We start from the raw sequence: 576,716 nt of genomic DNA on the forward strand, positions 1-576,716 counted from the left end.
GGCTTGCCCGCTGATCCGAGGCAAGCCAGGGCCGCCCAGGAAATACAGAGAGATGCGTATAATAGGGGAGCTCAGGGTTTGGGGCGATTAGGACGCGCGGGGGAGATATTGCATGGGGTACACTGCTATGGCGTGAACCTTGAGAGGGCGCAATAGACTGATCAGATGATATTGTTACGCCGCGTAGCGGCGCACTGAGAAGCGGCAGAAGCAGCAGAAGAAGAAGCGGAGGAAGAGGGGCGCGCAGACTGATCCGAGTTTTTCTGAGCCGTGTGCACTCGTCCTTCATACGAAGTTCACATGTATTAAACCAATTTCATCCAAGAATCTTCCAGTTTGTGGGCCGCACCTGTGATCCTGGTGCGAAAAAAAAATTCTTGGCGATTTTGTGTAGACTGCCGCCGTATGAATGCGGTAACAAAGAAAAACGCATGCCCGTTACTTCGCATTGCTAACACTGTCGACTGTCTGCATTCGGCGTCATATTTCTCCTCTGTTGATTTGCGATCTGGTTATTCGCAAATTCCTCTACATCCATCCGACCGTGAGAAGAGTGCTTTTGTAACACCAGATGGTTTACACGAATTTAATATAATGCCCTTTGGATTATGCAACTCTCCCGCGTCGTTCGATTTATGGACACTATCCTTTGTGGCCTTAAATGGAAAATATGCATGTGTTACCTTGATGATGTTATCATTTTTGGAAAGACCTTCCAAGAGAACAATGAGAGACTCCATAAAGTTCTTGAATGCATTCGCAAAGTGGGCCTCATTTTGAATTCGAAGAAGTGCCATTTTTGAGAGCGACAAACTTTAGTTCTTGGGTTCCTCGTAAACGAGGATGGTATTAGGCCGGATCCGCAGAAGATTGCTGCAGTGCGCGACTTCGAAACTCCACGCACCCTGAAAAGTCTTCGGAGCTTTCTTGGCCTCTCTTCTTATTTTCGTCACTTCATTGCTGGTTTTGCGCAACTTGCCCACCCCCTTACTTCTCTGCTGCACAAGGATTCGCAATTTGTGTGGACCCCAGAGTTCGAATCCTTTCAATCTGCTCAAGTCTTCTCTAACTTCAGCACCACTGCTGCGCCACCTCGACCCTTCTGCTGTGACGGAGGTCCACACTGACGCCAGTGGCGTCGCTCTTGGGGCGGTGCTTGTACAGCTGCATAGTGGGGCTGAACACGTTGTTGCATATGCCAGCCGCACGTTGACAAAATGTGAAAGGAACTACGCAGTTACCGAATTGGAGTGTCTCGCAGTTGTGTTCGCTGTGCACAAGTTCCGACCATATGTTTATATGGACGGTACTTCACCATAGTTGCTGACCACCATTCGCTATGCTGGCTTATCGGACTTCGCAATCCATCTGGTCGTCTGGCGCGCTGGGCATTACGCCTACAAGAATACAAGTTTGGTGTCGCGTACAAGAGTGGACGACATCACAGTGATGCAGACTGCTTGTCACGGCACCCATTGCCGGCTTCCGTTAACGATGAAAACGGCTTCGACGGCTGTTTAGCCTCAATCACGTCAACGTTTCCCAGTATGGCGACCTTTAGGCGAGAACAACGCAACGACCGGTCACTGCAACCTCTTATACAATAGGCAGAAGGAAGAGCAGAGTCAACGCAGTTTACTATCGAAGATGGTGTTTTGATCACGAACTACGCAGTTGACGGTGCTGCCCTCCTTTTGGTCGTCGTCTCCGTGCACAAGTTTTGCATACCATGCACGATGATATTACCTCTGGACATCTAGGCTTCTGTCGTACCCTGCAAAGAATTCCCCAGCGTTTTTATTGGCCACAAATGTATAAGACCCCCAAGCAATACGTTGCGACATGTGAAAAATGTCAACGACTTAAGGCATGCACCACCACGCTTGCCGGACCTTTACAACCCGTCAAGCCACCTACCTCACCTTTTGAAAAGATTGGAATTGACCTGCTCGGTCCTTTTCCAAAGACTGTAGAGGGCTGCCGCTGGGTTATCATCTGCGTTGACTATCTTACCAGATACGCGGAGACCGCTGCTCTCGCTACCGCAAAGGCTGCTGATGTTTCGTCGTTTCTTTTGCATTCCGTTATTCGTCGCCATGGCGCACCCCGCGTTATTATAAGTGATCGTGATCGGCAATTGACTGCTGATGTCGTGGAAGAAATGCTCCTACTTTGTGGTTCACACTACCGACACTCGACACCGTATCATCCGCAGACCAACGGTCTCACCGAGCCCACCAACCGCACCGTGACCACCATGCTGTCCATTTACGTCTCGTCCGACCATCGCAACTGGGATTCAGTGCTGCCGTATGGTATACGTACGCTTATAACACTGCAAATCATGAAGTTACCGGCTATTCTCCTTTCTATTTCTCTATGCAAGAACTCCCCACGTTTGCTTAGACACCATCTTCTCATTCTCCCCCAACGACGATGCGTCTGTTTCCCAGATACTATGTCGAGCCGAAGAAGCCCGTCGTACAGCCCGCTTACGCACACTGGCTTCTCAGAGCCGCTCGAAAGAACACTACGATCTGCATCATCGTGCAGTTGCTTACTCCCCTGGAGACTACGTCTGGCTTTGAACGCCTATTCGCAAGTGAGCGTTATATAAGAAGTTTCTCTGCAAGTACGATGGCCCCTTCGTCGTGTTGGACCAACTGAATGACGTGAATTACGTTAGCACCAAAGTCACGACGGATAACCGCCGATTCCGCAACACACAAGTTGGTCACGTGGCTCGCATGAAGCGCTGCCATCTTCGATCTACCTAATTTTCTCGAGGACGAGAATCGTATGCCCAGGGGAATTGTTACGCCGCGTAGCGGCTCAGTGAGAAGCGGCAGCAGCAGCAGAACAAGAAGCGGAGGAAGCGAGGCGCGCGCAGACTGATCCGGGTTTGCCTGAGCCGTGTGCGTCCGTCCTTCACACGAAGTTCACCTGTATTAAACCCATTTCATCCGTTACATTATATTTGTACACCATGCACGACACAGACCTTTGTAAACATGCAAACCAGCATCGCGCTTAGCTGATACAAATCACACTTCCTCGCACTTGGTTTTAAGCCCTGTAATCGGTTTGTGAAAAGTGCACAAGTCGCAGCCGACCATGAGTCTGCTGTCCGTTGTCGATGCCCTGTTGGGAGAGGTGATGGCGTCAAGCAGCCACCGTGCATGGCGCGCCTCTTACCCTCCATTGGCCGCTGTCAGTGAGCAACGACGGCGTTAGGAAGACAATAGCCTCTGAGTGGTATATTCTTTTTATTTATTGGCCCTGATGCAAACACGTGTTTCAGGCAAAAACAAAGAAAAAAGGCATACCTCGCTGTTCCTGCCCACGCCCATTCACATGGGACCTCGCTGCATGCAAGCCGCCGAAGAGTCGGCGCGGATGTAAAGAGATTTTCATCAAGTACTGTTCAATACAATAACAACGCATAGAACAGAGGCTGGACAAGCAACATAACTCAACAAAATAACAAAGAAAGACAAGTATTACTAGCTACTGCGTACACAAAGTATCAACTCGGGCAAAGAATTCCGTACTCCTTCTATAGGTTTTCGCAGCCTCGCTGACCCACCAACTGGTAAGCAGCACATTATAATTAATTAGAATCACCTTTCCCCGGTATACGTTTCGAGACTAGAACTTCTATGGTTTATATCCTAATAGTTTTTCATTCTCGACGACGGGACAGCGGGTAACGATCAATGGGAAGTTGCACACGTGTTTAAACTCTGAACGTTATCTCAATTTTTTTTTATGGACGACGTAGTCGCATATCTCATTCTAAATAAATGAAAATGCACGACCTTAAGTCAAATAGAATGGGTCTAACACTCAACCTGCCATGTAAATCTTTCCAATGTGCAATGCACGACTGATACCGGAAACGTGATTTGACTGATTTGTAAAATAAAGACAGGAATACAGAGGAAGGAACAAATCCCTTAAATACACTATCAGTTTAAAATCAAGAACTAACTCAGTGAAAGTGAATTTGAGCCAGCCGACGCAACGCTAGCCCACTCTTCAGAAATTTTTTTACGAACGCAAGAAAATACATTGTTGTCGGGCAGGAGTGAAATATTTGACACTGCACACAGACAAGGTCCTCAACCAAACACGTTGCTTTGCAAGCAGGCTGGTTATTCCCATGCACATCTGCTGTACTTAAGGTAGGTTCTATTGCATCTATCGCCACCAGAGTCAAAAATTGAAAACATATAGTTCAGCTTTAGACGTAATGCCCATATGTCTATACCACCTCAGATGGACATTTTGCTATTCAGCTTCCCTACTCCGCACGAGGCCGCATTTCTCACTCAAATGTGTGGCCCAAATGCGCCACTAGCAACCTTAATTCCACCGTACTTTGCCGCTAAAGCAACGCCGCAAATGTGAGCGTTGTTTGTGAATGGTCGCAACATGCGCGGGAGCAGCGTGGTACGCCGATTTCACAACCCCCGTGAAGCTTATCTGCGGCGACTACAGCGCATGTACACCAGTCGATTGGGGCTCATGACAATACAAGATGCTGCCACTGCACACAGGGATGTGAAAGGGACGATATTCGGAGGAGGCAAACCAGTGTTCTCACAGATGATGAAACGAGAAAGGGGCATTTTCTGCCGGAGGTGCCCGCAAAATTGCGTGCCAGCATTCGCGAGTGTCTGTGCGTGTTCAGTTTTTCCAATCTGTGCAGCAAATAATGCGGACGCCGCAAGTACCGTCACATATTTTGGTGATTTCTTCCATGGGCAATGAAACTGGGGACATGTTATTTGTCAGGTATTTCAGCTTATCTTTTTTTCTCGCTGCTGCAGTTGGTGCTGCTTCAAGGGCATGGTTATGACCCGTGACTACGCATGAAGTTGGCCTGCGCGTGCAGCTTTTTGACCTATAGTAGAGAAGACGACATCTCCTTTTCGGAAAAATGGCACCCTAGAACCTATCCATGATGCAGTGTAATTTTCAATTGAAAAACTTCCCGCCGTCAACAACTAGCTATCTCGGTGAAGTCAAATATATTCTTGGGTTTAATGGCGCACAACAACAGGACGTAAGATGAAAAAGCCACGAGTAAGCTTCGCTACGTTTGCTGTCATCAGATATTCACTTCTGTACAATCAAAGCTTGGCCCATGCACGCACAATTCAGAGTACATCCGTTGCTGTAAATGTAGTATTAGTGTCTCAAAATGAACCGCCCTGAATTGTCAGCAACCAACGTGTAGCAAAAAAAAAAGCATTAGCTGGCTGTGCAAGAACTTTCGTTTTAATTGAATTCAAGGTACGAGAAGACGGGGCTTTTGGCTTCAGGCATTTAGCACTAGGACACATTTCAAGTGAGAGAAAATAATAACCGGCTCATTTGTTTTGAAGTATTTTTCCTATCTTTGTACTTCCTGTTACAAAACTGTTAAATGCGGCAAAACTGTTTTTCTCGTTAATTTATTATTGTTCGACTGCGCCGTTAGAGGTATTTAGTATTCATAGAATACCTCTTTCCTTGACTTCACTCACTGTCAACATTATGGTAGACACTTAAATCATGAAAAGAATTTTGTTTTTGTTTTTTACACGCTTTCTAGAAACTGCCGTTTTGCAGTAACTCCGGCAAAAATGCCCTTATTCGGGTCACGTGAGCAGAGGTACAAGCACACAATCACACAAGCACGCGACCCGCTAAACGTAAACACAATCAATTCAGCACATGGTCCAGGATGTCCTTCATTCAACAAAACATATTGCCCATTGCAATGCCATAAGAGTACAAGATTCACTTCAAAATTTCATTGAAGGAGCTACACACAGCCTAGAAATAGACGTTCTCAATGGCATTTTCTCGGAGGTTTTGTATGAAATAGAAGTTGTGAATCATTATGTTGGCAAAGTAGGGATACAATAGTTTTTTTTTTTTTAACGATTGGTAGCTACGATGTGCTTCTTTAGGCACTGAAGAGTGTCACAATCCGACATTTACAGTGAGGCGGACATCCATAATGGAACACGCCTTAGGTGTTTAGCGCGAGGCAGTGGTTGTCGATGAAATAAAAGTCGCTGCTGCTACCACTACGGGCTCGCCCTAAGAGGGCCTTAGTGCGACATCATCTAGAAACTCCTCACTTGGCTTAGACGATAAATATGTGAAGGAAATAAAATGCAGAAGAAGAGGGCAACTAAAATTGGAGTAAAATTCTTGAAACCTACGCACGAGAACTGCCTAACCGCAAGACAAACCAAACCGATCGTAAAACCAAGTGCGTTTCAAACATTAGGTTCCACGCAGTCGACGAAAATTCTTTGTGGCGCAAGTGAACTGAACATGACAAAAAAGCGAGGAAAATCAACGTATGGAAATAGGCTGCAAGAAGATGCGAGGAGCAAGACACGCGAAACGGTAAGAAACATTAGCAAACTTTGCAAGGCTACGTTACAGAAAATGAATAATGTAGAGCGCTGTGAAGGGCGCTAAAGTAAGAGCTGCAGCCGAGAACATAGCCATACTATAAACTGGCGCGCTTCGGTCACTCAAAGCATGAGAAGCCATTTACGATTCTTCCTTCATAGCGTCACATACGCGCTGCTACAACCAGGCTCTTATCAACTCGTGAAAAATACTTCTCGCACTATTTTCGTCTTACTCTACAGGCATTTCGTTTAGTACAGTATATGTGTGTGTATATATATGTATTTATAATGTATAATATATATATATATATCTTCACAGAGCGACGAAACACCTCAACAGTGGTAACACAAGTGCACTGTCTCTGTGCAGTAACATGGGTGAAAATAAGCCTCGCTTCCAGCAATTACCTTCAACAAATGTTCTACATCTCACCAGTTCATGCAAAAAAGAAAAAAAAAAAGAAAACATGGATTTCGGTTAGTACCGCTAGTCACTGGCGACACAAATGTGTTAGTGATGATCGACAAATAGCAATTTTGCTCGCTTAACGCGCGCGTTTTACCATGCGGAGACAGTGAATAGAGTACCGCAGTTCGAAGAAGCAGACGCATTTCACTGCCAGCTGAACGTGCGCTATAGACGCAAATTTTTTGCAAACAGCGTGCCAACTCAGAAAAAGTGCAAGTCGACTACGCTCCGTCGCGCCGAAAGCTCCCCGTGACCAAACACCAACACGCTCCAAGCCCCATTAGCTGACGCCAGCTCCTACAGTGCCACCTAGCTCGATTTCTTCGTCCATTTCTGGCCCCCGGGATATCTTTCGAGAGTGCCACAGACTGCAGCTACAATTGCTCACTGTTACAGTCTATGCACGCATCGACGGTGCGAGAGCGAGCGACACTTTACGGGTGCTAAACAATGCAGCGCAAACAGGTGACGAAATTGTTTCGAATTCCTATGCAGACATACGGCACACAACGAACGCAGCTTTGGCTCTCAAGTCGAAAGCATGGAGCATAAATGTTTTATGCGTTTGTATACATATATGGTATCTGGCATGCGCGCACTGGAAAGTACGCTTCTTAAATCACACGATGTAACACTCGGAGGAAGGGAAAGAGAAAGAGATAAAGGCCAGCGGTATTCACGTCTATGTACAGATTGTTCGGAGAGAGAACGCGCCGCCAAGGTGGCGCAAGTGCCTCGCTAACACTCCCTGCGTTCAAGCACGCGTGGCACTGGGCGTTTATCGTGGTAGGGCGGTACATTGTGCGCCAAGTTTATAGCACGCACTGGACTAAGTTCCCACCTGACTTTTTTCAGACCCATTGCTGGCGCTTAAGGTAGAAACAAAATGCAGTGCGACGTGATCGCAATAAGAGCTTGCCTCGTTTACAGACGCTCAATAACCCCGACTTGGCTGGTGCGCGAGACATTAGAGTCTCTGGATTGAAGACGCATGCGTTTCACTAACAACAAAATTAAACAGTGGGATACGAGGCCTTGGGTTCGTTCGCTTTCGATGGCCTCGGCTAATCGTGGCACGCACCTTGGAGCACCGCAAGCACGCATCGGAAGGATTTCATTTATGGCGGAGCAGCAAAGCTGAACGCGTTCTTGTCGGTGATGGGCAAAGCGGTCATAAGAGTGGCCATGCTTCTGTGCAGCGATCACGCTTCTACTGGATTATCCACAACGTTTTTGAACTCTGAGTTGTTATGATGATGATCATAGCCAAGGCCATAGTAAGTTCTGCGCCCAAACAAGGCCTGCTGTTTTAAAGCAAGTTTCAATTAGGTGCCGGCGATGGTTAAATAAGCACTGCTAGTTAGATAAGCAAATCTGCTTATTTTACTCTCAGTGTGACAAACGCAGCCGTAAAGCATTTGCACTGCACTCTACGAAGGTGCGCTGTGATGAACAAGGACATGTGATTTTAGTAATTCGGGAAACTTTCGGAGCGTCCTTGTCGAGGGAACCCCAGATCACGCGACGGGGCTGTACCAGGCTGAGTACCAAAAAGACCGCTTCTTCAGCCAATCGCAAGGCAGATGCCTACATTTTAGAGTGCGGTTAGCTCTGATCGTGTGATCACTAAAAGGGCGTGGAAAAGAGACCGCAGCGTTGCCTTCGTCTACTTGCGATGCTTTCCCCATGTTGCTGCAAGGAATGGCCTAAGTACACCACGACGTATCAGACGCACAGAGGAGTGTCTGTCGTGGACGTAGATATAATTTAATGATCACGATCACCGCTTAATTTTGCTTCTCCGAAGCCATTTTTGAGCCTTACTTCATATCTGTGGTACCCATACGAAACGTGACCTCTGCGGTGCATCTAACTTAGATTCAATACTGGTGCAACACAGAGCTCGCGCCTTCATCAATATTCTCAAACAGAGCACACAGTAATCCTCTTCAAACTCCTCCAAGACCACGGAGTGTAAAAAATGCGATAGCGTGCTACCAGGCCATTGTCAAACGCGAACACGTGTGTCTTTCCCATGTTATCCGGCGAGTAATCGACGCAGTCCAAGAGGCAGCCTATAGCACTTAATGCTCAAAGCCACAACACACCTTATACGCCGTTTCACTAGTTGCCCGCAGAACTTCCACAGGCAAGGGAAACCTGGGCCGACCAGGATGGCACCAACTACACGTCTGCGCTCCCACGCTCCTGTTTCCACCGGGGGCAGAGGCACAATCACGCCGTGCACGTAATCCTGGGTGGCGGAGATTGTCCTTTCTTTCGCAGTTCTGCAAACAACTAGTGAAACGACGTATTGATGTAGCTGCACGTAACAAGGCGTGTACTGCTCGCCGTTGATACAGTTGATCATGACCCGATTTTACACCTGCGTGCACTTCGCACACCGCGCGTACTAGTACCTGGCACGAGTCATAGCTTCTCAATGCAAGTTAGATGCTCTCATGCCACGCATACACAAATAAAGGCAAGCTCAACGTTCACGCGTAACATCGTTCGGCTGAACGCTGCTGAATTTTCACGAGCAGTTACGGTCAAGGGCTGTCTTTATGAACGGAAAACCTTTATAGATTGTGCTTAATCCTAGTGAACGCTAGAAGGATACCTGGCAGTGCCTACAAACCGTGATGAAACACCAGCAGGGTAGTGATATTAAAACAACTCTATCTCGATTCTACCAGAGTGGCAATATTCTCGCCTTGCCTGGCCCAAGCATTACGCGCCAAGAAGGATCCCGCAAGATAAGTGACGAGCAACCGCAGGCAACAAGTACTGACTCAGTGTCAGCCTATACAACACCTCTATCCTGTCAAGCGTTCCAAACTCGTCTGTATTCTAGCTTAGTGCAGATTTCCAAGCTTACCTTCCTGTTGAGGTCTTGATGTCCCTTGTAGCACCGTATTTCTGGCCGCCTAAAAATTGGAACGCTTCCTGAGAAGATGCTGACAACTAATATTATGATCATTCCCGCGTTCTTTTCCTGAGCTAGCCTGCTTCGTGAGGCTGTCGAAGAGCGGCGAAAATATTGCGGAAACTTGAGCCCAGCTTACCGCACTGAGTCCGATACCACCTCTGCACTTTGATATGGCAATTTCCAAATCAAACAGGATCTTCGTGTCATTATGAGTCCCAAACTTAGCTTATCAGACGTCTGATATCATTACGTTGCGCGATGCGCACTTCAGCTCGATATGAAGACTTAATTAAAGTTGTTGTTGTAGATTTCGCAACAGACGTTAGAAAAAGAATCAAACTGCACCTTGAGCAACGTCTGCAAAGCGTAAAATTTTATGTTCTCAATTCTGAGAGCGAATAACAGCGCACACTGGCCGCAAGCGTCAGAGACTCGGAGCAAGGAGTCCTTTCGGACGCAAACTGTGAACGATAAAAATTTCAGGCAGATGTATTTATGAAATCCACAGAGAGAATTAGAACTGCAAGGTGGAGCTAGTGCGCTTGCGAGAGCGAAAATGCTGTAGCGATAGGCACTATTGACTAGTTTTTATGGCTCTTTAGTTTACACTCATACATTCTTAAGTATCCCTCAAAACATTCAGCGCTGAGGCCTTTGTAGCTAAAGAAGAAATCACTTATGCTTGTAGACTTGTAACTGCGCCTTCAGAGAGAAGAGCGATCCTACACAAGGAGTCGTCGTGAGTGAGGCTCATTTCTCCTCCGTTCTACGAAAAGGACTGAAAGCCTCAGTAGCCGAAACACGCGACGCCTTTAGGGCACACAAAAGCACTGACGTTGTGTTAGAACTGCCATTTCAGCCAAGAAATAGACAGCAGGAATCGTAAACGAGTGTTTCCTACCATGCTAACACTGCCGTAAATAATTTTTATCAAGAAATTAACACAGCACACAAATGTGACGTGTAGCATAGCTCAATGAGGGAGAAAAAAATGTTTTTAAATGTCATCCCAAGAAAAGCCATCTTTTCATATAACCATCAGGTTCAGGACATTTTGCTTCCAGTGGGATAAAAAACGCACACAAGGTGAAAATGTTTCATGTTTTTATCGCGGCTGAACCAAAGAGTGCGCATCTTTTTTTTTTTTTTCTTGAAGTTCAGTGCGCAAACCGTTTACCAGAAAAACCTTACATTCAAGATATTCACGCATCGCGCTGATGAGAGAACCGCTCTCTGCACACATGAGCTGACCTAGAAGCGCGCCATGGCAGGCACTGTGAATCTCATTAGCCTTCTTTTACCTCCAACAGAAGTTGACGTTAGCACAGCGCAGCAATTTTTTTATTCTTCTGCGTACTGTTTGGCTGCAACCAAAAACAGCGCATTTAAAGATTCCACGAGGAGGAGGATCTACATACCAGGCGTTAAAGCTGACGGCACTTGCGATTCGTGACGAAGCAAAATGAGAAATCCGCAGGACGTAAAATATCTCTACTGAGTTGGGGACTTTCTTTCCCGTTTTCCTAGGACGCGTCTCACTCATATTTCCAAGTTCTCCCGTCCAAAATGACCCTACTGAACTCGAACGACTTTAGATGCACCATGCCCAGCATTAAAATCAAAGCAGGAGGAAAACCGGAGGCTGCGAGATCAGGGTACGGCACTGAAGACGGATAACTCAATTTTCGTCAACCATAGCACGTCTATGAGCAAGATTTATTCCTTAAAAATGAAAGCTTAGGAGAACATAATACGGTAGTTGTGGAACAAAAACAAAAACAAAAGAAAAGACTGGCTTTCGTATGACATAGTTCAAAATAACGGTGTGAAGTTGGCAGCGTCCCTAATGGTGCTCTCACATTGGAATACACGGTTACTGCATACTAATGTGCCCGCATGCATATCGAATTCGTTTAGAGCCGGATCGAACAGCAGCAAGCGTGGAGACTAAAAGTAAACGGCACAAGAACACTCCGCAGCTCTGAGCCGTGCCAGTGACGGCAGGAAAGAAGGGTTCTGCGGCCAGAGACCCCGCTTAACCAATTCATAATTGAATGCCATTAAATGAGAACGAGACGCCTACCATCTCCCATTTTTCAGCCGTTCATGCCACTGCTTTGTACTGAATTTATGTGCGTCGGGAGTTGGGGCAATGACCTCCTGCGTGCCAGTGTGTGTTTAAAAAGCGGCGTATGACGAAGAGTGCTAATGGGGCTTCCTGTGCAGGGCATTTTCAAAAACTTGGCAACAAAGTTGCGTCAAAGTTTAATGCGGCATAGGCTTTCATTTCCTTTCGTGAGGGCATTTATTCGGTAGTCGGTCGAACCAGTAAACACTAAAATAACAAAAAGATCGAACGAATACTAGTTTAAATAGCGGACGGTCAGCGAATAAGGAAACCACTGTGCCACTGCCTTAATGTTTGAAATATCACCACCCCCTATCCTCCCCTTAATTCTTCCTGCAAAAACGTCCGCTTTCAGATTGAGGTTAGAAACTCTCATTATGATCATTACGAGGACAGTCAGTTTCAGCACCTCTTTAACCTCGCGCCTCAAGAGACAGATGCAATGTATTCGGCGATAAATTGTTTAAACCAAAGCAGTGTGCTAACTGACATTCTGTTTTCTCATTTACCAGTTCCTTGCTCACTTTCTTATTAGTCGAACTGAAGTGTTGATGCAGACGCGCTTGTCCAATTTGGTTTTTGCAGAGAAAGCCACCTCTAAGCAATGCGCAGCCGCCTTTCTTTTTTTTTTTTTTCATTACGGAATGCCTTTAAAGCTTTTGGCGACTCATTCCCTTCAAATACATACATATTTGATTTTAATCTACTGACTCATAAAGTGACGAACAACTCCAAATACTGAGCCGTAAGAGAAACGCCGAAGCCAACGTCGAAAAGAAACAAAGGCGTCTCCCGCAAGCACTAGAACGTCGGCTCTGGATTCGGCAGCAATGCGACAGGAGTTCGAATTTTGTTTTCAGTGCGAATAAACGAGGTTCGACAAAAGGCTGAGAGACACGAAGAGAATATGTAGCAAAAGTGTTCACCTGCTGCTCTAAAAAAAAAAAAAAAAAAAAGGATGTCGCTGCGGGCGCAAAAAAATAAAAAAAGAACAGCAACCAAAACTAGCAGAGCAGAGCACACAAGGAATATGTGGCCTTCTTGACTTCCAGCATATATACAGGATACAAATTCACGCCAAAAAGAGAGCACAAAAATAGCCTGAAATAAATTATAACAAACACGCACATAAATTCAAAAGTCGAGGTTAGCTAGTAGGAATATAGCGGAGAGCAAGACAAGCAAGCAAACACGGGCGGCCTCCTCCGCTGTGCTAGTGTTTAACAAGTCCCCGCCGCCGCCGCCTCTTTCCCCGCATCGCCTCATCGAGGTGGGTCCGCTAATCTAATTTATAGCGACTGGCTTTTTATCACGCCGACCAAGCCGGGTTCGCGGATCGCACACGGTTGAGCTACTTGTTTTAGCAAAGTCCCCTTCGATGAGAAGACGTCGGGCATGAGGCAACTGCATCTTTGACTGGCGCGTCTTCTTGTTTCTTATTTATTTTACACGGGATCTCACAAGCCCGCGCCCATATTGGGTACTCATCTTGACCACCTCGCTATAGCAGTGAATAAAAAGCGAAAAAAAAAAGAATACAATAATAAAGGAGGGGAAAACCTGAACTGCTTTTTGGCGCCCCATCCTAAAACCTCGTTGCACCGCCTAGCGGACAGCAGAGAAGCAATCAAACCGAGGCTTTTAACTTATTTTTTCGTTTATAAGAACTGGCCGCTTGTTGTGATGTAGCCAGCACCGCACGCTCACTTGACGATTCCCTCCCGAGTGTTTGAATTTCTACCGCTCGCGAGAACAGTGATACTTTTCACTCGCTGCTCGGTGCCCAGCTTCTTCCAGCCTAAGAGCCGGCTAGCTCCAGAATAAAATCTATCGCGCTCAAACTGAAAATGAAAGCGGCGTTCGCAAAAAGAGCGGCGCGCGGTCAGCGCGCTTGTATCCGGCGGCGGTGGCTATATCAATTTCATTCCGGCCGTGTTTGCTCTGTTGATGCGTGTTTGCGCCTTCGTAAATTGGATAGGGGGCCGGAGCAGCAGAAATACATCCCCGCGTAATTTTGGTTTTGTACTTCTGTGCGCACGTCCGTGTCGATATGCTTGTTTCATGTAGCCACATTGTGCTTTCGTTTGAGGACCATAGGAGGCTGCTGACACTGATTTTCGACTTACTCGTTGAAAAATCCAATTTCTGTGTCCACATATCGGGGCGCAGCAAACGATTTTTGTGTTTTCGTAGCAAAATGCGTCTATCGAAGAAGTTAATACCTCAAGCCTTGAGCGTCTGTGGACGATATTGTCATGACGTAAAAGAAGCTGCTATTCAAGTTTTTTTTTTTCACATTCAGAACAAAACATGTGGTTGCATTCTTGAAAGATTGAGAAACCAATATTGGTAATTTTGTCATTTTGTCACCATATTTGTCGTTTCAGGTACTGTGCATTAACTACATCTCCGGTGCATTTTTTCAAAGACAGCGCCCGTTTTTATACAGTTATATATGTGAATACCTTGCGTCACTTGTTTTTCTGGCCTATCCTAAAGTATAAGCATTGGTAATTTTTATGCTATTATGACACGTTAACGAACAAACGTTGTTCTGAACTACTGCGCCCAATTATCGTCTCAGACTGGCCGAAGCCAGTGCAGTAACCCTGGAGACCTTCCATTCCTACTCCTTTCAAATTTGGCGGCTCAGGCATTACTAGCCTCAGAAGAATGGAAAGTTGGGCTAGTTGAAAGCTGTTCATGATGGATAAGAAGGCGCGAAAGGAACGTGGACACAAAGAAGAATGCAAAAAGACAAGCGCCTTTTTCCCAACTGGTTTATAGGGAAAAAGTACTAACTCTTAAATATGAACAAGTATCGAATCGACAAAAGATAGCCAGTTAACAAATCCAGGAGAAGAAAAAAAAAATCAAAATATTCACAAATATCCTATTTCTCTCTTAGATAGTGAAACCGAAGGCGTGCTTACGCAGTTACCATATGATGCAATGTAGAACGCTTCCATCACCTCTCTGGTTATTTGCTGATGACGACGAAATAAGACCTGGTTGGTTTGGTTGGTTTGTGGGGTTTAACGTCCCAAAGCAACTCAGGCTATGAGAGACGCCGTAGTGGAGGACTCCGAAACTTTCGACCATCTGGGGTTCTTTAACGTGCACTGACATAACACAGTACACGGGCGCCTTGCTTTTCGCTTCCATCGAAAAGCTGCCGCCGAGGCCGGGATGAAATAAGACCTGTATATCTTCATAGATAGCGCTGCAATTATTACACTCTCTCAGGTGTTCACTCACCCCAGAAGAGCTATCATTTTTGTGTTCACGAAGTTTAATATTTAAACATTGCCCAGTTTGTCCTATGTAAGTCAAACAGAAGAAAAAAGGAATTTTGTACACCCCACCAGATAGATTCACAACGCACAAACCTTGCTATATGCTTTACTTTGCAGGTGCGGGAATCATTCGCTACATTTTCTGCCTTTCGTTGCACAAGATAACATAATTTTCCTAACTTCAAAGGGGCGGATAGGGCTATTCCTACATTATGTCTTTTTGCGAAGTGTTTTAACCCGTGTGACAAGCCTCTTGTGTCGATTAGATACTTGTTCATATTTAAGAGTTCGTATTTTTCCTCAATAAACCAGTTGAGAAAACGGCGCTTGTCTTGTTGTATTCGTCTTTGTGTCCATATTCCGTCTGCGCCCTCTCATCCATCATTACTAGCCTGGCTAATACATGGTTAAGAGGTCACGTTGTCTTCATTGTTTTTATAGTACTGTTTATTCTTGATCATCTCAGGATGTTTAAGTTCTGCTAGTTTGTACGATAGTTAGCGCACAAATTCCAAAACGAAATATAAAATGATTTGTAAAAGCACTAGAAATCGATACCCATCGTTCGTAAGCTGCTTTGGTCGAAAATAGAAAAAACAAAAAGTTGTCATAGAAGTACAGCTGTCAGCAGTCATACTTTCTTCCTTACTGATGAATGTTTGTTGAGCAACATGTGCACATGCGTGTCCACAAGCAGCGTGGATGAATTGTTTTGACCGATTAAACGGGATTGACAATTCCAACATGCATTAATATTCGACTTCAAGAAGATTCCACTTCAAAGACATGGAATTGGCTTTCTTTTCTTGGTATGGTCTTTAGTCCTCCGCAGCTTGATTTTCAACTGGGCAAACAATTTGCATACAGTTCCTGCTTTCCCGACCCGAAAAGTGTAAGCGCCAGTCCATGACTAACTTTTATTATAGTTTAAGTTCCTTATCTGTATTTCATATATGTTCTCTCTTTTTCTAATTCGCTTCACATTCTGCAGAGCCAGCCGTGTATGACGCGTCAATTTCAGCGCTGATACTTAGAGTCGATAAAAAGTGAAGCTGTCGCGTGCTGTTTCCATTCACGCTTAAACAAAATGTTCACTCCCCCCCCCCCCCCCCAAAACTTTTCCCTCTCGTCTTTTCAGTAAGACCATGGGTAACTACAAAAACATTTTTGTCAGCTGATACCGATCGCTGAGCAGAGATCAGCTGCGGTTGCTGCGAACCACACAATTAGCTCAGCGCCGGAGCCCTAAGGCAAGCGAAAAATTTACTTTCGCAGCTTTCTGTGGCCGCAGTTTCCCGAATCAGCCCCATGGCACCATCACATTGAGAAACAAAAAGACAGTGCACGCGCAGCCAGAAATCACCCCTTGCAAGTGGTGGCTATTAGAAATTCGCCACATCCCAAAAACTTGAGAGGAGGCGAGATGGAAAATTTTCAGTCTATCACGATGGAAACCCGCAATGTGCAGAATCGAACACGGCTTCAACGTTTATCTCCTGAGCATTGCGAGCGAAATGACAAAATGACAGCTTCGGGCGTCCTCATAATGCACTCCGAGCACATCCTACATGCCCAACGCTGCCGTGAACAAAAAAGCATGGTTCGCACACTGCGGCGGTGACCGGCCTAGATCTTACCATTTATGGGGGTGTCAGCATTTCCGGAACACCTCAGACACAGTTCGCGAGGGCCTAGTCATCGTGGACGATGGACGGACTCCCTTCATCGTATTACACTGGTCTAAGCAACTGGCTATTTTTCAACAGGCAAGGTGAAATCATGGAAACGCCAGAAGAAAGGGTAAAACTTTCGCACCACCCAGGCAGTCTATGTGAATAATTACGGCAGAGAAAACGGTGATTTCACTCGTGCGCCATTCGGTGGTATTATCATCTACCTGTTGGTACGCGTGTGTGCTCGTGGCAAAGCTGGCAGCCGATTCTAGCTACCTATAGACCGACGAGGGGCCCGAACGGTGTAACGAGCAGAAAGCCGGACACAAAGCGCCACCTGGACACAGGGAAACATCAAACACCCGCACGTCTCGAGGACTAGTGGGTTCGAGTGGTGGCCGCTCATTTTCTTCGAGAGCGCGTTGTGTGTTGTCACGCAAGGTGCGGGGAAACCTGGGTTGTCCTTCAATTATAGTCTGTAAGACATAGTTGGCGCACTTCGCCAAGAAATGACCGCGTGCGGCGACGTGACTTGGCAAAAACTGTCGGGACATAATCCGTGCCCGCAGCGATTCGAGCGCAGGACTCAAGATGGTCGTTCCCATTGCAAAAACAGAGAGAAGGGGGATACGGAGAATGACACGCATCACCCCCTCCTTATGTGGGTACAGGAGTAGGCAAGGGACGCCGGAAGCGAGGTCGCTTCCGTCGACGCGTCCGGCGCCCCCTCAGTCGTCATCGTTGTCTCTGGCGAGGAGGCCGCGCATCAGCTCCAGGGGCAGCGGGAACACAATGGTGGAATTCTTTTCCGCCGCGATGGAGGTGAGCGTTTGCAGGTAGCGCAGTTGCAGCGCCGACGGGGATTCGGCGATCACTTCGGCCGCCTCCTTGAGGGAGCGCGACGCGCGCTGCTCTCCTTCGGCGGCGATCACCTGCGTGGAGTCAGGGACGGCAGTCAGGCTCCATCACCAAGAAATGAAGTCACAGCAACAGAATGTCTCACTGAAAAGCTGCAATCTGCAGCAAGACAAATCATTTTTTTGCGCACTGCTATTTCTCTAGCTGTTAGAGGCTGCGGACTCCTGGTGCCCATCTGAAGGTAATCTACTTTTGCATTGGGGCAGGTATTTCAAAAGGCCTGCGGAAGTGTATCAAAAGTCAACAGAGAAGAGACCTCCTTACGGGGCAACGACTCTGTTTATTTTTTCTTTGACGTTGCCACAGAAGCGGAGACGAGTGTGCGAAAAACGTAAACGTTCACTAGAAAAGCTACCTGCCCATTGACAGAATACGCGGAGAGAACAAAGTTGGCGTAGTTGTAAGTGAGCCCAGGTTTCACTGGTGCCAGCACTGCTCTAGCAAATGGCTGACGAATAGAACTGCACCGTTGTTCGAAGCATCGAATCACAAGGACGGTGCATGGATACAAACGGTATCATGTTCCAGGGGTACAAAGCGATGCTCGGAAATCAAAGGCCATGGGCGCCGCCGTTCAGCTGCTGTTCCTCTTTGTCGAACCATTCCTCCCTCTCAGCATGTTCGATAGCTAAACTTCCAGAATGTTGATTCATGGGTATGTCCACTGACTCTCAGTAACTTGCGAGCAATGAAGGAGGTTCTGCGATAGCGTTAATTGACCTCATCGTAGTCTTTCCTGCGTGTCGTTCGCTACCAGTTGCTTATCGTGTAGATGAAAGAGACAACGGCTTGTTCCGGTCTGCACGTTCCCTTACTTTTTATTCACCACATCATTTGCTTTCGATACCAATGCCACTTTGTACGCAATTATAAAACCTTATGTAGCGTATTCTTCAAAACAGTAATACATTCACTAGCTTTCCTTCTAGCACTCCTGAGCCAACGAGCCTTCGTGGCCCAAGTGTAGCTCGTTTATCCCGCGACCAAGTAGCGTTGGCTGCAACGCCCATCCTCACTAGGTACAGTTTATTCTTCGATATGGTTTTTGTCTGCGTTGCAGGAACCTGCTCACAAATTTCGGCTTCACTGTGACTTTTCCCCGAATTGGTTTGGTTTGGCTTATGGGGTTCAATGTCCCAAAGCGACTCAGCCTATGAGAGATGCCATAGTGGAGGGCTCCGGAAATTTTGAACACCTAGGAATCTTTAACGTACACTGATATCGTACAGCACGCGAGTGCCTAGCTTTTCGCCTCCACTGCAAAGCGGCCACCGAGGGCGGGATTCGATACCTATCCTTTTTTTACCGAATTGTCCTGTTATTTAAGATTCCTCAGATTATTTTGTCCCTAATGATGGCGCGTAAGCTGGCGACGCCGAAGTCGGCGCCAACGACGCTGGGTTTTCCTCGACATGCGACCCTAACAATATCGCGAACAAAAAATTACCTGCCCCACGGCGGTGGCTCAGTGAGCCCAAGAAATCGCGAGCGAATCATGGTTGCGGCGGCCGCTTTTCGATAGAGCCAAAGCACCAGTGCTCTGCGCGATGTCAGGGCAGGATAAAAAACAAAACCGTGGTGAGGTAAATACCCGGAGTCCTCCACAGCGGCGCATCTTATAGCCTGAACCGCTTGAGACGACAAACCCCACAAACCAAACTAAACCAATTTACCGATGTACAACGTAGTGGTTGTAGCTTCCGGCTGAGAACAAGAAAGCCTCTTTTTCCTCTCTTTACATTGAAGAAAAGAAACCAAGGGAAAAGCCGTTTTAACACGACTTGAGGCAATACCACCTTGATTAGCTTAGCCCCATTTAGGAGCCACTGGCAGCGGCGCCTATAACACAAGACAACTAGCCTCTTCATGTATCTAGCAGTATATGACAGCATATAGGACAAATATATCAAATAGACCCAAACATTCAAACTACATCCCACTGAATTAACCATGCGCATAATATATACAGCAACTGAAATTAATACAGGACAGAGCAATCTGGTAAACATGGCAAGGAAATCAGAACAGTTGAGTTGATTATTATCGACTCCCCGAGTTTTATAATCATTTAGCAAACATAGCAAAAAATCGTGAAGCATTTGAAAACTCACTCCTACAGGATGATGTATATTGCACTTGGCGTCACAAGAGCGGTTGCAACGTAATATTTTATGCTCTCTAAGTGTTAGCGGGAGTTAATGTTTTATTGAATGAGCTTATTGTACAATACAAACTCACAGGTCCATTACCACTGTATAACACGAAAGTCAGCGCCAGGTGCTGGTGTGATTTTATTTCACGATATACTGAGGTAACAAAACTAGAAAAATCCAGGCGTGTAGAGATAGTTAAAAAACGTTTTTTTTTTTATTTCCTATTAATACTCCTTATGCGACTGCCACTGTTCTCCTACACGCTGTTCTAAGCGCACAGCGCCGCTGAACATCTCCAGTTGCTACGAAGCAGCCACCACCAGACGAACCGTGCTACATTCCTTCTCTCTAGGCAGTCTCCCGCATGCTTCCACGTTAAGCGCCCACCTGTTACTCATTCCTACGTTCTCTCCAAGCCAACATCTTTTCGCGGTCACCATCGACTGAATGGTTCTTAAGCCATAACCATAGAGCAGCGTTTGTTCCGCGTCAGCGGGCAAAATGTCGGCGTCTGACGCGAGGCAACGCAGGTTGAGATGCAGATAATTGGCGAGTCCACGCCTCAGCACAGGCGCCGGAAATGCCTCGCAGGTAGGGGTCAGTAGAAGCCAAAGACTGAATGTTTAAATTGTCACAAAACATGCGAGACAAGTTTTATTCAGCCAGCGCGTAACAGCACACGGCTGGCATTCGTTAAATGGGAAGTGCCGCGAACCATTCGAATCTTTGATGTTTTTCGACATCCGTGGGCATGCGACCTTATCCCTCTGATTCTAGCGTACCAATCGATTATGTATTCCTTGTTCTTGCTCATTGTCGCGAGCTGCTGCATTATCAAATATTTTCTTTGTCGCGCTAGATGTGCCGAGATGTATCTCGAAGATTCCAGCCACTCGCGTGAGGTCTACAATGTTCCAGGTTATGCTAGTCAGCGTTTGAGGCTTTGTATAGATGTTTCCTCGCCGCTTTTAAATTGAGCTTTTGTCGTTGGGACGAAGTTCATAATTCTACGACCACGTTTGCTGCTTTCGCCGCCGCCGAGTTGCTCAGTTATTTTGACCGCCAAAGGCAGCCCAATAAAGAGTTAATTTCAGTGCTGCTACGCTGATGCGCTCTTTTGTGACCATGGCATTGTCAGCGCCACGTGACATCTGATGAAGGTGCTGAATCCCTGTCTACATTACCATCCCGCTGATGATGGAACCAGCCGGGCAGGCACATCCCTATGAGCCCGCAGCTTCCCCGTTTTCGTCCAGACCCATGAGCCCTCCAGGTTCCAAGGACGACTGGGTGAAGCCGTTGAAGACTGGCTTGAGATTTTCGAGCGTGTGGAATTATTAAACGGTTGGAACGACTCAGCAAACTTGAGATAAGTGTATTTCGCACATCAGGGATCGGCGCGCCTCTGGTTTTGAAAACTGTGATGCTTCTTTGCATGACTGGGGCATTTCTAAGACGAATCTTCTGAAGGTCTTTGCAAGGGTTGTTAGAAATGAAAGAGCGCAGTGTCTCCTTCAATCCAGGATTAAACTCCCAAATGAGCCTGTACTTGATACGTTGAAGAAATGAAGCGTCTCTTCCACAGCGCCAATCCCGACATGGCCGAGGAGAATAAGGTCGACTTCCTTATGCGCGGTGTAAAAGACCAACTTTTTGCCGCTCTTGTACGCCAGTCGCCAAAGACTGGCGGAATTCTGGCACGAAGCAGCAAGCACAGAGGAGACCTTCGAATCAAGGACCGGCCAGCATAACCGCTCAATCCATGTCTTCCCTGAAGGCCACTATGACACCTACACTACATGCAGAGATAACCTGCGGGAACTTATCCGCGATATTGTCCACGAAGAATTGCGACGACTCTTGCCATCATCTCAACATCCCTGAATAGCGACGCTTGCGGACGTCGTCCGTGAAGACGTCCAGCAGGCACTGGGTGCTCCCCAAGCAAAGGCTCCAACTGCTTCAACGCCAGAACCCAGAGCGATGAACTAATCCCCAGCGTTACGCCATCCTGCGTTCTAGCGAAACCTTCAAAGACACCCGCGACGCGAACAAGCTGGTACTGAACGACGCCCCGTTGTCCCCACCCGCCAAGCCAGGGGATAGCCCTCAAGCCCCGCGAAGTGCGACACCTGGAGGACAGCGAAATACCGCCCACTATGATTCCACTGTGGTGAGGCGGGCCACATTCTACGCCACTGCCCGTACAGACGCCGCCATCGACGCCCCACGACCCGGTCCTGGCAAACGACCAGAAGAATTTGAGAACTACTTGCGCAGGGCATAGTAATGAAGCCGTCCGTACCGCTCTACATCGTCGTACAGCGCCCGTTGACGCCATCGTGAAGAACTTCACGGCCAACAGAACCGCTCAGCTTTTTTTGCCCGAGAACCTCAGACAAGAGATTCTGTAGGCGCTGTACGATAAGCCGACCGCAGGGCACCTTGAGTTTGTGCGCAGGGTGCACCAAATACAAGAAAAATATTACTCGCCGCGGTTTCCGGCCAACATTGCTCATTATGTGATAACGTTCCATGAGTGTCAGCGACGTAAGACGTCCCCAACCAGACCAGCTGGTCTACTGAACCTAATACTTCCCCGCTCCCCCCCTCCCGATTGAACCCTTTCAACATATTGGGATGGACCTCCTCGGCACCTTTTCAGCTTCATCAGCGGGGAACAAATGAATCATCGTGGCAACTGATTACATGACCCGCTATGCCGAAGCGAAAGCCCTACACAATGATACCCTAGAAAAAGTTGTAATGCTTTACGTCAAACGAATTCTCCTGCGACACGGCGCTCCCGAAGTGCTCATCACAGACAGAGGAACTGCATTTACGGCGGAGCTCACGCAGTCCATTTTCATCTACAGTCAAACGAGCCCCCGGAGGACAACTGCCTACCATCCACAGACGAACGGACTTAAAAACGTCTTAACAAAGCTATCGCAGACATGATCCCATATACGTCGACGCCGAACATAAGACGTGGGACGTCATCCTGCCCTATGTGTTCTTCACTTATAACACGGCCGCCTAGTAAACAACCAGAGCGACCCCGTTCAATCTTGTGTATGGCAGTAAGCCGACGACAACGCTCGACGCAATGCTACCGCACTTGGCAGACGAAGACAACCTCGACTTCGCCGCCTACCTGCAGCGTGCAGCGGAAGCGTGGTCCGACGCACCGACGCCCGACGGTACAACCTGCGATGGCGCGATGCACAGTACAAGCCAGGAAACCAAGTGTGGGTTTTGACGCCGATATGCCGTCGCGGACTGAGTGAAAAGCTATTGCAGCGGTACTTGGGACCATGCAAAGTTTTTCGCGCATCAGACAAGTTGACTACGAAGTCATCACCGACGGCACGACCACTTTGAAGTGCCTCTAGGCGAGCCCAGAAATTGCCCATGTTGTGTGCCTGAAGCCTTATTACGCGAGGCTAAAGGCCGTAGTTATTTTAATATGTTGTTTACCTTTCTGCGTTTGTTTTGTCAGCATCGAGACGATGCCTTTTAAAGGGGGAAGTAATGCCGCGATTATTCAAACCTTTATTTGTTTGCTTTTTTTCGACAACCGCTAGCATGCGACCTTATCAATGTGATTTTATCGTACGGATCGATTCTGTTTTGTTTGTTCCTACTCGTTATGGCGAGATGCTGCTTTATCATTCTTTTTTTGTCGCGCAAGATGCGCCGAAATGTATCTCGAAGATTGCGGCCACTCGCGTGAGTTTTTACAATGTTCCAGGTTATGCTAATCACGGTTTACGGCCGTATCTAGATGTTTCTTCGCTGCCTTAAATTGTGCTTTTGTCAGTGTGACGGAGTTAGTAATTCGAAGACTAGAGGGCACGTTTCCAGCCGTCGCCACCGCTGAGTTGTTCATTTATTTTGAGGGGGTAAGTCAGCCGAATAAAGAGGTAATTTCCGTGCTGCTGCGCCTGTGTGTTCTTTTGTGATAAAGGCATGATCACTGCCACTTAACAATAGGATTTCCCTTTGTTATCTACAACTGAGATAGTGACACGTAACCTTGAAATCGATTTGCGCCCAGCTGAAACATTGGACGACTCCGCAGATAAGGAAGCGTGGTCAGAAGAGAAGGTATTACGTTCCGGTTAGACAGAACAGCCTGATTCAATGCAATAAGGACACGACGAAGTGCCCTCAGTGCAAGCTCTGCAACCAATAGTGTCGACCGATTCTCACAACGGTGCCTTACATCTGGTCCGCCCGTGGTTCATCCTTTAATTTTCACTTGGCCACCTTTTACGATGCCGCGGTGGAAGGTTCGAAGGAATTAACCATGACATCCTAGGAATTGTTGACACTATTGGCTACAGGACCCCTTTTGAGGGTCATCTGCCGCTTCTTTTTAAGTTTGTACCCACCTGCAGTACTCCGATCCCAGAAAAACATCTGGAGCTATTCTGCGTGCCTTTCTTAACACATCAAATAGGCCACAAGTTTCACTGAAATGATTTGCTGATTATCGCATGCCTTAATCCGCGAGATGCGGTTTGTCTAAAGACAGCTAGCGGCTGGCAGTGGCGACATATTTCCATACGATGAAAGCACTAATAACCTCAAAATAGCGAGTGCTGTCTCATCGGGTTCATTTACGAAGCTATCCACTATATTGATATTTTATTTGTTTCAAAGCCACACTAACATCAAGTGATTAAGTCATTACACCTGTTAGCTTAGCCTTGCGTTTTCGCGCACGAATGCAGGCGGCTAAAATCAAAGCACTCGTAACAGCAGTGTATCTCCCTGCGGCAAGAAGTAAACGACGAGCGGAGCGACAGACACACATCACCATTTCAAGTATATGAAGGCGATAAAGTTTTGCAGGATTGGTCAACTTTCCGCACTGTTTGTACGTATCTCTCCCAAGTACCGACCAGATTAACTGGGCTGCTTAAGGTCGGTGCTCGCGTTCCGGCTTCATTGTGCAAGATGAAGAAATAAGTAGATGTGATGACGCTCTGAAAAGCGTTGAAGTACCGATCATTCAGCCTACCGCGTTAGCCACGAGAGAAAGCCGCTCGCTCAATAAACTCAATCTTAAACAAAACCGCAACCTATTTGCAAGTACCATATAACGCCATTCAATTAAAGGCGCACTTCAGTCCATCAATGTAGAGGAGCTAAACTCGCGGCTTTGCCCTTCAGGCATGCTTTCTTCGCTAATTAGAGATCTCTAGATGGAACGTACCAAATAGCAGAAGCGAAAAAGTCAATTTGCTTGTTCGCCGCCTTCGCGTTTGAGCGACGGAGATCCTTGTGCTATTGGATTATCCGAGGTGTAAATTGATGACGCATCGTAAATGTTCTCTGAGCTCCTTTGAGCATACTGGTGTTTGCGCTGTGAAATTACATATCCCATCTACACTTCATTTCTGTCATTTGCAGAAGCCCGGAACTTCTCCAGCAGTAGGCCCTGAGCCTCTCTTTAACTTACTCAGTTGGTTGTCTTGAGATATCCAGCTTACGTGAACTCTTTCTTCCTAGCTACATTCTTTCAATACAGTTATTTTTCCTCATACATTTAGTCTCGTCCGCTATCTTGTTCCAATAAGTTGGTCTGATTGCGATGAGAACGCTACATCGCTGAGGGCCGCTGCAGCCAAATCAAAGGAAGGGCTTCGTTTGCTTCCTTTCTTTTGCAAACATGTTATTGTCATATAAATTATACTAAAGATAAAAAGAACTACACTCTTTCCAGTGAAGGAACGCGTTAAAAAATGTGGCCAGCATGCCTGAAGGCACCTAGATAAAGCTTCTGCCAGAAGAACTTAGCTCCCTCGCCTGATCCGACCGCTTGCGATGACGCGATGGGGTTCAGCTTACCTTCGCTCTGGCTTCGCGGGCGGCCTCGGCTTCTGCGGCCATGGCTCTTTGCAGCTGTACTGGGAGCCGGACGTCTTTGCTGCGAAACACAAATGCCACGACTTCGGTTAAAGGCTGAACGCACACAATGTTCAGTCCGTTAGCAGAAAGTCACGCGGCCAATTAAGTAGCACATTTATATTCAGTTTTACCGCTGTTAGTCGGAAGAGGCTTGGCTGAAACCTTCTAACTCAAATGTGATACATGACACACCTTATAAGGGAACCTAGCTGGCACGATGAACACGGACGAGTTAAAAAAGCTCCAAGAATTCATCAAGATGTACCTGGTTAGATCTAAACCACAATTATTACAGTTGTCCCCACTGTATCGAGCAGCCCGAAGGAGATACGGTTTAATGTCAGAATTGAGCAGCGCAGAGCGCAACAGTCTTTTCTGAAGCGTTCGATGCCAAAGGTAGTGAAGCGGCTGTCATGCACAATTGAGTTAGATATTATGCGTGGCACGGAGGAGCCCTCTAGGAGAGGCACGTTGCTTGGAACAGTGAAATGGTCATCAAACAACTGCTTGAGTACTGGGCATGCTGCATGCGCAAAAATTAGCATCCAAGTTGGAAAAGTAAACAAACATGATATTCACCGAAGTTACAACATTTGGAACCTTCACCGTATATTTGGTTTGGTTGGTTTGGTTTGTGGGGTTTAACGTCCCAAAGCGACTCAGGCTATGAGAGACGCCGTAGTGGAGGACTCCGGAAATTTCGACCACCTGGGGTTCTTTAACGTGCACTGACATCGCACAGCACACGGGCGCCTTGTTTTTTGCCTCCATCGAAAAGCGGCCGCCGGGGCAGGGATTTGATCCCGCGTCCTTGGGAACAATAGTCGAGCGCCGTAACCACTGCGCCACCCCGGCGGCGTATCGTATAATTGATATCAATGTTGTCTTCGATCCAAAACATACTCAGCGCCACCTGATCACAATAAAGGTACGTGAGGCTGTCGGCATCACATTGCGATTTTTTAAGTCACTGGATTTAAAATAAAATCAGGTGCTGCTATGTTGGAAACAGTATTATATTTAAATTTTTGATAACAACACTAACAGCCATAAAACATGAAATACATTGTGTCTCGACAAAGTGAGACAATTTCACTTACATTTCGACTCGTTCAACTTTTACGCCCCAAGAGTCGGTGGCTTCATCCAGACTCGCCTTTGAACATGCATGAAAGAAACAATAATTAGTGTCATAATTTTCAAAGATCTCCTCGCATCAAAAGGCATATTTTCTGCCAGCTAAGTGCACTGTTCATATTGCATTATCTCGCATTGCGTTGCAAACGACAATTATTTGAACGCGTTCAATTATCTTTCTCCACATTCTTAACTATAAACGACCGTCTAGAAAAAAAATTTACTTGGAAGCACAGCAAACTTGTCACTTGTTTTTGTTGCTGGCCGGGTCATTGCATCAAGACTGGCTGATTACTGCCAATACCATTTCAACTAAGACTGTTTTGTGTTCCTCTGTAACATGTGTGGCGCATAAGGCAGGAAATTACGAAATTGGCTTTATAGCCACATACAAATCCAAAATATACTGTTCGAAATCAGTCAGCAGCAGAATCAACACTATGCGTCTTCTGTTCATGCCAAGACCCTCATTTTGCAACAAATCAGCGCAGGCCAGGCGAAGCACCACTGCGAAAATGAATTACAATTCTGCATTAAAGTTCGGCACAAAACTTCTGCACTACACAGCACAGGATTATACACACCCCGCTAAAAACGGCGGCCGGACGTAACCGTCCGGAGATAAATACGCTAGTAGAGCACTTCATTGCCATACATCCTGTCACCCCAATATATTACCAGTCGGCGTTGCGGTGAAGGTGTGCGCAAACAACGATATCATTCGGCGCACGGCTGCCTGCAACAATATTCTGCCGATGGCTCGGAGTCAGCGCAAGCGACACGCGGCCGCCGCTGCGAGATGGCGGTCACCTGGCCCGTTTGTTCACCAACATGGAAGAGCGCGTTGCAGAAATAAATTGTGCGTTCATTTCAAGACGCAGTTAAGTACAGGCATTTTACTATGAGCAGTGGCTAGCTCGAAGGTGCATTCGGCTGCGGCTTCAGTCAACCTCCCCTAAATTGAGAGGCCTTAGTACGGAGCCTGTTAGGCTTATAGCGACACTGATAGGGCAGATTGCCGTCAGGCGGCATGCACTCTGGTCGCTCTAGTCTCTACTTTCGATGATAAGGTCGTGATTAGGTCATTTTACATTTATTCGTAATACCTAATACAGGATGTAAACGTCTGGTTGGCCGCGGTGCTGTAGGTCGAACCTCAACAAATCAGCACGTCAACGGCAAGCCCACAGTGTGCGTCGCAAAGCGTCTTTGGACATGTACAGCAGCCGCATTTCTAAAGCATCGTCTAAAGCCTCAATTTTGCAGGGCATATTAGCCCTTAATGGCCGTTTTCTACGTTCCTGGCAGTGCGATTGCGCTATGAATTCACTCAAAATGACAACAACACTAAGCCTAATTCAGAGAGAAAGTTCATCCTCGGTTTTAAAAAACAAAGTATCGAGGTTATTATTACAGGAGTTCGTTGTACGAGTTTCTTCATACATGACGGATTCTCGCAATGCCCTCAACCTTCCCCTCTTGCCCCCCTCCACTTCCTTTTCTATATTCGTGTTATGTATTCTTGCATGGAATGAGCTCGAGATGTTTATTATTTCCGAATATTCCACGCTCAACAACTTATTATTCCTTATGTATGAGAGATTTTTTTTAATCAAGTTCGCCTGTCATGTTCACGAGTCATGTGACATGTGAATGCAGTCATTAAAGGGCTTGTCCATCGTATTTCTGTATAATTCTGCAAAAAAAAGAACAAATTAAATCTGTATATATTCCTTGCACGTGATATGAAACCAGCTAAACGTCTTATGTGGCTACATATTATTCCGTGTTTTTAATCTAAGCGTTGAAAGATTTTGTGACACCAAAGTGGAGTCTACCAATCACAAAACTAAGAAGTGATTGTTATGCATCTACTTCCATTCATTTACAACCAACTGCATTAGCACTTTCTAGGCAGCCTAGGGAAGAAAGCACCCACATGGAGGTACTAATCCCAAAATTGGACCTCATCTGTAGGAAGCAAATGAAGCTCGTAGTGTTGTGTATCATTAGTGTTGGGTAGCTTGTAGTGACTGCAAAACTATTAAACAGGCGACGAAGTGTCAACTCACACACACACACACACACTTCCATATTGAGGTTGGCTCGCAAATCTAAGGACCACTCAGCCCGCCTTGTCAGATGTCATCTGCGACTGTATTAATCCGACATAACTATCACGTAAACGTCTGCTCGCGAGCACTCGGACGCCGATTGCCTCTCGCGTGCCCCTGTAGATCCCCCCACCGATGATATTGCTGATGACGCCATAATCTTGAACGCCATCAATGCAGAGTGCCTCGCCGAAAGGCAATGTGCAGACCCCGAACTTCGTCACATAACGGACTATCTCAACGGCGCATGCACAACTGCCCAGAGAACTTTCAGGCGTGTTCTTCCATAGTTATGTGAGCGCGACGATGTTCTGGTGAAGAAAAAGTTTTTCGCCTGCCATACGCCGTACCTGATTGTTGTACCTATGAGTATACGTGATGAAATTTCGAAAGCTTGCCATGACGAACCAACTTGTGTACATTTGGTAGTCACCCGAACACTTGCAACAATGCAAGAAAAATATTGCTGACATCGCCTTAACGCAGACGTTTCACACTGTGTCAAAGCGTGTCGCGGCCGTCATATGACAAGGTGCCGCCGACAAAATCCACTGGGGTTTGAAGCCACTAAACCCGCCATCGATGGCCTTCCAGCAGACTGGCATGGAAATGCTGGGAGCATTCCCACTTTCACGCTCCGGCAACAGGTGGGTCATCGTTGCTACGGATTACATTGCACAGGCTTATCCCAACAGTACAACCATAGAGGTTGCGAAGTTTTTCACCCATCATATTGTTCTGAGTCATGGCGTACTGGATATTCTGATCACCGACAGGGATACCGCATTTACAGCTGAATTTTAGCACCAGATTTTGCTTCACAGCCATAATGAACGCAGGAAAACGGCACCATACCATCCTTAAACGAACAGCTTGATCGAATGGGCTGAACAAAACACTCGCTGACATGCTCTCACTGTTCGTCGACTTGGAGCACAAAACATGGGACGACGTGCTACCGTACGTCACTTTCGCATACAATACGGCGGTCCAGGAAACAACGAACTTGTCTCCTTTATGCCTTGTCCATGGCCGCAAGGTGGCTACAATGCTTGATGCTATGTTACCATGTCTTGACGATGACAACCAGCACGCTGATGATCACACCTTTACACACCTCGCCGAAGAGGCCCGTCAGCTGGCCAGACTGCAAAATCAGAATCAGCAACGCCGAGATGCCAACGCTGCAACCGACGACGCCGTGATGCTCGGTACGCAACTGGAGGCCATGTGTGGGTCTGGTTTCCAATACTGCGACGAGGCCTCAGCGAGAAACTCCTCTGCCGATACTTCATACTGTAGAAAGTGCTAAGTTCCCTTGGTGATTTGAACTACGAGGTCATTCCTGATGGCTTTCAAAAGTTCCGACGCTCCGCGCTTCTTGAGGTAGTCCACGTGGTCCACCTGAAACCCTATTACTACCGAAACCGGTAATTTGTTTTGTGCGTGCGTGCGTGCGTACGCCAAGTGACTGCATTCCGTGCTATTGTTTTCTCTCCAGCACGCTCTCACATCGGGACGATGGTTTTTTACCTGGGGGCCAATGGCATATTGCATTCTCGTCTTCGGTCTGCACTGATCGCGTGCGCGTTCCTCCTCGAGGCGAGAAAATCAAAGTTGCGAAGGTGAGCAGCTGACCTTACCTAGTTTGCTGCCACTCTGTGGTCACCGATGACTTTTGTCAAAACCTCACTCCATGAAAATATATAGAGTTACGGGTGGAAACCACACAGTAATGTGTAACACTAGTTCAGGCTCGATGGCCACCGCTTATCTCCACACACTCAGTGTCGTCTTCGTCAGGCCTACCAAGAGACTTCGTCTTCCACTTACTCGATGCGAGCGCAGTATGCCAAATAACATACCCACTCCGCAAAAGCACAGTACCTGTGCGTTGCAAGTGGGCGAAGCAGAGCTTGAATATGAGGTGTGTCACATGCACAATGTCGGAGTCAGGTGGTACAGAGAACTTCGCGTTCAGAGGTGCGATTTCGTTTGTGACGTCGGCGACTTGGTGCAAGATACGGTAAGGGCCTGTATAGCGCGGTAGAACTTTTTCACACAGTATCACTCGGCGGGATGGGAGCCAGAGTAGGACGAAAGCCGGGAACGTACACCACATCATGCTGGTGACTGTTACGGCGTTCCTGGAACCCCTTAGAGTCAAAGCGCCGGTCGCGAGCAATCTGGCGGGCATCATTAGCGCGGACGATGGCATCACTAGCGTAACTACTCGGCGTCAGTAGTGGATAGTGATGTGTCGAATGGGAGCATTAGATGCAGATAAAAGGAAGAGTAGCCAGCGGTATCATGACGAGAAGAGTTGTAGGCGTATGTTACAAACGTTAAATTATAGTACCAATCCCGATGGTTGCAAGAAACATACATTGGCAGCATGTCTGTGTGCGTACGATTGAAGCGTTCTTTGAGGCCGTTGGTCTAAGGGTGATAGTCGGTGGTGAAAATGTGGCGGGCGGTGCGCAGACTAAGTTCGTCAACTACTCTGGAGAGCAAGCAGCAACTACGATCTGTGAGTAGTTCACGACGGGCACCATGATAGAGTATCACATCGTGGAGAAAGATATCAGTGAGGTCTGTAGCGTAGCTGGTCGCGAGGGCGCGGGTAGATGCATAGCTCGTAGCATAATCGGTCGCGACGGTGATCCATTTGTTGCACGAGGTGGAGTCTAGGGAAGGGCCAACGCCAGCAACGGAAAACGGGTCAGTCAGCTGCAGGTGTTCAGAAGGCAATACGGACGGTTTCTTCCGGCGCGGACACAGCTCAAATGCGGCCACGTAATGCTGGACAGAGTGATAGAGACTCTGTCAGTAGAAAGCGGGACACGCCAAGATGTCCAGCCGTGGGAGCATCATGAAACTGTTCGAAGATGGTGTAGCGCAGATGTTTGGGAACGATTTGCAAAAGCTCAGCGCCATCACGTCACATATTGCGGCGGTATAGCACGTCCCCTTGGAATATGAACATGGCGAGGGTAGGATAAGAGTGGCCGGTAGTGAAATGGTCGATAATAGGCCGTACTGCGGAATCCAAGCCATGTTTGTCGGACATGTGGCAACAGGCCGATAAAAATAACACGCATGCGTCGGTAACAGTCCATAGAGCTATGAGAATCGACGGGGTGACGACACAAGCAGTCTGCATCTTGGTGAAGTCGACCAGACTTTTGAACGACGAAAAAGGCGTATTGTTGAAAACGTAACGTCCAGCACAAAAAACAGCCAGTAAGGTCTTTGAGTGAAGAAAGCCACTGCAAGGCATGGGTGATCCTTGATAACAGTAAAGGGACGCCCAAACAAATAAGAGTGGAATTTTGTAATAAGCCAAACAAGCACCAGGCACTCCCTCTCTTTAATGAAATAATTTTGTTCAGCCGTAGGTAGCAGGCGGCTGGCACACGCAATCACTGTTGTGCGTTCGTGGAGTAGCTGAGTGAGGATAGCTCCAAAGCTGTAGCCACTTGTGTCAGTGCAGAGTTTTAGAGGAGCTGAAGGGTTAAAATGGGCCAATATGGGCAGATTGGTGAGAGTGGCAATAAACTCGGCGAAAGCTGCAGCTTGGTCCGAGCTCCAAGAAAAAGTTTTTTTTTCAGCAGAGCGATGAGAGGGCGGGTAAGGGCTGCAAAGTTTTGGATGAAGCGTCAAAAATAAGAACACAGGCCAATAAAATTTTGAACATCCCTAGATGAAAGAGGTTTGGGAAAAGTACTGACGATTCGAATATTACTGGGGTTAGGCTGAACACCGGCAGGATTAACCAAGTGGCCAAGAACTTTTATTTCCCGAAGGCCGGAGATGCATTTCTTAGAATTGAGGTGAAGGCCGGCGCGGCGGAATGTCTCGAGGATGGCAGAAAGGCGAAGAAGGTGGCGGTCAAATGTAGACGAGAAAACAATGGCATTGTCTAAGTGACGCGAACAAGTCATCCGCTTGAAATCTCAAAGCAACGCGTCCATCATCCGTTCGAAAGTGGCAGGAGCGTTACAACGGCCAAATTGCATCACTTTTAATCTTGGTAGAAGCCATCAGGAGTAATCAATGCTGTTTTTTTCCCGGTCCAGTTCATCGACAGCTCATTGAGGTGGCGATAGTCGACGCAGAATCTCCAGCTCTGATAATCGGCCAGAATCTTAGACTTCGCGTTGGATACCTGGCGCTCGGAATGGGAACAACGGTACGGTCGCTTGTGAATAGGAGTAGCGTCGCCGGTGTGGATGCGGTGGTTTACAACAGAGGTTTGGCCTAGAGGTCGGGCTCTAAAGTAAAAACTCTCGCTATAAGAAAGCAAAAGTTCGTAGAGCGTTGCGGCAGAGTGGGGTTGCAAGTCGACCGCAATCAAGCCGAAAATAGAATCAGGATGGGAAGTGGACGACTTAGGAGCGGGAAGTGTCGCAGAAGGAGGGTTGGTAGTTAGAGGTGAAATTTTCCAGTCGGTCAGCAGGGACAGTTCAGCAAGAAAATTCCTTTGGGGAGAACTTGGGTCGACAAAATGAAGTTGAGGTCTGGGAGAGTGCTGTGGTTCTGAGATGTGTGGGATAAGATGAGGGAGGATGACGTGAAGCTGCAAGACGAGGTCTGTAATAGCACCCCATGTAGTCTCTATCGGACACGGCCGGGAAAGGGCACATAGGAATGTAAATAGCAGCTTCAGGTAGAATGCGGGAAAATTTTCTTTAGCGAAGACGAGGTGAGCTGGCGAGGCCTTGAAAGCAGAGGAAAAAGTCCAAGCGAAGAGGGCCGGTTGAGCAATCCAAAAGGCTGAGTGGGCGGTCAAGAAGTCAAGGCCAAGGGTTAGGTCATGAAGGCCTTCTTGGAGGACGGTGAATAACACTGGTGTGTGACGACCAGCAATGGTTACTCGAGCGGTATGCATGCCAATCAGGGCAGTGTGGCTGCTATTGGCAAAGCGAACGGCGGACGAGACTGCTGGCATAAAGACTTTCTTGAAGCGACGAAATGAGGGGATGAGAACGGAGAGTTAGACGCCGGTGTCAAAAAGGCAAAAACAGGAACACTACCCACAAGGACATGGTTAGACTGGGGAGCAGGGGTCAAAAAAGGTTTTTCAGTCCGGGTCACGAATGCAGCGTCACCTCCAGGAGTTGTATTGGATAGTTTTCGGAGAAGCGGCCCACATAGGATGGTGAAGAATTGCGGCGAGGATGAGGAAAGCGGGAACGTCGGGCTTGCGGAGAGGGCGATCGGCTGCGAACACGAGCAGCTGGAGCAAGGTCACCACGAGGCGTGCGGGGTGAGGCGAGGAGCTGCGCTGGGCACAGACTCCCCTGCGGTTGACGTAGTAGAATGGGCGAGAGGGCGAGTGTCAGTGGTTACGGCAATGACGGGAGATATTGCCAACACGGGAACAATTGAAGCAGATATGGCGACCGTCAGCGGTACGCGTCAGTGGAATTGCGGTAGCGGTATCGTGGCATGAAGCTGGTGTTGAAGGAGGCAGCAGCTATCACACGAGGGCTGGGTTGGACATGCTCTCCGGGAGGGAAGCGGCCAGCAGGAATTGCCCATATTAGCAACCTCCTGGCGAAAAACAGCCTGGATGAAGAATATGGTAGGCTAGGTGTTGCTCGGCAGCTGCGATGGGGGAAACGGCCGGAGTCAAAGCCTCGAGTTTGCAGCGGACGGTACGGGTCTAGTTATTGTGGTTGGAAAACTTGCAGAGTACGCAGGTCTTCACACTACTATCTAGCCGATCAAAACTGACATATTCACTTTTTTTCTTCTGCTCGAAGCGCCGGCACACCTGAAGAACAGAGTCCACATTAGAGCAGTCTTTTACAAGAGGAGGTTGATTAGCAACCTCCTGGCGAACAACAGCCTGGATGAAGGTTATGATAGGCGCAACATAGTATATATATATATATATATATATATATATATATATATATATATATATATATATATATATATATATATATATATATATATATATATATATATATATATATATATATATCCCTTTTAAAGCTCTCGACACGCAAGCATACCCCAACATTTGCTCAGGCATAACAGAACATTTGCGTCTGACTTGATTCAGGAGACACACAGTAACGATGTAGGCAATTGAATTTCAAGCAAGATTGTTGTTACTGCGCAGATGCTTACACCACTTGCGACCACATTTACCCAAAAAGATACGAAATCCTGCTCCATGAACCGTCCACCTGAGAAGCGAAGTTGAGGGTCCCCAAATCAGATTCATAGCATTTCGTGCATACCTGGGGAAAATTTTGCGAGTGTGAAGTGTGCTGTGCCCTCCACCGTCCTCTTGCATGGTTCCCATGTGAAGTCGATTTTGTGATCGCAGTTCAACAGAGCACGTGGCAGGGAACGCTGTTTTAAAAATCGGCCGCCCTACACTTTCGTTTTAAGCACTAATACATGCATGATATAAAAATGTAACTGTCTTTCAAAGCATCTTTGCCGTAGTGACTTGTATTATGATGTGATCTCTTTGAACCCTGGTAAAAACTAATGAGAAGTGAACTATAATTCATAGCATTCGATGGGAAAATTGCGTCGCCGGAAATTCCTACAACTTCGATTGTTGCGCAAGTGCTCTAAAACAAATGCACCGCGGTTCTTCGCCATGACGACCAGTTTTCAAGTGCCTCCAGCTGCTGTGGGGCAAATAATGTAGAATTTCAAAATCAAAATGAGTTCTGACAGCGATGCTCAAGCATGCATTGTGAAAATCGGAAGTGACAGGTGATGAACTGCCACGTCACGGAAGCCGCTTATGCAACCAACGTAAATGGTGACACCAGGCTTATTTTTGCATCATTGAGTGAAAAGAAAAAAAAAAGAATGAGGAGAACTCTAGCGCATGACCAAACGGTGGCGATGTTCTCGAAAGGCGACGGGGAAGGTTATGATAACACTCAGCTTTAATATCTTGTTAAGCTGGTAATGACGAATGTTTTGTCGTTTTTATCAAATATTGCCTTCCGACGCAAGAACTTTGGTTTGAGTAATATCCCTCGATGTGGAAGTAAACCTGGCGTTTCTTTTTTTTTTCAATAGGGAACTACGGTTGCAGTAAAGGAAGCAGCAATAAAAAAGCAGCCGGCTTCTGTTGCACTTCTGATTGCAACACAAGGTGCGTGTGCGATGTCCTAATCCTAACTGCTGGCTATCCTTGCAGTTATGCCGGCTGCGACTAGAAGTCCTTACTGTGCACAGCCTTCCTGGGTTATCGTTTGCAGCATCGAGTAGTCGGACAAATCAGGCTGCCAGTAAATAACAGACGATGCTCACATCACACAGAAAGTACCGAATAGAACTTCAGCTCATTTTACTCCGTAAATGACGGACACATTTTAGACGCATACGTAATTGCAGGCGACATAGGTAGATGCTCGTGAAACAAAGCAAAATGTTATTAATACATGAGCACGGGCCTACACTTTCCTATCTTTGCTTCTTGAAACCACTTCTTGAACCAATCGCTTACTTTAGCGCACATAACAAGTGTACTAAACTTTCTCTTGACGATGTGAGTCGAAGAGATAACTATATAAAGTACGCTTGAACTTTACCATGCATACTGGGTGAACTCACAAATTTTACCTTGAAAGGCAAAGTTAATCTTTGGTATACCTAAAAAGCGACGAACTCCAAGTGTATCTCGGTATGAAAGGTAATCTAAACGTTATCCGTTGCTTAACACATAACTGACTGTTTGCACAGTTTTTTTTCCACATGCGAAGTGTAACAATGCGAACATTACAAGACACATCCCAGTTTTCTTCCTCGCAAGCATGGGTCGTTAGGTTTCTGAGACAAAAGACAGATTACATTTCTGATATGTTACTGCACAGCTTATGGCTGGAATCTCTGGCTCTGGTGGAGTATCTTGGGAATTTGTAGCGCGTAGCGTTACGAGCATTCTTTGCCGAGGCGGAAGAGAAAAACTAAGATGCTCACTGCATCTTCCTAGTTGGTCGTTCGGTTAACTTTAACTGCTAAGCGTGTCAATATGCCTCAAATAGAGTTTCACAGCGATCCCAGTGAACTTTTGTTGCGCAGAAGGCAATGTACTAGTGAGCTTGTTAATGTTTGTAGTAAAGATCAGCCAGTGCGCAAGGCGAACGGAAGTACTGTAAAAATGAAAGGGATTACAGAAAATAACTGTTACTGAAATCCAACTGCTATAATACACGGTTCAACTGTGCAAAAATGGAGTACTCTGTCCAGAAAAGATTCTGCAAACATCCTTTCCCTAAACAAGCGCGTGATTTGTCACATGTTTTGTCTATCACGCAATCCGAATTGCAACGTTGGCTGCTGATAATATAAGATATGACAGAGGCGGTCGCTGGCGCTCACATGGAGCTAGCTGTTCGCCCTGAGAGTGATATGTGAGACGGGAACAGACCTGCATGACGTGCGAGATGGACTCCCGCTCAGACAGGATCTCCGACAGGTTCTTGGTGCCGAGCACGTTTCGGAGCGTGGTGGCGGCCAACAGCCTGGTGGAGTGGCCGTAGTCCTCCACGTTGGTGATGGCGATGGTCGCGTTGCTAATGCGGTAGTACACCACCGCGTCCACGGCCACTGTCACTGAGTCCTTGGACAGGATCTGCGATCACCAACGAGCACCCTTTAGACCAGATCCACCAAATGGCGAAGGCATATGGTCTGCACAGGACGCACGAAAACAGCTTCCGTGCAAGTAATTCGCTTTTTTTTCTACACCAGGTAACAATTCCGTATAGGCACTTTAAGTAAGCGCGTTTTGTACGTTGAAACAGGCGCCTTTAACACACATGGGAATACCAGGCATCTTTGAATGATCCGCCAAGCAAAATGTTAGTGGACGCAGAAAGACGCGACTGCATTACTACACAACTACAATATTTTAAAAGGCAACCAAAGGTAACGTTATCACCGCTTCCCATGAGGCACTTTATGCATTGTCCTTTTCAGCTCTGGGGAGCAGTCTATGCAACAACTATATAACAATATTATGCAGTCAGTATATACTTAACCTTTGCAATGTGCGCTTTTTGGTCGACCCAAAACAGTCTACAAAATTCTGGTAACTTCTTGAGGAAACATTTGAAGTCATGAAAGCTTTTGCAAAGTAAGCACACGCAAGGCTGAGCAACTCTATAATTAAAGCAGAAATTACTACCAAAACTGATAGTGAAAACAATTTCCTGAAGCTTGCAATCAGTGCACGTATCACCAATCTCCTGTAAAAACTTGGCAGGAAAACTTAGTTCAGCAAATCCATGTCCCCATCTAAAGGAAAATAAGTATGGCATGGTTTGGAGGGGTGGTATGTTGAGTGTTGTGGTTTACATGTTATGACATGGCATGCATGATGTGGTATTGCATATGGTATCGTACTTTATGGCATGATTTGGCATGGAGTGGTATGGTATGGTATGATACGGTATGGTATGGTATGATACGATATGTGGAGTTTAACGCTGCGAATGTGCACATGGGCAACTAGAGTAGCCATAGCATATGGCTTCAGAATATTTGGCTGTTAGATGCGAAATAATTTAACCCAAAATGTCAAGACGATCTGATCAAGGATGATGAAAGCTTTTATCAACGACAAGTCAAATTCCAACTTGTGGTAAATGTTGCGTGAAGCAAGCAAGATAATTTGAGAATATACTACGTCAAGAGAAAAATCAAATGACCCCTCAGCCCATCTTGAGGAAGGAAGGGAATGATGAAGAATAACCCACAAATAACAAGAGACAGAGCACCGAGTGAAATATTTTTTCTATCCTCACAGCCGTACATCCGGCAATCAACTAACAACAAGAAAAGAATAGCACTCAGACTAGTAAAAAATTAGCGAACCGAAACAGAGGTACCTAATCGCAGTTAACATTAAAGACTTATCTTGAAACTGAATATTATTTATTCCCTTTACGACGGAAAAAGGAGCAACGAGGCTAGTGGGAGGGCTGAACAGAGGAGCGATAACGAGAGAAGACAGATAATGTCGTTTAGAATCGCCAGGTGCCATCGCTGTCTTGACAGGTGCGGGAGGCGCAGTTTTGCAAATGGTCTTGGTTCGAAGAGCAGGAGATAACATGCTCAGTTTAAGGGTCCTTAATATGCAAATGATTTGCAACTGAGGCGCACAGTTGCACCCCCGGAACGATTATATGTTAATTTATTCGACCTGTTGCAATCCCCCTTTTATATTTATTTACTTTTTGTCATCATGGACAGCCGACACTGAGGAAAACCAGAGCCTAAAGTCAGGTTCTGTATTAAATGCGGCGTTTCCTTTGTAGAGGCATGAAAGCAACGCTATACAAAGACTTTTTAAATTGCACGGTGCTTGAACTGCACTCAAAGACGAGCGGAGCAATGAGTTTGCTGTTCCGTAGCTTCCTCTCGTAGCCTTGTTTATGTTCTTGACAATAAATAAACGCGCCAATGTTGAAAGTTTAAAAGTCCTGAACAGCTCTTCGTCTTATTTTTTTTTTATTCTTGAGCCCTAGTTTGCGCAACTAGCCATGCTGAGGGAATTCTTGAAGAGAAAAGGCTTTCTTGCCTTCCTAACGTTCAGGACGCTTAAACGAAACCAATAAAACAAATTGAGGTGGCATTGACCTCTGGTACTTAGAAAAGTCTTCCTCCGTCTATTCAACATTTCGCTGTGTCCGCCCTGGCATGCGAGAAACGTGCCGTGAACAAAAACAAAATGAATTACCGCTTCTATTTATTAAGCTCCCTACGCTCTGCAAAATTCCTATCTTTCTAAATCGTCTGGCATCACAGTCTGTTTACGTATCGTTTTCCCCCTCTCCTTGAAGGTGAAGGTAACGTGCGTAAATGATAGCGTTTGAAATTTTCGCTTTCGCAAGTAAATAGACATACAGGATTGCACCCGGAAGGATAATAAGCAAATAAGGCCCAACAGCCAGCGGGTGCGTTTCGATGGAAGAAAAACGGAGAGGCTTTCGTGTGCTTTGCGTAGTCAGTGCACGTTAAAGGTCATCAGGCGGTCGAAATAACTCCGTAGCTCTCCACTACGGCTCCTGTTTCTCCCTTTCCACTTTCGCTGCCACCTTTTTTCTTTGCCTTATGGCGCTGTTCAGATGTCTACAGAAGAAAGTATGACAGATACGGCGTCTTTTATTTTCTGTAAACTAACTATCAAATAAAGCCCACCCAAGTAGCACAAAGTGGGCTATGACGTGGGGGCCCGCGTTGGGCCCGTGAGGGCAGCCCATATGGGCCCCATGCGGGATTTGTAACACGTACCCAGAGGGGCCCAGCGTGGGCTGCCCAATTTCGCCGCGATCGGTCCCAAACTGTCTCCGTGTGGGCAGCCCAAATGGGGCTGCCCGCATTCAGCCCAGGTAGACGAATGTGGGCAGCACACCAGAACCATTAATGGGTCCCACGTTTGTGCAGGCAGTGACATCCCATTGATCAAGGTTTTAATTTTAAAGTCGATTAATCCCTCCAATACCTCAATTGTACAGGCGCGATTTGCGAAAGCCAGTCCGTTTCGGGCTGACCCACGTGCTGCCCTCATGGGTTGAACCGGGCATTTTCAGGGCTGCCCAAGTTCCAATAATCAAGTGTGAAACATTAAGCACTATTTTTGTTTTGCTTGTATGCTACACTCAGTAACATGAGAGAAATTTATTCCCAACACTACAATAATGTGGACTGGCCCACATCATCCCAACATGTCGGTCTGAATATTTCGGTACTGCGTGCAGAATAGTAACGCCGTAGGAAACATTCGGAGGTCATTCAGCACATACTCGTAAAGCGGAACAGTTACTGTTGCATATTTTTTGTCGATACTGCATAATTAACGTGGTTTGTAGAGTAAACATAGATAGTCTTTATTCATTGCATAGATATGTTTAGGACAGTTATGTGAAACCTCCAGAAGAGGCAATTAGTGGCCGGTATAACATGATTTACATAAATAAAATGGTGCCTTAAAGATAGAGTGGAGACGTTTCAGAGCGGTATGTCCGCCTACGGCCAATTTCACTGAGGCCTTTTATGGGCCGCCCCAATTGGGCTGACCTTATTTTTACCGCATGGACTACGAATATATGTTGCATTTTCCCGCAAGTACCCCAAGAAATACCCGTGTGGGCAGCGTGGTGGTGTGCTCGCTTTTCAGCCCGGCCGCAAAGCATGTGGGACCTATTCGGGTTTTGCGTGGGCAGCCCCAATCGGACTAGCCCGTCATCTATTTGCTTTAGGCCCACATTTGCATCGCATCTGCCCTAAATTTCCCCGCAAGGGACCGATGCGGGCAGAAGCGGGAAGGTGTACTTGCCTGCCCCGCTAACGGCCATGCGGAAATTATCTAGGTTTTTGGTGGGCAGCCCCAATCGGGGCAGCCCAGGAATTTTCTGCATGAATTCCACATTTTCGTCTGACCTTCCCTCAAGTACCCCTCAAGGGCCCCATGTAGGCAATGTGCGGGCATACCCGTATCTATCCCCGCCGCGGCCCATGCGGGATCTATTCGACTTTTTAGTGTACAGCCCCAATTAGATTAGCCCAGGCTTTTCCTACACAGAGCCCAAATTTTATTTGCATCGGCCCTAAAATTTCCCAAGCAGGACCCTTGAGGGCCAGATGTGGGAATAGGTAATCAGTTAGCCCTTTCGGCGCCTATATGATGCCCAGATAGAAAAAGCAGGGGCAAGCCCAACTTGGGCATGCCCGCTTGATCCCTAAACTGGGCCCTCATAGGTGTTATTGTGGTTACCCAAGCCCAACTTGCCCACACGGGCCCGAGGTGGGCCACGTAATGTGTGCTACATGGGCAGTCTGCAAAACAATTATTTTCACAGCAAACGTTTCATATTATACTAGGCACCTTGAGAAACAAGAGGCAGAATGGAGATGAGCAGGGCAAAAAAGTAAAATGGTGGTTTCAATCAATCAGTCGGATCATACTGGCCGCGGTGCTGCAAATCATTGCACAGCTTGCTCATACCGTATCGCTGATGCTTTCAATCTCCGAATGGTAAAGTAGAAAACTTGAGCCGGCGGACTTCCTTGGAACAATTACAAGAAAAGGGTGCTGATTCATTCACTGTACTGTCTTATAAAGGAACTTCAGATAAGGAAAGGTAAATACCGAGGGTGCATGAAACGGTCTAGCAGGCTTATAGCAAAAACAAAAGTTTTGGTTAATCGGCTATGCACCGGAACTGCCCACATCAAGTGATCGTTTCTTAGAAAGATTACTGGGCAAACATATGTGCAATATATTTCAATAAAATTTTAGATTCCTTTAACTTGGACGACCCGCATCCGCGAAAATAATTCAAATTCAGATGTTTTTCAGATGCTAGCGATATTTAAAAGAAGCAATGATGGCCTGTTCTTTTGATGTGAAAGATTTGCCAATACCACATGACGAGCGTTTTTGGTGCACAAAACTATGTATTGACCGGAGGCATGTCGTGTGATTCCAAACTGAGATGTGCCTTTCCTTTGTTTTGTTTCCTAGAGCTTTAAGAAATGCATTTAACATTAACGTTTGCTCTACTATTGGCGCAGAAAGATGAACCGAAGAATCAATAGTTGCGCAGTGCTTCCATTTCGTAAATGATTCTTTTGGTAATGACGAACGTCAACGTTCGTAACTTCGAAGAAAATATGCCACAGATACAAGACATTTTTGAAAATGACCTCTCTCCTTTTATATCATCAGTGAATGTCCTCATGATAACGCGATCAGGTACTTGGAACTTAAGCTCCGATTCAAGTTTAATCATGCACGTCAAGTTTACGAACCACATAACAGCAAACTATTGCATTCGTTTCTATCATCTCATTCTAAACCAGTAAAAGTTGTGCTCTAAGAACACATTTAAATAAATCATGCATACATTCAATTAAAGCTGGCTAAAGTTATGTAACTCTGCGCCTTATTATGTCGAAAGAAACTCTAAGCATATCCTGCAACGACTGTGACAGTAATACATGATAATAATTAGTGCAAACCTGATTTCGCACTAACGACAGTATTAAGGTGGCACAGAATTCAGCTGATTTTTGTAATTCGTGCAAGCGATGAAATTTCAAGGGCAGTGAGAGCATGCGTTAGCAGTACCATAGTGGCGATAACAGCAACGCAACTGAGGTCTTTAGGCAGAAGGAAGTGAGGGCACCCGGTTGTCGCCATCAAAACAACTATTTCTCGTGTGTTTGTCTTCATAATGTGTTTCGTTCGTGCAGCCCTACGTGTGTATTTGCACGGGCCAAGCAATACACCTCAGCGGACAATCAGCGGATGATCTTGTATTCTTGCTTCATGCCAATCTCAATCCTTGCTGTTTTTTTATATACGCAGGCTTACGGGTCTTGTATCAACTCAGCTAGCTGCATGATAAGGCCGTATCCGGGCACAGCCATAGTCTTTCTTATTTGTCGCGTTTGACTGAGTAAAAAAAATAAATGAGTAACCATTACAGTTGCCTTGTCAACCAACGCCAATAACGACCTGAAAGATGAAAGCTCATGGCAGTCGTTTTCCTTTTGTGAACTCGAAAAGCAATCCCCGCCTCCATTCTTTTGGTTTCCTGTCGGGTCTTCTTGAGCGCTTGGCTCGCTTTTGCGAGGCGGCCCTGATCTGAAGTCGAGGTATTTTTAAAACGCAGTGCTGCGCGAGAAGATTGCTTCTCCAGCGTGGTGGGTGACCCGGATATTGCACTCCCTGACGGCTACGCCAAGCCCGCCTCCTATCTCACAATGCCGACCCTGCAAGGGCGCCAAGTCGCTCAAGGAGGATAACTTCCGCTTTCCTTTACGAAAACACCAAATTCCCCATTTATATGTCTGAAAGAGCATCAATTATATCTCGCGGAGATTTCCTCTTCCATCCTGAGAAATAAAAGAAAGCAAAAACGATGATTTACATTAAACGGCGCGTTTCCTACATGCAACTCTCCGCTTTGTCGTTTGAAATTTCCAAGCTTTGTGCGAAAAGAAAGTCACCTGGCTTAAAGCATTGTGACTGCGATAACACCCTATTATAAAACATGAATGTTGTAAATTGAAAGCAGAATGATAACAAAAATAAAAAGAATTAAAGAGTAGAGCCTTTGAAGAAGACGCGTAAGCCACACTGTTTCAGTTCTAAGCCAGAAAAAAAAAATACTAAACGAACTATTGGAACTCTGACGTCAGGAATAAATTCCGAAAGGAGGTGCTTGTGCAGCTATGCCTGCCTGTTTTAGTTATCAAAAGCTTTTCATGTTCGCTGTTGCGAAGGGAGAGTTACCGCCAAGGATGCCGCCATTCCTAACGACTATTGTCTCTGGAGAAAACGAACGCTACAGTGCGTTTGAAACACTAGGGCTGCAAAAACAGAGAAAAAATATAAATTTCAAAAGAACGTGGCTTCTTTGCCATAGGTGGATAACAATTAGTTATCGATTGCGAACATTTTATGGTAACGTTGAAAGATAAATCGCCATTTGCAGCGTATGTTAAACGGACGCTGGAATTATTACTGGGAACATGACGCGAAGCTACACTATACTGGTTAGGTTTGGTTTATAGGATTTAACGTGTCGAAGCAGCTCAGACTATGAGAGATGCCGTAGTGGAATAATACAGAAATTTAGATCATCTGGGGTGTTTTAACGTCCACTGAGATCGCACAGCACACGGGCGCCTGGCTTTTCACGGCTGCCGCGGCCGGGATTCGATTCCGAATTATTGAGTACAGAAGTCGAGCGCCGTTACTACTGCACTACCGTACCGGGGCACGAAGCTATACTATTAGATAAGCCTTTAAAAACCACATCACCGTTTTTTCTGCGCTAAACTACGAACAGTATATCAATAACAATTGAAATTAAGTCAGTCTCTGCAATGTGTTAAGTCATTTCCATGGTGCGTAAACCTCCTCAACCTCGGCCAATAAAAGACGAAACAAGATCTGGCTCACGGCTCTTTGTTGCAACATTTATCGAGAGATGGCGACGTCATAGATTCCTACGGTGCGCCCTCATAGTAGCACATCGGGACGCTTTATCTTACCAACCTTCTTGCTGTGAAGCTGTGTTTGAATACGTGATAGAAAAGCAGGCTAATTTTTCTTTCCAGCGTGTTCTTAGCTCGCGGTTGTAAATTTCTACGCTCGACGAGATGAAGCCGGATGAGTGACTGATATGCTACGCACCCTGCCCGTTATTCACTGAGCCCATACTACCAGACGGCGCGAGCCTCGTCCGCCATGTCGATGGTTCTTAGTGGCATCGACGCGCGTCGGCTCGCTCAGTATCAGGTTCGCTGTCAGGTGACCGCGGTATATTGGAAGTGATCCGTAAAGATTTATCGAGTTGTTAAATACATCCGCATCCATTTTTCGTTGTGGAGCCCTTTGTGCGCGTGGAGTCCGCAGCAATATTTTCGCGCTCCGGGACATAACGACACTGCCTGTTCGCTGTTGCAACTAGGACTTCACCTGAGCAACAGATCTACAGCACAAATGCCCAACTGCGCGTTGCCCGCAAAACGATTGTTGCTCATCAAATTCGTTAATTGTTAGCTGCCACTGACGCAGACACATTTCGAAGAGACAGCCCTCTTTCAATCTTCCCATTTCAAGGCCGTAACACGCCCATTTCTAGTGGAGTTACTCGGCAAACTGATGATAGAAACTTTCATAGCCGCTGTTCCAGCAGTAAAGCGAAGCATCTCAGTTTCTTAATTTGGGTGACAGAAGGTCGGGCAAATACTGTCACGCGCTCGCAAAATAAACGGCGCACGCAGCGAGAATGTTTTGCACATTTATTGTCGGGGCCTGCCTTATGAGGTTCGCAACAACGCGATGTGCAGCGATAACCCTTGATGCATTTGTAAAATGGCCCTTGCAAGGCACACACAGGGGATAGTTTGCGCTAGCTTCTAAAAACGGGGCGCCGGCCATTGACACACTCACGCACGTGCGGCTATTGGCCTCGCCCGCTTGCCAAATTTTAAAACGCCCGTTCATGGCATTGTAGATTATAATTTCTTCACCTCTCGAGAAAATTAAGACCACACTTCATAAGGCAGGCCCCGACGTCAGATAATTTAACGTGATGCAGTGGTATTGCAATACGCCGTACACCCCGACGAAGTTACCGCACTCGTACGAGCCCGTGTTTTCATAAAATTGAAGCTTTTGTATAGAGACCCTCGTTTTTCTTCTTCCAGGAAGTCCATCGGTGTATCCACGCACTCCAACGTTTTCCGCTGCCGTACGCAGAAATCCCGACAAGACACGAAAGACGCTCCAGACAGATCACAACGAGTTGAATACTGCGGTTGATTGTGGCACCCGCACACAGGACCATGCACATGGTGAATGTTGCGCAGGCCGCTAGCGCCCCTTGCTGATGGCGCCACATGAATACCCCCTATAGGATGGGCTATAGTGCCTAGAATATACTGGCTAGTGTGACGAGCGGCCGTGCGTCCCTATGGGCGAGGGTGGCGCCATTTGCAATGAAAGCCACTTTATAGCGGCAGAGAGCGCTGCTTGTCGGGAGGGTACCAATCTAAAACAAATATTAAGATATAGGGAGAAAAATGAGCATGATAGCTACTGCTACCACCCCGTTTCAAAGGGGACACTGCTATATTCCATCCATCCATCCATCGTACCATCGGAGCAGACGACGCGGTTTTTTTCGTTTTAGAAACTAGTCTGTTGGTGCTGTGCGTACATATGGGATTTCAATTTGGTTCAAGCTGATTCTGCTGCTCTTTTTGTTCACGGAAGTGCAGCGTTTGTTTTTGTGAGTAGGGAACTGCATATGAGAGTCGTTGCGTGTGCGTCTGTAGCAATTTCGATGTGACTGAATCCGTTGTGTGCGTGCGCTTTGCGCGCCTTTGGGCGCTTTTTTTTATCATATCTGCGAAGAACAAAGTGAGTTCTTGATTGTAGTTTTGTCTGCACGAAAAGATGTCGAAACCAAAGCGGCAGTTTAAAGAGAAGGCTTGCTTTCTGCCTTTCTGCAAGAGCGGTCTCCGCTCGAACAAGGAGAGAGTTTCAAGGTGCACTGCACCATCTGATGCTACGCGGCTCGCAGAATGGGAACGCCGCATCAGAAGGAAAGACAGAAAGTTAACGCCAATGGCTGTGGTGTGCGAGAAACATTTTTAGAGCGGCTGTATTGAGCGCGTATTCCGTGTCACCGTGAACAGCGTTACAAGTGAGCTTCCCCGCGATAAACCACGTCTGAAGCCCGACGCCATGCCTACGGTATTCCCGGATTGCCCGAAACATCTTGGGCGTAAATCGCCAGCAAAAAGGAAAAGTAGGAACCTGTGCGAGAAAGAGCCTCCAGCAAAGCGTTACAGACGTGGTGAGCCAGAAACCTCCGAGTTGAGTTTAGCCATTGGGAGTGCCGAACCTGTGAACCTTGAAGAGTTAGAGTCTCGGCCCGCCAACGGAGGTGCAATGAATCAAAATTGCTCCAAACGTTGTGGTCCTGAAGCAGCAAGCACTGCTGCTGCCGAACAACCCCCGCCGACTACCAGAGAGAGCATCCACCCATTCCTAAACATATCTATTCCAGTAACTTGGATGAAAGTATCAACGTTTCCCGTGGAATCATTGGCTTACGCCTACTGTGAACCCGAAGAAAATAATTTCGCCACCCTTTTCATGGAAAAAATGGTAGTGCTTGGAAGACTTTTACCTGATGGACAATCAGTGGCAACAGTTTACCTGAGGGGAAGAAAGAAGTCAGAACAAATTGTCATGACAAGCGAAGAGGCCGAATCCTTGATCGAGGAAGTTTCAATTACAGCTCTCTGTGGTAGATGCGGCATAAATCGTGCTTCGGGAAAGTACACTTCCTACAGGGGCATGATCTTTTCTGAGAAGTGTTTGTTATCAACAAAGTCCGATGGAGAGTCCTGTGCTTCCTGCAAATACCTGAGAATTCTGGCTCAAATCCAAGCATGCAGAAAAAAGAGAAGGGAAAGTGAAATTGCGAGAAAGTCTGATGAAAAGAAAGGATCCAAGAAGGTATCTCGATTTCTATCAAGGACTAAGAAAAAGTTGGCAGGTGCAATGAATCAAGTGGCTCGCATGAAATAACAAAATGAGGCTCTGTGATAAAAAAACATTTGACAGCAAAATTAAGTCCCTCCCCACAAAGCAACAGCTGGCTGTAAAAAATTGTTTCCTGGCAGCACGACGAAAGTCGCATAAAGGCATGCGATACGACGACGAATGGATTCTTGAATGTATCTCGATGAGGATGCGAAGTCTGAAGTTATATAAACACCTCCGAAGAGAAGCCATTATGGTCCTACCAGGGTGAACTTGCCTGCAAAAGTACCAGAAGCGTTTCAAAGGTGCTTTTGGCCTCAGCGCTAAAGTCTTCAATACCTTAAATGAAAAGACGAAGACCATGGATGTTTAGAGTCGTCATGGTGGCCTCATCATTGGCGAATTAAAGCTATCGGAGAACCTAAGTGTGAAGTCACTTGGTGAGTAAAGTTTTTATTAGATTCTTGAATCACTCTGTGCCATATACGGAAATGAGGGGTTGTGATAATATTAAAATTTTCCTCAAGCGCTGCAATGTTCTTGAAATGTTAAATGATGAACCCTCCAACCAAGTTCATTTATGTCTACACAGATTACAGGTATGCGTGCACAAACTGCCGAAAAGGAGGCTTTTATGCCTACATTTCAGGGGCGGTCAGCATGCGTAAACGATACAAACGTCAGTTCACTGATCAAAACTAGGATAAATTTCTGCTAACAAAAGAAAGAATGATTTGGCACTCCCCAAAATAGATCTATAGAAGTGATAAAAGAATACAGTGATATTCCTGAAGCTCGTTTTGGCGAGAAACAGGTGATACAAGAAAGTATGGATTCTATGAAAACACATTCCTAACACGTACATTTCCTTTTATTATTCGCGCTATTGATATATATATATATATATATATATATATATATATATATATATATATATATATATATATATATATAATCTGATTTGTGTTGTAATATGTTTGGGCATTAGGCAGTATTCCTTCTGTGCTTGTTTTTCAATTCGGGCGACATCGAAGGCTTTGTTGACCGCGGCGATTATACACCTGCTGACCAGAAGAATGTGCTGGCAGACATTGGCATGATTTTGCTGTTTCAGCCATTTACTGGTAAATTGTGTTTAATGCTTTCAAATATTTTCACCAACCAAAATTAATTAAGAGCCTAAGGTTTCGTGTCCAAGTTGTTTTGTTTCTTCAGAGGCGGCTGCATAGGTCAACAGGAAATGTTCTTCTTTTCCCCACTGATGTTATCTGCAGCGTTTCCAGGTTATCGTACCGGCCTTTTTATCTGGCGAGGGGGATTCGAAAAGCCTCCTCTCTGGACTGTAGAAATCTGGTTTTCAACAACCTAGTTAATAGGCGTTTCGGCATCCTCCCCGCCCGATGCAACGGTCTATAGTGTGCTACAATTTATAGTTTCAGGAAGGCTCCCCTCTGCATATATGTGAATGGCTTTTGTCACTTTGCAACAACGGCGAACCAAGACCACTGGCTGCTGCCGCCCTGAAGAGACCTCCAAGCAACTGCTTGACAAAAAAAAGAACAAAATAGAAAACAAAAAGGTTTCAAAGCCTGCTTGCCCGCCATTCGATTATATGACTTCGGGTGATTTGCAGCGAGTATATTTAACCGCCGGGCCACTGAACGCAAAGCGTGGGTGTATGAAGTGAGAATCGCGAGTGTTTCCACGGGGAGATTATCATTCCCCGTGTCTCGAACGTGTCATAAGACACAATTGACACGTTCATACGAACGTGTCAGTTTTGTGTCATATGACACAAAAGATTGCCAATGCAGCCCACGTAGTCAGGTGAGCCTGAGACACACGGTTTAAGCGATGGACAGTAAAGAGCAAAGGGACATTTCATTACCTCTTGCGGGGGAACATCAAAGGACACTGTTCGTAGGTCCACCTTGCAGTAGGTGTCTATGCACGGGATGATGAAGAAGAGGCCTGCAGGAAAGCAAAAAGAATAGCAGACATAAGCAAGGCAAATTATGAACATGCAGGACGCAATAACCCGAAATAATATTTCACAGCGCGACTGCCCGCAGGACGTCCGTTTATGAGGATGCATAATGCATCCCTCATTTGTCCTCTCCGTCTTTCTTTATCTCCTCCTCCTTCTGCTTTTCGTAGTAAACCGCAACAGTTTTTCTCAGCACACATGTACAAACAACTACTTTGCTGCGTCCAGAAACATATTTGGCAAAGTATTTCTAATAGCAAGGTATACGGACCTCAGCTTGCAAAGCCATGGTATCAAAGGAAAACACCGTTGAGAGATACATTTACACGGGAAGAATCTATTCAACAAAGAACACGGGCACATCAAAACAGCTATGCCCTAGCACAACGGCTACTCTTCGTCTTCCTCGTTGCCCGACTCCGAGCGCTGTTCTTCATCGTATTGGTTGTTCATGATGAAGCTTTGACATTATAATCCCTCAAATACTTGGCAATAAATTTCCTTCCCGCAATCAAATATTTCAGGCCATCCTAATCACTCCGCTTTGTTGAACGTAAATTCACAAGCATGTCACTGGTAGCTGGCAACTGACATGGCCGCGCACTGATTGCCTGACATAGCATTAGGCATGAGCTGCCTTCTATACTGGAGAGTGATATCAGAATCGGCCTGCCAGCACCGTGCGTTTTTAGCCAGAAACCTTACTCAGTAGGCAACGCAAGAACGTTCATACGTTTTTTCTTAAAGCGGCGCTTTATACGCGGGGTGATTGCCTAAGCTATCACGTTGTACCCTTGAAGGCGCAGCTAATGTGTCTCCGATAATTCTGTTTAACCAATAAGTGGAATAAACGACTCAGCTGCCGCGCCACGGCGATTGGGTTTGCAAACTGGAGACGGGCGTAATGATCAGTCAAAGAAAATAGCTGACGCGGTGACTACCCACATTAGGTAAGCATAAATGAAAGCCCGTTTTCGGAGAGGCCTAGCAGCCGCAAGTGTCATTTTGTTGCATAGCGCCCTGATGTCATAGCTCTCGCTAAAAACTCAGAACTGAGCCCGAAAATCCGGCTTGTACTCAATACGGGGGCTGTTACGAGCCAGTGCCCCTAAAGTTATTAGCTCTGCGGAAAGACGCGCAGCCCTAATTGCCAGGCTCCGGCGAGACTTGGACGAGCGAATCAAGCGGCGAGAGAATCATGGCAACTGCAGAACGAGGCCGGCACGTATATAACAAAGGCTCTCTATACTGCCCTTCGCCGTTAGCGAGCTTCTGTAATTCAAACTTTCTTGCAGGATCATGTGTTAATATGCGTCAGGATCGTTATTTTTCAGAAACGGTTGGTGAACCCAGCAACTGGTGCGTATTTTATTTGCAGTTGAGGGAGTGTACTAGTTCTTATTTATGATATCCATGCAAAATGCCACGCGTGAAGTTGCGAGGTTCTTGAAGTGCAAATGGGAGGCTAGAACAGATTATTCAGTAATTCACAGGCACAAACATGACGAGCAAGAAGCATTGAAAAATACTGGCGAATGCTGCACATCTGGTAGTCTCTTGTCTGCACCTCGTTGAGTTCGCGACCGTCTCCCATTATTTGCGTCATAATTCGTAGACTGAATGTAACGCACACGGACACACAAAGTACGACCGTCTACGTGCGATTAAAAAACAGGTGTCGAGGGGTGTGAGTGAGTGAAAGGGAATCTTCGACGAACTCGTCGAGCCCGTTCGCGTGTGTAACGATAGCTTTAAGTTTGAGTGTATAGGTGGCGCTAACATGCAAAACGTTAACTGCATTGCATTTGAGAAGTGGATCCTTATAGTTCATATCAGGTCTATCATTGCTGCTACTTTTCTTTTGTACGCTTGCATTGTTAACGCCATCTTGCCTAAAACCGAAAAGAAACCATAAATTGACGTTATTTCAAATTTGATTTGTCGATTTTTTTCTTTTTTTTTTATCTTGTGTTCATGCCAACACAGATCATTTTCCTTGAAGGAAATGTACACGTTAAACGGCAGGTGCGCCTCTGCGGCTTTATTTAAAGCTGAAGATACTATAAAATTTATTCCGCAAACAGCGGAAGGCCCCGAAAAATACTTGCAATATGTGTGCGTACTTGTGTGCATTCTATTTTCAACTTGCTGAAAAGTGTTCTGAACAATACGCTACACTGCGCTGTGCATGCGAAAATTATGACATGACATGACGGATGAAGAAGTTTAAACCATGCCTGCCTGCTAACATGGAGTGGTAAAGTGGAGGCTTATGTATGTATAACTTTATTAGGGAGCCGGCAAACGACGGGTTAAAGCGTCGTGACGCTAGCCAAGTGTCTACCAGGGGTTAAGCCCTACTCTGCACTACCTCATTTGGCTCGTTTGAGGTGGGTTGTGAGCCGTACTCCTGAGACTAATATTCAAACTTTGCTCTAAAATACTCCCTCGAAACCGTCACCTAATTTATATTCTCACATTATCTCATACTTTGAGCCTGTTATACTGGGTACTAGGGTTTGCAATCAGATTTATGACTGAAGGTTAATCACGTAAGGAAATCTTAAGTCAATAAGCTAATATCCCGTGTGTGGCGAAAATATATAGTGCAAACAAATATATATAAACAGTCATATAGGTTATTAAAGTCCAGTGATTCCTGTTAGCAAAACGCGCCTGATTACGCATTTATTCGTTTCAGATGTTAGCTCAGAATAATTTATGGTTTTACACAGCTTTCAAATTGCAGCTCGAACACCATTCGCCACATAAATACGCAGCGCATGCATTACAGCGATCACATCAAGCAAAATGTTAAAGTTTAATTTTATCACTAACACCGCGCTTCTAATACATGCAAAAGCATTTTCTTGCTTGATCGTTTTATTGCTTAGACGCTTTACATAATTAGACACCATTTTATGCCAAGTCAGTTTAAACATCGAAGCTGGACGTTACAAGCTCCGACGTCATGTTGGTCTAAATGTAACTCAGGTGCTTCATTCTTCGCCATCGCCATTTGCATTGACACCGAATATGTTTCTTAACTGCATGGCAGCAGGGCGTTAGTGGGAGCATGCTAGCCAAGAATAAGAGGAAATGAATCAAGAGACGTTTTCCGCAGCGAACTCTATAAACTGTAGATCTCAATGTCAGGTTAGGTCTACATTTCTGTTCCATCGATTATATTTTCATATTTCATACCTTGCTCCAGTACAAAAGTTGTCGCCATATGTCACCTTTCGTAGAGAGGTAGTTCCAGAGTCAGGTACTCCAAGTTATGTGCATTCAGGCGTAGTTATTATGTTATCTTATGCAGAGCAAACAGTCGCCACTCCAGGCTATGCGTTTTCTCTGTGCTGTGTTTGGTAAAGCAGAGCGACAAAAATGTCTACTTCTGTTTCTTCGTGCGACAAAACACACACACACACAAACACACACACACACACACACACACACACACACACACACACACACACACACACAAAAGATGCTCCTTTATTTAAACTGTATTTAGACTGCTTTCCCTAAAGCTGTAAGCTGTATCATGTGAGCGCGGAGGAGAATGAGCCAACTGAAACACCAGAAGAGCACTACAAAAGACGTAAAATCCAGTCTCAGCCTGTCAATTCACGCGATGTCCATACAATGATATTGATAGATTAGGCGACTTTTCATACGGATACAACTTAATTCCCGCGCATCCTTGAGTCAGTTACAAACTGAGCACGCTAAACTTAGAGCTGGCATTGCACTTACGCTTAAAGGACCGAGCGGCGCCCATTATGGACCGCCCCTCTGGCGCACAGCGGCTTCGAATTCTCAAGGCGAGCATTTACTAATTCCCGGCGCCATTTCCTCATCTGCTCGGCCTCACGTTTCAGGATCTTAAACAGACAGTTTTGCTCGGTGCCAAGCAGTCGTCTCTTGTGCTTGCCTTCGAGGCGGCCCTGCCGAAAATCTTGTGCGCACTGCTTCGGGTAACTCATCCAACCGAACTTGCCTGTCCCGGTAGCTATCGTTAACCATACTCCGCGCACATCGTGATCCGGTGAAAATCGGACGCCACGTGTAGAACTACTTGCCTACTTTCCCAATTGCAGGCAGCGCTTAAAAAAAAAAATCTACTCAAAACAGTTGTTACACATTGCGCACTGACGAACATTATGGGGAAATTTGCGGATGAAATACTACGAGTAACCACAGTTGACTGTAATTTCTACAGCGCGCTGACAACTTTGTACAAAAAAAAAACAACAACCCAGATCGTCAATAAATTATTTGTATCTCATTGACTTCAATCCAAGCGCTCTCAAGCTTGTTCTTTAAATTTCTCGTCGACCATATCTTGGCTATAAACGACAATCGCTACAATTTTGAGAGGTGAGGAGAGCGAGCATAAGTAAAGATGGAAGCAGAGACTCGTTAAATGAATTCGTTTGGAATCAGGCGCTACTAGGGCAAAATGAGAATCCTATCTGGAAAAAACCGGTGGCTTCGCCCTGTAAAGCAAAGCTTCGCGACAGCCATTACTGCAGAAGAATGCGGAGGCAATAAAAACACCGAATCCGTCGACTGTGGCCTTATTTACCGGAGCTGAGAGAAACTAAAGAAAAGGAAACAGCAGAGAGAAGCGACTCGCTGAAAAGAAAGGCCTGGACCGGAAGAATTGGCGCTGCAGGGCCTCGGCTGCTTGAAACGATAACAAGCTGCGGCGAAGAAGAGAGCGCAGAGGAGTTATGAGCGGATGAGAGAGCTGAAGTTTTACGACCGGGAGGCGTGGGCGGCAGCTGTGGTCAACGACGTCATCCATACAGGGCGGCGCAGAGCCAGTTTCAGGTTGATAGGCTTCGAACTCTGTCGCCGTGCTCGTTATAGGGGGCCCGGGCGCGCGGAAAATCTGGATTACGGAGCCGGGTACCGAGAGCGGGACAGCGGGGCGGAAGGACCATAAACTGCTCCGACGAGCCTTGGCACGTCGACGTCGGATGACCCGGAGGACTGAGTTGTGCGCGACCGGGCGGCACGGTTCGGGAAGCTGCCGGTGACTCACTCGGCTCGACAATACCTCGTGACTCACACGCATTGTGGGACTGCGTGGTTGTGCAGCGATACACGTAGCGGCTCTAGATGTTGGCACGCGCGGCGAGCGAGCTGTTATACCTCGGTTTGCTGCTTTGCACCCGTCGGATAAAGATCAGTGCAACACAAAAGCAAGCAGGTGCAGGAGTGATGTGCTATATGACGAGACTTGAGGGTGGTCATTTAAGGGCTCTCTGGTTAAAGCGAAGTCACGCAGTTTGTTTTTGCAAGAAGCCACAAAGGAAGAAATAGAGCATCGCTGACCGTTTGATACGTCAATCCCGAGCTGACGTTCTGCTCAGGCGCAAGTAGGCATCACAACAAAAAACAACTTCGCGACGCTCAGATTACCGCTAACAGTAGAGTGTGGCTGCGTTTCCTCTGAGTAATTAACGACCATATTTAAGTAAGTACTACTGTAATTTACTGTTGTAATGTGCTCTGCTGTGTGAGGCCGTCTCTGAAATAACGGTTCTTCAGTGGCAAAGAGAGCGCGATCCCTCGCGCCCTTTTTCTCGTAAGAGAAATTGCTTCTGATAACATCCCGCCCCCTCAGTTAATGGGAGTTTTGTAAAACCACTGATGTTCCTTCAGGACATTTCCTTCTAGCGCGTTAGAATTTCCTGATGCTGTTAGGTCGCTGCCATAGCGTTAAACTTCAAATCACGTTAGTCTATATGTCATTACGCTGGTATAGGAGAGCAGGTGTGTGCGTCGGCGGGCTGAAGAGACAACACGAACTGATGGCGATGCGGCGGTGCTGTTATGCCACCGCGTGGATTTCTCTATCGTGTACGGTACTCTATTGTGCCAAACACCTTTCAGTGCCTTACATAAGAGTGATAAAACGTTTGTCAAGTCTCTGTGAATTTACTACGTGTAACGGTCCTCTTCTGTTTTAAGCTCGCTTTTCGCGTTGCTGAGTGTTGCTTGGCCCGTATGTTTTCGTATTCGAAAACAAAAACACAGTGTAATGAATGGCGAAAACGCCCGTGCACTAAATATACCCTAAGTATATCTTTTATGCAATATAAGAACAGAAAATCTACATTCAAGCCTGTTTGTTAGCTTTAGACGTAAACGAAATATACCGTGCAAATAGCTCCCTCTCTCTGGTACCTGGTTCCTCATTCAAGAATTACCCCTGGTGTAGAGAAAACTATATTACTAACCTGTACTTCCAAGTCGGAAAAAACAACTATGAAATCGTTCAAAAAAAAATGCGACAAAGTTTTGTGTTTTTTTTTTTCATAACGCCAGGCTTCTCTGAAGAATCTGCAGTGCTTTTTATGTAGTTTGTCTGCACTATTTTTCTGTAGTCTGTAATTGAGTAGAACTGTTCTGTTGCAACTGATCCGCGAAAAAGACTGACGTTACCTCAGACATTTTTGTTGTCACAACAGATTCACTGTGAAAACCCGCACAGACATTATACTGTGACAACAGATAAGCTTCTGCATCCTTTCTTTCATTGGATTGCACTATATATATTTTTTTAACTTAAGGTATCCCACAACCTGCAATGTAATTCTTTAAATAAACGAATCTTCGCGGAATCTCTAAATTTAAGTCAGGAAAGCGTGCAGAGCAAGAAAAGTTGTTAAAACTTCAAATTGTGCTCGTCGATCCTTTCTTGTTGGAATAATTTTGTTAGCGGTAAAAACACGGTCACAAAGAACACGAAACACAAGGGACATCCGCTAGCAGGTGTCCCTTGTGTTTAGTGTTCTTTGTGTCCGTATTTTTACCGCTAACAAAACTATTGCAACAAGAAAAGTCGATTTCGCCTATTTTTCACTCACCATAAATTCTGATTTCTAAGAAAATAAATATGTGGATCTAGGAATCCTGAGTGTAAAATGTCGTCAATTCGTGTTTATTCTTTCTGTCTTTCTGGCTAAAAATACTGATGCCCCCTGGATGCTTGTAATATCGGGATAAATAAACTCCATCACGTATACGGCGTGTTTTTCTACTACGCAGCGATACATGTCTAATTCGAAGCAGTTTACGTACACTAGTATACTTCGCTGGCTCCATCACTCGCTATAGCATAAGCCGAGCTTGCTATATGGCACAGCTAAAGGAGAAAATACTGTGCTTTGTTCTTAGGCGCGGCTCACGTCTTCATTTCTCGCCTAGTAGCACACCGGTCCATCGCTCTGTTCCCTTGTCTGTACCTACATATCGCCGCGTTCTTCTGTTGTGTCAAAAATCTGTCATAATCTGGCTGGCAGAAAACCACAACGGCAACAAGTAGTCTGCGTGTGCTTAGCTCATTCTGCTAGAGATCGGCCGCAACAACGCATTCTCGATGCTTGCGCATATAGCCCGCGGTCAGCTACTGCATTTCACTGCAGACCGGCCCGATACCGATCGACCTCTTGGAAAGACGACAAGGCTCCACACACAGCGGAGCCCAGCCGACGCGATAACCTCCACATCTAACCATTCATAACTTCACATAGCCCCGGCGGAAAGCATAAACGCGTTGAATTCATGAACGCAACGATTGTACACGTGATTGGTAGTCGTGTGAATTACTTCGGCACTGAAAAATTCTCCGACAGGAGAAAGGTAAACACAAAAACAGAGGGTGTCCAGCCGCTAAAGATGCAACTAGAGCAAACCACATTGAAGTGAAAATCTAATCAAGCAGTTACAGAGCCATAGTTGCTTGTTAAGAAGCGGTCGAAAGCTTGATAACGAGTGACTCTAGGCAGAGGATAATAACTCTGCGTATCATCAGCAAAATTGGCCCTGATGCTGATATGGTTGATTCGTGACTCCTGCTTGCATTCATACAAAAAAAAAAAAAATGTGAAAGGAGATAACGTTATGCTAGAGTCGAGCCCATCCCTAGTCGAAGAGTGAAAAAAATAAAATAATATGAAATAAATAAAAGAGGCGCAGATGTGGCCGTAATTCTAATATAGCTATAGCGCACTTTGTGGCCGTCTATATTGCTTCTCTTCCCGACGTTATTCTGAGCCTATACTTTGTCTCGCATCGTCAGCGCGCTCACCACAAAGCTGCCGTTCGCGTATTCTTATCAGGCCCCGAATTCTCAAAGCTGCTCCTGTTCAACAGCGGCACAATGCAGACTGCAGTTTTCGCTATGGTGTATTGCGACGGCCGATCCAGTAAAGTGCGCTTCCATTTTTACGCGGGGCAACTTCAAAATTCGGCCCTAAATTGGCTTCCGCTTCAGCGTCAGTGAATTGGCGCACCAAGCACGGAAAAGAGCCGCTGCCGATTTGGTGGTTTCGACGCGCCACTCAAGAAGTCTGTTGCACTGCAGAAGTGGCCAGCCAGATTGGCCGCGAGTTACCAATGGTAGCCAACTAATGTGCTGTGAACGTGCGGTGCGCTAGGTGTTGTTAGTATCACCTAAAGATATTCCAATTTATATCACTGTATACCACTGTATCACTTTACATGGCTGGAAACTTACGGCTACGTAGCAATCCATCCCTTTCCCGTATCTCTGCTTGCCTGCCAAATGTGTGGTATAAGTTACTCTGCTTTCGCAAAGTGGTACGCTGTGTAGCGTCGGCAGCGAGCGTATAACTGTCATCCGCGTGGGTTTGCGGCTTTCAGGATTGATGTACATTTTGTTAACCACGCGGATGCCCCGTGGTAGCCATGCGAATAGAAACGGAGGGTCGTGGGCCACTTTCTCGACGCAAATGTCGCACCCTATCCGAAATCTATCTCTCATCTCACCCTTCCCAAATTTATTGCACAGCTGAAGTAAATATTCGTTTCCGTTTTGATATTAAGCTTGGGAACACTATTTCTGTCCACCGTTTACTCGACGCAGTGTTTCGTACTAACGTTCCTTTGCGCACACTCTATGTAACAAACACAGCATATGTTTCCAGCTCAAGAACTGACGTAACGGTAACTAGAGTAGAAATGTGACTTTTTGCGGGATATAAAAGATATTGTCCTACAGATGAACATTATCCATGTATCCGGTGTGTGGAGAAACCTTGTCTTTTGGGACTTGACGCACCCCTCGTTAAACTAAGACGCTAGCGCCAAAGTACACATATACGTCCCCTGTTTTTCAACAAGATTACTGAAACGTAAGGGTTGTCGTACTGCAGAATATTCTATAGACAGGTAAATGATCTAACTAAAAATAACAGACGTGCCCGAACATGCCCAGTGCGTCACCGGCACACTTTGAGCGCACATGCAACGGGCAAATTGGCTCCTCAGTTCGCCGCAGACAATTGCAGCGAGTTCCTCGGCGCCTTGGCATGCTGCTTCCGCAACCAGCTCCACAGAGCACATGAACACTTTAATGGCATCTCGGCTCGGAGCGCTACTTTTCAAATAGAGAGGGCTGATTTTTAGCGTACGATCGGTGCCACAAGATTTGCCTCGCTTCTAGAAAGACATCACGTAGCTAAAAGAGGACCGAACAAGAGTTAAGGGAGAGCCCCATTTTGCAAGCCGAGCCAACGTTTCGACAAGGAGACATGTCTTCGTCTTCGCCCACACGAAGACAAGTCCTCTTGTCGAAACGTTGGATGGCTTGCGAGTTCAAACTTCCCCTCAACCCTAGTTCGGTTCGATTTCATACTGTGTGGCCTTCTTCTTCCTCTCATTCTACCCTGGATCATGTAACTCAGTCATTTTCAGTGACCAGCCTCTTGATAGGCGCACCTTCTTCCGGGTTGCCAACGGCGGCGAGTTGTCCGTGGTTCTGTTGGCTGCTCAAAACGCGCGTAAATTACACACTTACCACCTTTGATCTCAACGTAAAAATCCCCTGCCGTCATTTATGCTAAGCTCCGCCGCGGTGGTGCAGTGATTACGGCGCTCGAATGCTGGGCGCAAGGATGCGGGGTCGAATCCAGGTCGCGACGGCTGCTTTTCGATGGAGACGAAATTGCTACGGCGTCTCTCATAGCCTGAGCTCCATTGGGATAATAAACTCAACAAATCAAGAAACCATCCATTTATGCTTCTTTTGCACAATCTGCCTGCAGGAATTGTGGCTCAAGACAAGGCACGAAAACGAAACTTAAAAAAAAAATGGCATAGAGCTGCTCATCCCTTCAACAACATGTTTTTCCACGCTCTACTGTCACCGATATGAGATAAAATTGAATAAGAGCGCAATGAAAAATAAAAAAAGAAATACGCTAATGCCGAATGGACAGGGCAAGCGACACCGAAAGAAACATCAGTTTATAGCTGCGAAATTAACACAATAAATAGGGCTCGAAAACAAAACGGCAGTGTTTTGTGGCATAGCCACAAATGCCTGGAAACGGCAGTAACGACACACTCAACCTGAATGTACTACATAGCGGAGGTGCTGACTTTGCTCGGCATAGCCATGAAGTTTACAAGAGAACTGGCACGCTGTTTGCAGCTAATAAATCAGATGCATTTTGTTATTGCCTCCTTCAATTTGATTTCTAGACTTATTTGATGATGATAATGATGAACTGATTTTTTCTTGCGCAAGGGCATCTATGGCCAAAGAGCGCCAAACACAAGGTGAAATGCCTTCTCCGGTTGATGTGATAGCTTTGGCGATTATGATGATGATGTGCTAAAAGCTATGGTGTATAGGGCCTAAAAGTTCGTTTGCAGTGTATGATCTCTAAAAACAGTGGTGTATAGAGCCTAAAACGTTCCGAGATGTATAGTGGTCTGAGTAAAATATTAAAAGAAGAAATGTAAATGTTAAAACGCTAGTTATCTAAGTAAGTGGGAAGGGTTGAAGCCCACGTTGATAAAAAATTTGACATAAAAAGCCTACCTTTGAAAAATATTTAAGAACTCTTTCGGGTGAGAACATTGGGTCATCGCCGAGAAATATGCACGGATGTTTCGGTATATGTTTTTTGTGTATTTCGGGAAAATGATGTCGCCTTTGTTTTTCAAGTGTTGGACATTCAATTAAAATATGTATTACTGTAAGATGACCACCACATCTCGAGCAGCGTGGTGCAGGAGAGTTCGTTAAAAGGTATGAGTGTGTAGTATGTGTGTGACCTATTCTCAGCCTGCACAAGGCTACTTCTTTGAATCCGTCTCTTTTGTCTGTAGTGTACCTGCCTATGATAGGTTTTATAGTGTGTAGTTTATTTTCAGTCGCTGTGTCCCATTCCTCTTGCCACTGTTGTCGAATTTTATTTTTAATGTGTGGCTTGAGGTCCTGGTATATTATTTTGTCGATGTCTGTAGTATTTCGACAGGCAGCTGACACAGCAAGCCTATCAGCCGCCTCGTTACCTGGTATGCTACGGTGGCCTGGCACCCAGCAAAGTGTAATTTTAAGTTGTAATTTATGGGCAGTGATAGGGTTGTTAAATAGAGTATTCAGGACTGGGTTCTTATTGTGCCATTTCCAAGAGGTTAGGGAGGTTAAAACACTAAGGGAGTCTGTGTAGATGACCGATGACTGTATTTTGTTTTCTATAATGTGTCTCACAGCTAACAGGATACCGTGGGATTCTGCAGTAAATATACTTGTATGTCTGTTCAGTGTTTTTGTTAGTGAAAATTGTGGTCAATGTGCGGCACATGAGACTTGAGTCGACTTTGAAGCATCAGTGTAATACTCATTACAAATGTATTTTGCCTGCAGAGACATGAAGTGCTGTTGTATGGCTATAGGAAGGGCATTTTTTCCGACTTGAAGGAATGTTAGGTGCATTTCCCACGGAGCGATGAAGTCTTTTATGGAAGTTGTATGGAGGCTGCCAACCGGGATGTCCAGATATTCAATATGAGTGGCTAGTCTTATTGGGTATGGTGGTGTTAGTGACGGTTTTCTTGTGAAAAGTTCTGTGTTAGCTGTGTCAAGCAGGAGCCGGCGCAAGGATGGTCCAGTTGAGACAATATTTTGGTAGCATATCTTACAGCAGTAAATTGTCTTCTTCGCTGTAATGACGATCGATTAGCCTCAACATAGAGGCTAGCAATTGGGCTAGTTCGAAAAGCACCCGTGGCAAGGCGAAGGCCAAGGTGGTGCACTGGATCGAGCATTTTTAGGGCAGAAGGTGTTGCTGACCCGTAAACCATTGAGCCATAGTCAATACGAGACAAAACTACGCTATTCAGAAGGCTCAAGAGGCAGTCACGATCTGTGCCCCAGGACTGGTGGGACAGAATTTTTAGCAGGTTCATTGCCTTCAGACATTTTAATCTCAGCTGTTTTATGTGTGATATGAAGGAAAGCTTTTCATCAAAAACTACACCGAGAAATTTATGTTCTTTTTGAACTGCAAGGCTCTGACCACTCAGTGTAATGTTGGGCTCAGGTCTAATGCCACGCTGCTTAGTGAAAAGCACGCAGACGGTCTTTGCAGAGTTAAACTTAAACCCATTGTCGTCAGCCCACCTATACAGCTTGTTGACGCCTAGTTGAATCTGGCGTTCACAGATGGCCAGGTTGCAAGATTTGAAACTTATCTGGACGTCATCGACATATAAAGAATAAGAGATGGTTCTTGGCAGCCCGCCTTTTAGCGAGTTCATTTTGACAATAAAAAGCGTGCAGCTGAAGACACCACCTTGAGGGACACCATTTTCCTGTATAAACAGTTTCGAGTATGTATTGCCAACACGAACTTTGAAGGTTCGTTCAGACAAGTAGCTTTTTAACGTGTTCAACATGTTCCCTGTGATACCGAGAGAGAAGAGGTCGCGGATGATACCATAGCGCCATGTGGTATCATATGCTTTTTCAAGATCGAAAAAGACAGATAGACAGTGTTGTTTGTGTACAAAAGCATTTCTTGCATAGGACTCAAATGCAATGAGCTGATCGTCTGTTGATCGCCCAGCCCTAAAACCAGCTTGGTTTGTGTCAAGAAGGCCATTATATTCTAGGAAGTGAACAAGACGACGGTTTACCATTTTTTCGAAAAGCTTGCATAAGCAACTGGTTAGGGTGATTGGCCGATAGCTCGCTGCAAGTGTGGGTTCTTTGCCAGGTTTTAATATCGGGACAATGATTGCTTCCTTCCATGCTTGAGGAAAGCGTCCTGTGGCCCATATTTTATTATACAGGCAGAGTAGGATTTCGAGGGTGTCCACATGGAGGTGCCTGAGCATTGCATATGTGATCCTGTCAGCACCAGCTGCTGTGCTCTTGCATGTGTCTAGTGCACTCTTCAGCTCCTGTAGTGTGAACGGGCTATTGTACCCTCCTGTGCATGGTCTCTTATCATGTATAGGTTTACTCTCTTCGGTCACCTTGTGCCGCAGAAAGGAATCTGTATAGTGTGCCGAGCTAAATATGTATTCAAAGTGTTTCCCTAGTGTGTCTGCCTGATGTTCTAGTGTGTCGCCACTGGTGCTGACAAGAGGTGTTGTGAGAGTGTTATATCCTTTGAGTGCTCTTATTCTGTTGTAGACTTTGTGTGCGTTAGTATAAGAGTTCACAGACGAAAGGAACGAGGCCCAGCTTTCTCGCTTGGAGATGCGTCGAACACGCCTGCCATTTGCCTTTGCTCGCTTAAAGGCAATTAAGTTTTCAGCTGTGGGGTGTCGTCGCAAGTTCGACCATGCCTTGTTCTGAGTTTCACGAGCAGTCTTACATTCTGCATTCCACCAGGGTCTTCGTTTGTTTCGTGGCTTACTTGACGTTTGTGGGATGCATTTTTCTGCGGCTTCTATAATGTGCAGTGTGATCAAGCGCTGAGTTTCATCTACATCTAGACCACTAATGGATGAACAAGGCAGTGATGAGTGTTCAATGAACATCTTCCAGTTGGCTGCATTTTCTTTGAATTTTCTGGGATTCGACACATTTTCATTTCCGTTCCCATTATATTTTATTAAGATCGGAAAATGGTCACTTCCGTATAGATTGTTAATGACAGTACACTCTGTAGCTGCCAGGAACATCGAGGAGCCAATGGCTAGATCTATGGATGTGTAAGAGTTATGTGCTATATTGTAGTAAGTTGGCTGTTTCGTGTTTAGTAAGCGTGATCCCGAGGACAATAAGAATTTTTCGATTAGAACACCTCGGGAGTCCGTTCTTGTACATCCCCATAATGGGTGGTAAGCATTAAAGTCTCCGACCAGCAACCAAGTTTCCGGAAGTTGATCAATCAATTTTTCAAAACTTTCGCTACTTAGCTTATAAGTTGGAGCAATATACAGGGAACATACCGTTGTTATTTTACCATAAACTAAGCTTCTGATTGCCACTGCCTCTAAGTCTGTGTTGAGTGAGATGTTTCGAGAGGGGATTGATTTTTGTGTTACAATGGCAACGCCACCAGAGGAGTGAGAGCTGCCTTGCCTGTCGTTCCTGAATACATTATATTGCTTAAGGAAATTTGAGTCTGCTGGTTTTAAATGGGTTTCTTGCAGACAAAGTATGTTTGGTTGATAGTCCGCAAGAGTTTCATATATATCATCTAAATTTTTAAAGAGTCCTCGGCAGTTCCAATAAATGAGGAGCGCCATAATTAAAAGTTATTTAGGGGACAAGTTTAAACTTAGGTTTGTAGGTCCTTGGGACCTGTTATTGGGACTTTTCCCCTTCTTTTTCGCTCCAGTGAGCTTTGCCGCCTAGGCAGCTGGGGTGAAGAAGTTGTGTCCATCGCATCTTCAGATGCGGTGGACGACTGTGCAGAAAGCACAGGATTGTCAGTTTTAGGCCTCGACTCATGGGTCGAGGCCTTTGGGCCGGCTGACCTGGGGGCCCGCGCAGCTAGCTTTGCGGGTGGTGGTGGAGTAGCGCTAGCAGATTCCACCTAGGGCGCAGGTGGCGCTGCCCTGGAAGAACTGTGTGCTTCCTGGGCAGGTGCCGACGACCGCTGTGATGCCGCGCCCTGCTGCGTCACAACGGAGTAGTGTGGCTTTTGAGGAAGAGAAAGCCGCTTTCGTGCGTCTCCGTAAGATATGTTTTCGGTGACTTTCAGTGTAATTATTTCTTTTTCTTTTTTCCAGTACGGGCGTGAGCGTGAATAAGCTGGGTGGTTACCTTCACAGTTTGAGCAGAGAAGCGGCTGTTCTTCGCAGTTGTCTGTAGGGTGTTCGTGCGAGGCACACTTTGCACATGCGAGTTGGCCACGGCAACTCTGAGAGCCATGGCCATATTTCTGACATTTGAAGCAACGGCGTGGGTTAGGAATGTATGGCCTCAGTTTTATCTTTGTGTAGCCTACTTCGACAGATTCTGGGTGAGTGCTTGCAGCAAAGGTGAGTACAATGTGCTTTGTTTCTATCTCTTTGTTATCTCGTCTGATCTTTATCCGGTAAACATCTGTGACATTTTGTTCCTTCAGGCCTTCAAGAAGTTCTTGTTCACTCACGTACCTAAGGTCATCATCAGAGATGACTCCTCGGGCAGTGTTTAGTGATCGGTGCGGGCTAATCTGTACCGGTATTTCTCCAAATGATTCGACTGCACTTAACTTCTTATAGTGATGATTGTATATCAATTCTAGTAGCAGGTCACCGTTTCCAAGTTTCTTTATCTTATAGCCCTGGCCAATGGCCTCAGTCAACGTTCGAGAAACCACAAATGGGGACACAAGTCGTGCAGTGATTTCCTCGTGGTCACTGTGGACCACGTGGAAACGAGGAAAGTTGTTTATGTTCTTTGAGAAGAACATGGTGGTCTCGGTGCGCCCCCTTTCAGAAGGAGGACGATCGGGGTTAAGGAGTTTAGATGCCATAGAAAAGTATATTGTTCGGCTGCAGTGCCAGCCACCCACCATGAAGCCCAACGAGGGGACGGGACAGAAATTGTCAATTCCTGCCCACGCCAGCTGTACACCGTAACTATAACCCAATATGGCGTAACCCAGGGTAGCTAGCCACACAAGGTTTACCCTCGCCGCCTGGAAGTAGGAAGAAATGAAGAAGGTAAAAGAGGACAGGACAGTTCTAAGAAAGAAAATAGGACAGTGAAAGATGGAGGGGAGAACAGAAAAAGGCGACTGCCGATTTCCCCCGGGTGGGTAAGCCCGGTGGTGCCGTCAACGTGAAGCTGGGGCCAAAGTGGTGTGTTGCCTCCGCCGAGGGGCCTTAAAGGTCCGAACACTCGGCATCGGCTCAACCACCAGGATCCCCTTTTCCCCGGACACGGCGATGCCACGCATGGCTAAGCGTGGGTGCTGGGGTCCGTGGTGTCGCACTGCACACCAAACATATGCTTTAGCAGATGCCCCCTGCGGGATTTGTAGACTTATTTATCCCGCTCCCAAAAACCGTTGTTCATCGCGCTATGACCGTATCGTAAAGACATTGTAAATGACCGTACAGAGCTCGTAAATGGAGCTCATTTCCATTGTGAGGATATCAGTTGTGACACAACTAAAGACGTCACTGACAACTCCTTATGGTACGTTAAGCCCTCGCGTTCGCGACAGCGTTGTCCTGAATATAGACATGTGTGAAGCGCAGGTTATCCTCCACATCTTTCCCCACCATAAAAATCGCTGCTTCAAATCACGAGTCAACCACCGAAGCTACACTAATTGAAGCATATGCGTCATTTCTGCCGGCTTTCTACAGCTACGAGAACCATTTGGCCCGCACTTATCGGTATCCGACTGGAACCCCACCCAGCGCCAAGAAGCAACCATGAAAAGCGCCCAAAGTCTCCGCTGTGGGCTTCAAAGCCTCCTCTTGATATGGGCCGCGACCTCAACGGCCGCTTGGCCGTGGTTACAGGGACAATGCGAAAAGCGAAAGAAGCGCGACGGACCGTCCTCATTAGTGAATCCTCTGCAAATGACTGCGCTAATGAATGGTTCCCCGACCACTGGAGACTAAATTACGGTAATGTGAACGTGGTGCAGTCGATCTGGGATGCACAGCCAGGGTGGCTCCGCCATGCATCCAATGTTTCTAGCACTCCTTTCTGTCCCCTGCGTGCGAATCGGTCATCCATACCGAATGTCTGCCGGTCAATTGTCCCCGTTGATTTTTGTACTTCCGCGGCTAATGCCGAGAGAAAAGATGAAAAACCTTTAAGAAAAAAAAATGACGAAGCAATTTTGGAACCGAGAAAAAATGATCCGATACTTGTTTAGCAGTGTCTCGTTTGACATTGTGAAGGAAGCAGAGCGCTCATGCACCTTTGGTTCTATGTGTTACGTGAGGCAAATGAAACAGCAACTAGACTCGGCAAATAAGGTCAGGTTCGATGCGTTTTCGTCCGTAAAATGTTGCGCCGTACATGAGTATAACGAGACCACTTCCTGTTAACCCATCAAACAGCTGCTTCCTACCCGTGACATGCACTACTTGAGGAACATTAAGGACGTCAAAGGACATGACCGCTCCGTATTTATCTTACCATAACAGGTGGAAGCAGTTGCCTTCGAAAATAACCTACCTCAAATTTCCTCCATATCCAACATCTTGCGCAGTGTCGACAATTTTTTTACCTCGCAAAAAAAAAATGGTATCGCGAGAGAATACCAGAAGCACCAGAGGCCTCCTGATTTTGGCGTGGCGCTTCTCCGCGGCCCTGTTGCCAACAAGACAGAATGTCCACTTCCTCACTCATCCCTGTCGCGATGACAGAGATATTGGTCTAAGAGGGCTCATTTACCACCAAGAAGCGCCGCTTATTTATGGCCCAGTCGTAGGCCGTGCGTGCTCCATGATTAACGAGCTGGCTCGTGGACATGCCATGTCCCGCAGACTTATACTTATAGTCGCTGAGGTCCTTCCCGCGGGCACACGAGGGCATCGGGGCGTCAAGCGCGCCGCTGGTCGGCCGCCTTCGCTCCCGCCCAAATATCCGCGCCACCAAACTTTGCGCACTGGAAGGGGGGGAGAGGGATGGAGTCGACATCTGAAATGAGGCCATACATGTGTTGCGACTACTGGTTACATCAGGAACTTGGTTGCGAAAGGTGCTACCAGCATATTTCGATGGAGAAATTCATCCTTCTGTAGTAGAAAGCATGAGCATTTCTGCCCTGGGACAGCTTCTCTTGAAGTGATATGGCGTGTATGTTTTCCTGTTTGATATTTCGCTCGTAGCCGCTTTTATCTCGCCCTTGGCGCTATTTGGCTACGGTTGTCCTTGTGCCCATGAAGTCCATCATCCTTCCTTTAGTCTTTATCTAGCTTTTTTTTTTTTTTCACGCGTGATGCGACTGCGGCTCGGCAGGTAAAGAACCGATCGCGGAGAACCCACGTCTTCTGTGCTGAATTAGCCAGTACACATTCCATTCGGGATAGGGCTGTTTTAAAGCACATCCAGGTAATACTAGTCTCGAATTTCTCCCTCTTTCTTTAGCCTCAATAAGTATTGTAATATTGGAGGTGTTATTAACCTGTTCTTCACGCAATGGAGGATGGGGTGTGACAAATATATGAAAATTTCGAAGGAAGCGTAGTGAGACGTATTCTTAGAAAGAAGCAAGCTTCCAGCACTAAGCTGTGGATGAGGAACAGCAAGAGGTTTATAGGTACCCAGTGTCTGAAATCTGTTTCGGATGATGAAACCACCGTGATAAATCTTCAACTAGTTATCGCGCTTAGCTAATATCTTTTCGGCAGTGTGATTGTTGCGAAGGCAGCAGTACAAATACCGAAAAACTGTAAAAATACAAACCCGTCTCAAATGAAATATTCACGCCATGCAAGCGGCAATAGCCGTACGTGTAGTAATAGTCTGCCCATAAAATTGCACGTATGCCGCTGCTATAAGCATTTCTGCTTCGGGCGGCTTTGTCGTGAGAAAGAATGACTAGAAAAGCGAGGAATGTGTGTGCGTGCTTACGTGCTTGTCTCTATGTGTGCGTGCGCACATTCGATTTTCTTCTAACTAGAGCTAGAACCCAATTCGGGCAAGAACATATCTCGTTTTGTTACAGGCCAACGCGTGAGGAGGAAACCTCTCTGTGTTCTGCTTTTTCATCTATTACACGCAGGGACACTGCCTTTCCTCTTTTAATCCGACCATGAAGGGTTGTCCACTATAACCGGGAGATTGGCAAACCTGTGTGCGGACGCCCTGCCACGAGTATAACTGAGGAGATAAAAACGAAGCCGAGAAAGGAACCAACCCAGGGGACCCTAAAAAGAAAAGTCAAGAACGAGTCAAGAGCCAAGAAATGAAAGGCGCAAGAGAGCAAGTGCAAAGCACTCTGGCATCCTGATCAGGAGTGGTTGCACTTCAGCTGACGAGCCACACTCAACGGAGTACTTAAGCAATGCCTGTCTGTGATAGCTGGGGCGGGACCGGGATTTCCATTCACTAAATCGACAGAACGGGTAGGCGCTCCCCCTTCCAGTCTTTTCTACACATTCGCCGGAGAGAAAGGGAGAAACGGGCGCTTTTGCACGGCATCCTTTATTTTCTTGGCGAACTACGCACCCAAAGGGGAAAGAAAACGGAAAATGAATAGAAAAACAGAAGAGAGAAAAAAGAAACTGGACACGGAGTTTCAATGAGAGCGAAAAGACCGGGCTACTGAAGGGCTGGTGCGCGCCGATGAAATCAACACCAAGCTCTGGAGATCTACGCCAAATAGATAGAAAAAAAAAAAAAGAACTCGATCCGAGAGACGTTCGGAATGCTTATGTCTGCCCCTAGACATTTGCTGGAGGTGCGGCGCACGCACACGTACGCACAGACTCTTTCCCCTCCTGGGCCGCGCAAATAAATAGGCCTCGAGACACGAGCAGTGTGCGCGAAGCGGCGGCGAAGCGAGTCGCGGGGCCGCGCAGGAGGGCAGCGAAGCAAGAGCGGGGATCACAGCGAGGAGAGAGAAATCTTGTTTGTCTCAGGAGCCGCCGCACAGACCTCGAGCCGTCTGCTGTTAGGCGGGGCCAAAGCGAAAAGGCCGCAAGTAAAGGAGTGAGGGATGCGTAGAGGAATAAATGGAAGCAATCGATATCGAGGACGATTCGCCGCAGGCGAGTGAATCCTCTCCGCGCTGCTTAACTTCGGAGTTAAGGATGGCTTTTGTCCGTCTGTTTAGCGATGAAATTACAACTTCATATCAGGTTCCGTTTGACACGCTGAAAAAAAAAAAAAAAAAAAAAAAAACTAGTGAAAGAAGTGTGTCGAAGAGGCGGTGCCCCGACTTACAACTTAAGAGGTGTGCACCATGCGTTAACATAGTTTGCTTTGTTTTACTTATGAGGAGTGCCCCGAATATGTGGCGCTTCATGACGACGGAGGGGTCAAACCATATCGACAATTTTCCAATGGGGTAAATAGATCCACCGCGGTGGCTCAGTGGTTGCCACGCTCGGCTACTAGATCGGCGTCCAGAGTTCGAACCCAACAGTGGCGGCCACGTTTTGATGGAGCCGAGACGCAAACGGCTCTGTGTGCTGTGCGATTTATGTGTATTTTAATGATCCCCAGGTGCTCTTTCTCCTTTCCACCTTTCTCCCTTCTCTTACCGCGTGGTTCAAGTATCCACAGAAATATGTGACAGATACTGCGCCTTTCCTTCCCTATAAAACAGTTTGCAATATTTTTAGAGGTAAACTTCCTACAGCACTGCGCAGTAATCCACATTCATCGTCACGCCTTTTGAATACCCAACCGCGGCGGCGTAGAGATTAGTGCGCTCCACTTCTGTTCCCAAGGAAGCGGGTTCGATCCCGGCCGTAGCGGCCGCTTTTCGGTTGAGGCGAAAAGCAAGGCGCCCGGGTACTGTGCGATGTCGTCAGTGCACGCTAAAGAACCCCAGATGATTGAAATATCCTAAGTCCTTAGGTACGGCGTCCCTCATAGCCTGAGGCACTTTGGAATGCTAAACACCATAAACCATCAAGCCGTGTTAAGAAGGTTATCAATAGCGCGTGTTGTAAGCACCCGACGGAAGGTAAGATAAGGCAGAGGAACAACAAATAAAGCAGCCAATCACGACCGGATCTCACATCACACCGGGGCCTACATTGTAGGAGCAGCGCTATAATGTGCGGCAGAGAAGTGCTAACTTTCTGTCAACCTACTTCCTGCCCACGCTGTTTATGTAGCCGCCTTTGTTGTGGACGAAAAGAGCAGGAAAACGCCTAGGTGGCAAAACAGTGAATGCATTAGTAAATGAATAACCATTACTCAGTCGCCAGTTTGCCACGGGGTTCATGTGGGGAGCCTGTAAACTGATCGCGAGTGATTGTTCCCTGTGCCCTGCTTCTAATAGTATTGCGCAGGATGTTAAGCACTGCAGCCGGGTAGAGCTCTGTCAGCAGAAACGACAACCTGTGAGTTAAAAAACGCACGGAATTTGTACGGCCATCGGAAAGAGCATTCAAAAAATTGCCGCTTGGGACCAGCATTAGCGTGAAAACGTTCAACACTCTGGGTTTCTATGAGGATATATATGTCAATAAGAAGGAAGCTCTTAGTTACCGATGTTATCTCTCAAGGCCGTATTTATCGCCCACTTCTTACAGGAGTTCAGACGAGAATTTCATAAATTCTAGGTAAATTTTACTTCTGCTTATAATTCTTATTTCTGTTTTCATTCTGCCGGGATCACCGGTGTAGATAATAACATATCTAATTAAGGGGCGCCGGGCATGAGGACACCTTATCAAAAAAGAAAGGATTTTCCTGCTGCGCACAGGTCTGTTGTGTAGCTTGAGAAATGAGCTTGCAGCAAAAAAAAAATGTTACAACAGAATTTGATGTATTATTGCCCTCTCTCTGTTTTCTCGCGGCGTCAGAAATAATAAAACTACTGCAGTAGTACAGAAGAAAAAAACTGTTCTTACGTGAGGGCGACAAAACGTTTTGTCAACTTTGGGCATGATTCTTTGGTATATCTGGATAAGGAAGTACTGAGGTTCGCCTCATTAATACTTCGAATGTTATAAGCTTCACATTCTCGGCGAGTAAGTCTCAAAAGAGAAGCTCTGGCAATGTTTTAAACATCCGCTCCCCACTACGTAGTGGAGCCTCACCCCTTTCGTCCCGACCCCTCTTTGTATCCATCTATAGTGCGGGAAACAATATGGACTTAAGAGGGAGTGAGCGGGGCCCGCTATTCGTCGCACACCAATTGCGTAACATGGTTAGTTTACTCAATCGTTCAGTGATTAGCATATGTTTGATTCTCTTGTGGGCGCACGTAATGGTATGTATGACGCCGGTGTCTACTGGAATCCATTATTGGACTAAACGCTTAGGCAATGCAGTGCCACATTTCGGCAACGCTTCGGAGAAATCCATCTCGCTAATATCAAGCCTGATTACATTTTGGGGAGCTTTTACAACGTGCTCGGTAAGGCATTATTCCGCCAGTAATTTATCTGCAGCCAAAACGAGCAAGAGAAACAAGACCATAACATTCATTTGGCAAAATGCCTTGTGCACTGACTACCACACAAAATGTACCTCTTTTATGGTCGCACACATGAGTGTACATACAACGCATTTTAATAGAACCACGTTTGGTGGCCGGAGAAGTCGCCTCAATATTCCGGGAATCTTCGCAAAATCATACGAGCACTTAAATTACTTCGACGGAAGGTGAGATGAGTTGTTTTCACATATGACGAGGGCCAAAATAGTAAGAGTCACTGCTAAAGCAAACCTGTAGCCATCCTGGAGCTATAGGGTCGTGCCCAGAGAATATATTCAGCTGTTTTTCAATACATGATATTTATAGGTCGCAGCTCAGTGCTTCAGGGCTTTTAATGAGAATTTGCTTATTCCTCAGGCGCCCGCTGAAAGGCAGCAACGTTTATTGTTATAATCAAATGCTGATATCAAATGAACCCGTCGAAAATGGGTAATAACAATTATTAATATAGAAAATAGTTTTAATTCTCAATAATGACTATTTAAAATGATTATTCGTTAACATGCTCTTAATTATTCACTATCAAGGCGATATCAATAGCGTAGTCAATCCTAAGATGTATATATCGTGGGATTTATTGCAGCTCTGATGTTACTGTATTATAACATAACTTTAGCAGCGCAGCTGGTTGGAGAACTAAACAGCAAATGGGTCATAAATACTTAAAAAACAACCACGGTAATGCCCGCGTCTCGAGCCTGTCTTGCTCCGTAGATTGGCCAACGGAGCGGTAGCTTTATCGAAACCTGGACACTAAATGGAATTAGGTGTTCTTAGAGTATTGGTCGCTGAGGGTAACAAACTGGATTCCAAGGGAAGGAAAGCGTAGCAGGGGGCGGCAGAAAGTTAGGTGGGCGGATGAGATTAAGAAGTTCGCAGGGGTCAAGTGGATGCAGCCAGCACAGTACCGGGTTAAGTGGAGAAATATGGGAGAGGCCTTCGCCCTGCAGTGGGTATAATCAGGCTGATGATGATGATGATGAGAGTAACAATCGCATTCTTTGATGCCCAAGTCTATCTTTACACGCAGCACTGAATGCGCCATTTGTAGAACCGCTGACACAGTGAGTAATACTGAACTTTTTTTCTGACGATTAGAATGACAAACTTCCAGTGTGCAGCACTTCGCCTGTTTAAAATATGAAAAAGCATTATTTTCTGCAATAACAAAATACAGTACATTGTTCATTCCCTCATTAGTGTACGTCATAGAAAATGTTAATAAAACAGGCAAGTAGCCGAATAAAAGTATATGGGGCGCTTTAAGTCTCCAGACAAAATAAAAATTCAGATACGAAAAACTAGAGCGCGCTTTGGAGACATTTGCAAAAATTTTAGTATCTGCAATTTCGCCTGCCTAGAACACTTCACGTCCTAAATATAGCTAAAAAAACTCACGGTTCTTCACAGCAGCCTTAACGAAGTGAAAGTCCAATTTAAGAAACATCGGCGCCTTTTTTCAGCACGAGCGGTGACGCGCTTGTTATGGTTTATATTCCGAGCACTTTCAATGAGTTGGTGTAGACGAGCGTAATGCATAATTTTCCGCTCCTTGGACATCACAAGAAAACGAGACATACGTATTTTAACATCGCGACTCCAAGTTCCAATCAGTTCTATTTCATAGCTTGGATACGCCGACGTAAAGTACGCCCGGAAATTTATTTCCACGCATCATTGAAGCATCGCACTCCATATCAATGCGAGCATCGTCCGCCTCATGCTTAAACGATCAGTGATCTCATTTTACGCCACTCCTCCTCATCCATTTCGCAACAACGGACCATCAAAGTCCCTCGCACGTTGCTTCAAGATTCCGGTTCTTGAATTGAGCTTTTCATTTTCGCGTTTTTTTTTTTTTTGCAGTCTTCCGCTGTGCTTTCTCCCGAAGGTTGCGAATAATACGAAATGAAGCATAGTCGAGGCATAGGCTGAATTGCTCTTTCACGTTGCTGAACAACTGGAAATGCTTTCGAGGCGGTGTTCGCGTTCCCAGTTGAGAAATCGGTATAAGGCAATTCCGTGGCGCTAGCTATCTGGCGAGAAATGGCGCTATCGCACCATAAAAAGGGAAGAAATTTCCCCAAAGCTAGGCGTCCACAAAAGGACGTGCCAAGGTAAAAATCGGTCCCCACTGGCCGCTTTTTTTCCTCGGTTTGCCTCGCTTTTTACCTAAAAAAAAAGAAAATGGACAGAAATGAGGGTTCATGCACGTTGAAACCTCTGCCGTCGACGAGCCGGCAAGCCCTGCATTGCAAGTAGCACCCACATTGGGGGATTCGCTAGCAGATCCCCCGCGATACCGAGCCAAACTGGGAATCTCACGCGGTCGTGCGCTGCTCCAAACGTTTGTGCGAGCGAGCCAAATGCGTGTATGTCGGTTTGCCAGTATATGTGCGTGTGTGTGTGTGTGTGTGTGTGTGTGTGTGTGTGTGTGTGTGTGTGTGTGTGTGTGTGTGTGTGTGTGTGTGTGTGTGTGTGTGTGTGTGTGTGTGTGTGTGTGTGTGTGTGTGTGTGTGTGTGTGTGTGTGTGTGTGTGTGTGTGTGTGTGTGTGTGTGTGTGTGTGTGTGTGTGTGTGTGTGTGTGTGTGTGTGTGTGTGTGTGTGTGTGTGTGTGTGTGTGTGTGTGTGTGTGTGCGTGCGTGCGTGCGTGCGTGCGTGCGTGCGTGCGTGCGTGCGTGCGCGCGCGCGCACATCCTTCGCCGATTGCTCAGAGCCCAGGCACGTTCCGGTTTCAGCATGACGGGACGTGGACGAGCACTCGCGGATATTATCTCCCGTAGCTCTCAGCGAAGTTCGTCCATCACATGTGTTGGCGTGTTTCCCCGGTATAACTTTTTTTTTCTCAGATGGATCTTCTCCTGATCCTGGCGTGAGCTTGTGGCTCGCCCTAGAGCGTGTTTTAGAGCGCAGCGCTTTGGCTCACGTTCCTGAGTTTCGCGTCGTCGTCGCCGTCGGCGCTGTCCCTCGTAACTAGCTCCGCAGCCGGTGCAGCTCGCGCTCCACCACCCTCCCCCTCTCCGCCTTTCATCTTCCGTGGACGGCGACCGCGAGCGTTCTACGATTGCTGCGCGCGCTCCTGCCGTCACCGTCCACCCCTGCGTGTTCTCCGACCACAAAGCTTCCTTAATAACAGTCAAGAACTGTTAGTAGAGTGCTTCTTGTAGGAATATGCGTGAAAAAATAAAAAGGTGGTCTGTAAATGTACATATGTCTTGCCCGAAATCTTTGCCTCAATCTATCCAAAAAGTGAAACAGCTGGTGATCTGTGCTCATATTTCGCATAAGGAAGTAACGTAATCGTCGGCAAGTTTTTCTTATTTTTTTCGAGGTTTGGTGCATCGGAACATGGATGTGTGCACACCAGCTATTGGCAAACATGTTGGTGTGCACATGTAGCGCACGTGGAGTGCATGCTGTTCGCAATCCACGTTCGTATTTATTACGACGACCGTTCTACACCAGGAAATGTGGCTATGCACCAGACGAGTTCTCTAGAAGTTTGGGGAAAACAATACCGTATAACGCCGCGATGGTCTCTTCTCGCACCCGACGACCACTGAATGCACTTGACACAAAAGTGTCTGCAACCAGCTGGTGCAGAGATAAAACGTTAAAAACATTCTTGTATAAGCGCATAACACTTGGAGCATAACAATGAAGTGCTATTTACGGCTTTGTGATTGAGCTTCTCCTTTTCTGAAGAGTAAGCGTGAATGAAGTATAAAAAAACATGTCTGAACAGGGCTTTTGCCAACGGCCGATCAGAAATATGGTTCCGACGCCACTTTTAAAGGCGATTTGAGACGTTTCGCGAAGCATATTTTGTATCTTCTCGCTTCGTTGCGGCCTGGTTTACACGTTTGCTTATAACTGCGAATAGTACACACGCCTGTGTTTCTACAAATTCTGCAATCATAGCGGCCTCGGCTTCCACAATGGGATATTCCGCATGGGGTACGAAGACACGATCTTTGATCCCTAGTACTCGTTTCATTAACGCGGTTGTTGTTGTCGCCGGGGTTCAAGGAAGGGTGCTCCGCATTTGCATCCGAATGTGGGCGCATGCTCTAAACGTGTGTATGCTATGATGTCTTCAAATCTTTACTCACTCTCCGTTACGTGAGTACTGCTCAGTGAAGCACGGTGTATAGTATCTGCAGCGGTAAAGTGTAGTGAAAGTAAGTGGCGGTCGAGCACACTGAGGAAATACAAACGCTTCGCTGTCTTCATATTTTTCTGTTTTCTTTTTGTTGCCTGCGTCACGTTCTAGTGGGCTAAAGATTGTTTAGAATGGTCAACCAAGAAGCCCGATGCTACTTCTGTAGCACCGATTAAATACCAAATGCTTGCGGACATATCGAGTTTAAACGCATACTGCAGTATATAAACGCATCCGGACTGGGCTGCGAATTAAGCGAAGCTGTAACCTACCAAAGCCTGAAACGTTTTCCGCATCATTTTAATCGCAGGTCAGGCGTTGTCGCCAACGGAAATCACCAGCACACAGCCTGTTACCTCTTTTCCAGAAACGGTGTGTGAGGTCTGCCGCAAATTTTATTACACTAATCAAATTTGCATCACACCTGTTTGAGCGTGAATCATCCTCTATGCGAATGGTATTTTTATTTATGCAGAGCCTCAAACTTCTATTCGGACGGTCGCAGGTTGCTTCGCCCCGTTTTCTGCGACAGTGTATGTGTTCTGAAGCGAGAGGACTATGTGAGGGCTGGCGGATGCTCTGCCCGTGCTGCAGGCACTTTATTCTCTTGTTCCGCCTCCAGAGGGAAAAAGAAAGCCGAGAAAAATTAAAGGCAAATCGTCGTCATCATCCGCCTGTTTGCGTCGACAAAGGTCTCTCCTATATTGCACTCGGATGAATCCTATCCTGTACTAGCTACGGCCTCGTTGTCTCTGCATACGATAAGCATATTCGCCCATCGGGCACTATGCCGGCCGCTGCTGCGCTAACCAGAGATTCCTAGTGTTTTTACCGCCCTAACACAAAGAACGAAAATAAAGACAACACCATGGTGTTAGCGCGGTGAATCCACTATGAATAACCAACTAGACCCAATTCTCGCCATTTTGGAGATTCCCAAACTGCCGACAGTACAGAGAGCAAGAGGTCAGCTGCACTACCAGTACAGTGACTGCCTGCACTACACACCACTCTTACTCCAGTTGTTTCATTCTCGTGGACGGGTAGGCGCTTGCTATATGCGCTAAATACAGCGCATTCCCTGACAGCGTCTGATGCTTCGCTTTCTTTGAAGACTGTTAACTGAGCTATTCTGATGCTAGACTACCTTACTTTAGGCTTAATAATGTTATGAAACTCACCGTCCCCTCTGCCTGTCCAGATTCTTGATCATGCTTTGCGGATTCTCTCTTGAATTACTTAGCAATCGAGACAATGCGTCAGGTAATGCACATTAACGAGGTATTCTTCCTTGAACGTTATCGCTTACTCGTCCAAATACGGATACCTGCATAACGCCGCTAAATTCGCTATAAACAATACTGCAGAAATTGTCTCTCCCTGTCCGCAATCCTTACTACTAGAATATATTAATTTCCTGTTAAAAGACTACGCCGGCACTACAGGCCGCTGTAGCTATATTCCAGATTCTTTACGTATACACATTCATCAACCTGGCTCCGCAATGAATGCACGATTAAGAAGAAGAAATTTGTTTATTCATAAAAAAAGGTATTACATAAATAATACAGAAGGAGGCCCGAGAGCTCAAGGCTGTATCGGGACCTTCGACAGAGTGAATTGCTTTTCGTAATTTAAGGCAGTTTTAAATCGGCAAAAATCAAGACAAAATTCCATGAAACGTCCCTGGTGCAGGTATATAGTAAGTAGGCAGCTGCTGCTGCATAAATGTAGTTTGTAATAAAGGAGTAATTACATTAGAATCAACTCGACCGCGTCCATACGGCTACAAAGGAAAGTTATACAGCTTGATCGGCTCTATTTTGTAGTTGAAAAATTCTTCCTGGCCAGGGGATCGTCTTTGTAACTACCGGCTTTACTTCCCCAACTTAACTAACCGCGAAGGCCAGCAATCAGAGAGCAAGGGCGACGGAAAATTGGCCAGCAACTTGAAGCAGGAACGGCGCTTCCCCTAAAATTTAGGGGCAACTCCCATTAGTTTAGAGCGATAGGACTCAAAAAGGGGCAGTCTTGTATGAGGATATATTGACCATATTTCATTTCGGACCCTCTTGGGTTTGTGGCAGTGGTCCGTGTTCGATGACAAGGAGCATACCCCCCAGCTGCATACAGCACTCAATAGGGACCCAGTACGTGAGGCGGCTGGTGAAAAGACACGAATGCCTTGTGATTTCTCTAACCGGTCGCTTACTGCTTTCGCTGACACTGTCATTGAGGCGACGCAACACAGAATGAAAGAACCCCGACCGCGGCGGCTGCGTTTCGATGGAGCCGAAACGCAAAGAGCGTCCGTGCACTGGGCGATGTAGTACACATTAAAGATCTCAAGATGGTAGAAATTATTCCACAGCTCTTCAGACTCTCATCTCTTTCTTCTTTTACTCCCACCTTCCTTCCTTATCGAATGGTGCTGATCAGGCGTCCATCGAGAAAGTGTGGCATATACTGTGCATTTTCTTTGCGCAAAACTTTTTTCAATTATAGATTCCTATAGACAGGGGCCAAGAGATGCAATACTTGTGTAATACAGTCTGCTGAAAACCACCTCTCCTCGATCTGCCAAATGTCTGCTCTAAACGTCGGAGCCGAAATGTCAGTCGAATTTACTAAGGCTGAGTATTTGCACGTGCATGAAATGTAAGAGCTATATTGCTTTACAGCTCGCACACGTAATTAACATATATAGGATCCTTTACTTTATACGGTACCCTTCCCTTACGCAACAATACATCAGGAAATCTTCATCTGCCCCCACTACTGTGCATAAAACATCTCTTTAGCTGCCCGTCCACACATCAAATCAAACACTTTATGACAAGGATCTCTTCCTCCCGGTCAGTTTCTTATCAATCTCCATTGAGGATGACAGATCACCCGCGTGTGAAGCGGCTGCTAGGAATGTATATACTGCTGCAGGCCCACATCCCACACATTGATATGCCCATTCACATTCCTGCTCTGCCAGTATCCTCTAACCTGCGCACTGCGCCCATTATTTACAACATACAGACTGAAATTGTCAAATGTCATCGTGAATCGGAGGCCTTTCATGAAAACCCACTCATTTCTAGACGTACTGTAGCATATACCGATGACCGTTCTCTTAGAGGCTCAGACACCGGCGCGTATGCAATTTGCTCTATCACACTCTGCTGATCCCATAATTGAGGCATGTAGGTGTTCCTTGAACCTTCAAAACATTAACCTCCTTTGCAATCATTTCTATTTTTCACATCATACAGGCCTTGACACAACTCCCATGTACACAAAGCTGTATGATGTATACCAGATGTTTTTTTCTTAGAAAGCCCAAACGTTTTATCCAAACTGCTGCAGATAACAATGCTGCAGACAACCAGCGCATGCGTCGATAGTCCCCCTTTCCTTCTTCCCCTCCTTTCTTTTCTTCTCTATATATTTCCGAGCCGGAAATAAAGCGCAGTCTTTTTCGCTCTGCGAATCTGCCTGGTTTTCATCGCGTAGCTTCCGGCCTTTGGCCGGTAGATCGCAACACAAACAAAACTCATTTCCGATTAATTTTAGCTCTTAGGCTGTATTAGGGGTTAGTGCCGGCCCTATGTAAGATGGAGATTGCTCTAACTATTTCACTCCTTCAATATCCTGCTATTTAAATTTGGTATCGTTTTTTAGTCTCTGTATTGGCAGAAATGAAGCTCATCCCCGAATGGTATAGCAGAGAAAAACGAAATCAGCACACACTGAGACTGCTTGCGCATTAGATTGTGAATACAACACTCTTGGTGTGGGGGTGGTTCCGCTGCAAATATTTCTAAATTCTTTAACGTTCTTGTATTATGTCACTGCGTGCTAGTTGCACACCATGCCAGCAACATTCGGACCTTGCCGCTATACAGCGCGACGAGAGTTCCAGACTTTCCACCGCCTGGTAGCAGGATGTCTACAAAGTGCATTCGAGGTTCCGTGTGCGTTTATCTCACGCAATAGTCCATTGCACTGACAGTTGTCATCATCAATCACCACGTAGACGAACACGCTCCCCAGTTGCATACAACCGTTATTATTACTGTAACACCAGTGCGCATCCCAAACACCCGTAATGAGTTATATGTAGCGTAACGCGTTCGCTAGGTTACCCTCTAACATGATTGTGCCAACTTCGCTTCGTTTCTGACACTAGCGATTAACAGAGCGTAAAACACACATGAATTCAGTCTGCTGTAAAAGCGTTCTTCTTTAAATTACGCACATCAACGCTTCTTCTCAAGGCATGGCTTCACACTAAGGAGATGCTTGTGCCATGGGCAGAAAATTGCCGCCGGTGCAATAGGTCAGAGAACATTGACCATTGTTTTTTTTTTTGTGCCGTGATGCTGTCTTCTTCTCTGATATGTTGCAGCAAACCCCAATAAGGATACAAATCGCGCCTACAGTATCGGTTTCTATACGTGGAGAAAATCTATAATGTGCTTTGTGATTTATTCATATGGATAGGACTATTTAATCTGTGCAAGGGCCGTATATATAGTGTACCACCATGCGAAATCTGCACGATCATCAAAGTCAGTGTTCCGAGAGCAGCGTTCTTTGGTGGGGGCACTGCACGCTTCTCTGGATGAGCCGCCTAGCTAGGTATCGTGTTAAGGCGAAAGCCCTTCTAGGCTCATGGAACGAAATCCCGTGCGTGAGAGTTGTGCGCGGGTTATGTGCGCCAGAGTCCGCGACATGTGTTCTCCTTTTCTAGAGTTCCTGCCATCTGCAATGCCACACGTGAACGTGTGCCAGGGAACGCCACGCGACAGGAGCGATGGTGTACCTTCCAAACTTACGACTTCCGCGGAAGGTGCGACAGATACTGCGCCTTTTTTGTTCCTGTAAATCAATTATAACTAGATGTAGCACACCAACGAACGTCCATAATAGGCAAAAGGTAGGAGAGGAAGGGTAGGCTTTCGCCATTCTCCTCTTAAAATACGTTGAAGAGACCCTCTAATTTTTTCGATGCTTGTGTGTGCCTCCGATAATTTAGACGTATGCAATGGCAGGTAATTGTTGTGGTATGGCGCGCTTGCATTATGTAGCGCGGTGGTTTGAGGCATGAGCTGTATGATTTTCCCATCGGGAGTTTGTCATACTGTTACGATACGGCAAGCCGATGAAAACAGGAGAACAGAGGACAGAGAGATGGTCGATGACAGTGAGATGACGTTTAATGAAAATGTTGCCGGGCCTAGCGCGAGCGCTCCTGTCCGCGCCACTGCCCGCTTATTCTTCCTTGACGTCGTCCGTAACATGACCCGCGGCCACCGAGCGATCTTCCCGATCGTGGACGAGGAAATGCACGATGTTGATGATTCCATGGCATGATGGGCGTGTCTAGATGCTTGAAAAAGAAGAGGAAGAAGGAAGAATAGAATGGCTTGCCGGCACGATGATTCGCGATGAACCTTGGCAGGACACTCTCGGGCCACACGTTTCCACGACTCCATGGCGGAGGCCAAGGCACGCGCCGCATGGCATAGGCAGGGGAGAATGTCTTGAAGTGTAGCGGTGTCTTGGGTCGTTGGGTCCTTGGTCGGCACATCAGGTCAGTGGGGTCACATTAGGTCATTCGGGTCTCTCCTTGTGTCTTGTGGTCATGTGTGTCGTCTCAGGTCAGTCTCTCCTTCGTCCTGTCTAGTGGTCGGGGCGGGGGGGACGGGGCGGAGGAACGGCAAGGTCTTGCTGGGTCCGGCAGGTTGGGGAACAGCCATGCAGTGCCTCCTGACCTTTCGCCGACGGCGCAAGAAGTCGCAGGGCGCCGACGTCCGGACCAAGATGAGGGGGTGATGATGAAGTACCCAGCACCTCCAACCAAATGTTACGATACGGCAAGCCGATGAAAACAGGAGAACAGAGGACAGAGAGATGGTCGATGACAGTGAGATGACGTTTAATGAAAATGTTGCCGGGCCTAGCGCGAGCGCTCCTGTTCGCGCCACTGCCCGCTTCTTCTTTCTTGATGTCGTCCGTAACAATACTATAAGAGAGACACAAATGGTAACCGTAGAGTAGGAGTTAGCGCACTCGGCTGGGATATAAAAGCATCGTGGTTTGAGTCCTATTGTGGGCACGCGTTTTTTTTTTTATAATGTTTGACAGCTGGATGATGTGAACATGCTTTGTACACACATCTTGCCCAAAGATCATGTAGACATCAGAGCGTGTACCCCTCAAATTAAGGAAGTTCCGGTAAAGCTCGGCGGTAACTTCAACAAAGGCTGATGAAATTAGGTCTTCAAATTAATCTGCCATTTCGAGAAACAAATGCAGGGACTGTGACTTGTGAGCTCCCCCGGGCACCCCTTCAACCAATTTACTCTATCACGGTGGACATAACTACAAGCATGGACATGTCTTTTTAGGATAATAATTAAAACCAGGGGGTGAAGTATCTCACATAGCACTTATCACAATATTACAAGGCAATACTCGTGGTGCTGCGGAAGAAAATGCTCCAAAATACAAACAGCGACAGCGTATACACGTCAGACATGGAAAGGCAAGGAAAGGGGGGGGGGGGGGGGAGGGGCTTCTCTGAGATGGACCTTAAGGAATATGTGAAAGATATTTCAATTCGTTAACTAAGTGCCGTGTCGTGTCATGTGTATATGTAACAAAGCAGTTGTGTCATCTATAACAAAGTTACAAAGGCGGTCTCTGGCGGTGTATAAGTGGCACACCCGAAGGTTTTGAACAAAATGCGAAGAAATGTATATAAATGTTTTTTTTTTTTTGCATATGGTTAAGCTACGTCATAAAAATCTTCCCTCGTCACCCTTGTAGTTTTAGGCCAAGTAGAAAAGCGCAACCATATCTGCTCTTCAATGCCGGCTATAGTTACTCGTTGAGAGCGCAGGACAGACCTCAAAAGCGATACAGGGCTATGAATGCGTAGCTTAGGTCCTTTCTATCAATATGTTGATGAAAATAACTTTCAATATCCCACAGCTGCACCGGATTGAAATTGATGTCCAAGAAATTTTAAATTCGACAAAAGAGTGGGAAAAGCTAATCAAAACACATTGGTGATAATAATCGCCAAATAATTTCATTGTCTTTTGTTATCAGTATAAAAATATGATTTTCTTATAAGCATAATTTTCGCATGTAGAGACCCCTTAGCCGAGATTATTGTAGCGGTCTTTTAACAGCTATAGCTTTAACTTCATAAGTTACAGCATCATACAACTTCGCCACCGCTGGCGCTTCAGTGTCCCCTATGAGTGTGGAACTATACCGAACGTACAAAAGGCAGACCTGGAAGGAAGATTTCTTTGATAACTCAGGAGGCAGTGCCCTACTTTTTGAAGCTAGATCAGGGTGTCTTAGAACAAAAAGAAAGCTACAAAAAGAAATTTAACATGGAAGATGACACATGTGCATTATGTGGTAAATCCACAGAAACAATTAACCATATTATACTCGAATGTAATGGTATCCATCCGGAAGTTGATGCAGGCGCAGTCTCTCTTCCTGAAGCTCTGGGGTTTAGAGATACCAGTGGCCGAGTGAATGAACGTGCGGTGGAAGCTAGCAAAAAACGATTGGAAGATTGGTTGCTTAAAAGCAGATCTAGAAAGAAAAATTCAATAAATAGAATGATAGTATAGTTAAACAATGTAAAATAATAATTAAGATATAGGGGGGAAAATGAGCATGATAGCAACTGCTACCATCCCGTTTCAAAGAGGACGCTCCTATATTCCATTCATCTATCCATCCATGCCTGCTTTGTACGGATATTCGCGTGAGTAACAAATATTTGCAAAACATTCTAGTCATACTCGATTCGGTTTTCAGCCGCATTACTTCTATTGGACTCGGTTAGGAAATTTCATTATTCGCACGCTACAGTGAAATATATTTCTTCCAGTTGCCGACAATATTTCCAAGGGCAGCGCATAAATGAACTAACTCTTCGAACTGAAATACCCGTCACCAATGCGGACACCACTTCCCCTACCCATTCGCAAGTCTATAACCTGGTATGCAACCGATAAACAGACGGAAACTTCTGCCACCAGAAAATTCCATGCCACCTTTTTGGTCCTGAGCAAGATGTCTTCTAGAACCAAATTTACATTTATACAAAAATATCCCTATGGAGATAGACCCTCCATGCGCCCCGAAGTAAATGATTCCGTATGTTGCGGCTGCGGCTCAAAAAGATCAAGTTTCAGGTTCAAGTGTTTGGGATTCCCTCCTGATCCACATTTCCCAATTCTTATTCTCGAACGTATATCCTTATGCTAAACATGCCAACTCTGTATTACGGCCAATACTTCTTGCCTCTGACGAAACACAGCGCGTCACGGGCTCACTCAGTGAGCGAAGCCGCAGCGGCTTGTAGGCAATGTGCACAAGAAAAAATAAATAAACTCAATAGACAACAATGTGTCGCCCGTTGAAACCGGAGTCTCCCTCATACTATATATGCCCTTCTTAGAGTATCTGTCAGCTCGAGCAGAGAGCTCCAGACCTGCGCTCTGTACGCCACCGTGGGTCCGCCCATTCGGAAAACCGACACGTGTGCTTGATATACAAACACGCAAAGGAAGCGGTCATGAAGGCCCGGAAGAAGAAGCGTCACACGGAGTCGCAAGGAACAAAGCAGGTCGAAACGGAAGAGGGAGAAAGAAAGCACGCCAACCTGAAAAGTGGCACAATCCCGAAGACGACGACTGCCTTTAACGTTTCGCGCGATGCTCTTCGGCCCCCTTCTTTTCGTGTCGTGTCGAGAACTCGGCGCCTTTTCGCGGTAGCAACGACTTTGCAGCTAACGTAAGACCAGCGACGAAAACGACAATACTAAAGTCTGCGGAGGCGTGTGTGTCGGCGCTGCCGGGAAGAAGAAATAAAGGGGACCGTTAGCGTGTTTCCCTCCTCTGCTTCCCTTTTTTTTGTTTATCTTGTTGCCATTGTGTTCGCTGTCCTGGTGTTTTCCAATGATCGCTTCTACTTCCAAATCATGTACTTTTTTCCCGCGGAAAGCAACGATCAAAACTGCGAGCGCCGCGCGGCGGAGGAACAAAGCACGGTGCACCTTCCTTCGCTCGCTTCCGTGCGCGCACCGGAAAAGTTCCGTGCACTCTTTCAGGAGTCGGGGGGCCGAGAACACCAAGTCGCGGGGCTGCTGTACACGGGAAAGCTGCAGCGATTCCGAACTGCTGCCAGTTCAGAACGCGCTTGTGTGGCAACATTGCGGTAGAGAATCGATTGTCACAGAACGGAACCAGGAAATGAAGCGGGGGTGGAATGACGAAAATACGGTTACAATTCACTGGTGAGAGGCAAAAGAGCTTACGATGGATTACATGAAAATAAAAAACTACTCGGCTTAAAAGCTCAAAATCTGAAACTACGTCGAAGTAGGAGGAATGCCAGAAAACGACGATCAATTCGACTTCATTGGGCGGCAAACTGAAATAATTACATGGCACGTACGCCTTCATCTCCATAGTGTTAGCACATACTCACACAGATCGAGGGAGTGAGATAACGAAACAATACTTGTGGAGGACGGGGACGGGAGGTTGGGGTTTCATTTACAGGGACTTTATGGCGAAAGGTGAAAGGAATAAAAGGAAATTAAGGAAGCAGTAAACCGTAAACGACGGTTGTTAAAAGCATGCGCCCTCGTGGCTCCTATGAGTGCGTAAACACATTTTCTGCTGATATGACCTTAGCTTCAGCCTGAAGGAATGAATAAAAGGAGCCGAATATAGGAATAACGCATTTATTATCTTTGCTTTCTTTTTATTCTGAACTCTATGAACCCGAGGAAAACTTCAGGGAACGCCAAGCGCGACTAACTTGAGATGTCTCTGCGCATAATACTGCTACTTTCTTGGTCCGTTATTGAACTGACAGGACCACTGGGATTTCTGATCCTCCATACTGCTCGAAATCTGAGGATATATTGGCTTTGTGTCTCGGATGAGTTGACTCAGAATTAGACACGACATCACTTGTGCTAAACGGCATGTGGTGAGAGAGAGCAGGATTTTCCTGTAGAAACCAGAAGTCCGGCGTAGGGTTATTTCTTAATCTAGCTTTTTCTTAATTTGGCGACGCTCTTGTTCCCCATGGACGAAAGGGCGCAGGCCCAAGTGACACCTGTCAAGTTGTGAGTAACTGCTTGGAGCATGCACGCCTGAGCCCCAACGCTGGTTCGCGGTTAACGGCAAGCACAGCGGACATCTGCATTGTGCCACACCGCAATCCGCGAGACTAAGGATGGAGGGAAGTGAGACAAACGTGAAATAATATGCACACTGGTATCGCGGCTGAGATTAAGAGCGATTAATGGAGAGACTTCAATTGCGACTACTGAGTAACAGAACGCATGAACGCTGTGAAAACGGCGGGGACATTCCTCTGGGAGCTATAACTAAGCTTCATCGCCCAGTACCCTTTGCCTTGTCCCTTAAGGTCGCGCCTTGTATTTTAGTTACCAGAAAACCCAAACCTTCTTTATTACACATAGAAAAACGACCCAGCCAACATTAGGGGCGCTTAATTTCGAACCCCTCATGCCGGGTTGGTGTTACGTGAACGTTTTATTCGCCTGGCCGCGCCCGTACACTTATCCGGAGGTTCTATAATAAGGCCCAAAAGTCATTATGACACACAGTGACCTTCAAAGACCAGGCCTTCAAAACCGCCAACAAAATCGAAAGAAGAAATCGCGGATATATGCTGAGACTTTTTTTTGTGTGCATTTATAAATGCGTTATGCTAAACCGTCTTTGTTCTCTGTACACGGGAAGATAGTAACGTCGCAACATTATAGCCCTCCGGCAAGAGTAAGAGGACACGGGTAAATGCATTCTCACTGCAAAGTTTGTAACAATGTGGTGGGGCAGGTGATGCGCTTGCTCCCTAAGATCCCGGTATTGAAGCCAGTTGGGCAGGCCTGCAGTCTTGCCGGCACTGCAGCCAACTGCGAGGGGTCAGGAAGGCAGTTCTTTCCTCGGGGGAGAGGAATGCTCGGGAAAAGAAGAAGCCTCCAGTGTTAGTCGGCCCATCATTCGTCACACACGCGGAAGCAGGACCTTCCCTCCCGACGGCAGCGCCCGTGTCCCCGCACCTCACTGGCCATCAAACACAGGGTTCCAGAAACCGCCCTCAACAAGGTCTTGCAGCACAGGCAACACAAAGCCAAAAAAGAAAGACTGTGGAATGTAAGGAACAAGTCGAATTGTGTTCTTTCCTGTATATTTTAACCAGTGATCGCAGACATACCTAATAGTGTCATTAAGAAAAGAGAGCGTTCCAGCCTCCTTTCCGGGAGGGGAAAAAATCCATGGTTGGCGCTTCAACAAACCTGAGCTCGTGGCATAAATATTCTGCATTTCGGCGTAAAAAAAAAGAAATAGAAGGTGTGCGACCTAGAAACGTGCACCGAAAAACAAAATGCCAACAATAGAGTTGCTATTTCCCATTACATATAGAGGCTATACGAAGAGCTTGACCCTACTTTCTTATGGTTAGGCTGATTACGATAGCGTGATCGTGCATGAGTACTCTGCTTTACAGACGCCAGTTTTGTGCTTTAATTTAAGTGGAATGTTATTCGCGTGGCATACTTGTCGAGGGCAACCATTAATTTTAACAGAGCTAATAATAATAATAATTGGTTCACAGGAAGGGAAAGGCGCAGTATCTGTAACACTTGCTCTGTGGACACCTGAACCGCTCCGTAAGGGAAGGGATGAAGGTGGGAGTGAAAGGGGAAAGAGAGAAAGGGGAAAGAGAGAAAGGGGAGCCGTAGTGGAGGGCTACGGAGAAATTTCGACCACCTGGGGATCTTTAACGTGCGCTGACATTGCACAGCACACGGACGCCACTTCGTTTCGCTTCCATCGAAACGCAGCCGCCGTGGTCGGGTTCGAACCCAGGAACTCTGGCACAGTAATCGGGAGTCTTAGCACTGCACCATCCCGGCGGTGCTTAACAGAGCTAAAGCGAGTGGAATTACTATGTAAAGTCTAGAAGAAATTCAGTTGTCTATGACAGCGCGCCTACAAAACGAAATCACGTGATCACAATGCGAATATGCTATATTTAATTAGCGATTGCAAAGTAAGTTCACGATTGCAGAGTCGCAAGAAGCTGTACCGAGTGTAACGTTTTCAACATATGACTATGGTCATAGTCGTTTATGTTTCAGTGCTCTTTTTTTTTAACCATAACGTATTCTGGGGCGCATAGCCTACTTACCTAGGAAAACAGCCAAATACACCGTCACACCCAGCGAGACGACACATAAAACGGAACGCAGCAGAACTCTTCCCACTATCCCGGTCTCGCTTTCTTCCCTTCATGTGGCGGCATTACGAAAAGTCAAAATAAGTGATGCCATTTCATAAAACACGCGTAACATGTCTACTAAGCACCACTGCGCCAACCCTGTTTGATATATTTCCTCGCAGAAGCTTCTAGGTAACAACAGGTGATATCGCGACGCTAATGCCCGAAAAAAGATCTCAAGGCCCCCGCCGGTAGCTTAATTGAGGGAGCACCACTCAAGTCATGCACAGTGTGTGGGTTCGGAACTCATCGGCGACATGTGGTTATTTTTCTCGTACTTTCAAACAGTTATGTGTCAGGTAAAAAAGTGCTCACACATAAGATTTCCCATTATTAAACTGCACGAAAAAAAAATAGCAGAAATATTATTTTGCTTTGCTCGATTTGGGTGACGGTTGGCTTTTTTGGCATATGCAATGTCACAACAACCACAATTTTCTATCCTTGACTAAAAATTCCCTTCACAAACATGTCAGACAGCAGTGCTTAAAGTTCATCCTGGCCACTTCTACTCTTTCCTTGCTCGTGCAGAAGGTTTGTGGAGAATTCCGCTGAGTGATATGCATTAAGCGCTTTAGAAAGCGATGTTGCCGCTGTACGCTTTGTTCATCTTTATAAGTTGCATCGCTAAAACAAGAAACATAATCTCTAATCGAAACAAAACATAGGAGGCTTGTTCAAACGCGAGACTAGTAAAACAATGTGTTGGGTGAGACTAGGTATCATGCTATGCGTGTAATTCGCTAGAAAGAGCACAAGGCGAGCCCCATGGTACAGTAAGCCGCCATTCTTACTTCCTACATAGACGTTGTTACCGTGTGATTTGTGAAAAGCCCTGCAGCGATAATGGCGACTGCTATGAGTTTAAAAAAAGAAACAATATCGTCCCTTTAAGGCAAAAAGCAATATATCACGCAAAAAAAGCATGTTATATCAAGAGAAAAAATATTCCTCATGACAAACTTCATTCAAACTGCGGGTAATAACCCTGCAGCTATGCTTTTGTCAAATTGGATAGAATTTCATGGCACTTTTTCTCACAACTAAGTATTTCTTTTACATAGTTCAGCGTCCCCGAATAATCAAGTTTCGATGGGGTAAAACGAAAGGAAAAAACAAATGCCTAGCGTACCTAATTTATGCCTTCAGTTACGCGTTATAAATTACGTAGCTTTTACAGACAGCAGAAGCAAAGTTGAAAAGCGCATGGTTCGCTACAGCCCTTTTCCAAGGCGAAGGTTGCCGGTGGCCCGAAGCTTTTACAAGCGGCTGTCATTCCGTCCTTTCGACTGCGACTACTCATCAGCTGAGCGGAACGGAGAGCTCCACGTTAGAGCGGCACAGAGGCATGATCGAGCGCCGTTTCTCTGCGAATCCAGCATTCTTTTTCTGTTCATTTTGCGATTCAAAGCAGCCCTTCTATACAGACGACCCGCCAAGATGTCCTCTTCGAAGCAAGACCAGGACACCTCGCCTTCGCTCCAAGACCTGTCCTCTCCACATGCGTCGCGACTCTGGCAGCCTCCATTCGATCGGGGGCGCCGCCACTTTCTTCAGAGAGCTGCCTTTTGCAGCCAGCGTGGTGTAACTCTGTTGTTCCGGGAGCAAGGCTGCATCCTCCCTCGTTTATTTGCCCCCTCAACCTTTTTCCTTCTCCGGCTCATCGCATTCTTTCAGTGTCGTTGCGCCCTCCCGCTTTCTGCTCTTCTGCCAGCGTCGTCAAGAGGCTGCCGCGGTGGTGATTTGGAACGGGCGCCGCCGCTGCCTAAGGCTTTTGGATGCCGGCTCATTTGGACGGTTTCGCTCGCGCACTACTAGGACTGAATGCAAAAGCACGGCCCCAAACCCGATTTCTCGCGGGCCTACAGTCGGGGGGGAAGGAGCCCTCTCGAAACTCACGGGGAGGAGCGGGAGCGCCCATTTTGCCCCGTCGTGCGCTGAGTGAACGGCTCGGCTCGCTGTCCGGGCCTCCTTTAGCGTGGGCCCGTTTCTTCACCGCTAGGAGGAGGATACTGCGCCGCATTTCTTTCTTCTCCCTTTCTGCTTTTTTAGTTTGTTTGCCTTTCATTTTGTTGGCCACGACAATGGTACGCGTATCGCCGACCGACCTCTGCTCTTATTGTTGTATTAAAAGCAATTCGTTGTTGGTGCGGCACCAAACGCGAAACCCTCGTTGTAGCCGTTTTCTTTTCATTTCTTCAGTTCACCGCACATTTCACGAAAGCGGCAGCTCACTCGGCGATTGAATTAAAAAAGAAGGCGAATGGAAACGCAGTGAGAAATGCACTTGCTCATGTTGGCGGGTACAGCTCGCGTGCGGTTCGCGCGCCATTTGGGTGATGTCAGGATCTTCGCCATAAATTTATTCCGTAACCAGCTGGCCGTTTATCCACGAATAAAGCTTCTGTCACCAAGTTTCTTTCTCAAAAATCGGCTGTATCCTTCGAAAGGAAATGAATATATAAAACTAGCTCACTTCAAACATCAACCAACCATACATATACTGGTTTGAGTTCTTCGCTGTTGCAGTACCGCGTTTTCATTAAAGAAAAAAAAAACGTAAAGGAATAATGCATTCACTCAACATCTAGGGTAACTTCCTCACTCGCTCGTTTGTTTAGTTAGTGGTCTAGAACTGCTAATCCGAGGAAGAACATTTTTCATTGCCAGAAGAGGGAATTTTTTCCTTTTGGGTTTTGTCCGAATGATTCCTGAATCTCGAAGCTCGCCTGCAAGCGAAAAGGAGAGCCTGTGAGAGGAAAAGGTAAACGCAGTTGCCTGCTTTGATTGACGGGTCAAGATTTGGGTTTTCTTTTGTATTATTTTCCCCTCCGATGCTATTTTTTACGGCAACGCCTCAATTCTCAGAATATCGACACAAGCACCGCGGCACAAGTCGGTCGTGCACCTTCTCCGGGCTTTCGTCGCCTCGTTTATTTTTTTTTTTTTTTTATCGTGGTCGTAATTGTGCGCTTGACCTTACCCTTTTACTTGCTAGTTTGTACGTGGTCTCCCACTGCTTTTTCGTTTTCTTCACCTATTTATTTGCTTTCTGGTGTCTTTCCCTTTATGTTCGGTCGTTTTAACGTTTTATCATTCGTTGCTCTTTGTAAGGGTTAAACGTTTAGTTCTGATAGTTACCTGCTTTTTAGGAATACGTTAAGCACAGCTGGCTTTGAGGATCTGCTTGAATATCAAAGTGTATTATGTAAACAACACACAGGAAAAACGTGCACATTACTTGCAGCAGGGAGACGTAAAATGATATTGTAACAATATGTTTGTACACGATTGGCTTAGGCCTGTATGGAGGGCGTGTCACGTACAGGGGGGGGTCAAAAGTTCCCAGGCCGTAGGTTGTGCTTCTGGTCAGCACGTTCTAACACGTGAGATCCCCTTAAAGCTATAAATTATCTCAAATGTAAGAATAATGCCTCTTCTACCCACCACATGTATTTTGAGATTTGGGGCCGTCGTAGTTGCCTGCCTATACTGCTCAGAAGCAGACCCCGTGACCTGGGAACTTTTGACCCCCCCCCCTGTACAATATCAGCTTTAAAATGCAATTTGCTTCCTTTTGAGCTTGAACAAGTGTTTAATAATTACGTTACTGAAGAAACGTCACTTTACAGCATATCAAAGTTCCAGCCGCCAGAGGCGTTGGAGACCTGCTAAAATCACAGTAAAGAGGACTTCAGGGGAGTTCAGTCTTTCTTTGGTCGCATTTCCTCACGACCGAAGAGTTTTTCATTTTAGTATTGATTTATTTTGTGCGCCTAAATGTTCTTTAGCAATTCTATTGCTGAAGGATTTGTAACGTAGCCTAATTCTCCTGTTTTATTTGTGCGATAATTATGTTTTTCTCACTTCATCAGCTTATTGCACACCTGCAATGCACAAAAAACAATACTTCCGTGTTGAGCCTGTCGTACTTCGTCAGTATAATGGCCGCCACAGATTCACGACTTTTATCAGAAGTTTCCTTTATCTTGCTACTGCATGGCTAACAAGCCGCTCAGTTTAGTCGTGAGTGCGGGTTCCTTCAATCTTTGTGCCATATCAAAAGTTGATAGCAAACTAATCTCTGCTGGATACAACTCACATCGAAACGTCGCGCAAAAAGTTTATATCACGACGTAGGGACGAGTTCCTACATCGTCACTTGCTTAAACAGCTCCCCCCCACCTCCTCCCTGGGAATTAAAGGTATATAAGTAGACACCTATCCTGCTGAAAGTGCTACAGAACAAGAAGTAAGCAAAGCTGCAGCTTGCGTACACGAACCCAGAACTCAATCTACAAAGTAGTCGGGGAATCATTAGTCCAGAGAATCTCGAATATTGGACTGCGACAGGCGGTGAAGTGGCGCACGAGGACAATGCAGTCATCAGCCATTAAGTATTGCATCCTCGTTATCTCTCGTTAGGTGTAGATTGAGTTTTAGCGCCCACAAGTTGCGCGATACTGTTGAGATGTTTGTGCATGTATTACATGGTTACAGCCTAGAAAACTGTCTCAATGCCAATAAGGAACTCTTACCGCATTGTTTCTATTAATTTGCTTTGAATAAGCGTTATCGAAAGCGAGAATCCATTTTTTGATCGTAAACTTGTTTCCTAGACCACATATTTTGTCTCAAATTACAACGTTATATTTGAACGCACCGGGAGAGTCCGTCTGGCTGTATTTACACATGAGTGAGAGTGAGCCATTCCGCGCAGCTGATGAAAAAAATCTACCGCATATTTTAGTGCGCCCGTCGAAATTGACCCGCGATCTTCTTTCCTTCCACTTGTTCGCACTGTAACATTGTTAGATTAGGGTGTACAAACTTTCCCACTCAAAGATAGTAGTGCAGCCCTTATTTTCAGCTCACCTCCAAAGCATATACGATTTGGACTTGTGTGCACGTGCAAGCGACCGAGGTGCCTTCTCACGGAACTGTCACAATGCCGGCATTTGTTCGAGCCGGACGCCTATCCTGGCAACAATTAGCCGCACATTAAGCCTTATTCAGTTCAATTAGCGGCATGAAAACAATGATCTGGAATCTGGACTCTCGTGAACCTTCGACGCGCCACATAAGTGAGAGCTTCGACAGTTCAAGGCGCTTTGTATGAACTGCTCTTCCCCCATACAAATCAAGAATTCTGGGAGACTTTTGGGGCAGCTGTGAGATATTATATTACGCTGTTATGCACATGTTCTTGGGAAAGATCCATGCTTGAGGCACGTGGGTGAAGAAATGTCCCTATAGCTTTTCCTTCGCTCGCAGCAAGTATTTGACAGCCATTTGAAACCGCTGGCCAGAGGATTCGAAAATAATTTATTTACAACTGTGGAATATTGTAAGATACATTTTTACGCATATGGATAGAAATGGTCGAAGCATTCTGTGAGTAGAAAAATATTGCTTCTGATATTTGTATTGGGCTCATGAAACAAAGCCAGTCTGCCATAGAATAGAAATGGGGAGCGTATTTTAAACAGTCTATAACAAGAACTTAGAAGCCTGCCAATGTAAGATATGTGGATATGTTGATTGTTTTCGCGAAGATGTACGATGTGTGAAAAAAAGATAACAATATACAAATCTTTCCCAAAAAATTACCCTTAACTTAAGTCGAATTTTGGCAGTTTCGTGACTGAAACTCCTGCACTGCTACACTGTCTATGAGCGAGTTTATAGGACCTGAATGTGCTATTGAGTGCGCCGTGGCAAGTGGTTTGCTGACTGGCGCTTGTGATAAAATGAAGTCTTAAAAGCTGCTGAATATATGCTTCATTATAAAATTTCTATATACAGTTATGCTTATCGCAAGATTGTAGAGTAATCTACATACCAGGCACCAGCACAAATGAGCCGGTCAGCAGCAACTGTGCGGCAGACATTGACGAAGAAGCCACGTCCAATTACTCGAAGCCAGAACAAATGGGTCGAGATGAGAGGAGGACCTGACAGCTGTACCGTACGGCAAGAAACCAAATGAAATACTCGCTGGCTTCAAAGCCTACATTATCCGACCTCTCGGAAGGTACGGACAAGCTAGTCAGCGAAGGCAAATTTTGAATGCTGACAACTTCAACAACATAGATCGTACATAATAAAGAATTCTTGCTGGAGATGACAACGCAAGGGGAAGCTCTTCACGCTGCATATCGTGCCATTCAATAAAACGTATTTTGGGGCTCCTTGCAGTGAATAGAAAGCAGAGATAATAGAATTCCAGACGGCGAAGTTCGTGTTCCACCTCGGACGTGGGGTTCCTTTACTGGTGTAATGAAGCAACGCGCTTATATATACCTTTGATGCTGCTTCGAAAGAGGTACTTTTTCTCAAACTTTGCCTCTACAGATCCTATCACGACAGCGTGCTTTTTTGACAAGTCAACAAAGTCAAAACCGACATTAATGCTGCGAAGCTGAAAGCAGCCAGCGATCAGAAACGATGTATAAGTTACCTCTGAGAAGATATGCTGATACACCTCATTTTGGGTCATTCACGGTTTCCAGAATCGATTGCTAAAATTCACCCCATACCACTATGCGAAGAGTAATATACGACAAAGAAAACTCTCTACTTTGTTTATAATGTACTACCTGTAAACAGCGCACAATAGGACCCAATTTCATGCTCTCTTGTTCGCTCAAGAAGCTCTCAATTAATACCGTCCAGAATCTTCTTTATTTCGCACTGACGATTTGTAGGTTCTTGAACCATTAAGCAGATCACAAGAACACGCTGAGAGAAAAAGTACCCATTAGACGAGCACGGTGTTTAGGGAAAAGAAGTCAGTGTTTCAAAACGTTTCGCACGTTTGGGTAAATATTAAAAAAGGGCATGTTTCGGAGTTAACAAGCGTTACCCGAGGATTTTGCTGCACACAACCCACAAACATCATTCAAGAAGCTGAGCAAAAAACGAGAAGGCGCAGAATGGAGAAAGTGAAAATAGCAGACATAAGGAAGATTTTCAAGAAATAGTGGAGATGGAATAATATTGAAATCGCTTTTCTCAAATGACAGAAGGTTAGATACGGAACTAATGAAAGCCGCTATAGGAGAAGTAAGATGAAAAGCAAAAAGAATGTACTTTAAACGCAATATTGAATGATGACAAAAACTGTGCAGTAAATCTTCTCGCGGCGGCTTCTGCAGAGCTCGCGTGAAGCTTCGCTCGAGCGCGAGAGATGCGCGGACACCAACGTCCCTGTCAGCCTCGGACGCTATTCCCGGCGGACCACACATAGCCTTCGGAGATGGCTAGCTGTCATAGCCTCTCGCAGGGACGAGCGGACTCGTGGCGTCGCACTTCTTTTATCCGCTCGAGACGCAGTGGGTATCGACGGCACGTCGCTCTCCGCTGCCATGCTCTCACTATCGCTTCCACACATTGCTCCCTTCCCTCCCCCTCCCCCCCGTTCATACACACATACACTTATGCCTGCTATGGCACTTTTCGTCGCAATTAAGTGTGCATTTTGCCTGTTCGGCTCTCAGGACCTCGGTGCAAGAGAATTGAAGGGCAAAAACGCTCGGTGCTGGGCCGGTTTTAGGCAATTCTCAACTGCTGAAATTGGTGTCGATGAATCACATCTATAGTGACGTCCAATGAGCCCTGTAACGTGTCCCATCAACCGGCTGCCTTGCTTTCTAGAGCTCGAGCGGCTGCTCAGCCTGGCCCAAATAACGAGACGGCAGACAGATCGCACGACGTCGTGTGAGTGGGGATCAACGTGGCGAAGCCGCCAAGAGGGTTTGCATCTACTCAGCGAATATGGATGCCATGCATGCGGACCTAACAACAAGTATCCACTCAAACCAGCCAGGTACGATGCCGTAGCACAAGATTCTACATGCAACGCGCGACAATCATTTCATGCAAAGCAGGAGCCAATGGCGCTTTCTATCAGTACAAGCACTCTGGTATGTCGAGTCAGGAAAGTCGTAACACACATGATGAGCACGCTGAAAAAAATTACCGACGATTACGTTACTTCCTAATGCGAAATTTGAGTGCAGCAAATAAGCTGTTTCACCTTTTCGATAGATTGAGGAAAAGAAATCGAGCAACACATGTATGCGCTATCACAGAACTTTTTTTTTTATTTTTCACACGTATTCCTTTAACAAAGACTCCCTTCTCGGCGGCGGCGATGAGCTTCTGCTTCAGCCTCGCTTACACCTGGTTGCTCTCGACGGTGGCGATGAGCCTCCGCTTCGGCGGTGCGAACGGCAGGGTCTTCTCGACGGCGGCGATGAGCTTCTGCTTCAGCCTCGCTTACTGCTCTGGATTCTGGCGGCGACGGCGCTGGGCCTCTGCTCTGGCAGCTCGTTTAGCAGCAGCAGCAGCAGACGGAGGACTTTCACCGGTCGTCTCGCTCATGGCTCAGAAAGAACTGGCAGATAATTTCGCAGTGGCGAACGGCAGCGGCAATTTCGGCTCGGGCGGTGCACATATACAGATCCGCCGCCACCGATCTGGCTCTCTGATTGCCACCGCACAGGGGTTGCATTGTAGGAGGAGCGAAGAAAGGAATTAAGTTCGAGCTGGCGCTTTGACAACCGGAGACTCGCAGGAAGAGGGGGGAGGGGGGGCGGCGTGTACACCCAGCGGCAAACGATGGGGCAGAAGCGCGCGCAGCAAGCGGACAACGCGATAAAGGGAGGAGGGGAGAGATAGCAGCGACTGACTGATGCTGCTGACGCCGATAGTGAGTCAACCCCAGTTGCGGAGTGGGTTTCAGGGACAACGCCGCCGATGCCGACGCAAACAATATGATACCCTCGCTTCCGCAGCGCCAAGAACCAGATCTAGTCGTGGGAAGGTGGTCACGTATTCGTCGACGTGCCGGGGCCTACGTGAAATAACCGGCGCGTCGGCAACTGAAGAGCACCCTATCCGCCACACAGAAACAGGGGGGGGGGGGGGGGGACCCTCCCCTCCTCTTTCTGCATGGCGGCGACGGTGTTCTATGCAGTCACGTTATCTTGACTCTCTAGCGGCGTCAGCGGCATCCAGCGGTATCAGTCGGTCGCTGCTAGCGCTGGGGGGATGAAAGGGGGCAGGAGCTGGTTACGAGGCCGACGCCGACGCCGACGCGAAACCCAGGAACGGACGCCAAAGAGCTGCGCTCTAAAAGAAAGTCGCAGCGATAGGATAGCTGGAACAGCGCATTATTTATTAGCGAGTATTCTATTAGATTAGGGGTATCCTATCGGCCAGAGGGATAGGGGAATAGCGTAGCGCGAGTCCGCATGCATTCGCCCTTTCAGCAATGTATTCTGTGTATGCGCACTCGCTATTCCCCAATCGCCCGAAACATTTGGGTCCGATTATTCTTAAAGCTGATACAGCTTAAGTCTGAACATTTAGCCGCACACAATTTTCCGGGACGCCCATTTCTCCTCGCAGGGCAGGACGAGAGCTTTAGCTTTTGTGACTCGGTAGAGTGAGCCGAAATCCCATCGTTTGCTTCTTGTGTCCCTCTCCTCCTCTTCCTCGTGGTCGTTGTGAATTACGGTAGCCAGCAGCCTGGTTCTTAAAGTGGCAAACCACCCTCAAGCTGCGCATTCCCCCGCCCGTGTCAGAACTTCCTCCGTCAACAGTAGCCACCATCTGGGTCCTTAACACTATCCATGGAACCGACAGGAAAGGGGAAGAGAAATCACACAGAGATATACGGGCAGAGATTATTCATGTTCATTGGCCGCACAATGAAATATGATTTTTATTTTCTGACGATGAATTGTTATAGGATTTTGGACTACATACTCTGGAATATAAAGCGTGGATCAATGAGATCTGATTGATTGTATGTGCGGGTTTGCGAAACCGAAGGGTCTGGGTTTGGAAAGGCCTGGATTCGACTCCTAACACTTCCTAATTTAGCTGATTTATTTTTAGATATTCTTCTTGTTCTGGGCTACGGGAAATTTATTACCAGTTTTGGCCTCATTCGAACCTTTCAATGAATTGTTCCAACAGTTTTTCAAGGTTCCTCTCATTACTCTGCTACGAGAGACGCCGACGACGACACCGAGGTTTCTGCGAAACACGATCCTCGCGTCACAGCCTATACATTCATTTTAACAAGCCACTCAACAGCAAAAAAAGCAGGGTGCGTAGACTGCGGCAGCGAAAGCATCAGCCGGGTGTTCATTTTTTCATATCAGAGCCTGCTCATATGAAATGGCGTAAGTGTCTATGAGGTGACCCCCTCCCTTAGTGCATCGGCACTCTGGCACTACCACTAAGCCGAAATGTATTCGTCTGTCGCTTGTCGATGGCCCTCTGGCCTTGACAGAAAATAATCGAAGGAGGGTTGAAATCTGGGTCAGTTGGTACATAGTCTTAGAGAATAATAACCAGCCAAGGGACAAGGATGAAGAAAGACGATGTACACACGGAAGCTGGAACTAACAACTGTGTTTTATTGAAGTAATAACATTTCCCAAGAAACCTTGCAAGGCATGCGCAGCTCGACGTCCAACACACAGCATAAAAGCGAAAAAAAACAAAAAACAGACAAAAACCACAAAAACACAGCAACGCTTCGGAAATAGCCAAGGCCCTAGGGTCTTTGAGATAAAAAACTTATTTCTTTCTGCATCAACGATATGGATGCTGTGCTAATACAATTATCTCCTTGCATACTTATGTGATAAGCTTAAAGAACTTCGCGCTATACCTTACCCTTGCCCCTACCAAGACGCGTGACATTTGAAAGCAGCGGATAACACCCGCAATCCCTACAATGGCGAGACAAATTAGCTCCGCTGGTGTGTGACAAAGAGTTGTGATGCTCTCGCAGCCTATCATTAATACACCGGCCAGTTTGGCCGGTGCTGATGATATATTGATGACTTTTTCATAATTTTAGAACTTTCACCGAATGACTCTTTTCATGAGGTTGTTGACGACGTCTTGAAGGCCTTTAAGGCTTGCACTAACGCCCTTTGTTTTACGTACGAACTACCCAATGACCAAAAGATTAGATTTTTAGAACTTGAACTAACTTTTCTTGACAATGGGCACGTCTGCTGGTGCTTTTTAGCGAGAAGCAAGAAAGCGTTGTTACCGTACTCCTCCGCTCACTCTAAAATCGTTAAGAGAGGCATTGTTATGAATTGCTTTCCCAGTGCTCTGGAGAAAAGTTGCCACCACGAAATAAAGAGTAGCCTTGACAACCAGGTTGGCCGGCTGCTGGCCGCAGGATTCCCAAATGCACTTCTGAATGCTCTGGCAGAATCGTTGCTACAAAGAGTTAAGAGGGGCCATGAAAAAGAGCCCAAGATTACTGAAGCCGAATGGAGGAAACTTGAGGTGATGCCGTATGTGCATGTAATTTCCTATAATATCAAAAAGGTTGCTGCGAGGTAAGGCGTTAAGGTCGTCTTCTCTGCTCCTTGCAAGCTATCAAGTCTTTGTTCTCGTATTTCTCATGGCAGATCTAAGGCCCCTGTGTGCTCGACGCCACATGATTGTTATATTCCCTGTGCCACACGTTTTATAAGATCCCTCTAACATGTGAAAAAGTTTACATCGGACAAACTGGCCGGTGTATTAATGATAGGCTGCGAGAGCATCACAACTCTTTGTCACACACCAGCGGAGCTAATTTGTCTCGCCATTGTAGGGATTGCGGGTGTTATCCGCTGCTTTCAAATGTCACGTGTCTTGGTAGGGGCAAGGGTAAGGTATAGCGCGAAGTTCTTTAAGCTTATCACATAATTAGGCAAGGAAATAATTGTATTAGCACAGCATCCATATCGTTGATGCAGAAAGAAATAAGTTTTTTATCTCAAAGACCCTAGGGCCTTGGCTATCTCCGAAGCGTTGCTGTGTTTTTGTGGTTTTCGTCTGTGTTTTGTTTTTGTCGCTTTTATGCTGTGTGTTGGACGTCCAGCTGCGCATCGTTGCACGGTTTCTTGGGAAATGTTATTTCAATAAAGCACAGTTAGTTCCGGCTTCCGTGTGTACATTGTCTTTCTTCGTCCTTGTCCTTTGGCTGGTCATTATTCTCTAAGAAAATAATCTCAGCTGAGAGTGGATTATGATCCCGCAGTGGCTCGAACGGATCAGCTATGGCCCTGAATGAGTCAGAACTACCATCGCTGCAGCAGAACACCAAGAGTGTGTAACTGCCACCCTATTACGCTGTGCTATGCTGTGGTCGTCACACAGGCAGGGCCGATCAGAAATCGGCGCGTCGCACAGATGCGGCCATTTGGTGCGGCGCGTGCTTAAAGGTTATATGAAAACTCAGGCAGCGGAGACTTCGAGTCGACGGCGATGCCATGAGAGTTGTGCCTCCAAATGAAACACCTAAGCAACGGGCCAGTAGTGCGGAAGCACAAGCTTCCCAGGCTTGTCAGATGTGCTAGCGCACATACTTCGCACTTCCCCAACTAAGCTAAATCGACTGTAGTTTTTTGCTAAGTCCTTCCATTTCCTCAAACCCTGTAAAATTTTAAAGTGGAAGAAAAACTAGGCGCGATGTGTTTCGACAACACTGGCAATCGCTCAGTTTCATATATCCGTTGTTAGAAAGAAAAGTGAAGACCCGACGTTAAACGCGATGAGGCCTTGTATACCTCTCAGCGGAAATTCAGAACAATGATACTTCCACGCAAAGCTTAGCTGGAACTAGCCCTGCAGTTTTTTCTAATTAAAACCGCAATTACAGCTTCAGCAATGCATCTCGTGAACATACGTCTTCTTTATAAGCGGGTACAGGCGTATTGCGTGTAGGTGTTTTACCTTCAATTATCCCTTCACCTCTAGTGTTCGATAGCTCAAAAACCGAAGCGCAACGTATTAGATTATTTACAAGCCCATATTGGTTACGTTCGGAGCCAGCAACCGTCTGCTCCCTGATGTCACAATACACGAGCTGTAGCGCCTGTTATGACGCGGCTAGGAATCTCTGTCGCGAGCATAAGTGCCTCTTCTGGGGCCCCCACTATGTACCAACAAGCACCCGCTCAGTCAGCTGGTTGGCAAAGACCGACAGAAAAAAATTTATAGTCAAGTATTTCAAAGTGAATATGGAATACAAATGGCAAGCAATAGGTTTCGAGACAGTAACAAATCAATAGGGCCTCAAATGGTAATCTTCGGCCCACGAGAGAGTGGGGAATGAAATAAAAAGGAAGAGTGGTACTTAGTAACGCCACAGCCGGAAGAGCGAGCTGAAAATAGTTGCATTATCTCCCCGGGGAAAACTGGCGGGACGGTTTGTAGAGAAAGAGAACTGAGACGCCCGACGTGGAGCTGTGATAACTAAGTAAGGATTGGATACAGCGTCTGAAATTGAACTTAATCCAGACAAAAAAATAGAAACTACACTTTCTTGTGGTGCTCGCATGACATGTCGGCAATGACGATTTTCATGAGGTTGAAGATGCCAAGATTGTTCGCAGCTGAAGATTGACAACAGCCAGACGTTTCACTAACTGAAACATGCTAAAAATATCCTTATATGGCGAGCAAACTCATACGCTATGCCAGATTAAATCTTCGCGTTCGTCCAGTTTAGGAAAGGCCGTCTTTACGTTCCTTATATTAATACGACTTAGCGGGTAGTGGCGCTACAAGCAACTGTGCTCGCACGAGTTTGCGCCCATGAAATTCACGAATTTTCATTGCCTCATGAAAAGCATGGATATGATCTGTTACGCCACAACCTTCTGCGATCGACCCAGCAATTGTGGCACTTCAGAGGTGGGCACCGCTTTGCTTTGACCCTGAAGATACGCCTAAAAAAGCGTGCATTGAACTTGACGACCACACCAAGAATGCCACGAGCGGCTTCTGTTAAACACGCCGGTGCCCCGCGTTTTCCCTAGGCGAAAAGCATTCTTTCCTCCCAGTACGAATGGAAAGGGTGCGTCGGGTTTTGTTCCCTGTATACACTCTTTGTTATCGAGATTCAACTAAGGGCTCAATTAGTCGAAGCAAGCACTCCGAACCAAAGGGCGCCGATGGAGCGCTTTTATATTTCTCCCGTGGATACAGTGGTAGCATTGGGGAAACTAAACTCGCTCTTTACCTGCTAGAAAAAGGAAAAGACCAAGATCGAAGCTCCTGTTTAAAGCCAACTGAAGGGCGAAGGGAAAAAAACATGAGAGAAAAGTGGAGATGGTCAGGCCAGAAAAAAAAAAAAAAGCGATTAGCAAACTCGAACAACCACAGACTACTTCCTTGCGCTCATGATATAGTGGGTGTTGCTTTGGTGAGCGTGAGACAGAACATGCGCGAGAATCAAAACCAACGTTTTCACTGGTCGAAGAGATGTTAGCAGGTATGAGGAACAGTTCTGGGGACGTCACGATATAGGTAAGCAAAATCGCCGGTCAAAATGGCTACCGCTACCCAGGCGTCGGATACGTTAGCTCTTAATTTGAACGTATATACGACCGTTCCCAAAAGCGCATCAAACGTTGAGGCGCTGTACGTTTTCTATATCACCGGAACATGTCCCGCTTAAAGAAAAAAAATATCAGCACTCTCACGAGAAGCATTGAACAATATTTTACACACTAACTCTGTAACCCTGGCAGCATTTGTCGACACTTATATTTACACCCTGTTTTGATTTTTTATTGTGAACATTTCGCTGCTGCTGCACTTCGTGAGGTACGGTTCAGTTTATAAGAGTTTGTGAATTAAGCAACCTTCGCGCAAATTGCAGCTTCACACGGCTCCCTCATGTCTGGCTTTGTACGCATTTAGTCATCACTTGTATTATCCACAGTGGTGGCACTAGACGCGTATTTCGCTTCGTTTCACGAAATCTTTCACTGAAGAAAATCAATTTATTCACAGAGGGTCGGCGACCACAGAGTACGCAAAATTGCGCCACCGGAATTACATGCGCGAACGAAAAAACGGTAAGCGAACTTCAGTTCCAATTAGAAGAGCGGACATGAAGAAAGTCGCTGTGAAAGAAGAAAGAAGTTACCAACCCCCAAAAGATCGGCTCAAGTCAACGCAAACTAAATCGAGCTGGCTTTTAATTGCTCCGAGCCGTCCTAGAAATATATTAAGCAAGTCTTCTCGTTTCAAAATGACCGCAAATATTCAAACTAGTCTTTGTTTCTTCGTTATTTTGCACAGGACAGGGCACTAATGGCTGCGCCTCACCAGCACGAAGGTCGTGTTCTTTTCGTTTGATTAATTTTCAACCGTGTCTGCTTTATTCGAAGACTCTGCAACCCTCGGAACCAACAGCAAGTGCAACGCATCGAGCGTCTTCATTCGAGAAAATTGATGGCTGCGCTCCGCTTCTCCATGGTGCGTAACGAACTCAAAGCTGCGACAGCTCACGCCAGCTAATTAAGTTTCAGCAGGGACGGCAGAACTGCCTTTTGTGAGGTTCTAGCTTTTGAATATATAATTCGTCACAGAAATGTATGGTGAAGGGGATATGTCCGAAAAAAAAAAACTTACACTGAAATGCAAAACAACGAGCATGCGTTGCATATTCACGCAAGAAGACATTAGTTGTGCACAAGACATCGTAGTTGAGAAAAGAGCGAATAATGTAGTCAGGCCAAAAGGGGGTCTGCTTTTGGCATATCGATATGTGAGCACATCCCTATTACATCCCTAGCACATCCCTATCTTAAGGGCAACCTACTGGTACTCTGCCTAAAACGTCGATTGGTAGGGATCAGAGAGAGGCTACAAAAATCTTTTGTCAGAAATATGATTCATTTTGTTGCAAGTCATTACCAGTCCATATAGGGAGCAAAGTGATGCTATACGTGCTACTATTTCCGTTCATATACTATGCGTTAATGCCTGTCTTAATAAAGATAGTGCCATGAAATCACGATAATTAGTAGACACGGAAGGAAGTAAGCAAACAAGCAAAGAAAACCAACAAACAAACAAACAAACAAACGCGAAGCTGATTGCGCACAAGTTACATGCATTTTGCATCGATGCACCGTAATAGCACATTACCCGTCACAGCCTACTTTTAATGCACCTCGGCTCCGTAAAGACAGTTATAACGTATTTTTTTTTTAATCTTTCATTGCTCCTCTCCTCTCACAAAGTAGCAGCCCAGACACAAAACCCCAGAAAATAGGAACATGCTTTCCTCCTTTTTCTTCTCCTCCCCCGCTCTCGCCATTGCCAAGTTTCCCTCCGGTGGTCTTTTGGTAACACTCAAGTTGAACTGAAGCTCGCCGGGCAGCGCAACCAGATCGGAGAAAGCGCAGATAAAAACAGACACAGTAAACTAGGAAAGTGTTCTCGCGTATTGTTCGCAACCTTTCTACTATTCAGGAGGAGGCGGGCGTGGAAAAGCGCACAATTGCAGAGCGAGAAATGCAATGGCAGCAAAAGGCAGAGTTATATAAATAAGCGAAGGAATGTACAGCGAAAAGAGCGCGGCATCCCGTTCCAACAACGTCTGGGTAAATATTAAACAAGACGAAAGAAGGGGGGGACGGTGTACGATTTTCCAGCGGCACATCGTTGCCACTGCAAACGGCCGCACATTCCTTTTCGACGGGCGCCATTTCACGATTCGAGAGTCGAATACCTTTTCTCCCAGAGGGTCATTTTTCATTCTCGTCCCCGAGTCGCCCGTCGTTTCCAAGCGCCAAGTACGCCTCATTTGTTTTTGCACTTCCGAACCCTGCTTGGTAGTCCCGTGTGCCGACTTTCCCTCTCACGTTCGCTCTTTCCTCTCTCGCTAAATGCGGAAACAAGAGTGCCCCGATCCCGGAGGGTGCCGATATGGCGGAATCAAGAAATTCGCGAGCGAGCCTATCTTTCACTCGCCGGTGGCAGATAATATTCGCGAATTCTGCTGCGCCATTCTTGCGCTCAGGAAGTGTAAAGTGAGAAAAACCATCACCTGCGGAGGAGAGCGGAATCTGCTATTTTCTTCGTGGCTGTGAAACTAAATTTACGCTACCACGTTTCACCTGCTTCTATGCGTGGGCGTTTGTGCGCGTGAGAAGAGCGTTTCGCACACTTGAGGAGAGAGAGACGCACCAGGAGGCGTTCGCCGAGCTGAACGAAACTAATGCTTTCCAGCTGGACCGAGAGCCACATAAAAGTTATTTATGGCTTGTGTACAGATACATGCTTTCTTCTGTTCACTCGATTTAATCATTTGCACTGGCTCCACAACGCACCAGCCAGCCGCTTACTAAAAAGGCCATCTCTTGGATAAGGTGTGTTGAACCGATTCTTTTGCCACTGCACTCTTTTGCCATTCTACTAATTTGAGTCTGGGATCTGGGACCTCACACGATAAAAAACAATAAGCAAAGTTGCTTGCTTGCGTTGGTATCTAAGGCGACATTGACGGATAGCGCGGAAAAAAAAGGAACGAATGTCGGGAAGCACTAACAGAATCTGAACCCTACTCAAGGAACTCAGGGATACTTGTTGTCCATGTACGTGCCACTTTGGGTTGCTTTTTACCCCAAGTGATTTAAGTAATCAATTTACTCAGTTTAAACTGTTCCTCGTTCGCAAGCACGCCAGAACTATCAGCAGCAGTGTTCTGTCGGGAGCTAAATGTGCATATAAAGTAAACGAGCTTCCACTAATCTGTATCTCAGGTATCCTGAAGCGCAGTAAGCTGCCGCACCTGCAGCGTTTCCTCCTTCGACCGTCTTGACTACTGGCCACTCAGCCACCTGGCACTGCGATGATGTTAAGTCAAAGTTCTCGTAATATTCTCCACGTTTGCCCCATGAAAATTACCGTGGCCGAACTTATTTTAAAAAAAAATCTTATACATCGCGAAAATTGCAAATGTGCCTCTATTCTTTGTCTGTGTAATTCGCGTCAAAATGAAGGGCGCCCACAGAGGGGCATTGTAATGCGTGGAGAGTGCGCTCGTAACCACTATGCCATGAACTGGCATCCTCATTAAAATGCGCCTGCAGGCAGAAGCTGATGAGGCCATTTGCAGATGCTAGGTCCCGGACGCGGATTCTCTCTCAATATCTTGCGGAATGCAGACACGTAAACAGGGCAGCGCGGAAGAGTAGGAACTGGACGTACTTACCAGGACCTTTGGCGCCGCCTTGTACGAGACGACCTAATCTGAAGATGACCGCTCTCTCGTATTCCTGCACAATCTGTAAGAAAGTAAAAAACGGCAGCTGTTAAAAAGCGCCCAGCTGGATGACACAAAGAAGATCTGCAGTAGTCAGCGGCCATGAATGAAAATTTCTGAAGACCAATTAGGCAAAGGCAAATTCAATTTGATCAAGATACCTCGAGGAAACGAAGGTCGGTAATTGTATACCCGTGCCAAAATTCGCGACAATTTTAGTCAGAATTTCATGGCCAGCGCTGTAAACGCAGAAGCATTCGCAATGTACGTATGTTTTGTTGTGTTTAAAGGGGAGCAATACCTTAAACGACTTGTTGAATCGCGTGCTTGTGTTTTGAAATTTGCGGGACCTGCTTATAACACTGCTTGGGCCATCTCTGCTATGTTGGAATATTGTAGAGCAAATGTGAACAATAGTATGCAACCGATATCACAAGAATGACTATGATTGTCTATCAAAATTATCGACTAAAAGCATATTCTTCCAATTTTTTTTTGTAATATATGGCATCACGAATGGTCAGACAAAAAAGGTCAAAATTTGTTTTGTTAGCTTTCACAATTCTATAAGACTCGCATCACATAAATATGAGAATTGTCTTACATTGCCGCCATTTTTATAAACTCGCTTTGATTGCAAAAAGAAAGCGAGGAGGAGAAACTAAGTACCGTATGTCACTCCATGAAGCCCGCTACAATACTAATATTATCATGTAAAATTATAACAATAATTTTCTTACAGTGACAGCAACACTGAAAGATGCCGGAAATCAGAGAAATGGATTTAAAGATTGAGAATCACCCCACTACTTTTCGACCAGCTAAGCTCAGGAAATCCCCAGCATAATAAAATTGCCGCAGGTGTCGCTACCGGTGTCCACGAGTGCAGTGGCGTCGGTGCCGTCGAGGGTAATACTGACGTTTTCTCTTGATTCTCACGTTGTGGAAGAAGTCCGGCGCAGTGTTTGGTTACGGCCGCGGTGCCTCGCGGGTTCACTACGGTTCAATGGGTGGCAGTGGCGTCGAGTCGGTGCATTAAGGTTTCGAACGATGGTAGGCCGTGGAACGAGATGACCACCTCGTTGTTTCGTAGGATGGTCTTGTGTTTGCGACGATGAGCAGCCTCCCTATGGAAGGTTACTTCTAGTTTTCCCCGCGGGAGCTTGGCGACCTTCCACGCGGAATTTCGCCCCAACATCGTGGAGGTTAAGAGGCACGACGTGGGGACGCTGACCGGGAAAACCTGCGTGGCCCGCCTGCAGACTGAGCCAGACAATCGTCAATTTCTGCGGTCGCTGCCCAGGCTGGGGATGTGATGCATCTGCACGGAACCCCTGCAGACCCATACGGTGAAGCAAACAATTGCAGTGTACGTGTCCCGCCTCACCGCAGTGAAACTACACAATTCGATAGTTGGCAGTGGGACAGATGTTACTTTTACTGTCCTAGTCTGTCAGGCGTGCAGGTGATGGCGGCAGCAAACGGGTTTCCTGCAGGCTACTAAGTGGTCCCGACAGAAGAACAGCGGTGGCGTATGTTCTGGTCGGTAGGGCTGTGCAACGTTAAAAGGAAGCTGGGGTCATAAGCGCATTTTCGATGAGAATAGGGTAAAAACATTAGGCGGAGGCGTAGTCGGGAACATCTGGAGCTCTTGTCGAACTACGGCCCGTACGGTTTCTCGAAGCACATCAGTGGCATTGGCGTCGACGGCTGCTGCAGTCACGGCCAAAGGGGGCGCTCGTACAATCGCAACCGCATATCGAGTGTCTTCTCCATAGTGGCTTCTGACACAAACTCAGCGCCAGTTCTCGGTGGACTGCGAACTAGTCCTAAAAAGATTTGCTCCTGGATTCCGCACATTGGGTACCGGAGCTTTTTCTGCTCTGGCATACTCGGGTCAGCATTCCAAAGCAACTTTGCCATGTATTTGAAGTAAATCAGTAAGCATTCACAGCGAATTTGAACACGGGACTTAAGGAGCAGTTAGGCGCATTCTTTTCGAATCACAGTGCTGAAGTTCTTCAGAAAAAGACTTTGAAAGAAGTCTGTCGTGACCAGGATTCCTCGTTCTCGAACCCTATGCAAACTTCGCCCTCGAGCGAAAAGAACACGTGTTGCAGCTTTTAATCATCCGTCTATCTGTCGTATCGTGGCACGCATTCATATTTCTTCAGACAGGCGTTCGGGTCTTCGCGCGGGAAACCTTGAGACGTCGCCGGCTTCCGCAGCTGCTCCATCACTAAGGATGGCGAGGTGATGGTAGTCTGCATGCCTGTTTCGGCTCTATGGTCGTTGAGGATCGACAAAATGCTTACTTGGGTCATAACGATGGAGTTAAATTCAAGAGACCCTAACTCTGGTTGAAGGTTTTGGAGCCGGCCACTGCCACGGTGTATGGGTGTCATCTCGATGGCAGATGACTCTTGGGACTTGAGTCTCAGCTTGCTGGGGGAGCCTGAGATATGGAATGCGTTACCCAGTACCTCCATCAGATATCACGCGTGGCTCAGTACGTCAGGCATGGTTGATACTGTCTGAGAATAGGGCCAAGGGGAGATGACAGCGGACTTCGGTAGCAGCCAAATTCAGAGAATCCACGTGTCAAACACTTCAGTTTTTTCAGTCGAGTCCTCGCGAAATTAGCGCGCTCGCGGTTTCAGGAGAACGACGACGACGTGCAGAGTGTGTCAGTATAAAGCAGCCAGGCAAGTTTGAAGAAAAGTGAGAAAGTGATTGAAATGTTCATTCTTTTAAGGCAGTGTCCTTCCTTAACGTAGAAGCATGCGTGTTTATAGAAGGCCCGCTTCAAGAAGTGAAGTAAACTGCGTCAATTCCGCATCAAAAGCATCCCATCATACTCCGCTGTGAACGGCTACATGAACAAGGCCTGCTCCGAGAAATGTTTCTAATGTCCGGGCATTAGTTTTTTAGTGCACGATGTCCAATTGGCAGCATAACTTTACGGGATGCGTGTTCTCGGAAATCACATAGTTTTGCCTCGCGACCCGGTCGCCAACTTCTATTACTAGCGGATGCTGCACACATGTTCCTTTATATAATGGACTTTGAGAACGTGGGCTCACCTGACCGAGCTGAAAAAAAAAAAAAAAAAAATGATGTTCTGGCACATTGAGATTCTATAAGCATATGCTGACGAGGTATATTTCTGTCGAAAAAACATGGCTGTGATGGAAATCACTTCAAAACGTGGTAGGCGTACACATATCAGTAGCTTATTGTAGAGGTCGAAAGGCACAGCGCACACCTATAGATGACAGCATGTATGGAGGATACCTGACAGCTCTTGACAGTACTAAAATGGAGAATATTAATATGCCTTAAAACTATATCGCTCCATTATGGTGCATTTCCTAGAGGTTAGAGACCGCCGCTAGCAATGTCAGGGTAGGCGAGGGGAAGACTGAAATGACATAGAGCATTGCAGACCACAGAAACTCGATGCTCTCAAATGATTGTAAACAGGAGCGTACTTTTTGCGGATTTTAATAAAGCCGCTGTTGCAATTTATTGACACTATAGGCATTGCTTCTTGCAATTTTCTTACCTATACTACGTAATTATGCTTAATAAAAAGCCAGGGAGCACGTAAAGAGTAGAGAGATGTAGGATTCAGTGCTGTTCCGTAGCTCGAATTTAAGCCTCGCTTGAATATTGGTAAATGTGATTGTACCATATTCTATGAAATTTAATAGTGCTCTTTATAGATCACTGCTTATGTATGTCAAAGATCTCTAGGTACAGAGGCAAACAAGGATATTGAGATGCACAGAAGAGTCGGTGAAAAGTTTCGCTGCCGACGCTCAGGTTGCGTCGAGTCATCAAAACAAAGCAAACATCCATCTGTAAATCCTGTCTTCCCATATTGTTGTAAGAAATCGGCACAAGAAAGAAACGGGCAACAAGGCAGAGCTGCGACACGGCTTGACAGTAATTCAATGCAAATTGGACTGTGTTTACAGGCAGGTGTACTTAAACACACGTGGAAGGACGCTGAGGCAGAATAAGAAACGCCGCCGCACACAAAGACTTCAGGAGCCCTGCTGCCCACGTTGCCCTCTGTTGCCTTGTGAATGCGTCTTTTCTTCAACAAAGACAGTTTCCTTCCACATTAAAGGAAAAAGGGAAGGCGAGCACAGCTTTGTACGCCCACTATTTCCGAAACGAGTTCGTTCTCAGCGCGGACTGGGACCACACAGCAGAAAAGACCAGGTTTAGCTCGAAGCGAGAAGCTCGGACGCAAAGAAAATTTTTCACCTTTATTTTCTTTTTTTGGATAAAGAATCTGTATTTCTTGCACTACCCAGCTAAGAACAAACTTGTTCCTTTGATCCACTTCCCTTCGACAAAGAATACTCGTCCGCCGTCTTCTCAGCCTTTGCAGCACCGATGAAAAGACCTCGGAGCGCTGCTAAGAAGGACGGGGTGGGTCGTTTCTTTCTTTATGTGAGCCAGAAAAAGATGCTAGCATACACGTCTAGCCTGACAGTGCCAAAGGATGCGACGTCTCCTTTAACGACTACAGCAGCAACGATGTGCGCAGGGGATGCGAGCAAGAAACAGCAGCATAGTGAACTGCTTCCCTGCAAGAGCAGTGACCGACGTTATGTCGCTGGTTCTAGGCCCCTTAGGAGAGTTTACTAAACGGAATAGTCCAAGGATCGTTAATATCGTCTTCGGCAAAGCGGAAATAGGACATAAGTGGACGTCTGAAAGCGTAAACAGGGAGACTAAAAATGAAATCGACCTTTTATTTGTCACCCACCGTGGAATCGAGCAGTATTTAAATGTCTGAAGGCGAAGAAGGTATTACTAGCGGCTAAATAGTGCCGAGATCTAAAATTACCCTAGGTGTTTATTAAGGAGCGAAAGATATTAATGATGAAGAAAGTAAGTTAGCGGTTAAAGGGAACGCAAACAAAATCTGGACATTCCTCACATAACGGATACTCACATTAGGGACATGGCCCACTGTTCATTAGACCAATGATAATCCTACAAATAACAACACTGATTGCGCCATAAAAAGATATGATACTACGCTGAGGGTACTGAAGTCAGGTACAACTGAAGAAAAAAGTGGTCTTTCCTCCTGAAAAGACACCTTCCCATTCCCCACCCCCCTCTCTTACGGCTAACGGCGTGGACCGATTCGCCTGAATAATCTTCAGCCTGCTGGCGTGACAACGCAGGGCGTGGGAGAAGAAAGAGGAGGTCCACCACGCTTTAACCGGATTAACCGCCGAGTCATGAAAATCAGTCATGAAAATCGGGCCCAAGTCATTACCTGAAGGGCGTCCTTTGAGAAACATCTGCCGTTTTGTTTTTGAGTTGTATCCGACTACGATATAAAGCTTACTCGCGAGACCAAAAACCTGAGGAACGCCTCAGCGCCTCATAACTAGAATAAAGCCGTCCGAGCTGTCCAATTTAATCAATATACATCAGGAAAATAACACAAAGAAGTATAAACCGAAGAGCATCGAGCAGGACTCAAACAGGGAGCTATTATAAAAGCGCAGAACAGGAAATACAAATGTGAACTCTGAACGAGAAGGACAATGTGTTTACCAGTCCTGATAACGCAGTTTAAGAAACTGCAGACTACTGCAAAACTTCCATACTAGGCGAATGAATCAGGATTGTAATAATCCAGCCAGTGGTGTGAAAGAACTGGACATCCCACTGTCAAGGCAAAAGAAGTAAAGAAACCTTTAGAGCAATGCAAAAGGGGAAGCGGTAGGCGAGGATGAGATATCCGTGGTTCTGTTGGAGAATGGTGGGGTTACTGCGTTATACGAGCTTTCCATCCCGTCTGCGCAGTGCCTCACTACTTCGAGCGCGCTGGCCTTACTACGCAATGTTACCACTGTCTTAATACTTACGAATGGGGACATTAAGGATATGAAAGATGACAGACCGATCAGCTTACTGTGCGTTTTCTTCTTCTTCTTCCTCGTTGTAATGGCACATACCCACAGTGGGGGATTGGCTAGAATTCGTTGTAGGTGACATAGTATTTTTGATAATGTCGATTTGACTGTATGATGTAGATAACCTAATAAATGGGGGCTAGTGTTGCTGAAATAATTTGAGATTTTGAGGCGATGTAATAGAAAGCAATAAAAAAAGGAATAAAATTGTAAATTACTAAAAATAATAATAAGAAAAAATACAATTCAGACAGATCAGCGCTAACACACAAATCTTTCAGTAGCAATATTATAATTATGAAGCATGGAGGAAGGAAACAACTTAGGAGAGGCCCTTGCCATTCCCAATGCATTGGAGAAAGTGTGGTGGAAGTGACGTCAAAATTTAGGGTTAGCCAAGTCGGGCCATTTGTTGTCGGCGACGCTGTTGCTATGAAAACTCGGGCCACTAGTAACAGCGTTGCTAAGAGCCCTACGTACGGGAGCGTCGCGGAGAAAGAAAATGCGCAGGAGGAGAGACGTTGCAGCATCCGGTCGCGGCGTGGCCGCGCCGGTGGCACCGGCTTCAAAAAAATTGACGTCAGGGCTTCTCCTAAGTTCTTTCCTTCCTCTATGTTATGAAGTAAGTCACACACCGGTTTTAGGGCATACCCTTTGCCGGTTGCACCAAAGGAGAGGAGGACAGGAACTGTAAATGGCAATCCTAGGCGAGTAAGAGGTATTTCTAAATAATTTCTTCTCTGAGTAGCATACCTGTGGCAGGGGAGAATGTAATGTTCAATGCGTTTTACCGTGTTGTTTCTTCTTCTTTAACGTATACGTTTTGCAGCCACTTTGCAGCGCCCGAAAATGCCTCTGAATGTGATTCAATTAGTCGAACAAAAGCTTTGTTGGAGAATGAGCCCTTCTTATTGTCCAGTAATCCAGATACCAAAATTGTGTAAGATTATCATTTTTAGAAATGTAAAACTGTCATGAAAAATTATTTATATTGGACAGTCCCGCAGTTAGAGAACATCTGGTGATTTCTACCGAGTACCTCATAGCCGACATAGCTTTCGCACTTCATTACATATAAAACAAGCCAAACAAATGTCAATCTTGGGTCCGTTTAGCGCAGGATCGTGTTCCAACTGGTTGCCCTCAGAAGTCTTTGCACTCTAGCGATACGTTCTTTTTCACCTAACGCTTCTTCGTCACCCTTCCTTTCATTGCAGTTGACCTAAATAACAGGGAAAACTTCCTGTCAGCACCATCACCATGAACTTACGCTATTTATTAAAAGTTTAGGCGTCAGCCTGTCTGGTTCTAATCTATACAGTGGTGGTCTATTAGGATTCATCAAAGTTCTCCCTGTTGGATAAAGTTGGAGAAAAGTGTTCTTACTTTCAGGATACCTGTGACACTGGGAGTCACAAGTTGTGGCTCAGAGTAGGCCTTCTGGGCTATAAACTGTTGGTAAAGACCGGATATACCATTTGTGCCCAAACGCACAGTCTGCACGTACAGAGACATGCATAGTCTTTACTATTCGCTGAGACCAGTATTGTTAAGGGGTGAGCTCTGTGGGTGCGAATGCAGAACTGCTGCCGAGAATGATCATGCAAAAGCGAATGAAAAACTGATGTGTTACTCCATTTGTATTTTCGCATATGAACTCCTTGATCTCTTTAACTCCTTAATCTTATATCGCTACTGTCGAAGTCACCTGGCTAGTGGCGTCGGCAAACTCTTTGAAAGTATTGTGCCTACATGTATTGGAGAGCTGGAGCTTGATCAAATATATTTAGCTGTATTGTCTGAATTTTGAGGCGGACACTCCTCTATTGACTATAAGGTTGATCTGGTGTCCATTGTTAAAAACCAAAAGAATTTGAAGAACTTGACCTCGGCGTTGTTCCTTGGTTCATACGACACCGTAAAGCATCAGGCAATTTTCAATGCTTAGGAAGATGCCCAACTTGGCATTCGTGTTCTACGCTTGACTCGAAGTTAAATATCGAAAAGTTTTCTGATTCCATTGTTAAAGCGCGCAAAACCATGAATAGGCGGGAAAAGGAAAAACAAAGAAAACAAGAGTCACTATAACCACACGAGAAGTCATCAACTGCTGCGGATGGCAATATTAACAAAATAAACCTAGGGGCATGAATAATTAAGGCTGGAGGGAAACTCAAGCGGCTTCAAGGGCAGTTATTTCATCCAGTTTTGGGATGACTGAGGAACTAGACGTACACGTGACAAAGTATTTAGCGATGTGAGACGTGATCATCATGGATGAAAGGAACAGCGGGTTCCTGGAAATTTAACGCGCATCGCATGCGTTTGCCAATTCTTCCCAAGAGAGTATATTGCTCAGGACATTCTTGTTCAGCACCAGGCGTATTTACATTCGGTTTGGTTTGGTTTGTGTGGCTTAACGGCGACCCAGGCTATGAGAGACGAGGTAGTGGAGGGCTCCGGAAATTTGCACCACCTGTGGTTCTTTAGCGAGCACTGATATTGCACAGCACAGAGGCGCCGTGCTTCTCGCCTACATCGAAAAGCAACCGCCGCGGCCGAGATTCGATCCCTAATTCTCGAGAACAGCAGTCGAGCGCCCTAAACACAGCACCAACTGGCTGGGCCCATTTTTGCTTTGAAGCAACGGATAGTGGGGCCAGTATATGCATGCACGCCGATCATCGAAAGTTTTTAGACTACGTTTTTTCAGCAGTGACCGTGTTTATTAACTTTCCTAGTTCCACATATTTTGCTGACTGCACAAGTGGTTGCAAGCACGTTGCTGGAAGGCCGGCGGCACACACGGAGGAAAGCTTGACCGAAGTAGAGAAAACAACTTCGACATTACAGTGTTCCATTCTTTTTGTTTACATGAAGTTCGATAATAATGGGGAGTTATTAAAAATTTTCTCTTTTTACTCTGGCGCTCGTTCCAAGCAGCGTGGGAACTGCAGCGCTCCCACAGGCATTTTATGAAAGGGTCGTATGCCGGGAGCATGGAGAATCTCAGTCGGGCTGTTTGTTTATTAAATAAACGTTTTTTCACAACTGGGAAAATACGTTATACGAAAGCGAACCGCAAGTAAGAAACAGCAAAACCAAATTTTGAATTGTGCGGAAGAAAAATTCATCAACAGCTTTAAAGCTTCTGGGCGCAATACAGCAGCAAACAAGATGACGAAGAAAACGCAAGTTGATATCTGCATACTAAAAAAGCAAATGTTGCTTTTGAAGACAGACCGCAGATAGTTTTCGCTAACGTTTTTAAAGCATCAAGGACGCGTTAATTGAAATTTTCTGTTCTAATGTAACAGAGAGAAAAAAGAAAAGGAAGAGAGGAAAACGGGAAGGTTCATCAAGAGGGGGTTTGTACTGGCTAGCCTTCGCTAGGGGAGAAGCATAGGAGAATGAAAAAGGAAAGTGGCTAAGGGCTGTGGAGAACACACATTGTGGCACACAAGCTTGACGCTCTCCGGTAGCGAAACAGGGCTTCATAATGATACCAGTCTAATGTTGTGGCCACTATCTGATGATTTACCTTCTTTCAGGAGGTTATAGGATCGAGGACCTCTATAGCACCGCGCCCCGCATAACTTCCGGGGTAAAACCATTGCACCCGAATAGATCAAGACGAACTTTACTGACATTTGCTTAATACATTGGAAGGCTGGAGTCAGTTGCTTAACTCAAGCCCAAGAATTTCAAGCGAATTGGGCCCTCTTTCACTTACTTCGTTTCAAATGGTATCCATTTACAGAATGAGATAAATATTTTGATGTTAAAGATTTTGCCCTGTGCCCCCAAGCGTTGTTCTCGGGTAAGGCTTTCTCAGCTGTCGCTAACGATTTCAGTGTGGTGTCTGTTCAGCCTAAGAAGAGAAATTAATCTGCTGCCTACCTCTTCAAGGACTTAAATGTGCGCTGGCCTTCCAGTGCAGTTTTAATCGAAAGGCCCTTTTTCGCAAACCTTCTTTCCTGTAATACTTATACTTATGCATACCGAAGCCACGTGCTTGCATTGGCTCTAAGGTAGCGCACACTCTTTGGGACGTTTTTTTCTGAACAGATTTGACGGATCCAATAAAGCAAGCCTCAGTTAACTTTATATTTCCATATTCAAGGTGTGCATATAATTTTCAGGTTTTCGTTAGAATCAATTCAATCGCCGCTTCACTGACATTTTAAAAGTGTTCAAAGAAAACATTTCGCGAAGGCAATGACACTGTCGCCAGCTGCCTTCCGATCTTCTAATGAAAGCGCACTAATCGGGATGCAACCGCACATTTACTCCTTTGATGCGTACGTAAAGCGAATAAATATTGTGCACGCAGATATAACGCAACGACGCGATAGTCAAATCACGCGAGGTGATTCTTTATAAGTGTGGAGCCGCATATCCCACAGTTCCATCTCCCTGCTCTCTCGAACGGCTGTGCCTAAGTAAGTAAACGTTTTAGCGTGTACCACATCACGACGTCTTTTTGCATTCTCGCAGCACGCACGCTTGTTCCAAGGGACGCACCACCGAGACGCTTGGGGAGGAAGAAGGACGCTTAAAGTGGAAGAAAAAACTACCACATGCCACTGGTGGGATGCGCAAATACGACTTCCGAATTTCGCGTCTGGTACTCAACCTTGTTCATCATCATCATCATCATCATCATCATCATCATCATCATCATCATCATCATCATCAGCCTGATTATACCCACTGCAGGGCGAAGGCCTCTCCCATATCTCTCCACTTAACCCGGTTCTGTGCTAGCTGCATCCACTTGACCCCTGCGAACTTCTTAATTTCATCCGCCCACCTAACTTTCTGTCGCCCCCTGCTACGCTTTCCTTCCCTTGGAATCCAGTTTGTTACCCTCAGCGACCATCGGTTATCCTCTCTTCGCACTACATGTCCTGCCCATGTCCATTTCTTCTTCTTAATTTCCACTAGAATGTCGTTAACTTGAGTTATTTCTCTGACCCACTCTGCACGCTTTCTATCTCTTAATGTTACCCCTACCATTTTTCGTTCCATAGCCCTCTGGGTGGTCCTCAACTTAAGTAGAACTCTCTTGGTTAGCCTCCACGTTTCAGCCCCATAGGTGAGTGCAGGCAAGATGCAACTGTTGTATACTTTCCTCTTGAGCGATACCGGTAAGCTGCTAGTCATAATCTGCGAGTGCTTGCCAAATGCGCTCCATCCCAATCTTATTCTTCTTGTTATTTCCTTTTCATGGTCCGGATCTGCGGTTACTACCTGTCCTAAGTAGATATATTCGCCTACTACTTCCAGTATTTCGCTACCTAATGTAAACTCCTGTTCCTTCCCGAGGCTGTTGAACATTACCTTAGTCTTCTGCATATTGATCTTCAAGCCTACCTTTCTACTTTTCCTGTCTAGGTCATCAATCATTATTTGCAGTTCATCTCCCGAGTTGCTTAGCAAGGCAATGTCATCAGCAAATCGCAGATTACTGAGGTATTCTCCGTCTAGCCTTATCCCTAACTGCTCCCATTCCAAGTCTCTGAATACTTCCTCTAAACAAGCTGTGAATAGTACTGGGGAGATTGTGTCTCCTTGCCTAACACCTTTCTTTATGGGAATTTTGTTACTTTCTTTATGCAGAACTATGGTTGCTGTGCAGCCACTATATATATCTTCCAGCACTTTCACGTACGGCTCGTCTACCCCCTGATTTCGCAATGCGTGCATCACCGCCGAGGTTTCAACTGAGTCAAATGCTTTTTCGTAATCAATGAATGCTATGTATAAGGGCTGGTTATATTCCGCGCATTTTTCTATCACCTGATTGATGGTATGGATATGATCGATAGTAGAGTACCGTTTCCGAAACCCTGCTTGATCCTTTGCTTGATTGCAGTCTAGGGTTGTCCTGATTCTATTAGTGATTACCTTAGTAAATACCTTATACGTAACAGACAGTAAGCTGATTGGTCTGTAATTTTTAAGGTCCTTAGAGTCCCCTTTCTTGTGAATGAGGATAATGTTTGCATTCTTCCATGCTTCCGGTACCGTCGATGACACCAGGCACTGCGTATACAGGGTGGCCAGTTTTTCTAGCACGATATCCCCCCCATCCTTCAGCAAATCTGTAGTTATCTGATCCTCTTCAGCTGATTTCCCCCTTTTCATAGTTTCTAGTGCTTTCTTGACCTCGTCCTTCGTCACTGGTGGAACGTCTGACTGTTTTTCCCTACCGCCAATCTCATTACGGTCCTGACTACTTTGGCTACTGTAGAGATCTGTATAGAACTCCTCGGCTACTTTGACTATCTTGTCCATATTAGTGATGACGTTGCCCGCCTTGTCCCTTATCGCATACATCTGGTTTTTGCCTATGCCCAATTTCTTCTTTACCGATTTTAGGCTTCCCCCGTTCTTTACAGCATGCTCAATTTTCTCCATGTTATACTTCCTTATATCGGTCACCTTGCGCTTATTGATTAGCTTTGATATCTCGGCCAATTCGATCTGGTCTGTTGAATTGGAAGCTTTCATACTCTGCCGTTTCTTAATCAAATCTTTCGTCTCCTTAGACAGCTTACTGGTATCCTCTCTAACTATCCTACCGCCTACTTCTACCGCGCACTCAGTAATGATATCTCTGAAATTATTGTTCCTTGCCTCTAGGGTAATGTCGCCATCCTCAGTTAGAGCTGAATACCTATTCTGTAGCGAGATCCTGAACTCTTCTGCCCTCCCCCTCACCGCTAATTCGTTGATGGGTTTCTTTCTTACTAATCTATTGCGTTCCTTCTTCAGATTTAGGCTAATTCGGGACCTCACCATCCTGTGGTCACTACATCGAACTTTCCCGATTACCTCTACATCCTGCACAATGGCGGGGGTTGAACACATTATGAAGTCGATTTCATTTTTAGTCTCTCCGTTAGGACTTTTCCATGTCCATTTTCGGTTCTTCCGTTTGCTGAAGAAGGTATTCATGATTCGTAAGTTATTGCGCTCTGCAAACTCAACTAGTAACTCCCCCCTGCTATTCCTAGAACCAATGCCATAGTCACCTACTGCCTTGCCTCCTGCCTGTTTTTTCCCTACCTTGGCATTGAAGTCGCCCATTAGTACAGTATACTGCGTCTTTACTTTTCGCATTGCCGATTCTACATCTTCATAGAAGCTTTCAACTGCCTGGTCATCATAACTACATGTAGGTGCATAGGCCTGTACAACCTTCAGTTTATACCGCTTATTAAGCCTAATTACGATGCCTGCAACCCTCTCATTAATACTATAGAATTCATCTATATTGCCCGCTATATACTTATTGACAAGGAAACCTACTCCTAGTTGTCGCCTCTCTGGTAAACCTCGATAACACAGTACATGCCCATCCTTCAGTACAGTATATGCCTCATTCGGCCTCCTAACCTCACTAAGCCCTATGACATCCCATTTCATGCCCTCTAGTTCCTCTAACAGCACTGCTAAACTAGCTTCACTAGCTAGGGTTCTAGCATTAAACGTTGCCAGGGTCAGTTTCCAATGGCGGCCTGTCCAGCGGAGCCAGGCTTTCTTAGCACCCCCTGCTGCGTCACAGGTCTGACCGCCGCCGTGGTCAGTTGTTCCGCAGCCGCTGGTGACTGAGGGCCGGGGTTTTATGGAGCTTATCATAGGAGGTTGTGGCCAATTACTGCACCAGGGTGGCCAACTCCTGTTCTGGTGAGGGAGTGCGTTGCCGGAGGTGTTCACCGGCATCAGGTCGCACCCCAAACCTATATATGCAATTCCATCGACACGCGGATTTTTTTTTTTTTTTTTTTTCTTTTGTCATCCGGTGGAGAATTGCGCGGCACCGGGATTTGAACCCCGGTCCTCTTGCATGCGAGGCGGATGTTCTACCGCTACGCCACCGCTGCGCCACTCAACCTTGTTAGCTGCTGTTTAATGTATTACTTTCTTTGGTATTTATGTCGCATATAACCCATTCTTAATAGTGTTCGCCAGCGCGACGCTCCTCCACAGCGGCCGGCATGGAACATCCTGTGATAGTGCTGGTGCCACTTAGAATGTGTCCTAACGGGCAGGGCAGGAGCTACGTGATAGCCGTATTCCCAGTCGAAAAAACTACAGAAGATTTTCTGTAGTCACCGCCAAATTCCTGTGCGGCTTTTGACTGTTAACCTATTGTGATAACAGATACATCCGTGGAAACGTCAGAAATTTTTCAAGTTATGACAGAAACGTACTAATGATCTACAGACTACAGAAAACTAGGACAGACAGAACTGCAGAGCTAGAAGAAAGTGCTACGAAACTACCGAAACTACAAAAAGGAATTCAATAAAGCTATATGTTTTGTTGAGTATAAAGTGTAGTACGTAAACTAAAATGCATACGCAAATAAATAGTTTGCTGGATTAAAATTGCTTACAGTAATCCTACAATCCAATCATTCCAGTTGCGTCCGTAGCGCCATCTTTAGTACGTTGAATCAAAACGAATAAAATCGCATTTAAAGCTCGCACTACCCGTCACGCCTGTGGCGCAATGGATTAACACAACGCACCTGGTACTAAAACATATGTTCGATACCTGTATGTCCATCTTTTAATTTTTTTTTATTAACCACGATAAAATAAATTACGAACATATATCCTGGTGTGTGTTCCCCTTTAGGTTGCATACTGAGATGTTTTTTTGTTTATTCTCAATAGCAGCAAAACCAGCAGCGAACACAGCAGGGACGTGACGGTATGACAGCGGTTACGCTATACAATTTCCTTGACCGTGATCAATTCCTGTCTTCAGTAAGTGCATGTTACCCTTAGGTTGCGTTCAGAGACAGCTCTCAGCAACAATCACCTTTTAAAATGCTTTAAAGGCGTTTTTATACGGATTTACACCACGGCGAATTATCAAGTTAATTTATTCAAGGTAGCAAAGATGGTGCGATGTACGCCAACGATGTAATAAGTTTCTTACTGTAAGTAATTTTAATCCAGAAAACTATTTTACTAATACTGCATTTCAGTTTCCGTACCGCGCTTTATGCTTGAAGAAAACTTATGGTTATGTTTTATTTTTTAGTGACGCACCCGGAACTTCCCTTCCTGGAGTTTTCGGGGAACGGCAATACGCCATAGGCGTGCAGGTTTGTTCCTACAGGTGACTTCGCAAAAAGATAACTTCAGTAAATGATACAGCAACGGCAGGGCGTGATTCAAGCTACTTGAATAGATTCCACAAGAAGAACCTGATACAACGTCGACATGGCCGAGTGCGTCCGCCCGACCTCTCCAAGGAGGTCGCGACTCTGTAGCGGCTGACAACGAGTATGTGGTAAAGCAAAAAATGTCTACGAGGATGCGAAGCGAGGGCAAAAAATTAAAGAGCACTGCAGAATCTGCATTAGAGTAATGCGAAAGCACGGATGCTGCTGCTGGTTGCTTAGTTGCTTAATTCACTTCTTTTTTACCTATTTTAGTCTTTGGTACTTTCGAATTGCGGGAAAATCCCTTCTTATGCCCTATTTCTGCTCTACTTCCGGTTGCGTGACGTCACGTCCTCTAGGTCACATTATTTCACTTCTTCTTTACCCATTTTACTCTTTGGTACTTTAAAATTGCGCGCCAATCCCTTCCTATGGCCTTTTTCGGCTCGACTTCAGGTTGCGTGACGTCACATCCTTGACGTCACCTTAATTGACTGATTTAATTAACTATTTAGTATTTAACACACCTTGATTTCACTCGAACAGACTGACGTAATTAACTATTTTAGTATTTGATATATTCAAATGTGTGCCAAGCCATTGGCTAATGAGACCATTTTCGCCTCTACTTTTATATTTTTTGCCTCTATTTATTTACCTAATTACCTTTTTGACTTAATTATTTTTGGACACGTTGCGTCACCCTCTATCGATTGACACCCCTCATTAACCTCTACCGCTTTTCAATTACAACTGCTGCGGACACGATTTTGCGGACGCGACCTGCGGACGCAGTCTGCGGACAGAAATCTATGCACATAGCGAAGTAATGCTTTTGGCATTAAAATAACAAGGGCGTAAGCTGGAGTAAAAGCTCATGTAAAGACTGCATGTCAACTAATATTACCACGCATGCTCATTTGCATTGCAAATGCGAATCACACTGCATTATTGTCGATTATCAAACAGTCCTTATCCGTGAGGAAACCGAAATGACACACATACGCGACAATACCTGCGTTTCCTTTGCTGCCAATCACTTAGAATTGCGTTCAGCCTGCATATTCTACAGTCACAACACGAGACGACTGTGTTCCTAAATGAACATTCTTGTTTCGGGCTCACCTAGTCTGCGATTACAAACACTGGCTAGCTTACCTGCGCAAAGCTGCTCTCGGGTTGGCATTGTACAGATCATTTATGCCGTGGGAGACATCAGTTAGTTCTTGTGATCTTGCGCGTGGCGTTGAGTCAGCTTGACGAAACTACTGCGCACGCACGCACACTTGCACGCACGAACGCACACAAACGAACAGAGAGAGAAAGGACACCGTTGGGACTCGGCCTAAAGAAGCACTATTCATAAACATACGGCTAAACCCCTTTAGAGTAGACCATGAGCCGGCCGCCTCAGTTTCCGGCCCCTGATACATCTCGCTAAAGACAAGATGCGACAACATCCTCGTGTGTGCTTTTTTTTTTCTACCCATAAAACGTATCCGAGCATTTAGGTTATTCTGCCCCGTATAGATCTTCCTCACGACCACCGCTTCGATTAATTCGGCTAATTCGATTTACCAAAGAGCAGTGGCGTTCTCTTTAGGCATGTTAGTTGGGTGAGCTGAACCCAGGGATGCTTGCTAAACAATTTACTTAACTCAAACTGCCTACTCGGCCAGTACTTTATCACAGAAGATGGAGGTACCAGATATCACAAAATAATTATGCATGCAATGAAGCTGGGCATGAAAAAACAAAACTGAAGAAACTCCTTGTGTTAGTCTAGTAATCAGTGTGAGTCCCGCTTACGTCTTTACTTGTTTGTCTCCTTTCTTTGCTAGTACCTTGAATAACCGGCAATATGGGCGGCCTCAGCTAACGTTTTCAAGCGCATGTTTCCGCCGGCACTTTCCCTGGCGATTACTTATATTTCGAAGGGTCCTTGCGGCTGTACGCGTAGACAATGTGGTGATAATTGCGCGCAACTGCAGGGTAATTTGCGAAGACTAATTCGGAAGCGCCTGCTCCGTCCTTGGCAGAAATTAAAGCCGAGAAGAACGAAATGATATTTCGAAAAGTGTGTTTGGTAGGCTGCCAAGAGTTGTACATCGCCGTTGGGGGAAGGTGGTATGTCACGTCGGTTTTCGTGCTTGCTACCGAAATTCTACAGTTCGCATCAGTGATTATTAATACACTGAGTCGTATTTCTAAACACTGTCGGGACGTGGCGACGATAATGGTTTTTTGTTAAAAATGAGGCACCAATTAAAGACGGCCTTTCTTCACCGACCTCAAGCCATCCGTACGCGAGAATTTTCCGTCGATTATTGCTTGTCACCGCTGAAGTATATATGGTGTACAGAAAGCTTAACGACAGTCAAGTTTACGTTACTCCACACGTGGAGCAGCCGCGCGGGTTTCTTCTAAGTTCTGCTGAGTTTATGGTCTTTTGAAAAAGGAAGAAGCCACCGAAAGCTTATTAGTTGAAATATTTTAGCGTGCAGGCTGTGCAAGATTTTTAGTTCTTACCCGCTAATTTTCGAATAATGTTTCTGAAGCGTAGAGGAGCGGTTCGGGCCGGCATTCTATTGTACCAAATAGCCAAAGTACAGGTTATTGCCCACGAATGGTCTTTGTTCAAGTTGCCTTGAAATCGGTCAACGGCATCATCTGGACTGGCTGAAGAGCAGCAAGCCGGGCCGTTACGTTCCTGTCGCCGTAGTTTAACATGAGGAGTTGGCAACCAGGTCCATAAGAAGCGCCTTCGAGGCTACGTATACAATGAGTGCCATTATTGCTACTTGGAGAATAATTTTGAATATCACTTTTTTTTTATATGTTACGAATTCACATTAGCTGGTCCTTTTCATATATTATCCTGGAAGCCGCAATCTTTTGAAAGCCCTGCGGATTGCGAGCTGGCTGCGCTCCTCTAACTTAGCTAAGTACATGGCACATAAGTTTCACATTCTATCAGTCTATGGAACCACTGTACCTGAGACCAGGGAAAAATGTTAAGGAATATCGAGAGACACCTGTTGGGCCTACGAACCACGCAATATTAAGCCACTGTCGCCCTTCCATTCAGCCCATTCCAAACTGGTCAAAAGAGCGATTTCGAATCTTTGTCTTCACAGCGCCTTTCAGAAATCGTGTCCTAATTTGATAAACAAAAGTCTCCAGCAACAGTGCAATAGGTTAACGCTTGCAGGCTATCCTGTCCATCTACAAGTATCTGTTGCTGAAGTATTGCTAAGAAAATTGAATAGTCAAGACAAAGCATGTACTCGAGTGCCGTTTCAAAAACAGAAAAATTGGCCGTGATACCTTACATCCATACTGTGTCTCATAATTTGAAACGAATAGCAAAACGGGTAGACGTTTCAGTTTTTTTTTACAGCCCCAGAGAAGTTAGACAGGCTATGCAAATTGAACAGTCGAAAACAAATCCCGCCAGTTGCATGTAAAAAGATCAAGTGCCTTTTGTAGACTGCAAAGAAGGGGTTGTTTATCAGATTCCACTTTCGTGCGGACAACAGTATGTAGGCCAAACGAGTCGCTGCTTGAATGATCGCCTACGTGAGCATAATCGCAATGTTAAAAATAAAGATGACAGAGATGGACAACTAGTATCACATTGTAACACCTGCAAAGATTGTAGGCCACTCCTTGACAAGTGTTTCGTTGTCGGGAAAAGTAAGGATAGGCGCACCCGAGAAATAATCGAAGCGGAAAAGATAGCCATATTAGGAAGTGCATACGTGAGTACCCCCTGTGTTAATCTTTCAAAAAAAGAACTAGATTACCTTCGTTCCTGCTAATTCCGTGCATGACTTGTGAGATCACGACCATGTATTGTGTATATATAGAGGTGCCGTTTTCTTCCAAATAAAGTTGTTGGAAGTTAGCTCTGTGTGTGTCCTCTCGTTCTCAGTCCCTCGTCTTGTGTGCGCTACAGCTTGGAAGGACAGTGAAAAGGTTTTTCGGCTCCCGAGAATAACGTCTTGTTGTGACAAATGCGGTTAACCGAACTCGCATGTCCCAGTGAAGATAAAAAGAAAAAAAAAGCCAATATGAAATTCATCATCATCAGCCTGCCTATACCCTCTGCAGGGCGAAGGCCTCTCCCATATTGACCCCCACTTGACTCCTGCGAACTTCTTAACCTCGTCCGCCCACCTAACTTTCTGCCGCCCCCTGCTACGCTTTCCTTCCCTTGGAATCCAGTTTGTTACCCTAAGCGACCATCGGTTATCCTCTCTTCGCACTACATGTCCTGCCCATGCCCATTTCTTCTTCCTAATTTCCACTAGAATGTCGGTAACTCCGCACGCTTCCTATCTCTTAATGCTACCTCAACCATTTTTCGTTCCATAGCCCTCTGGGTTGTCCTCAACTTAAGTAGAACTCTCTTGGTTAGCCTCCACGTTTCAGCCCCATAGGTGAGTACAGGTAAGATGCAACTGTTGTATATCTTCCTCTTGAGCGATACCGGTAAGCTGCTAGTCATAATCTGCGAGTGCTTGCCAAATGCGCTCCATACCAATCTTATTCTTCTTGTTATATCCTTTTCATGGTCCGGATCTGCGGTTGCTACCTGTCCTAAGTAGACATATTCGCCTACTACTTCCAGTGCTTCGCTACCTAACGTAAACTGCTGTTACTTTCCGAGGCTGTTGAACATTACCTTAGTCTTCTGCATATTGATTTTCAAGCCTACCTTTCTACTTTTCTTGTCTAGGTCATCAATCATTATTCGCAGTTCATCCCCTAAGTTACTTAGCAAGGCAATGTCATCAGCAAATCGCAGATTACTGAGGTTCTCTCCATCTACCCTTATCCCTAACTGCTGCCATTCCAAGTCTCTGAATGCTTCCTCTAAGCAAGCTGTGAATAGAACTGGGGAGATCGTGCCTCCTTGCCTAACGCCTTTCTTTATGGCAATTTTGTTACTTTCTTTATGCAGAACTACGGTTGCTGTGCAGCCACTATATATATATATCTTACAGCACTTTCACGTGCAGCTCGTCTACCCCCTGATTTCGTAATGCGTGCATAGCCACTGATGTTTCAACTGAGTCAAATGCTTTTTCGTAATCAATGAATGGTATGTATAAGGGCTGGTTATATTCCGAGCATTTTTCTATCACCTGATTGATGGTATGGATATGATCGATAGTAGAGTACCCTTTCCGAAAACCTGCTTGACCCTTTGCTTGATTGCAGTCTAAGGTTGTCCTGATTCTATTAGCGATTACCTTAGTAAATCTTATACGTAACCGACAGTAAGCTGATTGGTCTGTAATTTTTAAGGTCCTTAGTGTCCCCTTTCTTATAAATGAGGATAATGTTTGCATTCTTCCATGGTTGCGGTACCGTTGATGACACCGATGACAATCTGAAATTACACGTCTTCAAAACTTGCAATGCCTCGGAATGCGCTACTGAGCAATTCGATGAAAGATAATGCTGTTTTGAATAAGTTTGTGGTCAGGAGTAAATTGCTCTTTCAAGAGTCCAGACGATGTTACGTACACCTATTACTCCGCCCATTGCTTATAAATATAGGCAACGAAAAATGTATTCGCGGGACATATCACTTAAAGACGGCAGGAGAGGACATTTGAATGGCGAGAGAAAGTGCCTTTAAACGAGAAGGATTAAAAACAAATTGGAACCGCTGGAATTCAGTGACCTTAAATCCAAAACGCGCCGCTTGATCCTGATGCGTGTTCGAAAAGGTCATCAGTTGCTCCAATGCAGCTTTGTCATCTCATTGGCACATTATCCGTGACATTCCTGATCATGGTTTCAAAAATACTGAGGTATAGACTTGTTTTATTCTTCCTTTTAGGACAGATAATGTGGTTGGTATTCGTCGTACTTGATCCATGACGTAGGACGAAGTCCAGGAGAGTTAGATGTGGCTACCGTGCCGGCCATCAATGGGTCTATGCCGACCGATCCACTTCTGCCGGAATACTCTACCCAGCCATTTGCAAGCTTAGCTGGAGGCGTGCGCAGGAGCACTATCATAGTGATAATAAATTCTCTTGATCCTAACCAATGGCACTTCGCAAAGAGAATCCGGAAGCGCCGAATCAGTGATATCGTTGACGTATCTTTCGCCCTTAAGCGTGCTGTAAAAAACTCGGGGCCAATGATAGAGCCAATGTAAATTCTACACCATACATTAACCGACCACTGATACTGATGATGTGTCTTGAAAATCCACTCAGGGGTTGCGTCTCTCCAGTAGTGAGCATTTTGAATTTTTTCTTGGGCATTACGTGAGAAGGTAGCTTCATCGGTCATCAGTGTTTTGCTGACAAAGCCTGGGTCCTCTTCTGTCTTGATTATACGCCGGTTTGCAAACTCATTTAGATTGTGGGAATCGCAGGGCTCCAACATCTGGAGCAGCTGCACGTGGTATGAATAAAGTCGCTCTGAAATAGCGTTCCTGTAGACAACACGGAGGAATACGGGCGCCTTAGGAGCACGGAGTACAACTGAATTTCGCTTGGATTTGTTCACAACAGGTATGTACGTGTACAGTCGCGAGCAAAAGTGGAGAAACCACGCGCTTTGAGAAAATTGCCCGTCAGCTTTTTCTGACAGTGAAACAGCTATTTCTGAGATATGTACAAGCTACCCTCCTTAATACACTTGCCATCTTGACCAAGCAATTTCGTCTGTCACATCTTTTCGTACAGAAAAAAAAAAGCAATCCCACCACTTCGCATGTTCTCTTGACTTTGGGTCCCGGGTGTACATGCGGTATGATCTCCACACGTAAACTAGAACAGACTGAAGGCGCAATTTCCCAGGAACAAATGCGCCGGTGTAGGTGCACAAGATTGAAGCCAGACGGGGCCGCCTGGTACTGCGACCACGACGCGATGCGCGCGTGTGGAATGCGAGATGAAAAAGAGTGGTGTGTGAGAAAGAGAGCGGATGGGGCCAATGCGAAAACAGTCGTCGTCTGCCGAAGACATGCATAATCTTGCTTGAAGTTTTTTTTTTTTTTTTTTTACCATAACTCAACTTTGTTTCCATGTGATATATACACTGTTATTCCACAGCTAAGACCTAAACTTGTAATATCATTGTTAAATTCAAGAAATAAAACGTAATTTGCATACAAAGGGAGGATCGTAGCAGTCTCATTCCATTGTTCCACGCACTTCGCTCTTTCCTTTTTTCAAGCAGAATCAAAATTAAGCTTTTCTGTTCTTTTTCGTAGCCTTGAATACTCTTTTCACTTCGGCAATGCTCGGCCAGCAGCAAGAATTCCGCTCCGTCATGCGATAAGGGCCTCACACCCAGATACCTACACCAGGCATAACGTCCAGTCGCCGGCCACAGTCTCGCTGCAGGCGACCGTGCTCATCATTCGCACGCTTGATAGCAGCGCAATAAAGTAGCACAATCGCCCGGTAACCTGGCATTTTTTTTTCGATTTTGCGGGTTTTCTTTGGAACGCGGAAAAAAGGGCCACGTGAGATATATCGCTTGGGAAACAATATATTTAGAGGTTTCCGGAGGTGGTCTATTACTTTGCCATTCTCTTGGGTCTATAGTCAGTATTTACAAAAGTTTATTATTAACACATAACTAATCAATTAGTTAAATAAAAGCAAAAATATCGTAACTACAGGCTGCTGCCAACATTGTGGATTCGATTCAATTCACGTCCGGAGTGCCATTCAAATTTCAAATGTTTGCTCAAGTTATGTGGCACGACCTGTATATGTACATGAATTTGCTGCTTTAAATTCCTGAATTCTCTCTGATAGAGAATGTGTGTACGTTTGATTTTTTTATTTATTTACAGAAGACTGCTGGCTTTATTGCAAAGCCTTAAGCAGGAGTGGGTGTGAAATACACTTTGACAAAAAGAAAACCTCCCTGAGGTGCACGCAACTCAGCACACAATACCGAAAGAAACAACATTATACAATATTAGACGACGCCTGGCGTCAAAATGAGCACTGGGGAAAAAAAAATGTTGAATGCTGCAAAATTGTTACGAATTCCTAAGCGACTCCGTAAATGACTCCACAGTAGAAGCCTCTACAATATTCGCTTTGAGGACATTCCATTCCCGCACAGTACGGGGGAAGAAAGAATTCTTGTATGTTTCAGTGCGGCATGAGTATTCCTTCACTTTTAAAGAATGGTAGGATCGTGTCGAACGACCCGGGACGAGCTCAATGTACTTGCTGCTGTTAATTCCTAATTTGTTGTGAACAATCATGAACATATATTTAAGCCTCTCGCGGTATCTCCTGAGCTGCAAAGAATCCAAATTTGCTTTCTCAAGTAGCATGGTAGGGGACGTCTGCCAGGTGTATGAATTATAAATAAATCGCACTGACTTTCTTTGAATATTTTCGAGTGTTTAAATGTTTTCTTTAGTATAGGGTCCCACACAACAGAGGCGTATTCTAAAACAGGTCGGATAAAAGTTTTGTAAGCTAGTAACCTAATTTCCTGCGTAGAGTACCGGAGAGATCTTCTTAAAAAGCCAAGTTTTTTCATAGCTTTATTTTTAATATTAGAAATGTGTTTGTTCCACGTAGGTCAGAGCTAATCGTTAATACCAAGTACTTGCAGCTGTCCACGGTAGACAGGGGATGGTTATTAATAGTATAGGCAAAACTTAATGGCCGCTTCTTCCGCGTAATAGACATTGAAACTGTTTTTTTTAGTATTAATACTTATCTGCCACGTTGAGCACCAATCATGAATTTTAGCCAAGGCGTCATTAAGAAGAAGCTGGTCAGCAGGAGTTCGTATTTCATGATATAATACACAATCGTCGGCAAACAGCTTGATTTTGACAGGAATTTCTTTAACAATGTCATTTACAAAAATTAAAAAGAACAATGGCCCAAGTACTGAGCCTTGTGGGATACCGGAGCTTACCAAAGCTGGGCTCGAACATGCATTGCCGATTGATATGGACTGATATCGAGACGATAGATATGCTTGTATCCACGTTAACAGTAGATCGTTTTTAAAGATAGTATTTAGCTTTAGCAAGAACTTTTTGTGTGAGACCCGGTCAAATGCTTTTTCGAAATCTAAAAAAATGACATCAATTTGACACTGGTTATCAATGGCTGCGGCAAAATCCTGCATCGTCTCTAGAAGTTGGGTCACTGTAGAGAAGCCTTTGCGAAAACCGTGTTGCCCGTTCGTCAATTACGTGATTGGTTTCCAGGAAGGCTGATATATGCCCAAAAAGTATATGTTCAAGTATTTTTGAAGAAGCACACAGTAAAGATATTAGCCTATATGAGCTAAGTAGAGATGAATTTTCAGTTTTGGGAATAGGAATAATTTTTCCGTGCTTCCTTAAATATGAGCGTTAAGTACTTGGAACACCATTCGGCATATCTCACAAGAAAAGTATTTGGTATGTCATCAATTCCCGGCGTCTTTTTTGCGTCACAACTGAGAAGCAGAGAGAAAACACCTTCTCCAGTTACAGAAACATCAGTAATAGGCGGACAAGCTGAGTTAAAATGGGGCTTTCTACCATCATCGTGCGTAAACACAGTACAAAAGAAACGGTTGAAAGACGAAGCAATCTGTGTCGCATCAGTAATCAGTTCGCCGTCAACGACAACGCTGTACACAGGTTTCTTTTTCTTTGATAACTGCCGCCAGAACTTTGCAGGGGACGAAACAAGAAAGTTTTTCATAGATACGCTAAAGTGATACTCTTTTGCTTTTTTGATACTGTGTTTTAAGTTCAAGCGCATATCAGACAGTTTAGCAGCATCAACTGCCGACTGGCTTCGCCGAAGTTTTTTGCGGCCTCTCTTAATCTTCCGTCCCATGCGTACAAGTTCCCTCGTCATCCAAGGGCTGCTGGCGCGTAGGGTAATTACCCGAGTAGGCACAAAACGCGAAATGCAATTCAGAGCAAGGTTCGTAAAGAAAACCCAGAGATGAATCTTATTTAGCCCTTTAGAACACAGCGAATAATTTTAGAGCGTTTTTTATGGCACCAATTTATGGTCATGGGGGAGGAACGCGCGACCAAACTTGGCCAATGATTTCGCACAAGCTTCGAACAAGGACCGAACTGCCAAACGAAGACACGGTGACCTCCGCTCAATTTACCTTCGAGGAAAGGCGGTGAAATTAGCATTAATTTTTACTACCGAACCATAGTTCGTGACCTCTTATTATTCATTCTCACCAGAAGCATCCCAACTGGATGAAATAGAAATTGGGCCGCCATTTCTTTTTTCTCTGTCTCTTGTGTAAGAATTTCATCTTCCTCCACGCTGCAATGCTGCTCGTAACGGTCTCGTCCTCCTCCCGTCTTCCCCAGGATTAAAGTAAACGCCGCCGACGTGCGCAAACGGGCTTTTATTTGCTCCCAGCACGAGTATCGAAAGTCTAAGTCTCTCGCTTTCAGCCGCTCTTATTGCAAATCACCGGCGCAGACTCCGCCTCGAATCACGGCTTCCTATTGTGGAAAGCAGTACTGCCAATAGCGCTCGTGTATGTGCGGGAATGCGGGTAGGAAAGTACACCTATAAAGATGCTTCATCCCAGCCTCAAAGGGTGTCCCAAGGGCGTAAAAGTCGACTTTCCCATCATTTTGTTCTTTAAAAACGCCGGCGTCTTATCCACGCCCATAAGAGCTGAAGCTTACGCGACGGTCCCTGCAGAAACTTTCCTTCGATCGAAACGCGGCGGCACAAAATAGGCCGCAGGCGCGCGCCGCGCGCGGTGCAGACATCGCAAAAAAAAAAAAAAAATAATAATAATAATAAAAGCTGCGTTTTAAAAGCGAATCCGCTTAGAAAGACCTAAGGGCTGCCCCCTCTCCCTTTGACCCGAACCCGCACGTTAACCCCCACGCTCGGCCACGGAAGCCGTTCGCCCTCCCCACGCGCTTACACGTACACCATGAATGCAGGGCCGACGGACGCCTAGGAAACTTTCAAACTCCGAAATGTATACGCTCCGAACGTGCTCGCGCAAGGCGAGATCCTCCAGCCGCGCCGTTCGTCCTTCGGCCCCCATACGAGCGGCTTTTTAATATACCGTATTTCCGCAACGTTATGGGTGCCTTCTCATTTTCGAGCAGGAATGGCTAGAGGAGTCCACTTTTCGTTGCCTGAATTCATGAAGAGATGCTTTCAAAGGATACTTTTTCAGGTGACCCCAAAAAGTCCGCATTGGAATTTGCGCCGTGTGCTCCGGCTAAAGGCAACCGAATTTTGAAAAACAAAAAAGACGGAGTCCACTCAAACCAACTGACCACTTGTGTGCAGTATCGATGTCGCTTTCCAAAGTTAATTATTATTGAACACATATGAGCTAACTTATCAATTATTCCCGTCAGGAACAAACTGTGAGGGTATAAGTGGTAGTCTGCATTGAAATACAATTGCGAGAACCATTTCCAGTAAGGAACCACTTAGAAAGATTTTTTTTCCCCGTGCCTCTAAAGATAACTCACGCAATAAAATCACTTCCGTGGGAGAGGGGCGTTGCTTTAACGTTCCAAAACGCGTCTCAGAAAACAAGTTTTTTTTTTCTTTTGTTTTTCAGCGCTTCCACCCATAAGGATTTAAGCGCACCCTGGGTGAGTGACATGAGGCAGGAGCTGGTCAGGAGGTATCTCTCATTTTAAGCCAGGTAAGTAAAACTGCATAAATAGTAACCTGCACAAACATTTACGCGTTTGACTCTTCCGCATGGACAGCTTGCCCCTGGAGCCAGTAAACAAATGGTTGGATTATAAGTATTTAACTAATAATAGCGTAGAATTAGTTAGCTACTCTTGGCAGCTCACCATAAGTTGGGTACACTGGCATTTATATATTTACAAATACTGCACGCCATTTCGGCCCAAGCAGGAGCGTCAAAATGAACAAAAAACTAGCTGCCAGCTTGGTTGCATCAGTCCCTTTGCCTAAAACAAAATTATTTTCTGCGTGTGCGTATGTGTACGTGTGCATGTGAGCTCGTGCGAGCGCGCGCGTTTGTGTGTTTTCGCTTGCGTACGTGTGTGTGCAAGGGGGGGGGGGGGAAGGCTCGTTCGCAAATAAATAAGTAAATAAATAAAGCGCGTTCACATCCAGACGGTAATGAACGTGCCGTGACCACTCTTAGCTATCAGTCAAGAGATGTTCGCATAGGATTGTCATGTGTGCGAATACAAAGTTACTGGGCCAAGTTTTAGAAAAAAATTCTTCAGTTTCTAGTGGGATACTCGTGATTCTACATAGGTAAAAGAATGTGCCCTTTTTAAATTTCGCAAAATTGCAAGTTTGAATCCGCGTAGAGGCAAGATTTCAGCTTCGTCAACCATCAAGCTTATTGTATTCAATTAGAAGTGAACTTTTCTGTTTTGACCAAAGAAAATATTTTCTCCTAGCAGTAGTAATTTTTCAACGAACTGAGAAACCATACCTAAAAAAAAAAAAAAAGCCCTCTTCAGCATTATTATAAGAAATGACAGATTGAAAGCAAGCAACTGAAACCTTTTTAAAACATTTTTTTAATCATTCTATCGTTATTTACTTTTAGCATATATTACAGTATAAAAGAGCTCTCCAACCCATGTGAACAGGTTAGTGGCTGATACTTTCTAATATTGTCAGTAAAAATTGTGGCATTTAAGCCATTTCTTACTTGATACTTTCCGCAATTAAAAATTTGAAAAACTTAGTTTACTTTGAATTATATAAACTCATATAAACTACATTTGTATTCATATAAATGGAATTTCGTTTATGTGATAATGTAATTATTTTCCTGAAATATAGAGTACTGTGCGATGTCAGTGCACGTTAAAAAACCCCAGGTGGTAGAAATTTCCGGAGTCCTCCACTACGGCGTCTCTCATAGCCTGAGTCGCTTTGGAATGTAAACCCCGCAAACCAACCAAAAACTGAGAAATTTAGAGCCACATTTTCAATTATTGTGATTTAAATCATAACATTAAACGCGTAATGCAGGCCATGTATCATTACATCGCAAATAATGGGTATTGCTTGTTAAATAACAATAGTTTTTTGCTGGATGTCAACTGCAGGAAGATAGGACAACAGGAACACTGAAAACAAGACAGGACACAGCGCTACTAACAACTGAGATTTTATTGCAGGAATCAACCGTTTAAATACAGCAGTTTTCCAACAATAAAAAAGAAAAAGCAATGTCACAAGAAAGCCTATCATATATCTGGCTGCCTCATCTGCCCGGGAGTGAACCTACCCATTACAGTGCTACTGATCAGTTAGATATTCAATTTCATTTTTGTCAGCAATAGGGAGGGTATTTACACGGGTGATTCCTCCAATAAAATCTCAGTCGTTAGTAGCGCTGTGTCCTGTCTTGTTTTCAGTGTTCCTGTTGTCCTGTCTTCCTGTGCTTAGCATCCAGCAAAATTCATGCACCAACTAGCCTGCCTAAATGCTCTGGCAGAACAATAGTAACGAGTTAGGCTTAGAACAAAATACTCGTTGCTGCACGTTACCTAGCAATGTCACAGTATCAGGAAATGTTTTGGAATCATGCGTTTCCTTGTATTATTAAGCTCCGTTATTAACTGCAAACACGAATAGGTGTATTTCCTGCTATACCTCCCATGAATCTGGCTACAATGCGAGTTAAAGTGTTCCTTTGCTTGGACTCAGGTTTGAAAAACGACATGGTCAGACAACCTTAGCCTTTTTTCAAGCATACCCGCTTTAAACTTCGAGCAAAGCTACGCGAAACTGGGCAGCTATATACATGGGGCCGTCAAAAATGTATCCGGAAAGCTCATTAATTCTGGAAACATAAAAAATGATCTTCATATGTTGTCAAAAGCTGATGCCATCTGGAGCGCTGATGAAGCAGCGCAAGTTTCACAAGAAAACTCTGAATTCGTTACTGAGAAAGAAGTGCTAGCGGCGACTTCGGAGTCAAACTAGATGATTCAAAAGTTGTGGCTTTTTTATTGTTATCTAAAAAACTGATGGGCTCGAGAAATTACTCCCCACTACTGCAGTTTATCCGAGCATTGATGTAATCAAAAAGAAGGCAGAGCCATGAGAAGAAAAACACTGTTTGGCATTTTCACTTTTGAGTACATTATTCATTTCTGTATCGAAAGCAGAGAAATAAAGAAAGATTATCAACGCGAAACAAAAAGAAACATCCCATTTCAGGCGTGCTGCCAAGCGAAACAACGTTGCTGACCTCATGTCTCACAAATTCGACAGCAAATGTAAGCACTTCGACAGCAAATATCAGGTTTATGTGCACCAACGCAAGGAATGTAAAGTTACAAAGTCAGTTCTCGCCCCATTACTACAAGCCCAGCAAAACGCAGCGTGAATTTAAAATCATGGTAATTATCTTTTATCATCCTCTCTCACGCTCATCAATTGTGGAAAAAAATTAGCATGGGTAGGAGCACATGCGGTTTTAACTGCCTTGTCGTGGCGGAGGGGCTTGCGAAACTCGATGAAGTCGTGAGCTCTGCTGTGTAGGGCCACCCAAGATAGACAGGTCACGGCAGAGAGTTCTGACAAAATGTGATTCACTGGAGAAGGTAATGGCAACCCACTCCAGTATTTCCTGCCAAGAAAACCCTATGGCCAGTCACAATACCATTATTGATATGGCGCCGGAAGATGAGCCCCCCATGTTGGAAGGCGTCCCACATGTTAACTGGGGATGAACAAAGGGCGATTCCTAGTAGCTCCAGGACGAATGAAGCGGCTGGGCTAAAGCCAAAAGGACGCTCAGTTGTGGATGTGTCGGGAAGCGACCGGAAAGTCCGATGTTGCAAGGAGATATTCACATAGCAACATGGAATGTAAGATCTATGACGCAAGGTAAACTGGATGTCGTCAAGCGAGAAATGGACAGATTGAACATTGATATCTTGGGTATCAGCGAGCTCAAGTTGACCAGAATGGGAGAACGTAACTCCGGCGACCATTATGCCTTTTATTGTGGGCACGAATCCAAGAGAAGGACTGGGGTCGCTCTCATAGTAAACAGAAGAATGGGCAAAGCAGTGATAGGGTACAACCCCAAAAACGACCGAATGATGTCACTTCGGATCCAAGGTCACTCTTTGAACATAACAGTAATCCAAGTCTATGCACCGACCACTACTGCTGAAGAAGCTGACGTTGAGAGATTTTATGCGGACCTACAATGCATTTTAGACCGCACCCCATCATCAGACGTCATTTTTCTCATAGGAGACTGGAATGCTAAGGTCGGGAGTGAAGAAATATCCGGAATTACAGGCAAGTTCGGTCTTGGTGAGCCAAATGAAGCTGGGCAGAGGCTAGTAGAGTTTTGTCAAGAAAACAACCTGACCATAGCGAATACTCATTTTCAACAGCACAAGAGGCGCCTGTACACATGGATTTCACCAGACGGTCTGTACAGGAATCAGATCGATTATATTATTTGCCGGCAGAGATGGAGAAGCGCTATACAAGCAGTAAAAACAAGGCCTGGGGCCGATTGTGGCACCGATCATCAGCTTCTTGTTGCCAAAATTAAGCTTCGATTGAGGAAAACGCAGAAAACTAGAAGGCCTTTCAGGTATGATCTGGATCAAATTCCATTAGAATATGCTGTGGAAGTGAGGAATCGATTTCAAGAATTAGATCTAGAAGACAAAGAGCCCGAAGAGATGTGGACTGATGTTCGTGATATAATACAAGAAGCTGCTACTAAGGTAGTTCCAAAGCAAAAGAAATGCAAAAAAGCAATCTGGTTATCTGAAGAGGCTTTGCAAATAGCTGAGGAAAGGAGGATGGCAAAAGTTATGGGGGAAAGAGAAAGATACAAGGTTCTCAATGCGGATTTTCAGAAAATAGCAAGGATAGATAAGAATGCCTTCCAAACATACAGTGCCAAGCAGTTGAGGACAACAGCCAATTAAGGAACACAAGAGCTCTATTTAAGACAATCAAAGATATGAAAGGAAGCTTCTGTGCTAAGCTGGGCGTGATAAAGGACAAACGAGGCAAGGACCCCACTGAAACCTCAGAGATAAAGAAGAGGTGGCAGGAATACACAGAAGAACTGTACAAGAAGGACCCGGATGTGCAAACCCAGCATAAGACGGTTATGATTACTGATCTCGAGCCGGGCATCCTGAAGAGTGAAGTTGAATGGGCCTTAGCCAGCCTTGCTAAGAACAAAGCTAGCGGAATTGATGGTATTCCAGCTGAGTTGCTTCAAAACCTCAACCACGACGCTGTTAACACTCTGCATACATTATGTCAGAAGATTTGGACAACCCTGCAGTGGCCACAGGATTGGAAGAGGTCAGTTTACATCCCCATTCCAAAGAAAGGCAGTGCCAAAGATTGTTCCAACTACCGCACGATCGCTCTTATTTCGCATGCTAGCAAGGTGATGTTGAAAATCCTACAAGGTAGGCTGCAGCAGTATGTGGATCGGGAGCTTCCGGACGTGCAAGCTGGGTTTCGCAAGGGCAGAGGAACTAGAGACCAAATTGCCAACCTTCGCTGGATCATGGAAAAAGCAAGAGAGTTCCAGAAACTCATTTACTTCTGCTTTATTTATTATGCGAAAGCGTTTGACTGCGTAGATCACAGCAGATTGTGGCAAGCTCTCCAAGAGATGGGAGTTCCAATTCACCTCATCTGTCTCCTCAGGAACCTGTATGAAGGGCAAGAGGCCACAGTCAGAACTGGGCATGGTCTTACTGATTGGTTTCCGATTGAGAAAGGGGTGAGGCAAGGCTGCATACTGTCGCCCTGCCTATTTAACTTATATTCAGAGTGCATCATGAGGAAGGCCGGTCTGGACGAGTCTTCAGCTGCAGTGAAGATTGCTGGAAAACGTATCAACAACCTTGGATATGCGGATGATACCACTTTAATGGCACAAAGTGAAGTGGAACTCAAGAGACTTTTGATGCGCGTAGAAGAAGAGAGTGAGAAGTTTGGGCTTAAACTGAACATTAAAAAGACAAAGATCATGGCGTCTTGCCCTGTCAAGTCCTGGAGCATCAATGGACAAGAAGTGGAAGCTGTGACAGATTTTCTGTTCTTGGGCTCCAAGATTACCTCGGAAGGAGACTGCAGCCATGAAATTAGGAGACGCCTGCTTCTGGGAAAGAGAGCAATGGTTAGCCTTGACCGCCTAGTAAAGAGCAGAGACATTAGTCTGCCAACCAAGATCCGTATAACTCGTGCTATGGTCTTCCCAGTTTTGATGTATGGATGCGAGAGTTGGACTGTGAAAAAGGCTGACCGCCGAAGAATTGACCCGTTTGAATTGTGGTGCTGGCGAAGACTATTGAGAGTTCCTTGGACTGCCAGAAGATCAAATCAGTCGATATTGTCGACCATAAACCCTGACTGATCATTGGAGGGTCAAATTCTAAAGTTAAAGCTCAGCTACTTTGGTCATCTGATGAGAAGAGAGGAGTCGCTGGAGAAAGATTTGATGTTGGGAAAGGTTGAGGGTCGCCGGAGAAGGGGTAGGCAGCGAATGCGATGGTTAGATGGCATCCTCGAGGCACTGCAGATGAAGTTATGTGATGTTAAGAAGATAGTGAGAGACCGGAAAGCATGGCGTGACATGGTCCATAGGGTCACGAAGAGTCGGACACGACTGAACGCCTGAACTGACAATTATTGGGCACGAAGTTGACATTTTCCACATATACACCACACCTCCGAGCCCATTCGAATGGCAGACATTGTACCTACTGCGAACCAAGTGTTCTATTGCCAACAACAATGTGACGGGTAAAAAAAAATCGAAGTATGTAGTTAATACGACTGCTATTGTAGCCAAAAAGTTGGGCGTTTCTAATTCATGTCTCGACCCACTCTCCCCTAAAGTGAGTGTGTCGACAATTCCCGAATAGTTAAGCAACACTAAACAGCGCACTTTTGCTGGCAAATGACGGCGCAGAAGCAGCTACTGATTCCCAAGCCAGATTACCGATACTGAAGAAATTACGAAACACAGGAAACAGGCAAAGAAAGTGCGTACGCGACGAGAACATGCTCCGCAGCACGTAGATATGTTAAATCATATGCAGATAGGTGCATATATGCGGGCAATGCTCCCTTTAGGTTTTGGTTTGGTTTGTGGGGTTTAACGTCCCAAAGCGGCTCAGGCTATGAGAGACGCCGTAGTGGAGGACTCCGGAAACTTCGACCACCTGGGGTTCTTTAACGTGCACTGACATCGTACAGCACACGGGCGCCTTGCTTTTCGCCTCCATCTAAAAGCGGCCTCCGAGGCCGGGATTCGATCCCGCGTCCTTGGCAACAGTAGTTGAGCGCGCAGATAGAGAGGAGCAGATAGGCGCTGTTTGGGCGCGCTGAGAGAAAATAATTATGCGGAACACCTAAGCTCCGCCTTTAAGGGTATGACGCGATAGTGTAGGATACCACCAGACGTATACAGCTCAACTGTAACAAAGCTGTATGAACGTGCCTTCGTGTAGCAGGGGTAACGAGAATGCAAACGGTTTTGGCAGGCTGATTCTGATATCACCTTCGCGTATGAAAGGAGAGACCCTAGTTAGCAGCTCCTGTCAAGCGCAATACCAGGGAGCCCTACGCTCAGTTAGTGCTCGGCCATGTCAGCTGCCAGCTACCGCCTGCCAGCGCCATGGTCTTGTTATTTTGGGCACTACGTCAACGTTGGCGGACGGCCTCCGACGCCTTATTTGGGGCCTTTAACGCAGTCGCGTTAAAGCTTCGTCAGCGAGCGCCAATCAGTTTGCATCAGTTGTAACGGCGTATCGAAAACACGCAGCCTGGCGGCTCGGCGCTCAATTGTAATCCCGATCGGCCGGATCAAAACTAAAAATAAAATCCATGTACATTGAGCTCAAATTTTTCTCCGGCGGGAAAATTTTGTCGTCGTCATTTTGCATTATTCTGGTGCAGCGTGAAAGCGCCCCCTCCTATTCTCCAAACATTTTGGCTCATGAGAAGAGGGGGAGGGGGCACTTGTTCAGTATTTTGCGATAGATTATGGCATTGTGCGTGACCATTTGGTGTGGAATGAGACGCATCAATGATCCACCTCTATTCAAGCAGTTTTTGCAGAATCGGTGTAATATGTGCTCGAAGATAGTTTTTGTTCGTAGATTGTCACAAGCTGCCTCACATATAGAGCGGAAGTTACGAGATCTCCTGCCTCACATATAGAGCGAACGTTACGGGCTCTCCTCGCTCCTCCGAGCATGCTTCGACATAATTCTCCGGGGAAGTGACCGGCCAGCGCGTCCTTGACGATGGTCCGCAGCGCAACCAGCCTAGAGTAAAAAAAAAATGTAGTCTCTTGAGCAACTCTCGCGGCCACACGATCTGGCAGTGCCTTTTTTTTTTTTGTCACCGAGCCTGTGATCAACTCATCGTTTCTCCTTATCTTGTACGGTCGTCGTTACCGATCAACTCCGCGACTACGACGCCTCATCGAACTAGAAAGCCGTGAGAATTCCTTTTTGCCGCAAACTGTCGGTTAACTAAATATTGTTTTCGCCTTTGTTTAAAGCTCGATCTGACTTAGGATTATTTTCCGATGTGTTTTCTGTGTAACTCTTGCCTCTACTTATTATATCTGGAATACTTGCTTTGTTAATTTATAGTCTTCTTTTATCACAGTGTTTTTCACTGTTGGGTTTTCCCTCTTGTCATTTACCGAGTCGTCTTTTATCACTATCCTGCTGTAACGTTTCTTTTTTTTTGTGCGTGTGTTTTTGTTATTTTTCAGTGTAATTTGGATTAATTTCTATATATATATATATCATTGTTTGTAAAGAAATGAATTTCTTTAACTTATTTATCCATCACACACCGATACACGTAAGTACTTCACGGGTTTGACCGGCCTAACTTTTAAATGTGGCCTCAAACATCAAAGCGGGACGGCGGATAACAGTAAAGGGGATGCCGCGCCTCTTTTGACCGTAAAAGTGGGGGGGAGGGGCGGGGGGGGGGAGGGGGGGGGTTGTCACACAGATAACTGCTTTTCGCCTAAGACATTAAAATTGAAATCGTTTTCGGCATATGATACGTCTTGGCTACTGAATTTGCCATGTAGGGCCCCATAATCCTAAGAACTATGTGCATAAGAGGACATGAGCGTTAGAATGGGCTAATGTGAGGTACCAGTGTCCTCAGTAAATAAACTCCAGAACATGAACTCCAGATGTCCCAAAATGACTGATGCGTTCAAACTGCTTTTCGCGCAGAAGTATTGAGATTCAAAAGCGAAAATGTCCCCTTTCTAAAACTCACAAACAGTATTTTAGGGAGTAAGCAATGACATAGCGTTTAAATATAAATTAAAATGAACAATCATTTATACAAATTGAACATTACTGCTAAGAAATAACGCTTACACAGGAACCGGCCCATTGGTCACGGTGGAAAGGCATGCGATAGATACAAGACAAAATGCATAAGAACAAAAAATCTTCTGTCCTAAGGGCGCATATATTTCAACCACTAAAATGATATAAAATAGAAAAACTGTGAAACATCCCAGTTAGCATATTTGCAATTTTTTTCTGTAATTAGCCATATGTCTAGAGTGCACGAAACAGTGGAACCGCAAAATGGTTTATCAAAAAGCAATCGTGATAATAACTCAAACTCAGATTCCAAAGTTTCTAGGAGCTTCTCGCCATTCTGGTAACTCAGTCGCTCAAGCTGAACTCAAGGATAGTCCCATTTTAACAGAATACATATAGCAATGGTAATCATAGTAGCGGAAAGCGGGCCTTGGTAAAGAATCATGGTCCGCTTATAGTTCGCAACACAAATAAATTATAGCTTGTAACATAAATATCCAAGAAAGTAGATCATTGAGCAGCCCTCGAGGAACTCAGCTGATGGAGTAGCGGACGCGAAATTCGGAGGTCGTGGGTTCTAATCTCCCTAGCGGCATGGGGTTCTTTCTTCTTCTTTTTAATTTCTAGTCGATTATACGTTCCCGATTACCAGGTTACTTCACACTGACAAAAAAAAAAACGCTGTGCTTTCCTTTGCGTCAGTGGCTGTTGGCTCCCATCGAATGTATCTAATAATAAAGCCGCTCATTTCTTCTCCATTTGTTATCTACCCTGTACTTGCTACACCAGTCTCCACGAAAAAGGTTGTTACGCGAAGTATTGCAAGACATATGACGAACAAATTTGCCCATGGCTTGTTTGCAATCAAAGCTGACGCTGAAAGGACAATCAGTCCTTTCGTCGTGCACGCGTGATGGGTCGGCAAAGTTACTACGACAGAGAGTGTTTATGGTATAGGTGTTTCACTTCGGGGGAGCTCGAAAGGAGGTGGAACCTGAGAATTTAAGCATAATAAGTATAATGAATTACACTACTTTGATTATACACAGAGCTGCGTCCGTGTGCTGTGCGACGTCAGTGCACGTTAAAGAATCCCAGGGTGTCGAAATTTCCGCAGTCCTCCACAATGGCGTCTCTGATAACCTGAGTCGCTTTGGGACGGTAAATCCTACAAACCAAGATACTTTAATAAGAATATGTGCCCTAAAAGGAACAAATAGGCACAATGACCACCTGTGTGCGATATTTGAGCTGCCACAGGTGTGGCGGCCCCTGATAGTAAATAAATAAATAATAATATTAATAAATTTCATTACAGTTTTAACCTGCCAAAGCGGCAATGGGATTGAAGAGCCGGCCAACAGGGAGTGGTAACAAACTATAATGTCTGAAAAGCACAGTATACTTCGAAATAACTTAAGCAGGAACAAGCAAGAAAAGAACTGACACCAATAAAGAGAGAAAAAATAACGAACAAGCCACGTAACCTGAGCTGAAATGAAATGTGAGGTGGCACTTCTAGTACACAGCAACCAAGGCAAGGAACACCGATTTTCAGCAGCAGTAACAATTCAAAATGAAACAAACAAATGATATATCCACATATCATTAGAGTACAGGACAACTAAACAAACAAATTACATTCTTCGTGCTTAGCTTACTTAGCTTAGTTGTGTATTTATGCAGTTATGTTGGACAAAGATGAACTTTAAAGAAGGTCGGAGACTAAAGTACTAAAGGTTAATACGACGAAGGATTTGTTTTAATTTGAACTTTGTTTTTACGCGAAAGGCCCTTGGTGGTAGTTGATTGAGGCAAGATTGTGTGTTGAAACTGCGGGTGCGCTGGTCGTACCTGGTGGAGCTTCGAGGCACCCGGTAACGGTATTTAGGCCGGGGACAACGCGAAGAACATATTCCACTTTATACCTGAGTGACAAGAATTGTCTGATGATAACCGTTTCTTTAAGAAGGGAGCGAAAATGTAAGCACCTTAAGCCTTTGAAAAGGTCAGTTCCGGCAGGTATTCCTAAATCATAGCTAATATTTTAAAAATAGTTCGAAGGATACAATTTATTCTATTTTCCCATCGAAACGCGCTGTGACCAAACACCGTAATTCCCTAAAGGAGTATACTGTAACCCAAGGCACGTAAAATCATTTTACGAACGGACAGTGGCATGTATTATCTAATACTGTATAAGGTTCCTGAAACCGCATGAAGCCTTGTGCATAGATGAGCGAAATGGGAATTCCAGGCGAAGACCTGGAAAGAAACTGCCAAGGACAGAGCGCGAAGCTGGCCAATTTCAGCTTTGTTCTCGGACATCGCCGAGAATACGGAATCGTATTTGAAGGGAAGAAAATGTATAGAGTTTGGAATTCTCCCATGGTCTCGGCCATCTTTTCTGTTGTGATTTTGAAGGTCGCAAGTTCTTCCACAAGTTTAGCCACAAGTGCTGCTAGAGTTGTTATGAGTTGATCTAGCTTGATTTTCATTCACATTTGTTAGTTGTTGAGAGAACTGAACATCCCACGTGGATGATACAGATTGCCTGCACGTCTGGCAAGACCAAGCCTCGCATCTCTCCCTCGCCACCTTAGTGTATGTACCCTCAGCGACCGCCGAACAACTCTTGCCACGATGGTATCCTAGCTTGCAGGAGAAGGTAAAAAGTTAACATCTGCAGGTAGAAACTGGGAGCAAACAGCACAAGCATTCGACATCCTAATGCAGTCAGCGGCAAAAAATACCAGTAGAAGAAGAAAAAAAGCATGTAGATACACAGGACTTGCCTGCCGATAGCAAGGTAAAAAAACGGTCAGATGTTGTTCACGCTTTGCCGCTGACTGCCCTTTGACTGTGCTTTGTCTGTAGTGAATGTCCAGGATGTTAGCACTAATTGTCCGTGGCCTAACTGTCACAGTGCTGATTACAGGCACCGTATCGACACGCTTTTGATAAAGGCGCACAAATCCGCTGATAATGGTGTGCTACGATAAGGCAAAATTACTGACTCTGAGCAAAATGAACGCAGGCGACATCTATGGAATGTATGTGAAATAAGTTTAAGCGCATGATTCCTGTGGAAATTTTGAATTCTCGCCTCCATGACAAATTCCCTCGGGCTTTGCGTGCTTAATGGACGCCACAAGATGCTGTGGGCAGTATCGCACAAATACGGTGCGTGGCTGACCATCGGAGCGGTTTACGCCTTCGAGAAGCCGTCTCTCTCGAACGGCCAGTGAGCCTGCTCAATGCTCTAAGGGCAGGAGTAATAAAAAAGCGGTCTCGAGCAGTCAGTTCCAAAGAAGGGAAGTGCGCGCGGCATGCTAGCACGCGCCGGATGGCCTTCCCTGGCTTTTCGAATCGATAAAATGAACGCCTCCTCCTTCGCCACATTACCCTTGGCACTTCCCTCTTCCTCTCCACATAAAAGCAGCCTATGCTGCCTCCACGCTTCCGGATAAGGAAACGCAGGCCCGTTTCTTCAGGCGCGGGTTTGGATCCGCTCGGATCTCAGCCAAATTGGAGGCAAGCTTCGGGGCCGTGCTTTTCCCTATCCGGTGCCCCGTTCATTGGGATCGCTTCCCTGCTTTGCGCTTCCCGGGAACCACCCTCGTTCTCACCTTTCTTTTCTAATTCTGTAGTGCACTAGGAAAGGTGCGGGCCTGCTCACAGTTCACGACTCTGCAGCGAAGCCGGGACGTTTTGTGATGCTCTACTCGGGCGCGGTGAGTTCGCGTCCCTATTCGCTTACCACGAGCTAATAATTGGAAACACGACAGTAGCGCTAATACGGGCTGCGTAACCGACATATGATATACTACAGCGGCGCGTGTACCATCAAATAAGTCGGCCGATGAGCTTGAAAAATATTGAAGGGATCGAAAACTAGCGCGTTCTATCGTTGTCACCAATTCCGCATTCTGTGCTAGCAATTAACGTCACACGCAAACATAAAGTGACAACGTGGCACGAACTCGACATCCCTGCAGTAGGGAACCACGATGAGAGAGAAAGAGAGGGGGGAGGGGCGGAAGCTTTAGTTGTACGAAGGGTTCAGAAGCTCTTCTCGACAGCAGTGTGTCATAATGAAGGAGAAAAAATATGGATGGCCGTACGGAAATTGATGACGACACTAAGGGTGAAGAGATCACGCAATAATTCAGTGGGCTGGACACGTCGTGCACGACACATGGCGTCCGCCATTCTGCTGTCCTCCTGCGCTCAGGTGGACAAGACAAAAAGGCGTCCTCCTGTGGCACGTTTAAAAAATAAAAGCCTCCAGCTTCTTGACGAATTTCTTCGCTGCGTGCCGCCCTTGAGCGAGGGGCACCATCAAAGCAGCCAGGATGATCTCCCCGGAGAGAAATCGGAAGTTTATCCAAGTGCTAATGGTTTGGTTTGGTTTGTTGGGTTTAACGTCCCAAAGCGACTCAGGTAAGAGAGACGCCGTAGTGGAGGACTAAGGAAATTTCGACCACCTGGGGTTTTTTACCTTGCACTGGCATGGCACACCACACGGGCGCCTAGCTTTTCGCCGCTACCGAAAAGCGGCCGCCGAAGCCGGGATTAAATCCCGTAACCACTGCACCATCCCGGCGGGGCAAGTGCTATTGGCTGGTGATGAAGCTGATAATGATCTTGATTGTCTTCTTGGCCGCAAACTGATGACACCCGCAATGGAGGTCACATACGGTCACTGGGGTAACTAAGAAGCGCACTCAAGGTCTTCCAATCTTGTAGTGCCTTATGTTACGTGGTGAGGAAAGCCTTGTGGCTTCCTGGTCTGGTTGGATCCGAGCCGGACGATCTAACCTTAGACCCACATTAAGCCTACAAGCTTCATATTCCCAATGGCTGCGAGGATCGAGTCACATGTAGTTCAGAGAATCTACAATCCATTGTGCTAAATGCGGCAGTAGGCTGATAACGTCAATTTAAAGTTATGTTGTCGGACAGTCGCCACTAGGGTAGACTAAAATGGTCTATGTCTATCTATTCACTGACTTCTATTCAGTGCTGACGTGATATCCGCTCGAACGGGACGGAGTAAAGACAATGATGGCGTCAGCTGGTAGTCGGCCGTGAGCTGGTTTTTGCCTATAGCACTTGCTTGGAATAAACGCTTAACTAAAACCTGATTACCATGTCTGAGTAAGGCAGTTCTCTCCCATCCACCGTGGCTGAGCCACCCCGTTCCTCAAATTTCCTCATCAAGGGCGAAAAGCGAAGTCAGGCCCTCGGGTCAAAAAGAAAGCGCCTCTGGCATGCGAGGCGTGCCCCTGTCTTCGGTGTACGTCAGCCCTAATTAGCTGGCTATAACGTGGATGCCTCGCTTCTCGCCGGCGGCATCTTAGTTAACGAGTCGCGCTCCATCGCGCACGCGCGCCCGCAGCCCAGCAACAAGTGGCGCGAGCGGAGACGATCAGTAGCAAGAAGGAGTCTGGGCGGGGACCACTTGTCGCCGGCACAACTAACAAGCTGCGCTTGCGGGCCTCGTACATCATCAACGCCGCCATGATGATCACTGCCTTCACAAGGCCTGCCGTGCCTCGACGTCACAGGGTAATCAAGACATATTGCGTTCATTGCTCCGCCCACTCTCGCGCGTTCCTTTGCGGCCCTGCGGTTAAATGCGCGCGCGCGGCCGTCAGGCTTATTGCGTGGTACGGCACTCCACATGCGGTGTCGCTCCCGTGTGCTCATTACGTCTGCACACACAGCAGATTTTCGCTCGGTAGCGTGCGCGGAAGAGCAAAAATTCCTTCGCTCCTCAGAGCACCGATTGTCGAGCATCTATATTAGACACGCCACGCGCTCCCTGCTTACCCGTTCGTGCCAGAAAAGTGTTGGAATGTGTACACTGGTGCCGCACGCTGCGTTATTGCGGACGCGCACACATTGTTGTGTCTTTAGGCGCACCTGGCGTGAAAAGCAGACAACGCGCTCGGCGCGCGTGCTAATCTATACCTGTGTGGGCGCACCCACTTTCGCCCACACTCGTTACGGCCATTGTCTGAGATAGACTAGAAGGGAGACAGAAGGCATAAAAGTAGGATTTGCTAGCCTTGATCCTTTCCAGAAACTCCGGCTGTAGCGCGCATCCATCGATTATATTTGGTCCTCCTGCAGCAAGGTTGCGTCTCAATATTACTCATAACTGCCCAACGTAATATGCTGCGTTGGTGAGATTGCCTGCTCCTACAAAGAAATGGCAGAGGCGTTCTGTCCCCGCTTTTCACTACATGATAACGATGGGCCGTCCGTAGCAAAACCTCCTTTCGGTACATATACAGGTGAAATGAAATTAAATAAAAAAAGGTCCATGCGCTGTGCGATGTCTGGGCACGTTTAAAAGCGAAGCTGGTCAAACTTAATCCGGACCAGTGCGCTCTACACCGTCTGTAGGCCCTGTGCATAACTGGGACGTTAAGACCCTGTGCCAGACTATAGCTTGTAGGTATACATTTTTTATTTATATTTAATCTTTGGCACTTTTCACACCATGATCGACCAGTTCATAATCTTCCGATAATAAAACGCAGCCATCGGTTTGCCTCTTCCCGCGAGAAATGAGATTAAAATAGCGGCATTGGGTGCCGCCACGCAGCCGTAACATACACTACCGGCAAGTCAGCAGAGCCGGGCAGTCGAGAATGACGCCACGATGCACCTTAGCCGGTTTCCGCTCAGTTGTAGAATTCCTCGCCAAGTGAGAGGCAAATTTGAGGCTGCTGCCACTCAGACCGCTTGGCAGCCGTTCGGCCCCAGCACACACGCGTAGTCGCTCGCTCCCGATGACCTCTGCGGGTTTCATGAGACGTAACCCATTAACGTCTTGGACCTAACTGCATCCTTTCGGTATAAAGAAGTGATCACAGTCTGACAACATTAACGAGATTGCCTGCACTGCTCTCAAGGCCAATCCACCAGTGACGTCAGGGCTGAATAAACGAGCGTCGATCGCCAGACCGGGCGCCGAGCTTATAAGTGATGCACGCCGAGGAAGAAAAAGGACGAAAGGCGGGGCACGAAGTCGTATGATTTGCCGTGCATCCAACATGCCTCCTCGGGCATGAACCTGCACCGCCTTTCTGCAAGCCAAGCAGAGAGGGAGCCTCAAAGGCAGAAAGGTGGAACGTTTGATCGTTAGTGTTCGAACAGCAGTGGGAGAATTTTGAGATTCAAAAAACAACGAAAAGACAAGACCCTTTTGACATGTTCATAATACTCGCCACCGTATATTATGGGATTTTGCATATGTGCATTAGTACCAAAGGTTTTTGAAAGCGCTTTTGCCATTATTTTCTTTCAAGAGCCGTGGCTGACTCTTTGGACAGGGCCGGTTCTTGAGAGCCTAAGCGTGCAGCTGTAATCGCGTAGACGGTTTCATTTGTATAGAACAAGCAAGAGCACCTCGGCGCCAGGTCAGAACTGTCAAAGATATGAGTGGGTTCAATTCCGGGGCTATGCCAGCGGTGAACGAAAACGCATTGCAAAAGCGCTGGATGACCTATCATAGTGCAATTTAGGTCATAATTCTTCAGTTTGGCGACCCATTTAGCTAAACAAAATGCTGTGTACTATTGAGCAGTAATATTACTTTTCCTTTGCTGAAATAAAAAAAAAAGCCACCATCCTCGTCAACCTCTCCAGTAAATGTTCATGGGGAAAAATGTATACTGTCCACTGATGGCTATTCACCCGATCAATCAAGTAAGTGTAGTCTCAGTCCAGCAAACAATGCGGAAATTTGTTCCCTACACGATGTCGGCGGGAGCAGTGAGCGTCTCCACTCTCTTGGTGCCGTTGAAGTGTTGAGGCATCCTTGTGGTTACCCGACAGTAGCGCCAATAATAAGCTCGTCAGGTAGCTACAGCTAGCGTCCAGCAAACATATTAGAGCCTGTCATTAGACACCTTCAGCACAACGTATATACCTTGCTACCGTTAGCGTCACCAGGGCCCGTATTCCGAGTTTCCGTCGTTACCGGTGTGTCGTTATCTCACGTGACCTCGAGTCACCCGATTGGTGGAATCGCCGAAAGAGGATGATGCCACCTTTTCTACTCCTATAGAGGCAAAACCCGGTACTGGCGTTTCGAACACTCAGATGACTCGAGGTCACGTGAGATAGCGACACTTCGATAACGACGCAAACTCGGAATACGGGCCCAGGGTACTTCGACCCCAGCCACCGCCGATGCGCCCTCGCATCAATATTGGTGTCGACGCGGCTGGCATATATGCTTATGCTTAGGACGGACGGACGGATGGACAGACGGATGGATGGATGGACGGACGGACGGACGGACGGACGGATGGATGGATGGATGGATGGATGGATGGATGGATGGATGGATGGATGGATGGATGGATGGATGGATGGATGGATGGATGGATGGATGGATGGATGGATGGATGGATGGACAGACGGATGGATGGATGGACGGACGGACGGACGGACGGACGGATGGATGGCAGGACGGACGGACGGACGGACGGACGGATGGATGGATGGATGGATGGATGGATGGATGGATGGATGGATGGATGGATGGATGGATGGATGGATGGATGGATGGATGGATGGATGGATGGATGGATGGACGGACGGACGGATGGACGGACGGACGGACGGACGGACGGACGGACGGACGGACGGACGGACGGACGGACGGATGGATGGATGGATGGATGGATGGATGGATGGATGGATGGATGGATGGATGGATGGATGGATGGATGGATGGATGGATGGATGGATGGATGGATGGATGGATGGATTGGTGAGTGGGTGGTAGGATGGATGGATGGGTGGACGGGCGGATGGATGGATTTTAAGTGCGTCTCCTTGGAAACGGAGTGGGGATAGTCATCAGCTTGGCATACCGTTCTTTTTTATGCTTTTATTTATGCATGGCAGGAGCGTGGCGCCCTCTAGAATCTCAGGGTAAACTGCTGCGCGTGGAGTGCAATCGACGCATGCGTATACTGGCGGCAGGCGGGAGGATCAGCATAATCTGTTAACGCTAACGGTAATGAGACATAGATATTGCGTTGAAGGTGTCGGTAAGACCATTCCTCAGTTTCCGTCTGTCGTCGACGGCGGCAGCCGCGGTGTCCGCGGGCAGGTGGCGGTAGGCATATTGTAATGTGCAGAGACAAAATCCCTCTTCTCCAATTTTAGGCAGAAAGAGCTAGGCAGAGGGAAGTCGACGAGGGAGAGAGAAAGGCAAGTAACGGCTGTCACAGCGGCTTGGGCAGTGACGGCGAGCGCGGAGGAATTAAAGTGCGATAGGATGGTCGCAAATGAGGAAGGAAGGTTTTATGACGAAAGCAGAGAAGTGCAGAGGAGATGATAACCGACATGTCCAAAGCGATAAGCATACAACTACAACAAATCAACGAAGCTTTGTTCCTATCAAGTCAAAAGGGAAAGCTCTGATATTCGCGTTACACACCTGTGACCGTCCTATGACTTTTTAAACTTTGGTATGAAGAGCCCTAAGCAATTCACCTCACTACCGAGGGGTGAGGGTGAATTCTGCAGTTCTAAACGTTTCCAGCCGAAGATATGGACCCATTGGGGAGTTCAAGTAATATTGAAACTTCTAGCAATATCATCGCACGAAGTCTTTCCAGGTGCATTGCAGACAGCGACAAATTGCCATTTTTGGAAAGTGGTGAGCAGAAGATGCGAAACAGCTTACTAACTACACAGCATAGGCTGGTATTATAGAAACGAACCGTGCAGTACATTGGGCTTTTGCTTGTGATTCCTGTATCTATCTTCAAACCTGCTCACAGATGGCACGAGTAAAGTTGGCCTGTTCTTCGATTCGTTTTTATCGATTTGCTAACATAGCTGTCTCACGCCAATTTCATTTTTCCGCACTTCGAACATGCAGCTCGGTAAGACACAACAACGGCGGCACAGAATGTGTCTCGGGATCGTTTACAAAAGTAGAGCCACTGTGGTAAGCAGCAAGAGAATTTGCATTTCTTGTCGCATTGCGATCCATCGAATATCAAAGCGTCTGCATATCAAGCGTCTGGTCGACAGCGTGAACCTCACACTGCACTCCCGATATTAGCAGCGCGACTCGGTTGAAGTACCGGAGCCTTTGGGACCGCTATTTTTTCGTGTGGCTCTCTACCACGCATATAAATGGCGGAAGGCTAGAATTTCGGACTTTTTTTTGCGTTGCGCCTTTACCTTTACGTACGTGTAGTGGTTGACGCTCAGTCTTCGAACTTGGGCTCAGGAGCACAATATCATGGTCACTGTGGTTGCTGACATCAGCACACTGTCATAGCTATTATTTTTTTTCGGTTAGGGCCCGCCGAGTTTACTGCATTCGTTAGGCAGACCTTCTCAAGTTGTTTTTGTTTTGCCGTATATGCATTATACACGGGCGAAAGAAATAATTTGTTATCAGCTAACTGGCGACCGCACTCACACCATTTCGAGTCTTCGAGCACAGGACAGAGCGAAAATTATTACGAAGCATTTTCATGAATGGCACAAAGAAGTCTCTGAATTTTAGAGAGCTAATAAAATGCGTTGTTTATAACAGTGGAAAGCGTGCATTTGCGTTTGAGCTTGGCTTGAACTAAAAAAAAACAAAAAGAAGCAGCAGAGATTCGCTCCACTCAGGGCTGCTGCAAAAATACAACGCGGCGGCTTTTGCGCGAGTTTAGACAAGTGCAGCAGTTTGCGCTTGAAGTGGACATTTATGCATGTATGGTCGTCTTATAGCCCTAGTTCGGGTGCTTCAGTTATTGAGGCAGCAGATACAGGTGCTGCCAAACATCATTTTACTACCTTTTATTATTACTTTAAATAAACCACACGCTACTACTTACAGGGAGGCCAACCTGTCATCCCCTTAATTTGCTCATCTGCTGTGTTAGGCAGTCTGAACTACACTCTTGGCTTTAATTACTTTTCCTCAGTAGGATTCGTTTATAGATATCCATGTAACTTCGCTCTTGCTTTCTTTTTAGAGTTGTAATTTCGCACTGAAAAAAAAAAAAACTCCAACTGGCACATACGCTGTAGCTGCTCTGTCTGCCTAGGCAAAAACCTGCCGACTGACGGCATCGCGCAAAGAAAACTAAAAAGAAGGCTTTAATCATCAGCACTCGCACCACCTTCGGTTTAAGAGAGCAATCCATCATCAGGAGGACCGCTCTCGCCGTCATTTCCCCCGTTTTTCTCGTCAACCTCTCTCGAAAGAAACACCGAGCACAAGGTTGCTATCATGTCTCGTACAATTCAGTACAGTACTACCGAACGGGAAGTGCGGCAACGCGCAGGCTGGATCATGCAGTAAATCAGTATTGCATTCGGGAAGAGAGAATGCTTGCTTCCCAGTTAACACAAAGGGGGGGAGGGGGGCAAATTTTGCTGAGCTTTCACAGTAGGTACATACATTCAGACGGAGCGAGGGTTGTTAAATGAGGCGACTCTGGTGAACAGCGCTCGGAGCAATGAAGCAGCTGTCAAACGCGCTCTGCCTCCCCGATTGAAACGACTGCGTCGAACCCCTAGCCCAGCTGCGGTGCACATAACTGCCCGCGCGGGGACGCGCGGCGCCGGCGCACGCACTCACAGACGCACGGACGCTTTTAGCGACAGCCTGCAATCTCGGCTCGGTGACGAGAGCTAATGCGACCGTCGTTCCTTATGCGTTGCAGCTGCCATTACGCGAGTCTCAACATTGGCCGGCGAACGCTGCTGAATAAGAGAAAAAGCGGCAGAGACAAAGGAGAGGAGGGGCTGAGACACAAGTACTACGCACACACGACACACCGTAGCTACGCGGGCAGTCGGTGGCGTCGACAAGAACAACAAAAAGAAAAGCTATTATAGAATGGCGCCAGAGAGAAGTTGAGGTGAAAGAGCAGCTAGTTTACGCTAATGACCGCGCGCATTGCGAACGCGCTGCCATTGTCATCGGCTAGTCCTCTCTTCGGGTTCGGGCGCACGCACGGACACGCAGGCAAGCGTGCCCGCACGTTTACTCCGACCGACGAAAAGTCCGGACAGAAACTTTGCGCTCCGAGGAATAAGGGACGAGTTGCGCTACCTCAATTATCGCTGCCTGCTTTGATGGGCGCAGTAGACTGCGCAACGTGGAGGGAAAGGGAGGAGCGAAGGAAGAAGAAAGCGACGTCGTCAAACGCTCGTTCAACCTAGTTTCGCGAAGAGCTAATGCTCCGCGCTGCTCCAAGAAAAGACGCGCGTCGATGGCAAAGCTACACTGATGCGCGCAAGCGTAAGCCTCACTTTGTTCGATGATCAAGCGGGAGAATGCCAACAAATATCTAGACGAGCCGTGCGGTTTAGGAGGCGCGCACATGCACTGAGCGACGCCGCATTAGCAGACTCACCCTGGGCGAGATGGACCAGCACAGAATGAACACCATGGTATACGCCCGACGAGCTTCGATCGCAGCACAGTTTCTTCATTTCGCTACCATTCGTATACACGACACCCGCTCGGATGCGCAATAAGTTCGTCTACGCGGCCTTGTGCCGGCTACACACAGTTACGGACACTCGTACTTTGCTCAAAAAAGAAAATATTCGTGACAAAACTGTCTTCCCCAATTGAGCATCTTCCTTTCAGTTGTGCCAGGCGATACATATCAGGTACACTGTGGTTCGTACACCACGTGAAAATGCATTGTGCTTAAAGCCTCGATAAAATGATGACGGCGCTTCAGAGTATATCCTCCATAAAAAGGCTGCGGCTTAGCTGGGCTAAGCCCGGCTACGCAAGCGAAAAATGTGTTTTGCTTGGTAACGTGCAATGTTGCTAAGCCAGGATGGAATCATTTATATACCTGCTTTTCAAAGCGGAGCTCCATTACGCATGGTAAGACACGGTTGACTGTGGTTAAATTACTGCATAGCTATCTGCGAACCTCAAGGGTGCCAGAGACGGCTCTACATGGGAGCGAAGGTGTCAAAGGCGTTTTAAATGGGGATGTCCCAGGAATCTGACCATATGGGCTGCCGTGACGGTGCAAGGAATGATTAGGCATGAAGGCGACTTGAAGGCGGTGTGAAATTCTGTCAGGCGATTTTTCATATGTGTGCAGATATGTAGCGGTACGAATAAAATTTGCTAGGAGTGCGAGTAGTAAGCAAGTGTGCGAAATAGAAGAAGCGGGGCAGCAGAAGAAGAGGAAGAAAAAAATAGCGAGCGCCGCCGGCTCCGCGCGCCGCACGTGTGAAGAAGAAGCGCCGCTTCTGGCACCGCACCTGAGGCGAAAATGCGGCGCCCGTGGCAATGGCTCGACGAGACCAGTAGAGCTTACGCTCTAAAGCTTGCGGCTGTATGTAGCCAAAACAGTGTGAAAGAGTGCGCCATTCAGTAGCCGACAACACAAATGATTTCAAGTACTAGCCCACTGGTGGGCACGCGGAAACTCGGCATGCACTATCGAGCAAAATTGAATTCTCATGCGCAACCCAGTGCGCACCAACCAACTGTACCAGCATACACGCACCATAACGGGTCTACATAAACCAGAGATAAAGCTGCGAGCGCCATCTGCTCAGCGAGTATAGAACTGTTGATACGTAATCATGGCCTCCGAGATCACCTCCGCGCACACGCGCGCGAGGGTCATCTCGGAGGCCATGACGTAATTATGAGTGCACCTCTATAAAGGTGCGTAGATTCCGAATGCTTACAGACGGAACTATTGTCCTGGATACGAACTACCACTTTGAGCAATAAGGTGAGACGAGGAAATGGCTGCTTTTATGGTCAGCTGTCAGCTCACTCAAGGAGCGTAATTAATTCACCGCGGAAGAACGTACGCAGGAAGAAGGTATCGTAGCTGAAGGCGAGGTGAGGCAGCTGAGAGGAAACACACTGAGGCAAATTTAGCGTGCACGCTAATGATGCTACTTCAAGAATAACGTGCGCTCAAGAGAACCGTGCAAAACGTTTGTGCCCAAAACGTGCGAGCGTCGAGTCGTACACGGACGGTGTGCTTGCAGTGATTCACTATACACTTCTGAATAAGAGATTAAGAACGAAGCCTCCACCCCATCACAAAAAAGTAAATAAAGGAAGAGGGCAGCCAAAATAGAATCACACGCCTCCTAAAATCAAAAACAAATAAACGCTATTCTGTGCCTTTGTTCCAAGTGAGTCGATACATGTGCGAACCAGCGCCGTCAAAGTCGCACAGAAAGTGAGGAGCACGGGAAGAGGGGGAGGGGGAGGATGGAAGGCGGCCGTGGTAAAGCTGTGCTGAGACGTCGTTAGCCGACGCTGTTGGGGCAGGGTCGCATTTCAAATTCCGAGAAAGTGGTAATGAGGTCTCGCACAACCAGCTACCACGTCGATTTTCAAGCTTTTGTTTTCTTCGAGCATTTCAACCATGCACTACAGCGAAATCTCTCCAGCACGTGCAGCAAAGTAAAAAGAAGAACCTCAAAATTCCTACGTGATTAAAAACATTCTCAGGAAGACAGGGTTTCGACTAGCCCTTGCGTAAGGCAATCAGTGGTAGGAACAGTTCGCTATAGATATTACTTGTCACTAAGCGGGACTTGAGGTTTGCCAGTGCGAAAAGCTTAAGTAGAAAATAGAGAACTCAACGTGAAGTTTGCTGCAGCGCGTGCTCCTTCCATAGCGGCAGCTTTCTGCCGCGCTCGCCTGGTGCGACGACGCCGCGGCGATTTTACTGATCGTGGAAAAAATTACGAGACACTTTGGCGACTAAAGTGGTGAAAGGCGAAAGCCTGAGTGGCGCATTCTGCTACGCATTTGTTGCGAACGGTGGCGGTGTATGATGCTTCGAGTAAAGAGGGTTACCACTGTTTCACATTCTGCTAGTGCATTTATTCAGCGAAATCTGCTTGGCACGGCGCCTTCGCGCCTTGGTCCTTTCGAGGTCTGCTTCGAAGTCGAGGTCCATCGCCTCGAAGTTGTCCTCTAGGTTGATGTCCATATACATGTGTTGCTATGGGCAACTGCGTAACTATTTAATGTCAGAAAATTAATTCATTATTTATTAATGTTTTCTGAATACTAAATGTATGGTTAGTGTTAGTTAAGGTTGTCTTAACTAGTAGTTGCATGGTTAGTGCTACTTAGAAGTGCCCTTCCATATACATGTGTTGCTATGGGCAACTTCTTAACTATCACTCAATTTTGTCATTAATCATCATGCAATTCTCATTGAATTGCCTTAACTCTTGTTCTGACATCATTCGAATGCCATCGATTAAGTATCGAATAAGTAATGATTGGCATATGCCCATATAATGCATGCACCCGAAACGCGGACACATTTGCCGACACGGCTGCTAACCATAGTATGAGGCATTAAAGGCTTTCGCTTTAACATGACTGCGCACGTTTTCTCCACGTGCTGCTCGCGCCGGTTGCGGTCGTCTCCTCTCGACCGCAGCGGGTGAAAACAGACGCCCGGCGGCAGCGGCGCGCCGATTATGTTCGTTGGCGGGCAGTTTTCAGACGCTTGAAGCAGCTTCGCGGCTGCCTAAGAGCGGGAATTCATCTTGCTTGTCTTGTTCGCTTCCTTTGCGTCTTTCTTTCCAGAGACTACGAATGAATGGAAACTCTAGACAGGTGGTACGAACTGTATATGCAAGTGAAATATGAAAGCAGTAGGTCACGACTCTCCAACTGTAACTGGGAGGGAACTTATATGATAAATCGCGTACGGCAACAAGAGGGCACCGGCGGTCCTTCATTATACAGTTTGCACTTACTTGGCGCGTGTAAAACTGCACAGCGTACAGTTGAAAGTCGAAAAGAGAAAATGCTATCTGGTATGCAAAGTTGTGTCGTACACACATGGGTAGCAAGTGGGGCAGCTCTGCAGTTTGCAACCATTCCACTTTATAGAAATCGGTGTGACCGCTCAAAAGCGGCACCGCATTAAGCGTACGAAAGCAATCTCATGCAAGTAGTTTTTGAGACTAACGATCCAAAAGCGATTGTAGCGGACGGGAAAAGGCGTGTTGGAGTTCTTCGAATCAGTAGACACTCGTTAGAGCACTCCGTATGGTAAATGCACTAATCAACACCATACATTAAGGCCGCCAAGGGCTGAGTACTCAGGCACTCGGACATAGATAGGGTGGTAGTCACCGAAGCCTAGACAGATCGAAATTTAGGGCGCTCTTGAGAGCTTTATATAATGAGCACTGCAACACGTAACTTTCGGTCTTCTTAAAAAAGGCACCCTGTGAACCTGCCTCTGAGTGGAGAATTTGCACTTTTTATATAACACCTAATCAATAATTACTTCTGCGTTGTGGTGTGCGAAACGCCCAACACAGACGTCCTTGGAACGTCCTCTCCCCTTTCGGTAGGATGCTGATCCAGGAACAGGGATGAGGGGCTCGCAAATGAGGATGGTTATTGTTCAAGATTCATCATATTGCATCGCCAACGACATTTAATCGTTGCACTGGGATGTCGTGGAGGAGTCGAGGTGCCCTTTAAAAGGTGCGAACACGCAGGCGCCACTGAGTGTTTTGAGAGACACAGTTGTGATCAGTCGTTGGCCAATTAGCTGGCGGAGCCGATTCTAAGAAAGCAACAAAGAAAAAAATATTCCTAGATCACTGCTTAATCGGCACTGGAGAAGTGCGTAAACCTAAGCGATGCTGTGTTCTCCGCGAGATGTGTCAGCGAGAGTCCGCGAGTAACAGGTACTGCGCCTTTTCTAGTAAACCAATTATAGAACGCCGGTGAACTTTTGTGCGTTTAACGGAACGAAACGCTGGCTGTGTTCCTCAAGGGGAGCGTGATGTACCGTGTGTGACAGCAACGCTCAGGCTTTAACATTTCTGCACTAAGACACGCGACCAAATGCTGAGAACCGAAACCGGAAGTTGGCTGGCAGCCAGCTTGGCTCTAAATAACACTCTTAATTGGCTCTATTTATATTTACCTAATTAATCTACATTAACAATTTCGTCACTAGCACACCTTTCCTTGACGCTCTATTCGATGGTATTATTCTTTTTCCGATATACTAAATCGTTCCTCTTTTACAGCTCCGACAAAGTCATGCCCATGCAAAACCCGCCTACGTAGCCGTACAATGCTTACGCAATAAAAACGGGGACACTTACTGACTCGTATCAACACGTAGCGCACGGACCTTTTCCACATGGTGTGGGCATGTCCCTCCAACCCTGCCTTTGCACCTAACCCAAACACCACCCAGGAGGACTGGGAGGCGATCCTACACGCCTGCTCCGACCTGAAAGCCAAAGGCCTTGGTCAAACGAGCGATGGCAGCAGCGGAAGCCACTGGGGTTCCGTACTAGAGACTCCACCTAGTGTTTGTGTGGGGAAGGGCACTAAGCCTGACCCCGGAGAAACCTCTATGTAACTCTATTTTTATTAAACATTTTCACCACCACCACCTATGCCGCCGAGTCCTATGTGGTTCATGCGGGGCGAACTCAAAAACGCTCGGAAGTTGTCAGTTAATCTACCGCAAGTTTTCCTCCAAGGACAACTGGGATCTTTTTTTTTTTTTTTTTTTTTTTTTGCTGACGCCATCAAATTGCGACGCTACGTTCTTAGTTATTCGCACGGCGCGAACTCAGGCAGTTGTGTCTAATTTTCTCAGGCAAGAGGACGTCCACCTCAGCACCGCTGTCTTGACGTGGACAATGGGTAGAAATGTTACTCCCCTTATTCAGCCACCTACATTCTCTCATTTGCAGCGACATCACAAAATAAGTTTTCGTATTTCGTCCACATCAAAAAGCGCCAAGAGTCAGTCAGGGACGTTCAGCTCGGAGCTAAAGCGAATAAAGCACCGCGGAAGCGGAAAAGCAAACAAGTAATACACAATTGCAAGCAGGGCACAACCACGGCGGAAGCAAGCATAGCGAGGCGAGCAAGAACGGTATTAAGACACTAAAAAGCGAAACGCATTCGTGGCGCAGATTCGTTTAAGGTAGCCTTTTAATTTTCGCTGCGTGAACCACGCAATTATTATCTTACGAAAACAATAATTGGTTGATGAGATAAGCACGAAATATCAATTCTCCAAACCATGGGAGCGTGCACCGTGTAAATCATTCACTGCGGCCTCACAGCACAAGCATTAAAGCACCCCCGCGCGCGCGGAACAAATTTTACGCGCAGACGGAGCAGACGCACGCAAGCATGGCCTCCGCGCGCGGGGGTGATCTCGGAGGCCATGACGCAAGTCAGCAGCAGAGCGATCGTCCGGTAGGTTACATAGACCCGCTCGAAGATGACGCTGTTTTCTGGCGCCCGCTAGCGCTCGCTAGCGTCAATCGAGTCACTCTAGCGCCCGCAGCGCTACGCTGCAATGCTTGGGTCCCCTGTAGAAGGATCCTGCAGCGTAGCACAATTTTACCTTTCTCCGTTCCTGATTTCATTTAAATACGTGTTGACCTCACGCATTGTGGCCTCTATATACAGGCTTTGCCGACAACCCCAAGCATGCATGTTCTCTGGGCATGAGGCTGCCGAAGGCGCATAATGCCATTCGTATACAACAAATTAAAATTTAAAAACTCTAAAGACAAACGTTCGGTGCTCCTATTCTAACAGATTGTTTTGCTTTCGATCATGACATGGGAGCGCATGCGCGTCATGGTCCAGCGAGTAGTCAGTATCATGCCGCCCTTTTTCAGGCAAAGAACAGCGGTTTGCGTGGAAAGGGCGAAAGGCAATGACTGAGCTACATATTCTGAAAGCGCCTTCAGGATGCAGCACATATGATATCAGTGCTTGGTCTCCACAACAATCCTCTGCTCAGTCTGTGCATGTATATACGGTACCCGCCATTATAATACAAAACACACCTTGGCAAATAAAAAATTCTCACCTTTCCTATCGAATGACAGGAGGTATCTTATATACGTTAGTACATGGAGCTGTTGACCTCGCATGTGCTCCCAACATGCTACCATGTCTTCTCTACGGAACACTTGAGAAAATTCGAACACGAGAAGCGGGCGCCGTAATATTTCGGCCGCAATGCATACAGCACGACCCCAAATCACCGCACTATAGATAGACATGTACACGCTTCGAAAGCTGCCAGTGCATAAGGCATTCGTGCACCCTAAGCTCACGCCGACTGACAAGCTGCCTATTCTCGAGTATTAACTTAGTGTTGTTAGCTTCCTTCAAGAGCATGCTGGCCAATAAAAATATTATCCGGGTTGACTAGGAGGTAAGCATACTGTTAATGTGCATAGTGTGGTAACCTCACCATGTGGTGAGTCCCGTTATGGTGACAGTGAATCACGTCGCGATTGGGTACCTGGAGAGGAAGGAAAGAGGAATTCATATTTCTGTCGAATGAGGGAGCTTCTTCAATTATTTTCTTTTCGATAAATTGTCAATTCATTCTCAAGAAACCCTCTGGATAAGGCCTTTGTTACTTTGCGTTCCAGCGAGGAAACACTTTCCAGATTCATAAGATGTCATTCCGGTTTTGGAATATCTGCCGTTTCTCCTTGTGAGCTTAGCGTTAAAAATCACTTAGCAGGTGGTTTTTAGTGTTGCGAAAACTTTGCATGGGAGGAAAGCCTCGATGTTTCAAGATAAAATCTGTTTGCTTATAACGTAAGTTTACAGAATCCTCTGAATTAAGAGAGAAAACCAGAGAAGAAGAAATGAGTTCTTTGAGCTAGAAGACCCGCAGATCGATTCACTACCTATGTAAACTTAATTGCCACCGTCGCTGCGAAAAGCGGCCCGAGCAGAGCATAGTTGCAAGTCCTAAATTTTTCGAAGTCTATAGAGCAGAACACGTAGAAAAATTGGGTGCTGACATGATGAAAGCTATTTACCGCCATGCGTTGAACCCGGAGAAAAGCACAGGCGACAGGATGCAGGGCGCAAATGGGAGCGACCTGCCGGCAATCTGAGCGCTGCACGACGCCCTAATTAACAGCAGGGTTTGCAGTGGACGACTTCAGTGATCCGGCAACAGTATACGCCTAAGAAACGAAGGACGCAGGCTTCAGTGCCAGGAACGTTTCATCTGAACGCAGGTCCTTTGGCGCGATGACGCGGAAGTACCTGTATAGATGGCAGGTCTTAGTTGACTTTATATAGCTATTGTATCAAACCCAGAGTCTGGCACCTATTTCGATTCGCGATTTACGAGCGTGCGTGGCCTCGAGGTTGCGAAATGCGGGGAATAGCTTGTGAAATCCTGAAGAAGCGCCATGCACTCATAAGGTTTGTTCACTAGAGATACAAATGCAAACGAGGAGGTTTCAGTGACCATAAAGGTCCCTCGGTAGATCAACCCAGTCGACTAAATTTGTTGGCTTCTATCGATTGTACCATAATCCATTGCAATATTTCTATGCTACCGCACATATTGATGCTGCTAACAAGTAAACACCGCAAAGTAACACTATAGCTGCGCAATGCACATATCTTTCTTCAGTAGCCTTGAATAAAACTTTATACAGGGTTTGGCTCGGTCGGTGTTTGGTCGCGAATATGCTGCGAAAACGCCAACACTTCCCAAAACACGGTCACTTTATGATATAAACTCATTGAGATGACAAAGCTGCTCAGCGGGACCAAGACATTACTAGTCTTTTCCAGCTTCCCTTGATTTTTCCCCGTGCACCACGCACATCCTTGCTGACACAGGTCGCGATTTTTAACGTTTGATAGGAAACGATGCAGGTTGAACACTTCGCAGTGACAAAGGTCTCGACACAAATCGACCACGTCGCACACACCATTGAACAAACCAAACTCGTCTCTGCTTCTATAGTGGTTACTTCATCCGTATAGACAAAGCAAAATTTTGTACTCGTAGGAGTATGACACGGGCATTGTTTATGCACTGACACAGGTTACAAAGTCCGACTGGTTTGCGTAGCGCTAAGGCACTTGACAGCGTTTTGAGAGCCCGGAGATAGATGGCGCCTGGTTGCATGGTTTGAGAGTACATGCCATTCAGTCTCTGATAGAAAGTACCGTATTCTGATCTGTAGTGCACCAGCTCATTGCATTCAGCCTTATAATTATGGCGGTCACCATATTAAACACGAAAATCCTGGAAAAATTCCCCTTACTGCTATCTCGCTTCTTTCGCACTGAGTCTGTTGGTTATTTTTGTTGAAAAGGTTGACGGTTGGCACACGACAGAAATAATTGGAATGGGATATTGACTATCTAGAGTTTATTTTATTTGCTACTTGCTCGAATAAGCATGTTGCTAATTTAGCACTTTAGGGCCATAATGCGTTGACGGTATTTGGTCCTTTTTTGCTATACTTTAAGGGGCTAGGCAACGCAAGAGTAAAAGGTTCGCCGTTTTTACACGGCAAAGGATGCAGGTCGTTTCTTCGAAAAGCCGCCGCGGTCGTCGACGGCGGCAGGGGAAAATCCCAATTGGTCGACAGGATAATGACGTCACAACCTCAAGTCTTCGAATGCGAATTTAGAACACCCCACGTTCAAAACAAAGAAAATTAACCGTGAGAGGGCCCATATGAGGCCCATATTTCTGAGGAGGGTCTTCTATAGGAGTATCTAAGGGTATGAGTAACTAAGTACAATACATTGTCGCCTTTTGTTTTCGAACCCAGGCTTTCTGCAAGCCAGGCGGCCAACTTATCGCATGCGTCACGAAGAGCCATTGGTACCAAGGTTTTTTGAAGGGCACGGAGTAAACTTGTTGCGGTGCGTATGACCTACTAAGTTAATTTTGGGATGTGTGCTGATGTTAAATTAATTAAAAATTTAAAATTTAAAGACTTTAATAGGAGATTTTAAAAATCGCTTAATGAAAAGGTGGTGTTAAAGGCACTATCTCCTCTACTCTTCAAGAGAAGCGTAAGCGTCTTCGTATCTTTGAAATGTATTTCCGTAAAAATATACGGCGTGCCTTGTTTGAATTTCGTGCCAGTCAATAGAAAACTGTTAGAAAGGCGATAATTCATTCCCTTAGGTTCGATTAACTTTGACCGGACACTGTTTGATTCGTTTGGCGAATCGAATAGCAGGTAGCGGAAGAGCGCAAAAGCAGACGATCCACGGAGAAGAGACATGGACAGATGCTAATTTATTCAACTAAGCAACAACGCATGCACAGACCTGAGGCCACCCTTGCCCAAGCAGAAAAGAAACCGACATATCATCTGGTCCAAAATGGAACTTGCGTCTACAGCCAAAAACATAGATAACAGTAGAGGTAGATTTTTATCAGTGTTCTTTACAGCTAAAACATGTAAAGCGGACATACATTTCAGAACTATTGCCAGTGAATCTGGGTGTTCACAGCATTGTGTAAGCCACTTCTTGTAGACGAAATTGAAATTACTTGTGGTGAATTACCCGTTCAGGATAAAGAAATCTGATGAAGTAGGGCCGTTTTTTGCAGAACAGTCAACAGATTGGGTACATTTAGTTAAGTGACATCGAAGATTTATTTTACACAGTGCTACAGGGTTAACGTTTTAATTCTATCAAAACACGCATTGAAGAAAATGTCATTGCATTCCACAATGCTGCCGGAATTTCTCTGAGAAACTTTTTAAATATTTTGGAATATTATATTAAGGTGAGCTTTATTGATTTTAATGATGATCAGTTTCCAGAATGGAATGGCATTTGCATTGGGTCTTGTATTGCTCCATTTCTCTGTGATATATTTTTTGGTTGTACTGACCGGACCTTAGACCATGTTTTTAAAGCAGGAAAGGTAAAAAAGCGTGTTTAGTTATGCTGACAACTTTTAGTGGTGTTAATGTTTGTCTCTTCCTACCAAGATACAATTAATGTTATTTTAAATCATGTTAGGCAACACGGAGAAGTTCTACGTTTTACTCACGAGTTACCCCACAGGCACGTTTTGCAGTTCTTGGATCTTAAACACCGGATCTTTGCACGCCATGTTGATTGGGCATACCAACCACGCGAAAGAAAAAGAATTCCTTTAGTTCAAGTCTGCAAAATTAAAAAGTAGTGAAAAGGGGAATAGCATCTTTATGCACGGAATCGGCTCTCGGAAAGTCTCGTATGCATAAAGTGCAGGCAAATTTTAACAATCAGATGCGCCGGCTTTTGGCAGTGCGTTCCCCTTTGTCGCTCTTAACAGCTGTTGCTGAGGGCCTGATTCAAAAACGAAAAACCAAAACAGCAAGTCGGGTTGGAGGCGGAACGTGAAACGTTCAGGCCAGTGGTGCTATCTTATCTTCATAAAATTTCACACCATCTCAAGAAAATAGCAAACAGGCACTCTATCTCTCTAGCATTTTCTGCTTTGAACAAGTTATCTAAGCTTTGCTCCCGCACGTGTGGTGATTTACGGCGTGGTTGCCAAATCAGGCACGGAACTACCCACGTTCCATACGCCATTGGAGTGGTGCATGCTATCTCACTTTCCTGCTGGAAGACTACGTCAGGCAGACTGGCCGTTGTCTTAATGAGCGACTCAGGGAGCATACGCTAAATGTTAAGAACAAAGATGAGAAAGGTGTTCATCTCGTGTCTGATATCCTTGCTTGCAAATGTGCACCGCGATTTGATAAGAAGTCAACGCTTGGCAGAAACAGAATTGAACACGCACGGTTGGCACTTGAAGCCTTTCATATCAGGAAAAAAAGCTGCAGACTATTAGCGTTCTCTATACTTCTGTTTCTTTGTACGATTTCTTTGCACGAAGCCGAGTATAAGTTCCTGTACTCGCTACGTTGTTAACTTGGGCAGGATGACATGACGGTTGCTTGTCTGCTTGCACAGGGGTGGCCTCAGGTCTATGCATGCGAAGAAGAATACAGTAGTTGTTAGCTAGCGCCTGTCCTTACCTCTGCGCCGTCGATCGTTTCCTCTTGCGTTCCTCAGTTTGCTTAGAAATCATGAACCAACTAGGCCCAACCGAAATTTGATCGAATATAGCAGGATTTAGCAATTGGCTTTCGATTAGGAGTAATAAATGAAAACGTAACTACTAAGGCTTAGCTATAAACAGTAGACCAGTTAACACCGTTCACCTGTCTCTGATGTCCACCGACAGTGCTTCCTACTATACCGCAAAAGCCGCCATTATATGTTGAGAAACCTACCTTTAAGAAATATCGGCACACTTTTCTGCAACAGCCGGTGTGACCTGAGTGCACACTGAACAAAAGCGTCCGAACCCCCATTCCTCCTGTGCAAGCTGTGGCTGACAGTGTGCAACGCTCTGGTATACGCATCAACATTTCTCACACGTATCCGTGAAATTTTCGTTTCAACACTCCTTGTTTCTGGGTGAGCCTTTGCAGTGACATTGCAAGTAATCAATCCAGGTCTTGCAGCTCACCTTCTGCTCAAGTAAAAAAAAAAAGAGTTGTATTTATTGCACACTCGACCTCGTTATGGACTGGAAACTCGCGCAGATGAAGACACTTTTTCAGGAATTACATGTGCGGCAACAAAGACCTCGATACGTGGAGAAGAATACAACAGACTACATTACAAGGTGCAATAATGTCATGAACTAACGCTGAACAATAGTGCGGGAATCGAGGCACGCCAAAACATATGTTGCTCTTTGTTATCAATGTTATCATGCGGCGAGTTTGGCTGCATTGAATCTGGTGTGGAAGAAGCCACGCTATGAATGGGAAACGCGGTGGACAGAGAATCTGGACAACATTATTACCACGGACAAGCGTAGAGTGAGCGCATACGTGGATTGCCTTCTTTTTCGGACGATTTAAGTAGTGGAGGTTTCGTGGCACTGCTCATAGAGAGTGGTCGCGTGGGCAGCTATCACAACAGTTGTAAGAAATATTCCCTTAGTAACAGCGAAAGAGCAGTGTAATGTTGTCAGCATGCTTACGTCAGGATTAAGGACACATTAGTGCTTTGCCCGTGGGGAGCCAGCAGGAGGCTATGAACAACCATTTGGCAAAAAAAAAAAAAAAGAAAACAGCAGACAGACTTCTGCCCACTTATGCACATGGCAAGTTATTGAGATGGTCGATAAGCGTAGAATAAAAAAACACATATAAACGCTCAATACAATGGCTACGCACGCTTCAAGTTCTCCTATGCAGCTGCATCTGCACCTTCTATCACGCTAGATTTTTGTGAGCTTCTGCTGAGGCCTCTGAGACATAGGGACTGGTCTGCGAGTGAAGGGAGCTTCGGTGGCTAATAAATGCCCCCGAAGCCTCAACACATGATATACAAGGACGCAACAAAATGTTAAACCAAGAAATATAGAAATAGCAAGAACCTAACTTGATAAATCTTCGTTGTTTTCGTTCTGGCAACAACTATGCACTTTCTTCCCTGAGTGCTCGGACCACCGCAAGTTTAGTGAAATCGACTTTTGCCACGCGCCACGCGAGCGAAAAAGACGGCGTCGATAAACGAGACACTGTTTTGTCGCCGCTCATGGAGAAACGGCAACGTCCACATTGAAGAACGACATTCTCTATCTCAAGGAATTTCATTTCGCTTGCCTCGATGCCGTCGTTTTCAGTATGCAACGCTGCTTTTTGCTCCCCTTATAATGCGTACGTTTTGTCTTCGCTTTAAAATTTTCTTATTATGCAGTCAGTTTGATTTCTTCAGCCCCAGTTGTGCTTCATGGTGATATCTTTGGCGACTAACTCCAGCAGGTAGCTAGATTCCAAAAAAACGCAAGTCTTGAAACGCGGTTTTTCTATGAATGCCCAGGCGTCGGTTCTGAAGATCTCTTTAGACGCGCCACCCAGACTTTCGAGACGATACTGGATGGAGCATAGCTTTGTCGTTCCTGCTTCTTTGAAAAATACTCGCACGGTGTTAGAAAGGTATGCAGCGAGCAGATAAGTAACGTCGAGATGGAATGCGTTCAGCTAACCATCATGACTTTGGATTTTGCTTGAAAGGAAGCGAACAATGCGGGGCTTACCGGTTTGAATTATTTATTTCTAGTTTACCTTTAAACAGATTCTCGGAAAGGTTGTATACCGGGTAGCAAAAATTTGACGCTCAGAGTGAATAGAGAATACAACTTAAATCTTATGACGAAGGCATAGCGGTACAAGATGCATCAAAATGGCTCGTAGGCGCAAGTTGCTTGTAAGTTCATTCCAGGTCCTAAATACCTTAAATCAAATGCCGAATTATGAGTTATCCCTGCAAAACGCAGGTATATTTTCTATGACAAATTAGTGTGTTTACAGGTATGCGAAAGAGGAAGCAATTGTTCGAGTCAGAGAGCAGAAATGCTGTGGCAAAGTTTGAAGCAGTACTTAAATAAGGACAGATTCGTTGGAAACGTGTTGGCAGTTCTAGGCAGTTCGGAGCTATTTCAAACTGACACTTGTACGTGTAACTGCTTTCGCATGAAATGGATCGCGCAGTTCTTTAACAGCTCTAGAGACTGTGCTAAACAATTCTGGGGCGGCTTCCAAATGGCAGAAGCGTATTCCGAGCTGTGGTGTCACAAAAGTTCTAAACACCAGGAGCTGTTTAGCAATTTTTCCAAATGAGCCCTGGTGCTTCTTTCATTTTGTTCATGATTTAATCTTTATGTTGACTCGGCATGCAATGGTCGATCAATGGTTAGGAGCTCAGCTGAGGATTCCTATGTCTCCGCTTTAATTCCACCGCCCGCGTAGCGATGAAGGCGAAGCACAAGGCATCGTAAACTGTGTGATGTCAGTGCACGCTTAAAGGGACACTAAAGAGAGAAAGAAAGTGAGTTTGCATCGATAGAATGCCAGTTCCTGATTACAAAAAGACCACTCTTACTGAAAACAGAGCTTTTATAAGGTAGTAAAGAAGAATAACAGAAATACAGGCATCGCCACCACAGCCAAACGGCCGAGGCTCGCAACTACAAATCACGTGACGCGCTAGGGATCCCGGAGGCTGACAAATGCGAATTACGTTGCATGTTTGAATGCGGTAGTACGTTTTTTCTCAAACATGATAACACGCTTTTATCGTACGTAAACGACGGCGAAAAGACAACGTAAACGTTGCAAGGCAAATACAAAAATATACTTGGAGGCGCCACAGGCGCCCACTTCAGTTTTGGTTATGTTTCGGCTCAGGCATTTCGTGCGCACTCGGATAGTTTGTTTGAACCTGCAGCGCCTGAATTACGAGCTTGGAGCAGCAGATGCGCCTTGATGGTTCCCATTTGAGCATTCGAAGGCACGAGCGAGCGAAATCCGCTACCGCCGACACGCTCCTTCGTTCACACTTCTGCGCCAACATATCGCCGCATTTGCCGCTTCGACTGCGACCTGACCGCTTGACTGCAGCTACGTACGCCACGATAAGCATACATGTGCTAAGTACCGAAGGAAAAACGCATTATCATTCAATTGTTCACTAAATCATGGCACATCTGACCAACATATACTGCGTCAACAAGACCTTCAACGTGCTATTTGCAGGCGTCGTAAACAAAAGGGGCATACTTGCCCCTCATACCAAGGAGAGCGTCGATATATAGCGCTCGTCACCCGGCGAAAAAAAGGGCCTCGGGTAAAAAGTAAAAACTAAAAATAACGAAGCACCAGAAATACATTACAAAAGGTTAAAAAAAATCGATTTGTAAAAAAAAAACAACAAAAAAAAAAAACGCTTGTAGCGGTAAGACTCGAACTCGCTACGCCTTGGTCTGTAACGTTCGGCGCTAACCGCTCGGCTACGCCGCTTTTTTTTTTCCTTTATTTCCGAAGTATACATGAACAACAAGTGGTCACACTTAAACACTTCATCAGCGCCACAGGAACTTTCGAAATATTTCTAGTTTTTATGTCATGGCCCCATTTACAATAAAGTGTTTCTGCTGCCGGTCTAAAAATTACAACTTCTTGATCATCGGCGCATGCTGCCTGCTCTCACGTCTTGCAACTAATGTTCTGGATGCCTATGCGCACTATATTGTGCACTGGATCCATTTTAACATGTGGAATTTCACAGCGCTGGCAAATGTAGTGGCGCCGGCACTTCGGTCATGTTCTGCTATCGTGGACGTAATTTTCGCTGAACACGGAGCTGTAGCACAAACCTTGAAGGAAACATGTGCGACGAAGCTTCAAAACTGACAAGCGCAGCAGCGAGGACACGATTTTGCTGGTAACTAAATCTTATTTGTATGTAAACATGTCAGGAAGCGTTGCGATGACCGAGGGCTCGGTTTGTTTATACACAGTGCAAGAAGGAGCGCAAAAGCTTGAGGAACATGTAAAGTATTGTGCATTACAAGCGCTCTATGTTTTTTTTTTTCTTCCTTTATGGGCCCATCGCTCGATAAATTACTCTCTTCATCGTTTTATTTATTTCGGCTGAGGCTGTCATTGCGAGTACGCTGTTTCCATGTTGGCCCTTGAGGGATGCGACGCCGCGGGCCGCGCCGGCTCGCTAGCTATCACGGAGTCTCCGCTTACGTCATAGTATGCATCACTCAACTCCGACCACGTAGTCGGAGGGCACAGTTTGAATTCGACCGGCGGGAACAAGAAAAAACCTCAACTTCTTATCGCAATATCTCAGCAATTATTCGATTTTTTGCTGCCGGATTTGCGGCGACAGTGTCACCAAATGTAGTTTATTAGATTTTCATACCATCTTTGGCTGTCTTTAGTGTCCCTTTAAGAATTCAAGTGGCCGAGACTATCGGGTGTGCTCTACTACGGCGTCCTTCATAGGACATGTTGCTTTGGAGCGTTCAGCCGCGCATACCAACGTTTATAGATCCTTTTTAGTTCTGGCCCCGCCGGGGTGGCGCAGTGGTTACGGCTGTTCCCAAGGACGCGGGATCGAATCCCGGCCTCGGCGGCCGCTTTTCGATGCAGACGAAAAGCAAGGTGCCCGTGTGCTGTGCGATGTCAGTGCACGTTAAAAAACCCAGGTAGTCGAAATTTCCGGAGTCCTCCACTACGGCGTCTCTCATAGCCTGAATCGCTTTGGGACGTTAAACCCCACAAACCAACCAACCAACCAACCTTTTTAGTTCTGCATCTCCTCGGCGCGACCGCAGGGAGCAGGCGGCCCGCTGCTGCTCCGGCCACTGCGGCGCTAGTGTCGACCTTTGCGCCAGGCAAGAGCGTCGTCTGCTACAGAAGCGCCGCGCTCCACTCTCCTTTCCGAAATGCTCAGAAGCATTTCTCGCGCTCTGGGCCGTCATTATCTGCGCTTTATAGGTTTATGGATTTCAGTACCGTGACAGTAAGGACGATTGCTGGTTACAAAAAATGGGCGTCTGCGATAATTATCGCTTTGGGCCGAACAGTCACCTTTTTTGCGTGTGCATTTCGCCATTTGGTTTTAATGCCTGCGTAGATATACATGTACGGATACGTGCAAAAAATGAGGGTGCTACAACACTCAACAGTGTTGCAGTCTTGCCATTCGCGTTTTCGCGATAGGTTATGCAAGTACTCCGGTCAAAAAATTCGTCGGTGTAGTAGTTGTAGTCCGCACCGCGCTTCGGAAGTAATAGGGGGCCTGAGCAAAAGAAATCGTACCGTGGTAATCTTTAGTTGTAGTGATTGATGACCGATTGGTTTGTGTTAGACGATAGGGAGTTAACGAAATCACTGAAGCTAATTGAGCGGCGAATTAAAGTATTGAAAAAAATATGAAAAAGGGGGCTCAATGATGTCAGGATGATCAGAATGGAAGCCAATGCTCTATAATGCTAATAAAGTAAATTTTTGAGTGTGTGTCACGAAATCGGCGCACAATTTCATTAAGCCGACACGGCGCGAGGCCCGCGCGGCGTCGCGTGGAAAGCATGCATAGAAAAACCCCCTACCCCGCGCGGGAGAGTGCGTAGCTTTGTACGCGTTGCCGTCACCTTCTTTCCCCTTGCCCGGGGAGGACGGTGGTTCATCGGCCTGGAATGTGCCAGGCCTTTCGAGAAGGTTCTATGGGACCTGGCCAATGACGACGCGCGGCTCGACGGGAGGAGAAGAGGGAGCTATAACCAGCGAAGCTATGTGTGTGTGCGCGCTAGCTTTGGCGCGTGTTAACAAACAGACGCGGCGCGCCCTATTTAAAGCGACCGCGCCGCTTGTTGAGTCAGTCAGTCAGTCAGTCAGTTCGTCCGTGCTTTGTGACGTATTCGCCTGTGCTTCGGCTGGACTCCCGGGGATCACCCGCTGCTGGCAAGCCCACGGACTTTCAAGGGAGCGGCGCTCGTCTCGTATGGCGGCCACATCGTGACTCTTGAGGCGTCGGACTGCAACAGTGCCCGGTGAACAATTTGGTGTTTGTTTATGTACTCTCTCGTGTTTCATCTGTTGTAAAGCCTCTACGTTATTGGATACCTGTGTAATTGCATGCTTAGCGTTTGTATTCTGTGAACCTCTCGTCTATGTATTTCAAGTGATCTTGTGTATTTCTTTGTATCGTCTCTTGCTGAGCATAAATTGTGTTTTGTTTGTTACTTCTGACTCCGATCCTTACTCTGGTTTGAACCGGCGACCGCTGGGCACCAAACGACCACCCCCTTCTGTCACTACAAGGTAGTTGAATTCCGGCTGAGCTTGCCACGCAGGTCGAGGGCATCTCCTTTGCGACCGGAACAGCTACCCCCACTCACTCTAAGGGTGTCTGGGAGTGTGCACACCGTTAAGGGCGCATCGTTAATAATACCCCCTTAATTATTAACGGGTGACAGTGTGCAATTGTTCAATTAAATAATTTAAATAGTTGAAAAAATGAAACCTTCGTTAAGGTGTATACTGCACAGAATGAGAAGACAATGTTAGCAGATGCTAAGTATCGGTGAGTAAAAATAAAAAAATGAAAAGTGACTGTCTGTATGTGCGACACTGTAGCGTCTCAACAGCGGATCATCAGTGCCACCCTTATTTTTAGATTTTCCGACGTGATCTAGGTAGGTTGCCTTGGAAGCGAGTGCGTTCTCGCCATGCTCACTCCTTTTTCATCGCGTTCCGTACAAATTAACGTTTTCATAATCATTATGGTTTTGAGCAATAGCAGACACAACACCCGAAAAAAAAATTTGTGAGGCATATGTGTGAAGCCTCTGATAGCTGCTATCATCTGAAACCGAGGCTTGGGACGATTAAAGGACTACCTTATAAAAGATCGACACACCTCCTGTTATTGGGATATATTCTAACCTGATAGGTCTTGTATACTTTCATAAGAACTTTTGGCGCTTTCTTCGCCCCCTTCCTGGGTTGTTTAATTTGTTTCTATTTTTTTCTGCTGGCTAAAACGGAACGAATCATCCAGCCTCTTCAAATTACGGGCGCGAAGCGCTCTTTTTTCATGGGTTATAGTAGTGTACTTTATGTTTTCTGAGCCATCCTTTTCAAAAGCTTTCGACCCCTTTTATTATTAGAAAGAAATTCGTCCTGTTTGTCGTATCTTATACATCTCTTAGCGAAGTGGTTGTCGGATCCATACGGGCAACGTCGACACCAGTTATCCGCGGTTAGATATTCCGCAGCTAATGATCATCTTCGAGGACTGCGCCACTAGCATGAAAAAAAAAAAAAGGCAGCCTATGATCAATGCACATTTTCATCCAAAGCTGCCGATCTCTATGTAACCATAAAGCGCAAATTTTTTTCCCAATCAGTTGATTAAATTTCACTCGTCTGATTTGCTGGGTATCTTTCGCACATCGCTTTGCGTCGTGTCACTGAGCGCAACTTTTGTGGTTCTTATTTTTAGATTTTTGCCGTTCCTGATGTAGACAGATGTGTGATTAGGTGATATGCTAGGAAAGGTACGACGGCCAGAGGGACCATGCCGGTAGCTAAATTTTGACCACTTCTTCGGTGAACGCATGTTTGCAGAATTTAGCAATATAACCTCTTCCCAGTACTGTGTGTTGCACACGCTTCATGTTCTCCGCTTCCACACGCTTCTGGCTCTCCGGAGTACCGTTGATTCCCAGTTGCAGGACAAACGGTCATTTGGCGGCGGAGAGAAGTGTCTCTTCTCCCAGTTACGCCGGTGCCTGCTGGAATATTGTGGCTCAACACGCATTATAATATGTTTCCTGAGTCCTGACACATTCTGAGAACGATAACTGAAAGTCACCACATACCCTCTGAATGATTATGTTCAAAATTTTGCGCTCGATAAACGTCCAGCAGCGCGTGGTACATGTAAATCGATTAATAATTCATGGCCAATGCCGGCGCCTACATTGAACTGCAGGGTAACATGTGCAGTACAGCTGAGGATCCGCAGTCACTAATACAGAAAAACAAGATATTTGTATAAAATATATACTAAATTAGTGCACGCAGCATCCGCTGCATCGGCCTTGCTGCCGTATCGGCGCGTAGTTGGCATGGAGCAATCTTCGACAGCAGCGCCATCTCAGTGCCTAGGCGCAAAGCGCGGCCGCTTTTGGGGGCGCAGTTTCAGAACTAAAAAGGGCCTATACACGATGGCACATAGCACACCATACCATACCGTACCGTATACCGTACTGCACTATATTATGACATATCATATCGTACCGTGCCGTACCCCCGCCATATCATACCATACCGTACCATACTATACCGTACCATTTGTACCCCACCATACGATATCGTACCGTACCGTTCCGTACCACACCATGCCATACTATACCGTACCATATCTTGCATAGCAAAGCCTACCATACTGTACGGTGTAATATACCTTACCATAGCTATGTGCTGATTCCCCACAAAGTAAGTGCCGATGATACCACCGAGCTATTTATAGAAGTATACCTCTAAATACAGCATTGTTGGGGATTTACGAAGACAATAAGCTAGAGCGACACCTACTGACTATCATTACTTGCCAGTGTTGTAATTAGACTACTTTAACCGCGCACACCAAAATAATAAGATATTCAAGTCGTCGTGAAGAAGAAGAAATAACACGACGACATATGAAATAGTCCGAGGCTGAAAAAGAAACGGGTGCCGCTTTGGTTGTTGCGGAGATTCAGGTGGAATTATGGAGTAGTGGCGGATCTAAGACGGATCACGTATGATCTCCTGATTTAACAGACGTAAGCGAATGAATAATGTTCATTAATAGGAAAGGCTGAGATCAATTTTAAAGTACTGGATCACACTAAATATTTTAGGGATTTTTATTAGATGATGTTGAGGCGCCCCAGTAGAATTCTTAAGAAAAGTGCATGACACTGCGTCAGCCTTACGTAAGGAGTACATAACGGAGAGAATGTCGTTGTAACAGACTTGTGTTCGACTGATATTTTTGTAAGACCTTCATGACATCACTGTGAGGTGTGTACTCAAGAGTTTTGCCTGGCACTGACGTTAATGATAAATATATGTATTAAAAAAAGTTGCGGCGATGGTTGTAATTCTAGATGAGAATAAAGTGCGCTAACTTCGATAACTTCTAATTGTAAGGTACAGTGCCCTCATAGAAAAATCCCTAAATACCTGACAAACAAAAGGCGATGGATGGAGGACAATAGCTTTTAGCAATTTAGCGAATATGTCTTCAGGACCGTTGCTGGTTGCACAAAGAAGATGCTGGGTGTCCTTTAAAACTGGCTTTGGAAATAAAATCTGATCAGCTTTGCTAGCCAACTTAGCTTGAGAGGAAATAAAAGATGGATGTGTGACCTGTTCAGCCGGAAATACGCCGGGGAACGTGTCATTAAGTTGGTTAGCAATGTAGATTAAGCTGTGTTTTAGACTGCTAGGTCTGATCATTGTCCTCTAGTGCTTGCATGAATTAAGGAATGCCTGAAAGGGCGGTGTTATAAGCAATATTCCTAAGATGTTTCATCTGAATTTTAGCTTGACAAAGAAGTGCGATAATTCTGTGCTTAGCCTAGATATCAGCTTTGTTTACACAACGAGGCGAAATTTGATTTTCGAGTGAGACTCCCGACCATTCTAACCTACGCGCATGGAAGAGCAGGTGAAGTTCAAGCCAGGATCAAGTTGACACGCACCGAAACCATTTCGCCATCTGAGCGAGCAGCTCCCCCATGTACCGCTGAATATGAAAATCATTCTTGGCTGAGGTCAGTAACGTTACGAAAAAGACAGAAAATTCTGGAACATATGTCAAGTGTGTATTAGCAATTTTGTGTGTACACTTCGTCCGGAACACGGAAGCAAAGGGTGGCGGTAATCAAGGTTTCAGCGTGGTTGCTCGCTATGTGGAGAAAACATAGGCAGACCAGGCACGAAGCGATAGCAGCGCAATGGAAATGACAACTCGCACTTGCTCGTCCTTCTTACTTCAGCAATTTTCCTAGTACCAAGAAAACCGCAACGATTCTGACATCCTCTAATCGAATTCGGACCTCCAAACGAAAGCTATGTAAACGGGAGCTACAAAAAAGAATTACATCTGCAAAACTCTGCATCAAAGGTAGCCGCCGGCATAATGTGCGCATGTGATGTGGTTGAATCTACAAGGATATATGTAGCTTGTAGACAATAAACCAGCTGTTAGTAGCGTTAGTTGTGCCGTGTCTTCTGCTTCGTGATCATTATTTATTGCGCCACCTTTATTACAAGATTGAGTAGAGTGGAGAGCTGGGCACGATTGAGTCGCGAACCAGCCCAGTAGAAAGTTTTATTGAAATATAGAGAACGCTTCCGTATTGTCAACTAAGCCCGCTAGTGACGCAGATGTACAGTCACTGATAGAATCATGTGGACTACGGCTCCGCGTTCAAATCCCTCTTTCGTGTTAAGTAAAGAATAAAAAATATGTATCGCCTGTAGGCGCAAGTGCAAACGTAAATTTATTTTTCACAAGCGTCAAAGATCATAAGTTTCGTTATGCAACGCGTCACAAAAGCTTGACCACAGGATCGTGGTCCATGTCCTTCTGCCCCGCGACTATGCTTGGGGCGGTGATACTCGTATAACTCTTACCTCTTACCGCTCCTCCCATGTTACTATGCTGTTTTGCGCCCGAGGGTGTCCAGATGCGGTGAATGTGTCGACGTAAATCGGAGCAAATACAAAATCATGCGAAAACGTGACAGGGGTCAATTTCGTTAACCGGTTCAGTGCGATAGCACGGCAAGCTACAGTTTCAGCTGTGCATGTGGCACCATCTGGTAGATGTAGCGTCAAATGGCGGAGATAGCCACCCAGATCAGTTCCCCCGCAGCAATAGCGCTGAGTCGATAAAACTGCCGAACTATTTTCTGTTCAAATACAACAAAATATTCTGTAGTTCTGTCGCAAACGTGTGAATTTTCTGATGTTCTTTTGTACTCTTTTGCCAGTGGTACTTCCTGTATTATTTTCCAGTACTCTGTCGTTCTGTAGTACCTAAAGAACTGTTTCTGCTGTAACCAAAGAAAATTTATTGTTACAAAAAATTTGTTCTCTCAAACGGTTAACTACCGAAAACCGCACAGAAATTGCCGCGATAACAGCGCATTTTCAGTCCTTTTCTTTCCATCTGGGCTCAGGTAAGACGCTCTCGTCTACTGAACCCGAGTACCTGGGTTCAAACCTGACTAATAATCCGCTTCAATAGTTTTTTTTTTATTGTGAAAGCCCTTCAAGAGGTCATGGTCAGTGACACTTCGGTAATAGGCTTCATCACTATCTCTTTTGGCTGATGAACTTGAAATACCCGTTTCGTTACACCGAATTTAGTTTGAATCACCAGCGCAATGCCAGATGGTTGTGGCCTCAGGGAAAAACGTAGCCAATCAGAGCGATTGCAAAATCAAGATCGGACAAGATTCTTAGTCGATAGCGTTTAGCGCATAAGTGCGCTCGCACTAGAAACTGAGGGGCTTTCAGCGCCATGTTGATACTGTGTAAGAAATTTCACGTGGCTATGAAGGACGCTAAAAAGTCCATCATAGCCATAGATGCTTGGCTCAGAATTAATTTTAGCACCTACATGCTGGGCCGCTTTTAAGGCACTGCCAGCCTCCGACATCCATGCGTAGGTATATGAGACACGTACTGTTCTGGGCCAATTGTGCACGCGCACTAGTGGTCGGCGATGGTCGCATACGCAGCGGCTGACGCCAGGAATGGTCAGAACCTCCCCAGTTGTTGTTACTAAGCTGGGAGAATGACACTGCTGGCTTCTGTTCTCCTTCGTCGTTTTTTTTTTTTTTTTCAATAAACAGACATCGCTTGAAAAGAAGGCCTTTAAATATTTTACTAGCACATTGCATATTTCTTGTCTTGGGAAAAGGGCAGCTTTTGTGAAAGTAAATATTTCCAGTCAGTATTTTGTCCGGACGACAGTATTAACCCCCTTTTTCGTGTCAGTAACACCTTGCCAGAACTTCTTTCCCTTGTTATAACCTACGCCGTAGTTCATAATCTATTGCTATCAATTGATATGAATAAAATTTCTGGAGCAGACGGAGTGCCAAGCGTTTTTTTAAAACGGTACTCTGAATGGAACGCGCGTTACTTAACGATAATATTCAATAAATCCCTCGACACGACAACCGTTCCGCAATTTCGGAAACATGCTAACGTCATGCCTGTCTTCAAATTTGGCAACAAACATCTAATCACTAACTACAGACCTATCTCACTGTTGTCCACTTGTTGCAGACTTCTCGAGCACATCATTCACGAGCGCATGATTCAGTATTTATCGGCGAGTAACTTTCTGTCATCGCAACAGCATCAGTTTCGAGCAGGATTTTCTACAACACAATTATTAGAATTCTCGCATAATATAGCCTCAACACTAAACGACATCGGTCAGCTTAATGCCATCTTCATCGATTACTCAAAAGTATTCGACACGGTAAGCCATAAAAGCTACCCTTAAAACTAGCTGAAATATTTCCCGATAGTACGTTAATTGACTGGATATCTGATTACCTGCACGTAAGATTTCAATCCGTCACTTTTAATAGTAAACCGCCTTCTACAGCTCATGTCACGTCGGGGGTGCCGCAAGGCTCCGTATTAGGGCCGCTCTTATTTATCATATATATATAAATGACGTCACTCAAGTAACCAGAGACACAGCAGTAAAAATACGCCTATGTGCATATAACTGCGTTCTCTGCTCTAACATTTGTACTCTTCATGGTCCAGAAGTGCTCAATAACGACTTTTCATCGTTTTTACACTGGAGTAACACATGGCAGATGAACATCAATTCCAATAAAACTGTTGCAATGTCCTTTACTAAAAAGAAGTAGCCTCTCAAATTCACGTATGTCAGGGGTGCAATTTAACCCACGTTAACGAATTCAAATACCTGGGCACTACTTTCACGATTGACCTTAGCTGGTATAACCATATCGAACGTATCTGCTCCAAGGCGCTACGAAGACTTGGATGCCTGAAACATGGCATTAAACAATGCAAGCTGACCGCTTATAAAACATTTATTAGACCTATTCTCGAGTATGCATCCCCAGTGTGGTCGCCTCATTTCATAAACGACATCACTAAAATAGAATCTGTTAAAAAAAAAAGCCATCAGATTCACTTACAGCCGCTACGACCGCATGTTTTTACCGTCATGTCAAGCGCGTGCATTATCAGTGGAGCCACTGTCGTTCCGTCGCACGTGTGACCGCCTAATCATGCTGCATAAAATTGTACACGGATCAACTAACATTGAAACACCTATCACACTGATCGCACCCACAGCACGGGTTACCCGACGGGCTCATCCACTGAACGTAGTTCCTTTCACTCCATTTTTAGATTGATTTAAGTTTTCTTTTTTTTTTCCACAGACGATTGAATTATGCAATAACTTAGATGGTTCTCTCCGTTTACTGCCTACTAACCAATTTGAGAAAGAATTGCCTAATCAAGTTACCTGCGATTGAATTGAAATGCAGTATAACCCACTCCTGCTATGTCTCTAACAAGAGAGACAGCAGTATTTGTAAATAAAAAAAAATTAAAAACATAGATCAGTGGGATACTTTCTGAAGCATGTTCGTGGCCATATCATAGAGTCTCCTAAGATAACGGCGATAAGTACACGAACCGTAAACGAGTTATCTGGAGTCATAATCGTCGCCAGCATCGGTGGCGTATTTTACGCCTGTAAACTTTGTTCTGCTCTCAGCGAAACATCTAGAATGCAACCAGATGAAGGTAAACTAAGGGAGGAAGCAAACGGTGCCTTGATTTGAGGGCAGCCCCCCGGCCAGGCGTCACAAGGGCACAGGGTCGATAAAGGTTTTCCCATAATCTCAAAAACAAGTGAACCGGAGAGAGGGCGCTTTCCAGAACGTACCATCAGTAATCACGTATTTCAGCTGAACTAAGGAGTGCATGGAAGGGTTAAATATAGCTGCAATTTGACTTCATCCCTGCAGTGCGAAGCTTGGAAATTCAAGGAATGATGTTTGAGCCCCTAAGCACACAGCCACGTAAGCTGCGGTTAAGCCAGCAGATCGCTCCACGTTGCTTAAGATGTAAAACAGAGCATGTTATTTATATACTAGCGTTAAGAGTCGTCTTTTCCTGAAACATTCAGCGTCCGCGTTGATGGCATTTTGTGTGAAAAATCACGAGCATGGCTCTGACGGCTGGTAGTCGGTGGGTGACACGGCCGGGCACTCATTCGTCGACTCATTATGTGACGTCACTAGATCACATGACATGGTGGAGTTGGCAGGGTCGCAAACTAAGGAGTTTCCTTTGAGATGGGAATCGAACCCACTTGGAGCCTTGGATCCCGGGTCGGACAGACTACTCATAGGCCATGCAGGCACGTTATCGTGGTTGTGTAAAGCGAAGGTTTGTAACTATCTGATATTTATGTTCGGTGGTCTTTTCCATGATGTGGTCACTCACGACAGTATGTTAAGGAGCAAACGTAAGAGAAAATACACGCACATATTAAAGGATTATTGACTAGACGAGAAGCAAAGTGCCTATACAAGAACGATGATCCCCAAGAGGAGCCGGTAAACTGGAGCCATTAACGCTGTCGCGTCGTACCATTAAATGCAATGCAGAAGGGTCCCCTCCATTTTATGTTTCGTTTGAACAGCTTTAAAACCACCAATATGCGGACAACCACCATTAAGAGATGAATGCTTCTCAAAATTGAGAAGAGTGGGGATATCGAACCACTCTTACTGTAGTCTTTCCGAAAACCGAAAAGCGTTATTTATTCAATTTACACGAGCGGAGGCTCAAAAATCACGTTACCACCCGAGAATAAAAATAACCTGGAAAAGCGAAGCACACTGACTATTAGCTCGGTAGCTCGGAAGGAGGAGGCCTTAGAAAACAGCCTGCACGTAAAACGCTTGCTCTTTATTCGATGGTGCGGTACAATCAAACACTCTACCCCACCCCTTGCTTCGAGGTATTTTTCAGGCTGTTACTCTAATTGGGCACACCGTTGCTTGAACCACACTCTTCGCACGTGGAGGGCAATAATGAAGGTTCCACCAGAATGAAGCACGCGCCTGACCGGCTGTAGGTGGCGTCGACGGCTAGTCAAGAAGGACGTGGCGCCCCACATCTCGCCCTACACGACGCAAACTTGTGCATAACAAAAAAGTTGTAAAAGCATTCATCGACAATTCATGTTCGTGCCACACTACATTCAATTCATCCCTAGTAGAGATTTACCTTTGTGGGATTGGTGCGTGGTTACCACCACAACGCCGGTGGCACGAGGTAGCCTTGTTGTGGGCATTAGCGACTCATTCATCTAGGTAATAATCCTCCACGCCAGTATATTGCGAGGGCCTAGAGGGAAAGCCTGGATAAATTCCTCTGGCGGCGAAAAAGAAGCCACCTGTGTGTACATCTGCAGAATCAGCAACACAACAGGCCTTATTCTATTTTTGTACATACTCTAAATCCTGGTTAATCGCCTACTGTGGGCATGTGCAATGGGTAAAGAGGCGTGAAGAAAAAGATCATCATAGTGCTGCTCGAGCCGCCAAGCGCAATGCCCAGGGAAGAGGACGAAGTCGACGATTGCCAACAAAATGACACCATGAGCAACGGCGCGTCGACGCGGCCTGATGGGGGCCGCCAGACTAATCACCCCAGCAACCTCAAGAAGGATAAAGACGGCGGCAGTGGCGGCAAAGGTGACGACCCATTCCGGTTCGATGGAGAAGGGCTCCGGTTCCGGGTTAAGGTGATCGGCTCTCAGGCAGTACCTGAGGCCCGAGGGGTCCGCATGTGCCGGGATACTATGGCGCGGCTCAAGTTGGCTGCCAGAGCATCCGGCCAGCATAAGCAACGGGTACAACTGACCATCTCCCTCCAAGGGATAAAGATACGTGATGACAACACCGGGGCGCTGAAGTATCACCACCCGGTGCATCGCATTCAGTTTGTTTCGCAAGATGCTTGCGATGACCGAGCCTTCGGCTACGTCTACATGACCGAGGACGGCTGCTACCGCTATATTGCAATTAAGACTGAGAAAATGGCCACTCAGCTGGTGGCAGAACTGCGCGACCTCTTCAAGGTAGTGTGGGAGATGAATCAGCACGAGCTGCGCATGACTCAACAGAAGCAGCGGCAGCTGCAGCTGCACTGCTCAGTGCCGTCCAACGAGTTCTCCTACCGCGGGGAAGAACAGCACGCAACCTGCAGCCAACAAGCTTCGAGCAGTGGTGACCCACCTGCGCCGAAAACAGCAACCCCGGCGGATAACCTCCTGCCTTTGCAAAGCTTGCGGGATGGGATCCAACAGGTGGAGACGATTATAGCCGCCGCGGCCACAAGGACATCACCCGGCCCCTTCGAGAAGTCATTTGATTTCGATCCCAGTAAGCGGCATGATCCCCTATCCTGTGTCTTGACATCTCAGTCTGCAACGACAGTGGGGCCTCCGTCGTCTGTGCCGCCACCGCCACCTCATGTTGCCGGCGCTTCCTTAGAATCATTAGCCTCCGGAGTGACCGTCCAGCAGCGTCGTCCTGTGCCACCGCTGCGGACCCTGCCATTTGGCACTTTGCCACAAGTGGCAGCCTCCGTGCCCCCCAAGCACTTGCGCAACCATTCTGCCGAGCTTGAACCAGTCAGCGGAAGCGAGAGCGCCGAGGGGCTCAATGGTTTTGGACAGCTAAAGAGCAACCCGAATCACCTTTCCGAGCTGCTCAAGCCAACCAGAGGTTGGCAGACATTTGAGGAGGAGGAGGAAAAGAATGACAGTCCTCTGCCACCCGCCTTTCCACCATCGCTTACAGCGCTAGACAAAGGCTCCTGCAGTTGTATCAATGTGTCCCCCGTGTCCTTATCCCAGCCACCGATGGCTACCGCCACCGCAGCTACGACCGTGGCCGCTTTGTCTTCCGAGATCAACATCTTTACTCGCTGCAAAGGACAGGACCCCTTTGCGGACGAGTCCTTTGTGACCTCGACACCCAAATCCACCGCCACTGCAGTTGAAACTACGACCACTATCTCGACCAGCAGCAGCAAAATCTTTAGCTGCTGCAGAAGAAAAGATTCCTTTGCGGACGAGTTCTTTGCGACCTCGACGCCAAAGTCTACCGCCAGTTCAGCTGGGACTACGGATACTTTCTTGACCAGCACTGACAGCATCTTTGGCCCCTGCAGAAAAGAAGATCCATCAGCGGAAGAGTGGCTTGCGACCTCGGCGGACAAGGCAATCACCTCTGTAGCTGGGACGGCGGCAAGTGTTTTGTCTAGCACAGACATTTTTACCTTCTGCGGAAGACAAGATTCTTTTGTGCACGAGGTCTTTGCGAACTCGACGTCCATGGCTACTGCCACTCCTGCTCGGACGGTGGCCACTTTTACGCCCACCAGCGACTTCTTTACCCGCTGCAGAGAACAAGATCCCTTTGCGCACGAGTTCTTTACGACCTCGACATCCAAGTCTACCGCCACTTCAGCTGAGACTATGGCCAATTTCTCGCCTAGTACCGACAGCATCTTTGCCAACTGCGGAAGACAAGATCCCTTTGCAGAGGTGTGCTTTGCGACCTCGGCGCCTAAGACAATCGCCAATGCAGCTGGGACTGCGTCCAGTTTCTCGTCTAGCAGCGACATCATTACCTGCTACAGAAGACAAGATGCTTTAGCGCAGGAGTTCTTTGCGAGCCCTACGCCCATTTGTACTGCCACTCAAACTGGGACTGCGGCCACTTTTACGCCCACCAGCGACTTCTTTACCCGCTGCAGAGAACAAGATCCCTTTGCGCACGAGTTCTTTACGACCTCGACATCCAAGTCTACCGCCACTTCAGCTGCGACTATGGCCAATGTCTTGCCTAGTACCGACAGCATCTTTGAAAACTGCGGAAGCCAAGATTCCTTTGCAGGGGTGTGCTTTGCGACTTCGACGCCAAAGACAATCGCTACTGCAGCTGGGACTGCATCCAGTTTCTCGTCTAGCAGCGACATCTTTACCTGCTGCAGAAGACAAGATACTTTAGCGCAAGAGTTCTTTGCGAACTCTACGCCCATTTGTACTGCCACTCAAACTGGGACTGCGGCCACTTTTACGCCCACCAGCGACTTCTTTACCCGCTGCAGAGAACAAGATCCCTTTGCGCACGAGTTCTTTACGACCTCGACATCCAAGACTACCGCCACTTCAGCTGCGACTATGGCCAATTTCTCGCCTAGTACGGACAGCATCTTTGAAAGCTGCGGAAGCCAAGATCCTTTTACAGGGGTGTGCTTTGCGACCTCGACGCCAATGACAATAGCCACTGCAGCTGGGACTGCATCCAGTTTCTCATCTAGCAGCGATATCTTTACCTGCAGCAGAAGACAAGATGCTTTTGCGCAAGAGTTCTTTGTGAACTCAATGCCCCTTTGTACTGCCACTTTCACGCCCACCAGCGACTTCTTTACCCGCTGCAGACAACAAGATCCCTTTGCGCACGAGTTCTTTATGACCTCTACCCCCAAGTCTACCGCCATCACCACTTCAGCTGGGACTACGGCAAATTTCGCGGCTAGCACTGACAGCATCTATGTCAACTGCAGAAGACAAGATCCCTTTGCGAAGGTGTGCTTTGCGACCTCGACACCCAAGACAACCGCAAATGCAGCTGGGACTGCATCCAGTTTCTCGTCTAGCAGCAGCATCTTTACCAGCTGCAGAAGTCAAGATCCTTTTGCGCAGGAGCTCTTTGAAAACTCGATGCCCCTTTGTACTGCCACTCCAGCTGGGAGTGCAGCAACTTTTACGCCCACCAGTAACTTCTTTACCCGCTGCAGACAAGATCCCTTTGCACACGAGTTCTTTACGACCTCTACCCCCAAGTCTACCGCCATCACCACTTCAGCTGGGACTACGGCAAATTTCTCGGCTAGCACTGACACCATCTATGCCAACTGCAGAAGACAAAATCCTTTTGCGGAGGGGTGCTTTCCAACCTCGACACCCAAGGAAATTGCAGCTGCAGCTGGAACTGCATCCAGTCTCTCGTCAAGCAGTAACATCTTTAACAGCTGCAGAAGAGAAGATCCTTCTGCGTACGAGGTCTTTGAGAACTCGATACCCCTTTGTATGGCCACTCCAGCTGGGAGTGCGGCCACTTTCACGCCCACCAGTGACTTCTTTTCCCGCTGCAGAGAACAAGATCCCTTTGCGCACGAGTTCTTTATGACCTCTACCCCCAAGTCTACCGCCATCACCACTTCAGCTGGGACTACGGCAAATTTCTCGGCTAGCACTGACAGCATCTATGCCAACTGCAGAAGACAAAATCCCTTTGCGGAGGGGTGCTTTGCAACCTCGACACCCAAGGCAATTGCAGCTGCAGCTGGAACTGCATCCAGTCTCTCGTCAAGCAGTAACATCTTTAACAGCTGCAGAAGAGAAGATCCTTCTGCGCACGAGGTCTTTGAGAACTCGATACCCCTTTGTACGGCCACTCCAGCTGGGAGTGCGGCCACTTTCACGCCCACCAGTGACTTCTTTTCCCGCTGCAGAGAACAAGATCCCTTTGCGCACGAGTTCTTTATGACCTCGACCCGCAAGTCTACCGCCACCGCCGCTTCAGCTGGGACTACTGCAGATTTCTCGGCTAGCACCGACAGCATCTATGCCAACCGTAGAAGACAAGATCCCTTTGCGGAGGGGTGCTTTGCGACCTCGACACCCAAGACAATTGCAACTGCAGCGGGGACTGCATCCAGTTTCTCGTCTAGCAGCAACATCTTTACCAGCTGCCGAAGACAAAATCCTTTTGCGCACGAGTTCGTTGAGAACTCGACGCCCCTTGTTACTGCCACTCCAGCTGGGTCTGCGGCCACTTTCACGCCCACCAGCGACTTTTTTACCCGCTGCAAGCAACAAGATCCATTTACGCACGAATTCTTTGCTACCTCGATGCCCAAGGCTACCGCCACTGCAACTGATGCAACGGTCACGTTCTCGTTCAACAGTGAAAACGATGTTTTCACTGTTGCCCATTGCAGAGTACAAGATCCTTTTGACGAGGTGTGCTTTATGACCTCGACCGCCATGGCTAGCGGCACTGCAGCAGCCACCACGACCAATTTCTCGTACAGCGGTGACATCTTTACTCGCTGGGGACGGCAGAATCCCTTTGCGCACCAGTTCTTTGCGACATCGACGCCCAAGGCGACTGCTCCTACAGCTGGGACCACGACTACTTTGACGCTCACAACCGACTTTACCCGCTGCAGACGACAAGATGAATTCGCAGATGAATTCTTTGTACCCTCGCCGCCCAAGGCTACTGCTACTAAAGCTGGGACTACAGTGACTTTCTCGGCCAGAAGCGACATTTTTACCCACAGTAGAGGACAAGATCCCGTTGCGAACGAGTTCTTCGCTACTCCGCTGACGATGGCTACTCCCACTGAAGCTGGTACTGTGGCCGCTTTGTCGCCCAGCAGTGACAAAATTTTCACCCGCTGCAGAGGACAAGATCCCTTTGTGCACGATTTCTTTGCGACCCAGCCACACAAGATTACCGAAGCTACAGCTGGGATGGCGGCTACTGTCACGTCGAGCAGCAACATCTTTACCGGTTACGAAGGGCAGGATCCATTTGCAGACGAGTTCTTTGTCACCCTGCCATCTATGGCTACCACCTCTGCTTCTAGAACTACGACCACGTTCTCGCCCAGTATCGACACGTTTACCCGCTGCAGAGGCCAGGACCCCTTTTCGTGAGAGTTATTTGCAGGCCCCTTCGACCCTGGCAACAAGAACTTCAAGGAGCCCATCAAGGCCAGTACTGTTGCCAGTGCTGCCAAAAAAACAGCTCGTCGAGACCAATACACTACGAACAACAGCACCCCAGCCCCGCTGACAGAGGCGCCAAATGCTACCCAAGAAGGAAGAGGTCCACAGAAAGCATAACCTCTATTTTATCACCACAGGCGTCTTCGCTATGAAATCCAGAGTGTAAAAAGCCCGCTTGCCTGGATAGAGTGGGGCCTGTTGCGCCTAAGCTCGACTCACATTTTTGCCAGTGAAACTGTATTAAATATATACAGATGGCTTCCGCGGAGGTACAATTATTTTGATTCAGGTATCACCACAATGTATTCCAACTGTTTAAGCGCGCGGTTTTAACCGTTTCTAGGCTAAAGCCTGTTCTTTTCTTGTTTTATGGGGTTGAACATCCCAAAGTGACTCAGGCTATGAGATGCCGGTGTGGAAGGCTCCAGAAATTTCCACCGCCTAGAGTTATTTAAAGTGCATTGACGGCCTACATCGAAAAGCGGCCGCCGAAGCCGGGATTCGATCCCGCATCCTTGGTCCCAGTACTCGAGCCCCTAACAATTGCGCCACCCCGGGCGGGGTCTATGCCAAACCGCTTTAGCTGATAACACTGAGATGATGCCAGCTGACGTCCAGTGTGGTGGCAGTAGCTTCTCCGCACGTAAGAAGCTTTTAAAAATAGTACTCATAGGCGAGGTTAAAAAGTAAGCACTGATAGCGTTATTCTTCCTGAGCGTACTTGCACGTCATGGTCATGCATGGTGGGTGGATGGGGTTGGTTTGTTGGTTGTGGTTGGCTGGTTGGTTGGTTGGTCGGTCGGTCGGTCGGTCGGTCGGTCGGTCGGTCGGTCGGTCGGTCGGTCGGTCGGTCGGTCGGTCGGTCGGTCGGTTGGTTGGTTGGTTGGTTGGTTGGTTGGTTGGTTGGTCGGTCGGTCGGCACTGTATCATTCGAGTCATGGCGGTATTTGACCCTAGGCGAAGGGACCCACAAAACCATCGTTTTGCAGTCGGGCGCTGAAAGGGCATAGCGCTCTTAAAGCAGCTGATATGCAGACAAATGAGAAGTATGTGCACCGAACCGCCGCTATATCCTCATCCACGTTATGCACAGAATAGTCGCGATATTAGAATGCATATATTTTTGTACGTCATCGGAACAGCAACGGCGACGCAGAGGAATGAGCGCAGCTCTGTAAAGTGCTAGTGCTGCTTTCGAACGTGTTATCAGATTTCGAGAAAAGTGTAACTTCTGTCTCTGTTCTGTGGAAGAAAGCAAAAACAAGCTATCCGTTAGAAGCGAGAGAAAGGAAAAAGAAACAAGTCGAAATAAGAACTGAAAGGAACACATCACTAATGCGGAATTATCGAAGAACAGAAAGGAGTGTAAAATGCTGAAACCACGATTTCCTCTGCACGCACGCCTCTCCTTGCCCAAAGTGAGCTCGGTGATTACAGCGGTCTACCTGTAATACTTTCAATTATTTGACACCCCGTTTTCACGATTCGCTACTCTAGCAGCGCAGGTTACGAAAAAAAGAAGGATAAGGAGACATGGCGGTGCCAGTTGGGCAGGCCACGGCGATTAGTTCTTGTGAAAGGGCCGTACACGTAGAACGTTACCAACGAGTGAATAATACGTAATGCTGTTGAAGACAGAGAGGAAGAAAAGGGGAGAAGGGGGCGTTCTTGCGGAAATAGAAAGGAGAAAAATAAAATGAAGCGTTCCCCTCCCAAAATTTGGAACCTAATTATTGCGTGGCGGCCCAATGTGCAGAGCGAAGAGGTGAAGGGCCCGCACGACCCGGAGAAGAAAGTACACGTTAAAATTGCAGACCAAAAGAAATGGGAAAACGAGCCAACGGGGCTTCCGGGAAACCAGTCAAATTGTTTCCGGGCTTGAAGCGAGCAGTGAAAAGAAAAGAGGAACAAAGGGAAGTGCAATTGCTTTTCCCGGGAATGAGGCGGTCCGAAGCAAATAAAACTCGCTTAATGTTTCGCCGTGCTGTTTTCTTGTGTTGCACTGTAGATCAGACTAGGGAAGCGGGCATAATCGATTCCAGAACCGCGCGCGGCGTGGCCACTCAGCGTGGGACCATATAGCTGCAGCAAGCGCGGGGCATTACTTTCTTGTACAACGCCACTGTGCCTATGGGCACGAAACAGTCGTTGGATGAGCATAGCCATCGCAGTTAAATAATTCGCGCTAGCAAGAAGAAAGCTTCCGAGGCCCGGAGTAACTCCCGCTAAGCGAGCAAACTTTTAGTAAATGTTGTACTACAAATTACTGACTATCTATAGGCGGTTATACAAACTGGTTTGATTTATGCTATCACTCTTAAAATTTTATTCGAATAGTTTGTCGAATGACTTCTCATTTAGAGGGCTCTAGTTTACAGCTGAGCATGTAGGTACACGGGAAATCGTAAGCGAATATGTCTACTCAGGATAGATAGTAACCGCATATCCGTATCATGACCGGGAAAAAAACTAGGAGAATAAAATTAGGATGCAGCGCATTTAGCAAGTACTCGCTAAATATGACTAGCAGCCCACCGGCATCGCTCAAGAGGAAAGTACACAGTGCATCTTACCTGCAGTCATATCTATGTGGCTGAAACGTGGAGGCTAACGAAACAGGTTTTACTTAAGCTAAGGACAACTCAGAGGGCTATGGAACGCAATATAGTTGGTGTAACGTTAGGAGATAGGAAGCGCGCAGATTGGGTCAGAGAAATAACTCGAGCTAATGACATTACAGTGGAAATCAAGAAGAAATTGGCATGGACCGGACATGTAGTGCGAAGAGAGTATAATCGAGGGTCGCTTAGGGTAACAAATTGAATTCCATGGAGAGGAAAGCGTGGCAGGGGGCGGCAGAAAGTTAGGTGGACAGATGAGGTTTAAAAGTTCGCAGGGGTCAAGTGGATGCAGCTAGCAAGCTAGCACAGGACCGGGCTAAATGGAAGAATATGTGAGAGGCCTTCACACTGCAGTACGTATAGTCCAGGTGACGATGATGATGATGATGATGATGTACGTGAATATTTGTCAATGTTTCCTGTGAGCTGCACGTCCAAAAAGGGGCTTGCTGTTTTTCAAAATTTGGTTTTGGCTCCCTGGCGAGTGCTTATTTCTCCATTTATTTCACGCTTCCATATGCTTAGTTCACTGGTTTCGAGCTTAAAAAGTACGTTTTATTTGTGGTTGGATTGCGTAATTCAACACGTCAAGACGAACGTCGTGGCAATTCCTAAAAAGAACAGCACAGATCGACGAGGTCATGAAAGCAGATGCAATAAAAACCCCTGTGTTCGTTCTTTGCCTTTTTCGTTTTGTTCTGCGGCCCTAATTGTCGATGTTGCCTTTTTTGTTTGTTGCAGCATCTACGCGAACATAAAAAGTTGCCATTTTGTTAACTAGTTACGTTGATCACTGGGACATACATTTCTCCACCATTGTAAGGAGCTTAAACGATCGAGTTATTTGCTGTGATTCGATTTTCATGCTAATGAGATATATTCTAGTCGGCCAAGTTTTAGGTTGCTGAAATATTATTGAACGTATCGTGAAGCACAATGTCTTCCCGCAGTATCCCAGGGGCGACTAGCTGCGCAAGTTACAGGTGGTGTTAGATTAAGAATTCGCGATTTATAGAATGCGAGGAGACAACTCAACAGAAATAAAGTTAATGGCTTGTAATTTCATGTGCGGTGCGCCTTTGTACAAAACTTTATTTCAGTAGAGTGCAAACTACAGTACGGGGCTGCGGCTTTCACAAGTGTTCTCTTCACGTAGTCTCCTCAACTAACCAGAGCAAGTCTTTGAACGCGAGCAGTGTCCACTCCAATTCAATGCGGACAAAGTTTGAGACGGACTAGATACATACAATAATAAGGAGGTAGTTACACATGGACATCCACCCAAGTGCAGAGATACGGCTACGATGGAAATCTATACAGCTTTCTCAGAAACTTCGTAGTTTGTAGCCGTATGGCTGCGTTTGGGTTTATGTCAGTGAGAAATCACTCCATTATTACAAATCTACTCCACCTTTGAAGATTTCCCTAAATATTAGACAAGATACATACGTGCCCGAGTGAGACCATGCAGTAATTTTTTTGCGATGACGTGGCCGGTATCTTTAATAGCCAGGCAGCGATACTAGGCTAATAACTTCAAAAATAGTTATTCTTAACGAGGGATGGAAAGTTCCGTTACCGGCCCTTCATGAAAGCATTTTCGGGTGTACCCACGCTGCTTTTTTCTCGTCTTTCTGCGATCAAGTCTGCGCTAGATGCTTCTCGTCTTCCTACTAGAATCGAGCAAACTGCCCAACGAGCGGCGTACGAGGGGGAAACGACACATTTTACTGCGGGGCCTTCTGGGCCGATTGGGTGACTCTCTCCTCGTCGGCCATCGCCTCCCCGTCTTGGTGGATGCAAGAGGGAAGGCGGCAATCAGCGACGACAATTAGGTAAGTGGCTGCCCAACCTCTACGCAGTCACGTTTGTTATCGCCGCAGGAGTTCGCCCTTGCGTGATCTAGCAGCGTCACTACCCAGCGTGCTGAGGAGTAATGGTATACTCCATGTGCCGTACTTTCTTTTAATGTACGTCATTGCCAGATTCAGCGCATAACATTGGAAGGCAGTTTATAATGAAACAAAAACGAAACAACCGCAGAGCGTTTCTTCCAGCACAGGCTTATGCGAACGAGTGCGAGGATTCTGTTTAGCGACGTTGCCGCTCGTTGCAATTTTCAGCGCATTTTCTGTTCATGCACAGCATAAGTTCTTCACAAAGCAGTGCAACACTCACGCTTGACTGCGCATTCTCAGCCGTTAACTTCAAGCAGGTGGGGCAAATACGGCGAAGATAATTGAGCCTTTAGCGTAGTAGGACTAATTTAGGGTAACGGCATCGTAGTAACTATTACACTAGCTCACCGAACACCACGTTATGACGGTGGCATGTAATGAAGGCAGTGGCAGTTACTGAGTTTTAAGGCAGTAACCCATAGTCTTACTAAAGAAATCCCGAACTATGAAATATATACACGCAAAAGTATCGAAGCTTTGTCCAAAATACAAATAACCATTCCGCATATGACGATGACAATCTGGATTAGAACCGACTAGCTCGTTCTAGTTATATCATTCGCTTATCGGAAAGCAAAATTGTGGTTGAACTGCACGCGTTGTCCGGAAACCTTTTATCCCAACGACGTCGCTGAAATTTCATTTGATGCACATCACAACAATACTTGTGAAACTGAAAGCCAAGAGAGCCATTACTGGGGTAATGTAGAAACAAGCCACTAGTCAGACGCGTGTTTTCGAGACATAGTCAAATATACATGATGCTATTGAGGTGGCTCCGTGTAAGCAATATATCTAATAGTTTAATGGCTGGTTATTACATCACGTGAGCGATAGAACGGTCTGCAGTGCCTCTGCGACGGGGATTCAATGGTCACTTTGTGATTGAAGAATGACAGGGTCGGGAGCTCTGTGGAGGTGCTTCGCTTATCAGGGGTGTTATTTAGTACTGGGAATGCGGTCGCACTTAGGACGGCATTTCGTTTTTTTTCTTCGCTCAGGATGGCATTTCGGGGGGAAAAAAACATAGAGGACACCTATGGCCCGTCTTTGAGGGTATGACGTGATAGCGTAGTTTACCAGCCCACATATAAAGCCCCGGTTCGATCAAGCCGAACTAACGCACCTGCACGGCCTACGGGTAACCTGAACGATAGTGACCTGGCAGGCTGATTCTGATATCACCCTCTTATATGAAAGGAGAAGCCCAAGTTGGCAACTCTTGCCAAACGTAATGCGAGGCAAACCTGCGTCCAATGAGAGCTCGGCCGTGTTAGCTGAGTGCCATGCTCATTATTCTGCCGCTCACAGCACGGACGCCGGTCACCGACGCTGGAATTTCGGTGAATGGCCCGTTTAACGCTATCACGCTAAAAGGCCTTCAGCTTATCATTTAACTGGGCATAAACAAACCTGCGGTAGTCTGTACGCATTTGGTATTTCCCACAACGGCGGCCCCGATGCATGTCTCGAAGTGTTGGAATCACGCGTAAATTTTATTGTTCTTTTTTCTTTATTCCCCATTCTCAGGGATAGAGAGAGCCGAAGTAAAAGCTGTGTTCAAGCAGCTCGGCGAGCCCTCGATCCCCGTACAATCAACAGCCGTGGAAGGCATACGCACACTTTCTGGAGTACTTTCAATGAGTAGCAAAACTTGATGAATAGAATACAATGAAAGTAAATGTATATAACTCAAAAATTGATTGCTGCAAAAAGAAAAGAATGATAGTGATAACGGTGAAGTTGAACATTATGAGCAGGGGTAACATTTCATAAGCAATTTGAATTCTTACGGAGTTAGGTTCAGAGGATCAATACCTCTGTTAGGAAAATTATTCAGAAGTTTGCGCAGCCGACAATGAAGCATTTGATCCTCATAATTAGTACAGGAGCTGGGAAATTTTAACACATCTGTTTGACGAGTGCTGGTTATGACTGTTCCGAGTTTCATATTTCAGTGTATGTCTTGCAATGTCTCCCAGAACTGAAAGAAGATTGTTTCATTAGCCCTTGGTTCAACATTTCCTAAATTGTGGAACAACTGTTTTTTCAGACTGGTTGAGCGTGTTCTATATAGTGCAGGTTTTCAATACCACTCAAAATGTATTTTTGTAATAACAGAAGTTTGTTATTATTGGATTCTGTTGTCGAGCCCTATACCAAATGAAGATACCGTATCTGAGAGGCAAACATTGCATTATAAACTAAAAGCGTTACTGACACAGGAAAGGTGTATCTATCCCTGCTCAACAGGCATAGAGTGCAAACTAACGTTTTGAGCGTCGAATTTAACTTGATCCTCCCACTATAGATGGCATAAAAAGTAAACACCGATAATCTTGATAGAATTAACAATTTCATCTGCGTCGAGTCAAAAGTTCAATTCAGATCTTTTGAAATGTGTGTACAGTGCGAAGAATAACTGCTTTTGTTTTCTTGGTATTGAGATTGAGGAAATTATGCATATAGATTAGGTGCTCCACTTACGAAGATATACATTTGTTTGCTGAACTAACTTGGCAGTACAGGAACAGATATGGATATGCTGATGGCGTCAGCATATATTATGCGCATTGCTTCATTATGTATATAGGCCGCATCATTTAATTAGAGGTTAAGAAAACGAAAGAAAAGACTGCTTTGCGCCATCCTTTGTGGCAGAATAGTTTCTCGAGAGGACGCGCGAGAGCAGCGACGCGATGTAAAGCTGAAGCCGGCCACTCGATGTCATATATACAAGAGCTCATTCTCGGCTCGTGCATCACAAATTTCCCGTCCACGTTTCGCAGCTTGAACGCCGCAATTTTTACACCTGACAAGCTCAACAAATCATACCTGTATGTCATTATAGCTATACCTCTACTGACATTCTTCTTTTCGCACAGCAGGCATACAGCACCATTTTTATAATATGGAAATAGAAGGTTTAACCCATCTTTGAAAGCGGGACGAGATTCTTGCTCTCTAGGTCGTGCTAAGATGCGTCGCTATATCATGGTGCACCATGCTCAAGTTGAGAAATAGACGACCAATGTAAGAAAATACTTGATTACGTACAAGAAGTACGCGTAAAAATACTTGAGCTGTAAGAAATACTGAACTGTTTACATTAAACTGCTGACGCTACGCAGGAAGTGTTAATTAGAACGTTTGGTGGTTGACGAAGAAACCAAATGATAAGTGAATTTATTTTTACGGCATCTTCGCTGCTGAAGTTGGTTACGCCCTCTAGCGAATAACGGAGCTATATTCTAGACGTTCGGCGTAAAACGCGCGCACAAGGCCTTGCAAGCTTCGCACTGGTCTTTTATTCGAAGAAATTATGCTGCACAGATTAGAGTCAGGCAGTGTTGGTGCAGTGGTTAGGGTGCTTTACTGCTGCGCCCCAGGATGCGGGATTGAATCCTGGTTGCTACTGCCGCTTTTAACAATAATTGATTCACAGGAAAGGAAAGGCGCTGTGTCTGTCACGCGTGTTTAGTGGACACCTGTACCGCGTCGTAAGAGAAGGGAGGAAGGTGGGAGTGAAAGCAGAAAGAGAGAAAGGTGTGCCGCAGTGAAGGACTCCGGAGTAACTTCGACCACATGGGGATCTTTAACGTCGGAGGTTGAAAGCAAGGCCCCGTGTTCTGTGTGCCTTGTCAATGCATGTTAAAGAACCCCAGGTGGCCCAAACTTCCGGAGCCCTCCAGTACGTCGTCTCTCATAGCCTGAGTAGCTTTGAGATGTTAAACCCCATAAACCAAACCAATTCAAACCAAACAAGCACCAAATAGAGATATTCAGCGGTCGTGGTATTGGTTTCCAAAAATGCCTCGCGGACTTAAGCGTAAACGCATTGAAAAAAAAAAGCGATACAAAGCATTCGTGCTCCTATATATCTCTAAGAGAAATTTCGATAACGGCTAAGTGTTTATGGAATTTATTTACATAGGTACAGTGACATAAATGAAAAAGCAAATAACCAGTGAACCCTAATAGGGCCCTGCTCCCGCATATTGGTGCGACCACCAAAAACTGAGAACCGGCCGGATTGCGACGGTCGCTGCACTTTACTTAATCATTGGATGAAGTTAGCTCACGTATCTGTGTATGGCAGCAGGTAGCTAAACTTACTCTCGTAAACTGTATACTACGCTCCAATACTGTTCTTGTGTTTTTTCTCTACTCTTGTTCCTGACATGTCTCGGCCTTCATCCCGACGATCACCCAGCCTTCCCCTCCGTCAACGGGTATATTTATCTGAATGAATTTCCACCTCAGTCTTGTTTTACTTACCTTGTTCTTTTTATCCTTAACTAGCGCAACATTTCCTTCAGCGGCGGCACGTATACTTCTCCCCAACCGCAGCGCACATTCCTCACTGTCCTAACATCTTCCCGTTTGCTCCTTACTCTCGCTGCTCCTCTCCAACCTGTCTGTCCGTGTATACTGTGTCATATGTCCAGGTCTTTTCTCTCTGTCGCTTTATACCCGCCTAGGGCGCCGCTACTCCTACCCCGGGGGAAGGGAATCTTCTTCTCGCGTTTCCCTCGGCGCAAGGATCTTCCTTTTGGGCGTGCGCTGAACTAACGGAGAGCTTTTTGCTCTGTTCCCGAGCTTCGAATCATGTTCCTGCTGCCATTCGTCTTCCGGAGAGAATCAGCAGGCCAAAAGCGCAGACACGCTTGGCAACAAAACGAAAGTCATTCATAAACAGCCGCGACTCCCAAAGGACTGAAAGGGACGCGTAGCCGAGCAGGAAAGACGACTAAATACGGATCACCGAAGGGGTTGCAGCCAAACGAAGCGAGCCTGACGGAAGCCCAGCTTCCCGACGCAGCGCTAGCTGAGAGTCCATGCCTAGAGATTGGAACCGAAAGACGTCGGAGACAAAAGGGAACCGGGATAAAGACTATTAAAGAAGAAAGTGGCGTGTACGGCACCGATGGGAATCTTGGTTAACGAATCTACGAGAGGTACGGGGAGATACCGAGGAGAGAAAGAGGCACAAGAGAGTATGAGTAAAAGACAGAGAGAAAGAGGGTCGGAAAGGAAGAAGGCAGCCGTTCCGAACAAAAGCTATGAAAGGGAGCGCGAAAGAAAAGGGGGAACAGAGGAGAGTCTAAAGCAATCTGTTCCGATAATAGAAAGACAATGGAATAAAGGGGAGCCTGTCTCACAGGAGAACCCGAGGGGGCGGATGGAAATCGACGAAAAATAGAAGGAAGAGCAAGAGTGAAAATGAAAAATTGCTGAAAGTACCCCACGAAAGAACGAAAACTGAAACGAAGCCGCAAATCTGGATGAAACAAAGTTAAACGAAAAAGGCGCTCGCGTCGCCTGAAACAAAGCAAGATTGAGTGCACAATGAGTTCGCAGTCAGGAGACGTAATAAGAGGCGAAATAAAGCGAGCGCAGTGAGGTAGCTGAAAAGGGAAACGGCGGACTCCCGGCCGCTGCTAACGCAGATGAGAGCGCTCTGGTGCCAGAAGAGGAAAGCAGTCTTTAAGCGCTGCACATATGTCCTTTTTTTCTTTTCTTTCTTCGCAATGCAGTGCATGGTCCAATCGCAGCACAATGGCGAGGTCTCTCGAGGAGTAATACAAGTCCACTTGAAATGGTTCAAGCGCTCTTTGGCGTGTGGCGCCGTGCGCGCGGCATACGTGGGTACGATCGAATAACCTGTTAACGTTGTGTAATGCGCAGAAGTTTTGTTGTTTCTTCAGGGAATACCTAATATAAAACCCTCTTGCTTCGGTGATAAGGTTCGCGAAGAACCGCGGCATCACGTGGGAGCAGGCGACTCATATGCATGCCGAGGTCAGGTGAGCGGCGCCTTTGCTGCCCCGTCACCGAGAGAATTTGAGGTGATGAGCGTGAGACGAGGAGAGTGATCTTATTTACATCACTGAACAGGCGCTGGCTTTGCTTGATGTCGCGCCGGCGATCACTCTATATCATTGCGCAGACAGACAGCTGGTGCCGGACGTGTCGCGCAGTATCTCCGCAGCTGGCAGCGACGAAAAAGAGCCTGGTCTCCCAGCGGTCACTGAAGTCACGTGAGCAGCGGTAACGCGCATGCGTGGTTTCAGCGGAGGACGGCAGTGAAAATTCGAAGACATTTCACGTCGAGCTTTTGCCTGATTCATTTGTAGATAATTTTTCTTCGAAAAAAAAAATGTGAGAGCATGTAGCAGGAGAATGGTGGTCGTGAAAGCTTGGTCGGCCTGTTAGTATTACTTCGGTTTCAGCATTAGGCTCAGCCACAGTTCGCCTTAGGTTATACTTCTGCTTCGGCTAGGTGACCGTAGTCCTGAAATTTTGCACAATGACGGAAGCTCTCTGGATTTCAGATGTCGGTTCTACTGATATCGGCATAGGGGCCATCAGGGATCCGGTACTTGTCGGTGTGACAACTGGTGAGGTATCGCGATGTCACTGATTTTAGGTTAGTTTTAGTTCGCCGTGTTTCTTTGTCCTTTCCCTCGCTTCAGCCAGATTGCTTTTTTTTTTTTCATTCTCACAACAGAGCCAAAAGTTCCACCGTGATCAGGATCTGATTACACTTTTCAAAGTAGCACTAGCACCTTGTAGAGTTGAGTTCATCCCTTTGCCTCTCCGTTCCTGTTCCGGTGAGAAACAAAAATAAATGTACGCATTCCAACCGTACAACTATTCTACGACGTGGATGTGCAAGTCCCGTCGTTTCGTCGTACCTATTTCTCATTTGCCTGCATACAAGATGCTTTCGGGGCGCTATATACTTTTTCAGCACCCGACTGCAATGCGCTGGTTTTGCGGGTCCCGCCACCTACCCACTTAGGCTCAAATGCCGTCGTGACACCACTGTTAGAGTGCAGTCCCAAGGAACCAAAGAATAGCAGACAACATGACCGTGTGGTGTTCATGCAGACTGCGTGCTTTGTGCCACCGAAGGAGCTGTCGCATCGAGAGAAAACTGGTTTCCCCTTTTACCGTCTCCTCGCCAGTCCCTATCCAAAGCGCTTACGCTTGGTTGAAGCCTTCGCTGTGTACAGCACGTTTCATTTGAGCATACGCCCTTCGGTGTATGCTCAAATGTGTATGCTTCACATTCCGATACCAAGCGGAATAGATGGTGCACAACTTTGGAACAGAAGAGAGCCAAGTCGATCCCAAAACGCAGTTGTGTTTTTATGTCCTTTGCGGAGGAAAATTTTCAGCTGACTCGCGAAGACATATCCTCTTCGTGGAGAATTCCCATGGTACCACCAAGTTTCACGCATCTCTTGCCTACTGCGAGTCGCTGAAACACGCCTCCAATGCCTAACAGGCGACATCTTTGTTCATGAAAAGGAAAAATATGAAATATTCAACGGACAAGCGATAATTCACGAATATGAAGTCGCTAAGTGTTCTTTTAATTTCGAGACAATTTGTTTAAAGGGTGACGGATACTTCCCACTGACATCGAACTTAAGGCGCGGGCAGGGAGCTGAAGGAAAGTAACTTATTATGCCCTGAGCCAAAACAGTTTGTTTTGGTTATGATTTTCGGTGTTTAGCGTCCCAAAGCAACTCACGCTATGAGAGACGCCATAGTGGAGTGCTCCAACAATTTTGACCACCTGGAGTTCTTTGACGGGCGCTCATAGCGCGTAGCATACGGGCACCTAGCGTTCCGCCTTCATTGAAAAGTCGCCGCTGCGACCGGCACTCGGTTCAGCATTCTTGGATACTTAACCACTGCGCCAGCCCGCCGGGGCCGGAGTAGAAACGCTGTAGAGTTAATGAGTGACTGACTTTTTATTCAGTAGCAGCAGCGAGAACACTAATATTTTGTCATTGAAAAGTTATTAACATTATTGTTGTTATTACTGCTTCTGCTGCAGCTGTAACTTACCAGAAGGCTCAAGAACCCCCGTGATGATTTTGCGCTGGCACTCTTTCAAAAAAGATGCCAGTGATTTGTTTTTTTCATTAAAAAGAAGCCGTGAATAACTTAATTGTGCTGGCATGACATGTGAGCACGTCGATGTGACATTTTCTCCATTTTAACATTTTACTTTCAACCATTTCCAGAAATAAACTTGACTCAAATTTCTAAAAAAAAAATATATTGCTGGAGTTGAAGTCTGAGCCTTGTATACAGAGAGCAAGCTCGCTTCAGCTTAATATCAGATACGACTTGCTGTGGTGCAACCCCACCATGGCTATCTGCGAACGTCAAAGAAATACAGCCGATGCACTAGTTCCATCGCGGGACACCTCCATGACTGTGTGCAAACCTATAATGACCCCAAAGCCGGGTGTAGACACGAAGATATCGAGGAAAGTGTGAATGGGGAGGACCCAGGAGCCAGGGCAGATGGGCAGCGTTGGAGGGAAAAAGTAGACAAGGGATTACAAGGCTATGTGGCATTATGATTTGTTCTGTGGGGTTTAACGTCCCAAAGCAACTCAGGCTATGAAAGACGCCGTAGTGGAGGGCTCCGGAGGTTGGACTACTTAGGGTTGTTTAACGTGCACTGACATTGCACAGCACATGGCTGCCTTGCTTTTCGCCTCCAGTGAGAAGCGGCCGCCGAGGCCGGGATTCAATTTCGCATCCTTTGGAACATGCAGTAGCCGAGCACCTTCACTAATAATAATAATAATACTTTATTCACTTCAAAAAAAAACAATACAGGACGCGGACGCGCCAAAGCCGCAATTGGGCTTGTAGGGCGCCGTCCGGCAGCAGCAACAACCTCTGTTACCAAATCACAGAATTATTATTTTTTTTTTTTGTGGACGAAAACAGCATGAACTAGAGCTGCTCAAGCTCGGCAATAGCACCCCGTAACTGCCTGCGAGTGTTCAAGTTGAAAACGTCATCAGGCAGCTCATTGAATATACATGGGATATAAAATGACCTCACAGACATACCAAAATGAGTTCGCACTGTAGGCATGAAATATCTAGGAATGTTCCGTAGTGGAATAGGTTTAACATTAGGCAACCTAAATTCGGTGTTCCAGAAATATCTAAGTACAGTGATTTGTTTGAAAACAGTGTTAAAGGATGGCAGACCTGAAGAAAGGAATACACTTTGCAGTTTATGGGGTGTTGAATAGATTACACTCTTAGCCATATTCTTGAGAATGCGGTTTATCCTATTTTTCCATGTTTCAGAACAGTTAAAGAAACAGCACATGCCATATCTCAGCAAAGAATATCCCAAGGACTGTGCAATTAAACGTCTTATGGCAAACGTCTTATGGCAATTAACTATACTGCGCCACCCCAGTGGGGCGTGTGGCATTATGATAGGCAGTGTTGTATATTTTGTGGAGGTATCTACCAGTGTGAAGAAAGTTTGGCGGGTGAGCGAGGAAGAAATAGTCGAAGGTGTAAGAAGTAAAAGCTGCATGGAGCGCCGCCGGCTGCGGCGCTGAACTTGCAAAGAAGCGAACGGCACCTGCTCTTCGCGCCGCACCTGAGATGATTTCTCGCATTGATTGAATCAAAAACATATTCATTTACAAAGTACCGTAAGAACATGTGGGTGGGTCACAAGTCCGGCAGTGCACTGGATTTAGCTGGTGCTAGAGCATGAAATTTGACATCTCAGAAGTAGAGCTTCCGCTCTAAAAAGTTCTGTGAAGTGTGCACACATCAAACACATTAACGTCTGGGTACACACTATAGAAATTACGCTATCAGCGTTTGCTTTCTAATCTGGCCTTGTAGTACCATTTCCCTATGCTAGCTATGTGCGCAGAAGCTGCAGACGCCACACTGGTCATAAGCATCATCTGAGTGCGATGACTTGAAACGCTTTAGCCTAGTTACAGTTGTATCAGCGCGCATAAATACAATAAATTGCGGTGAAACTAGGGATGTAAAAATTCCGGAAATTCTGAAGGCTTGAAAAAAAAAACAACGAAAAAAACAACAGTTTGTTTACTGAAATATTGAAAAAATTTGAAAAATATTAATTACTCGTAATAATGAAGTGTAGCTGCATTAAAACCGCAGTCTTTTTTTCTTGAGCAGAGTGCTGCTCGTGCAAAAGTCGCGTCGCTTTTAGACGGTTATAAAAAGACAAATGACACCTTTGTTGTATCTAGAAGATTGCTGCCATGTGTACTGCAGCCTCCACTATTGCGTCTCAGAAGAAGTGGTCAAATTTAGTCTATGTGCATTTCTAGTGCATGCATAGGTCCACAGGATATAGATCACAGAAGCGTTGTTCATTCGTTCCAACATACAGCTTAAAGTGTCTAGTTTGATGAGCGGGGCCAGAAATGAGAGGAACAGCAATTTGTAGTAGTGGCGATAGGCAAAGTTCTGTTTGTTTCCGTGCCTGCCTTTCCTTAACGCGTTCTTTTTTTTCCCGTCTCATATATATTTCACTTGTGATTAGTTTATTTCTGGCAAAATATTGTGCGGTTTTCAATCTATATCTGAATTTTTCTCTGCACTCAATTATGTGGCAGTAAGGACTGACCACGTTTCCGTGTTTTCTCCTTCCTGGTACTAGTCTAGTGTTTCTAAATTTACATTCGAATCTGCTTTTTATATTCCTGTGAGTTATTTTATACTGTGGAGGTTTCTCTTATTTTTGCTTACATCAAACAGGGAACCATATCTACATGCAACATTTCTGTATGTTCATTGCGTGTTTTGATATGTGCTTAGTCTTGCTCGTGCTTTTATTTTTCGCCTGCAAATGTTAACATGAAGTTTAAAGTATGCCATATTTATCTCCAGATAAGCTACGCGTAAATAAGTATCGGACATTTGTTTTTTAATCTATACTTTAGTCCTTGAATATAAACGGCTCCTTTGTTTCTTAATCAAACCTTGGCAATTCAACGTTTACCGCCTTTTTCGTTAGTACAGTAGCCATCTGACAAAAAAAATTCTGGTTTGCGTGGGTTTTCAGTTTATTCTAGTGAATACAATACACGCACGTGAACTGCCAGTTCTCTTTATTTTATTATAAAGTTTGGTAGAAAGATTAAAGCTCATGGCATTTTTATTTAGATTATTGACATACCAAGGAACTCTAGTACTGGCGATGTGTTTGTTTCTCCCCAGATTATTCTAATCTGTTCATGTTGAGTTTTAGACCTTTTTTCTTCCAGTTCAATTTGTATGGATTGAATTTGTATTATGTTGTTTTTAAAGGGGTTGGGGCACAAAGTTTTGAGGATTTATAAGCATGTTATGGGTTTTCTCTTTATGAGGGGTGACTCACGGAAAAATCTGGAGACAAAAAGCCTTTTACATATATCTGAATTCAGCTCCAAAGAGGCGTTAAATGCTCTTCCGCCCGATCGAGACGCATCGTTAGCACCATTTAATTTAATGACGTATGCAGCTCATAAGTGTATCAATGAATACTAGTGATGTCACATCACAGTAACGTGGCGTACTATCAACGGGGCAACGACGCGCGATAGCTGCCAGCTCCTGCAATGGTGGTCAATGGGCTGATCGGCAGACGCCTCCGCTGGTGGATCGGCATCGGTGCCAGAGCGAAATCATATCACCAATGACACTTCAACCTGACTAATGTTTTTTTATTGGAAATAGAAATAAGCAAATGAAGACCATTTCATATGCTCGCGTTTCGACACTCTGCGGAAGAGGGAAAAAAACAAAACAAAATGCAGCATTTTGGCATCTCAAATTGTTTTAATAGACTAAGCATTTATTACAAAAGTTATGAAGCAAGCCTAATTTGTGCAACTAAAACTAAATAACAGCAAATAAATTATATTTTTGGCAGCCCTTTCATTGCTCTTTCCTACTTACAAGCAGCCATCTATCAATTAGCACAGAGTTTCACGTTTCTTTAAGGAAGTCATACTTTACGGTTTTCCGGTTTTCCATGCTTGAGGAAAAAACGTGAAAAATTTTTTTTTTTTAAATTTCCCGTTTTTTCCGAGCCTTTCCCTCTCTAGGTGATACTCGAATCAAAATTAATTACTCCGTGGAAGCCATTTGTATTTATTTATTACAGTTCCACTAGCAAAGGTACAGTACACGTACGTCGAGCCTGGCACGACTGCCCACACTCTATAATCAGACTCGCATGTTCTTTATGTTGCTGTTTCTTCTTCCTTAACCGAACAGTGAAGAGGTCTTGGCTGGCTAAATAGGAGCGATACTTTGTAGGGGGCGTGTCTTTCCTGGCTAGAAGGCAGCCATTGCGCCTCTGAAAGCGGAGCAGGCGCGCCGTTATTTCCGGTTGCATTGGTCACGGCGAGCTGTTTGTCGAGAGTCCTGGCACCAGGGCAGGCCTGGATGAACTCCTTGGAGTCCTTGCTGGCAGGAGTGGAGGGGGCCGCAAACAAATTGTTCGCAGTGATCCTGTCTTCTGCAGCAGGAAAAGCTGTTGTCGCTGATGGAAGAGGAAGTGGCCGCAGTTGTAGTTGCAGTGGCGCTAGTCTTGGGCGGCAGGGTAACAAAGAACTCATCCCCGACCGGATTTTTTACTTTGCAGCCGGTGAAGATGTCGCTGGTGGACGAGGCCACAGGTGAAATTGCTGTGGCGCTAATCATGGGCGGCAGGGTCGGCAAGAACTCATCCGCAAACAGATCTGGTCCTTTGCGAAGGCTGAACTCGCTGCTGGCACTTTTAGCTGTTGTCGTGCTAGTCATCGGGGGCAGGATCACAAAAAACTCATCCGGAAACGGATCCTGTGCTGTGCAGCGGGTGAATATGTCACTGCTCGATGAGGAAATGACCGCCGTAGCAGCTGCAGTGGCGCTAGTAGGCACGGTCGCAAGAAACTCATCCTCAAGCGGATCCTGTCCCTTGCCGCGGGTGACGATGTTGTCGCTTCTGGACGAGGAAGAGGCCGCAGTTGAAACTGCAGTGGCGCTGGTCATAGGCGGCAGAGTCACAAAGAACTCATCCGCAAACGGATCCTGCCCTCTGCAGCGGGCGAAGAAGATGTCGGTACTGGATGATGAAGTGGCCGCATTTTTAGCTGCACTGGCTGTAGCCATGGGTGGCAGAGTAGTAAAGTCATCCGCAAATGGATTCTGCCCTCTGAAGCGGTTTGAGATGTTGCTCTTAGAAGAGCAAGCAGCCGCAGCCGTAGCTGCAGTCGTGGTTCCCATCGGTGGCAGGGATGAGGGCACTGAGGTCACTTTTCTTCTACTGCAGATGGCATCGTCTACCGCTCTCAGCGGTGGTGGCGGGGGCAAAAAGACGTGTGGTACAGAACTGTCATCGTCTTGCTTCTCCTCCTCAAATATCTGCCAACCTCTGTTCGGCTTGAGCCGCTCGGCCAGTGGCTTCGGGAAAAACTTGAGTTCCTCAAAGCCAGTGCCCTCCTTGCCCGATGTTTCGTCCATCAGGGGGTCAAGTTTGGCAAAAAGTTTGGGCAAGGACTTTGGGGACAAGGAGACCGTCACTGGTGACAAAGTGTCGAACGGCAGGGTCGGTGACAGCACGGGAAGACGCTGCTGCGTGGCCCTAACGAAGGCTGAATATTGTAAGGAAGCGCCTCCAAAGCGACGCGGTGATGGCAGTACAGACGGTGAAAACCCCACTGGTGTTTCGAGATCATGCATCAAGGCACGGGATCGGGTGTGATGCTGTTGCCTCGCGTTGAGCACACATGATTTCTCGAACGAGCCTGAGGATGCCAGTGTGGCCGCCGCGGCTATCATCGTCTCCATCCGCTGGATTCCCTCCTGCAAGCAGTCCATCTCTAAGTGCAGGTCGAGGAGGTGACCCGCCGTCGCATTTATTTCCGCCACTGGGGGATCGCCACTTCTCCCCTCGTCTGTACTGTACATCACCTCCAGTGCCTCGCCGCGGTCGCACAACTTATTGCGAAGCGTCCAGTTCAGCATCTGCTGCCGTTGCTCTTGCTGGGCGATGCGGAGCTCGTGCTCCTTCATCTCCCGTACCACCATTAAGAGGGCGCGCAGTTCCGAAACTAGATGGGAAGCCGCTTTCTCCGTCTTGATGGCGATAAAGCTGTGGCAACCTTCCTCTGTCATGAAGACGTAGCCGCAGGCTCTGGTATCTCTCGCATCTTGTGAAACGAACGAAATGCTATCGGCAGGGTGATGGTACACTAGCGCCCAAGTCTTGGCATCGCGTACCTTGATTCCTTGGAGGGAAATGGTCACTTGTACCCGCTGCTTATGCTTGCGGGACGCTCTGACAGCCATTTTCAGCCGGGTCATAGTGTCCTGGCACATGCGCTCCCCGCGGGCCTCTGGTACCTCCTGGCTGCCAATGAGCTTGGCCCGGAACAGGATCCCTTCCCCTTCAAACCGGAATGGGTCTCCACCCTTGCCACCACTGCCGTTGCCGTCGTCGTTGCCTTTGTTCTTCCCAGAATTGCTGCGGTAGTAAGGCCAGAGGCCTTGAACAATCTGCTTCGACGTGTGATTGCTCATGTTGTCCTTCTGGTGTCCTTCTGTTCTTCTTCTTCTTCTTGACCCTATGAAACATGGCACATACCCACGCGAAGAAATTGCCAAAGTGTAGTAGAAAGCTTTAAATAAGACAATGCCATATCAATATGAAAACGAGAGCAAACTCATTTTCTCAAGCTCTGCAGCGGAAAAAACTTTGTTTTTTTTTTACATAAAAAAAAAACAGAGCACGAGAGAAGCGCAGACGCCCTTCCGCTGGCTTTCTTCGTCCTCCTCCTATCTATTCATGGTAGGCTTGGTGGCTCTATTGGCACATGCCATGGTTGCGTTCTGGCCAGGGTTCAGTGCAGGTAAAAAATTTAATACCTGATACGGACTTCAGATATACTAAGAAGTTAGACTCTCGGGTGCTTCTAATATTAGGCATCACCTGAAAGCACCTGGTGTCAACATAGCTTACGAATTACGAATTAGTTTTGCTAAATTATTGGAAAATATTTATAAATATTAGGGATAGTATTCAACGAATACAAGTAATAAAAATGCATGTAGCTTGTAGGTGTAGCCCATGCTGCATGGGGACACGCGGGTGGCGTTTTCGTCGCCAGAAGCCCTAAGCCAGGCCTTCACTCCAGGCTGTCTTAGATGCGGCGCCGAGGCTTATGACCCAAATTACTTAGTTGAAAGCCAACAAATACCCACTGATTAATTTCTTTACATATCAATGTTGTGTGGTTATTCCCGATCTGGAGCTCGAAGCGATGCGCAAGATGATGACATACCACTTTTTGAAACGAAAACCTCAACGCACTGCTCCTAAAGAAGCTAAGCTTATGACATATAAAATACTAATTCGCCGCATTCTCGAGAACGCTTGCGTTTTTTGGAATCCGTATAAACAGTATAACATCAACTAACTAAAATCTGTACAGAAAAAGGGTGTGCATTTTGTTTGCAGATTTGACATGGCCTTTTCATCGTCTGCTTTTCTTCCCTAACTATGCCTGAGTACACTTGCTGCACGTCGTCATATTGAATGTCCCAAATTTTTGTATGTTTTAGTCAATTCACCCCTTCCTTACTTTTCTTCGGGAAACAATTTTCACATTTTCCAAACCTTCATCTACAAGGCCCACAACGTCCTGAACATTCGCTCCTTTTTGACGCGGAAGAATGTTTTTAGGTATAGTGTTTTTTTCATCATAACATTGAAGCATGGAATCCTTTATCAGGCAACATTCGCCCATTATTATTTCAGGAGTTCTTAGAAGCCTATTCGTGATGTTGTAAATTTACTTTCTGTGTTTCTTTCTTTTGCACTGTACTCTACTCCTGCAACGGCATCACCTAGGCTGCAGTATGCAAAAATAAATTTACTAAAGCATGAAGTGAGAAGAAATTTAATTCTTTTTTTTCATGTAAAGCCAAAACTGAGGGCAACAGACGTGCGGAAGCTCGCTATGGGCAAGACCTCCGGTAATGACGTGTGCATGGACTCTGTGCATATTGTGAACTGCCTGCTTTACTACAAAGGGTCGTGGAATTGTTTCCCTTCATCACTGCCAAAATAACGACCACGCAGTAGGTAATCACTGTCTTTTCATTGCAGCAAGTTGAGAGGCAAAACAATGCACACGACATGACTCAATACCGGTTGCAGTTCAAACAGCGCCGTAGGCATTGGACACGTCATCACTGAACTTCACGTCTGTATCCAAGTTCCTGCGCATCACTGTTGCTCAGTACGTTTTGTGCGGAAAAAACACCCTATTTCTGCTGCAGAGCTTGAGAAAATGAGTTTTTTTCTTCGTTTTCAAATTGAAATAATTATCTTATTCACAGCTTACAGCTTCCCATCGCACATACCATGCAACTGCAAGCACCAAAAATTAATAATTCGGTGCTGTTAGTTATGTACGTAATTAGAAGAGTTTTGCCGCATATAGGGTCCACCGTTCCTAGTTTGTTCCTGCAAGAGCATTTTATTGAACAGTGGAAAGGAAGAACTGCTGCCCTTCTTCCGCGGACGGCGTCAATGCCTCCTCAGAAAAGCAGAGCCACACCTCTTCGGCGGCATAAATTACGGCTCAACTGTCCCCGGCAGACTCTGCCCACGTCCACCTTCGCGAATTGATGCCCTCTATCTGCCGGCAGCTGCACGACCTCTCGACCGCCTTCGCCGCTACGATTTCCCGCACCATGCTGCCCTCCACCCGACAGGAGTCGCTGCTGGATACGGGGGCTTTCCTGAGGGCTCAATACAGTTGGTTGAGGCCATCGAAATCCAGAGTTCTGAGTGGCCTACCGATACCACTCGGGTCGTAGAGGAAAACCGTCTCCGTGGTGCCGCTCAGGATTGGCACCAGTATGAACGTCAGCATTCCTCCAGCTGGTCGGCTCGGTCAGCAGCCCTTGTGGCCACTATCGCCCGTGTTCCCAGCGCTCATAATGCGACGTATAAGCGCATGCGGCCGCGGCACCAAGCACAAGATGAGGACATCGCCTACTACATTTATGTGAAGCCTGGTCTTCAGGCCTGCGACATCTAGTCAGTTTATAGTTCATGGACTGCACGATGCTACCCCTGCGTCAAATTTAACCACTGTGGAGACCGATGGCCTCCACACTTTCGTTAATCGAGATGCCGCCATGGCTTTCCCGCAGCGCTGAAGTTGATTTACGTGCGAACGACAGGATGACATTCATAAATACTGTTCTCAAAATGCCCGGCAGAGAATCCACATCCAGAACCACTCTCTTTCCTTCCTGCGGGTGCATGTGGGGGCATTAGAGAATTAAGCCCTCTCATCGCAACCGGTGCTGAATGCACGGACTAATTGCAGCGCCTTACGCCGGTTCCTCTTAGTCATTGGATCTCGGCCCCATCGCACTGCTTAGGAAGAAGCGCTGTGCCCGTGGGCACTGTAGACCCTAACTTTCGAACAGAGGCGGGCAGCAAGATCCTCACAGCCATGCTGGAGTCTGCAGACTTGCCCGCTGACCTCCCCTTCGGTGCCGACTACCTCCTCTCGGCAGACGTGTATCTCATCATATGTGGCGCAGACACCCATGCCTTACTATCTCCTGCCTTCCCACGATATACCCTACCAAAGGTGAGCCTCTCGACCATGGAACCTTGCTCCCCCTACTGCGCCGAGACGGGACATTTTCACCGTGAGTAAAACCACCTCGTTCTGGAACAATTTTACTAGTACACCGCATACCGGCCGACAATCGCCCGCTGTAGCGTACCGCTGCGACGCTAGGCAGAGCGCGAGCGCACTGTTATAGCTGTCCAGGTACGAGACATACTGGCCTCTGGCGTAGCAATATGGTCATTGTTTAGCCCTTGGGCCACACCCGTTCTTCTGGCACGAAAAAACTGGCACTCAGATTTTTTAGTACAGTACATGGAACTCAATGACCATACCATTCCTTACACTTACCCGCTTTCCTCTTAATGACGGAATTGACACATACCGGCATGCCAGATTCTCTTTTCTAGACCTGCACTCCGGGTATCGGCAGATAAACGTCACTGAGGTCGAAAAGTATAAGTCGGCTTTAAGTACTCCTCCTGGACTGTACAAATGTACGCGCATGCTTTTCGGACTGCGCACGACTCCAGCACTATACAGCGCGCCATGAATATAGTGCTCGGCTCACTCAAATATCAAGCCTGTGTGGTCTACTTGGATGTTATTTTAGCTGTCGGCAAGAACGAGGCTATCTCCATTTTTTTATTATTTGTAAGATTGTCGTATTTTACCACCCTGCTTGGACCTGAGCAAGGTCTGCTGTATCGAATAAATAAATAAATAAATAAATAAATAAATAAATAAATAAATAAATAAATAAATAAATAAATAAATAAATAAATAAATAAATAAATAATCAGGATACTGCAAGTCTGTACGAAGCTGGCTTCCGATTTAACTGAACCGCAAGAAACGCCAGTTTGGTCTGATGTGTTGCATCTGGGTTACAGGATTTCTGCCCAAAGATTTCACACATTTAATCAACGGATAAGCGCCGTCACAAACTATCCCATACCCTCCAATAGGCAGCAGCTGCAGACGTTCCTGGAAATGGCTTCCTGTCTCCGCACATTTGTTGCTACCGTTGCCGCCACAGCGACTCTCATCACAAATCTCTTGAAGAAGGGCGGGAAATGTGTATGGGAGGAGAGGCAGCAAATAACTTTCCAGACTATCAATGATCAACTGACTATACATGGCCTGTGTTTAGCCTCTCACGAACCATGGTACACAGAAGTGCACACTGACGCCAGCCAGTTCACCATTGAGGCGGTTCTGCATGACAACGGCTCTAAAGGGTTCTGAGCATATCGTTGTATTAGGGTGCCTTGATGGCCAGCCTTGCATTCGGGGTGGAGACAATGCTCTTCCGCGGAGGCCTGTTGGGTGCCACTCTCCTGTTCTGCTACATGAGTGCAATGTTGTGGTGGATGGCTGTGATAAGTAAACGGTCGCTGTCGCGCAGACTTCCGCCAGTTCTGTACTTCACTAAGACAGGGTGATGCCAGAGAATATCGGGGAAGGGAATCGGGGTTAGTTACATTAAAGGATACATTGTTTCGCAGCCCGTCTGCTGTGAAACGTGGTCCCCTGTGAGCAGTTGTATACTTTCGGGAGAGAGAGCTGCAAATCCTTTTGCTAATCTTTGTCCTCGGCAGTCGAAATTACGGATACTTTTTTACCCTTAGGGTGACTATTTTCATCTGCAACAAAGCCGAACCCTTGCGTCGGTCTACAAGGAAAGGCATAATATGGTGAAAAAGGAGTCGTAACGCCGTGACCACACTGTCAGTAAAAATCGTCGGGAATGTTTCTGTTCCGACATGCCACCCGAGAGTTGTTTTTTTTTTTTATTTCCTCTTGATAGCAGCCGGGATAGGATTTATGACCTGAAGGATAAATCCGATGACCGAAGCAGGTTTTTTGGTTAAAGCTTGGAAGGAGCACCTTTGTTCCTCAAAATTCCATTTGAACAGCTGCAGTTATTTGAGAATAAAACTGAATTGACATTTTGTAAAATAAGGTTGCCGAATGAAAAGAACACTGGTTCTTGGGTCATTTTATAGGCTTCCTGGTCCTTCGTTGCAGCGACTGGTTTGTTTATCTAAGTTTTTTAAACAGTTAACAACGGTTGTCGTGTTCTAGAGGAGATTTTATTCTTCCGGATATTGAATGGTCCACTAGCGAGCCAAAAGAAACAGCTCGAGGGAGTTTATATTCAACTTTGTTTTTATACAATGGACCAAAATAGCTTTTCAGAGTATGTTCGTGACTGATCGCGAAGTGACGGAAATGGCCATTTGCTTGACCTGTTTCTATGTTACTTGCCTGATGTATGCAATATACGGGTGTTGCCAGAGCTGAGCGACCACAATATTGTTCTCGCAGATTTAACGGCGGTATAAGCGAAGGTTGCGAAAACACCCGATAGAAAGCTTTATGCCTATAACAGGGCGGACTACGAGGCGAACAACGCCGCTTTCGAGACGTACTTCCCAACATTTGATGCCCTTGCGGATAACCTAAATATAGAACAAATATGGAATAATTTAAAACAGAAACTGATATTGATCTACGCAAAGCTTTTGTGCCGTCTAGAATCATATCATGTAGAAGAGCTCGAGACAAACTATGGTTTAATGCTCACTTACGTCCATTAATTCGAAAGCAGGGCCGACTGTGTCAGAGGTACAAGGAATCAAACTCGTCGGAGTGTTTGGACTTGCTGAAAGGAATAAAAATTGAATTCAGACGAAAATCCTGCATTGAAAAAGACTTGTATTTTTCGAATCTAGCAAAAAGCTTGCCAAGGACAGCAAAGAATTTTGGAGATGCGAAACGTAACTACTCTGTACCAGTTTAAAAAATGCTACGGAAATCATTCATCGCAATGAGGAGAAAGTTGAATGCTTTAGCCGCTATTTCTAATCTGTATTTATGCCATCTAGTTCATGTGAGATCTCTCTTCTTTTCTCTGTGGGATTTTCCGTATGCCGGAAGTCACTTTCTGTGCTAATGGAGTCTGTAAATTGTTGAAAGATGTGAACCAGGCCAAGACGTGTGGTGCTGATGACATTCCCGCCGCAATTGCAAGAAATTGCGCGATAAGTTATATTTTACTTCAAGTGGTTGTTTCAAAAGTCCCTCATTGAAGTTGTCGTGCCTTGTGATTGGAAGTTAGTGCGAGGTATTCCTATTTATAGGAGTGTTATGAGAAACTTCGTTCAGAACTAAAGACAATTTTCCTTGACTAGTATCCCCTGAAAAATTATGGAGCATGTAATATATAGCTGAGTCATGACTGATTTAAACAAAAATATTCTCCTATGTTCCAGCCAACATGGATTAAGGAAAGGTTTATCGTGCGATACACCGTGCGATACACATTTGGTAGAGTTTACCCACGATTTTGCCTTGGCAATTGATAAGAAACACGCCGTTGACTGTGTTTTCCTAGATTTCCGCAAAGCATTCAATGTAGTGTCGCACAGCCTGCTCTTTACCAGATCAGAAGCTTATAAGCTTAACTATAATATTATGAAGTGGATTGTCGAATATTTGTCATTACAGAAACAGACTGTTCTGAACGGTGTTTTTTCCCAATACACACCAGTGACCTCGGGAGTTCCCCAAGGCTCTGTGTTAGGTCCTCTGTTGGTTTTGTTATATATCAATGATGTTTCAATTTGCGTACGGTCTTCATTTAGAATGTTCGCTGATGATTCTGTTGTTTACAGAGTGATGAGTGCCCATTCTGATTCACAAGTCTTGCAAGATGATTTAGATACATAGCAGGTTGGTGTGCGCGTTGGGACATACCATTACATATAAATGAAACTGCTCACGTCACCTTTACAAGAAAAGGCGCTTACCATCCATATAGGTACAGAATTGGTGACATAACTTAGGCACAAGTACGGAATTTAAATATCTGGGAGTCTTTTTTACATCTTATTTACGGTGGAACAGGCACATTACCTATACTGCAAATAGAGCAGCATCAGTTTTGAGTTTCTTGAGGAGGAATTTCAGTCATCTTCCAGGTAGCCTAATAAACCCAGCTCAACTTCAGTCATCTTCGACCAATACTTGAGTATGGGGTGTGTTTGTTGGGACCCTCAGAAGCTGAGCTTATAGGCAAGTTAGAAAAAATCCAGAACAGGGCAGTCAGATTTGTTTTTGGAAATTACAGCCGGAAACTTAGCATGGCAGAAAGCAAACATGAACCTAAATGGCAAGAGCTAAAGAACCCAAGAAGAAATGACAGATTAAATTTTTTTTCATAACATTTATTACTCTAAAAAAGGTGTCAACCACGCAAAGTATATCCAGGCCCCAAATTATATATCGAAGCGAATGGACCACGATTTGAAGGTCAAGGAATTTTCTTGTAGGAGTGACGTTTTGCGTTACTCTTTTTTTTTTTTTATAACTGTCCGAGAATGGAACAGTTTGCCATCAAGTACTGTGTATATGCCGACGAACGATGTTTTTTTACCATGCATTGAAATAATATGTAAAGTCAGATTTAACGTTTGCAGCCCCCTTGCTGTAACGCCCTACGGGCGATGCAGCTATCCAATAAATAAATAAAAATAAAGCAAGTGCTTGCGAATGCCTTGAAGTAGGGTTTTTTTTTTTCAGGCAGCACGTCCTTCGCGACTTTTACTAGTTTATGATTTTGTTAAAGCAAATTACTGCTAATGAATATTCCCGATTGCTTCGATTCATTTCTTATCTATTCAGGCTTAATGTTATGCATTATTTAAGCGGTGGTGTGAATGTGTATACTATATTGTTTATTGCGGAGCGCTGAACTGGTGGAGAACGAAGAGAACTCAGCTGGCCAACGGTTGCTCGTCCTCCACAAGAGTTCAGCTCAACGTCTTTGTTCTCTTTCTCCGCTCCTCTCTTTATCTTCACCTTCAGGTCTGCTACATTTCCCCCTGGACCTCCGAAGTACCTCCGGCTGGGTAGTTAGTCGTTCCCAAGGGAGTCACAAGGCTTCATTCGGACGATATGGGCGACTTCGGTTGCGGCTGAGCGACGGCCACTTGCGCTCATGAGTGCTAACAACGTCGCGGACGCGGTCAACGTAAGGGCCCGCGTGATGCGGCGACATTTTCTGCGCTAAACCACGCTTCCGGAGAGGCCGCCAAAGCCAAACTAAGTCTCCAGGTGCGTGAGACTCGTGGGGATGTCGGCGGTCGTACTGAGCTTTGGAACGCCCTTGAGAAGCGAGATTCCGCAAACGACGAGACGGTAAGCTTATTCGGCCCGAGACAGAGTTTCGGTGTGCGCTGTTGTTATAGGAGTACGGAAGCACGGTGTTCATAGAATACTGAGGGGCATAGAGAAGAAAGAACTGTCTATAGCCGGTCGTCTCATGTGTTGCAGTGTTGAAGACGAACGGTATAAAAGGCAAGATGACATCCCAGTTCTTCTAGTCTGATACTATGTGCATAGAAGGCATGTTGACGAGTGTGCGGTTGGTGCGCTCTGTCAAACAATTGGTTTGAGGGTGGCATGGTGTGGAGTGTCGAAAATGCGAGGCGAAAAAACGGAGAAACTCTTCCAAACATCTTCCGTAAACTGGCGACTTCGGTCACTGAATACCTCTGTCGGAGGTTCATGGTGCAGGATGGCAGAGCGGAGCAAGAATAACAACATTAGATGAGCGGTGGCCCAAGAGCGGCCGTTTCATACTAGCGAGTGAGATAGTGTGCACAGACCATGATCCCATGCTCCTCTTTTTAACTTGGTCTTCAGGGTGCTACAATAACAAGAAACGACCGCTAAATGTGGCTTAACGGGAGGTTTCAAGCGGACAACAGCGTCATAGTTGCCGATGTGTAAGCTGCGTTTTGCGGACCTGTCCTATCTGCAGAAAATGTCAAGCGAGTTATTTTACAAATAAAATTAGCAAGGTTTCAACTAAGGCTCAACCGAGTTAGACGTGCGAAACACGGCTTAATTCAATGTAGCTGTTGGTCGATTTTTTTTTCTGCTCAAAGTTTTTATTTGGTTCCGCTCTAGGATATACACATATTAGGTGACGTGTTCACGGTTACGGCGTCTCCTCTCTCGCTCCAACTTAACCCGCTGGACTAGGCGCGCTTCTTCGGCCGAGACAGCACCGGCGATCCTAGCGGGGTCTGATGTGCCGTAGCAATTGCGCGGTGCGCCTGTGCGGGCAACCATGGAGCTCAGCAAGATGTTTTCGTTTGGTTTGTCGACTTTAAGGTCCCAAAGCGACTCAAAGCAAGATGTTTATTTTATTAATTTTTCTTGTGTATGTTTGGTTTTACTTTTTGTTTCATACCACAAATTATCAGGGATTAATATTTTACTATATTTGCTATTATTTACCATCATCAGTATTCATAGTTTTTTACATACCCTACTAACACTTTTATTACGTGTTGGCATACAGGGAAATAAGGCTCAGCATCTGTGGCGCACACCCTGAAGTCCCGATTAGACCTTGTGAAACAGTGCATTCACACTAAAACCGTCTGCATGTCTTCACGGAAAGAGATACAGGGAATTCCAAAACCCTTGATGTAAATTAACGATACCTAATTGGTTTGGAGGAAATGTTTTATTTGACCTTGTGGACTGACTAGGTTTAAATAGGGGCTGCACTTTTCAGATTTTAATTTCATTACCGGCGCTGATTTTTAGGTGGGTATTACAGAAAGCAGTATTTTTCAGGGAATATATATTCTCGATGCAATGATTTTTTACGCAAAACAATATGGCAATGTTCGGTGGTTCATAGATTATGTCGGCGTTTTTTAACGGCAACTGCTCATCGGTGATTAAGATGCATATAATAGGTCTTGGAACTGTGTAATACGATAAATTGTTGTCGTCAATAAAACGGGTTGTCTTTATTTACACGCTGTATTGAGCCTGAGGGCGACAGCTAAGGGACATCACTTGTCTGTTTTTTTATGACTTATGGAACTTCTGAATCGTGAATGTTACAAGGAAATATTTTCCGCAACACTCATTCCCGATTGCATATTCCCATTCCCCGAAATCTGCAGCAACGGAAGTGCCGGGTGCGTCACTAAAAAATAAAACACAACAAAAAGGAAGTCAGTAAAGCCATATGTTTTGTTGAGTACAATAGAGTACATAAACAAAAATGCATAAGCAATAAAATAGTTTGCTGGATTAAAACTGCTTGCAGTAGTGCTCTGATCATGCCAGTTGCGTCACTCACGCCATCTTTGTTGAATCAAAACGAATAAGAGCGCATTTAAAGCCCGCAGTTCCCGTCGCTCGGTTGAAAACTGTTGAACGATATTCTCCATTTCCCTCTGTTATGTTGATTACAAAATTTTTGCCAAGTTTCATTTGTTTTCGTCTGCAGCTGGCCATTATGGACTTATTAGGTTCGCATCAGGTATGTGGTACATCCGAGGCCGCAGTACTCAAGCACATATCCATACTGCAGGTTCAGTATTGGAGACAGTATCTGATGAGACGGACCAAGTAGCTCTGATTCAAATTGACCTGGCGAAGGCGTTTGATAAAGTTCGGCACTATTTCTTGTTCGCAGTCTTGGAGTATGCAAATATTGGCGATGTTTTGATCAAAGGCATAAGAAAGGCTGTGCTATAAGAACTCGTATACAAGACTAATTGTTAATCAGGAGCTAACGAAGCCAATACTACTGGAATCATCTGTTCGTCAAGGATGTCACTGTCTCCATTGTTGTTTGCCTTATATCTGAAACCCATCTGTCTCAGTATTATTAACAGCGCACTTATCCGTGGTTTCTCTCTGGCTCAAAGTGAAGTTAAGATTTTAGCCTTTGCCGATGATGTCGCCCTTTTTTGTTTTGACAAAAAGTGTGCACTTGAGGCTTTACACTTGGATAAAGAGTTGTGTGATGTATCAGGTGCGGCTCTTAATTCAGATAAATCCAAGGGCTTTTGGTTGGGTCCTTAGGGCACTAGGCCAAGCCAGTTTGGCGGAATATGCTGGGACTGCAGCCCTCTTCGGTACCTAGGGGTTCCGCTGCACCAAGTTCGCAACAGTGCAGCCTACTGGGATTCACAAATCGTACCTATGCGGCGACAAACACAGGCTTGGATGGGTAGGGAGCTCTCAGTGTTTGTTAGGGCACAGGTCTCGAACATATTTTTGTTTGCAAAGCTTGCGTATGTCCTTCAAGTCCTGCATTGTGCGAGGAGGAAGATACAAGTTATACACAGAATGTTGCAATATTTGTGTGGCGCTCTCAATGTGATTCACTGGAGAAGGTAATGGCAACCCACTCCAGTATTTCCTGCCAAGAAAACCCTATGGCCAGTCACAATACCATTATCGATATGGCGCCGGAAGATGAGCCCCCCAGGTTGGAAGGCGTCCCACATGTTACTGGGGATGAACAAAGGGCGATTCCTAGTAGCTCCAGGACGAATGAAGCGGCTGGGCTAAAGCCAAAAGGACGCTCAGTTGTGGATGTGTCGGGAAGCGACCGGAAAGTCCGATGTTGCAAGGAGATATATCACATAGCAACATGGAATGTAAGATCTATGACGCAAGGTAAACTGGATATCGTCAAGCGAGAAATGGACAGATTGAACATTGATATCTTGGGTATCAGCGAGCTCAAGTGGACCGGAATGGGAGAATTTAACTCCGGCGACCATTATGTCTTTTATTGTGGGCACGAATCCAAGAGAAGGAATGGGGTCGCTCTCATAGTAAACAGAAGAATTGGCAAAGCAGTGCTAGGGTACAACCCCAAAAACGACCGAATGATTTCACTTCGGATCCAAGGTCACCCTTTCAACATAACAGTTATCCAAGTCTATGCACCGACCACTGCTGCTGAAGAAGCTGACGTTGAGAGATTTTATGCGGACCTACAATGCCTTTTAGACTGCACCCCATCATCAGACGTCGTTTTTCTCATAGGAGACTGGAATGCTAAGGTCGGGAGTGAAGAAATATCCGGAATTACAGGCAAGTTCGGTCTTGGTGAGCCAAATGAAGCTGGGCAGAGGCTAGTAGAGTTCTGTCAAGAAAACAACCTGACCATAGCGAATACTCATTTTCAACAGCACAAGAGGCGCCTGTACACATGGATTTCACCGGACGGTCTGTACAGGAATCAGATCGATTATATTATTTGCCGGCAGAGATGGAGAAGCGCTATACAAGCAGTAAAAACAAGGCCTGGGGCCGATTGTGGCACCGATCATCAGCTTCTTGTTGCCAAAATTAAGCTTCGATTGAGGAAAACGCAGAAAACTAGAAGGCCTTTCAGGTATGATCTGGATCAGATTCCATTAGAATATGCTGTGGAAGTGAGGAATCGATTTCAAGAATTAGATCTAGAAGACAAAGAGCCCGAAGAGATGTGGACTGATGTTCGTGATATAATACAAGAAGTTGCTACTAAGGTAGTTCCAAAGCAAAAGAAATGCAAAAAAGCAAACTGGTTATCTGAAGAGGCTTTGCAAATAGCTGAGGAAAGGAGGATGGCAAAAGGTATGGGGGAAAGAGAAAGATACAAGGTTCTCAATGCGGATTTTCAGAAAATAGCAAGGAGAGATAAGAATGCCTTCCTGAACATACAGTGTCAAGCAGTTGAGGACAACAGCCAATTAAGGAACACAAGAGCTCTGTATAAGACAATCAAAGATATCAAAGGAAGCTTCTGTGCTAAGCTGGGCGTGATAAAGGACAAACGAGGCAAGGACCTCACTGAAGCCTCAGAGATAAAGAAGAGGTGGCAGGAATACACAGAAGAACTGTACAAGAAGGACCCGGATGTGCAAACCCAACATAGGACGGTTGTGATTACTGATGTCGAGCCGGGCATCCTGAAGAGTGAAGTTGAATGGGCCTTAGTCAGCCTTGCTAAGAACAAAGCTAGCGGAATTGATGGTATTCCAGCTGAGTTGCTTCAAAACCTCAACCACGACGCTGTTAACACACTGCGTACATTATGTCAAAAGATTTGGACAACCCTGCAATGGCCACAGGATTGGAGAAGGTCAGTTTACATCCCCATTCCAAAGAAAGGCAGTGCCAAAGATTGTTCCAACTACCGCACGATTGCGCTTATTTCGCATGCTAGCAAGGTGATGTTAAAAATCCTGCAAGGTAGGCTGCAGCAGTATGTGGATCGGGAGCTTCCGGACGTGCAAGCTGGGTTTCGCAAGGGCAGAGGAACTAGAGACCAAATTGCCAACCTTCGCTGGATCATGGAAAAAGCAAGAGAGTTCCAGAAACCCATTTACTTCTGCTTTATTGATTATGCGAAAGCGTTTGACTGCGTAGATCACAACAGATTGTGGCAAGCTCTCCAAGAGATGGGAGTTCCAATTCACCTCATCTGTCTCCTCAGGAACCTTTATGAAGGGCAAGAGGCCACAGTCAGAACTGGGCATGGTCTTACTGATTGGTTTCCGATTGAGAAAGGGGTGAGGCAAGGCTGCATACTGTCGCCCTGCCTATTTAACCTATATGCAGAGTGCATCATGAGGAAGGCCTGTCTGGACGAGTCATCAGCTGGAGTGAAGATTGCTGGAAAACGTATCAACAACCTTAGATATGCGGATGATACCACTTTAATGGCAGAAAGTGAAGTGGAACTCAAGAGACTACTGATGCGCGTACAAGAAGAGAGTGAGAAGTTTGGGCTTAAACTGAACATTAAAAAGACGAAGATCATGGCGTCTTGCCCTATCAAGTCCTGGAGCTTCAATGGACAAGAAGTGGAAGCTGTGACAGATTTTCTGTTCTTGGGCGCCAAGATTACCTCGGAAGGAGACTGCAGCCATGAAATTAGGAGACGCCTGCTTCTGGGAAAGAGAGCAATGGTTAGCCTTGACCGCCTAGTAAAGAGCAGAGACATTAGTCTGCCAACCAAGATCCGTATAACCCGTGCTATGGTCTTTCCAGTTGTGATGTATGGATGCGAGAGTTGGACTGTGAAAAAGGCTGACCGCCGAAGAATTGACGCGTTTGAATTGTGGTGCTGGCGAAGACTCTTAAGAGTTCCTTGGACTGCTAGAAGATCAAATCAGTCGATATTGTCGACCATAAACCCTGACTGCTCATTGGAGGGTCAAATTCTAAAGTTAAAGCTCAGCTACTTTGGTCATCTGATGAGAAGAGAGGAGTCGCTGGAGAAAGATTTGATGTTGGGAAAGGTTGAGGGTCGCCGGAGAAGGGGTAGGCAGCGAACGCGATGGTTAGATGGCATTCTCGAGGCATTGCAGATGAAGCTATGTGATGTTAAGAAGATAGTGAGAGACCGGAAAGCGTGGCGTGACATGGTCCATAGGGTCACGAAGAGTCGGACACGACTGAACGCCTGAACTGAACTGAACTGAACTCAATGGGAGCCCATGCGGCGTGACAACTTGTTCCTTCCCTTATAGTCTGGTGGTGTGGGCCTTGTTCACCTGTTCCTGCATCAACCTGTTTCCCGTTTTTTTTTTTTTTTTTCATTTTCAAATCGGCAAACCACCCGTGTCTCGTAGCTGTGCTCATTCGACGTCTCAGTCCTGATATGCCTTACTTATTCGCACTGACTGGGCAGGCTCGTGAGGGGGCTTTATGGGGATTCCTTGAGGAGGTTGCTGACACAATCAATTTTCTCACTGTGCACTTCTCTTTAGATTACCACTATGGCCTCTCGAGAAAGCAGATAACTTACGTTCTTACTCCTCCACCATTGTATCTGGGGTTTTTGGACACCAGTGTTCTAAAGCCTCTTAGGCGAATGTGCATTCATGCAGCCGCAAAAAAGTTTTTTGATTTTTGTTTTCAAACTACACACAGCGTCGCTGCCTGTCAAGACATTTCTTAATGATAAGGACATATTTGTGTGCTGGATGGTGAACTGTCGTCTGTGTAGCGTGCCCGAGACAACTGATCATTGCTTTATTCTGTGTCGAGATGCTATGTTCTTGGGACATAGAACGAACTCTTGAGAAGGACATTGAAATTACGCCATATAGTATTAGATTTTTGCCTGTTGACAAAAATTCTGTTATGCCGTGTGATCTATTTGTGTTAATGGGACTGTTCAGACTTTGAAAAAGCCGTATGATGGACAGACATTCCGAGCCACCAAGGTCGTCCAAATCCGTGTTTCGCGAGAAGTGTGCTTTGGTGAGAAGTGTATATGCTGCACGCGAAGACCCTCCAAACTGGCTATCGTACCTAGATGCATGTGTGTGCCTCCCTGAATTTTGACGTTTTCGTGGCACTGAAGCGTCAGGTTAGGGATATGGCGGGCTGTTATTACGAAGCCCGATAACTTGAGATAGGAACAAGTTTGAGTAAGTCAAGTTTTTATTTCTTTCGCGGAAGTTTTCCCATGCAATAAAGAAGAAAAAAAGCGTCTTGGCGCAATGAATTTACACTACTTATCTGAGCTCTAAATCATGTGTTCGAATCTTGCGTGTGCAATGTTTTTATTTTTTTTTAAATACTAACAGATTTTCTTGGGTGTGTTCCCCTTTATTGCATAATGCAATTTTTTTTTTATTCTTAACAGCCGCAAAACCTGCCGCGAACACAGCCAGGAGGTGACGGTATGACAACGGTTATATTATGCAGTTACCTTCACCGTAATCAATTCCTGCCTTCAGTGAGTGTATGTTACCTTTCGGTTACGTTCAGAGAAAACTCTCAGCCATAATAGCCGTTTAACTCCCTGAGATACAACTAGTGAGGCGAAATAAGTTGCGGGACACTACCATTGAGAAAACGGAATAACGCCGCACTGATATCCAAGTTAACGTATTCATGTATCAAAGATATCGGACACCACAGATTTATTAAGCTCTCTACTGCAAGTAATTTTAATCCAGAAATCTATTTTAATAATAGCGCATTTCTGTTTCCGTACGGCGCTGTATGTTCGAACAAAGCGCAAGGTTGTGTTTTATTTTTCAGTTACGCACCCGGCACTTCTGTTACAGGAGATTTCGGGGAACGGCAATACACATCTCGATTTCGTGCCTGTGTCCTTCATGCGTGCTGCTGATAAACCTACATGACCGGTTAACAAATCTCGCTTCCTTTGTAAATTGTCAACTTTTCCCGCCGCGGTGGTGCAGTGGTAAGACGCCCGACTACTGTGCCGGAGTTTCCGGGTTTGATCCCGACCGCGGCGGCTGCGTTTCGATGGAGGCGAAGTGAAGGGGCGTCCGTGTGCTGTGCGATGTCAGGGCACGTTAAAAATCCCCAGGTGGTCAAAATTACTCCGTAGCCCTCCATTACGACTCCCCTTTCTCTATTTCCACTTTCACTCCCACCTTCCTCCCTTCCCTTACGGCGCGGTGCAGGTGTCCACAAAGCAAGTGTGACAGATACTGCGCCTTTCTCTTCCTGTGAACCTATACAAAAAAATCCGAGTGTTAACTCGCACAGAACAGTCAGCTAGCTATGCCTTGCAGGTCAAGAATATTGAGCTTTCTTGGTTCAAGCGAAGTGTGAAACAGTTTATACAGCTTAATTCTCTTGATGGGGTCCACCGAAACATCAAACGTCATGATAATGTCGCGAACTATTCTGATATTTATTTGTTAATTTTCGACAGCCGCCGCTAAGCGGCCTTATCACTCTGATTCTAGCGTGCAGGCCAATCCTGTATTCTTTGTTTGTTCACGCTCGTTGTCGCGAGACACAACTTTATCAGTTTCTTTGTCGTGCAAGATGCGTCGAGATGTATCTAGAAGATTCCAGCCATTCTCATGTTTCTTCAATGTTCCAGGTTATGCTAGTCAGTCTGCGGCCTTATCTAAATTTTCTTCGCCGCCTTGAAATTCAGCGTCGGCGGGTACGACGGGCATTCTCAGTTTGACGACCAGCGATCACGTTTGCTGTTATCGCCGCCGCCGAATCGCTCAGTATTTTTGCGGGCGCAAGTCAGCCCAATAAATTGTTTCTTTAGTGTACTCCCAGACCCATGGTAGCCTTTGGCCTTGCCAACACCATGTGTCAATATTGTTGAAAGCTAATGATTGTCATATTCAAGGTATTTTTGCGGCTTATTTAGTCAATCAGTTGCCTTTAATAGCTTTCATCTTGCTTTTCCTTGTTCGCAGTAAGCAGAAAATACATTTAAATGAATGTTCTGCTCAAGCATCACGACTTCTGGTTAGCAGCAAGACGCCGTCGCATGGTATTACCAAATTACCTATAGTACGTTCTATTTATTATACGTTTGTGAATGAAATTGAAGTTAGAGCAATCGGTAAAATAAGAGCGCAAAATTTATTGTTAACCACAACTAATATTTCTTGCCAGGGATAACCCCACGGAACTGCCTTACGAGAAGTCATCACTTTCGCTCAACGATTGTAGCCTAATAATACGCAGTTCGGAAACAGTCATGCTTTATATTATGAATACAAAAATAAAATAGCCGTGGTTAATTTTCACCGCAACCAGCACAGTTGAAAGGACATTATAGAGCGATAGCTTTTCGATTTTATTCCAGTCGTATCGACTAGACTATGGCCTGCTCAAATTACCGTCCTGTCGAAAACAAAATATGTGCTGTCTCTTTGATGCCCAGTCGCATTATTGTAGTTTACAGGCCACCATAGAGAGCCCACGCTGCAAGCATACGAAGCATTGCTCGCGTGATGCAACTACCGAGTGGGACTCGATGTACCTACGCGATAGGAAAATGGCGGCGTGGCGTGGGGTAGTACAGGTGGTGTCCCCACCCGGAAAAATGAAGCCAAGGCATCGAGGCATCCTGCGTTGCCTACACGAAATGGCATCGTCCAGTCAACTAAAGCTGTCAGTTCGAGAGAAGACGGAGATAATAGTTACCTACATAAGTGTGAGAAGAAACAGGCGCATAGCTGCTCCGCTTTAAGCTGTTAGCATTTCGGCTACCGTATACCTGGACAATCGTCCTTCGAGCGTGTTTTTCGCAACTTTATCTCCACAGAATCAGTAATGCGGAAATAGCGGTGCTAAGTACGAGCTGACAAAGACAAAGAAACTGACATACTGGTCTTCGTAAGAGCGAAGCCAGAGGCGAGCCTCAGAGAGGTAGCTCAATGTGCGGGTGCAAGTGTGTTGGCTGTATGGATGATTTTGAAAAATCATCTCATGCATCCTTTTCATGTAAGTTTGCATTAGGAATTAACCAGCACGGACTTTCAGCGACGTGAAGAGTTCTGCAATTGGACACTAATTCAAAGAGAAACAGACCCTGTCTTCTTGAAGAAAGTCATATCGACAGACGTAGCACAGTTCTGCCGGAACACCGTTGTAAATGTGCACAATGCGCACTACTGGTCGGACGTCAACCCTCATTGGCTACGACAGCGTAAACATCAAGGTGGTCGCTGAATGCGTGGTGCAGCATCTTTGGCAGAAAAATATAAGGACCGTGCTTTCTTGAGGGGCCACTGACTAGAAAATTTTACACAGAAAATTTTAAATGAAGTTCTAGAGGATATTTTTCTCGGCCTTCCACTAAGCATGGTGGAAGAGTCTGGTTTCAATATGACGAGGCGCCAGCGCCTGCATCGTTACCCCATACCGTGCACTGCATAAATGCAAACTTTCCGCAGCTGGATTGGACGGAATGGACTCGTACTGTGGACGCCAAGTCTCCAGATCTCAGCCCCCTAGATTTTTTCCTTTGGTATATACGCGACTGAGCCGGAGAGCTCTGGAGACCTCAAGCAGAAAATCATCGCGGCATGCGTTGCATATGATACCGCATATGATACTACCGCATATGATAGCCAGGGTGCTCGATTCTGAGTGGCACCGCCTAATGACATGTGTATTGGTATAGAAGAACAGCACTTCGAACACTTTATGTACCACATATTTTTCTTGTGAGAGCGAAGTTGATGTCTTTTTCCAGGCCAACAAAAAGTAAACTGCACGTTATGTCACAATCTAAAGTGCTGTATTCTTTGTCAGTCTTAAATGCATAAACAAATTATCTATTTTATTACACATGCTAGTGGGCCTTTCTTAAATACCTTACTTATAAGAAAGGATGCATTTCACTCCGATTTGGTTGGAGTAAAATCACAGTGAAGGTTAGCCCATTTCATAATATACTTTTGGTGCTCGGCTTGTTAATTTTCAGTAATGGTATGGCGGATATCACGCAGCATGCACTCAAGAAAGTAGAACAGACGGCGCTCAGCCTCGATGTGGTGTTTGCAGCCAACTTTCTTTTTTTGTGATGCGCATAATTGCATGGCACTTGGAAGCACCAGTAAAATTTAGGCGCACGATCTGCCCAATGCGGCATATGGAATGTCGTAGTAATGTTATTTCCATGTTTATGTCAACTACCACATTTTGTTCTTTCTCCTTTGTTTTTGATAACATATTATTTTGCGACGTAACTAAATACTGACACTACGTTTGGAAGGGAAAACGGAGGGCAAAAGCAACTCAGCAGGGCATTGGTCTGGAGAACAGGAGCTAATCGACATGTGGCGCCCGCACGTAGCGCGGCACAGTTCGGAACTAAGAGGAGCGGTAAGTTATAATTGTTCAAGATAGGACACATTGAAATCCCCTTTTACAAAATTTTAAATGGGCTCAACTAAACCCGCATACAGTGCCAGTACTTTCCGCGAATGGTGTTTTACCAAAGGCGTCAAATGAGCTGTGCAGTGCAGCTAAAACGTATATCTCGCTCACGCACCTTCAAGCCGATACCATCGGCAGAGGTCAAAATAAAGTGCTACGAAAGAAGTGACATTAGTGGAAGAGGTGAATTGTTCATGTTTTCTCACTATGGCATGCACAAGAGATTTACGCGCTACACACATTTAACTGCTGAATACGATTACTCTACCAGTACAAGAAAAACATCTCGGAAACAGCGCATGAAATAGGATGCGGTTGTTTATTTAAGTTTCTGCTTTCAACATTACATAACCACTTGAAGCGGCACTTGATCATAGTTTACTTTAAATTTTATAGATACGTTTATGATAAACTAGAACGTTTTTGAAATTTTAAAATGGCGCAATGTTTTATTCTTATAGTGTTATGTTAAGGAGCTCATAAACAGGTTAGATTATTTTCATGCCATATCACGCGTCAGGATGCTTTCGCTCCCGGCTGTAAAAAAATAGCTGAAACGCACTGCGCAATAGCGCCTTTGGCCTCACATGGTATTTGTGTTCGAAACCTACGACCTCTCTTTCAAAAGAAACTCGAGCAATGTGTTGCTGAAAATTGTTATAACAATCATAAACGCATCAAGCGAAAGGTCTTCGCTACACTACAGGCACAAATTACCGCACACTTATAACTAGGTTCTTCTGCACTGAGCCGGCTTATCACCCATGCAGAGACGCCGCCCGCTTTATTTTGACGATGGAACTCGCAGCGCGCTGAACGAAGCGCTGTAGCTGGTCCCGATATGCCTGCTCAATTCCCGCGCGTGGCCGACGTCAGCCTCGTCACGAAATGAAAGGCGTAGTCATAAACATTACAGGCGTTCCTTGTCCGCTCAGTTTCTGTTTGGAGGTGCGGAGACATGCGAAATTCAGCTCCATGCGGTATTATTTTTTATTGTCGTATTGAACAATTCCATTAGGAATTCTGCGTATGCGATGGGCCCCATAAATCGAAGGATTTAAAAGATAATTTGAGCATTGCTCTTACTTGATTTTTTAAATTGAGGCCCTTTCGGATATTACGGTGGCCGCCAATTACGTCCACAGCACAACTCTGGCAAAAGAAGCATCCTAGCTGTAGTCAGTTTGTTCCCAAAATTTTGGTTCAATTTCGCTGAAACAACCGGTATATGTATATATATATATATATATATATATATATATATATATATATATATATATATATATATATATATACCGGGTGTCCCAGCTAACTTGAACCAAGGGTTAAAGAATAAAATATTTTAGGAAGGCCAGGAAAACCACTTTTATACCACTGCTAACCGTCGTGCGCACCACAGGCAATTTTGTTTTGTTCTACAATTACTTAGCTAATTATGTTAATTTTTCTAATTCACTAAATATTGACTGAGTGTAAGTGTAATTGGAAAGTTGGAGAGCACCTACAGAAACCCCCATTCCATCAAATGAGATCAAAAAAGTCCTACGTGCATTTTTTTTCCAGGCTCAAAAGAAAGCCCGCGGAAAACAATTAGAATCACGTGACTAAAGCATTTGAGCGCCACGATTGCGGTGATCTCAGTCGTGATTTGAGCGAACGAAATCAGCTGCGGCCGTTACTCGACGGTCCCGCTGCAGCGGCCGGCTGACATGTTGGCGATGGTAGGAGCGAGCTCGCCGCTCTCGCTGCTACTTGAACCGTCACGTGCGCCGGCTGGGTGACGCGGGCCGTGACTCTAACAAGGCCTTTGCATCACATTCTCCCCCATCAGCGAACGTCACGACAAACGATGGTAAAGGGGCGAGACGACATCATGTGACTCGACTCAGATTTGCGCTCGCACCTTCCTTTGCTGGTACTTCATCACCATCCGTCTGTCATGATTTAGGCTGCTTGGGTGGGCAGGCCTTGTCAAGATCTCGGTGGTGACGCGCGGGCACGCGGGTGAAGAAACCATAGCAAGCATATCAGCTTGCCGCTGCAGCGGTGCCGAAGAGACACGGCCGCAGCTGATTTCATTCAATTAAACGACTACTGAGAGCACCACAATCGTAGCGCGCGAATGCGCTAGTCACGTGATTTTAGTTGTATTTCGCGGGCTTTCTTTTGAGCCTGGAAAAAAGATACACGTGATGCTTTCTTTATAGCAAATAATGGAATGGGGACTTCTGAAGGTGCTCTCCAACCCCTGTATGGTCTTAATTCGGTATTTAGTAAATTAGAAAAAATTACATAATTAGCGAATTAAGTAATTTCAACACAAAAAATTGCCTGCGGTGCGCAATGCGGCTTGCAGTTGTATGCAAATGATTTCCCTTGCCCACATCGCATATTTTATTTTTTAACCCATATTTGTACATAATTTAATATATATATATATATATATATATATATATATATATATTGTCATGGACAATAGGGCTAGACGTGCCTAAAAAGACAGGCAGCAGCTGTACCAGCAGCCAGCGTTCTGCACAGAGCGCGCGAGCAGACCTCAGCGTCTTTTTCACCCAGGCTCCACCTAAGAATCTCGGGAACACCAGGTGGCATTACTCTTCCTCCTAAAAAAAACGAAAACAAAGGCTGAGCGCGAGCGATAGGCGATGCCAGAGAAAAGAAAAGATCAGCACAGAAAAACAAATAGAAAACGGAAGCGGGGTAACGTGTCCTACACGACAACGAAACAAGCTCATAGTACATTGCGCATTACCGCGTGAAATACGGCTTCATGCGGACGACGTGCCCCACTTCGAAGCGTGGTTGCCGACGCGAGGGCTGCACAGTACCCGCTTGAAGAACTTCGTATGCCACTTCCGTGACACGGCGCAGAACTTCGTAAGGTCCAAAGTAACGCGGCATCAGTTTTTCACACAAGCCGGGCCGGCGCACCGGTGTCCACACCCAAACTTGCTCTCCAGGTTGGTAGGTGACAAGTCAATGACGGAGGTTGTAGCGACGCGTATCCTTGCACTGCTGTTGCTGAATGTGAATGCGGGCAAGTTGACGTGCTTCCGTGGCGCGCTGAGAAAACTGTTCGGCGTCTGGCGTGAGAAGATGATCATCAGTGCAACACGGAAGCATGGCATCCAACATTTCCTGAACGTCACGTCCGTAGAGCAGGCGAAATGGTGTAAAACACGTCGTCTCTTGGATGGCAGTGTTGTAGGCATATGTGACGCACGGGAGAATCTCGTCTCAGGTCTTGTGCTGGGAGTCTATGTACATTGCATTCATGTCGGCGGTCATTTTATAGAGACTCTCCGTGAGGCCATTCGTCTGTGGATGATAGGCAGTGGTTTTGCGATAGCTCGTGTGACTGAGCTCAAATACGTCGTGCATAAGTTGTGCCGTAAACGCTGTGCCTCGATTGTTGCTGACCTGGGACGGTGCGCTATGGCGCAACACGATTTGCTGCATAAAAAAACTGGGCGATCTCAGATGACGTGCCACGTTTCACCGGCTTGGATTCAGCATAACGTGTGAGATAGTCGGTCGTGACTATAATCCATTTGTTACCGATCGATGTCAGCTGAAATGGGCCTAGAAGGGTGATGCCGATTTGATCAAACGGTGTCCGGGGAGGCGCAATAGGTTGGAGCAAACCCGCTGGCTTGAGAGGCGGCGCCTTTCGACTTTGGCACTCACGACAGCCTCTGACGTAGCGATGAACGGCGTCAACAAGTGTAGGCCAATAATAGGCTTGATAAACTCAGGCGAGTGTGCGTGCAAAGCCCAAGTGGCCAGAGATAGGGTCATCATGACAAGCAAAAAGGATATCGGCACGGAGGTCGGCCGGCACTACCAGGAGGTAAGCTCCGTCAACAGTGCTGGAGGTTTGCTTGAATAGAACGCCATACCGGAGACAGAAAGCAGACAAGTTCCGAGCAAATTGGCGAGGGATATCAGCAGCTCGACCCTCCAGGTGATCAATGACAGGTCGAAGGTCCGGGTCAGCTCGCTGTCGGGTCATTACGTCTGAAGCATTCACCAGGCCAATAAAACCGCTCTCGTCGTCCGTACTCTCATCGACTAAACCGACGGGTGCGCGCGACAGCGCGTCAGCATCTTCGTGCTTCTGGCCAGATTTATACGCAATGGTGTACTCAAATTCTTGGAGGAGAAGGCTCCATCGTGCTAGGCGCCCCGATGGGTCGCGGAGGTTGGCCAGCCAGCACAAAGAATAATGGTCGGTGACCACTTTAAAAAGGCGGCATAGAGGTTGTGGGATTCGGGCTTGCCGCGGCTACCCTTTGAGCCGCCGCCTGGCGTCCCAGTGGCTGTTCTCATTGGCGCCTTTTTGGCGGGAACACGGCACCGCTTCGACGACCGCGCTCGCGCGACCCTCTGAGCGGCGCCCAGAGAGAGACCCCTCCGAGACATCGCAAGGTGCGTACGCTACTGTTCTTGTCTGCCGGCCTTTGTGCGCGCAGACCAGTGTGTACTCGAGTTCGTCTGCTCCGGGTCTTACCTGAGAGCGCAACTCGAGCCTGTTGATTGTGATCCAACGATCCGCGACAGGCGTACCTTGCGGTGGTTGCCCACTCTCTCTCAAAAAAAAACCTTTGGTCACCGCGAGAGAGAGATCACAGCAGGCCCTTGCGTGCTTGCGGCGCGCACTCCGTGTCACTTCGTGCGCGCAGGGGAGCCTTGCTCCTCGCGCGCTCCCGGGACACGGTGACTGAGTATGTGTGTGTATGTGCGTTTATATATTGTATATATATATATATATATATATATATATATATATATATATATATATATATATATATATATATATATATATATATATATATATATATATACTTTGTGTCTAATTATCTTTCCACTAAAGAGATTACATTACTAATTTCTGTGATTATCCAAGTAAACATTAAAAAAAAAAGTACCATCCCCAACGCTTTCCTTGGCCTCGCCGACTGTTGGCTTCTTTCCTTCATGTATTATACCGAGCACCCTCATTTCCCCTTCATTTATCTGCTTATATATATATATATATATATATAATATATACCGGGTGTCCCAGCTAACTTGAACCAAGGGTTACAAAATAATGTATTTGAGGTAGGTCAGTGAAGCCAAATGCATACAACTGCCAGCCTGTTTGCGCACTACAGGCAATTTTTGTTTTGCATTTACTTAATTAGCTAATTATGTTAATTTCTCTAATTTTTTAAATATCGACTTTAGACCGAACATGTGAATTGGAAAGTTGTAGAGCACCTTCAGAAACCCCCATTCCATTAACTTCGATAAAGAAAGTCTCACGTGTATCGTTTTTTCCGGGCTCAGAAGAAAGCGCGCGAAATACAAATAATACCACCTGACTAGTGCATTTGTGCGCCGCGATTGTGGTGCTCTCAGTCGTGGTTTGAGCGAACGACATAAGCTGCGGCTGTGACCCGATGGTCCCGTTGTAGCGGCAGGCAGAAATGTTGGCGATGGTTCGAGCGAGCTCGAGCTCGCCCGTCGCCACCGCGATTTTGGCCAGGCCTGCGCACCGCAGCAGCCTACATCACGACAGGCGGATGGCGATAAAAAACCGGCAAATGAAAGTCAGCGCTAATTTTAGTCGAGTCACGTGATGTCATCTCGCTCCTTTACCCAAGCCTGTATGCGCAGATTCAGTGGCTGATACCTTATCGCTCATTCGTTTGTCGTGACGTTCGCTGATGGGAGAGAAGGAGGCCTTGTTAGAATGTCGGTGGTGTCGGCTCGCCGCTCTCGCTGCTACTGCACCGTCACATGGGCCGGCTGTCTGACGCGGGCGAAGAAGCCATCGCAGGCATATCGGCCTGCCGCTTTAACGGCGCCAAGAAGACACGGCCGCAGCTGATTTCGTTCGCTCAAACCACGACTGAGAGCACCACAATCGCGGCGCACAAATGCACTAGTCACGTGGTATTATTTGTATTTCGCGGGCTTTATTTTGAGCCCGGAAAAAACGATACACGTGAGACTTTCTTTATCGCAATTAATGAAATGGGAGTTTCTGAAGGTGCTCTACAACTTTCCAATTTACATGTTTGGTCTAAAGTAGATATTTAATAAATTAGATAAATTAACATAATTAGCTAATTAAGTAATTGCAAAACAAAAAATTGCCTGTAGTGCCCAAGGAGGCTGGCAGTTGAATGCAATTGGTTTCACTGACCTACCTCAAATATATTATTTTGTACCCTTTGGTTCAAGTTAGCTGGGACACCCGGTATATATATATATATATATATGTGTGTGTGTGTGTGTGTGTGTGTGTGTGTGTGTGTGTGTGTGTGTGTGTGTGTGTGTGTGTGTGTGTGTGTGTGTGTGTGTGTGTGTGTGTGTGTGTGTGTGTGTGTGTGTGTGTGTGTGTGTGTGTGTGTGTGTGTGTGTGTGTGTGTGTGTGTGTGTGTGTGTGTGTGTGTGTGTGTGTGTGTGTGTGTGTGTGTGTGTGTGTGTGTGTGTGTGTGTGTGTGTGTGTGTGTGTGTCGCTGGAGGATGGCGTTTCAATAAACGTGTCCTTTGTGAACTTGGAGGCTTGTGTATTGCGGCGCAGTGCTCTCCTCCCGGTAGAGGTTGAGTGCGCGCTGCGGTGTTTCAGTGTGCGCGTGGTGACGGCTGATCGGGGCTTCGGCTCGCGCGACGCTCGAACCCGCGGTGGTTGGTGGCCTATGCCCATGTAGAAACCACAAGGTAAAGCCTAAATTTCATGGTTGCCCACACGACCGCAAGGCATTCCTTTTCCGCAGTGGAATAGTTTGTCTCTGCGCGGGAGAGCGTTCGGCTGGCATACGCGATGACCTCTTCGACGCCTGCTTGGTGTTGAACGTCTACAGCGCCGAGGCCGATATTGCTGGCGTCGGTGTGGACTTCGGTGTCAGCGTCTTCATGAAGGTGGGCAAGAACAGGGCTCGTTTGCCGTCGTCTGCGCAGCTCCGCAAAAGCCTCTTGTCGCTCCGCGCCCCACACGAGCTGTTATCATCGCGCGTGAGGCGAGTCATGGGGGCGGCAACCTTGCAAAAATCGGCGGTGAAGCGGTGGTAGTACGCGCAGAGATCCAGGAAGCGTTTTAAACTTCTCTTGGTTGCAGGAACAGCAAATATGGCGATAGCAGAAGTCTTGTCGGGGTCTGGCTTCACGCCAGCGGTGCTCATGAAATGACCGAGAAACTTCAACTCTTTGTAGCCAAAGTGACATTTTTCTGGCTTGAGTGTGAAGCTGGCCGAAGGGCGTCTAACACTGTGTGCAGGCATTGAAGGTGTTCAGCAAAAGTTTCAGAGAATACGACGACATCATCGAGGTAAACTAAACAAATTTGCCGTTTGAGGCCAGCGAGGACCGTCTCCATCATGCGCTAAAAAGTAGCCGGCGCTGAACATAGGCCGAAAGGCAGCACTTTAAACTCGTACAGACTATCTGGGGTGACAAAAGCCGTTTTTTCATGGTCCCGCGTATCGACATCAATCTGCCAGTGCCCGCTCTTCAGGTCGATTGAGGAGAAGTGCTGGACGCAACGTCGTACTCTGTCGAGCGAGTCGTCGATACGAGGCAACGGGTAGTCTTTTTTACTGATGTCGTTCAATTTTCCATAATCAACAGGAAGGGTCCCATCCTTTTTCTTTACCAGCACGACAGGGGACGACCATGGGCTGTTGGAGGGTTGGATAACACCATCACAAAGCATCCATTGTACCTGTGTTTGAATCGCATCACGTTCCGTCGTTGAGATGCGGTACGGCTGCTGGCGTATAGGGCCGGCATCGTAGGACGTAACTATGCGGTGCTTCACAATAGGCGTTTGCCGAATGTTCGATGAGGTCGCGAAACAAGCGCTTTATTCTTGGAGGAAAGAACGGAGTTTGCGCTGCTGTGTTTCCGAGAGATCTGTACTAATATCAAGACGGTCAAGGGGTGGGCGCATATTTTCAACTGCAACGAACGTAAAACATTCAGAGACGTCCGCTAAGGAGCCGGCGAATGCGATTGCAGTAGCGCGGAAAAGATGACGGGGTTCATTCGTGAAGTTAGTCACCAGGAACTCAGATCGGCCGTTAAGGAGGTGGATGAGACACCGCGCGGAGCTGATGCCGTGGGTGAGCAAAAGGGACTGATTTCCCTCAGCGACCGCCGTCCCGTCACGTAGTTCGCGCAGGTAACAATCACAAAAACACTGGAACGTGGCGGTTGGTTGGTTGGTTCGTAGGAAGGGAAAGACGCAGTATCTGTCACACTTGCTCTGTGGACACCTGAACCGCGCCGTAAGGGAAGGGATGAAGGTGGGAGTGAAAGTGGATAGAGAGAAAGGGGAGCCGTAGGGGACGGCTGCGGAGTAATTTCGACCACCTGGGGAACGTGGCGGAATAGAAACGTTCTCGGCGGCAATTCGAAGGACGGCGCGGCGGTGCTGGCGATTCGCGGTGTCAGTATCAGCAGCTTTCTCATTCGAAAATGTCACGGTACGCTTCCGAAGATCGATAATGGCTCCATACTCCCGGAGAAAATCTACCCCAAGAATACAGTCGCAGGAGCAGTCAGGTATCACGAGGCAGCTGACAACAAACGTGGAGTTGCTAATTTGGACTCTCGCCGTGCACTGACCGCTCAGTCACGACATGTCCGCTAGCGGTGCAAATCTGCGTGCCAGACCATGGCGTCATTACTTTTTTAAGATGCGCCGCTAGCTTTCCACTTAAAGGCTGAAAGCGGCTCCGCAACCGAAGCGGGGAGTACCGGTCTGTCGTAGGTGGTAGACCGCTGCTGGAGCATCCACTCCATTTGTGACAGCTTCCGTAAGAAACCCGGCAACCGTGCTCGGTAGATTACGCACGAGACCAGCAAACAGTTGTTCTTTAACGCCGCGCATGGGGTGGCGCACCTTTTTGTCTTCGGGCATTGCCGGGTCTGATCGTCGGAAGATCCGGGTCATGCCCTCCACATATGTGCGTACAGTCTCATTCGGCATCTGCATACGAGACTGTAAGGCCCTTTCTGCGCATTCTCGCCGATCCGCGCTGGTATAGGTCTCAGGGATACGTTGGCAAAACTCGCGCCATGACGTTAGGGCGGCTTCTCGGTTCTCGTACCACATACGAGCGCCATCTTCCAGGCTGAAGAAGACGTTTCTAAGCTTGGCGGCGTCGTCCCACTGATTGAATGAGGCGACCCGTTCAAACTGGACGAGCCAGTCTTCAACGTCTTCGTTTTGACTGCCGTGGAAGGGCTGATGCTGTCGTGGGTTCTGCAAAGTGTAGTAAACTGGAGCTTTCATGGCAGGCCGAGGGGCGGTTGCGGTGCTGAACTCCAACGGCCCGTGCTCAGAGGGCAGGCATTGATTCCACCGGCTAGCACGGTGCACAGGGTTGTCGACTCGCACAGGAGTTTAGTCCTGGCGTGCGGTGTGCGGGACATGTACTGGGATCGCACGCAGCACCCCCACCAAAATATGTCACGGACAATAGGGCTAGACGCGCCTAAAAAAAAAGGGAGAAGCTGTACCAGCCGCCAGCGTTCCGCACAGAGCGCGCGAGCACACTTCGGCGTCTTTGTCTCCCAGGCGCCACCTAAGAATCTCAGAAACACCAGGTGGCAATATATATATATAATGAAACACAACACAACACATATATCTATAGTTACGAAGAAGATCGGCAGTTGCGCGAGAGGAGCCCTTGCGCTAGACCAGCCATTAAATGAAATTTCACCCTGTCGCCATGTTGTAAATATATATATATATATATATATATATATATATATATATATATATATATATATATATATATATATATATATATATACCGGGTGTCCCAGGTAACTTGAACCAAGGGTTACAAAATAATGTATTTGAGGTAGGTCAGTGAAACCAAATGCATACAACTGCCAGCCTGTTTGCGCGCTACAGGCAATTTTTTGTTTTGCAGTTACTTAATTAGCTAATTATGTTAATTTCTCTAATTTTTTAAATATCGACTTTAGACCAAACATGTGAATTGGAAAGTTGTAGAGCACCTTCAGAAACCCCCATTCCATTAACTTCGATAAAGAAAGTCTCACGTGTATCGTTTTTTCCGGGCTCAGAAGAAAGCGCGCGAAATACAAATAATACCACGTGACTAGTGCATTTGTGCGCCGCGATTGTGGTGCTCTCAGTCGTGGTTTGAGCGAACGACATAAGCTGCGGCTGTGACCCGATGGTCCCGTTGTAGCGGCAGGCAGAAATGTTGGCGATGGTTCGAGCAAGCTCGAGCTCGCCTGTCGCCACCGCGATTTTGGCCAGGCCTGCGCACCGCAGCAGCCTACATCACGACAGGCGGATGGCGATAAAAAACCGGCAAATGAAGGTGCAGCGCTAATTTTAGTCGAGTCACATGATGTCATCTCGCCCCTTTACCCAAGCCTGTATGCGCAGATTCAGTGGCTGATACCTTATCGCTCATTCGTTTGTCGTGATGTTCGCTGATGGGAGAGAAGGAGGCCTTGTTAGAATGTCGGTGGTGTCGGGTGCCGGCTCGCTGCTCTCGCTGCTACTGCACCGTCACGTGGGCCGGCTGTCTGACGCGGGCGAAGAAACCATCGCAGGCATATCGGCCTGCCGCTTTAACGGGGCCAAGAAGACACGGCCGCAGCTGATTTCGTTCGCTCAAACCACGACTGAGAGCACCACAATCGCGGCGCACAAATGCACTAGTCACGTGGTATTATTTGTATTTCGCGCGCTTTCTTCTGAGCCCGGAAAAAACGATACACGTGAGACTTTCTTTATCGCAATTAATGAAATGGGGGTTTCTGAAGGTGCTCTACAACTTTCCAATTTACAAGTTTGATCTAAAGTCGATATATAATAAATTAGATAAATTAACATAATTAGCTAATTAAGTAATTGCAAAACAAAAAATTGCCTGTAGTGCCCAATGAGGCTGGCAGTTGAATGCAATTGGTTTCACTGACCTACCTCAAATATATTATTTTGTACCCCTTGGTTCAAGTTAGCTGGGACACCCGGTATATATATATATATATATATATATATATATATATATATATAGATATATATTAGTGGATTTGGTTGATCCGCACGAAATGTTTTTGTGGATCCATGGACATGAAAGCACGAAAAGCTAGGCGCCCGTGTGCTGTGCGATGTCAGTGCAAGTTAAAAAACCCAGGTGGTCGAAATTTCCAGTCCTCCACTATGGCCGCTCACATAGCCTGAGTCACTTTGTGACGTTCAATCCCGAAACCAAAGCATTAAAGCAAACCTTTTGTTAGCCTCGCCGTGCTAAGGTCATCGGCGCCACACTTTGATCTCAGATGGGCCTCGCCGCCTGCTTCTTTTTCGCACGTGCGACGCGCGGAAACTGCTGTGCTCGGTTTTTCTCCTGCGCACGTGCGGCGCGTGAAGCCGGCGGCGCTCGCTAAAGTTTCTTCCTCTTCTACTGCTGCCTCGCTTCTTCTACTTCGCATCCTGCTTCTTTATGTAGCTGACAAATTTTATTCATACCTGTACATAGCTGCACAAATGTACAACATTGCCTGACACAATGACACGCAGCCTTCAGGTCCCCTGCCTACTCTTTCCCTCCACCGCAACCACGACCCATACGGCTCGATTGCTGGGACGTCCCCATTCAAAATGTCCTCGACATCTTCATGCCGTTTACACGCTTTGTGATGCCCTTGAGGTTCGCAGACAGCCATGGAGGTTTCGCGAGCTGGAACAAGTGCTTCGGCTGCGTTTACTTGACACTGACAGACAGCCATGCAGGAGCTAAACCAAAGCACACCGTGTCTGATCATGCTTAATCACTCCTTTTCACAAAGCCGCCCTGCGTTTCGTCGGCCCTCCCCTGATTTAGAACGAACCACCAGCCCCAGCTGCGCATTCGCTGTTCTTGGCCTCTGCGATCACCGCAGCTGCAGCTGATCTCGTGGGCCCTGCGCAGTTTATATTCGTGACATGTGTATGCGACAGATGGCGGTAGCTGCGAGTCCACACATCGCCATTTTGCAGGCGACTGCGTCTCCCAAGGATGTCTTCAACAGCAGAGGAATTTTCAACCGACCACTCTCCTGCGGGTGAAAAAGGCAAATCCAGTGTCCACTCTGTAAACTGGGTTCAAGCCTATATATGAGTCAATCCTGTCTTAGCAAAACAGCATAATCAAGCATAATAAAGCTTTCGCTTCCATAATCAAGCTTAGCCTGAGCTACGACGCAGCCATATTTTTGCATCTACAATACGCAGCTCCTATTCAGTCCCGCGTGCTTTGGTGCGCTGATCTTTGCAAAACCAAATCTCATCTGGTTAATTTTAAACACGCGCAAAGGTGTGCCTGTCGCACCAAATACACCTCAAATGAGCCTCACTTGGCTGATGAAGTTGAGTTATCTTGATACCTGTGCAGACATTAGCGCAAGCTGCCCCAAAGGCCTTAAACGAGCTCTTAAGCTAAGCTTATTTATTTTGCTGGCGATCAACTAGCTCACACGGCAAGGACAGAGGCCTGCACTAACCTGCGCGATCAGGACGTATAGATACAATCACTGGGTACAATGTCAGTTCCGTTGAATGTTCACTTTCCTAAAAATCATGAGTGCACCCATCAAGAATGGCTCTGGTAGGTTTGGAAAAAATCACTCACGCAATGAAGAGTGAGGACAAATCTTGTATTTCCTTCCACTGCGATTCCAGGACAGTCAGCCAACAGTGTATTGAACGAGCTTGAGTTGATTATAACAACATGTGTTTATTGTGTAATATTCCTGTCTTAAAATTATTTCGCTCAATTCCCCCTACAACAACAGAACGTTTTACTCCAGAGAATGTCTGATTATATTGACAGCTTCAGCTTCTTCACGTTTAGGGAAAAGTACCCGCAGCCATTTTCAGGCATTCCTACATGACTCAGCGTACGTACCAAAGAGTGCAAAGACGACGCAATTTCATGAAGCTCACCAACACACGGGAGCATAGACAAACTCACGCGCGCAAGGCGACATTCACTGCGAAATCAAAATTATACGGGGCATTAGTTGTGACTCAGTGTGACGTTGACGCCCGATGCGACTCACTGGAAGGAGTGAAAGAAGCGGAGGAGGCAGGAAGTACATATTAAGTCAGTGGTCGAACTAAAAAGTACCAATGAGAGGGGCAATATGCGTCTAAACGCCAAACAACGATCGACGCTTCGGCGATGCACGAGGGGCGGCCGGAAGTGCGCAGAAATCCCCGAACTGCAAAGTGGCGGTTTCCAGTGGCACCAACACCAACCCAAAAGCTTCGTAGCTGAAGGGACAAGACAGCGTATGAGAAACATCGAGCAAGGACGAGGTCATTGCGAGCGGAGTGCAAGAAAGCGAAAGGAAGGCACCGCCGGCGAACGGAGAAGACCCGCGAACTTGGAAACAAATTTAGTGATGCTGCACAGAAGGCGGGAGGGCAAGGAGGAGCAGCCGGATAACTGCCCCAGTCGCCCCTGTCGCCCCGCCCATGTAGCGCGGCGCAGTGGAAGCGGAGGATTTTCGACTCTGCTGGCAGCAGCCACAAAGCGCGCGAAATCTATTGAGCGAGCATTCTCGTGCTGCTTGTTGTACGCAGTCCAAGATCAAAAGCGTTGCTGTCAGCGGGGCGAAGAATTGTCGGAAGCGCGCTGTCTGTCTGTTGCAGTTGTATTCGTTCTTTTTTATCTTCGTTTACACATAGAACGGCTCCGTGGCGCATGACGACAGGCGGCACTGTTAATGGCTTCTGGAGCCACTTCTGGTAGCCTCTTCGCGAAGAAAAAACAAGCAAAACAAGGGCAACGCCGTCAGCGACAGAAAGAGCGTGTGGATATTTGCGGGCCTCCATCACGACTGTGATGGATGCTAAGCATTTTGCGTTTCGGCAAAGAGCGGCACTGACAGAAAAAAAATTTTCAATCATGCCAAGAAGGTATAAAAATTGTCGCCGCTTTTCTTCAAACGTTCCACAATTTTCAAAAACACTTCGCGCGTAGGAGGAGCAATGATACCCCAATTGAAGGATGAGACTGCGGATAGCATGCGCAGAATTCTGTGTATGCATTAAGGAAGTTCAGTGATGAGACGTACTTAAATATTCACGACGCACTTTTTGTGCCAGACATAGCACTAAGAAGCAGAGCTTATCCGACATTACTTCGCAAATGCGTTAGCGCCAATACCTTGTACCAACTACTCTTTTTCTCTGTGACCTTCTAAAACTTGAGTGAGCACTTCAGGAAATGGCGTGAAAGACTAAAAAAGCATTTGTTATGGTGTCTGAGGGAAAAATATTGTACCAGCTATCGGATTCGACTCGGTGTACAAAGATACTGGAAAGCTTGTCTCTGACATCAAACCTTATAAGATTAAGCAGCCGTGGAGTTGGCCTTTTTATTTTTCGTAAGGCACGTACTACGATGCATTAATCCGTATATAAGGACATTAAGAGGGCTTATATGCGGAAGGTATTGTACGGCGGTAAAGTAATGAGCCCGTCGACTACCGCTCTACCACACATAGTGCCCCCAGGTACTGCCCCTATATTACCGGAAGTGCTCGCCATGATACGCACTGCTGAAGAACAGGAAAGAGTGAATGGTACATTATGACAAAAGACACTCCGTTTCCTCACTGGCATCCATGAGCTGGAGCCTCATTTTACTAAAATCAATAAATTCAACAATGACGTTTTCGGCTCCACTGTTGAACTAGTGCGTTTTCAGCATGCTTTGCTGTTCAGTGAGAAAAATTCTTCGCAATGATTATATGCCATCAAGTGTCATACCCTGAGAGAATCGAAACCAAACTCCGTCTTCTATATTATTTTTGACCAGTCGAAACGATAGACTTGAGTCTATAAAATTATTACATATTTGTTCAGTAGTTTCCGGCATGTTACATACAGTGCAGTTATATACTAAAGGAGCCAACAGCCACTGAGGGAAAGAAAACCAATTCATTTGTGTGTGTGTGTGTGTGTGTGTGTGTGTGTGTGTGTGTGTGTGTGTGTGTGTGTGTGTGTGTGTGTGTGTGTGTGTGTGTGTGTGTGTGTGTGTGTGTGTGTGTGTGTGTGTGTGTGTGTGTGTGTGTGTGTGTGTGTGTGTGTGTGTGTGTGTGTGTGTGTGTGCGCGTGTGTGCGTGTGTGTGTGTGTGTGTGTGTGTGTGTGAAGTAATAATTAGGTGTGGAGGTAATCGGTAAGAAAATAAGTAGAAAAAGCAGCCACAACACCAACAAAAACAAATATCTAACCATTTACTTACACAACTTATTATTACTTCACATACACCAGCACCAACAAAATATCCCTTGTAATTTCCTTCGTGCTAGTGGCTGTCGGCCCCCTCGAAACCACTAGCTATCCACACCAAAACAAGTATAGGGAATTTTGTGATTTAGGGCGTTGATCAATGTGGAATTATTTTTTCAACCTTGTTTTTTCTTCTACTTCCTAACCTGTTTGATTTTGGTGATGCATAGTCGAAGGTCTCGGCAGTGTCTCTGACACTTCCAATGCTTTACGAGGCCGCTTTCTGGCTTCCACACAGTTGCAGCAGGTCGTTGTCAACCGAGATTGTATCTGAAATACGTGCGAGGTGCTTCGTGCATGTGTCAAGGTCCGCATGTAGTATCGTGGCATATTTTTGGAGGGAGTGTGTGGTTAACTGTCTGTGTGTGATTTTCCTTGAATCAACATTTTTGGTCCGTAATTTCTTTTTCCAAGTATTTCACCCCAGAAGAGCAGAGCCCCAGGACGGGGCAGATCTTGTACCCATTGGAAGTCGGTGGGTACCCGTTGGCACAGGGTATATCGAACCCCGTAGCTCCTGATTGCGAGGCGGATGCTCTGCCACAAGACCACCGCTTCGGTAGTATTGCGACATATTTTTGGAGGGAGTGTGTGGTTGACTCCAGGACTTCTGACCGCTTCTTACGAAATGCATACCTATATTTGACTCGTTCGTGTCGTACAGTTTTGCGGAGGTTTTTGTGCAGATACTATGGTGACGATTATGTAATAATCGCTGCCAAGAGTCTCCTGTGGGCAGTTACGCATCGGCGTTAGATCGGGGCAAATGTCCGGAATGAAGCTGTTGCCTATGCGCGTAGGATAGATACGAACTGTTAGGAGTGTCAGCCGGTGTTGAGAGATCGTGGTATGAAGCTTAGTCCCTTAGCTTTGGCATGGCGGTAACGACACGCGGGGTCCGCCGCGTTGAAGTCAGCGACTCTCCTTATGATACCGGGTGCAAGGGACCGTGCGTTTGCGAAAGACAGATCAAATGAATCGTAGCGGTGGAAGGGTGGGCTGCACACGTGTAGCACAAATATTTTCCCGCCTTCGGATTTGCAGGAAAGGATTTTGATTGCCATGCGTCGAATTGCTTTGTACCACAGGGATTGCGCTCTATCTTAAAACTGATGAGGGTATTACGTACAGGTGCGGATATAAGTAAACGCAACATGCGTTTACTTATGTCCGCACCTGTACGTAATACCCTCATCTGTTTTAAGATAGAGCGCAACATGCGTTTCTGTTCAAATTAAAATCACACCTTCTGCATTGGAAAGTAGAAAACAATACTTGTCCAACTGGAAGGACACTGACGTTTACTGTCGCCTCGCATATACCAAGGCGGCCAGCTTCAATTATGCAACGCGTGAAAAAGGTAAGAAGGAAAACGCATGCTCAGTTTATTTTTCTCCGCACCGGTACGGGGCCCTTCAAGCCTCTCCATAAATAAAAAGCCTAACTGTAATAGGCAATGACTTAGTTATGCAACATTAATTAACCACCTCCTCGTTAACACGTATTAAGCTGCACTGCAATGAACATGAGACTGACAGAGCTCTTCTAACTCGGAAGCCTTGTTTTGAAAAATTTCTGCCATTCTTCGTTCAAGCACTCTGTGCACAGGCCTGTGCAATGCACCTACACAAGCGAGAATTTTATAAAACATGCTATGATCAGACGAAGAGCAAATGCCACACTTTCTTGCTCCCTGAATATATGCAGTGAATACGAACAAGAAGATACTTGAAGAAATCATAACAACTCAGCCTCGGGTTGTTCCGCGGTCAATACACAGCCAGCCTAATGAAACGACACAAATAACTGGGTGGAAAATTCCTACGCGGTCCTCCAGTAGTCTTTTTTTTTTTTATTCACAGTGCAAAAAGAGCAAGATGTGCGGCGAGGAATAATCGCCGCTTATTCTGAATGCTCCGAGAATCGCTTCAAGCGGCCTTGTCCTGGTCTAAGCGTTCATTCTGGCGCCTTTTCTGTTGTGCTTCCCTCTTCTTGTTCTCGGTCGACAGAACAAGATCCTAACAAAAGGCCAGTTATGCCGCCGAGCAGCCTAGATCATAAAATAGCCGGCAGCATGTGCAATGTTCACGCCTGCAATAAAGCGAGACCGTGCGGAGATTTTTATTTTCTCTTTTGTCTTCATTCGGATAAACGTTAGCGCTATGAATCTCTTTCTAAGAAGCGGCGGAGTTTTTCCCAGCTTGCCAAGCAGTGCACCCCGACAGCGCCACTTCTCTTCTCAGCCGTACTATTAAAGAACCGGAGTAAAACTTCTTGCTCCAAACTGCGCGTTATTCTTCTGCGCGATGAAATGCAGGTGTCTGCAACACCGGCGGCAGTGAACCTCAGCGAGAGAGACAGACAAAAATAAAGCTTATAGGGTATAAATAAAACACCCCAGCTTACACAGCGCAAGAAAATAACGTCTCACGTTTCCTTATTCCGCGGTAACGTCGGTAATAGCTTTGTGAAGCAAGTAGACGAATCATGGCCAACGTGAAGAGGAGCCCTCATACTTTCGTATTATCCGCATTCGCTGATCAAAGGAAGAATAAAAGCCAAAATGAAATGTATCGTGCCTGATTTGTGAGATTTAAGGCTTGGCGTGAAGTAACATTTGTTAATTATCATCAACTTGTACCAGAGCTGTCGTACACTATACCTTGTGCAGAATTACGGTGTACGGACATTTCTCTTTTCACAATATTCTCAAAAAAGCACAATTGACCAGACTGGAGACTAATTTCATGGTTCGGCGCCTTCTTAATGAGACTATCGGCTAAAACAGCACGTATTGAAGGGTGCAAGCAGTATATGCAGAAAGAAAGAAGGCTAGCTGAGCTTGAATTACGAATACAAAGACTTCGCAAAAATTACGGCTATGCAATAAGCTGCTCAGTGGCCAAGTGTTGGTAGTATCGACGCTACGCTTCATGTCTTTACGTGTTTTCATCCAACCAGTTGAAAATAAGGTCTAAAATTTGTCTTGGAAGCTTTTAAAGATTGTTCCGCGTGCATATTGGCTGTGAACGTTCGTATACACTTAGCTTTCCCCATGACAGTAACCTGGCTAATTCTCACGCGGAAAACTACCATTCCTTAACAATAGAAACCACTCTCATTCATCCACCAGCGAACTCAATAAATAAATAAAAAAAATTAAATATCAGCACTTTTCAAGGTCTTGTTACGGCCCGTCTCCGTAAGGACAGAAACAGGAGAAAATTCCAGTCTCGTCTGAAGCTCATGCGCAGGGCTCCGGCTGCCACCGTCGCATTCTATGCATTATTCTCAGTTCTTGTTTTGTCTCGTGTTAAGAGAATATGTCACCTTAAAAAGCAGCCTACCGGTGACGCCCTTCACCGTCGCAATCTGCAGAGAAAAGAAAATGGGTGCAGTGCAAATTAATTCCCGCGAGACCACAAGCGGAAACGCGTCTTCGCCGGCTCCCTTTAATTAATGCCCGCTGCTCCCAGGAAGAAGACCCGTGGGACAGTCGAGAAATTGGTCGAGCTATACGGTCCGCTTTCCGAAATGGCGCGCTGCTGACATTCCAGTTTCATCCTCTTTATTTCAAGGGAAGTAAAGAGAGAGAAAAGAGCAGAAACCTAACTCGGCGAATGATCACATACTGAAGAGTCACAGTGTATGCGAGAGCAGGGTGCCGCCATCAAGAGATTTGCTCCGGCGTTTCGCTCGCGTAAAAGGATTCGCTCCTCTCAACCTACATTCACTATTGCGTAAGAGAGGAGGGAGAAAAGGATGGAGGGGAAGCTCACAGGCTTCGGTAGCTGCACTTCCTGAACGACGAAGGACAATTACTGCAGCCGCGGCTCGGCGAGCACTGCGACGTCCGCGCTTCTCTACCCGCGCGTGCGAAGACGACGGCGAACGCCGGAGAGGCCCTCTCGTCAGGCGGCAATTAAAAGGTGTCTCCGTGGTACCGGAGCCCCTCCGCATCTCCCCTCTCGCTTGGCATTTTAATTAAGACTCTCGCCAAGGATTAGGACATGCGAATGGGGACAGCGTTGGCCCAGTGAAAAAAAAAAAAAAAAGTGAAAGAGGAAGGCGGTTGCGTTCATGAGAGCTATTTATTTTAGATATTTTTCTCCATCATAAGCTAGCTCTGCTCCGAGCAGCGCGTTCACGTGACGAGTCTGCGACGCTTCGCTCCGGATGCACGCACCGGTGAGACGCCGCACGCGCGCGATGACCATGCCAGCTTGGGAGGGAGCTAGACAATGCGCGAAAACGAAAGCCCCAATTGAACATTGCAGCTGTTAATTACAAGCGGCAGTTTAGCGCGAGCACTGTGGGAAAGCGAAAAGAAGTAGACATCTCATGACTTAAGATATCGGCGCTTCTGCGATCTACGGGATAGGCAAGTATTCACTTCCTAACAAGAGGAGTGCACGGGTACACCACGCGTGGTGCGAGAGATGCTTTAATCGCGTGACGGAAGGGAAAGGAGAATTTGTGGGAAGGGATGGAAGGGGAAGCGAGAAATACCGGTCGAAAAACGCATTTCAACACTGTGTGCTCCTAAGCTTGACAGGAAGTTATGATGGGAAAGTGGTGGGAAGAAGTAGGGGTGGGGGGGGGGGGGGGGGGGGCGGAGACAGGAGGAAAAAAAAGCATGTTGGCAGACGCTTAGGAGTTGACGCGACAGCGAGCTTGTTTTTTCGACACGTTTAGTGACTGGTGTTTAGGCGTTGCAAAGTGTTAAATGCCTTTCGTTGGTTCGCCTTTGCGGAATGGAAAGGCGCAGAACTTTCTCCCTTCTCGGTGGACTCGTACAATTAATGGTATGCAACTCAAGTCAGCGGTTCGAATCCTCATTACAAACTAGCCTCCGACTTGAGCAACAGATGAATGCTAAATTCGAAGCGAATCGGCATGACTCAGCCCTCAAGATTGCACAAATACCGCTATTGTCAGAATTTTTATAGCGAACCACATGCATATTTTTTCCCGAAACGTTTGAATGGTGGAAAGTTTTTTCAGGTTACGGGGACACCTTTTTGACAGAACGAGCTCTATCCGCTACGGCGTGAAAAGATTCGGCACAATCGATGCCGAAGTATGCTACGATATCGTGAGGCTCTTTAAAGTGCACTGGCACCGCACAGGATACGGGCTTTTTTGACGAAAGGCGGCGTAAAAACAAGTGACAGTACTTCATTTGCCGGAAAACGTGTCTGGTGAATTACCACGCCGAATCTCCACGATAATCTAAGTCTGCGTTTTTGAGAGCACCGCGCTTTAGCGCGGGGAGCATATGCTGCCCTGGAAGAACTCTCTAGCTGCCTGCCATATCTTTACGCTGGAAGCAGAATTTTCATATATCTGATGGTTGAGATCTACTTGGGTATGGCGGGCTTGCATTATGCAGCGCAGTGAATTGAGGCATGAGCTTTCGGGTTTCTCTGCTTTGGAAATTTTTCAATGCAATAAAGAAAAAAAAACATCTGAATGGCCCACGTGCGGCGCATCTCACAAGTTCTATACGCCACCACTTACCGAAACCTTATGTTCTGCGGAATTACCTTGTCTACATTCTTACATGTCGTAATGACGTTTGATTCATGTTATTCCTCATAATAAAAATTAAGCAGAATTTGAATTATTTTTAATTCATGTATGACGTCAAGACCCTCTCAAACAATATCCTATTTTCTCGATCCAGTAAAGCCAACAACCAAGACGGTTCTTCCGCTGAATAGGACCCTTAACGTTATAGCGTTAAAAATGATAATCACGAACCAACAGCCATAGAACTGATTTTGAATTAGAACGATTATTGCACGCAGTCGCCCTCTTCGTCCCTACCAAGCTAATCCGAAGTCCTCCCCGTGGTTGCTGTGTTTTTGTTTACATAAACATCTGCTTTATGGAAAGAAAAGTTTCTCGGCAGACACGAAACACTCAATCAGAACATATGCACCTACTGTCAAGAACAGTTAACAGCACACCTAAAACAGCTTGCATGGCAATGCGCATCTTTTCTCGACGAAGAAACAAAATACGCAGATCGCACATCACGCCATGGCCACCCTGGCACATCAGATACTATCAAGCACCGCAATACAACATGCCATTGCCACCTATGGCAATAACAGCGGCCTGCATCGAGTAGTGCGAGAGAGGTCGACTTGCAACGTGCAGATCGGCAGCATGGCAAGCTACGAGAAACAGCTTCAAGAACCGTGAAGAAGCGAGAAGCTACACTCCCATAATTGCTAATTCCCTAATTATCCTAAGGGCGGCCGAGAGCGATTACTTCAATCAAATACAGGCTTTATTCATTCATTCATTCTTTCCATACCCTCTCTCTACCTCCAATAAACAATTACCACAATTGCGTGCGGATTAATCTGCGCGCAGGTAGTCGTTTGTCTCTGGCGAGGCGCTTTTATCTTCTACCTGAAACATATCTATTTATTTTCCATTTATGTATTTCCAGTTCACGGTATGATGTTTTTGTTTTATTACAGAATTACACAGAAGAATTGTGAAATTTATCGCCCCATGCACTTTTTTCGCGTGTCTGCATTTGCTTGCCCTGTTCAAATAAAGCTTGGCGTGTCAGGCATCACCATATTTCGTGCTATATGATGGGCCCAGAACACCACTAGTGCGGACGTAGTTTAGTAGGCATTAATTTCAAGAACTGGAAAGTGGGCTTGAGTTTTCAGTGAATGCTTTTGGTGAAGGGCACAGGATGAAGGGTACTTCCTGCAGCGTCATACTGGCGATACTTGCTAGTGCTGTGAAAACAGTGACGGGTTAAGAAAGGACGCACACAAGCGCAGCCCTAGTTTTCTTGCTAAAGTGATCGGTGACTGTAGGATGCATGGGGCGGAATCACCCCCCCCCCCCCCCTCACCCTTCCTCGATTCCTGGTTTCTGCTGCACTCAGCTTACGTCGAAAAGAGCAGTTGGGTCAGTCATGTTTTTTTTTTTCTTTCTTTCTGTTTTTTCTGTTTTCTTTTTTTTAAGGCGGCAGTTCTATATGGCGGCAGTTGCCACGGTAATGGGCTTCTTTAGGCTGGTCAGTGCAGTTATCGACACTTCTGGGAGTGCAATAATAGCTCAAAACGTTCTTGGCTGCCATTATTTTTGCCATTAGCGAGGAATTCAATAAACTTTCCTCCCCCTCATCATTATCTTTCGTCAAAAGGTCCCTGAGAGTTTAGAACATTTTCAATAATAAATTCGTCTACTTCTCATATGCAAAGGCGCGTTTATCTCATTTGCAGCTTGGATTAAATCGCCATTATAATATGGGACTTATGTTATGAATTTTCTCTATCTCCTAAAAGAGCGAAATTATTCTGTTATTTTGTTTGAGTTCCTTGCAGTGACTCGTTACAAAGCTTGGTTTCGTGACGCTGGCCACATGTACAGCCTACGTCAGCATGTCCTGGGGCCCTTTTCTTAGACTTCATCGAAACATGAAATAGTGTAAAAGACATCCGAAATAAAAAAGCTGCAGCCTTTTACCGGTGACATTGACTGTTTTTCTTCCGTCCGACTTCAAATCCTGACTAAGGAAACCCGCAGGTCAAAAGACGACGACCTCCGTCTAAAAGTAACGTTTCTGCAGGGTGTTCGCTTTTTTTTTTTTTTTTTTTCAAGACGCACGTCATACTCTTTTATGGCCAGCAATGCCAGAATGAAATAGAGATGTGAAATTGTTACAAACTGCGATGCGAGACATTGCAATTGAACGAAAAATGTGCAGGATTGAGCTAATTTGAAGACGCAAACATCTTCTAATAATAGCGTTTTCCACCGTTCGAATGGTGCAGTGAGGTAAGGAAATCCCCGTTTCAGAAACATACTACGGCATTTTCGTGCCTGAGAAGACGCTTTTTGCGTACACAGAAGCTACACTGCCGATTATCGCTTGAAAGCACTCGGGATTAAATTTCCCTACTTTATTATTTTCTCGCAACAATATAATGTGTATGCCATTGTTGCAGTTACTCTTGTCCCACCAGAGTAAAATTCGGTATGAGTATGCTTTACCACGTACAGACCTAAGATATCCTCCTTTCATTGCAATTTATACTCTGTAAATGTGATTAAGAGTTGTTACAACCATTGCCGTCTCATCAAAACTAGACACTTTAAACGGTAATTATTTTAATTAAATTCAGATATGTTGTACACGACAGCCTTCTTTTCTCATGGCGTAAAATGAATGATTGTGAAGCAAATGATGCATTTTTGAGCTATGTCATTATGTTTTGGATGCGGTGAGTTTTTTTTTTTTTTTTTTTTTTTACAGATGAAGGTGCGTAAACTAGAGAATGTATGACACGTGACAATATCTTCAAATTGGCGACAAAATGGTGAACCAACGCATGACTATATTTTAAATGCATAAAGTCCGAAATTGAGCTAGAGCAGATTAAATGCAATGGCTTAAACTCTTTCAAGAAAATTTTTCAGTCACCTGCCTCACATGTCGCGAATATGTTTTGCTCCAGAGCGTGTGTCCTTAAACTTTCTTTACAACTGGGCTGAGATGTCTATCGAGTTATGATAAATAAATCATGGCGTTTTACGCTTGAGGTGACCTTAGAGAATCAAAATGGCGCCTTTCCAACACGTAGGTCTACGAGCCATGTGCCGCCACGCTTCCCAGCTTGAAAGCTGTCTCTAGTATCACAATAACAAGGATTACACGTGACTTCCTTGTGCCCAAGCACGTGTGTCTAGAGCATGGCGAATGCAAACTCTACGCGTACACCCACCGGATGCGGGATCTTAATCCACGCCATTACGACCGCTGTGTTGCCGAGTTGTTGCTAAAGAAACTTTGTCCGAGTAGCTTACGTAAAGTTTCCTTCTTGGATGCGGTAGAGGTAGCTTTGAGGGGAGCGACCTCGTTTTGATTCTATCTCGAAACCGAGCAACAGCTTCTCCGCAACTTTAAAAATAAAGAGCCAACTCTAAGCAAGCAATAGTGAAGCGGTTTTTCATGAGCCATAGAAGCGTCGTAAGTGCTAGGGGCAACAGAGGTGCGCGAAGGTGCCGCATGAGAAACCAATTTGTGTAGTGAAGCTATACGTCATCTTTGCAGGATTCGACCAGCGAGGCTTGAAACGCCGTCGACAAGTGGTTACGATGGCTGTGTGAATCGAAATAAGTGACCGTCGCTACAGCTGGCACACTGCGCGGCACGCCGTACCCGCGACGGATGACGCAATGCAGACGGAGTGCACATCGGGTTGGCTTCACGGTGGCACACGGTTTCTTGGCGGCGAAAGAAAAAGGAAAGCGGAACTCTGGCAGAGCCTACATAGCAACTCTATGAACAACGATTAACCACTTCAGAGCAGGGTTCCGTATAACTTCGACCAGACGACCAGTGTCGACGCGTGCCGCAGATGCGACGGAAATATAGTAGCTTACAGCATCATTTCCTACGTTATTTTAAGACAGAACTTAATTTTTTAAAAGTTGTACTAAGCGAATTCTTTTTGCTTGTAAACGTTCGTGCTATCGTGAAAAGAAAACTCGCTTCCAAAGAAGTGCAAAGCAAAATGAAATTCTGAGGTACTTTAGGCGATACAAAGTACATCACTAGAGGAGATACTGAACATCAAGCCAGGTATCCTGAGTGCTCAGTCATAAAATTAACATCAAATGTTTCGCCATTCTCGCATGAAATTCAATGGGACAGCAAAAGAAACGAACCATCAAAGCACTGAGATACGAGGTTTATTCATACGCAAAACAGTTTCAAAAGTTAGCCGTATAAAAAGCAGGGGAATCAACACGAATGTGTGCCCTATTCTCCATGTGCCTTTAAAACCGAAAGTTCTCGATTATGTAAAAACAAAAGCAGACAAGCAGGCATTGCGCGTAAACAAAGATGGCGGAATAGTGCGTATATTTGAGACAGAATACCTACAGACGCTGCACAGCCAGCACACTCTTCAGTAAAAGGAAATCGGAAAAAAAAAACCGAAAAATGGGTTATCGGTCAGAGCGTATGCTTTTTCCTCCCCTATTCAGTGAACGCATACAAGTGTTCAGGTTGTTCGATTCGGACAGATAAAGTTTACGAGTTAGTGACGAATGCCTAAGACCCGAGTTTATTAATATCTCTCCGAAGAGGCATGAATTATAGCGACTGAGTCAGTTTCAGAACAAGGTAATTCAGCTTTAGGCTTACATAATACAATTAGAATATTCTTGCGTGCCTCTCGAAACCGAGGAAAAAGAGGACGAAGCTGAGTGTGTGAGACTGATCCGTTCAGTGGTTGCCGCCTTCTACTCGTTTATTTCTGGTGGAGGTGCGGGGTGCGATTCCCCTTTTGCTGAGTTCCACCCCTCAAGGGCAACCACTGAACGGATCAGTGTCACACACTCAGCTTCGTCCTCTTTTTTCTTGGTTCCGAGAGACACGCGCCATTACTCGTTACAATATAATGGGCTGTATTATGGCAAAACAAAAGAGTTCACCGTAGTATAAGTGAGGTAGAGGAAGCACTAAAGAATAACAGTTATCTCAACTAAGTAATTACAGCACTCCGGAAACTTCACGTACGCCCCACAAAACAAGCTGGACAACAAGAATATGTTGAATGCGTTTATTAGGTAATTTCAGGTTATAGACTGCGGTTTATATCTACAATTTTAAAGAAGGCAAAACATTAACAGGCTAAAAGGTACGAGCACATAGATAGAGATGGCCAGTCCCTGTATTCGGACAGGGCGTGGACAGAGACAGCCCCGTCCGTTTCTATATGTGTGCTCCTTCTTTTTTAGATTGGAGGAACGCTATCCTTTACTTCGAATGCACCAACAGCCCAGCAATTGGTTTTACTAGAATTCAAAAAGAAGATATGTCCCTGAAGTATTTATCAGCTTTTGCGCGTGGTTTCAGAACTTAGAGGCTGACAGAAATGCTAGACATTAGAAAACAAAACTAGCATACAGAATGACAAAAAAAAACGAAATATTTGTGTCAAAGTTACATTTGTGTGCTTCTTATCGGGGGACCAAGAGACAAGACCACTCCGTGAATAGTAAAAACAAAAGAGGTAATTTTATATTTGATGCCAAGCCTTTCAAGCAATTCGGCATGGAAATGATATCTCATCCGTGAAATAAGTAATCGGCGCCTCTGCAAAGGGCAAGTGATTATAGTCAAAGGAGGCATATGCTCGGGTAGAGTGGTTAGAGTGTCAAGTTTTTTGGAGCATGGTGACTGCAGTTATACGCGAAGGCACGAAGGAGGAAAAAACGAATTATGCACTGGGTGCACAGCCATGCTAGGCTAAGGTAAATTATGAGGCAGATAACGGGTCCACAGAAGGCGAGAACACAAAAATTTAGTAAATCCATGCCAATAAGGCGTTTAATTAAAAAAGAAATCTCTCGCAAAATAGTTTATATTGCAGTCGAGTATGACATGACTGCAGTGAGTGGAAATAGTGATCGTTACTTGTTTTGCAGGCACGCATTTAAAAAAGAAAAGCGATTTGCCTCTGTCATTAGCATTGTGTTTTTTAAGTGAAAATGTCCCTAGAACCCTTCCTGACGGCTTATCAAATGTCTGGCCTCGAACACGTAGTTAACAAGAGAGGTAAGCAATTTTAGCTGCCTCGTTGAGTATAACGCTACAGTGGTTCAGTTTGCAATGGTAGAAAAAGCAAAAGGCAAGTTAAAACAAAAAAGAAAGTGAAAGAAAATGCGCAGTGAAATCATTCGTTTTCGCACTAGCCGTGACAAGTTGTATGCCACCGCTGCACGTTGTCACTGAGTTTTCCTTCAGCAGTTAGTTACACTTTTAGGCTAGAGAGCATATCTCTCATGTAGAGAATAAAAATTCACTCCGACTCAAACGGCTCTTGGATGGTGGTTTCGCTTCGTTAGGTAGCGCAAAGTCGATTCCTTTAACGGCTTGATAGCTACGTAGCTGCGTTAGACGGCTTATATTTGCCTCACTTTATCTCTGAATACTTCGTTGTAAGGAATTGGAAGATTGATATATTTATTTTCCCTCACGCGGTCCAAAGCATGAGCGTGAGGATTTGAAACTTACGCTACCTGTTCTTCGACGACCTTATTTCTTCTCTCCGCTTGAAGAAAGCACACGCTTTCTTGTATGTTATTACATGTTATTTTTGCATGCATTTTTGCATGCCTGATGAAAACGGCTACTTGCATGAAACTCTTTAAACACCTCGGGTCATTACAGCTCAACCCGCCTTTTTTTCATCACCGATGCTCTACATTTCTGATTTTAACACATGGTACGGCTCGTTGGCTCCTGGCTGCCTAATACTCAGCGTCATTATCGCTCGGGTCCAGGATGCGATTTTGTACGTTATATTGCGTTTATGTCTTAGGTTCATCTAATGATGCTTCTTAAACGACGAAGTTTTACGGAAAGGGTAAAAAACTAATCAGTTTTATTTTTATGAGCATTTCATTAAGTTCTGGAACTATACCAAGAGCGCAAATATTAAAGCAACAAAATGGAATTAAATCAAACTAAAGAACAAAAAGGGGATGTGGTGGTCGTTACCATCCCTTTGTGTGTGTGTGGGGGGGGGGGGAATGGGGCAGGACGAACCAATGGTCCAGGCACGCTACTTAAGCTTCGCTTTACAGCTTCACATAAATAAAATAAAAACCCTTAGTAATGAACGCATCGTGGTTCAATGTTCTCAACACGCTTCATTGCTTTTTCGCCTTATCTTCTCACAGCGCAGCTCTGCGCGAGGTCAAATAGAATCAATGGCTGAAGAGATAAAAAAGCAGGAAGAAAGGATGAGAAGCCAGTGAAGGACGAGGAAAGCGAAGGTGGGAATTGCATAGGCCCTTTCTTTTCGGAAGTTTAACAAATTTTTCGTGTTACTTTACTCTGGAGTGCTCATCTACGCAATTTCGACATGGCCTTTATTTTTATTTTTTTATACAAATAGCTCACAGGTTCCAAACATGGAACAATGTATAACATTGACCAACACCGATCTGTGACGTAAGCACGATGCGGTGGCGCTTCTATAGCCAGTGTGGTCCGACTGGGGGTGAAAAATAGGCTTAGCGCCCATAGGAATACATGGAAGCGAAACATTCCAAAGCAGTTTTTTAATTTCACGGGTCATCTGTGATGTCGTTATTCGGTACAGAGAAACCATGAACCCCCTGGAATAGATCGTGGAAGTGTGAAATCTCATTATCGAGGCGAAGTATTTTTAAAACACCGCGGAACGTATCGGGGTGCGAATTGAGAGGGCGACCCATAGAAATACATGTAAACACAACTTACCGCAACATTTTGCTCAGTTCAGTAGCGTTGAACCCTTCTCATTTTTTGGTGAACGTCTTGTACGACGCCCCGACGTCATGTTGCATGACACACTGCATTCACTTGCAAACAATGCAAGTCTGACGACTTGCTTGACCGCTCACAGCACGATAAACTGACCACGCACAGTTGCAGACGACCATGCACCACCCGCTGTCGATAGCAGACGCCCCGGAGCTGGAGGCGGCCGCGGTGGGTATACGCTGTTGTCTGCTGCAATGCGCTAATCTCGTTCAGTTCATATTGTCGTATGGCGTTTAACAACTGCTTTTTAAATGTAATTCTGTCTAGCACGTATCACTGGAGCGACAGTATTATGAAGCTTATTTACCCTATGCGGCAGCATATCAGACTGTAAGCAAAACTGCGCGATTCGCTACACCCAGCTTGCCTTGTGGCGGTGTTCATAACACAGGTTATTCGGGGAGTTTTAAAAGTAGACTGCATCCGTAATGACGCACCATACTTTATCACACACTTCCTCAAAGCGCTGGTCACCGTTTAACGACCGGCCACCACTTCTGATACTCTGCGAAATGAGAAAAATGTTCCGGTAAGTTGTGTTTACATGTATTTCTACGGGTCGGCCTCCCAACTCGCACCCCAACATGTTTCGCGGTATTTTAAAAAATACTTCGCCTCGGTAATGAGATTTAATAATTTGACGATCTGTTCTAGGATGTTCATTTTGTGCCGCTTTGTACCGAATAACGACATCGCAGGTGCCTCGTGAAATGAGAAAACTGCTTTGAAATATTTCGGTTCCATGTATTCCTGTGGGCGCTAACCCTATTTTTCACCCCGAGTCGGCTGCGACGCCGCAAACGCCCCCTTTGTTTGTAAACACGGTGTTGGTCTATATCGAATGAAACAATGGTACATAGTTTAAAATACAAACGTCAACAGTAATATGCATGATTGGAACTGCAAACAAATATTAGAGCGTGCATGGGAGTAATAAACGAAGGATAAACACATTATACAATAGTTAGCGGTATTGGGCGAAATCAACTTGCACACAGTGAACGCAGTATAAAAGAGTTATTCCGACTGCAAAAAAGGTATTCAATTCGTTTTTGAATCTTAGTGGGTCAGATATGTTAGCGATGCGTACTGAAAGACCATTTTAGCGGAGGACCATCCTTATTCCCATCCTGAATAACAGTGGCCTCGAGCTATCCATGAAGACACGGTGACTTCATTGCCTATCTATGTTTGGTAAGGAGCATCTTTGGTCCCTAATAGCAGCTACGTTTTGACACGGTCCCAACATGACCCAAACGACGACCGGACGAAAAGTGAATATCGATCTTCGATACGCAGCCTATCTCTGTATGCTTCCCGAAACAACCATTGCCATTAGCTACCGCCATGCCTCTCGAAGGCTCATTATGTCTGGGGCTCATGCGCGCCAAAAATCTCGAGTACACATGCACACTCACACGAACGCACGCGCTCGTATCCCCGGTAACATGAGTTTTTAACGAGATCCGGGGCATGCGCAACGGGTGCTGACGTTATCGATTTGTTTTGCGCCTTTGCCAATGCACGCCAGCTGGCGTTTTCACTCGTCTTTATTTGCATTATCTTTACTCGCTAACGAGTTGATTTTATTTATTTTTTCTTCGAGTGCTATCATTGTCTTCCACTCCCATCACTGCGTGCTAGAGGCCATAGGCGAAGAGTCGATGACCACACAAAAAAGGTTATCACAGATAAAAACAAAGACGGGAGCCGGGTGATGATAGTACCCGTTCGCGCCACTGTGTTGTTGGCCGTTGGACGATTAAAAAGTGGCGGCGAATTCAGGTGGAAATGAAGGGTCGAGAGGGAAAAGCGTCGTGCGGTACTGTTGCTTCGAAATTAAGGCGATAGCAACGAAGAAAGCCGGGTCCCTCTGAGCGCCAGTACGAGTCACGCGACCTCATCCCGCGAAAGGCAGCACGGGAGCGATGAACTCCGCATCTGCGTATGGAAGCATACAAACGTGAGCTCATGAGAGACATTTTCGTGTGTTATGCTGGCCCAGGTTTTGATTTGAGTGGAGAAAGGAGAACCTAAGCGAATCTAAGTAGACGGAATCGGAGGCTCACGTCCAGCGCACCCGACGGTGCGACCATACATGACCATACGCCATACATGACCCTTACATGACCGCTGACCATACAGACCATACATGACGGCATTGTGCCTAGTGCGCTGTGGACGGATGCTCCGGTAGTGGGAAACCGATAGGGAGAGATGCACTCATGAGTATATCTGTTAGCTAATATAGCAAGAGCACCGCAATTATAGCAGTACACCCGCTGTTTAATCCGCAAGGCTCAATTTTGGCTGAAAAATTTTATATACTCGACTGTCAGTACCGCGCTTATACCACAGGAGCTATGTGAGCAACTCGGCCAGAAACATGCATCCGTAGAAATAGTGCAAGTGTCGCAAAATTTGTTAGTAAGATAGAAGGCTGAAACATCATGCTGTATTTATTGACATTTAAAAATATACTGTAGCTCCGAAAATATATATTTCCCGCTAAGCGCAAAATTGGAATCGTTGAATATATATATGGGCACACATTTTATCAAGAGTTGTTGTCGGGCTAGTTGGCTCCATTCTTGTAATGCCATCAAATGCTATGCGCAAAAAAGAACACAAAACAAAGGAAACCACAAGACGAATGCAATCTTGTCCTCGTTTCCTTTGTTTTGTGTTGTCCTTTTTTGCGCATAGCCTTTGATGGCATTACAACACACATTTCATACCGGGAAATATGGTATATTAGGAATCTCAGTGTGGTGTTTAAAAGCAATAGCCATAGCTTTCCTTTGGTCCTCTCTTCCTCCTCCTCTCTCTTTCTCTCTCTTTACCACGTTCACAGACGCACGCACACGTGATGACATAGACGCATATAAGCATACACATAAGCACCCGAACCCAGCGCATAAAAGACTACGGAGCCACGTTCGCACTATCTAGTCCGCAGGGAACCCAATATGAAGACTGGCATGTCGATAGCAGCACCCGACACTAGCTTTAGAGAGGAGCAAGCCTTTTAGGGGCGCTCCTGTATGCATATAATACTTGTTTATGCCACATCCGAGAAGTCATACGCGTGCCCTTGCACACTCTGCCGATGCCATACGTGGGACGCTATCTGGGCTACTAGGTGAGGTATGCCATCAGCCAAACACGTGCCTCTAATCCTTCGGGATGTGGCCGCTCATTTATCGCCGCCTACGCGGCTGACACAAGCAGCTCGTCATTCTGCCGAAAAGCTGTCGGCTTACCTGAGTTTCGGCTCGAGTTTATCAGAAGTATTCATATGTGAGAGGAAAACATTTCGTTGGAAGTGCTTAGATCTCTCATAAGGCGGATGCCTTTCCTGCGACTCTGCACTGATTCGCCGATGTTTCACTAATCTACTTTTTTTTTCCTTTTTTTTTTGCTCATTTTTCTCTTTTTATTCTTTTTCTTTTTCACTCCTTCTACTTTCCCCCTTTTGGTTGCTTATCTCTATTTTTATTTTTTATTTTTTTTTCTCTTTCATCACTTTTTTCCTTTTACTCTCGACTGTTTTCCGTGCTGTAACGCAATGACAAAGCCCGACATTTAAGCTCTGCAGCGTTTTTGCGCGTCCTTTTTTTTTTTGCCCTTTGACGTATTCTTCACAATTTCTTGACCCGCGTTTGTTTTGACGTCTGCCCACTATAACGACGTCCCTGGCTATTTTGACGCCGAATTGGCTTTTTTTGCTCTAATTAATCATCTACATGAATGAGATATTTTTTGGCCCTCTGCATCGTACAACTACTACTTTACCCATCACTCAGTTCATTTCTTTACAGTGGCAGTGTGACACGCTCCGTGGGCGGCTGTGCAGACTTATGAGTCTATAAAGGATTTCGCCTTAGAATGGAGGCCTGTAGTTAAGGAGGCGGTGTCCCTTTCCTTCAGGCGCGATTCAGGTGTCGATTGAGAAGTGTGACCCATACTACGTTTTTCCTTTCCTATATGCCAATTTACAAATTGAGTGTAGGCGTCCACCATACCACAGTTTCGGCTCAGGTTTTGTCGGAAGTGTTCGGAACGAAGCAAGAGAGAGAGACAGAGAGAGAAAACTTTATTTGTCAGCGAGTTAGATGGTTTTTGCATTGGGCTGCATTCAGCTGCTCCAGGTGGCCGGCAGTCCAAGTCTGTGAGCGACCTCTTGCCGTGGTGAAGGACTGGACCTCTGGGTCCCAGCTGGCGGGAACAGCTTCCCAGTGCTCCAGCGAGGGAGATGGTACTAGATCTGCCTGAGGCGGATCCTCCGCGCAGTCCCAGATTATATGGTCTAAGGTGGCAGGCTCACCGCACAGTTGGCAGTACGGATTTACAATGTCAGGAAAGATTTTGGCATACATCCAGGGGTTTGGCTACGACCGCGTTTGCAGCCTCCGCCACGTGGTAGCCTGTTCTCGGCTGAGCGAAGCGTGCGGAGGAGGCAGGCTCGCCCTGAGCTCTTCGGAATAAGTTGTGATGGCATGGTACGTATCCAGTGACTCACTCCGTCGGGCACCCACGTCCGAGATCCCCTCACCAGCTCGGCTGGCAAAACTTCGAGCATATTGGTGAGCGGCCTCGTTCCCCTGGACGCCCGAGTGAGCCGGGACCCATACGAGATCCACTACATTCCTGTCTTTTGGCAATGCGCTAAGAATTTGGAAAGCAGTGGCGGATATACGACGAAGCAGGAAAATTGTCGTTTTCGGCTGGAGGTGTTTAATTGAAGCGGCATCCTCATAGCACGAGGTCAGGTTCCACCGAGAAATGTGAAGGATACTGAGCCCTTTTTTACCTATAAACGAATGTACAAATAAATCGTAGATGACACCCAGAAGTACCAGATACTGCGCCTTCGTTTCGCCCAAAACCTAAATAAACAAATATATGCAAAAAAGCATCGCGGAATAAAAATGCAATGCGCTATCGCGTCTACTCTTAGGGCGAAGCTTTTGCATCCTCCAAATTTTTAGGCACAAAATGCAACCATTGGAGCGCCATATCGCCGCACTTTCCTTTCTTTCGCCGCTCTGAAAATATTGTCAACTCAACTAGCGATGAATATCCTTTTGAGTAACTCGAGACTGCTGTAATCACGCGACTGCTGCTGGCATTTGTATCTCGCCCAGTACACATAAAAAAGTACCATCCGAGGCAGTCGTTCAGAAAAAGAGTAGATTTTAGTTTCTAGTTTCGGGACACTGTAGCGAGAAGCCTACTGCCTCACCGGTTACCGTGAATGGCCGGACGCGCGCGGCATCGACCAGTCACGAAGTGACGTGGCTAACAATCCTGCCAAATCTGGCCTCACGTAATTACGGCGCATGGAGTAAAGTAAAATTTAGCGCCTCGGTAACGTGCGCCTTTCAGAGCGTTTGAGAACCGCCCTCGAGAAATTGGGAACGTGCAGTGGGATAGGATTCGCTTCACTTTTTTTCTCTCCCTCTTTCCTATGGGGGTTTTAATCTGCGCGAAACCAACGCGATGCGTACGTGTACGGCGACGAGAGGACTGGCGCAAGGCCAGCTTAATTCGGCGTTCGTAACGGGTCAGGCGAGCGCGCACAGGAGGCGGGCAGCCCGGCGCGCCCGTAATGCGTTCTATGCTTCGGGGACGGCAGCGCGATGTGGCGCACTTGGCACACTAAATTGATGGCCGAGAAACTTAGCGTCGACGCTAATTCGGCTTAAGAAGGGCAGCAAGCAGGAGGCGCAGTATCCGAGCGCCCCTAGGGAGCTGAAAATGCGTCGTAATGACGATGTCCGCAGCGTGCAGGGCGCCCTAATCTCAAACTTTTGGCGAAACAGGGGCACGCTTTTCCTCGCGCGGCGGTCCGCCCTCTAGCCCGCGTTAGGAAGGCTGCTCAGGAGACGACAGAGCATCTCACGGAAGTCTTAAACACTAAGAGCAAATATCAAGCTGAACAATACAGATAGATTGTTCTCCGAAAACACTGCCACCGATTTTTCTGCACGGACAGGTGGTTGCATTGCTGATTACATGGCGAAAGAAATTTTCCAAACATATTCGCGTTAAAGTTACTGGAGAAAAATAAACGCAGTTATGTCATTTCTATCACATATTTACGTAGAATTCTTCGACCAACCGGAAGCGCTGCTTTCGGAGGCCAGACACGATCCCGGAAACCGGAAATAGCCCGGCAGCCGCGTCGGCCGTCACGTTCGCCAGGTGTGAGGTATAAAACTTGCATTAGCCTTCCTTTCGCCTAAAGGTAAATGTACTGCGTCGCGTGCTGCGTCTCGTTTAGATGCATACGCAGACTGCTGAACGGCCTGATGATCGCGTTCACGCACGTACACATCGGTGACGACGCCGCGAGCGCGTGGTCTTTAGTTTACTGTGGACCACCACGAAGCGTACACGTTAGCTTCGAGGGGTCAGTTCCCTATAACGTGTGTAATTAAACACCGCTTCTGAGTTAGCAACTACATAAATGTTACTCGTAAAATGGCGCGCGATGCTGTCGATTACCGCTTGTTTATTGACTTAACTTCGCAATATGATAGCAAGCTTTCCAATACGCGGGCGAATTGTGGTTTCCGAGCGGTAAATAATAAGCATACGTTATGCCAACCTGTTGTCTCCCACGTGCCGTCTACGGGTGCTGGCAGGGAATGTACGTATAATCTCTGCGAACACGCATCATCATGTCGAATATTTTTCTTGCAGAAGCGCATGTACTATCAGTTCTAATTTAGCTGCATATAACGTCAATACATACGCTACAGCTTTGCCGTGAAGAAGCAATCCTCGAAAGTAAGGTGCTAAACTCTGGCCGTTCGTACCGACGCCTCGCGTGCTGCACGCATACCAGCCTTTTCACATGGATCAAAGCATGAAAGGCTGAGCACGATTCTTGCCCCGCAGCAATAGCTCAGTGGTTAGCGCACTCGACTGCTGTTCCCAAGGGCACGGGTTCGATACCGGTCGCGGCAGCCGCCTTTCGTTTGAGGCGAAAGTAAGACGTTTGTGCACGGTGCAATGTCAGTGCACAATAAATAACTCGGCGTTGTCGCAACGTTCGGAGTCATCCACAATGGCGTCCTCCATATCCCGAGTCGCTTTGAAACGTTTAAACTCTATCAACCGGATCCGACACCGTGCACGTCATACGGATGACATGAAACATTACCGTGTCTGGAGAAACACGTACTGAGAACAAGAAAAATAAATAAGCCCTTTTGAGTATCACACCGCCCACACCATACAGAACCATATACAGAACCGTCGATACGATAGCTGAACGGGGAATGAAATCTCTTAACCGTCCTTTCAGAAAGAGTAATTGAGCATGATTCCCGTCATGCGCTTGCGTGTCCGGACTTGCTACGTGCAACGACTACGTGCAGTGTAAGTGCACGTAGTCGTTGCACGTAGCAAGTCTTCCATTCTACGTTGCACGTAGAATGGAAGACCAAATATTCAACACGCGTTAGGTTGCGAAAGCAATATTTATCTAAGTTTCGAACCTTCAGCGTGGCGCGGCCGCACCCCCGTGACGCTGCGACGTCACACCCCACGTGACACAAAAGCGGTGGGCGTGGCGCGCTAGAGGCACAGCTGGTGCTCACGTGATATGTGCCGTCAGGCACGTTCATACGGCTTGGTTAAAGCGGGGCTTTATGAATCCAGGTTTATGAATTTTGGGGAGTCCGCAGAATGTGGGTGACGAGCCCTTCCAGCATATTAGGGTTGAGTACACGTATCTAGACTGAGGGCAGCGTTTGAAAATAGAAGCCAAAAGCTTGTTCATTCTGGGCTGAAGTTCAGTAATAGGATCCTTCCTAAATTTTTCATGAGCTGGGCTGTTGAGGAGTAACCTGACTTTTTGCTCGTAACCCTGTCGGTCGAGGACTACCGTTAAATGTCCGTTGTCTGCCGGCAGAATGACAATATGTTTGTCCCCGCGGAGGTCTATTACAGCTGATATTTCTCCTTGGGAGATGTTTGCCGGTTGGCGGCCGGGTAGCGTGGACAGGACCCCGATCACCTTTTGCCGGACTTCTTTACGGGCGGCAGGCTCAATGTGCCTCATATCATCCTCCACGGCAACAACTAGTTTTTGGAGTGGCGGCGCCATTGACGTGGTGTTGAACCCGTGGCCTTTCACCAAAGCACAAGTTTCGATTAGAGATAGCGGTCTCGAAGAAAGATTTGTGACGAAATAGGAAACATCACCAGGTGGCCTACTTGCATCGTCTTTCTCCTGGTAAAAACATTTATTAAAAATATTTACATGGAGATTGTTCTGGGGTCAGGTTTAGTGCCCTTCTCCTCACAAACACTAGGTGGAGTCCTTAGTACGGGACCCCAGTGGCTTCCGCTGCAGCGATTGCGTGTTTGACCAACGCCTTTCGGGCTTTCAGGTCGGAGCAAGCGACCTGAAAGCGCCTCCCAGTCCTCGCGGGTGGGGTTTGGGTTAGGTGCAAAGGCAGGGTTGGAGGGGCACGCCCACATCACGTGGAAGAGGTCCGAGGACATTTCCCCACAGTGCGGGCACTCCCCGAAGAAGGCACTGTCAAAGCGTTTAAGTGATGCCGGGCGCATCGTTGTGTTTGTAAGGAGGCGAAGAAACACGCATTCCTCCGCTCTCGTCAACCCTTTACACGGGTGGGGGTAAATATTGTGTCTGGTTTGGTACAGCTGAGTAATTTCTCTGAAAGTGTAGGCTGGTGTGAATTCTTCTTCTGAGGAAAAAGGGGAGAAGGTTGCTCGGTTAGAAAGCGCACGGGCGATGGCATCAGCTGCCTCGTTTCCTCCTAGCCCCGAGTGGGCCGGAGCCCAGACTATGAAGCAGTGGGATGGACTTCCCAGGTACAAGCTGTTTTGCAGTAGTCGGTAGGCCAGATACGAACTGTTCTTCAGTAGCTGGTAGGCCAGGTACGGGACCCAGCCCTGTTGAACGTTCCTACACGCCCCTCGCGAGTCCGTTATGATTGTTTTGGAATCAGAGTGGTGTTGCTGCTAACGCGATGGCGACCTCCTCTGCCTGTGTTACGTTTCGGGCTTTAAATGTGAGCCCGTTCAACGTTTTGGACTTGTGGATCACTGCCGCCGTGTACCAACCGCCTTGGTGCGGGCCGAACGCGTCCACATTGCACACTCCGGGTTTCCCTCCATAATGGTGAGCTAATGCCTCTGTCCTGGCCATGCGCCTACCCTCGTGGTTGTCCTTGGACATGTTAGTGGGGCGTATCGCCATTCCTGGGGAAGTATTACTCTTTCCTCAGTTACAGTCGTGTCTTGTATGTATAGACGGGTTAATAGGCGACACCCCGACGGCGTTTGCGATAATCGCGTGTATTGGCTTGTGAGGTGGCCCTCTCTCAGCTCTTCGAACGAGTTCGTCATACCCAGACCTTGGAGTCTCGGGTTCGACGTGGTTGTAGGGAGGTCGAAGGCCTTCCTCGCTATTTTGTGCGTGATCACCTCGAGGATGTTCTCGTCGTGTTTCTTGAGGTGGAGATAGGGGGTCGAGTGAAGGGTTCTGCTTGTTACAAATGCATTGGCCAGTCGTAGAGCCTCTTTGCTCCTCAGTCCCCCTTTCTTGTTTGAGACTCTGTGGACTATTCGGCCCCACTGGTCTCCCACCTTCTATAGCTTGTCGAGCGTGGTCGTCGCTAGCTTACGCTGGTGAATGAGAAGGCCCAGTACTCTAATTTTCTCTCTCTGGGGTATTGGTTCTGATCCAAGTCGCAATTCTATCTTGTCTGTGCATTTTTTGGAGGGACGAATATGAACGAATTCGGATTTTTTGGTGAGCACTGAGGGCCGCATTTTTGCGTACTCATTTACAGCGGTGGCTGCCTCCTGTAAGCTGCCTCCATTTCTCCCAGAGAGCTCTGCGTAGCCCATATGGAGATGTCCTTCGCGCGCCGCAAACGTGGTACTGGGGAAAAACTTGCGCGGTGCTTGTCTTGAAAAATCATTCAAAGACAAGTTTGCTGCAAAGCATGCTGTGGCCGCTGCATCAGGACAACGACAATCTGCTCCATGGCATGGAAAGTTCCCCAGAGATAAGCATTCCATGAATGTGTAGATAAGTAGATACCTGCACGCACCATAGATGCCATTGCCGTCGTGGGAGATCACGCTTGTTTTAGCAGTAATGTAATTCAGTCTTGTATGTGCTGTAACAGAAGTTGCGTCTCTAGTTTCAGTCAATTCCGCTGGTCGACAAGCAGCCCACAAGTTGAGCAGAGACACAGCCGGTGCTGGTCGTCCGACCTCCACTCAGGTAATGGCTGTAGCCTCATTTAGTGCGCTGTTTATGCGTTCTAAAAGCGATGGTGTCGACTCCACAGAGTGACTGTGATGAATGGCGCTGGAATTGTCCCAGTGGACAAGTGAACACTTGCGGCGTAACATCGGGCCGGACTCTCCCTAGAGTCCGGCTCCAAGTGCCGCGAGGGAGTGCCGGACCCTGATTACCACGTAAGATCTGGAGCGTATGCTTCACTTCAAGTGTGAAGCACAGCCCTCGTCGATGTATCGGGATGGTTCAGGATAATAAACAACGCATCTGTAATGGCCTCCCGCACTCTCCTGCCGCGAGGACTTAAAGTGGAGCACTCACAGTCCGGGTGAGGTGCATTGAAGTCATCACCATCACTGGACATCCCGGGTATTGTTGCGTAACATTCAATAACCATCCCAGGTTTATGTGGGAGGGAGAGCCACCGCCAGGTCTGACATATACTGACGGAACTACATCTGTTGCCTTACTAAACCGGACTGCCACTGCAACTACCTTCTGATATGGAGTACACCAGTTTTCCAGAGGAAGGTGGACCTGAAAAAATCGTGTGTAAACATACACAACTACCTTTCCTGGAGGAGTATCCATGTGCACACGTCGGCCGCACATGGAAGGAGACACGTATTCACTGAAACAGGAATGGATGGCAACGCGTCGGTCTCCTGCAATAACAGAGGACATACATGGAACTTGTTCATGCGAAGACGGGATTTGATCTCTCCGACCTTTGTGGAGAGCCCTCTACAGTTCCACTGAAGCACACCGCGATCACTTGTAGTAGCCATCTTGATTATGTGTCAGGTGTCGCAAACGCACAGATGTCTGGTTAGATAACTTAGTGACCATAAACCTCAGGAAAGATGTCGCAGAGTTATCAGGCAGGGCGGCAGGAGACTTGTGGGAATCAGTGAACGACACAGGAGCATGGGATATATTCGTTGGCGAGGCAGCATTGATATTGCTGTCTGGGATTCCGTTTCTCACCTACGACCAGCAAGCAGTTCACGATGTTTGCGGAGCTTATAAACCTCCGCTAAAAGCAGTTCAATTTGATTGTCAACCGTCACATCATCATGCGGAGGTTGCGGCATGTTCGTCACCTTTCTACCCTGTTTGTGACGACGTTGTGCACTTACTTTAGCGCTGTATGCATGTGGCGTAGAGATTTGCCGGTGGCTAGGTCTCTCATAGCCGTGGCCAATCATCGTCGTCCAACTGGAGAGCCTCAAATCTGTTGAATGTCTGAACCGTTAGTGAACTAACATATTGAGACCACTGCCTCTGTATTCCACGAAGGACCTTTTCAGTTGCTTCTGTTTTGTTGGGCAAGTTGGAGAGGTCGTCTCATGACCATTAGCCTTGCAAAGTCTGTACACGTAAGATACTGTTTCTTCTGGCATAGCTTCATCTGGTGTTGTAAAAGGACAGGACATGTGCATATGGCCAGCTCGGAAACAGCTATAACCGTAGCCAACACTCGGATTATATGATTGAGGGTGTAGAATGCAGCCATATTATAATAGGCGAGTTGGGGGAGTCCGAGCGCCTTGCAAGGTGACGATGCAAGAGCGCCCCTTTTCCATGCGATGAGCTTGGATCACACGATGAGTAGGTCAGTAGAGCTCACACTGAAGTGCAGCCTGGTCTTCGTCAACGTCTACGTTATAGACAAACAGCGTTGTAGGTCGGAGCCATCAACAAGATAGACCTGGACCGGAATCGAGACTTCGCTTGTTACTAAAATACACTTAAGTGTTTGCAGACACTCAACAGCAGCCAAACTCGGGCACCACACAGCAATGGTATTCGACTTCTTCCTGGCGGTGAAACCACGGAAACCCTTGGTTCCAAGACATGCGCCCAGGTTCGCCTGAAGGACTCTATTCGGTATCTCTGTAAGGCACTTGGTCATCAGAGCCTTAATTGTCACTTTATAGGATGCTGATCCGGGTACCGAAAATACCGGGTTATCAGTCGTTGTACAGCAACGCTTGCCTCGTAAACTGCTGTTTGCGGAAGAAGACTCTAGCGCACTATCTTCTTAAGGACGCTTCTGAGCACCGCGCTGTGCCCGCCGCCGATATGGTAGCGGTGAAGACATGCCCATTGGCGTGCTCGGCTGCTCACGCACATTGGTGGAAATTCTATAACCAAGTGGAGGCTGGTTAGCCGTTCCCGGCCTCCGCCCTGGGAACAGAGTACTCACGGCCTGATGTGCATTTTGAGACGGCAGGATGTGTTCTGCAGCCGGTGAACCAGGAGCAGGAACCAGAAGTCGGGACCCAGGCTCGGATATCAATAATATTGCGGTCGGCAATGTCGTTGAGAAAGGCGGCGCCGACAAAGATACCTCCGCCAGCATGCCCCAAAGGCACTAGGCCTAGTCTCGGAGCACAGTTCAGCGGCAGGAATTATGCGATGAATATTCCACACAGCCAGAGGAGACATGAGCGTTCGGAACTTTCTCAGACTCTGAGAAATCAGTTCTTTTAATTTCCGGATCGTATTTACGCGAGAGGTAAGGTTTTAACTCGAACAATGAGCAGCCACCTCAGCAAGGACACTTCTTTGTCTTCGAAGTTCCTATTCTAAGATATTCAAAGTTCCTAAATGAAACGCTATCATAGCGTGCACTCTTAATCGGGCTATGTAGTAAGCGGTGTTTGCTGCTCGGGAATGCGCGACTTAGAACTGAACATTAATGATGAAAAAAAGTGCAAAAAAGTGCACGACGGACAGAAGGAAGACACGAACTGAGTACTTCTGAACAACGGAATGCAAGTTCCCCTCCCTTACATTCCACAGGCTGCTCAGCCCTATTGAGCATATCTGGTATGAGCGACAAGATAGGGCGCAGAACATTCTGGTGTGTGCAATCTTCCTGCGGGATATTCCCTCATGTATGCCGCAGACTGCTTTAAATAAAGCGCTGCTCAGGACGGTGAGTGCGTTTGGTCAAGAACGAAGCATGTGCACGCTAAACTACGCAGGGATGTTAGAAAGGAACCTATCCCCGCCCCGGGCATTAGTGGCAAGCATGAAAATTCGCTATCGCCCCAATTAGTGCAACTAGTTTTCAGCGTCGACTCCTCCCCCACTTTCCAAGAGGTGTAGATGGGGTTAATATGGTTAAATAGTAATGGCGCATATGATGCAATAATGTTGCTGTCGAAATTATCTTGTGGCAACTGCTGAAGTTCCCCAAGTTAAGTCTCTGGCATTCCCCCGTCCGTCGCTTGATCCCACAGCTGGAAATACCACATGTGATTCCCTGGTCCTCCGTAGGAAACTGTTTGATGAAGGTCATAAACTACTTGCTAACTTCCGGAACGCACGGCGAGAGAAAACAATAGCACATAACTGCAGTACAGTCAAAACGGAACCACTAAGAGCTGACAGCTGCACTATAGTGCACCAAAGCTCTTTGGCTGAACGTAATTTAATGTGCCGAGGCAGCATGAATTATTAGAGACGAAAACTAGATAACCTTTACGAGTGTCTTTCAGTGTTTCCCACAATTAAAGCTCTCGACCTGTTTAGCGGGACGTGAGAGTGAGAAAGACGAGCTAGAGGTATTCAGGTATTCTCCCTGACGCTCCTTTCCCTATAGTCTCTTCACCTTTCCAATTAACCCAATTATATATATTTAAACATTTGACGCGCAAGGCTGTAGAACTGGTAATTACACTGAGCACCACTGTCAAATGAATAGGCACAGAAGTGGCGTGGAATTTAATATCCCCCAAAATCTTTTGGCACTCTATTTCGAGGTGTCATTTTGAAGCTTCTTTAATGACCCTGCTGCGCCTGGCTTAACCGTCAAACGGATTGCCGTAAGGGGTTCCTTGCTGTTAACTAACAAAACAAAATAGAAATTTGCGTGTTGGCGATTTCATTTTGGAGCCAAACGTGTCATATCTTGTTCTCGACAAGCTCCGAAGGTATCCAAAACCAAGGAAAGTACTCAAATTGAGGAACTGCACATACACTTTTACATTCAATTTCACAAATAAACGATCTTATTCTCTTTATTCGGGCACAATAATGAGCGAGAGAACATTTGCACGCTTGTATTGCTCTCTTCTGGAGCTCAAAAACAAGCTTTCAAAACCTAGCTATATCCTCAGAAATAAAACATGTAGGACGTTTCGGCAAAGCACGACATAAGCTTTAATGATAATCTTTTTGAGGCATCAAGCTGGCTTTTCCGGCACTGGAGTTCCGTGCAGAGGGGAGAGAGGTCAGAAAAGACGTGTCATGGTAACTACTAACATGGCTAAATAATTCTGACACTTAAAAGTTTTACTAATGAGGCGCTCACTTGTAATGGGATATCTGTAGCCGCACGTTATAAACAGCCACATAACACTCTATATTCAGAATCGCAATTACGTTCTGGGCTTTCGGGCAACAAAATTTATGCCATCGTGATTGTCACTTGAAAATCGCGTGTTTGCAGAGGGCAGGCAGTCGCACGCACACTCGGGGCCGGGAGCTAGAACAGCGCGGTGCGGTGAGCAGCTCTCCGGAGAGGGGTATATATAATCGCATAACGCAAGACAACGAATGACGTGTGCAGGCGGCCCTTCCTGCGCACAGCTAATCACTTTTACAAAATTCTGAAATCCGAGATATCCGTTATTATCTGCTGGCTAAGACTGTAATAGTAACAACAGAAGTACTGAAATTTCTGTAACCAGGTTTTTTACTGAACCTTATTCCCCTGATTTTGACATATGCTATAGCTGCTCGCAAAAACCATGCGTATCGAAAATTCCAGGCTTATATTTTGAAAAAAGACAATCTGTACCAAGTTAAGGATGGAACTTAATGTCAGTTGCGTGCTGTGAAGGCAACAGCATTCACTACTTTTTGTTCCACTCTCCACACAACTGTAATCCGTCCTTAATTCACCCTGTTGTAACTTCATCTATGTTATTTCAGTAGGCAATAATCCAACACATATCCGGGACAATTCCTCGCAATTCATTTTATCCTACCATACTTTACCACGACCCACCATAAGCCAACGCAATTCACTATCAATCCATCGTTATTCATCGTAATTAAGAGTAAATCACTTAAAATTCGCAACAATTCGCCTTTAATATCCCACAGTCAAATAAAATGTACCCCATTACAACTTAATCGTAATCTACCACAACCCACCCTTAACTCTCTGCCATCTATCCTAAACTAACTTAATCATACGTAATTCACTTGCAATGTGCTTTTAAAGACTGTAATATCATGTAATAGATTTGAAGGCCCTTTTGGAGTTGACGCCCGTTTCCTGATCGGTCTCCGGGGTGATGGCATCCCAATCCTGCTTGACTAATCTAATATTTACTACCATCATCGGCACTCAGCCTCATATTTCGTTGCTCATGACTCAAGAGACATATAAAGCTTTCGCGTCAAAACCTACTGATGGGCTTCACCGAAACGTTGTTGTATGCATGGAACACCGAACGCTCTTCGCCACAAATGACTTTCCCACACACTAACACTTGCCGTAAAGAAGCACGCTTTACAGGCGCAAAATAGTGGCGGCTAATGGCTAGAAGTACCGGCGCACTGCTCGAATACGCGAAAAGCATGTGCTAGGCGCAGTAAAAGCAACTTCAGTTAATGCAAGGAGCCCAGGCAGCGCCATAAAATGGGCTGAACTTTTGTTAAGTCTAGCGCTTGCATATATGTAAACAATGAAGAGTAGCACCTGTTTATGGATATAAGCGGCGGTAATGGTTTGGGTAGCCACACACGGGAACAGACAGAAAACGCGTGAACTAATCGTTTCTTCCTTGTAGCGTGACTCGACGTGTTATAGCGAGTTTTCACGAGGTCGTTTTGTATGCATATCCCATTGTATCCAACGTTACTTTGTCTGAAAGCCACATGGTGGCTCTACTCGTAACTAATTCGGTAACATATTGACGTCCTGCAACCTGCACGAAAATAAGTGTTAGCAATCTTCTTTTGCGCTCTTCGTGAGGATACCGAACAGCAAGTAATAGCAAACACTGCAGAAAAGGGAGGCTTGCGCACTAGCACTGAATTGCGGCAAGGGTTGATACAGAAGAAGAAGAGACTGAAGGAACTCTGCGAGCGCTTGAAATGACAACGATCTATTCCCCTCAACAGTGGTCTGTCGGGTACATTGAGTTGACCAATAAAAAATATGGGCACAAAAAGGTATCATAACTGCATTTTTATAGGCACAAGCATGCTATTTCATGGGCACTTGATTGTTTTTGCGCTGGTTTTGGTCTCCAAAGATTATGCGCTTCAGCGATGTCAGTGAACACTCGAAGAAACTAAGAAAACACTACTGTGTTTACTGCCACGAGATACATCAGCTTCAGAATTTAATGCCTTAAGCCTGGGCTTTCTGTACCTAGTGGATTTCCTGAAACTGAGAATGAATTGAAAGCACGTCTTTCTAAATCACTCGCACATTCGTAAAAATAAAGCAAAAATGCCTTTGGTAAGATTGAATTATAAGCCCATAAATAACAAGCCACTCGCAGATATGCAGACACCTCAGAAATCTCAAAGCAGCACCGATAGTTTGGGACTCTGAAATATTCACGGGCACCGGAAAAGAAAAGCGCATACGGAAAAACACTCAAATTGTTAAAAGGACGAAACTTCTATTCCAACTCAGCAGTGACAGTAGGAACTATATTCACTGGTGTGCGGACAGAATATGGTTCTTGTCTGGAGCTGCATACCTCCAGGCAAGAGCCATAAATCGTGACTAGGCAATAGCAAACGAAGCGCATAAATTCAACAGGCATTCCCGATTTCTACAGCTAGCGTATAAGTTAAGAGCAGCAGTGACTTACCTTGATGCAGAAGAAGAGTGAGAACGGAAAGGTGAAGGATATGACCAGCAGTGAGATGAAGGTCAGGATGATCGAGCACACATTGGTCCCATCTGAAGACCGTGAGCCTGCAGTCGAGCGCAAAAAAACAGAAGCATAAGCAACTCGACCTCAGGTGACGTCAAAGACAAGCAGTCGTACAAAAGCGGCAATATTCGTTACCTTCCTTAGGTTCCCTTGATTTGTGCAAAGAAATGGCTTCTTGCGTTGCTTTATCGCAAAGGTGGATTCCTAAATAGCAGCATTTCATAACACAATTTATTCTTTTCTGCTATCCTTGGCTGAGGTTCACAGGCACAGGTATGTAAAATTATAGTCATTGAAAATGTTCATTGTTGCCTAGGAATGAGAGCACCAGACTTTTTTTTCCACTACACATAAGATATACGCTATGCTAAACATTTCCAACCCAGAGCACGTTTTGCAAATATAATTAAATATAAGCTGGCAACAATAGCATTTGAATTTAGCAAAACTTTCGCGGCTGTTTAGTGTTTTCTTTCTGCACCGCGTGGTGACCTCGCTATGTGCGCAGTTCCTACGCGTCCGTGTGTCGTCACAGGAGCAGTCAGCGTAATAAAGTCTGTCCACATAGCAAAGGTAAATTGATGATACTGTTGTTTCATGACTGTTCCATTTTGTTCCCAAGAGTTCCGTTTAGACACCTTCTGTGCTTCTCCTAAGGCTCACGCATGAGCAGCCTCGAGGCGCACGCAAAGGGGCGAGCACACATTTTGGGACAAAGCGGGCGATGCGTTCGCCCTCTCTGGCCAGCCCTGAACAATGAGACCGTTCGCAAAGAAGGGAGCAAGCAAAGATAACACCGAGGAAGATGGACGCTTTCCTTTGTGACGTCACTGGGCGCCGCTCAACGCCAGCGTTAATTAGCGACGCGGGCAGCAACCCCGCCCAATTAATCAGGCCTGGATCGTTTCGGCATAAAAGAAAAACTAGAAAAATATACACACAGGCGCGTTTCCTTGCAAAATAAGAAAGCTGAAGCCTGTAGGTTTCCCGGGGTGAGAAGTGGGGCACAGCAGCGGCGACGCTCTGACCGCGCTCCAGAATAGCGATAGGAGGGCAAGACGCAGATAGAATGAGGGAAAGAGGAGAGGCGGATGGGTGAGATGGCGATGAAAGACAACAGAGAAAAGAAAACTGCGAGCTAATGAGAAAGCGCGACCAAGTGGAAAAAGGGAAGCAAGTCAGTCTTTGTGAGACGTAACCGCTTCGCCATCGTAGATATGGATATTACTGGTTGCGAAAAAAGATAAACCGGGACGAAATGAGGGGAGCTAAAGAAAAGCCAGGGCTACAAAGAAAGGCTGGCTAAAAGAACACGACAAACGGCGACGAAAGTGGAGCTGAAAACTGATTAAAGACAGGCCACACGGAACAAGGTGTCACGTCGACGAAGGAAAAAAAAAGACGATAAGGAAAAGGAAGGAGGAGAAATGAAAAACGAAAGAAACCGATCGAGAAAAATTGAGTGGCCGCGCGCTCCGCAGGGTGAGACGCGGGCCGGAATTAACGAAGAGGCCCCGCTTGCTACCGATGGCGGTACGGTGTTAGTGGGCTGCTTCGTCAGACGTGTTAAAGCCGGATAGGAGAACTCAGTAGAAAAGAGAAATGAACACCTCCAGACATTACATCTTCCCGCCTACTAAACTACACTCACAATTCTTCGCACCTGGCGGCGAGTAGTGAACCTACAGAGATAAAATGCCACAGCTTTTTTCAGTTCCCGACAGAGGCCAAAATCGAAATATTTACTGCGGTTATCGATGTAGCATGGCTATTAAAAACACTGCTTTTCAATGTTTGTCTCTACACTTTGTGCCTTTCTGAATAGCTGGTTTCGATGCCCCACCCATTACCTTGTTACTTGTTGCATTTGGTCTCTAAGCAACTCAGCCCATTACACGCAACTTTGAGCATCAGTGCCGATAAGATGTGGCTGTCGTCACTCCATGGTAATGCTGTGCTCACGCTCTGGCTGTTATGGGTTCATCGCCGTGACCGTCTAGTTCTTTGACATTCTCTTTCTGAGTGAAGCGGTGGCCTTTTTTAGCATTTGAAAGGGCATCAAATTCTCTTTCGTCCCTTTCTTCAAGGACGAAAAGGAAGGAGCTCTGCTTTTATTTCGCCTCGAAATATTGCTTTCCTCTTTTTATGTACGCAGCCCAAACGTTTCTCACTAACAATTTTGAAATATTAAGGCGAAAGCCTTTCATGGCTTATTCTGTCGCCGTTCATTCGTCCGGTCACATTATAGCCATTCATCAAATGACGTCAAGACGACGTAATCAGCATAAAAAGATTCTGTTGACACCAGGATTACACCCTCCATACCTTGGACCCCAACCGAGCACTCCATTCAACTGCGCCACGCCCAGGTTTTTTTTCCATTATTACCAGTAAACAAAGTACATATAGGCATAAGCATATAGTACATTTTTTCCATATTGATCAATCCATCGCCATCATCCATTCACTGAGGCTGCTCAGAACGACTACGGAAAAATGTCTGAGAAATATTACACTTTCAATGAAGTTGTCCCTCCCAGGATCGTGAAACGCGCATCATGATTCCCCTTGTCTACCGTGAGGATGATAGTTAAAAATAAATAAATAAATTCCGTGTCCACCGGAAATCGAACCTCCATCCTTTGGACCCCAGTCGAGCGCTTTAACTAACTGCGCCACTTTTTTATTATTGCCTGCTTAGATTCATACATCACAACACAACACCAGAAAGACAGCGCTGGTGAACAATGCGCATAGCGTGGGCAGGTGTTAAACTATCAGCCAAACCTTGGCTGACGTAAAGCGGCTAAGACCACTTAATGTGTACAAGCTGCTCAATTATCGATACCCATTCAGCCGCCGGGTTCACATTTTTGTGGGTTTCTATGAACCTCGCAATGGACTCGTGGAAGTAGTGGCCGTACATCAACGTCGGCGTGTCGTGCAGCCATGCAGGCCTTCCATATGCAGTGCAATCAGATCAGCATCGCCGCGTCGAAAGGACGTCTTCATCATTTTCTACGGGTAGGAAACGAATTCCTCGGGAATCTAGTGGCAGGGCTCTTTTCAGAGTTCTTTGCAGTATGTCCCAAAAGAACACTCCGTCCAAGCACTCAAAGAAGGCGTGCTCGATTGTTTCGGGCTTCCTGCATAATAAGCAATGGACACTCCAGAAAACGTAAGCCAATTTTCTTCCATCCAAGTTTTAGCCTCTAAGGTTCCAATGTGCAGCCTAATGAAAATTGACTTTGCGCTTGGAGCCGCATGAATTCTCTCCACGCGCTTTAAAATAACGCTTCCGGGATTACCACTGTATATGGTGCGGTACAGAGGCACAGGAAAAACTATGTCTTCAGGGTCCTTATATAGCTTTTTTCGCTTATCCTCAGCACTCGCATGAGAATGACAGGCCGCCATGACCTCCTTGAGAAAACCAGCAACACCAGCTTTTACATATTTGATAGACACAACATTTTCGGCCAAATGTTTGCTTAACCTGATCTGTATCACAGTGCATATAAAAGGGTCCCTTACATCTCGAAGGAAACAGAAGTGATAGACACCCTGCCTCAGGTATAAAGGCGACAGTCCAAGTCCTCCATTACCAACACTACGTAAAAGGTTTGTACGACTTATCCTCTCCCATAGCGACCCCCACACAAATACAGCAAACCGCGGTGTAACTTTTGAACATTCGCTCGCGAGCAGTGCAGAACGCTTTGCACATACCACAATTTACTAATAAAAAATATATTGCACATAGAGTTTTGAGCAAACAAACAAGTCCCAATGTTTCACCCTCTCAGTCCTTTCACGCGTTTCCATAACTTGATTCTGCCAGTAGGACTGACTGTCGCTGTAAACTTGTGCACTTCGCGGCGGTACTAAGCCATTTCATGCTTCAAAAGTACCAGGGTGCTCTGGCCAAGGACCATGCTAGGTTCCTAGGCACTTGGTCCAATTGACAGCACTGCCGGGGGCTGCACAAAAACGCTTTACAATATCTACAGTTTTTAAAATGATCTCATATTCAGCACAGACAACAGCAATGAAGTCGGAATAAGCAAGAAGTCTCACCTCTGCCGTTTGTAGTTTAAATTCTTCGATATAACAATCCCCGAGTATTTACAGGCAAATTATTTCTCTGTACAAGTTAAATAGTAAAGGCGAGAGAAGGCCTCCCTGGCGCACAGATCGTTGCACATCGATGCGCGGTCCCACTGACTTATATAGATTATTAGCCGCATCGTGCCGTCCTTGTACGCTATTGTGACACCCTCTGTGCAAACATTTACGTGTTGCGACATGGCAAACAGAATTTCGTGTGGCACTCGATCGAAAGCTTTCTCCAAATTGAGCTGAAACATTTCAATGCCCACGTGAGGAGCATCGCTACAATCCAGTGCGCCTCTCGCTTGTGAATATTTCTAAAAATTGATCGGTCTTTAATACAGCACTTCTGATGTGCTCCAATTATGTCCTTCATAACCGTTTCAAGCCTTTTAGCCAGTACTTTCATGTATATCGTGTAGTCGACTTTGGTTAAGCTAACTGGACCATAGGCCGTTACCTGCATTATTACGACTCGATCATCTGTTTTGGGAATCAGACTGCGTGAGTAGACAGGAAAGAAGGAGGCAGGCGCTTACGTTCATAACCATCATCTAATACCCGAACCAATATAGACGCTAATTCATGCTTAAAAGCTTTATACAAATTGTCGTTTAACCCATCTCACACCGGAGTTTTTCCCCGCGTTAAGGCGTCAATTGCCATTTCTTTTCATCGGCAAGGATCGGGTGCTCTAAGAGCTCTTTTGAGTTCGCATCAATTCTGGGCATCAAATTCAAGAATTCTGCCTTATAACTAACTGTGCCACGCCTGGTATCGAAAAGCGTACATCACGACATCGTATCTAGTATGGTGCATTTACCTCGTCTGTTATTCCAGATTACCCTTATACTCAACGTGGCTGTTGCAGCGCCTGTCATGGTCTAAACGAAAGCATGTGCCTTGCCAGCGACAAAACAACCCGAGTATTGGACGCAAACGGCAAGTTTAACCGTCGATCACTACCTGTCCTGGCAACTACGTGTACACATGCCACTATTAGCGACGACGAAAGGAGATATAAGCAGCAGCCAGCGGTCGCCCCTGCGGGGCACGACACCGTATCTAGTATGGCGCATTTACCTCATCTGCTATTCCAGGTTAGTCACTTAAACGATAGCCGTTGTGTTAGAACAAGCAGTCGTTGTTTCTTCGCGGTTTCGTGCTCAGGGGCCTTGTTGGTTGTGATGGGATTGCTTGATATCAGAGCAGCTCGTTGTATTGGTAACGCTGTTTTGGTCCTCTGCGGCAATGTGGAGACAAACTCAGGTTTTAATCAGGAAAATGGTGATATACTGACCACTGTACTCGCTACGGTTGAGCGGATAGAAGCTGGACAAAACGAGATCCATAATTAATTAAGTTTTCTCAAGCACTGGCGCACGTCGGTTGATGTTGAGCTGAACGAATTCGCGCGGTTCAAGTAAACCTCGCTGAATCCAAGACGAAGGAAACCACGTCCGAGTATGAGCCCGGTCCTAACACCCTAGGTATCATTGGCACGCAGCTTTGCAAAATTGAATTAAGATGTGAAGACGTCGAAAACAGGCGATCGAGTCTGCTTTTCTCTGGCGTGGCGGACGAGTCGTCTGAAACTTGGTCCACTGCAGAAAGCAGTTGAACTTTGCTGCGATAAACTTGGGATAAATCTCGAGTCAACACAAATTCAACGAGCACACCGTCTAGGGCAGTTTCACGCTGGCGAATTCCGGAAAATCATCATTAAATTTACATTCTTTAAGGTTAAGCAACTCATTCTGGAAAATGTAAAGAAGTTTATGGACACCGATTATGCTGTACGTGGGGATTTTTCGTTTCATACACGGCTAGCCACAAAAAAGCTGCTAGAGTTTGCGAGGTCCAAAAAAACAGCCTGCAAGTTAAGTATTGATAAACTTCGCATGTGTGATTTAGTTTATATTTATGACTCTGACACTGACCAAGTAACCGAAGTTTCGAGATAGTCACAACGTAAAACCAATCGAGTTATCAATACCCCAGTCCAGCTAACTAGCGATTTCATTCCATGTCCGCCGCTTCATGGATCACTGCCTTGTCGTGGCGGAGGGGCTTGCGAAACTCGATGAAGTCGTGAGCTCTGCTGTGTAGGGCCACCCAAGATAGACAGGTCACGGCAGAAAGTTCTGACAAAATGTGATTCACTGGAGAAGGTAATGGCAACCCACTCCAGTATTTCCTGCCAAGAAAACCCTATGGCCAGTCACAATACCATTAATGATATGGCGCCGAAAGATGAGCCCCCCAGGTTGGAAGGCGTCCCACATGTTACTGGGGATGAACAAAGGGCGATTCCTAGTAGCTCCAGGACGAATGAAGCGGCTGGGCTAAAGCCAAAAGGACGCTCAGTTGTGGATGTGTCGGGAAGCGACCGGAAAGTCCGATGTTGCAAGGAGATGTATCACATAGCAACATGGAATGTAAGATCTATGACGCAAGGTAAACTGGATATCGTCAAGCGAGAAATGGACAGATTGAACATTGATATCTTGGGTATCAGCGAGCTCAAGTGGACCGGAATGGGAGAATTTAACTCCGGCGACCATTATGTCTTTTATTGTGGGCACGAATCCAAGAGAAGGAATGGGGTCGCTCTCATAGTAAACAGAAGAATGGGCAAAGCAGTGCTAGGGTACAACCCCAAAAACGACCGAATGATTTCGCTTCGGATCCAAGGTCACCCTTTCAACATAACAGTTATCCAACTCTATGCACCGACCACTACTCCTGAAGAAGGTGACGTTCAGAGATTTTATGCGGACCTACAATGCCTTTTAGACCGCACCCCATCATCAGACGTCGTTTTTCTCATAGGAGACTGGAATGCTAAGGTAGGGAGTGAAGAAATATCCGGAATTACAGGCAAGTTCGGTCTTGGTGAGCCAAATGAAGCTGGGCAGAGGTTAGTAGAGTTTTGTCAAGAAAACAACCTGACCATAGCGAATACTCATTTTCAACAGCACAAGAGGCGCCTGTACACATGGACTTCACCGGACGGTCTGTACAGGAATCAGATCGATTATATTATTTGCCGGCAGAGATGGAGAAGCGCTATACAAGCAGTAAAAACAAGGCCTGGGGCCGATTGTGGCACCGATCATCAGCTTCTTGTTGCCAAGATTAAGCTTTGATTGAGGAAAACGCAGAAAACTAGAAGGCCTTTCAGGTATAATCTGGATCAAGTTCCATTACAATGTGCTGTGGAAGTGAGGAATCGATTTCAAGAATTAGATCTAGAAAACAAAGAGCCCGAAGAGATGTGGACTGATGTTCTTGATATAATACAAGAAGTTGCTACTAAGGTAGTTCCAAAGCAAAAGAAATGCAGGAAAGCAAACTGGTTATCTGAAGAGGCTTTGCAAATAGCTGAGGAAAGGAGGATGGCAAAAGTTATGGGGGAAAGAGAAAGATACAAGGTTCTCAATGCGGATTTTCAGAAAATAGCAAGGAGAGATAAGAATGCCTTCCTGAACATACAGTGCCAAGCAGTTGAGGACAACAGCCAATTAAGGAACACAAGAGCTCTGTATAAGACAATCAAAGATATCAAAGGAAGCTTCTGTGCTAAGCTGGGCGTGATAAAGGACAAACGAGGCAAGGACCTCACTGAAGCCGCAGAGATAAAGAAGAGGTGGCAGGAATACACAGAAGAACTGTAGAAGAAGGACCCGAATGTGCAAACCCAACATAAGACGGTTGTGATCACTGATCTCGAGCCGGGCATCCTGAAGAGTGAAGTTGAATGGGCCTTAGCCAGCCTTGCTAAGAACAAAGCTAGCGGAATTGATGGCATTCCAGCTGAGTTGCTTCCAAACCTCAACCATGACGCTGTTAACATTCTGCATACATTATGTCAGAAGATTTGGACAACCCTGCAGTGGCCACAGGATTGGAGGATGTCAGTTTACATCCCCATTCCAAAGAAAGGCAGTGCCAAAGATTGTTCCAACTACCGCACGATCGCGCTTATTTCGCATGCTAGCAAGGTGATGTTGAAAATCCTCCAAGGTAGGCTGCAGCAGTATGTGGATCGGGAGCTTCCGGACGTGCAAGCTGGGTTTCGCAAAGGCAGAGGAACTAGAGACCAAGTTGCCAGCCTTCGCTGGATCATGGAAAAAGCAAGAGAGTTCCAGAAACCCATCTACTTCTGCTTTATTGATTATGCGAAAGCATTTGACTGCGTAGATCACAGCAGATTGTGGCAAGCTCTCCAAGAGATGGGAGTTCCAATTCACCTCATCTGTCTCCTCAGGAACCTCTATGAAGGGCAAGAGGCCACAGTCAGAACTGGGCATGGTCTTACTGATTGGTTTCCAATTGAGAAAGGAGTGAGGCAAGACTGCATACTGTCGCCCTGCCTATTTAACCTATATGCAGAGTGCATCATGAGGAAGGCCGGTCTGGACGAGTCTTTAGCTGGAGTGAAGATTGCTGGAAAACGTATCAACAACCTTAGATATGCGGATGATACCACTTTAATGGCAGAAAGTGAAGCGGAACTCAAGAGACTTCTGATGCACGTACAAGAAGAGAGTGAGAAGTTTGGGCTTAAACTCAACATTAAAAAGACAAAGACCATGGCGTCTTGCCCTATCAAGTCCTGGAGCATCAAGGGACAAGAAGTGGAAGCTGTGACAGATTTTCTCTTCTTGGGCTCCAAGATTACCTCGGAAGGAGACTGCAGCCATGAAATTAGGAGACGCCTGCTTCTGGGAAAGAGAGCAATGGTTAGCCTTGACCGCCTAGTCAAGAGCAGAGACATTAGTCTGCCAACCAAGATCCGTATAACTCGTGCTATGGTCTTTCCAGTTGTGATGTATGGATGCGAGAGTTGGACTGTGAAAAAGGCTGACCGCCGAAGAATTGACGCGTTGGAATTGTGGTGCTTGCGAAGACTCTTGAGAGTTCCTTGGACTGCCAGAAGATCAAATAAGTGAATATTGTCGACCATAATTCTGACTGCTCATTGGAGGGTCAAATTCTAAAGTTAAAGCTCAGCTACTTTGGTCATCTGATGAGAAGAGAGGAGTCGCTGGAGAAAGATTTGATGTTGGGAAAGGTTGAGGGTCGTCGGAGAAGGAGTAGGCAGCGAACGCGATGGTTAGATGGCATCCTCGAGGCACTGCAGATGAAGTTATGTGATGTTAGGAAGATAGTGAGAGACCGGAAAGCGTGGCGTGACATGGTCAATAGGGTCACGAAGAGTCGGACACGACTGAACGACTGAACTGACTGAACATACGTAGCCTTTTCGCTAAACGCACTAAACTATATTCATATCTCGATAATAGCAAACTGTGATGTACTGCTTTTAACGGAGACTTAGTTGCGCCCTGACGTTGCTAGCGAAGAAGTTCTGTCGGATAGCAATAAGTTTCTAATTTTCCGTAAAGATAGAGCGAACAAAAAGGGTGGTGGAGTATTATTCGCAGTTAAAGATAACATTCATTCTTTTCTTATCGATATTCTCTGAGCGGTAGAAATCGTATGGGTAGCAATAGCATCCCGCTTGGGTAACTCTATCTTGGGCGTCTGCTACAGACCTCCAGACAATCCCCTAAGTTTGTGCCCGACCTTCATGACAATATCATTACCATTAGAAATAAGTTTCCTAATTCTGACATCTTTTTGTACGGAGATTTTAATTACTCTGGAATTGATTGGTGTAACTTATTTTGTAACTGCTGTGCTTGCAATGAATTCGTACAACTTACACTAGACTTTTCGTTTGTCCAGTTGGCAGACCATCCTACACGAGAAGCTAATATTTAAGACCTTATCTTAATTTCTCCGCACAGCGTGAGTCATATAACTTTTGATGAAGGATTCAGCGATCATGAACTTATACAGTTAATAGTTAATGCGCCCTTTTTTTTTACGTCGAGCTCAACCTAAACAAATCCTAAATTATAACAAGGCTGACTTCAATGCTATAAATCGTGGTCTGGAGTGTTTCTTTGAAAAGTTTCTTCGCGATTTTTTCTGCCGGTTTGTTAACAAAAACTGGTCTTTGTACAAGGAAAAAATAACAAAACTCATGCGCAATTACAGCCCTCTGATAAAGATTCGTGTTAACGTATTTAATCCCTGGTATAACAAATCACTTCGTACATTTAGATCAGCGAAGCAACATTGCACGCAGTATTCAAAAGCACAACATAAGTTATGTGAAGCGTCATACTGTCATGCCGTCCGAAAAGCCAAGCACAAATTCCTGTCACATTATTTTCAATCGCTCATGAAAAATAACCCAGCCAAATTTCGGAAAACCATCTCCTCCCCGTCACGCACCGGGGTGGTACAGTGGTAAGACGCCCGACTACTGTGCCGGAGTACCCGGGTTCGAACCCGACCTCGGCGGCTGCGTTTCGATGGAGGCGAAACGAAGTGGCGTCCGTGTGCTGTGCGATGTCAGCGCACGTTAAAGATCCCCAGGTGGTCGAAATTACTCCGTAGCCCTCCACTACGGCTCCCCTTTCTCTCTATCCACTTTCACTCCCACCTTCATCCCTTCCATTACGGCGCGGTTCAGGTGTCCACAGAGCAAGTGTGACAGATACTGCGCCTTTCCCTTCCTATGAACCAACCAACCAACTCCGTCACGCACGTCTGACAATATTTTTTTATTGGATCAAACCGGATGTCCCATTGCTCAGTAAAACTGTGCAACAGTTTTTTTTTTACAATTTTTTCACATCTGTTTTCACTAACGAAGACTATTCCAACCTACCTAGCCCACAAGAAACCAATTTCCCTTTCATGAGTGCAACAGACATCACTATAGAAGGCATTGCATCTCTACTCAAAAGTCTCAAAGTATCTACTTCTTCAGGATTAGACGGAATAAATACCAAAATTCTAAAACACACTGAGATGCCTATAGCATCATCTTCTACCATTTATCAAACAGTCATTAGACACTGCCAATTTCCACGTGACTTGAAGATTGGTCAAGTAATCTCCGTATATAAATTTGGTATCATTAATTACCGCCCCATATAGCTAACAAGTGTTCCATGCAAATTACTAGAGCGCATAATGGAATCTAATGTTACCTTTCACCTGGAGCGAAACGGTTTTGTTTTCCCACACCAACACGGTTTCAGAAAAGGGTTCTCCTGTGACACACAATTAATAGAACTTACTTCTGACCTCTTTAAGAACATGGACGAAGATTGCCAGACTGACTGTATATTCATTGATTTCTCTCGTGCATTTGATTGCGTGGCCCACTGTCGCTTCATAGCTAAATTATCATGGCTTAATTCAGACAACCTAACCCTCTCTTGGACTCGAAACTTCGTCATTTCGCAAGCAGTTCACTGTTTTCAATAACTTTTCATCATCCCTTAGCGACGTCACATCTGGCGTTCGTCAAGGTAGCGCCTTCGGTCCTTTATTATTTTAATATACATTAATGACCTCCCATATCACATAAGATCAACAGTCCGATTGTTCGCAAATGACTTGGTAATTTATCGCAAAATTCGTTCTCTCACTGACCATGTCATCCTACAGCAGAACCTGGAGTACGTAACTAGCTGGTGCAGATCATGGCAAATGACACTTACCACGAAAAAATGCAAAATAATGACAGTCAGTTGGAAGCATTCGCTCTCAACCTATGATTATTCACTCAACAGGATTTCACTAATCTCCACATCTTCTTATAAATATCTAGGCGTTTATCTTACCGTAAGTCTTTCATGGGCGACGCATATTGAAAATATAATCGCCAACTCATCGCACACGCTCGGTTATCTAAAGCGAAATCTACATAGCGCACCCATTTCTACTCGCAAGCTCGCATTTTTAACTTCGTTCGCCCTCAACTAGAATATGCATCTGCCATCTGGTAACCACATCAAGTGGATCTAATCAAATACCTGAAAGCTATTCAAAACCGCACAGCACGTTTTATTTCCTATTATTACAGCCGCCATTTCAGCGTAACTAACATCAAGTTGTCCTTATCCCTCACCAGTTTACAATCACGTAGGGTAATCGCGCTTATCTGCTTACTGCACAAACTAGTCTACAGTCGTCATGCATCAACAGTATCACTTACTAACCGACTCGCACCTCCCACCACCTGAATAACAAAATAGATTTTCAACATCTATTCGACCGAACACATGCATTTAACTTCTCTGCCTTGCCAAGAGCTATAAAGGGTTAAAATGGTCTTCCAGAACGCATCGCTAGCATATCTGACATACTAAGATTCAAAAAAAAAAAAATGAGTACTTTTTCGCAGTCAGAATAACTCGTTTATATTACGTTCACTGTGTGCAAGTTGATTTCGCCCAATGACGCTAACTATTGTATAACGTCATAATCCTCGATTTATTACTTTCCTGGCATGTTCTAATAATTATTTGCAGTTCCAGTTCTATACTACTGTTCACTTTTGTATTGTAAACTATGTATCATTGTTCCTTTTGATATACTGTAACCCCTCCCCCTCACGCAATGTTCCATGTTTGGAAACCTTGAGGTATTTGTATAAATAAATAAATAATTCTTCTTGTCTACCGTGACCATAATAGTTAAAAATAAATAAATCCTGTCTGTACTGGCAATCAAACATCCATCCCTTGGATCCCCATCCGAGCGCAACTGCGCCACGTCCGGAATTGCGAAACGCACATCATAATTCTCCTTGACTACCGTGAGGATGATAGCAGCGATGACAATGACGCTGCAATTAGTGATAATGACAGTGATGACATTAACAATGATAACGACGGCGCTGATAAGAATAATGAGAGCAAACGTGATGCACCATCTGCACTAGCACCGCTTAGGTTTTCGCATTTGTGCAGTGTAGATTTCAAAGTGGTTTCAATTTTTTTTTTATATATATACCATCGCTGCCATTTTTCATGAATGGTGTCCGAATTTGAATTAGTGTTGACCGTACTAATAAAGGGTTGCAAACTTCTGCGGCAGGATTACGCAGTTTCTTGAGTGAACGCGACCGCTGTGCAGGACATGCCACGCTTTGTTTCTGAATTATGAATAGTGGAGTTTAACATCTCGAAGCGCTACACACGGGCTGTGAGCGACGCCAACAGAGGGCTCTGGATTAATTCAGTCCACCTAGGGATCCGCAGCTGAACACTGAATCCACTGAGTCACGGCGGTAGGTATTTTAATAAAGTGTTTAAAATTAGGAACGCGAGCTAGGCATGTACAGCACTTTTCATAGGCCGAGGCCTACCTCTCTCAGCTTAACCTTGCCTTCCGTTTGTATCTGTCCGTCCGTTAACACCAAGTGTTCTGAAAACATTGATCGTTACTGATTTGCTCGAAAATATTGTTCCTTTTTTTTTCTTCCGCTTAAGAACTTATACACTGCTCTATATATGTTAGACCTCTTTGTTACGCTTAAATAAAAATCAGCTGCCTGCTGTAGTCTTTAAAAATAGTGCGCGTGAAGAAATGACAGGTGAGGGCCATCGACGTCAAAAGAGGTCTCGGCCTGTTAGGTTTAGGCGGAAATTAGCGTCATGCTGCGGGCGATATTGCTAATGCGAAAACATTATATGTCCCATAAACACAGAAGCCGTCCGCCGGCGACCGTCCATGCAACGAAATTCGGATACCACCTCGCTGGTCTATAATGTAATTATGCATGTAAGGGCCCCGTATAGTCATGAATATTGAAGCGTGACGCATTATGGCCTCATACAGAAGCGACTCATAGTCATTATTGTGACTCATAGTCGTTATTCAAAACTAGAATGGCCAGTCAGTTTAAGAACAACGTGCTGTAATGCGTAAAATCTGTACAAACATTACGCACAGCCATGAGTCACGGTAATATTCATGACTCATTACTCTGTGTTTCTATGATATGTAGTAAAACTCGCACTTTACATAGTAACGTAATGTAAGGTGTACATTTTGAAAAAAAAAAAAAACAAACCTTACGCGTAGTAATCACTCGCAATCATATTCATAACTCATATTCATTTGCAACCTTACTTTATTCAGCACTTCAGGAAGTAGCATAAATCAATTCAATGCCTTCGCATTCTCATATCTAAGTAGCATAGGTGTGCCTGGCTATTTTTTCTTTGTCTCATTTAATACTGTCATTATAGCTAATGACGAGTACACTTCAATGCTGCGTATGCAATTAGCCACCTACGTGTTCAAACCCTGTTTTCGCATTTCAAATAATACATTCAGAAACTCTCGATTTTCGCAATGTTACGGCGGCTGCGTCTGTCCACAACACTAATATGGCACAACAAAGATCCTAGCTGACGTGAAATTCGTGATAAATTTTGATTAACCTTGGCTAAGACATCCTATGAACAGAGGTTGCACAGTGCACAACAATCATATTTCTTTACAGCGAAGGTAATAATTTACCAGTTATGAGGGCTGTCGACCTTTTCGGTAATAGTTAGCGCGTATTTTCAGGAAGTATGGAGGGTAGTGGAAAGAGAATAATGGGCGGCAAAATCGAATGAACCATACTTTAGTTGTGACCAATTCGCCTCTGACGTTGCCTTTTTTTCAAATAACAGCGAAAGAAATGCCGAGCGCGACAAAGAATCCACACAGGCAAATCAGAATGGTGGGCTTAAATATTAGCACGCCGACAACCTAAGAAGTGTTGAATAGTCTCGGGAGGAAACAATAGTTTAGTATAGGCAGAAAAGGTTTGGACGTGGCATTGGAATGCATCTAACTTAGTGCAAATAGCGGCCGGAGTGTGGACCATGCTTGTGAAATAACTAGGAAAACATGAATAGGGTGGAGTGCATTAAGTAGGCACTCTCAGGACATGAACAGCAGTTTACGAGTATCCCTAGGGAGAAAACTAAAAAGCTGGGCATTATCGGTACTCCCCTGTGGGGCAGAAATGGGCAGGCTAAAGAAAAGAGTGAAATTTAAAGTGAGGAAAATACAGCGATCTATAGAATGGTATAACGATAGACATACGTTTCCGAGACTGCCATAGCGTAGAGTAACTCAGGAAGCCTTCGCGAGGCACATAGAGCATGATGAGAAGTCATCCTGTATTATGTGTCTCTCTCTTGTGTGTCGTGGTGTTTAGCGCGTTTTCACATAACTATAAGCATTCTATTCAGTACTGTAAGTTCCCCATTGTCCCGCTGGCGCCTACAGGGTAAACACTTAAATTTATTGCTCCTCTGCAAGCCTTAGGGCTGCAAGGCGGACCATTACCACGCTCTCGCTCATGAAAAACTGTTTCACCTTCTCTAGAAGTGGGAACTGCGCACGAGTACAGCCTGCCATTCGCCTCAAGAAGACGACTAACTTGCAAAGAGGGAAGGAGTAAAGCCCGAACCCATAGATATTTAGTCAGTCCACTTTCCAAGTGTTCCAGGGGCATCTACAGCGTTTCGCACACAAAACGCGCTTCACGTCGGCGCACTGTAGGAGACACTGAGCTCGCATTCCAGTCCGCTCAGGCCCGTCCGACGAGTGCGATAGAGTGCCACCGGCATTCCACGCCAACCCAAACTGGGTCGTTCGAGCGTACCACGATGTGGCCAGCGTGACAATAGGAGTTTGCATGCTCGTAACGCTCGTTCGCAACCGTTCCCGAGCAGTGTCCTTTATTAGAAGGTATTCGGGTGACAAAGTGTCTGCCAGCGGGTCCACATGTGTGTTTGTGCATAGAGTTGCGTTTATGCAAGTGCGTAGAAACGAGCGCGTGCCATGTGGCCCAACGCAGCAGTGGAACAACTCAGGGCATCGATGGTGAAGTTTGCCCTGCGTAGAAGCTTCCTTGCGTACGAGTACACCTAAGGGAAGGGGCCTGGCGAGTGGCCGCCGTCCGCAATGCAGTCGATTATTCGGGGGGGGGGGGGGGGGGGGGGGGGGCGTCAGGCTCTGCGGCCAGGCACGTTAATGACGCTTCCTCGCTGCCGATTGCAGAGGTTGGAAACGAAGCAGTCGATGAGACCACCTCTCTCGCATAACGCGGAAAGCCAAGAGAAGAGGAGGGGGGGCTTGTGCTGTGCAAGGAGCTGTACGGACAAGCGAACAATTTTCGGCGCGCAGCGGACAGGCAAGCAAAAGCGCTAATCCCGACATCGTACGGACAGGAGACAGCGGGAATCTCGGAGGTGCCCAAAAGCGTTAAAACAGTCGATGCTTTGGTCGCGACTGAAATAAGAACGCTTGTTTTTGGGCATATGCGCGCAATCAGGCGTTCTCAAGGAATGGTGTAAAAACTAGAAATGACGTAAGGGACGACATCACTTTATTCGGTTTTCTTGTGACTACCATGCCGCAGCTGAAATATTAATGCAATGGGTCTTATTTTACTAGGATGCCGCAGAGGTGTTCTAACATCAGTGCCTTCCAGAAGAAGATTGGCCCGGCTTCTGTGAAGGCTGAAGGCAAAATAACTGCCACAGCGGCTCAGTGGTTATGCCGTTGGGAACACAGCGTTAAAGTTCGTAATATGAAATGCCGAGCTTTTCTTTTACCCATGCTAAATGCAGCATCGCCCTTGTGCAATAACATGACCCCATATGGCTTAACTAAATCCGACGGCCTACACTGGATTGTTTCTTTTCAGCATAGAAACAACCCTCCAATGCGAAACACAACACGCCCCACGACAGAAGTCTACACTAGTTATACCGCGCTTTTTCCGTTGCCATTCGCACCGACGCAGCGAGAAAGGTGTCGGCGAAGGCGAATAACAAAGCAGGTGTGCTCGTCGCGCTGTCGTTTTAGAAGCCGTCTTCCGCCCAAGGTTGAGCTTGAGAAAAATAATATTCACTGCTGCCCAGGCTCCCTGTCAGATGCGCCGCCACAGCTCAGCGGGGCTTCCGGGTGAGGGGTGGGGGGGGGGGGGGGTCGAGAAGAGACAAAAGCGCTTCGCGTACCTGGCCAACCACGCCAACTGCCGGTTCGAATAACTAACTTTTTCCGACCCAATATGTATAAACTGCCGTTAGTATCCCAAAAGCTATAGACCACGCTGTGCTGTTATAGGCTTCCAACTTGCACTGTGTCTCCTTCCTGTGTAAGAATCTTCTGGCATGGCTGATTCCAATGCAGGCGCCTGCGCTCCGGACGGGGACTATCTTTCCTTCGTCGCTCCGAGAAGGGAAGAGGAGAGTTTCGGCGGCTATGCGGCTGTCATTTCTGAAAGCCATGAAGCAAATGAAAGTGCATGCCCCGATGCAATAGGAAGTGCGTTCAAAATAGGCGCAGTTTCAACATAAAGCGTTCACACTTCACTTCATGTGCCCTGAAAATTTAATTTAAGCATAAATAACCGCAAGATCGGCCGCCGTTGTGCCCTGGAAGGGCCATAAGAGAGTGACTTTTTCGTTGTTTTAAACTGTCGCATGGCATACCGCTCTTCGCTACTGAGAATTTATCATTGGCTCTGACCATTAGACTGTGCTGATGAAAAGCTACTAAGTAAATATTGCGAATTGAATGTTTATTTAGCACGCATTTCAAATTTAGTGACGTCCATAGTAGCTAGTAACTTGATTCTCAGAACATTTATTGTATTGATTTCCGTTGCCTAAAAAGAAGAAAATTGCACGTGTCCGCCATACAAGTCTGCAAAAAAAAACAAAAAAAAGGAATGAAACGATTTGGGAACGAGTTCTGAAGTAACATTTTGACGCCATAACTGAGTCCACTATAACAAAATGACCAAGTTAGACAAAACAATGTTTTCATGAAATAGTTGAAAATATAAAGTTAAGCTAACTATATTGAACGTCTGATAACTGCGTACACGTATTTAGACACAAGCGATACATGAATGGAAGAGATTAAAATATTATTTTGTGGTTGGGAATTGGGTAACTTGGCAAATTAGTAATTTTAACACCAGCGCAAGTACGGCACACGTGCCTAGGTAAAAACAGACGGGGCAAGCGGTTCCTCAGCTACTTTGGTTTGTGCCGCGTGCACCACACTTGTGCTCTTGTCGAAACATAATGTGTCATCAACCGATGTTGTACCAGTATGAGCATGCTACATACTAGGTTGTTTCATCCGGAATTTGTTAATGAATAACCTTAGAGCGTGCCTTTCTCACCTCTGGGAACAAATATTTCGACTTCATAGAGACGCCTGTATTGAGAAATGCATTTTTGTTTTTGCAGTACCGGGAGGATTTGATATGCCGTCGAGAGCGTAAACAAAAACAGCTCACATTCCTGGAGCCTGCGGTCTACATGATACACTGTCGTTTTGAAAGTGAAGCCTGGCTACACGCAGAAAAATCTCCTCCACTTTTCCCATCTATACGCCTTCTAAATTACTCTTCCCAGCGCCATGAATTCGTTCCACATTCACCTTTTAAACGCTCTGAACGCTCCAACCTTGCTCTCAGTCCGTGTTTTTACACTTGTTATTCTGTTGCAGGTATTCAGCAGAGTGAGCGTGCCAGGGTCCTGTGCTTTGAGTTTTGGGGATAGCAGTGGCATTCCGGGACGAGAAACCACCTCGACTGCGCTGCTTTCGTATTCTGAGTCGATGCTACCGCAGTCCAGATTCCACTGAGACGAAGACGTGAGGCCACGATCCGATGACGCGCTTCAAAATGAACCTCCTCTAACGGAGCAGGTTAGTAGCCCAAATCCACGACAGTCGGAGGGGGAAGCAAAGTGAAACACAATTACTCTCCAAATTGCACACACCTTTCCAGCAGCCAGACTCTTTGGCCGCGTGCGCGCTCAAAGCGTCGACTTCAAAGCCATTACGGGTGTGCGTCTCGTCTGAAGACAGGGTGCCCGGGGCGCCGAAAACCGCTTATTTGAAAACACGCCGTGCTGGACACGTCGCGACAATGCACCGTGGGCGCGGCAGGATCGAGAATTCCTCCTCGCTACCCCCAGCGTTAATTAAAGCGACGGCCTAGAAAAATTCACTGCGCGAACGGCTACGAGATGCCTGAGCTGGTCGACCGTTTCCAATGTAAACTCCTGACGCAAATTGCTCGCAGCAGGGTTGTTTGCGCAGCGTGAAGGTGGGACACAAAGAGGGAGGCGATGATCATTGCCTTTCGGGTCTCTATAATTGTGCGCTGCCACATTTGTTTAAACAACGCGTCCCGAAATCTCCCCACAGCGGATTGTGCGGAGCCCATGCTGTTGAACCGAAACACACACACACAAAACAAAGGCGTTTTTAAACCTAATCAGCCGCAAAGCCACAACAGTGAACGAAAACAATACTGTAAGCCGCACAGCTTAAAGAATAGTCGCTGCACACGGCATGACCGGCAGCTAATTTTTAGTAAATCAGGAAAGTTCGCCTGATATAAGCTTCAGCCTTGCCAGTGAGGGATTCAACGTATTTTGAACATAACATAGCTTACGTTACAAATACAAGTGCGCCCTAGATAAAGAGCGTCGCAATGTAGGGTTCCAGAATTGTTTTGGCAGCATCAGAATCTCAGAAAACCGGCGCTTCTGCGCGTCACCTTTATGGGACTACCGTCACTCCGCCTGGTGATTTAAGCGGTCGGTTAGTTTGTCGGCTTAACATCCCAAAGCGACTCAAGCAATGAGAGATGCCGTAGGGGAGGACTGCGAAAACTTTGACGACCTGGGGTTCTTTACGACCCCGGCATCGCACAGCACACGGACGTCTGGCTTTTCGCCTGCATTGAAAAGGTGCCGCTGTTGCCGGGATTCGATCCCATGTCCTTATGTTCAGTACTAGAGCACCCTAACCACTGAGCCACCACAGCGGGAGTAATTAAGAGCCAACCTGAATGAAGCACAGGAATGCTGTACTGTTCAAAAACCATGAAGGGCACGATAACATTGCTAACTGAGCTTCATCACAGCCGTTCTTACTCTTCCATACCCAGTAAACACCCGTGTCAACCATCCAGTTTATGGCATGGCTCGGAATGTAAAAACGTCCACTCGAATGCACTCATCAGGACTCGTTCGCGGAGACTGCTTGGACAGCTGCGCTGACACCACACATCTCGCTAGTTTTCTTCTTATTCCCAAGGCAATCTCGCCGAAAAGCACCTGATGTCTGTTACTGCAGCAGCCATACGGCCTTATTTGTACCGCGAAATGAGACGGACAACCTGAACCATCTAAACAGACAAGCTACCTCCACGTATCTGGAGAGTCTCGTACCGGGGACCATCAAAGACGTGAGGATAAATCCTTACAAAAATATCCTTGCCATTGATGTCGCTGAGCGAAACGCACTCGACAAATTAGTCGCAGTAACCAAACTCGGAAATATCAGCGTTCGCCCTCTTAGTCTCCAAGGCAGCGGGACCCCGGCTGGCGTCATTTACAACGTTGACATTGCCATCAGTGACGCTGACTTACATCAGCTGATCAAGCCGGTGACTGATAGCATTACCATAGTCCAAGTTCAGCGCCATGGAAAGTCAACATGCATCAAACTTACGTTCAAGGGTGACTGCATACCAGCGCATGTCAAGGTCGGGCGCTTTCGACATTCAGTTCGATCGTTCGTGCCTAAACCATTACAATGCAGGAAATGCATGAAGATAGGCCACGTGAGCGCTGTGTTCAGCAACCCCATCGTGTGCCCCAGATGTTCACAGGCACACAGCGCTGATGTCTGCTGAGCGAACGCCTTGAAGTGTGCCAACTGCAGTGGACCCCACGACTCGTCTTCGCGGGACTGCCCTCGGCTAAAGAATGAGAGGGCAGTACTGAGGCAAATGGTGCCAGACGGTTCCACGCCCAGAGCAGCCACTGCAAAGGTGCGACGACGTCGCTCGCACCGAAAACGATCGACAAAGAAGGCGACCACCGTTGAAGAAAATGCTCCAAGTGCTACTATGGCTTGTCCAACTCCGCCACCACCTAGAGTAAACGTAGAAATCCCACCTTCTAGTGATGCTAGACCTGGAGCCTGCCACAAATCTTGGCCATCACTACCGAAGCCTTCTATGCGCACTAGACCAGAAACGTTGCTGTCATCCAAATGTCCAACACATATAATTGAGCCAGCGCAGCGACAAAACTTTGACAGCAGCCAAGATCTGCAAGTGATCGTTATGCTCACGTCCCTGATGAATGTCATGCGCAGTTTGCTGAACAGCCTGAACACGCCAGCAGCAAACAACGCTCTGCAAGTACTGGACGCACTACATCCAGTTCTTGCGGCCTTACAAAATTAGGCACCATGGCTTCCCCGGACATATGCCTCTTCAGAAAAAGGTCAAGCAAGCTTTTATTTTTCAGTGGAATTCCCGTGTACTTCATTCTCGGATTTCAGATTCGGCGCCATGTCTATGAAAATCATTTCCCCATTCTCTTTATTTGTGAACCGAACATATCGAAAATTTTCCCAGTATCCGGTTACGAGGCATTTGCTTCGCACGCGTGCATCAGAACTACCAAAGTCATCGTATTCATCCGACGTGAACTAACATACGCGCTTCATCTCGTTCTTCCGAACAATGATAACCAGTATGTCTGCATGATCGTGAAGAGCCGTGCCTTGACGTTTACACTTGTTGCTGTGTACGTGGCGCCAACAAGCCGTTTTGATACCGAGAGACTGAGTGACCTGATGGGAGCCACAAGTGGTTCATAGATGTTCACAGAATATTTCAATGCCCATCACCCTTTGTGGGGTGGTTTAGGATCGACCTCAGGGGCAGAAAGTTCATCTCGTTTGCCTCGGACCATAACCTTCAATGCCTAAATGACGGAACCCCGACGTATAATAGAGGCGTGAATTACAGCAGCTGCCTGGACTTGGCATTCGTTTCGGAATGCCTTACAAGACGCGTCCGCTGGTTTTCAGATATTGAAACCCATGGCAGCGACCACATCCCGATCCACCTTACCATTACCGGCCATGTCACGTCTTCCTCAGCACCACGTATGTGCTACATTGACTGGAAAGTTTTCAAGGAAATCATGGAAAATGCTTGCGTTGAGGGCTTCTACACGGATATCGAAGGAAAGAATAATGAGGCTATGGAAAGAGCAACCTGCTTCTTCAACCCCATGGCAAACTACACCCATTTTGATACTGAATTACAGAGACTGCGATCGCTACGGCGGCGACCAGAGCGTAGATACCGTCGCACGAAGTCGCACCTAGACCTGCGGTATGCCAGGCGCATACAAAAGAAGATACAGCGCAGAATTCAGACACTTCAGACTCAACGCTGGCGGACGTTTGCGCAACACTGGATCCACGGAAGCCCTTGTCACAAGTTTGGAATGTGATTCGTGGCCTCCGAACATCCCTTCAAGAGCGCTACCCCGTAGAGAAAGAGATTGATAAAGAGCGGACACTCGTTGAAAACTGGCCCCAGGAAATGACGCGCGACTTGTTGCGCTGCCGCCGACTGATGGATGGCGGCACCAGCGTGGATATGCGAGTACGCGCGCCCGACGGCACTCGCTGCAGCGGTAGCCCGCCGGAGCAGACAACAGAAAGTTGTCGAAGGGAGCGAGCGGTTGTTTGCTCGTGCCTCGCCGCGCCTGTGCGGCACAGACCGCATATTTTTATCTCTCGTGGACTGCTACGCAGAACAACAGTGGTTTGGAACGACGGCAAGGTGAGCAACGTTTTTTGCGGAACTACGCTGCATTCCAAGCAGTTTACGCTGACTACACCGGCCGGTGCCAATTAGGTTTCGCAGCTCTTGAACAGGCGCGCCGTATGTTCAGGCATAGAGAAGTTCAGGCGCAGTTCGTGACGCTCCTGCAGTTTCCAACCGCGGCGAGGTTTAATATGTTGTGTTCCTGCAAAACTAAACTGCATTTCGAACAGTATACCTCAGCACGCTGGACAAAGTGGCATGTAAAGGCACCAAGACACGCCGTTGCGCCAACATGGCGTATTAGCCGGCCGGCGCGGCCAGGCCTGACGCGATTCGCCGAACGGCTAGTTTTCCTAAGTGTCGCGTTTAACAGGGCCACGGTAAGGCGAGAAATGTTGCATTCTTGACTTTCTTGTCAAACTGTGCAGTATTTCAGGCAGTTTAGCTCAGTACGGCGGCGACTGCGCTTCACAAAGTCGCGCGTGAAGAGCAAGATAACAGCCATGACAAGGCGTGCTGGCCGCAGTGACATGGCGTGAGGCGGTTTTGCGAACGGCTAGTTTTGCGTGGTGTCGCGTTTAACAGGGCAACCAGTGAGAAATGTTTCATTCTTGTCGACAACTGCGAGGCATTTCGGGCAGTTTAGCTCAGCACGGCGGTCTGCGCTTCACAAAGTCGCGTATGAAGGGCAAGCCAACATGGCGTGCTCGCCGGCCACGGTGAGGCTAGGCCGCGGTTTTGCGGACGGCTAGTTTTGCGTGGTGTCGCGTTACATTTAACGGGACAACGTTAAAGTGAGAACTGTTTTATTACGCTGCAAGCTTCATTGCTTCGGCTGTTCAGGGTTGTTGAGAAATATTGTTTAGTTTCTGTTATTTCACTCACTGTAGAAATGCATTTTCAGACAGGTTCGGTTAGCCTGCATTTCCTGACCTCTATGTTGCAAGAGTAGCTTTTGTATCAATTTTACGAATGAAAGCTTTTCTGTTATGGACCATAATTTCTGTTCACCAAGTCTTCAGTACGCACTCACATGCACAGATGTGTGCGCGCTGCAGTAGCCTTACATTTCATTGCAGCGTTCTGCATCGTGTTCATTCCTTTTCCAACAGCACTGCTGGACCCACGGGCTGCATCCGAAGCACGGCAGATGCGACGAGTGAACGATGTGACCTTCCCCCAAGAGTCAGGACTCCTCTCTGCCCTGAACAATACAAGTTATCCTTGCTAAGGTAGTCGCGACTGGGACTGTGTTGTTTATGTATAATGCCTGTTTTGTTACATATCATTTGCCATAATTCAGAAATCAACGTTATGCTATTTTTTGTCTCGCATTGTGTATTTTATTTTTCTGTACTGTGCACATCGCCTATGTGTGCCACGTTTTGTCAATGCATTCGTCTGCATCCGTTGCATCTCATGTGTTTTATATGCAGCAAAGTAAATGTTCATTTCACAAAGCACTTGGCGTCTTTTAAGCAATACTGTTTTCCAAAGGCTGTTGCACAGCTGTGTTGATTGCCAGTTTAGAGAACAGGGAATCTATTTTTCATGTTGTTATGCATGCTAAAAATAAATTACAACACTAGTAGACCATGTAAAACCAAAATTATGCACCAAAAGGGCAGGGAAGGGCGCAGCGCATGCTAGCATTCAAATCGTGCGCCTTTCAGCAAGACCGGAAGTAGTTGCCGCCGGCCGCTTGGTGCGCTACAGTGAAATGGGCCGCTGGGCCCTATGGGAGTGTCCGCTCTTTACCAATCTCTTTCTCCATCGCTACCCGTTCAAATCCCTTGCGCTGTACCAGCGACGCAGCGAGGTTGATGTAGCCGAAGAATTCTGTGCAGAGATGACTGGCCACCAAACCCACCCGCCATCGAGGGACTCCCGTATGGATCTGTTATTTTCTTTAGAAGAACTCGACGCAGCGCTAGCTGGTTGCAGACGGTCGTCATCGCCGGGGCCCGACGGTGTGACGTACGCCGCGCTTATCAACCTTGGCTAGGAGGCTCGTCGGGCTCTTTTGAACCTTTACAACAAATAATGGTGCGACGGCACAGTTCCCAATGGCTGGAAGACCAGCCGGCTCATTCCACTGCTGAAACCCGGGAAATCACCCCCTCGAGTTTTCATCATATCGTCCGATAGCACTTGCCAGCTGTGTCGGCAAAGTTATGGAACGAATGCTGCTCACGCGCATTGAGTGGTAATTGGAGAGATACCAATGACTCCAGGCTTTATGTTCGGTTTTCGACGTGGCCGTTTGTCTATCGACAGCGTGGTTGACCTGGTTACATCCGTTCAGGTACAAAAGTAATCTGAAAATATTGACTGCTGCGTTGTTTATGGACATTAAGGGCGCCTACGACACCTTTACACATCAGGCTATTATGGAAGCATTGCAAATCGCCGAGATTGGAGGCCGTATACTCAGCTGGATACGCAGCTATTTATCAGAGAGGTCGCTTTTTATCCAGAGTCAGTACGGAACAACCTCTTTACACCGGTGCCCACGTGGGGTCCTACAGGGTGGGGTGCTGAGCCCAACCCTGTTCAACCTTGCTCTCATCGGCCTGGTCGATTTGCTGCCACAATCAGATCAGATGTCCATCTATGCTCATGATATCTGCATTTGGGCGTCAAGTGTGACTCGTGCCCAAGTCCGTGCGAGACTTCAAACGGCAGCATCAATCGTGACGTCTTACCTACATTTGCAGAGCCTTAGCATTTCAAGTGAGAAATGCTCTCTTGTGGCCTTCACACGAAAACCAATGTAACACTGTACCATATCTATAGACGGGAGAGCCATTCCCTATGAAAAAAGCCATCGCTTCCTGGCAGTAGTCATCGACAGGAATTTCTCGTGGAGCCCACATCTGAATGACATGAAAAAGAGACTACTTGCCATTGTCCATGTTCTCTCCTTGCTCGGGGGAAAGTCATGGGGCGCATCCGTGCACTCGATGCTACAACTTTATTGATCATTATTTAGGGGGTACATGCGGTACAGCTTTGCGATATTCAACAACATAACAAAGACGAATATTCAGACTCTCCGAAGTGTGCAAGCGCAAGCTCTCCGCATCTGCCTCGGTTTGCCTAATTGCACCTCAACGACAGTAACTGTACTTCTAGCCGGGGAACATCCTTTCACTGCCTATGTTGCTGTCAAGACCCTGAGAACACACATTAGACACCTCGCACGAGTTCCCAATCACCACCTGGCAAATTTCCCTGCCACTAGACTATGTACTGCCTTTTCCAGAACCATTGAAGCACGCCGCACTTATCTTCCCTCGCAGTTCCCCCCTGCTTCAAGACCGTGCGCACCCATATGGAGCCTACATGAACTTCAGATTCACCTATCAATACCTGGCATAAAGAAGAAAGCTGGGGTACCAATGCTTGCCTTGCAACAAATGACGCTGGATCACCTTCACTCTAAGCACAATCATCGAATACATGTGTATACGGATGGCTCAGTTATGTCAGCCAGCTTCACGGGGTCAGTGGTAGTGCCGGCAAGGTCCGTCTTGATAAAGCAAAAGATTACAAATCTCACCTCTTCGACTGGCCCGGAACTAGCTGCCCTACGGGCTGCAGTCGAATACGTCAGCCAGGAACTCCCCCAAGAATGGCCAGTTTTCACTGACTCCAGACCAGCGCTTCAAGGCATGCAAGCGGTACTACGCCACGGCTCAAATGAACAACTATTTGCAGAGATCCGCACGCTGCACCACGCCGCAATATCCAAAGGCAACGACATCATCTAATCAGTGGTTGCCAGGACACTGTGGCATTGCAGGAAATAACCAGGCGGACGACGCTGCCCGTTCTGCCCACAACGACGGACTTCCAGTCCAAATTCCGTTAACGAGAGCCGACGCAGCGAGCGGGCTTCGGAGTTTAGCTGTGGAGCTGACACACTGAGCGTGGAACACCGGAGAGATCTCCAATCGTCGCCTCAAGGCAATAGACCCCGGACTGCGCCTGCGTATTCTCCACCACACAACACATCGTGAAATAACGTTACTGTGCCGCATATCTTGGCTTTGATTTCACAAACAAATATGCCTTCCTGATTGGGATGGCTGACAGCCCTGCTTGTGAACGATGTGGCGTTGATGAAACGATTGAGCACCTCCTTTGTGATTGTCCTGCTTTTGCAACTGAACGACATACGCTGCGTACTGCATTGGATCGTCTAGACGCTCACCTCTTAACGGAAGGGAAGATCTTGGGACCATGGCCACAAAAGTCATCTACGCTCAAAGCCTACAAGACACTTCTTCCCTCTTTAAGAGATACTAGCCTGATTGACAGACTGGGACTTTCTCACCTGCTCCCCTCTTCTACCCTTCCTTTCTTCCCCAGTGTGGGGTGGCCAACCGGAATTCATTCTTTCTGGTTAACATGCCTGCCTTCCGCCCTCCTTTTTTCCTCCTCCCCCACACGTTTCATTCACCACTGTCAAACATACCGGTATCTCAATAAAAAAAAAGCAATACATTTATAGTCCGTTAATAACAGTGAAGACTTTGCACTGAGACGAATACAGCCTGATTTCGCATGAGCTGCTCTGTTTTGCCTGTTTTGCTTTTCTCACGATTCAGCTTTGGCTAGGTTGGCTGGTAATAAAGTAATGTGCCAGCAGTCAGCGGGACGACTTCGTTCAATTACCAGTCTTTAATTTCCAGCTCGGCGCGTCCCCGCCGGTTCGAGGCGAAGCTACATGCTACAGGCTCGCGTGTCCGTACGGTGCTCTCCTGAATGAAAGCACACGTGGACTGTGTTTTGTAATCGAGAAATATATAAAACAAGGGACAGAATACGAGGTCGTGTATTTGCTAAAATGACAGTTGTTTTCACAGCCATGATGTTTATATTCCCGAGGTGGCTGATAATTTGTAGGTGAGGTGAAATAATATGTTATATAATATGTAAGCTCCACTGGTGGCGCAGCCGTGAAACACACATAGCAAAATTAGTTTTAAATAGAACTAAATTCCATTTCCAATTTCGCTTCCAACAATGCATAATATTACAGTTGCTTTCAAGCAATAATGCACATTATTTTAAACATATATTCGTTTTTATGCATAAAAATTAAGCAGAGCAAACGAAACACCAGCCTCTCTACAGACTCGACGTACACATTCATTCCTCTTACCGACAAATTCCTTCGCAACTAATCATTTCCTCCCGATTCTTTTCCATAGCAAGCGCTATTACAGTGGAAAGAACTGCAACAGAAAAGAGAAAGAAACGAATCCAGGATCATCGCCGAACATTCGTCGCCCTCACGTCTCTCAAGACAAAAAGGAGTTGATCCTGAAAGCGCTACAAAGAAAAAAAACAAAAAAAAAACAGCAAAAGACAGACACACAAACTCTCGCTTTTGTCTTTTGCTGTGGTCTGTGTTTTTTTTTGTTGTTTTTTTTTTGCACCTTCACGATCAACATGGCTAACCAACTCGCCCAAACGCAGCCATTATTGAACAGAAGAGATGCCTTACCCAACACATTGTTACCCGGGGCTATTTTTATTATTTATTAGCAGGTAATTTATTGTTATGGTGGGCTCAGGAATCCACCTAGACAGCGTGCGTTCGATAAAGTTTGCGCCCGGCATCCTGCCTCCCGCGCATTCGCCTCGAGGCGACAGTGTGATCAGGCACCACTGTGCCCTTAGATGACGGAACCTACAGGGAGTGTCACCATGCTCTCCTGACTAGTTTTTTTTTTTTTTTTTGTATTCATCCTGCGTCATCTGCCACTTCGGTGGCCCTTCGTCGCCTTGCATTTTGCTGCTTAGGGAATGTTCTCGATTCGTGCACTTCTGCCTATCAGCGGATACCCCCAGGCAGCGAAGCGACTACATGGGACACTGAGGGCCTCCGAAGGACAGTGGTATACCCAATTATATCGCTCCTTACCAATCATTATTTACTCTGATCCAGGGTTGCAGTGAGTCATTCCTGCATTCCAGGTGCACTACCGGTCGTGCGAGCTATGTTGATACAAAGGAGCTGTCGGGGCATTTGAATAAAAGAACTTTCAGCACGATTTATTTACATTTCACGCGAAACTACTGCCCTAAAGTAATTCATTACATTGCTTAATTACTAGTAGCATAAATATAATTTATTGCATCACAAATTACTCCCAAAATAACTAAATTAGAGTAATTATATTACAGTAATTCTTTTACTGCCATGTCTACCAGGAAGTACTGGCATAAGGTTGTTTCGCACTCCAGAAAAAAACTTAGCTGCCTATCCTTTCGACCGCGAAACCTTGTGCGCACGAGTTCACTCAGGATGGTTTGTCCGCGCTTCGGGCTTGGTAAGACACCGACAAGCCAGTCGGTCGACATTCGCACGGTAACTTTAAACACTTGGGCAGGCTTCAGGCAAATATCTGTGATATTGATGACTGGAAACCACAGTGGTAGTGCACTATAAAATTTTGACAACGCTTAAAGCACCTTAAGAGGGCGATGCAACATTATTTGGATCCACTTTGCGAGGCTGGAAGTTGACGAAGATGACGACATGGAATGCCCAACGCGAGAAAACGGCAGTTACACACGCAGGGTGATCGGCGGCTGCAATAACGCAGTGCTCTTGTGCAGTGGCCGGGGAAGCGGGTCTGTTTGCGTTGCCACTGAATCGAAACCGACTCTCGACGCAATTGCGACCGTAATTATTATGGCGAGTCTTGGCTCATGGGCTGAGGAAATGCTCGCAGGAAATGTTCGGAGGAAGTGTTGCAGAAAACGTTCGCACGAATTAGCTGACACGTAAAAAAATAATGTCTCCTTTCACTGAGAATCGAACCACTTTCCCTCCGATTCCCAACCGAGCGCGCAAACCTCTAATTCACGCCGGCCTCGTGAGAAAACGATTGTAATTCTCCTTGTTTAGCATTAGGATTATAGTAGCCATGATAATGACGCTGCAGTGATAAGGATAATGATAGTAGTAGCGATGGCAAGGATGCTGATTGTAGTTTAAAATGGTGATTAGGGGCGATAGTGATGATGATGATCTTAGTAGGAATGACTATGACGATGCAGTGAGTGAAAACAATCCTGTATAGCGGCTTTCACTATATCCGCTCTTAACCAGAGTTGGGCGCTGTCCTGTATTTTTTTTCTCAGCGTCGGAGCCCTTCCCTTCCACGCATCTGTATTTTCCCCCAACGGTGCAGCTTGTCGTGGTCACACACGCAAAACCCAGCTAAGGGTTCACTAAGGCATCCAATGCTGGCGCATTAAAAATATGTGACTTCCCACTTGTTCCCACTGTTGTTTTATTTCTCGCCCTTGCCTCGATTTTAGGTTAACAACGTTCAAGGGGCTGCTCTTGGCCTCATGTGAGTTGCAGTGCGTACCTTACTGTGTAGATGTGTGTGCGTATAAGTAGCGGAAACCTGGCGTGAACAAAGACGGGGCGTAGACGAAATGGCAGGCAAACACTAACTAGAAAATGAACATATCATGTAGTCTTTGCACGTAATTTTAGGTATGTAAAACTGTGATATCCCCTGTTGGAAATATAATCAGGTGCTTGTAGCTATTTTTTTTTTCAATTCCCATTATTTTTCCATGCGTTTCGATGCCTATTGATTACTTTGTCACGTTTAACTTGCAAACGCAAATAGGTTGCAGACGCAAAATAATTGTTGACAAACACACTCAACAAATAACATGTATTAAAAAGGCGTGGAAGTGGCTGCGTAGAGGGGCGACTTTTGCGTCACAGAGCAAATCATGAGGACTGTATTTGCTCGTCATTTTTTCGAACGAGCACACTTTGGCGTCAAATTTCGCATGAAAAAAAGCGGCCCACCCTACTCGTCTTTCTTTTTTATTCTTGTCTGTGAAGTCATGGTTGCACATCTGAGGCTATATTTTCATCCTATCGTCTCTTCAAGCCCACAATGTGGGTTGCCAGCTCGCCATGCTTCAGCAGCGTCGTGGCCTAGCGAAAAGGGTGCTGCAAGAATTTATTCATTTTATTTAAGTCGGTGACTTGTTATTGTATCTGGCAATATCTTAAAGCAGCTGAAAGGACATCCTCAAAATATTTCATAGCAAGGGTGGAGGCTATCGGAAATGTAATGCGCACCAGCTTTACACCATGCAATAACTAATAAACTTCTTTTTTTTTTGCATAATAACAGCTAAAATGCATCGTTGCATGAGGACGGCGTTCTTTTACCTGCATGTATTTATAGTCTTATTCGCAGGGATGCTACATTTTATTTATTTCGTAATCAGGTACTTATGTACTTCGTGGAGGTGTACAGCCTTTGTCAAAAGTTTAGAGCACAGGGGGTCTACTTCTGAGCCACACTATGTGGCTCGTAATGCTTTGCCAGGTTTCCAAACTTGCTAAAGACAAGAAGATTTTTCGTCCTCCTCTCCAATGGCTTGCACTTCCACGATTGTTAAAGAAGTCATAATATACGGCTTAAAAGCAAACCCTCTGAGCTCTAAACTTTTGACAAAGGCTGTACCTTTGCAGTGAATTGCCCTCAATAAATTACCCTGATGAAAATGTCCTTTCCTTCCAAAGGTAGAGCACTGCATTAAGCACCAGGTAGGTTTATAGTGCATGGAATCGTAGTTTTTACATAAAATAGATTATTTGGAAAGATAGTCTTCATTACAGAGTACAGGATTGTAATTTTTATAGCAGACATAATGACGTGCCTTAAAGGAAGTGCTTTTTGCTCTTCATACAATATACGCCGATCGGGACGGGCATTTCGCGACGCATGTTCAGCTATGACCGAGAGCGCGTTCTAATTATGTTTAAGAGAATCAGTATTTTCATAGAGTGCTGAGGGCTTGAAACATAAGCTCTTGTGATTTGCACAATAATCGAGGTGTGTTCAGGACTTGTAACTGCACCATGCCGCACTTTGGAAAGGACTGTCAGCGCTAAAATGTCGGCCGTGAGTATGAAAAGGGAGGTAGCTTTCACAAAAATTACCTTGCTTTAGCGCAGTTTTCCAGCCAAACCGTTATTTTATGCAGCACGGCTTGGATTTTGCCAAGCAGTACCGAGTCTTAAAAAAAATAGCCGTGGTTTAGATTGTGGTTAAACCTGGAGTTACGCGAAAGCAATCTTCATGGCTACGCTTAGGTTAGGCTAGAAAGTAAAGACATTGCTTTAGCGCATAGTAGCTTGCTCTATGGTTTCAGCTTTATTTATGCCTTAGGGGAAATACTTCAAGTATTGTGCACGCATTGCCTCTTGTCGTTGACCATTCTCATTCGGGTGTAGAAGACTTCTAGTGGTAGGATATCGTCTCTACGTCGAACTCTGGGGTGCGTTTTGCCAAACCATATCCCGTAGGAGCATTTAAGCAGACGACGCTCTCAGCGATTTAAACGGCTATTGTTGCTGAAAGGTGTGTCTGTACGAAACCTAAAGGTTTACACTCACTGAAAACGGCGATTCTTGCTGAAAGGTGTCTGTGAACGCAGCCTAAAGGCAACATACACTCACTGACGGCAGAAATTTATTACGGTGAAGGTAATTGCTAAGTGTAGCCGTTGTCATACCAACTGTTGCTGAAAGGTGTCTGAAGGTAACTTAAATGTAACATACACTCATTTAAGGCAGGAAATGACTACAGTGAAGGCAATTGCTTAGTGTCCCCGTTGTCATACCGTCCCCTCGTGGCTCATTTTTCTGCCATTAAGAACTGAAAACATCACATAATGCAACCTAAAGGGGAACACACTCCAGGAAAGTTTGTTAATAACTTAATTTACCGTTATGAATTAAAAAAAATATTTCAAAAAAAAAAAAAACATTGCAACACGGGGTTCGAAAAGATGTTTCAGTGGCATCAGCGCTGAGATGAGTAGGTAATACATTGCGCCACAGGAATTTTTTTTTTTTTTATTGTATGAAAGTACTTCGAGCCAAGCCCTGGTTAAATGCGCCACAGAAACGACGAGACTAGTCGTCTTTAAGTGCGCTCCTATTTGTGATGAGAATATTTCCACTCATTCTCGCCAGGTGACGCTGCTCAGAGGAATCGCGCGCCAGAGCGTCGTCTGCTCGAGGGCTCCTACGATGGTTTGGATACACGCCTCCGGGGCACACCGCCGTCATGACGTTCGAATGAACCTTCTGTTCTAGCAACTCGCTGTTGTCGTTCGCCTCTACCAACTACCGAGTTATCTTTCTTCTTTATCTTCATTTTTTCTTTTTTTTTCTTCTTTTCGCTTATTCTTTTTGCTTCTTCTTTTGCTTCTTCTTCTTATTCTTCTTCACCTTCTTCGTCTTCCAAGGTGCCACGGTAGCACGTAACCGTGGTGCCAAGGTAACCCGGTGCCACGGTAACACGGTAGCATATGGTGCCACGCCGACGGCTTAAAAACCTACCGCAGCGTAGCTTTTGCTACAAAATCTGCTACGCCAAGGTGTCACAACAAATTTTGATCTCCTGCTAACTACTCGCAAACAGGTATGCTGACGTCTCTGTTTAGAGAAATTATTCCCTCAGAGCGCGAACACCTCAATCTTGCATGCTCTCTTCTAGTTGTCTTGTACTAGGTAACGTAAAAAAACGCACAATCAATATTTCACTAATTCGTTAAAAACTACGGCGTCGTGGCGCGAAAACTAATCTTTGTCAAATAGTCAGATAACAAAGCCACTGAAGTCAACCCCAATGCAAAACATTTCCGATGTAACGAAATGCGTAGAAAAGTACCGCTTCTTGGTACACGCCTATACCACGCCACGAAAATTGGACCGCTTGAGTTCCTTTAGCGCGCCCCGACATGGTACGTTATACCGGCGGTTTCGCGTCATATAACATTGTGTGTGTGCGTGTGTGTGTGTGTGTGTATGTATATATATATATATATATATATATATATATATATATATATATATATATATATATATATAACCTCTCCTGCAACTCATCGAGCCGCTAGTCACTGCTTTCTTCTTTTTTTCGAGAGCCTGCGCACCGAAAAAAAAAAAAGTGGTGTTCCACTGATACCACACAGATCTAAGCACGAAAAATTCTCCATTATATTCGTTCATTTTTATTTCCCCTTTCAGGGCCTCTGCAGTAGGAGAGGGCAAGGTTATGCGAGACAGCGAAAAATAAAAAAACGGAGAACATTAAAGTGCTGTGGTTCCTTTGAACACGCTACACCTGTGGACGACGCAAAAATGGAATTACGCTTCTTCTGTTCTTCTGAGAGTATTGATTAGTCGGGACGCAGTTGAAAGCCCCTTTTCTCACGCAACAGAAATGGGCGTTGGTGTTGAGGGATGAGCGTAACGTGAATTTATTGTGTACTACCACGTGCCCGTATGAGGAATAGGCTGCCGTTGCCTGTCACGCTACGCTGAGAGCAAAACACGCCCAGCAACCCCGTCTACTGTCATATTCGTTTTCCGCTGACGAACTTAGGCACAAAATTACTTTAGTGCCATTTGTTAGCTTCGCGCGCAAACAGCAATTTCGTTCTTTCGCACTCTCACTTCGGAATAACACGCACACGTTATAGAGGGCGAGAATTCATTCTGCTGAGTTCCTAAAACACTGTTTTCGCTTGTTTCTAATCACGAAGCTTCAGACTCGTCGTCCTTCGGGGACAGTGCCTTTGTGAGGCTGGGCGACATGCGGTCGGCACGGCGGCACGATTGGATTTTCGTATGCCACCCCCAGGGTGCGGCTTTTTCGCAGTTCTGCTCGGCACATTAATGACTTCCTTTTTCAAAATGATGTAATACCGCTACGGTTCAGACTACACTGGAGTCAACCGATCCAGTACAGGGCGTATGGACCAAAAATACATTTCTGAAAATTACGGGTGCACGAATATTCGGAAATTTCGATTTCGAATCGAACATTACATTTTTGATGGGGTATTCGATTGTATGCCTCATTTTCCTTGCACGTCGAATGTTCGCGAGGGCGCAGTTATTAGATGATGAGGAAGATGATGCTAGTGCGAAACATCTTTCGGTTTCAGTGTGACGAAGGAGCGAACGCTCAGTAGATTTTTATTACTCTAGCGTAGCTTCAGAAGGTTCATTTGCAGCTACACAAACATGTCGTCGCCAGGAATAAGTTTGTAGAGGTGATTACTCTATTCTTCCTGACGCAGACTCCCCCTGAAGTTTTCATTTTGGAGTACTTCACTGTCATTTTGTCCGAGGTCATCATCATCATCACTGTGTTACGTATACCTGTTAGAGTCAGCATGAATCCTATGTACAAGGCGCGGACATGCACAGAGACCTCTAATTTTCTAGAAGGAAATGAAAGCAGGATTGCCGAAATATACTTTGCTCATACTGAAGGTACACGTTGCACACGCCATGAAGTCCACCGCAGGATATGTTCTACTCTTGAATAAAGTTCTCTCTTCAGGCACGTTTAATTGGGGCGTTGTTATTTTTAATTTGCATAGATCATCTCGCATATGTATGACTAGACGATATTTCAATTATATAATTTCCTAAACATTGTGCTGATTTGTTTTCATTTAAATTTAATTCATGAAATATCGTGCATCTACACTGTCTACTTTTGAGGCAGTTGGCGAATGATATGAAGAATAGGGCATGGAATAAAAATGAACAAACCTCTATGCACCACGAGAAAGGAACGTTCCACCATATGCATTATTTACACTGGAAATAGCGCCATTCTTGAAGTTCACGCAACAGGTACGCAGACGCAACCGTTGCAATCAATCTTTCGCGATTCGTGCACAGTTCACATATTTGTGATTCTGCTTCTGAGAACACGCGTAGTCTCAAAGCAAACCTAAGGATTCTCCAGCGTATACAAAGGTTTAGGCATAAAAATGCATGTGCGCGCTCCAAGCTGAGATATATGTGAGTAATGTGAGACTAAACTTTGCTTTTTTTGCTTAATGTATACACAGCGAAAAACGTGCCATCAAACCTCTCGAACTGTGTTTGTCCAGCAGCTGCCACTAAGCGAACGAGGCATACTACGCACATACATTGATTCCACATAAATAGAGAAACAGTGAAAGAAGACAAAAAATAACCGGTAATAGTTTTTGAGTTCAGCAGCTGAATGAAAGAACTATAATGTATTTTATGTCGGCTGAAAATGACTGGAATTTTATCTTTAGTCCCATTTTTTGTCTTTCTTGTTGTATAACCACTTTTGAGTTGCTTTTTTTTTTTCTTTCCTTGCAATTCTCCTTCTCCTAAGTTCAAAGGATTCGCCGGAGGGATGGTTTACTGAATAAAAAGAAGTTATATTGTGAGAAAAAGTAACTAGGCTTCAATCTATCTTCGAAGCTCAGCCATTCATACTCCATTAAATTATTATTCAAAGAAATTTATACTCGCGCAAGCTTATCAAATGGTAGGAAATAGATCGAGAAATAAGTAGCTGCGGGACACTGCCAGTTTCCGCCAGTCCCAACATTTTTGTATATGGAGCAATGAAGCTATCATGAATATACACCTTTACGCTTAGCGACGATTGACAGTTCCCTAAAACCAAAGCGCTTTTACTTCTCCGCCTTCTGGAAATTGTGCAACAGTGTCGGGCCGCATTGCGGGCTATGAGGCGTGCTCTACTCGAGAGATAAGGGCTGATCCCCCCGCCCTTCGCTTATGCGCTTTGTAACTTGCACTGAAGAGGTATAATACGGCAGCACCCTCGATCGTGCACCCAAACTTGTACACAGCAACTGGATGCGAGTGCCATAGAATTACTGAGGAAGTGCTTCGAGTTTCAATTGAAGTCAAAATCCACCAAACGCTCTCTCCTTAAAACGCATTAAGCTGCCGTTCACTCCAGCACTGGGCTCGCGATATGACCCCCCTAAGCTAGGCCAGCTGTGCAACTATGATGGTTCCCCGCTTTGCTACGGCTGAGGTCGCAGTAAAAAAGCAGTCAACAGCTTGAAAACAAAAGCGTTATGTTGCCGGACACAAAGGCTGGTCAAGGCGTCACTAAATCTGCGCAGCAAGAAAACGTGTAAATGCCGCTGTAAACGTGCATACAATCTAGCCAAGGCTGCTCAACACACTGAAATTACAGTAATTATTAATTAATTCTCGAACTCTGTTCGCCGGTGCGGCCCAGTTGACTTTCCAAGCTTACTTTTACCGTCAACGACTAGACAAATCGCAAACTTTAGTTCCTCATTATCAGAACAATATAGGTGTACGAGGGTCTTTCCCCGCCCTTTATGGCTTACATATGATTGCTGAATGTCGTTAGCGAAAGCTCTTTCATTCCTTCGGTAAGCAATCAGACGATAACATAGATTGGCTGGAAGGTTTAAGCGCGAATTACTGGTAAGATGTTTCGGTGCCTGTCTTGAAGTGATTGCTCAACCAAATTTCAGACCGTTATGCAACACTGTGCTCTCCTTGGCGGTGATTACATTGTGTGTTTTGGTCTATTCTACGTTATTCCTTGTTTCATTCGAATAATAGATGTAATAAAATGGCTTCCGCGTTTTGATCACAACAAGTGACAAGTGCGACGGACTGCACGTGAGTGTACATTGCAAAGCGACTATCGAAATTAAAAACAACTTCCCTTACTGAGAGCGGTGCAATAAATTCTTATCGGATTTAAATTTCCGTCCGACTATTTTTGTTCGTCAAGAAAGACTTCTTGTACCTGCGTACGCCTGCTTTCTACACACCTGTTTTCTCTAAAATTAACCGAGAAGCCAATAAATCCAACGAACAACAAAAAGGAAAACAAAAAAAACCCGTTAAAATGGCCCAAGTACTCCACTAAGGCACTGTCAACGTTACTTGTTTTAATTTATAGGTTTCATTGTACTAGATTCAAGCTCAGAAAGGCAGCCGTGGAAACCACCGTTTTCATCGTTTCGTTTCGTATTGTTTCCCAATGCTACTTACTGATTCGGCATCCCATCTCAATAGCTGCAACTACGCGGAACTTCTCTGACACCACATTTAAATTAAACAATAGAGCGCAGTCACTACAGCCGAACAGGAGCGAAACAGTTGAATCTGCCATGTGAAGGGCAATTACCATCCCGTCCACACAGATGCATCACGACCTAACGTCGGAGCGGCTGCTTGTTCAATTGAGAGCTCTAGCGAGGTAGTGACGCATACGCTCGGTTCTTCACAGATCCTCCTCCTACAGCGCCTCTCGAGACCCTGCTAATAGTCCCCAGTGTTCAAGACTTCGTACAGCAGCCCCTAACCCCTCAGGATATACCATATACACTGATTTAATACAGGCTATACGCGCCATTCATACGGGTCACATTCCTGAAGAACTGCAGGATGATCTATAGAGAGCTCTCACAAAACTACGCCTTAACACTGTCATACTGAGGTGGATTCTTGGTCACGCTGGAATCCCAGGAAATGAGATTGTGAATCGCCTAGCCCGCGAACTTCAACAACGGGCGCCCGGAATTCCTGGCCAAGACCTCTGCGGCCACGGCGCAGGAGAGCCGGCAAGGAGACCCTCCCCCTGACTGAGCACCTGCCCCGAGGTCCATGTCGGTGTAAATAAAGTCTCACTGGCCTTATCCACCCATGTGGCACACTACTCGTCACTATAAGAAATACATAAAGATTTACTATGACAACATTAGGGAAACTCTTCGTACATTTCCTCTTCCTGATAAATCTCTCACTACCACGCAAATACGCATACTTAGACGCACACAGCTAAATATACTCATTACTCCTGCCCGATCATTTTTATAACAAATCAGACATTCCCCCGCATGCCCAAATTGTTCTGAACACTACGCGAACATAGAACATTGCATGTTTTCATGCCCTGTCGCAATTCAATCACCTCACTTCCCACACCCTCCTCCCCCAACGTGGCGGGCTTGGTTAGCCTCTGACCAGCTGAAAGGTCAGTTGGCATTGGTGACCCTGGCCCAGGACATTCTTGACGCTTAGTAGTGCGTTAAATAAAGTTGCTTCATCCTCCTCCTCCTCCTGCTCCATCCCGTACATAAAACTACGGATTCGGCGACGCAGAGAGGGAGAGGGCACGCATAATGGTTATTACATCACAATACCCAGCGGGACGCGATACAGGCTGTTTAGTTTTTTCCGCGTGAGAAGTAACGGTTGTATATTAAAGCACCCTTTTGTTCGTCAATGCAACGTCGGCCTCGTGTTGTTTAATGTGGGCAGTTTCTGTCTTCCCTGCCTTCAACGTGTACGCGCACTGCCTCTCTTTCCTGCCGTTGTCAGATGGGAAGGGGGATTGACACCCGGAAGTGCCGTGCCCCAGAGTCACACATAATTCATCAGCCCATCATCCTCCATTCAACATCTCCGGCAGGCTCCCCCCCCCCCCCCCCCCCCCCTCCATCCCAGGGCCAAGTGGAGACTGGGAGAGCTTTTAAGTTCGAGGTGCTTTCTCGCGTTTCCTCGTTCATTTACCCGTGCTCCAACGTATAGCCCAGCGATTCACCAGGGCACTTCTCTGCTGGCCTCAGTGTATGCAGTGTATAGACTTATCTCCAATAAAAGATCTCGAGACAATAATTGTTTATTTTGAAAGAAACACGCACAAAAAAAGCTAAAACCTTTCCTGTATCTTTCATAGGGTGCAGCCAGAATTTTGCCAGTTAACTCGAAGGCCAGAGGCGAAAGTTAAGCAAAACCGAAGTCATTTCTCTATGTCGTGCGCTAGATCTAGTACCAACGATAGGGCTCACCAATTGCGAAAAGGTGCAAGAATGAAGAGGGTAAACATTCATAGAACAAGGCTCCTTCCTTCTGATGGCAGAAAATTAACACGATGCCGTAAGTAAACGCCCGCACTGAGGGGGATTACAGTTTCTCTTTTGCCCCTTTAGGCAAAGGATAGAGCACATTACAGATGGCCAAGTTTCGGATCGCTTACAATGCAGGAGAAAATGTACTGCACACTCCCTCATTTCAGCGCGTATATAGGTCACTGTAATTTTTTTTTTCAGTTGCGTATCTTCCGTACGGAGCCACAGGCTGTTTTTATTCGATGCTTTAAGACAATGTGCGACAATACTATATGCCGGCTTACAGATCTGCTCTAGGAGCCTATTACTCTAGCGCCAGATGCCATCCTAGAAACATAGATCCAGCGTGCCACAGTGTCTAAATAAAACTCCATGAGGTGTGCGGTCTGTTGTCTTCTCTCTGCGCGTACTCAGCTCCGCGGTCCGGCCGTGCCTAAATTCTACGCGCCATGGCAACTGTAGTCCATCAACAGCGTCATTCGCCGCCGAACCTGCAAGTGGTGGCGCCAAATTACTTCCTTCGCCGATTGAGACCTGGCGCATTGCTCCATTTAATGTAGGTAGAACGAAAGGAAGAAGATGGTTTGCACGTTATGAAAAAGAACTGAACAAGGGTAAATGGGGTACGCCTCAGTTCGCATATGAGCCAACGTTTCGACAAGTGGAATTGTCTTCGTCTGGGCATAGCGATCGTCACTGGCAGGGGATTGAATACGCTTTTGCTTCTGAAGAAGAAAAGCTGGAGAGGGGAAAGTGGGTGTGAAGGCGTGGGGAGGAGAGGATGGGTGAGAAGAAAGTGGGTCATGAAGTAAAACAAAAAAAAAAACTCTTCAGTATGTACTTATCAGCCTGGAACAAGGGATTCTGTGGCCTGCAAAAGAAGTAAAAGCGGCAGTACCAGGAAAAACTACAATGCCGGGTAGGTTATTAGTCACCACTTAGGCCAGTTTGGTGCAGATACACCTTACAAAGGGACAGGCTATGCAAAGGGCCCTGATAGGGCATATATCTAGGGAGCAATTCTTAAAAGGAGGGGGTAGGGGGGGAGTATAAAGTCACAGGATAATAACCGCACAGTGAACCACAACTGACAAATAAAAAAAATAATAATCTTAAGTATGTATCTCAACCTGGAACCAGAGATCCTGTGGCCTACAAAAGAAATAAAAGCGGCAGTACCAGGAAAAAAACCCACAGTACCGGGTAGATGATTAGTCACCACTTAGGCGGGTTTCGTGCAGATACACCTTACAAATGGAGGCATTGCAAAGGGCCCTGATAAGGCATATATCTAAGGGGGATAATTCTTAAAACTTAAAATAATTCTTAAAAGAGGTGGGTGGGGAGGAGAAGTACAAAGTCACAGGATAATAACCGCGCAGGGAACCGCAACTAACTTGAAAAAAAAAACAAGAAATAAAAAATAATAATAAAAAAAAATGTTTGAGGATAAATTCAAGCAACAAGTGATAAGAAGGAAATGTGTTTAGAGGAACGTGTAAGGTTATGCTATTGCGGAAGGGAATAGAGTGTACATGAGTTGTGAATAAACTGTACAATTAACGCTATGTGAGATTGTTTTCCCGAATAGTTATGATGGAGAGGGAATATACCTAAGGGATTCTAGCGTTCCCTTAGATATATTTATTCCTGCTGGTTCCAATGTTCTAAATTTATAAATTAGATATGCCTCTCTATATTTTCTGTCCCTTGCAGATTTAAAGCCTGACTGGAAAATATATCATTTAAATTCTTCGAACTTATAGTCTTTCTGATTGAAATGCTGGGAAACTGCTTTCGGGAGGTGTTTGCCTACGTCTGCCCGATGTCCATTAAGCCGCATGTTCATTGGTTGTCCTGTCTCTCCGATGTGCTGTTTATGACAGAAGGAGCATTCTAGAAGGCAGATAACGTTTGAAGATGTGCAGTTAAAGCCTGATTTTATGTGAAAAGTGAAATCGCTTGCATTGCTTTTAACCGTGGTGTCTTTTTGTATATGACTGCACGTCATATACGAGAGCAAGGGTGTGGTTGTGTTGGATGCTTGTTGTCGAGTTTAGAATGTATTAGAATATCTCTGAGGTTTGCGTTATGGTTGTATGTTACCCTTGGTGCCTCCGGAAATATTTTCTTGAGGCGTTCATTACACGTTAGCATGGAATGGTATTTCCGCCGAATATTGTTTATGTTTGGAAGGACATTGGAGTATTTAGTTACACAAGAAGGCTGGCGTTCAGAGTTGGCTTTTGGTCGTTTCGTGCGCACATCGTTGAGGCTTAAAGTGCTTGCTTTTTCGAAGGCCGTTATCGGGATAGTTTCTCTGGATTAGTGTCGCTTTCAGTGAATGTAGTTCGTTTAGGTAGTCACTATCATCGCTACATATTCTTCTAAGCCGTGTCGCCTGTCCTACAAATATTCCTTGCTTACAATGTCTCGGATGATGACTCGTAAAATCTAGGTATTGTTGCTTATCCGTTGGCTTTCTGTACAAAGAAGCTTCAAGTTTTCCATTTTCCACTGACACCGTTATGTAGAGAGAGTCGACTTTTAATTGCGACAACTGACAAGTGAATTTAAAGCTACTGTGATGATTATTAAGATGCGAGACGAACGACTGAAGTGATTCTGATCCATGCTGCCATATCATGAAAATATTGTCAATATAGCGAAGGTATATAAGTGGCTTTTTCGGAAATTAATTTAGTATGTTGGATTCTAGAACTCCCATGAATATATTCGCGTAAGTCGGCGCGAATGGAGTACCCATGCTGGTTCCAAATATCTGCAAATAATAGGATGATTCGAACTCGAAATAATTTAAAGTTAGGACTAGTTCAAGGAGCGAGAGATAAACTTCAGAGGCATGCAGATGGTGTTTGTTGATTAATACTTGGGAGAGGGCGTCGATACCTTCATTGATAGGAATATTAGTGTAGAGTGCCGCGACGTCAAGTGTGACAAGTATACAATCATCTGCAAGATTGGTGGTGTTATTAATACGCTCAATAATTCGGAGAAAGTGAGATGTGTCCTGCACAAACGAAGGAAGCTGGGTCGGGAGGTCTGCTAGGCGGTGATTTAGGAATATTGAGAGGTTTTCTGTGGGCGTATTATTGTTAGAAACAATTGATCTTCCTGGTATGTCTGTAGTAAACAATGCTTCTGCGGAAACCTTATGGATCTTGGGCAGTAGGTAAAATCTACCTGCTTGTTTATTTGACGGCTGAAGAAATTTATAGTCCATCTCGGTAATTAGTTCCCTGGCTAATAGATCTCTCATTTTATTCAGGATGACTTCACTGAATTGTTCTGCCGGGTCGGTATTTAACTTTTCGTAGTGGCAAGAGTTGTGAGGCTGTCTATATGCCTCTTTGTTGTAACTTTCAACAGGGAGAATCACTATGCTTTAATGTACAAGCAGATCAATTAAGGGGAAATGAGGGTGCTCGTTATAATACATGAAGGAAAGAAGCCAACTGTCGGCGAGGCCAAGGAAAGTGTTGGTGATGGTACTTTTATGTCTTTTTATTTAATGTTTGCTTAGATAATCACGGAAATTAGTAATGTAATCTGTTTAGGGGAAAGATAATTAGTATTTTGTCGGCAAGAGCATCTCCCACAAACTTGTTACGGCTTTCATCTGGTATCGAGCGTATCGTGAGTTTGCCCGTAGTACTTAGACATAATGCATGAATGAAATTGAGAACTGCAGGTACCGAATATAAGCAGAATTCGAGAGAAAGGACGGCTTCACATCAATGCATACCCTGGTCAGACTGCTTTTTGTGGACTAATAAAATGCGAAGGTCAATTCACGGTGACACATGCTGAAAATTTTACTGGATTGTTCTACTAACAAAATACAAGATTTATATACAAGGCGAAGGCCAATACAAAAGGACGTTGAGGGGACGCTAGTGTCTGCGATGACCGAATTAGGTCACTGAATTTTGCAGGAATCAATGAAAGATAGCATCCGACGAAGAACTGGCCACTATACGTACATCAGAACGTTATTTAAATAAATGCGTAGTATTTTAGCAAGTAAATATGCGTGTGAAATATGACGGCGCTGCTTCTTTTATTATTTTGTCATGTGGCCTAAACTACCTGTACGGCTTATTATGCGCAAGGGCGGGTAACCTGCTTCAAACAAAAGTGTATGAAGCTTTCAATGCTATTGTCTCTCCGTGGAAGCAATTGTGATCATGTTGCTGACACCTCATATGGAAGACGTGGGCCGGCAACCGTCTCGCCAGGCAGTCAGTTAACATCCTCGGACAGTTCAGCACTTGCCATTGTAAACCTGCTGGAGTAAAGCGGGCATTTTTTGGAAGTAATCACAATAGTATCTCACGTGTTTAAACGCCTTTAGCACACCAAGTACAGTATTATCGTCACCACGGTACGGAGTGTTGTATTTTATCTACGCATCAGCTGTGACTGAAATAAACAGCCGCAACCCCTACAGTCACAGCGGTAATTTCACAAGTTTTATGTGTGAAATCGCACACCGTTAGCGTTTCTAATGTGACAATGGGAGCAATATTTTTCTAAGCTTTTAGGGGTGAAGTATAAAACGAGCGCAGAGAAGCGATGAAGGTGGACAAGGCCGAAATTGTTTGCAACATTAATTATTGAACGAGTTAAAACCACTACAAATTCGTTATTGGATTAAAAAAAAAAAGCATGCTTACAGTTGTACAGAAACTGTACTAAAATGCTTCGGGCTGCACGTGTGAGCTCGCAACTACGTCTCGTCAACTACGCACGCTACGCACTGCTCTGCCATTGTGCGCCAAAAACATTAACCTTTACGCAACTCGCCTATTGCGGCAAAGATCTATCCCACCCGATCGCATTACTGAAGGTGCCGATCTTGATGTTTACCCAGTGGAGCAGCGCAACGGCACAAGGCCAAGAGGGCACAAAGGGACAAACGTTGCGCTTCTTTACTAGGTCAATATGTCTGACCAACTGCCCACAGCTCATGTTGTGCGAGCTTGATGGTTCCCTGAACGGTACATTGTTTCGTACTGCTGTTCCTGCGCACGCGTGAAAATGAACAATAAAGGTATATTGCAGAAACGCGAAGGAAGGAAGAGGAATTAGTCCTCACCCTACCAATCAAATCTAACACTTCTCCGCGCATCTCAAAATCATTGAACATCATCCTCAACGTTTAACTCGCATCACAGTTGAAGGCTGTTTAAGCACACTATCTGCGCGATACCTTGGTGTTTGCGAGGCTGCTCCATGCCCTGCAAAGTGGCTTTCAACGCAATGTCTGAGTAACCACATGTGGCTCTCGCACTGTTCCCTCCGCTTTTGCATTTGCGGCCTGGGAGGCGGAAGCATGTAAATCTTCAGCACAGGCTCACTTAAGCTTGGGCTCTCAATGTGTTGCAATTTGTTTTTTATCAAGTACATGGTTCTTTCATATTTAGTGTACATTTGGCATTTCGTTTTATTTCACACTGGTGATATTATGTACTCTAAATTTGTACTTTAAAAAGAGGTCATGACGACCCTGCAGAGAGCAGAGTACGCAGCTACCATGATAATGGCCCAATGAGTCTCATTATTCTTGTTAAACTTCACACAAGAACGCTTAAAACCAAAGCTGTTGCTCCAGCAGGCCCCTGTAATGGCTGAGTATTGCGAAGTAGTTCACTCCATCTTAATTCCGCATTGTCAGTTGAAGGCGAAATCACATTTGCGGCTCTAAATTTGGGTGAGGTAACATCTGCCGACCTCGACTTCAGCTGGAAAATTCGAGAATGGAGTGAGGTCTGTGAAACTGCTTACAGCGTCTTGTGGAATTATGTGTCCAATACGGCCGGTAATTCTGCAAAATCTTGACTGCGCACGGCCACAAGCGACTCCGTCTTTAAGGAGACGAAATAAATGATACTACAACGTCAGTATGTGGGACATTCATTGTACGGCGTGATCGAGTATGTGAACTCCATCTACTTCATAGGCATATTCATTATCTTTATTCAAAGCCTCCAAAAATCTACCATACTGCATGCATCTACAATCCCTTCATATACAGGGCTGGCCTAAAGTTTCCATTTTAAAGGGCTTCTTTTGAGCAGTGCAGCAGTGCCTGCAGTGCTTCCCAGGTCTCTGGAGGAGGGCATGAGAGTTTCCTTCTCTCTGAGCAGACTTTCATTTTCAGGACTTGCGTAAACGCCCCCCTGACATACTGAAATCAGAGACTGTGGCCTGGGAACTTTTAACCAACCTTTTACCGTTTCCTTTAGCGCTGACATATAAAGTTTCTTTGAGTTCCAGGTGGTGCCTCAATTTTGTCGAACTTAATTAGGAAAGAAATTATGCGCAAACGCGTAAATGGTCAAAGACATCGCGGTCCAAAACATGCGAACTAGCTGCATCCAGCGTCCGAAAATTGCAGGCATTGCGCACCAAGACAGCACTGCCCGGAATTTTCGTGCCGCTCTGTTTTTTTTTTTTTTTTTTGCTCAGATAGACCTTGGCGCACGAACACAGCCTAAGACGCTCGTCACCTGTTTCGTCGTATCTGTCGACGGGAGCCGTAGAGTCCACATCAACGGCAAGCGAGATCTGCGTACAGCCGGAATTGTCCTCGATCGCCACCGTTGACAGGCTGCTCGACATCATGTCCTCCTCCGTTGGGCCTCCTCGCGCGCCGGCACACACGCATGCATCCACAGATCACACGCTCCCTCCGGTAGAGGCGCTCAACGTCTCTCGGATGTCCCGGGAAGAAAGGATCAGCTCAACCCACAGAAGCGGCATCCGGAACTGCGGCTTATTCCCGGCGGCAGACACCAGTAACAGCGACAGTCGGTACGGTCGGGAAACAAGGCACCATAGGTACATCCATGGGACGAGCCAAAAACACGAGGAAGCGAAATACTTTCCCAATAAGGACAGACCACACGTACGCGGTGACACAAGGCGTGGAGGGGAGGATCCGACAGTGGGGAGGATCCAACAGAGAGGCCATCTTGGTGACCCTGGACAGCGTCAGCGAAGAGGGAGCCAGCTCTTTCGCTTAGTGAGGAGGCTGCGGCGGTGCCTGCCCTGCTTGGCGTCGTAACGAACGGCCCAGTGATGAGGAAACCTGGCGAGCTGCGCGTTATCGGCACGTCTGCCTCCCGACTTCCGCTTTGGAAGACAGTGTTGCCCACTGTTTTCTGTTTTCGCGTGTTTTCTCCTCTCGGTCTGTTGCGAAGCCCTCTGTTGCGCGCAGTTACTTGGAGCTCGATCTAAATTACCCTTGGCGTCATCATTGGCCTTGTTGACTCTGTACCAGACGGCCGCGGACGATGCCACGCTGCGCTACGAGGTCTCCAGCCAGCGCGCCCCCAGCCACCCTGTACAGTTGCCTCCCCCTCTTCCGCTCGTCTCGCACGGGAGGAAAGAAGGCCTTTCGTTAGAAGGGGGAGCGGCCAAAGCGCGGAAATCAACCGAGCGCACGGCCACTTATCACGACCGACTTGGTGCTCGATGAAGCGCGCTCACCAAACAGCATCGAAATGACGCCAGGATTGCCGCGAGTCGCAGAAAAGTTGCTGCGTTGCTCGCGACAAATGAAACGGCCTAGCGAAAATAGGCACGGCAAAATGCTTGTGCGAATGAATGTGAGGCACGAGTCCTGGTCCGGGCAACCTACTCCCTGAAGAATGGCGGAAGGAGCGTTTCCAAAAGGTGGTATTGTAGGTTGCTGAACACTAAATATGTATGGGTTATTAGAGTTTGTACATGACGGGATCATAAAGAGCAAAAACAAAAAGCATGCGTGGCAAAAATTCACATAAAATATTTAAGCGGCGGTTTAACAAAAGCTCGGATAAACATGAAAAAGGACTGTTTATCACCTAAATATCCAAATTTTGCAATGTTTTGCTTTGCGTTGTCACGTCTTGACACATTTAGCTAAGTATTACGCGGGCGTTTTATTAAGATGCAGGCAGCTGTTAAGGTCTTTGCCTGTTGGAATGAAAGCGCGAATCTCTCCCCCCCCCCCCCCCCCCCTCACCTGCCCCCTTGCAGCTATTGTGCAGTGGAGCCACTTTTATTGTCCTGCATCGCGTTTTAAAAACATTAACTATTCTTACTAAGAGGTACAAAAATTTGCGGGACGTTCTAGAAGAAATTATTCCGATTATGACTAATGGTAAGAATGAAAATGGTTGCCTAATTCGTATTCATACGCTCCCTACATTATAGCGCGAAAGGGGAGGTCTCAGATCTCTTGTCAATATCGGCGGGGGTCTGAGATTCCCCGAGACACCCCTGACTTTATGCACTGTCGTTGGTGCTGAAGCTTTCTCTGTGTAGTGAGGCAGGTAGGGGAACTTAAACTAGCATGGTCTTCCATGATGATTTCGGCGAAGAGGATTGCGGAGGAATATGAACAGCGTCAATGATTAACTTCCATAAAGTTCTCTCCGTGACCTATAGCATGGCTTTCTAAAGACTGCGAAATAGCTCTGAAAATTAAACATGCCTATCGGCTCAGCTAACCCGCATCAAATTTCCTTATCGACGCCGTTAGCCCCTCCTTACTACCTAGTTCTAACACCAGTTTGTAAACAACTTGCATTGTTTAGATGGTGCGTGCACAGTGCTTGTATAGATCGCTGTGCATTTGAACGAAATTGGCTCAGAACTAGAAGGCCCAGTCACTTCTTTCATGTGCAGAGTCAAAAAGGCGGTGATTAAGACACAATGTTATCTCTGCAGACCACACCTTTATAGAAATAAGAGCGCACCGCCTAGCGTTCATTCTGAAAGGCCCTGACGTGGCGTCCTTTTATTTTTTTCTGGCCAGTTTTCTTTGTAATGCAGAGACAATTTCGCATGCATTGTCCCAATGTAGCGTCGCTATGCTGAAAGTTTGCAATGCTCCCAGAAAGCAGCGTTGTGGCTAATTATAACGCAATGAACTCGGTATTTGTACCCGCAATAGAACGGGCTTTTTAGAAGGGCGCTAATACGGAAATGGATGACAAGCCGTATTTTATCATATCTTGCCCTTCACTGTTAACAGCAACAGATGATTCGACTAGATAATCTAACTACAAGTAACATGACACAGGCTGGGTTCCCAGTCTTGTCCCCAGAGCAATACTGCAATTGCGCTAATTCAGTTCACCAAGTTGCTAAAACATTGTGTGACCTCGGATGAGGCCAAGTGGTAACTTTCGCCAACAATGGTTCCGTTCATCATCATCATCATCATCAGCCTGACTATACCCACTACACGGCGAAGGCCTCTCCCATATTTCTCCAATTAACCCGGTTTTGTTCTAGCTGCAACCACTTGACCCTTGCGAACTTCTTAACCTCATCCGCTCACCTAACTTTCTGCCGCCGCCTGCTACGCTTTCCTTCCCTTGGAATCTTGTTTGTTACCCTAAGCGACCATCGGTTATCCTCTCTTCGCACTACGTGTCCCGCCCATGCTCATTTCTTCTTGATTTCCACTAGAATGTCGGTAACTTGAGTTATTTCTCTGACCCACTCTGCACGCTTTCTATCTCTTAATGTTACCCCCACCATTTTTCGTTCCATAGCCCTCTGGGTTGTCCTCAACTTAAGTAGAACTCTCTTGGTTAGCCTCCACGTTTCAGCCCCATAGGTGAGCACAGGTAAGATGCAACTGTTGTATACTTTCCTATTGAGAGATACCGGTAAGCCGCTAGTCATAATCTGCGAGTGCTTGCCAAATGCGCTCCATCCCAATCGTATTCTTTTGTTATTTCCTTTTCGTGGTCCGGATCTGCGGTTACTACCTGTCCTAAGTAGACATATTCGCCTACTACTTCCAGTGCTTTGCTACCTAACGTAAACTGCTGTTCCTTCCCGAGGCTGATGAAGATTACCTTAGTCTTCTGCATATTGATTTTCAAGCCTACCTTTCTACTTTTCCTATGTAGGTCACCAATCATTATTTGCAGTTCATCCCCCGAGTTACTTAGCAAGGCAATGTCATCAACAAATCGCAAATTACAGAGGTATGCTCCGTCTACCCTTATCCCTGACTGCTCCCATTCCAATCCAAGTCTATGAATACTTCCTCTAAGCAAGCTGTGAATAGTACTGGGGAGATCGTGCCTCCTTGCCTAACACCTTTCTTTATGGGAATTTTGTTACTTTCTTTAAGCAGAACTATAAAGCCCCCACAAAAGTAAAAGAACAGCTATACGTAACTAACGTCCGTCCTATACTCGAGTATGCTTGTGCGGCATGGGACCCTCAAAGCTCTTACCTTGTGGAAAAACTTGAACGCATCCAAAACCGCGCTGCCAGGTTTGTTTCCGGCAACTATAACTTCCGTAGTAGCATCACATTAATTAAAGAAAACCTTAGATGGAAAACATTGGCTCACCGGAGACTAACCGCAAAATTAGAACTTTTTTACCAAATATACTCTGATCTTACGGGAATAAACAAGAGCTTGTACATTCTACCTCCACATTTTATCTCTGAACGCCGCGACCATAAGCTGAAAGTTCTTGTAACGCGATGTCGAACTGATGTGTTCCGTAATTCCTTTTTTCCTCACACTTCTTCACTTTGGAATAGTCTTCCTAAGAGCATAGCACAATGTAAAACAGGTAAACATTTTCAGTCTTTCCTGGCGTCCAATTTGTCGTAGTAGCTCTCCACCCTTTTAAACCTGTTTCTCGCACTCACATTTTCAGTGTTGTTCTTTTTATTGTTAAACAAATGTGCTTTACTGTATACTTTCAGTATTGTAGCATGCTCATTTTAGGTATTTTTTTCCGTTATTGCCCCCCCCCCTGCTATAATGCCCCTGGGCGCTGCAGGTACTTGTATAAATAAATAAATAAATAAATAAAATTGCTGTGCGGCCACTATATATATCTTCCAGCACTTTCCTGTACGGCTCGTCTACCTTTGATTTCGCAATGCCTGCATCACCGCCAGGGTTTCTACTGAGTCAAATGCTTTTTCGTAATCAATAGTGCTATGTACAAGGGCTGGTTATATTCCGAGCATTTCTCTATCACCTGATTGATGGTATGGATATGATCGATAGTAGAGTACCGTTTCCGAAAACCTGCTTGGTCCTTTGCTTGATTGCCGTCTAAGGTTGTCCGGATTCTATTAGCGATTACCTTAGTAAATACCTAATACGTAACAGACAGTAAGCTGATTTTTCTGTAATTTTTAAGGTCCTTAGCGTCCCCTTTCTTATGAATGAGGATAATGTTTGCATTCTTCCATGTTTCCGGTACCGTCGATGACGCCAGGCACTGCGTATACAGGGTAGTTGCGTATTCAGCGCAGTTGTGTGTGTCCCTAGTCCGTTGTCATTGTCTGCCAGCGCTGCGACACCATAACGTTTGATATACAGGGTGGCCAGCTTTTCTAGCACTATATCCCCCCCCCCTCCCGTCCTTCAACAAACCTATAGTTATCTGATCCTCTCCAGCTGCTTTCCCCCTTTTCTCAGTTTGTAATGCTTTCTTGACCTCGTCCTTCGTCACTGGTGGAAAATCTGACAGTTTTTCCCTACCGCCAATCTCAATACGGTCCTGACTACTTTGGCTGCTGTAGAGATCTGTATAGACCTCCTCGGCTACTTTGACTATCTTTTCCATTTTCGTGATGACGTTGCCCGCCTTGTGCCTTAGCGCTACATCTGTTTTTTTCCTATGCCCAATTTCTTCTTTACCGCTTTAAGGCTTCAACCGTTCTTTACAGCATGCTCAATTTTATCCATGTTATACTTTCTTATATCGGCCACCTTGCGTTTATTGATTACCTTTGATATCTCGGCCAATTCTATCCGGTCTGTTCGATTGGAAGCTTTCATACACTGCCGTTTCTTAATCAAATCTTTCGTCTCCTTAGACAGCTTACCGGTATCCTCTCTAACTATCCTACCGCCTACTTCTACCGCACACTCAGTAATGATATCTCTGAAATTATTGTTCATTGCTTCTAGGGTAATGTTAGAGCTGATTATCTATTCTGTAGCGAGATCCTGAACTCTTCTGCTCTCCCCCTCACCGTAATTAATTGATCGGCTTCTTTCTTACTAATCTGTTGCGTTCCTTTTTCAGATTTAGGCTAATTCGGGACCTCACCATCCTGTGGTCACTGCATCGAACTTTCCCGATTACCTTTACATCTTCCATGATGGCGGGGGTTGAACACAGTATCAGGTCAATTTTATTTTTAGTATCCCCGTTCAAACTTTTACATGTCCACTTCCGGTTCTTCCGTTAGCTGAAGAATGTATTCATGATTCTTAACTTATTACGCACTGCAAACTGAACTAGTAACTCCCCCCTGCTATTCCTAGAGCTAATGCCATAGTCACCTACTGCCTGGTCTCCTGCCTGCCTTTTCCCTACCTTGGCATTGAAGTCGCCCATTAGGACAGTATACTGCGTCTTTACTTTTCGCATTGCCGATTCTACATCTTAGTAGAAGCCTTCAACTGCCCGGTCATCATAACTACATGTAGGTGCATAGGCCTGTACAACCTTCAGTTGATATCGCTTATTATAGGCCTAATTACGATGCCTGTCACCCTCTCATTAACACTATAGAATTCTTCTATATTACCCCCTATATACTTATTGACAAGAAAACCTACTCTTAGTTCTTGCCCCTCCGGTAAACCTCGATAACACAGTACATGCCCATGCTTCAGTACCGTATATGCCTCATGCGGCCTCCTAACCTCACTAAGCGCTATGACATCCCATTTCATACCCTCTAGTTCCTCTAACAGCACTGCTAAACTAGCTTCACTAGCTAGGATTTTGGCGTTAAGCGTTGCCAGGGTCAGTTTCCAATGGCGGCCTGTCCAGCGGAGGCAGGAATTCTTAGCACCCCCTGCTGCGTCACAGGTCTGACCGCCGCCGTGGTCAGTAGTTCCGCAGCCGCTGGTGGCTGAGGTAGAGGTTTTATGGAACTAATCATGATAGGTTGCGACCAATTACAGCACCAGGGTGGCCAACTCCTTTTCTGGTGAGGGAGTGCGCTGCCGGAGGTGTTCATCAGGTCGCACCCCAAACCTGTTTATGCAATTCCATCGACACGCGGATATGTGTTTTTTAATCCGGTGGAGAATTGTGCGGAACCGGGATTTGAGCCCCGGTCCTTTTGCATGCGAGGCGGGTATTCTACCGCTACGCCACCGCTACGCCACCGCTGCAATGGTACCGTTACGTGCGGTTTGTTCAACATAACGAAACGAGAATGCCTTTTTACGACATCAGAGGGCAAACATATCACGTCGCATAATGGGAGTTCACATGCAGAGAAGCACTCTTCCAGCTCACTCTGTAACCGAACCCGTTCCTCAAAACTCTCAATGTCACGAGTTGTAGTTAGATCACAAGCAGAACCTTTGACGTCCACATGCATAAGTGAAAGTCTTTTAGAGCTCAAAAATAGCAGCGAAACCTAACAAAAGTTTACAGAAACACTTATGCTCTATTGTAAGAGTATGAAGCGATAGCAGCCTGCGTTATAATTACACGCGTACTCATTAGCATGCACTCGTATGATACATCTTTACGCGGAAGACAACACAACGTGAATATTAACCTCTGTTTCTCCTTAAGCCGTACAAATACCTCCGTGCCCTAGTCGGCAGAGAGTTTGGCTCGCAATCCGATGGTCATGGGTTCAAATTCCGCCCAAAATTATTGACATTTTCCTTCGAAAGAAATCAGTTTCTTTACAAAACAGAAATATTTTAGACGTGCGTGGCCTTTAACCTGCCTTACATGCCATTTTCATCAGAAGCGTGACGCCCCGTTTCAGATGAGCATTGTAAGGTGTTTGAATTTCCCGCGCGTAGTCATGTGGCTGTGACGTCATGACGCTGTGATCCAGTCATATTTTTCAGCTTACACCCAACTCCGCCTACGCCAGCACTGACGGAGACGCCCATATTTCGGCGACAGGGGACTCTTAAACTGTACACGCTAAAAGAAAACTTGTGCAACTTGTGGCATGAGACAAAATGAGAGCACTTTTCGTGCTGCGACAAACGACCACTGATGAAACACTTTAACGCTCATTTTGCTCGAGTAATAACAAACTGAAGCAGACGGCAGAGTCCGCGACTAAATAAACTGCGGGGTTGTTGCTCGAGGATGAGCTCCAAATAATAGCGGCTCAGCGAAATCCGGTTAAACGAGCGCGAAGCGAAAAAAGGAATAAAAGAGGTACCCTGTCAAAACACGCAGTGCAAGGATGCGAGGTCGCTCAGCTCGGCTCTTGGGTTATGTTGTAACCGCCGCTTCGGGAGGCCCCCCCGTACTCGGAGGCGCCTCATTCGCCCGCCGGACTAAGACACAGGCAAAATAAGCTGCGGTGAGACGAGCGGAGTCAACGCGCCGAACACGTATTGCCTCCCGGCGCCATCGGCCGCGCAGAATCGCTCTCCGTCTTTCCGCTCGGATCGGTTTATTTGCCAAAAGGCAGTTTGGCGTGGGTCAGAGAGTCGACCGCGAGAAAGCCGTTAAACGCAGAGGCCACGTTCCCGCGGAAAGCTGCAGCGAAGACTCGGTGCAGAAGAAACGAGCGCTGTCCCGAAAAGAGGAAGAAAGATTGAGTAAACTGCTCTGCACTGCCCAAATTTAAACTGAACTCCGGTGCTTGGGTGTCAAGGCGCTTCGTCATTGCTCGTTACAGACAGGTTTGAAGCGCGTTGGGAAGGGAGTGCCCCTCTCAAGCGGTGCGAGCAAATAGGTTGAACGCTACCTCCGGGCATCTCTGCGACCTCACAGTGAGTGACATGAAGACGCAAGCTTAGTTAGCTCCGGCGTGCCCGCATGTCTCAAGATAGGCGGACACTCTAGGAGCGACGAGGACACTGTGATGCGCGGGACGTGGTCGGAATGATAGCGCCTGGCGCAGCCGAAAGGCGTGCACCCTGTCACGCCTCCGCGAGTTTATATCAAATCATATTGTATTTTTACATTACGTCTGCGATACACACTTTGTCCCGAGGTCCTTTACTGCTCAAGGAAACGTGTGCGAAAAAAAGAAAGCGCTTGGAATGAAGTTAAACTACGTTTCCGTAGGTATAATGCGGTGGTAAGCCCTGCATTCTAGTCACGCTTCAATTACGGAGCGATGAGAAGTCGAATTTCCACTAACGATGTTTTCCAGAAATTGTGAACGACCCGGAATACCCCCCATGATTACGCTTTGGCTTAGCTAGTTCCCAAGGAAATTTTGCTGACAGTCTGCAGACCATGTTCTGAACTATGCCAAAACCAAATATTTCTTCTCGTTGGCTTTTTCAGACAGCCTTACGGCAGGATATTATTCTGCCCGCATCAAACGATAGCATCAGCCACTCTTCACTGATGTCAGGTTCCGTCTCCGGTGATTCCCGCGGCTTTACGCACTGACAACGCAAAGAATACCGCAGCTGTGCAGTCTAATGATGTGAGCACTGGAGACTCATGCAGTAAGTGTGGGTTCGATCTGAAGCGGCAACAGGCAGCCATCAGCATTTCAGTAATTACACGCCTTCCCCTGACCTGGTGCTCGGATCCTCTAGAGTGAAATGCTTGAGGAAACAGGTCTTTGGCCTGGCATACATACTGACCAAACTCGTTAGTCATGGCGCACTTAGTTAAGCAGCCCTTAAGCCTTTGAGTTGAATGTCAGTGATTAACAGGTTTTAAACCGCTGGAGAGTATAAGCTCTCTGCAGCATCGCTAACGATCGCGATATGACGCTACACACCCGTCTAGTCCCTTTAACTTCCTCCAGGGTAGGCTAGACAAAACGAGTACTTGTATACATACACCCGCAAAAGGAAGCCGGAACTTCCTCATCGCCAGCAAATGTGTACATTGCAATCATGCAATACTTTAGACCATTACTTCTTATCATTTCTACAGCCCAAGCTTTACAGAAGTCACCTGAACTATGCCACACCAAATGCCGGAATTTTTCTGAACAGTTCGGCTAACGTCGACAAATCAAGACTCAACTCTCAAAGTTTCAAAACGTTTCATGCATTACAACGGTCCCTGTTTGGCGCTGCCTTTGGTTACAGCAGAATGTATTGTCATAATTTTAGGCGGCGATGATGCAACCTGAACGAACTTCTCTTGCCTCACAATACTTACGCCAATTCGACCATCAATTTTATGATGTAGCTTCCATCGAAATTACTTTGTTTAGCGAGGAAAACTATAAAATCTCAAGTTATTTGGTTTATTCCAATCGAAACGTCGGGCGAAAGCCATTCTTTTTTGTCTGCTTGTTTTAAGCGTTACTTCAAAATCAGAATAGAGCGTCTCTCTTTAATTTGTTTAAAAAAAAAATGCAAATTCGTTGTAAAAGCACTAAGGTCCAAATTCTGCGGTGTCTGTATCAGTCTCCTCTCTCGAGCCGCCGATTCATGCAGCGGCAGTCTTTTGCAAACCAAATTAAGACGCGTTCGAGCTGAGCCGCATCGCACGGGAACTTAGTCTTGCCCGCATTTGCACCCCCGCCAATAGAAAGCCCTCGGAACAGCGCGCTCTTCGGGAGGAGCGCCCAAAGAGCCAAAGCGGAAACCACATGCAAATGCGTTACGGCTACACGTGTCCAGTAACCGTGGCACACTGACGTTACGGTGCGCTAGCTTCACTAAAGCGACGCCTAATTACCACTCGGGCTCCGCTCGAGCGCTTGCGCACGCTCCAGTGCTCAACTTTGCGCGGAACGTAAGAAAACAAACAGATGTAGCGAGATTCCTCTCTCCGCGTCAAAGGTAGAAAACAAAAAAAAGCCGCGAAGTTTCCTCGCCACGCCTTCCCCAGTAGCACCAGCAGTGTCCTAAGCATTGCCCGATATGTAAACTGCCCGTTGCGCGCTGTAGTTAGTGGGTGCTGCGCCAACAGCACTTTTTCTGTTGCGCCTTGTTTCCTTCACATTCCCGCAGACTCGACGGAGCGAAGCCGGGCGGCTGCCGCATACCTTGCGTCGTTTGCATCGTCGGCGCAGGAAGGATTCAAGGCGCAGAGGAATGCGCTGTCCTTCGTAGTCGCCGTCACGGCCGAGTCGCTCACGAAGATGACCGGGCGACGCCGCCGCGACGTCCATTCACTGCCGCGACAGACTCGAATCGAAAGCCACAACGCGGACCGTGCTCATGACGGCCGCCAAGGAGCACGCGATGGAGCGTTTCGGCGGTCGCCAATTGAAATGGCCGCTGGCCGCGAGGCGCTTGCCTACGGCGGCAGTGGCCGGTCGGTACTCGGAGTGGACGCGAAAAGGGAGGGGGGAGGGGGGGGGGGGGGGGGTGCGTTGCACGCTTAGCGTGTTTGTGTGCGTGTCCAAGCGCCTCGCCACGCATAGCAACGGACGCGGGGCCGGCCCACAGTCGCAGCGGACCCGGCGAAAAACCATTAGCGGCCCTTCATTACTCATGTAAGGACAGCGACGGAGGACAAATAACGTTCGCCACCGTCGGTAAATGTTTCAGTCGCTCCTCGGCCGGTCTTCCGGCGGGGAACAGTTTGCGCTAATAGCGCCTACGCTCTCTTCGCCCAACCCCACGATGTGCGTCATAGGTACATAAAACGCGCGAGGCCCGGCACTGCTGTCATTTTTTTTTTTCTTTGTTACATAGGATTGAGTTATCCCTGGGAAGTCAACGCTACTAGCTCCGCTTTTGCGAATCGGTGAATATAAATCTGAGGCAACTCTCTCAGGTGTCAACGTCCTCCGAAGTTTCAGGAAGAAAAAAAAAACAGGAAACCTGTGATGCGTTGCGTGCGAACGTTGTTCCCTGTTTCCGTCGCAACTGCTCGAAAGTTGAGGCGGGGATAAGAAACACGCCCGTGTTAGCGCAATAATCTAAGCTGTTAGCTTAGAAAAATTGAAAACCAAAGGTGATGGCTGCTGCCGTTCTTTGAGGCAGAAACGTTTGAGGACCCCTCGCGTAGAGCTCCTCTTTTTGAAATGCTCCCTGTCATTTCTCTAACCTTTATGCACGTCAGCAATCTTCTGAGTCGCTGTGTTCTTTTTTTATACAGCATTTCAATCGGTGATCCCGAGCACCTGTTCGAATACCCATAAGAGCAAGATGGCCGCCCCGGTCCAATCAGAATTTCGCATCAGAATCCAAACAGTTCATTCAAACATGATCCTCGAATTCGCGGATCAGGAAAACGTGCTTCGCCATAAGGGACTTCAGCACAACGTCTTGGAAAGAAGGCATTCTTTTCTTTCTTTGTTATTGTGGGCCTGATGTTGAGATGTCGATCGGTGGGCTCACACCTGCGTTATTAATGTACAAGGGTATAAGGCTACCTATTACACTAAAGTGGAACACGAATGCAATGTTGGAGAGTGCTGATCATCCTTCCAGAAATTAATGTTGAACATCAAGAATCATAACTATGCTGATGCATTCCTCGTGGCATATTGAGCAGTAAATGCAAACTCACTCATGTATTCAGCAATGCGATCTGACCATTTATTTACAACGACACCCATCTTTTTCTAATTTCGTTAGCCATCAATGAGATAATATTTCTCAAATATTACACCCTTATAGTAGAATATCGCAAAAATTCATCAAGGATTTTACAGTACCTTTCTCCGCTCATTCCTCGTTAAGTCTAGTGTGAGGCTAAAAAGTTTATATGAAATGATATTACTACATACTGGTGCAGCACGCAATCAGGCTGCTATTTATTTAAGCACAAAATTAAGGTTTAGCGGTTCGATTTACGTAACATACTTGGCACGGATTGAGAAGGGGCTTCTTGAGAAGCGAACATATCAGTGCCTACTTCCGGACAATATCGGTTCCTTGACTAAAACACGTGGCCTAGTCGGATATGACTTTCAAAGAAGGCGGAAATTAGGCTGCAGCCAATTAGGGCCCGCTCTGGACAAATGAAGACTAGAGTTCGGGCCTGGTTGTGCTGCTGGCAGTCAGGTTTGGATCTCATCAAACTGGTCCCGAAATATAAGCCAGCCGCTTTGGTCTCGTCAGAGTGTACGCCATAGTTACAACGGCCTTCAAATCGCGTTTAGCAGGAACTTGAGCGAATCATATGGATTTTTTTTTGGCGGGGCGTTTTAGGAACCCCAAAATAAAACTGCCACAACGCGATCACCTTCTTAACATACGTTCTTCTAATAATGTTGAATTATCATGGAATAATCACAAACTCTATGCTGATGAAAGCCGATGCGACAATGTGCAAAGCACATGAATATGAACAATCACGTTGGTATTAATTTGCTGAGTTCGATATCGCCAACTCAAACTATCTCTCAAGAAAAAAGCGCCGTCACTACGGGACACGCTTGGCTGACGCGAGTCAGAAACACGCGAAAACATTTACTCTGGCTGCAGCACGTGGCTTGGCTTTTAGAGAAAACACGCACACACAGCACAGCAAGGACCGTGCAGTGAGCGTGTAGGAACCGATCTTGTAAAGCAAGAACCACCGTCGAAAATAGGCCCCAATCGAAGAATCTGGCCGTTTTGAAGCCACCGCGCTGACACTGATCTCGTCCTGTACCGCGACCGATGCCAGGCAGAGTCAGGGGGCAAGAGGAAGAGAGCGAAAGAGAAAGAAAGAGGGAGAGAAAGCCGTGTAACACGCGTCCGCACTCGGCGGAAGTCGATACACCGATATCGGTAACAAGGCGCTCCCCGCTACAGTGGCGAAGGAGAAAGGCGCACTTGCATATGATTACTGCGATTCGGCGCATACGCAGCAACTACGGCGGCTGGCCAGGAGCTGTCGGTGGGCGTACCTGTGCATTTGCATCCTCTCTCGCTCGCGTCTTCGTAATCGAAGGCATCGTGCGCCCGACGGCGAGCGCACGTCACGCACAGAGGTGCTCCTAGATTTGCCAACGATCCTCCCCTTCTCTAGTGTTTGATTTGCGTAGAGTTGGCCGCAGCGGTCGACCGTATATACGTCGCGGTAGAAGGAAAATTACTGTACCTCATCCATCCGCTTTAGGCGTCCTGTGGAGATACACGGGACACTAAAACTCGCGTCAGCAGATATGAAGGCGCCCTTTGCAGTAAACAAATCTGCCCTGGCGTTTTTCAGCGATCGTTTCGGTCCCACCCTCGCCTGAAAGCGCAGTCCTTCGGACCTCTCCTTTGACGCCGTCCGAACGTGACGTCCGGGTACAAGCGGCCAATCGGAGCGACAGTGGAGCGCTTATGGCACACTGAAGGGCAAATGAAAAAGTCACCGAAAGTAGGAGAAAATCAATGCCGTCATTTATACACGGCAATCAGAAAGGAAAGGGCGAACCATCTGTCTAGCGGAACTAGGTTATTTTCCCTCTGTTTTGACAGTATATGAGGCGGACGTTCGGCGTTGTCCATTTGGCAGTTTGTTGAAGCGGAGATACAGCAAAATTAATCACCACTAAACAAGCACGGCTTCTGACTTTAATTTTCTCTGACTCTTTAGCTGCGTTGTGATGTCTTCTTCCTAATGTAAATGTTTTTATTGATTCTATTAAGGTGCTTGGAAGCTGTTATCGAGTGAGATACATCTTACAGCACTGATAAGGGTGCACGGCTCTAGCGTGATAGTCAGGCTTGGCTTCGTGGTAAAGTATAACACAACGGCTGCGGTTTCAGTTTAAGTATAACGATACCTACACTCTGCTCACCCGATACTGCCCCACCTCCCTACGCCAAATCCTTCTAATCGTGACCTTTGGCGTAACACACAATACACCAAGGAGACACAATCTCCCCAGTACTATTCACAGCTTGTTTAGAGGAAGTATTCAGAGACTTGGAATGGGAGCAGTCAGGGATAAGGGTAGATGGAGAATACCTCAGTAATCTGAGATTTGCTGATGACATTGCCTTGCTGAGCAACTCTGGGGATGAACTGCAAATAATGATTGATGACCTAGACAGGAAAAGTAGAAAGGTGGGCTTGCAAATCAATATGCAGAAAACTAAGGTAATGTTCGACAGCCTCGGGAAGGAACAACAGTTTACATTAGGTAGCAAAATACTGGAAATAGTAGGCGAATATGTCTACTTAGGACAGGTAGTAACCGCAGATCCGGACCATGAAAAGGAAATAACAAAAAGAATAAGATTGGGATGGAGCGCATTTGGCAAGCACTCGCAGATTATGACTAGCAGCTTACCGGTATCGCTCAAGAGGAAAGTATACAACAGTTGCATCTTGCCTGTACTCACCTATGGGGCTGAAACGTGGAGGCTAACCAAGAGAGTTCTACTTAAGTTGAGGACAACCCAGAGGGCTATGGAACGAAAAATGGTAGGGGTAACATTAAGAGATAGAAAGCGTGCAGAGTGGGTCAGAGAAATAACTAAAGTTACCGACATTCTAGTAGAAATTAAGAAGAAGAAATGGACATGGGCAGGACATGTAGTGCGAAGAGAGGATAACCGATGGTCGCTGAGGGTAACAAATTGGATTCCAAGGGAAGGAAAGCGTAGCAGGGGGCGGCAGAAAGTTAGGTGGGCGGATGAGATTAAGAAGTTCGCAGGGGTCAAGTGGATGCAGCTAGCACAGGACCGGGTTAAGTGGAGAAATATGGGAGAGGCCTTCGCCCTGCAGTGGGTATAGTTAGGCTGATGATGATGATGATGATGATGATGATGATGATGATGATGATGATGATGATGATGATGATGATGATGACAATACACCCGGGAAGGCCAGTGTAGTGATGTTGCGAACGGTTCGAGGAAAGCGTTGTAAACATGACTGCATGGAGGCTACAAAAACGCTTCTCCGACTAAGTACGCGGTGGACTCCGAGCGCGTGCTGCAGTGGCGTCCTTAGCGCACAAAGTTCAATAGAGCATAAAGAATCGCTCCCTATTTGGTACGCATAACCGCTGAATATTTCTGAGATTGAGATAGCCCTATACACGCGCATCTCATGGACACTCATAGTGCGACCTATTACACACTAGTATATGCTGGTCGACGGTCGACTACCGACCGATGACTGGCGGAAGTTGCAACCGACAGGTCTGTGCTAGATTCGAACACAGTCAGACCAGGACTTCTGCAAAAACTTTGGGGCCCAGAGAATTTTATTACTCTGCCAATTTGACACTTGACCAAGTGTGACAGCAAGACCACGTCACGTTGTAGTAACAGAAAGGCTAAATATCTCAAAACTTACTTGCTGGTTTTGATTTTCAAACGAAGTCACACAGATATCTCGTCCATGTAGGGTTTCAGTCTTGTTTCTGACGCACTTCAAGGCTATACGACCCGGATTAATACGTGCGTCGTCAAGCGTCCTCGAGCAATATTATGTCGAGTAGTTATGGCAGACGAGTAACCTATCTTTGAATGCCGAACACAGGCTGATACAGGCGCTTTCCTAAATAATAACGCCTAGCATACAGTCCACGCTGCCAGCTTGACATATAAAACGGGATTGAAGAGTAATATTTGACAGGTGATAGAAGCAACACTCTGACATCAAACATTTTGCTTAATGCTTGACTACTTTGCGGATTCGGGTCTAAGGTTGTTTTTACTACACATATTCAGTGCCAGCTCTTGACTAGTGGCTATTACGCAGGCATACCGATATGTAAACAAAACGTGCACAACTTTTCTGTACTAGTAGCTTTTAGCATCACTACAGCAGCAATTTGATAAAGGAAAGAACGAGCGGCGGCGTTTTACTCACAACATAAGTTCATAAAGAGCAAAGCGTCTACTGTTGTGATCCGAATTCGTATCAGATATGTAGAATGCTTTTTTTTAGTGAGTTCTAGGCCATACCCTCGCTTAATCGGCGATTTTTAATGTAATTAGATCTTTAAAATTCCTGATTGCCAAGAAGATTCCGCCTTTGCAGTGACAAGCGGAAGTACCTTTATTACAGCAAACGATAGAGTTGCATTCCAACGGACGCCGTAATGATAAAGATTCTAAACGACGAAAGTCTGACCAGGCACTAGCTCAGGCTCACCTGAGACCCAGCCTGCTGGAGCATACGTACATCATTTCTCAATAATGCACAGCTCAAAGGTTTTTGCTTCCAAGTCATGCTTACTGAGCGAGGTCTAGCTGGCATCCAAGGTAATCCAAAACATTCTAAAGGAGAAGACGAGACTAGGAGCGATGATGACACAAAGTAAGTCATGATTCGCAGCACTAAAGGGTATGACGGCGGCTGTTTGTTTTTTGTAAAAACATTGTCCGTGTATAAATACAAGGACGGTTGCAGTTTTACGGAAACGTATACACCTCATGAAATTTCTTTGCAAAATAAAGAATTACTTGTCAGTGAAGAGGTGAAAAATGAAGATGGGATTCTCATAGCCTGTTTCACTTTGAAATGTGTTTCATTAATAACCGCCTTTACGAGTGAGATGACTGAGACTTTGTAACACCGGCGTTTTGAAGCAGTCAAAAAAATTATATATATATATAGGGAAAACGAAGATGAAGATATTTCCTTATTACTGCGTCATTCAAATATGGTCTTCAAATTCTGGCGGCAAGCAGCATGAACTCATCGCTGCGCCGAGAGCGCGTCTTGTCCCTGTGTCGAACTCACATGCGCTAGTTTTAAACCTGTCTGTACATCAGGGCACTTCGGGGCGAGAGTTTCGCTCGCAGGCGCGCCTTGGGGGCCTGCTTGCTTTTCCATACCTCGCGGGCGTGTTGAATGCTCCTAAGGATAACAAATAAAATCGTTCCTTTCGGGAGCGACGAGGTTTATGAACATGCCGGCTTTGGGAGAAAGTTATGAAGTGTACCGAAAAAAGCGCTCAATCATGAAACAAACATACGAATCATAGATTTCAGAAATTGCTCGCATTTCGACCCATTTCTTCAACTATATTTTCATTGTGTAGGGATACCATAAAACGCAATTCCGCACATGTCAATATAACGGGTTCACGTGTGCATTATGCGCAAATGATCATGCGAACAGTAGGGTGTAATGTTGGGAAAGCGCATTTCTTTTTTCCAACTGGAAGGTGCTCTTGAGCGCAATTTTTTTCGCATATCACGAGCTTGCACTATATAAAGCAACATATCCACAAATCAGACTTTGGAATGCACGTAGTTTTCTGTTACTGCTAAACCAACGCCCTATTAGTTTTTCACGTTAATTATTATTTGATTGCTTAATTATTCAATAATTTTCAATAATTTTGGTCCACCTGTTCTACATGGTGCTTCTACGCCCGCCAATTGCATAGACAGTGCGTCAAGTTCCTTGCAAAGGCTGATAAAAAACGCATAGCGCATACTTGGTCCTAAATTACGGAATTGACACATTGGTCTCCCTATCATTTGGAAATACTTAGTCCCATTAATTAATAGTGATGCTTTGAAGTTGACAACAAAACGTATAACGTATACATACTTCACTTCGTTCCACCAACTGTATTGTGTAGCGCGCCGGAGACAGAGACAGGACTGGAGCAAACTAACATCAGGGCCAATCTCATGGTTTATTTTTCGGCACGTTGCTGTCCTCCTTACTGTCTTTTGTTTGCCGCTGTAGCTCAGTGGATAGGGCGCTCAACTTTTGGTTCCGAGGACGCGGGTTTGATTCCGTCAGCTGTGGCCACTTTTCAGTGGTGGTAAAACGTAAAGCCAGCGTACTGTGCGATGTCAGTAAACGTTAAAAATCCTCACACAGTCTAAATTTGCTGGGTCCTCTGATATATGGCCTCCCGCTTAATAGAAGCCACTTTTCGACGCTAAGCACAATAAATCAAAGCAGTCAAACATTTCAGTATTTTTGAGTTGGCCACCAACCATAGTAAAATTTAAAAAAATATGTATAGTAATGTATAAAAAAAAACGTCCCCTGATTCTTATTGTCCGCGCAAAACTTCACTCTATTACTCTCCTTCACGCGTACATTTGTAGGGGCGTCTGTGACTCTCTGATGTTTGCAGGTCGTCTTCTTACTAAGACGGTTTATCGGATTAAAGTTCGGCCGCGACAACGTCTGAAGTGCACTGCGTGAAACCCGTCAAAGTACTGTAGCGTGGCAGAGACGGCAAAATCGCAGATATCGATCGACGAAAGCCATTGTCGGAATGGAACGGGTTATCTCCTTCTCTCTTGCCGAGATTATTTCTTCGTATATTCCACGTTTGCACACCAAGCCAGATTGGGCGCGGCCTACAAACACGGCAGGACATCATCGAACCATTCGCGATGGGCGTAGCATATCGCGTGCGAGGCATCTACTGGGCCGATACTGTTTACGACCCCTGCGCGGCACTGGTACACACTGCTCCGCCGTATGAAACGCTTCTTTAACAGCGTGGACTGCCTGCTCGCTCACATAAAAGCAAGTAGAACTACGGAGAAGCGGCTGAGTGGCGGTCAGCAAGCAGACATTAGGAAGTGGCAGAGGCACAGTACGTGAACACTCTCTTCTCCGGTTCCTTTGGTCTTCGAGCACTATATTAGTCATGAATCTAATGTTTTTGTTTGCTGTAAGGACACACATTGCTCACTATTCACTTGCCAAACCTCCTTTTCGACTCGTATGTACTCCTCTTACTGAGTGATTACAATGACAAAGTGGAAGAACAACTGCGTTGAAATGGAATTCAATGAAATCCTTCATGATACCACGTGCATATACCACAATAAGTACGATCGTTACGAAGACACGTTTGCACGAAACTCTTCGCGCTTGAAATGTCCACTTTTTTTTTTTATTCCTGTGCCCAGTAGCTTCCACACACGAACAGCTCCCAGTGTTTACGTGCGCCCGTCTATGGACGAGGGAAAATCTTTGCGCTGTCATGGCGCGTCGCGCGCTTCAGTAAAGCGAGAAGAGTTCTTTTTGTCAGCGCTATCTAATTTCTGGCAGCTGAAACACGGCCAGAAGTTTTGGAGATTTTCTGCGAAGAATTTCCCAGCGCAATTTTTTTGCATATTATATAACTTCGCAATGACGAAGAACTTATGCGCGCATATTCCCTCCGGAGGCTTCTATTTATTTTTTGCTAATAATATTTAAAACCGCATCCCATTGCTTTCTATGGCAGACTGACTCACTCTTTGCGAGTGCAAGGCAAACTTTACTCGGGAAGTTTTCCTACGTATTGAAAGCTTCAACCATTTCTATCAATATGTGTTCATAAGAGTCATCATCATCATCATCATCATCATCATCAGCCTGAATATACCCACTGCAGGGCGAAGGCCTCTCTCATATTTCTCCACTTAACCGTTTCTGTGCTAGCTGCATCCACTTGACCCCTGCGAACTTCTTAATCTCATCCGCCCACCTAACTTTCTGCCGCCCCCTGCTATGCGTTCCTTCCCTTGGAATCCAGTTTGTTACCCTAAGCGACCATCGGTTATCCTCTCTTCGCACCACATGTCCTGCCCAAGACCATTTCTTCTTTTTAATTTTCACTAGAATGTCGGTAACTTGAGTTATTTCTCTGACCCACTCGGCACGCTTTCTATCTCTTAATGTTACCCCTACCATTTTTCGTTCCATAGCCCTCTGGGTTGTCCTCAACTTAAGTAGAACTCTCTTGGTTAGCCTCCACGTTTCAGCCCCATAGGTGAGTACAGGCAAGATGCAACTGTTGTATACTTTCCTCTTGAGCGATACCGGTAAGCTGCTAGTCATAATCTGCGAGTGCTTGCCAAATGCGCTCCATCCCAATCTTATTCTTTTTGTTATTTCCTTTTCATGGTCCGGATCTGCGGTTACTACCTGTCCTAAGTAGACATATTCGCCTACTACTTACAGTATTTCGCTACCTAATATAAACTGCAAGATACTCATAAGAGTATCTTGCAGTAATCCGCAGTTGCCTCGAAAATATTTAAAACAGCATCACATTTGTTTTCTACGGCAGTCCTAATTATTCTCTGTGAGTGCAAGACGAACTGCTGAAAGAAAAAAATTTAGTATCTTAAATGTTCCACTGTTACTTAACAATTACTTTCGAAACGCAGCTAAGTAATTTTGATGGCAGTTTTAATCCCTCACGTCAAGCGCTGGAATACCTTTGGCATTTTTTTTTTGCACTGCATCGGAAGTTCAGACTGTTGCATCCAACGTGTACATAACAGTATCATACAATATCACATCGCTGCCTCACAGTTAAAATTTGTACAAGAATTCTGGTCCTGACTGACGCAATCCCATAATCTATGCATGCTTGCAGAACTACAACAACAAAGAAATCTGAATGGAGCGGCGGAGCGACCAAACAACGCTACAAAAGGCGTGATTCCGTGCACGTTGGCTTTTTTTCGCACATAAACGTCAGTGCCTCAGTATGGCTTCAGTTTCGTGAAAGTCGCCAATACATGATCTCCGATGGTTCCCAAGCAGGTCTTAGATGGTGTTTCCCTGCAACCTGTGAATATCTTCCATGCATTGTTGGTGGCCTGCTGTCATTCCCTCGGAGCCTAATTTATCCCACAGCACGTAAACGAAATACGCCAGTGTCTTGTTTTTAACGGGGTGGGATTTTACTGCCTGGCAAACACACCCACTAACAGCATTATCGGAACCTCAATAGTACCCCTACGTTAACATTCGGACGCTGCTTGGTGCTTAATTCGATGTTCTGTTTGGAACAGCATAAGGCCTGAAATATCGCTGTTACTGCCTCTTCGATTAAGCCGTCCATCGCGCTAGTTAGCACGTTTCGAGAGGTATGCCACCGCCGGATGCAGTTACAGCGTCGGCAGTGTAAACGTCGCACCAGTTGCTTACACGTCAGCATAAAGATCCGCGCGGCTCTCGGACAGCGCGGACATCCGACAGTGCTCTTTCCTCGCGTCAAAACCACGCTTCACTAGCGGGCACGGAAGAAGCGTCAGGGATGAGCCCCGTGTGCTTGACAGCGGCGCGAGACGAACGATGGGAGCGCCGTGTTCGCCCAGGACAGCCCGCTCCATCACCGGCCACGACGTTTCTGCCGGCGCACAGACGCCCACTATGCGCGAGCTTTGTGGAGGAGCCTCCTTGCAGTCTGCGTGACTGCCCGGAGTGCCCTTACGTGTAGCGGTAAGCGTCGAGGAGCGCTAGTGAGGAAAAGGCCTGGGCCGTTTGAGCGAAGATCCACGCCCGCTCGTTGGGTGCCGAGAACAGGCAGTAGTAGATCGCATGCTTTCAGTGGATGCGTGTGTGGTGGAGATAGGTGCCGCTCATAACGTCGTACGCAAGGAATGCTCACAAAGATGTCACCTCTGCTGCACGAATGTTCGCTGCCATTCGAAGAAGGATGGCTTAGGAATCAGTGCCTTTGCAACTGCCTATGCTTCAGCGAAGGGGCGGGGGGGGGGGGGGGGGGGGGGGGTTTGGGTGATTTCTCTGTCTGTGAACGCCAAAAACACCACGTACTAAAACAAGAAGTTGTAGCCACAATTATTTCAGAATTAATGCTAAGGAAACGGCTGATGAAAGCGGGAAACATCAAAGGAGAGCTAGGGAAGGTGTGACACGCGTCGTTATTAGGATATGCAAGTTTCAATATATAAGTTTGGTACATTAGTACACCTTATGCGTAAGAGGCAATAGTCTTACTCCAAGTACGCAGAGCAAGCTCTGTAATGAGAGCGCGAAAACAAACAGCGAGTTGTGTTCAATTATGGTAGCGCTTCAGTTCCACCTTTGCGAATACAATTCACTCTCGTATTGGTAGAAGCGCCAATAACACCTGGCGTTTTAAACACTGCCGCGTTTTTCACATAGACGGATTTTACACAAGATTACTTGTCTTTCTACCACAAGCAGCCCAAAAAGTTGTTTTGACAGACAAGCATTCCCTTTCCGCACTACTAGTCGAATTCTCGTTCTATGGTTACTTGCAGGAGAAATTTCCGCGCAGCATCTCGTATTTGACCAGCCGTCGCTGACATTGTTGTTATCACAGTCGAACCAATATCTTTTTCTTCATAAACATAATATCATTAGCCACGCTAAGAGTGCTGCACGAGATAAAAGATCCTACCCATTCCTTTCGAGAGCGGCAGTCATCCTATCCCAACCAGCTTCCTAACCACCGCGAGGCCTAGCCGTCGCATTAGAGACGGGGCTGCTTCCTCCTGAAGCAGTTCACTCTACTAGCTTCCAGTCTATTCAGTGCGTCTGTTGAAAACTCGTATCCCACTGTACCCTTGGATGTTTTCAAAGACCTGCGCTGTTCTTCGTGCTAATTAAGCTTTCATTATATGAATAGCGGATCCTGGAACACCCGACCGCGTAGCATTCAGAGTAGGCACCCGAAAAGAACAGAAACAGGTATAAGATTACTCGCTTTTGTAAGAAAACTCGCACCAACGAAGAGAATCTTGTTGCTCAAGAACGCTAATGGCCTTTGCTCCTTTTCTTGCCGTCAACCCACTCTCCTTCTATTTATTTGTTCTGCTAACCCTACCGCCTGTGCAATGTAGTCAACCACGCTAAGCACGAGTTAATTTCCCTCCCTCTCTCTTGCTTTTCCTCTGCATGGTCCCCACCGGATGCACTTCATAGAAGACGCTTTTAAGTCACTCCCAACAGCAACGAACGGCTTTGATGTCGCCTTCATGAATCGCACAAGAATTCTGCTCTCGAGTTGTATTTTTTCTTCCCCATTCTAACCTGCCCCTCTGTCTTCGGTGGCGGTGTACTTCCAACCCTTCTTACGACAGCCGTCTCTCCCTCCCCTCCCGGGATCGGCGAATCCCTGCGGCGTCGGCCGTTAGTAGCGCGCAGCGGGGATGCTTCTTGCTTCCGGGATGCTCCCCATTGTGTGCACTGTGCGTGCGTTCGTGGCCCGAGCGCGGGGCATTGTGCGAGCGTGTCTGCAAGACCGCGTCCTTTCTGGCGAAACAAACAACCTGGGCAAACAGAGGGGACAAGCGTTGTCGTCTTCGGCGAAGTCGCTGTGCACACAGGCGCACGCGCGTGGGCACGCACGGAGCATCTTGCCGCAGCCCCGGGGCGGATAAAAGCGGGAATGGGGGGAGGGGGGGGGGGGGCACTACGGCGGAACGGTACGGTGGTTGATGCATGCGACCGAGCAGCCGCACGCTGCGGCGTCGAGCAACGGGCAGGAACGTATTGGATGGGAGAGAAATGTTTGCTCTGCGGCGTCATCGCGAACCTCTTGCAGGCACTAGGACCGAAGCTCGGGGAGAAGCGACAAAGTGGGCGAGGAGACGCGAAATGTAAGTGCGCAACTCCCACTTCGGCTAGGCCAACGCCGCAGGCAATCCTGGAATGAAAAAAGCAGCGGCGAGCACTAGGCACTGTTATGTTTTCTCCGTTCGTATACTGGCATTGTCCCATTTACTACATACGTGCTGCTGCCAGAAAGAGCTTATTTTACTGTAGTTACATATGAGGTAGAATTCTGCAGCCCTAACGCTTTGAAGGTAAGTGCAGTTCCACATGCAAATAGGTACACTTCCACCACCAAGAACACCGATTGTCACCCGGTGACAAGCCGCAAAAGGAGACGAAGCTGAGTAGTATGCCGAACTTGTCCGTTTTCAAGCAATTGTTTTACTTAACAGCAACTTATAAAGTAACTTCGCGGAGCTAGAATGGCAAATAATAACAAAAAGCGTCAGGACGCCGCTAAAAACATGCACTGTAAAACAAGCCGGGTTCTACCAGCGAAGCCATGGCAGTAAGTCACTCAGCAGGTTTAAGGCTGTGCACTTCATTAACCATGGAGTGGAAGCACATGCCGTCCTTTTTTTCACGCCCGCTTCAATATTTCGCTACTTTGATCACAGCCATTATGCTGCTTCCTTTACACGGAAATTGATACGGCACAGATCGAATTTATTACATAAAACAGTGGCAACGTGTTTTTTGTTGAAATCCCATTACACTAACTGAAAATAAATGGTGCCACATCAATGTTGGTGCCACACAAATTTCACTATTTCATGAGGCGCCGAGTCTTTGACTTCGAATACATTCGCGCCAACGGTTTGGGAAATTCAGAATAGGCTCGCCCTGCGGATAACAGGGAGAGTGTCATATTAGCGTGTGAAACTTTCCGAAGTGCAAGATGCCGGGCTAGTTGGTACTGCATAATGAAATAAAACAGCGCAGCGAACGGGACGAAACACGAAGAAAGGGAGACAAAGACACAGGCGCTGACTAACAACTGAAATTTCATTCCGAAACAGGACACATATATAAGGTACAAAGAGAGGGGTGTGGCCAAATGGGATCCTGCACAATCACCGAAACAGTGTAGTCATGTCCAAAAGTAAAATACGTTAAAAAGGCGAAAAGCTGAAAAGACTAAAAGCGATAAAACCACGGTGTAGGAGGCCGGGACGGAAAGTAAAACCGGTAAAACAGATATATACATAGCCAAAAAAGGCAAGTAAAAGCATTAAAATATAACGGTAAAAAAAAAAAAACACACGGGACTAAAATCGTGGCACAAGGTGATTAACAAATGTAGCGGAGAGGGGCATTCAAGAAAAAAGTTAAACATTTACCCTGCCTCTGTGAAGTGTGTGGAAAGTTTCATTGTGAAACTTTCCGTCTAAATTAATCAACACGTTTCCGATCACTGCCTTTGTTTAAATGTTTGCCAATACTTCTACCGAAAACATGAAAGCCTTCTCTCGCTATTACCTGCCGCACTATCCACAACACAAATCCAAAAAGTACAGCCTGCCCGGCGGTTCGCGACTCTACCCGCCCTTATTTTCCTATTCAAGGTAGTTGAACCAGCTCATCTTTATTTTTTATCCTATGAGCCTAATGCAATATAAGCCTATGGAAAAGGTTTCACACTTCACGCAAACCCTCATTTGTTACGACGTCCACTCAACAGAGCTGAAACGAATGAAGAAGAAGGACAATGACTTGTCCGCATTATGTTGGTCACGATCTTCATATTTTCAACTACCAGAATTCTTTTCTCAGTGGAAATACCCGAGCCCGTGGAGTCGTCTCCTCCTCCACTATAGATAGCCCTGCATCGTATCAAGGGCTCCAAGTCCAAATTTTCTGCGGCATGGTCCATCCTGACAATGGGAAAGCAAGTGAGAATTGCATGGACGCTGGATAACAACAGTCGTTGCCAAGCAGCCGTGCTGCTTCTGCTCGACGCCTGTTCACTTTTTAAGCAGAAAATCACGCAGGAAGACAATCAAGTCGCCTTATTATTTCTTCTGGCCCACAGTTCATCGTCCCGACCTGTAAGTTAGTGTCATTAAGCTGAACTGAAGGGTGCAATATATTATAAGGACCAATTCAGCTTTGGCCTGTCGGTGTGAAACGCATTTGCCTGGATTTACCTGCCCTCATACCTGTCAAAAGGTTAGCCACCTATTCTCAGTCCTTTTTTTTTTTTGTTTCGTTGGTGGTACCAAAACGCCCACCGCACCCCCCCCCCCCCCCTCCTGCTAAAATAAAGAAAAGAAAACTCCTTTGGACAAAACGGCCCCCGAAAAAGCGACCAAAGATGTGGCTCCCATTTTCATGGCGGCAATATGAGCTCGCAGTCTACTGTCGGCTGCACCACGGCTAGTTTTGTGGCTGTCTGACTGGCTCATGTAGTTAGAGCAGCAACCCCTGACAACGCTACGCAGTAAGACGCTACTTAATAAAAATATTTATTAAGTGAGAAAACTAGCATCATGTAGTCACGTGACCATTGCACAATGCAAGGTGAATGATATGTATGTATTCAGGTGCGGACATAAGTAAACGGAGCCCGCTTTTCCATTCAAATTAAAATAATCCTTCTACGCCTTCTACACTGGATATAAAAAATAATATTTATCGAAGTGAAAGCGTGCTTACGTCTACTACCAGTTCGCACGTACCACGACTGCCAGTTTTCATTATGCAACGCGTGAGAAAAATTTTAGAAGGAAATACCGTGCTCCGTATCATTTTATCCGCGCACATACACATACAGATACATGCATAAACTCCCCACTGCGAATAATTGTGTCAGTTTTCATCACGCTTAACTATTCGACTACTCACGCTTTGTACAAAAGCTATTTCACCACGACAGCAGACGGAAACTGCCATTGTTTGTAATCACTAATCATTGCAGTTTGCGGCTCCTTCTTTCGTCGGAGTGAGTAGAAAGCGAAACCATCCAGGGAACTGACGGCTTTCGGTAATCGGCGTAAAACTGGCGCACGTGAGCACCAGCCTCATCGGGACTCACCATTTGCGACCACTGTCTTTCAAGAGAGTCGTCTATCGCGGCATAAGAACTATTCGTGTAGCACAGAAGCACACCTTTTTTGGACATCCGTTTTAGTTGTGAGGTATTTGTGGAATAATATTAAAACCATACTGCTGGATATGGTCTAATAATCTATTTCTTAACAAAACCTGGCTTTAATGTTCATTCTGCGCTCACTCGTTTTGGACAGGTAACGCAGAAATGAGAAATCGATTGGACATATTTTTGTTAAGCAAATGGCGGGAAACAGCGGGATGCCGAGGTAGAATGCGTGTATATTTTGCTTCTTACGGTGCACCTTTCGATATGCGAGAGGCTGTGTTCATAACGACTTGGCTTTGAAAAAGGCTCTTGTGCACTATTTCAGGATATGTTTATGGTCGAGTGATGTATTAAATATAAGTGGGTGGTTGGTCTGTCCTGGACGGTTGAGTTCAACCGGTACAATATAACGGCGACGCACATCTACACAGAGATGGCCTCCATCAAAGTGCAGTTGGCAGATCAAGACAGCAGGCCTCCACAATATACCTATTGCCGTAAACTTCCGAGCACCTGAGGTTGTAGCGCTGCAGGAGACGTACGTTCGTGCACAAGAGGGGGACCCTCAAATGCGGCTGCCCGGCTACGTCGGATACCATTCCCCGACAACCTGTGAGGAGGTTACATGTGCTGCAGTGCCGTGCAGTGATCCCCAGCACAAACCAGGGAAATCTCGGTGCGCGGTTTATGTGCGGCGCGATGTCCAACATGTCCTCGTTGACTCGGCGGCGGCGACGAGTAATGTGCAGGAGTGTGTTGTTGTTACAGTCCGCATACGTGGTGTGGACACGTCTGTGGCTAGTGTTTACGTGCGTCCAGCTGTGCAGTGGAATGCCCAGTGCTTCAGTGCAGTCTCTTCGTGTTGTGCCACCCGACAAATCATCCTCGGAGATTTCAATGCCCATCATTGTGCGTGGGGAAGTGCCCGAAACACCGCGCGAGGAGACGACCTACACGCCATGGTAACACAGCTGGGACTCACACCGCTGAACACCGGCGAGCCCACCTTCCGGCGACGCGGCACACCCGGCTCCTGCATAGACGTCGCGTTCGCGTCCAGCGGCATCGAGGCGACCTGGAATCGCGCACCATCACTTTGGGGCTCTGATCACTTCTCTATCCTCATTGAGCCCACTGCCAAGGAAGCTCGCGCCACGCGCACTTACTCCATTGTCAACTGGAACCGCTTCCGCAGCGAAGTAGAAGCCGCAGCTACGTCCGGCGCGGATTTCTTCTCCAGTCTCGTCCGTAGCGCGTTCGCAGCCACTCGCCGCGTAGAGGTTCGGGCAGGGCAACCAACGCCCGACAACAAGCTGCTCGACCTGAGACAAAAACGCGACAAAGCTGAGCGACGAGCACGGCGGACGGACCGACCAACCGACTGGACAGCATACAATCGGCTGGACGCAGCAGCGAGGCGGCATTCCAACAAACTTTACCGCCGGCAGTGGGCATCGCTCTGCAGGAAGATGGAGGAGGACTGTAGCTCGCGGCGGCTCTTTACCACCCTGCGACGCATCACAACGCCACAAGCGAACCCGCAGCCGCTGGCCGCTCTCGCCATCTCTAGCGGCCTTAGCTACGAGGAGCTAGCTGAGCGGTTTGCGGACCGCTTTGCGCCGCAAAGCCCCGTGAACGCAGGCAGCCAAACTTCACCTCTGAGTTCCGGAGACAGAGCCAGCGCTCCTACCCCTGGTGACCCTTGTGATGCCCTCTTCACAGTGACAGAGCTCAACAATGCGCTACAGCGCTGCCACCGTCGCTCGGCGCCAGGGCCGGATGGGGTGACCTACCAGATGCTGCGCAACCTGGACGCAGATCAACGGCTGGTTCTCCTGCAGCAGATCAACCTAGTGTGGGAACGCGGGACCCTCCCGGAGGACTGGCGCACGGCAGTCGTCTGCCCCATCCTCAAGCCAGGACGCCCACCAACCCAGCTCGCGGGATACCGTCCAGTGGCGCTAACATCTGCGGCTGGTAAGCTCATGGAACACATGGCTTTACATCGCCTTAACGAGCAGGCTGCGGCGGCGGACTTGTTTGATGAGCGGCAGACGGGCTTTCGCGGAATGCGGTGCACTGCGGATTCCATCTCCGATGTTGTCAGCGCGCTCGAGCACGCGAAGGCAGTGAGGCAGGTTGCGTTGCTTCTACTGCTGGACGTGTCGGGCGCGTTTGATAACGTCTGCCGCGCTCCCATTCTCGCGACGCTTGAGAGGGCTGGCGTGGGCGGACGCTTGCTACAATACATTCGGAGCTTTTTCCAGGCGCGCTCCATGCGCGTTCGCGTGGGGGGTGCTCTCTCGGCGCCTCGCCCGGTCGGGCTAGGCGTGCCGCAGGGCTCTGTCCTGTCACCTTTTCTGTTCAATGTGGCGATGTCGGTGGTGCCGGGCTGCCTGCCTGCAGGCTGCCGGCATCATGTGTACATCTCCATATACGCAGATGACATTGCTCTGTGGTGCCTGGGACCGCCGGGCGAGGCAGCACGGGTGCGCGCGTGCCTGCAGGCAGCTCTGACGGCGGTGAGCGACTGTTTGCGCGGCCTAGGTCTCTCGCTCAGCGCGGACAAATCCGTCGCAATGGCCTGTGTTCCGAGCTCGCGCAAACGACCACCGCCGCTCACACTGGACGGGACCCTCTTGCCGTGGCGACGTTCGGTGCGGTACCTGGGGTTGGACATAGACCAGCGCCTTTCCTTCCGACCCGCGGCGATCAAGGCCTGCCTGCAGATGAAGAGAACCACCGCCGCCGTACACAGGCTCACTGCTCGAGGCCAGGGCATCTCCCAGCAAGCAGCGTTACGGCTGTACAACTCCGCGGCTCTGGGGGCAATACTCTACGCGCTACCGCTCGTCACACTGCGCAAACCATGCTGGAAGAAGCTAGAGGTCGAGCATCGCAAGGCGCTCCGCATTTGCCTCGGCCTTCCTCAGAACTCTCAATGCGCAGCTACTTTGGCCGAGGCAGGTGCGTGGCCTTTACAACTTCAGGCCACGCGGCGGGCGCTCCGACACATCGATCGCCTACAGCGCGCAAAGGACGGCGGCCCGCTATTACATCGGTTGCGACATCATCGCCACTCACGCATTGGAGCGGCGCTGCTCGAGTACGAGCAGCTCACCAATGCAACGCCCCCCTACGACCTCTTCTCGCCCTGGCCCGCTGCTACGGAGGTTCAGCGAGAGATTGTCGGAATCGCGGGGAAACGCACCACACCGCCCTGTGCAGTGCAGCAGCTGACCAGAGCCGTCATCTACGAGGAACTCCAACACCACCTCCTCGTTTACACCGACGGCTCCGTGGCCAGAGACAGTTGCTCGCTAGCAGCGGCGGCTACCATCCCCGCCCTGCAACTGCACAGACAGCTGCACCTGTCATACCTGGGTTCTTCCACCACGGCGGAGCTGCTGGGCCTACGCCTAGGCCTGGATCTACTACTTGAACTGACTTCGCCGCCACCCAGGTGTGCCGTGCTATGTGACTCCCGCGCTGCCCTCAGCCGCCTTCGAACCACCGGCCGGGGAACTCCGCTGCTGTGCCAGATTCGCGCACGTCTCAAGCACTTGGCGGAGCGTGGCTGCGCTATACGGGCACAGTGGATCCCCGGGCACTGCGGCATAGAGGGCAACGAACGTGCCGACGAGCTCGCGACCGCAGCACATGAACTCCCTCCTAGCGACGAGCAACTCGCTTTGGAGGATGTGTGTGCGGTAATCGACGATCACCTCCGGACGCAGCACCCCGACCCACGCATCGCAAGAGGTGAGCGCATTCACAGTGTCAGCGGCCGCTCGCTGACTCGGCTGCAACGCGCAATGATCCTCCGTGCACGCATTGGATGTGTGTGGCCTGGGGAACGACGGATGCGCCACGGACTTGCCAATAGTGACGTGTGTGACGGCTGTGGCGAGGTAGAAACTCTCGAACATCTTCTACTGCGCTGCACCGCGCTAGCCGAACCACGACGTGAGTTGCTGGCGGCTTACAGAGCGCAGGGGGTAATCCCGGACAGCCTAGCTGTGCTCCTGTGGCCGCCGGGCTGTGCGCGCGCCCGCGAGCGAGCTCACGTGAGCTTGTGTGAGTACATCGAACAGGCGGGCTTGATGACCCGCCTATTTCACCTCGCCAGATAGTGCGCGCTGGGACTGAACGCTCCACGTGTGCTACTTCCCACAATAACGGCTGATCGCCCACGACAGCCGTCAGTGTTTTGTACAGTGTGCAAGTGCGTGCGTAGTGAACAGTTGCCTGGACGTGGAGCTATTGCGGAGGCCCGCCCGACGTGCCGAGTACTCAGTGACCTAAGACGTTTGCGGGTGGGCCTCATGCAAACTACTGTATACTGTACCATAGTGTATATATTTCTTTTATTTTTACCTACTCTTTTCTTTCTCCCTATCACTCACCTCTTTGATTTCCTCTACCTTCTCCTCGCTATCCCTTTATTTCCGCCGCCCCAGTTCAGGTGCTTCAGATATAAGATAGCAGATACCGGGGCTGGCAAACATCTTTTCTTTCCTTTTGTACATACAATAAATAACCACTACAACAACAACTTCACTGCTAATTCCACATTTCTAGTCGATACCGGCTTCACGATTGGCTTCACTCGTAACGGATGCCCATAACACCACAGCGCAATGTTTTATTACCTGCCGCTCTAGAAATACGTCACTACAGTGCTAACCTTTTCAACTCGCAATTGTACCAGGGATAGAAAACTCTCGCTATTTACGATTTCAACTGCAATTCAGCGTACCTAATGACTGGAAGGAAACTGGGGTTTAAAAAAGAATGGCTTCCTACGCTGGCATGTGGAGCTACAAGATGTGGCGGTGCCCGTGTGCAACTTGCACATGGGGCTACCGCCGCATCTTAATTCGTTGGAAGTTACAAGCGGAAACATTGCGTGCAAAAAGTTCGCGTCAGAAAAAGAACAGTTTTGTGTTATTTATCAACTGCCGCCTTTGTGGTATTCTTGACACAACTTAACATTGCTTGATCATTTGTGAGGACGCAATTTCTTCCTGGGGTGTCTTGCAATGGGCCTCGAGAAAATTTATTTTTCTGACTTCACATTCAATTTGATACCTCACCGCAATGCAGTATGTCGGCACACCTCTATGTGTGTTTTTTGTTCTAATCACCTCGCCGTGGTAGTGCAGTGTTAGGAAGCTCGACTGCTGTGCCCAAGGATGCGGGATCGAATCCCGGCCTTGCCGGCCGCTTTTTTGGTGGAAGCGAAATGCAAGGCGTCCGTATGCTGCGCGTTGTCAGTGCACGTTAAGCAACCCCAGGTGGTCTAAATTTCTAGAGTCGTCCACTACGGTGTCTGTCATGGCCTGAGTCGCTTTGCGACATTAAACCCCGCAAACCAAAGTATTTTACTTATTTTTACAAATACTGCGTCTTTTGTTCATGCTGCCAGGTAAATGCTGTCAAAGTGTCACTGCCTGTAAACTACTCTAATCACATCCTTTCATATTTACGAACTTGTGTCTTCAGAACTGTACTGCACTGCTTTTCCGATAAACATACACGAGTTTTAGGCCAGAATTAAAATAATAAAGAAAACTTCATAGTCAAATTACGCAAGCGCTGAGGCGCTGGGGAGATGAGAGACGGCTTAATAATGTATCAGCAGTAAGACACAACGACAAAAACTTGGCAGCTAGTTGGTGAAAAAATATAGTCAATTATAAATCTTCGAGTGCATGCTGGTACTACAGAAGAAAACGAAATTGAGGAATTGCCGCTTAATATCATGTCATCAGTGCGCTCCAGCAGTGAGCCCCTGAGCGTGGGTGTGCGTGAGAGGGGTCGCCGCCAGATGCGTCTCTCGGGGAGAAGAGGACAGCTAGGCGGCGTAGGTGAAAACGGCTATGAAAATGGCGGAAAGAAATTCCGAAATCACTGCAGAATCTACACTGGAGAAATGCGTAAGCCTAAGCGTTGCTGTGTTGTCCGCGAGATGTGTCAGCGGAATTTCGCGAGTGACAGATACTGCGCGTTTCCTTTCCTGTAAACCAATTATAGAACGCTGTTGATTTTCAATACATTCAAATTGAACGCTGGTTGTGTTCCAACAAGAAAAGCACGATGTACCGTGTGAAGAAGCAACGCTCAGGCTTTCGAATTCCCGCATTGAAACTCCTGCAGTGCTCTTGTAATTTTTCAGACCGCAGTTGCCTCATTACCTCTCGTTACATACTTTTAAACCATTCCCAGCCATTTTGGCAAGCAAATGATGCCCTTCCCCGCTCGTTCACGCTTAAACATTCCAAATTTCCTTGCACCGGTATAGTTAGGCTACGTGACCATACGTCGAGTACCACGTGACTGCCTTGGATGTCGAAATTACTCCTCCCGGCTGTATGACTAACTTAACTGCCTCCAATTATTTACCTAATTAACGACCATCTACCATTCTGTCACTTGCACACCTTTCCTGGACGCTCTATCGAATGGATTATTCTTTTTCCCACATACCAAGTAGTACCTCTTTTAAAGCGCCGACAAGGTCACGCCCACGTGAAACCTGCCTACCGAGTCGATCACAGTTGTCTAGAGCGGTGTGATGCGGAGAGAATTTAGTTCAAGTATAACACAACCGCTTTGTCAGAGGCGATGCGCTTGTGCCTGTACGGTTCGCATGACATCGCGGCTAAGCTTGACTGCAAGTATTATCAGTTAAATCGAGTACCTAATCTAAATTTTCTCTTTACTTACTCCACACAGCACCGCTCGACCGCTCTAGACAAGTGTGATCGACTCTACATAGCCATACAATGCTTACGCATTAAGGAAAGCAAATATTGTCCAACTGCGCCCAGAGTGCGCACTGATCCCGCGGCGGCGCGAATAAATCTGCTTCCTTGGCTACAGTAGGAGAGAATTACGCAATAGTCGTATTTCTTTTTATTGAACTCAAAACATACAACATTTACACAAGAGCGGTCAGGCGTGTTTCACTTACATAACGTCGCTAAGTTTTTTGAAATGATTGTAACGCAGGCTGCCGAGACCGTGGAAGAACGAAAAGTCAGACAAAGCCGTCGCCGAGAAGCTTCAAGCGCGGAAGCCAGCCAAAATTGAAGCAGCAGCAGCGATTATGGCTGCTGCAGATGTGGAACTTGGTTTAGGTAGAGTTGAAACACCACATTTTTTTTTTTTTTTTACAATGCGGCCACATGTAGCTTATTGCTATAGAACGTGTATATTTTTTATATGTTATCAAAGGAAAAGACATACGATGCTGTACTGGGTGAGTATCTGCGAGCTACGCTTTATGAATTACAGAACCAATTTTTTTTTCAGGTTCGAAAAAAAATGTCCATTGGCTCTCACGAAAAACACATTCCCGCAGTTCTCGGCAGCCTCGGCTGCGATCACTGAAGCGCTGTTCAGAGGGCATGCCAGCTTCTGTTGATGCCATTTTTTTCCCTGCTAGCGGTCCAACGCAGCGACTAGCGAGACTATTTCAGCACAGCTCGGCCTTGGAAAAGAGGAGAGCGTACCAACAAGGGTTTTCCCGTGCCGCAAGCCAGAAACAGCGCCGAGGAAGATGAAAAACGACGGAGTCGCAACAGCATCTGGGCGCACCGTGTACGCGGCTGTTATCGGCACCGGACAGAGCGCAGTGTTTTGTTTTTCTTCACTTGCCGTCCTTTTCTCTCTGTCGTGCGCGTTCGGTGACGGTACAGGAGCGCTAATTAGTTCCCGATAAAACGAGAGCAGAGCGTGTTACATTGCACTAGCTAGAGGAAGCGCAGTTAATAAACGCCTGTGGAGTTATGGCACCACCGCAGCTGTCCGTTTCTTAAGCCGGGTAAGACCACAAAAAACGAAATGGAGGTCGAACGAGACATCAGACGTAATAACAGCAGCGCTCGTAGCCTCCGAGATTTCCGGGTAAAAAAAAAAAATGGGGGCAGAATGCCGTTCGTTACGAAAAAAAAAAAGTTAACCTCGGGCAAGCCCAGGAAATAATTTCGAAACTCGTCGCCCTACAGACTGAAAATGAGGGAGTCAGGACAGGCAACATCCTGGCAAATCCTCCGACTCCCTTGTCCCATGGGCGTCGGCAGGATTTTTGCTTAGTGGTGATGACACAATTAAAGTGGGACACCGCGGCGCCCGAGGAACATCAAGTAGAAGAATGAAGAAATCTTTTTTGTTTACGTAAGGATTGCAAGTCTCACAATGTTTACTAACGCTCATGCATTGCAACAAGGAAGCACTCCGTTACCTGATGTGGCAGGGGAGCGCAAATGCCTCTTTTGCATCCCCCTACCGACGCCCATGCCTGTGCCATGTTCAAGGGCCGATGTGGACACGGACTACTTTGTGCGCAGCGCGACTAGCAGAATCCTATACTTTGCCTCCCGAAGTGATAACAGCATCCAGCCTCGCCCCCTTGTGCTCTTCTCCTGTGTTCTATCTTCCGGCTGCTCTTAAGATGAATCATAACCGACTGGCCTAGGCGTCAGCCTTGTTGCGTGTACAAAGACGGGCACACTTTAGCAATCGCGTGCTTTTACGTAAGCAAAGCAAATTGTTTCTGAAAGCTTCATTGATAATGCCGGGCTGTAAGCAGGCAATGTATTACCTCTTCATTACAAGTGGCGAGAGTAGCCACGCCAGCTTTTCTTCTGCAAGACCATACAAGTCCAGGACATCACTAGGCAATGCCGAGAACAAAATTCGATCCAAAGGTGCCCGAGTCGAGCCATGTGAAAGGCAGCGCCAATGAGTGTTGCGACAGCTTGTATTGACGTCGTTGTTGCTCCTACGTCGGCTGAGCCGCTACACGTTTCCCGTTCTTGCAAAGGACTCGCTTTTTGTAGACTCCTGCAAAACTAGGCATCAGGCCGTCCTTCACACGTAAACGTCCTGCGTATAGGGAGTACCGGGTGCCCCTCATGGAAGAACGTGAGCCGAGGCAATAACGAACCTGGAACGAACCGGAACAAAACCAAAGCCCACCTTCCCAGCCGTAGAGGACTACTGTGGCACTCGACAACGGCTACCAAGCACCCGCCAGTGTTTCTCCGGAGGCGGCAATTCTATTGGTACTCAAGAGCCGCTGAATGGTGCCTGATGTTACCCGCCACGCTCCTTTGCAGGCAGATGCTTGTTTATATGAAGAAAGTTATACCTACTGTGTTTATTTTTACTCTTGTAGCCCTTTGTGTGTTGCAATAAGCGTATTTCAGGGAACCCGTTATAATAAGCGCATTGGAGTATTAAATAAGGCCTCACTGGAAGCTCGAAGTTCTTAGCAAACAGTGAACGGTAACAAGCACCATTGCAATATGGTGCCTCAACAATCGGGCCCCACTCTATGTTCACTAACGTGAAACCTCACCCTGCTTGGCTTTTATCCTCCCTTTTCCCATTGGCCTGCCTCGATGGATCAGTACTTAGGATGGTCGACTGTTGAACCCGAGGATGCGAGCTGCATCACAGCCGCGGCGGCCACAGGTCTCCGGAGGTGAACAGCAAGGAGCCCGTGTACTGTGCAATTTGCATGCACGTTAAATAAAACTACTGTAGGCATAAAGGTTAAACTAACTGATAACTTTCGTGTGATGAAGGCTCTCTTGGAGTTTTAAGGAGAAATAGGCCTATATTTCTACCTGCGACACTTGCGTGTGCTGTGCTGTTTAAGAGAGTACACGGTTTACATTACGTAGGCACTCCACGTGCATGCGCGCTTCAGCTAGAACATGTAGCAGCGACTTTGAGTTTCTTTGTCTGGTGCAGTACGTGTTTTGCGAGTTTGTGCGTTTGTGCCTTTAATATGAAAGTACAGAACTCTCTGCTGAAACTGTGCCAGTAGTGCCAGTGCGTGTGCAGCGACAACTGGTGTGTGCGGAAGACGTGTGCTGCATGTCGCGCTAGGCGAGTGTAGCCAAGTGTGTGCGTGGTTTCCTCAAAACTGTGACTACCGCAAGGAATTTCACTGTGCTATGATATCATCACCCTTCTTTCAAAGCCTTTGTTTTACTTTCCCTTTTCCCCTTGCCCCAGTGCGAATTAGCAGCCCAGGGTCTCGTTACCACTGGCTGACATCTCTGTCTTTTCTTTCATTAAAGTCTCTTTCTCTCTGTCCTTATTTATCTCTCATATGGTCGAAATTTCCAGAAAGCTCGTATTAGCGTGGTGCATTACTACGCTTCAGCTACATCTCTTTGGCTATACAAGAAGCGATATCAATGAAGACAATTTTAATTCCGCCAGAACACCAATCATTTAGACTGGCGCTGTAACGTAATTACAGTTTGATGAAATTACGGTGTTCTGAAAATAATTATTGGCATCTAGACTGTGTATTCAAAGTAAATATGCGCAAATTATAATTATACAGGTTTAGAGATACGGAGAAATATTTCTGGGGAGAAGCTGGAGATGAATCGCAGCTCTGCAAAGTCTAAGGGACGTGGGTTGGTAAGGATCTGTGTTGGAGATAGGGTGGTGACTCTGTGGCGCGTGCACAGGTCCAGTATATCTTTCTACTGTCCGGTTATGCCCCACACACTTGACAGCCAGGTTGCTCAGAACGCTTGAGCATGTAGTGGTTTGTACAGGTCACATGGCAGAGGATATGTGAATTTGTTTGCGCTTGTCTATTGAAGTAGTATTTCGACGACTAGGGTATCGATAAGTGGAAGGAAGGAAATGACGGGCATTTCGTCGTTGTTATGCATTTCTCTTTGGTGTTTTTGATGAATAGTCCGGTCATTCATAGGGTTGTAACGATAACACCAAAAGAAAGGCTTGCTAGGAGATGTTTTGTAAGCGATGTCATTTGCCCGTTCATTCCATTCTATATCCCGGTGCATGAGGACCCATTCCAGAAGGATGGGTATGGTTGGATGCTGTCGAAGGTAAGCGTCTAGCTTGCCGTGGATATGTCCCGCTACCATGCTTGTGGCGAAGTAACGGAGAGAGTTCTGACTGTTCGCACGCACTGTGATCATGTTAGTCTAGTGAGGATACCGAAGAATAGCTCCAGCGATCGCTTCTGCTTCCGCTGAGGTCGAATCAGGAAGGCTGATGTGGCAACGTAATTTCCGATGACGGGGATCTAAAGACGAAGCAGCGTTAAATTCAGCGAATATTACATCTGTGCAATAGAGGTCATGAGACGGGGTTCGTGAAATGACATGTGTTGTCTTCTCGGCGCGCCGGATTCATTTCGTGTCAATGTGGCGGTGTATAGACAGGATGGTGACGGGAGGTGGGTGGACCCGCGGCAGTCGGAGTAGGGCATTGCCGGAAGGTGCAACAAGATGCGTCCAAGTGTTTCTAGTATGGCATGGCCTTGACGGGAGGTGGTGTTGAGTTTCGTGATGCGACCTGCTCTCCTCCTCTAATATGCTGTGCGAGGCGGTTTGTAGAATAAAATAGATGCGCGTACCTGGACACCTAGCTTCGCGCGGAACATCTGCGTATGGCTGCTTCGGTTTGTTGAATTTTCGTTATTTGGAGGTACGGGTCAGGTTTCGTAGCTTGTGAGAACACTGCTGCTTCGGCCATTTGTGAAACTTGTGTTTACTGAGCCATTGGCACGTACGGGTAATGCTTTTGATCGTGCAGTAAATATTTTTGAGTTTTTAGGTGAACTGTTGATGGCCACACAGTGCGTTCGGCATCCTGTTGCGAAGGGAAGCTAAGGAAGCAAGCATGTGCGGCTGATATGAATAGGGCTGTTAGCAATTTTCAATCTAAAGACAGAGCAGCCTGCTTAGAGGTCCTCACCTTGTGGTAGAGAGTGACAGTGGCGGCTGATTTTTCTGATGGCTATACATGCCCCGCGCCGACAGCGTTGGCTTAGGTTGTTCGACAGGCGGCGTATGGGAGATGAGGAACGCAGCCAAATTGAGCAGAAAAGATTGCGCAGATGTAAGAGCTATGAGCCGCACTATGGTCTTGGAGACTAAGTTTCACTTAAGGTAAACATAAACAGAGCTATTTTGGAAGACTGGTCTGCAGCTATAAGAAGAATTTTTTTTTTATGAGTTTGATAACTGAGCTAGTTGGTATATCCTTCAAATTTTGGAGGCAGCAGAATAATAAAAAACAAACGGGGACGCAGAAAGAAACACACAGAACGAGCACCTTAGCTTTCGTTGTGTTTCTTTCTGTTTCCCCGTTCTTTTTTATTTTGCTGCTCAAATAACTTTTCTCCTGCCAAAGAGCAGATATAAGCAGGTCTGATAAAGCGTACGCTGCATTTGGTGCCTTTTTGTTGAAAACGAATTAAAAAATAGACTGTGCTGGATCCCGACCATATTTTCAGTGACTCGGTAGGCAGCAGAAGCACAGTAAAACGCAGAATTAAATGAAGTTTTTGCTTATGACTTGTGTGATATCAACGGGCGCGCATCGTCACCAGGAAGCCACGAATCTGCGCTGTGAGTGCAGCGACACTTTGATCGGTAGTAGCATGTTGTCACTTTCCTCATCATATTTTTAACGCATATACAAAGACGAAAACTGGCAGAGGGGAGGACAAGAACTACAGCTTCACTGTTCGCAATGTTCCTCCATCTCGCAGCCAGGTAATCAATGAAGAAGAAATAACTGAACATTTCTAGCAAGCACGCAACTTCATAAATTGAAAAACCTGGGCTATGCCCCATAAACCCAATGGCCAGAAATAATCCACACGCGGCGGAATTCTTGGCCTTGCTTCAGCTGAAGTAATGGAAGAAAACCTCTGCTTGGAATCGACAGATGTCACACCGGTGACATGCCATGCCTCGTGTGGCTCGCATTAGGTGAGAAACTGGCGTTGCCGGCGGCGAAAACCGATTGAACGCCAGAGAGCCTCCGGAGACTGGCTGCCTCAAAGGAAGCGCAGCTCACCTGCACCGTGTTCCAGTCTTTATTTGCTTTTGCCCGCGGCGGTATTAGGAGTCGTGTTCCAGGTCAGCTGCTTTCGTGGATCGATCCCGTACACCGGTTTTGCTTGTCTGGAAGCGGCGCAAGCTCCGCACGTTGGCAGACAAGCCCCCTTAAGCTGGAAGCACTTTGACTCGCTTCGCGTGTTGAGTGACCCTCAGGCTGTAGCTGCTCGTCAATATGCTAGAACGTCATGACCAATGGACCTGTACTCAGGGGCTTCAAGAACGAAAAACAGAGAAAAGAAGCGAAACGAAGAAAGAAGAGAAAGGAACAAAAGAAAGAAAGAATAAAAACAAACAAACAAAAAGAAAGAAGAAAGAAAGAAGAAAGGAAGAAAGTGAAGCAAGGGGCAATCCTTAGTTGTCAGGTAAACGTAATGATGCAAATCAATGCGGGCGTGCTACTGTGGCCACCAAAAGTTTCTCGAAAGCCAATACCAAGATAAAGCCGAAATCGTTCTCGATCTCGGCCTGCCGCTAGGTAGCTGAGAGCTTACTCAGCTGTCGCGTGTGCGACCAGAACGGTACATCCCTCCCCAATATCCGACGGAGGTTTTCACCGGTGGAACACACACTGGAAAATTCTGCGGGTGCCCGTTTCCTTACCATAGCGAGCATAAAACGATCGATAGCAGTGACAGTCACTTGATAGCATTACAGACACAACGGAAGTGAAGGTGGCTTGAATAAAATAAAAAGAACACTGTCTGCATCGGCATTAAAATTTACGTGGTGCCGGGTAAAGATAGTGCTGCTGAAAGCAAATAACTGTAGAAGCTTTTTGATTCCTCTTCCCACCCTAAGTCTAAGAGCTGTCCTCTAAACCAAGATGCCAGCCTAGCAGCGAAAGCCTGTGACGGGGTGCATGTTGATATAACGATGCCGTTTAGGTTACTTTCCATCGATGTCATTAACCATGTCAATAAACCATGTCATTTTTTTTTTCAGTATATGCAGTAACAATGCACAAACCTGTGCGGAACGAGGTAAAGTGGATAGTTACACAAAGTGGAAGGAAAGCGAACAAGTGTGAGGCGCACCCTTGACCTCCACCTCTGTGGCATTTTCTGCTGAATATTGAATCTCGTAGCTATGCTCGACTGCCAAGATTAGAACATAAGATTTCTTACTAGGATAGCTTGCCGCAATGTACCTCACTCTCTCTAGCGCATTCATGGAGAAAATCTTACTTATAACTACACGAGCAACTGCTACAGAGTCAAAAATCGATAATGTACTACCAAAAGCTTTGATCACTGCTTCTTGCAGTGTAACATGCTTTTAGTGCGAGATATATCGGAAGCTCTACAACTGAAATGTTTTTTTTTTTCGGGAATGGTAGCTGGTACAGAGGTGGACCTGGCAGTTCTTTTTATTTCGGATTACTTCAATCCTTCTCTCTTCTTGCGGGCTTATTACACCAATAAAATTTAATACAAAGCGAAGGATAACATGTTGCTGATCGATGGAATCATTATCTAATATCTTGAGCAATGGAGCTGTGGCTTGCAGAAATAACTGGGGTTAAAAAAGAGGAAAAATGCTAACGGCAGCTTCGCACACTATTTACAAAATAGAAAAAGTAAACAGGTTCGCGCCCCTTGCGCAGATTTTCCCAGGAAGAGTTCAAACAGGACTGCGCTCGAACGACCACTGTACATATTCGCAATGCACTAAACATCGTAAACATGAAGTTGGGCTCTCTCCTGTCAGTAATGAATCATGCTCGAAGGATATTGTCCGAGCAACGGAGGTGGGGAGCCCGGAAGCATCCCGATGAAGGATTGAGCATGAATGCCGCTTTCACCACCTTAACACAACACCAAGTGCAGAAGCGAATAACCAAAACTTATTTACCACACTTTGGATGAATTCCTCACCCCAAAGGACAAAAAGAGAGAGCACGGTTGCGGGTTGTCGGCGCACTCACTCATAACATTGTATCCGGTGCGGTAGGCGGTCGCCGGGGCGGCCCCGGAGTCTTTATCCATGGGCAAGCAGGCGCTCCTGACGGCAGCCGACACTGAGGGGATCTCGGATGTTGGCCGCAGACCTCCACCGCCGCCGCACGGGAACACCGCCTCCGCGACCTCGCCGCTAGAATTCACTGCACCAAGAGAACAGAGCGCCACCGTGAGCGCTCGTGCTGCCACGTGGTGACTTTGAAGAAGTACCCTCCGCAAACATCCGCTAGCGTGCACGTGAAAGCTTAGCCTGTGTTTAAAAGGCTTTGTAGAGCTGTCAGGCGCATCGGCATACCTTCTTCGTTAATGCAGGATGCCATTGCGTGCCTTGCACGCTAGAATTTAATCCACTTTTTTTGAGTACGCAGGACCAAGCTAAACTCTAAAACACTCGAGGTTCAATACCACTAAGCCAACAATAAACGACCAACCATCATTACACTGCGGAATCTGTTACCTAGTGCAAAAGGGCAAGTTATCCATGTTTCGTAGGTGAATCCGACAGAAACAAAAAAAAAAGGGGGGGGGGGGGGGGGGAAATGATGGACTAAAGGTTAAGAGAACGTTAACAGAACGACGGGGTTCACAAAGGGGTGGCCGGTGGGAGCGCATTGCTGTGGCGGTTGCAACAACTGCTACGCCGTGTGTAACCACGGTTCTTTTTTTATTTGCTCAATTACTGTACAAATATATATCGGAGATATAATGAAAAAAAGCCACGGAGGAACATATTCTCATCCGCTCGCAAACAAAGTCTTTTGCTCGTTCAATAAATGTTTGTTTCGCTGCACAACGCTTAAAGGAGAAAAAAAAGAAAACGACTACGACTGAAAGGAAGAAAGAAAACATCGGGACTTTTCGACATTAAACGACGGAGCGATGCTACCCCGGGGGATATCCGATGCGGCCACGAATGTCGCAAGGAAGGCGGCCCTCGGAATCATTACACGGGTCCCACGGGACACAGCGATAGCGTCGACCGCGCCATCTTATGGTGACGACAGACTACGTCTTTGCGCACACAAAAAGGTACGCGGCTTGCCCCACCCATAGGACGCAAAGAAAGGGCGTGGGCGCAAAACTGTCTTCGGTATTTCTTTCGTTATTGTTTTGTCTGCTTCCGTTCATTTCTCGCGCACGCCCCCCATTATCTATCGCCGGCATCTTCCTGGGGTTGTTTTGCCCAAAATTTTCTGCTGGACGGCATTGTGCGGTTTTCATAGCCCCTGTTGGCGCGCTGCGTATTTTGCGTTGCCTGCAGCTTTCTGCGCCCCGTCATTCCCGCCCTGCGCCTTTGTTATCGTCGCCGGCGAACACGCAGCAAGCGTCTAATAACGGTCTAGGCGAAGAGCTCAGGGAACGCTGCAAGGATCACCGGACAGGACGCTGGCAGCGCTATGCGACATGGCTGCCGAACTCGTATATAGACATTTGGTGGCTCAAGCCTCCTTTGTCTGCTTGATAGGCTTTAGCAGGCCCCATAAAGTCTAACCAAGCTGAGGCGGTAGTTCGTATTTATTTTTATTTAGAAACATAGTGCCAGCCTGAGTGTCAGCGTCAGTGTCAAGAGAATAAACAAATTAAATACACGCTAATATCATCATAATACAAGTCAATGCTAGACCAGCTATACGGATAGCACGCGCTTTTCCTACTACTCAGGTTTGTGAAATTTACAAGCCACTGTGGGCAGTGCCTTCCCCCCCTTCCCCCTCTAGCCCATTTTAGTCCGCCATCCACTTGCCCGGGAACTGGCACAAACGATAAAACGATTAGCCCTTTTCTATCCCCCCAAACGAAGCCTCGAATGCCAAAGCTCGATGGGCAAGGTTCTTCGCACGTCCTGCTAGATCGGTTAATTCTCTACAAAAGTTACCTGCAGCCGAACATGCTTTGCCTCCAAATGCAGTATATTTTAAGGAGAGTAGTCGCCGTCCTCTTTCGATTTTGAGTTATGAAGAAAACATAATATCTCGATCGCGAGGTTAGGCATACAATTGGTGAACTGCCTTTCCAACTTTTCAATACTGTGTTAACTGGCCCGGAGACGACGTACGTTCAATTGTGCATCGTCAGCGCTTCTGCTTAGCTGCACAGGCGCGTCATGCATGCGCCTCAGATGTCTGGGAGCCCTGTCACTGACTTCTATGCCTATTCATCCCTGTCTGATTCTGAATGAAAGTCACGTGTCGGCCTGCAAATCACAGACGAGGATGTACGCCTAAAATATTTCAGAAAATGCCACTCAGTTTCCCGAACCACCCGGAACAAATCCAGCCTTGCGTATACGGGGCGGTGACAGGGTATTCAGGGGGACGCTGCGAAACAACGATTTCGCCTGTGCCTTTGCTTTCATTCATCTAGTATGAGCGCTGGATAGTGTTGGGTATTTTTTGTGCGGTGCAAACGATTACTCGTCGAAAAGATAGCATCGTGCTTTCGGACTCGCACAGCTCGCAAATTCCGGTTCGCGGCTAGGTATACGGATCCGTCACGAAATATCCAGGGCCATATTTTTAACTTATACCAGCTACACTATATAGTGCAACAAAACACCATTGGAGGTATTGGAGTTTTGCTACACTGCTGTAGCTGTTGTAGCTGCTGTAGGTTAAAAAATATGGCCTTACTGTTTATAAGAGAGGCGCACGCGGACGCCGCACCAACTCCGAGTGAAACGTAGGCTTAGCGCCCTTAAAAGTACGTGGAAAGGAAAGCTTGCAAAACAGTGTTCTAATTTCAGAGTGCGCCTGTGAAGTCGTCCCTTGGTAAAAAGAGGCCACTAACATTCTAGAACAGACTGAAATCATTAAACGTCGTTTAAAAGGCGGAGTATTTTTAAAATACTGTGAAACGCACTGCAGAAAGAGACGAGAGAGAGAGAGAGAAATAACATTTATTGCACCCGTCAAAAGTTTGGTGAGGATCCGAGGCGAAGCTCTGTCCCAACCATGTCCTCCCCCTCAGCCGTCGACCTGGATACCTTGGATCTTAGCAGCGGCCAGGGCAAGACGGATGACTTCTCGTTGCCCTTTTTCGTCCTGCTTGAGAAGTAGTGCCTCCCAGGACTCATCTGTTCTTTCAGGTTCTCCAAATCTAGGACACGTCCATATCATATGGATCATGTCCGCTATGCCATCGCAACGTTTGCACCTGGGGCTAAAAATTTCCGGGTGCCACTTGCTGTAAAGCTGGGGGTTCGGGAATACTCCAGCCTGTAGCTTACGCCACATAACCTCCTCGCTTTTGGTGAGTTGCTTACACGCTTTTGGTAGTACTGATCTGCCTAATTTGTAATGATTTAGGATATCTTGGTAGGTGTTAAGGTCATCGTCGAACTGCAGGGGCTCCTCATCGCGCAAGGGGTACGGGGTTGCGCATGAATCGTCACTGGGATCCCGGAATGTAGCTAATTCTCGGGCCAGAACGTGCGCTTTCTCGTTCCCCCTCACCACCTGGTGCGCCGGTGTCCAAATGAGCGCGACCTGTTCTGCCGGTGGTGGACCACTGGCCAATACTCTTGCTGCTATGGCCGAAATGCGGCCCGCGTAAAAGTTTCTAATCGCTGATTTCGAGTCTGCAACTATAATTTTGACCTGTTGTTGTGTTAGAGCTAGCGCGATGGCCACCTCTTCCGCCTCCGTTGTGGTCGAATTTCGGGTGTTGCAGCAAACTACCGAGCCCCCGTCTTCTCTAGTTGCTACTGAAACACGACTCCTCCGGCTCTCATGGTAAACGGGGTGCATGTTTTTGGGGAGCGGAGGTATTTTTAATTTGTCCCTAACCTGTCTAGGTACTTTTTCTGTACGCCTGGAGCATGCTTGCGGCTCATACCCCAGTTTTTCCAAAATGCTCCGACCAGTACGACTGCGCAACAGTCTCTGGTATTGTGAAGTCCTTGCAGCTTCAATGAGCTCTTCGAGGGTATTGGAGACTCCTAGTCTCATAATCTTGTTTTTCGATGTATTGGGTGGTAAACCTAGTGCCGTTTGTATCCCTTTACGAATGAGAACGTCAAGTTCCTCCTTTTCTGCCTTGTGAAGCCGTAAATACGGCGCCACGTAGACTATCCTACTGATTATAAAAGACTGGACTAGCCTAAGGAGGTTAGCTTCTTTCATGCCCGCATGTTTGTTTGCGATCCGCTTCAGGAGTCTACAGGTTTGAATGGTGCTAGCGTCTAGCCTCTGTATCGTTCCCGAGTTCCTGCCGTTGGCCTGAATTCGTAATCCCAGAACTCTAATGGTTGCCACCGTTGGTATAACGTTACCGTTGACCCTGAGTGTTTTTTCCGGGTTATCCTGCTTTATACGCCGACGATGGGGCGATCGCATTGACGTGAGAACGAGCGCTTCCGATTTCTCGGCCGAACATCTGAGCCCGATCGGTTCTAAGTATCTTTCTATAACTTCGATTGCCCGCTGGAGTGTCTGTTCAATTTCACCGTCACTGCCCCTGCACATCCACAGAGTCATGTCATCTGCATATAAGGTATGGTGTAGCCCTTGGATTTCCTCTAGTTTTGCGGGGAGACCAACCATGGCGATATTAAACAACGTCGGGGACAACACCGATCCCTGTGGTGTGGCTTTGTTTCCCAGTCTAATACCTTCTACTGTGTGTCCCTCCATACTGATAGTTGCCGTTCTATCGCCGAGGAAGTCGCGTATGTAGTTGTACGTGCGAACTCCAACATCTAATGCACTGAGATTCTGCAGAATAGCCGAGGGCTTCACGTTGTCAAAAGCTTTTGAGACGTCTAGACCAACGATCACCCTGTTGTCTACTGTTGAATTGTATATGATTTGTTGTTTTAGCTGCTGCATGACATCGCATGCGGCCAAATGCGGAAAGAGTCGAAATCGCGACTCACAGAAACACATGTAAGCACAACTAATGCCTCATGTAAACATGCCTACGACGTGAGCCGAAAACTTCCTGCCAACCCCTACCGGCGGTTGCGAGCGTCATCTTGTAAACGGTCTAACCCTTAAGCAGCGTTACGTGGACTTGAAATGCTATTTTGGGGTTCGACCGTTTATAACAAGACCGCGCTCGCAACCGCCGGGAGGGGTTGGCAAGACGTTTTTGGCTCACGTCGCAAGCACTGGCGGAACTTACCGTAATATTATTTTTTCCGTTCGCGGATTACCAATGAAGGCTGCCGATCGTTAAAGGTTCGCGAGCGGTTCAAAAGAAATATGCGACAAAGTATGCTATGTCATTCGGAAGGCAATGTACTTTTGATCAAAGCGCTACTATAAATATGTGGTATTATGAAGTCATACACACCTCCAAAAGGCTCGTTTTTCACTCGTTATTTTTCTCTATTGCGCAAGCTTCAGCTCTATCCTGAAATGCTTCCCCATGAAACAAATTTGCTTACTAATTCCAGTCATTCACGTTATGCCGCAAAGAAAAAAGAGCCCCTCCCTGGTGGTGCAGGGGTTAGGACGCTCGACTACAGTGCCCATGGATACGGGATCGATTCCCGGCCTCGGCGGCCTCTTGTCGATGGTGGCGAAAGGCAACGAGCGCCCGTGTGCTGTGCGTAGTCAGTGCACGTTAAAGAACCCCAGGTGCTCGAAAATTCCGGAGCCCTACACTACGGCGCCTCTCATAGCCCGAGTCGCGTTGAGACGTTAAACCCACAAACCAAACCATAGACAAAAATGCATTCAAAAAGCACTTATAAAGTGTCATGGCAACAGAATGAAGATAACGACCCCTTGTAGCAGACGGCAGCGCAAACCGTGCCGGCGACCGCGAACGCGAGCGCTGTGAGCATGCGGCGGTTTTTGTCATCTGCTGCACTGCGCACGGTTCGTTTGTCGTAATGAGTGACGACTTTCTTCAACTTAAGAGCATTGTTTGAGCGGCTGTATTTAAAAGGGAATAGAGCCTGCTCAGCAGCATGTCGGACTGCACGAGAACCTGTCGCGACTACGAAAAGCCTCTGGCGGATAATGAGCTTTTCAGGGGTACGTTTATCGGTGCATTTTAAATATTCATTGACTTCTAAATGACCGAACATATTTTGTCACACTTTTCACACTTTTTTTTTTAGAGCTCTTGCTAACCTGTAATCATCAGGCGCATTTACTGATGCTTTCCGAAACCGGAAAATTATTGTGGTAAGTTTTCATTACGTGTGTTTTCGTGGGTCCCGCTCCCGACTGATATCACCTTTCATACTTTGTTCTAGGATATCGATGGTCACTCCGCACCGAGTGACAACATCGTAGACGCAATGTGAAATGAAAAAGCTGCTTTGCAAACTTTTGGTTCCATATATTCCTATATGCGCTACGCCATCTTTTCACCGACAATCAGCCCAGCCTGGCGACAGCAGCGCCACTGTGTTTTGCTTGCGTCACAGACCCGTTTTAAGGCTAAAGCATTTAATGGCTCATCATTGTCCGTCCGGCGGCAAAATATGTCACACTATAACTGTTAATCATCCTGAGCCTCTCCTTTGCGCCTCGAACGCCGCGCTATTCAACCTTTAAGGAAAAAAAATACTGTGCTCCAACGGGAATCGAACTCCTACTCCTCCGATCCCTAGACAAGCGCTTTAATAGCCTTAGCCACGCTTAGTATCTTAGTTCTTTTTGTCTAGCGTTATGCAAGCGCTGTTGCCATCGAGATCGCCGCCGCTAGAAAGGTCGGGCGCGTCGAATCTGCTTCAGGTGCTTCCACCGCGCTATAAAGGCTTTCGCCTCATCGCACTTCAGTGGTCCAAAGTGCCCCCTCCAATTTTTGGTCTATACTGTAAAAGGTTTCGTAATCGTGATTTCGCTGAAACGTCGTCCAGCAGTGCTTCACTAACCGTAGAAGTATTCGTGCATTTTATGTATGTTTCACTGCTAATGGATTTTTTTTTTCACACTGTACTTGTTGAAATAACGAACATCCTCGCCCAATGTATTCACCGAGTGAATATGCTGATTTTGCAACCCACTGGCGCAAAGCTATGTTCTCAGAGTTCTATATCAAGAAAGAGATAGTATATGTAGTTTGGAAGTATATAAAGGTCACTGGCGCTAGCTTGCGGGCATCCATGAGCTACGACTGATCGGAAACTGTTAAGCTCATTTAGTTAATGGCTCCAGCTTATGATATAAAGAAGGTATTTGGTTTATTGAGAGATTTACCCAGCCTTGCTCGATAGATAATAAGTAGCCGCGAGAAATATTTTTTTTATGGTATAGACAGCAATCTTTCTACAAGAAAATATTCCTTATGAATTCATGAAGTTTTAGAAGTGACTGTGCCGGTAAAAATATCATCGTAAATTAAGTTAAAACACCACTTTTGTACCAGGCTCACTGAGGCACTTCCCGAGAAGCCTAGCTACCAAGAAAGTAAAATTGAATTTTTACTAAGGCGAAAGCCTTTCTAGGCTCAAGGAAAGAAATCTCATGAGCGAGAGTTGTGATCCAACGCCTTCGTTGGATCTGTGCGCCAGATTCTGCAAGATTTTTTCTCCTTCTCTAGCGTTCCTGCCATCTGAAATTCCACAACTGAACCCGCGCCAAGGAATGCTACTCTGTAGCGTGGCTTTCCTTGGCGCGATGGTGTATCTATGGTGTACCGATCGAGTACCATCCAAACTCATACTTTCTGCAGAAAGTGTGGCAGATACGGCGCCTTTCCTTTCCTGTAAACGAATCATAATTATATGCAGCCCTGCAACGAACGCCGATAAGAGGCACACGATGAGAAGCAAATGATAGAAGAGAAAGGGTAGGCTTTCGCCATCCTCCTCTTAAGAGACGTCTAGGAGACCGTCTAATTTTTTTATGCAATATTATTCAGATCAGTGCCAGCATTGCACAACCATGGCAGTGTCATAGGAAGTAGATAAAAACGCGTGCCAGCAGATGGTACTTTGAGAAAATAGCAGGTCTGTACTCAACCTAGCGTCTGCAGATCCTCGAAGTTAGACGAGAGTAATACGCAAGAAGCACCTAACCTTGCAAGCTTCAAGAATAGGTGCCAAATCAATAGTAATATTCTCCACATCTTAGAATCCAAATACACGCGCCCTTAGCGCTTTTATGGAAATGCCAGAGCACCCAAGCACTGCCCCCTCCCCCCCACACTCCACTCTACTTGCTGTCCTGCCCAGCAATGAACGCCAATGCGCAGCAGTTGTCTTGCCGGAATACATTTCATGTGCGTGCAACACTTATAACCTTCGGAGCGCCCGCAAAAAGCTAGCATTCACCAGATTCACCCAGGATAATCCAGGTTGATCTAAGTTACTTACGACCTAAAAGTGACCTTCGTTTGACACAGTCTGTTTAGAGTTACGAGACACAATAGGTTCTGTAGCGGAAATTGTTCTCCTCATCCTTTTTCCTCCTCGTTTCGTGAGCCAAAAGTAGCACAGTTTAGCATGCCGCAATGTCGACAATTTTTTGCAGGCATAAATACGGACATATGAGTAGCAAACTTTGAAGAAGGCGCAAAGTTCATATTTTAAAGAGTTCCGTTGACAGTACAGATATTTTTTCGCATGTTTCATGCACATTCCAATATATTTCCTGCAGGAGAGTACAGATCTGCATGTAAATGTGCATACTACATTCGATACATGTTGGCAGATATTTGCTAAGAGACGGTTATGTTAGAGCACTGGTGACGCTTTCGCCACAGTGATATTATGGCACTAAAGACGCTTACTTCAGCTGTTCTGTCCTGCCTGGCCCGTGTGTATGGGATCTTGGTTTTGTGGAGAACAGGTGCAGCTTCCTCCGTCATCACCTTTAACCTAAACTCTACGGGGAAGTATGTCTGTCATGCCGACAATGATAGTAATGGTCTAATCTTTCGGTGAGCAGTAAAATCTCTTTTTAAATTACCAGTATTTAAAGCTAACACTAAAATTTAATGGGGTGTGTTTTTGGCAATAAACAACAGAAAAGTAGAAGCGTACTAAGAGAAGATGCGTGAATATATTGGTTGTTATGGCGAAATATTGCGATATGCGAAACCATGGCGCTACCAAAACTTACGGTGCTCCGGAATTCTGGCCATTTATATGTGCTTTCGTTTCTCTGGCTTCCCGAAGCATGCATGCGCCTAATATTTTGCAGGAACGGTCGCAATAGCCGCATCAAAGCACCGGGCCTGTAAATTCAAATAGTGCAAACTATGGTAAAATCCCGTAAATAAAAAACAATAACATTATATCAGGTGTTTTAAACACACCACAGGCGGAACTGTGTGACGCGGTTCCCCGGCTCCATAAATGTCAGCCGTTGTTCCGAAAGCACGTACCAGCTTCAATACTAGGCTCCACCGCCACATTCTTTTTCCAACTAAAAAAACTAAACTGCCTCCTCCCCATACAGTACACGTTCTGTGTGCAAATGAAATGAGCCATTGGCTCTTTAATATAAAGGAACTGCGGACGCACGTCATCTACTTTTACGAAGAAGGCTCCGGGCAACCCATCTTGCCTTTCTTTTCACCTCCAAGTTTACTTTCTGCTTTTTGAAGATAAGTGACTCGTGTATTTACTAACCTTTATACCCTTTCAAGCGCTCTCCCCGAGCCTTCCTGATGTAGCACCCGTCCAGTTTTCACACATAATTGAGCTCACGCCGCTTTTCCTCTCCGCGAAGAATTGTAGAATGTGCACTAAAAACAAGAACTTTTGATTGATATATATTTATCTTATTGAAATTGTACTGTTTGCGTATAATTACTTTTTGTATTTTATCAGTTGTGTGTATTGTGACTTTTTCTCATTTTTCGGCTCCTAGCTCGAGGGAGAGAAGTTTATTAATGCCGCCTGCAAGCTGATTCCGGTTAATATTATACTTAGAACTTCCGATCATGAAGCTGCCTATTTTAAATGTGATACGTTGCGGTCGGCTTCCCGACAATCTAGAGAACCGTTTCTGGACTTTAACAGTGCCCAGAATGAGATCATCTTGGACCTTCTGGAGCAGGACTATGAACAATGTGCGGAGAAACATGCAGCTATTCCTATGAACGTTAATAACATTTAGTTGCACTGAAAGGTCACTATGCAAGAGTTTATTCAGGAAATACGTGCCTTTGAAATTTAGAAAAGTCAATCCCTCTAGTCCCTGCACTATGCGTGAAATACTAAAGCCAAAATGTCGAATCAAGATTTTGGGAGCTGGGCGTTTTCGAGTAGACCATATACCACTTAAGTCATTTCGTACTGCGTTACGTACACAAACAAAACAATGCAAGTATAACTTCTACAATGTCAAAATAAACAGCTTTCTCACTGCCAAACCACAAAAATTCTGGGCGCACCTAACGCAGAAGAAAGGACAGTAATTTAATTTTCTTAAAATAACGGGGAAATAACTGATCCCATTTGCATAGCATCAGCTTTCAATGTTTACTTTTCTTCAGTATATAAAGAAAAAAAAACAGGCACGGCGTTAAATATATATGCACCAATCCCTTAATCTCCTCGACCTATTCATATTTCTGAAAGAAGTTGTTGGCACTCTGCTCAATGCAGACGAAACGAAGTCTCCAAACGACGTCCCAAACAAGTTGCTCTTCCGTTACGCTGATTTTTGTGCTAAATACCTTGTGGTTGTTTGTAATGAAAGCCTTTTAAACTCGGAAGTTCCGGGAGACTGGAAGGTTGCAAAAGTTGTACCTACACACAAATGAGGTGAAAAATTATGTTTAATAATGTATATTCCAGTTTCACTTCCATGTACGTCCTGTAATGCCTTTGAACATTTTATTTTCAAGTACCTTTTCTTTTTTTTTTCAGCGAACAGCAACTGCCCTCCTATGAAAAACACGAATTTCAGCATGGAGTTTTAACCATAACGCAACTGATTCATATAACCAAGGAGTTTTTCGCGTGTCTGGATAAGGGCGATTAAATCTGATGCCATATGCCTACACTTTGGAAGGCCTTTTATCGCGTTTCGCACTGTAAGATCACGTTAAAACTCTGACTTCTACAGCAAAATCGGCATCATGTCCAATGGCTTGATTCATATCAATCTGAGCGGCACCAATACGTCCACGTTTACGGTCAAGATTATCCGCTAACTCCAGAGCTCTGGAGAGTTCTCCAGTGCTCCGTGCTGGGTCCATTGCTATTTCTTATTTATTTAAATCACCTCACCTTTATTTTTCCAGGCTGCCGTCTTTTTATTTCTTCTTTTTTTTTTGCAGAAGACTGTGTAGTATACCTGCCTATTCAAAAAGCCGAGGACAATTCCATACTTAGTGACTACCCATTGGAGGTTATCAAGTGGTTTCAGGCCTGCAAGATGTCTTTAAATAGCTCAAAATGCTCTAAAACGAATATAGCACGCAAGAAACACTTTTTTTTTGTTTTTTTTTTTTGAAAAGGCATACAAAACTAACAATTTAGCTCTTAACCCCGTTACTGAATATAAATATCCAGTGATAATTTTAAACTGTGATCTAACTTGGAACTCGCATGTGGGATACATCGTTTGAAAGGCATCCAATAGGCTTTAGTTGTTACGAAGCCATCTCAAACACTGCTCAAGTAGAACTAAGTTAACAGCCTACACTTCACTTATACGCCAATTGCTGGAGTACATGGATGCCGTTTAGGACCCGCCCACGCAAGTGGACATAAACCGCATCGAAGGCGTGCAAAAAAAAAAAAATCACTGCGATTTATTTTTAGCACATAAGGAAGGCTTCTTTAAATTACCAATTTAATCAGCGAACCGGACCTCCACACGCTTGTATCCCTGTCGCAAATTCCACCGCTTAAAATTGTAGCACAGCATCGTACATAATCAAACAAAAATGAATTTTCACAATTTCATGTAATATAACGCATCGCATTCGACACGCAACAAACACGACGCTACAATCGTGGCGCATCAATGCCGAACAGTACCAGTTTTCGCTCCTTCCTAACACGACATCGCAAAGAACGGGCTTCCGCGTGACGTGGTATGCTTGCCAATAAAGGGTCTTTCTTATCTGCTGTCGCGTCTTATTTACAGCGTAATGTCCTCTTTTTTTTTTTTTTTTTTTTTTTTGTTCGGTTCGTGTTTGTTTTTTCCAAGTATCTAAGTGTGTTATGGTTGGTTCTGCGATCGCGTATTCTTCTGTTTGCCTTTCTACCTGTTACATTGCAGCTTTCAACGCTGTTGCCAGTACCACTCCTGCCTTGGTCACCAAAAGGCGGCTAGCACTATTGAATAAATAAATAAATAATAAAGCCCTGCGTCATTTTCCTGTAAAGCATGCACCACTGCATAAACACTAACACTGAGGCGAAGCTATTGCGACTCTTGTCATGGGAGTATGCATGAGGTGTACATACTGGATTGCAGCATTTGTTTGTTTGCTTGAATGCGGGCGTGCTTGCGTGCGTGCATGCTTGTGTGTGTGTTCATGCGTATGTATTACCGACATTTTACGAGGTGGTCAACGACTGGTATCTTGGAAAGCAAACTAGCGCACTTCAAAACACAGACACAGGAAGGGAACGACAACACAGCGCTGACTTGTTGTTCCCTTCCTGTGTCTGTGTTTTGAAGTGCGCTAGGTTGCTTTCCAAGATGATTTACCAACTAGCCCGTTCTTCCACCCTTGCAACTACTGGTAGGCAGTCACATTGAGTCATATAATCCGTTGCTAATAGCAGAGTCGCACGATTTAAACAATGAGCGTCACAAACGAAAGCTTTTTGAACAAAACTAGCAAATATATCCCCGCTAACGCCCAACTGCGCTACTGCACGAACAAACGTTTTTATCATTACGGATACACACCACTGGAAACATACGAGTTAACTAGACGCAGACTGTCCAAGCGCACTGACCGCTACCAATACCGTTTCTGTCATTGCACGTGCGCAGGAGGTGTCAGGCAAACCAATATATTTGGAGTAGCATGTTGGCGGCGTCATAAATCTTCTACTGGACATCTGGTACGCCGCGTTGCACTTCCATGCACCCAAATCTAAATCCAAATGTGAAGCGATTATCGCGCTGTTCCTGTGCTCGTCATGGAACTTGATACCGCCGAGGCCGGCATGAGAATGTGAAAAGCATATACACACAACGCATTCCTGCGCTAAATTTCATGCCCATTTCGACCTGTGTTCATTTGGTTGGGATTCGAAAAATAAAAATATATATATGTCACAGTTGTATTTATAATTGTAGGTTTTCGCAATCACATGAGGCAAGTAGAACAACCCTAAAGAGGTGACACGCAACCCGCCCTCAAGAAAAGGTGTTGGCAAGGAGGAAACTTTTCCTTCCTTTGCTCATATGCACCTGTTACGGCTGCAACTCCGGATGCATCTAGTGTAGCAAACCGCCAGACGTTGTCTTGTTTTTATAGACGATTTCAGTAGTTTCGATGTGAAAGAAGATGCCAGATGAACAGAAAAAGTGTTTTAATTTCGGGCCCCACGCCTGAGAAGTAGCCATTGCTTCGGTTTCAATTATAGATCTGGCAAATGTGACCAAAAAAAAAAAATAAAGGGTAGAAGGAAACAAAAACGAGAAAAGGCTGCCTACGTCTCATGCGCTGGCGTTCCATGTCCATCTAAGTGTGCCAAGTAAAGAGAAATGCACAATTCTTGCTCGCGGACAGGCAGAACGGAAGCAGCTGATGCCCGAGACACCAGTAATTATAGCATCATCGTCAGAGATGATAGCTAAGTGTGATGGCGACTTGTTCCGCTCAAATGGCGGCCATTTTGTATGTACTAATGGAAAATTTGAAATAACCTAAATCTTTCTCGCGAGCTGCCGCGATGAAGGGTGAGACCCAGATGGCTGGACTAGGAGCCCTGTGATGCGAGATAAAAGCGTCTGGTAATACACTCGGGACGCTTGCTTTAAGCGCCGAGGCCGATCTTGCGTTTTGTGAGCTAAAATGGGGCAGCGTTTCATCCTAGTTAGAACTGAAGTCCCTTGTTCGTTACCATCTCGACTCAAGTAATGAAATTGCAGTCCTCACACATACTGCCAAGCTTCTCAGTGAACGCCATTTCGGCAGAGCATTTTACACAGAAATGGTAATAAATAAACATGACTATGGCTCCTTTATAAACCTCAGAAAAACGTTGTAATCAATGGCATAAATCTGATCGAAAAGCTGCTGATTCAGATTACAGGACCAAGTTACCTCTTCCAATTTTAGGTCATGGCGAATGTTCAGAAATCTCTATTATTACAGCGGATATCTTTGCTTAAGATAATATCAATTAATAGCGAAGATAATAAAGTAATCATAAATTTATAAAGGCTGCCGAAACAAGTAAGTTTAAATGGCCGTGCTTAGCTGCGAAGTATACCGTTCCAGATTAACGCTCTTTGGCGACAGCATTGCATGCACACTTAGATGATAGACATAAAGTGTGTTTTACGAAATGAGTGTTGTTGACTAGTTTTACTCAAGATTCTAAGTTTTCTTGCGTTACATTTGCGTAAAATGTTTAGACAAAAGCGTTACTTTTCCGTTTTCGGTAACCGCGCAGTATTTGAAAACGGCCGTGCCATGAGATTTATTTCGCTGGTAAGCTCGGTACAGATATTATTTGGACGTTTCGGAGTACTTTTCTTGGAACGCCCTCAAACGCTTTTCTCCGCTAAGTAGCCGACACAATCACCTGGGTATTCCGGCGAGAAGTATAGAATTCAATCTCACTCGCCCACTTCAATTTAGAAATGCTGCCAGGCAGTCGTGTAAGTGTTCCCACCTAAGCACCAAGTTTCCATGCTTAGTGCCCACAGGAAACCAGAAGCGCGCGCAGCAAGCAGTCTCGACGGACGACGGACATATTTCCTCCCGCTGCCTCCCCCCCCCCCCCCCCCAAGCCACAAGCGAGAACAAAGTCCACGGATGATTTCCCTTGCCTTACGTCCAAGTTCTAGTGTGGTGGCGCTAGGAGCTCAAGGCCCGAAGAAGAGGGCCATTGCGCTCCAAGGAGTGTCAGAGAGATTCAACTCCAGCTGCCGACGGTTGCCGGCGCCGCCTTTCACTTCCAAAGCTGCACGCGGGAGGCTCCCTTCGGCGCTCCCCCGGGAATGCGGTGGGACCTTCTCAAGCGTTTTGGTGGTAACGGCGCCGCTGCGGAAGCGCGAAAGGCAGACACCATTCAGCAAAGGCGCAGGGCAAATAAAAGAAAACACTTTCCAGCTTCCGGACTGTGATGCGTTCTTGCGCTCCGCCGAGCAACGAAGGGGAATTTTTCACTTTTTTTTTTACTAATTTGTTTCGCAATGCGGATGAAAACAAGGCCATACCACGAAGGCCGAGAAAAAGAGGAGTAACTTAAATGCAGAGCCGTAGCGTAGCGGTGGTCGCGGCGAAGCACTCAGATAGCGCTATCTAGCAGCTACCCTCTCCCGCGGGGTCGTGCTGGGAGCCGAAGAGAGGAGCATAGTCAAAAAAAGAGCGAGGAAAAAAAAAGAAGATATAGAGAAAGAGACAGAGAGAGGTCTGGATGCGATTTGAGCTGTCGTAGTTTGTCAAAGGAACGAGTTGCGGCCACAAAAGGCAGGACGACCACCGCCTTCTTTCCCCCCTCCGGCCTATAGAGATTGCGGAAGGATCGAGAACAAAGCGCCGCGCGCAATAAACTGATGACTTTTTCGGTGCCCCATTTTTTGCGGCGGGTCCCTAGAGCTTTTTTTCTCACTCGCTTATGGCAGTCTTACTGGAGCACTTTTTTTTTATTTTTTGCTCTTGTTATCTTAAGGTGGCCTCGAGGACAATGGTCGGGCGATGGGCGCGTTGCCTTACCTGCTTCGTCCGAATGATAGTACAGCAAAAGGAGAGAACGACCACCGACGCGACGGAAAGGCTTGCCCCACCACTGCCTATGGTGCACTGGGCTAGTTTCAGTAAGAGCCACCGATTTTTATCACACGTTTCGCGCTCACAACCAGAGCTCACAACTGGACAGCTTGTTTGGCTATCCCATTTCTCTTTTTCAATTGCGGAAAACGCAGCCTCGCTAAATATCGCCACCACGTTTCATAATAATGTATTTCCTGAGAATTCCGAGAATATTTGTGCGAATGGGAAGCAGTTTATGCTGGTCGCGATGTTTCACAGATAGAGCAAAATTACGAAGTCAAATTTCTTTTAGATCTCTGAGGCAATACGGAGGTCTCATTAGTCTCCGGAGTAAAACGCTATATCTTTGTCAGGTTTACTTGTTTTGCAAGCACTTTTATTACCACGTATGTGCCGAGCCTATCATCGCTCTGCCTCTGTGATATCTGCAGTCGCCAGCAGCGCCCCGATGCCCAAACGTTTCTGCCGAAAACAAGCAAGAGAATCATTTTCTGTCTAACTAGTTTGCAGGGTAGTTCACGCTAAGTGGATGCCAAGGTGGGCCAGTTGGAGTGGCTAGAAATTTGGCATAGACAACGATGATATCACTAGAATACACACACGAGCGCTCACGTATGTGTTCTTATTTCACCACCATCCGTGTGCGCTGGATTTCAACGAGATTCTATGCTACGCCTCGACAGCTCAGTAGCACGAAATTGAAGGAAGAAAGAAGAAAGCAAGAGAGTAGTAAAAAATGAAATGCCACGCATAAAAGGGGAAAAAAAAACCTCCCTTCTCTCTCCTTGGCAAGAGTGCTTATCGGCAGAGCTATGCAGATCAGCACTTCGGATGGGATATCTAACTTATAGTATTACCGGTCGCAGAGTGCGATAGTTGTACCATTCCCATCGGTATCAGTCAGACACTTAGGCGACCATCACATGAGTTTCACTTCTCGCCTTAGTGTCGCGTTCGACCCACTTCTCGCAATCCCGTCTGGCCAGATAGTACTGCATTTGCCGGACAGTTGAGCGTTTTCTGCTCCAGCATTAAACTGGGGTCATACTTCAGACGATGCGAACACCTGCTGATCATCTAATCGGTCGAACCCGGCCACTAGTTGCAGCACCAAAGTCGCCTAGCTCACGTGCGAGGTTCATGTATTCAGCAACCCGCGCCTTCCACTACATCGCGCCTACCTCCGAGTGCTCCGAAGCGTTAGGCAGGCAGGTTGCTGGCTGCGCACCGCTGTGGGTTCGAATACCGGTATCATTTGCATCTACCGCTGGCAGAGCATTAACATTCGAGATATCGATAATAATGTCTTTATCCCATGCCGCTGCGATGAGAGACGCGTACACCAAATGGTCTGCGCTTTGCACAGCGGGGAACGCAAGGCTTGCATCAGCAAGTGCGTGCTCGCAGGCTCGTTGCGACTGGAGCCTTCCGATTTGGCGTTGTCATGACTACCATGACGCAGTAGTGACGTAGGCGATTGTGAGAGGCTGTCACGCTCAGGTTATTGTGTAATAAGCGGTGCTGAGCAAGTTTCGCATGCGAACAAAGATACAACAGGTGGAGATTTATAACCACCTCCATTGTGTAATGTGTAGGTGACAACGCCGGTAACTGGTGAAAACCCGGTCGCGTAGCGTCTTCTCTGTCATGTGCAATGGGAAAACACATGCCCGCCTATAGGCGGGCCGGTTGCTCGGTAAGTGTGACGGCTGCGAAACCTCTAGCTGTCAATGAATGGAACGTTAAACGGCTTTGAACGTGGCGTCACCTTTTTGTTTTCTTTGGTGCATGGAAGCCTCCCCCCCCCCCCCCCTGTCGTCTCACTACAAAAAACGTTGCTGGCCGCTGGGAATTCTTAGCATCAATATTTTAAACGCAGTGCCTGGAGCTTTGTATTGCGCTGGTCTCTCTCGTTGATGCAGCTTTCGCTAGACGCCCGACAGCGCGTCTAATTTGTTCCAGCCAACTGTTTTTTTTTCGTCGCTATTTTGGACAGTGAGCGTTGTGAGAAAACCAGCCAGCTCTTCCAAAAGTGTCAAAAAATACGAATTATGACCAAACGTACGGTTTTACAAAACTAGACTCACAATATTACGGGAAGCAGGCCCTATATGCAAAAAAAAAAAAGATAACAAACATTATCTCGTAATTTTTCCTGATTCTATATGGAAAACAGAGCCGAAATGTCTTCGAGTAAAGCTGCAAGGAGAAGTTTCTGAACATGCAAAGCCCGTAGAGCAAAATCGCTCAAAAGTTACTTGAGGCCCAAAGGCGTTTTTCTGTCAACATCTAAAAATACTTGGGAATCTCACTTGTGACCGCGAAACCTTCATCAAGGTAGTGACATAAACAAGTTGCCTAAAATTAAAATACGTATGTCCCCCCCCCCCCTCGCCCCCTCGCCGGCTCTCTTGGCCATCAAGGTTTTGCAAGGTTACTAGGTTGGAATGTATGCTATAAGGTGTTACGATATTGCGCTCAGATTGCTTACTGATGTAGAAGAAAAGGAAAAGCGAAAACCAAGGAAGAAATTAACAACGAGAGCTGTCCATATTTTTTCCTTCACTGTACACTTGGTAGATGAAAGGAAAGAAAGAACATCTGTATACGAGCCGCGCATTTAGCAGGACACATGAAGAAAAAGACACACACAAAAGGACGTTCAGTAGTATTAGTTGTTAAGCAGAGACGATAGAATTTTTTCAGGGCCTGGCTAAAACTTCACCTTTCCAACCGCTAATTTCGCATTCACTTTATTTGCTGTTGTTTTTTTTTTTTTTTGAGTGCCCACGTTTTCATGATGTTCTTGGTGGCCAACCATTTCCATCAGTGAAGATAATTTGGCTGCTGTCAGGAAAACCTCAAAACCAAGAGATGTCTCGAAATATATTGTGGCGCCCTGTGGGTTATCTTCATGAGATGGAAATGTTCATGTTCTAAATTGAAGTACGTAATTATAGTTTATTCGGATTTCGATGCGTGACAGATTGCACCGAGTGACAGCGATCAGTACGCTGACATGCATCATATTTAGCAGGGCTTGGTTGCTGGCCAGTTGGTAGGACTCTACGGCAATAGCGGGCAATGCAGCAGCGCCTTATTCTCACTGTCCTCTGCAGCCTGTTTCGTAGCCATGAATGTTTCTTCGAAGTAAAAAAATCGATCAAATAACCATTCCCCCAATATGATCAATAAATGAATTAAATAAGCAACGAGTTGCTATGACGTCCTCGCAGCTTCTCAGTGGCGCCACCTACGCCAACTGAAGGTGATTGCTCAAGTCGTAAACTTTGGAACAAAAACAGCCTATGCTCTCTCCCGCCCACGCTCCCCTGGCTGCTTGAAGTGACAAAACTGCGTCAGACGCACTTAGGGGACAATATCAAGACAGAAGGATGGAACTATATATTGCTGCCTAGCGCGTACACCGTCTGTGCGTTGAACTTTCGAGACTTTGATATAGCGGAACGGAGTCCGGCCGTCGTGGTGAATCGGAAGCGAGTCATTTGTCATTCCCAGAGTAGGAGACGCGTGTCTACGTGTAAACTTCCCCAAGGCACTCGAAATTCTGGAGACCAGGCGGCACGAGAAGCCGCCACTTGACGCTGCTTTGCATATACGTAGCACACGACGCCGCCGCCGTAGTGCTGGTTTATCTGCTATGGGTGCGACGTCCAAATCGGAAAGAAGCGCACGCTACGAGATAGAGACGGATGATGATTGAGCGCAGAACAGGGAAGCCACAAGAGGGCCGCTTCTTTCCAAGTTAGAAACGCCAGCTCCAACTGCATCTGTGTGGCAGTGGTTGCTTAAGGAGAGCCCGAAGTTTTTAATGCAGCTCCACAGAGACGCTGGCATGCAAAGTTTTCGAGCATCGAAGTAAGTGGCTTTTCGTCGACCCGCTCGACGCAGTTTAGTAAATACGCTCGCACAAAAGTAAGCCTTGGGGCAGTCAGCGGCATGATGTCCTAAATTTTGCTCTTGCATATTTCTGTGGTCAGGTTATGTTTCGCGTTTTTTGGTTTAGTGTATGGGGTTTAACGTCCTAAAGTGACTCAGGCTCTGAGGAACGCGGTGTCCAAGACTCCGGACATCTCGACCGGCTGGGTTCTCTAACATCCACGGACTGTCTTGTGCTTTGCACCAAACCGCCTTTGCACTGTACGCGAGCGCCTTGCATTTCGGCTCCGACAAAACGAGGAAGCGAGACAGGGTCCCCGCGTCGAGCAGCCCTGCGCCCTATAGTCACTTAGCCACCGAAACGAGGTCTTGGGTAGAAAGAGCTAATATACAGTATGCACGCATTGATAACTTGTACGGCGTCAGGAAAAACGAATGTTTCTAAGTAACATAACGACGACAAACAGCGGATTGCTTTTGTTTGTCTATTTTTTTAACACACTTGTGTGAACTGAATAATTTCATATCTAATACTAGCTCTCTGGAACAGTTTTAAGGTGGCAGGGACAGAACGGCTCCGGCGTCTCAACAAACGCAACAGGCTTTTTCAGGTTTGTGCCGGCCATCCGCGGTCTGCCGACAGTTATATAATATGCGCTCCGCTTTGCGCCAGCGCTAAAAGCTCTGCTATCTAAGGTCAGTGAGCTGGAGCTGGGGCAAGACTTTACGCGTTTCAAAACACAGTGTTTGCATGAAAGAGGGGTAGCGGTGATCCTCGGACCTCAAGAAAGCGTTGGCTTATACGTAACCGGTCCTTCAAAATAATGAGACGGCGAATAAGCGATATCGTACCGCATGACCGATAAAAGATCCGATAAGAATCATTTTAAATGTGTACCTCTTTGTCAGGTAGTAATAAGGCCGGGATGTCCCGAAAACGTCCCAGCGACCTTGCAGATGTTCTAAAGTATACAAAGAAACAACGTAATTTATGGCCCGCACATGTAGCTATGATAACGCACCGCTGCAGGGCTAAGAACTTAGTCCTGTCGCGATGTTTACGAACATAAATCGTTACACCCTCGGTCTGGATATCTACCCGCCACTCTACCTGTCACTATTCTTGTTCAGCTCATAGGACGCGTTGACAACCAACCGTTCTATCTGTTCTTTCGGTCCAGTTTGCACTGGTCACCCTTCAGGATTTTCAAGTGCGTGGACGAAATAGGTCGCATTACTCTGGTTTTTGATAAGAATTGATTACTATAAACTCTAAAAAAAAATGAGCATTAGCTGTTGCAATCTAGACTTGTTGATCGTTAACCTATCCAAAAGCGACATCATATATCGCCGCACTATATATGGAAAGTCAGTGCATCGCTTGTTCACTAAAAGTAGTTCACGTTAGCAAGACAGAGTATTCCAGTAAAACCGACGTTGTTCGGTACTCGATACGAAATCGTTTAGAGTAAGTAAACAGATTTCATTACAGAAACGGTGATTTGGCAGTTGCAGTAAAGGACACTGACAAAACGGCTTAGGCGCAAATGGCGGAAGCTTCTGGAAAACAAAGGAACGTTCAAGAAGCTTCATATTCAAGAATAATGTGCCACAAACAAGCGGCATTGCTTGTCATCAGTGTCAAAGCTGCCGTTGACAAAATCATAACGCCCGTAATTTACGCCTAAGCCAGGACGTCAGCGTAAGGGACAGCTGGTCCAGCCAGAAAACAGCGGCATAGCTTACCAGCATAACCACTTTTATTCCTGCTCTTTCTCTTTACATTTTCCGTTAATGAACCAAACATGAGGCAGCATCTGTACGTCCTTTTACCTTCCGTACCTGCACGTAATAGCTGTAACGCTCAACCGTAGCGACAGAAGTCCGTGCGAGCCTTTCTGGCGGCCCATCACTTGTGACTGTTAAACGCAGTGAGCGAAACGCACCGTTACCCCGAGCAACGAGTATGGCGAGCAAAGCTCTGGGAATAGCTCCTCGACACTTGCCGGGCAGTTTAAGGTTATGAGTCCTGAGTGGTTGCAAGAAGGGCGCCCCGACAAGAAAACATTCACTAAAGAAAACGCATTAGCTGGCACAGTTATGAGCATGAGGTTTTCAAGTCTCCTGACTTGTGGCTCATTTCATACGTCACTTGCGCCTTAAGAAACCTGGTTTGTTTGTGAAGTGTTTGTATTTGAGTCCTATGTAGAAAGCTTGTGCATAAAAGCGTATGGCAATGAGCTCCAAAAGGTTGAGTCGTTCTCCTTTTCTCAACAAAGAGCACAGCAGTGTGGAAGGCTGCAGATCTTGCATGCATGCGAAGGAATTAAAACTGCCTCTGGTGGTCTTTTCTACACTTCCACTAAAGCCGCTTATTCCTGGGTGCACCTGCTAATGAGCCGGCTCCCTATAGGGCAAATAGACAATAGTAACTCGATGATTTCGAAACAAAATGAGCCGGAAGTTTGCGTTTCACCTATCCCTGCATTCTCCAAGCCGCTTCATTTTAATCCGCTCTCTCTCTCTTTCTCCACTGCCACACCCTTCAGTCCCCTCTCAAACATGCGGTGCAGCTCACACTCGAATGGCCTACGCTAAGCAAATGGGCAAAGAAAATCATTTCATTCATTTCATATCATTTATTAATACTGTCAGCCACTATAAGGGAGTGTAACAGGAGTGGAAAATACAAAACGAAAAAATGAGCAATCTAGAACACGACGAAAGCCAATATTCAATCAAAATCGTCCCTGAATACACACTCAAATCAACCCCCATTGTACCGTGCTAGCAACGGAGTGCAGCGGGGGGCTATGAAATCAAGCAAGACCGCTTCAGAGTACTCTGATTAGCAGATAGTACGAAGAGCAGTGGGCGCGTGCATCTGCCTACGCCCTCGCGGCCGACGACGTGCTCAGATCGACATGGTGGCAAGGCTGCGGGAAGAGGACAAACAAACGACTACAGCCACGCATACCGTCCGCCCACTGCGGCAGCCTGAGGGGGCGCCAAAGACCAGCTCGCATTAGTGCTCCGCATTCGGCGCCGCCTCAATCCAGGCGAAAACAGAGTGGGAGTACTGAACAGCGCTGCCGAAACAGGCGTCGGCCAGGAAAGTTTTGCCGAACATGCACAACATCATAAAGACGCGTGTAATTCAATAAACCACCTTTCTGTTTCTGTTTCCTTCCTTATCCCCTTTCCATTAACGGCCGGCGCTCTTTTCATTTCTGTTCATGCACTTACCTACTAATAAAGCAATTAGCCCTGCCGCTGCGTTAAGCAGCCACTTCTCGTTGACGCCAATGCCATCTCTTGGATACATAAAAAATGGCTGTTGCATCGACAGTGTGCGTGATCACAGAGCAGGAAGGATGGAACGCACAATACGCCGAGAAAAACAGTGTTTTACCTAAAGCACTGTGGTTATGCAGCCGTCCCTTAGCGTGAAGACAAAAACCACCACCAACAGCGCGCGGGCTCTCCATCGATAGATGAGTGGTTGAGGGAACAAAAGCGCTGAACCGTGTCGAATACGCGGACTACAGCCAGATCACTTCGATGTCCTGGTTGGCGCAGGCGGCAGGGCAATGAATGTTTTAGTACAGGGCACCAGATCAGGACGCTGTCGCTGCGCTATCAAAAATATATGAATGCCAGGCTACAAGTCCTGGTCACGACACTACTAAATGTGCCGCGAGAGATATAAATGAGGCTCTACCTAATTCGTATTCGTTGCTCCAAATTCTTTTTGCTAAAGAGGTCGTAAGGACGGCGTCTAACTTTTAACAACCTTGAATATTTAAACTATCGCTTATGTGGGAGTGAAGCCAACTTAATACTGGGCGAAAAACATCGGAACTATGCCTAAGCTGGAAAGCTACACGAACGAACATGCCGACGTGGCTGGAATCCGCAGGCTCTTCGTTACTATTGAAGAGCTGTTTCCGATCGGGAACAGGCCGCGAAGAGAACACTATTGGCCCTTGGTGCTGGCCATGGAAATGTGATGTAGTCGAGGAAAGTTTAATGGCGTCTTTGGTGGCCTGGTTTGCCCGAAAGCGGCTACGCCTGTGAGCGCTTGTGGCGAACAGTGCTCTTTCCAAGCGCACCAAATCACTGCAAACTTTCTCACTTCGGATTTCGTAGCATTTTTGTACAGTGAATGAAAAATTTAGCAGCCCTGTTAAGCTAGGCCTTCGGAACAATTCGGCGCATGCGCATGCTACCCAAGTGTACAGAAGCACTGGTCATCCATACCAGATTTTGGAGATTAAATATTAGTGGTAGATGTCAATGCCGAGTAGCGTGCTGTAAAAGTCGACATGCTATGCGGACCGTACTGCTTTAAGTCCGATGGATAGCCAGTCGCACTTATCGTTTTTGAAGTTACTGCAGCAGCTTCAAGGACATGCGTCTGCTGAGCAAACTGGCGGGTGAGTAGGCGGGTGTTTCCAGCCTTTATGGACATCAATAGGTCCCCTTAAGTTTATTGGAGGGCACTTCTCTAGTATGTGTGTGTGTGTGTGTGTGTGTGTGTGTGTGTGTGTGTGTGTGTGTGTGTGTGTGTGTGTGTGTGTGTGTGTGTGTGTGTGTGTGTGTGTGTGTGTGTGTGTGTGTGTGTGTGTGTGTGTGTGTGTGTGTGTGTGTGTGTGTGTGTGTGTGTGTGTGTGTGTGTGTGTGTGTGTGTGTGTGTGTGTGTGTGTGTGTGTGTGTGTGTGTGTGTGTGTGTGTGTGTGTGTGTGTGTGTGTGTGTGTGTGTGTGTGTGTGTGTGTGTGTGTGTGTGTGTGTGTGTGTGTGTGTGTGTGTGTGTGTGTGTGTGTGTGTGTGTGTGTGTGTGTGTGTGTGTGTGTGTGTGTGTGTGTGTGTGTGTGTGTGTGTGTGTGTGTGTGTGTGTGTGTGTGTGTGTGTGTGTGTGTGTGTGTGTGTGTGTGTGTGTGTGTGTGTGTGTGTGTGTGTGTGTGTGTGTGTGTGTGTGTGTGTGTGTGTGTGTGTGTGTGTGTGTGTGTGTGTGTGTGTGTGTGTGTGTGTGTGTGTGTGTGTGTGTGTGTGTGTGTGTGTGTGTGTGTGTGTGTGTGTGTGTGTGTGTGTGTGTGTGTGTGTGTGTGTGTGTGTGTGTGTGTGTGTGTGTGTGTGTGTGTGTGTGTGTGTGTGTGTGTGTGTGTGTGTGTGTGTGTGTGTGTGTGTGTGTGTGTGTGTGTGTGTGTGTGTGTGTGTGTGTGTGTGTGTGTGTGTGTGTGTGTGTGTGTGTGTGTGTGTGTGTGTGTGTGTGTGTGTGTGTGTGTGTGTGTGTGTGTGTGTGTGTGTGTGTGTGTGTGTGTGTGTGTGTGTGTGTGGACGCGATAAAATTTTGAGAGCAACCAATTTCATGCTTCCTTATTTTAAGGCGAACGGCTCACCAACCCCCCTCTTTAAGTGAAAATGCGTTCGTGCTCGCCGTTGTGAACACACGATGGTACCCATAAATGAAGTCATCACGAAGACGGCCGGCGCAGTGGAATGCAACCGAAGAACACAAAGCGAGGTGGCTGCGCCTGCACAGTGATAACCTTGCCCGTACCCTAAAACTGACGGATCTCCATGTGGCGCCAGTGGTCTCGACATTCTTGTCAATATTCCTACGTGACCGTTCGTTGTACAATGGTTAAGGTAGTGCCATACCATTTCAACTCATATTTAACAAGCATATCTGAGTCCAGATGAAGGTTAGCTCGCGACAGTGATCCCAACCGACCAGATATGTATCCCCAATTATAAGCCTCCAAACCGAAGCGTCGGCGATTACGGCTTCTAGACACCACGTGAAGCACGGCTGTTTACGTCTAATATGAAAACGCATGCAACGAACACAAAACCAGCTGAACAACCTTTGATGCATATCGAAGGCCTCACTAAAAAACAATTCACTCGCATGACTATAAACATTCGCATTCCTCCACGTAGGCAGTCTTAATTGCCTCTGCCAAACTTTGTCTTTCTGTTCTTCTGTAACAACGCGTGCCATCTCCTGGGTTGACCCTTTCCCGCCTACAGCCTACAGCCTCGTTGCGCTTGGAACGGCTAACATCGCTCATCCGTCCACAGCGGTGCACAGAATTGCGGGTGGGCAGCCAATAGTAGGGTATACATCGGGCGGCGGCTGTCGCTTGGCCGAGATCAAGAGGCGCTGGCCGGGGAATACGAGTGCGTGTAGGCAGCGCAGCTTGCTCAGCCGTGCTGCTCGTTTGGGAAAGATTCCAGGCTTCGCTCTGACATCCTCGCCCCCGGCGTCGCAGGCGGCGTGCGGTCTCGGGACTCGATTCGGGCCGCATTGGTTCTATTCGGCGATCGAAGTTGCTCCGGCAAGATTTAGCACGCGTGTATGTGTGCGTACACAGGCGTCTGTAGAGGCTCGTCCATCTCTGCAGTGCGGCTCGAAAGGATGCGCGACGTGTGTGCGTGCGTGGCCTTGGGATGAAGTTGCGCTGGGAATGTCGTCGGGAGCAGCTGGCACCGTGCCAGTGTGGTTTCCCTTTTTCCCTCTCTCTGTTCCCACTCACACCCCGTTTTCCCCGCCTCATTTTGGTCTTTTGGCATCTCTTCTGTCTTTTTACCGCCAGTGTTGCGAGTGAGAACGAGTCGATGATTACAACTTTCTCCTTTCCAGTTCGAGAGACTGGTTTTATAGTTGGCATACGATACTTGCGGCATCGTACGAGTCACTACGTTCTTAATGAGTTCGTGTTAAAGTGAACATAATGCGATTGTTTCACGCTTGCACGCATGAGCGGGGCGCATAGCTGTAAGAAACAACCGCTACCGGCTTAGATCTTTAGATGGCTGTTTCCATTGCCGAGTTTCACAAAATCGACATCCCTACGCAGGGCGCGCCGAACTAGCCCACGAAAGATCGGTGCCTGCGGGATCGCCTCGTTTGCTCCATTGCGATTGTGTAAATATATGTCTCGGCAGCGCTGCAACACGAATGTCTGTAAAATAAATAGAAAAGCTGCTAAGTATATCAATGCATTATTCTTCTGATGAGAGTAAGGGAAGGAGACAATGGGAAGCGGAGCCTTCGCCATCGGTGAAAACACAGGAACTTGACGGCATCGTTTTTATCGCACAGCGAGCATTTATTTCAAAGGTATTTAACTGGCCTCAAACGACCTACTTAAATACGAGACGTTTGTTAAGAAAAGCTGTTGAAAATTAACGCAATGCTAACGAGCGCGTTTCAAGCGCAAAGTTCTCTGCCATACTGTCTTATGTAATGACGGGTCTCATGACGGTCAGCATGAAATGGTGGTATAGTGCTCTGGTAACTAGCTAAACATGGATGGCGAGGGCACGAAATGAGGCGTCTGTAACAGCCGGCTGCTGTATTACTCGAGTCGCCGCCTCTAGTTTGCGAAAATTGCCAATAGCGGACGGCTTTGCAAGGCCTTAAGTGGGTAACACATTATATGCTCATTTGAAGAACTCTGAAGAAACGGTGGCGTCCTGCGCAGAGAGCTAGAAATTTAATATCACGCTTAGTGACGCGAGACAAATCGCGATGTCATGGCGAAGAGTAAAGTACGGTACATCCACCTCAGGAAGACTCCATTGTTAGGCAGCGTTGTGCGATCGAGGCAATCGTGACGGAGCCCCATTTTATCGACATGCACGTGTCGATGCAATTTTTCCGAGCTCCGCCTCCGGCTGGGTGTCGCATACACGTTACTAAGAATTGCACATTCATCACAGACGATGGGTGTATAAAAAACAGAGTACGTTAGCGTGACCATCCAGCAACTGCTGCTGTGGCCTGTGGATTTTGCTGCACTCGCTGTACCTGCTACATCATTCTGAATTTCTCTGCTACACATTTTGAGAAGGCTGTAGAAGTTTCGTTTGTAGGCGTATGGCTGCGCTTGGGCAGATGTCTCTAATTAGTAATCCTTCTCCATGTCAAAATTTCACCCCAGCTTGGAGAACTCCTCTAAACACTAAAGCAAGAGGTACCTAGAGCGCCAGCATGTATATTTATTATATTCAAGTGTGCAGTCATGCCGTTTTCAGTGGCATACCGCCACTAAATCCAGCTTGCGGAACATGGTCCACACCTTCTTCTCGAGCTGCATAGCTCCTTCCGAATGTAAAAATATTGCTTCCTAATACGCTCTGGCGGTGCGTCCTATATGTCAAGCTTCTTTTCATTCTTACTGCTCACACGAATATATCATTTATGAGTTGCACAGCAGTTTCGCCACGTGAGGTAACGCGTTAGTCCGCTTCTGTTCAGCTGTGCGGTGACACTTCACGAAGTAAAGTGCAGTGGCCTCGGAGAGTGCTGCAAGCAAAAAGCAAAATATGTTAACAACATCAGCGAGCTGTAGTGGTACAGATAAGGAAGATACTTGAATGAACACTGGGCAGACAGAGTTAAGTAAACAATGAACCCCCATTGTCTTCGCTCGAGAGCTCTTCCTGTAAAATGACAACGTCTGAGGGCTAACGGTTCCGCCATCCTGCGAACACCGCATGACGCCGCTTTAAAAGCTGCAGTTACCAAAGTGGGGTCAGTCTTCTGGGCAAAAAATAAACGGCCATCGCCGAGACTGCGACCACGAAATCTCTCGAAAACCTATGAGCAAACGCGAGCCACAACAAAACAGAGAACACCGATAACGAAAAAAAAAAAAATAACTTGCGTGCGAAGTTCGTGAACAAACAAAGCTCTTACAAAGATGCGGCATGAATGCTACCCTCTTTTTTTTTAAACTAATAAAGCGACAGCCGAGTAAAAACGCAAAGCACGCCAACTGCAGCGCGCCACCACCGCAAAGATATCGGACGCCTATATATAAAGCTCACGCTATCAGCTTGCGGTCCACGGGCTCCGTGCTCGAAGCGTTCCTCTCTCGCTCTCGTTGTTCTCCCCTTGCGACCTCCAACGCTCTCGTACCAGGCTTCGGCTACGTACAAACCATGAGGACAAGCTCGGGTCGTGGCGCTAACGCTCTCGTATACAAAAGACTTTCCATTCACCTCCAGGCCACCGTCGCTCTCCTACACCGCTCCCCTCCCCCAGGCCCCACTTGCGAAAACTCGATCCATCAGAACACCGAGTACCTCTTCTTTTTACCATCTACAATGTCTTTTCGGGTCCATAGATGGCGGAAGCCTGGGAAGCGACCTATATTTGTTTTTTTACTTTGAGCTGCGCTAGAAGGGTTACTTCAGCCGCTTTCTTTTCTTTTTTTTTTTTTTTTTTGCGCACATTTCGGGCCAAGCGTTCTAAACGCCCATTCCCGTTGCGTTTTGATGCCCCACACAGTTCACCTTTGCATCCCGTTCGCGATGAGCCTTGCTCGCGGTCGTCGTTTCCACTTGCCACGCCACGCACGATGAGCTCTCCATGCGACTTTCATCGAGCCTGCCCCTAAGCGCCAGGAAGGGAGCGACTCGCCGTCACGTTCACGCGCGCTGCCGCCGGAAGGGATTCCCTTGCCCGGCCACCGCTGCGGAAAATGGTCTTTTCAGTTCGGACTCATTTTACGCTCCCGGAGTTTCTTTCCTTTTTAGCTGGCGGAGATCGCCTCAAGCGGATAGGATATCGACCGCACGGTTTTATATTCCTCTCGGCGGCGGCTCTCTTGTCCAGGACAAGGTGAAAATGGGAGGATCGTTACAGCGAAGAGAATCGTCGAGCCTATACACGCACTCGATGTCGCGGTGCTGTCAAAATTCACCCGCCTCGCTTTTTGCTTCTCTTGCTTTGACGCGCAGTCGCAATCTCCCCGCAGAGTGTCCAGCCTGCTTGAGGGCAGGCGCTGCTGTCAGGTGCGGCAGCGTGGAGTTGCGAATGATTCGCTTTGAGATGCGCGCGCGCATCTACTAGTTTAGGAAAAAAATGTATGTTTGCTCCGCGAGGAGAGCTGCAGTGGACGACCGCCAGCGCCATTTTCGAGCTGCTTTCAGTGAAGAGGCTACTAGCTCTCAGAGCTTTTTTCCGATACTTTTTCTTTCGGGGGGGGGGGGGGGGGGGGGGGGGGGAGGGGGGGGGGGGGGGGGGGGCCCCTCCCTTGGGGGGGTGTGGTGGGGGGGGGGGCAGTACTACTAAGGCGTAACAACAATTTCAATTTGAAAACGTACGTGGTTCCCTCATGGAAGCGAAAAAGTACTATTGGGGACAAAGACCTATTGAGCGCGCAAGAGCAACAAAAAGCAAAAAAAAAAAAAAAAGAATGTCCGATTTGATAGCATACATTAGAAAAGAGGAGCCTCACTTCTGTCCCATCAGTGTGGTCTCGAACCTATTCTCCTGGATGACCGCCCGGACCCAGAATAGTCGGAAAGTTTTAATACAACTGCGTAGGCGCCACTTGAAGTCAGCAAAAAATCCTGAATGGCCGAGTCGATCATGACGTCAAAAGCAGACTTCGTGCAAGAATTTCAAATGCCCCACAATGTTTGCGTTATATTTGATGTCACACGTCGAATCAAAATGCTTAAGGCAGCATGCAGCACAAAACAAAGGTAGTCGCATGTCTCAGTGATTTAGCTCTGAAAAGAAATTAACATCTCTAGAAGAAAACCGTCAATGCTTTTAGGCGGTATTCAAAGCCATTCCCATTGGGTTGCGAGCCATAGCAGAGGTGTGCTACTGACTAGGCCGCGCAAGGCTTTTTTTTTTTCCTCAACTGCATCAGAAAATTTCAAAAGATGAGTACACCAACAGCTGACGTCTCAAATCACCGTGCTGCACATTACGATTCCGCCACACCCCTGCAATTCCCCGCGCTTCTGCAGCCCGGGAACTAAGCGAGGAGGGGGGGGGGGGGGGGGCGACTATTATTTCCTCTCGTTAAGAGCAGGAACTATTCTTCATCGCGGATGCGGGGAGCGCAAACAAAAGCTCTAGCTTTGGCAGTGTTGCACTTGATGTATGAAACAGAGTATAGTTCCCACAAGGTTCGTCCAGGCGCGTAAGGCGGCAAGCCGATCCTGCTCCTTGCACGTCGGCGGCAAAGAAAACTTGACCCCGAGGCAGGCATGGAAAGCGACAAGAGCTTGTGTTGCTCGATCAGCTGTAGTTAAGTACGTCGAAAGTGGTTGCGTGCTCTGGCAATGTCACGTGTCAAACAAACCGAACGTATATGTGGTGATCTGTCATGACTATAGTTAAACAAAATCATGACTATAGTTAAACGCTTGCACTCACTCGTTCGTTACATGTAGGCTTCGAAAGTGCTTCTTCATGAGGCCTGTGCACGTGTCGAATGAAAGACCAGCAAGGCAGCTCCGAAGGCAGAAGGGAAACAAGAAACTCTTGCTTGAAGCAGACTTACTATTAGTTCATTCGATTTTCTCTGGCGCAAAGCTCGCGGGAATGACTAAACGCCCTGCCGGTAGTTTTTCTCCAGCAGCTATTATTTGAGCGTCATCGCACTGCAGTCAAGGTTCTCGCATTCGCATTTTAGGTTTAAACCTAGCGGATTACGCTGCTGTTTCCTAAAAATGCTTTATGCAGTTATGCCAGCTGTTTATCTCGCTTCTTTTTCCAAAATTTATATGAACCCCGGTCGTTACACGGATCATATGCCTGGCGAAAGAATGCGCGGGATATTACGGCAAATTCTCGTGGCTGATGAGCACTTTTATTTTCTAAAAAAGGGCCGAACAGGGAGACAGCATGCTCTTAAAATGAAAATTGCTAGGAAATTATCATAGAGGGGCAGCTAAAGATGTAACTAGCGATGCATGTCTAGCAAAGCCTAACCACAGCAAAGCCGATGCTTAACCAAGTGATACCAAAGCTTTCGCTTGCAAAACCAGAGTTAGCTGAACTGTGCCGCGTCCAGCTTTTTCTTTTTTTACTCAAGCTAGGGTCAAAGAACTATTTGCCTAGCAGTTTGCCCAGTCTAGCCGAGGACAAGGCCGAAAAAAACCTTGCACCCAACGGAAAACCTGCGAATACTCGGCGGCACCAGGGCTCGAACCTAGCATTTCCCGAATGCTAGGGCCACCGCTAGGGTTTAGTTCCCGCGAATATCATAAAAAAGAGAAAAAAAACCGTGAATGTCGGATGGCAGAATGGACGCACCCTGAGAGAAGAAAAACGCTCTCAACCATTGCGTAAGCAGCTCATCTTGAACAAGTCTAAATAACGCGCTCCTCGTAGCTAAGAAAACAGCTGCAACTATGCTGAAGTTAGGAAATGGGGAGACGCTTGAGCTCCACCTTTGAGGGTATGATGCGACAGCGTTGATGGCTCCTGGATCCCTTTGAGGATTCTCGTTGGTTGAGATACACGCACTTTGCTGCTCACCTAGTCTGTAGTTGTCTAATTTGCGCATCTTTTAAATGAGATATTGTAGAATGCGCGTCTTCGTCTTCAGCGTGTGCTACTCATTACCGTAAAGTCGTAATGCATCACACTATTAGAATTATTGATTTGGTTTGAAAGCGTGTAACGTATACACAGCGACTAAGGCTATGGACGCCGTAGTGTAGGTATGCAGAACTTTCAGCCCGTGGAGTTTTCTTATCGCGCACTGACAACTATCGCACAGTACACGGGCACCGCACTTTTTGAATACTACATCATAAAGCAGCAGTTGCGACCGGGATGAGAACTGGTATTGGAATAAAATTCAGTTATTGTACTCTTTCTGTGACATTTTAATAAAATAACGTGCAACGTATGAACGACCAACATTGTAACCCTCCCGATACGAAACACTAGCGCACGCGCGGTAACATACAGCGTCATTCTTAAAATAACAAGACACCACTCAGCGGCAAGCAGCCGAGCAGTCACAAGCAAGCACATATAAAAGAAAACTTTCGACTGTCTATACGATTCTAAAGGCAAAAAAAAAAGAGGCTATCAATTTGACTGGGCCGCATGCAACGAACGCCTTTTTATGGGCACCAAGCGTGGACATCGCCACGTACAGAGGCACAAATGAAAATCCCACGTGGTCAATTTGGAGATGCAGTTCTCTGTTATATCATCATCATCATCATCATCAGCCTGACTATACCCACTGAAGGGCGAAGGCCTCTCCCATATTTCTCCAATTAACCGTGTTCTGTGCTAGCTGCATTCACTTGACCCCTGCGAACTTCTTAACCTCATCCGCCCACCTACCTTTCTGCCGCCCCCTGCTACGCTTTCCTTCCCTTGGAATCCAGTTTGTTACCCTAAGCGACCGTCGGTTATCCTCTCTTCGCACTATATGTCCTGCCCGTGCCCATTTCTTCTTCTTAATTTCCACCAGAATGTTAGTAACTTGAGTTATTTCTCTGACCCACTCTGCACGGTTGCTATCTTTTAATGTTACCCCTACCATTTTTCGTTCCATAGCCCTCAGCGTAGTCCTCAACTTAAGTAGATCCCTCTTGGTCGGCCTCCACGTAAGATGCAACTGTTGTATACTTTCCTCTTGAGCGATATCGGTAAGCTGCTAGTCATAATCTGCGAGTGCTTGCCAAATGCGCTCCATCCCAGTCTTATTCTTCTTGTTATTTCCTTTTCATGGTCCAGATCTGCGGTTACTGCCTGTCCTGAGTAGATATATTCGCCTACCACTTCCAGCACTTCGCTACCTAACGTAAATTGCTGTTCCTTCCCGAGGCTGTTGAACATTACCTTAATCTTCTGCATACTGATTTTCAAGCCTGCCTTTCTACTTTTATTGTCTAGGTCACCAATCTTTATTTGCAGTTCATCCCCCGAGTTGCTTAGCAAGGCAATGTCATCAGCAAATCGCCGATTACTGAGGAATTCTCCATCTACCCTTATCCCTAACTGCTCCCATTCCAAGTCTCTGAGTACTTCCTCTAAGCAAGCTGTGAATAGTACTGGGGAGATCGTGCCTCCTTGCCTAACACCTTTCTCTGTTACATGACACTCATCAAAGCCAGAGTATAGCTTTCGCACGTAAGATTGCGTTGTTTGTTTGCCGTTTGTGCAAGGCAGATTACAATGGCGCAACGCTAAACTCAGAACAGAGAATCAAATTGGAAGCGATGATTACTGCAAGGTTCTGTTTCTGACAGGATACTTTATTTCAGGTGTGGCCACATGGGTGTATACAAAAAACCATAAAGCGATGACCTTTGTATTCAAAAGCCGCAATAGAAACAGGAGCATGACACTTTTTAAATGCCCTTTCTTGGTTCATGGGCTACAGAAATTTCCGCAGAAAATGTGCGTTGCAAATGTCCGCATAAGGTGACAACAAAGAAAAACCGTCTCCACCGGGAATCGGATCACTATATCTCTTTGATCCCCTGAAAACGAACGCGCTGTAAACTGCGCGACGTGCGAAACTGATCATAATTCTCCTTGTGCAGCGTATCATCATAGTGGCCGCAAAAATGACGATGCAGTTAGTGATAATGAGAATAGTAGGGACGAGTGTAACGATGTAGTTTGCGCAAAAAAGTCCTATAAAGTGGTCTTGGCCATTCCCGTTTTGCTATTTTTTCGAATAATGCTGATAGTTACAGGGAATACAGCTCATATGCAGAGGATGCTCACTGTGGTTTCACATTCTTCGGTCCCATTCGTGAAGAAAGCGTGAAGCGCATTTATGGATAGCCTCCCTTGTAGAATATAAAAGGCTCTCTTTTCAGAGACAAACAATGTAGGAACGCTTAAACTACGCCTTTAAGGGTCGCTACTGCGTTCATGGCACCCGTCTGCCAGCTGTCCTTGCGGATCTCCTTACACTTATACGCACTACTGTAATTTGCTAACTGGTTAATCATTAATCGCCTAAATTCTGTCCTTGTAGTCTGACACATACATCAGTTAAACTAAAACCACATGATATGAAAGAACCCCCGGGATATATACGTAGTTTTTTTAAGCCCCGCTTTAATAAAGCCTCAAACAGCATGGTCAATGAATTGCGTGTCTAAGTCGGGATCCAATGATGCAGCGGTGGTTTCGATCCTTCCCGTCTCGAAAGAAAAAGCCGAGTTGGCACCGCCTGCCAACTTGACCATATACCACGTGTACACTTGACGTCGCGCAACTCTCAAAGCATTCAATACCTGGCCATGCCACCTATTAACTACCCCTTGCCAGAGGGACGCCCTTGATATTTTGCTTGAAGGGGGCATCTGAAGCTGTCGCCTTAATAAGGGGCAGGAGAGAGGATATAGCGATTCTATGGACGCGCGAGCCATCTTCGTACCCTCGATCATGGCCGAAAGCACCCGTCGTCCCCTCTCAAGTCCGGCCGTACACTCCAACGAGCCGCAGTTTGATCATCGCTGCACAGGAGAAAACAGTACAATAGATTTCGCGAGAGCGCAGATGTCTTAAACCTCGGCGTGCTCAGCCGCAGAGTCGTCTTGGTTTAAAATAAGGGGCAGGACGTTTTTTTTACGATGCTAAACGCTTTCAAGTGCTAGCGCCAGAGTCCTTGTCAACGTTTCGCATGCCCCGAACTACGTTGTCGGTTACTAAGAAGAGAAGACGGCCGAGGTATTCTGTAGAGATACAATCAAAAACTGCGAGCCAACTGTTCGCATTCGCGTAGCGGACAACCATACACGGCATAAGGTGTCCTTTATGTGCTAACACTCAATCCACGCTGGTCTTGATCGCAAGAGCTACTTGACAGAAAAAAAGATGACGAGCGATCATTCCAATCGATGAGCCGAAGCTCCATGAGAAGTAAGGTGTCAATGTGTGGTGCGGTTGGCGCTTCAGGAATGTGGAGGTGCGTGTCGTGTGGCAGGTGGGGCTTGAGCAGGCTGCAGGTTGTTGGAGGGTGGGTGATGGGCAGCGCTTCCAGTCGGAGGTGGAGACTGCAGACTTCAGATGATGGCGGCGGCGTTTTGGCAGAACGACACTACTGCTGCTCTCGCCGTCAGAATTAAGGTATTGGAAAGCCGCGGTCGATATGTCCACCGAGCTGGAGTTAGGAGCTTCATATTGTCATGATTTCAACCAACGTTTGAACACGAAATAAAGAAATTCAGCGAAGGGGGCGTTGCACTGTGCGCCTGGAAATGTTTACATCAAGAAATACGATGGGTGCTGTAGCAACAGAGCTTCGAAGCGGAGCAGCGAAAAAAAAAAATCAATAACTCTTGCCGCACGCGGCGTGCAACTATATGCGTGAAACACAGAAGAAATAAAAAAAAAAAAAACGTTCCAGGAGTCAATTACGCCCTCGCGAATCACCGTTTAACGCTCGCACTTTCGGCGGAAGCTAAAAACAAAAGATCGAAACGAAGCCAACCTTCGAGGCAAGAAAGGAGAACAAAAACGCAAGGAAGGGAGACAGCTATTCCACGATAATGAAAGGACGAGACCCCCCCCCCCTCCCCTTCGCCCCTCCCCCCACCCGCACCACTTCCTTTCCAGACCAAAGCAGCAGCGGCCGGTTTACAGGAGAAACCCGGAGGCATAAAGACCAGTTAGCGTGACCCAGCTTAGTATGCCAGCCGCAGCGATCTCGTATAAGGCGGCAAACGCAGTTTGTTCCCTCATTACATTCGTTCCCCGCGCGCGCTCGGCCCTCAGTCCAAATTTCCCTCTTTATTTTTGTTTTGTTTATTGTGTTCCGCTTTCCATTCCCCCCTTTAGCTAGTCCCCAAGCCTTCCTCTGGCAGATACAACGGGAGAGTGCGGTGTCGTAGTACACGACCATGTAAGTAGGGAAAGATTAGCCCCCGCGCCGCCTCGCCGTCTCAACGCCAATGGCGTACAACAAAGGGCAAGCCCTGTCTGCCTAATGAAGAAGGCCCCCTTTCCGTCTGACCCTCGTGCGGCCATAACCGTGAATCACCTCCGGCTCGCCGGGAACAACGCATCAAGCGCGAGATCGCCCCGTTGTGGCAGCAGCAGAAGAAGCAGTAACAGCAGCAGTAGCCGCATTGCACGGAAGGGGCGTTCCGACGCGCAACGGCATGGGCTGGCAGGCCTCTACAAGCCGCTCCTATGGACAACGCTCGTTAGAATGCATTTAAAGACATGAAAGCAGTTCGAGCGCTCACAAGTTTTAATGTCTTGTTTGGACAGATATCGACTTAACCTGAGAACAGAGAATTGAAGAAATAAAATAAAAACCGCGAGCTTTGGAAAGGATTGACTGCTTCCCTGTAACGGCCAACTATATCCGCAGAGACTTCTTAAGTCGCTTCGGTAAAGTGGATGCAATCTACGCTAAGTAGGTGCACTCGCGGCCTGTGTATGTATGCATAACGGTCAATAACGAGAGTCAAGACATTAGCTGAAGCGCTTTGACGCGCTTTTTGAAGAAGAAAAATAAAACGACAGACGTAGAAAACACGCAGATTGTCACGGAAGGCTTTCTGTATTTGCAGGAACAAGCGCGCATAGAGAGCGGATCGTTGCAGTTCCACGTCCAGAATTCTATTTTCAAATAAAGAATCTGGGACAGGTAACAGGAAAAAAAAAAAAAAAAAAAAAAAACGACCGAAGAGTGACCTACCGAACTACGCCGCTTCAAATGCAAACCGTTCTTTCTTGCCATATTTCACGAATGCAACCCCCGTCCTTCTCCCCCTTCCTCTTACACGACACGCAATCGATCACACATTATCTGAATCAACGGCACTTCGCAGCAGGTATCCGAAGCCCCCTAAACCACCAGGTTTAGAGTATTCTGTAAATGATGTCATTAGATTCGACTTTTTACGAAGCAACTAGCAGGTCTCACAGACAGAGATTTTCATTATCGCGTAGCTAGACGATTCGCGTCTCCCCACATCTGAGCTGTGGCATCGAGCTGCCCATTTATAGGCTATATAAGCCATGTGTTGAGCTTGTGTAAATAAAAAAAATGTGAACGTAAAAATGCAACGAGACTATAAAGGAGGTTTGAATATTATAAGAAGTGCTAAATGAATAATAATTACCAAAAATCGCACAAATATAGTCTCGAGAAGGGGGAGAAAGCTTATTGGAATGATCAGGGCTCTCTCGCTGATATGCTGCTCACTCAAGTGCTCCTGTCAGGCGGGAGCGAGAACATTGCTGCTACTGCCACGGGAACCAGCGGTGCTCCGCTCCACGCGAACGCTTCCCTCCTGCCGTGGGGAGGGGTTCCGGCCTGAGCGGCCCAGTCCGACACCTCATGGTTCTTTATTGGTAATAGCGCGGCCCTTTTGTTTCATCCTCATCTTCTGCCATTATTCTTCTCTCTTCCTGCCGTTTTTTATTTGCGTTGATGCCTCCGTTCCGCCGACGACTCTTCCCTTCCCCGTTCGGTGCCCGGCGCAAGCTCTCAGCCGCGTTCGGTACAAGATGTACGGGTTTTCGGTTGATGCGAGTCGATTTAGCGGCAACGATTTTGTCCATCTTCCTCTTATCCTTCCAATTTTTCTTTCTCTTTCCCCTCACTTCCGCGCTGTTCCGCTGTTCATGTCTCACACACTGTTTCTTTGGCAGTCTCTTCTACCTCCAGTAGGTTCCTTCCTAACCCTTTTTCCTTCTCTCCTTCCGCTATCCGTCCAGCCTCGTCACTATTTGCCCTCAGCGGTACATCGATGCCGCGTCTAACGAGAAATGAAGCGCGAATGGCCGAGGCGCGAATTACACCTGGTCCCACAGTATATACGAGGTCATGCACCATTCGAGAACTGCCTCGGGCAAACTTTCCCGGCAAGAGATACGCCCCTTATCCCCCCCTCCGCTGCTCCCTCCTTGCCCCATACTATCCCTTCTCTCGGCTGGGAACCTTCCCAGGTCGCTCAAAGTGTAATTGAGCGGCGGTCTATATTTAGACACCTGCGACTCGTCCCGCCGCAGAGGGGATGCTGGGAATCGCAAGGGGATCCTACGCTGAGAGATACGAGGAGTCCATTTCGATATTCCGTACTTCGTACAGCGTTTCCCCTCTGGCCAGGATGTTAGATAAATCTTGAAATACATCAATGCACCCCCCACCCCCTCTCGCTCCTTCGAGCGAAGCGCCTTTTAGAAGCCAATTTATTTCATAAAAATGTAGATAGAGATATCTTACTGCATGCATTTCGTATTTATCCAGCTCCCGTTCATGCACCGACATATTCGGCCTCCCTCGGGATGATTAAAAAGCATATACAGCTCTTCACATAAAAAATTAATGCGCATAGTTTACGAACGAGCTGGTGGTATTCTGCGCCATGTTAAGAACTGTTCCCGCTAAGCGCACGGCGTTCGCTGACTGAACCAGTATACACATCTTTTGCATTACAGGACTCTCCATAAACGTGTTTCAATCAATAAATCACCTATTTTGCATGGCGCGTTAGAAGTTAATCTTCTTTTGGTTTCGCACTCAAAATTTTACTGCAACCGAGGTAAAAACAAACCCTGTTTTCGCATGGACGGGCTTCCGAACTGTCGGTCAATGGAGGATTATAAGCCCGCCAACGAAACTCTGCACCAGCATTAAACAACATCTTTCATGTTCGTCTTTATTGCTTTTGCGGAAAGAAGATTAAAATATCAAAATAGATGAAATTTTCTGACAAAACATCTCTTCCCGTAGCCATTTGTGCAGTGTTCAGACGAGAGCAGATGTCGTGTTACTGAATATGCGGAAGAAGGAGTTCTAAAAAAAAAAAAAGAAAGTAGACATACCAGCGAAATCAAAATCTTTGGCACACCACCGCCGCCGTCGCGAAAGCAGCCACGGGACCGGCAGCCTCTACATCGGCCGCCCGGCGCGTTATTGCCTCCAGAGTCAAAGCACGTCGCGCAGCCGAAAGAAATAAGCAAATGTGGAACGAAGGGAGGGCCGCGCAAAGACGACACCAGCGTCCATTCGTATACTTTTCTGCGCCACTGGACATGTGTGTACATATAACGGAATCGCACCGCGGGTTTTACGTAAAAGCCGCTGCCGCCGCAGCTGCTTGCATTCAAGACGATGCCTTCAGCAGTGCCACAGACGCGCGCGGACAAAGGGAAGGGAGGCACGCTGCGACCCATTTCATTTCGCGTCGCTGGAACGGCGATTTGATCGGATTTCGCGTCCTCGGGGCTGCCGACCAGGACGCGCTTTGAGGACGCGAGCGAACAAACATCGAAACAAAGACGAGAAAACAAATGAGAACGGACCTCGGCGGTCACAGCCTGGTGTAACGCCAACTAGAAAACAAACAAAAAAAAAAAAAACTAAGGGGATGACAAAATTTAAACGGAAATATTGTCGAGATTTCCATAGCAGCCGTAACAGCGACCGATATAAGAGGTCCCGGAGAATGTTTCGACGCGACAAGCCAGGAGAAGGAATGCTTGCAGAAAACCTTCGTTTGCTCTTCGCGTTGCTGAGGGGTTTGAGTTGTTTTAAATACGAGGCACGTATTTTTGACCGCCGCTCGCTCCATCGCGCAGGAAGAGAAGGCGTTATGTAGTATCGTGGTAAACAAAAAAAGTATATCTGCATTGCCTTGAGCGGTAGAAGTTTTGTGTTTCTCGTGAGCACGTCTCTTCGTACTTTTCTTCGGAGAACAAGAACCTTCAAATGAAAAGTTGCACACGCTACATTTCAAGCCCATAATTTGAAACCATAACGAGGCTCTACAGATTTGTCAAACAGTATATAGCGTGTTAATGTGGGCTCGGTAGCTGTGCCAAAACGCGCCGCACCACACCTCTTAATTTTGCCATGCAGGCTTATACCAACCGTTGCGTCGCCGTGGCCCTGCTGCTTCAGTACTCCTTGAACCGTCCCGTCTACCCTAGGTCAGCAGCGTCAGGCTGGCTCGGATTCAGATTTTTATCTAGCCACCATCAATGCCCCTTCTACGTCCGCACTCCCGGATTTCATGAAAATCCTCACCCTGGCCACTGGACAACAATCGCCACCGTCATCTACAGCAACCGCCGCGTCAGCTATAAATAAGCAGCGCCCGACAGAGACACGTAGTGGGCTCGGTGCCTGTGCCACGACACGGTGTACTACACCTCTTGCTTTCGCCATGCAGGCAGGAATCGATACAGTCTGTTTGTTTGTTTTTTTTTTGTTTTTTTTTTTGCTAGAAAAACGAGCAATTACTATTTGGTCCAGCTCCCGAGTGTTGTCCCGTGATCGCGATAGAATGTTTACAGGTGATTTAATCTCTATTACTCCACTCAGGCTACGCGGAAACCAACCATGGTCCTGAAATAAATGAAACTGTTCTATCAAAGCTTAAGAAATGGACTACCGGTGAATCTCAAATCATTGCTGATGTGTAGGACGTCAAGGGACAGTTACGTTTCATCAGTCCATATCCTACCTGGGCGAACGTCTAACCGTGCCAGAGGAACAGGGCCAAAAATTCACTTATTTTCAATCTAGGCTCGAAACTAGAATCGGCCACCACTGAAACTACTCAAATCGTCACTGCGATATTCTACGGCTTACCCCATTCCTCTGAAAAGGAGACGCCTGCTCATGTAGAAGTAATCGTCATTCGCCATTGCATTGATTAGTTCCAAGTAACCATTGAGACTCACGAAGCCTCGGCAAGTAACCATTGAGCCTCAGAGCGTGCGCACCGCCTTTGCAGACACTGAAATACCCACAAACACCCAATAATTGCAAAATTCTTTTCGTTCAAAACTAAAAAAAAAAAAAAAAAAAAAGTTTGTCTAACCGACGTAAGCTACAAGGAACTGATTACAGCGTTGACGAAGACTTTAGCTGTCTGGTGAAAACTGCCCGTAAACACCTGCTTGCCATTGATAAATCATTATTTGTGGCATACTTTCTTATAAGACGTTCTACGTTGGGCCAAAGCGATATGTTTTTGATAACACCTCAAACACTGTTAAAGAAATCTCTCAGTCATCATTTCGTCATTTTCAAGCATCTAGGCGCCCCAACTTTCCCCTCGGGCTAACATTACGCTTTCTGTTATGCTCACTAACATACGCAGCTTTCTTCCCAAGTGAGAACAAATTTCTAGCGTTGTATCACCGTCGGATCTAATTCTAATATATCGAATGTCTAATTAGTCAGGTCTAATACGCTATTTCTAACCGAAACATGGCTCGCCAGTGTTTCTGACGATCAAGTTCTGTCTGATTTGACTGATTCTCTTATGAAATGACCGCAGAAGATCTCGAGGTGGAGGTGTTCTTATTGCAGTACACGAAGATCTTGCATGCTTTCTGATTAACACTCCAACTAATCTTGAACTGCTATGGTTGCTTTGCCATGCCTACCCCGGTCTCAATCTTAATTGGTGTTTGTTGTCGTGTGCCAAACAGTCGCCCTGACGTTTCCGATAACCGTAATATAGTTTTAAACCAACTAACTGGAAAATATCCGAACGCACATGTTCTTTTGTTTGGGGATTTCAACCACCCTGAAATCAACTGGGATAATCAAGCTAACTCAACTGCCCGTCATAAATAACCTCGTGCCTTTATATATGTTAGTCTTAATTTCAACCTAATTCAGCTTTTAACCCAGTCAACGCCTGTCACAGAAGACTGTGCAAATATTCTAGACCTTATCCTAACACCACATTCTGAGCATTTATCTTAGATATCATACCTCAAGGAAATCATTGATCGTAAAATAATCCCTGCCATTTTCAGCTCGAAGCCATTAATAAAAAGCGCTCCAAAGACAAACATCACATTTTACGATAAGGGCAATTACAGTAATATTAATACTAAGCAACTCCTTCCCGTGTTTTGAATTTTCTTTCTCTGACCGCATCATTGACGAAAACTGGTTCCTTTTTAAGCAAAACATTAGTGAACTAGCAAACAGACTTATACCGCAATACAATTTCGGCTCTAATCAGTGAAATCCGTGATACACTAACAATCTGAAAAAACTTGATAACGAGAATAAACGCCCTTTTCGCGCTGCGAAACGAGCTTCTGACCATAACATGCGGGCAAAATACTATGAAGCTGAACGTGCATTTGTATCTGCAACTAAAAGAGCGAAATAGTCCTTTTTTATATATATTGTCGTACCGAAGCTGAACTGCAAACCCTACTAAATTCTGGCAGACGATAACCCTACAGTTCACAGGTACTATTTCCCTAAGAAATGATAACGACGAACCGATAACTGATATTGAACGTGCAAACATATTTAATGCAGCTTCCTCTTCCGTTTTCACCACTGCAACTGACGCATCACATCTTATTCTAAGCCCTATAACAGGTTTTCTGGGATGTGATCTGTTACTTTTACTTCTACTAGTATTGAATGTTGAATGTCTAATCGAAAATCTAAAACCATCCCGCTCAGCTGGACCGGAAGATATTAACCCGAAGTTCCTAATGAACACTTAGGCTAAATACTTGTGTTTGCTTGAATCTTCAAGACGTCATTTCAGACAGGTTTGCTACTGGGTGATTGGAAGGTGGCGAACGCCGCTCCCGTACACAAATCAGGTAACAAAATTCTCCTCTCAACAACCGCCCATTTCCCTCACTAGTGTGCCTTGCAAGCTCATGAAAGATGTCATTTATTCTTTGATCATGGATTCAAATATACTTTCCTATTCATCACAACAGCCCCACTGGGGTGACGCAGTGGTTACGGCGCTCGACTACTTTGCCCAAGGACGCGGTAACGAACCCCGCCCTCATCGGCCTCTTTTCGGTGGAGGCGAAAAGCAAGGCGTCCGTCAGCTGTGCGATATCAGTGCACGCTAGAGAGCTCCAGGTGGTCGAAATTTGTGGAGCCCTCCAACTACGGCGTCTCTCATAGCCTGAGTAGCTTTGGGACGTTAAACCTCATAAACTAAACCAAACCATTAATCACAAAATGGATTTCGCAAAAACGTGTCATGTGAGACTAAGCTTGGAATTTTTCTTCATGATTTGCACACCAACATCGATATTAACATGCATTCGATAAGGTTCCGAACAATTGCTTGTTCCTGAAACTTTCCAGTATAAACTTGCACCCAAATGTACTTGTCTGGCTCATATCATTTATTACTAATGGTTCTCTATTCGTTTCAGTTAACAATGCCACCTCAAACTCATTATCAGTAACTTCAAGCGCTCCCCAAGGATCATTCTTGGGTCCTCACTGTTCTTACTTTACATAAACGACTTACCCCTCCAAGTGTTATGCCAAGTTCATTTGTTTGCCGACGACTGTGTTGTCTACAAACCTGTCACAAATTCGACTGATCAAGAATCTTTACAGACTGACCTAAACAACATACAAACATGGTGCAGTCAATGGCAAATGAGTCTTAAACTTACTGCATGCAAAACTATGTCGTTTCACTGACGTCGTAATCGTCTTTTATTTTCGCATCATGTTTCCGGCATCTCGATTGATCTAGTACCAACGAATAAGTACATGGGTGTCTATATGTCTTCGGATTTAGCCTGGCATGCACATGCAACGAACATAATCTCATCTGCTAACAAATCGTTATTTTTCTTAAAGCGTCACATGCGTGTCCCCCTCCTCATGTAAGACAACTTGCTTACACAACATTTGTCCGACCGAAAATAAAATAGCCATCTGTAGTTTGGAATCCTCACCAATTACGCCTTGTTAATGCCCTAAAGTGGGGGTTAAAACAGAGCCACAAGATTCATACGTTCATGCTACTCACGCAATGTCAGCATTTCATCCTTTTAAAAAATCAGACATACAGCATCTTTCATTCCGGCACCGCATCACCAGTCTCGGTCTTTATCACAAGTTTTACTACTCTGTACTTCATCAACAACCCTACATCTGCGCACCTGGATCGCGCTTTTCTTACCGTATCGGCCACCCTCCTAAAGTTCCAGGTCCGCACGCCCGTACTACCACTGTTTCAATGTCATTCTTTTTGAGAATAGCAGTCGATTGGAACGACCTTCCCCACCAGAACGTTGGCATCACGTGTCCCTTGATGTCCAGTCAAAGTGTTGCCGCGCATCATGTGTAAAGGAGCTTATTGTATTTTTGTACCACCCCTTATGTAATACCACTAACGGGGTCTTTAAGATAGTAAAAAGAAATTAAATGAAATGAATAGTTGAGCATTGTCCCATTGGGTGGTACTTTATCAAGTCTATTAGTTTTTTTTTTTTTTTTTCCAGGGCATGCTCGGGCGAAGAATTCCAACCGCAATTCCTAAGATAATTTAACTTGCCTCTTACGTCCTATGACTTTTCCCAACGGCTATATGTAGGAACTAACCTGAACTCTATAATTCGAGTCTTCCCTCCCGCAGGCATCCTTGTATGCAGTTGCATATTTAATGATCCGGTATGAGTACACATTGGCGTCCGAATGGAGTATGAATAATTTGGCAACCCCTACAGCTAGAGCCGACTAAATATCTCAGATTCGGAATAGAATCCAGTCCGAAGCACAGCTCAATCGCCAATAAGGTAAAGATCTCTCGTTTGATTTCGCCAACGTGTCCATGCACTCACATCTCCCGCGTTCTACGAGCCAGCCAAGGATGAAGATCGAGTGAAGGATATTCATCTGATAGGCCCCGCTCTCCGCTACTCTGTCAGCGCTTTCCCACATCCGCCTGTTTTATTTTGCCTCGGCGCAGGTAGAAGCTCGGGGAGAGGGGAAGGCTTCCCACGAGGGAGCAGGCAGCGAACGACGCTGCGCTCGGTGGGGAAAGTGCCAGGGCAACAACGGACGTTCCCAAAGAGGAGCGGCGCATGAAGAAGACGCCCTCGAGCCGTCGGCGGGGCAATCTATAATGCAAGCTTATCCACCGCAAGTGGGCGCCGCGCGTTAAAAATGGAACTGGAGTGCGCGCCGGAATGACGCCTCACTCGCGCGGTGTTTGCTGCAGTCTTGACGGCGGAAGCCAAGCTATAACCGCGCTGAAGCGAAGCGAAGGTGTCAAGCTACGCCGCCACAAATTTCTGTGCGTTTAAATGTATGCAATAGGTGCACCAGCCCTTTTCCTTCTTCACTCTTTCTTGTCTCTCCTTAAGTATACTAGAAAATATGCTTTCTGGAAAAAATGGTGCATCTTTAGGTTGTGCTTTTGTCTGCTTATTCGCTGTCTGCCGATAGCCACTCGGCGGCTTTTAGGAGACCTTTCTGACGTCGCCTTCCTCGCGAAGAAGATGCGAATATTAATAGCGTAGCGCACGATCGCGCTTTTAAGTGTCCAGTGGTGCACCTTAGGCAATTGAAAAGAGCGTGCAGCCAGTACAGTTGGTGTTGTGAAAAGGTTAGCGCGACCGCTCGACCAGGGGCAAAGAATAGCCACACAAATGACATGCCTCCAGCGCTTACCTTCAGTGAAGACGAACAATTGCAGCACCCAACAAATTCTCCCGAAGCTACTTATAGAAGGGGAGGTAGCAAGAAACTCAAGTAGTTCTGTACAGTAGGATACAGCTTATAAAAACAGCGGTTGCTAACTATCGGCAGTGGTTCGGGGATGTGTATTACTCCGCTGAACAGTAAACAGGATCAGTTTTTAATATTTGACTAAACAAAAAAAGCAAGCCAGAGGCATCGAAATTATCGAGGTTTCAATTTGGTATTATGGTTAGCTTTTAATTAGGTAAACAGAAAAGCATTAACAACGGACTTCTTTCTGCCACGGAGGAATTGTGCGTGGCGGTTACTGCACCCTTAGGTTTTATCCTACTTTGGTACAGTGGAGCCCAGGCCTAACAAGCCGTTTTATTTTCAACTATTGGCGGTTGCAAGCAAATAAATTATCCTCTCGAAAATTCTGCATAAAGCAATGAAAAATAGTGCAGTATATCTAACCGCAATTTCTGGCAGTCGCTCGATATATCGATTCGCGCCCCTGTAAAAAGAGCACCTGGGCAACTTTTCGTGCGCGGATACGGGTCGGCGGCACAGTGCCCTTCGGCACCTGTTGGCGAAGCTAGCGCTGTGAACACCCGTGACGAGGAGAACGCCAAGTATGGCTTGAGTGGCCTTCGTTCTATATGGTAAACATTTTCCACTCTACATTGCTATCATTCATGAAGCCTGAAGGCTAATGGTGGCCCTTGCCTGGCGTTCGTCAATCGCTATAAGCGGCCGAATGCGTTGCAGAAGCCGGTTGTGCCTTAAGAGACATTCTTTTGAAGTGAACCAGTAGAGGGATGATGCATCTTACTATAGGAAGCGATTAGTTGAAAAAAATTATAATATTAAGCAGCCTTTGCGCCTCTAACGCCCAGCAGGCTGGACCCAGCTACCTACACGCTGACAGGTGCCTTGTTAGGGCAACAAGTGCGCGCTGTCATAGGCACAGTGACTTTATTTTCTCCAAGCTAAAGATGAGATTGCCTATTGTTATGTTTGCGCATAGAGTTACAGATATATCGAACTAATTTGTGAACTCCTCAGAGATCGATAAATTTGGGTTTGATTGCGTTTCAGTTTTCCTTACCAACTTTCACCATGCCACTGCATTACCAACATGTGCGCACACTCAAACGAGGCACAGTGCAAACACCTCTGTGGAGCGCAGAACGCACAAAGCTGGAGTGGGGGAGGGGGGGGGGGGCATTTCGGTTCACCACGATCCCTCTGAGGCATTGTTTTTATGAGGATAAACTAGATAAAAACTCAAAATGCGCTCGCTAGAGCTTGGGGTGTAGTTTCAACAAATATGCTGTTTCTCTGATTAAGCGCTCAGTAATTGAGATTTTTTTGTGCGGCCCGGTAAAGGGTTGGCGTGGAGCCTGGCATCCCTCACCTCCCCTTGGCACCGTCACTATCTGGTGTCCTCTGCCTTTAAGTGAGAAAGTATAGTACGGGTCCACTTAACCAATAAATCGGAGCGAAATCACTAAAAGTTGCTGCTGTTTTCCAACGCCTCTCTCAAGGTGCGAAAATGCCGTGCGTGCACGCTATGAACCAGACACGGGTCCACGAGACGAAGTGGACGAAGTCATCCGTACGCGCTTGCAACTACGATTTATTCGCGACTCTCCGGCGCCTTTATTGGCGCCCGTCGTTTACCATGACTGGCTGCACACTCCCATGAGAACGTCCGATTACAAAACGATCCATTCCGGTGCCCTGTTGTACGGCTCGAGGGTAAACCATGGAAGTCATTGAAACGACTGCGCTGAAGAATGCAGCGTCTGCATGGCTTCCTGTTCCCGGCAACATGACGCTTCACTGAAGAGCGCTGGACCAGAAAAAAACAGCCTGTGGCGAAGCAAATCACAATTTACCCGGCGGCAGTCAATTTCTCAATTTCTCTGCATTCTTAGACACCTGACGATCACTCCGCGTGAGAGCGTACCGCAATCAGTATGCGCACGTCCTTTTGCACTTCTTGGTTCAGTTTCATTCGCGATGCTTTTGAAACCTCTAAATAAATGTTAACAAGCCCTTCTACTTCCTGGCGTCTACTTGGTATAACAGCTCATATTTGATCAATTCCGTTTTACGGTGTATATGTGTTACTTAAGGGAAAAATTTTCGCTGCAACGTCAAGTTATTTTACGACTATTGGCATCGAATGGCTGCTTCTCCTGTCGCAGCTCAACACTACAGAGTGTGGTAGCCGCGTGGAGGGACAAAAACATTTCGTTATATTTTGCCCTGGCATTATTTATTCGGTCTTAATTGTTTTCCCCATTCCCCAGCACCATTTCAATAAGAGCATGACTGTTGAAATGAAAATTTCGCAGACAAGCGTGATTTCTAGCCCACATTTCGCTCCCTGGACAAACGACTGGCCGAATCGTGGCTGCAGTTGTCGTCTCGATTGAGACATTTGAGTTCGTATGTGTAACGGAATAACGAAAATTGCAGAAACACATACTATACGCCGAGCGTGGCGGCTGCAGAAATACGCCCTTACCAATGGTTGATGCAAGCCTCTGTACTTATAGTTTGTCTAGTACATCGCTGCCTTTCTCAATTTGTTTTCTCCTCCGTGCTCAACAGGATGACCCAACTACGCCGCTCTTACGTTGTAAGTGACCATGCATGCGGTGTGCGTATTAAAAAGAAAGGCAAAAAGCGCCAGTCGTTAGGCCAGATGTGATTTAGGTGCGTTAGCTCTTCGGTATTCCCTGCGGCCTCGGGTCACCCCATGCTCATTATCTAACATTTGCAAGCTACCACATTGTGTGCAAGACCCCCAGACAAGGATATATGTACTGTCCCTTCTCAACCTACCTGCGTGGCCTGTATATAGTAACACATCTGATTCAGTATGAAATGGTCCCGGTGGGTTAGATTCACTTCTAAAGAGTGCTCTTTTGGGCTTCAAACAAACCAATATCGGCGAGCTTTGTGGTTGAGAACACAGTAACGCTAGCGCAGAAAGCACTGGTGTCCTTCTTTTTAACACGTTGACATGAGAACCACCACGATGGATAAATATTTCCGTCTGAAATCTAGGTTGACCGGCGGCAGAGAGAAGGAAATCTCTTCCCTATTTTGAGATGAGATGGTAGGGAGAAAGGGAAAGTGAAGAGGGAAATTAAGGAAGCTCACGGCGAGTCACCCATCCATTGCTGGATTGTGTCGAGAAAGTGGAGAGGGGGGTGTCCCGCGCTGATTGACGACCTGAGCCACACCGACGGCTCGCACTGACTCAACATGATAGCGGGGAACATAGACGCTAACGCACACATCGCCTCATCAGTTTACGGCATTTTAAACACTTAAAAATAGTTTGATACTATTTCTCTGGGTTTCATTGGTTTATTTCATTGTCCAAATATTTCTAGATGAGCCCGAAAATGGACATAATTGCGAGAGATTAGGAAAAGCGCTTCCCGGTTTTATGCCTGTTGGTATTATTTGTTTCATCTCCTAAGTTAGAAACGATGCAAACATCTCAACTCGTTAGGTAGAGACTGGCGAAACGAACGCAAGTGGCCCACTTTTGATTCCTGTCAAAGAAACTCAGCTGGAAAATACAGCGCGTAGTAGCTTGATAATAGGGTTTCTTAGAAATCGCAAGCGCTAAGGGATAGATATAGCTAGGGTAGCCACAACGCGGCTGCTTAAAAGCTCTTATTACTGCTGGGGCCCGAACCTAGTGCCTTTGGCTCCGGCTTCACTAACCGATAAGAAGCTCGTCTTCTTAATGCAGCTTCTGCGCCTGATCTTCAATTATTGACAAATGAGAGTGCACACAAAAGCCCCGAAGCCGGAAGGTACAAAGGGGCATTAGCGGGAAGCGCGGAAAGCACAAGCATACATATATTTCTTTACTGCCGGCGCTATCTTCGAAAACCACGGCTTCCAAAGCGAAGTGGCAGACACAAAGGCGGCGACAGCGCGCGCAAAGGTACCGGCAACAGAGAAAGGGGATGCATTTTAAATTCAAATTCGAGGAACGGAAGTCACTGCCGGCACGCGGGAGAGAGAGAAGGGAACTAAATCCCATTGTTTTCCCGAGATTCGCGACGTTATTAGGCGCTCCGCGTGCGTGCGCGCGCCCTGTCGGCTCTGCGCGTGGCGCGGACGAGAGAATGTAAAACCACACCGACATACGCTTCGGAGCGCCTTCTGCCATGCCTTGAGAGCCGAGAATCTAATTTGGCAGCACGTGGTTCAGGAGATGGGAGGAAAGAGACACGGAACGGCGTGGCTTGACTTTATAAAGCGCAGAAGACGGAGCGCGGCACCCTGTTCGATTCTTACGACAGGTCAGAATCGACTGACATCTCATCTCCCGATGAGAAACGGCACTACGTCGTCACCGGGAAGATTTGTAGCTCAGTATTTTCCTTTTCCCTTTTACAGCACCTGCCAGGAAATAGCGCATCGCATGTGAACAGCCATAAACCGTAAAGTCCATAGCTTTGCGTTAGAAATAGGGTGGTGGCGTTGCTGACATGAAAACGGAAAACGTTCGGAATTTGCATGGTTTCAAGAGAGATTCCAGGAAGGCCAGTGACGGGGGACACAGATGCCGCTCCTGGAAAAGAGCAGGCTTAACATGTCGCCACTATTCATGTCCGTCCGTTCATTAGTTTCTGCCAGACACCGTATTGGTGCCCTCACCACGATTGTCGTTTGGTTTTTAATAAGGGAGTTATTACACAGTGACGTGCACTCTAGCGCAGCCATACGGCTATACAAAGGAAAGCTACACTGCTTTTTCAGAAATTTCGCAGTTAAAGAAAAATTCGCCCTGATCCGGGGATCGAACCCGGCACCACCGCCTTAACGGGGCAGTCGCTCTAACTGAGCTATAACGTTTGAGTTTTCTACGCTGCAAAGCGAAAGAACACGGCGCTAGGCGAAGCGCCTTTAAATGTCTACAATTGCAGCTGGTGAATGTTGAAGGAGCTACCTTCTTGTGACAGTGGGTCCCTACCTTTGGGTCACCTGGCACCATTTCACCGTGTTGGTACGTTACACAGCTTAACTAACTTTGCGTTCGAATTCTGCCTTGATTTTTTGGGGAATTGTAGCTGAATGCCCAAGGATAATTTTACAGTCAGAAACTCAAAACTAATAAAGTTCGGGAGAAACTCGCTTTTTCGACGCTCATCTCCTCTTAAATGTCTACAACTGAAGCTGGTGAAAGTTGAAGCTTGTGACAGTGGGTCGCTACCTTTAGGTCCCTTGGTACCATTTGACCGTGCTGGTACGTTACACAACTTAACTGGTGTTACTATCGATAATTAATGTAAGTACAGTTATATTTTGCTGCCGCATGCGAGCTGATTATAAATTTCAGCGACCTAATGAAATGTTTTATTATAGTCGAGAATAAAGTGAATTTTCAACCGTTTACAAGCATTTATTTCGAAAAACCACGATACATTCTTCTGTGCGCTCTTTGTAAGTGGGTTTCAAAAAGGCGGATGCCACGTGCACGGTCGGGCTGGATGATTAGAGGAGTAAATAACTGATATTAACCTTTTTATCTGTGACCTAAAGCGGAAATAGTGTGGCTTTCAAAAAGGCGGATGCCACGTGCGCGGTCGGGCTGGATGATTAGAGCAGTAAATAAGTGATATTAACCTTTTTATCTGTGACCTAAAGCGGAAATAGTGTGGCTTTCAAAAAGGCGGATGCCACGTGCACGGTCAGGCTGGATGATTAGAGGAGTAAATAAGTGATATTAATCTTTTTACCTGTGACTTAAAACGGAGATAGTGTAGGTACTGCGAAGTTGAACGCCGTCCAAATGCGAGCCCCTTTTTTTGAGTTTCTCTATCGGCGGTGTGGTTGGAAGTGCCAAAATAAAAAAAAAAGACGCATTTCAAAGCTCTTTGACTCGGCTTTTTGGCAGTGCTCATTCATGCAAGCAATGGAGTCTGTCCCATTTCTTGCGTATTAACTAGGGACGCCGTTTGAGTAACTGTTACCGCTGATGCTAACATTACTTTGCCAGCATTACCAAGTGTAACGACGGGACTGGATAATTTTGCAATGCGCAAAGGTTAACTTATTGAGTTCTGAAATGTGCATGTTTCACGTTCGAGATTTCGAATCACACTTACCATTAAAAGAGTGTAAAAACGATGCTCACATTTTATGTAGACGCCCTCCTTTTTGCATATAACATTCTCCCTAAAGTCAAAAATTAAAAGTGAAGAGTTATTTTAGGTATTAGTTATCTAATCATCAAGCACCATCACTTACGTGATGACAGCCTTGCTGTAAAACTCACCTGCATAGACAGCACAGCAGGTATCTCTCATAGCTTTAGAATAGATGCTTGTAAGCGGTAAATATATCACCCGGTATAACAGTAACCGCATGCATCGCTAGTGAAATTTCATAGGCTGCTATATATATAGTCTTGTGTTTTTCAGTATTGTTTCTTTCAACCGAATATATAAAAAAGTATGAATATATATTCAGTATCAAATTTCAAGAGATCGCTCAATTACATGTGCACAATATGCAGGCATAAAACTGCTGGGCACGGCAACAAAGCGTTTTTTTTAATCAGGCATTTCAAAGAGCTTGTACTCATCGCGAATGATCACAACCCTTGACGTTTTGCAACTTAACAAAGGATCGAAACCAATGCACTGGCATGACAGCGAAAGGAAACTAAGGAGCTTTTCATTTTCAGCTTTGGACTTCGTACTACGAGCTAATACAACCGTCAGAACTCGGACCGCTGCATGGTCCATGCAGCTGCCGTATATATATAGCTCGCGGTTGATAGCGCAAGACGAAGGAACTGCTCGGAGTAAGCACCGACATAGACTATGACAATGGGAGGAAGCCCCGTAAATGACCACGATTATTGCTCAGTGAATCGAATGCTGCTGCTGCATTTCGTAACGATTCTTTTCACTTTCATTAGCTTTCGTTCCTGCGCCTGATGACGCGGGGTGACGGAGTTGACATTCCGCTGCTGGACTCGACGGCAGTGCGTTGCTTGGCGGCAGATCTGCAACTAGAATGGCCACGTTTTGCTGTCTGTATTGCTGTTTTATAGCGTCCACATCATTTGTCGGCTTCTCCTAAGCGTTATATGCGAAATGTTGCCTCTCTGATTTCATGCGAATGATAACCTCACGCTGTTCGTGTGGTCTTCAAAGCACTACTTTTATTTTTAGTCCTGATGTAACTCAGTTTTACCGGGAGCAAAGACGAGCCTTTCCTACCAACCGTGGAGGTTCTGGAGGTGCGACGCAGAGCTTCCATCGGCTGGATTGAGGCCGCGGCGGCTCTATTTCGGCTGTGCAAAATGAAAGCAAGAAAGGCACGCTATTGTGCGGTGCAATGTCAGTATACGTTAAAGCAATGTTTCTCAAATTGTAGTCCGCGATGACCCACGTCTTCAAAAGAAGAAAGGTCGTGCAATAGCTCTGGCCTTCCACTTTTGCAGGGTTCAAAGCGTGGAGGTTCAAATCCGACTTTGTTCCTCAAAGCAAAATAAACGCTAGAGGTTTGAGGAAATGAAGAGCGCGCGCGAGAGAGATATATATAGAGAGAGATATCGTCTACAGCGTGTGCTGACGTCGGCATCGGTGAAACTCGAGGTCTGGTTGCGCTGCTGGACGGAGCTGCAATGCAAAACGTCTCGAGTGTTCGATGAGCGAGCGGCGCGGTGTTGGGAGAAGTGGAATCCTTTCTATCGGCATGCATGCAGTCGACGACGCATGGCCTCTTTCATACGTTCTCTGCAGGCTGTGGCACACTGGCTTATCAAGTGCGCTTACTTTTGAGGCCAGTTTCAACTTGATCTAATCCCAATGCCGCGACCTGCTCCCGTAACTGTGGCAGAAGTCAGCACAAGATCGTCCCCCCCGCCCTCCCCCCCCCCCCCTCCGTTCTTAATCGATTCCCCACCACCTCCAATGGTTCCCAAAGGGTCCCCGACATATCCATGGTTGAGAATCACTCCGTTAAAGAATTGCATATGCCCTGAAGTTGTCCGCAACCTACCACTGCGGCGGTTCTCGTTGCCGGCAGTGTTGTGGCAACTGGCAGGAAGAAAAAATAACAACCACTACCGTTCTCAGTTATTCCCGAGATTACAAAAGGGTCACCCCTAGAGGAGGACAATGGTGTGCACTGCTGCGGCAGCATTTTCAGATTTCCGAGCAAAGAAGAGAACGCTCAGATCCTAGCGAAGTAAAATTAAGGGCAAGGAATGCCAAACTCTCCAAATTCTTCGGTCTGGCCCCAGGTGGAAGGCCCGTTATATCGACCTTGATGCTATCCTCAGTGGGCCAGAGAACGAAATTTCGCTTTAACTCGATAAAACGTCACCGTTTCCAATCTCGTTTTTGCGCCCAAGCTATTTCGGTCGAACTTTGTGGACAAAACGCCTCCAGGTATCACGCTTGTGTCGCAGCTAGCCGGGAAAGATTTATAGCCGCTTGGTGGACAGGATAGATTGCTTCACAGCCGCTCAGCCGGGAAAGTAAAATCACGAATGTAGCTTTTAGGAAATTAATGGATATAATTTGATGCTCACGCTGACGGAGACACGCAAAAAGAAAGCGGTAAGGAATATACAGCGAAACAAAGAGTTATGAAAAGTTTCGGATCCCCTACCCTCCTCCTCCAAGTGAAGAAGCGGCGATGGTAGCTGTTTCGACCATGCGGGCTCTCTCTCGACTTCCCTTTCAGGTTCAGGGATGAAAGAACAGGTTTCAGGTTTTAAGGCAGCCAAGGCGACCGGCGCCCACATGTAGTCAAAATTAAGATGCGATACGTTCACTGGTTTTAAGGTTTAATCCCTCCAGTGACAAATACCTTGACATAACCAATGCTGTGCTGACGGAAAATGTGACTGGCTACATTGATAATTCCTTCGCCGCAATACTGACAGACGCCACGGACGGATAAAATCCTTTACGCAGCATACTCTACAGCAGACACTGCGGCAGCGTCTGTGTACATCCTTAAACTGATACGTAGGCGGCGACCTTTATATAGAGTTGGGCGAAGTAGACCGACCACCGAGAAACAACCCAACTTTTGTTGAGTATATGATGCGCAAAACCTTGATTTCATTCACACTGTTTTATAGCAGCTACGCCTACATTTCTGCACCTCATGAGAACTCCTAAACTTTAATCTGCCCGGTGGCAAGGAAACGTTTCAGGGCGTGGGATGTGGTCCGTTCGTTGTGCGGCCGCTTTGAGCAGCTCTGGTCCGGAAAGGACACGCATATTTTGTAGCAGAAATATGCTGTGCATAATTGGGCAAATTACGCTGTTTTTTTTTTTCGCTTGTATAAACCCGCGCAGTTCGAGCGGAAGAGCAAACTCCAGCACACTAAATAATAAAACCTATTTTGCTCTCGTTAATTACGAGCATATAGTAATTAGATGTAGAATTCTCAGTGTTTCATGGCGTGTAATCTGTATGAACTTACCGATGCTTTTACGATAAGGAAATGCAGCTGGTTTAAAATACAAGGGCTTATTTCCCGAATCCGCGCCATCGTTTTTTCCAAAGGAAAAAAATCGAAAAAGCAGAACAATAAATTAATTTCATTCTTCAAATATATTTTCAGTTTCTTGGCTTATACAGCACTCTTACTCAATACATTAAATTGTGGTGCACAATAAACAAAGCAGCCTCCAAGAATATTTAAAAAACAAGAGTACAAAACCAATTTTACGATGATCGCTATCTGAGCAACACAATTCACTTGTCAAAGCTAAGTTACACGATGATTTCGGGGGAACACTGCTAAGTCTAAAAACCTGGTCTATAAGCTATGAGCTGTACACTGTTCATGTATTTCAATTCCCGCTCGATCTGTTCGAAAGAATATACTTTTCTCCCCACCGCCGTGGCACACTTGCTAAGGCGCTCGACTGCTGTTCCCAATGATGCGGATTCGAATCCCAGCCTCGGCGGCCTCTTTTCGATGGAGGCGAAAAACAAGGCGCCCGTGTTCTGTGCGATGTCAGTGCACGTTAACGAACCCCAGGTGGTCGAAATTTCGGGATTCCTCAACTACGGTATCTCTCATTGCCTGAGTCGCTTTGGGACGTTAAACGCCATAAACTTAAACAAATCAGAATTGAATTTTCATGACAACCTCGGCTAGCTCCATCTCGATGCCACCAATGTTATATGACCCCTAAAGTACTTCTTCGTATAAATTATACAGCGAAACGAATGTCCACAGGATTTACGTCAGACCTTTTATTGCGAAAGCATTACTACGACAGCCAAACCGAGACCTCGGGTGGCCGCAGCTACGCCGCGAAGAGGCGTAGCTACGGTCTCCTCATAAACAAATCAGCCTGCCATTACATTTGAATTCACGTTACCCCTATGCCACGGGCAGGAACTGTCAACTCGGGTCGCTCCTTTCATATGGAAGGGTGATATCAGAATCAGCCTGCCAGAACCATTATGTTAAAACAGCGCTAGAAACACGGACAGATTCTAGTGTTTCTAGCGCTGTTTTAACATAATGTCCAACAAACTCGCCCAACAAGCCACTCTGCCAGAACCATTTGCATTCTCGTTACCCCTACGACACGCAGGCACGTCCATGCGGCTTCCCTTACAAAAAAGCTTAATGAGTTTCTGATTAAATGTTAATTGCATTTCTCATCATGCACATTAACATTTCTATACATTTTCTTGATGCATATTTAATGAGTTTCACAAGAAAGTTGGCCACCGTGTTTCTGGTTGGTACCTAATGTGTGCATTTCTTGTGTGTTGACCAATGAGCGCCTCATGGCTTTCACTTTTGGATAAAAAGTAAAAGCTAAAACATAGCGAAGCACCTCAACTACATTAAAAAAAGCTAAAAAATAAAAAAAATGAAAACTAAGCGAAAAAAAAAACTGCACGCTGGCGCGATTCGAACTTGGTACCTCTTACTCCGTAGCTTTCTACGCTAACCACTCGGCCATTCAGGAACTGGTAACGTTGGTATCATATTTGCTACTTATGTCTGGACTGCATTCATAAGATTGGGACTTAATGTTTCGAAGCATGTTTCGAAGTGTACAGGCCATTGCGGCTGCTCTAACAATTACAACTTCTTGACCATTAGAACTTGCATCTAATGTTCTGGATACCTATGCGCACTATTTTGTCCACTGGAGTCATTTTAACATGTCGAGTTTGGCATCGCTGGCAAATTTATCAGCGCTGGCTCTTCGGTGGTTGCTACCTTGGGCGTAATTTTCGCTGAACACGGAGCTGTAGCACGAACCTTTAAGGAAAAAAAGTGCGACCAAGCTTCAATACCGGCAAGCGCAGCAGCGCCAACACTATTTTACTGGTAACTAAATCTTATTTGTATCTAAACATTTCGGGAAGCGATGCGATGACTGAGGGCTCGGCTAATCTATACGCAGAGCAAGAAGGAGCTCGAAAGCTTAAGAAACACGCAAAATATCATGCATTATAAAGAAGGCATTGCTTCTCGTGCCCTGGTCGCGCACATGCTCCCAGGACGGTCCAGTTCCGAGTCTACGAACGGCTCGGGTTACGTCCGCGCGTCGTCGTCGGCGCCGGCCTCTCCAAAACGGCCTGCTCGCAGGTGCGAGGAGGCATTGGAAATGGAGCGGCCTTGCGTCCGTTTGCTTGGAGGCGGTGTGGCAGTGCGTCGGTTCGCGTACACAACAATATCCTTGCCCGTAACACCCTCAAGCATATTGTCCAACCACAGCACCCATTCGCTTGGCAAGAAGTGATTTGCAATGGCACAAACACCCAAGACGCCGGGTGTAAGCGTGTTTTGAATGAAACAAATGTCCAAAAAGTTGTTTTTGTTTTTACAGTGCATGCTAAACAAAAATGAAAACATAGTAAAGAATATACATTCGCTTAGTGATGTATAATTTCCCTCATTTGAGAAAGTCAATGCATTTCCACATTAGCTCCTATACAAAAATACTGTTGTGTTTTCCAAGTACGAAATTTCTTGCGTAATCTCAAATGAAAGTCTGTTGCGGATCTCATGTTAAAACACATAAAAATTGTTTCTTAGGCAACATCCTACATATGCTAATCAGAAATGAAAACATAGGGCTCTGAAAGTGTGCAGTTAACAAAGAAATAATATATATTCACTTAGTGATGTATACATTTCCTCATTTGAGAAAGTCAATGTATTTCCACATTAGATCCTACCCGAAAATACTGTTGCGTTTTCCAAGCACAAAACTTCATGTGTGATCTCAAAGGAAAGTCTGCCGCGGATATGATGTTAAAACACATCTAATCTTGAATCTCCTTTGAGTGGTTGATGACTCATCAAAAACACATTACGTGGGTAACAGAAATTCAATATCCATTTTTGTAAGGGTTGGTTCAAGCGTGACTTTATATGTGGGCTGGTAGCTTACGCTTTCGCGTGTTACCCTAAAAGGGTGAGCTTAAGTGTCCCCAATAATGTAGCACCTTACACTGATAGAGCGTGAGAGGGGAATAATGTAGCAGGCAAAAGAAGCTTTCGCCGTTGCTTTCGCAATTCAACTAGGGTTAACCAGAGTTCGACCAAAACAATTTTTTTTAAATTTTTTCTTGAAAACAGAAATATAATGAAGAACAGCGACGCCGTAAAATGCCAAAAGAACTATTTCGCTGCAGTACTTAAAGTAGAAATTTATTCACAACTTAAAGTGGATTGCATTTCAAGCAGCATTAGCTCGACGTGGGCATTTAGTAATCAATCGTTCGCTAGAAACTACACCACATTGCGCCGCGCTTTCTGGAGGAAAGAGACGCATTTCCTCGAGAATGTTGAGCAACATCGAAAGGTCGAAAGATCAGGTAACGAGAAACGCAGCAGCTCAGCACAAGTGCGACGGGGTGAAGTGATAGAAGAGTGTTGAGACAGCCTTCTTAGGCATGAGGTTAAAATATTCATGATGCGCACAGAGCACCGTTATAGCCAGTCAAGATCTGTATGTGTAGGAACACTGCGGCAAAGGTAGAGCGTAAGCTGTGACGCTTGTATTTAACATTGTGGATCATAATAAGATTTTGCTGCTTTGGCACGTTGCAAAATCACGATAAGCATAGAACAGCTTGCTCGATAACCACCTCCCCCCCCTCCCCCCCCCCGCCTCTAAAAAAAAAAAAAGAAATCACCGCCGATCTCTTGCTGTGGCTCCCTATTTTGTTTCCGCTTTTTCTCTCTCACAAAGAGAAAGCAAACTATGCACTGCAACTGTGCGCTCTTGTTTAACCAAAATATTTCCCACACGAAGTAAGAAACCGTTGTACTTAAGTATGCGTGCAAAAATAAATGAAATAAGCTTTGCTTTCTCTTCGTAAGCGAAGATGATAAATTGTTCCATTCCGTTGTAGTGAATCGCGGCACGTCTCCCAGCAAAGTAGCAGCAATTTTGTACGCACTAAACCCTCTTATAGCATCATGCTGAGAGAATATTCACTGCCACTTCTCTTTTTTTTTTTTTTACGAACTAGAGGAAAATTGGTCAATCGAAAAATGGTTAGTTCAAGAAGTTAACATTTCAATGCTATTTCGAGCAACAATTTCTTCTTCGTCTCAGTAGTGTGACAGCGATATCAAAAGCCCGGGGTTTATATAAAAAGGCGCAGGACAGATAAAAGCACGATTGGCCTCGCTGCGCTGGTTCCGTGGTTAGCGCACTCGACTGTTGATCCGGGAGATACGTGTTCGACTCCGGAAGTGGCGGCTTCGTTTTCATCTCCGGAGGCAACAGCGAAGTCTGAGCCCTCAACTACGGTATAGACCAACAGCGATCTGTGACGTAAGCATGATGCGGTGGCGCTTCTACCGCCAGCGTGGGCCGACTGGGGGTGAAAAGTAGGCTTAGCGCCGATAGAAATACATGGAAGCGAAATATTCCAAAGCAGTTTTCGAATTTCACGGGTCATCAGTGATGTCGTTATTCGGTACAGAGCAACCATGAACGCTCTGGAATAGATCGTGGAAGTGTGAAATCTCATTGCCGAGGCGAAGTATTTTTAAAACGCCGCGAAATGTATGAGGGTGCGAGTTGAGAGGGTGATCCCATAGAAACATATTGAAACATAGAAACATTGAAACCATGAACAGCCTAACTAGGCTGTTCATGGTTACTCTGCACCGAATAAAGACATCATAGGTATCTCGTGAAATTAAAAAACTACTTAGAAATTTCTATTTCGGTTCCATGTATTTCTATGAGCGCTAACGCTATTTTTCACCCCCAGTCGGCTGCGACGCCGCGAGCGCCCCCTTTGTTTTTAAACACGGTGTTGGTCTATACCGCTTTATGAAGCCAAACTCCACGCCATGTCATGCCATGACATGCCATATCATGCGATACCAATTCGTGCCATGCGGGTTGGACTCTGGCAGTTCGACTATACCGCACCGTAACGTATACCTTACGATAACATATCAAACCTGAGTGAAATGCCTGCAGAGTCAGAAGCGCAGATCTCGCTGTCCTACTCGCTGATGGGACATTTATGCTTATTAACATTTCATGAGACGATATTTTTTATTTACCTGGCTCCGAAAGCAACGTTAGTGTACGGAATAACATGTCCGGAGCTACAAATCACTTATCCGAGGCTATGATATAATTTAACGAGCAGAATACATTACAACGTTAAGCTAAAATGCCAATGGTGCCTCCGACCTAAATTAAGACATGATTTTAACTTTTTCTCCTCATTTGTGCTTGTCGACATAGGAGGCCGCCAAACTAGAACGAAGCCCTCTTGGCCACTATTAATAAAAGCTTCTCTCTCTTTAGGTCTAGCTCTGCAATGCTCTACGTTAAACTTTAGGGCATTTACAAAAAAAAAAAAAAAAGCAGCCATTTACAAAAAAAATCCTGGTGTTGCTACTGCGCCGCCAAAATGACTGGAGCCTATGTCCGTCCTGAACAAAACAGTCGAAAAACATAAGTACGACCTTCCACGATCGCAAACATAAAATCACCCAGAATTCTTCTCAACAATGCCGACGTGCTTACTTGTTTTGCAGATTTTTGCTTTTGCCTTTCAAGGTCAGTTTTCAGCTGATGAATTTGTGTTTAAAATACCTATCTTATGTGCTGATCGTGACCAGAAATTAGTTGTGAAGACGCTACTCAGTGGTGGCCGCGGTTAGGTGGCCGGGTTCTTAATTTCGTTAGTTCGTTGGGATAAGTGCTTTCTTCCCATCATATATCGAAGATAGCAACGCGTGCCAACACCATGGAACCGAAAATTGGTTCCCGTCGTTATTCAATTTATTATACAAAAGCAGTCACTATGCCTCATTAAGCAAGTCCTCATTAAGGGCTCATTAAAGATCGAAAGACGACATATGGGAGAAACAAAACTGCGTTAATTTTCCCCTGATGCTTCAGTAAGTCAAAGGGGAAGCTACCCAGAGTATTCCCAACGCGTCCATAAATTACGAGAATGTACAATCGCCTAGTGCGAGCGAAAAAATATTCACAGCCCAACCATTTATAAAAACAATTTCTAAATTGCGACAAGGCAGAAAAATAGACAAGGCACGATCAGGTCTGCTTAAAATAGTAGCCAGAAAAATATAAAAACATAGGAATGCAAAGGGAAGACAGCTGAGGCGTTATAAATTACATTAAGTGAAGTTTGGTGGAATTTTTTCTGGCGTGCCACGAGGGAAGAAGGGACATTGATAATAGCCTAATAAATGGTTTTTCAAAATAAAAGCGAAGCTCGATTACGAGGGAATGAATTCCGCAACAACTCTAACTTTCGATCCTCTTAGGCTTCGTGACCTCTCAGTTGCACTGTGGGCGAGGGCAGGAATGAGGAAGCGAAGAAAGCAAGAGAGAAAGACATGCAGTTTGTTTCCAGCTTGTGAGACAATTGAATATTCGTCCTGTTATTAATCATGAAAGTCACGTTATTATTAATAATAATACAATTACAGTTCAGAATACAATTTTGCAAGGTATACGGTGGTGGAGCTCATTTGAACAGAACGGCGCAAGTATTTCCAGTAGCAACTGGAACGATCCTTCAGAAATCCTGCAATCCACATCGTCTAGCCGACGATGCCGGGCTACGTCACACAAGCAATTATTGGCCTAAATGGGGCCGTTTTGCTGTGCTGATTCCTGGGCGTCGAATAAAGATTATTATTAATATTATTATGCTACCTCGGCGATCAAGAACTCCTCGTTTCTTCTTTATGCTGATGGTATAAAAATATTCAAGGTAATACATTCTTTTCAAGATTGCTTGTTGTCGCAATCGCACATATCTGCTTTTTCTGATTGGTGTACGAAGAATCGACTTACCCTCAGTTGTTCCAAAACCAGGGTTGTCTCATTTACTCGTAAAACACATAACTTTCTCTACCATTATTCTGTGAATTCTGTGCTGTTAAACAGGGTTGATAAAATTGATGACCTTGGTATACTTTTTGACCGCACCCTCAGCTTCTCCTCTCACACTAAACGCATTGCTCAGCGGGCTATGCGCACACACGGATTCGTTTGCAGACTTTCCACTTCCGCTCCTAAAACTGTACCTGTCCATATGCTTGCCGCTCTTGAAGTATGCGTCGGTTGTTTGGAATGGCACTTGCAAATCGAACTTGGACAAGGTTGACAGAGTACAAAAAAATTTTTTTACGGATATTCCATTATCGCTTTCCTTGCGCAACTTCCCCCTCTCGCTCCACCAGGAGCGCCCAACTGAATCTTCCTTCTGTTCACTGCCGTCGTATCAGACTTGATCTCATATTTCTGTACAAACTCCTTCATGGCCGCAATATGTGCCCTCCGCTCTTAGAGCACATCCTACTGCGCGTTCCGCGAAAGAGCATGAGGGAATGCAGACCATTTCAAGTTTCTCCTCTTCATTCCCACTCCCCTCTGGACAGGATGCAGTGGTTATTTAACTCTTTTTGTCTTCACCTTGACATCGTCCAGAACTCGCTCTGTTCATTTACATTGGATGTTCGTAGCGTTGTATTCTAAATAGTACTTCACCCCATATAACTCCCACTTTCTAGCCTTAATACTGTATTTACTTCACTTTTTGCTTTTTCTCCTGTTCAATGCTGTCTGTATTTTGAACTGCTTTTTATCCGTTTCTTACTTATATTTCAACTTTAAACTTTATACTCGAATGTTACTGTCCCGTGTTCAATTCTATTTCTTTATTGTATTATTCTGTATTTCTAGCCTGTGTTTTAAGTACCATGCACTTGTTGCGCCTGGAATGGTTGTTTATTTCATGTATATTTCTATATTACTATAATCAATGTCAGTTATTTGTTGTTGTTTTTTTTCTCTTCGTCTATCGTTCTTTTTTTTTTCTTTCCTGATGTGCTCAAAAATTCTCTGACTGTGTATATAAGTGATGCTATTCATTTATTGATTACTTTCCGTGATACTTTTCGTCTCAGTTTCATTTCATGTATTATTTATTTCTTCTTTTGTGTTCTCTCTGTGTGTGTAAACATGTTTGTGCATTTTCATTTTTGTTTCTTTTTTTTTATTTGTGCTGCAGCACGAAGACCACATGGTTGTTTCTGAGCACATTAAATAAAGATTGGTTATTGTTATTATTATCATTATTATTATTATTATTATTATTATTGTTATTATTATTATTATTATTATTATTATTATTATTATTATTATTATTATTATTATTATTATTATTATTATTATTATTATTATTATTATTATTATTATTATTATTCTCGAAACGAGGACAGGCTGCGCCATCTGCCTGCTATCTCTTGCCGCGCCCTTGCTTGTGGCTAGCAGCGGCAAAGGAGGTTGTTTTCATGGTTGTTTTAGCCTCTTTCCACCTCCCTCTGTAATCGTGATTTCACAACGTGCCATTTATCTCCGTTGTGCGGGCCATCGAAAGTGCGCCCTCCGTACGCGCGGTTACTTTCGGATAGCTGACCGGGCGGGACCTTCGACTGACGACTGGAGCGATGGCCCAGCTCGGATTCAGACTCTTAAAAAGTATCCAGGAGTTTTTTTCTTATATTATCCTTATTTAGCTTATATATAATTAGGCTGATAAGGATGATGATGTTAATTAACCCCACTGCAGATCACTGAAATATGCATATTCGTTGACTATGTTATTTGTATAGCAATCATAATAAAAAATAAATAGCTATGCTCTTTCCCTGATATGCTCGTTCCCTGAAATCAAGCCCACACTGGGGGTGCGTCACAGCCAGAAATGCCCGACAGCGAAAGGGCTAGGGATGACTTCCGGGGATGTTCCCTGTCCACATTCTGCTCTCTTCCTCCTCGTGCGGTTAGCCCACCTAGTGCGATGAAGAAGCACCGAAGTCGAGCCATCACAGGCGCATCGAGCTCATCCGTCCGGAACGTTGCCAAACAAAAGAAGCGTCCGAACACTATTTGCGTCTCTAAGCTCAGTTCCGAAACAACATCGGTAGACCTGACTACCATCTAAAGTCAGTGAATGGTACCACCATTTCCTGCCGACAACTGAAAGCTAGGTATGATTCCTACTCGTCCTTCCATATTGCAGTTGATGAAGAATCGTACAGTAAGCTTGTCGAGCCTTCGATGTGGCCGACAGGCTGCATTTACAAGGATTTTTGTGGAAAGCTTCACGACGATATGCTGCATATCTCCCAATTGACGCTAAAGTGCTATGACACCTAAGTTGGACATTTTTTATCAAAACGCCCGAGGTTCCCGAAACCTGGCTGTCGAGCGATATCCCTTCAAGTGATTTGTTTCCTAATAATTATTCGGTTTTTCGAAGCGACCGCCCTGAAACGGGACCCAAACAAAGAGAAGAGGGAGTGCTCATTGCTATTGACAGTTCTTTGCAGTGTGCTCGACGTTCCGATCCGGAAACTGTTGAAGAGTGTATGTGGCTTGAGCTCACTTTAAATCGACATTAAAAGGTTTTACTTGCAGCTTTTTACATTCCTACGAATCTTCCTCCTCGAGCCTATGATGATGTTCTGCTCTCAATCGAACATGTTATAACTCGTCATAGCAAACACAAACTTCTCATTTTAGGCGATTTTAATATTCCAGGTATCAACTGGAACTCATTTACTTCTTCTCACAATAATCATTATGTATTAAGTAAATGTAGCATGCAACTTGATTTTGTAGCCTTAACTCTTTGCAGCAACACGATTTCATTGAAAACTGCTGTGGTAATATTCTCGATATCTGACTATCGAATTTAGAAAGTGTTCGAGTCTCGAGTTCCGACATACCGCTTACTCGTTGTGACAAATTTTACCCGCTACTTCTTGTTACTGCTTATGTCTCTGCCTCACCCTCTACTAATTCAGATCGGGCGGGGAATTCGCCCCGTTTCGCGTATGCACGTGGTGACTACGTCGGTCTGTTCAATTTCTTCTCTTCTGTGGACTGGTCCCTTTTAAATGACATTAGTGATGCCGACGGACAAGTCAGTCGCTTCACTGAAATAGTCTATGATGGTATGCTTTAGTACATACCTCGGCATATTCCTACTCGTAGGAAGCTTCCTTTCTGGTTTTCCAGAGAGTTGAGAACGGCGTTAAAACTTAAGGAACGGGCTCATCGTAAAGCGAAACGCCGCGGGTTAGAAAATTAGGCAGATGACTTTCGCCGTGTGCGTTCTCTTTGCAAACGCTTATACAAGCAGGACCACGACTCTTATATTGAGTCTTCAGAGAGGAGTGCGTCGAGTCGTCCTAGTGAGTTCTGGCATTACGTTTGTAAACATTCCAGTAAATCGGATTCGCGTATCAACTTAGTTGACTCTCAGGGGTAGGAAATTCGGGATGTTGCCGACAGTTTTGCCAAACATTTTTCCGTATACAAACCTCCCCATTGCGATTCCGTATGCCTTCCATCTGGTGCATCACCTAATGAATTTTGTTTTGTTTGTGGGGATGTACAGTGAAAGCTCGTTAAATAAAACCTCGCTAATTCGAATTTTAGGATAATTCGAACTGCTCTCCTTGGTGTGGTCGAGCTACCATAAACATCTGGGTATAAAAAAGCCTCTTAATTTGAGCGAGAGTCGATTCCGCTGCTGGGAATCGTGTTTATAACTGCCAGTCTTAAGCGTCTGAGGCCTTCTTTGTCTCCTGGACCTGATGGCATTCCAGCCGCCATAATAAAAGCCTTCAATAGTATATTTCTACAAGTATTAATCGTTTTATTTAATAACTGTTTGAAAAATTCAGCCTTTTCACACAACTGGAAAATGGCACGCGTGTTTCCTGTCTTCAAGTCAGGAAACAAATCTGATGTTTCCAATTATCGTCCGAGTTATCGTCTCTGGGCAACCTCTAGGCTTTTTGAATTAGTCTTGCACAACGTACTTTCCTTCCATCTCAAACATGTCACCATACCCAATCAACATGGCTTCATATCGGGTCGCTCTACTTCAACCCACCCAGTCATATTTAGGACCTATGCCTTTGATTTGGGCAAAGCTTTCGACGTTCTTACTCACTCATTACTTCTTGAAAAGCTTCTACTCTCTGGCGCCAAAGTCTCAATCGTAGCCCTCCTACATAGCTATCTCCTTGGTCGCAAGAGTGATCAAGGAAGTTCCTCACGGTTCAATATTAGTCCCGTTTCTTTCCTCCGTTTTTATTAATGACGTTTCCTCCATGGTCAAGAAGTCCTCGTTTCTCGTTTATGCGATGATATAAAATATTCAAGGTAATGCATTATTTTCAAGATTGCTTGCCGTTGCAATCGGACATATCTGCTTTCTCTACTTGGTGCTACGAAGAATGGCCTTGCCCTCAATTCTTGAAAAACTAAGCTTATCTCATTTACTCGTAAAACGCACAGGTTTGTCTACCCTTACTCAGTGAAGTATATGCTGTTGGACAGGGTTGGTGAAATTAATGACCTTGGTGTACTTTTTGACCGCACCCTCAGCTTCTCCTCTCATACTAAACACTGTGCGCAGCAGGCTGTGGGCACACTCGGCTTCATTTGCAGGCTTTCGATAGAGTTCAGTGCCCCACTTTCGTTCTTAAAGCTGTACCTGTCCATATGCTTGGCGCTTTTCGAGTACGCGTCGGTTGCTTTGAATGGAACTTGCAAATCGAACTGTGACAATTTCGATAGAGTATAGCAAAAGTTTTACGGATATTTCAATATTGCTTTCGTTCCGCAACTTCCTTATCTCGCTCCACATGGGGTCCACTGCCGCGTCTTCCTTCTCTTAACTGCCGTCGTGCCAGGGCAAATATACTTTTCCTGTAGAAACGCCTGAATGACTACATTCTGTACCCTCAGATCATTGAGTATATCCTACTGAACGTTTCACGAAAGAGCATGAGGGAATTCAGGCCATTGCAAGTTTCTCCTCTACTGCATTCCAAATCCCTTTCGAATAGACTGCAGAGGTTGTTTAACTCTTTTTGTCCTCACCTTGACATCTCTCGAAACTCGCTCTCTTCATTTATATTGGATGTTCGTAGCGTTGTATTTTAAATAGTACTTTATCACACATAACTCCCACTTTCTAGCCTAAAATATTGTATTTACTTCACTGTTTGCTTTTTTTTTTTTTCTGTTCAATGCTGTCTGTATCTCAACAGGATTTTTTATCCGTGCCTTATTTATATTTTAACTTTAAAACTTTATATTTAAATGGGACTTTGCCGCATTCAGCTGTATGTCTTCATTGTATTTCCCTGTATTTCTAGCATGTGTTTTAGGTACCACACACTTGTTGCACCTGTAATAGTTTTTTTTTTCTGTATATTTCTATATTCCTACAGCGACGACAGGTCTTCGTTCTTTGTCTCTATCGTCTTCATTCTTGTGATGTGATTTAGGAGACATGCTACTCACTGATTTCATTTTCCCCGTGACTCATTGTTTTTTTTTTCTATATTTCATTTCCTGACTTATTTGTTTACTCTTTTGTGTTCTGAAAGTGGGGAAATTGGGGTGTGCGGTATTTCGGGTTGAAGGTTGGTTGGTTTGGGGAGTTTAACGTCACAAAGCGACTTAGGCTATGAGAGACGCATAGTAGAAGGCTCCGGAAATTTCGACCACCTGGGGTTGTTTAACGTCCACAGCGATCGCACAGCATACGGTCGCTTGGCTTTTTTGCCTTCATCGAAAAGCGGCCGCGGAGGCCGGTTTTCGATCCTGCATCCTCGGGAACAGTAGTCGAGCGCCCTAATCACTGCGCCACACCGGCGGGGCTCCGGTTGAAGGCTACAGTCATATGGTGTTATTGTCAGTTGTCAGACGCTTGCTGAATGGAGTTGAAAGCTGATTAGTAGTTGAAAACATTGAGCAATGTTTGATGGAAACGTTATCCCAGGGACCGAAACCTAAGGTATGAAACTAAACAGAAGCTGCAATTCGGTAACATGGATAAGAACCAATACACCAGCATCTACGAAATAATAGCGGTAGTGAGCGAGATGCAAGATCTTTATTTTAAAGATATAATTTTGAGGCTTTCCCTATAAAATGCGGTAAGTTTTAAAATTAAAGCGAAGGATGTAAAATGTCCTACCCACCTAAATATAAACATTTTGAGTGAATAGTTGAAATGAACGCAATATATAGGCGGATCCCTTCCAAGGGCTCGCCTTTAGTGAACTTTAAAGGAAAACTATAATTCGCCCAGCTGTTTCGTTTTCGGTACCAGGATGTAGGACGACTAAATGCCCTAGACAGATGCGTATTCACAAACCAGTTCGTTACCCGTGGCTACACTTATACTCTTTTTCCACAGCGCAGAACATTACTCCTTTTTCTAATACCAATTTTTCATGCAACGCTCCCGCTTTTCGTGTTTAAACTCGCAGTTGTGCTTTAACATTTCTTCCTCGAGTTACTTGGCTCAACAGTTTCACCAGAAAATAGAAGAACTAAAGGGTATTTTCTATACCCTTCTCTCTGGTTCTTCCCAATCTAACCCGCTGAATAGGTATTTTAAACATGGAATCAATATCATCAAAGATGGTTGAGACACCTCACCTGACCGATTATCTGGTATTTTCTTAGTTCAGTACTGTGCTTGCTGTGCAGTAACTATATATATTTTGTAGCCCCTTCGCACATGTCCCTCCCGGTGTCGGTGTCCCCCTTACGCAATGCCAGGAGGACTTGGTGATGTTGTCGCTGGATCAAATGGTTCTTCGCTATCGCAGAAGGTGATATGCAGAGGCTGGTTACAACGTGCATATTACTCTATAAAAAATATAGGTGGTTCGGTCGAAAAGGCGTCGCAGTCGCCGACCCATAATTGAGAAAAACTTGTAGAAAAAATACGCAAACCATTAAAATAATTTCACCGCCATAGGGGTTCGAAGTTCGAACCCAAGCCTTCTGCATGACAAGGTATTTTATTTATACACATACAGGTGCGGACATAAGCAAACGGAGCAGGCTTTTCCGGTCAAACTGCAATCACGCCTTTTTTATATGTTATAAGAAAATATTATTAGTCAGAGTGAAAGCGCACTGGTGTCTACTACCAGTCTGCACATACCAAGAGTGCCAGTTTCATTTATAGAATGTGTGAAAAATAATAGAAGGAAATAGCATGCTCCGTTTACTTCTGCTCGCACCGGTACATGGTATTTATTACACGTGGTCTTTGGTATCAAACCTGTTGGAACTGAGCGCCTAATGAACAAGTTTAAGTGGGTATGACCTACTTACGTGTGTTTGGGATGTGTACTCTTACTACAGTAATAATCCTTTCAGAAATTTTGATACTATGAAGAAGAAAAACTAAAAACAAAATCAGAACAAATAGGCAGTGTTAAAGGCGCTATCGCGTCTCGTCTTTAGGCGAAGCTCGAGCGTGCTCATTATTTCCCTCCTGTAGCCTGATGCTCACTGCAATTACTGTTTCCGAAATCTCGTGTCTACCTTTGAGTGCCGATTGAATTCTAAATTGCTGTGATTTCAAAAGTGTCTTCTTGAATAAATATTTCATATGGGGGCAAACTTACAGATGTGCAATTTTCCAAAGTTCAAAAATCCGCTTCACTGGGAGTGAATGCTCGTATTTTACCATGTTTAGCTACCGCCGTTAATTCAATTGCCGACGTTAATTTTTAATAAACAGCTGAAGAAAGCCCTTTTCCTGAGACAGAGCCAGACGACTCTCCCAATCATTATAGGAATTAGACCATGAGTAGACTCAGCCACTCTATTAAGGTGTTAGTCCTATGTTGGGGACCGATTAGAAGACGCATAGAAAAGTCTAGTATGTCCTGAGCAAATCGTACCGAAAGACCGTGACACTTGCACCAGAATCATGTTCATCAACATTAGTCAAGTGAAATATTCACAGACACTCCTTCTAACAAAACATGTGGCATAGCCTTGAATGCCTGCTTTTTCAGACTCCAGTCAAAAGAAAAATCCGAACAGAGCGGCTGGCCTGTGATGACGGAGCCATCCTAGCTCCAAGCACCATTGGTCACAGCGTACGACTCCGCCTGTGTTGGTGCGGCATGCGAGTGCTGTTCTGCATAATGTTACATCGTATATTGACCGTAGCCACCGTGATTGACTGCGACAACCGACGATACGATCATATATCCAGTTCTGTCGCCAGCGCAATGGACTCAGTTATGGGTGAGTTAAGCGTCCTCGCTGACGTTGCTACCTCTAACAAATTAGGCGGCACTAACGCAGTGCTAAACGCTACAGGAACCGCTACAACGTCTTGCACAAAGGTACCGGTATTCAAGCTCATTCCGGATAAGACCCCACAACGTATCTACGTGAGTCGACCACTTTTCAGATGAGACGAAGGAACGCTGTGCAGCGGTCGCAAACATTTTTGCGCGTTTGCTGACGGGATTGCTAGATTTAATCGGCGATCGAGTGCCTGTGCGCCAGCCTTCCAACAATTTCCCCCAATAGATCATTTCCTCAGCAACCATTCTCCCGCCCACTACTCCTCAAATTTTGTACAGATAATCCCTCGGCCACCGCACCCAATCCATTCCGCGCTGCCGTAATAAGCTCCCGCAACAATCCATTCCGTCCATTTCGAAAGATCCCCCTCGCGCGCGACACGCCCCCTTTGCAGAAGCGCGCCAGCTTCGGCCAGCACGGCCATTGTTCGCATCGAGAAAAATTACACTCGCCTCGCGCAGGGTGCCGCTTCGCCCTTATTAACCAGGCGAAACATTCTTGAAGCGCGCCCAGTAACACGTAATAAGGAGCAGTTTAAGCGAAAATCTAGAATAAAGGAGGCGGACGATGATAGCGGGGGTGGCGCCGCGTTACTCTGGACCAACGCTTGCGCACCACCCGTCGCCGCTCGCGGGAGGAGAGCGCTTCTCCCGACGGCGAACAGGAAGAGTTGAAGGGTGCAAGGCGAAGAAGGGAGCCTTGGGGTGCACGACGACCAACGTCCATTCGTCTTGGTCCGCCGCTACTTCGCTCCGTTTTCGTTTTCACTTTTCGGTTTGTTTTCCGCCTTCCTCCGCAACTTTGCCTGTGTCGTTCTTTTCGTCTCACTCCGCCGTGACGCGTGACGTCGTTTATAAAGATTTCGAGCCCTCACGCGGCGGCTGTAGCGGCAGGGGCAGGGCCCTGATCAATGAAGCGGCGGGAGGGGGGACGACGACGCCGTGACGCTGAAGGAAGGGAGCCCCGGATCACGAGGAAAGCGCACGACGCGAGAAGACGAGAGGCCGACGAGCGCCGCGTTCACGGGGCGCGCAAAAGGAAAGGGGGGGGGGGGGCCGAGATCTCGCCGGCCGCAGAAAGGAGCCGAAACAACGAGGGCAGCTAGCGAAAAGCACGATTCGTATATATGCGAGTGTGTGTATATATATATTGGCTAGGCAGTGAATCCATATTGATTCCACATTTTCCGAGCAGTTTTCTAGTCTGACCCTTGCCCCGTTGCGCCTTCATTGCGCAGAGACGAGGATGGGGAAACAACGGGCTTGTACGGCAAGAAGAGAACTGAAGGGAGGGTGCTGGAGAGGGAGAAGTGCGCTCCTTTCAAGTCTTCCAAGACTGTTATATACGGCTGCGATCTTCGTTTCCTGCTGTATTCACAGAATATTCGCACGAAGGCTGCATTTTAATTGGAAAAAGAGTATTAATGGAAGCGAATCGTGCCGGTGCAAGCGAGAAGCAGGTCTCGAGCGCCAGCGCGCGGAGCTTTATGACGCGAGTGGGCCGGTCCCGCTTCCGAAAGCTAATCCACCAGCAGACGTAGGACTAATTGTGTCTTTTCTTTTGTGTTTGGTTTTGAAGAGCAGCTGCTGCGACCAGAGTAAGCCCGAATGCGATACTCTGCCGCACATTGAGCGGATGGCTGGGGCATCCTAGAAGCTAATTAGTTAAACGTACCCGGTGCAGTGTGTGTTGAGAAAGAAGAAAACGTATCGGACAAATTTGACAAATTAAATCAGCGTCGGACGATCTTCCTGCACTTTACTCTACAAGCGGAAGAGATAAATGTCGCGAATGGGAAACTGCTAACGAATTAAAATAAAATCTACTTACGTAAAGGAGGTAACATCTCCATTACTGCTCCTGAGGCAACGCAAATCAGCTTGTGAGAAATAAATTGGAGTATCCTGCTAACATCCCTAAAAGATCGAATTATTTGCGAAAAAACTTCGACTACTTTAAACTACTTACGATCTCTTGGTTACTGGCTTTCGTTGCCCCATGATATGCTTTGCGAGCAACAGGTATACGGCGGTGACAATTGATAGATTTGATGCATCCACATTCATGTTGCGAGGTGCTTTGCCTAAATACATCGGCACTTTTGTTTTATTATTATTTTACAGTTTGTAGCGAAATATAAGAGCTTCTTTCAGGGTTAATGGCAAGTCGAAAACAGAGCAGAAATAAAAGCAAAATAAAAATGAATGAAGGAATGAAGCCTTTATTTGAAGGAAGGGATGGCTCTCGGCCGCTGTTTGAGCAATTAGGAAGTTAGGAGGGATGACAGTGTAGCTTCGTATAAAAATAAAACGCGCCAGGATTTCCACAGCGTAACGCGAGATACAGAGGCAGGTGCTGCGGTGTTTTCTTTCTCCGCCATATTAGTACAAAATAATTTGAGATCTCCATGAATATGTGTGCTGCTGTAGATGAATTATTTTCACGTGTTTACGGATATTCAGCTGTAGCTTGGTAGCCGGAACAAAACTGTCATTCGGACGAGGAAGGAGTTCGAGGCAGCTGAGCGCGCAGACTGTTTACTTTCGTGATCAAAAAACAATGCGCTCGGGAAACGACAGGGATAGAAAGCGGACTGCCAGTGAGGTGGCTGTGGCTTTGTAGATGCCTCAACGTGACGCTGTCAGGCTTTACAAGAGGCCGACGCACCAGCCTTGCCCGTTTGCTCCGTCCTCTCGTGTGGTCACTGCTGCCGCCGAGACCGCATTGTAAAGTGATTGGCTCATTATTTCCAGTTAGAATAGGGAAAGCACAAAGAGAGTTATTGATATAGCGCGCGCTAAGCGCCTCCTTGCGCGCCTGTTTCCATCACAACCCGATGCCGATTGATGCAGGCAGGGTGACACAAGTTTCGGCTCAAGTTGTGACTAAAGACGCGCAGAGGTTAGGAACCTTTGAGCACTATTACGAGGATTCTAGCGTTTAAAAGCTTACAATCTTTGAGCAAGGAATCGTCTCGCTTAGTCAATCAGTTAAACTCCCGGACTGAACAACGCGAGACCGAAGCGAAAAAGAGGTTGCGCTGAGAGGCCGGCCTATACGGTAGTTTGTAGTTTGCCATGTGGTGTGCGAGGCGTCTCAAGTGATCAGCTCACCCTTCCTACGCCGTGCCAGCCAGTATGACGGACCCTACCCTCTACAGAGTACGAAGTTAACGAAGGGAAAGAACGGCCCAGACCTATTCCAGGTCGCGTGCTCCCTTCAGTGGCACCGGGCTCTCCGTTCTTGGTGTACGCGGCTGATGCCAGCAACCATTGGTAGCCTACTGTTACATCTAGCAACATTATCACAAATATCACGGTAACATACAAGTCTATGGGCTCCCGTCAAGCCGCAGTTTCAATAGAATTCTTGACTTGCGATGCGGATTTTTTATTACAATCATCATTACCATGCGCGGCGGTTTGCAAGTGGCTAGGCGAGGCAATTAGGCTGTTACAGGAGCGGTCGCGTTTATTCTGGTTAATTGGGTAATGCACGCCCCATGCGAGACAGTCATGTCGTGCCATCAGTCAGCGGACTAGCGTTGCCAAGACTCCCGGCGTTGCAGTTGGCAACTCCTCTGATGAGACTATGTCGGAGCAAGTGTGGAACAATCGGCCTAGCTTGAACTGCATGAAATTTCTTCCCAGCCACGCATTTACATCTCGGCGTATGCAGAATAAGGCGAGTCACAGATGGGCTCTAGTTCCGTTGGACTGATCGCGTGAAAGCGATATAGCATAGGTGCTGGGTGCATAGGATCGACGGAAAAAAAAAAAAAAACAGGAAGAAGAAAGGCACACCCCACGGTCACCAAGCAACATGGCTTCACCGCTTTAGCGCTAGCAGCCAGCGCGCAAGGCCGCGTCATCGACCCGTCTCCGCGTGAGAAAATGACACCAGAGCGTCGTTATAAGAAGCGCCATGTTCAGGGGAGTAGGTTGGTTGATTTTTACTGATAGGTGAAATTGGGCAGGTAAGTCAAAGGATATGAGGGCCTCGTTATGGCATACGTACGAAAGAAGCCAACAGCCAGCGACACCAAGGAATAAATGCGCGAATGTTTCTTTAAGTTTAAATTTATTTTCATCTATTGCGATGCTGACGGCTAATATACGTTCAAGTATTTTGCGGTTTGAATGTAACTGATTACAGGGAAGAGGAAAAACAACCGCGTGCCGCTGTTGTTATTCAGACCGACGTCCTGCGAATTTCACGTACGGTATTCTGCCAATTCAGAGCTACAGCAGCGGCAGTTCTATCTTATACTTTCGTAGGTGTTTATTTTTCGCCTAACTAGCCACCCTTGAAAGTGTCAACCAGTGCCACCCTATTCCATCGCGGTGACCTTTTGTATAAGGCCTGTCTATTTCCGCTAGTGTCATTTAGAAAGCGATCGAACAGGTAAAGCAGTGCGCTAACCCTGATATGCTACCAGTGGCTTCAAGAATATGTGAACCCGTGCTCTCTTTGAGCTATTCAGAAGACAGGTCTAAGGAAATGAGTGCTTCGTGACGATATACATCTGAGGGAAGGAAGAAAATTCACAGGCCACCAGTGAAGTAAATGCTACCTGTACACGTGAAGGTTGACTTTCTTTGTTATGATATACAATTACGTTATTGCCTACGTAAACGAATGTCAGAAAGGTTTTGATTACTTTCTGAATCATTGATAGCGCTATGGAAATATTTCATTAGTGTGTTAGATTACATAGGATGTCACCTGCCAACTACGACATGACACAGGCACGCTCGTGTTTTTTTTTTTTTTTTTTTTTTGAGGCTGCGAGGCTTCAAACGGTCTATGCCATTAATCTTACCGGGCAATACTTTTCGATATAGAGTACAAACGCTCAGGTGGTAACAAAATTAAAAAAGCGTGGAGAACGCTGAAGCTCCACCTGAAGCTCCAGCAATGACGCGACAGCGTAGGCTACCACCTGACGTGCAAACCCCATTTTTAAGCAAGCCGTATGAATGCACCTACGTGGCCTACGGGTAACGAGAATGGAAGGGTCCTGTCAGGCTGTTTTCTGATATAACCCTCCCATAAGAAAGGAGAGACCCGAGTTGGCAGCTCCTGCCAAACGTAACGTCAGGAAACCCTAGGTTCGATCAGTGCTCGCCCGTGTTAGCAGCGAGCTACAGCCTGTCATCGCCATGCTGGTGATTTTTCGCTCTAAGTGCCGACGCCTAGATGGACGCCGACACCGGATTTCCGGCGCAACGTCCCATTTAACAGTATAGCGTTGAAAAAAAAAAAAAAAAAAGGAGAGAGAAACTACATTTTCTGCTCTTTTTCGTGTCACCGTCTGCTGCCTTCGTTCTTCTCATGACAAAACCCCCTTTTCTTACACTTGTCTTCTCAACAGCTTAAGAAGGGCTACGGCTATACTAACGTTGATGGCATACGTGGCATAGAAACTACGTTTATCAGACAGCTCCCGTCCTTTCCGTTAGAAAACGCTTCTTGTGACGCCAGCAGTAAAACAACGCACGTGTTAAACGTCTGCCGCAATAGACAAGCGTGACAATGGTGAGCACCCTCAAATCTTGGTCACAAACAACATAAATACCTACGAGTGTGAAAGATTGAACAGCCCCACATAGCTCTGTTGGTACAGCCCCATATGCAAAATTTGGAGGTCGTAGGTGCGGGTCACACCAACCGCATGTGCTTCTTTTAAGAGTATTAGCTCTCACTGCTTTCTATTTCGAAGGACGCGTATGAAGGTGAAACTTGGGCTACAAGGCAATAAAATGGATATCATGTGATCTTACTAAGGCGCATAGCAACAGTGAGCGCCCAGCGCTTCGAGTGACGACCACACCATCGATTCCTTAAATATGTATTAGTATGTCAGCCATCGAAGCGGGACTACCCCAGGAGCCCCATTCAGATAAAATTTCAGGGTCACCCGTTTGACGCAGAGTGTTTCAAATTGTGTCAAATGACCTGACATGTCCCGGGGGATAAACTTACAAATTGAGATTAAGCCCGAAATATGTGTGGGATTCCGAGCGATGCCCTTCCCGCCCCAAACCGAGTATTCCGAGCAGCTTCAGACAACCGTTACGGCGCAACCCTTTGTCGTAGGGACTTCCGTTAGTGTCAAACGATTATTCGCGTTATGATTTACACGTTTATAAAATTTCATTACTGATCTGACGAAGAAATATACCGCATATAATGAAGTTGGCTACATTTTGCATTAGTAGTGCAAAACCCGTGAAGTACATTACGCTGCTTGAAGCTCCCGTATAGCTAACGCGCGGAATGAAGTAAGAGCCCGCGACGACCGGGACACCTGATCAAGAGCCGTGACAGGGGCCTGTGTCGCCAGGGGTCCTCATGGTTTCGAAGGATCTGACCACCCTCCCTACTCCCACCTTTCCTTTCCACAATAAAGTTGTGATTCCCTTCATTTTGCTCTTATAGGTGTCATAACAGCTAACATTTGAGCATAAACTGATTATTGGGCTTCACTCCACAACACGTTAAATTATACATCCTCGAAATTTGAAACCATTCGGTGCAGTAAATAGTTTTAAAATGAATTTTTATTATCAATATCGAAAGGAGCTTCCAGGTCTGGCAACCATTGGTCGCTGACGTCACAACGAGATCTCATCCCCGTTTCGTCTGCCATTCGCGGTGTCGGCTGCGCTCTTGCATGCATGCCGCGGACAGTGATCACTAAGAGCTTTTTTTTTGTCAGCAATAATAATTTATTTGCATATTTTTTTTTCTTTGCCAAGCTTTCACAATAATATATAGCACCTTAGTGATCATCGGACTGGTTTTGGGCTTCGTGTAGAGACTGTCGAGGAGGTCGATATCGATGGCCTTATTTAAGCATGCAATCAGTAGCATATTATTCTTACGTTGTGAGAGTTAGCTTGTTTAGCAAGAAAACGCTCCCACATAAAAAAAGGCGCATGTCCAACATTTTCTTCCGCCTTGTGCGGGGCAAAAGGGGGGAGGGCTTAACGTTGTGTTGCTGATTGCTGAGCTATTGCCCGTCGCTCTTTCGGTCGGAAACTAAGAGGAAATACCAAACAAGCATACGATGACGCGAGAGCATACTTTGCGACATTAGAGAAGCAGACAAAACTTTTGAACGAAGCGGTACTCATTGACTTGCGTTATATGCGCGTGCTAGTCAAATTTAATTATTTTTAGTTGGTAAATCGTTTTTTATTTTTATTTTTTTGCAAAACTATGTTCAGTGTGGCCACGGCCAGCGTATGAAAGCATGCGCCACCACTGCCGCTTCAGTCCCGTCATCGCAAAACCCAACGCGATTCGAATGCTCTTCGCTGCCTGCACCGAACAAGAGCCTCCCATCTGCCGCCGTCTCCGTCTCGCCTCCCCCGCAGCCGCGCGCGCGACTGACTCCCGAGCCAAATAACGTCTTGTGAGTGCTTCAACGCAAACACAGTAAACATACACCGTTTAGTACTTAGTGTGTGAGCCCGAAACTCCCGCAGGAATGCGCCGATTCGCGGATTACGACTGCGCCTCCCGCGTGTTTACCCACAAGCGGCGCCGACAGCTGCCGGCTGCGCTCGCCCGACATGGTCACCTCAACGCTTCCCGCTCAATGCGCATTTGCTTTTTGATGTAAGCAGTCGTCGATTTGGGGTCACTACTGCCAGAGCTACCCTCGATGGCCACATGCAAGCGCTAAAGCTTGTGAATGCGTGCTCCGTAATCGCCGAAACTCTAGACCCAAACCCCGCGTAACTCGTGCTAGGCCTACTCGTCGCGGAACGGGCCGGGAGTTTGGCGCCGACTAACATTTCTGGCCAGGGTCATTGTGGATGAGAAGGTGAAACATAAAGTGCAGCAACTTGTTTTACTTTTTCTAACTCGGTTAAGCTACAAACAAGCGCAGCCGTTCAAGCCGTTATAACTCATCAGGTGCCAAGTTCTCGCTCGGCCTCTGATTCGACTGAAACAGATCGGGCTAGCATCCGCTGATAAGTTCCGTCGGCGTCGCGGGGCCGGAAACTTCACACCGTCACGCTCGCTTCGTCGCCGGTTTAATGCGACAGATCAGCGTGTCGAACCTAACCGCGCAGCCCACTGATTGTGACCGTGCCTTATGCTGAAGAAAACATATTTTACTTTATATCGTTTTCGTGCGGCAAAATACATTCACCGAGTACATCTGCATGAGGGTCGACCACTGTGTCGATCGTCCACAAAAGAGAGAGAGCCTGCATTGCAGACGACGCTCCGCCGCGTATGCTCTGTGACGTCACATGAGCACTTCAAAACTGTGGCCGCTCTCGGTGGGAGGAGCTTCTCGATTCCGATTTCTGTCGCGTTTTTTTGTAATATGCGCCGCGCGCTAGGCACTAAAACTTTACGTGCACAGACCTGTATATTATTCACAGATGTACAAAATGGCAATAGATCGACCGAAACTGTCATCGTCCCTTTAAGTCAGGCACTGGGGCAGTTTTGGCGGAATCTTGTTTTTATTTTGCTTTTAAATAGTTTCAGACATAAGGTAATAAAATGACCACTGCACATCAACAACAAAAATAAATAAACACATAAAAATCAAATTCAGCATGCTTTGTTCGGTGTCGCTGACTGTTGGCTTCCTTCATATAACGGTGACTTTGAGTTTCGACATATTGGTCGAATTTCCTATACTTCTACTCAAGATTTTCAAGAGGATAATCTGTGTGTTCTATACAGGCAACATTGCAAAATAGCCATGTTTGACTGTATTCGCCATAACTTTCCTGATTGTCTACTAACATAAATATATCCAAAATGTGAGAAAGCACTCGCAAAAGCTAGAGAATGCTCCCATTTGGCGACAGCCTATGTGCACAAAAATTAAAATATGTGTCCAAGTGGCTCTTGAAATAAGAAACCAAATTTAGCACAATTTCTTAATCCGTATCGTTTTTTTATTTTATTATTATTATTATTATTATTATTATTATTATTATTATTATTATTATTTTTATCATTCTTATTTCTTTTTTTTTTGCGGAGTGCCAAGTCAAGATCGACGCCCGGATTTCTATACTTGGGTGGAGCTCTATCCTGGTTTGGGCTGGTAGAAGCAAATCTTGCGCATATAATGCTGAGACACTTGAGAAAAGTCAACATCGTTCATTATATCAGTGCGCATTAATACACAGAACTTCAATTTCACCGGTCATTCAATATATCAGACTGCGCACCGCGCCCCTGATCCTGCGTTTCTCCTCGCGGCACTGTTCGATCGCTGTTCGGAAGCGGACGCGGGTCGGCCACGCGGCCTTGTGTGCCTGCCGTTAGCGCTGTCAAACCATGCTACGAGACTAACTTGATGTGTGCTTGACACTGGGCTTCGATCTCTCGTATTCATTTCCTACAACAGACACGCCTTACTACGGTGAAGCTAACCAAACTAAATAAAGTCTTGCCACGCAAGCCTTCTCCGTACGGTATGCAAATACGCTCTCCGCCTCATGCGAAAATGTGTAGTTTAAGGTTAGTACTTTTATGAGCACTTCCACTTTGACATTTCTGTGGTGCTTGTGGATTACGAAAACCTCCGCTACTATGCAAGGCTCGGGAATAAAATTATTTACTCATAAACGTTTGTACTAATAAAAAATTACATAATGTATTCTCGCTAGAGTAAAATACAGTCGATTGGCTTCATTGTGATCTGTGGAACGCCGTTGCATCGCAGTCCTCACGTAGTCATTCTATCTCTGTTGTATTAAAATTATTCACGGGCGTTCGATAAGTACATTGCACGCTAATGTCTAAACATACATGTCTTGTTCTCCCAGGTTTTCTGCAATTGTTGGGCTTTTTCATTTCTTTGCTCCCACCCAGTTTCGTTTGACTGCATGTGCCGGGTAGCTGCAGCGGTAACAGAACCCCGCCCACTAAACTGTTCACTCCTGCGGCGGGCGCGCCCATTACCACGGCAACGAGCGCCGTCACCACGTAAAGGGAGGGGGGTCTCACTTGGATACGTGGTTGGTTTCCGTCCCAGATGCTGTAGATTCGAGCCTCGGCGTCTGTACGTTTATTTCTGTTTCGTTTTTTTTTTTTTTTTTTTTTTCATCGCTCATCGGCGCGACATACGGTCGCCGTTCATCTTTTTTTTTTTTTTTCAGGCGCCATGCTCATATATGCTCATAATGCTCATATATTAAAAAGAAGACTGCAAAATACTGCTCCTAAAAGATCTGCCGATAAAACTTGATTTACTGACAGCATATTTCGTAGTAAAAGAGCTAACACAGGAATTATTCCGCCAGTGACAATCTGCACGCGCATTTCGAGAGCACAGTCCGGCTTAAGGTCGAACGAATAATACGCGGTACGCGCGTATGGGTATCGTGCCGTTCCGGGCACGCGTAAATTCTATGGGCCGAACAGCGTTCCCTCTCATTTCCAGACGGGAACATCCTGGCCCGAAAACATTACGCTGGGCAAGTTTGCCGGGAAGCTGATTTCGTACAGCAGAGATTCCTTATTTTAAAGCGATGCGATTCTCGACTGCGAAGCAGCACACGGTGTCCCCTTATTGAGCAGCCATTTCTCCCTCTATCCATCTCCCATACGAAGGAAAAAAAGTAAGAAGACAGCTCAGAACGAAGTCGCCGACGGCGGAGAAAACAATAACGTCGTGGCGGAACGGGCAGCAGGAAGACATATCGACGGGCGCGCCGAATCAGTCGTTTCCTCCCGGGCAGCGCCGCCGGCAGCGTCACGAAAGCTCGAGGAGGCAGCGCGGACCAAAGTTATTGGCGGGGTGTGGCGCGTGCATTAAAGAGAAGTGGGTGGGGCGCCCAGTCTCTCTTGAGGAAACCGCTGGACGCTGCATTATTCAAAGCAAATCGGCAGCCATGTGTCGAGTTGTGAGGCCCAATCTCTTTTCTTACTCTACTATTACTTTCATCGCTCTTACAACTTGGCTCTACTTCGAGACTGAAAAATTTGTATTTTTTTTTAGGCATGTATAGTTGTTTTAGCCGTTCTGATTCAACTCTTCACGAACACTGATATCCTGTATTGTAATGATTTTCTCGCTGTATACCCGCTATAGCTGGTCTTGTGAAACAGCTTTAATGTTTCCTGCGAGGCGGCCTAAAAATGGTAAATGGCAAGAAAGACCACCAAAAAAGAAAAGGCTCGCGAACACAAGTGCGGCAGGAGTCTACTTCGTCTGTAAATTCATTTCCGCCGGCTACGCTGGTGCTGACTCAATCTTGAGCGGCGGGTTCCCCGTCAGTTTAGGCTTAACGTCAATGTCGACTCGACGAGATAAGCGGTTTCGATTGGGCAGAGTGCGACAGCGCCGAGATGAACTGGACACCCTCCTCCACGTCCTCGCTCTCTGACGGTAGTCTTATCTAATGGTTTTGGTTTTAGTTGTTTTAACGGAGGGTCTTAGATCTTTATTTCATATAAATAGCTAAAAACAGTGAGCTGCGACTGGCTTGCTCTGCTTTGATATTGCTGGTGCCAGGCATCGATACCACATCACAGGAAACTTAATGACGAAACAGTTTCGGCTTGAAAAATACTTGACTAAATTTGACCGTTGCATTTGTTCTCGTCGTTGTGCTACCATTACGCCATGCTAGGTATTAGGCCACGCTCATTTCTCTCAAGCAGTGAAGAAGAGTCCCGGATTTATTATGTTGCTGCTATTCGCTTAAGATCACGGTTTCGCCTCTGATGTTCTACAATTTACTGGTGGACAAATACGGAACAAAGGTGGAATAGAATTTTGGCCCTGTTAACTGCATATCTCTAACAACACTAGTATCTAAAGCATGCTATGGCCGTGCTGTCAGCAATATACAGCATGCAGGCACGTTTACCGCTTGGAATGGCGTTCAAGGCATTGCTGACAAATAAAAAAGAGTAAATAGAAATCGTAGCAAAAGTTCCCCACAAGTACGACCTCGGGACAACTGCCGCCCGGCTTGAACTTGTTGTTCCTACATTGCTAAGGAACCGGAAGCTACTCTTCGAGTCTAGGTTAGCTTTGAGACACTGATTTGTTCCACCTTCCGCGCGTATTCTTTTTGGAGGCTGCTCTCTTCATATCCGAACGCTGCGATATCTAATTTGCTCTACTGTTTCTGCAAGGCATTAAATGTGTCATAATCACAAAAAAAAAAAAAAAAAAAAAAAACTGTGAAACATGACATTGTGAAATAATGGTGCCTTCGCACTTGAACTGCCATGATAGCCAATGCGACGCAGACAACTTAGGCAGGGTGGCTAACCGGTTTTCTGGGGAGGAGAATACAGCCGCCATTTACGACGTTACGTACTAGGATGTACGAAAAGTTTTTTTTATACTCGCCCACAGCTAGCGACTGGCTTCTCCACTCGGGGGTATGGTTAAAGTAAAATGTAGCATCAAAAACCGGCTTCCGCAGTCAGATGTTCAGTTTTGTTCTAGCAATAAGACCTTAAGTGGACTTGCGCCCGTTACAGAAACTGAAACGTATTTGCGGGGCAGATGTCCAGTTTGTTGCAAACGGCTGGGTTCCTATAATTTACTTAATAGAAGCAGAAAAAAAAAAGAATTTTTTTTTTTTTTTCACAAGAGCCGAAGGCTTAAATAGAAAAAAGTACTTGCCGGGCAGGGGCGGCGATTTCTTTTGCAGACGTCTGCTACCACAACCCTAAACTATTCCTAATAGGGTAGACGCGGCCTCATCCGGCATCGCAAATCACAGTGAGGCCGTGATGCAGCTTTACCAATCCTTTGAAATGTATACGGCACTCGAGGGCATTTTTGTTTCTACGTTGTCATTTCTCGTTCCGCCACTACCGCACATTGCCCCTTCAGGGCATAACCAGGCAACTGCTTTTGCGGTATGTCAGTAAGCATTGAAGAACCCAAAATGGTAGAGACTTCCCGAGTCCTTCACTACCGCGTCCCGCATAGCCTGAGTCGTTCTGGGACGTTCAACCGAATAAAAAAAAATTCATGCCGTCTATGGGACAGTTTAACGCATTGATGTGCATATCTCTATGACATGCGTTTATCTGCACTATTGTTTTCCTTCCATCCCTCCCGTTTTCTTCTAGACTTATCTCTTTTCTCCAGTATTAGGCAGCTAAAAAACGTATCTGTTCAATCTGAGGAAACTCTGCGTACAGCAGTGACGACCTGTACTCATGACGTCGTGGATAATCCTCTTAGACCTGTTAGCGCGCGACAGCGCAGGTTGCAGCATATGGTACGTTGTTCCAAACGGCTCAACAGAATTAACCACGACACTGTTTGCAGGGCTGCCTTTTAAGGGCATCTTCCAATTTTTTCTTGGTGTAGGCACTCAAATAAAGTTGTGTTTTTCATTTTCGCCTTCTACATCCCCATTCCTACCCGTCTTGCTTTGCGTTTTCCAAAAACAAAAAATGAAAGAAAGTTATTGCCCAAAACACAAACCCTTTGGTTCCAATTTTCGCAGGGAATGGCAGAAAAAGTGTGCCTTCGGCTTAGATGTTCATGACTATACTGTCTCTGCACTGAACGTCGCGAGACGTACTATACTTTGCACATGAGATAGATGAATATTAGCAGGAGAAGTGACCTGCTTTAATTTGGATGCATTTAAATCCACTCCTAATCATTGTTATCAGTTAGGCTCGCAATACAGGTAATATCCAAACTTTTCATTGCATGCAGCAGTGAAGTGAAAAAAAAAAAAAGATGTCCTGAGCGTTTGTGATAGGACTATCGCGTTGGTATGATGACATGGTGAGCTGTCGCATTCAGGAAAGGTTAGTCCACCGTGACAACTCGCTGACGATAGAGCATTTCCTTCCCTTCGTCTGACCGAGACGGAGCCTATACGATCTTCAAGCAGCCCCAAGTTCTGAACGAAGTATGTGAGCAAGAAGAAAGCAGTGAGAAAATCCTGACAGAAAGCAGAAGGCAAGCGTCCACACTACCAGACCTCTCACCACGCGTCAACGGAAAGGAAAAAAGACGAAGAAAAAAAAAAAAAAAAAAACTAAGCGTCTTGCTCATACACATACAAAGCAGCACCTGCTCCCATGGGTGATTGACAAGTCTATATTTGTTTTCTCACCGCCTCTCGGATCTGTTCCTTGCAGCTCGCGCGAGTGCGGTTTTTTTACTTGCGCTTCGACCGACGGGGTAATCCTCGGCTCCCCTCCAGACGTGCTGGCAAAACTGTAGTGCGCTTTTTTTCTTTTTCTTTTTGAAATACTTTTTTTTTCTCTCTCTCCACGCACTGTTCTTCGGCGGCACTCTCTGAAGCCACAGCTCCTGCCGCTGTGCCTTCCAAACACCGATCCCCGAATCTGGCTCACCTCTTCGCTCGGGTCGCTTGCATCATTTGTATGCTGCAGGAGAAAAACGAGTTCGGACTGCTTTCGATCGTTTACTTCGAGCAGCAGCAAGAACAGTTACCCTAGCGCGCGTCGGCACGAACCGTTTCGCGCAAGTCCACTGCCGCCATTCACTAATTAGGAATATTCTGGCTATTGACAGTGTCGACTGAGCCTTGTATTCCTGGGTGTAGAGACAGGCAGTTGCACCAAACGTACAAAGATAGAAAGCAGGGGCGACCTCAACACCAATAGGACCAGCAACCACAGCAGTCCCTGCCTCAAGCGGCGGCGGCCGAGAAATGTGTAGCGTGCTTGTGATAGCTCTCTGCAGGTTTCGCAACTATGATCGCCCTGACACACGGATGTAAACGAAATAATTAAAGTAGGTGCACAAGTGCACACGCACATAAACTTGCTACGATAAATTAGAGCACTGTCGAAGCGCGCACATCGGCGCTAATTGCCACTGTAGACGAAGCATGGCTCACACAAGCTTGGAAAGCGGTTCAAGGGGCGTGAGTGTGGTTCTTGTCGCGAGCAACGCCAGCGCCATCAGCAGGAGCAGCAGCCTCTGACCCGCCCAGATGTCAGCGGCCCGTAAAGAAGCTCTCTACGTAAACAGGCGCCCCGATTTCGACCCGGCCGCACACGCGAGGCTCTCACCGTTCGGCTCTCGTTCGTTGGTCGGGCGCAAAAACACCCGGGCCTCAGTGCGGCTTGGGGAGGCCACGGCGCGACGGAGGCCAGGAGCAGCGGCGGCCAGCGAAAGGGGGAGTTGGCGGAAGCGGCGCTTCGCGGTCGAGCGAACACAGAGACGGAGTTTCCGGAAATCCGTGCCTTCCTACCACCCCTACAAAACATCCCCAGGCAGCCGACCAGTAAAGCCCCCTCTTCCCCCTTTCTTCCCTATCCCTGAGCCGACGCCTCCCCCCTAGAGACCGGGCAAAGTCAAGGTGCTCGAAGAGTGTTTACCGAAAAGGCACCACCACTCGCGTCTACTGTGCTCTGCAATGTTATGCCTTCGCTCTTCCCACATTTTTTTTTTCTGTAAGGAATCCCAGTCTTCAACGTTGTATGTCTTCTGTGGTCAGACGTGGTCTGCCGAAAGAACTCTGCTCTGCATTTTAAATATTGCTGCTCCGTCTGTATTTTTTTTATATTGTCGTTTGAAATTTCTTTCTTTTATTGATATTGCCAACGACACAAGTTTCCTTAATTTAGAAATACGCAAAGCACATCGCCGTGTCGTCACAGCTGTCCTGGGCGGATTACCTATCAGAGAGACGTCAACCATACGCATATACACGTTTTCCTCGCAAGCATGAATGGAAATATTAAGTGAATGATGTCCACAATTTTCTTGAGCACATGGTGACAACATGAAGCAGCGCAGCCCATAATTGTTTTCGGTCACCATGCCAGTTGTATACCTTTTTCGAGGAAACAAAGAGTGCCAGTCCAAAGACGCTCGGAATAATAAGACGTAAAAGAGCCAGTGTCCTAATTTCGACAGGTCGCGAATAAAAGAGCCGCGGGTGCAAAAACTGATACGATCAGCTGTACGTTGATGAGCTGCTTAAAGCCAAAACGAAGGCCATAAGCGGTTACTACCGCAAGCAAATGACACAGGCGAGCAGGCAGTAAAGTAAAATAAACTTTCATCAGATGCATTTACCCTCTACTAAACTCAACGAACGCCCGTGCAGCACATCGCACGACTTCACTCACGAAACAAGAAATTCACAGTTAAAATTATGTGCAGGCAACGAGGAACATCCACTACGTATAGAAACGGCTTGAGAGTAGTTTCATCTGATGAATCCGATTTGTACGCAGTGGGAATGTGTGGAAGTGGACTACGCTAGAAGCACCAAGATTGAATAGGAGATAGCTGGATCAGTTCTTCGCGCTTTGCTAAGAAGGAACATAATAGTTGTCTTTAACGTGGCGCCTGTGGAACAAGCTGGCGCTCACTATAGTGAATATTCGTTTATTGCAGCAGGTACTTACAGCGTCCACCTGCGTGCACTCGTACGGCTCAAAAGGGAACCTATGCAGCTTGCTCGTCTTGCTCACTCAGCTTTCCTTTGAAGCCATAGAGCTGCGTTCAGGATAATGCTATAATGAGCACTTACGTCTGTGATATAAATATACCTTGAGTTGTGGATCCTCTTAACTGCATGTGACTGTCACATTCAATCAGCTTTGCAGTTTTATTTGGATGCGTCCAAACTGGTAGAGCATTAAAAATGAAATTTCATTACACACCCACATCATTTGCGCCTGATGCTGTGGACACAACAGGCGCACTGTGCGCGCAAAACTACACCGGATGAATGCTGCGCTTCCAAGCTGCTCCTCAGCTCAAAAATGCATGGTCGACGATTTAAACGAGCTCGGTCTCTCTCGGTATGCACTGCAAGATCACGGGCACCAAAGGCAGAAATCAAGAAATTGTTTCTGCACCCTTATATAAATTTTCTGTGTGGCCTCCACAAAGTATTTATTCAAAGTATAAACTAACAACACGCAAACAAATAACAACACGCATTGACATACGCTTCCCCCAAGGCATGCTCTACATACGACGTTATGCGACAACATTTCGCTGGAGCCACCCGTCGCTGCCGCTTCGTCTCATGCGCTCGCTTTCTTCCTCTTCGAAACCTAGTTCACGGCTGTTCGCGACGTCCTCCTCAGCCTTTTGACCCCAACAGGCTCAAAAATACTAACGCGTCTGGCGCCCCATTATCAAGCGTACCCTAGTGATGCCTGCAATAGAGGCACGTTTCTCTTACGGGGACCCAAATACTGCTTGTAAACTTTGCGGCTGGCGCCGACACGTGTCCTGCATCTTTTTTTCATAGCGCCCGCGACACTGGCAACACCGTATTTCAAACTGGGTTTAGGTTTGCTCCCCTCATAGCGATCTGCCGCGTTTTTGGCATGGGGAATGCAACAGGAACCTCACTGCTCGCCTATTCTGTTGCTTCGTTCATGTGTGTCGCGGCTCCCGTACATACGTCGAAGCTAGCGCAGTTTGTCATTGGCAAATATGACATTGTCCGTTTCTCCAGTCCGGTTGATGAGCTTCGAATTAGTCGCCTTAAAAGTTGCGTTTATGTTATTCATCATTTCTCGAGTTTCTTAGCGAAGCTTTTCCTCAGTTTAATCTTTCTTTCTTTTTTTTTTCTGACATTTGCGATACGGAAAACGAGCTATGGAGTGCGCGGTCGTTTTGCATACGCGGGCACAGAGAAATGTGTTTGCTCTCGTCTGTGGTAGCTGCTACCGCATCACGTTTGCAGTTCGCGCTCGGCGTGCGTAACTTAAAAGAAATGGAAACAACACTTAAAAGGAAACACTGCAGGCGGTGATTTGCATTTGAGAAGACCTCGTCTGGATCCACGTTCGGGCTATTCCTTTGTTGAAAGTGCTCTTCTTCTCGTGAGTTTCTTTCGTTGTTTTTTTTTTTTTTTTTGTCCTCACCAGGGAACTCGGCTGAGGCCGTAACGAAGGGTGCACGTTCCGGCGGTTTGTTCCAATCAGGGCCACAAACGGAGTACCAAGATGAAAGCGAGCGAGAGGCCTCTCTACGCGAAGCGAGCCCCCACAGTTGTACGCAGTGCTCGCTCAACCCGAGGGTCCGAGAGGTACATCCCAAAAAGCGGCAGCACCGACGTACAATATTCTCTACATGAGCCACCCCGAAATAATATTATGTGGGGTTTCTTTAGTGGTTTATTACACCTGCGGAAGCTTAAGAAAAGGAAAACTGAGAAATGGGAATAAACGTTTTCTTTCGTCAAACAAAAAAACATTGAAGCATTTCTTCCTCCTTGATTGCGCTGTTTGCAGATATACGTTAGTTCCTAGCATCAAATGGTTCTCATTCAATACACTCTCTAATAACGAGTTAGCTCCGAAGCCTCCTGTAAAATAGGAGTGGATGCTTGTTTTAGTTGCAGAAGGAAACACTCCCACTCTAGCCAGTTTTCTGGACAACCTTCACCTATAGATGTAAGCTGTGGCAGAGTGAAGAAGAAAAATTGCGTGCTCGGCTCTCCTTCATTAATTTATTCTAGTGTTCTTCGATAAGGGAGAGGGATCATATAGGCAAAAAGGCACAAAGCAATAGAGGCAGCTGAAAACAAATATTCGAGAGCAAATGAACGAAGTTTAAGAAGACTATAGCGGAGAGGCAACCCGACATCCGAAGCTTCCCACGAGAAGAAAGGAAAGCAGGACGTAAAAGGGAAACAGAAAACGGAGGCAGGGAAAGCTCGGAAGCTGGATGTATGAAGTGTCTGATCCAGACAGAGAGAGACTCTCAAAAATTAGAAATCCCGAGTCCTCGCGGGAACATATCAAGGGCTGAGAGCGTAGGTCATGGCACTTGCGTGCAACCCTTAGTAACGTTAGGGTCTTGCCTTGTGTGCACAAGCGCTGGTCGGACGACTGGTTCGACGTCACTCAATTTCTAACAATGGGTACGGCGGACAAAAAACGTAGTCTGGCTGGATTTCGGCTGTGGTGAGTTTCGCGAAGTTGGCGACTAGCCTTTGATATGCTCAAACATTGTGATACACCTGCATGAGTTATGTCAACATGACGATATGCATTAGTTAAGAAGCATCTTAAGTTTCATCTTTTTTTTTTTTTTTTGCTAAATAGTCTAATGTTTTCTGTTCGGTGTTCCACAAGAGCAATTAAAGTGGTAAGTTATACCGTACGAGCGGTGTTATGGGTTTAGTAAAACGAAAGAAGGAATAATAAGTCCTACGAGGAGGCGGAAACTGCGCTCTTGTTAACAGCTTCAGAATCTCGTTTATCTTTACTTTTTGCATGGAACATTTCCATTGCTGTCAGGAAGAGAGCACAGGGGTTGGGAGATCAAATAATGTTCAGTGCTGTTACTACGTTTCTCTATTATCCATTAGAGCAAGGCTTACCAGTGGGTCACGAAATTCGGGTAATGCTTCAAGACACAGCCAGAATTTGTTTGTTGCGCTTTGTAAGCTCTGAGGAGTACGGTCGAGAGAGAGGAAATAATGAAAGCGCTTTTATGGGGCATAAAATGGTGCAGAATTTCTCTGTTAGATGCTTTTTATATGTCCATCCTCGCCCTACAATGGACACTGTAGATGCGACATAGGGCGTCGACTACAAACGGGCGCCAATATCATCTTTATTTCCCATGTTTACAACTTTTTCTGCCTTTGTAAACACAACCACAGTTGTCAGAAAGCTTATCGCTTCTGGGAGCTTTCGAAGACACGAGGACGAGTATCGGACGCGCGCGCACAAATAAAACATCAGAGGGAAAAAAATTGATTAGGCGTGAATGCGCTCCGCACTTTCTCTCCATAGGACTGGGCCCTCTTGGCACAGCATGCAGAAAAAAAGACCGCGTAGGTACCAACGTCGCTCCAGCTTGTCGAATTAGTGAGTATAGATGGGAAAACAATTGCTGCATTTGTTTTCTTTTCTCTCTACTGCCGGAAAGCGCTAACCTCCTCCTTGTAGTACTCGCAAAAGCTGCGCTCTCGCGTTTCTCTGCCGTGCCAACGTTGCGCCGTTAGCGGTTTCGCCGCAAACGCGCGACGCGCTTTGAACCCAAAATCCCGAGGGCGCGGAAGGATCGCACGACGTGCTGGTGAAGCCTTCGAAAACGCGATATCGGCGGCCGCCCCGTAGCACCGAACTGTGCCAAGGAGTTTCCTCAGGCGGGAAGGCAGTCGGTCGGGCTGCAGTGCGCACTGCATCCGTCGTTCCTACGCAGAAGGCACGTCGCGCACTCCGTCTTCGTTAGGCGTCGTTTCCGCAAACCCCGGCCAAAAGAAGTGCGGCCGCAGTGGCGTGCAAAATCGGCTTGCCTCGCGTCACAACTCCGCCGCTTTGCGATTACATCTCTTCGCCCTGTTTTTACGGAATAATGAACACACGGGACAGTTCCCTTCCTCTCGTTATTCTGCTCATAACGAATACCTTTCTGGTCGCTTCCATTCACTCAAATCCGAAATGCTGGCAGAAGAGAGATAGGAAAAGTTTTTTCTACGCGTCATCATTTCTGCAAGCGCGTGTCAAGAGTGAGAACTTGTTACTTGTTAATGGAGTTAGTTGTTAGAGTTGGTGATAGGCGGCGCTTATCAGTGGCCTTTTTTTTTATACTTTACGCGTGAAGTTGCTGTAATCCGTGGTTTGCTCTAATGAAACTTACTCTAACGTTCTTCGTGAGTAACGCATCGAAGCCGATTGTGGACATTGCGAGGAACCATGTGTTGGGTGGAAAAGGAGGGAAACTGCATCCTTAGTACAGCGTTTAGGCTTCTCGAGGCAAAGCGGTTTACCACTTTGTTACGCCGAGGTTGCAGTAACTATCCTCGAAGTTCGGATTCAATCTGTTTAGTTTCGCAACCAAGCTCGCAGCTCACAATGGCGGCGACGTGACGCAAGGTGGCAGCGACGTGCTAACGAGCGCATCAGTAGCGCCCCACGCGACGTGTGTTACGAAACAAGACGCCAGCTTTCCCCACTATAGCTCGAACATGAAAAATGGCAACGTCTGCAAGTAGGACTTCTGTTAACCTATATACATGTTAAGGCCTACGTGTTAATGCTCCCACACTCCCGCAGGGCGACAAAAATAGTAACTAATTGTCTGATAACGCACTTAGAACATTTTTAAGTACATATTAACCTTCAATGTGCGAATTAAACAGTGCGCCACTAAACCACAGGCAATCTGTAATGAAAGCGAAGAAATTAGGAATTAAACATCCTTTTCAAAGTCACCTTCCACGTAAATTGCATACGTAAGGTGGAGTTCGCACTCCTGTCGCGTAGACGAAAGAAACAGTTGAAAGTTTGGGCGTTGGATGGGCAGATTTGCGTGTACATAACGGCGTCGGCGGCACGGACAGTGCAGCACTGATTTCTTTTTTTCTGCGCCCGCCATAACAAATTCATATCAGTGAAAATCTAGAAAAGAAAAACAAAAACCTGGTTTACGCTGCGCCAAGGAAATTTCAGCGGCATTGATGAGACCGCACAAACAAGCATGGGGTTTCCTTTTTTCTTTTTTACTCCGCGCAAATCTTTATAATCAGTCAGGATTAATTAACGCTCAAGCTATTGGAGATTTTGCGTGAAGCCTTCATTAGGAAACTCTGGAGCCTGAAAAGAAATTGCGAGGGGCACAACATGTGCAATTGCGAGATTATTCAAGACGTTTGTTTTTGTAGCTTTGTTGTTTTATCTGTGTAGCGAATGGGGCCCGGTAAATATGAGACGAGAAAGAAGCCACTTGTGCCTCCTAACGCTGACTTCATGAAAGTGTACTCGGCGCCATCCATGGCTGCGGCTGGTACCGCAAAAGTATACCCGAAGCGGGCTGTATAAACCCCGCGTGCCTGCCTGCCGGGGAGTTTTCGTGTTTCGCGGCCGCTTTTTAGGGCAGGCGGTAGTTTTCTCTGTAAACTTACCACAGAGAGAAAAGCACCGTGCGGTTTATGTACGCGCTCGTAAATCCCCTTATTTAGAAATGGCGGATCTGTCATACAGATGTGTTTCATTTCTGAAGCTCGAAATACAACCGAGCCAAAGAACACTAAATGTTGCTCTGCAATAGCGACATCAGTGCTGATTATGTTTAATTTTCGTAGCACCCGTTTCCTTTTCGTTTTTCAACTTGAATTTTTTTTTTTGTTATTGATCACTGAAACACGTCGCAGGGGCTTTGGCTGGTTGGATATGATTTAATGGAAACTGAAATGTCCTGCATGATGACAGCCCTCCTCATGCGTTGCAAAGTTCGCATTTAAGAGAGAGGGAGAGGGAAATGATAGGTGGAAATTTTCGTTTGGCTTGGTTTCGCCAAAGCGTTTGGCTTGGTTTAGCCTTAGTCGTCCCAAAGCGACTAAGGCTATGAGAGAGACCGTAGTGGAGAACTCCAGAAATTTCGACCACCTGGGGTTCTTTAACGTGCACTGACATCACACAAGACACGGGCGCCTTGCTTTTCGCCTCCATCGAAAAGCGGCCGCCGAGGCCGGGACTCGATCACGCGTCCTTGGGAACAGTAGTCGAGCCCCCTAACAACTGCGCCACCCCGGCGGGGGCGGTTAGGTGGAAATGGTAAACAGAATTCGAGGAAAAAAAAATTGTGAGGGTTTAAGCATGGCTTGAACCTAGCGATAGATCGAAAGCTGTGAGCATTGCAGCGATAGCCTCGTAAAACCGTCTTTTCAATCTGTGGTTTTTCATAATCTTCTCGGTTTTTGTAGAAAAACGAAAGCACTTTATACATGTGGGTGGACACCGTGGAATCGTCGATACCCACAATTCAATGGATCAAGGTCCCTTGAAGGTCAAATTTAGTGCCACGCGAAGACTGGCTCTACCTAGCGTAGTGAAGCCTTCGCTTTGAAATGCAAGCTAATCAGTCATATTTTCACTGTGTTTCAGCGGAGGGTATACAGCTTCAGGCTGAGGGAGACGCAGCAGAAAGAAAGGCGAAAGAAAATTTAAGCGGCGGCTTAGCTTGGCTCACAATGGATATACATGCAGACGCAAACATTATTACTCGTTCAGTCGGGTTTTGCTTCATTTAGCTTTGCGTCACAACGTCGTGCCATGTTTAGCTAAGTCTTTAACGGATGCTTCAGGTATTATCAGGATGAAGCGTGACTTAGTAAGCTCTTTCGCTCGTGTTTTTCACGGGCGCTCAATGCGACTACATCTGAAACGCAACGTGAAAGACCGGCAGCTTGGCCCGTGAGGAAACCGGCTACGTGAATCTTTTACAATTAGGTGGGCTGCATGTAAACTGGCTCACTTTTGGAAGGTCGGCCAGTATAGATTTTTTTTTTCGTGAAGTAAAGACAATAAAGACAAAAATGAAACGAGATGGCGCAGTTGTCTTACGCATGCAATGAGCCAACTAAGCTGATAATTTGGTCTCGGTCTCGGTTCGAAACCCACTGGCGGTGTTTCCTTTCTTTCTTTTAGAGAGGGGGGGGGGGGGGAAGAGGAGTCTTCATAGCCAACCTGGCGAAATCCAAGAATGTGGGTAGTAATACTCGTCCCCTGTGAACAGAGCGAAGGAAAAGGGCCCTTAATTGCGAAGCTGCCGTTTGCAGTGACTCTTTATGGAAGAAAGAAGGAAAACCTTCGTCACTTCGTCACCCTCCTCGGGAGCCCAGCTATGCGGTATGGTAACTAGTATTGCAGAAATCCGTTAGTAAGGAGGAACGCCCGAAAATATGCTATTACGGTATAATTATATACATATATATATATATATATATATATATATATATATATATATATATATATATATATATATATATATATATATATATATATATATATATATATATATATATATATATATATATATAAGTTTGTTTTCCTGACTACAGCAGCTCATCTCTCATGCCACGGCTGTGTGTTCAGCAAACAAAACTGGGTGATTTATTTTTCCTAACGCTACCCAGTCGTGCAACCTCGCGTAGTCTAATGAACGCACGAACTACTCCAAAGTCTCTAGTTTCACGTTGACCCAAGATGTTGCGAAGAGCGTATACGATTGAGGTCCGTGATAAGATTTCTCTTCCTTATAAGAGAAACACACTACAGTTTGCTCATTCAGGTCGCAGGAATTCGCTCCAAACATCTGAATGGCGACGCAGTAGGCTCAGAAGCGTGACGTTTGACCAATGTACTCAGCATCGAGAAAAGAACCTCGGATTTTGCCAGGGCAGGCTTGAAACTACGGTCTGTGTTGAAGCACTACAGTCACGAACTTAGTTTTACGGGCACCGCCGCGTGTCCCCTGGTGTCCGGTCACGGCTTCAGGAAGGGACAAGCAGGCAACGCTTGCGACGCTAATCACGGCGAAAGCCGAGTGCCCTTCCTTCACCCTTGCTGCACCATCACAGGTCCACCGAACGACGAAGGCTACCGAAAAACACATTTAACTTAAAACGCAAAAGACAAAGCTTCGCAACCAGAAGACCAAGTAAACCACGCTTGGACATGACCAAAGTTATTTTTTTTCCCTTATTGTTACTCCTGTTCGTCGTGCGAAGACGAAAACTTGGCACTCGAGCCCTGGTGCGACCAGCCTCCGAAGAGGGGGAACGAACAAGGGCTACAAAGGGCTTCTCCAGGGCCAGGGTACGTGCGCGAAGCTTGGACGAAGGCGAATGCAGTGCGCGGAGAAGAACAGGAAGCACAAATGCCCCGGACAAGTAAAGCCGGCGAAAGGCGAATCCGAGACACTCCAAGTAGGCCGCGTAGCAAATGGCCGTGTCCGCGGTCAACTTTCCTCTCGGGCTCCGGAAAGGAAAACCGCGCAGCTTCTTGTGGCTCCTCTCTCTCTCTTCCATGGGCCTAAGGGTCACCGATCCTCGAAAGAAAAACGAGATATGCGTTTGCTCCGCGAGCAATCTGCTTGCGCTTTGTCTTCACTGCTTTGGTTCGTGTAGTGCTTTTCTAACGGGTGTGCCTTCTTTTACGGGCGAGTTGTTGTGTGCCTCACCACGGTCTTTTCAAGCGCCTTTATTTTTTTCTGAACGCATTGCTGAAGCATACGCGAACAACTAAGGAAACAGAGGCAGACAAAAGAACCAAAGGACAAAAAAAAAAAAAAAGAAATAGTGTGCGTTGCAAACACTTCCTGCTGCCTTACTTCTATTTCTTTGCGCCGCTGAAACTGATACTTTCCTTTTTGTGTGCATAACTTTCGCGCGGTCTTGCGTTTCTTTCTTCTCACAGTCCTCAATGACACAATCGCTATCGTGCTGGGGAAAAAACAAAAAACAAAACACAGAGAGCGATTAAGCATGGCAAAAAAAAAAAAAAAAAAAAGCAAGAGAGGCCCTAATGTCGAAACACAGTGCCGCACTGGAAACGAGACTCAAAATTCTGGGACTAAAAAATATGTACCGAGGGACGAGGCAGGCAGGGATGTTGAGAGCATAAACAGAGCGGGTAGGGGAAAACATCGAGGAAAGATGTGAAAACACTGGAGGAATGTAGGGTGGGAGGAAGCGAAAGAAAAACAAAAAACTGCTTCCCCCTCTTTTACTTTTCGAGGGCTCCCTTCTACTTGACTGATTTGGCTCTCTTTTCCTTTTTCGTCTCTCGACGTTGTATCGACCGGGACTTCTGAGCGGAAGACATCAGTCGACCCTGGTGCGTTTCCAGGCGTCCCAGCGACTGCGCCTCCTCCGCATAGCAACGAGCACGCGCTATTTTGTATCGGGCGCCCCTTCTCTATAGCGACGCACCGACGGCGAGGGTGGGAGGGAGGCCTCCCTCTAACTGTCAAGCGAACGCCGCAGCCGAGAGAGGCTACGAAATATTTCGCCCAGTGGCGACAAACCATGCCGTCGATGCCCGCAGCAAACATCGACGAAGAGTTTCGCCGGTGCACGGTCGGCTCGGGAAAAGCGCGAGAGACGACACGACTGCGGAAGAAGTTAGCAATGACGCACGGTAACGCTTTCATGTAGCTAGATGAAAAGGAAAGCGACTCATGGAAACGAAAATGCCTCGCAGCAAGGGTTTCCTCGACGGCGCTTCCCTCTCGGTTGGTGTGTATCGCGCGCGCTTCATTGGCTGCTATAGTCGGTGTTAGCGCCGCGCTACTCTTTCCACACGTAGCCCGCCGGAGGCAAGGTTCTTTAACGCGACAACATTTTCGTTTTCTGGCCTATTTCTTCGATACCAGGCGTCTTCCTTCCGCACCATAATGTTGGCGCGTGTTTAGGGCTGCCCATATAAGCATCCCGTATGGAAAGAAGCCAGCGTCCATTGCTTTTACTGCGAAGTAACCACTCTTATGCATTAGGAGCCTTGACATGCCATATCTTCTCGTACACGCTAGAAGCTTATGCGCTTCTTCCCCACATTACCCACATAAAGCATAGTCACTAAGTTTGAAGCTCGGTTTTATTTTTCTGCACGGTATCGAAACTATACGAACACATAAACAAAGGAAGAAGAGCACGTGGAACAAACACGCGCCGATTCAACTCCATCGATCGATAGGGGGACACGAGAATCGTTACTGAGGTGGCATCACCGCGGTCCGCGGATCAGACGGCTCTATCCTGAGGATACATGTCAAGAGCAAGGCCTATGCACAAAGGCTGGACCTTTTTCGCAGTGGCAGCTCACTATAAGTGATGACGTCCGGCCCTCTTTCTGTCTATCCGTCAAGGATAATGAAAACGGTCATTTTGAAGTCCACCCTGGTGGCAGTATGTGGCAAATGACATCTAGAAGCAATATACGGGGATATGAGCCAAGGCCGTGTGATGAGTTGATGGCACTTGGGATTTCGTATCGCGCACTGGTCTTCGCTCGGACATCGAAATTTACTCGTTTCTGTGGGGGCGAAATATACGAGCCTCGTGTTCAGTGCGACTGGCCAGTGCACATCGACTGCGTAACTTGTTATCAGAGGTGGTACGAGCCTTCGCTTCTGTCTCTACAAATGCAAATACCATATAATACCTATAATGTACTAATATCAGCTTCGAATAGCGCGAAAAGTACAGGCGCCCAAATCTTTAGCTGGCGTGCGCGAGCGGTGACTTTTCCGTGCGTCAGCGCCGTATTACGGGACGAGGCTGGAAACAGTTCGAGGCTAAGCGCACGCCGACAAATCGCGCTCGACTGGGCCTGTCGTCTGCTAGGCTGTTCCTTCTTAAGGACGTCACCCCACATTATCACAGCTCAGACGAACAGGCAGCGTGAGTAGGCGAATGGTTTTGCTCACGTTTTATCTTTCGAAGATCAATGTCGCAGCAACCAAGTTGTGAGTAAAAATATAAAGATACGCCGGACACGCTCCATTATGCGAAAAGACGAACAGCACGTATCGTTGATTTGTTACTTCCTGGCATAAATGCGCTTTCCATCTCTAGAAAGAAAGGATAGTTATCAGCACGCTGCGTGTTTTATGCTTCAACGCGGCAGCGAAGCATAAAACACGCGCGTGGTGATAGGGTGGCTACCCTACTGTAAATGGCAAAGGCAAACCTAAGGCACAAGATTCTGCTCGGCCTCGCGCAACCTTCCATGGTCATTAAGAAGATTAGCGTCTCGAACAGTTTGTTAAACGGCAGCGTGGGAATTCTGAGCGACCACTTCACGCTATCGTGTCCTGGCCTTGACAGCAAAGCTTAATATTTAAGAGTTAGGCTTAACACTTAAGCTTAAGCATTAAGCAAACTTAAAGCAGCAATAATACAGCCTAATTCCTATCTCTCAGCGGAAGGGTCACGCAGCTTCTTTCTTTTAACGTTGTCTGCAGCTCAGATGTGTGTCTGAACGCAACCTTAATTTAACGCACACCCACTGAAAGCAGAAAATGATTACAGTGAAGGCTACTGCATACTGTGAGCGTTTCCATAGCCAAATATTTGATGTCACCGCCCGGCTCTGTTAACGGCTATTTAGATTAAAATATTACATACTGCTAACTCAAGGGGAATACACACCCCGGCCTAGGAGTGATTTGTCTTAGTGTTGTGAACTTAATAAAAGAAAAAATAAGAGTAAAAGGAAAAACTTCTAAAAAGTGGATTTGAATTTATGTTTGGGCATTTAAATATGTAACGTTAATCCACTGGTCAAAGAAGCAACGCAAGTGGCGGGCTTTAATTGCGCTCTTCTTCGATTTAACAACATTTCTTGTACTTGTCGCCAGGTGACGCTGCTGAGAGGTACCTACCATTGAGAGAATGGACTTATGCACTAATAATACACTGTGCCACAGAATTATGAGAAAAATCACAGTTAATTAAATCTCTCATCAGTTTCATAATTTTTTTTTGCTTGCCAATTGCTTCGCTGCTCAACCGGAAGCTGGGGAAGTCGCACTACAATCCTCACCTTCATCAAGGTCCTCCGATTGGCAGCTAAAGCACTGTGGCGCAGAACCGTTTGCCGAACGGATGAATGCTTCCCGCTTGTGGCCCTGACGACGCTGGCGCGAGGTTTTCTGCTACCGAAAGGGCTGCGCTGTAAATTCGCCTTACTGAGTATCGCAGTGGTCCGTGTAATTTTTTAGAGGAGTTCATGAAGCAAAGTGCCGTGTAACCTTTATCCTACAGCTAACTTGAGATGTTAACAAATCATAATTCATACAGACCTTAATTATCTGAGGTCGCTGTCATTTTGTATTATTTTCAGCACAATTTAACTAACTGGTAATGTTAATTAACAGCATGACGTAACTTTGAAATGCTATGTTACAAGCATGAAGCACATTATGTGGCGTCTAAAGAAAGAAATTTGTAGCGATGCTTATCTACCCTAGCGCAGCCAGGCGGCTACGCAGAAAACCTACACAGCTTCCACACAAACTTCGCCGTTGAAGAAAACGCCTTCCTGGTGTAGGGCGTGATCCACGGACCACCGATAGTCCGAAGGAGCCACGCTGCCAACTGAGCTATTCAGGGAGGCCAGCAGATTAGATAGTTGGGTGATCAACTCAAAGAAGTAGCAACAGTGATGGCTCAGCGGTTACGGGAACCCACACCGGGAATCATTATTTTTTATTGCGAAAGCAATACTACTCGCACTTTCAAGCCTTCGCGTGACCCGGCCGCAGTTACGTCTTACGTACGTGACGCTGTGACGTCACACCCCACGTGACACACGGGCTGGCAGGAGCTGCCAACTTGGGTCTCTCGTTTCACATGGGACGGTTATGTCAGAATCAGCCTGCTAGCACCCTGACATTCACGTTATCCCTATAGGCCACTAAGGCACGTTCATACGGCTTGGTTAAAGCGGGGCTTTATATGTGGGCTGAGGAAGCAGAAAAAGAGAAGAAGAAGAATGCTCGGTCACCCGCAGCTAATGCTTTCGCTCAATATTTGGTTCAGCAGCGTTGAAATCTTGTAATTTTTTTAACGGTGATCTATCCCTTTGTAGCCGTAAGCGGCACGCAGGTGGATGCTAATGAGTAGTCACTTTCATATTGCTATAGTGAACTAAAAGAGAACATTTATAACGAGTCTACTGAACCTGGGGGGTTGTTTTAAAGACTGTATACCAAGAAAAAGAACGGAGCGGTGCGAGGAAGTCCTCTATAAAGTCTGCATGTGACAAATTCTTGCCTCTCAACGAATAAGAAATAGAGACCAGAAAAGGCAAACGTGGTTGCAGTCATGCGCACAACGACCTGGACAAGAGGTCTGCACAGTGTCGTACTACGATTTCCGTGGCTCATGACACGCCGGATATCCACATTTCTTGTCAACTTTTTTCGTGCTCTTCTCAACAATCTCCATCGTATAGCAATGCAAAGGGGATACCTATCATCAGTTTAAGAATTCTTGCACAGATATTTAACAGCCTTGTAGGAACACAATTCTGTGCGGTTTGAGAGCTGTTTCACTGGAGAAATGTGGCGCACCTTACTTTAGCATGCCGATGGTAAAACACTCGCCTAGAACGTGGAAACTCTGTGCTGCCGGCTGCTTGAAAAACTGTCAGAACGTGACCACAAGCTAGTCAAGAAAAGATGAGGCAGTCCCACGAGAGCAGCTGCCCATACTCGTGCACAGTCAGTTTCTAGCCAGCTGTTATCGCTAGAGTCCACGCGTGCAGTCAGAAACACGTCCTGAGTACGCAGATCAGAAGTTCTGGAAAAGCATTTTTGCCCTTTACACCACTACCAAAATGCGAGTTGCACGTTTCTCAGGACTGTGTCCTCTTAATTAAGGTCATACCATACAAAGCAGGGCTCCTTAAGTTTTGAAAGAAAAACAACTCATCAGCAGTACCATGTAAAGCAATATGAAACATGGGAAGCCACAGGAATGTGCTGAAAAGGCGTTCTGACTTCGATTTAACAAACGTATTCACACTGAAATATCTTAGGAGGGCCGTTTCGTGAAGTCGCACTCGACCTACAGGGCACTAGTTTGCGAAGCTGCCGCCCTTCATAATAAAATGCAGAACTTCAAATATTGAGTGATTGCATTCTAATACAGTCTTTGGAATATATGCGCCCTTTGTAATTTGCGCATGCATCGCCATGGACCAGTTATTGATAGGACACGCTACCGTGTTTGTCAGGCGATACTTGCCTTATTGTTCCGTCTCAGACATCATGGTAACAGAGTGCTTTCGAACAATTTATTTGATGGTAAACCAAATAATAAACTAAAGGCGTCAATTTCTGCCAAGTGAAGCCGGGGCTGGACAGGAAAAAAATGCCTAGTACAGACTTCAACGCTATGGAACGAAAAATGGTAGGGGTAACATTAAGAGATAGAAAGCGTGCAGAGTGGGTCAGAGAAAGAACTCAAGTTAACGACATTCTAGTGGAAATTGAGAAGAAGAAATGGACATGGGCAGGACATGTAGTGCGAAGAGAGGATAACCGATGGTCGCTGAGGGTAACAAACTGGATTCCAAGGGAAGGAAAGCGTAGCAGGGGGAGGCAGAAAGTTAGGTGGGCGGATGAGATTAAGAAGTTCGCAGGGGTCAAGTGGATGCAGCTAGCACAGAACCGGGTTAAGTGGAGAAATATGGGAGAGGCCTTCGCCCTGCAGTGGGTATAATCAGGCTGATGATGATGATGATGATGACAGACTTCAACATGAATGAATGATGGGTTGGGTCATAGGGTTAACGTCCGAAATCGACTAAGGCTACGAGGGCGCTGTAGTGTAGGGCTCCGAAAATTTCGACCACCTGGGGTTCTTAATCGTGCACTGACATCGCACACCACACAGGCGCCTGCCTTGTCGCCTCCATCGAAAAGCGGCCGCCGTGGCAAGGATTCGATCCCGCATCCTTGGGTACAGCAGTCAGCGCCCTAACCACTGCACCCCCGCGGCGGTCTGAATGAATGATCAAATGAATGAACGGACGAACAAACGACCGAACGTGTGCGCGCTCTAATTTTTTTATTTTTTCATGCAAAGTGCAGCACCATAACAAATTACGAAGTGATCGAAACGAGCTCTACGTCATGCAGCGTGAGAGAGGCACGGGACAGTTCTTGTACAAATGTGAGCTGTTACTACGTGCAATGCATTTCGAGCCAGATTCACAACGCGGTTCTTGCACCTCTGCGCGCGATATGGAATAGCTGTCCGGCTTCAAATATACTACAACAACCAATACAACGACAACTAAAGAACCAGCCAATAACATATCAATGCCGGGCACACGAAAATCCTTGTTTTGCCTATGTCAAAAGTTGACCCGCCGATATTTCGTAAGCAAGGCTTCCCTTGGTTTCGCAACAATTCTCCCCTTCTTGAGGCAGGCACCGCCATTAAGGAGCGAACAGCGCTTCAAGAATGCATCCAGATGCAGGGCTTGTGCACCAGCGGTTACATAAAGATAATGAAGAAAAAGTCACGCGTGCAGCCCCTTTTCGCTTGCCCAGAGCACGATATTTCTGTCTGCGGAACCACAGATAAAGTGTACAAAAGCTGCGTGTTGGCCTCCGAATCTGCTATGGTGGATCTTAAGGAAAACAAAAACAAGAGATAACAAATTAGTCAAAGCCAGCCATACTTTCGTTGAGATTTATTTAGTGTCGTAAATTTCTTTGCGATTGTGCACCCAAAATATGTACGTATTTTTACAGCTCAGTTCAGCACAAGAGCTACCCTGAGGACTCTTGAGTTGCGGCTGACGTCGTCACTTGAGAGAATCGTTGAATACAGCCGCAAACGCCCTTTAAAATTAGGAGTACTAGCACCGCGGGCTCTACAAATTGAAAACGGTTATGACGCTGCGAGGCTTGAGAGAAGCTGATTCCCAGTTAAAAGACGCTCAACAAAAGCAAGTGGTTAAACCTGAAAAGACGGCTCGCAACGACAGGGTCAAACGAAGACGTCACGAAGTTGTAAAACTTAACAATGCGATTAATCATAACGCAAAGTAGACTAATGATTACGTTTCGTGCAAGAACGAATAACGCCATCTTTACCGGCCGATAACTGAAATATCAAGTATCTGTTAATGCCAGCGTGCAGTCTACAATCGACAAAACATCTCCCCAGCGAAAGGAGTGTACCTCGTTGCGCCACATTTAGCGTCGTGCCCGGTACGTCTACAAACACTGTGGTGCTGCGTCAAGGCATTGCGCATAGGGCTGACGTCTTCGATAGCATCGTCTGGCCGCCTGCCGCATTCTTTTACATACGCAAGTTTTGAGCGCTTTCGCTTGCTATTGTTGTGTTAAATCCAAATTACAGTAGCTGGCTAAAAATCAACAGTTCTGCTGAAAAGGTTTCGTAAATTAAAAGCATCCACAAAATAGTAGTTGTCGAAATTTTGCAAAGCTGCTTAAGAAACGTATTTAACTGACTCGGTAGCTATATGTTGTTTAGTATGCGCCCATAATGATTACACTCGATGTGAGTAGTGTGTAAAATCTGCACATCCCTTCCATTCTGTGCAAGCTTTGCTTCATCAATTCAGGCTGACCACTAGTGGTTCGAACTCACAGACCCGCTTCAAAACATAATATTACATGATTGGACGACGCGCTGATCGCTATGTCGGTGACTATATGGGCAATTGTCAAGAGTTGTGTGCGCCCATGAAGGAACCACCGTTGAACGATGACGAAGTTGTGAATCGAGGCCCTCATTAGCTGACCCCAATTCTTCGGTACACAAAGCTTCAGTGCCTCTAACGAAAGAGAGCGTAGCGGCACAGTGCGGAAGGGGTAAATCAGGTAAATAAACACTACCTTTGACCCGCTGGACGCACTTTCGAAGGGCAGGAAGCATTGCAGTGCAGGATTATCTCAATTTCTTAGTTTTCACTGCAGAAGCTTTGTCACGAAGGACTCTATGTCAGCTACACTGTGACAGTGGAGAGAATTCATGCCTTCATGTCTCCTTTTTTGAGCCGAAGCCATTGATGCGAGAGAATCTGTCGAGTTTGGCATGCTAGTGACGCGTTCAAATTGAGTATGATTATTTAATTACGTTTCATTTCTCTTCATTATGTTTACATTGCGCGTCATCTCTTACGTGCACGTCTTCTTTATTTTATTTAGCCTAACGCAGGAAATATAACAGATACGTGATTTTTGGTCAGTACAACCGAAGAAGACCTGCAACAAGCAAACCGACATGCATGTGGGTGTGCTTGCTGCGGGTATCTTCCTCTTATTATAAGCCTCACGCTGAAGCACTGTGCCCATTACAACCATGTGTTTGATGAGTTCACTCTGGTGCCCTCCAAAACATTTTCGCAATTGGAACGGGTTTGGTTGTTTCCGTCTTGGCGTCTAATATAGGCAAAACGACCACAAAGAGAAGAACCGGACGAAGCTTAAGTGGGTTCTCACTGGCAAGCTGTTTCAACCATTACCCCAACCATTGGCCACCGCCACCGCCATATAAACATTCGGTGGCTGATGGTAATTGCGTTTTTTGCAGTCTTAGCCTCTGAGGTGTCACCCGCAAACCACCCGTCACGCAGGTAGCAGCGAGCGCAGGCGGCATCGCACGAGGCGCTCACCTTTCCTGGGCGCCCAGCGCAGTCCCTGCACCAGAACTCTGCCCGTGACAGGTGCGGCTCACTGTCCGCTGTGCGCTTGCTTTCTTAGATGTCGTGACGCGACCACTGCTCACGGCGTCGCTGCTACAACCCACGGTGGCTCCAGCCGCAGTACGCCAGGCGACGAGAGTGACGGCGGAGCGTACGGCGAGCCGATATCACGCTCACTTCTTCCTCCGGGCTGCGCACGCCTCATTGCCGGCCACTGGCGGCTCGGCGCTCTTGCTCGGTGTCCTCACACACGACGACGAAAGAACGCTGCGTCTCGGCGGCCGGGCTCGGCGATGCGTCGGCAGCGGCGACGGCGGCGTCGGGGCGAACGCCCATCGCAGCAACGCGCGCACGGCACGGCGCTCCGCCGAATGGTGAAGCGGTCGAACGCGTCTCGCAGCGATCGCGGCAATCGTGGAACGAAGGGCTTCTTGCTGGGGAGGAGGGAGACGGGCGCTCGCTCGGAGAATAGGAGATGGAGCGTCGTTGGCCCATGCGTTGCCTGGCAACTGGCTCTCCTTCGGCGGCCGCCGCCGGCGCTGCCCTCACACCGGGAGCGAGGATGACGATGCGCAGGAGCCACGGTTGCGCGTCCCTCTCCTTGTCGCCCTCGCCCTGTCCCTAGCCCTCTGCTGGCATACTTTGTTGAAGACGCGCCGCTCTCCTTCCACCATGCCATGTGAGAAGAAGGGGGGTAGGGGAGGAGGGGGAGGTGGCAGCGGGCGCGAAGATGTACTCCAGCCTCAGCGCACGCTAGTCGTTAAGGCGATGTAGTTTGTCCGTACATGGAGTTTTCATCCCCATGGTTGGACCACAATGACCCGAGCGTGGTGGCGAATGAGCCCCTGACTGGTGTTTGAGCACTATTCGATGTGAGAAAGAATAAGAAAAAAATCGATTCTACGGGAAACGAAATGAAACAAGAGCGAAACACTGTGGCACCAATCATGACATGCTGTGTATTGTTTCGTGTTCAGGCTGCGGTGGGAAAACTAAACGCGTGGAGTCGTGTCCATGGACTTGAACAAAACCACTTCCGCACTCGAAATGAATGCACATTATGTACCATCTTTTCTTTACTTTTATATTATTATTTATATATGTGCGCTACAAATGAAGATATATGTTATCGATTGAAGCAACGAGATGGGTACGAAGACCCCCGCAGGGCACATGACGATAAAGCAAATAACACGTAGAAAGGAATACCGAATATGCTCCATCGTGGCTTCGGGTGAGGACTGCGCGCATTGGATACCGAAGCGGCTATAATCAGAGAGGCCAATCAGACGAAGCGAAACTGACAACTATACCACCGCGTGCCCGCCTGGGCCTCAAATGAAGCTAGCACAGCGGCGAGAAGCGCTACGCGGAGCTGGCTGCCTCAGACACGCTAACTGCCACTAAGCTACGTTGTGAGGTCGCATATATCTCTGTCGCCCGTGTCTATATTTGCGCTTTGTTTTCAAGAAGTCGTCTATCAGGGTGACATTTATGGGCTTCGCAAAGAGCTACAGTTCTGTTTAAATTGTTTTCCTCGGCATTATATTTCGACAATGGGCTCCAGTTTTGCAAACACGAGATACTCTTCCCCCACCCCCATGCCATCAATAAGAATTAGAAAAAATTCAAGCGGATTTATTGTTAGCCAGGTAATTAAACAATTACGCTTTTTTTTTTCTGATTTCCACCGTTGCCGTCAATACAGCTCCACGATAAAAAGAAGTCTCATGCAAGTTCCTCCTTTCGAATTTTGTGCCCTCCAGGAAAAACCCCTCCCCACCCCCCAGCAAGAAAAACAAAGATAGACTTTTTCGTATATGAAGACGACTTGTGCGGAGCAATTCTGCCGATGTTGGCGGACATCAGGAGAAATAGCTGTAATGTTAAGTTGCATGTTATATTAACAAATATCTTGATGGTTACCTTCTTACATAGTACAGTTGAGTGTTTTATTGAAATTAGAGATTTAAAATTGGTCATCATCATTTACAGCTATATCAGTTAAGATAATTTTGAAGACGGGATTGCGTCAGCGCTCTGGCTCAACAAATTTTAGCTATGTCGCTATGTCACATCAGAAGACGCCTCCCCTTGAAACATACGCGTCCAAGTATCGTCAGTCAATGGCGCAAGTGTCCCGTTAATATAGAGATTTAGGTTGTTTGAGGCTTACTAACGTCGACGTATACCAGTTCACCGGACGCCTCTTGCGCACTCGCACTGACAGGCATGGCGGCAAGCGCAGCGGCACTGCACCTGAATAGGAGGAGTCCGGTAAACCAGTGTAGTCCACAGAGTGGTTTAACAAGAACAAGGGAACAGGTTTTTTTTCCCTACGTAAGTTACAACTCGCTCGCACGGTGTACAAACGCACAATACCCCCGAAGGGTCCGTTTTCGGGGCAACACAAGTTACTCGGTCCCTCTCCTCACCACACCCTCTCCGACGAGATGTCCGAGACTGGAGCGGCCTAGTAAGTTGAAATGCTTGAGTTGAAAGGCCACAGCTTAGCTGAGTCCCCGGAAAGAGTTCGAGGCCAGAGCCCGGAGAGGGCCGGCGCGGCTTTCTTCCGTGGCTCAAAAATGTGTGGCTTCTCTGTCGACAACACCGGTGTACATAGGGGCTGTGCGCCTACGCCAAGTTCAATCTAATTTCTCAGTCCCACATGGGCTCAAGATGCGAACTGTGACGAGCACCGAAACGCAGGCAGGGCAGAGAAAGTGAGGTGACACTTGGGCCACTGAATTACGGCGTGTGGTGCTTAGAGCACGGGCACATCGAAAGCGCATGCCTTCTGGCGCGAAACAAAATTTGTTGAGACGCAGCGCCGAAGCTGTTTGTGAAGAACGTGTGTGTGAGTGGGGAGAATTTGATAAAAGACGAAGAAGGAAAACCACGTTTGGAGAACGAAGTAGAGGAAAACGTGGAGGTTGGCTCGAGGAGCGCGAGGCACGAGCAGGGGAGAACAGGCGAGCAGCGGAGCCGATCGGTTGTGCACGGAGCTCGGAGCGGTGCGTCTTCTGCCAGGCCTGACCCGGGGATCCAGACATGGCGCCTACCGGCCGCATCCTGTCCTGTTCCTCCTGCTGTCCCAGGCGATCGGGCCCGGGGGCACCACAGCTTCAGCTCATCGCCGCTGCTTTAAAGGCAGTTCGTCACAAGCACGGGCGTTCGGCGCCGTGCTGGAGCCAGGCACGTCGGGGAGACTTGCCTCATCGGCCGTGGAACGGCAACAGAGGTCTCGTGCCTCCACTGGGCCCCGTCCGGTGGCTTAGTCTTTCGCTAAGCCTGCTGAGGCCCTACTTCAGCGACCCTACAACGCTTGACCAACCGGAGCGTCTACACCGACTGTCCTGCCTACCCAACGAACTGGTGACTGTAGACAATTTTGTGTTTAGTCCTCGTCCTACTCTCGTCCGTCCATGTGTGCACATAAAATTATTCGTCGTTAAATTATTCGGTCTGGTCATCTATTTAGATCGCTGTCTCTGAATAAGTCACAGAACAAGGTGGCCAGAAGATTTAAAGAAAAGAACCTCGCACTGTTCTAAAGACTGACAGGTTTATTGATGATGACTGCCCTCAGATCTCCAATTGCAACTGGACGCCTAAATAAACGGCTAAAAAATTAATTACCCGAAACTAGTTGACCAGCATACTAGCTAAAATATTTTGTAATCAAGTACATTTCTGTGTAATTTTGCAATCAATTGATTACTTTTTCGAACGATACCATTTCGGGCATTCGTTCGTTTTGTAACTGATTTCAGGCAATCAATTACTTCTTTGCTAAAAAAGGCTAGTGACGGTGGGATTTCGTCAAACTGTTCGATAGCACGACGGTGGGCACGGCTCTCTGGCACGTTGCAATCTCTCTGCGTCTTCCTTGCTGGGGTAGTCGTGCAACTGTGTAAACACAATACGTGTTAGCGCAAAGCATTGCGTTTTCTAGAATAGTGATAGGTTTTTCCCTAAGTGCTTTGTACTTGTCTCTGAAAAACTACCTTAAAATATTGCGCACTTGATGGCACGCATGGTGCATAACTAAAGAACATCGGGACACGTTTTTTTCCGTCTCTCTGAGAAGCGCCAACTTCCGCCGACACTTACTGTAATTACTCCGCTTAAGGCTAAATGGGTGTTTAGGGAAGAAGATGTCAGGAACCCCACAAGTTTTTTGGCTGAAGAGGGTTCCACACCAAAATCCAAGTTTGATGCCCCCCCCCCCCCCCCCTCTCAAAGAAAAACTGGCATCGAAGCATTGTGCAACTACGAGCGCGTCCACAATGTTTTTGTAGGGGATATGGCACCCCCTGTGCTCAAGGGCTTACATTTAGAGGGAGTTCAGTTTAGCGGCCGATGTCTTCACGAGGAAGCGTTGTAAAATTAGCGACGAAGACTGACCTATTGAAAAGTATATGGCAAGCCTTTGTCCTTCAATTATAATCGCGAAGAAGGTTCCGATGAAATCCAGTGCCTAAATTAGCGCATGTACAAGCAAATAATTTATGTAGAATTCTCGCGCTAAACTAGGCGGCGTGACTAAACGGCGGCGGCTGTCTGTTACTTGCGCTAGGACGGATGTTTTGGTCTTCTATCAGTAGAACCTTACTTGGGATGGATGTGGAAATAAACTGTGTATCTACGGCATGTGATTGTTTTCTCTTTGGCTCCGTAATGAACTAACTACCAGCAATAAAATGATGCCACTGTTCGTGTCCCATCAACACCTTACGTAAAAAAAATCAAGAACAAAAATAACATTTTCTTAGGTTCATAGGTTTCGCTGACTGCTGGCTTCCTTGATGTCTCGTGATGAGCCGATCATTTCCTTGTACTTGCATGCTCGTGGCTTCACGAGGGCTTCCATCCTGGCAGTCTTGATTCCACAGGTGGCATATATACATGAAAGTTCTTGCACAGTTGCCACACGCACCGCTCGATCAAATGCTACATTACACTGGCGATCACCAATTGTTAATAAAAACAGCGCGAACAGAAAAGCAATGGATGTTTACCAACTCGCCCAATAAAATATCTTGGTAACACTGGCAATGTTGCAGGACGTCTGCCGCTATAGACGAGGGTGGCGCTGCTGAACTCTCTCCGGGTTAGAAGATACGCAATATAACTACCCGCAAAACTAGAAGACTGGACAAGCCGACGCTAGTGGCAACTTTCACGGGTACCGAAGTCGAGCCATGTGTAGGAAGAACTCCGCCTGTGATCAGCCTGGCAGGAATAACAATGTACCTCGATTGCAGGATTGAATCCCGCTGTTTCACAGAAGGTGAGCGCTTAATTTCAGCTAAGCGTTTTGAATTAGGCGGCGCAAAACAAAGAGGCGATGACGATGTGGAGATTGTCGGCTCGTGTCTGCCATGCGAGCACAACTGAACACGAATCGCGCCCGCCTTCAGGACTTTTTTATTGAGATTAAGATCACCGCGCAAAGGAGTCCCTGCCCCTCGAGAAAGTCAGGAACGAGCGTGCAAATATCGGGTTCAATTCTGCGTTTTGTTACAGGTCAGCAAGGCATTGTGAAACAATTGCACGCGCTGAATACTAAAACGTCTCATGATGGTTTCATTTTCGACTGTAGGCAGCTTGGCTTTTGAGTTCAGGAGGTCGAGCATCATTACCAGTTGTGTGCGGGCACCCCCACAGTTCAGCAAGCAACGTCGGTGTATGTATGCATTTATAAGCAGACTTCTTTATGAGCTTGAGCAGTGTGCTGCGAAATAAACCCTAGCGCACGACTGCTGCGTTTATGTCAATTGGATTTTTACTTGCTTTCAAATATTTTCAGTATCTGTTCTGAACGAGCACAGATCATATAACGCATCACCTGGTACGAAATTTAGTATCATTTTCGGCACAGAGTTACGCTCAAGCTCTTCGAGACAAGGTTGCTCACGCCTGTACATAGCGGCAGGAACTCTCGGCGCTGTTGTTTCCGGGGTCTCCGGCCGATTTTCGTGCAGATTTTCCAGTAGCTGGAAACGAAGGCGGACCTAACGGACTCCGACGAGCGACCGCCATCAGAGGTGCCGAGGCGGCGGCGACGGCAGCTTGGCCGCCCTTTGTCTTTGGCCTGCTGGCAGTGGAAAAACAGCAGAATAATAGTCCCCGGCTTTTTCGTCTCGTTCACAAAAAAAAGGGGGGGATGCAGCACACCAGTGCTGCCAATAGCTGTCTGTTTTTCACGACGCTTCCAGGAAAAATTCCCAAAGTGCACCTGCAGGATGGTGGGCAAATTCCCTCGCCAGTTCTGAATCGTTATGATCGTGGCGCGTACGCATTGTGGCATTAAAGGTGTGGAAATTACCACCATTTTCAAAGAAAAATTATGACCACAGTGTCTTCATGCGCCGATAAGGCACTGACAAACGAGCGACCGAATAGATCAGCGTGTCGCCGACTCTTTCAGACTATAGTTTACGCTGCCTGCGCAGCGCGGCGTCAATTTCATGAAAACTGCCAATAGCTAAGCCGGTAGGGCATTGTATACGCAAACTTCTGAGCTCGTAGGTTGTGATCAGACCAGCAGGATGTGATTGTTTTTAAATATACTTGAAATGCTTTCAGCTCCCATTACTGGCATGCAGCGGGTGACTTAAGCGTCGGAACGGATGCGAACAAGAATACGAAGGCGAACCTAAAGGAAGTGGGCGCAATTTTCAGTCTCCCCCTAGGTGCACCCGTGCCACCTCAAAAAGCATAGCATCTTCCTAGCCCCGTTGTAGGCGAAACAGTGCGCGACTTGAAGGAGCGTACGTACATGGAGGTTGCGCACGTACCCTCTGCATCCCAAGAGGCGTCCGCGCTTTCCATGTAGAAGGACGCGCTTCTTGCGTAATACGCGCTCCCGCGGGCATGCACGCGAACTTGGCTCGTGTGGAGCGATGGCGCCATCCTTCGGCACGGCGAGGGACCCAATGTAAACAGTGGGGGCGGCGCTAGGTTGTGGCCCTGGACGTTGCGCCGATTGGACTCTGACCTCGGCTGCCCGAGTGAGGCTGCGGCCGGTTGGTTGCTCCTGGCCGAGATAGTCTCTACCATATGATAGGCGGTATTTAAAAGAATTGAATTCTTACGTGTTCTCTCAACCACGAAAGAGAACGCATCCTCTTCCCCCCCCCCCCCTTTTTTTTTTTTTTTCTGGCGCGAAACCACGAACGAACATGGACAAACCCAGCCATGAATATTGTGTGAAACTACTTCCGAGCTCAGGGGAAAAAATACCCGTGGGATGACAGCGGATTCGAACCTAAGCGAGTACGGAACCTAGTAGCCATCGCGGTATCCGATAACCACGTACCATATGTTGCCGCCTTCATCGAATTCATCGCTGCGGAATGGATCTAAAGACACAGTTATAGCATTGCCCTCGTAGGATGCCTCAAATGTTAGAGACGGTATAGCGGACTTGGCTCGTCCCCAAAATATGGGTGGCCTCCCTCAATGCTGACCTCACGGAATTCGTAACTCGAAATTACCGAATTGGATTAAACCACGCACAATCAAGACTTGACCTCCCCCCCCCCCCCCCCCCTCTCCCTCCCCGCTCCTATAGACTTGGCCCATCCCTGAAATATGAGTGGTCCACTTCCAAAGTTTTGTCGGAAGTTCTTTACAAGTGGATGGAGAGTCGTTATTTGGGCGCTTTCGCTGTGTAATACGAACCGTGCGCCACTTTTTTAACGCGTTAGCCCCGTGTCGCAAAAAGCTGGCGTAGTCTCCGTGAATGTTGACATTGATGGCCATGAGCGACAAAACCTGCAGTGATAGAGACAAAGAGATGATCAAATTCAGAAAGAGCAAAAAAAAAAAATGATTGACGCCAAAACTGAAAGTAATTACCAGAAAAGAAAATTATGTTAAGTTGGGCTGCTCTGAGATTCGAACCGAAGACATCCTGTTTCCGAGACAGGTAGGCTGCCCATAGGCAACGATATTCTGCTCCAGCTGAATAAAAAGCGATGTCCGCTTTGACCTAGTGAACTGTCTGAGAGACACGTACTTATGCGTTCGCGAATAATTACGAGTATGGAAACAAGGAGTTAGGTCATTATGCGAAGAAGGTAAACATGGATCCCATCTCGAGTTAGCTTATGGTTCGCTTTTTCATAATCTTTAAGACAGGCAATGCCCACCCCGTGGCCACACATATATGCTGGAAATAATATAAAATTGTTGTTACAGAAATCAAACCCGCACACTCTTACTGCTGAGTGGATACCTCAAGCACCCGTGAGAGAGAAGCAGGAAAATTTCTCTGCTGCAAGAGGGCCTTTCAAAGCGAAAGAAATGGAAAGCAAAGAGAGAGAGAGAAGGAAGACACAGAAGGAAGATGGGTTCAGAACACAATGCGAACAAAACCTGTAAGCGCTATCGTATTCTAGAGCGTTGTTTTAAGCGTCCCTGAAATTATTCTACTTTCTGATCAATTATCTATCAGCCGTAAACTGATTATCGCTAATAATTTTACACCAAGACAGGAAATAATAATGAAGATTTAGGTTGAGGGCAGCCAACACGACACGATCATGCGAAAAAATTAAAGTGTAAGGTAGGGGTTTATTTCTATTTTGCTTGTCAACTCAAGAAAGCGCAACAGTAGTCACCGATCAGCGAGACCAGCCAGGCGCTAACTAGGTGAAGACCATGCGGCTCGAGCGCAAGCCATTCTTCTTCTTTACAATAGCCCCCGGCCACAAAAGTGGTCAACCTGGCGACGTAAAGGGTACACCAGACTACGGGGTCAAAGTAAAGCTTGAGGGGTTTACATGCACTGTTTCGCGGCCGCGGCGACAGAGATCGGGAGACGGCGTGAGGGGCTCAATAAGATGATTCGCAGGGCATGTCCGCTTTAACACACGATAAGAACCATGATATTTTGCGAGAAATTTCGTGGAGAGGCCCGGTGCACTGGTTGGTATCCATAGCCAGACGAGGGAGCCAGGCATAAAAGTCGGGGCAGGTGAATCGTCTTCGTTGTGAGCATGTTGAAGGCATTGGGTAGCCGTCGTGAGGGACCATGCGATCTGGCGACAATCTTTAGCGCACTTGGCAGCTTGAGAAACAGTGGTGCACTCTGATGTGCCAGGGTGGTAGGATAACACAGTATCGATGGGAACAGAGGGATGTTGACCACAGAGAAAGAAGAAAGGAGAAAATCCTGTAGTAGATTGTGTGGCAGTATTGTACGCGAATGTAATGCAGGGAAGAACCAGGTCCCAGTTCGTGTGATTCGAGCCGACATGCATAGCCCGCGTATTACCCAGAGTGCAGTGGTGGTGATGGCAAAAACTTTAATCTCCAACAGACACAGGATAGGCGTCAACCTATCCGCCTACACGACGGCCTGGAGCCCTTGGCACCAGAGTGCGGTTAAAATACTCGGCGAGGCCGCTGTTTTTAGGCTGGTACGCAGTGCAAGTCCGATGAATTACGTTGCACTCCCGGAGCAGAGCTTAAATGACATCGGACAAGAAGACGTGACCTGGGTGTCTAAGCATGAACCACCGCAGAAGAAAGGATGCCACAGCAAAGTGAACGCCGGTTTCAGCATACCGCGTCAGGTGAAGTATGACAACAATACCCATCGTTTGCTAGATAACGTGTACAGGGGAAGGGGGGGGGGGAGGAGGCGGGCGTAAAAATCAATTCCAATGCCTTCGAAAGGTCGAGGCGGACAAGGGACTGGCGACAAGTCTCCAGAAGTATGGTGACTGGTCGTCTTGCGGCGTTGGCATTCGAGGTACGAGCACACGTACTTCAAAAGAAATTTGTACATGCCGCACCAGTAATATCGGAGGCGCAGACGTGTGTACGTCTTGAAAAGGCCTGCGTGACCGCATTGCAAGTCAGGGTGAAAACATGAACAAATGTAGGCCCGTAGGTGTAGAAAAAGGAGGAGCCATTTTCGTCCATAGGATGGTAATTCCGACGTTAAAGCCGGTTGTCGCGGATGTCAAAATATGAAGCTTGACCCGCAGGGCGCACGATGGTGTAACCGCCGAGGGGTCGGAGAAAAAGTCGAGAAGAACCGTAATCCAAGGATCCTCGCGCTGCTCAAAAGGCATGTCCCTGGCGGCGAGGGACGGTGCAGGAGTCTCGATTTCGCAGATGCTGGCTATTTATGCTAATAGTGGGGTGCGGCACAAGGCATCCGTGTCCTGATATTTGCGGCCCAGCCGGTAGAGAACGTGGATGTCATATTCCTGGAGCCGCAGCGCCCGTCTTGGCAAGCGGCCAGACGGATCCTTAAATGAAGAAAGCAAAAGCCAGAGGGCACGATGATCCGTAACGACCTCGAAAGGACGACCATACACGTGAGGGCGAAACTTGCTGACGGTCCACACTATGGCAAGGCATTCTTTTTCAGTTACAGAACAGTTATTCTCGGCTTTGGTAACTGTGTGGCTGGCATATGCAACAATATATTTGCCGAATCCAGCTTTGCGCTGGGCAACCACTCCTCCGAGACCAGTACCACTGGCATCCGCGTGTGGACGTCTGTCGGAACCGCCAGGTCGAATACGCGCAACATAGGAGGGGTCGTGAGGAGACGACGCACAGTGTTGTAGGCGTCGTGAATGGCGAGAAAGCGGTATCACTGCCAAGCAGCTGAGCCAAAGGGGCAGCAATTGAGGCGAAATTGCGTATGAACCGCCGAAAATAAAAGCAAAGCCCTAGAAGTCTTCGTTGTTCTTTAGTTGAAGATAGCTTGGGAAGCCCAGTCACGGCACGAAGTTTGGTGAGATCAGGGCGCACGCCACTTTTCTAAACAATGTGGTCTATAACTGTAAGTTTACGGACAGCAAAAGTGCATTTATTTTAAATTCAGTTGCAGACCGGCATTTTTGAGGCATGTCAAAACGTGCTTCAAGCGACATAGGTGCGTCTCAAAACCGGACGAAAAGATTACAATATCGTCCAAACAGCACAGGCACGTCTTCCACCTGAGGCCACGCAGAACTGTGCCCATCATTAGCTCGAATGTTACCGGATCACTGAATAGGCGAAAAGGTATGATGGTGAACTCATAAAGCCGTAAGGGGTCACAAATGAAGTTTTGGCCCTATCTGCCGCTGTCATCGGGACATGACAATAACCAGAGCAAGAGCTCCGCAACTTGGAGGTAGTCCAGAGTGTCATCAATGCAGGGAAGAGGGTAAACATCTTTTCTCGTCATCCTGTTAATACGGCGGTAATCGATGGAAAACCTGATGGAGCCATGCTTATTCTTCACGAGTACTAGTGGTGAAGCCTATAGACTATTGGCGGGCTTTTGAAGCCTTGAGTCCACCTGATCTTCTATAATTTTTCGTTCGGTGGCGGAATCGCGGATATGGACGCTAACGCAGAGGAGCATGGGCACCGGGGTCAATGTGGTGTTCGACAGTTGACGTGCGTTTCAAAACAGGTTGATGACAGTGGAAGAAGGCACGGAACTCTTCAAACAGCATAGGAAGCTGTTTTCGGTGGGCTGAAAAAAGTGAGGCATCAATAGACCGGAGAAAGAGATCTGACGACAACGTAGTGAGCACAGGAGAAGGTGGGCTGAGTGTGTTCATGTCAAGCGGAGGTGACCCACCGGCGCCATTGGTTTTGAAAACAGAACTGAAGGGCTGCACGATACCGATGCATTCACCACGGCGGAAATCGAAGGGGCTTGAAAACGAGTTCAAGACCCATAATGAGGTGAGGCCGGCGGATATGGTCAGCATTGCATAATACAGAGGCAGACCGTGGCAGCGAAGAAAAATATCAGACAGTTTGAAGATGACATTTGCATTGTGAACAGAGTCCCAGGAGAGAGACGATCAGAGATGACAACGTAGGAACTTGAGTACTGTCGGCTACAAGAACTTCGGTAGAAACAGACGCATCGAAAAGTTCAGCGTCCGGCACGGGATCGGGCAGCTCTGAGAGCGCTAGTTGAGCCCGGCAACAATCTATGACCACGCCGTGAAGCGATATGAAGTCCCAGTCCAAAATGTTCGCATGTGAACATAACGGCAATACGATGAACTCGATTGTGTACAAAAAATCTTGGATGAGTACTCAAGCAGTACACGCAGCAAATGGCTGATTGAGGTGCCCACTCGCAGCTCGTAGCGATAGGTCCGAAAGGGGCATCTTCACTTTCCTCAAAAAGAGGCACGGGCTACATCCATCACAGAGACCGCAGCAGCAGTGTCGACAAGCGCGATCACAGAAACCCTCTCTACGAAAACATCAATTAAATTATCTGCAGATAAGCGAGGCCTTTTAAGTTTCGACAAAAGCGCAATTCCCGCCTTATGAACTGCGGCACCTAGCTTTCCTGTTGTGTGGCCGAGGGACGACATCGCAGGAGAAATGGAACGCCGACGCGGCGAAGGTGAACGGCGACCAGATGTGACGTGCTCAGGAGGCGTGGATGGCTTTGGGGAGGCTGAGCAGGAGGAGGTTACTGGCGCTGGTTCTAGCAGCCGGAAACGTCGGGAGGCGGACGAGGGACGCTCATGCGTCGACGGCAGTTTCGCACCACATCACCTGGCAAGCTGCAGAAGCAGCGGATGGGACGAATTGTCAGTCATGCGCCAGGTGTTTCTTATTTCAAAATACAGGTAGAACGAAAGGAAGAAGATGGTTTGCACGGTTTGCACGGTATGAATAACTGAACAAGGGTGAATGGGGTATGCCTCAGTTCGCAGATGAGCCAACGTTTCGACAAGTGGAGTTGCCTTCGTCTGAGCCCTTGTTCAGTTCTTCTTCATATCATTTCAGGATAGATAGATAGATAGATAGATAGATAGATAGATAGATAGATAGATAGATAGATAGATAGATAGATAGATAGATAGATAGATAGATAGATAGATAGATAGATAGATAGATAGATAGATAGATAGATAGATAGATAGATAGATAGATAGATAGATAGATAGATAGATAGATAGATAGATAGATAGATAGATAGATAGATAGATAGATAGATAGATAGATAGATAGATAGATAGATAGATAGATAGATAGATAGATAGATAGATAGATAGATAGATAGATAGATAGATAGATAGATAGATAGATAGATAGATAGATAGATAGATAGATAGATAGATAGATAGATAGATAGATAGATAGATAGATAGATAGATAGATAGATAGATAGATAGATAGATAGATAGATAGATAGATAGATAGATAGATAGATAGATAGATAGATAGATAGATAGATAGATAGATAAGAATGAGGATAGAAGGCAGGGTTGTTAGCCAGATAGGCCTCCGGTTGGCTACCCCACACTGGGGAAAAGTGTAAGGGGATTAAAGAGGGGAAGAGAAAAGGGATGTGAAGCACAGTCAGAGTCTGTCATTTAAGCCAGTGGCTGTTAGAAAACTAAACAGTGCCTTGTATGCCTTAAAGGCGGTCGCTGCCGTGGCCACGGACCAAATATCTTATCTGCCATTAAAAGGCGAGGATTGAGGCTGTCCAGCCACGGCCGCTCAATGGAGGCGCGTGCGCCTCCATTGAGCGGCCGTGGTCTAGCGCACAACGCACCTTGTCTTTCACTCACAAATGCAGGGCATTCACGTAAGAGACGTTCGACTGTCTCTTCTCAGTCACAATTTTTACAGGCAGGGCTGTCGGCCTTTCCAATCCTGAAAGCGTACTTATTGGTTAAAATCTCCATGACGAGGGTTGATGCCGCATGTGGCCGTGGTCCAGCGCACAACGCACCTTGTCTTTCACTCACAAATGCAGGGCATTCACATAAGAGACGTTCGACTGTCTCTTCTCAGTCACAATTTTTACAGGCAGGGCTGTCGGCCTTTCCAATCCTGAAAGCGTACTTATTGGTTAAAATCTCCATGACGAGGGTTGATGCCGCATGTGCCTTACGCCGTTTGGCCCTGGAAATAACAATGTCGGCGTGGAACACGGGGAAGTTTAGCAACCCCCGCCTAAGGGCCCTGGATCCTTAACTGCGCCTCCGCCTTCGCCATCAGATTGGTCGTCGAGAAGCAGCGTTTCTGTGCCGTTTATGGCTCGATATTATTTGAAGAGGCGGTCAAATAAACTGTGCGGGTTCTCGAGAGGGACCAGGAGGCTTAACGTAGGCAGGTTGTCGAGGCGGAGCTATGCAAGTGGTGGTCGGGCAGCAGCGGTGGCATATGTCAACGGGGTCACGAGAGGCATGGGTTGAGGGGCTGGATGAAGAGTTTCAACTACCTGTTCTTGAATAATCTGGCGCAGACTGGGAGCTAGGTGCGATGAAGGCTATTCATTGCAGGAAATAAGGAAGAGCGGTCGAGCAACGTCTTTCCGAATAAACTTCTTGATCTGCGCCAGGAGCGAAGACTGTTCACCTGCATCTGTCAGGCCAGCAAGTGACTCAATGCGCGTGTTGTGCGCGCGATGCAGGGTCATCCTGCTGGCGTAGTTCATCAAAAATTTGACATAGCGTGACAACTTGTACAACAATGCGCAAGTCTCATGCTAGCAACGTCTGAAAGGCGTCGTCTTCTTTTTCATTTCGGAATGTGCTTTATCTTGTCGGCTTCTGACATCTGCGCGTTCATGCGCTTACACAGGTTGACGACGTCTTTGATGTAACTGGTAAAGTGCTCGCCAACCTGCTGAGACCGCGCACAGAAGCGCTCTTCTGCTCGGAGTTTTCTCACAGCCAGACGGCTCAAAACTTGACAGAAGCTGGCTTTGAAGAAGAAACATGATGATATGTCCACTTCATGGTTCCGAAACCACAGATTTGCTATGCCGGTGAGATAGAAAATCACGTTGCTATGCTTGGTTTTCGCGTCCATTTTTTTATAAACTCTTACCAGCTTATAGGATGTCAGCTAATCCTCAACGTCATGGCAATCAGTGCCTCTGAAGATGGCGGGGTCTCGCTGGCGGAGGGGGCCGGAACCAATGACGGCTGATCCAACTTCTACGGCTTGGTGGTTGGCGCATTCAGGCATCGCAGGAGATGGTAACGTGTGGGTTCAGAGTGCCAAGGCGGTAGGATGGATCTAATTCCGCATCTCCACCAAATGTAAGGTAGGGGTTATTCCTACAATGCTTGTCAGCTGAAGAAGGCGAAACAGCAGTTACCGACCAGCAAGACCAGCCAGGCGCGCGAACTAGGCGAAGACCACGCGCCACGAGAGAAAGCCCGTCTTCTTTACAAAAGGAACGATCATGTAGAACCGACACGTTTAAGCCTTTTTTTTTTCACGGACAATACGTGAGTACAATGGGCTCACCGCCAGCAGGGTGGAAAGCCCGAGCGTCCCGCCACAAAGCAACATTCTCAACAAAATCGGGACGGAACAGTGTTACCGTTGTGCTATATGCGCAAGGCCCGAGTGATTCGTTTGCTTGCTCGTCGTTATACTCCATAGATTTCGTTTTCCGCTCAAGCGATCGATTATGCGATCAAGCAGCATATCAGTACGATTGTGGGTTGTCATTTCTGCGCCCTGTTATCTAGGTCAGGTTTAACCTTTGTTCTTATTGTTACTGCTTGATTGGTTCTCCCTCTTACTAACTTTTTACTTGTTCCATATTGCTAGAATGCTCTACACAACTTGCGCGGATGAAGAAATGCTTTATTGTGTTTGAAGGGAAACGTTTTTCTGCACACGCTCTGAGTGAATTTATTTCTTGTGGTAGTTGTATCGGTGTTCAGTTCTCGTGATAATTTTCTTTTTTTCTGATCATTTTTATGGGGAGCGTATAGAGCTCATTCGCTTGAAAGCCGTTGCCGCCGTAGTGGTTGTAATTGTGAACACCAGCCTGTAAGAAATATTTGCACGAAAAATTCCCGATTGGGGTTGTAATTGTGAACACCAGCCTGTAAGAAATATTTGCACGAAAAATTCCCGATTGGTTGACAGTGTTATGACGTCGCAACCACACGACTTCGTGCGGGAATTTAAAAATTCCCATTCTAAGTATAGCAATGAAATACATGCATTGAAATAACTCTCGACATGGGGGATCGAACGCATGTCCTGTGAATACCAGACGGACTTGCAACGCATAGGCCAGGAAGGAGTTCCTTTTTTTCGTTACTGGCATAGGCCACGAAGGTTCGTTGGTGCCAGAACGTGTTAGAGGGGCACCTAGCGAATGCGCTGTGGTGCGTATGACTTTACTATCTATGTTTGGGAGGTGCACTCATGTTACAATAATATTAGCTCTAAAATTACAATCATTTCAGTAACGAAAATAAAAAAGTTCGCACGATGAAATGGCCGTGTTAAAATCGCTTCACATCTACTCTTAAAACGAAGCTTAAGCGCTCCCCTAATTTTTTCATGTGTTTATTGCTCTGCCACTGCTGCTAAAGGACTAAGACTGAGGCAGGCAGTATCCTGTATAAGATATAAAAATATGAGTAAAATCGTTTGCCAGGTTTACGCCTGGTTAAACCAATGGCCTTGCGAACGCCGTGCGACTTTCCGGCTGAACAGCGCGTTTACCATGCTTTCGATTACGGTCAGGCTCCAGCCTTGCAGCCCGTTCGTCTGGTATTAGAGCTACTGGTGAGATCTTCTTGTCACGTTAGGATGCCGTCGTTAGTGATACATACGAGCAAATGAAGCTGAAGAGAAGATAAACAATTCCTTCAGTAGCTCCACAACGGCTGGCATCACAATTGCTCGTTAGGGCGGGTCCAAAGAACGTAGTCGTCCAGGGGTTTCCCTGTGCTCTTCAGGGTGTTGAAAGGATAGGCCGAGATACAAATTTTCTGAAGATTTCTCCACGCCGTCTCGGAGTCAGTGAGTAAGTCGCTTTGTCCTTTCCAGGTGGACTGGACGGTGCCAGAGCGACGGCCGCCTCTGCTTCGAGTCCGCGTAATTCGAGGCGACTTCGTAGTTCAGAATGTTGATTGCAGGCGCCCTCCTTTCCGGATACTTGGTCGCATCTTGCCTTTCAGCAGAGCTATGGATATGGCAGGTCTCCTACCATGATTATGAACGGGGTGCATGTTATATGGCATCGCCCCGTTAAAGATGGTTTCCCTTAGATGCAGTGAACACGTTTTTCCTCTTCGTGTTTTTGGTTTGGTTTATGGATTTTAACTTACCGAATCGACTGAGGCTACGTGAGGCGTCGTAGTGTATGGCTTCAGATAATTCTACCACCTGATGCTCTTGAACATGCACGGAATCGTACAGTACACGGGTGCCTTGAGTTTTGCCCAGAACGAAATCCGATGCCATATGCCCGGCCCTAATTGAATCCGTGTCTCCCACCTTAGTAACCGAATGTCCTATTCACTGAGCAACGACACGGCGTCGGTGCTTTCTTGGTGCAAGCATTTTGCGCGTGACCCAGCCTTCGGAGGTTTGCCCTCCGAATCTTGTATTCAACGCTGAATACGGCGGGAAGTGAGAAGTATATCTGTAGCCTGCAACAATCTCAAAGCCTCCAGTAATAATTACCATGTTTTGATGAAAAATATTGGAAGGTCAACACTTACAACGACGTACTCTATGGCGCTCCTGTTAGGTGCACAGAATTTTTGGCGCTTCATATGCAAGGTGATGCGATTAACATCAACAAGATGGGTATTTAAAGTAGGCTACATTTTTTTTTTTGGCAAATACGTATTGGTTGTCCTTATTTGCAGAAAATCTTTCTGGGACCCCGCCGGGATGGCGCAGTGGTTACGGCGCTCGAGTACTGTTCCCAAGGACGCGGGATCGAATCCCGGCCTGAGCGGCAGCTTTTCGATGGAGGCGAAAAGCAAGGCGCCCGTGTGCTGTGCGATGTCAGTGCACGTTAAAGAACCCCAGGTGGTCGAAATTTCCGAAGTCCTCCACTACGGCGTCTCTCATAGCCTGAGCTGCTTTGGGACGTTAAACCCCACAAACCAACCTTTCTTGGCTTCAGCGCAAATAGTTAAGCATGTGTGGCTTACGAAGAGACCTGTGTTGTGGGAAGAAGTATTATAATACGAAAATGAGGGGGGCACTCAAGCTTCGCCTTAAAACTAAAGGCGACGGCGCCTTTATCACCGTGTTTTCATTTCGTGATATCTTTATTTGTTTTTTAAGAGAGAAAAGTGCAAAACCTGTCTGAGTACTCGAATGACACCTACACCTAAATTAATGGCATATAATTGAAGATACATATGTCAGTGGTTTGAATCTCTGCGCAAACGCGTCCAGCCTGATTGGAGATGGATGATAAACGGGATGCAAAATTGCATGGCTCCACGATGAACGCTGTATGGAGTAGTCTTGTGTCAATATTTTGATTAGAAGTCACGTGTGTATTTCTAATCGTACATTTTCGATACGTTTTCTGTGCAATGTCACACTAATGGTATACGGCGACGACTTTCAGACTGAACAAGCTCACAACGTTATCGCATAATACACTGCGTTGCGTTTCATAGTCAAGGCACTGTCAAAAAACAGACCCTCTCCGTTCGAAATTGAAACAGACAGTAGGCAATAAATATTTCAACGAACATATCATAAACAATAGTGAAACAGATTTGTCATTACAAGTATCTTCTGCGCTTTAGCGCACGCGCACACAGAAATACGCACGCAACTACACACACACACACACACACACACACACACACACACACACACACACACACACACACACACACACACACACACACACACACACACACACACACACACACACACACACACACACACACACACACACACACACACACACACACACACACACACACACACACACACACACACACACACACACACACACACACACACACACACACACACACGCACACGCACACGGACACGCACATACGCACACACACACACACGCACACACACACACACACACACACACACACACACACACACACACACACACACACACACACACACACACACACACACACACACACACACACACACACACACACACACACACACACACACACACACACACACACACACACACACACACACACACACACACACACACACACACACACACACACACACACACACACACACACACACACACACACACACACACACACACACACACACACACACACACACACACACATCAATACTTAATCATGAATGGAAAATTTTTGAATGGAAACACGGATCGTTTGGAGAACGACAAACGACACTGCCGGGCGCGTCGTCTAGCAGTTGTTAGTGTATAATAGTTTTAACCACAAATTACTGAGGACTAGTCTATCAGTATATTTCAACTGTTTTCTATATCGCTTTGACTGTTAATGGTCATCTTTGTTTTTCTGAGCAGAACCAAACTTAATGCCTCCTCACATGCAAACCTTTAGACGAATACGAACGATTTTTCCTTTTGCCTTACTTTGCCTGATATACAGATACAAAAGAACAAGAATAGAAGTTGGTGCCACTAGCAGAGCAAGTAAAATTGCTATCTTTTACGAGACGTAATTAGCAATTCCAGCTGGTCATGTCAAGAGCGCCACAACAGAGCATAAGAAAATGTTGAGATCCCATAGACAAAAATTAGCTTTCACAAGGAAAAATTATTAACGGTTCCGTGCAGGAAATAACTGCCGTCCCAAGTTTTAGGGCTGAAAAAGTCAAGTGTTTGCAAACGAGGCAGTACTCGAGCCACATTTTGTACTGATACCTCTTTTGGAGAACATTAATATTGTATTGTTGAAAAGCATAATCGAGAATGCGCTATACCATGCATTATTTATAGGAATTCATGCCTCATGTGTCCTTAAGTGCAACATCAATCGTTTATACCCTCCGAATTTTTGATCAATACTGTCACAAATATCGAAACAGGTAAATTAGTTGAGACCCTACAAGCGCTCATAGAATACAACTAGGCGAGCTTGTTCTTTCTCTGTCAACTGGCAAACAAGGTGGCAATATCAAATGTTGCATCGTTTAATGCACTGGTTAAAACGCTTCCCTTGACTGCACCGCTCTCTTATTCGCGCGGTAATGTAAGGCATTAAATGGCTTTTAATGATCTTTTTCAATACCAACATGCTACTACTATGATTAAATCAACAATCATTCAAAATCCCCATCGTCTGTTGACACATTAAGCCAAAATAGGAGCACACACCACAATGGTTATCGTAGCTCATCTGCCCTAAAATAGATTGCCCGAAAATAAGTTCGCAGCCACGTCTACTTTAGAGTGGTCGTTTACCCAGATGAAGTGAGGTGGATGAGCTGCACTGCTGCGTATGCTGCTTGATTTGGCTCTCTCTCTCAGCAGAGTATGGCGATTTTTAAAAGTAAAAGCTCTTACCACTTCCCTCCGTAGCTTTTTCGACGTGTTCTCGTGTTTGTTCTTGAACCGAGGTGAAGTTACGTGGCAGCCATGACGTCGCTTAGCCATGCGCTAGCTTCTACCTAGTTTCGTAAAAGCTGTGACAGCACTCAACCACAGCTACGTCGGAGCCGTGGCGCTCGCTCTGTCTGGCAGCCGCCGCTGCCTCTTAGCCGGTGCCAACGCATCGCAACAAGTATCGACAATTTATTGGGCAGCAGTCGTCATGGATGATCCAGGCCAGATGTTTCGTGAACTGTTTGCGTCTCAGAGGTTTCGAAGACGACATGCTGAATCCGGTCATCCAGTCGACGTAGCTCGCCGAGCGGCTGCCGCATAGAGACAAACGTCAGTGCGGAAACGCCAGTGATTACCATCAAGTAACAACCAAGCCTAGCCAAGCTTTACCAGTCCTAACTTTCAAGCTTTTGCTTTGGTTACTTAGGTTAAGCGGGGTTAAACATTTGCCAAATCTTTATTTAAATCTGACTGAATCAAGTAAGCCTTCCGTCCTAAGATGTTAATGTAAAACATTTGACCCTTGATTTGTCCGCCATGTGTTCAATTGCCGCCCGAACACGAAAGGTGCAACCCCGAAACATGCATTTTACAAGTTGCAGATAGCGATGTAACATTTGACATTAGTAAAAATTGTCCGCCTGTACATACACATCTTTCGTTTTTTGTGTGTGTGTGTGTGTGTGTGTGTGTGTGTGTGTGTGTGTGTGTGTGTGTGTGTGTGTGTGTGTGTGTGTGTGTGTGTGTGTGTGTGTGTGTGTGTGTGTGTGTGTGTGTGTGTGTGTGTGTGTGTGTGTGTGTGTGTGTGTGTGTGTGTGTGTGTGTGTGTGTGTGTGTGTGTGTGTGTGTGTGTGTGTGTGTGTGCGCGCTCTAAACGAATTGCGCACTCATCACTGCATGCAGTGCTTTTGGTGTTAAAATGCTTTCGGGTAACATGAGCTGCATGAAAGACAGCAACCGTGGCCTTTCCTGCGGGGTTGTTTTCAGGGAAACGTAATTCTTTGCCGCCAAAAAATCGAGAAGAAAAAGCGAGGGGAAACGAAGGCAACTGCAGGTAACAGAGAGTGAGGATTGCTACTTGTCCCAGCCAATGATACCCGCGAAAAGGCTCACTCTGCACATGCTCAGACGGTACGAGCAAACGCCCGCAGAACAAACACCTGGCGCCAAAAAGAAAAATAAGTCGGTACTACGAGGAATGCAGTACCGAAGGCTGCTAAGAAATAGAAGGCTGCCTTTTCCTCGCTTTCATTTCTTGTTTTTTTTTTTTTGCTCTTTGTTTTCCTCCGGCTTCCGAAGTACCTCGGAGTGTGCATGCTGTGTTGAGTTACATGGGATCTCCACAAGCGCGGAATTTGCGGCGTCCTTTTTTTGTGTGTGGGATTGTCGGTATTCGCTTTATATTGTTATCTGTCCTTAATCAACCGTGGCTCTCCCGCTGACAGGGCCACTTGTCTTAGTCCCGAACCTCGAATTGACAAAGACAAGTTGCTCTCTTCTCTGGGTCCGCGTCGATTGGATGCTCTTACGCGAAGTTACACTTGCACTGTTCAGACTGGTCTTACGCAGCTTATTATTGGATTGTCCTTCAAAAACAACGAGAACAGAGTGAAATGATAAATAACCAATTGTGTGATGTGATTAAAAATTAGACTTTGCTGGCAGAGTTGGACGTTTTTTTTTCTTTTCTTTCGGCGTAGATATACACGAGCTATTATCACGCGGCGTTTTTAATATTGCACATTTCAACTGAAGGTCGACTTAATTGACCTTTTGCGTGCCATCGAAATTAGGATGAAGATTGTTTCAGATTTGTGTTCATGTTAGCAGTTAGCCATAGTAAAAGCCTCCTCTTTGGTGTTACTGTGTGCGGCCTCTTATATGCTATTCACCGCAAGATCGACCTAGAGGTGGCGCCACCGTCGCTCCGATAGTGGGGATCGGCAGCCGGCGGCGCTCGCAGAAACGCACGCGGCATATGGCTGCTTCCGAGTTTACCACCGCGGGTTTGTTGGCAATGAAAACGTGCCTGGTGCAATACATTAGCGGTTTATTGTTTACAGTGTTCTATAATTGCAGAAAAATTTCGCAAATTTTATTAACGCAGCAAAAAAATAATATATGCGCCGATTTTTGGAAAACAAGGCACTCAAACAACCGTCTTTTAGATTTACTGGTATCGCTTGGCACGCTTTTTGCGTTGTGCGGCGCTCACAGGCCTGATACTTGGGCTTGAACATGACATATCTTATCGCCTTTTCAACAGCGTGCCCGTCTTGTAGGAGTGAGACAGGCAAATTTGCTGTCAAGCCCACGGAGATACAAGGCCTCTGACCTTCAGCACTTTAGAATGAATCGAGGCAGCCGTTGTTCATTATATCGTACTTGACTAGAGGATCAAGCAGGTTAAATGTAGCATTGACAGCGTACTGCCCGGCGGGGGTGAGTGGACTGAGTTTGCCGAGCTCACAAGGCGGATGCTTCTTGCGGCATATAATCTGCTGTTGCACTATGAAATGACTCTACATGATTTCATGAAACTGGGGGAAGTATAAGGAATTTATTATGTGTATCATGTTTATAAATGGTACATTTGTAGTGTAATTATTTTTTTATGAGAATGAATTTCACCATATGAATGAACTTTTACAGACTTAACTATCAGCGATTAATTTTCAGTAACTTTAAAGTGCAAGGTACGAATCAATAGCTGCGAAGACATCGTAAGAACCGCGCTTGGTGACGGTCATGTTAATTCTGGCAAGGAATTTTGAAGCTGAAGATTTTTTTATCGTTGTAATTATTGTTGAGCAGCGACTTGGGGCGGTTCCGTCGTTTACTTCCTAAACAGGTGACGGGTATAAAACTATCCTAAAAAAAAGATGGAGTTCATCTTATCATGCGACTAAAAATATATTTATTCCCGAACTAAACACCGATGGTTCAGCCCGTATGAAGTTATTTCCCTTCTCGTGTCAGAAACAGCCAGTTTGCTCGAAATACAGCACAGACAAAAAAGGATTCTAATGACTCTAATGGGCTACCAGTGTACATTGATCTAAGTGTATTATGTAATATTTAGTGTAACAGGTGCTGGAAAGATTTCTTTCTCAACGTTCGAGCATTTCTCTAAAGCGAAATGTACTCAATACCACTGGCTGTAGCGGATGCGCAGAAGCCTTCAAGAAAAAAAAAGCACAAAGTAAATGTATACATTCGTTAACGCGACATGCGACATCGGCTATATGACGCATGATGGAGGGGCGGGCCTCGTTGACCACGTGGGATTGTTTAACGTGCAGTCAAATCCCACAGCCGAGGAGCACCTTTCGAAACGGCCTGATCGAACCCCACATGCTCGAAATCAGCAGTCAAGTGCCCTACCACTCAGACACCGCTACAGAGGTTCAACAGCAAAAAAAAAAAAAAAAGACAAAATAAGTACTCTGGCAACTATCGTGGATACAGAAGGCGCATAGTTGCCTGTTCTAACCGGATTTCGCTATGCAGCAGTCTGCGGTCGCATGTTTCAGTAGCTGCGGCATTCCGAACAGAAATGGAAATACACGATTTTTGAGCGTTTTAATTATATTGTATTGACAGCAGCAACCTGTTTCGCTTTGGCACGGCGCCTAAAGCCAGCACCGCTTCGTTTGAGACACCGCTTGTCAAAGAATCTGAAGTGCTGAAGACCGCGACTGATGATGCGAGTATTCTTTTTTTAATAGAGCGTGGGGTGATTGCCTGTTCATATTTGTTTTGCAAGAGGCAGATAGGCAAGCAAAAGCGCGCAGGAGCCGCTAAACAAACAAAAATCCTTCATGTACACGCGGGACGCGCGCACGTAAATCACTGCGGGGTGGCGCGCGATGCGAACGCGCATGTGTACACTGAGTAGGGTTCATCGCTATGCCGCTAGGTGGCGACTCTGCTCGATCTTGAGGCCCATAGACAGCAGTATCCATTGCACCATCACCAGAAAGTTCACCAGCATAGATTCCAGTTTGTTGCGCCGACAGAAGGTAAAAACCTCGTGGTGAGGTCAATGGCATCGTTTATTTGTGCTGTGAAATAAATAAAAAAAGACAAGATAGGGACACTGCAGCCGCACAGCATTGGCGAGATTAAAGCCGACCCAAGATAGACAGAATGATAACAATCCCCAACTAAAAGACAAAAGCAATTCATGAAAAACAAGGTAAAAAAATAACAGGTAAAGGTAAAACAGGCAACGGCACCACCAGTGAGCACGGAATCAGGGTGTTTAATTATTACCACTACCTGTTTACCATCTAGTGCCTCAGATGAAACTTGTAGAGAAGCGCGCCGTATATATTTATATTAAAGTGGCGCTTCGTGTTACGTTTAGCTTAAAAATGCTCCCAGGAGAAAGTGCGACGCATTGCAACAACCTAGCAAAAATGATATGCACACAGGCGTTGCAGCCAATGCAGCGACGCATAACCCTCGTTTTCTAAAAAACCCTCTCGAATAATTGCAATTAATATTGCAACATAAAAAATGCATTCTCTGCTATCAGAGGCATTTTCTTGTTTGATGTGTTTCTCGCTCATGTTTTATTTTATTTTTTTTCCAGGAGAAGAGATGGGGCCCGGAATTCGATAGCAAAAGCGTTGGCCAGGCGCGTGCATTTCCAATACGAGAAGAGCTTTAAGAAATGGACGTTTTAATTTGGATGGGCTACTCATATTCCTGTTCAGTGTATAATGCACGGTTATATAATACGGTATTTATTTAAGTAAACATACGCTTTCATTCAGTTATGAAGAGCATTTGTTTCTTATTGTAGGCAGTATGTAGTGGAAGCTTTTATAAAGTTCGCTATGCAGAACGCGGGTGTTTCGCAAGGAAACGGAGTCATGACAATGCACTCAGGGACAGTAACAATGGCGACCTATACTGCACGACGCTTGACGGTGGGCTCAACAGTTGAATAAGGACATAAGCAACAACATTGCGGTTGCGAATCTGAAGAGACGGATGTCAAGAGTATTGTAGTATTTTCACAATACTGCAGACTCTCATTTGGTTCAGGGAGGGAGGGCAAGAAAATACATTCTCTCAATACAAGAGCATCCGCATAGCAAAACAAAGAGAACAATAATATTGTCTAATGTTGTACATATATAATTTAAAAAGCTCACAAAATGCATTTTCAAAATCAACAGCCGATATCACTCGTACAGGCAGGGCATTCTATTAGTCAATCGTTCTTGGAAACAGAAAATTTAAAATCGTAATTATGCGCGAAGTATGATGCTTAGAGTGTGATTATGAGGACGACGAGTTCTACGCGTTTAGCATGTTTAGCGTTTAGCGGGTAGAATGAGCCTGTATTATTTGAAAATAAAGAAAAGCAATACACGATGGCAGCGAGCACGCATATATTGGACAACTCCCAATATCCACAATGGCACAGCGCATGTCAATGAATTGCAGTGGGCAAATAATTTTTTTTCTTCTATATATAGGATGGGTACTTCTGCTTCGCCAGAGCAGCAGCTTTTCGCTGCACGGTAATTTAGGCTACAGGCTTGCAGTTTGAGCTTTAAAACTTTCTGTAGTCTATAAATTAGCTTATAAACTAATTAGCGGTCGTCTCCGAATACTGCGTGATGATCCGCAAATTCTAATACCTTATGCTGCATTAAATACATGGCAATAAAAAGTATCAATGCTCCTTAATGTTAAGGCTCGCAAGACATAAATCAATCTTAAAAGACCCATAAATAAATTTAGCGATTAACGCTAAAACATAAATCAGCAAATAAATTTAGCGATTAACGCTAAAGCATAAATCACCAAATAAATGGTGGCAAAACGAACAGAAGGCGAAACAGCTAAGATTAAAAGGTATTGTAAGCCTCTACCATAAGAGATTATCTTTTTAACAAGACTAAAACCTCTTCACTTGAAAACCTTTTTTTCATTCATCATGCAGATCTAAACTGCATGGAACCCGCCGAGTCGTAATTCGCTCGAAGTAGGCGACCATTTTCATGAGAATAATGACGACCGAATTCACAGCATTGCTCTCTGTTATACCCTGCACCAGTCCACGAAATTGGCTTTGCTGATGGGCTTTATTGAAAGCCATCAATGAATAGTGCCAGATTCTAGACATCAAATCGCATCAAGATGGAACAATTTTATTAGGAGATACCACGCTCTTAATTGCTAATGAAAACACAATTAGGGCAGGGTGTGGAACGCCCGCCTTGATAAAACTGTCCAAAAACATTCGAAAGAAACCTATCTGTCGTAATCTCACTGCCTACGGCATATCCTGCTGCAAAATATCTTTGCATGAAACGACACTAAATAGCGCAAACTTCACAAGGACACAGAAAAGGATGACGAAATACCGGACTGTTCAAACTTAATGCCTAAAATTGTTTGTATCTACGTGATTTCCCTCTATTTGCTTAAAATTTTCAAATTTAATGTGAAAATATATGGGCAACTATAACTTCGCGGCAACTGTTAAGCTAGCTGATTATTTGCACTGACACGAAAAAGTGAGCAGAAATTACAAATTGCCGTGAAATAACAATCCAAAATGGCACAACAGGCTGCAAAATCTCCCTGCTGTGCAAGTGATGCCCTGAGTGTTATTTCGTAAATTGCAACTGCTCCTGATGATGCATCCTAAATGACTTACAGTTACTTAGTTTGTACAGTAAGGTGTAAAAACGAGCTTGAAGCTGGAAGAAGACTTCAAGAAGAGTCGCATCAGCGAAATGCGCGACCATGGAAATGTAAGGTGACATTACCTTCTTCGCTGGCATTGTGGCTCCAGTGCCGTAAACGTTCGATTATAGCAGCCCCAAGTAGGCTGGGAAGTCAGCCATTGTCACAGGAAAATTAAGACTTATCGTAGGACATTTGGTGTGGAAAACCAGAAAAGCAGTGTCTGATGAATAGGAGCCAATATGTATACCTCTATGGTGTGTCATGGAAGGGTATCCTGGAATTCATAGACCGTGTGCTCACACCAGCCTATTTCTACTTCCTGCTTTGATTTGCCACCGCCCGCTGCTGTTTTCGGCTGACGCTTCACTGAAAGACCAGCTGCCATCGCTGCAGCGCTCAGCGAAGCGAGAAAGAAGAAATTGAAGCGCCCCGTGTTGTCGCCTCTGTTGTCCTTAGTCACGTTGCACTGTGTCTTGCAGCCTGGAATACTTGCAACCGCTTCAAATATTTGCGCCTTCTTTGCCTTTATTTGCATATCTCTGAAGATGTAATTAGCACATAGTGGTTCCCCCAATGCATCAGATGGCATATTACTCGGATGTTGCGCACGAGGTCGCTGGACTGAATGGTGGCTTAGGTAGCTGAATGTCATTAGAGGTAAAATGCAAACAAAAAACGAACAGACTAACTAGCTAACAAACAGCCTGGAGTTGGGCCAGTTGGCATAGACGTTAACAATAGACGTTTGAGACATCGTCTTTTGTCGTCCGTCTCTACGCGGTGTTTCATGAAATTCTATTAAGTAAACGCCCATTTGCTTTGTGACGCCGTTGGTCGTTAGACGAACTGAGACGGACAGAATTATTCCGCATACCTCCCCAAAGTCGGCTCTTGCAGCCTCTGCTTCCTTTCATTTCCTCCTTCATTCCCTTATTGCAAGTTGCCCATCGAGACCGAGTCGATTACCGTGGTCCTCTTTACGTCGATAGACATTACCATTTTTTCCGTCCACTGGCTAAAAAACTTCACAGTTGTCTTTAAAGTTAGTAAGAAGGGTGCTGTACTTATTCATCGCAATGACCCTCATCACCACGAACTCCTGCCCTTGTGTAAATTCAGTAGGCACCTTATGATGTGCCCTCACTCTCAGCCAATATCTCTTCCTGCACATTAGCAGTGAACATTGAGTTATCTTACTTATTTTGTCAAGAGTTCAAGAAGTCAGTTGCAAAATCAAAGCCGAGGTTCATAAAATCTTTGTCGACATCAATAAACAATGTCCTAATCTGTATGTACAGAGGTGGGGGAGGGATGGCGCATGCGCTTGAGTGCACACATGTAGGTGTGGGCTGCGGCTACTATTGTTACCGCGTGCATCCGTGATAGAACAACGGTGAGTCTACGTGCATTCATGGAGTCGGCGGGCTTGACATTGCGGTTCTTCACCGCCAAATAGTGAAATCAGCGACGTGAACGCAGTGACGTCAATGCTCCGCGTTTGCTACTTCTGAGGATACGTGGCCGGACACCTAATATCGGCCTCCTGCACAGTATGTCGCGCGAATATTAATTACTTTCGCGACGCTATGTGGCACGATTGTTTACATACAGGTTCATTATGTAGACATGTGCGATGACGCACCTAGTGCCGTTACATTTAGGACAATATTTGCACACTCGCACATTAGTGACGCATTTTTGTTCACTTTTTCTAATTTGCATATAGTGCTCGCAGCACTGCCCTGCCCTTTATTGCTATCACTCCTCTTTTACTTCATGTCGCTATCCTCTTACTGTAGCTTTTATTTCCGCCGGCTGCCGATCATGTCATTAGGGCACCCTATAGCAATTGACACGGCTGCTAGTGTCTCTTCTTTCCTTTCTTTGTTTGTTTAAGTAAAGAAGCAATATTATGCTATTCCTAACAATATATCGCCTTCGCTAATCTTCTGCAGGAAATGAAATAAGCCCTAGATCTCAGCACAGAGCGATAAACAGCGGCTGACAGCCCGTCCGCTCCACACGCGGTCACATCAATATCCCTGGCGAAAGATGCCTTAATCGAACAGGAAATAGAAAGCACCGCGGGAAATTAGAGAAGGAGAAAGAGAGATACAGACAGGAGGGATAAGCATCCTATATCTCTGCGTGACCGGTCCTGAAGAAAGTTTGTTTTTGTTGCTCCGGCGATGCTAGTGCGTTGTTCTGCTCGTACATGGGAAGCTGGGGCTGATGCGGCTGTCCACCGCACCTGTTGCCCCTGGTCGGCGCGCACTGACGCGCCCAGGCCTCCTCCTACGAATATGCTCATCCGGGAGGCATTCTGGGTCTTTTTACTAAGTGCACTGTGACTGCAGCCACCTGTTTCTCGCAGCCGCAGCAGCAGCAGCAGCAGCAGCAGCAGCAGCTGAAGTGTCGCGTTCGTTAGGCGAGAAGGGCAAACGCTTTCGACAGTAAGGCGGCTCTACGATACACGTAGTCCATACTGAGACCACATTTTGGGTGCATTCTCGACTGTTCGCTGCGAATGTGAACTATTCACAATCGTATTAGCTCACATGTTCATCGCAAAAAAGACACCAGTGCTTTTTTTTGACTGTCGCAAAAATGAGTCGTTCCTGGCAACAATGCTACAGTAAAATACCGAGGTTGCATAACTGAATAATGGGAGCTTGCTGTCGAACAACCATCTATATGCATCTAACAGCTGAAGGAACGCATAGCAAGAAGCCACTGCTATGCAATACCTGTAATTTGCATTAGTTTTTATTCGCACTTATTTTTTAATGCATACTCTCCTTATCGCTTAAATTGGAACTTATTGTTTTTATAGTTCGCAGTGCTGCCTTTTCGCAACCTGATAAATCGATCGCACTGTATTAGTAATAACCAGCAGCACGGCCAAGCATTATGGGATTATGTATGCATGATCTTCATGCTTCAGGAAGATATAACCCGATGGTATAAATTATCTACAGATGTCTCTCTAAAATATGGCATTGTTTGGAAGCCACCGCTTTGCGTCAGCAGATGAGGGACCGAACTCTCAAGGCCGCCCGAAGCAACAACGATCCGTCATTCGCCACTGGCTTCGCTGTCGTATGCAGGGCAGTTATTTTCTGCTTGATAGCCGTGACCCTGTCAATCGCACACCGGTTTAACGATCAAGAAGCTTTGGGCTTTTTTTTAGCTGGCGTGCTTACGACATGCTGTTGCTCCAGAATCCACCACATGTTTGAAAGAGACAGAGTACACGTAACTAAGTGCGCTTTTGCCTCCTCAGGAAAGAAACGTGATGGCTGAAGTATTCACCAAATGGTATCTCGGCAGTGTTTATACACTACTTACGAAGCGGAGTCGGCACTAACGCCTAAGTGCTTCAGCGCTACTTAATATTGTCACAAATATCCAAAACGGGATACCTCAGTTGGGACCTTGCGGTCAGCGCTCGTAGAAGCCGACTGCACCAGCTTCTTCTATCTCTGCCAACTGGTAATTCAGGCGGCGTTATCCCCTCCTCAAAAAAAAAAAAAAAGAAAACAAAAGCACGGAAGTACCAGGTGCGGCAGTACAGGGCAATCAAGGGACTCGAACCACAACAGTATTACACATCACAGGGTAAAGTAGAGTTCAATCGGGTAATGTGCACAACATCGAAGTGAGGTTGGCGCAAACTAGGTTGGCTGATACCGTGGGGGCCACTTCATATGTGACGTCCGTTACACGGCCCAGTATTTTGAATGCACCCAATTATTTGTTCATCAATTTTTCTGACAGTCCCAGGCGTCGACCAGGGGTCCAAATCCAAACTTTTTCCCCAGGTGCATAACTGACGTGCCGGTGCCAAAGGTTGTACCGGCACGCATCGACATATTGCTGACCTTGACTGTTGATGCCACCAAGTTGGCGCGCTTCTTCAGCGCGCTGGGAGGACAGCTCAGCTTTCAGGGCTAACGGCTTGTCTTCAGAGGTGGACGGCATTATGCTGTACAACATCGTCTGAGCGTCCCTTCCGTAGATAAGACGAAACGGAGGGAACCCAATCGTTTCTTGCATGGCGGTGTTATAAGCGTATATCACATAAGGAAGGATCTCATTCCACTCTTTGTGCTGCGCGTTCACATACATCAAGATCATATCGGCGATGGTCGTATTTAATCTTTCTGTCAGCTCATTACTTTGAGAGTGATAAGCCCTAGTCTTGCGATGGCTTGCGTGGCTGAGCTCGAACAAGTATCGAATTAACTTTGCCGAGAACGCTACACGTTCCTCTATCAGTGAACGCATACGATGGGGCACCTAGCTTCAAGACGAGTTGGTGCATAAAAAAGTCGCAATCTCAGAAGAAGTGCCCCGTTCCATTGCCTTTGTTTCCGCATACCTCGTTAAATAGTCGGTGTAACTAGCACCCATTTATTACCGGCTGCAGACCTAGGAAAGGGGCCCAGAAGATTGATATCGACTTGGTCGAATGGAGTAGCAGGTGATGTAATTGCCCTTATCAAACCTGTAGGCTTGAGCAGCGGTGACTTGCGGTGCTGGCAGTGGTGGTAGCCCCTGGCGTACTGGTGAACAATGGCATCAAGTTTTGGCCAGTGGTAGGCCTGACGAACTCGAGCAAGCGTGCGGGCGAATCAAAAATGCCCGGCGGATGGCAAATCTTGACATGCAAAGAGGATGTCGTCATGCAGATCTGGTTGAACAACGGGAAGATAGGGTCGAGTTCCGCTACTTCAGTTTCTTTTGAGCAAAACACCTTTGCGCAAATAGAACAAATAAAGAGATCTGGAAAAATGATGGCTACGTCAGCAGCACGACCGTCCAGGTGGTCAATAAAAGGTCGGCGTTCTTTGTCTGCTCGTTGCCGTGCCATCAATTTGAGTCACTGACCCCACCAAAGAAACGCCTTTCTACAGTCTCCTCGTCATTCCCGTCATCATCTTTCTCTATGGGGGCACATGACAGCGTGTCGACGTCTTCATGTATTCTTCCTGATCTATAGGCATTAGCGCAATCGAATTCCAGCAACTTCAGACTCCACCGGGCCGGGCGCCCAGATGGGCCTCGAAAACTCGTCGGACAGCACATGGAATGGTGATCGGTTAACACCTTGAAAGGGCGACCGTAGGGGTAGGGCCGGAACTTCATACTGGCTCACACAACGGCCAGACACTCTTTTTCTAATGTAGAATAATTTCGCTCAATACGAGAAAGAGTGCGGTTCGCGTATTTTATCGTCATTTCGATGCTAGCCTGATGCTGGACGACACGACACCGAGTCCGCCACTGACATCAGTGTGTACCTCGGTGTCAAGTGGCCCGTCAAAGTGCGCAAGTACAGGAGGTATTGCAGCCGTCTGGGCAGCTCCTCGAAAGCTTCTTGTTTCTCGGAGGACCAGACAAACGGTGCATTGTACGTGTTAGACGTGTAAGCGGATCGGCAACCTTGGATAAGTCAGGTCTGAAGCGGCGGTAGTAGGCGCAGAAACCCAGGAAACGTTTTACACTTTTCTTGTTGGTGGGAAAAGGGAATTCCGCTATGGCGGTAATTTTATCGGGATCGGGCTTGACACTCTCTGCACCAACCACATGGCCAAAGAACCTCAACTCAGTGTAACCGAAGTGACATTTCTTGAGGTTGAATGTCAAATTAGCCAATCGAAGAGCATCCAGCACACTTCGTAGGTATCCAAGATGTTGTTAAAACGTTTTAGAGAATACAACGACATCAAAGTGAACTAAACAAATTTGCCATTTAGGGCCAGTGAGGACAGTGTCCATCACATCTGAAAAGTCGCCGGTGCTGAACATATGACAAAAGGTAGTACTTTAAAGTCGTAAATGGCATCGGGGGTAACAGATTTCATCTTCTCACTGTACCTCGTTCGTCTACTTCTGTCCGCCAGTACCCGCTTTTCAAGTCGATGAATGAGAAATATCGAGCCCGGCGAGGTTTCTCAGGGAGTCTTTGATGAGAGGCAGCGAGTAGACATCTTTGTTGTACGCTATTCAACTTACGATAGTCAAAACAAAACCGCAGAGTTCTGTTTTTTTCTTTACTAGGACGACAGGCGACGACTACGGGCTATGGAGATGGTTAAATGACACCATCCGTAAGCATCTCCTTGACTTGTTTTTGGATTGCCTTGCATTTCTTAGGGAACATACGGTAAGGTTGCTGTCGGATCAGTCGGCCATCCTCGGACGTATTAATTCGGTGTTTGGTAACGGTGGTTTGACGCACCTTTGATGAGGATGCAAAGCAGGCTGCATACTCTTGCAGCAGAGCCCTTAAATCACGATACTGATCTGCGGAGAGCTCCGAAATAATATCGGTGCAATTTACGGGGCCGGGCTGACAGCTCACGGTTTCAGATGCAGAGCAGGCGAGCTGAAAGTCCTTCGAAATGGTTGGCAAAGGCAATCACCGTAGCACGAAAAGGTGTCTGTGCTCATTAAAAAAATTAGTGACCAGGACCTCTGACTGTCCTTGACGAAGGTGGATGAGGCTTCGCACTGCACAGATACCAAGTGTTAACACAGGGAATGATTTTCCTCAGCTAGTGCTGTCCTATCACGGACACGTTTGCAGCTGACACGCACAAAAACACTGACCCGAGAGGGAGGGAGGGATCGAAATATTGTCCGCGGAATTTCTCAGTGCCAAGAAGACTGGAATGGCTGATTCACGATCCGCGTTCTCTCTTGAAAATGTGACGGTGCGCTGCCTGAGGTCAATAGCAGCTCCATTCTCCCTCAGGAAATACACACCAAGGAATAGCTCGCACGTACACTTCCGTAGCACAAGGCATCTAACAAACTTGGTGTCACGATTTTGCACCTGAGCCGTGCACTGTCCTATCAGGGTGACTACGTGTCCACCAGCGGTGCGAATTGCTGTGCCGGACTATGGATTCATACCTTTTATAATAAATGTAGCCGGGTTGCCGCTCAGAATACAGAAGTCTGTTCCGGTATCCACCAATGTACTTAACTTTTGTCCATCCAAAGCTACAGGTATGTCAAGCGACAGGCTGTTATGCATTTTCGATGTAGTTGTGGTTTCCGTTGGGCCCATGGCAGTTGACGTTCGCGTCGTCGGGGGGGGGGGGGTTATCGCGATGTCTGCCAGCGACCTCGCCCCGGAGGTCGTCGTCTTTAATTTCCGTGGTGGAGGTTAGGTGATCGTCCAGGTGCCCCATGTGAGTTAGTCTGGGATGATGTGGAGAGGGGTCAAGAGAAGGAAAATGTGACAGCCACCGCTGAAAAGGTATACACTGCTCAGTAGCATACTGTTCGATGTCCTTGGGTTGTTGTCTGTAGGGGGGTCGCCTCGCGTTGAGGGGAACACTCTACAGGCCTAGTTCACAATAGGGGCACTGTCAAAAGGAATGGCTGCGCTCGCCTAAGTGAAAACAGAGGGATCTTCGAGCGGGAGCACGCCAGATGTCTGATATGCGCCAAGGCTCTCGTTCATTCGAAGTGTATTAAGCTGGCTGCATGCATGGCAGAGCATAATGAGACTCCGGTGAAATTGGCGCCGGCGCTGGTGCAGTATACAAAATTGGCGTTGAAGCTTGTCGTACAGACAGAAATGGCGCTGACAGGGGAACAGACCCTCCCAAAACATCCGCATAAGGTGGGGCCTGCACTCTTCAGGGTGAGACCAGGTCATCAACCAGTGACTGAGACCTGATGGCTTGACGTAACTCGTCGCAAACGATATCGGAAATAAAGGCGACCTGCAGTTGAGGCACACCGCAAAGTTTGAGCAGTTAGTTTCTCACTATAGAGCAAATGAGTTCGCGGAACGATCCACTGTTTCCTCCATAAGCCGGACTCGAGTCCGTAAGGGATGCAGCGAAATAAGCTGGATTGTAAGCGTTGTCAACAAAGCAAAGCGCAAAAAGACGAAAAAGGACGAGGTGAGGACAGGAGGTGAGGACCTTCAACCCCTGGGACACACAGGATGCACTCTCGTCCAACTTCCCCTCCTTGCTACTTCCCGGACACTGGTGACAAGTCCCGTGGCGTCTTGCCTCGATTGTACGGCGAACTTCGGGCCGAGTGCCAGAATCCTGGAGACAATATCCGGGACGTCAACTTCACCGATCGTGTGAATGTCTTGCCCACTTGCCGATACCACACGAGGCACCAGAAGATGGAGGCCCTTCAAAACAAGGAGTCAGAAGGTCTCCGTGGCCAGGTCGAGCAACCTTGAAACCTGGCGTCATTTCCACCAGGCTCGTCCGAGGTTACCGTCACTGAAGGTACTTGAAAACAAGCAGTCGCGGTAGAAACGAGCCTGCCTCCGCCATTCAGTGCGGAAAATCTTGCACAACCGACCACCATGGTTATCCGACGGAGGAAAGCCACCAAGAATGGCTCTAATGGCCGTATGGAGGATCCTGTATCGGATACAGAAAGAAAAGGCACAAGCTTGGACCTCAGCATGGCAGCAAGTGAAACTTGTCTTTTTGTGCTTTGCTATGTTAACGATGAACGAACACGTCCAAAAAAATTTCCTTTGGAAATGTAAGCGTTGGCCGGCTGCTGAGCGACTTTCTCAATTCTCGATGCTTCTGACAGAAATTCGGCGACTGTAGCCGGAAGACTACGCACAAGGACCGCAAATAGCTGTTTATTTACTCGGCGCATTAAGTGGCGCAGTTTCTTGGCCTCAGATATAGCGGGATCAGCACGACTTGACAGTCGTGTCATGTTTTCACATATATTGTTACAGTCTCATTGTACATCTGTAAATGAGTCTGGAATGCCCGCTCAGCTAGTTCTCGGCAGTCTGAAATAATGTAGTCCGCGATAATGCGACGACGAAACTCACACACGAAAGACAAAAGGGCCCTCCGGTTCTCGTACCACTTACGAGCGCCGTCTTCCAGGCTGAACAAGACGCATCTGAGCTTCGTGATGTCATCCCATTGATTGAGAGCGGAGATTCGCTCGAACTGGGAGAGCAAGTCATTGATGTCTTCCTTCGGTTAACCATAGAATGACTTCGATACTCGCGGAGTGTGCAGGGTGTAATGAACAGTATCTCGCGCAGGGTGTCGAGACGCAGCTACAGCGGCTGAGTCAGGTTGCTGCGGCGCCGCACTTTGCATGGCTGCTCAGAGGGCAGGCCTTGAGATCCAAAGGTTCGTGTTCGGGTGGCAGGCCGAAGTTCCTCGGCTGACACAATGGATCGGTGTCTCTACATATTTTATCTTCTGAAAAGTACACTTATAATGAAGTAAGTTTCTAAACGAAAAACTGAACGTAGTCTTTCAAAGGCCCAGTTTCTCAGAAAAAGTATTGTTGAGCAGGTCGTGTATTTTGGCTGGGCGCAGAACGTGATGAAAACTTCGCCAATTCAGTGGCTTACATTGAGCACGCAGTCACGCAGTGCTGGTTTCTTTGTTATCTTCGGGCATGCCACTTATTCCTTGCGCGTAACATATGTATTAATTCTTGCAGGAATGATGAACAGTATTACGTGAGCATTTCATCAAGACAGTAAATCATATGTTTTCTTGGGAAGTCGTTCATCATGCCCACATTTGTAGCCATAATCTAACAGCTCAGCAGAGTTTCTTGCGTGTTTGCCTGCAGTTTACGTTCTCTCCTCAGACATCATCAGCATAGCTTTACCATGCCTTTTGGCAGCTAATAGAACATTGCCTGGCCCACTGCTCTAGTCTTTATTGCTACGATTTCATTACGTGTTGTTTCGCCGGAAAAAAAATTATCCATAGCACTTTACTATACGGACGTTAAAGTAGTTATATAACACAAAATGAACCTGGGAGCTGTATACCTTAGCAATGCATGCCGTATAGACAGCTTTCGATGTAGCGATGGTCAGCTCGAAGCTTCTACGTATTTATCAGAAGCGCTAAAATTTTCACAGGCGAGGGGTGGCGGAACTTCTTTATGCTTAATGGAAATAAAAGAGCGCATACAGTAGGAGCTTCCCAGTATAGGGTGAGTCAAAGTGAAACGCAAAACTAAAAAATGGGGGTAGAGGGTGACGGCTATGTTAGCATGCCTTAAACCTAGTTATACGAGCGAAGGCCCTGTTAAGCACGGCTTTTGCAAGGTTTAGCAAGGTTGTACACGGCTTGGCGGTTTGGATTAGCGGGACGCTGAAGCTTAGGTTTAAGAGTAGACGCTAGAGTACCTGCAACGCCGTCTTTTCTCTTTGAGAGTTTCTTATATTTTGTTTGGAGTTTGTTTTGAGGGAGAGAACGGCGCAGCATCTGTATCATTTTTCGGCATACGCCCAGACATAATTTGTAAATTGGTTTCTGGGAAATGAAATGCCCAATATCTGTCGTAGTTCTCGATGGACATCTGGTCCGCGCCGTAAGGGAAGGAATTGGGTTTGAGGTCAAGTGTCAAAGTCCTTCGTGCAACGGCTAACGAAATGTGAAGTTACACCCCGATTAGGAGACATAAAATTGGCGGCTATTGAGCCAAAAACCCCGCCGATGTGGCACAGTGGTTACGGCGCTCGACTACTGTTCCCAAGGATGCGGGATCGAATCCCGGCCTTGGCGGCCGCTTTTCGATGGAGGCCAAAAGCAAGGCGCCCGTGTGCTGTGCGATGTCAGGGAACTTTAAAGAACCCCAGGTGGTCGAAATTCCCTGAGTCCTCCACTACGGCGTCTCTCATAGCCTGAGTCGCTTTGTGACGTTAAACCCTACTAATAAATATTGAGCCAAAAGATTTGAGGAGCAACGCAGTTGAGCTCGCTTCCTTTCATAACTTACAAAGCGTTTTAAATTTTTTTCACGGATCCTGTAACAATTGCACCACCGGCGGTTTCCAGTATCATCATGCGCAGAAGTTACAAAGCATTTTGCTGTGTTCGGCGTTTGTGCAGTCATGAAAAATATTCATTATTGAATATTAGTCGCGAGGACGTAACCTGGCGTCACCTCTTGGCAAGCCGCGTGACTCCGTGAAAAGGATAATGCGTGTTGAACTGACCCTGTGTGATGCTTTCCCAGGCAGTTTAGATGCGCTTTTATGCTAAATTTATTATTTTATTTATTTATTTATCTAATTATTTCATATACACTTCGGCCTAAGTATGTTGAAGCTTATTTAAGGTACTGGCCCAGTCTATTCGCCTAGAAAGCAATTTACCGAGTCCTCGAGCTGTCGAAGCATATCCGCCGAGTTTGAACGACTGCAACGAGATCGAACATCTGCCAGCATTCTTGTCGCTGTTAATAATGAAAGTGAACGTGTGGCAGATCAGTCAGAAATAAGCGATCATGAATCTATAAATCTCGATACTCTTCTTAAGAAAATTACGGACTGCACCGCTACTTCGCTGTTTTTCTTGGTAATATTATCTTCCAGAAAACGGAGCTCTCAGGTGGTGACAGATACGGGGCACTTTGGAGAGTGCCGGCAGAAGCGGCGGAATTCGGCTGCACCTTGAATAGGCAAGTTGTATAGTTGGGATGACGCGAAGAAATCTTTACAACTGTGCAGAGATGCGTTCCCTCTTGCACACTGACTGCGATCATTGCTACTGGAGCTTCGGGTGGATGTTTGTTTTTCCGCGTAGTATTTTTGACCCTTATGTGAGCAGATCCCGCTATGCATGTTCTTGTTTTGGTTTGTTTTCTCGGTTATTTGAAATTAGTGCTGAGGTTGCCTAAGGCGAGTCATAATGCTTACCGTTACGTGTGGCGGAAGAATTATGTGAGCAGATCACGGTATGCATGTTTTTGTTTTGGTTTGTTTTTTCGGTTATTTGAAATTAGTGCTGAGGTTGCCTAAGGCGAGTCATAATACTTACCGTTACATGTGGCGGAAGAATTATGTGAGCAGATCACGGTATGCATGTTTTTGTTTTGGTTTGTTTTTTCGGTTATTTGAAATTAGTGCTGAGGTTGCCTAAGGCGAGTCATAATGCTTACCGTTACGTGTGGCGGAAGAATTATGTGAGCAGATCACGGTATGCATGTTTTTGTTTTGGTTTGTTTTTTCGGTTATTTGAAATTAGTGCTGAGGTTGCCTAGGGCGAGTCATAATGCTTACCGTTACGTGTGGCGGAAGAATTATGTGAGCAGATCACGGTATGCATGTTCTTGTTTTGGTTTGTTTTCTCGGTTATTTGAAATTAGTGCTGAGGTTGCCTAAGGCGAGTCATAATGCTTACCGTTGCGTGTGGCGGAAGAATTATGTGAGCAGATCACGGTAATGCATGTTTTTGTTTTGGTTGTTTTTTCGGTTATTTGAAATTAGTGCTGAGGTTGCCTAAGGCGAGTCATAATGCTTACCGTTACGTGTGGCGGAAGAATTATGTGAGCAGTTCACGGTATGCATGTTTTTGTTTTGGTTTGTTTTTTCGGTTATTTGAAATTAGTGATGAGGTTGCCTAATGCGAGTAATAATGCTTACCGTTACGTGTGGCGGAAGAATTATGTGAGCAGATCACGGTATGCATGTTTTTGTTTTGGTTTGTTTTTTCGGTTATTTGAAATTAGTGCTGAGGTTGCCTAAGGCGAGTCATAATGCTTACCGTTACGTGTGGCGGAAGAATTATGTGAGCAGATCACTGTATGCATGTTTTTGTTTTTGGTTTGTTTTTTCGGTTATTTGAAATTAGTGCTGAGGTTGCCTAAGGCGAGTCATAATGCTTACCGTTTACGTGTGGCGGAAGAATTATGTGAGCAGATCACGGTATGCATGTTTTTGTTTTGGTTTGTTTTTTCGGTTATTTGAAATTAGTGCTGAGGTTGCCTAAGGCGAGTCATAATGCTTACCGTTACGTGTGGCGGAAGAATTATGTGAGCAGATCACGGTATGCATGTTTTTGTTTTGGTTTGTTTTCTCGGTTATTTGAAATTAGTGCTGAGGTTGCCTAAGGCGAGTCATAATGCTTACCGTTACGTGTGGCGGAAGAATTATGTGAGCAGATCACGGTATGCATGTTTTTGTTTTGGTTTGTTTTTTCGGTTATTTGAAATTAGTGCTGAGGTTGCCTAAGGCGAGTCATAATGCTTACCGTTACGTGTAGCGGAAGAATTATGTGAGCAGATCACGGTATGCATGTTTTTGTTTTGGTTTGTTTCTCGGTTATTTGAAATTAGTGCTGAGGTTGCCTAAGGCGAGTCATAATGCTTACCGTTACGTGTGGCGGAAGAATTATGTGAGCAGATCACGGTATCATGTTTTTTGTTTTCGTTAGTTTTTTCGTTATTTGAAATTAGTTGCTGAGGTTGCCTAAGGCGAGTCATAATGCTTACCGTTACGTGTGGCGGAAGAATTATGTGAGCAGATCACGGCATGCATGTTTTTGTTTTGGTTTGTTTTTTCGGTTATTTGAAATTAGTGCGGAGGTTGCCTAAGGCGAGTCATAATGCTTACCGTTACGTGTGGCGGAAGAATTACGTGAGCAGATCACGGTATGCATGTTTTTGTTTTGGTTTGTTTTTTCGGTTATTTGAAATTAGTGCTGAGGTTGCCTAAGGCGAGTCATAATGCTTACCGTTACGTGTGGCGGAATAATTATGTGAGCAGATCACGGTATGCATGTTTTTGTTTTGGTTTGTTTTTTCGGTTATTTGAAATTAGTGCTGAGGTTGCCTAAGGCGAGTCATAATGCTTACCGTTACGTGTGGCGGAAGAATTATGTGAGCAGATCACGGTATGCATGTTTTTGTTTGGTTTGTTTTCTCGGTTATTTGAAATTAGTGCTGAGGTTGCGTAATGCGAGTCATAATGCTTACCGTTACGTGTGGCGGAAGAATTATGTGAGCAGATCACGGTATGCATGTTTTTGTTTTGGTTTGTTTTTTCGGTTATTTGAAATTAGTGCTGAGGTTGCCTAAGGCGAGTCATAATGCTTACCGTTACGTGTGGCGGAAGAATTATGTGAGCAGATCACGGTATGCATGTTTTTGTTTTGGTTTGTTTTTTCGGTTATTTGAAATTAGTGCTGAGGTTGCCTAGGCGAGTCATAATGCTTACCGTTACGTGTGGCGGAAGAATTATGTGAGCAGATCACGGTATGCATGTTTTTGTTTTGGTTTGTTTTTTCGGTTATTTGAAATTAGTGCTGAGGTTGCCTAAGGCGAGTCATAATGCTTACCGTTACGTGTGGCGGAAGAATTATGTGAGCAGATCACGGTATGCATGTTTTTGTTTTGGTTTGTTTTTTCGGTTATTTGAAATTAGTGCTGAAGTTGCCCAAGGCGAGTCGTAATGCGTACCGCTAATGGGGCGGAAGGATCTTTTAAATACGGGCGAAGCTTGGCTTAGCAGACATTTGTCCCCTACTTTCGGACGAACATTCCTTGCTTTGGGTGGGTACTGCTGGGCAAAGAAGCCAGTATATTTGCGATCCCGCCAGCAGAATTCGTAAGCTTCACCATGTGATAAGCGCAAGAACATAGACTTTAATTTGCGCCAGTCCTTCGGCCGCAACCAATGGAACTCTCCAACTCCATATAGATGAAATATTGCTTGATAAAACGCATGCTGCACGCACAACAATGACCACTCACTTCTTTACACACAGGCAGCTTGTTTAACTAAGCTTCCTTCCGCTAATTTTTCGGGTAGAAATAAGACCATGCCCTGGGTATTTCGCGTATACAGAGCTGTCGTCAACCGCTTAAATAAACTAAAACAACCAAAACGACGACGAAAGGTTAAAGTACGTGATGCTGGTACTTCTGAAAAAGCAAACCTCAAGAAAGAACCGCGACCTTTAGCTTTCAAAACGCAGAAATTCAATCCAGCGCCTGCTTCAGCCCTTGGAGTCACGCAATCCCACTTACTCCCGTATGTCGACGCTGGCGCAGTCTGCTCCAGTGTTGGAGCTCGCGCCCAATATTCCCATGAAACCGTGCGTGAAAAACTCTCTCTCTCGTCGTGAAAATAGTCTTTCTTCCTTGATTCCGTGCAGAGAGTGACTGGTAGTGCTAAGGAGCAATAAGTGGACTATAAATGAGGCGCAATATGGATATTAATGCTGTTAGACATACTATGTTTATGGGAGCTGTCTTCTTTTTGTTTTCCCGCTATTGTGCTCCCATCCCTAGAATAACACCGACACGTCTAAGCTGTTGTTAACCATTTCTGAAAGTCTTAGACAGAGCATATCCCCGTGGTGTTCACAGAACTTCATTCGATATACCTACAACAGCTGCCACTTCTGCAGAAACTATGGTTGCGTATGTGAGTAAATATATTTTTGTAGTAAAGAGCTTCATAATGGAAATTGAGATGTTTCAGACGGCAGGCGCTCTTCCGCATGGACAAAGTAACTTGCATCATATCTGGTATCTTTTCCGCGTTCGACAAGTTGTTTTCATGTGGCATAAGCTTGCAGATGAAAAATAGCAGGGGGGGGGGGGGGGGGGTGAACAAGCTACTCGTATCCAAGATGAAAGATCACCTTGGTTGTAGTTTGTTATTCTTACGCAGATGTGTGCTTACTGCATATGGGTACATGGTAAACACATCAAGACACAACGGAAAACGCAGATAGATTTATTCGCGTACACAGCGCTTACAATCGCATGCGGGCAGTAAGCAAACAAAGGACGGCATCTCACAGAAAAAGGTCAACAAATCTTATCGCTGGCTCGATAATTAATGGTTTTCCCGACGTAACGATGTAGCAGAAACAAGGTGAATAAAAGAAAGAAAATGCGGCTTTCATATTAGACATACATCTGCTGCATTCGCAGTGAATTCCACGATATAATGAGACGGTAAAGCCTAAAGGTGCACCTTCCTAATCTTACATAACGAATCTAGAAAAAATAGAATAATAAATTGAAGACAAAAAAAAGGGGGGGGGGCACAAAGCAGCAATAATGTTTTTATGGCCGCGCCTGACGTCATTTCGGGGGGTTGCTGGTGAACTCAATTTTGGCAGCTACGACTTAAAATCTAATAAGGCAGTCTATAATAATCTATAATAAGAAAGTGTTTGCGGGACGACAGCATCGAATAATGAGTTTGTCATACTGCGTCAACCTTTTATCAGCAAAGATTTTCAACCCTTAACCGATTTTTATATCGGCAGTTCCCAAACCTTTTATGCAAGATATTTTCTTACAGTTCACAAAACTTTTATTTAAAAAAATACAAGCGATATGCCTACGCGGTCAGTGCTAGTGGGTTTTACAGGTAAGCGGACATAATGCTCGTGATATTGTTTCATTATTAGACGAATGATTAATTAATTTTAATCAATCCATTTTTATTTTTTGATTTCAGAGGGCAGTTTCACATTGGCATTGAAGGCCATCAACTTGAAAGGTAAGCCTGGTTTTTAACTTTATCAATCGGCAGTGCGGTTTGAAATATCGAATATCAAAAAGCGCCTTTGAAAGCTCGCTCAGGTGTCTTCTCGACATTGCACATTTACAAAATTCGTCTATAACATTTCTTACGCATCAAGTATATAGACGATTTGCATATTTATTTACTTGAACATACTGCTGGCCTCACATTTGATAAAACTTTACAACACGACATCGGTTTGGTGGCATTACCCGGCCTGCTTAAGGGCGTCGTTAAATTACTATGCAATGTAGGACAGTCAACTGATACGCTTTCAAATGCGCACTGTCTACACAAATATATTCAATCATAATAGCAACAGATAAATTACCAAACTTAGGCTCAACGCTAACGTCGACGAACTTCAATTTCGCATAATAAATATTACCCTATAAAATGAGAAGTAAAACGGTAAGTAGATAATTTCGGTAATTAATGGCCTAAACATCCAGTATATCAATTATGTAATGTCCGCCTTGTAAAACAGACATGTTTAGACTGCCCAGACGTATCTCTCGTAGCATTTAAACCAGACTGCAAATGGCTAACGAAAACACGACATATATTAACATCGCTTTCTCGAGCACATAAGCTTGTAGGTGTCGTTTTTTTTTCGGTAACCTTGATGTATGCGGCACGCGTGAAGTGGGACTAAGTGAGGCATGAAAAACAAAACTTAATGGCTGAGCCCACCAAAGGAAGAAGCATATAGAACTTACAAGATCTAAAATTTGAGAGCAGACGCACTGGATGGATGGGATGGATGGAATATAGGAGCGTCCCCTTAGAAACGGGGGAGTAGCAGTAGCTATCATGCTTATTTTTCTCCCTGTATCTTAATTATTGTTTTATATTGGTTAACTATACCATCATTCTATTTATTGAAATTTTGTTTCTACATTACTAGCATTATGCCACTTCTCTGCTTTTAAGCCACCAATCTTCCAGTCGTTTTTTGCTAGCTTCCACCGCCGGTTTATTCCCCCGGCCACTGATATCTCTAAGCCCCAGAGCTTCAGGAAGAGTGAATGCGCCTGCATCGACTTTTGGATGGATACCATTACATTACACTAAACCTCCTTAGATGCGCCCCATGTCCAAGTCACTTGACAGTATGTGCATTACACTCCGTTACATTTATTAAAAAGCGGCGCCCCATTTCGCTTAGTCCTCATGAATATTTCACCGTGTTAGCTCATTGCTGAAAGCAACGGTGTCGGCGACATTAGCATCAAGGCGAGCGTCGATACAATGGCGATGCGGGGTACAAAAAGCGGGCTGGCAACGCTAAACCAATTTTGGTGAATTTCTCTCACTCGGACTTCGGGCGCGCGACCGACTCCTGCACACTAAGTAAACACATGGGCCTGAGAATCGAGCTCCGGTACTATTAACAAAAACAGCCTGTATAGCTTCCTTTAGTTTATACCAAATAACAAGCTACATGTATTAAAAAGGTAGGCAAAGCTAAAGAATGAACTTGTGAACTGTTCCACCAATTTTGATTGCATTTTTAAGGATGGCTTATCGTCCTCTAATTAGAACATATGCAGTATCATCCCTTTAGCACATATACAGGAAAAAATTTTGACCTATCATAAAGAATATTTAAGTGTGTCTGCTTATGAAAACTATCATTTCAAATATCATGAAGATAAAATAAATGTTTGTGCTTAGATGACTTCTAGGTAGTTCATTGTGCACGATAAGGCCCCTTGCATTTCGTTTATGACGTTTTTGTAAAAAATATAGACACTTTAAATAGAACTGTGTTTTTTTTTTCTCTCGTGACTATATGTTACAATCCTTTTTTTCCTTGGCTAATGATTACCAATCCACAAAGCGATATATCTTGTTCCGAAAAAAGTTTTAGCCCAGAAAAAACATTGAAAGTAGACTTTGGCGAAAGAGTGTGAAAAATTGTAGTTTTCCTAACGATTCTGCTCGTTCAAAAAGTCCAGAATATAAAAAATGAGGTCACAGATTTCAGAACGTGCTTTTGAAATGTAGGGGCTAACTTAATAAGGCAAAGTTGCCTTGTGGATACGTTGGCCCGTCCAACGCGATACTTCTTTGTAGCGATTGCTTCGAGTTGCCTCTTTTGTTTTTAGCTTTACAATTGTCCAGAGCCCTTGTTGGGGCTCATGAAATGCCTTCCTAAGTTATTTGCTAGGCGTGCCTCTTCGTCTGGACTCTATAGTGTATATCCAGCTCGTCGAGCACTTTGGTTATCCAGGATCCCAGAGATGAGAAAACCGGCCGCGATGATAACATGCTGCGTTGCTGTCAATTCAAGATTCTGTCAAGATTTAACAGCCAATCCGCTGTTTTCGTGACCCAAAGGCTGCCTTTTCTTTCTGCATGTCTTAGCTGTTTATGGTACTCTCGCTAGCAGCTCCTTTTTGGCTAGAAGGCGCGAAAAACCAGCATTCTATAACTTGGAGAATCACTTCGTGTTCAGTCTTGTCGGATCTGCTGCTACGCCTTGAAATCAGCGTTCATATGCGCTTTCAGTGGTGAGTGCGCCCCATCTTACAAAAAAACTTATTTCAGTTCTTCTATTTCCAGATGAAAACCAAACTTGGTGAGAGCTTTTCTTAATACATGCGCAATCCAAAACAGCAAAAAATTAAAAACACTTTTTTTTTTTTTAATTTGGTTTTATCCCTGTTTACTCCCTTAAGAAAAACAAGGGTGATATTTGCATAGTTGTTCCGACTCTGATAAAGCAGTAACAGTTTACACCTTGCGTTATCGTCCTTTATTACAGTGTACGACTTGTGTTGAAGCGCTATCTCAAAGCGTAATTCTCAACTGTATCTTTATGCCTCGCATGTACATCCGATTAGCAGTGTAGTGATGCAATGTTGACCAGACCTACTTTACACAAAACCTATATTTTCAGCTATTGAATAACGCTCACTAATCCATCATCTAAATGTAATGAAAACGCTCGGCGATAGATGAGCACGAACATTCTTGGTCTCTCAAGTCAGTTTGCCATCGGATACGGAAACGCACGCTCTCGTTTTTATCTTCGCTCTCATTTGTGGCTGGGATGCTCCGGAGTCTTCCACCCTGTTTCAGTTAGCAGTCGAGGAAGAGGAAGCCGTTGTTTCGCCCGCGTGCGCTGTCTTAAAAGATGTCAAGCGGGAGTATTGACTCTCGAACTGTATGCTTCCGCACATGTCCTGCATTTGTGGGCAGCTCCTTGTGCATCTGCAAGTCATGGTGGTCGTTAACCCGCTGTATGTCCTTCTAACGCAAGTTTAAAAGACTTCCTCTTCTTGTGGCGCCCCGCCGGGAAGGCGCAGTACTTAGGGCACTCGGCCACTGTGCCTAAGGATGCGGGATCGAATCCCGGCCTTGGCGGCAGCTTTTCAATAGGGGCGAACAGCAAGGCGCCCATGTGCTGTGCAATGTCAGTGCACGTTTAAGAACTCCAGGTAGTCGAAAATTGTGGAATCCTCCACTACGGTATCTCTCATAGCCAAAGTCGCTTTGGGACGTTAAACCTCACAAACAAACCGAACCTAATAAACCAAACCAATCTTCTTGTGACACTTTTGACGTACCTCTAGGGGCCGTGTTCACCGTCACCTGCCTTCCTATTCTATGGCATGCGCATCATCACGGGGAAACGGACGGAGTTCATTACCGTTGTCATGCACGGGATCTCGCCCACTGAGTGAACTCACAATGCCTGTGCAAGCCTACGAGCATTATCTCGAACAGTCTTCATAGTCTTTAGAGAACCGAAATCATGATTCCAAAGGAAAAGCGCCAAAGCGCTTCGCACGCGAGCGCCTGTTCTGCTATTGGACAGCAGATAGGGCCACATTACGAAGACCGCGAAGCAGCTGCAGGGGGTAGTATCCTCAGTGCGCAGTCCATACAAAGCGCGTGCCATCACCGCAGATCTACTCTGGCCATGATTAGGAAAGGACAGATAGTGAAGAAAATGTTCGCAAATTAGCCCAATCAACAGAGGCAGGATTGACAGCACCAAGGATTCAGAAGCTGACTGCTGATATTATGTGCCAAATTCAACCTAATTGCCATCAAGGAACAAAACGTTAACCATCACTGCAGGCCAGATGCCTCTCCCAATACCTCCAATCAATCTTAGGCTATGCAAGTTGCATACACGTGACCACCACATACTTCCTGCTCTCATCCGCATACCAGACTTTCTACCGGTCCCCGCTATTTTAGCCTTCCCTTCGAATCCAATCAATTACTCTCAGCGACCCTTGGTTTTCTTACCTGCGCTATTTATTCCATGCCCATTTCTTTTTATTTCGAAAAGAATGCCAGTAACTCGTATTGGTTCTCTGAGCCAGTCGGCACGCTTCCCGTCTCTTAATCTGAAACTCTTCATTTTCATAGTTATCTGAGTTTTCCTCAAATTGAGTTTAACCCTTTTCATCAGCTTCCACGTTTATGCTCCATACGTGAGCACCTGTAAGATGCACCTATTATGACGTGCGTTTTAGTAGTGAATTTGAACCCCCCTCACATTCACTAATTCGTGAAAAAATAGATGCTTTTTGAAATATCTCGATGTCATTGTCAGCGTTGCCATACCAGCGTTGGCAGGCATTACAAAACAGATTAATCATGATTAACTGTAAGCTAGTTAACTAAATTCTGATAGTTACCTGTCTAACTATGCACCTACGTGCTTGATTTAATCGGGGATTTGTACCAGGCGGTGAGTATTTGCTATATTACTTTTTTTGCTCATTTTCAAAACGCGGCTTTCCTAGGCGCTCTTCACCTGCCACCTGATCTGCAGTACCCGCCCGCACTGCAGGTCTCGCTTCTGCCCACTGCTCCAACACATACAGGAGAGAGGCCACGCTACAGTTGCGCAACGCAGTGTTGTATATGATTGAGATTGTTTTGCAGTCCGCCTACAACCCGGGATTTTTGACGAGGTGGGCGGTGGCGAAACATTGCCGCAATAGGTCATTGTAAAACTCCGCGGCTATATCAACTTTGTTACATACGGTGCAATGTTACTGCCAGCCTTTACTCTAGCGCAAACACGTGATTTATGCCTCTGGGTGATATCATTATGGAATGATTATATAGATGTCGTTAGAATTTTAAGCACATCATAACCAAATGCGCAGTAGAAGTGGGCGTTGGATAGTTCGAAAGGATAAACTATCTGAGGGGACGAAAGACATCATTAAGAAACGCCAAAGTCTAGCGGCCTCCAACTAAACAAACATGACAGAAGTGGCAAAGCTATGAACGTTTATCGATAAATTTGAGGTAACTGTCACAAGAAACTACAGTATATAGAAAATAGCTCAAGATTTAAAGGCGGCGGTAGCCCGAAATTTGTCAAAAAGTAGAGTTAACGAAAACCATTTTAATAGTGCCCTTTTTCAATCTAGCGCGGTCGAGCCCCACTTAGCATGCTGCGTTCATCCACATTCACCTTCAGCGGAATTAGCTTGACTACCCAGTCATCGGCAGAATATGAGCCATTATGAACCCCTAAACTGTCCATTAAGGCTTGAAAATCGACTGGTCATCGCGTAGATCGTTAATTCTGAGTGCCTAAACATTGCGTGAAGTAGTGGATACGTCCAACTGCAACTTAAACTTTTTAGTCGAAGCTATGAAGCCAATGCTGTGAGTTAACAAATAAGGCTACTCTTGTTGATAGCATTTTGGGTAGCCAACCGGAATTCATTCTTTCTGGTTGACATCCCGGCCTTCCGCCCTTCTGTTCTCCTCCTCCTCCTCCTCCTCCTCCTCCTCCTCCTCCTCCTCCTCCTCCTCCTCCTCCTCCTCCTCCTCCTCCTCCTCCTCCTCCTCCTCCTCCTCCTCCTCCTCCTCCTCCTCCTCCTCCTTCCCTGTTTTTTCTACGTTGACGTACTCCCAGAAACACCCACAGTATCCACACTTATAATCTGCACTCTGGTAGGCTTGCCCATGGGCCACTCTTTGAAGTAAGGTCTATGTAGAGGTTTGCGAAAACGATTTTGCATTTCTCTCCCAAAAATATCCGATTGCTTGGGCAATCAGTTCGCGTAGCGAATTCGGCGAGAAGCTGTCATATCACTTGCAAGCTGCTTTGGCCGTTTCTGGGGCTTTGCGCTGGACAAGAAATGTATATACCCAAAGCCAAAACAGCTTGGTTTTCCGTGTTCACCTTTTTATTACTATTATTGTTATCATCTTCCTCAAGAATCGACTTAATATACCGACTTTTATCCTGAATGAAATTCAATAACTTTTTGGCGTAAACAACTCCATCCTTACAATTCCCACAGGGGTGATTGTAACAAAAATATTGCGCTACGGACTGATATCGTCTACCACATGATGGACGGCAACCCGGCCTTCAAAAATGGGAACAAATTTCCGCTCCACTTATTCTTCTTAAATTAAAACTTATGAGGGACACTTAAAAAGCATAACGCGATAGCGTAGGCCACCACCACAGGTATAAAGCTCTGCTTTAACACAGCTGTACGAACGTGCTTGCTTGCCTTAAAGGTTCACTTGACTGCAGGCATGCTGATTATGTCACCTTCCCATATGAAATGAGAAGTTCCTGCGTGGTAGCGTTCATGGCTAGTGATACAAGGTTTCGAAGCTCCTGCCTAGTCACGTGGTCTGCCGACGTCATACACCCTCCTCGTTTATCATGTCACCTGCCGACTACCACTTGGCAGAGGTACCCCCCTGATTTTGTGCTAGGGAATCACCTTGCGAAAACTCATCACCCTGCGTGCTCCGCGACAGACCCCCTCTAATGCTCACACATTAGAAAAAATAACAATATTGAACCTCTTCTTTCATACGATAGCGTGATGCATCCTTCGGCAAGCGTGTAAGCGAGCCTCTCAACCGTTCTTACGTGGCACACAGAGCCCCGCCTGTGAGGGCGCTGGTAGGCGCAAAATCGACCCGATAGAGTCGAAGCGCGTGCATGATATATATATACTGTGCCTACGTTGCACTGCCTAACAACGCGTACAACGTCCGGGCTTTCGCTTTCATACTGTTGCCACGCGACAAAGTCGGACTGCCAGCGTCAGCCGTGACGCCTTGCATCGCATACTAAGTGAACCGCGACATATGGTCCCGAAACAGCGAGAAGCGACGCAGCTTTGGCCAAGATATCGTAAAGCTCGTGATTCACATCTCTGGCCGCTCGAGTAGATTGATCCTTGCGACACCGATCGTTAGTGGCACTGTTTGCCGCGGCACCGTTTCGGCGTCGCTTTATTTCACTCCAACCACCCCGATTGCTCCAGCGGCGAAGCTGTGCACGGCCATTAGCAAAGTAATGAATGACGTGCTTTCTTCTGTCGTTTATAAACATTCATCTGCGTGAGTATAGGCTGGCACGGCACCGGCGATCGGCGGTTGGTGATAACACGGAGAGCGATTTAATTTGTGACAAAGCTCGAAGCTGTTCTGCTTCGAATGAAGTATTATTGTGGCTAGGATTATAAATATTCAAGCACTATACAGGATTACATTTACAAGTAAACATGTAACCCCCCTGTGACACATGCTTCCCTTTGCTGTATATGCGCCAAAATAAACTGAACTAAAAATAAGGTATTTTGCACATAAAGGCAATACAGAACTGCAAACGTCCAGCAAGAAATATCTGACAGTAAGACATTTATCACAAATCTCTATTGTAAATATCTCTGAAATAACGCTACAAATTGTAAGTAAAAATTTATTTTTCATTGCTACAAGCTTAGACACAATTTCTGTATTGAATCACATTACAAAATAAGCGGTCCGCTGGACCCACTCATATTTGGTGTTTTCTACAAATGTCCGGGCTTAAACTGTGCATCATGAAGGTTTTTCGGGAGGGGTTTTTCGGGGGTGTTTGCTGTGTGACAGCGGTGTATTGCAGCGATGTGACCTGCGCGCCTGAAGAGTATGTGTGCTAACAAAACATTCTAGCAGCTGTAATTCTTCTAGGTGAAGCATGGGGGACGTTTAGGGGGGGGGGGGGGGGGGAGGGGTACCCCGTGAGGAGTGGGCAAGGAAGCTTCAACGTTACTCAATTTATTTTAGGACATAAACCGTGAAACTTGGCTTCGATATTTACAAGTGAGCTGCCATGCAAGCACACCAAGTTTTATTCAGAACCAATGAGCATATTTTAAGCAAAAAGATAATAAACTTTGAAGAGCAAGGCGCTGATATATGTATATTTACAGAACAATTGTTTGCAGCATAACAACACAAATTCACAGCGATGCTCTATATCCCATACAAAAATGGTCTATGGACTTCAATAGAAATGTTTCTGGTCAGCTGCGTCTATCTATGGACTTTTATTGTCAGCCATGAAGTGCAATTAGAATATATATAGGCAGCCATAGAAAATTCTATACCACTTTGGCTGTAGCTTCTGAAATATACAAAATCACATTAGCTAACTATAGAAAACCATATGTTCGTAAAGCTATAGATTAATAGTCATACAGTTATCTTTAGCTCTCTATAGACATTGGAATGGCTCTAATGCTGCGACTCCGGCGACCATTATGTCTTTTATTGTGGGCTCGAATCCAAGAGAAGGAATAGGGTCACTCTCATAGTAAACAGAAGAATGGGCAAAGCAGTGCTAGGGTACAACCCCAAAAACGACCGAATGATTTCACTTCGGATATAAGGTCACCCTTTCAACATAACAGTTATCCAAGTCTATGCACCGACCACTACTGCTGAAGAAGCTGACGTTGAGAGATTTTATGCGGACCTACAATGCCTTTTAGACCGCACCCCATCATCAGACGTCGTTTTTCTCAAAGGAGACTCGAATGCTAAGGTCGGGAGTGAAGAAATATCCGGAATTACAGGCAAGTTTGGTCTTGATGAGCCAAATGAAGCTGGGCAGAGGCTAGTAGAGTTTTGTCAAGAAAACAACCTGACCATAGCGAATACTCATTTTCAACAGCACAAGAGGCGCCTGCACACATGGACTTCACCGGACGGTCTGTACAGGAATCAGATCGATTATATTCTTTGCCGGCAGAGATAGAGAAGCGCTATACAAGCACTAAAAACAAGGCCTGGGGCCGATTGTGGCACCAATCATCAGCTTCTTGTTGCCAAAATTAAGCTTCAATTGAGGAAAACGCAGAAAACTAGAAGGCCTTTTAGGTATGATCTGGATCAAATCCCATTAGAATATGCTGTGGAAGTGAGGAATCTATTTCAAGAATTAGATCTACAAGACAGAGAGCCCGAAGAGATGTGGACTGATGTTCGTGATATAATACAAGAAGTTGCTACTAAGGTAGTTCCAAAGAAAAAGAAATTCAAGAAAGCAAACTGGTTACCTGAAGTGGCTTTGCAAATAGCTTAGGAAAGGAGGATGGCAAAAGTTATGGGGGAAAGATAATGATACAAGGTTCTCAATGCGGATTTTCAGAAAATAGCAAGGAGTGATAAGAATGCCTTCCTGAACATATAGTGCCAAGCAGTTGAGGACAACAGCCAATTAAGGAACACAAGAGCTCTATTTAAGACAATCAAAGATATCAAAGGAAGCTTCTGTGCTAAGCTGGGCGTGATAAAGGACAAACGAGGCAAGGACCCCACTGAAACCTCAGAGATAAAGAAGAGGTGGCAGGAATGCACAGAAGAACTGTACAAGAAGGACCCGAATGCGCAAACCCAACATAAGACGGTTGTGATTATTGATCTCGAGCCAGGCATCCTGAAGAGTGAAGTTGAGTGGGCCTTAGCCAGCCTTGCTAAGAACAAAGCTAGCGGAATTGATGGCATTCCAGCTGCGTTGCTTCAAAACCTCAACCATGACGCTGTTAACATTCTGCATACATTATGTCAGAAGATTCGGAAAACCCTGCAGTGGCCACAGGATTGGAGGAGGTCAGTTTACATCCCCATTCCAAAGAAAGGCAGTGCCAAAGATTGTTCCAACTGCCGCACGATCGCGCTTATTTCGCATGCTAGCAAGGTGATGTTGAAAATCCTCCAAGGTAGGCTGCAGCAGTATGTGGATCGGGAGCTTCCGAACGTGCAAGCTGGGTTTCGCAAGGGCAGAGGAACTAGAGACCAAATTGCCAACCTTCGCTGGATCATAGAAAAAGCGAGAGAGTTCCAGAAACCCACCTGCTTCTGCTTTATTAATTATGCGAAAGCATTTGACTGCGTAGATCACAGCAGATTGTGGCAAGCTCTCCAAGAGATGGGAGTTCCAATTCACCTCATCTGTCTCCTCAGGAACCTGTATGAAGGGCTAGAGGCCACAGTCAGAACTGGGCATGGTCTTACTGATTGATTTCCGATTGAGAAAGGAGTGAGGCAAGGCTGCATACTGTCGCCCTGCCTATTTAACCTATATGCAGAGTGCATCATGAGGAAGGCCGGTCTGGACGAGTCTTCAGCTGGAGTGAAGATTGCTGGAAAACGTATCAAAAACCTTAGATATGCGGATAATACAACATTAATGGCAGAAAGTGAAGTGGAACTCAAGAGACTTCTGATGCCCGTACAAGAAGAGAGTGAGAAGTTTGGGCTTAAACTGAACATTAAAAAGACAAAGATCATGGCGTCTTGCCCTATCAAGTCCTGGAGCATCAAGGGACAAGAAATGGAAGCTGTGACAGATTTTCTCTTCTTGGGCTCCAAGATTACCTCTGAAGGAGACTGCAGCCATGAAATCAGGAGACGCCTGCTTCTGAGAAAGAGAACAATGGTTAGCCTTGACCGCCTAGTAAAGAGCAGAGACATTAGTCTGCCAACCTAGATCCGTATAACTCGTGCTATGGTCTTTCCAGTTGTGATGTATGGATGCGAGAGTTGGACTGTGAAAAAGGCTGACCGCCGAAGAATTGACGCGTTTGAATTGTGGTGCTGGCGAAGACTCTTGAGAGTTCCTTGGACCGCCAGAAGATCAAATCAGTCGATATTGTCGACCACAAACCCTGACTGCTCATTGGAGGGTCAAATTCTAAAGTTAAAGCTCAGCCAGCTACTTTGGTCATCTGATGAGAAGAGAGGAGTCGCTGGAGAAAGATTTGATGTTGGGAAAGGTTGAGGGTCGCCGGAAAAGGGGTAGGCAGCGAACGCGATGGTTAGATGGCATCCTCGAGGCACTGCAGATGAAGTTATGCGATGTTAGGAAGATAGTGAGAGACCGGAAAGCGTGGCGTGACATGGTCCATAGGGTCACGAAGAGTCGGACACGACTGAACCACTGAACTGAACTGAACCGAGAGTGCAACGTAATTCTGAACTGAACCGAGATTTCAACGTAATTCATCGGACTTGCACTGCGTACCAGCCTAAAAACAGCGGCCTCGGCGAGTATTTTAACCGCACTCTGGTGCCAAGGGCTCCAGGCCGTCGTGTAGGTGGATAGGTTGACACTTATCCTATATCTGTTGGAGATTAAAGTTTTACCATCACCCCCACTGCACTCTGGGTGATATGCGGGCTATGCACGTCGGCTCGAATCACACGAACGGGGACCTGGTTCTTCCCTACATTACATTCGCGTACAATCTGCCACACAATCAATACTGCCACACAATCTACGAGGCACTGCAGATGAAGTTATGTGATTTTAGGAAGATAGTGAGAGACCGGAAAGCGTGGCGTGACATGGTCCATAGGGTCACGAAGAGTCGGACACGACTGAACGACTGAACTGAATGCTGCAAACTGCAAGTCACCAAATCAGTTTTAGCAAGATATAGAAAAGTGTGCTTCTGAACCTATAGACCATTAGTCATACAATTATATATATAGCAGTCTATAGAAATTTGAATGCCTCTAAACCTGTAAGACATATAAGCTATTTAGCTTGCTATAGGAACTTGTATGCTCCTGAAGGACTAGTAGACTTACGGTTATCTTTAGCTGCCTACAGAAATGTGAATGCCTCTAAAGTTACAAACTGCAAGTCATATAAGCTGTTAGCTGGCGATAGAAAAGTGTATGCTCCTGAAGCTATAGACTAGCAGGCTTACAGTTATCTTTAGCTTCCTATAGAAATGTCAATGTCTCCAAAGCTACAGATTGAAAGTCATAAAACACGTTTAGCTAGCTATACCAATCTTACATTACTGATGCTATGCACCTGTAGTCATACTGCTATCTTTAGCCGCCTATAGAGATGTAAATAACTTCAAAGCTACGGACTGTGAGCCATCTAAACTGTTTTAGCTGGCTATAGAATATCGTATATTCCATAAGCTATAGACCAGCAGTCACATACCTTTCTTCTGCAGCCTATATAAAGCCGGGATAACATAAATATGAAGGTACTGTCTTTGCGAGAAGTAACCAGTCTGCTCGGTTTCCTTATCAACCGTGTTTAGAGCCCTTGATCTATTTCAAAAGTCAAAAAATGGTCTTTACAGATAAGAGTGATGGGCTTTCTTCCGCACAGGTGATTAATAATTTGGCATGACCTGTAAAACGCTTAACTACAGGGCTAAGGAGCAAATCGGGCAACCTGGTTACTCTTGGCAAAGGCGGTACAGATTCAGTTGGTTAAAATTCTTTGTGGGACTTAGCCTCCAAACTTGACTAACAGTTAATTTGTGTGCTGTATGTAACGAGAAATTGTATGACACCACCCGGAGCGACGTGCCACTGGCGGTTGCTTCACAATTTTGATATAAATTTCGAGAAGACATACACGAATACATACACGTAGACACACACTTGAAGGTGCGTATATCGTCGGCTTGAATCCCTCACGCGACCTGCCTCGAGGATGACTAGCAGATAAATGATATATGATATGGTAAACTGTATGACCTTAAACGCAATGCAGTACAAGAAATGCGTTGTGTCACAGTCTTGGTACATTTGACGTGACCACTGTCGCCCCATGGAAGTCCGCCTGTGGTGAGTACCTCGGATCCATGGAGATTTTCGTCGTGGTGACCACTGGCTGATTTTAAGCTTTTAGGCATCTAATTCAAAGCAAGCATGAAAAAAGTATATAGCTGATGATAAACAATGCTGAATACTCGTACTGAAGCTGATAGGCAAGCACAAAACATTTCTATAGCATGGGCTATAGCGAAAGCTAAAGACTGCCATAGGAACGGTTACAGCCTTTTGGGTCAAATATCTATAGCCGACTATAAAAGTTTATACCTAACCATAGCCAATGTCAAAGACTTCAGTAAATAGGCAACCACAAGACTATAGAATAGGTTAAATAGTTCTATGGCAGAGACTATAGCAAAACCTAAAGACTGCCTTAGGAACGGCTATAGATTTTGGGCCAAATATCTATAACTGGCCATACAAAGGATTTTCTTTCGCTGATCATAAGAAATACTAAATGCTGCAGTACATAGGCAACCATAAGTCTGAGAAGAGCTTAAAGACTTATATCGCACTGACTATAGTAAAATCTAAGGATTGCCATCGGAACGGCTATAGCTTTCTGGGCCAAATATACCTATTAGCCGACCATACAAAGGATGCTCTACAGCTGACCATAAAGTTTATACCTCAATACAGAAAATGCTAAACACTGCAGCACATAAGCAACCATAAATTTATAGAATAGGTTGAAGACTTCAATAGAACAGACTATAGCAAAGCCTAAAGACTGCCATAGGAACAGCATTAGATAATATGGGGTAAATTTCTATAGCCGAGCCTACAATGGAGTTTCTATAGCGGAGCATGAGAAATTTTTGTATGGAATAATACATTTCATTGAGTGAACTACAACAGCTGTGAATGCTCGATGTTTTCGTTAAAAAACATTCGCTTTGACATTCGGTTTATTACAACTTCTTCACAGATATAAATGTATATTTAAAAAGACTATTGGACACAATCTGATTTTATACAGTTCAGCAGATGCAGCAGGCATATATATAAATGTCCTGAGAGTTTCATTTTATTACTTATAACAGTTTGTTACCCTAAGCGAACATCGGTTATTCTCTCTTCGCACTACATGTCCTGCCCATGCCCATTTCTTCTTAATTTCCACTAGAATGTCAGTAACTTGAGTTATTTCTCTTACCCACTCTGCACACTTCCTATCTCTTAATGTTGCCCCTGCCATTTTTCGTTCCATAGCTCTCTTCGTTGTCCTCAACTTAAGTAGAACCCTCTTGGTTAGCCTCCACATTTTAGCCCTATAGGTGAGTACAGGTAGATGCTACTTTTGTATACTTTCCCCTTGAGCGATACCGGTAAGCTGCTAGTCATAATCTGCGAGTGCTTTCCAAATTCGCTCCATCCCAATCTTATTCTTCTTGTTAATTCCTTTCCATGGTCCGGATCTGCGGTTATTACCTGTTCTAAGTAGACATATTCGCCTACTACTTCCACTGCTTCGCTACCTAGCGCAAACTGCTATTCCTTCCCGAGGCTGTTGAACATTACTTTAGTCTTCTGCATATTAATTTTGAAGCCTACCTTTTCACCTTTCCAGTCTAGATCACCAATCATTCTTTGCAGTTCATCTCCCGAGTTACTTAGCAAGGCAATGTCATCAACAAATCGCAGATTACTAAGGTAGTCTCCATCTACCCTTATCCCTAACTGCTTCCGTTCCAAGTATCTGAATACTTCCTCTAAGCAAGCTGTGAATAGTACTGGGGAGATCGTGTCTCCTTGCCTAACACCTTTCTTTACGGGAATTTTGTTACTTTCTTTATGCAGAACTATGATTGCTGTGCAGCCCCTATTACAGGGTGTTTCATCTAAGATTTTACCTATTTTTAAAAAATAGGAGTGTTAAGTTTTATTGTCGATTCTTCTTTTAGCTGTTGTATTAAGAGTAGAGAAAAATCAGGAGCCTTAAAGGGTACTAATTAGCCTAATATATAACTAAGATTAACTAATTAACTTTTTATTTATACCAGCTAGGAGCTGCTTTCAAATTGCAACAGTGAGCTACCGGTGTGAGAATGCCAAATAGTATTTTAAACGACAAGAAACGCGCATTTCTTAAGGACTGCAGCCCTGGCAATTCTGGCCGCTTGCGACGCACGATAACGAAACCTAGCAGTCGAGGCGCGCACTTATGCACGCCCATGCGTGACGCAGCCGTGACGTCACCGAGAGAAACCAGCCGTCTGGAGGCGGCCGCTGCCGCCCGCGAAATACGCGCCTGGAACTGCGTCATGGTCTAGTAGGATCTTGAGATATCACCAACGCATTGTGCACGAAGCTTGTCATGGTGCGGGCGTAGCGCTGATGGTATGGGCAAATCAGCCCTCCCTCTCGACTAAAAGCTTTGGCTCCCAGAGGGTGAAATAAAAAGAAAAGCAGCGCATGGACAGATATCGCACCCCTGGATGTGATAACGCAGCGCCAGACGAGTAGTTCACGAGTGGCGGCAGCCGCCTTCAGACAGCTTGATTCGCCCGGCGACGTCACGACTGCGTCACTCGTGGGCGCGCACAATTTCGCGCTTCGTCTGCTAGGTTTCGTTTTCGTGCTTCGAAAGTGGCCAGAATTTCCAGTGCTGCAGTCCTTAAGAAATGCACGTTTCTTGTCGTTTAAAATACCATTTGGCATTCTCACACCGGTAGCTCACTGTTGCAATTTGAAAGTAGCTTCGAGCTTGTATAAAGAAAAAGTTAATTAGTTAATCTTAGTTAATTATTAAGCTAATTAGTACGCTTTAATACTCCTTATTTTACTCTGCTCTTAATACAACAGCTAAAAGAAGAATCGACTATAAAACTTAATTTTCCTATTTTTAAAAAATAGGTAAAATCTTAGATGAAACCCCCTGTATATATCTTCCAGCATTTTCACGTATGGCTCGTCTACTCCTTGATTTCGCAATGAGAGGATAACCGATGGTCGCTTAGGGTACAAACTGGATTCCAAGGGAAAGAAAGCGTAGCAGGGGGCGGCAGAAAGTTAGGTGGGCGGATGAGGTTAAGAAGTTCGCCGGGGTCAAGTGAATGCAGCTAGCACAGAACCGCGTTAATTGGAGAAATATGGGAGAGGCCTTTGTCCTGTATTGGGCATAGTCAGGCTGCTGTTGCTGCTGCTGATGATGATGACTTATAACAGTTGATGAGAAAATCTTCCTAGTAGGCACCAAACAGCGTTCTTTAAAGATGGCGATAAAATAGCTTTTGTATTTTAATAACATTTAAAGGCACCTGAGCATATTCCTTGTCTTCAGCTTGCTCGCCTAGCTTATAAAACTCTTTCTGCTTGGCTGGGCTTTCCTTCCTTTTTGCCCGGAAGCCTCCTCTGACTATCCGAAAATTGTCCATACGGTTTAGGGCTGCAGTGGAGAACTCCAGCATTTTGCAGTGCGCATCAAGGGCTTTCTTGTCTTATTTCCATCATGGTAGTAGTCAACTGCATTGTCCACGTCGTCGGCTGGCAGAAAGAAGTAGAATAATCCCGAACTTCCAAAGTTAGCGCGCAGTGGACATGTATCGACTATGGTAGTGCGAGCGCGCTTTGGAACGCCGTCTAAAGAAAGCTAGCTCGGAAAGCTCTGTTTGAAGCGCTTGAAAGGTCGTCTGCCGGCAAAAATAAGAACTACGCCGCAGAAGAAATTCAATAATATAGTTGAACGTTGAGCTAATTGGTCACACATCTAGGAAGAAGGCAGCAGAGCAGGTAACAAAACAAAACATAAGAAGCACACACAAACACAAGGGCAATGCTGCACTGGTAACTATATTGACCCCAGAACCCGCACATCTCTCTTCACTTCACGTCTGCAGCCAATTTCTTCCTTATCTTTACCGTCCTGCCGGTAAGCGCAAAAAATCTAATACCCTTTTTAACAATACCACTGAAGGCGTACTAACACATTGGTCTCCCAAGTTCCTGATTACACATGCTTTGAAAATTTCCCTTGCTAACCTGCCCTTAATCCTTTTGAAAACCTTCACATTGTGAAAGTCCGCTGGACATTTTTGGTCTCTGCAAATATAGGAGTCATTGCAGTGCACTGCGAGGTTAGTGCCCGACTTCATCAATATTGCCGCAGCGTGCTCTCTAATTCTGTTATTAATGCATCTTCCTCTTTGCCCAATGTATTGCTTTCCACAATACAAGGAAATCTGTAAGACGATCCCCTGGATACAATTGGAGTACCTTGTCCGTATCAGGAATATCAGGTTCACCGGAGCCACCCCGGCTTACTGATCTCCGCACGTCGCCTCGTTGCTGCCTGCTGTGACAGAGCTGTCTGTATTCTGCTCAGCGCATCCAGCCGGAGCATTCGTGGGGAGCCCAGTCAGCAGTCACATCTGGCTCCTGCTATCCTGGCCTGCCGCTTTCAGCCGCCCTCGCGGACCCTGTGGACACATGTTCCACTCTCCGCGATCCCTCGTGTTGTGCCGCTCCAGCACCTGGCTCGGCTCGGTAACCTCTCCGGCGTCGTCTGCAACTGTTGTCCAGACAGCGGCGCCACCTCAATGGTCTCCCGGCCACAGTTTCCGATCGGGCCTCGCTGTGTACCGATCTGCAGACACTGAAGCCCACGTGACATGCCAGCCACCCTGAGGGTCAGACCTTGAGGCTACCGTTGGCGCACCGTGGAAGTCTGAGAGGACGTCGTCGGTGCTACCTCTATTGGAAGGTCTTGCCTCAAGTGCAAGTTCATGAAGAAGTCTCCATAGCATGGGTCAATTTAAGGTTGGCGAGATGTGGGAAACGATCTCCCATCATTCTCTTTAATGTCGGCTTTCCCCTGTGGTAGTTACCTTAGCACAGGATGGTGCCAACATAGGTAGTGAACGTTAACTGCCGAAAGATGGCGTCAGCGTCACGGCAGCACGAGCGCCAAGGAAGACCTTGTTCTTGCAAGCACGCGGGGAAAGCGAAGTCTCTGCGGCATCGGGAACTCGACGAGGGTGATTATTTGAATTATTCAACTGGCAATAATACTTGCGTAATTGAGTATTGAATGAGTCAGGACAGCCTGTCCACTGGTTGAAGCTTCTCAGTACCCTCAGCAGTGCCTCAAAATAGACGTAATAGCACGCTTAAGCGACAGCTGCATAAAAAACCAGGGGAAATCTCAAACTTCAATTATTTTATAAATTATTCGCCTTTTTTCTGTATGAGCAACTGTCATTATCAGGCTAGAGAAGCAAGGATTCAGGAACTCAGTGGTAAACGCAACCCCTGGTCGACAAGCTGATCAAGTTAAAGAATAAAAAATGCATGCACAGAGACGGCTATGCTTCGAAATGTGATAAAATGTTCCAAAGCTGGCAGCTTTGCAAACGAAATCATTTTTCTTGCTGGCATTTTATTTAGCAAGCAAACATATAGATGCTGTTGAGCTGATTTCGGTGATCAGTCTCGGCGCACATTATTAAAAAAATCCCGTTTCTATCTATAAGCTATCCAAAATGTCTAGTAGTTTTCTTGCAACACACACACACACACACACACACACACACACACACACACACACACACACACACACACACACACACACACACACACACACACACACACACACACACACACACACACACACACACACACGCACGCACACGCACACTCACACTGTCACAAGCTGCCTCACATATAGAGCGGAACTTACGGGATCTCCCCACTCCTCCAAACATGCTTCGACATGAATCCCGCGGCAACGACCGGCAAGCGTGCGTCCTTGACGATAGGCCGCAGCGCAACTAGCCGAGAGTATAAAAAGGCAGACCGCAGCACGCCCGCGGCATTGCGCTCTGGGAAGAGTCAGTCTTGCGGGCCTCTCTCGCAACTGCTCGCTATGGGAAGGGGTTATTCTTTTTTCACCGAGTCCGCGATCAACTCATCGTTTCTCCTCATCATGTACGGCCGCCGCTACTGATCAACTCTGTGACTACAACACCACATCAAACAAGAAAGCCGTAAGAATTTCTTTTTACCACAGACATGTCGGTTAATTTAATATTGCTTTCGCCTTTGTTTAAACCTTGATCTGCCTTAGTATTTTACGCTGTGTTTTCTGTTTAACTCTTGCCCCTACTTACTATGTCTGGAATACTTGCTTTATCTTTAAATCCTCTTTTATCGCAGTGTTTTGTTCATTGTCGGGTTTTCCGCTCTTGTCATTTACCGAGTCGTATTTTATCACTATCGTGTCGTGGCGTTTCTTTTTTGTGTGTGTGTGTTCTGCTGTTATGCAGTAAAATTTGAATCCCTAACTATTCATATCCAATTGTTTGAAAGGAAAAAAAGTGACTTTCAACTTATTACTCAGTCACACACCGACACACGTTGAACGGCCTAACTTTTAATTGTGTTCTCAAACCTCATAGAGGGATGACGGGTAATCGTAAAGGGGATCCCGCGCCTTTGTTGATCGTAAAGGCGGGGTTTTGTGACATACATACATACATACATACATACATACATACATACATACATACGTACATACGTACATACATACGTACATACGTACATACGTACATACATACGTACATACATACATACATACATACATACATACATACATACATACATACATACATACATACATACATACATACATACATACATACATACATACATACATACATATACATACATATACATACATACATACATACATACATACATACATACATACATACATACATACATACATACATACATACATACATACATACATACATACATACATACATACATACATACATACATACATACATAGTAGATGAGCGGTCACTTGTTAAATGCAGAAATCCGCTCACAAACCACAAATATCAGGTCTATCGCCCCGCCGGGGTGGCGCAGTGGTTGCGGCGCTCGACTACCGTTCCCAAATGTCAGGGATCGAATCCCGGCCTTGTCGGCCGCTTTTCAATGGAGGCGAAAAGCAAGGCGCCCGTGTGCTGTGCGATGTCAGTGCACGTTAAAGAACCCCAGGTGGTCGAAATTTCCAGAGTCCTCCACTACGGCGTCTCTCATAGTCTGAGTCTCTTTGAGACGTTCAACCCCACAAACCAAACCATATCAGGTCTCTCTCCCATGCCCTTCACAGAAGTGCAGTTGCAGTCAGTGTTTTCTCTGCCTATCTCTAGACATTAAACATCTAGGCAAAGCATTATACATTTTTGCAGCACCCCTTGAAATGTGTGCCCAAAATTGATATGACCACGTTTTTCGCGTTTGTACAGAGTAACTTTTTTTAACCAATACAAAATGTCATTTTGAACCCATGAGAGATGCATCGGTTCGGTCTGTGAAGGTCAACTGTACCGCAAAGTGGACATTGCGTGCGTCATGGGGCGTAATGATTAGACGATCAAGTTGGTAAGAGCGCAAATGAGCTTAATTGTTTCAATTCAGCGGACAAGATTTTTATGCGAAAGTGAATGCCGTGAACTTAGAAGCTGTGCCGGTTTTTTAGTCCCCATAATCAGCAACGTGGTTCGTTATATCAAACTGTGATATACATATCAGAAAGCTCGCTGAGTTGGCTTCCTTGCAGAGCGTACACTAATGTATTGGGGAGTTTATGCGTTCGGTAATGGTTTCCGAAATGAAGATTATTGACCTTACATCGACAAATACAGAAACGATGTCTTTATCTCATACACAAGAAATGTGGTCAATGCCTGTTTGTAGAATGCAACAGGCCAAACAAACTTGAAGACCTTTATTGTGTGTGTTTTTGACATCCAATACCATCGAGTTTTTGGCATCCTTTTGTTACCGAATTTCACTCCAAGTATAGGACTTTAGACAACGCGATTAGGAAAGCAAGGAAACGATTAAAATATGCCCGCCTTTTTGTTGAAGCGAACACTAAGGAAAACCCCATATATTTGTTTTCTCTCAGTAAATATTTATGTTTTGGTCCTTTCTGGATATAATATGATTGCCACTTAAGAAATTAATTTCCAAAATGTCGCATATTTTGCCCTCTCTACCACTGGCAGGGACTGAAGAACGATAAAGGCTCGATGATGAGAGGGAGAAAATAAACAGCGGCGTAGGTTGGCCTTACGGATTCGAGGTTGAAGTCTTGCGCTGTCGTCGCAGTTTGCTTCCGAAAACAGCTGATGGTGGCCACACCTGTATTTAATTTATTCCCCCTATTTTTCTATATAACGGCTTCGTTTAGGTGGAAGCACTATCTTCTTAAATGACATACCGTAACCCTATCGGTAACCATAGCACAGAACCGGGTTAAGTGGAGAAATATGGGAGAGGCCTTCGCCCTGCAGTGGGTATAGCCAGGCTGATGATGATGATGATGATGATCATGAACCCTATCGGTACCGGGGAACTTAATATGTGCTGAGTGGCCTCCTAATATAGTTCGTTCAAAACGCCACCCGACTGGTGGAATGATAGGCGCCATTCCCGCGCACTAAAAACAAGCCAGAAACATTATTAGGAGAGAGTTAGCATGCGATAAATCTGCATCCCTTGGTCGGAAGCTACTCACTCTCTTTTTCTATACCCGTTTGCCAGCCGCCGGTAAGCAAGCCGCTAGCGCCACAACTTGCGCAATGCGGTTTTAGACACGTGACCAACAATATTAGAATGAAGAATAGGTTATAGCTGGTAGCTGACTAGAATTCTAGCGGAAATAAACGTCGTAAAATTCGAGCTCGAAGCATAAGATTAACACCGCTGCCGTTGAGAAAACGGATAAATCGAAAGCCGTGCACAAAATTCGAAGCAGTGACCGCTGCTCCCGTGGTACTATGGCTGTGGAGCACATCAGCGGGGCGCAGAGCCATTCGTTTAACGGCCTAAAATATGTATTTCGAGAATTTCTTGTGTGAAGCATAACCCTGCTTGCCGTCGACCGTATACATACACGCCACGACCAGGTCTGAGTCAGGGCAAAGGTCTAGGCAAAAAAAAAAAAAAAAAAAAAGCGATCGAATTAATTCGGTTTTTTTCCTATTTCTCGTACACGCTGCCTCATCAGTGGCAGCCGAAGACCTTCGCCAAACGCTCATTTCGTGCGACCGTTTACGTCACTGGCTGGCGTGTTCCCGTTTGCGCGAGCATTAAATCACGCACCGCATTCAATGCGCGCTGCGAATACTGGGCACTCGTTAGCATGAACGGGAAGGAGGAGGGGGCGGGCCGTCTCAATTTCGGCTAGCGAGTCGCTGCCATGAGCTCGAGTTAATTGATTGTTGATTAGGGACGCAACAGAGGCGTTCGCCGGTGTAGATCGCCTACCAGAGCATGCTAGCCTGCATCCGGGGATCGGGAATGCAGCTTTAGCCTTCGGATGGCCACGCAGCGTGAAAGGCAATCAGGCCGCCCAACAGTGTTGCTCCCCGGGGGGGAAATAGCTTTTTTCTTTTCTTTTTTTTTTGCGAGTCAACTTTCGAGAAATACGCAAAGGAAAGAAAAAGGCAGATTTTCTACAGCCTTCCTCGCCGGTAGAGAATAAAGAAAAGGTGTACAATTCTCGGAAGGAAAGAACAAAAATGTACACCAGACAGTCGTTCATTTTGTGAGCTTAGATTGGTTCTTTTCTGCCTCTTTGTGTCTTTACGGTCGTATTGTTGTTGTCTCACAGCTGTGTACATGTCTGCTAGCGCTGTTGGGAGATAAGCCTGTCCCCTTCATTACCGAAAAGGGTTCACGCGTAGCAAGCTCCAGTACCGCCAGTCAGAAAAAGTAAAGTTGTCAGATCAGTTAAATCGAAACGCGATTTCGGAATTTGGTATCAGTTGGCAGTTTTTTCTTCACTTTAGTATTTAGTTCTTTGTATTCGAGACTTACCTACAATTGGTTTTTCGTACTGATCTGTGCGTCGCGCTCTGGCGCTGTTTCCGAGATGCAATCTTGCCAGTTAGACCAACTCATAAAGTTCTCTTCGGAATTTTGGGTCATCCTCTTTCAACATAAAAACAATGGAGACTGAAAACATGCAAGAAGTTGAGACTTCCGAACGACATCTCAGATCAGGGTTCAATTATTGCAGCCAACTTGTTGCACATGATTGAAAGACGCAATTATTCTAAGAAGCAGATAGCTGTTTTAAAATCAACCTCGCTATGAAGCTCGTATAAAAGAAACTCGAGGCAAAATAATATAATCAAATGTAATACAATGTACTTAAAATTTTAAAAATCTTGCAGCACATTTTCAAGCATGCGGGTCACTCCTCTCGAAAAGGTAAAAGTATACAGGCGTGATTAAATATTGGATGTAGTTTTTAAGGGGGGGGGGGGGGGGTCAATATCAGCAATTCGTTCAAACACGCACGACTTGAGATGAGCATACGCAGTCTGTTTACATACCCGAGACCCCACTAAGCGAGTCGGCCGCTGTTCTTTACCAGCACAATATGGAATCTGAATGCATATACGTGACGTGGAGGTATGTCATCGTGCAGTGCTAGTACATTCACTAACTTTCGTACGCACGTCATTAAACGCATACGCTACCGTCCAGCCGTACACGTTTCCGGATAGGAAATGAAGCAGCAGCATTGTTGAGGTCAGATGAATGTTCTAGAAGTAAGCACGTCATGACTCGAATCCCTTGCACTTTCCACCGATAATCACGCAGAAGGTGGTGTTCATCACTTTGTTTTCGTAAAATATCTGTACGTCATTCACGCGTGTTACCGCGCATTGAGCGCCTTATCTAAATTCGTAGCATATTTTATCGCATCTCAATGACGGCGTCCGAACAACAAAGCAGTGGCAATTGTATTCTCACGGTTTGCATACCATACACACTAAACACGAATCCATCCAAACCGGAGTAAATGGCTTGTCCTCTAACGTCCTCCCTAAACGAGGTTCGGTTTAGAACGCTGGATTAGAGTAAAGTTTTACCCCAACAAAAACGGAGCACTTGCGGGTGGTCGCGGGAGTTCACTTGGGGTAGATTTTCACTCTGCAAAAACGGAGCAGTTACGGCATGCAGCGGGAGGTGATGCGGGGTAGATGTTCATCCCCAAATATACGGAGCACTTACGTTTCGTATAGGGAGAAGATGCTCACTGCGAAAAATACGTTTATTTGCGGCTAATATGAGACGTCTTTACCGCGGCCTTTACCAATGCTTTTAGATTCGATTCAATTTCGCAGTTGCAGACCGCACATCGCCGACACGTGTAAGGGTTTGTTTCTGTGCATGACGGCTTCGTATATGTGCACGGCGCCCCAATCCACCGACGCCCTCAAAAACGTAAAGGCAGCGATCTGATGAGCTTGTCCTTTGGCGTTTCCATCCTGTCCGTAAATTATAGGCGAGACTGCGTTATTTGGTAAGACTTTGTATGCGCAAAAGGACCTAGAAGGTGCGCTATATCAACTTGACATATTTTGCCAACATCTTTAAGGGACAGTGGGGCAAAGAACAGAGCGAAGACGTTAAAAGAAGAGCGCATCGGATCGCTGCCTTTAGATCCTTCTGAGTGCTGGCCTTGCTACATTGTGATGCCGTACATGTCCACGACGTCGTTGACACGCGCAGCCTGTCACCGTATACAGGAAACAAAACGAGACCCGCGGTGACAGTTTACGCTTTGTAATTACGAAATTCAATCTAACCTAACTGCAGTGGCAATGGCTGTCGTCTAAACATCCCATATTGACCTTCGATCCCACTCTACCGTGCTTACTGCCCACTGCAAAAAAAAAAAAAAAAGACAAACCATACAAGGAACAGAAGAAAAAAACATTAGAAACCATGTAAAAAGAGCTTTTATTTCAACATGCGTTTACAAAATACGTAAATCAAAAACTGCCACACAGAATAAGTACAGGGCCGGGCTCAGCATGAAGCTTCTGGACTCACACATTTGCAGTCCTTTCAAACGGTATTCAGAACACAAGAACAAAATAATGAGAACACAGCAAGTGAAAAAAAAAAAAAGATACTGAAAGCACACGTAAACATGAAAAGCTGTGAATATTTTAGGCACTATGCTTAGGCATTCGAAACCTTCTCATGCATTCTGCACAGAAAATACGACGGTTTTTTAGTTTCAAGCGCAAATGTATACAAGCCGCATGAGGTAACAAATGTATGAAGTGCTTCGTAACTATCGTTCGGAAAGGCGTAGCAACAGTTTGATAGCTAAAACGCTTTCCCCAATTTTATGCTCGGGACTGCGGACTTGCATTTCAGAAAAAAAAATAAAAAATCCACGCCTAGCCCCCCCTCCCTCCCTCCCCACTCCAACACAGTGCGCCCAACACAGTGCGTTGACACGCAAAGACGAGAGAGAAGAAGGGGCAGGGCTATAAAAATGCAATTGTGTTTGACAGAATACCAAGACATTGATAGTTTTCATTCATGACAGCAATGTGTAACTTGCAAAAGCAATTTTTACGGGAAACAGTCACTATGATGAGTAAAAATATAATTGAATTTGACCACCCCTGGGGTTGAAAGCCACAAAAACACGCTTCAGGAAGACCTGGTGAGACAAAAAGCAGTTCGGGTACGCACACAGAAGAAACATTTTTCACCGAAGACTGCAGCCTTAAAAAAAAAAAAAAAAAAAAGGCCGATCAGTTCGAAATAATTGCGCGCACCCAGTTTGGCGATCAGGCAAGAAGGTTGCGAATGGCTGCAGATGTTACATGTAGGCACGGAAACCAAAATAATTAATCCTGAGATTGCTTAATTGAATAAAAATGTCGAAAAGCTATCTCCACTGGCAACAGCACACTCAAGTGCAGACATATGAGAAGGCTAGAAGAGAGCGCGCGAGTTGTGCTCGTCAAAATTTAGAGCAGGTACTTCACTGACAATGCACTAACGATGCGTCGTTTAAATGTGGGCGTATATTGATGCAAATTACAAAAGCAACGAGTCCTTAAAACAGTATACCTGTTTTAACATGCCCCTTTGTTCCGTAGCAACCTCAAGCGCTCTTGACAGTCAACCACATCGATGCTAAAGCCAGAGCAAGAAGCCATATTCTCGTCCAAAAAATGCTTAACAACGGTCTCTGAGTTAGGCACAAGAAACGGGACAATAACGGAAAGTGCGGACCTGTGTGAGAATCGTTTGCACGTTGTGCAGTCTGATAAAGAAGGCTACTTTGTTGTACTTTCCGAGAAACAGTTTTCAGAAAAAGCATGTGAGTCAGTAAGGAAGCATTTAGAGTGAGCAGAAAGGATCCGGTTGAATGCAAGAAAGAGGCTGTGGCTTTATTGCATGACTTTGGGCTAGAGAATTTGGCAAGCAAAGTAAAGAAAGCTGAACTTCCAGTTCTTGAAATTTTCTTTTCAGCAAAAACGCATAAGCCTAGCATCCCTTTCCGGGCAATAGTTTCTGAGCTCCAGACTTGGCAAGTAGTCGTATCGTATTACCTTAACAATCATTTGTCAGCACTTTCCGTTATTGACCCGTTTCTTGTGCCTAACTCAGAGACCGTTGTAAAGCATCTTTTGGACGAGAATATGGCTTCTTGCTCTGGCTTTAGCATCGATGTGGTCGACTTGTTTTATTCTCTTCCTCATAATCAACTTCTACAATGTGTGCGGAATTGCATCACAGAGGATAATGATGAGTGTTTGTTTCGAAATGAGTGCGGTATAACTGTTGGATCCTTCCTAGAACTTTTGTCATTTTATCTTCAGAACACCTATGTGATGTGGGACGATAAATTATTCATGCAGAAGTCTGGCGTGTGTATAGGTGCTAAAGTAGCCCCCGTTCTCAGCAATATTTATCTTAGTTATGTCGACCGAAAAATAGAGAGCGACCTAACAGGAAAGATCATTCGTATATTCCGATACGTAGATGATTTCCTTGTTTTAGTTAGATCCTTGGATGCTCTAAGTGTGCCTCAGATCCTTGACATTTTTTCTCGGAATGGTACGGGACTGAAGTTCACCTTTGAGGTTCCTCAGAAAAATGTATTGTAATTTCTAGATTTAAAGTTGACTTTTAATATGAATCATGTGTGTTGGCAGTACTCTCCTAGGAGTGTAAAGCCTCTTTTAAACTACAAATCATGCCACTCCAAACTTGTTAAATCTGGAATAGTAACAGCTTGTTTTAGGATGGCTGTCAATAAGTCTTGTGCACATCAAATGTTAAATAGCCTTGAAATCCAAGCTAATAGATGTAGGGAGGCTGGTTATCCAGACTCAGTGCTTGTAGCTAGTGCTGACAAGGTTCTGCGTTCTCTGAAGTGTTCCGGACAGATAGAAAGAAAAAATGAAAGAAATAAAATTGCAGTTGTGCCTTATATACATGCATTGTCACATCGGTTTAAAAAAGTAGGCGCTAAATATGGCGTGCAGGTGTTGTTTTCAGCCCCGAATAAGATTGGCAAGGCAGGTGCAGCAGTTCAAAGAAAGCTGGGGGGCACAAGAAGTAAGAACAGATTCCAGGTTAATCACGCCAAGAGTTTCATTAGTTGTAGGATGGGTGTAGTATATCAAATACCATTGTCCTGTGGCCGTACGTATATTGGGCAGACAGGCCGTTGCATCAACATTAGGTTGATGGAGCATGCGCAGTCCTTAAAAAAGAATGAAACAAACTTAGAAAAACATTGTAACGCGTGTGAGTGTGTACCTTTCTTTGTTGATACTAATATATTGTTTCTTCATAAAGACCAGACTACTCGAGAAATCGCCGAGGCTTTCCATATTAACCGAAAGCAAAATGTTTGTGTTAGTAAAACGTCAGTCGCATTGACAGAAAAAGATATAACCAAGCTGCACAGTCGATAGTGCGTCGGCAGTTTTTACCACGTGCGTGTGATGGGGGGAGTTTTACATGTGTTGATATAGATTTTTATAAATTTTGACTATGCGCATGTGGGTACAACAAGTGTGTGTACTTATATATGCTCTTCCGTTCTTCGATTAAATCAATCAGTTGTCAGTTCTGCGCCGTCGTTGTCCACTTCTCCTCTTTTTGTCTCGTCTTTTTGCGCACGTATATTACCGTCCATCATGGTTCACCAACTCGCCCAATCAGCCGTTCTTGAAGGAGGAGATTCCAGGAGGTGAGTCAGGTGGCCAGCGGTGGAAGGAATAGGTCGCCAGGGGACTTGAATGCTGCAAGTTAGTGCGTGAGTCAATGTTGTATGTTTGGTGCACACTGGCGTTACCGGCAACGAATCCGCCCATGTCCTGGCTCGAGGGCTCTACCACCGAGTAGGCGGCAGATGGGGGGAGGGGGTGAGGAGGGGGTGCGTAGTGAGCCAAATCTTACCGCGAAATTCTACAGCACTATCGGCTGGGTAGGTAGATGGCTGCTGCGCCAGCCCTACCCAAAACGGCAGGCAGGCCGTTGCCTGGTGCCGCCTCCACACATCCGCTCCTGTTAACGATTCATATGCTCCCATTAGAACGATCAGAATTCTGTTCAAACTACGACTCGAGAGGCACTTTCGAACACATATATGGGACTACCTTTTTTTCCCATGGGAGGGGTCTAAATCTGACGCCGCAACTCTGGGAGACCTAGCTGCGCTGCTCTGACCCTTGGCTCCAGATAGCCTCCGTCCAGCTGGCCGGGGACGCTGCCGGCCTACAAAGTCTGCCGGCCTGCGTCTGAGGCAGGGCTCCTCGCGATCCTTCCCTAGCGACAGAGTGCCGGAGCTTCTTCATCCGCTGATTTGAATAAAAATTTCTCTCTGTCATCCTCTGTGGAGATATTGCTACGAAGATGACGAAGCGGGCAGTGGCGCGAGGCGGAGTGCTCGCGCCAGACCCGCTGGCCATTAAAGCATATTTCATCGTCATGTCATCACGTCGTTCTGTTTCTGTTGTGTCGCCATGTTCCATCGCTTGTCATGCCACCACGTAACAATATGTTCCGGTACTAATGAAGTTTGCCACGCGTGTGAAGAAGCATCGGGTGGTGTGCGAAGTAGAAGTATCGAGCAGTAGCAGAAGTGCGTTGCCGATGACTTTGGCTCGGCGAGGCTAGTAAAGCTTTCGATTTAAGAAGAAAGGGAGCTCAAGCCGTCAACGAACCGAATGTCGAGCGTTACCTCATATCATGGGCCCGTAGGAATTACGGAACCATTCGCCGGGTTTAAATCTCGCTGGAACCACTGGCGGTGGCAGATGAAATACGCATCCGAACAAACTGTCTGTAAAGTCAAAATGAAGCGGAAGGTGGCGGTTTTGCTTACGACGAGTGCGGTACTTAACGTGTCTCATGAACACACTACTTCATATTCTTATTCGTGTTCCACAAGTGAAAAAAAAAATGGATTTCGAATTTTGCCACGACGCCGTACTATAGGAGTCTATTTGGCACTGTCAGATTACAAGTAAGAAAATGTGGAAAGCAAGCGGTAGTGCGATGTGCAGCCAAAAAACTTCGCTTGAACAAAGTCGAAAAACGTATTAAACAATGACGCTTTGCGCGGGATCTACGTGCAGAGATAATGGGCCAGGCAAAGGTCAAATTTTTCCAATGCCTCGTGTACTCGCCGCGGTGCTGATTTGCGGCGTCCAGGTCTCTTTCTAAGGTCATCGTTCACTTTAACTCCGCTCTTTCGATACCGTAGAGTTACTCTGTTTTCCGTCACTTTTTGCTCGTCCTTTAAGACGCCCCGGACTGTTCCGAAAATGCGGATACCATAAGGGTCTCCTTTCTCTTTCGCTCACAGCTTACGCTGGATTGGCACTGACCGAGCAGATACTCAGAATGTCCGACAGCGCCTTGCTTTTCATGGTTGCTACTTCCGTTTTTACTTTTAAGACTATTGGTCCTCCGCACTGGTTGCCTTCTCGCTTTCTATACTCTCGTCTATGGTTTGTTTCCTTCCATCTTTTCTTTTCGTGGTTGCGTACATCAAACCCGTAAAAGTATGACGGTGCGGTGTTCCGGAGAAAACTTGGTGGTGTTCGTAGTTTAAAGGCTGCGCGCGCAAAAGTAAAAGCCGCTTTGAGGTGGACGCCGCAGCTTGTGAGGGGGGCCATGGGAAGGAGTGAAAAGATTGAAGACTGCTGTCCTCTTAGAGAGACATTGGAGGCTTTTGTCTCGGCAGTACTCAGTCACTTCGCAAGCCGGACAGTTGAGCAGGGCGACGAAGCACGCGACAGGGCCAGTTGTGAACGTGCACGAAAGAAGCAAAATAGCTGAAATAAAGAAGAGCGCCACTGAAACCTGGTGCCTGGTCGAAAAAGCGTTGCACAAGACAGCATATCCAGGCGAAAAGGAAAGAAAGTTGAGAGATGAAGCGGATAAAGAGCAGCCACTCCAGCTCCGGAATCCTTGGCCTGTCAAGCCGATTACGAACGCTTCACAGCACAGCAAGAGAAATATAGAAAAGAAATGCGCCACGTAAGGAGGGAAAATTTCTAGGGAGAACAGAAAAGACGGGGTGTGTGAGCTTCGGACTGAAGCTGTCTTACGACGCCTCCAGTGAGAAAAGAAGAGGAAATCATGCAGCGAGAGACGTCACTGCATGCTGGATTATGAAAACACGGGCGTTAAAGACGTAGGTGGACGAAGAAACAAAGGCAAGACGAAAACACTCGACCACTTGCTGAGAAATAAATGTACGTGACTCGATCAAAAATAAAATTGCTAAGCATTTGTGAAAAGCACGAGCAAAATGGTGACATTTATTAATAATAATAAAGTATTTAATATTACAACATGTACGCATCGAACGAATATTGGTCTCCTTTATTCAAGCCTGATCGTGTGCAAGCTCTGCAGCAATGACTTTTTTTTTTTACTTTTTAATCATCCTAGCTAAGGAGCGCCCGAGGGCGTTATTGCAACGCAACAGTGTATGTTACAGAAATAGGAAATAATGAACAAGGCATGCATTCTATGCCTTTTTCTATAGGTTTTCACTATCTGCTCTGGCAAGATCAGCTTCAGATTTTCTTTCGGCGTTCTTCAAAGACCCGTTCATTTCTTCCACCTCTGATTTTTTCATAAATTCATTCATCGATGTAATCTTCTAGGTTGTGTATCCATAGCCGTTGTTCGCACAGTCACCGTACTATGCAAAACACCCAAAAAACTGTGCACTCGCTTGCAGCTTTCGACCGTGTTACGTTCTTGTTGGTTACTCGCGTCGAGAAAACGGCCGCTTTTCTGCGGAGCGCCTTCCACGCAAGATAGCGATGAAACTAGAAAAACAAAAAGGGGACACAAAAGGCACCGGTAAAAAAACAAAAATAAAAAAAAAATAAATAGAGCGCGATAGGAAGCCGCGGCAAGATGCGGGAAAACTGTAAGAGAAACAGGGCTTGGTATTCGATCTGAATGTTGCATTCTCTTCGATCCCCATTCAAAAAGGAGGATTTCCCAGATACAGACGCAGCGACGCCTTTGTGCGAAGGCACTTTTCCCTCTGGGAGGTTTGACGTCTTCCACCTCAACTCGGAGGCTTTTGTTTTCTCTTTTCAAATGCTTCCCATTCGACCGAGCTGATAGAACGTACAGCTGGCTGCGTTTTGCGTGGCCCCTGCAGAAGCGAGCGCCTTGCTCAAGCCGTATTTATCGTGTGGCTTCGGGGGCAATATATTCGTCTCCAGAGGCCCAAAAAATAAAGAATTTAAACATTGTTCTCGAGCAACTCCAGCTCACAAGCGAGATGGAGAAACACGGACGAACGAAGGGCTCGTTCTCTCTGTGCCATTGTACCTGTTTTGACGATGTACTGATCGAAGACAAGAACACGGGTGTGCACACTCGGCTGTTTCAACGGAACGGAGCTGTAGCCTCAAAAAATAAATTCAATGCAGATGCAAAAAAAAAACGTGTTTCCTTTTATTTAATTTTCACTAGGCCCTGCTTGTATACGAATGCATGTTTATACAACAGCGCTGGTAATCAGTCATTCTATTTATGCTCACGCAAAGTATAAAATTAGCAGCGGCTTGAGTTTGAGATGCTTCAGTAATTTTACGCTTAGCAGTTTATTATTGCGTGCCGAGCAGCAAGCGAAACGAATGATCCGCTTCTTTTAACCGCCACTAATTCACCTGCAGAAAAGTTTCTACAGAATGTGTTCCTTGTATGCACCGCAGAAAATTTGACGTAAAAGTGCCCACGTGCCAAGTAATACACGCATTACTATAGGCAAGCACAGATGCTGTACAACGCGGCAAATGTTGAAACGCGCGAAGTAGCGAAAGGCCGAAGCAATAATAGTTGTTGACAGCAAAAGTGATCGATGAACGCCGCAGGAATAAGTTCTCTGGCGAAATTCTGCATAAGTTTCGTGCTAACTTCCTGTTGAAAAAACTTTATGGCCATGCCTGCAACAATAAGTGCTGCCTTTTACTGATACTCTTTTTTTTTTTTACTTTCTTTGTGTGCTGTCCGCGATCACGAAACTATATATACCACGTTCACACGAAATCACCCCGCGGCCTTTGAGAAGTCCCTTGTGCAGCTTATTATTTATTCCCATCCTTCTGGCACGTCCGTTAAGCGGAAGCGTCGACAGCCTTGAAAAATGTCCACTTGTACGCACGCACGGGCACCCGCGCGCATAATTCTTAGCTGCTGGGCACTTTAGACACAACGTGTCATTCCGGAGCGATCAGCGGCAATTACCGCTGATCGATTTTTTCAAATGCTCAACACGGAGCTCGTGCGCACGCTTCAAAATGATACTTAACGACCCTCGTATTTCTTCGCCGGCGAAGAAGGGCGCCCTCCCCGTCGTATATATAAGGCTTGCCCCCTGGAATCTCTCTCCGACACTGCGCATGCCTGCCACACGGGGAACGAAAGCGACGCGTTGGAGGAGAAAAGCGAGCGAGAGACGGCAAAATTCGGAGGCTCTACGCTAGGCGGCAGCAGGATTTACTGTAAGGGTCCTTGTGTTATTGATTTAGAACCAACTTCGCTGGTCTTGCGCTTGGGTAAGCATGCCGATAGTTCGAACTCGCGCCACCGAATAGCTGTCTGTCACCTAATCGGCGTTGCGTAGAGCCGCCTTAAAGCTCACATTCCGAGACTTGCGTGTTGCGTGAACATTTTGAAGCAAATCGCTGAGGGTTACCTCAAAATGCGGTGTAATGCTTATTGCGTATGATAATCATTTTTTTCTTTCGTGACCGTCCTGTGACAGTCTTCTCGCCTGTATTTTAATGCTTGGCCAGGAGAGAGCGAAAAGTGTCATCGAAATTCCAGCTTTAGATATATTATGCTCACAGGAACGACATATACTCCACATCGTAATTCGACTCTGAGCTAACAACTAAATTGCAGTAATGCGGAAAGTTGAGCTATTTGGTACATGATTGGAAATTACGAGCGCTGCGACGGAGAACAACAACGAGAGAGTAATTACAGAGAGTAATGACTTGTCATTACTCTCTCGTTGTTGTTCTCCGTCGCAGCGCTCGTAATTTCCAAACAACTAAATTGCTCGCTCGATCGTACACAAAAGGGAATAAAAGAAAGCAGGCTACAGAAATCTGACAAAACAAATGTGAATAAAGAAACCAAACGCGGGTGCTGGTATTTTTTTCCCAAACTAACTAAAGTTTGGAGCTCTGCAACCTCCTTTCAAAAACATGGCAGCAGAGCCCGCCGGCTCAATGCTACACACTGTCTTCGGCACCACCAGCCTTGTTATGTTATCGGAATTATCATTTACACCTTCTCGCTATTTCCGTAATATGACAGACGTTTCCGTGGAAGGCCGGGAGTAGAATCAAAGATCCTGGTTCGAACACACAGATTATTTTCAGCTGTAGCATTCCTTAAATATATCGTAGGAGATGGCGTGTTTTAAAATTTATGAGCACTTCAAAACAAAAACAAAGTGCAATTTCTGTGAGGTCGATACAAGAGGAAACAAAAATGACGCATGATTTAGCGTTGTTAGGTCAAATGCGAATTTAGCATGGTAACATTTTTGGCTCGGTTTTGCATTGCTTAGCAATTGCTTAGGTCGTTGTTTTGCTTGTGCAAAGGTTGGTTGTTTTACATGCGCAAAGACCCGTTTTGGACGTTTCAGCAGTTAAGATTTTTCCAGGCTGTTCTGCCGCTGTACCAAACATTCATGGTCACTCAGTTGGCGTGGCAGTTGTCTCTGATTTCATTGAGCCTGGCGTCCTGCTTCAGACAACCAGGACGGCCCCGGTTCGACCGTGGCTGGACCAGAGGACAAGGGATGACAACAGTCACTAAGTCAACGCTTTCTGAGCAGCTTCCACAGATAGCTGCTGCGCTAGCGCATGGTGGAGCCTTGCATATCTTTTTTCCTGCTTGGAACAATGCTAGTAGTACAGAGATATGGCTGGAGCAGAACTTATGCTTCTTGAACACAGACACGAGCGTGTTTCATGAGCCCTGTGGCTTCAGCACCAACGGCGCCACCATTATAAGCGACTCCAAGCGTGCCATTCAAATCGCTCGCGATGGCTATCTTCCCCGAGTAGCGAATACTATGCAAAGCCGGAATTCTCCTTTTTGTTACCCTTATATGGGACCCGGCTCTCTCCAACCTTCCCGGCAGCACTGCCGCCCATAACACCTAGCCACGAATCAGCCTACCGAGCAAAGGTACGAAAGAATGCCAAAGTGCCTAAATGGATACGCTCAAATTACCAACTGAAATAAGGCAAGCGTACCGAGTGGTCCGCAGCAAGTACCCGGCAGGACACAAGGCTTGCAAATATCACCCACATTCCACGGCAATGCTTACAAATGTCACCCACACCTATTAATGTTCACATCACGGAACAGTGGGAGGCACTGATGCGCAGCTCTAGCCCTGCCGTTCACGCGGTGGGAGTGGCCTGGAACGTGAAAGCCGCTGGGGCCGTCTGATTTCCGATCATACTTCATTTGATAACAGTAAAGTATTCACCACTATCATATTATTCTTCTTTAGGCAAAGTTCGGGCAAGTTAGAAAGGGATGGAAGGGACCGCCCCCCCTCCCCCCTTAAAAAAAATTGTGGGAGAAGGTTTATTTACACGCGAGGACGGCATCGAGGTCGGCGAGGAAGCAGGGCGATTTAGACCGGCACGATGATCTGCGCGACAGCAATTCCACCGACTGCTTCTTCTTCGTCAACGCCCAGCGAAGCAGTCCATCTTCTTCTTCACAATGCCCCCCCCCCCCCCCTAGAAAAAGGAGCCATCCTGGCGACTTAAGGGGATGAAGATGCAATGGGGACATAGAACGGCTTAAGGCGCTGCACATGTACAGTCTCGCGGCCACGGCGTCGGAAATCGGAAGATGGTGTAAGCGGCTCAACAACGTAATTCACTGGTGAAGTGCGCTCGACTACGCGGTAGGGCCCATGATACTTGGAGATCAGTTTCGTTGAGAGGTCGGGGCTGCCGGATGGAACCCATAGCCAGACGAGTGAGCCAGGCTCGAAGTGTGGTGCATTCTTCTGATCGATGTCATGGCGATATTTTTGGCGCCACTGAGAGTCGGTCGTGAACGTCCGGGCAATCTGGCGGCATTCTTCAGCGTACTGTGCAGCTTCGGTCACTGTAGTACATTCTGATGGGTCAGGGTTGTAGGGGAGGACAGTATCAGATGGATGCCGACCGTAAAGCAAAAAGAACGGAGAGAAACCCATGCTGGATTGCGTAGCAGTGTTGTACACGTAGGTGATATAAGGAAGGACAAGGTCATAATTCGTGTGGTTCGATCCGACGTACTTCGCGAGCATGTTACCGAGGGTGCGATTAAATCGCTCTGTTAGGCCGTTTGTTTGCGGGTGGTAGGCGGTGCAAGTCCGGTGAATGATTATGCACTCAGTGAGGAGGGCTTTAACGACGTCAGATAAGAAAGCACGGCCTCTGTCGCCGAGCAATTCACGAGGAGAACCGCGACGGAGAATGAAGTTCTTCAATAAGAAACCAGCGACATCTCGGGCTGTTGCAGCTGGGAGCGCGGCGGTTTCGGCATATCGCGTCAGGTGGTCGACGATGACAATGACCCAGCGATTGCCATCAGCTGTGTACCGAAGAGGGTTATAGAGATCAATTTCAATGCGGTCGAAGGGTCTAAGCGGACATGCGAGAGGCTTAACTGACCAACCGAACGGTGAGAGGTAGGTTTGCGGCGTTGGCAAGTCAAGCACGATCGAACGTACCTAAGAACCGAGTTGTACATACCACGCCAATAGTAGCGAAGACAGATTCGAGTGTACGTCTTGAAAACTCCGGCGTGACCGCACTGCGGATCAGCGTGAAAAGCTGTACATATTTCAATCTGTAGATGGCGCGGAATCACGAGCAGCCATTTCCGTCCACTTGAGTTGTAGTTGCACCAGTAAATGAGGTGATCCCGAATCTCATAGTGGGAAGCTTGACGGCGAAGGGCGCGTGAATGGGTAATCGCTGAATTGTTGGAAAGGTAGTCAATAAGAGATGCGATCCATGGACCCTTTCGTTGTTCGGCGGGCATGTCAATGACGTCGATTGAAGACTCCGCGGAGTCCAAGACGGAGAGGCTCGCAAGGTCGACTGGAATCGGCGAGCGAGACAAAGCGTCGGCGTCTTTATATTTGCGGCCAGATCGGTAAATAACACGGATGCCGTATTCTTGCAGACGAAGAACCCATCATGCCATGCGACCGGAGGGGTCATTAATCGGCGAAAGCCAGCATAGGGCATGATGGTCTGTGACTACATCAAAAGAACGGCCGTAAAGGTAAGGCCGAAACTTTGTGAGTGCCCATACAATGACCAAGCACGCCTTTTCCGTTACAGAGTAGTTCGCTTCGGCTTTCGTGAGAGTACGGCTGGCGTAGGCGACTAGGTATTCGCCGAAGCCAGAGGGGCGCTGAGCAAGCACAGCGCCGAGACCGACACCACTGGCGTCTGCGTGCACTTCGGTGGGCGCCTGAGGGCCAAAATGGCGCAGGATGGGCGGGGCTGTGAGGAGGTGGCGCAAGGGGTTGTAGGCGTCGTCGCATGCTGGTGACTACAGCGAAATATCTGAGTTATTGCCGAGGAGCTTAGTTAGCGGGGCGACAATGGAAGCAAAGTTCTGTATAAAACGCCGAAAGTATGAGCCCAGGCCCAAAAAACTCCTAAGTTGCTTTATTACAGTAGGCTTCAGAAACTCAGTCACAGCTCGAAGTTTGGCGGGATCAGGACGTATACCCTCCTCGGACACAACGGGGCCTAAAATGGTCAGATCACGAGCAGCGAAACGACACTTCTTCAAATTGTGCTGTAGACCGGCGTTCGCAAGACCGGTCAAGACCTGCTTTAGGCGAGAGAGGTGGGTCCCAAACCCAAACACCACGATGTCGTTGACGTAACAGAGGCACGTCTTCCACTTCAGGCCACGCAGTATAGTATCCATCATACGCTAGAATGTAGCAGGGGCATTACAGAGACCGAAAGGCATGCCGGTAAATTCAAAGAGGCCATCGGGGGTGACAAGTGCGGTTTTAGGACGATCTTCCACAGCCATGGGCACCTGCCAGTAACCGGATTGAATATCGAGCAAAAAGAGTTCAGCAACTTGTAAACAGTCCAATGCATCATCTATACGCGGATGGGGGTAGACGTCGTTTCTCGTAATTTTGTACAGGCGGCGGTAGTTAAAGCCGAAGCGAATAGAACCGCCTTTCTTCCGCACCAGGACAACAGGGGAGGACCTGGGACTGTTAGAAGGCTCAGTCACTCCATTCTGAAGCATAGTGTTAACTTGGGCTTCAATAACTCGGTGCTCGGTGGCAGACACTCGATAAGGGCGCTGACACAAAGGAGCATTGGAACCGGTGACAATGTGGTGAGCAATGGTTGATGTCCGGCTCAAAGCAGGCTGGTGAGAGTCAAATGAAGAGCGAAAGTGATGATGCAATGCGAGAAGTTCAGACCGTTCAGGCCCAGGAAGACTGGTATCGATGGAGTGGAGGAAACCGTCGGCAGAAGACTGACTCGTCGAGCGCAAAATTAGGCGGTGTGAGTGCAGCCAAGTCATCGGGCTGCGAAGCGGGTGCTACGCCACCGGTGAGAATAGAATCAATGAGCTGGATGGTACAGAGGCATTCACCGCGACGAAGGGATACATGAAATGAGAAGGGATTAGAAATCCAGAGCGCGGTGAGGCCAGCAGATACAGTAAGTACGGCATAAGGAAGATTTTTCTGGTTTAGAAAGGTAGGCGATGGGGTGAAAAGTACATCAGTGCTGCGGGAAAAAGCATAAGCGGTGGGCACAAGAACGGAAGAGCACGCAGGGAGATCAGTATCTTCGACAACGACGACTTTTGGAAAAGGAACGTCCGGCGATGGTTCGTCTAGCTCAAAAAACTCTAGTTTGGCACGAGCGCAGTTGATCACCGCATTATGTAGCGACAGAAAATCCCAACCCGAGATAAGATCATGAGAGCAGGAAGGCAAAATGACGAACTCTATTGCGTATACAACTTCTTGAATGATGACTCAAGCTGTGCACATCGCTATAGGCTGTACAAGCTGGGCACTTGCCGTGCATAATGAGACTCCTGAAATAGGTATCGTCACTTTACGCAATGAACGGCAAAAACGTGTAGCCATAGAAGAAACAGCAGCGCCGGTGTTGACCAGAGCCAATAAATACTACAACGCCCTCAACAGAAATTTCAAGAAGATTTTCAGGAGATTCGTGAGGCCTTTTCATAGTTCGCTCGTTGCGCAGTTCTCGCCTCAGGGACTGCGGCATTCAGTTTTACTATCGAGGAAGATTACGACGTCGTCGCAGAGGAGATAGGGAGCGGCGACGCGGCGAAGTTGAGCGGCGGGGAAATTAGGCGCCACTGTCTTTTGCGATAGAACTTGCAGATTGATCGGCGGCTGCGCACTGATTTTGGGGCGGTTGCCAGGAAGCTGACATTCGGCGCGGCAGAAAATTGTCGGCAGCGCGATTTCGGCAGTACCTGGCATTATGGTCAGCAAATCCACAGGAGTAACAGATGGGACGGTTATCACTCGTTCGCCAAGGATTGCGTATCTGCGGACGAAGTAGAACCAATGGCTGTGGAGCAAGAACAAATTCCTGAGCAGGCCCTGGAGGCGTAGCGTACACCAAAGGGTAGCGCCCATGGTCGGGCAGCGACGGCAGCGTACGTCAGTGGTGCGAACGGAGCGGTGGCGCATCTGATTGGTATAGAGACAGGGACGTCGGCGTATGCGATGGGCTCCACGGCCGGCGCGGTCTGAGGTATGGGCGCTGGCGGAGGGACAGGTGGAAGGGCCTCCGCTAAGCGGTCGGCGATATCCTGTCGAGAGGCGCCAAATTTCGGGACAGCTCGCATGTTGTGGGCAGCAGAGATATTTGACGAGCAACTTCCTTCCGAATGAAGTCTGAGCTTCTGGAGCAGCGAGGAAGTCTCAGATGTAGCGGAGAGGCCAGAAAGTGACTCCGTAGGAGCGGAAGGCTGTCGTGGGAGGATTCGCTGCTTGCGCAACTCATCGTAGCTCTGGCAGAGGTTGACGACTTGAGCAACAGTAGTAAAATCCCGAGAGTTTAACATATGAAAGGCGTCATATTCGATGCCCTTCAGGATGTGCTTAATCTTTTGTGGCTCGGAGATCTGAGCGTTCACGCGACTGCATAGATAGAGCACATCTTCAATGTAGCTAGTAATTGTCTCGCCGAGCCGCTATGATCGACCTGCAGGCGTTGTTCGGCGCGGAACTTTCGCACAGCTGGACGACCAAACACGCTGGTAAGGTTCGCCTTGAACGAGTCCCAATTTGTGATATCGGCTTCGTGATTACGATACCACAGGCTGGAAACTCCGGTCAAATAAAAGATAATGTTTGTTAACTTTGTGGCATCGTCCCACTTATAGTACGAACTCACTCGCTCGTATGAAGCAAGCCAGTCGTCACAGTCGGTGTCGTCAGTCTCTCTGAAGAGCGCAGGATCTCGCTGGCGTAAGCAGCCTGAGCAGATGACCGGCGGGGTCATCGGGGCGGTTAGTGGGCATTCTTCTTCGGCCATGCGAATTGCCGGTAGCGTACGGGTGCGAAGCTCCAGCGTGAGGCAAGGATATCAAGCCGCACCTCCACCAAATGTAGGAGAAGGTTTATTTACACGTTGAGGACAGCGTCGAGGTCGGCGACGAAGCGGGGTGATTCAGACCGGCACGATGATCTGCGCGACAGTAATTCCACCGACTGCTTCGTCTTCGTCAACGCCCAGCAAAGTAGTCCATCTTCTTCTTCACAAAATAAATAACGGCCTCGCATGCTACACTCTATGTGCGCTTTCCAAACTTACACGGCCTCTATAATGGGCTCAGCGACGTCACTGGTGAACTACTGTGGTAAAGATGACGATTAGGGAATTCACGTCGAAGAGAAGTCACGTCTGATTTCTATGGTGGTAGGGGCACGCATTGCCACGCAGGATGAGGGTTGGAGCTCTATGCCATGGAAGGAAATCTGTGCTTACTTCAGAGTATAGAATTTTTACTTCACTGCAACGCCATGACATTCGTCTAGAATATTATTTGTATATAGCTCTCATAGCTAAGTCCTCTCTAGGTATTTAGGTATCTAGCTTCACCCCTTAAATATGAAAGAGCCGAACAGGCGTAGAGACAAAACAGAGAACGTTGGCTTCTTTCTCATACATGCCTCGAGCGTCTACTCGAGAAAAGGCCCTCATTTATTTGATGGCCCAAATACGACCACAAAGCTAAAACTCTGCGTGAACCGGCTTGTAGCGCTTCGCCCTCACGCTATGTGTCGAACGTCCAGTACGTTTTTTTTTTACATCAAACAATCAGAAGTGAGAAGATGCACAGCTTTATCAATTTTTTGTCATGTTCTTTTCTCTGCTTCTTTTTCTTTGTCTTAGAATTCTACCCCTTTTTTTCCAGGCCTCTCTGCAATGCCGTGTTAATAGAATGATAATAGCATGACAAACAGGAACAGAACAGCATGAGAGGCCAGTCCATTGTATTTTAACGGAGTGCACTCTTACACTTCTTGTTGGCAAGGCATGGTTGGTGTGACACGAAACGCATACACATTCAGGAGTAGCGAAGATAGCCCTACGCATTCGTTATATGTATAAAATGTAAGGCGTGTTCCAGATGGGAACACGAACTAAGCAGAAACTATGTTTCTGCGAACGTTTGCAATGTTTTTTAACGCAGTGCAGGAGGACAACGGGAAACTAGCCAGTCCCGAATTGCGTTTCGCGTTTCCTGACAAACTACTGCAATGGCTTTGTAGTAGATGCATGCCATTCGGCGACTCGCGCCATACCTAAACCGATCGTTCTTCAATTACATCGTCTGAAAGGGGATCCGAAACAGTTTCGCACGTCTCTTTAGGCTCTGGGCAAACAGGGGACCGGAAAGACTAGTTTGGCTAACATATATGGTACGAATATATTTTCTAACTTATCTACAGGAACACAGTGAACTAGCGATGGCGTAGGCTAGGTAGCACATGTAGTGAGCGAAAACCAATTCAGATACCTCACTAGTCAATCACCACTGCAGTATATTTCTCAATGTTCGAGGACATTTAGCAGCGCGCTCTAATGCTCTCGAGAAATGGCCACCGTTTGAGAATTGAGGCCAACCAGATACCGGTGCACGCTCAACAGAACCTGAAACATTGGAACTACTCCCAATTCCTCCCTTCCAGCACCCCAGAAAGCCACATAGAGGTAGACCCCTTCAGAACGCACGGCGACTGATTGGTCCGATAACAAGGGTGTTCCTGAATACGACCGCATACTGTCTTCAGGAGCTGCTAAGAGAAACTTTCACTGTTCCACATCAAACTTTTGACTTGAGAATCTCAATTATCATTCAGTACCCACGAGTATAGCTCGAAAATTACTGCTTTCTGCAGAATGAATAATAGGTCTGAAATTCAATAACGACGGGGGTATAGTGACGGCGATTACAATATGGCAGCGTATTAGGATTTTAAAGCATTCTGTGAGTATATGGTAGTGGAAGTAAATACCGTCTGCTACATCGCCTTATCCTTGTAAGTGCAGCATATGAAGACAATGAAATGGGCGCTAGCTGGCAGGGCAAGTAAAGGTAAGACGTGCCATCTGGCCTCATTTACTGCAGAAAACAGAGGGCGATGCGGTACCCGGTACGCGGGCTGAAACATTTAGCAGGGTTCGTAATTATCTCTCGGACGTTACTTAGCTTTGCTCCGAGAGAAAACAACGGCTTCAGAAGCAAAACAACGCGTTGGAATGCAAGGTGTTACAGATGTGCAATGCCTTACAAGGAAGTGCGCCCATCTGTCCTGCACTGAACGAGACGCGAGGAGTATTATATAAGAATCAATAATCTATTTTCCATATTGTACCGCATGACATCAGCTTCGTAGCAACATCAGACAAATGCAACGAGTGGCCAAAGTAATCACAAGGTAGCGGGTCCCGCCATCGACAATATCCATCGCCGCTTGCGGACTGCACCGGCTAGTCATCGCCTGCGTCACTGTTGTTGACCGCTGAAGGGGTGGCTTCCAATTATCCCTCTCGAGAATTCAGCAGTGGCTACGACGTAACCAATACTATACAGTCACCATTGAGTTAGGGCTATGACCGCTTTCCATGGAAGCTTCAAAGCTGCTGCCTCATCAACACTCACCAATGCCGGAAGGCCGAATGGATCCGAAACTCAAAGTCGGTAATAGGTCTTTATAAAATAAGGGCCAGGTTACAGGCATATACTTCATTACTTGAACTTCTAATATGAAACCGCAGTAATTTAATTACTTTCCTACAAGTTTATGGTGTTGCTTCCTTTGGTTTCAGGAGTTTAGCGTCCCAAAGCGACCCAGGCTACGAGAGACGCCGTAGTGAAGGACTCCAGAAGTTTCTACCACCTGGTGTTCTTTAACGTGCACTGACATCGCGCACAACTCAGTCGCTTAGCTATTCGCTTCCACTGAATAGCTGCCGCCGCAGCCGGGATTCGATCTCGCATGCTTGAGAAAAACAGTCGAGCGCGATAACCGCTGCACCTTTCGGAGGAGCCCTTATAAGTTATAAGTTTACAAGTTTTCATCACTTTTGCTGTATGTGTAAACACTGCCCGCGACTGTCCGCTGGCTGCCAAGTGCTGCCATGCAATCCCAATGAGGCCTTGACATGCCTGCAATTTTTAAATGCTCTTCCTCATACGAGGTAAATATATTGCTTGATTTTAGGCCATCCCGTATGGCAGGAATGCTATTCCTGGTCTAGTAACACACTAATCTAATGAATTACTTTTTGAGCAGCATATGAGCTGAAATAATATACAGGATAGAACTTAAGCTCGCTTCATAGTTTAACGCCGAAAGCCTTTCCTCCTTGTTCTCTTCTTTCCTCTGCTGTCTACCTATTCTTTTGTTCACAACTTGCGGGCTTGTATACTCGTTATAACTTCATTGCTTTCTTTACTTTTGATTTCGTCATCAGGACCTATTGTTACGTCCTTAGCGCGGATATTATATTGATGTCAGAACATGTTGCGAGCCTCGCTGACACATCTTTCTGGCACATCTCAAGATCACATCTCGCGGAATCTCGCTGACGTATCTCTCAGACGCGAGATATTCACCGTGAGCCTAGAAAGGCTTTCACCTTAATAATTACTTCATTCAATACTTTGACTAAAATAGAGATGTACCCACTTCCCGACAAAGTTTAGCTCTTTCGTCTTTTATAAACCGCCTCAAAAGCAGTATGAATGATGCGCACGGCGAACCTAAGCGAGTAAACGGCAAGAATGCTCGTGTTGCGACTCGCGAGTATCTCCCATGCTTCAAGATTCACGGCTAGGCTTCGGCCGTCTTAAGAACAGTAGGCGGGTTTCGGACTTCAAAACGGATTAAGAGCCAGCACAGAGGCACGCGATTCCGTCTCGTTTCGAAGCCCATGCATGTTACATCGCCTAAGTACGCAGCGGTGTCCGGTCACGCTTGTCGCTGCGAGGCGTGGAGAAGAAGAAGGAAACGCTCAAGGCGCGACCATTTTCGAGCCGAAGCTGAGGTGATGCCATTCCTGATGTTTACACGTATTTATTGACATTTTTTGTCGTGTTCCTACCGAGTCAATAAATGACCTGATTTGAAGCCTTCAAGCGGCACACCTGCTCCGGAGCAGCAAGGCGTTGGTTTCGCCGCTCGTCTCTTCCTTGAGCACAGTGAAGAGGCAAGTGTTTTCTTTGTTTTGCTTGCCCTTTGTCATCTTCCTAATAATCCAAGTTTTCGGAAAAGGCCAGGAGCTAATGCTGGCTGGGGCGAAGTTCGGCTGTAAGTCCGAATAATGAAGTTGTTTGGTGATTCTTCTGCTTCATTTTGCTTCGTAGAGACTTACTGAGACGGCTGAAAGGGGCCCACAAACACCTCCCGAGCATTGCTCACAAACTATCTCAGTCGCTAGATTATGCTGCGATACACATTTGCACGTAACAAAACACGCCTACGTGCAGTACAGGTCGCGCAATCCTATTCGAAAGTTGGCGCTTTCTTTCTTTCGACTTTTGCGGTCCTCCTCCTCCTCTGTGCAACGCTACTAAGTATATGCGTTTTCGAAGGACTATTGGTCTGCTCCTTTGCGACGCCACGCAGGTAGTAAACTACCACTTATGCCAAATTGATTGAAATACGCTTAACTTTGAGTTATCAGGAAATAAAATTAGAATGTTTTGTAGACAGAAAAATTTTTTGAAAGTTTTATAATATAAAGCGTTAGAATAGGAGCGAGGGATGGGGAAGGTACGGCTACGGCAATGCGAAGTGTGGCCGGCGCGACAGCCAATAAAACAGATTGGCCTGTCGTCTGAGGTGTGCCACTCTGCAGGATTGTGACCAACGTAGCGACGTGGGGAGGCTAGGCTGGTGGTTGCAGCAGCCACTAAAGGAACCGGGTGCGATGGTGGCTGGGGTGACACGGGGCTGGAGGAGAGGCCTACGTTTGCAAGTTCCTGGCGGACAACGGCTTGTATCATGGCCACGGTGTCGGGGAGCGGAGACGGGAGTGGTGCAGGAGTTAGGGCCTGAAGTTCTCTCCGGACGATCCAAGTCACGTTCGTGGCATGGGAGGGCTGGTGCAAAGGGGTTAGGTCATCGCAGGATGATGTAGCCGCCGTGTTCGGAAGACGGTCAAATAGATGTACGAGACGACTTTGTTTTGCCTGCTCAAATTTTCGGCAGACTTGAAGCGCCGAGTCGACAGTAGAGCAATCCATGCAGAATAGGATGTTGAATCCGCGATACCTTTAGGATATGCCCTAACTTGTCACTTTCCGGCATGGAGCTGCTGACCTTGCGACACAACGCAAGAATGTCCTGAATATAGGCGAGGTAGGACTCTGTGGGGGATTGAACATGAGAAGAAAGTTCCGTTTTTGCAGCAAGAGCCCGCCCAATAGGCTTCCCGAACAAGTCCTGAAGCTTATGCTTGCAGATGTCCCATGTAACAAACTCTTTGTCTGTGGTTTTGGAATCATGTGCGAGCTGTTCCCGCCAAATAGAAAATGATATTAGCGAGCATGATGGTTGCGCCCCAGTGGTTGTTCCGGCCGCAGCGCTCATACTCATCTAGCCAGTCGTCAACGTCTGGGTGGTCGTCGCCATTAAATATGGGAGGGTGGCGAATTTTCTTGAGTACAACTGGCTGAGGTGATGTTCCCGTAGTAGGGGCTGCTTCAGAGGTCATTGTGGCTGTTTGTGACGTCGTTGGGATCCCAGGTAGGTGGCGGCCGCGGCGCAAATCCAGCTTTTGGCAGCGTAAATGGGCTAATCGGTGCGTAGGGGAACCTTGATTCACCTCCACCAAGATGATACGTGGCAGAAGGCTAGCACAGAAAAGCACAGCAGGGGATGAGCAAGCGTTCACAGTACAGCAGAACACAGCAAGTGTTCAGGCAAGCCCCAACAGTTGCTTCAGCTTCGTTGTCTCTCACTCTATTTTCCATCGTCGTCCTGTTCGGTGGCATATACGCAACAATATTGAAAACGTATCTGTCTGGCGAGGCGCATGCTGAAAGCTCGTAGTCTACCTCAGCTTTCACATATTACGGTCACAACTTTTTTTCTAAACACGTTTACCAAGGATCCAAATGTGTGAAGTACGTGGGAGCGGGCTGTTCGGCGGAAAAGATGACAGTCAAAAGACGGGGACCATTTATGTTCGACGCACTTTTCAGCGGATTGCTTCCACCGGTCATTGTAGTCGATCACTGTAGTCATTACCACTCATCGCTAAGCATTTTTCTCGTTTGCAATCAGTTCCGGTCATTCCAAGTCGTCGTTTGACATATTGGTCGTTTAGTCGTCATTAGCAGCCATGATGAGTCATAATTGTTATTATTTGTATTCGTTACCTCTACAATGTCTCTTATAACCTCTATTAATCATTAAATACCACCAAAATTCAGCATAACAATTAAAAACTGCGATAGGGTAAGGCATCAAGTGCGGCGGGCGAGATGCGGCTCCCGTTTCTTGCCCATGGCAACATGGCCGCGCCGCTTCACCTTCGCCCATTGGTAGGTATAGACGACCTCCGCTCTGGCAGTTTATTTTTAAACCTCCTTGGGTGTACCCAATCTAGCGGTACGCCTGCTACAGTGAAGTGCTGCACGGCGGCGGGCAGGTAGCCCACCGCTCGCCTCAGGCATGGCGACATCCGCGGCGTACACACGCGCGCACGGCTTCACCTCCCATGCTTCACCTCCCACGCTTCACATCCACCGCCCCCTCCCCTGCGCTGCTTTATAGACGCCGAGCGTAGCAGTTCACGCTGCTCGTACCCAACGTCTAGCGTCGCGTGACATGTGAGTCATTGGAGTTCACGTCAAAGCTGCTGCGGCCGGTGCTTTGAGAAACTGAGAAATGCCACCGCTCACCATAAGAGGCGTAATTATGTGTGCTGGCTCACTATGAAGACATCAGAACTCAGTTGAAATTGGATATACTTGATTTCTTCTTCTTCAGGAGTGAAGTAGGCCACGCGACAACCGTAAGAAGGCTTTAGTCAGCTTGGCTGGCTTCACCGCACAACAACCGCTGTATTGAAATGTGGTTTCTCGTGACAGGAGTGTTGCGGTAAGAACAAGCTGTCCAGACAGAAGGCTACTTTCAAGCGGACTCGATGCTCACCTCATCAAGCGGTCTATAGCCTTAGTGCTCTCAGAATGTGCCCAAGGTTGCGCAGCTAACTCTACTCCGCTCGAGAGAAATGACGGTTGAGAGGCCATTAGGAGAAGCGCAGTTCCATAAACGCGGACACGACTTTTATACTTTTGCTTGAGATGTTCAAGGTGATATTCTGAAAATTCGATATAAACAATAATTCGATGTGTCCCGGTTCACACCTTAAACCCTTACTGCCTTTCGCATAACTAGCAACGATGAAAAATAAAACTGATAAGAAAACGTGAACATTTGAAATTATCCTAATGACCTATATGGAAACCGTATGCGGCTGAAACCTGTGAGGCTCAAAGCTGAGTCCCTCCGTACCATTCACGAATTGGCATTTTTCTCGCTTTGCAGACTGTTTTTTTTTTTATGGTCATGCATTACTATTTGCACTGCTGGATTTCGCAGAGATCGTTGTTAGGCATCCTTCGAGCAACCACATAACAAAAATCCCAGATAGTTAGTTTCCATCATAGACTAGGCAAAAAGATGAGCTTTGCTGACCACATCGTTAGACAATTGCTCCATTTCGGTGGCTGGTTCTTCATTCAGTTGATAATCTTTCATGCTACGCTTTGGATGTTGTCGTATTCATGGTCTCCATCGCCCGTGACAAAGTTCCTTTGAGGGCCTTAATTAGGTCTCCTTCATTCTGAAAAAAAGCGCAAATCCGCCGTTAAATATTTCGGTATATATAGCATAACTTTGCAAAAGAACCATACGAAGCAAAACTGCCCTAAACAAGTACTAAATTTTGCTTCTGCATCAACATCCGTGATTAGCCAAGGTAACCCACCACTTAACTGTTTTTCGAATTTATCGTTTCCAGCCAACTTACTGTCTGTCTCCTTCAAACTTTGGCGGTCCCTCCTGATGCAAGCTGCAGTTTTGGGGTGGCCAGGATTATCGACTGCCTCCTGCCTCAAGGTATTTTCTCTGCACTCAAGCGACGTACAGTATGATTAGTCCAAACAAACTATTGGGCTGGCTCACGTGAACATCTTTATAGGAATTCCCTCCCAAATCATACGATTAAAACACTCGTCAGTATTTGGGATTTCTCATGCAGGGACCTCTATTCAACTGAATAGAGGTCCCCATTAATTTGGTTGCGTTTAGTTTGTGGGGTTTAACTTCCCAAAGCGACTAAGGCTATGGAGAAGCTGTAGTGGAGGGCTCTGGAAATTTCGACCTCCTGGAGGTCTTTAACCTGCACTGACATCGCGCACACATTGGCGCTTTGCTTTTCGCTTCCATTGAAAAGCGGCCGCGGTCCTCATTCATTTGCTCCACTTTGTTTTTGTATGTCATTTGTAAGGCTTCGCTTGTGCATTTAGCGTTCCGTACTAAGTGCTTTCGCTCGGTTGGACGAAAACCAACATTTAGTACCGTAGTGTTATCCTTAGGACGTGAAAAAATACCACTCAGCGCTTTAAATGGCTTGGTGAGTTACCTGCGCCAGCTGCCTCGTGGAATGGGGGATTAAATGCTGACGGGATGCATAATGAGTATTAGTATGATTGATTTGGTGACGGGTTCATGTTTAATCACTATGAAACGACAGGAATGCGTATTATTGCGTACTTACGTTGAGGGAAAACTCATGCCTTCGGGTGCACTCGCGCTAACAGTGCACTTCCAGCTAAAACTGCAGATAGCTGCACACATCGTTGTATTATTTTGAGGGTAAATTCCGCTGATGCGACGTTGATGGCTAATTGCATGCAGCAGCATGATTTCAATGTTGCAGACACCAGCAAGCCCGACTGCCGAAGTGCGATGAAAACCCGCGATGGTGGGCTTGATGTATTCAGGACGTTTTGCTGAGAAGCGTTTCGAGACCTTAGGCGGCGTCTTGATGTGATCGCGCACCCCACACGGTGACGACAAAGGCTTCAGGAGGCATAAAGCACTGGTGGCGTACAAATGGGGACAACTTCGAGAGTGAAAGCGTTGCACCCCCCCCCCAACCCCCCTCCTTCCCCTTCTTCGATGATGCCGAAGGTAGAGCGGTGGGCCCGGAACAACAACGAACAGCGGGGAACGAAGCAATAAGGCAGCTAGCAGTGCAACAAAATAAAAGTTGGATGCCGATGAAGCATATATGACAATGCGGGAGAAAAGGGCCAGGATGGCCGTGAGGAGTCCGATTGCCACCCTTTCTCACCTCTCCCTCAACTCGGCTGCATGGACGGGAAATGAACACGATGTTCCGGGAAATATACATACCTTGGTGCACTTCTGCTTCACGAACGCTTTCTTACGACGACCAGCAAGTTTTTTCTGGCAGCACTGAGCTTAGAAACTAAAGCTACACTACCTACCATAACATGATAAGGATCAGGATGATTGTTTTGCCTCTAGTCATGTTATCAATCAGATGCGTCGTCGCTCTCAGATCGGACACGAAATGCGCGCAACGGCCCCATCGCGTTCTACCCTTGCACGGCTCCGAGATATCCCCACTGCATCCGTCGCTGATGTCAATGCGTCTCCGTTTCGCGCGACTGGCGCTTGTCTTTCCGGACGAGAGTCACTGCGAGCCAGCGAGTGGAAAGAGCGAAATTCACGTCTCTTAGAAGAGGCTCGAGCGACGCGCTTCCCTAATGTTTTCCCCTTAGCTGCGGCGCCTGTGAAGCGAGACGAAAGTGGGGCCGCTTTGCCCGGTACGGAAGTAAAGCACCGGGCCACATTGAGCGCTGCTGCCGGAGGCGGGAATAAAAAGGGAATGGTACAACACGGCGGCAATTGAAAAGCGCAGCGCAAGTTTCGTTTCCAATACAGTCGCGTAATGCGAACGAACGCACTCGCCAGATCCCCCCGTGCATATCAGAAGCGTCTCACGTATAAGGCAGCGCTCCGCCTCACTGCATGCATCGCCGAAGCAGTTATGTGCAGTGTAAATAGGACCGAAGCTTGCGGCCGCGCTTCAGGCGGCCGATGTTGAGCGGTTTGCGAAGACAGCGGCGACAGTGTGTGCGCTGCACACAACAAAACTGTCGGGCGACCTTACACAGGTGCCTTTGAAGAGCCTTGATTCTGAAGGAGGAAAGCGATAAAGCAAAAAATGTCCTGGCACGCGACAGTGTACAGGCGAAAAGCTGCAGCAGCGTACTACGGTCGTGCGTGACGATTTCGCCTCGCAGAAATATTTCACCCGAAGTGTAGTACGCAACAGCGTTGCGCATTGCGTGCATATTTCTCACGGACAGCTTTTGAAACCCTAATAACCTCACTGTTTATACTCTCTGCGACTGAAAATGCGCTCTCTTGTGGACGCAAATAACGTAGGAGAGTTGCGACAAATATGGAGCCCCATCTCACGACGCGCGGCTATACAACCTAATGCAGCCTGTTACTGTGGTTGCGTCACTTTGAGACCACGGTGCCGACTTATCGCATCTTCAAAGCTAGAACAAACCGTGAGATTGGAGATGAAGGGGGTATGACGAGGTGGACAGCGCTTTGTTTCGAAAGCGGCGGATCTCTCGCATCTCGCATCCCGAATCGCCGAAGCCGCTGCACCAAACAGAGCGCTGTGAGCGTCGCCTAAGCCGCAGTCTTTTGTTTTGCCTCCCGCTGCGCCGGCCGGGTGGCTGTCGGGAGAAAAGGAAGCAAACGGCCGGCCTCTTTCCCCCTCGGTCCCTGGCGGGTAGCGGCTGAGGGTGGAGGGAGATTCAAAGCGACGAAGACGACGATTGTTTTTCGGCCGCCCGCGCCACGCCTCTTATTTCCTCGCCAGTTTCCGTTCGGCGCCGCTGCTTCGCCTGCGAGGAACAAAAGAAGATGGGCCAGCAAAAGCAAGCGACACAAGGACGGGGAACAGGGGCATTACGAGCGCCTACTTTTTGTGTGGGCTGAAGACCCGGTTGCGAGGATCCCAGCTCCTTTTCCCTCCTCCATTCATTCCTTTTTGAATTTATTCGAGGCACGGTCCTCGCTACGCAGCACGTTCACGTATATATATATATATATATATATATATATATATATATATATATATATATATATATATATATATATGAGGCAGCCGTGCACGTGCCGTTTCTTAGAAGGCAACAAATGATCAATCCCCGAGGCACGACGCGGCCCTTCTTTATTAGCTGCTATTTATTGTTAAGACGTACGCCCGCACTGGGCACGCGCTCCCACCTCGGCAATGCGTGGGTGCCAGCGAAACGGGGAAGATTCGCGAGGAGCGAAATGAAAGCGGCACTGGAGCACGAAAAAAGCGCTTCGCAAATGGCGACATAGAGAGCCTCATATTACAGTCTCGCACTATTGCCATAGGTTCCGCGGCCGATGACGCGCTAACGTGTGCTTGAAACATTCGGGGATCCGCGCTCGGTAACGGCTGCAGCGAACGCTGCTCCTCGCGCTGTATATCCCGGAGCCCGATTGGCTGAGAGACGCAAAGGCGCCTTTTTTTTTTTTTTTCGTTTTCGTTCGAGCTGCCGCTGTTCGTTCGAGTGGGCATTGCAATACGCCGTTCATTCTTCTTTCCTCAATTGGCGTGCCATTCATGGTGGGCGATATGTGGAGAGGGTAATGAAAAGCAAAATAAAACACCGAACCGTGGCGTGGATGAGCGTTCAAGCGCTGCAAAGACGCGGTAGCAAAGGGCTCCATCACCAAATTAGAAAGTATTGGTGCAAGCTGCTCCGTTCGCACAGCGTAGTGCGGTTTAAAGTAGATATCACCTTTGTTCAGGCTGAACGCGACAAATAAACAGTAAGCAATGTGGTTGTCACTTACTTTTCAGTAAAAATGTCTTTGGCGGTACAGTCACCAAAGAGATAGCTTAATTCATGCGTTCTGTTCCGCTTTTTGAGAAGCAAGAACCCCGTCTTAGACAAAATTTTACCGAGGCCTATAGGCTCAAAGTTACTAATTTCAGACCGTCTCGCGTGATCCATCGGCATGTGCCTTACTTTTTCCCAGAGACTAACACTGCGTTAACAACAAATTTCCGGCAAATTGACACCAGGTTCAAACCTTCTGCTCCGGCGCTGCTGGATGCAGACCGGCAACTTGCGCGAATGAAGACGTCGGCAGGTATCGCAATCCTGCGTTGAGATTTTGTTGATCTTGTGGTTCCATTACGTGAAAAAGCGAACAAAAAATAATAGCAACGAATGTTAAAGAAAACACCAGTAAAACTAAGTGTACTTAGAAAGATGTAACCCAATTAAAATGATTATCACTGATTTAAACCAACAAATTTCGGTCAGAGACGGATCAATGGGTGACTCTTGCAGAAGGCAGGTTGAGGCGGGGGTTAGGGGGGTGCTGATTTGGGTGCTCATTGCACAACGCATTTCTGTTTTAAAAAAAAAAGGTCTTAGCGCGGAAGCAAGGCGCGATCTCTAATCGGTTATTAATCTTTGCGTTATTGAAGGGGCAGTTGATACGAACTCGGGGGGTAAGACCAGAATGTAGTCTTCCAAGGCTCTTGGATGCCGAATAATGCATGCTGTCTCTTTCTAGGCCGCGTAGGCACGTTCGTACGGGGTGGTTAAAGTGGAGGTTTATGCTCATTTCAATCCCGGCAACTTGGGCGACATACATCATGGGTTTCTTCACGAGAATGACTCTAGCAGATGATGGCGAGAAGAGAGGGAAAATTTCATATGCATCTACCGAAAGAAACTTCGACAAATCACCACATATTGAACTGGGTTTAGCCGGTTTCAACCTCGGCAGTATTTTTTGTTGTTTAGACAATAAGTTTCTCCCTTAGCTTCGGTGCCACTGATGGAAGTTCCTGTAAATGACCACTTGAAAGTTGAATGGTTAGAGGAAAACTGAAGGTGTTTGCATCAGATATTGCTAATAGACGATAAGGGTACCAAGGAAATATTTTCATCATCTCAATCGGCTCGGTCGGGACTGATAATCGGTAGCGCATTGTTATGTAGAAATAAATTTCGCCGTAGCATGCACTAAAATACTAAAATAAAGTATTAAGCGCTGCATTCAGAATAACGATTCAAGATAATCCAGCATTTTTCAGTGAACTAATTTCATTAAAACCACTGCCTTCGTGTGGTAGTTCACACTTTCCACCCAAAGTGATCTTGCTGGAGGAAACTGAAACTGCGAACTGCTATTGCGAAACACTGCAATGTAACCAAGCCTGATGATTCTCTCTGACGAAGCGCCACGCGCGCGCGCGCGCGCACACACACACGCACACACACACACACACACACACACACACACACACACACACACACACACACACACACACACACACACACACACACACACACACACACACACACACACACACACACACACACACACACACACACACACACACACACACACACACACACACACACACACACACACACACACACACACACACACACACACACACACACACACACACACACACACACACACACACACACACACACACACACACACACACACACACACACACACACACACACACACACACACACACACACACACACACACACACACACACACACACACACACACACACACACACACACACACACACACACACACACACACACACACACACACACACACACACACACACACACACACACACACACACACACACACACACACACACACACACACACACACACACACACACACACACACACACACACACACACACACACACACACACACACACACACACACACACACACACACACACACACACACACACACACACACACACACACACACACACACACACACACACACACACACACACACACACACACACACACACACACACACACACACACGCACACGCGCACGCACACACACACACACTTGCGAAACGCTATGTCTGAATACTAAATACAAGTACCGCAACAAGCTAGCCTTGTATATATTACTGCATTCCCGCTCTGAAACTTCGGCTACCATTAGAACACTGGGCAATGCTGTGGGACGGGTTCAAGAAGGAACATGCAACAGCTATGGCATGATTTTTTACGGCGGATGCTGTGCCAGCCCAACATAAAGAGCTGGACAAATTTTAGATCGAAAAGTATTGGGGTGATTCCATGCCAAAGCTACCAGAGTTTGCGCTCCACCCCTCCGATCTTGTCGATAAAATTTGTGGCTCTTTAATGCAGCAGCTAAAGTACTTGCCCTTAATAAATTTGACAACCAAAACTTTCCTGGTTATGTGACAGCCCTGCGAATTTCCCAGAGTGCAAAAGGGATGCAGGTAAAAACGTCCCCGGAAAAGAGGTCCCCGGAAGATACGGCCCTGGAAAAAACGTCCCCGGAAGAAGCGGCCCCTAAAGAAGCGATAACTAGGAAAAAACGTGCCCAAGGCAGAAACCGGCCTTAAAAATGATTTCTTTCAGAACTCACATGGAAACAAAATACATGTTTTATGCCATTCTTTCTTGGCTTTGTGTTAAATGTAATCATCATTTGGAATCGGCGTCCTCTGGGCGCCCGAAATGTTTGCAAGAACTGCGTAAAAGCATGGTGAAAGCGCCATCTCGCTTTATATATGTTGCGAGTTCTGAGCTCGGCAGCTTGTTAAGCAATCATATGGCAGGTCTAATAAGCTTGGTAATACTACCCACTGAGAAAGGTACAAGTGGATCGGTATATGGTTGTCTCGGGGAACCGCCCAAAGCAGAAGACGTCCCTAGAATCACTTTCCAGACCTTCTGGTGACGAGGTTCAACCGTTCTTCTGACGATAGTGTAGAATTGTGATAAGGGTGTTGACAATATAAACAGGACGAGGCTTAACCGGTCGTGCTTAATGGCCATACTAAAGAGTCGCTACAAGTTTCTCCTGTAAAGCTGGTGGTCAGCTCACCTTTTCCCCGCAAACAAAGCGAAGACGAGGTGAAGTTACTGTATTACCACTGCCATCATTGTTTTTTTTTTGTTAAGAATGCCCGCATCAGTTCGACGTTCGCGGTCAATTCCAAGCCTACAGATGAAACCGCTGTAATAAAGTTAACATGCATCATTCATCACTGCAGCTCGCCACGGGGAAACGCAGTCTATTTCTTATAGCGCAAGACTTCAGTCCCCGTTACCATTACTCATAGACGCACCTTAAAAATAATTTATTCGCCGTATTTTATCTCCCCCTTCACTTCTTTTAATTTCCTCACCATTCTTTTTCAATCTTTACTTCTCCAATTAGTATGTCAGCGAAATTTAAACGCCGGCTAAAATCTCTGTTTTTCATTTAAGGGTCTCTCTTTCTCTCTCTCAGTCCCCGTTTTGGGGACATTTTTTTCTACTTCACAAAAAGGAACATTTTTTTCGGGGACGTTTCTTCCGGGGCCATTTTTTTCCGGGTACATTTGCTCGGGGGACGTTTCTTCCGGGGAAATTTTTACCGGATCCCGTGCAAAAGTTGGTCTCATCAAAGATTTACAAGAAATCAAATATTGTAATTTTGCACTTGAATGTTTTTGCAGGTAATGAGTATGCTTTGCGGTCTTTAATGACAAAGCAAACAAATTTGCAGCGCAAACTTGTTGTTTTTTTATTTCTGTATTTCACACCAGAAATACCGTTTTTGAATATTTATACGTTTTTACAACATTAGCGAGCAACATCACATGTTTCGCTGGTTTTCTATAATATGTGCTAACTCCTTAAATGGTTTACACTGTTATACAACGCGATATATTTCAGGAAAAAAATTTCATTCTTTGAAAAAAGTGTGTTGTGCCGCGTTTTTGGGCATACATTTCGTATGGAGGCACTTCCAGCAAAAGTATACATTATAGCTCAATTCATCCCAAGTAGCACACATTGCATGGCCCACCGGGGGCCCGTATGGGCAAGTTGGATTTGGGCAGCTACAATAACACCCACGAGGGCCCGCTTTAGGGATCAAGCGGGCAAGCCCAAATTGGGCTTACCTCTGCTTTTTCCATCTGGGCTTCATATAGGCGTGGAAAGGGCTAACTGAGTACATATTCCCACATCTGGCCCTCAAGGGTCCCGCTTGGGAAATTTTAGGGCCGATGCAAATGAAATTTGGGCTTTGTGTAGGAAACGCCTGAGCTAATCTAATTGGGGCCACTCAAAAGCCAAATAGGTCCCGCATGGGCCGCGGCGGGGCTAAATACGGGTATGCCCGTACATTGCCTACATGGGACCCTTGAGGGGTACTTGAATGAAGGTCAGACGAAAATGTGGAATTCATGCAGAAAATTCCTGGGCTGCCCCAAATAGGGCTGCCCACCAAAAACCTAGATAATTTCCGCGTGGGCGTTAGCGGGGCAGGGAATTGCTCCTTCCCACTTCTGCTCGCATCGGTCTCTTGCGGGGCCATTTAGGGCAGATGCGATGCAAATGTGGGCCTAAAGCAAATAGAAGACGGGCTAGTCCGATTGGGGCTTTTCACGCAAAAACCGAATAGGTCCCGCATGGTTTCCGGCCGTGCTGGAAAGCGACCACACCGCCACGCTGCCCACACTGGTATTTCTTGGGGTACTTGCGGGAAAATGCAACATATATTCGTAGTCCATGCGGTAAAATCAAGATCAGCCCAATTGGGGCGGCCCATGAAATGCCGCAGTGGGCCCCAAATTGGCCGTAGGCGGGCTTACCGCTCTGAAATGTCTCCACCCTATCTTTAAGGCACCATTTTATTTATGTAAATCATGTTATACCAGCTCCTAATTGCCTCTTCTGAAGGTTTCACATAACTGTCCTAAGCATATCTATGCTATGGATAAAGACTACTAATTTTTACTCTAACAACTGCGTTAATTATGCAGCATCGACAGAAAATATGCAACAGTAACTGCTCCGCTTTACGAGTATGCACTGAACGACCTCCAAATGTTTCCTGCAACATTACTATTCTACACGCACCACTGAAATAAATATTCAGACCAACATGTTGGGGTTGATGTGGGCCAGCCCACATTATTGTAGTGTTGGGAATAAATTTCTCTCATGTTACTGAGTGTCGCATACAAGCAAAAAAATAGCGCTTAATGTTTCGCAATTGATGATTATTACAACTTGGGCAGCCCCGAAAATGCCAGATTCAACCCATCAGGGCAGCACGTGGGTCAGCCCGAAACGGACTGGCTTTCGCAAATCCCGCGCCTGTATAATTCAGGTATTGGAGGGATTAATCGACTTAAAAATTAAAACCTTGATCAATGGGATGGCATTGCCTGCACAAATGTGGGACCCATTAATGATTCTGGTGTGCTGCCCACATTCGTCGACCTGGGCTGAATGCGGACAGCCCTATTTGGGCTGCCTGCACGGATACAGATTGGGACCGATAGCGGCAGAATTGGGCAGCCCATGCGGAGCCCCTCTGGGTACGTGTTGCAAATCCCGCATGGGGCCCGTATGGGCTGCCCTCACGGGCCCAACGCGGGCCCCCATGTCATAGCCCACTTTGTGCTACTTGGGATAGCTCGCTTTATTGAAAATTCGCTCGACCATTTTATCTGAGCTTTTTTGTTTCAAGCCAGAAAAAGATTTTTGAAGTTCAGCATTGCACCTTGAGCCATGGTTGCCTCTTACCGCCACTGGACTGCTCAGCGTGCTTTCGCCAGTTCCCGAAAATCATACGCTACCTGGGAAGGCGCTGCAGAAAACATCAAAGAGATAATTGATTGCTCCAGGAGATTGTGTCGTCAAAAAATCCAGTGTGTCGGCCAGCTGGAAAATGAAGATCGGTTCATGGCACCACGACTACTGTCGCGGCGGCCTAATCTCAATGGCTGAATACGAATAATGAAGGGAAATGAAATAAAGACAGATCTAGCGGCAGGGAAAAAAGAATTTACTACTTATTTGATGGTGCCTCATGTCAATACAACATATAAAACGACTTCATTAACTTGGGCCACCATAAAAAGGATTTTCGTCTTACAGCTGAGTGGAACGTTTTTGTCATTTCGCATGGGAAGAGCGTTCGTGGTGTTATTGGAGAAAACGCAAGGCGCCTTGAATCAAGGGCAAGCCTTCAAAGGCCTGACGAAGGCCGCATAATCAGACCTCAATTAGCTGTACACAAGAGCAAAAACTAACCTAAGGGTATTGACGTCATCTGATTTTCAGAAGAATACAAAGAAGCCCAAATTGTTAAGACGTTTGCAATGGCTATATGCCTGTGAAAAGCACACATACATAGCCTCATTTGAATCCATCATCCCTCACCACTGTTGTCGCTGGAGCTATAGCTATACTCAGCTGCAAAGGAGCTTTCACTAAACAAAAACAAGTTCAACCCCCCATGGGTATCCGGAAGGGGGGCGCAAGGGATGCACTTCATTCTAGCAGCTATTCAAGGATGGCTGACTTACTGCATTCGGAGAGTTTCAAATTGGGCTAGTTGGTGGTTGTTATTCCTGTGCATTGTTGCGCTTACGTAGGAACTGGGACACAATCGGAGACGACACAGAACAGATGTGCGCAAACTATCAACTGCAGGTTTATTTCTGAGTGCATGTATGTATAGGCTTTATCAAAACAAAAAACAAAATTAAAACAAAAACAAAAATTCCGCGATCACATCGTCAAGGCAACATATCTTTTAACGTTCTGTCCAGCATTAAAGAACATGCCTTATCCTTCTGACTTGGCTGCTTGTTATTATATTTCCAAAAATTCTTTTTCTTGATTAGAAAGCTCGATAGAAGGTACGCTTACACATGGCCCTTCTTTTCCTGATTGTATGCAGTATGCTTCCCACAGTTCTCTGATTAGCTTCTCCCTTGAACTGAGCAGTATTGCTGTCTGCCGAAAGTTAGGTGTGCATTCTTTTTGGCATCTGGCGCAATGATCTGCCAGATTTCCCGGTGAGTTGACAAGACCGCAGTTGCGCCTATGTTCTCTGAGCCTCTCATTGACGCACCTACCGGTCTGGCCAACATACGTCCGCCCGCATGATAGCGGTATCTTATATACTACACCTTCGCGGCATTCCACGAACTTTGTCTCGTGTTTGACGCCACATGACTCCTCTTTCTCTGCACTGTATTCTTCATTTACTTTCGCGCACATAGCTTTCAATTTTTTGGGTGCGGAAAAAACGACTTTTACGTCGTGTCTTTGTGCAACCTTTTTCAGGTTGTGGGAAAGTGCATGGACGTATGGGATAACCACTGGCCTCTTCTTTTCTTTGACATTGTCTTGGTCCCTTATTCGTACTGGCCTTCTCATTATTTTTTCCGCCACTGAAACGAGCAATGGTGTCGGATAGCCTGCTTTTCTCAGCCGTGTTGCCTGCAAATGGAAGCTTTCTTGCATCTTGTGGCTACATGATTTCTTTGTGGCCTGCTCTAAACATGACATGGCCATATTTCGTTTGATCAGCTTTGAATGGGCAGAGTCATACGGTAGTAGACCTTTCTCGTTGCGCGTTTTGTACTGCCAGCATAAATGTGGTTCAAAAGTCGTTTTTTCCGCACCCAAAAAATTGAAAGCTATGTGCGCGAAAGTAAATGAAGAATACAGTGCAGAGAAAGAGGAGTCATGTGGCGTCAAACACGAGACAAAGTTCGTGGAATGCCGCGAAGGTGTAGTATATAAGATACCGCTATCATGCGGGCGGACGTATGTTGGCCAGACCGGTAGGTGCGTCAATGAGAGGCTCAGAGAACATAGGCGCAACTGCGGTCTTGTCAACTCACCGGGAAATCTGGCAGATCATTGCGCCAGATGCCAAAAAGAATGCACACCTAACTTTCGGCAGACAGCAATACTGCTCAGTTCAAGGGAGAAGCTAATCAGAGAACTGTGGGAAGCATACTGCATACAATCAGGAAAAGAAGGGCCATGTGTAAGCGTACCTTCTATCGAGCTTTCTAATCAAGAAAAAGAATTTTTGGAAATATAATAACAAGCAGCCAAGTCAGAAGGATAAGGCATGTTCTTTAATGCTGGACAGAACGTTAAAAGATATGTTGCCTTGACGATGTGATCGCGGAATTTTTGTTTTTTGTTTTAATTTTGTTTTTTGTTTTGATAAAGCCTATACATACATGCACTCCGAAATAAACCTGCAGTTGATAGTTTGCGCACATCTGTTCTGTGTCGTCTCCGATTGTGTCCCAGTTCCTACGTAAGCGCAACAATGCACAGGAATTACTGCATTCACACGTTAGTGAGTGTATTGCGTTGTGCGATAGTCGTCAGCTCACGTGCGTCGAGCCCCGCCGGAGTGGCGCAGTGGTCACGGCGCTCGAGTACGGTTCCCAAGGACGCGGGATCGACCGCTTTTCGATGGAGGCGAAATGCAAGGCGCCCGTATGCTGTGCTATGTCAGTGCACGCTAAAGAATCCCAGATGGTCGAAATTTCCGCAATCCTCTACTACGGCGTCTGTCGTAGCCTCAGTCGCTTTGGGACGTTAAACCCCGCAAGTCAGCACCACGTTCGTCGAGAACGCGCACGGAACCAATGAAGTGATAGCAACTTTTCGCATTTTGTTTCCTGGTTCATTGATAAAATCCAAAGTTTCTACTAGGCTGGCTGTGTTATTAGTATTTCTTTCAAGTGCGTCGCTGAGGTCGTAAATAGGTGTTGTTTTGGTGCTAACCTACCCCTCTTCCCCTCCGGAGAAGAGGGTTAGGTTATCGGCTATCGGGCGCCCCCCCCCCCCCCTCTTCCCCCTCTCCTGCATAAAGTTGTACGTACGCCCTTGCAACCACCGCACCTCTCTCCGAATCATCAAAGAAATCGGCATCATCCGCTTTGAAAACTGCAAAGGCAGTGAGACAGTTGCTATTCCTCCCATGTTTACGTTTTGGATGACACTGCGGTACGAGCACAAAGAAGACTTGCACGAAGCATTGAGGTGGAGGGGGGGAGGGGAGAGACCAGTACGCGGCGACATTCTTTACCGTTATTAATTTGTGGATCAAAAGGCCCAGAATCAATATCCTTGAACGTAATATATCGCCTCATGTTATTCGAAGCCTTGCATGCTTCATATTTACAGGGACAACATTGCAATAAAACACCAGAATCTGCTGCATGCTCTGTTGTTAACACCAAATGCATTTGTTGTATATGTGGAATAAGCACGGTATCGTGCCCTCTTTCTTAAGTGCACAACTCCCACTACAAAACCTGGGAGCAAAGCGAATTGCGTCGGCTCCGGCTGTAGGGAGGGGGGGGGGATTAAGAGTAGGCAGACAACAGAGGTGAGGTGGCCCCAGCGGATCATTTGATGCTTCCTTCGATACAAGTGATCGCGTAAACCCAACGTAGAATTATCAGCGGCGCCATGGCGGTGTTCTGCAGTGCACTGGCACTGCGGGGCTATCATGGCTTGAGGTTCGGCGCTGAATTTCAAAAATTGTGTTCTCGCTTAAAACAAAAAAGGCTCCGATAAAAAGTGTTGAGCAAAATTTCATAAAGCTAGCTATGAATTTAGCTGTTATGTACAGATTTAATAAAATGCCTCTGCATGAAATTTATTCCAGAAAATACGGCATAACACGCTTTTTTAAGTTGGACACTTCTTAAAAATATGTTTTTTTGTAATATAGTTTAGGCCACTTAATGAGATTGCAAATATTATATAAAAGCGGCGAAACGTCTGGTGTTGCTCGTCGATGTCGCGACAGAGCAAGGAAGGTTTGCAAGACAAAGTATTGGACGGCAAGTTACAGCTGATCAAGACACACACAGATATTCCATTCGCTTTATTTAGATTTACCTTTGCAAATATGCTGAAGCGATTAGATGATGTATTATCTAAGATTATTTCTGCAGAATATCATCTGATAGGCTCAGCAAGGGCTCAAAATTTGCTCGAAAAATAGGGGAGGATGTTGAAATGCGAAACCGTTCTATGTTGACAAGTTAGATGTAGGTGCTTGCATCTATATCGTACAGCAGTTTTATTTCCGCCACAAGGCTACTACGCAATTCGTCACAAAGACTTCATTCAGATGGCTTATGTATGAGAATGCAAAAACATTACTTGTCCACGTCCCATGAGCTCGAGTGCTATGTTTAACGTTATCGTCCTTACATTCTTTTACTAGGTAAAGTGCTGAGTCATGCTGCTTTTATTACCGACAGCCAATCATAAGACTTTGGCTATAAGCATCAGAAGTCATGACTACGACTGCGTACATGATAATGCATAGTGTTTCTACAAACTGTACGCTTTACGCTACACAATTATATGTAGTGCTGAGTCATGCTATGTTTCATAATGACTAAGAGTCATGAGTCACGACCAAGACTATTCTTCATGAGTAAACGTAATGTGTGTATAAACAATGCAGATGACAGCAAGTTAGAGTGCAAAAGGCATAACCATATATATGCAACCTTTTAATGACTATTTGTGCTGAGTATGACTATGCGCCGTGACTAGGCATATTGTTTGTACAAGAGTCATGCCATGTTTCATAATGACTATCAGTCATGAGCCGTGCCTATGGTTCTGCGTCATGTCTTATAAGGTTACATTGCGTTACGATTCATCGTTCATGGCAACAGATGTACTCTTACACGTGCATCGTACACAGTCGCCGTGACGTCATCCGAATTTTATATCATGGACCGTCGCCGACAACGGCGGACGCTGGAAAAGAATGCTAATGAGACATATAATGCTTTCGTATTGAAAGCAAATTTATATTTGCGACATTTAAAGTGAAAGTTTTGATGTTGTTTGGAGTTATGCTTCGAGGACTAACGCATTAAAGATCTGACAAATGTGGCTAACGGTTTTGTAGCTTCGAATTGCCGCCACACCGTTTTGCGCTATGCAAATCTGCATTTAGAAATTTGGCACATCGGTGACAAATCGCTCCATTCTGGTTGTTTATCCCATTTCGTCAGTGCATGGATAAAAGCCTATTCCATGGCATAGCGGGAAGCATTGCAAGCGTGGGTGGAGAAGAGAAGGAAAACGGCAGTGTTTACGAGATGAAGGGAAAGCTACCTCAAAAATTGGCATCTCATGACCTTCTTTCTCCTTGGCGGAGAGGGACTGCAGCTGCTATATGTGATGGGCTTGTGGTCATAGGGAGAGTTTGGAGCCCAAATAAATGAGCGGCTCTTCTGTTTCCCTATTTTTCAATATTTCACTGCTATTCGGCAAGAATGGCTTCGGCTAGGTCAAGGTTCTAACAAAAGTGCGCAGGCTGCGAGCAGAAACGCGCTGACCACGGCCCGCCACATTTCTCTACTGAGACACTGGTTGTACTCACAATGTCGGGGGGTGACAAGAAGTTTCCAGCCTTCACCCGACCTCTGGATGTTTGCTGATGCAGTACAACAACACCACGAGAACTAAAGGCAGCTGGATCATGCACGCACTGCCCTGCCCGTTTTATGGGAAAGCTTTTTTTACGAATGTGCTCTGGGGATGACGGTGTAAGTGCACAGGCGCCGTTAACCTTGCAAAGCAATGCCGACGGCGTTGCGCGCAAGTAGCCGTGCCAGAGCGGTGAATGCTTGGGTCGCTGCTATTCGTTACAGTAGTCTACAGGTGCAGTCACAACCGCCACGCGAAAGTCGGTCCTCATGCTTTCTAGGGAAGAACCAAGGACGTGCATGAAGAAAGGAACAACACTACGGAAAGAATAAAGTTCAGCTAGACTCACTGTTCGCATGTAGTTTATCGTCCGAGCAACCGAGGTCTGTGAAGGGTGGATAAGAAGAGAAAAAGCGGGGATCAGTGGTATCCGCAGAACAAAGTGCTAAAGCGATACAAAACGCACTGCTTCCATGACGAAGCAAATAGATGGGAATTCATTTTTCGAATAAAATTCGCTTTGAAGCTGCGTTCAATGGGAGCAGGTCGTGTAACGAGTTCTGCCTGGTGGTCTGTAACGTTTTTTAGACGGCACAAGTAAACGATTTTCCTTCAAATAAACATTTTCCTACAAATAAATATTGGAAGTGTATTCACGTCTTCTCTCGTAGTCATTGCTCCGCATGGCGTTGAAGAAACATAAGGGTGACTATACTGAGCAACACAATAGTGCGTTTTATATGTGACACTTGCATGGGACAGCTCTTTATTTATTGTCTGAGAATTCGATGTTGCTATTGCGGATATTAGTGCCTGCGAAAGGCTTTTATCCTCTCTGGGTTATTTATTTTAACAAGAATGTATCTAGAAAAAAATATAAAAAACAGGTTATAGAAGCACCTACATTGGGCGCAGCGCGCTCAGGTCCACTGCAGAGGTACTCGAAGCTGCGCCTAGCTGCAATCCCGAGGAGAATGCAAATACGCCGACATACTTGCAAAAAAGTCGAATATCATGAAGCTTTGTCCTGCAGCTTAAAAAAATAAAAACACTTGGGTGCGTGAGGAACACTTTCAGAGAAAGTCTGCTGTTGCTACTGTTATTGCTACCCTCAGATAGAAAAAACGTGGCAAAATTTTCCAACGAAAGTACGACAGCTTAACCGATGTGAACGAACGTCTTGTTCGTTTTATTCGAGGGGATAATAAAATGCATGCGTTAAAGGGAAGACTTTACTACAATGTTTCATTAACGAGTCAAAATGGCGAGCAGTGTAATACGCGAAACAAGCGTGCGGTCAAACAAAGTAAACTCCCGCTGTGCCTCGCCGGTCACCGTTCGGTAGCCGCGAGAACCTACAGCAGATCAGCTTGGCACCATTTATCCACAGCTGAAGGCAACGCAACAGAAGAGGAGTAAAAAGCGCTTTGTCTTCTTGAGGTGAAATATGCGTACTACCTAAAACGGTGTGCCATATACCAGTATCAGCCCGAAGCGATTATGACATGCCAAAGATGCAATTTCATTGGATTTCCACAAACGAAGCCGCTCCGTGTTGTTCGTTTTCAAAAGCATCAGGTGTTTTCTGTCTTCTCTACGGGAGTGCAGACTATGGCGGTTTTAGAAAATAAATTTGAGAGGAAAATTGCGGTTTTTTCGCAAAACTGGGAAGCAGCCCTTGGTCACACCAAAGGCCTGTATAGAGGGTCTGAAGAGCATGGATATCGCATAACTTCTAGCGTCATAGGCCCATCTGAATTAAAAATAGTCTTCCTAGCCGCACCCACGTCTGCAGTGATTGTTTTGCCTGGACCTTTGCGGGGAACTTTTGTAGTGCTTGTGACTCATTTGCTGGCTAGGCTGAAAAAGCATGGAAAGACGGCGAGCCACTGTTTTTTTTTTACTCGGTCGAACCATGTATTTTGATCTTTAAAGCCGCCTTTAGCTATAATTATCTAGAATGATCTTCCCGATCATGTCTCTACAATTTGTGACCCAGCACTTTTTAAAAAGCAAGGCATGTCCCGGTAAATTTAATTCGTTACGCGCTGTTTTGCAGTTTCGTAGCTATCTATCAAATACTCCTTTTTAGACGACTTCAATACTTGTATCTGGAGCAATATTCTTCCCAGTCCGGTGTTTTCTAGCGTTGTACTGGATACTATTTTCAATCTCATATGTTTTTGTTATCTTTCATTTTATTTGCCTACGCACTCACTTGTACTAGGCTCGTTGAAAAGAAGCTTGAGAATGTTTTTTTTTTCGTGTCTTTCTCCTTCTGTATAGGCCCATCTCACTGAGTTGCCATATTTTTAGCCGGTAAGTACTATGACTAAATAAATCGATAGATATACCACATTGCTCAATGCGTTGTTGCCAATGCAGTGTACAGAATTTGAGGGATGTGGAGCAGACGAAGCACCACCTAAGGTCGAAGTGTGCACCCGTTTTATTGCTTGATTTCATGCTGGGTCTATAGCGGCATTCGCCCTGGCACAGAAAACTGGCAGTTAGACAATGCTCCGCCTCCAGCTATAGTATTAATGGTAGACACTCTTAGTATATAAAAAAAATACAAGAGATTGAATAGGAAACAAGAGTTGTTGCAAAATGCGACCCATCACTTTCGCGTCTGCCTTTTTTTTTTTTTTACGCGCGCGCAAAGCCCAGCACTACGAGTAGCACAGAACCAGAGCAATTTACCTAGAAGACGTCATCTGCGCTTCCCTTTACCCGCAGAGCTCCGCTAGAGCTTCGCAAACAGGGCTGACGAACGCGCAAACCGTTACGCACATCTGAGACACCATTTCTTCTCGCGCTTTGTTTACTATTAACTTATTGTTTCCGAATATAAAATAGGCTGAAATCGATTTACTCGGACCACGAACTTCATTACTGTCGAGGGGAAACAATCAATGCTGCAGCTTATGCGCGCACTTATAACTGCGCGTGCCCTCAATATTATGAGACAAAGAACAAAACTCGGCAGTAGCATGCGCGCATACGTTGTCGTTACCTTCTTTCAAATATTTAACCAGCTGTTTTAAACAAAGGCGCGCGCCACAAAGACAAGCTGTCTTAAAGCAGCGCTGCCATCACCCTTATAGCTGCCAACTTTTTTTTGCTTCCGAAATATGCAGAATATTCTTTTCTCTTCTTAAGTGACCAAATACATCTTACCGCGTTTTTGAATGACTTGCTTCTGTTTAATCGCAATCAACTTCCAAAATTTAGCCTGCAAAGAAAAGCTGTTGATTCCGACCTTGTAAAGTTTCTGAAATATTGAAGCCCTATGGAAGCCGCAGAAAATGACCGCTATTGGAAACCAAATCATAGATTTGTTTGAAATAAATTTTAAGACAACTGCTTTACTTAGTTATCCAGTGGTCCGTTAGCAATGGTGCATTATGTTGCTGAATGTGATCCTTTGAATGTAACTAAATTTTTCACAACTGGAATAAGGGTTTCTACTTAAGCAATTAAAGGATTCCATCACTATATTCGGGCCAGTTTGTAATTAAAAGCTAACGCGGTTACACTAACTTAAACGCATGTTGATGGACGCAGATGACGCCTTTTTGTGTGTCAGGTTTTAAAGATGTGGACATGTCATTCTGAAAAACAGGCGTGCATGTTTTTGAGGCCCTTACCGCATGCTACCCTTGAGCCCTATAAAATCGCCATTCTTTCCTTTCAGTCCAGACATACGTGAGAGCAACTATGCCGTTTATAGAACCATGTTTTTCCTTGTCCGTGGATAGCGTCAATATAATGGGAGCATTTAGGCGAGCGCATGTTCTTGGCGCTTTCGCTGTGAACGTAACCGCAGTGTATCGAGACTAGCAAGATGTCAGGTCATACGGCAGCTGGGCGACAGAAGTGCGGGACATCTAGGCTGAGGGTGAAAGAAGCAGATATAAGCGAGACCAAGCAACTAAACTGTGTCGCAGTTGAGTTCCTTGGAGTCAATGAAGCCTGCTTTGCCTTTACTTATTCTAAATGAATACTGATGCAGAGGCTCACTGATACTCAAATTATTTCCCCGACTGCCCAAAACAGCACTTTTTCTAATGTCGACCCGTCGAAATACAGACAGCACTTACTAAAGATGCCGGTTTCCACGTCGGCGTCGGGATCGAAGAGCTTGCGCTGCATAGACGATCCGATGTCCCTTCAACGGCGATGCAGGTGGTGTTGGCCGGTGTTGTCCACGATGTCCCTCAGATGGAACGACGGCGGGCAACGATCGCGGACTGGAAATGTGGTAACAGTCAATCGGAATCGGGTACGCACCCCTCGCCGCCTATATCATGCACGCGTCCCATCGTTGTCGGCTAGGTGCACGCTCAGGGTTGGTTGGAGAATCTACAAATGACCTTGTGTACACGTCTGCGGTGACGAGCACAATGTAGACGCTCAAATTCTTGTCGCACAGCGGCTGAAATGCGAGCAAGCTCACATTCTCTCGACAAAAACGTTACAGATTCCTAAGCCTTCACGTGCTCTCTAGCCAGCAAGGCGCGAAGGAGAACTGCGTTTGAGCGTTATCCTGCTTATCTAGAGCAACGAGTAACGTAATCGCACATAGTTGTCCGCCAGTGATTTTAACAGACGGCAATCTCTGAGCCGCGGTCTTGTACGCCCAACATCACACGAAGGCACGGAACGCAATTCAAGCGCGCTCTACTATCTACACGCTCACAAAAATCGGCGCGAGCTGCAGAGTCCCGGCGGCCCCTTGCGAAGGCCGCTCTGGTGACTCTAAGGGGGGCGCATGAAGGCGCAGTGTTCGTCTGCCCCGTTTGTCCACACAAAGCCGCCAATTGTAAGGTGTCGCGTGCTGGGCTGTAGCCGCCTTTCGCGCACGGCGACCAACGCATGCGCGCAGCGGGCTACGCGCATTGGACGCACAGATCGCGTGCGACGCAAGCCGGTCTATGCACCGCCCCGCGTGCAATGAAGGCCGCTCGCAAACAACCGCGTACAAGTCGCTCCAATGCGTGCCTCGTGCGAGCTGTTTTCCAATGCCGTTGTCTGGAGCAACGCTCGTCCGCGAACGCAGCGATCCATTCGCGGCCACAACTCCAGCGCGAGGTCGAAGGCAGGGGCTTCATGTGCGCCTCTAGTTAGCCGATTTAATCTCCTCGTTAAGGTGCCACCATCGATTATGCAGAAATGGAGGTAGAGGGAGTGTCATTATTAACTGCAGCACGTGTGTCCAGTAGAACTAGCTCAGCCATGAAGAAGCAGGGAATATAGAAACAACATAGAATTACAGGCGAGAAATAGAGACGGAGTGAATTGGCCCGGAATGTACTACCGCAGACGTGATACTTTGCCTACTAATAATTCATGCCGCTTCAAATAAAGCGCGCTCCTCAGGAAGATAAGGTAGAACGTTGGGCCAAGGATGTAATTTTCTTATATTAAGGCGGTCACGGGATTCCTTTCTGAATTCCTGACACGCATTCACTTCCCTCAGTGGATGTATCTTGAGAAAAGTGGACTCCCATCAAACACGCTACGAACTAGGTTTTCACGTCCAAGGCTACGGCATGACTTATCAAATTTGTTAACCTGAGGCCAACGGTCTAATCTCGATGCCGTTTTTATCGTCCTCAGGGGTGAAACGTCCAGTCATAATGAAGTGGGAAGAGAAAGAAAACGGCGCAAGCTGACGCTATCATCATTGTCGTTTGGCGACATTGTGCTGTTGTAGGAGCGACGCATGAGCTGGCGTCTTGACACCCTCGC

At 46.3% G+C, this 576,716-nt stretch overlaps 1 protein-coding gene and 1 pseudogene across 1 annotated transcript; both read right to left on the reverse strand.

The window, feature by feature from the left end:
* Window positions 1-16,392: 16,392 nt before the first annotated feature.
* LOC146184890 (band 7 protein AGAP004871-like) lies at window positions 16,393-359,943 on the reverse strand. The gene is made up of 8 exons (XM_084609524.1): window positions 359,776-359,943; window positions 272,202-272,308; window positions 107,135-107,207; window positions 50,110-50,192; window positions 37,572-37,775; window positions 27,008-27,063; window positions 25,848-25,926; window positions 16,393-17,849 (listed from the first exon to the last, which is right to left on the reverse strand). Exons 1-8 carry the CDS (start codon window positions 359,834-359,836, stop codon window positions 17,646-17,648), a joined length of 867 nt encoding a protein of 288 aa, XP_084465650.1. The 5' UTR covers window positions 359,837-359,943; the 3' UTR covers window positions 16,393-17,645.
* LOC146184891 (uncharacterized) lies at window positions 204,583-209,816 on the reverse strand (annotated as a pseudogene).
* Window positions 359,944-576,716: the final 216,773 nt, after the last annotated feature.

This window comes from Amblyomma maculatum, chromosome 7 (genome assembly GCF_055883805.1).
Source record: "Amblyomma maculatum isolate TAMU_Amacu chromosome 7, ASM5588380v1, whole genome shotgun sequence".
Classification (NCBI taxonomy): Eukaryota; Metazoa; Arthropoda; class Arachnida; order Ixodida; family Ixodidae; genus Amblyomma; species Amblyomma maculatum.

Coding starts and splice junctions, on each gene's coding strand:
- LOC146184890 (XM_084609524.1), bottom strand. CDS start 359,836: ATGGATAAAGACTCCGGGGCCGCCCCGGCGACCGCCTACCGCACCGGA. Junction 37,776..50,109: donor TTGATGTTCCCCCGCAAGAG/GTAATGAAATGT, acceptor TGGTGATCGCAG/ATCCTGTCCAAGGACTCAGT. Junction 17,850..25,847: donor CCCGCGAAGCCAGAGCGAAG/GTAAGCTGAACC, acceptor GACTCCACGCAG/GTGATCGCCGCCGAAGGAGA.